At 38.2% G+C, this 576,716-nt stretch overlaps 9 protein-coding genes and 1 long non-coding RNA gene across 21 annotated transcripts; 6 read left to right on the top strand and 4 right to left on the bottom strand.

The window, feature by feature from the left end:
* Nucleotides 1-25,517: 25,517 nt before the first annotated feature.
* On the bottom strand, nt 25,518-33,752 carry OLFML3 (olfactomedin like 3). The gene is made up of 3 exons (XM_081325971.1): nt 33,570-33,752; nt 32,440-32,725; nt 25,518-26,491 (listed from the first exon to the last, which is right to left on the bottom strand). The coding sequence occupies exons 1-3, from the start codon at nt 33,672-33,674 to the stop codon at nt 25,707-25,709; spliced, it is 1,176 nt and encodes a 391-aa protein (XP_081182097.1). The 5' UTR covers nt 33,675-33,752; the 3' UTR covers nt 25,518-25,706.
* Nucleotides 33,753-50,582: 16,830 nt separating this feature from the next.
* On the bottom strand, nt 50,583-92,119 carry HIPK1 (homeodomain interacting protein kinase 1). Of its 4 annotated transcripts, none has more exons than XM_081325702.1 (16): nt 91,834-92,119; nt 83,121-84,198; nt 75,371-75,494; nt 74,294-74,413; nt 73,124-73,210; nt 72,523-72,707; nt 71,809-71,971; nt 71,275-71,497; nt 69,842-69,963; nt 68,445-68,579; nt 64,532-64,674; nt 63,541-63,723; nt 62,922-63,137; nt 61,839-62,071; nt 57,367-57,500; nt 50,583-56,237 (listed from the first exon to the last, which is right to left on the bottom strand). In XM_081325702.1, exons 2-16 carry the CDS (start codon nt 84,194-84,196, stop codon nt 55,767-55,769), a joined length of 3,615 nt encoding a protein of 1,204 aa, XP_081181828.1. In that variant the 5' UTR covers nt 84,197-84,198; nt 91,834-92,119; the 3' UTR covers nt 50,583-55,766. The 4 variants fall into 4 exon arrangements, with proteins under 4 accessions (XP_081181828.1, XP_081181830.1, XP_081181827.1 ...); XM_081325704.1 differs by having other exon boundaries at nt 64,532-64,671; nt 91,673-92,119; XM_081325701.1 differs by having other exon boundaries at nt 91,673-92,119.
* A 15,078-nt stretch (nt 92,120-107,197) lies between these two features.
* Nucleotides 107,198-115,129, bottom strand: DCLRE1B (DNA cross-link repair 1B). Of its 2 annotated transcripts, none has more exons than XM_081322757.1 (5): nt 114,916-115,129; nt 112,695-112,894; nt 112,325-112,490; nt 111,450-111,632; nt 107,198-109,106 (listed from the first exon to the last, which is right to left on the bottom strand). In XM_081322757.1, exons 2-5 carry the CDS (start codon nt 112,881-112,883, stop codon nt 107,986-107,988), a joined length of 1,659 nt encoding a protein of 552 aa, XP_081178883.1. In that variant the 5' UTR covers nt 112,884-112,894; nt 114,916-115,129; the 3' UTR covers nt 107,198-107,985. The 2 variants fall into 2 exon arrangements, with proteins under 2 accessions (XP_081178883.1, XP_081178882.1); XM_081322756.1 differs by having other exon boundaries at nt 111,450-111,689.
* A 296-nt stretch (nt 115,130-115,425) lies between these two features.
* On the top strand, nt 115,426-132,338 carry AP4B1 (adaptor related protein complex 4 subunit beta 1). 2 transcript variants are annotated; one of them, XM_081322872.1, is made up of 12 exons: nt 115,438-115,613; nt 115,985-116,123; nt 117,294-117,450; nt 121,885-122,109; nt 122,521-122,651; nt 123,213-123,360; nt 124,497-124,993; nt 126,065-126,148; nt 127,438-127,541; nt 128,861-129,068; nt 129,364-129,648; nt 131,060-132,338. In XM_081322872.1, the coding sequence occupies exons 3-12, from the start codon at nt 117,338-117,340 to the stop codon at nt 131,482-131,484; spliced, it is 2,220 nt and encodes a 739-aa protein (XP_081178998.1). In that variant the 5' UTR covers nt 115,438-115,613; nt 115,985-116,123; nt 117,294-117,337; the 3' UTR covers nt 131,485-132,338. The 2 variants fall into 2 exon arrangements, with proteins under 2 accessions (XP_081178997.1, XP_081178998.1); XM_081322871.1 differs by lacking the exon at nt 115,985-116,123 and having other exon boundaries at nt 115,426-115,613.
* Nucleotides 132,339-132,708: 370 nt separating this feature from the next.
* Nucleotides 132,709-144,525, top strand: BCL2L15 (BCL2 like 15). Of its 4 annotated transcripts, none has more exons than XM_081322876.1 (6): nt 132,710-133,044; nt 135,536-135,601; nt 135,773-135,970; nt 138,647-138,783; nt 140,911-141,126; nt 141,780-144,525. In XM_081322876.1, the coding sequence occupies exons 3-6, from the start codon at nt 135,829-135,831 to the stop codon at nt 141,789-141,791; spliced, it is 507 nt and encodes a 168-aa protein (XP_081179002.1). In that variant the 5' UTR covers nt 132,710-133,044; nt 135,536-135,601; nt 135,773-135,828; the 3' UTR covers nt 141,792-144,525. The 4 variants fall into 4 exon arrangements, with proteins under 4 accessions (XP_081179004.1, XP_081179002.1, XP_081179001.1 ...); XM_081322875.1 differs by lacking the exon at nt 132,710-133,044 and adding an exon at nt 133,412-133,743; XM_081322878.1 differs by lacking the exon at nt 135,536-135,601 and having other exon boundaries at nt 132,709-133,044.
* A 3,124-nt stretch (nt 144,526-147,649) lies between these two features.
* PTPN22 (protein tyrosine phosphatase non-receptor type 22) lies at nt 147,650-182,411 on the top strand. Its single transcript, XM_081324110.1, has 22 exons — nt 147,650-147,858; nt 148,098-148,208; nt 157,614-157,722; nt 159,399-159,475; nt 160,779-160,874; nt 161,914-161,952; nt 162,435-162,506; nt 162,603-162,665; nt 163,050-163,192; nt 163,946-164,012; nt 164,278-164,355; nt 166,179-166,271; nt 166,974-167,050; nt 168,241-168,908; nt 172,367-172,465; nt 172,590-172,720; nt 173,200-173,227; nt 173,669-173,755; nt 174,603-174,703; nt 177,397-177,427; nt 180,189-180,266; nt 181,735-182,411. The coding sequence occupies exons 2-22, from the start codon at nt 148,122-148,124 to the stop codon at nt 181,797-181,799; spliced, it is 2,289 nt and encodes a 762-aa protein (XP_081180236.1). The 5' UTR covers nt 147,650-147,858; nt 148,098-148,121; the 3' UTR covers nt 181,800-182,411.
* A 3,266-nt stretch (nt 182,412-185,677) lies between these two features.
* On the top strand, nt 185,678-211,996 carry RSBN1 (round spermatid basic protein 1). 2 transcript variants are annotated; one of them, XM_081325705.1, is made up of 8 exons: nt 185,761-186,294; nt 201,437-201,659; nt 202,035-202,107; nt 204,836-204,973; nt 205,247-205,389; nt 206,407-206,574; nt 207,594-207,702; nt 209,483-211,996. In XM_081325705.1, the coding sequence occupies exons 1-8, from the start codon at nt 185,847-185,849 to the stop codon at nt 209,825-209,827; spliced, it is 1,647 nt and encodes a 548-aa protein (XP_081181831.1). In that variant the 5' UTR covers nt 185,761-185,846; the 3' UTR covers nt 209,828-211,996. The 2 variants fall into 2 exon arrangements, with proteins under 2 accessions (XP_081181832.1, XP_081181831.1); XM_081325706.1 differs by having other exon boundaries at nt 185,678-186,294; nt 201,437-202,107.
* A 6,309-nt stretch (nt 211,997-218,305) lies between these two features.
* On the top strand, nt 218,306-248,837 carry PHTF1 (putative homeodomain transcription factor 1). The gene is made up of 22 exons (XM_081323923.1): nt 218,306-218,346; nt 218,757-218,819; nt 220,550-220,582; nt 220,935-221,360; nt 222,576-222,633; nt 223,675-223,731; nt 225,545-225,614; nt 226,637-226,795; nt 228,981-229,146; nt 231,379-231,522; nt 232,248-232,389; nt 233,491-233,676; nt 235,663-235,740; nt 236,766-236,984; nt 240,910-241,038; nt 241,477-241,749; nt 241,937-242,068; nt 242,194-242,280; nt 245,170-245,325; nt 246,436-246,531; nt 246,663-246,788; nt 247,556-248,837. Exons 5-22 carry the CDS (start codon nt 222,589-222,591, stop codon nt 247,574-247,576), a joined length of 2,286 nt encoding a protein of 761 aa, XP_081180049.1. The 5' UTR covers nt 218,306-218,346; nt 218,757-218,819; nt 220,550-220,582; nt 220,935-221,360; nt 222,576-222,588; the 3' UTR covers nt 247,577-248,837.
* A 3,487-nt stretch (nt 248,838-252,324) lies between these two features.
* Nucleotides 252,325-367,891, bottom strand: MAGI3 (membrane associated guanylate kinase, WW and PDZ domain containing 3). Of its 3 annotated transcripts, XM_081323922.1 has the most exons (22): nt 367,281-367,891; nt 322,656-322,772; nt 319,165-319,284; nt 314,416-314,625; nt 312,512-312,686; nt 311,620-311,699; nt 306,781-306,838; nt 303,454-303,548; nt 302,602-302,790; nt 300,905-301,516; nt 298,592-298,629; nt 292,077-292,233; nt 287,478-287,569; nt 282,913-283,105; nt 279,355-279,546; nt 270,882-271,067; nt 262,720-262,822; nt 261,315-261,417; nt 259,715-259,858; nt 256,311-256,449; nt 255,021-255,107; nt 253,821-254,039 (listed from the first exon to the last, which is right to left on the bottom strand). In XM_081323922.1, exons 1-21 carry the CDS (start codon nt 367,606-367,608, stop codon nt 255,058-255,060), a joined length of 3,381 nt encoding a protein of 1,126 aa, XP_081180048.1. In that variant the 5' UTR covers nt 367,609-367,891; the 3' UTR covers nt 253,821-254,039; nt 255,021-255,057. The 3 variants fall into 3 exon arrangements, with proteins under 3 accessions (XP_081180046.1, XP_081180047.1, XP_081180048.1); XM_081323920.1 differs by lacking the exon at nt 255,021-255,107 and having other exon boundaries at nt 252,325-254,039; XM_081323921.1 differs by lacking the exons at nt 255,021-255,107; nt 319,165-319,284 and having other exon boundaries at nt 252,325-254,039.
* On the top strand, nt 367,072-424,689 carry LOC308665747. The gene is made up of 4 exons (XR_014025949.1): nt 367,072-367,344; nt 370,118-370,265; nt 370,504-370,649; nt 423,096-424,689. It is a non-coding gene; the product is annotated as an uncharacterized lncRNA (long non-coding RNA).
* Nucleotides 424,690-576,716: the final 152,027 nt, after the last annotated feature.

The raw sequence follows: 576,716 nt of genomic DNA on the forward strand, positions 1-576,716 counted from the left end.
TGTCTTGCTAAGGCCACACCTGGAATACTGCATCCAGTTTTGGTCACCACGATGTAAAAAAGATGTTGAGACTCTAGAAAGAGTACAGAGAAGAGCAACAAAGATGATTGGGGGACTGGAGGCTGAAACATATAGGGAACGGTTGCTGGAATTGGGTATGTGTAGTTTAACGAAGAGAAGGGTGAGGGGTGACATGATAGCAGTGTTCCAATATCTCAGGGGTTGCCACAGAGAAGAGGGAGTCAAGCTATTCTCCAAAGCACCTGAAAGCAGGACAAGAAGCAATGGATGGAAACTAGTCAAGGAGAGAAGCAACCTAGAACTAAGGAGAAACTTCCTGACAGTTAGAACAATTAACCAGTGGAACAACCTGCCTCCAGAAGTGGTGAATGCTCCAACACTGGAAGTTTTTAAGAGGAGACTGGACAGCCATTTGCCTGAAATGGTATAGGGTTTCCTGCCTGAGCAGGGGGTTGGACTAGATGACCTCCAAGGTCCCTTCCAACTTTATTATTATTATTATTATTATTATTATTATTATTATTATTATTATTATTATTATTATTATTATTATTATTATTATTATTATTATTATTATTATTATTATCTCTGATCCTCTGACATGGAAAATGAAATGGTCAAGTTTTTCATTTCCATCATGTTTTGGAATGATGTTTGACATTTAGTGAACAAATAAATCATATTTTGTAAACTTGATGTAGCTGCCTTTAGTTCATTTCTTTTTTCATTCAGATAAGTTGCTAAAGCTTATGAGTTAGGTCTACATACCCTTTTCTTATTGAATTTGAAATCATTTGTTTTCATTTTAAAAATATATTATTGCTTTCAAATTATTTGAGATTTTTGTATTTGAAATTCAAATGCAAAAGTCAAAATGGATGTTTCTAAGCAAAGTATGATTTTAAAAAATTCCCTAATCATCCTGTATAGCAGGGGTGTCAGACTCGGCGTGTCACATGATGTGTCACGATGTATCGTGACTTCCCCCCCCCTTGCCGGAGCTGAGGTCGGCACAGCTTCTACACGACGCATCCGGCCTGCAGATCAGCAGTTTCACACCCCTGCTGTATAGCATAGTATTACAGGACAAAGTCTAAAATTTTTAAAAGAATGTGTAATTGTTCTAGTTTATCTTTTATTGTTCACAGATGCAGCAGTAAGCAGAAAAAGAAAATTAGGCAAGGTCAGATATAGTACTTATAGAAAATAATATTTTTCCCAAGGGATGATGGAGATTTAGTTCAATGCATTTGGAAAGCACCAGCTTGGGGAAAGTGGTTTAATGAGATTTTTTGACCCAGTATCATTTACAAATACTGTATGATACCAATGTCTGAAATGAACCAGACAACCAATGAATTAATATACCAAAGTCAGTGGCATGAAGCAAACAGTTTAACTAATTTATCCAGAAGGACTTTCAGATCAGATCAGAATAAACATATACAATCTGAAGTCCCAGGGACAAATGCAACTCCTGTTTTTCAAGGTATGGATACAATTCTATTTCTTTAAAACTTATCATAGAACTGTTACTGTTTTTATTCTACATCCAATTCAGGAATGTTACCTACCACAGAAAGAATTGCAGGCTTCATTCCTTCGACTAGTTATGCACATTTAATCTAGAAGGAAATCTGGAAAATTATCAAGTGCTTGCAATACACACCCAGATATAAAAAGTAGTGGAGTTTTATCATTTTACTTGATTCCAAATGCAGTTAAAGTAATCTTAAGTTTACACCACTGAAATGATTGTAGTCACTTGCCTCTTTGCAATTCCAATGAGTCTTGCCAAATCAGAATCCAATCATATACATGCAGAGCACTGCCAAATTTAACAAGTTCATGTTGGTTGGATTCAAACTAAATAAATTACACTTTTCTCACTGATACAGATGTATTCTAATCTGCATTGCCAAGACTCTCACAGGATAATATTTCATTCCTAGTGCTGTTCCAGATAAAAACTCTTTCCTGTGATAAACTAATTCTGCTAGGTTGGAAACAACAGAAAAGGGGTTTTTCCCCCAGAAAAGTATATCAGTTAATAAAATCTGTTCAACTGAAATTTGGAAGCATTAACATTTACTGGAATAAATTTCTTGGTGGCATATGTCATTGTAAAAATAATTTTTAAAAACTTATACCTAAATGTGTTATAAAAAATGTGTAGGAACAAATATTCTGGAAGAAAGAGAGCCATTTTGCCATTTTAAAAATCAGCCTCATTCAAAATCTTTGTATCATGCAGATTTGTTTCCAATTCTCTATCATTGAAAGTTCCTCTCTCCTGCTGAGTCTTCTTCCTGCTCTTTGTTTTAAGTCATTCTAATGACAACCATTAACACAAAAGAATCACCCACCTAGTGAAGAAGTAACAATAGAGCACCTTGCTTTTAAGTAATCTTTGATATTTTGCTTATACTGCTTGTTTTGACATTTTCAGATCTTTGATGTTATCAAATACAGATAGGTTAATGGAACAATTAACAATTAGCATTGGCCTCAATCAATTGGTTTATTAATTGTTATTCTACCTCAAATCAGCATATAGGCCAGAACAGAACTATTCACACTTTATATTTGATATATTAGAGTTGAATGAAAATAGCTCCAACTTTATATGTCATCAACAGATGGCAGTATTGATGTGCTGGAAGCACTTACATGTTTATTAGCATCTGTTCTTTCATTTAATTGGTGTGAAAAAAGATTATATTGTCATTTTGGTGAAATACAAGCTTATGGTGGGTAAGCTCCCTTTAAGCAACATGCCATGATTTATTTTTTATCTGATTTTTATTATGATTTCTATTAAAGATTTTTTAAGAATTTTTTGAGGAAAGAAATAAAGAAAATAAAAATAGTGAATAGATAAGAAAGAAATAAGAAAAAAGAAAGAAAAGAGAAGAAAATGTAGTAAAATAACTGGCTTCCAATCTTCTTAATAGTTGTTATAAATACATTTACATTTTATCTCTCTCCCCCATCTAAGATTTTTGACTGCTAAAGAAATCTTTCCAACTGAAATTTACTTCCAAATGCAGGATGATTGTGATCACTGTTAATATGAATACTGTGAATCACTGGGCCAAAAATGTAAATATGTTTGTAATGTATTGGCCATAATTGTTTTAAATCACTTGCTTAATGTCTGACCTAGATTTCTCTGTTATGTAACAGTTGCTGTTACTAAAAGCCAGACTTGCTGTCTCCAGGCTGATAATTAGGTATGGGGCAGGAAACTGTTACTTTAAACATATTGGTTGCCGCCTAGAGGCTAACTGTATAAATAGCTGTGCAGCAGCCATTAGGGCTGCTTCTGTTCTGAGTTAATAAACTTGTTTGCTGTTTCAACACTTTGTCTCGCTTAATGCCTAAAGAACCAAAGGTATAACAGTGGCAACGAAGATGGGATGTGCTGCTTCATCATAAGAGTCTGAAGTCACTAGGGGGTGAGGCCAGCACAGAGCCTGGCAGGGACCACGTTCCCCCCCCCTCGGTCTGCCAGCAAGACATGCTGGAGACCACCTCACCCTAAGGATCTGTCCTAAGGCCTACCCAGAAGCCAGCAGCACAAGGCAACATGAGCAACAAGATACGCAAGCAACTCACCATGGCGAAAGTGGAGAAACTCGAAGAGTTCGACATCACACACCCGGAGAGATGGACGTCCTACATTTTCCACGTCAAAAATTACCTCCACGCCAACCAGGTGGGTGAAGATGGGCTGAAGGCCATGACCCTCTGCATGTGTGGCCCTGCCACCTTCAACATTGCCGAGAACCTGGTCACACCGATGCCACTCGAGTCTGTCACCTATGTGGATTTGAAGAAAAAGCTCCGAGACCACTTCGAGCCCAAATTATCCATCGTAGCATGGAGGCATGATTTTGAGCAGCGGGAGCAACAACCCGGCAAGTCTGCTACAGAATTCATCACCAATCTTCATCAAGTATCCCAACTCTGCAATTTCACAGATTTGGAGGAGAGACTAAGAGACCATTTAGTCTGTGGACTCTGGAACCGAGAACTCCAACAAAAACTTTTCGTCAAGGAGACTCTCGCTACAAGAGGCCTTGAAGGAGGTCATGGTGGACAAAGCCACCAGAGGGGCCATTAAAGCGCTGCGGCCCTCCAAAAGCACTTCAAGCACTGAAGCCAACCACCACAAGGACGCCAAATGGACGGAAGACACCGACTCAGACTACAAAGTCAACAAGCTACAGAAGCACCAGGAGAAGGGACTGCACCAGCTAAGAAGGCAGTTCCATTCCTTAGATGCATGGGCTGCAGAGGCCACCATCAACGCGTGTAATGCCGATTCCAAACAGCCACGTGCCAGGCCTGTGGCAAACCAGGCCACATTGCCGCCATCTGCCAAGGTCGCCAGAGGGACCATCTAAAGGAAGACCCAGTCAGGAAAGGTACCGGGGGCCCGGGGCAACACCGAGTAGGGTTCTGCTCCAGCTGGAGGAGCATGTTCCGCACTGGTGCCCATCGCCCTCTTAAACAGAAGCTTTGACTTCAGGTCAAGCTTCAGGGAGTTCCATGCAAAATGGAACTGGACACAGGCTCAGCCATGTCCATCATCTCCGTAGGGACATTCAGACACATTTGCAACTGCAGCAACAGATGGGTCAAACTTCAGCCGTGTAATCTACTGCTCAGAGACTTCCAAAACTCAAAGTGGAGGTCAAGGGTGAAGCCACACTTCTGGTGAATTCCAAGGGGTTTGCAGGCCCACTAGATGTTGTAGTGGTGGAAGGCCAATGCACGAGCTTCATAGGGCTCGATTGGTTTGATGCATTGGGCATTCAAGTAACTGGCATTCACCGAACACAGGTGGCAGAGTTGTCTTCAGTCTGCCAAGAGTTCGCAGATGTTTTCAGTTCAAGCCTAGGGGAGTACAAGTGTCCTCCGATAACCTTCAAGGTTGATCCCCTGGTAATGCCAATTCGGGTCAAGCTTCACTGAGTGCCTTTCGCTTTAAAACCCAAAATCAACACAGAGCTGGACAAGCTGGTCAGTCAGGGGGCATTCGTCTCGCTTAATGCCTAAAGAACTGAAGATATAATAATGTTGAATGGGGAAGAGCTGGTTTATATGATCATGAATCAAGTGGGCTACTGTGATAACACAAACAATGAGTTTCACAATGAGAAAGGTTGATATAAAGCAACCTTATTAAGAACAGTCACTCCAAGTCATGCCAGACTGCCTAAATCTTTTTTTGAGATGAAGGATGACTTGGAATTGAGAGATGTTTGGAGAGAAAGGAATCTGCAAGAAAAAGACTTTACTTTTTTCTCCGATAGGCATCAATCTTTCTCCAGGATCGACTTTGTATTAATTACTAATGATTTTTTTCCTAGGATTAAGAAGATCAAGATTTGTCCAAGAACTATATCTGATCATAGTCCAGTATGGTTAGATATAGAAAAAGATAATGGAGATAGACGGTCTTGGTGTTTAAATGAAAATTTGTTTAGATACCAGGAAAATGTGGAAGAGTGTAAAAAACAGATGAAAGAATTTTTTAAAATTAATATGCATAAAGGTACTTCTATTGAGATGGTTTGGAATGCAAGTAAAGCTTATATGAGAGGTGTATTAATATATTTGAATAATAAACATAGACGTAAACTGGAATTTAAGAGGAGAGAATTAGAGGATGAAATTAAGGAAAAAGAAAAGGCTTTAATTTTGAATCCATCTGATGGGAAGATCAAAGAGGTAATTACTTTATTAAGGGGTCAGTTTGATACCTTAATGGCAGATCAAGTGGCAACTAACTTACGGTATGCTAAACATAACACTTTTTGTAATGCTAATAAACCAGGTAGATGGTTAGCTTACTTGTTAAGGAAGAAGCAAAGAGCTTGTAATATACGGTAGATAGAATAGAACATAAGGGTAAAGTAGTGTATCAGCAGAATCTTATTAAAAAGACTTTTGTTGACTTTTATTCTAAGTTGTATGCTAGAGATAAGATTAGAGATGTAGATATAGATGAATATTTGATAAAAGCCAATATTCCTGTTCTTACGCAAGAACAAAAGGAAGGGATGAACCAATTGATAACTGATGAGGAATTTTTTTTTAGCAATTAAACAATTAAAAGTGGGTAAAGCGCAGGGAACTGACGGTCTGACTGCTGTTTACTATAAAAATTTACAGTTAGAAATGGTGGAACCTTTAAGGGAACTGTTTAAGACAATTCAATTGGGAGGAGGGGTGCCTCCATCGTGGAAAACTGCTTTTATTTCGTTGATCCCGAAGGAAGACCAGGATGCCACCCAAGCTAAAAATTACAGACCAATATCGCTTTTAAATACTGATTATAAGATATTTGCAAAAATCTTAGCTAACAGATTAATGAAGGTAATGCAACAAGTGATTCATAGTGATCAAACTAGATTTATAAGTCGTAGACAAATGAAGAATAACGTGAGACACATTGTAGATCTATTGGAATTTTTGGAAAGAAATAATCAGATCCCCGCAGCGCTGATCTTTTTGGATGCTGAAAAAGCCTTTGATCAATTGGATTGGCAATTTTTGATGAAAGTATTAGAGAAAATGGAATTTGGGGAAAATTTTTTACAACCTATTAGGGCAATATATCAAAAGCAAACAGCCCGTATAATAGTAAATAACAGTTTGACGGAACCATGTAATATTGAAAAGGGTACAAAGCAGGGGTGTCCGCTGTCACCTTTATTTGTTTTAACATTGGAAATATTACTGATTAAAATACGAGATTCGAACAAAATCAGGGGAATCCAAATAAGAGATCAGGATTATAGACTGAGGGCATTTGTGGACAACCTGGTTATTACAGTAACTCAGCTGGATTATTCAGTTGTAGAATTGATGGAGATAATAATGTTATATGGGAAAGTTTCTGGATTTAAGATAAACATACAAAAAACCAAAATATTGTCTAAGAATATGACTGTATTACAAAAGGCTGTTTTAGAAGAGCTAACGGGATTTGAAATAATTAAAAAGATTAAATATTTGGGGATATATTTGTCAGCCTCAAATGTAAAGCTATATAAAAATAATTATGAAATGTTATGGAGAAAAATACAAAAAGAATTAGATAGTTGGGAAAAATTACAATTATCTTTATTGGGAAGAATTGCAGCAGTGAAAATGAATGTTTTGCCAAAATTTTTATTTTTATTTCAAATGATACCTATACTTAAAAAGGATTTAAATTTGGAGGAATGGCAAAAAGGAATTAATAAATTTGTTTGGGCAGGGAAAAAGCCACGAGTTAAATTTAAGATGATGCAAGATACGCGTGAAAGAGGCGGTCTTAAAATGCCTAATTTTAAATTATATTATGAGGCTGCTGCTCTGTCATCGATAAGTGACTGGTTTAACTTAACACAAGGGAGATTATTAAATCTTGAGGGTCATGATTTGTTATTTGGTTGGCATGCATATTTACTGTATGATAAGAAGGTGGATAATGTGTTTAAGATACATATTTTAAGGTATGCTCTGTTGCGAGTTTGGAAAAAGTATAGACATAAGTTAAATTACAAGATACCAATTTGGGCAATACCTAAACATGCAATAGAAAATATAAATGTGGGATTTAAACATGATGACACTACATATAAGGAAATCTTAAGTTTAGAAAGGAATGTATGGCAATTAAAGACATATAATATCTTAAAAGAAGAAAAGATTGTACAAACTTGGTTTCAGTATGGGCAATTACAGGCAAGATGGAAAGAGGATCAGAAAGTTGGTTTCTCAATGATTGATGAAAATTTGGTAAAACAAATTAGAGATCAAGGTCAAGCACATATAAAAAGGATATATCATACATTGATAGAAATTGATTCAGAAATGGAACTTGTTAAAGATTGTATGATAAAGTGGGCCCAGAACTTTCAAGAAGTTATAACAATGGACACTTGGGAAAAGATTTGGGTTAGAAATGTAAAATTTACACAGGCCCAAAGCTTAAGAGACAATTTTTATAAAATGTTTTATAGGTGGCATTTAGATCCTAAAAAATTAGCAAGTATGTATCCGAACTACCAGCCCAAATGTTGGAGGTGTGGTTGTGAGGATGCAACGTATTTTCATATATGGTGGACTTGTAAAAAGGTTAAAGTTTTTTGGATTAAAATTTGGTGGAATATGCAAAAGATATTTAAGAAAAGGATAAAGTTCTCTCCGCAATTGTTTTTATTGGGTATTATTACAGATACTACTGTTATAGATACAAAGTTGATGTTGCATTTAATTACGGCAGCGAGACTTTTAGTAGCACAATATTGGAAGAAGGAAGAACTGCCGACTATAGAAGAGTGGACTTTGAAAGTTTCTAACTTGGCGGAAATGGCAAAGATTTCAGCATATTTGAAAGATCAATCGCAACAGAGATACATTGTGGAATGGAGAAGATGGATTGAATATATTCAGAATAAATATGGGACTAAAAAGTATCATTTAGCATTTGAATAAGTAGCGGATTTTTTATGACGTATAATTAGTTAATAGTTATTTTATTAATATTTTGATTATGGAGAGTTAAAGTGTGATAGAATTTAATGTTTTATTATTGTTGTTAGCATATTTTAGATTATGCTTGTTTGTATTATTATACCCTGTATTCAGCTCTGGGAAGTCGGGGAGAGGGGAGGGGAGGGGAGGGGGGTTGGGGAGGGGGGATGTGGAGGAGGGGGTTTTTTGTATTTAAAATTGTATTGTAAAACTTTTCAATAAAAAAAAAGAACAGTCAGCTGTCAAGCTTGGCATTTCACAGAAATGTGTGGGTCATGTTACTGATGTTCTCCAGTATTGTAAGATTTGTACAAGATGAATTCCTTGCATGCTGACAGTAGAGAAGAAAGTTTCAAGAGATGAATTTTGCCAGCAGCTGTTGTCATGGCTTAAAAATGAAGGTGAGGAATTTCTTCACAGCATTGTGACAGCCAACAAAACATGGACTCATCATTATGACCCCAAAATGAAGCCTCAGTCCATAGAATATCATCATAGAGCTTCATTTGAAGAACAATAAATTCAAAACTCAGGCTTTGGTGAGAAAAGATATGGGTTACAAATTTGGGGAATGCAGATTATGTTATTCATATGCATTTCCTTAAAACTGGCATTGCTATCAATTCAAAATGTTACACTGCCAGACCTAAAACTTTGAAATAACAAGCAAAATTCGGAAGCAAATAAAGGAAATTTTACTGCAATATGATAATATTGGGCATCAGTCCTCAAGAGACAACTGTAAAGTTGGATCTCACCATTTATTCTGTTTGCCTTGCAGTCCAGAATTGGTGCTATACAATTTCCAGCTTTTCCCAAAATTGAAGCTATACCTTGTGGATTGACTCAAATGAAAAGATGAAGAAGATTGTAAGGATCTGGTTCAAGAGACCAATATGGAATTGATCCAGCTGTAAAAATCTGCATTGTTGGCAGAAGTGTGTACAGTATAGCAGTGATTATATGAAAAAGTAAATAGTAAATAGCAAAAATAAAAGAAATGATTTCATCGCAAGGATTATTTTCTTTATTCAAATATCCCTATTCAAACTGAAATTATGAAGATTGAAGAACTACTTTTCATTCAACACTCATAACTTTTCCCGTTGCTGTTGAAGGATTAAATGTCAAAATCCTTAATTTGCTGCTTTTGAAACAAACATTTATCTGCTATCTAATAGATTGAAAAAGGTATGATTAAATCTTCCAGAATTTCTTCCGTCTGAACAATCACCAAACCATGAAGGCTGCAATCCAAAACACACAGAAGGAAATCTATTAGTTATATTTATGGGAAATGATTGTGGAAAGATTAATATCCTGCTGAATTTTTCCCTGAATTAAGGCTATTATAGCAACAATCATTTCAATAAATTATGTCAATCTATAGGGAATATTGTGGATGGATTGCGGATGTATTTAGTTACTATATAAAGTTAGACATTCAATTCCTGGTGACTTCATGGATAGATCCATGTAGTTTTCTCACCAATAATACAAAGTGGTTTCTTCTGTTTGGCTGATGACATTATACTCAAACCTAACCTATATTCCCTGTAGTTATGACCAACTCTTTGTATTTTGCACATATCTGAACTGGCATCCAGAGTAATGCTTAAGCATGGGTATCATATACTCTTTGAATACTTTCTCAGAACAAAACTGAGTCTGTAGTAGCTGAAGCTTCTTGACTAGACTCAAAAGCAACTCTCAGTCCAGCCTGGAGGTTACCCAAAGATACATCAAATGTTGACAGTTACTCTTTTCCAGAAAGGGATGCATTGGTCCATTAACTGAAGCTCATAAGAGGCTGCCCTGGCTTTTCTCCCAATTTGAGAAACTAGCAATATTTAGGTCCAAACTGCATGCTTGAAACTGCAAACCCATTCACAAGATACAGAACTTTCAATTCTATTAAACTGTGACCCTTCACAATGAGTAGATCCACTTTGTTTGGATTTAGTTTAGATATGCATCATCAGAGTGATGAAAGAAGGGGCATGACATGGCTCACAATCTCCACAGCATCATGCCTGTTTTGAACAACACATGTAGAAAAGGAACAGGACTTACACTACATTATTACAATGTGAATTTCCTCAAATTGATTGTTCCCAAGTGAACATTGCTTATTCAGTTCAATTTATTATCCTTTCATCAAACTCATTACTCAGTACAGTTCTGACTATGTGGAGCCCTCACGATTTCCTGAAATTGTCACAGAACAATAGAACTAGGTGTCTTCTCTTCATTTTCTGATGATTTCCCTCAGTGATTTCATACTGATCTTGGAAATCTTTGGAAAAAGAATAGAGTCTTGAGGAGGTGGTGAAAAAATTATTAAAGGAATACCAATAACTGGAGAGGATTGACAATTGTTTTATTATTTTAAAGCTAGTGGGTTGCAGTGAAACACTGCAAGACCAAATGCTACAAGGATAGTTACTGGGCAGGCACATACACTTAACAAATCCCCAGTGCATAGAAGAAACTGCTTTACAACTGGTAAGAAAGTGAATTTAGTAAGTAAGTTTTAGTATGAAATCTACCTGACAAACAGGAACAGAACCACTGCCAAATGCCTCCTATTCCCAAATGCAGTTCAGAATACTATTGTTGATGGTTACAAAAGCTTCTGAGAGATCAAGAAGAACCAACAGAATCATAGTCTCTCTGTCAGTCACCAAAGATTATCCATCAGATTGACCAAGGAGTTACCATTAACTGAAATTGATGTGATCTAATTATATAAGGTGAATTATTAAACACCCCATAGTTAATTCTATATTCTGAATGGTCAGTACAAGATAAGAATTATTATTCATTTGAAGAATGACAATACCAGATTAGCTGTAAACACCAACATTTTCTTGGAGGGGGTTGTATTTTGAACCAAGGAAAAATGGGGGCTATCACCAAGAAAGAATGAATGTAACTGGGTGCTGATCCCGATCATGAGCAGTGAATAGGGGTGAATCAAGAGAAAGAGAGAGAGACAAGGAGAGCAATTTGGTCACATCTGTCAAATTTGCACTGGAGAATTTTTCTCCCATCATACTGCCCCTGTTGCCTAGGTAGGAAAGGAATCAGGAAGCATTCTCACTTCATCAGTATGTTGCATACAGATGAGGAGTCTTGCTTTGGATTGACATCAGGTGCAAAGAGCATTCTCCACTGGACTTTTTCCTAGTTTAATTTGAGTCTCTAATAGAGAGCAAAAAATGTCTTGCTGTTAGCAAAACCCTTTCCTCCATTGGCAAGAGTCAGAAATGTACCTGCATATTCAGTTTTAAAATGAAGAAAAGGTGAATGGAAGGAAAGCAATATTCCCCATTATATCTCCTGGTACTGTAACCTGCCTTGTTGTCATGCCAACAGAACAGCATCAGAATATACTTTCTGAGTACATTGAATATGGCAGATGTTATATTGATAAATACAATATATGCCTGATGAAGAAAAAAATTAAAAGTCTGTTTGGGAGACAACAAACATGCTTAGAAATGGTAAATCTGCCCAAAAACAATAACTTTTTGTGTTTTGCTAAATAGTTCTTTTAAAAGGAAAGGGAAGTCCATACCCTTGAGAGTAATATATTGCATTTCACCTAATTGAGGACAGAAAACAGGAATCAGCAGGGGAAACTGCAGCTTATCTTGGACCACTAATAGGAGTTCCTCTATAATATGAAAAGATGGAAAATGTTGGGAAAGAAATGTATGCATAAATGAGCTTTGTTAACAACCAATGCATTGTCTACAGCTGCAAACTTTATGATTAAACCACTTGGCCCAGTTTTGGAGTTTGCTTTGTTTTTTTCTCTCTGTCCCACTTCATCTGATGGAGAATTCTAGGAAACTCAGATATTTTCATACTCTTTTGTGGTGTTTTGACATATAATTAAAAATATTCCCCCAAGTATGTGTTTTGACTTCCCTCCTCTACAGCCCTACACACTAAAGCTATTTTGTGTTAATATGTTCTATTAGATGCAATTCTTGAGATGAAACAGTAATCAATACATAGAATGCAGTGAATTCTTCATGCACTGTTTGCCTTAACATCCCATGAGGGATCCTGTATCTTTCAACACTTTATTGCCACTATAAAAATTCAAAATTCAAACTGTTCTTTCTTAATGCTTTTGGTCATGTGGTGGCTGGAAGATGGAAAAGTCCAATTTCTTATGTATCCTCAAGATAATTCACAGGAAGTTAGTAACTTCATAAGAGTTCAGTTCAAAGAAGTAGGGTAAGTTTTAAGGAATACCTAGGTCAACTAAGGATATAGAAATATAGCCTTTTGATTATACAGGAATGTTCTATATTGACATCTGTACTGATGTGGTCATAGATGGCATTGAGCTACTTGTTCTACTTTATGTTGAATCATTTAGTATGAAAGGGTCTCTTTCCAGTACCTTACCAATCTGAAGTCAAACTGCAATCACTTTTACTACTGCTGGGCTCAAAATACAGAAAACAAGTAGGGAACACCGTTAACTTGTCAGTGCTTTCCCTCCAGCTGAGCAATAGTAAAGTATAAAAATGGCTGCAGAGAAGTAGGCAGTGCATACTTCAGATATAAGTGTTACAAAAATCCGGACAGTCACTTGATGGCAACAAAGAGATACAGTAAAACAACTCTTTCCTACCATCCAATGATTATGTGGATTGCTGTAGCCCACATTTGTAGTTTTACAAGAATTATTCTGAAGAGCTGCTTCTGGTCTTATCAAAGGAAGAACAGGGCACTTCTCTGCTATTTGCTAAACATTATTTTTTAAGGGTTCCACCATGTATCACTGAAAATAGGCATTGCTGTTTTTAAAATATGTGCACAATGTTAAAGCCACAACATAATTTCTGAGATTCTTAAGAAAGGAAGATGTGCTTGCACTGGATCCAAAGCACAAATTATCTGCAAAATGTTCAAAGAATTAAAGATCACAGCATTTATTCAAAACATGAAAATATTAGATAACAGAGTTGCCATCAGGCTGAAAGAAGAAGAAATAAGTAAGCCTTTACTCCCAAAAGTCCTGCTTTTAGTTTTGCAAATGAGTACACCATCACCTATTCCTGGAGCCAAAACCTCTTTCTTGCAATTGGGGAAGAGAGAAGTCTAACATTTTCATTGTGGGGTTGGAGTCTGTCAAGCCATCTTCAAGACTTCTAGAAAGAAATGACTTATCAAGGAATCTTGTTTTAATACCTCTTATAAGATGAATTCCTGTTGTTGTTTTTTCCTTTTTGAAATGGCTTTGAGCTCTTTTCAGAAAGGGCAGGAAATTAAGAAGGACAACTGAAAAGAGAGATGATTCCGTAGGTCCAGTTAATTGAAATGTTCATGTATGCAGAGTGTTTACAAAGTTCTTGTGCAGTTTTAATTTTAACAAATTACTCAGTCAATGCTTCTTTGAAGCTGCTGCCAACACAGCTGTTTTCCTCTATCCCCAGGAGATGCTGCCTCTGCATTGCTGAAAAATAGCCATTGTTTTATGTTTTGAAGAGTAGTACAAAAATATTTCAATAACAAAGTTGCTATCAACCAAAATGTTTCTTTAGAATTAGATGTAAATTAAAATAAATTCTATATGTATTTTCTGCTAATAATATAACTGTAATGTGGTGGCAGAACAAAAATAATCCTTTATAAAAATTACCATAAATACACCATTCTTGAAGCCATATTGATTGTCATAAAGACCATAGGTAATTTGGTAACTATCAAAATAGAGGGACTAGTACTAGTTTCAACTTATTTGTAAATCACATTCTATCTAGAGGTAAAGGTAAAGGTAAAGGTTCCCCCGCACATGCGTGCTAGTCGTTTCCGACTCTAGGGGCCTTTGCTCATCTCCGTTTCAAAGCCGAAGAGCCAGCGCTTGTCCGAGGACGTCTCCGTGGTCATGTGGCCGGCATGACTAAACGCCAAAGGCGCACGGAACGCTGTTACCTTCCCACTGTAGTGGTCCCTATTTTTCTACTTGCATTTTTACGTGCTTTCGAACTGCTAGGTGGGCAGAAGCTGGGACGAGTAACAGGTGCTCACTCTGTTATGCGGCACTCGGGATTTGATCCACCAAACTGCCGACCTTCTGATCGACAAGCTCAGTGTCCTAACCCACTGAGCCACCGCGTCTATCTAGAGAGGCAACACTAAATATTAAAATAGCAGCCAGGATCCAAAGAAGTCCACAGAACTATCCAAAATGCTTCCTTGAATACAAAAGTTTTTTTTCAATCCCAGAAACAAGATCTAATACAACATAGAATGCTTCTTCAGAATAATTTAGGCTGTGAGGAGCATCTGGAAGGAGGCTTTCAGATAAAATGGGATGCCATATTCCTATATAAGTTAGATCTCTATATCCCTACCAGTTTTCATAAATGTGAAGACTTAAAACCTGCCCCCACACAAAACATACATGACACACATAAATGTACACACACACAAAATCCACAAGTTATTCTTCCCCTGCCTTAATAACTAGAATGATTAGATGGTTGTTTGGTTGAGAATGTAACAGAACATGAAAGCATGAGCCACATGATCAGAAATTTTATATGTCATGGCAAGGCTATTTTGTCTGGCCATCATAATTCATATTCTGGCTTGGAAGTTCATTATTTCATAACTGTTGCAAGGCAACCTTCTCTTTTCCAAGTAAGTTGGATTACAGTTTTTCAATGTATGAAAACTATAGTTGGTGACATCTAATTATCCCTGGATTGGTGAATTTTCTTTTCAAAAGATTATTCCAAAAGTTATTTTTCTAATAATGGTAAGAAACTGGCCTATGTTCTAGTTTATTGGTTCTTACATTTGCTATTTTTGTAACCTAAATAAATATTGCAGAACGACACTCTGATCCTTTTATATTTTTGTAGTATATTCCCCATAACCTTTACTTTGAAGTTTAATGGCTCAAGTTCTTTTCTTTCCTCATCGTGATATTCTTTGCACTTGTTCTAATTTGAATTTAACATTAATCACCAAAACCAGGATTCTTGGCTTAATTCCAAAATCTTCCTTCTGGAGATGCCATTAAGTCTGGATCTGTGGTCAGATTCCACAGCAGTAGCAGCACCATTTGCTACACAAGCAAGAGTCACATATGCTGATGTTGAAAATAGCCTTAGAAGACTGAAAGAATTCCTGAGCACATTCAAGCATCACTTGGATGCCAGGGAGTGATTCTGAAGCCATTCTAATCTGGGTTTGTGTCTTGACATTCCAACAAATTATACCAGTTATATTTCATTACCCTCCTCCAGAGCACTAGAATCTATTTTTTAAAAATGGAGAAAGAAAGGATTAAAATCTGAGGTGAGCTAAGCTTGGGGAATCTATGTTATTTTATTTCTCATTCCCTCCCTCCCTTCCTTCCTTCCTTCCTTCCTTCCTTCCTTCCTTCCTTCCTTCCTTCCTTCCTTCCTTCCTTCCTTCCTGTCATTCACATTTTTAGCATTGTAAAACCTAGTGCAAGGTGTATGTGCTCTATTATTCTCTGTTAGTAAACTTCTGGCTCTTCTGTTTTGGAGTTTTAGATTGCCTGCCTTAGAACAATTATTTCCAAAATGGGTCACAAAAATCCTAGGGACAGGGCATTGTGTACTGAAAAATAACAATGAAGCAACCAGAGCTAATGAAAGGCAACAGACTGATGGAGAAGACATTAAAAAATGCTAAGTTCCCTTTTTTCCAGAATTAGTTGTAGGAACATCATGATCTGCTACATTAGTTACTGGCTCATTGCTGAACAAAATGAATCCACAAACAGCAATATTTTCTAAGCTAGCAACTCGTTTAAAAATTCATTTGAAAGAACCAGACTTTGTAACAGTTTTAATAAGAAGTCCTGATTAAGTTGCAAAGTAATAAGTCTGCATTCCAAATTGAGAGGAAAATGAACTCTTTTTGTGAAGAAAATGCTGAACTCAGCAATGAACAATTTTGAGGTTACAGATGGGGATATCATTCTTTTTACCCCCAGAGCCATATAGAATATTTCCACACTAGTGATTTAAACTGTCACCCAGAGATTGCTGGGGCAATATCAAGCCTGTTTTTATTAGTGACACATAATGTTACAAACTGCTATTGTGGAAATGCTCAAATGCAAATCAGAATGTTATTATTCCACTTGTGGAAACAAATATGAGCTAAAGGAAAACAATTGCCACAGATTCTGGGGACAACTTGTCATTTCTTTACATTTTGATCTATAATTAATGAGACAGGATGATGAGCAGCAATGCTCATTAGGTGTTGGATCAAAGCATCAAATAATCCAGGGAGGTAATTTTAAAAATTCAGCATGATAATGTTACAAGTATGTTCTACCAACTTTCTGAATTTAGTTAAGTAACTCTTGGAAGATTTCAGCCTCTTATTTAAAATTTAGATTTACAGCAATATTTTTTCAATCAGATTTATTAAAAAGACATAGCTTTAAGCTTCTCGAACGTCTGGAAAGATATGAAGATCAAGAGGGCAAGAAGTCATTCAGCTGGAATCTGTAAAGGTAAAAGTAAATGTTTGTCCTGTCCAGTTGTGTCTGACTCTAGGATGGGGGGAAGTGGTCATCTCCATTTCTTAGCCAAGGAAACTATCATTGTCTGAAGACACTTCCATGGCCATGTGGCCAACATGTCTCTGGGCCGAGGGACGCTATTACCATCTCACCAAAGTGGCATCTATTTATCTACTTGTATGTTCATGCTTTCAAACTGCTAGATGGGCAGGAGCTGGGGCAAGTAACGGGAGCTCACCCTATCAAACAACACTTCAGTCTTGAACCGTGGCTGTCGGATTTCCAGCTGACAAGCTGGGCATCTTTAACCACTGAGCCATTGCACCTGTTAATCTGTAGTTAAGACTTAACACAAAGAAAGCTAAGTGAGAACAAATTGGAAGAAAATAAGAGGACACACTTTGTGGCCCTCAAAGATCGAAGTTCTTACAAAATTTTCCTTTGGATTTTGAGGAAGCATGACTACAGTCAATGCGTAATCTTTTACTCCAGTGATAACAGTGATAACAGTTATGACAAAGAGGCACCCCAAGGACTTTAATCTTTAACTTATGGGAATCTATTTCCATAAAATTGCATCAATGACTCCGTCTCTGCATCCATCACTCCCAAATCAAAGTCTACTGTATATAAACACTGAATAATGATCAGTGTTTCCATGAGATCATAAAAGCAAGGAGTTGGGAAGGGGCCAATAACTCTAAATTTCTGCTTCATATGGAAATCCAGTTAAAGTATCTCTGACAGATGACTATCTAAGCCTCTTCTTGAAAACAATAATAAGCAGCAGCATTCCATTTCTCTAGGTAAAGTTTTCATTAGTGGATTTCTCTTACTATTATAAAGGGTTTTTTCTAGATTTAGTCAGAATCTGCTTTCTTCTTTGTTTATTATTTTCATAAATAATCACAAACCGCAGCAGGAAAATGGTGTTTTCAGTACCGGTAATTAAAAGAAATCTGGAAAAAAACACACACACAAGCAATAGTATTTACCATAGAAAAGTCAACATAATAAGTAGGTAAAACTCAGTAAACTGTAAAGCTGTACAAAAGATTTAGACATTCTCTACATAGATTGATGAAAAGAGTTAGAACAAGGCAGTTAACAACTGCGGAATTGAGAGATGAAAATGAAAAAACTTACATTTAGCTAGTTATACAGCAGAGTTTCTAATGGCCATAGCTTCAATTAGGAATCTTACAATTTTTAAAATATAATTACAGTGCAGCAACTAATTTATTATCACTTATTGTGATAGGTGGAAATAATTGTTAAAAAGTTGTTCAGTGAGATCATGATGCCAAGAGTGATATAAAAGTCAATCTAGTGCACATATACACACTCAGTTTTGTTGTAAGTGCAAATGGAAAGATGATCCTGACAAGGATATCTACCAGTAGTAACAATTAAGGGCAGGACCTCATTCCAAAGTGAAGGGCCTTCTGAACAAGGCATGAATGACATGACAGATTATATGACTTATTAACAGCAAAATTTAGAATTCCACTTAAGCTCTACCAGAGCTTTATCAGGACCCTAGCTACATAAGGTAGCTAGCCCATAGTAAGACAAATCCAAATGGATTGATTTTTGATTTTTCAAGAATGAAGTATAAACTGTTCAAGACTGTAAGTTGTACCAAGGATTCCCTCCAGGATGTTTGTTTTAGACTGAATTTAAGACAGCAAGGGAGACATAGCCAAGTTCCAAAGAAAAACAATTGTGGTTGATTGAAGGATATTAAGAATGGCTTTCAAAGTGTTCAACTGAATTATTTCCAAAGTAACAGTGTCCTTATATTCATAAAGTTGAGCACCATATAACAGCCAACTGAAGACCTTGGTTTTAAATAATTTGATTTCTGTATATACAACAATGCCTTTGTGGCTTCCAAATTTAATCTTGTTGGAGGTTTTTTATGCTCTTGTAAGCACTCACAGATTTGATGATTCCAGAGATAGATGGTAGAAAATGAAAAGTCCTTGACTTGCTCAATAGTGTTGCCAATGATTTGCCAATTATAAGAAAACTTAAAGCACTTTTTAGTGAGCCCTGGGTCTTTGTTTTAGTATAGCTAATTTTTAGGCTTTCCAAACACAGAAGGATATTCCTGCTCCTAAGCATCTATGGAGGCCAGCTTGGGATATGGATAAAGTGGTATCATCATCTGCCTTGATAAAGGTACAAATTTATGTTTGGCATGCACCAGAACAATATCACTAGTGGAAAAATTAATAAGAGAATGCATCCCTACTTGACTTTTGAAGAGGGGACCGGAGGCAATTAATCCCATTTTTTTATATTTGTGTGAAGATATTCTCATGTAGCAGCATTATCAGCTTGAGAAGGTTACAGTCAATAGAAAAGGTGGATAGCTTTCTCCATGGTCTCTCCCAGAGATCTGAGTCAAAAGCTGTCCTCAGATATACTTCTTTATCAAAATCAGTTGAAATAAATGATATCTGAATAGGATATCATACATTTAATTTGTCATATCCTGTTTCAACATACCTCACTGCTTTCTCACAGTAAGTAAATAACAATATTGTTGCAAGCACAGGTCATAACAGTGTAGCACAGCACAAAATACAATATAATAAAATAACAGTAGGATAGGATAGGATAGGATAGGATAGGATAGGATAGGATAGGATAGGATAGGATAGGATAGGATAGGATAGGATAGGATAGGATAGGATAGGATAGGATAGGATAGATAACATTGTATGCAAAGAGGTTGAAGCAACATAAAGCCAGGACTACAATTAATAACTTAAATATTTTAAGTTTAAGTGACAGCAAAGCAAAAGTAGCCACCTGTCCACTAACAGTGGGAAATACATTTGCAAGGATTAATTCAATGATATGAGCACAAGCTCTTACATTCACCTACCTAATCTATTATTGATCTAATTTACATATCAGTGTGGTATAAATCATAATTAGCCTAACCAAACCATATTTTACTGAAGCCTAAGTTTATGTTGGTTTAAAATCATTAAATAATTTAGTTTGGTGTATGCACTCCCTAATGTTCTTTGCCAACAAAAGCATAGAAACTTGTGTCAGGAAATGAGATAGTAAATCACAGTAGGAGAGTGGAAACAGTTTAACAATGCCAATTACTAGTTGGGTTTCATAAGCTAGAAAACTCCAGTCAGATCTAGATTTCCCAGATTAAAGTAGAACCACTTATTCTCTTGCAGACTCAGGAAATTTTGTCCTGCAGTTCTGACCCCCAAGGGATTCCCAAGGCAATTCAAGTCTGGAGTACATCAACAAGCTTCCCTCTTTTCCCCACATTTGCTGGAAATAGCTTGGCACTGAAGTAAACCCCAGCTGTTATATAAATTTCTCTCCCATGAATTTCCAGTCTGCATTGGAATCACATTTGGTTTGGAGAAAGGAATGGGGCAGCCAGCCAAAAAAAATCTTTTAAATCTTTTTTAAAAGCCCTGCTAGAGCCTTTGTCTAAAGTCTGTAATTTTTTTCCCTTGATCAAATTGAATCCATTCTTCTAGCTTGCAAACCTATCTCTATTCTCCATGCAGAATTTTATCTTGGGATTTTGGCACTGTGTTAGTGAGACCCCGATCTCTTCTATTCCAAACCAACATACCTGTCTACCATTCAGTCCCGATCCATGGAAAGGCAACTCTTTTCCCAACATTTCATATGTAGGATGGTAGTATACAAAATTTTGTATAGGAAATAGTGAAACCTGGTCTGTGTGTACCTAGCACCATTTGTAGTTCTCTGATGCATCCCTGGCAGACCAATCTATTAAGAAAACAAAAGTAGTCAAATTGGCAGAAGATTCTTTTCCAACTGAGTTTGTGTTTTGCAGATAACGGAAGGATGAAAGCCAGGACTTGGCAGAAGCATTGCTCAAAAATTCTTCGTAACCAAGAAAAGGACAGGAGAGGGGAGGACTTTAAACACCAAAACAGTATTAAGGAGCAAAAATTACAATATAGTATAAAGATTACAAGAAAATTTCTGCATACTTTGAAAGGCTAGGTGTAAAACAACCCACAAACCAATCTATGGGTATGAACAATGCAGATGTTTAGATTTCATTATTGCATTATTTCATTATGTTACATACTACATTAGCAGGAAAAAGATCTTTATAACATTTATATTTTATTGTGTTTTACTAATCTAGATGAAATGTTAATATATATTGCTAGTCCATGTATGATATGCTATATCAAATAATAGCAGGAAAAAAATAGTGATTTCAGAAAAATGAATCTCCCAAAGGTTGTCTAGCAATTATGATGTTAGTTCTTTGGATATTCAGGATAATGTCTTGTATATTCTGAGTGGTGGGTTTTTTTTAACTTTTGACCTGTTAAGTTGATAGGTTTCTGAACTAGATTGTAGTTTCATGGTTGTGCCACACTGTGTACTTGTGTACTTCTAACAAAAACCTAAGAAACTTTTTCCAAATTGTCAGTTTCAATTCTTTACAAATGTATGTACTATTATTATTATAATAAACTGCTGGGAAATTTTGATGGGAAGCATTATATAAGTTTCAAATCACAAATCAATCAAAACTTTCTACACTAAATAGTTGGGAAATATTCTTAAATTGCAGTAATAGCAGCAAAATATAGCAATGCAATTGTCTCTGTCTCTCTTCTGAAACCAGGCAGACAGGAGTGGATTTTGCATGAAAGAGAAGAGAAATCAGTCCTGCTAATGGAATACCACCAAAGTCTGATTTTATTATTTTTAAGGGGAAGGATAATTTGGAGTGTATACAGGTAGTCCTTGACACAATTAGGACTAGAATTTCTGTTGCTAAGCAAGTCAGTTGTAAAGTGAGTAATTTTATGACATTTTTTGCCTCTGTTGTTAAGCAAATCACTTTAGTTGTTTTATGAATCATGCACTCAATAAGCAAATCTGGCTTATTGCCCATTGACTTTGCTTGTCAGAAGCCAGACAGAAAAGTCACAAATGGCGATTACATGACCCCGGGGATGCTGCAACTGTGGTAAATACATGCTGATTATGCTGCATCAGTTGTAACTGTGAGGACTGGCTATAAGTCGTGTTTTTAGCATCATTGTAACTTTGAACAGTTGCTAAACAAATGGTTGTAAATCGAGGACTACCTGTATTTGTCTACTAAGCCACTATTCAAATCTTTAATTCCAGTTGATGAATTTTGAGCACTTGAGTGTATGTGTATCAGGCTCTGAGCTGATACATTTATTTATTTTTTTATTTTTTTATTATTACACTTCTATGCTGCCCTTCTTACTGTGGTGTCTCTAGGAAGCTTAGATTCATGTAATTAAAATATGATACAAAACAATAAATACAAATATACATTTAAAAATCAGTTAATATTCAATAGAAGATAGGAGGAAGGGAGCAAAATACACACAGAGGATGATGTGGGGGTCTGTCTAATCCATGAACCACCTCCAAGATGTCACTCTCCCATTGGGACCCCAGGCCAGCTGCCAGAGCCAAGTCTTAAAAAGGGCTTGAAGACCTTTTGGAAGGCCAGAAGGGTGAATGCAGATCTCACCTCATGGGGCAGGATGTTTCAGAGGACAGGCATCACAGCAGAAAAGGCTCTTCTCCTGGGCCCCACCAGTGAAATTTCTTGACTGATGGGGTCCTCAGCATGCCTCTTCTGCTGGCAGATGTGGGGTGGGCTAACTCCATTGGGATTAGCCAGTTGCTTGAATACCCTGGACCCATGATATGAAGGGCTTTAACGGTGATAAGCAGCAACTTGAATCAGACCTGGAAGCAAATTGGCAACCAGTGTAGCTCACAGATCAGCATTGTAATATGGGCTGCTCTAGGAGCCCCAAGACCTGCCCACGCAGCTGCATTTTGCACCAGCTAAAGCTTCTAGATACTCTTCAAGAGTAGCCCTATGGAGAGTGCATTGCAATAGTCCAACCATGAGATGACCAGGGCTTGAGTGACTGAACACAGAGACTCCCAATCCAGGAACAGGCATAACTGGCGCACAACATGAAGTTGTGCAAAGGGTGTCCTAGCCACAACTGCTATCTGTTCACTGGGCAGGAACCAGGTGTCCAGAAGAATCCCCGGATTGTGCACTGGGTCTGTCCAGGGTAGTGCAACCACAACCAAAACTAAAGATGTTAAAATTCTGGAGCCAGAAGCTCAACATACTTAAAGCCATTTGGTCTTACAGAGTTCAGCTGAAGTCTGTTGTCCCCCATCCAGATTCCCACAACCTCCAGGCACCATGAGACAGCAGTGACAGCACCATTTGGGTCATCAGGGATGGAGATGTACACTTGAATATCAGTAGCATACTGATCATACCTCAAATATGAACCAGCAATGTGCTATAGCTGCCAAAAGAGCCAATGCAGTTCTAGGCTGCATTAACAGAAGGAAAGAATCAAGATCGCGTGAAGTACTAATACCACTTTACAATGCCTTGGTAAGGCCACACCTGGAATACTGCATCCAGTTTTGGTCACCACGATGTAAAAAAGTTGTCGAGACTCTAGAAAGAGTACAGAGAAGAGCAACAAAGATGATTGGGGGATTGGAGGCTAAAACACACAAAGAACAGTTGCGGGAAATGGGTATGTCTAGTTTAATGAAAAGAAGGATTAGGGCTGACATGATAGCAGTGTTCCAATATCTAAGTGGCTGCCATAAAGAAGAGAGGGTCAACCTATTCTCCAAAGCACCTGAAAGCAGAGCAAGAAGCAGTGGATGGAAACTAATCAACGACAGAATCAACCTAGAACTAAGAAAAAATTTCCTGACAGTTAGAACAATTAATCATTGGAATGACTTGCCTCCAGAAGTTGTGGGTGCTCCAACACTGGAGATTATCAAGAAGAGATTGGAGAATGGTTGTTTGGAATGGTATAGGGTTTCCTGCTTAAGCAGAAGTTTTGACTAGAAATCTCCAACTCTATTATTCTGTTACTCATCCTATGGTGGTGGATGCTTTCAACTAATGGCTTCATGTAGATGTTAAAAAAGAGTGGAGAATGTATAAAGCCTTGTGGGAAATGATAAAAGATTGTCCATGAGCTGGACTCTCATTCCCTATCGACACTGATTAGGACCAATGTTGGAGAAAGGAGCCAAACCAGTGCAATTTCCACTGCCCAGCCCCAATTCCCACAAATCCCCAAAAAGGATACCATATTCAATGGTATCGAAGGCCACTGAGAGATCAAGGAGAGCAAGAACGGATGCACCACCCCTATCCTGCTCTCACTAGAGATCATCTATAATGTGACTGATGCTGTTTCTGCCCATAACAGGGCTTGAATCCTGACTTGGAAGGGTTCCAGATAATACTTTTCATCCAGAACCCTCTGAAACTGACATGCAACCACCTTCTCTACCATCTTTCCTAAAAAAGAAAGCTGAGAGACTGGATGTGAATTGTCCAGACAGGGATCCAAAGATGGGATTTTTTTTGCATATATGCATATCAACTAATAAATGTATGTTTTTCTGTGCCATGTACTTTTCTTGTTTATGCACATGAAGTATACTCTCTCTACATTAGTTCATTCATAATTTCTCAGTAATTTGCACATAAACAATAAATACCAATCAACCATGCATACACACACATACATACACAAAGACACACACACACCAGCCCCGCCCAAGCAAAGCCTCCAATACAAATAATTATCAACTAGAAATTCCGAAGCACAAAGGACTCAAAATGCATTAAATTCTCTCTGATGTTCAGCACAAGATATGAAAGCCAAAGAAAAAAGAAAATTGATTATAGGAAATTTCACCTTTTTTCAGATAATAACTGCAATGTGAATCACGCCAAGATGTCTACAGTAGACCAGCAAATGAAAGATAGTGACATTTAGCCTTATTTCAAATATTCCAGTAATAGACCACTCTGATAATTGAAGTTTTTAAATCAATGGGGAAAAATAAATTTACACTAGTTTTGACACTGATCTAAACTCATTCAGCATTTAAAAGCATCACAGTGGGGTAGAAAGGATGGGATACAGCATAATCATTCATCTTCAAACCCCATCCTTGCACTTTCCAATTGCTCTGTCCAATTTTAATACAGCACTTGAGGTGAAGTCTCATTAAATCAACTGCTAAAATAACCAGGGTTTTTCCATAGCTACTGAAAACTCCTGGAGTCTTGGAGTCTGAAATGACCGTCAAATATTTCCACAATCTCTTTTGAACTACTTTTGAAAAAAGGAGTGATCTACAGCATTGATCTACAGAGTGGAGGATCCCAGTTTGGATTTAAAGCTATTGAAGAACATGTAAATTAGGAAGTTAGATACACAAATCTTTTCTTCCTGCCTTTGAATGGAACAAATGTTTTCCCATCATAAAGTTTATTTAAAAAAAATAAGTTGAAAAGCAAATAAAAATTGACAGGCACCAATAAAAATGCAGACAACATCTGTTTAAAATCATTTAATATATCAGAAAGGCATTCCTTTTAAAAATTCAGTCTAATCAGTCCTCATTGTGGCTGTTGCCTTCCTATGCTATGCACCACTTGGCATGTGTGGCATCTGAGTGGCACTGAGATATGTTTCAGATTCTCTTTTGCCAGAGACAAAGGCCTTTTTCAGACTTCACTCTTTTTCTTCATCTCCATACGGTAAATGATCTGATAACCATCATCCCAGGCATAGATCTGCCTCTCTTTGGGGTTGTACTTCATACTGGAGTGAGAACCATATCGTTTTGGGAAGTAGACTTGGGCAGCATCTTCAGATGCCATTGAGCCACTGACATCAAAGGTACATTGAATACGGGATCGGCTGGGCAACCGTGTATTGTATACTACATAAAGAGCTCCACAGATGACAAAAGCACTCTCTGCATTCTCCCGAGGGCATGGTGTGTCCCACATTTGCTCAATGTCTAGAGATGTAGGATCTAGTTTGGCCAAAGCTATATTTTTCTCATTTTCTTGTGTGGCATAAATAGCCCAGATGCCTTCCTCGTCAGCCCCCAAATCAATGTAGTTGTAGGATGCAAGACCAAAGACAGGGATCTGCTCCTCAGCTGGGAAGACAGAACTATCAACAATTGTTTTGTTGGTCAAGCTAAACTTGATGACCTGAAATGTGCCATGTCGCCGAATATAATAAAGATATCCTCCATATACCAAATGTCCTGTGCCAACCCATGGGTAGGGCAACTTGATGCGTGCAGCCTTTCGGGTGGCAGAAAAGAGGGTGAATTCTCTCATCCTTGGAAAAACATAGACAGTGTCATTGCTGGTGCCATCAAACACATAGATCTTCTCTGAATTACTGAGGGGGTCTTTGGTCCAGAGTCCAGCAGTGCTGCCAAACCTCTTTAATATCTTCATGGCTTTGACTTGGGATATGGTGTCACTGCAATCTATAAAGAATAGTTATAGCATGCTTAATATCTACAATTTCACATCATACTGAAGCATAATATCAACAGATGTAAACACATAAAACATTCCATCTCATGTTCAGAAATAGGTGGCTTAACTTTTACAGATTTCTAAAATTATTTATATTTTATATACCACAAATTATTTATAACAGAGGGACTTTGGAGTCCTAGTGGACGATCACTTGACTATGAGCCAGCAATGTGTAGCAGCAGCCAAAAAAGCTAATACAATCCTGGGTTGTATAAATAGAGCCATAGAATTAATATCATGTGAAGTATTAGTACCACTTTATAAAACCCTATAAGACCACACCTGGTGTATTATATGTAAATAGTTCCATTAAAGCATTAACAATAGTTCACTAAAACAAGGACAACAGAAACATGAGGTAAAGCGTTTGACAGCCGAACACGCGGGAGTTTTGACAGCTGTCAAAACTCCCTAACAATGCGCAGGCGCAACCAGCTGACAGCTCTCAGCTGTCAGAGTAATACAGAGCCGCCAGCCACGAGGAGCCGAGCTGTCAGACGCTCCGCAAAGCTGATTGGAGCGGAAAGCAAAGCGGGAAAAGACCGGCCGCTGATTGGACCAGCCAGCCGGCTGCAGACTATAAAAGCCGAACCTTTCTGTTATTAGTTGCTCTGTTCTAAATAAACCTGTTGAAGTTACCAGCTGTCTTTGAGTGGTCTGTCAGCCACTTCACTGGCGACGAAGGTGGGATTCGCTTCCCAGAGCTGAAGTCACAGCCAGGAAGAGAATTCCAGGCCGGCGGAGCTAGTCACTGGAAGTTTTCACTTCCATAGCGGAGCGGACCACCGGACCCAGACAGTATGGCAAATTTCGGACGTGTGAGGGAGTTTGACACCCGCCACCCAGAGCGATGGGAGTCGCATATGGGGCAGGTCGAGGGATTCCTCCTCGTCAGTAAAATTACGGATGACAGAGCCAAAGCCGCAGCGCTCCTCTACATCAGCGGTCCCCCGGTCTACAATGCTGCTGTAGGGCTATTCAGCCCAGTGCCGATTACCGAGGTCCCGTACACCGAGCTCACCGACCAGCCCGCTCGGAATTGTACTGGCGGGTACAGTTTGCCCAGCGAAGACAGCGGCCGGATGAAGCTGCGAATGGCTTCATCGCAGGAGTCCAGCATGCCGCGCGGAGCTGCAACTTCCCCGACCTGGAAGATCGGATCCTGGACCAAGTGGTCATCGGGTTGAGAGACGAACGCCTCCAGAAAAAAATCACATCTAAACCCGACATGACCCTCGCCGAAGTCTCCCGGGAGATCTTGGCGTACGAAGACAATCACAGGAGAACCCTTGCCCGAACTACGGCCGAACCCCAAGGAAGCGTCCATCAGGACGAAGCGTCCTTCAGTGACGAAGAATCCATAGATTTGACAGACCACTCAAAGACAGCTGGTAACTTCAACAGGTTTATTTAGAACAGAGCAACTAATAACAGAAAGGTTCGGCTTTTATAGTCTGCAGCCGGCTGGCTGGTCCAATCAGCGGCCGGTCTTTTCCCGCTTTGCTTTCCGCTCCAATCAGCTTTGCGGAGCGTCTGACAGCTCGGCTCCTCATGGCTGGCGGCTCTGTATTACTCTGACAGCTGAGAGCTGTCAGCCGGTTGCGCCTGCGCATTGTTAGGGAGTTTTGACAGCTGTCAAAACTCCCGCGTGTTCGGCTGTCAAACGCTTTACCTCATGTTTCTGTTGTCCTTGTTTTAGTGAACTATTGTTAATGCTTTAATGGAACTATTTACATATAATACACCTGGAATACTGCAACCAATGTTGGTCACTATGCTATAAAAAAGATATTGAGACTTTGGAAAAAGTTCAGAGAAGAGCAACTAAGATGATCCAAGGCCTGGAGGCTAAAACATATGAAGAATGGCTGCAGGACTTGGGTTTGGAAAGTCTAAAGAAAAGAAGAAATAGGGGTGACATGATAGCAGTATTCCAGTATTTGAGAGGCTGCCACCAAGAAGAGGGGGTCAGATTATTCTCCAAAGCACCAGACAGAAGGACAAGAAACAATGGTTGGAGACTGATCAAAGAGAGAAGCAACCTGGAATTAAGGAGAAAGTTCTTAACAGTGAGGACAAATAACCAGTGGAACAGCTTGCCTTCAGAAATTGTGGACGCTGTATCACTGGAGGTTTTTAAAAAGAGACTGGACAGTCACTTGTCTGAGATGGTATAGGTTCTCCTGCTTGAGAAGGGGGCTGGACTAGAAGACCTCCAAGGTCCCTTCCAGCTCTATTCTATTCTATTCTATTCTATTCTATTCTATTCTATTCTATTCTATTCTATTCTATTCTATTTTTGTATGTTAAAAGTATGCTTTCCTGCAAATACTTTGCCCATTTCTGATCCAAAAGCATGTACTTTCTCAGTGATGAGATATAGTAAACAACTAGGTTAACTTAGAAAGTATATCAATGATACCTTACCATATCAAATTCTAGCTTATACAGATTATCTGAATACACTTAGGGTAAAACTTAGGTTCTCTACTGGACAGTCTGTGCAAAAAAAAAAAGATAGGTAATGAAGGTCAGGATCTACAGCAACTTAATTGCTGGTAGTTTTCAAGACAATTCCACAACAATTTGTCTGGTATGATATATGACTCCTGCCTTGGACAAGGGGTTTGATTAGAAGACCTCCAAGGTCCCTTCTAGCTCTTTAATTTTATACTTCTATGCTATTGACGAACTTTTGAGGATCTTTTGGAGTACTAGTGGTGTTTATGACACAGGTAAATTAAAGCCTTCAAGATGTTTTGCTACGCTGTTGCCATGAAGGAAAAGAAATTCGAAGCTGCCGCAACAGAATTACAGTGGGAACATGAAATATGAACACAGGAAATCTCAGCATAGTGAAAGATGAAATGAAAAGTAAATGACTACAGATTGACAATTTAGACATCAGTACATTGAAGGACATACATAAACACACATAAGCAATGTTGTTACTTTCATAGTTATGAAGAATGTTGCCAAGATAATTCTTGGGTACAGTGCAATAACTGAATATTGTCAATCAGACATTGCAGACAATCCTTCAATATGATGATTATCCAAACATGCTTCAACACTGATGCAGAAAAAGAGGATTTTAACCAGTTTTATTATCAAGTTCAATCTGAAATCAAAATAACGTAAAAGCAAGATAGGCTGCTTGTTGTTGGAGACATTTAGAGGATAGTCTCCATTTACAAGAACTTCTAGTACTTGAAGATGAAGGATCAGTATTCCTTATCTTTACCAAGTCAGAAGGCTAAAGTAATTGATGGAATATCTATGAAAATACGACAGACAATAGAAGAAGAATCAGTAACCAAACCATGCCATTAAATCTGGAGAATAAAATGTGCTTCTTATGAGATAAAAAAATCTTTGATTGTGGCAGGAATATGCTTAGGGAAATAGGAATCCCAGAATACCTGACTGTCCTTATGCAAAGCCTAAATGGGTAATCCTTGACCTATGACCATTATTTAGCAACCCTTTGAACTTATGACAGTGCTGAACCAATAGAGGTTAAAAACAGTCCTTGGAGTCTGGCTATGCCAGAATCACTGCAGTCACATGATCTCAACCTGGGTGCCTGTCCCATGATCACATGTTCACCATTTGCAACTTTCCCTGCCATCTTCCCGGAAAGTCAATGGGGAAACCAGTGGGGAACATCGCTAGTCTCTGGGGTGAATCTCACCTACCTGGCCACCCTCCTCCAGTACCAGTGCACTTGCACCATGGTGGCCACTTGAGCATTCTTACCCTCCCTGAATTGCATCATACTGCCAGGCACCCTCACTGACCTGTGGAGTGCCTCTCATGAACCCCATTGCACCTTCATGCACCTTTCTAAGTTTCCTCATGCACTTTTACACACCCTCCCTTTGCTGCACCTCACCCCTCATTGACTGTCCTTGGCCTTTCCCTTGCTATCTCCTCCACCTAGCAGCAGCCACTTACCTGCCTGCAGGCCTGGGGCCTGCAACTTTCAGCCAGATTTCCCATTAACTTTGGTCGTGGTAAGTTGGCAGAAAGCTGTCTTATGTAATGATCATAGGATTCAGTTAACCAGAACTGCAGGGATTGCCATTATTAAGCAAGGCAATTATGGTTTATGAGCACAGAAGCTTGATTGAAAGAAGATATGCATGATTTTAAAATTGGAGGGGGAAAAAATCAATAATCTTGCTATGGTGATGACACTACTTCGATAACTGAAAATGGAAATAAATCTGGAAACTTCAGTGATGAAATGCAGGGGGTACACGGAAAAAAGGAAGCTAAAGGAAGCTAAAAAAGGTCAAACTAATGACAAGAGATACAGCAACCAGCCTTTTTATTAGCTCAGAATAATTGAAGCTCCTGTCTGGAAGTCTGTAGTAAATTTGAGTACTTGATTATCAATTAATTGTTTATATCTGTTATAAAGGAATAAATATTGAAATGATGGATTTCTGTCTTTTAGGATCAACTATCAACAATAAAGGATCAAATGGTCAAAAATACATCTCAGACCAGCACTTGATAGGATAGCAATGAAGACCTTGGAAAATATATTTAGATATCATAATGTGTCAATATACACAAAGGCCAGAATTGTGTAGAAATGGTTTTCACTATGACACTCTGTGGAAGCAGAAGTTGGACTTGGAGCAAACAAGATACAAGAGTATTAATGCTTTTGAACTTTGGTGTTGAAGATCAAGGTTGTGAATAGCCAAGAAAACAAATGGATCACAGAACAAAATTCTTTCTTGTGGCACAAATGACCAGGCACAAATGATTGTACAGTATATTAGACAAAGGTCTATTTCCTTAAGTCTATAATTCTGGGAATGATTGAAAGGGAAGAAAAAAGAGGATAGCCAGCAGCAAAATAGATGGACCTGAATTCAGTGGTAATGGTTGCCCACTGGAAAATGAGACTGGAGAAAATCTATGTTGATCCAAAAAAACTGGACCTTCCACTTACAGGAAAATGCTAGGAAGAAAACAAAATCTGTTGTTATAAAATGTAAATGTTCTTTCTGTTGTAGGAATAAAATATTAACTCCCATCCCCTCTTCCAAAACTGTCCATCCACTTAGGCTGTTGTGCTAAGTGAAGAAGAAATGCAACAACTTCCATTGGTGAGGACATAATTAATTACAGCTTCTGCTGTACACCAGCTATATCATTTTGTGAACTTTGCATGTTAATCATTAAAATAATTTAAGGCTATGTCCTTTTTAATAACAGGCTGCTAATCTGTCTTGATTTCTTTAACAATGACCAACATAAAGTTACCAGCTATCCACTGCAATGAAGTCTCTTTTTTAATGGACATTTGTTATATTCTGGTAGGAGAATTGTTTTCAGAATACTGAAGTCCTTCTTCCCTCTGGCAGAATTTTGAATTGTAAGATATGAAATAGAGTTGAACTGTATATCTAATCCCCACATGGTGGTAAACATTTACAAATGCCTATCTTAATATTACTTTATTTAGTGCCTAGGCTGACATTTATCACTGAGCTGAGGCTTTCTGAGCTATGGTTTTGTGAATAATTGGCTCAATTCACACATTACATTAATCAATAAACCATAGTTTACACACCAAAATGGCTGGATTAACACAGCATGCTAATCCAAACCCAACAACCCACATTACAGCTTTGCCCAACATGCGAACACTGCCAAATATATCTTAATAGGTGATGGTAACATTTGGGAACCATATGAAAAGATATGTGAGAGGATCATTGGGACTGGCTTCTAGTGCGAGCACATGACCTGGAGCAGGGGTCCTCAACCTTGGCAACTTTAAGACTTGGGGACTTCAACTTCTGAGAGTTGAAGACCACAAGTCTTAAAGTTGCCAAGGTTGAGGACCCCTTACCTGGAGAATTCTTCTTACCTGTCAGTTTGTCATATTTCTCATTCTTACGCTTCTTGCCAGTAGAAGCCTGATTCTCCATTAGCTTATCATCTACTTCCACACAGGGTGGGGCAGGATTTTGGGTCTCAAGATAGTCCACCTCTCGCTCCAGTCGGTCCACCCGTATTGCAGTATTTTCCACCTCTGCACGGAGGATTTCCTTATCTTTTTCTACTGTCTCCAACATGGACACCACCTTATTCTTGAAATCTCTCAGTTCAGTGGAATAACGGCTACTCTGATCATGCCACTGGGAAATGCGTTCCTGATGGTACAAAGGGAATTAGAAGCTTTAAGGGGAATGTAGGGAAACTCTTTAGCAAGCATGCTATGTCCGAACAATTGCAGAAGAAATTTAAAAAGCTCATAACCGGATAAAAAAATGAACTCAAACTCAAACAGCATTCACTCTATAAAAATCAGGTTATATTTGATTTGACATACTACAGAGTCTTTGTTATTGTAGTCTAAATACTGAATCATGAACTTAAAATCCTGACATGTTAGAATATCAGCTAACCCTGAGATATTTTCATCTACCTTCTGGATTTGCAGGCATCCCTATGTACCCATATTTTCATTTTTAAGATTTTCTGCCATTTAGTTTTGCTTTTAAAATTACCAAGTTGCAATTTAGACTTTAGAACTGTTATTTTATGGTTCTGTCTCCCAGTCAGCAGCATGCATCCAGCTGCTAACACTCAGAATAGAGAATTCTTGAATTTATCGCTGAAGTGCTTTAGACTTGTTATGTTTAAACAAGATGCTCCTGGTCTTCCAAATAACTGTAGCATTTTAAAATATGGAACAAGACTTTACAATCGGGGGAAAATGTTGTTTTCAGAATGTTGCAAAGCTCTCGTGACAAATACAAACTAAGCAGCCTAAAATTTTCACATTCGTTCAAGCTTCCATACCATCATCTACAATCACGAACAGCACTCTCTTTCGAACTGAACATGTAGCGAGTTCCTGCTTGAGAGAGGATGGTTTCTTCTCAGCTAGCACTTCAAACTATTCCATAAGAAAACTATACAACTGCAGTCCTAATGCCGTGTGCCTACCAAGTTCAAAGAAGAATGTGTCAGTTGCCATCTCTATGTGCTCACCTCTAAGCCAGCCAGCCTTCTCTCCATGTATTCCATTAACTGCTGTTGCCCATCGACAGCACTGACCAGGATAACCAGCAGAAGCAAGATAGGTTGAGGAGCCATGATTGTGCTGGTTGCCTTGTGCTTTGCTAGCCAGAGATTTCTGTACCAGAGTCTACTTCACACCACTGGAATGTTTTGACAGTTTCTCTGTAAAAGAAGGGAGGGAGAGAGCACACTCTCATTTGCTAGATTTTATTAAATCCAGATGTCTAGTTGTAGAGGAGAGGCTGGCCCATTCCAAAAGAAGACAGCTTTGAATCTTAACTCCTTTATTACCAGAATCTTACAACTACTGGAATTCAGTAGTGAGTGGATAGGAAACAATACTGTACTTATATACTGTAACTTTGTGATCATGTTGTCAACAAAGTATAAAAATAATACAGAAAGGCTTCTGCAGAGCGGTATCTTTGTCCTGGGAGATGGATGAGAATAACTTTCAAATGGCATTTAGACCTTCTGGGAATATTTCAAACGTCTTTGTGTTTACCTGTCTATAGTTTGTATATGGCAGACTCACCTACTTTTTTATTGTGTGTTCATATAAATATTTCATTTGTAAATATGATTGTGCACATATTATATGAACCATGTTGTCAAGCCCCGTGGGCTCGACATTGACGGGAGGGGAGAGGATGACAAATGGCTGAGCAGTGTCTCCACTGAGCTGCCAAACAGCTGTTTGGCGCAAGAAGGCCTGGGGGAGTACAGCGGCAGGGATGGCCAGAGGAAAGCCAGAGAAAGCCAGAAGGGAAGCATTAGGAGGGAGGCAATGGAGGCCAGCAACAAGGACAACGCCAGGGAATGAGCCAGGGGCAGCCTTACCTGGACAGGTACCAATTGTGGAGCCGCTGAACAGCTGAGCAGCTGCGAGTCCAACGAACAGCTGATTGGCGCAGGAGCGTCACCCAGTAGTGTGGACTGAAAGGCTGAATGGGAAAGAGAGCCAGAGGCCTGCATCCCCATTTTGACCACTAGCCACCAGATGCTGGTTAGGTGGGTGGGGGTGGGGCTGGTAGGGAGGACGGTATGTAAGGCCCTGGGAGGAAACCACTCCCAGTGCTAACTTTGTTTTGCTGTCATTCAAGGCTTGTCAGACCGTTCCAGATTTTTCCCAACTACCTTGATGTCTACCACATTTTTTCCCCTTTTCTTTCTCTGGGACCCAGGGGTTGGTAAGGATGCTGACACATGTCTTGCTTAACTATCATTTACTGAACAAATTATAACTGACTGGGCATGCACATTTCATTAAGCAACAAACCTATTGCAGGGGTTGAATTTGTAGGAGGTGACCAGGTGGAGCCTGTGGGCAAGTTCAAACACATCATCAGTTTTGAGTCATTATGTTGCCGCAAGAAACCTAAGTCCAGCTTCCATGAATTCAGTTAAACTTTATCTGGGGTCAATTTGAATTGACCATTAGAAGAACAGATTCCTATGTATAATAGGTAGCATGAAATAAACATTTGGTGCTTTGAACTCTATTCCTGTTCCTGGTTTCTTGTGCCTGACAGAATTCATGCAGGATTCTAAGCCACAACCACACTGTCACTAAACTATGTGAACAAGCTTCATATTGACTTGACTTATTCAACTTCTTTGTCTTGTTTCATGATTATATTTTTACTTCAAAATGTAGTAATGGTGATTATTTCCAAAATGATCTTAATAAATGAACTGTGGTTCTAGAATAGCCTTCTTCAACAAGGACCTTCTAGTTATAGCTGGAAGTTGCAGCCCTACTTGCAGTATGATCCCTGAATTTCTTTCATCTAAGGTTTTTTAGATGAAAGCATCCCATCATAGACCTCCCCCACTGTAATCCTGCTCTTAGGTTTGCACTTAGGTAGGGGCAAGGAGTGCCAAGATAGGAAGTGGCAGAGGTTATCAGTAGCAATATCAACCCTTTGTAATAACTATCCAAAGGTCAATATTCCTATCAAAAGAAAACAGCAAAAAGAAACACTACCAAGTAATCCTATGTTCTTCCTGATAGTCAACAGAGAAATGGCCGTAAAGGCACAAAGCAATGTGACCAGATTATCCTATAAGCTTTTGTACTCGTTTGGTTAGAGTACTTTATCTGCATCCTATGTCACTAAATGAATGGTAAGTTGAGCTGGAAAATTTGCTTACAGTCCAATTCCCAAGTAAAAATAAATGTATATAACATAATTTTAGAAGGGTGTCTGTGTAAATATAGATCTTGGCATTTGCATACAAAATACATCTGTTTAGCAAGTGCAATGACTTGAACGCTAATATTGTTTGGAAGGAAACAAAACCACAATTTATACATGAGTACCCACTTCATAAATAAGGTACACATATGAATTTTATTTTACAGGGGAATCAGATACTAAGTATGTGTGTATTGTATCAAGCAGTGACTGCTAGTGAGTAAAGTGGCAAACTTTAAATATTTGTCTCTTGGGAAAGGCGTTCCGATCAAAATCCTGAGGATTAGACTGCAGGCTAATCCATCAAGTATGGATTTCACTGAATAAAAGAAGTAATGGAGAATGAGACGTTGAAATACTTAGCTGAAAAGCAAAGGCAAAACTTTATTATGGAAGCTAAGACTTCCTGAAGAGCTAAGCAAACAACTGTTTCTAAAAATTCACAGTCCAAAACATAGTAGCAACTTTTATTCTGTAATGAGTACTGACTGCTCAGATACTGCCTGGGTTCTATGACAGTACCGGATAGGAATTGAACCTATAGAAATACCACTTATTCTAAATAAGGAAGCCATAGATAAGTGGTTGAGCACATGCTTTGTATGCAGAAATCTTCCTTCCCTACCAGAAATACTACAGAGCTGTAGAGTTCGCACATCGTTCCCAAGTTAGATTGAGCAGCTTCTTTCACATTTCAACATGCTTCTCTGTTTGAGGATTGTGTACAACATAGCTGATATCAGCACATGTTTTGAGGGACAGAGGCTATTTTGGATTTTTTTATGGGACAGGAATGGGTGTTTTCACCTCACAATGTTTGATATATCCATTTCCACCCTTATTTCACCTCTTTCCTTCAATTATGCATACTTTAAAAAATGGGTGGATAATTTTGCAGCCAGATTTTGGTGATGTTATCTCAGGGTGCTCTGGGCATCTCTGAAGTAAGTAAAATAGCTGCATTTCACCTCACAGGGGCATAATACAGTATTTTTTATTTTAATTTTGTTAACTTAGCAAAACTAAAGTTGAGTTTTTATTAACATTCACACTTTCAGCAGGACAATCTTGGATATTTGTAGGGCACAAATGGGGGCTTATAATTGTCATTTCTGTCCCAATCCATATAATTTTGGTCTTGGCATAGTGCATTATGTGGATCCAGCTAGTAGTAGTTTAGTCAATCAAGTACAGATAAATCATGGCTTACTGTGACAAAGGAATGCAATCAGTGCTGACAATACCAGACTAGATGGGCCAGTAGTCTAATTCAGTATAGGGCAGTTTCCAATTAAACTTCATTTCAAACATGAAATGAAATTAGGGGAAAGAGATTGCTTTCATCTGTTTATATGTGGAACAGGATTCTGGTATACTTCTGAAGGGTAGGGAGCCTGTCTTTTTTGTTTTTTGGGTTTTTTTAGACATGGGTCGGAATGCAAAGCCTCTCAAGATGCAGTTACATTTGTAGTCATACAATTCTGTAGAAACTTCATGACCAGTTTTTTGAGAGTTTATTGGGGTCAATAATAGATTAAGATTCCCACCACTGCCAGTGCTAATGTTCTCTTTTGCAAGAAATGTGGTGAATAATGACTGTACACTTGCATAAAGTCCAGCATACCTGGTCACTGGCCCAAGACCCGTGATGTGCAGATGATCCTTAAATGTATTTTTGGAGGGAAGAAAGGACTCCAGCTCTAAGAAAAGCCATTACTCAGTAACATTAACTGACTCCAAATAGTAACAAATATAGAGTTCTCAGATGCTTAGAAGCTTCAATATGTTACCTTTATAAGTGACTGAAGGAGAGCAGGAAAAATCCTTCATTATCAAAATCAGTTAAAAATGAACTACCATTCATCTGAATTAGCAAAACAATCAGGTTTTCAGCAGATAACTAGATCAATATCTGTGTGACAGGCTACAGTACTGAAGAATGCCAATAGTTTAGAATTAATTACACGTTTCTTTTCCTGATGCTTCAAGATCACGTTTATTGCCACTGGCAGAACAGAATAGGTCCATTGTGTTTTTGGAACCATTGATTTGCCTTTCCGTTATGAACCAAGGCATCACCTTGCATTGCAGTTATTTCCAGCTGGATGATTTCCAGTGCTACCAGGTGATACACATTATGCAATTAACATGTCCCTTTAGCTCTTAATGGATAGGTAGCTGGGCGTTTGTTGCTGTCTTTTGTTCTTTTTGTTTCTAGTGCTAGTTGGTGAAAGTTGGAAGAATGAGTAGGAAAACATGGGAGAACTACAAGTGGGACATCATCTGGACTGTCAATAAAATTCCTTTCATTATGCAACTGGTCTGTATTATGGAATTTTATTTATTTCATTATATTCTAATAGAGATGATAGAGTCACATAGATTGAGATGGGCTGTATAGAAATGTGATAAATAAAATTATTCCTAAAATTATGCAGAGATAATAATGGGGACCAATGTATATGCTGTACAACAGGCATATCAAACTGCCAGCCCATGGGCCGGATGCATCATACTGAAACCACACCCACCCCATTGCCGGCAATGGGGAAAAAGTTGCGATACATCACACGACATCACATGACGTCAACAAGAGCCTTGGTGGAGCAGTGGGCTAATGCCTCCTTAAGTAACACCAGCTGCCTGCAATTAGTGCAGGTTCGAGTCCCACCAGGCTCAAGGTTGACTCAGCCTTCCATCCTTCCGAGGTAGGTAAAATGAGGACCCAGATTGTTGGGGGCAATTAAGCTGACTTTGTAATAATGCCGCTTGGGGGGGGGCGAAAGCCCTAATAAGCAGGCATATACATAGAATGAAGGCTACTGCTAAGCACATTGATTTGTGCTTTAGATTGTAAGCCGCCCTGAGTCTTCGGAGAAGGGCGGGATATAAATGGGATTAAAAAAAAAGTTTGACATGCCTTCTCTACAATAAACAACTATTCATGACTGAAAGAGAAATTAAAGATTGGGAAAAAAGACTGATTATACAACCTATTTCCCCACACAATTGTTGTTGTTAGTTGCAAAGTTGTGTCCAACCCATCGCAACCCCATGGACAACATTCCTCCAGGCCTTCCTGTCTTCTACCATCTTCTGGAGTCCCTTCCATGAACAAGACATGTATCACTGTTGTTTCCAGATATTAATATTAAGTTGTACAACAATAAGAAAGTAAAATAATTCATATATTTAAATTCTGAGATATGCATTACAAATATTTTTTCACCACCATAAATAAAACAAGCTGATACTTTAATATTTCTTCGTAGATCACATTTTACCAGCCTTTAAAGCACTATGAGAATTGAATTTAAGACTGATTTGTGAAAACAAAGAATCTGATTTTTTTTGTTCAAGATTTCTTCAACTCAAAGCCATATGCTGCCATCTAGAGGCTTTGCTTACAATCATGTTAGCATAACTATAACTACAGGCTTTAATAGAGATTTTAAAAATGCTTTTTCAAGGAAACTTTAAATTTCAGTAATATTATCTTATTCCTGGAGTATAAATACCATAACCCCTAACCACTGTGGCTGATAGAAGGTGCAGTCCAAAATATATTAGGGATACTAATTACCTATCTGTTGAAAGAAAAAGAATACTTTTTTTAGGATTGTGCAAATAATTCCATAGAGAAACTGCAGGAAGGCCTGACAGGTGCAATGACAAATCTTGAGGTAGTAATAGCTGCATCATGACTTCAAGGAATAGATTCAAAGGAGCTCTTCATTTAAAAATTTTGTGGGATTAACAAAATTGTCTCTAGTACTGCAGATTTTGCACTGAAACATCAGCAAGTTGCCTTGTGGGAGAAAAAAATACTGTAGTATAAAATAGTGCTGAATCTGAGTCACAACCTTATATTTTAGCAGGCATATGCATCTTCTGAGGAAAGTGGCACATAGGCACTATAACATGAGCATTCTCACAAAATGGCTACTGTGGGGGAAATTGCCCGTTTACCAAATGGCTGTCACTAACATCCATTTATCAGAATATAAGTTAGCTCTGAATAAATATTCCTCTTTTCACAATAGTGCCTTATCATTTTTTTCTAGACAGAATTATTTCCATTAGTCACCATCAGCATCTTTGTAAACAAATATGTTAGAAGTTGAGGCTTTGTTTCTCATTATCTTAGGCTTCCATTTAATTGAATTAAACTAATTTTGGGGGGAAAAATTGAATAGGACAGGAACTCAATAGGTGCCAACGATGACCCTGGGTACCATATTGTCTTTTCCTGCTTTATTCCAGCTTAATTATCAACACTTCCATCTATCCATACATATAGATATGTATCTCCAAGGGTTCTCCAAAATGGTCAAAATTGAATTTTAAAGGGGCCATCTCAGAGGACAATGCATTGGGTCAAGTCTTCAACACTGGGTCAACCTGGGTGGAAGTGTAAAATTCTGAGTATCATCAGAATATTGATGTAGCTGATCCCAAACAAACAGATGACCTCATCACATGATTTCATGTAGACGTTAAACAAAAGAGGAACGAGAATTTGAATCGTAACTGTCAACGAGTTAGGAGTCACAAGCATCCTTCTCACGTAGTCAACAACAATTGGAACCATCATAGATATTACCATCATACTGAACCATGGCTGAAACAAGTCTAGATAATCCACTTCTTACACAATTTCTATAGCTGAAACCCAATCACCATCTCCAACACCTTCTCTAGAGTGGAGAGATTGGAGATTGGACAAAAATTTATCATGATGGCTGGATCCAGCTATAGTCTCTTAAGGAGACTATAGTTTTCTTTAAGACTGAAGGACACCCCTTTCCACAGTGAAGTAGGCAAGCACTAAATGGGCCACTTTCCAGGTAGCCTTGACCATATGGAGGGACCTGATTCTAACAAACCACTGGACTACTGGTTTGGTAGAGGAATCACTAATTGTAAGGCTACAAGAAGCTACTTTGGACCATTCCTCTCTCCAGGCATTCTCAGGGTTAAAATGGGTAGATGTTAAGTGAATAGCTATTTTCCATGCTGGCCTATGGGATTTCAATCTTGTGATGGACAATGAAATATCCTGGGGAATAGGGAGAGCCTTGTTGTTCAGCATCCTTGAACATAGCCAGACGTGAGCTTGTTGTCTTCTAATGTGGAATGGTATGATATTGCTAAATACTGGTAACCAATGCACAGGAATGGGATGCAATATGTCAGAGATGATACGCGTTGTCAGGCAGAGTTGGACAGTGACCATTTGATTGTGCGAACTGTTATGCCACATGCTGGCATAATATTCAGCTGTTGAATAAACCAAAGCAAAGGCTGTTGTTCATAGGGTGCAAGCATCAGCACCCCAGGTTGTTCCAGCCAGTCTGTTCAGTAAATTGTTGCAGCTTTTCAATTTTGCAGTTTTTTTCATCTTATCAGAAGGTTAGTGATATATCCTGTGTTATCTCTGGGTACTTCAGAGAGTTATTACATTGTAAAACACGGTTCCAGAATTTCACTGAAGGCTGGTAATTTGCATATTTATTGCTGAGTTGGATTGTGGCAATTTTTGTTTTGTTAGGTTTGGTTGGAGGAAACCATTTGTTCTGAACCAGCCAACTACCGGCCTTGTAATAAGGCAAACCCCTGTTCAAGTAGTAGAGACTGGAGAGCGTCTGAGGCTGCAAAGCGTCTGCCAAGTTTAATTCACAAGCAAAACAACAGAACAAGAAACACAAGAACTTGAATCCTCAAGCGGAAGGGTTGCTTTCAGCAACCAGCCCCTCCCCAAACACTCCTTTTATTTAGAGTTCAGGGCGTGGTCTCCCTGTGCCTCCTCCCGAGGAGACCCGCAGCCTTTTTCTGCTTAGTCCTGCTCGACTGCCTCCTGCGTCGGGCGTCCTTGAACAGGGCCAGCTGTGGGTCATCATCCTCCGCACTATCGGGCTCACGCAGCTGAGAAGAGGGCCCCGGCTGGGAGCTCTGCCAAGCCTCCAAGCCATCATCAGCCAGTTCGTCTCCCTCCTCCCCCTCATCTGAGTCATCCGATACATCCGAGCTGGCAGCCGGGCCCACAGGCTGGCCCTGAGTCACAACACTATCCCGCACCGCAGGGCCCTTCCCCCGGGTCTGCCGATCCGGATGCGGTCGGGATGGGAACTGTTCGTGAAAAGCAGTCACCAACGCAGGGGCATGAACGGCGGTCGCGTCTTCCCATGTGAAGTCCTCCGGCCCGTACCCTTTCCACTCGATCAGGTACTGGAAGCGACCTTTCAGCCAGCGGGAATCCCTGATGCTGGCGACCTCGTACTCGGGAGTGCTGCCGCCATCGCGAGGTCCTGATGGGGGAGGTTCCGCTTGGCGAAGTGGACAAGCCGGTTGTTCGGGGACCAACAAGGACCGATGGAAGACGGGGTGCACGCGCAGGGAACGTGGCAGAGTTAAACGATAGGCGACCGGGTTGATGACGGCCTCGACTGGGAACGGTCCAAGGTAACGGTGGTCCAGCTTCCTCGCCGGCCGAGTGGATGGTAGGTTCCTGGTGGACAGCCAGACCCGATCCCCCACCGATAGTGGAGGCGTATCCCTTCTCGACCGATCGGCGAACCTCTTGTAGTCGGCCTTGGCCTTCTCCAGCTGCCGTCGCACCAACCGATGGATCGCCTGTAACTCCGCCATGAATTCATTCGCTGCCGGCTCCGGTGAGTCCACGGGAGAAAGGGGGAAAAACCGGGGGTGATAACCCACGTTGGCCAAGAACGGTGTCATCTGCGTGGAGGTGTGCTGCGAGTTGTTAAAGGCAAACTCGGCTATGGCCAAATAGTCCACCCAATTGTCCTGCTGCAGGTTAACGTAGCAGCGCAGATACTGCTCTAAGATGCCGATGACCTTCTCGGTACCCCCGTCGGTCTGAGGATGATGCGCGGACGAGAGGCAAACCTTAATGTCCAACGCCCGCATCAACTCCTGCCAGAAGCGGGCTGTAAACTGGGCCCCCCTATCGGAGACGACTCTATCGGGGAGGCCGTGCAGCCGAAACACCTGTTGGATGAACATGCGACTAGTGGCGCGAGCTGACGGTAAGCCGCGACAGGGGATGAAGTGCGCCATCTTGGTCAGCATGTCCACCACCACAAACACTGTCGTGAAGCCGGAGGATGGGGGTAGATCCGTCAGAAAGTCCATGGACACAGCCCCCCAGGGTCTCTTGGGTGTTGGCAAAGGCTGCAGTAAACCAGGCGGGGCCCCTGTCGCTGACTTGGCCTGCCTGCATGGGATGCAGGAGGTGACATAAGACTGGACATCGTGTCGGACTCGGGGCCACCAGAAGGTACGGGAGACCAGGTTCAGAGTCTTGAACAGGCCAAAATGCCCCGCAGCCGGGTTATCATGACACTGGCTGAGGACGAGTCCCCTGAGTGGCCCTCCTGGAACATAGAGCCGGTCACGATAATACAGGAGTCCATCCGTGACCGACCAAGGCGAATCTGGCCCCACCTCTTCCTTCCACTGAGCCACCCACGCCTCCTGCTGCTGCGCCTCCCGGATCCGAGCCCGTATGTCCACCGGCTCCCGCACCGCAGCAAAAGACTCGACGGGGATCACTGTCCTGGGCGGAAGCTTGTCTTCCACTCGGGTGTACTCGGGCTTCCTGGACAGAGCATCCGCTCTCTGGTTGTGCCCGCTTGGTATGTACCGCACCCGGAAGTCAAACCTCGCAAAGAAGAGGGACCACCGGATCTGGCGTTGGTTCAAATTCCGAGCGGTCTGCAGGCTTTCCAGATTCTTGTGGTCCGTCCGGACCTCGATTTGATGCCGCGCCCCCTCCAGATGATGCCTCCAAGCCTCGAACGCCGCCTTGATGGCCAGCAGCTCCTTCTCCCAGATGGTATAGTTGCGCTCCGAGGGATTCAATTTCCGAGAGTGATACGCGCAAGGGAAAAGGGTACCGTTGGGCGTCGCTGCCTGGAGTAACACGGCCCCAATGGCAATGTCGGAGGCGTCCGCCTCCACGACAAACGGCCGTTGCGGGTCAGGATGCTTCAAGATGGGCTCCTTCATGAAGGCGTCCTTCAAAGCTTGGAACGCCTGTTGTTCGGGGGCGTTCCACTGGAACCGAGTCTTCTTCTGCAGGAGCCGGGTGAGGGGGGCTGTCAAGGCAGCAAAGCCAGGGATGAATGTTCGATAGTAGTTGGCAAATCCAAGAAGTCGCTGAACATCCTTCACGCGACGCGGGGGTTGCCAACTCTGCAACGACTCAACTTTACTCGGTTCCATGGCGATGCCCTCAGGAGAAATGCGGTGACCCAGGAAATCGATGGTCACCTGGTAGAACTGGCACTTCTCCAACTTGGCAAACAGCCGATGTTTCCGGAGGCGCTGCAGGACCTGACGGAGATGCTGATGATGCGCTTCACGCGACGGAGAGTAAATCAGGATGTCGTCCAGGTAAATTACGACAAACTGGTCCAACAGATCCCGAAAGATGTCGTTCATAAAATGCTGAAACACAGCGGGGGCGTTGGTCAGGCCAAACGGCATCACCGTGTACTCGAAATGTCCATAGCGAGTATCAAACGCCGTCTTCCACTCATCACCCGGCCGAACCCTGACGAGGTTGTAAGCTCCACGCAGGTCCAGTTTCGTGAAGATCTTAGCCTCCTGGAGTCGGTCCAAGAGCTCGGGGATGAGGGGCAGCAGGTAGCGGTTACGCACCGTGATGGCGTTGAGTTTCCGGTAGTCACAGCAAAGCCGTAGCTCGCCCGACTTCTTTTTGACGAAGAGCACGGGCGCAGACACTGGCGAGGACGAGGGCCGGATGAAACCACGAGCCAAATTCTTTGTCAGGAAGTCCCGCAATGCAGCCAACTCGGGCTCCGACATGGAGTACAAACGCCCCACTGGGAGAGGCGCATCAGGGACTAGATCAATGGAACAGTCATAGGGCCTGTGCGGGGGTAATTGGTCCGCCTCTGACTCGCTGAACACATCAGCAAAGTCGGACAGTTCGGGAGGCAAGGAAACCCCTGAGGAACCCTCCACCTGGCCGGCACAGATATGGCGGGTGTGATCCACGCACTGCAAACTTGGGAAGGTGACCAAGTTCTGAGACCAAAAGATCTGTGGATCATGCGCCCGGAGCCACGCCAGTCCCAAGACCACGGGGAAGTGCAGATCCGAAGTGATGTAGAACTGGATGGCCTCCACATGGGAACTGATGGCCATACACACGGGTTGCGTGGCGGCCGTAATAGGCCCGGACAGGAGCACTCGACCATCAATAGTCTCCACTAGCATGGGCGGATCCACCGGACACTGGGGAACAGCCCATTTGGCCACGAAGGCCGAGTCCATAAAGTTAGTGGTAGCCCCAGAGTCAATTAAGGCATGGACCGGAATCCCCTCTGGCTTGCCAGGAAGGATCAGACGTGCCTCCAAAATCAAATGCCGTGGAGGTTCACAGGCACCGTCGGAATGGCGTCGCTCGGCGTGGTCGTGGTGGGTCGCCCGATCTATCACACCGTCTAGATCGGGCTCGGGCCGTTTCCCGACAGCAAAGCAGGGGACTTTCTCGGGGCCGGCTTGGTCACTGATGCCCGCTGACGCTTCTTTGGGCAAGAAGCAGCCAAATGTCCAGGGTCCCCACAGTAAAAACACAACCCCCCCCGATCGTCGTCTGTCCATTTCCATCACCGATAGACGGGACCTGGCGGCACCCAGCTCCATTGGCTCCTCCCTCTGGACTGGGGGCACACGCTCAACAGGAGCGGCAGGGGTCTGTGGGGTGGCACGGCGACTCTTTCGCTGCTGCAGCCGGGCATCGATCCGCAGACAAAGATGGATCAGCCCATTCAGGTCTGAGGGAATGTCCACGCGGGCCAGCTCATCCAACATCTCCTCCGACAAGCCATCCTGGAAGGCATCCACGAGCGCAGCCTCATTCCAGGCGGAATCCTGGCTAAGCAGCCGGAAATCGCTGATATAGGCCTGTAGGGGGCGCTGACCCTGCCTCAAAGCTTTCAGGCGTCGGGTGGCAGTCTGCGCCCTAATCGGGTCCTCGTACATGAGGCGCATATGGTCACAAAACCCCCCAAAGTTATCCAACAAAGGGCTAGGCTGTGCCAGCAGAGGCGTGCCCCAACGAGCTGCATCCCCCGACAGAAGGCTCAACACGAATCCCACCTTATCTCGGTCAGTGGGGAAATCAGCTGCTCTCACGCTGATAAAAAGCTGGCATTGTCCCAGGAAGGCAGGAAACAGTTCTGGATTGCCAGCAAATTTATCCGGCATTGCTATCTGACATTTCCTCCTGGGTGGGGGTGCAGCATGTACCTGAGCTTGCAGTTGAGCCACCTGAGCTGCCAGCAAAGTGAGTTGCTGGGTGAGCTGAGCATTCTCGGCAAGAAGCTGCTCCATCGTAGTAGTAAGGGGTGGGAGGCTGAAAGCAAACTGTTCTGAACCAGCCAACTACCGGCCTTGTAATAAGGCAAACCCCTGTTCAAGTAGTAGAGACTGGAGGGCGTCTGAGGCTGCAAAGCGTCTGCCAAGTTTAATTCACAAGCAAAACAACAGAACAAGAAACACAAGAACTTGAATCCTCAAGCGGAAGGGTTGCTTTCAGCAACCAGCCCCTCCCCAAACACTCCTTTTATTTAGAGTTCAGGGCGTGGTCTCCCTGTGCCTCCTCCCGAGGAGACCCGCAGCCTTTTTCTGCTTAGTCCTGCTCGACTGCCTCCTGCGTCGGGCGTCCTTGAACAGGGCCAGCTGTGGGTCATCATCCTCCGCACTATCGGGCTCACGCAGCTGAGAAGAGGGCCCCGGCTGGGAGCTCTTCCAAGCCTCCAAGCCATCATCAGCCAGTTCGTCTCCCTCCTCCCCCTCATCTGAGTCATCCGATACATCCGAGCCGGCAGCCGGGCCCACAGGCTGGCCCTGAGTCACAACACCATTTTTTGAAATAGTCATCCAAATTCTGAAGATTTTGAGTAAGGATGACCTCGGCATTGGTTCTTTGGGCTGTGAGATTGATATCATCAGCATAAATTAATTTATGAGAAATAGTCTCTGGCAGGTCATGGGTGTCCAAGTTAAAAAGAGAAGGGGATAGCAGTGATCCTTGTAGTAGACTATTATTCATCTTATGATATCTGCTTCAATTGAATTCTGTGAAAACATGAAATAACCTACTACTCAACATGATATAATCAAGGCAATGGTGTTACAATAAGCACAATTAATTTGAGGAGAAGTCTTTCTCTTCAGACATTGTAGGCCAAGAAAAACAGACATTTTTCATTTTCCTTTTGAATCCATTCTCAAGGTAGGAAGTTAGTGCAAGGATTTAATTGCTACAATCAGGTTTGGGGTGAAATCCAATTTGCTCTGTCTGGATTACAGATTCTACTGCTAGTGCTATTCTGTTTAACACAAATCGTTCTAAACGTTTGTAGGTGACACAGAGAAGACCAGTTGGCTGTAACTTTGCGGAAGATTGGATCATTTCCTGGTTTCAAAATTATAATAATTTGGGTGTTTTTAAATATAGAAGGCAGCCATCCTATGTACGTATAGTATGGAACTAAAACAGGAGAGAAGGCAACTTTTAGTTGTTGGTCCACAGTACTTCAGTAGTTCTGGTTACATGCCATCAAATCCTGCAGCTTTACCATTTTGTAAAGAATTCATTCCACTCTGCACTTCTTCTAGTGTAAATGAGCATGAGTATAAAGCATATGGTAGAAGATCATCCTTCAACAGGTCATGCTTCTATTATTTATAGAAGAAAATGGAGAAAAAATATTACTACTCACTTTGGTATGACTCTGTGCCCCTTAGCAGAGCAGCCAATACATTTCTCTCTCCCAATGATTTTAGTTTTCATTCATTTAGTTTTTCTATTCTCTACATTTTTCTATCTATGTATTTTTTTTAACAGTAATCATCTTGGTGTTCTTTTAAACATCAACAACAAAAGAATCTAATAAAAGACAAAGATGCTGTTGAGTTGAGCTCAATTTTTGCTGACCACATCCAAGTAGTTTTCTCAGTGGTTTTCATGCCAATATTTCTTCAATATTTTTTTCAATTTTGCAGTCTGGACCATGGACCTGGAATTCCCAGACCATTCCCCCACTCAAGTCCAACCAGGGCAGACACTTCTTACCTTCCAAAATTAACTGAGATAGGATAAGCATTGCAACATACAGTACAACCAATTGCTAGGTGTGCATCAGAAATAATAAGTGCAAACATGTAGAGTGAAAAATGATTGGAATGTTTTATTAAGTTGAATCAAGAATTTGAGTTTCTAATATAAGATTAAATTCTGCCAAATCTAATTTAAAAATGTAGAAGATAATGTTTCACTGAATGTATTCCAAGAAATAATTTTCAGCTTAAAACGTTATGTATCTGTCTACTGATTATTGCAAGAACAAATTGTTATCAGCTACATATTATAAGTAGGGAAGAAGAAAAAAATATGCTATCTACAATAGATAGATAGGAAAACTTGATTAGATAGAATCAGGGAAAGTAGAAAAACTTATTCAGGTCATGGAGCAGTTTATGAGGATCCTGGAGGAAACAGATTATCTGGACCCCTTACCCCTTTCAGTCAAGATTCAGGCATGAATATGGGGTGGAAACAGCATTGGTCATACATTTTTGGATGACCTCTGGTGGGAACAGGATAGAGGTGGTGCATCCATTCTTGCTCTTCTTGACTTCTCAGGAGCTCCCAGTGGCCATCTACTATGTTAATGGCTAAAATGTCTCAAGGGTTGGGAGTGTGGGGCATTATGTTGTATTGGTTTTATTCCTTCCTCTATGGCCAGTTCCAGTTAGTGTTAATCAGGGAGAAGAGGTCCCAGCCCTCAGCCCCTCGTTGTGGAGTGCTAGTTTGGTACTTTCTCCCACTGAGTGAGGTTATCTGATAGCACGAAGTGAGGTGATGATATACAGTGTTACATCCATCCCAAACCAATTAAGTCATGCTGTGGGTGTCCTACCTCAATATCTAGAGGCTGTGAGTATTTGATAGGGAACAACAGGCTTCAGCAAAACTTAGTGGCTTTAGACTCTATGGATCCTTGATTCTGGGGACTTTCCATCTCTTGCTCTGGATGGAGTTGCATTGCCCCAAACAATCTATGTGCAATAAAGGAGATTCATAGCTCCTGTTGGAAGCTATTGCCAGGAGGCCCTTTGATCAATTAAATATTGTATACTGATTGTGCCCACCCCTAGACTGGGAGGTTCTGCTGTCACTCACACCTTGGCCACTTGTACTGTATGTATTATTGCAATTCGCTGGTACAAAATGTAGCTATGTGGGCAATTATGAGCACCCCTCAATCAGCACACACTACACTTGTTTTATGGGCTACATTGATTGACAATTTGTTTCTGGATGCATTTCAAGATCCTGGACATAACTTATAAAGCCCTTCATAGGATGGGACATTTCTCTCCAATTACATCTAGTTAGATCCAGCAGGAGGGGCATGCTCCAATTCCCATTAAGTATTGTCTTGTGGTGCCCAATAGGAGAGTCTTTTTTGTTGTTGTGACTTTTGCTCTGTGGAGCATCATCTCCCTGAAATTAAGAGTGCCCTTGACTGCTGACATTTCACAAAGCTCTGAAAACATGGTTTTGCCAGTGGGCATAAGTACCTGAGAGTGTGGATCCTTATGGATCTCACCTCAAGAAGCATATCATACAAGAGAAACCACAGACAAGAACAAATGGTTGACATATTGCAAACTGTTGGAAAACCCTCAAGAGGAATTTAAAATTAAATCAAGAGAGTAAATATAAGGATATATTTGTGAATGTTTTCTCCATTTACAGTTATCAAAGATTCAAAATGGATAAAGAGATTTATGGAGCAAAATAAGACAGAATTAAAGTAAAAATATGCACTGATGGTGAACATGAAATTGCCGAAATGTTTTAAACTTTTCCTGATATTTGAAATGGAGGAAGAATGGGTTAAAGAATGTATGATACACTGGTTATAATGTACCAATGAGAAAACTACACAGTCAAAAAGGTTGAAATTTACGTTGTGAACTTTAAAAGAATTGTTTATAAAACAATTTGTTGGTATGTGACACGAGAGAAACTGTACACAATGTATAAAGGCAGTTTCAATATATGTTAGAAATGTGAATGACATGTAGGAAGTTTATCATGCTTGCATGCTGAGTCTACGGCTCACTTGGTTCATATTGCAATTGAAGGCTCTCCTTGCAACTTTTCAGTATATACCATGATCCTATGGAACAGCTCCAGTGAAAAAATGAATGCCTACCAAGAACAAAAAGGACTGGAAAATGGGAGATAGTTCGAAGAGTGAGCACAGAACAAGATGAAATATAACCATTTCCTGTAGAGCTTTCTGAAGCTACTCTGCCCTGCAGTGAAAAAAACCTGCTTTCTGTATCATTGCTAAAGTACCATTTTCTTTCGTCTCCGTTCCCTGAGGAGCATATGGATGCAGGTCACTGTCTCAGCCCAGATGGAACCAAAGGAAAATTAAACATCTAGTCTGCCTGGATAGTAGATACTCCCTCCTCAGACCATCTCCACTCAACTAAAATCCTTTGGAACCTGACATCAAATTGTGCCCCACTCTCAAGTGCTTAACTATCACATACACTACTGCTGACAAATTCCCTGTTCTCTGGTATCCTTTACATAAATATGGGACTTGGCACAAGATTTTTTCTTTCATTTTATTTTGAAGTACAATTGGGAGTTAAAAAGAGAGTTAAACCACAAGGGCTTTTCAGTCAGAAATCAACAAATTAATAGAATACAGAAAAGTAACTTTTTTATTGATGCATTGCAATTGTTCTACATTTTTACCATATTATGTAGAAAATACTTAAAATACAAGCTACTTTGTAAAACCAAAGACAAACATTGAATCCAAAGATAAACCGTGTTTTCACAATGGACCCTTTCCCCATATAGTTAGTATTAAATTTTTAAATATCTGTATTTCCTCTTGTTAAAATGATTTTTACATTATCCCCTAGGTACATTGGCAATACAAACATAGATCAATAATTGTCAGAAACTACCTTTATCTAGCGGCTTGTAAAAAGGAAGAGCACAACCAGAAAAAAGTTAAATTCTACACAGTAAACTAGCATATCAAATACATTTAATAAAGTAGGAATTCCATTGCAATATCAAGGAATCAAGCAGAAATACTAACATTACATATAATGCACTGCTACATGTAGTGAATTAGATAATAGTTCAAGCTGAATCTGAAATCACACATTATATAAAGTTTAGCAACAAACAACTATGTCAACATGCGGCACCATTCATAAGTTAAAAATTAAAACAAGAAAGCAGGGCTGTGCCAATCCCAGTCACCTAGAAGCAATTGAATTTCATGTTTAAAAATATATTGAAATCAGAGGTATGGTACTGCACTGTTTAACTATGTGCAAGCAGTAAAGCTCAGAAGCTGCCTTTGCAGTGGAGTATCAAGAACAATGAGGTGAAAGTTCAGCTGTCAAGAATGTTAAATAATAGGTTTAATCACAAAAGTGACTAAGTAAAGCATAATTTGTCTTGCTATTACTAAAAATAAATTTACTTACAAATGAGCTCAGGTTGCAGAGAAAAGCACAGCTTACTCACAGAAATCCTACAGATTTCAGAACTTGCAGGAAAATGCAGCCATAATATTATGGGGGTATTCCAATTCCCCCAGCAAAGGAGACTAAATTTTTGAAACATTGATTTTTGTGCATAAAATAGGTGCATTTACTTGTAGGCTGCACAACTGTGAGGCTACTACTATCTGGTCTTTCATTGTGAGGCAACCTGGAAATGCACTGGGAGAAAAAGATGCCCCTGCAGCCTAGTTCTCACAAATCATATGAGGGATTAGTTTCAAAAATCCTCCCCACATTTTCAGCCAGGAAGAATCCTGAACCCAATACAGGTGCCAAAGCTGATGAAAACTTTCCTGCTATTGACTCCTGTAGCTGGAGAAAAAGTGAAGGGGAAGGGTAGAGTTCCCAAACCAAAGCAACTGGAGTTATGTCCCCTTTCCTGGGATGGTGTCCATCTGGACAAACATTCCAGGTGCACACTGAGAGATTTTAAAAGAGCTTAGAGGCAGTAGTATGCTATGTGTGTAACTTGCTATCTCACCTGCTTTGTGAGAAGAAGGCCTTTTAGAGAAAACCCTTAATATATGTTTGCTTCCAGTTATGAAGTGTCTGGTCGCTGGAGCAAATTACTGAGGAAGTCAGAATCAAAAACTTGGGAGACAGTCTTTTTTAATGATTCGTAATCGCTTAATTCTGATTATGTAGAATTACACTTTAAACTTTTTTTTTGGTCTTAAAAAGCCAGTTCTTTTGTTCACTCAGAACTGACTTGAGGTAAAAATATGATTAACCCATTCAAGGATAGGTTGTTTTTAAGACCTGTACTTTACATTTTCCAAGCAGATTTACTGAAAATCCTTGCTGCATTGAAAATATTATAGTAATATTTTAATTTTAATATTAATATTTTAGTATTGATATTTTAATATTAATGTTTAACTGGTAAAACAATCCACTTTCAGATTTTCTATAAGGCGGATTGAGATACAGGTCATGGCACTAAGCAGAAAACTATTCTGAGAATATTACAGCAACAGAAATTGTTGTTGACACCAGTGATGTAAAGAACTGAAATTCCTTGCTTATCTTCACATCAATACAGAAGAAAAAAAATACAACAGAACAAGAGTACAGTAAACAAATGTTCAGCTAGACACACTGTTAACCACTCTCCTCTATTGCCAGAGACAACAGATTCCTCACTAGAAAGGAAACTGTAAGGCTTGTGGTCCACAGACTATTTAGAGCTATTGGAATAAGTGGCTTTAAGACCTCCAGAATCTTGGCCTCACTGAAATCACGACTCCCCCCCCTCCCCAATTCCTGACTAATGGATCAGAGTTATTGCCGGTTACCATTTCAAAAATTGTTCACATTTGGACTATTAAAACGTGTGAACATGCATGCTCCAGAAATTGGTTTAATATACTTAGTATTTTTTTTTTGTAAAGTACAAAATCTAGCCATTTAATGTAGATTGGATGGGAAATAAACTGGGTTCCAAGGCTGTTAATGCCTTTTATTGCTGTAGCAATACCACTCTCCAAGACAGTTAATTCTCCATTTGGCCAAGAACAGTCTTTGCATAATGGCAGTGGTGAAAGAAACAATTGTGAAAGAATTTGGGAAACCAAATGAGATTTAGAAGCTCACCACTAGCAGGCCAGGTCATGTGTTATTTCCTTACAGCAAGTGCTACAGTTTTCAAAGCTTTCCAAAAGCGCCAAATTACTAGCGGTGTTAAATAAAACTTAGATTATGTGCTTTCCAGTAAGCTCTCTTTGGTATAAAAGTTCTAATTGTAACACCAAACTAGAAATATTTTATAAGCAATTTCTGCTACACACATGGGTAACAATGTTACAGTATACCCTAAGGGAAAGAAATTGCACATGCTTAAACACCTCTGAAATACCAAATATGCTTTCCAATGCATTCCTAGCATAATACTCTTAAAGACGCATCAACAGCTAGACTAGTTAAATTTTGAGGGGAAGAAAGGGTCACTCAAAATAAAATACTTAGGTCATAATCCATCTAAACTGAAGCATTTCAGACACCACACTAAGCTGTAATTTGAACTTGATTACAAACTTGTTTGATCTGGCAAACCAAATTATTCTGCCTCCAGGTATACACACCATGATCAAACCATGCCATACAATGTTTTCCCCAAGCTGGTCGCCAATTCCCATTATTCCCCAATTAGCATGACAGGCTGTTTGGCATATCTCGAAGGAATAGTCTGTTTAGAGGGTAACAGGTTAGTAAACCAACGCTTTCTAGAGAAGACTATCCTACACCATGGCTTGGCTGCCATATGACTGGAAACTCAAAGCATAGTCTGTATTTTATATCGTGGTTAACAAATGCATGGCTTGGCTTGATGTCTGAACTCACTTGGCAGTTTCAGGGGGATCAAATGGTGAACATTCTTAGCTTTCCAGCTGAAGTAAGCAAGACTAAAGGAATACTCAGCTTTGGCTGAATGATGCCCATTGTTCCATTTATGTTGGCACTGAAACTTAAAGCAAATGGTTTCATCACCTATATCTATCCTTAGTGGGACATATTTGATGAATTGCTTCAATTTGACGGAGAGTGGAGGGCTTGCTGGTCCATCATAAGGCAAGCTCACTTGTAAACTCTAGTCACACTACATAATCATTTAAGGCACTACAATATTGGGGGGGGAGGTTTACACACCAGTCACACATACCTGTGCAAAACAAATCAGAAGATATCCTTGTCTCTCATGCAGCTTTTTCCCCTTTTCTCTCTTTCTCTCTCAGTGCTACAGTGATGAGCTCTAGGCAATTGCATTATTTCACATACATTCCAACATGTATTAACAACTCATTTTGGTTTAAATACAAAGGAATATATCAATTTCATCCCCAGAAACATTTAAGAGTTAGACAAACACTTAAGTACAGAGTTCAAGTATAATCACTACACATTTTGATTACAAAGACAGAACATTTGGGATTAGCAGGAAATTTTGCTTGTTGTATTTAATTCTAATCAATATGTACATATTTCATTTTCTGTAAAATATTAAAACATCACCATTACAAAACTTCTAAAATAGTTTTAAATTCAGTAATAAACATTTAAAATCTGCAATTTTGTGTCATGTTTTTGCAATTCCTACATGCATGTATTGTATACAAGTCTTAATAAGAGCGCTTTAATGTTTCCTGTCAACAAATTCCTAGGAGGAGGTGCTAGCAGAAGTATAAAAAGTTTACATTTCAGTAAGTTGATGTTAAGGTGAATTTTGGATTCTTCAACTAAATGAACCAGGCAAAGAAATACAAGATGGGTAAGAGAAAAGAATCCAGCTCTTAATGTTATTTTTAATGTATTTTTTTAGAATTCTAATGGCCTAAACCTCAGATAAATCTCTCCAGAAACTGCACATCTATTCAGTTTAGTGAACCTTACAGGAAGTATTTCCCAGTGGTTTCTGCCCTGAAACAGTAATGCAATCCTAAATATGTTCAGCTAAATGCAAGAGCTTCTGAGAATAATGCAGTCATTATAACATTACAGATTGTGATCTCACAACAGAAAGCAAATTCATCTTTCTGCATTTTTTTGCTGAAAAAAATCCCTCTCATTTTCATTCTGAAAATTCACACATTAAAAATAATCTATGGTTTAAAAGAAAGCTGTATACAAAAATGCTACACTATCCTTCAACAGATATAATTAAAATCAGGGAGTTGAAAAGCAATATACATATGTCTATGTACACAGATAAAGAGAAGCTAAAGAGAGGAAATAACTGCTTTTCTAGAATTCAGCTCTTGCCTTTCAAGAATATGAATTACAAAATTAAAATTAAAATACTAACTCAAGTTTATAAAACAGCCCTAGCAACCTAGAGTTAAATGTGCATTTTAGTGGCAATATGAGTTTGTGCAAGCTGCTAAAATAATTTAAACAAGTACTATTTAATTCTAATACATTTTTTAAAGAACAGGTTTTTTTTAAAAAAAGTCACTGATTTGCTTCTGATTAACATAATAGCTTTAAATAAATGGGGTTCAGGCCTTAGTTTCTTTTTAAAGCACGAATAAAAATTAAATGTAAAATATTAAATGAGAATTTGATTCAAAAGATTCTACCCAGTCATCACCTATGTTTCCCCTGAACAGCAGGGCTCCACCAACAGTACCACCTGATTCTGGAGAGCATAAGCAGAATTGTCAACAAGGGGTGGATTCCCCATTATTTTCCTTGGATTCCACAGAGGTTCCTGTTGTGGAACTGTTAGAATACTGCAAAACCTACTGCAGATCCCTTCACCTCTATGATTGTTCCTGACTTCAAGACAGTTTTTGCCCCCAAATTACAAGTAAGAATACTGATTAATCTTGGTAGGACTTAGTGGGTATCCAGTGTAAATTGCAGATCCTCTGGATGCACCAATGTAGGACTGGGCAGCAAATTGATGTTGATACTGAGCAGGTGCTACGTTGGCAGAGGTTAACAAGCTGGGTCCCACACTGACTGGGACCTGGTGCACAAGAGTGCTTGGGTGGGTTGTATATGTGGTATGCCTGGAGGAGCCCTGAGGGGAAAAGAGATGAGCAATTGAATTGGTGGAGCCCAAGGTGGCAGCAGTAGTAGGCGCATAGGTGTACATGTGAGGCTGGCTTGCTGTGGCTGCTGCCAAGTGAGGGTGGACTGGGCTGCTATGCTGGAATGTATACGGAGCCTGAGCAATTGTTGTTGGCAGGGGAGCAACATAGGCCTGCTGCCTGCGGGGAGCTGGATTTCCACTTCTCTCTTGGGAGGCCAGTACAGTTGCTTGCTGGTTCTATAAAGTAAGGAACAAGCTTAGAAAGAAAGCATCCGGAACACTATTATACAAAAAAAAAATCTAATAGGAGACAGAGAGGAAAGCAAAACTTTTTCCACCCAAAGAGAATCTACCTTCTGGAGCTTACAATATAGTAGATACTGCAACTCCCTAAACAACCTTCCAGACATCTAGCCAGCTCCCTTATTCTTCTTAGTTTTAATTCTTTGGAAAAAAATAACATGTACATCTGCATAGTAGAGGAAATATTCTGTACCTTACGTTTCCTTTCCTTGTATCAGAGAACATTCTATAAAATATTCTTGGTGAGGAGGAATATGTTGCTTCTTTGATTTTTTGGAAGGGAGGGAGAACATTAATGTAGTTGGGAGAGGGTACCACACTTTTTAGTTTAGTTATGTGACAATAGCACTTTGGGTTGTGCATTGCAAAGATAAACATAAGCTTTAGCATTTGGGCTCGCATCCCATTCTTTACCTTCCACTCAATTCTGGAATGAAATTTGGTTGATTTACATTTATTTGTTTGCTTGCCACCCACCTCGTTTCAAAGCAAATTTGGGTGCCACACAGACTCTCATAACAATTCTGCACTGTTTCTTCAAATTTTTAGCAATGCACATAGTCATCAGGGTGGGGTGGGAAGGGTGGAGGACAATTGATTAAATTTGTGTGGCTACCTCCTAACACAAACCTTTTGATGAACCAACTTGCACCCGATATTGGGTCACAAATATTGTGTACATTGTGACACACAATGTATTAACTTTTTATCATTAAGGTTTGCAGGAGATGCCAGTGGCCATACTCATGAGCCCAAAATGGTCCTGATTACTCTAATCTTGTTCCAAAAAAGAGGCACGAGGATGGCTCAATAGGTTTTCCTGCATAAAGCAAAAGGCTAAATTACATGGTCCTTATGGTGCTGTCCAAATCCATAATTTATGAAGCAGAAACAGAAATCAACTACTGAATGCAAATTTAGTACTACTGCTCTTTGAAATTTCTATCATTCACAAATTCTTTTTAGTATTTTCTTTTTAACTGTTCCTTCACTATACAGCACTACTAACTGCTACTATGTGAACACTGCAGCAGGATATAGGAGGCCACATGATTTGACATACCTGGCTAAGGTTAAGCGGTTGTACACCATTTGTCACTACCCGATGTTGCCGATATCCAGTTGGTGTGATACAACATCCTGATGTCTGCCCACTTACAGATGCCATTGGCTTGATCTTGCTCAGGCTAAAGACTCCTACAATAAAAAACACCAAATTCAGTCCATAGAAGAATCCTCCTCTTCAATACAGTAAAGGAAACAGGATCCAATCCAAAAGTAAATAACTCTTTAAATCTTTTAAAGAAAAGCTGCATGCATGAAGTCCAAATCTCTTTGAGGATAAGCTATATCATGGTATTGCCAAAGGGGAAAGGCAAAATCCTGGGGAAGGTACATGCCCTCTTGAAGCAATGAGTATACAAAGGGGTGGAGCTTTGGGAAGAAAAGAGGCACGCTTTAGGAACAGCATTAAAACAAGGTCAGATGTTTTAGATTTCTACTAGATGTACTAGACTTTGGACGTACAGTTGCAAGAAAAAGTATGTGAACCCTTTGGGATTACGTGGAGTTTTGCATGAATTGGCCATAAAATGCGCTCTAAACGTCATGTAAGTCACAACAATAGAAAAACACAGTCTGCTTAAAATAATACTACACAAACATTAGCTGTTGTCATGTTTTAATTGAACGTAAGATGGAAACATTCACAGTGCAGGGTGGAAAAAGTATGTGAACCTTTGGACTTAATAACTGGTTGACCCTACTTTGGCAGCAATGACCTCAACCAAACGTTTCCTGTAGTTGCAGATCAGACCTGCACAACGAACTGGAGTAATTTTGGACCACTCCTCTGCACAAAACTGTTTCAGTGTAGCAATATTCTTGGGATGTCTGGTGTGAATCGCTCTCTTAAGGTCATGCCACAGCATTTCAATCGGGTTGAGGTCAGGACTCTGACTGGGCCACTCCAGAAGGCGTATTCTGTTCTGTTGAAGCCATTGTTTTGTTGAATTACTTGTATGCTTTGGGTCATTGTCCTGTTGCATCACCCATCCTCTGCGGAGCTTCAGTTGGCGGACAGATGGTCGTATGTTTTCCTGCAAAATGTCCTGATAAACTCTGGAATTCATTTTCCCATCAATGACAACAATCCATCCAGGCCCTGAGGCAGCAAAGCAGCCCCAAACCATGATGCTCCCTCCGCCATGTTTTACAGTGGAGATGAGGTTTTGATGTTGGTGTGCTGTGCCTTTTTTTCTCCACACATAGTGTTGTGTGTTTTTCCCAAACAACTCAATTTTGGTTTCATCTGTCCACAGTATATTTTGCCAGTAGTGCTGTGGAACATCCAGGTGCTCTTTTGCAAACTTCAAACGTGCTGCAATATTTTTTTTGGACAGCAATGGCTTCCTCCGTGGTGTCCTCCCATGTACTCCATTCTTGTTTAATGTTTTCCTTATTGTAGATGTGTAAACAAAAATGTTAGCATGTGCCAGAGATTTCTGTAGGTCTTTAGCTGACACTCTAGGATTCTTCTTTACCTCATTAAGCATTATGCGCTGTGCTCTTGCAGTCATTTTTACAGGATGACCATGCCTAGGGAGAGTAGCAACAGTGCTAAACTTTCTCCATTTGTAGACAGTCTGTCTTACTGTGGACACATGAACATCAAGGCTTTTGGAGATACTTTTGTAACCCTTTCCAGCTTCATGCAAGTCAACAATTTTTGATTGTAGGTCTTCTGAGAGCTCTTTTCTGCAAGGCATTGTTCACATCAGACAGTGCTTCTTGAGACCAGTAAACCCAAAACAGGTGTGTGTTTTTAAAGGGCAGGACGGCTGTCAGTAACACATCCAATATCATTACACTGGTTGGAGTCAAGGTTGGCTCACTCCTGGCTCCAATTAGCTCTTGGAGAAGTCATTAGGCTAGGGGTTCACATACTTTTTCCACCCTGCACTGTGAATGTTTACATGTTATGTTCAATTAAAACATGACAACAGCTAATGTTTGTGTAGTATTATTTTAAGCAGACTGTGTTTTTCTATTGTTGTGACTTACATGACGTTTAGAGCGCATTTTATGGCCAATTCATGCAAAACTCCACGTAATCCCAAAGGGTTCACATACTTTTTCTTGCAACTGTATTCTATGAACTTTTTGAAGAAACCAATCATACCACATTTTTGAACATAACATTTTAAAATTGACTTGCCCTTTTATTAGTGGATGAGATCATATTAACCCCACAGATGTGTCACCTAACTAAGATCCAGTCTATTGTCTTATTTTCTTCACATTATTGCATGCCCAAATAATTAAAACCTGCATATTCAAAAAACACAGGTAGTGGTAGTGGTAGTGGTAGTAGTAGTAGTAGTAGTAATAATAATAATAATAATAATAATAATAATAATAATAATAATAATAATAATAATAATAATAATAATAATAATAATAATAATAATAATAATATAAAAATAGTTGGAAGGGACCTCGGAGGTCATCTAGTCCAACCCCGATCAGGCAGGAAACCCTATACCATTTTAGACAAATGGCTGTCCAGTCTCTTCTTAAAAACTTCCGATGTTGGAGCATTCACCGCTTCTCAACTTCTGGCCAGAATTAAACCCAAAATTTCAGCTGCTAAGCGAGATAGCTGTTAGGTGAGTTTTGCCCCATTTTACCACATTTCTTGCCACAGTTGTTAAGTGTATCACTGTAGTTGTTCAATTAATAACAGTTAGTAAGAGAATCTGGCTTCCCCATTGACTTTGCCGGCCAAAAGATCGCAAAAAGTGATGACATGATCCCAGGACACTGGGACCATTATAAACATCTGAAGTTTGATCACATGACCATGGAGATGCTGCAACAGTTTTAAGTGTGAAAAAATGGTCATGAAGTCAGTTTTTCAATGCCATAGTAACTTCAGTCACTAAGCAACTGTTGTAAGTCAAGGACTCCCTGTAATATATAAAATCCTATCAGCATAAAACAACTAGATCTCAATTTATGATCACAATTGAGCCCCAAATTTCTGTTGCTAAGTGAAACATTTGTTAAATGAATTTTGCCCCATTTTATGACCTTTCTTGCCATAGTTATTAAGTGAATTGCTGCAGTTGTTAAGTTAGTAACACAGTTGTTAAATGAATCTGGCTTCCCCACTGATTTTGCTTGTAAGGTTGCAAAAGGTAATCACATGACCCAAAACACTGCAACCGTCATAAATATGAGTCAGTTGCCAAGTGTCCAAATTTTGATCATGTGACTATGGAGATGTTGCAACAGTCATAAGTGTGAACAAGAGTTTTAAATCACTTTTTTCAAGTGCTGTTGAAACTTTGAATGATCACTAAATTAATTGTTGTTAAGTCGAGGTCTACCTGTATTAAAATGGCAAAACACAGCCCCAAAATATTTGCCTCATCCCAAAGTTTTCTACACTGGTATAAAAAAGAAAAAAGAAACCTAATTTTTCCATGAAAAACTATCAAAACTATCTACTAACTTATCTGCTTGGTATCTGAATTTAGAAGGTACTTAAAAAGGAAGAGCTCTAAGGTTTGAAAATCTGCTCTTAAAATAATCTGTTTTTAAGAAACTGCTTTAAAGCATTCACAGATTTTGGGGTATATTTCTAACATCTTTCCTCTTGGAGTGATATTTAAGCACACTAAGAAGAGACTTTTACTCTCCTTATATCCTTTTTATTGGTTTATTGCTTTCACTTTTAAACAACTACTATCTTGTGACTCTTGTTACATAATTTTTTAAAAAACTGACTTGGGAAAATGATTATATTGAATTGAAAGAAACTGTAGAACAGGCTGAACTGGAAAGCGGAGTTAAACATGTCATCAGTTTGGATTCATTGCCTTGCCAAAACAGATTCAAGTCCAGCCCCGTGAATTTTGTTGACCCTTATCTAGTGCCAATCTAGCTTTGACCATTAGTTGACTAGATTGTTGTTTATAGGTAACAATAATAAACTCTTCTGTAGTTTGAAATTGACAAATGCCCCTGGTTATTTGTGCCTGACAGAAATTTGAGTACATCTTTACTTTTACTTTTTATATTCTTTTATATTACGTAGAACTAAAGTACAGATTAGTCCAGAACACTTAAAGTATTAATAAAGATACAGGAATGCACATATACACATACTTCTTACATATGAAGAGAAACATTTAGTTTGCAACTCATCAGGTCTGTTCATTGATACATCTGTTATTTCTTAATGGAGATTATATTTATATTAAGTTGCTGTACTCTGAACATATCCATTATAAAGAATCTTTTTTTCAAAGTATTTATACTCAAACAACCTTTTCCTTATGGATAAGAGTCATCATAATTGAAACGCCCATGTACTCCTCCTGACAATTACTCTTTGGTATATTGATTATGAAAGCTGTGCAAACACTAACAGAAAACACACAATCTTTTTTAGAACAAGCCCATAAAAATGGGAGGGAAAAATCAATTCCACATTATAGATCAATGTAGTTTATAGGCAATGAACCTTACCTGAGGCCTGGGTGGCTACAGTACAGTCACTAAGCTGTGTTTTCAGAGGCACAATAATGGTACGGGAGGTGGAGCTTTCAGCCGCCCCTCTACTTGGCTCCAGCGCACCACCAGAGCTCCTGAGTGTGGAAAGTGCATCTGATGCATAAGGGCTATTCAGGGAAGAATCTGAATCAGGGGAATCATTAACAGTAACGTAGCTGATGACATTGGATCTCTGCTTCATGCCCAAGCTACGAGAAAATAATAACTTCTTATTAGTTATCTTATTTATCTTTATATTACAATACTTAAAATGCATATCCAAACTATTCAGCAACCCAAATAAGATTAAAAAGAAACAATCAGTTGCACAATGCAGTCAACTGTTTCCAAAAAAATGCTTCAAAGAACACAAGAATGTGAACTTTGCATCCAACTACAACTCCTGAATTATTCTTAATACAAAATTATACTAAATACATTTGCACGCTATCACCTTTCCAAATGCTTTGAGTAGTATATATGAAATATATCTTATTTCATTCCACAACTATCCTATAAGTTACTGACCTCACAAGGCCTGCAACTTTTTAAATGATGGAGAAGAGTTTGGAGCTAGTCCAAAACTAATACTTCTAGCACAGATCATAAACTAAAGATATGAAAGGTTATAGTTGGACAACTATGAAGAATCCCCTTTGCTTAAAAAAAAGATGAACTCATCCAACAGCTCTGTATCATTGTATAAGATGAGATTTACATTACATTAACATGTACATACATATGAATAAAGGATATTGTATCCCACCAATCTACTGTTCAGTCTAGATCAGAATTATAGTGCTGATACCTTCAACTCTATTCATCAATCTAGGCTGTAATTATCAATGTGGTATCTTCAACCCTACTGATCAATCTAGACCAGAATTATCAATGCAAACACCTTTAATCCTATCTAAAGACGTCAGAGACAGAGCCTTGAACCTTACAGCTGAAAAAACATATACTCAACCATTGAACTATGGGCTGTTTTTCTTTTTAGCTTCATGACTCTTTCTCACTGTAATGGATTAATGAATTGAAAGAAGCTTAAAACACTACCTTCCAGGTTTGTATTTGTTGTCTTCCTCTTCATCAGTGTCACTTCGGATGGTGATTACACTAACAGGAGGACTGGGGGTATCTGGAATAACAATGGGCTGATGCTGCTCTTGCACTGGAAGGAGAGCGTTGGAGGAAGAAGATGTTGCACGCAGAGGACTGCTTCCAATTAGAGAGTAGACTTGAGATGGAATGGCCTCCAAAGTAGATGCAGGCCTATGGGAAAGGTAAGTGTATAGTTATGATAAAATTCCACCACCAAAGGCATAAAACAGAGCTTATCTATTTTGAATGGCTCTGAGCTTATTCCAGCTCAAATAATCACGTACAATCCAGGAGAAAAGCATGTCATTTAGATATTAAGATTCTCATATCGGTGCTTGTTCCAGACTCTGTAATCAAACGTTTAGTCTCTACTTTTCCTCAGTAATTATATATTTTTACTTAACAATACAGAAACACCTATAGGTGCTAAATTAAGGCTAGTGCACAAGAAAGTTCTTATAACTGTCTGGGTTAGAATGTGCTTGAGCATTTATCTGCTATAATCATAATGCTATCATACTAAAAATACAGCCTGCCAATACCTATTCAGAGTCAGGACAAATAATTTACTTACTTTGTGGCACTGTGAGATGGGTGTTTGTTCTTCTTTGCTGGTACCACGTTACTTTGCTGCTGTCTTACAACATGAGCCACTCCAACGTTCAAAGGTTGGGTTGTAGCCAGAGTTACATGATTGGTCAACAAAGATGGCTGCTGCATAATAGTGCTGTACTGATTTCCATGTGAATGAGCACTTCTAAAGGAAAGAAAATAACACAGAGATTCCTAGTATTATTTATGTACTCCACAAGACAGAGCCTGTTTGTTATAATGGTTAAAGCATTAGACTAGAAACTGGAAAAGTGTGAGTTTTAGTCCCACCTTAGGCACAAAGCAAATTGAGTGACTTTGGGCCAGTCATTCTCTCTCAGCCCTAGGAAGGGCAAACCAATTCTAAAAAACATTGCACTGCAGAGACTTGCCCAGGTAGGCATCAGGAGTCAATACTGACTTGAAACCACACCTATTCATTCACACATACACATATACTCCAGAAGACAAGAACTCTAGAGTGCAATATCCAATCAGAATTCTGATACGGGAAAGATCTACGTTTATTTTATCTAAATTGCAGTAGGTTTTGCTCTCTGCCTCTTTGAACAAAAAATATATGACTGTACTACAGTATTCTTTCCTTGCTGTTAAAACTTCAAACACTAACTGTACATTTTTTGCAGAAAAAAATGTAATTTAACATTTGATAGCATATCTTGAGAATGCCCAACAGATTTCTTTCCACTTTTTGTGAGCATTTATTGAAATTATCTCTATCCACACATTCTTGACAATTCAATCATATTTCTATATTCATGTCTTTCTCTCATTCTCCCGTTTTCCCAAAGGGACATAAAAAGTACATACTAGTCAAGGAGAAAAGATTTTTTTTAGTTTATTACTACACATCTGATTATCTATTCTAAAAAATATAATCTGAAAACACTGCATCATTTCTATTCTTTTCTATATTATGTACTACTCATATTTCTGCTTTGTTGAAGACTCACCTCCAATCAGCCAACTGCTGGTTACTTCCAATTGATTCAGGAATCACAGCTGTTGGCTGAACAGAATTGTGCAATGCAACCCCTGGAAGTTGTTGCCAGGTAGAAGGTAAAAGTATCTGTTGGGTCCCTCCAGGCCAGGCCTGCTGCAAAACAACAAAAAGAAAAACAAAGATTTACTAAGATTAGCTGTTAAAAAAACTAAAAAAAAAGTTGTTTAAAGTAAAAGAAATGAGATATTGTTAACTTGCAGAGATAAAGATATGAGACTGAATTTCTGCAAATAATTTTATAAATGAAAATGAAAAAATACAAATAAAAATGTTTCCTCTCACTCTGTTCATTGTATATCTCATAAGACCAACTGTATAAGAGATTTATATTCATACAGTGTTGCAGAAAATATATTTAGCACTTAAACAGCTAGGCAGAAAAGACTGAGGTGGCTTTGAAGATAACAATTCCTCAAATATAGAATGGGAGATTGAGACTTTAGGAAAAGCAGGAAAATTTTAGGGTATGTTTTGCAGATAACGCATTTGTCTTTAAAAGCTAATTCTCATACAAACATGTCCATGTGAAACTAGCCCTTTGTAAGAATATGAATATACCTTTCTCACTAACTCAATATAGTAGTCTGCAAATAGCTGCCTAAAACAGCTGCTGAATACACGTTTTGGTAACTACTTCTGCATGTTCATTAGTAGAAAATTGGTTGGTTCAGGACTGAAGTAGAAGGCAATATAATTTTAAAATGAAAGGTTGTGTTCAAATGTTTGGAGAACAACTTTTTTTGGCTCATTCATTATTTCGAAGTTTAAAAATTTGAAAGTAATTTAAACTAGATTTTATGTGGTTCCTCCACATGGAATCAGGAGTAATTGGTAATGTTTTCTTCCCTTTGAAAAACAAATACTTTAGTATTTGCAAGCTTTATATATAGCCCAATTTGCATAAATCAGATGAAATCCACAAATTTAGGATCACTGACCTTGAAAGAGATGGTTACCGTTGAGCCATTAAGATAAAAAGAATGAAATTGCTGGCCCATCTGCAGTCTTAAATATTTTTAGTACACATTATATAACTGTAAAGAGTCTGAATGATAAAAGAAGTACTATAACAATTTCTCACTGGACAGGAGCTCAGACCTGTGTAACCAAACAGCTCTTCCTGCTTTGGCAGATTAAGCACATTCTTTTTGTAACTATTATTAAGCAAAGTATTTATTTTTTGTAATTCTACAGGACTACTGTAAAGTTGTAGAATATAGATAACTCTCTCTCTCCAGGGCATGAAGTATGTATCCCAGCACATCAGTTTTTAACAAAAGAAGGACTTCCTCTGTGTCCACTGTTGCTTTATGTAGAACGTATAACTCCTATGGATGATCAAACTTTCCTTGTATTTGCTTTCATATCCTTCCTTAGTTATAAAAAAAATCTGTTTACAGTGTGAATTGCTTACAATGGATTTATTAAATCCATCCAAGAAGTGTGTTTTCTCTTTGCAAAAACCTATCTATAGGAAAAGGTTCTGCAATAAAATACTTCCAGAATCCAATTCTTATAATCACATCCCACACAGTTCAAACTGCAATACAGTTTGAAAACATTATACATGAAATTTTAAATGACATATTTCTGCAAGTAACAAATTCTCTTATTCCACACACTGGTTCCAAACAAACAGCTTTCAAGCAGAGAACTGCTAACCCCTCTGCCAACATAAGCGGAATAATAAAAAAAGAGAATAATGTTAAGTCACACCATGCCTCTTTCCAAAAGCCAACACCTGCACAAGACAAAGCAGAGAGTTTAATACAGTGTGAGATCTAATGTCCCCACCAGAAGGCAGAAATCGGGCTTTCCAAGCGACGAACTGTTTTGACAGAGGAGGGACAAAAATATGCAAAGCTTAGCAAATGGCTAACGCAAACTTAGATGAAGCGGCGAAAGGGAGAAGTGTTGAAAGCACTAAAGGTGAGCATTTCAGGCAAAAGCCTTGAAGCCAAAATCCATGGAGAGAAAGGTAGGATTCAGATAAGATTAAGTGGATTTAGTCTAGAAGATATTTAGATACGAAGATATCATCGTATCACAGAAGCACAACAATTAGTATTCCAAGCAGAAGTGCAAAAAAACATTTCAAGCTCAAAACATTTCAATCCTGTTTCAAGTTCAAACGTAATGCTTCCACTTTTCAGTGTTCCCACACTGTTCTGACCATTCCATAAATATTTGAGTTCAAAACAGCTTAATTCCAAGCTAAAAAAAATGATTCTAGACTGGTCGAAACAAAGTGGGAGCATTTTTACTAAGTTTGCTGCATTTCATTTGAACCCCAAATAATTGTTTCAAGCTTAAAATGTTTCAGTTCTGAATGTTTTGCAGATTCTAATTCCACATATGTCATCTAGAGATTTATTAAAATCCAGTTTTTAATCCTTGAAGCTGAAAATTGTTTGAAAACAAAGGCTATGTCTTAAGAAATCTCAAAAGATAAGAGGGGATACAAGTAGAAAAGCAGTTCAAATGGCCTGTGTCTTCCATAGTTATTTTCCCTTTCCTATGAGACAATAGGTCTTAATCTGTATTAATTTACACTAGTTTCAGATTTTAATTTTCCATTCCAATGAATTTTGAGCAGAGGATATAGCATTCTGATCTCAGTCTCCTAGCAGTAGATCCAAAGAGGGACAGTTTAGCCTATTGGTTGAAAAATCCAAAATAGTTTTCTGATAATAAATAAACAAAGATTTAGGTTCTATTAGATGTATTCCATATGTTTCAATTATGAAATTATATTGAAGAACGCAAGTCAGAATGGAGAACTACAAAATCTGTAGTGATCTGTTCAACACAAGCAGTTATAACTGTTGTTGTTGTTTTTTTTTTAATCTATCTTGTCTACCCATATGGCATTCCTTGGAATAACAGAAGCAATGTCAGAGGGAGCAATTACTCATCTTGGTGAGACTAAAGCCAACAATGCCCCTTTTCTCTCCATTGGAAGAGAAAGATGCTCGCGAATTATCACTTTAAAGTAACAGAAGACAATGAGTATGCAACAAATAGAAGTGTGCTTGGCAAGACACGTGAGGACATCACCATTTCAAGTGCACTGCAATGTTTCCATGTTTTTCACTGATCTGATTCTGGGGTTTCTAATTGATTGTTTTATGAATTCCAATCACAGAAATCCAGAATGAGAAAGAAAAATTTGAGAAGTGTGTACAGTTTTTTTTTAACTTAGAGAATTAAAGAACTACCCTATGATATAGCTTAAACAGGAAGAGCTCACCTTTAATCTCAACCAAGAAATGTAAAAGGAATTAAAAGCACGGATGGGTTGCAGCATCTATTTAAGGGTGATGCACACTGGTCAGGGGTAATGAAAGGCCAGAGAGATTTGGGTTGCTAACTGTTTGATGTAAGTTAATAAATCTGGGTTGTTAAAGCCATAAATTTAATGATATTAGACATTTTCTGTGCTTAACAAATCTGTATGTGCAAAGAAACTAAAAACAAAAAAACTAAATTTGTCAAGAAATGGCTACCCAGGTATTAATGACTGAATCAATCTAAGGACCATTACTATTGTTTTCAATCAGCAAAATAAAAAGAGATAAAGAGTGTAGAAAAGAAGAAGTACATTACTGCTCTTTCCAAACTAGGAGAAGAGCTTGATCAGCAATCTAGCTAGTAAAGAACAACAGTCAATGAATCTGGATTCTTTACAGAGCAACACTAAACATCAGTCAGACAGTGCTTCAGCAATGTTGGGGAGGAAAAACAACAAGACATTAAGATGTAGCAAGAACACAGCCACAAGATGGCACATGCTTCCATGCCCTCTGCAAGTCTAAGTTAAAACAAAAACTCCGTTAGTGAACACAATCAAGGGAGGCAATTACCAGTACTGCAGCCGTCTGTTCTACTAGCGCTGGCCGGCCGGCTGCGCAGTTCAGAGTAAAGGGCACCGCATACTGCGGCGTGATGGTGGCTACTTGAGGATGAAGAGTTGCTACCATTAGTGGTGTACAGCTTCCCTGAAATGTAGATTAGGCAGTGAGTGAAACAAATGTACTAAGGTAACAGGGCCAGAAAGGCTTCCCCCAAGGATACAAAGGGCGCTTTTGAGTGACTTGCAGAATTCATAGGTATCCACTGAAAATCAATATGCTTTTCTGCCAACTTGTATGCACTGATAAAAGCATTTCTTCATATCCAAGAACAAGCCTTTTGTGTTTAGTGCACTTAAAACAAAAATTAATCATGGGTGGTATACAACACAGTGCAGGGAAGGCTTGGAAACAGAAATAATTCCTAAAATGGCTTACTAAAAGCATTCAATTGTTAAACCAGCATTTTGTGTTTGATATAAAAATTCCTATTGGTTTTCTCTTAAAATAGAGCAATTCAATTGCTCTGTCAGTATAATTATATTTCACCACAAAAATCTTAAAACCTAGAAAAGAAAAATTGTGTTGTATTCATATTGAATACAAATGGGATTTGTATTATGCTAGCCTAAGTGCTTCCAAATGCCTTCTGCAATACAAATAAAAAAGGATAAGTTGCTGTCTTTAAGTTATTCATGCCTGATCTAAACAGAGTTTACAATAATGTAACCAAAGTGCATTGCAAAGATAATACAATTAAGTTAACAAATAATGTATGTAACTTATTTCAAACCTTCTGTTCTGGAACAAACATCCCATTTTAACAATGAACATATAATAAAAAAGGCTTCTGAGAGCAGAAACTCCTTTGTTTTTTATAGCAGAACAGAAAACTGATATTAATAAAGTAGTAAGTCTAAATCTTTGCTATTATGTGTAACCTGTCCTTTTCTCAGTAGCAAGAAACAGAACAAATGCAATAAGCACTCATAAAGTGAATGGTAAAATTGATGGGAAAGAGTAATTTAATTGAACCAAAAGTGACAAATAAGATCTTTTTCTGCCTTCTACTAAATCTTATATTAATTGTAATTTTAGGGAAAGCAATTAAAATCAATTAAAATTTAACTTTTCCCAGAATAACAGAATAATATATTCAGTTTTAGGCACAGTGGAAGATCTGTACCTGTAAATGAAAGTTGGCTAAAATTTTGGTCTTAGACAATAAGTCTACTTGCAAAGGCCAAACCTTTAAAGCAAAGAAATCATTAGACAAAGAAATATTTTATTATGTTTTTCTCTAGTAATTTTTAAAAGACTTAGGAATTTCTGGTTCTCAGTTTCAATTGAGAATACACCACATATATTATCCAAACATATCCATGACACCTTGTTTTACTTGCTTTTACCTGTGTGAGAACTCCGGACTGGATCTGCAATGGCTGAGCTGCTGGCGCTTGTGGCACAATTGGAACAGCATTGTCCATCCTTACAGGGAACCCAGAGTGCTTTGTGGTTGCCTGAAGACCAGCTGGATGGAATAAGATCACAAATAACTACCTAAATATGTTTCAGAGCTTACTTTCCAAAGATAATGCATGAAAAAGATGCAGGTATGGTCATAATTATCAGTACTGAGAAAAGTTCAACCACCCCAGAAGCTAGTAATCCATGACAACCCATACTATGTTCTCAAGGCACCCAGTATGCCACAGGATCAAAAAAGTTGGGGATACTGGCCTCCGTTTGTAAGACAGTTATGAAACAGTCAAGAAAATACTTTTTGAAATAGCCATTAAGTGAACTATGCTGCTTCCTTCTGTTATGAAATGTATATCATACCTACCATAACATACTTAAGATATTACTTTATATATTACAAAATCCAACTTTGGCCTAGAAGCCCCAAAATCAGCTTGGGTTGACTGGACATTTCTTTCCACATAGATTTCTTTTAGTTCAAAAAGAAAATATAGGTTATATATATATAAGTTTGAAATCTAAGAGAGAATTTTTACAAAATGTTTTACAGATGGTATTTAGACTTTAAAAAGCTAAGCATGTATCTGAATTATTAGCCTAAATGTTGGAGGTGCGGTGATAAAGACGTAATATATTTTCATATTTTCATATATGGTAGACCTGCAAAAAGGTTAAGGCTTTTTGGATAAAAATTTGATGGAATATACTAAGTTGATGTTGAATTTAATTACGGCAGCAAGACTTTTGATAGGATAGTACTGGAAAGAGGAACTGCCGACCATAGAAGAGTGGATTTTAAAGGTTTCCGACTTGGTCGAAATGGTGAAGATTTCGGCCTATTTGAAAGATTACTCGCAGGAACGCTATATTATGGAAGGGAGAAAATGGCTTGAGTTTACTCAGAATAAGTATAGGGTTAAGAAGTTTTATATCTGAATAAGTCTTCTTTCTTCTTTCTTTATTTTTTTTTCTATATTGGTGTTTTTTTTAATATATATTTATGTATATTTAATATTACTAAGGTTTGTTTTATCCTATATAAGCTAGAGAGTGATAGATTTTAGAGTTTATGGTTGTTAGTATATGGTTGTTTATGATTGTTTTTTTATATATACCTTGTACTTAGCTCTGGGAAGTCGGGGGGGGAGGGGGGGAGGGGGGAGAAGAAGGGGGGAGGGAGAAGGGGGGGAGGGGGGATTTTTTAAGGGAAAAATTGTATGTTAAAACTTTTTAATAAAAAAAAAAGAAAATATAGGTTTTGATGCATAGACAGCACTTTTTTCTATCTTTTTTAAACCATATTAAAATTATAGTTTCATGGATATTCATAAATAGTATGTCAGGATAAAAACACACTTACTTGGAAAGGCAGGAGGACATACAATGAATGTTTGTTGAAATGGGTCTGTTTGAGTGCAAATTTGGGTTGTTCCAGGCTGTAATGAAACACTCTGTTGGGCCACACCAGCAACTGGTGCTGCAGAGGATGGATAGAGAGCAGACTGATAATTCAACAGCGAAACATCTGAATTTGCTAGAGAAAGAGTAGCTGCTGCTGTAGAATTGGAAGCCAAAACACTAGCCTGAAAAACAAAACAAACTATCATTAGAACTAGAAACTGTAATATTCTAACATATATATTAAACGATTGAAAACAAGATGAAAAGCATCTGCAGATTCCCTCATCCTGAAGGGGATCTAGAACTCATAGGCACTCATGATAGATTTTTGGAGCAAATGCTATGGCCTACCAAATACTGGGCTGATTTCAAATGAAATTCACTGAAGCTACTGTACTAAAAAGAAGTCAATTACTAGGAAGAATCATTCCATAAAATGATAAAAAGTTTATTTTGATTTCTTCATCAAAAGAAACAAAAAGGAACTGATTACCTGATGATGCACAGTACTCAGCTGATTGTTGAAACTCATGGTGAGGTTTGTGCTTGTATTTGGTGCAACATGTGTCGTGAATGGGCTTTTTATCTGATTAACAGTGTCATACATATTAACTCTTCGTTTACAAATTTCCATGTTCTGAAAACAGGATTTCACACTGGAAGAGAATGTGAAGCAATTTAGCTAACACCATACAGACTATGTCTGATTATTAAAAATAAATTGCCTGTGAATTAATAGTTATCAAAACCTTTTAAGTTGCTTGGGCTTTTTCTGAAATCTAATTTGATACATGCCTAAGTAACTATAACTGCTATTCTTCTCCATCACAATTCCACAGTACAGACAAAATGAAATATTCCCTATTCCAAAATATACCCATATAGCAAAATATTTCTAGCAAATTATATATTACTACCAGGTTTCTCTCTTTTGTATTAGCAACATAAAACTTACCTATCTAAGAGAAATCAATAGATGGCAGTGGAAAGCCAAAATTTAAAAAGGAAGTAACATGCTCAGCTATTATAACAAGATTTCTAGAAGTCTCTGAATAACATGATAGTAAAACTACTGTTTAGGAAACACTTTATAAAATTATCCAAAGATAATACTTGTTACTTGTTTGTTACTTGTCCAAAACCAGGAAGAAGCAGGTGACAAATCTGAATGAACTAATGGTATCATTTATCTGGGCCACAAACTCACTGGTTGCTATGTGGAAAATCCAGTAGATGATTCATTGTCACAAATGGATGGTTCAAAGTCTTCAGCGGAGTAATTCTCTTATCTGCATCAATTGTCAACATTTTCTTCAACAAATCTATATATTCTCTTCGGTCAGCCTTCTCTGCCAACATATCTGTTCCCTCCAAATCTGTAGACATATTTACCTTGTGGAAAGGTTTTTAAAATTGTTTAGATTTTTGTTCAACTTATACACTTCATAGCAGGAAAAGTAGAAACTTTTAAATTCCTGAGGAATGTAGTTTAATTTATTCTCATTTTCTCTTGGTTTGCTTCTAACAAATATTTAACTTAAAAGAAAAATTACCCTTTCATTTAAAGGGTATGTTCAAGACAGGTCTACCAGATATTAAGTGATTTTCCTAAAATCATTTATTTATAATTGTTAAATTACTGAGAATTATCCTCAGGTATACTAGGGATACCAGCTGAATAGCTCCATGGAGAATAATAGAAAGGGAACATAATTAGCTTCTATGTAAAACAACTGTAAATTAGTAGTTTCTTGGATTGCAATACCTGTACTTCTCAAAGGCAATATTATTTTTTATTGGTAGCTTACTTGTGCCATGTCGTCCAAACAATTAAAAATGTATTTCCGAGCTTCCTTTGATTTTATTCCTGTCTCCAACTCATGTTCTTCTGGAGTCTGTCAAATAAAATGGAAGTTACAAGGAATTATATCAAGATTTAATATTTTAGTACAATAAAACCAAAAGTACGTCAGCCTGCAATACTGCAGGTTTCAGAGAATTTCTGAAGAGCTTAGATCTAAAACAGTGTTTTAAATCAGAAAAAGAGCTTTATAATCAGGGCAGAAATAACTAGCAAATACAATGTCTGTTTATAGAAAATGGACAAACACATTGGAATCTGACAATTTTTTAAGACCAATTTAGATTGTCTTAAAATTTTACAGAAACTTTTACTGATATTTTTTTCATTGCATTTACAAACATGTTTTCTATAGACATGTCTGTTGTAAATTTCCAAAAAACAAGTCCAATTCAAACACACTTCTGCATCAACTATGCACAACAGTAATTAAAATATTTTTTTATTTTTTTATTGGACTTATTTCACTGGACAAATCTACTGTAGAAGCATTTTCTTAGAGACAGTTACAGAATCTCACTGAGGCAAGGTAGGGGAAAACCTAGCCTATTTTTTTTTTCAGCCTCTGTTATCAATCACCATTTTTACACCAATGGTTTCCTGTTTTTAGTACATAAAGGATCCAGTTTTGGAGGGATGCTTTATAGCTAATGGCCAGATTTATATTCACATACTTTGTTGGACAAACTACAGTAGCTCACATTTATGACTAATCCACTAACCGTAAGGATAGATTTATACATAATCCTAAATCAAAATTAAATCACATTATAGTATACTATATGTGCAGTCATTCACTATTTAGGTTTCCTTTACCTAATGGGTTTGCAGTTATATACTTTACCCAGTTATTAGCAAATTAATAAATATTCTACTCCTGATGTTCAGATGCTGATGTTTCCCTGGACAAAGTGCTACTAAATGCAATATCGATTACTACTAGTTTACTTATTAGTTTACATTTATTGTTTTTAATTTAGTAACTTAGTTACTAGTTTTAAAATAGAAATGAAACAATAAAAACCAAATAATTAGCTAAGATATGTCTTAAAAGTAAGTGGTATTATCAGAAAACAAGCCTTCTAAAGAATAAAAGAAAAGAAAAAGAAAAAAAAACCTTTAGTCTCCACAAAGGGTATCCCAAGTTTGGATCTCTGTTAAAAAACCTGCTTGTTTTCGTTCCCGCACTCAAAAGATACTCTGCTGGTAGTCCTTGTGTTTGTGAAATGTAACGAATCTGCAACAGAAAATAATGTTGATGTCAACAAACAACTATTAATGTTAACATATAATAATAGTAATTTTATTTTTATATCATTATTCCACCCAAAGGAGTACGGAGTTATATAGAAGAATAAAAGCAAGCGCAGTATGCTACAAAAGAAGTTGTTTAGTCCTAGGCAGCTAGTATTCTACAAATGCTTTTTCTGGGAAAGTTTTACTCTCCTCGGCAGAATTCCATAATTGGGTTACTTCTATGAAGAAAAACCTTTGGCTTCTGCTATGAACCAAACCTTTCAATGGGACCATGAGGAAAGGCCTTCTTTTTTAGTGAATTTTTGGAGTGTAAATATTCACTTAAACATATAGCACTGTTGAGAGGAAGAGGAGTTAATTAGATTGCTCACAGGAAGGAGAACAACAACACAAAGATCCTGTCTGCCCCAGAGCAAATGTGACTTTGTGAAATCGTGTATATATAGTTATACCCACACAAAGCATACTTTGCATATAGTTATGCTCGCACAGAGATAGTTGGCAATAATCTTTCTTGGCAGAGAATGGAGCAGGCAACTGTACTGTATAGCCATAGGCAGAAAATACTGTAACCCTGTAAGTGCTAGTGTGTAGTTCTTTCTATTTTTCTTATAACATAGGACCATGGAATAGGATGGGGGAGGACAAAATGAACAGATATTTACATGTCTCATATGATTATATTTGGTCTCAAAATAAGAACGTGTTAAGCACTAAGAAGTTATATGTAGCAATCTGAGATGATTAATTAACCCCAATCAATTGCTCTCAGGTCAAAAGTCCAGTGCCAATGACTTAAGTGGCTCTCATTTAACCCATGTACAAATATCAATATTTACTCAAAAGCAAATCCTATTGGATTCAATGAAACCTATTGCCTAGCATAATAGTTTAAAGTTGGTATTGTTTGAATATCAGCATACCAGCAAAGACTTACTTGATCATATTCTGAAGCTCCTGGATACAAAGGCCACCCAAGAAACAATTCAGCTATCACACATCCCAGTGACCACATATCAATAGCTTCACAAAATGGCAAACCCAAGATGATTTCAGGAGCTCTACAAAATATGCAATATTTTATTTATTATTCAGAATTCACCAACGAATTCACAAATCCCACTAACTTGAATGGCAATTAAAAGGTTGTAAATTATTACATGTATAGTCAGAAGAGTTTTCCATAGTAAACCATTATTTTTTCCAAGAAAAATGCATAAAGGTTCTGACAAAAATAGCAAATTTATCCTGTAACCTTGAAAACTACATTATGACAACCTGTAAGACATATAACTTCTAATAAACTAAGTTCTGACAATCAGGAGTTCCAATATTTTTAACTTTTAACATTTACATTGATACAAAAATTTGGGATATTTGTTACAAAAGATTAATAGCTGAGATTTGACAAAACTGATACTGTTATTTACAAACTCTTATTTTCTTATTTAGGTAGGAATACTGATGCACTTAATTTCTATTACACTGGCAGCAATTTTGCATTCAAGGATATTCCATTACAGTCATCTGACATAAATATATTTAGATGCATATACCACTGTGATTGTGGATTACATCTTGTTAAATTGGAAGAGACAATTTCTAGCAAAATCAGCCTATTCCTGTAAAGTGATATATGCCCCCTTCAAAGTATATTGCACTGACTTCATTTGGAATTACTTCTGAAAATAGTAGTAACAGTAACCTTACTTTTTATGCACTTATAACTAGGAGCAACACAAAATGATAAAATGAATTAGCAACATTTTCTACCACTGAGAAAAGTGCAAATATGAGTTGTAGTTAAGCACCAGATCCAACTTCTTTCCTCAATTCCATTATTTCTCTACCCAGTTTCTATATACTCTCATCCTCTTTCAAGAGACCATAACCACTGATTTTTACCTCATTTACATCTTATCTCAGCTGCTCCTTTCCCTCAGTCTTATGTTATAGTCCAGCAATTTCATCGACCAGAGGATGATACAATCCCTAAACTTTTCACTTATTTTAAACAGGGAAGAAAAACTTTTTATAGACAAATTGTAGAAGAGACTGAAAGTTTTTCTTCTTCTTTTTTTTTTTTTGCTTCACTAGCAGATTGGCCAATTCAAGATTCACCTTAGTACAGAATATTGGTTTAGAAAGTGTGATAATGAGAACTGATAAATTTGCAAAGGTGGAAAACATTGGTGAGAATTTTAGAACATTTTTCATATGGAAAATATAATCTATTTTACAACTTTAAGAGTACATTTCATTTTCAGACACGCATAGATAAAAATTGAAGAACAAAGATTTTCTAAGTCATACAATGGCTCTCTTGATGTGAACAACTCACCCATGATTAACTTAACATTTTTCTCAATTAGCCTAATTTAAACTGACAAGCATTAACATAGTAGGCTAAAATGTGGCTGTCTATTTTGTGTTTCACGGTACCATGTGAATATGGTTTTATATTGTATAATTTTTTTCCTGGTATATCCATATGGACAAATCCAGGCAAAAAAGCAGATATCTAATAGAGGAGTCCTTCCTAGCTCTACCACATCTTAACAGAATTGTTGCTCAATGTACACAGAGGGAGCAACAAAAACTAATAATTTCAGCTTTGCCTGTATTAATTTAATAATCATGCAAAATGTTTCAAAACAATACATGTTACAAACACAGGATGATAACACAATCCAAAGAAAGTAGCAATAAAACATCTGATGGTACAGCACCTAACCCATCATGCTAACAAAAAAATAGCAGTCAAGTTTAATTTGACCTTTCAAGCTACAGGAGAAAAAACTGAATTCCTCTCACTCTTGTCTAGGTAACTACCGTAGCTACAGTTTATTTTATCCATGTCCTTAAATGAGGGATAAAGAATGTTTGTATTAAAGGAATTTACAAAGCCTATAGCCAGAAAGTATTTTAAAAAAGAGCTTTGAAATTTTAGCAAGAAGGGAAATCTACAAGATTCTACAACATTCATTTAAGTTATTTTGCATAGGAATATTGCCTGCAACTAAATGTTTTCAATACAAAAGGTAATATTTTAATGCGATTCATAAATAATTTTTCTTCTAAATAAAGGAACATTGTGTCCATTTAGCCTTTTTTTCTAAAACCATAACCAGCAAAAGTTATACCCTCCAAATAATATTATAGTTTTTATAACCCCTTAACTTGTGTCCATGTTTTTGTTGCTAATGGAAGCATATGAGGGACACTAGGACGCTTATGCCAATATTGAAAAAGACTTTCTATCAGGGTGGATAACAATCGATTTTTTAAAAAAAAAATAGATTTTTAAAATTTAAATTGGATTTTTTTTAATTTTTATCCAATTTATTTTAATAAAATGCTTTAAGATACATTAATAATTTAGTTTATTCAGCATGAAATGGAGCTTAATTATATAGTATGAGGCTGTATATTCTGCAATATTTACATTTTTGGTAAACTCATTGAATGAATCCAAGCTCTGCAAGCTGAGATAACATGCACTGCATTGATGCATTCACACAATTTCACAGTAACCATGAGATAAATCATAAAACAAAGTTCTGGAATATTCCTTTATCCCATTGTTTTGCAACTCTATGTACATTACAAACTATATGATTGTTTGAAGAGAAATGCATCTGTAGGAGGCTCTAAGTGTTTTAATTAAAGAATTTGAGTAGTTTTCCAACTATGTGTGATTAACCTATTAACCTAAAATCCGTTCTGATATCACTGTTTTACTAACCTAACAGCTTATTATTCTAAATAGGAAACCTTTATTTTGTTTGCAAATAATATTTAAGATTCTAACTACCAGCAAGAATGAGTCCTTATATTTAAAGAGCACCTGTCATCTCAGATCCATCATGGCAGCGCCTGTTTGAGGGCATCCACTCACCTGCTGCCTGCCATGTCCCTCACCTTGTTGTGTCACTCCCGCATCACCAGCTGTCCCATTAAAGTGAATGGGACTTTTGGTGAGTCAACACTGGGTCAGAGGAGGAGCCGCTGCAGGACAGAGATGACAGTTGCTCTTTAAAAATTATGATTTAAATCGAGTTGATTTAAATCAAGCCTCTTTACTAGTGATTTAAATCATGATTTAAACCGCGATTTAAATCGACTTGATTTAAATCAAATCCACCCTGCTTTCTGTTGTTATTTTTTCCTAATAAAGTCAGCAGTAACCCAGTGGACAAATTTATTCCACTTTTGATTATCATATATTGCTGCTCATTTTAAAAAGTTCAGTTATACAAAGCAAAACAGTTTCTCTAACTCACTTGTACTAAACCAGAATTTTAGCCATAGCTTATTGAAAAAGCCATAATTAATGTATAAACCAACATCAAATAAATTCAGTTTTTGTAAGATGAAAATAAACTTTATTTTTTTCTACAACATGCAAAGTCAACTTAAAAACTGCTCACAAAATCTGGAAGACCATCCAATGAGCGTCTCTTTCACTCCAGTGAAGGAAGGTGGGAAGGGAGAGATTAATGAAGGACAAGTCCTATCTTACTTCAACAGGAAGCCTATGTTGGATCCCACAAAATATTACCTTTTGTATTGAAAACATTTAGTTGCAGTTGGATCCTCTCGTCTCTCCTATTCAACATCTACATGATACCGCTAGGTGAGATCATTCGTGGTTTTGGAGTCGGGTATCACCAGTACGCTGATGATACCCAGCTTTTTATTTCGACCCCAAACCACCTCAGTGATGCCCTCGATGTGATGTCCCGTTGCCTGGAAGCAGTTCGGGTCTGGATGGGGAAGAACAGGCTTCAACTCAACCCTGACAAGACTGAGTGGCTGTACGTACCGGCATCTTGGGATATTCAGAACATTCCATCTCTTTCTATAGGGGGTGTTAGATAGGGCTCGCAACTTGGGAGTCCTCCTAGATTCACAGCTTTCCTTAGATAACCACATAATAGCTGTGACTAGGGGAGCCTTTGCCCAGGTTCGCCTGGTGCGACAATTACGGCCCTATCTAGACCGGGATGCCCTGCGTACGGTCACTCATGCACTCGTGACTTCTCGTTTAGACTACTGCAATGCTCTCTACATGGGGCTGCCCTTGAGGACCACTCGGAGGCTCCAACTGGTACAGAATGCAGCCGCGAGAGTTGTGTTGGGAGTCTCCCGATACTCCCATGTTATACCTCTACTCCGTGAGCTGCATTGGCTCCCAGTTGTCCTCCGGGTAAGATTCAAGGTGCTGGTAATGGTTTTCAAAGCCCTACATGGCATGGGTCCGGAGTACCTTAGGAATCAACTTCCCTCCGCCCAGTGCGCTCCCACAGAGAGGGCCTCCTAAGGGTTCCGCCGTTCGGAGAATGCCGTCTGGTGGCTCCCAGGGGGAGGGCGTTCTCTGTGGGCGCGCCTGACCTATGGAACTGTTTACCGGTTGAGCTCCGGATGGCTCCCGACCTTCGCTCCTTCCGACGCGACCTAAAAACCTATCTGTTTGAGCAATCCGGTCTGGTCTGACGGGTTCTGTTGTAATTATTATTTTAAGGTAACTTATCTTCTGCATCTGGGCATTAGGGTTTAATTTGTTTTCAATATCTGTATTTGTACATTTTGATATTTATGTCACTGTTCACCGCCCTGAGTCCTTAGGGAGAAGGGCGGTATACAAATCAAATCAAATAAATAAATAAATAACTCTGGCAAAAGAAAGGAACTCTCTAGCTTACTGTTGTGAAAATGAAAGGAATTCTTTCATACAACTGAAAGTTGGAGTCAAATATACTAACCTGAGATTCATGAAATATTTAAAAACCCTAGGAAGGTTGTGAAGAGATCTTATCATTTTCATTTATTTGGTACAATGTCTATTCTTAGCATTATGTAAGTCTGAAATAAGTCTAGAGAAAATCAAGGCAAATTACTCTGTAAGATGGAAGTGACAGACTAGATTTAGTACCAGTAATTTCCCTGTCCTTAAGAGATATGCACAAACAATACATCATACTTATATTTTTCAACAGAAAAAGTGGGGTTTTTTTCTAATACTTTACTTTAGACATTTGTTATATATTGTGGTTAAAAAGGAAGTTTAACAAATTAGTACTTATCCCCTTTTGAACATATGACTCATGTGCTTTCTACAGACTCTTCCAAAACTCTTGGAACTATGTTAATAAGGCCGATATGAGAGATGACAAGCCAATAAGACTAAAATGACTGTACTAGTATATGTTATTTCATCTGCTCCATGTCACCATGACCAACAGGATCAGTCACAACTATTCTTATTTTAATAAAAAAAGCTTGGCAAACTCTCAACTACATAATAATTAAATATCTAATTGGAACAAGTAAGCATCAAGATTTTTTTTGATAGGAACGTATATGCTGGGTAATAAATAAAAAAGCATAAAATCAAAGAAATGAGACAACCTCTTATTAAGCTCAGATAAATTACTGGATTTTTCTAGTAAAATCTATTTTAAAACTGAGTAAAGAATTTTAAGCAATTGTGGATTGCTGTGATATGCAGATTTTTAATTATTTGAAAAAGACTCCAAATGTTCAATTTTGGAACATAATTATGCCAAGAAAAACACACTATTTAGATAACGCTTGATTAGCATATGGGATGCAGTATATGTTACTGTTGATTACTGATCCGTTTTATATGTGGGAACAAAAATCACATTTCAAATAATTACAGTTATGTTGATCCAATATTGGAATCTTTTTATCCAATAGACTTAATACTTGCAGAGTTGCTCTTTCCTACAACAGCTGTTTCTCACTTTGTGAAGCTGTGGTTATAAATAGGAAACAACTGTACTAGTGTTTCACCACTTTTTCATATTGCGTTCTCCAATATATTAGAAAAATATAACACACTTTTTATTATTCCAGGACTGACAGATCTATAATTTGGCCAGGGAAGTACACACAGATGCAGGGTACACCTCCCATTACTTTTTTGCCACATACTCACTTCTTGCATACATAGACAAGGAAATAGGTTGTCAACCCTACCAACAATAAATGGCAGAAAACTATGGCGCTACAATATTGTACTGTAACTGAAATTTTTTCCTTGATTAAAAAGGCAGTTTTTCACAAGAATTTTTTCACAAGAATTAGAACAGAAATGAGTATTTTAATTCATGTGTAGATTATCAATCCTACCAGACTTTAATAATATTAATAGTAGTAATAACACTAATAAATACAAAGCAAGGTGTCAGTTTCTAAGATTAACTGTACATAGAAAAATGGCTTGGGACTCTGTCTTTTTTTAAAAAAAATAATGCTTGGAATCCAATGATCTGTTTAGAAATCCTCCAACTTTTCAGTCATAAGAAGTCTTTGATAAGGCAACTGTGGCAAGAATTGCTAGATTTCTCTCTGTTTTGTTTTGTAATTGGTCAAATTGACACAAGGACATTTTGTGAAAACACTAATAATGTGCTCACTAACCCAAAATATTTGAGACTGTAACAGCCTCAACTGAAGGGAGAGTATGATTTGATAAACTATCTTTTAGTTTATATTATGTATGGTCAATTTCCTACTATTAGGTTTGAAAGGATAACTGCATCTTCTGATAAGGCCTGAAATGACTACTTGCCATGAAGTAGTATAAGAAATATAATAAGGAGGACTGCTGACAATAGCATGATTTCAAAATCAGGGGTACTCATGGGCAATTATGAAGTGAATGCATATAAGGAAAAAAGGGGAAAGTTGTTTTAAAAAATGGATAATCACTTTCCTGAATAAAGTAAATTGGGTTCTACTGAGTATTTACTTATTGCAATTACCTGTTAATGCTGTGCTTGGCACAAATATTATAATTTCTACAATGAAAATTCAGATACCACGTTAGTATCCTATGTGCTAATGTTCTCTATATGAATAGGATTATAACTATCATAATTCCCAGCCTGCATGCTGTACTAGATGACAGTTGTAATCTAAAATACCAGATTGTGTAAGATTCAATTAATCCATGGTTTCTAAAGCTAATATTCAAATCCAAGTTCAAGAAAACTAGCCTAGTTTTTTTAAAAAAAATCATTTCTTTTGCCATCAAATGACATGAAAATCAAAATATGTTACAGCACAAAAGCAGAAATAAACTTACAATTACTAGAACTGAAAATGCATATATACAGTAAATAATCTAGTATGACAACTTAAAATGCCTGTCAATAAGTTTTACATGTTGCTGAACTGAAAGATGAAACAAAATATAATTTAAACTTGGCACTGAAATGAAGAGGCCATTCTACAGATGTTGCACTACCATAGATAAGCTGATCTGTCTAGTTTATATAATTAAATTTAGCCAGGTTAAGGAACAAAAGGATGATCTTCCTCTGGAGAGCTTGTTATGGGAAAACCATCCTTCAGGTTCTTCAAACCGTAACAAAGAAGTAACAGAACACCAAATAGGAACCAGAAGGAAATTCCTATAACTTTGAGTATATCTGTAATGGATTTCTTAGGTCAATTTTTCTTCTTTTTTTTAACGTAGTGGGCATATAATGTCAAGTTAATTTGAGCTGTTCTATGATATGGATGCATTTCATTAAAAAAACGCAGTTCACACTTTAATTTAGTGAGTTGAATTATATCTATTTATCTATAAAGTTTTCTATTGATTCAAGATTTGATACAAAAGATATGGTTGAACATAGAAAACTGATACTTACCTATAATATCGTGACTGTAAATAGGTGGAACACACAGCTTTTGAGACATGACTAGCAGAGCCAAAGTCTATGACCTTGACCCTATATGGCTGGCGCACAGGATCCACCAACATGATGTTTTCAGGCTTTAGGTCAGCATGTATTAGACCTAAGCTTTTCAGTTTCATCAAAGCAGTGGCCACTTGTTGCAATATTGGTCGAATGTATTTCAGAGGCAGAGGGCTAAACTTATTTTGTTTTAAGAAGTCATACAAATTTTGCTCCAGCATTTCAAACACCAGGCATGTGTGGTTTTTGTGTTGAAAACACTCATATGAACGGACAAAGTTATATTCATCAGCATTCTCATTACTCAGTCGAGAGAGGATGCTTACTTCAATCTGACCTTGCCTGGCATAAGAAGGGTGATTTTTCAAAATTTTGATAGCAACAATTTCCTTTGTGCTGCGCTTCCAGCACTTTGCCACCTGTCCAAAAGTTCCTCGGCCCAAGAACTCCAAGACTTCATAGCTATTTGTCATAGAACAAAGAATTTCATGCTGGACTAGCTGGTAATCACCTTCGCCACTGGAACTACTGCTTTTGGTTGTTACAGCGGTGGTAGTGGCCGCAGCACCCACCGCAGGTCTGTTTTGCAGCATGAGAGGTGGATGTTCCTCAATTATTTGCACGCTACCGTTGCTGTCAACTTCTTCACTTTTCCTTTTTAAGCCACATTTTTGATATGGTTCCAGTAAAGCAATGTTAGCCCTGTGTGTTAGGGCTTGGCTGTTTTGAAAGGATGTTGTTCCGCCACTGCCTGTACTGTCTGCTGCTGTAACCACAATGTGCTCAACTGAAGGAGCAGGGAGAAGGAGGTTCTGATCATAAGCAGGGATACTGAAGTTTGCTACCTGGTGAGAAGAGCTTGCTGGCCCTTGAGCACCAGAGAGATTTTTGCTGTGACTGTAATACTCGTCACTGTTACTCTGTCCTGAAGCATCCCAGCTAGAGGGCTCCACTTTCAGTTTCTTGGCACTGCAAAAGGCACTCGAAGATACTGATGGAGGTGAAAACACCTGCAGCTGTGAGGCCATACCTAGAGGAAACAAAGACCTGGACATCACATTTGCAGAAATAGAAATCACATATCTTTTACAACTGAATAAGAATAGCCAACTCATCATTCATTTCCCCCAAATTTGCTATTAGCAATTATAATTACATCCCATTTCTTTACATATCTATCCTACAAAACCTGATTAGAAGCAGGAAAAGAAGCTATAGTTATTATTCTGGAATCATGCCAACAGAGCCAATTAGTTGCAACAGATAGCTTTGTGCAGAGGGGAAAATCCAGTTGAATTGGAATATTCATTCACCTTCTTCAGAAGGTTAGAAAAGTCCAAGTCAATGTTACAGTGGTACACTGGAGGAAGATGATCTAACTCTGACCATAATTTTACTATAACTATATACAAAATTCTACTTTTCACATAATTAAAGTTGTGCGTATGTGGTTTTGTGTGCATATATTTGTGTCTTCATGTTTTGCAGCGAGATGGGAGGCAAACAATTTAATAAATAGGCAGATAAATAAAGTCAATCTTGATTCCTGATGATTACATGGACAAATCCACACAGCTTTCTCGGCAGTATTTTCTGAAGGGGTTTGCCACCGCTTTCTTTCTGGGTGAGACAATCACCCAGTTGAATTTGTGCCTAGAGCAGAACTAGAACTCAGTTTCTACTTTCTAGCCAGATGTTTTTAAGCACTACATCAAATAAGCTCTTAATTAAAGCTTATCTTGGTTATATTAACTGAATGACCAGCTTGCTACTTGCACAAGTTGAGCTATGCATGTGCATGCACATGCTCCAGCCAGCCATTCATGTGGTCCAATTCCAAATAGGCCACAACCCGGTCCACAGTAGTCACAGCCCAGGGATGGGGACCTCTGTCTTAGGATACTAAAACTTCATTTTGTTTAATATTTAAATTAGCCTTTAATTGGGCCTTTACAGTTGCAAGAAAAAGTATGTGAACCCTTTGGGATTACGTGGAGTTTTGCATGAATTGGCCATAAAATGCGCTCTAAACGTCATGTAAGTCACAACAATAGAAAAACACAGTCTGCTTAAAATAATACTACACAAACATTAGCTGTTGTCATGTTTTAATTGAACATAACATGTAAACATTCACAGTGCAGGGTGGAAAAAGTATGTGAACCCCTAGCCTAATGACTTCTCCAAGAGCTAATTGGAGCCAGGAGTGAGCCAACCTTGACTCCACTCAGTGTGATGATATTGGATGTGTTGCTGACAGCCGTCCTGCCCTTTAAAAACACACACCTGGTTTGGGTTTACTGGTCTGAAGAGGCACTGTCTGAGGTGAACCATGCCTCGCAGAAAAGAGCTCTCAGAAGACCTACGATCAAGAATTGTTGACTTGCATGAAGCTGGAAAGGGTTACAAAAGTATCTCCAAAAGCCTTGATGTTCATGTGTCCACAGTAAGACAGTCTACAAATGGAGAAAGTTTAGCACTGTTGCTACTCTCCCTAGGCGTGGTCGTCCTGTAAAAATGACTGCAAGAGCACAGCGCATAATGCTTAATGAGGTAAAGAAGAATCCTAGAGTGTCAGCTAAAGACCTACAGGAATCTCTGGCACATGCCAACATTTTTGTTGACACATCTACAATAAGGAAAACATTAAACAACAATGGAGTACATGGGAGGACGCCACGGAGGAAGCCATTGCTGTCCAAAAAAAATATTGCAGCACGTTTGAAGTTTGCAAAAGAGCACCTGGATGTTCCACAGCACTACTGGCAAAATATACTGTGGACAGATGAAACCAAAATTTGAGTTGTTTGGGAAAAACACACAACACTATGTGTGGAGAAAAAAAGGCACAGCACACCAACATCAAAACCTCATCCCCACTGTAAAACATGGCAGAGGGAGCATCATGGTTTGGGGCTGCTTTGCTGCCTCAGGGCCTGGATGGATTGTTGTCATTGATGGGAAAATGAATTCCAGAGTTTATCAGGACATTTTGCAGGAAAACGTACGACCATCTGTCCACCAACTGAAGCTCCGCAAAGGATGGGTGATGCAACAGGACAATGACCCAAAGCATACAAGTAATTCAACAAAACAATGGCTTCAACAGAACAGAATATGCCTTCTGGAGTGGCCCAGTCAGAGTCCTGACCTCAACCCGATTGAAATGCTGTGGCATGACCTTAAGAGAGCGATTCACACCAGACATCCCAAGAATATTGCTACACTGAAACAGTTTTGTGCAGAGGAGTGGTCCAAAATTACTACAGATCGTTGTGCAGGTCTGATCTGCAACTACAGGAAACGTTTGGTTGAGGTTATTGCTGCCAAAGGAGGGTCAACCAGTTATTAAGTCCAAAGGTTCACATACTTTTTCCACCCTGCACTGTGAATGTTTCCATCTTATGTTCAATTAAAACATGACAACAGCTGTTTGTGTAGTGTTATTTTAAGCAGACTGTGTTTTTCTATTGTTGTGACTTACATGACGTTTAGAGCACATTTTATGGCCAATTCATGCAAAACTCCATGTAATCCCAAAGGGTTCACATACTTTTTCTTGCAACTGTATATTAACCTTTAATAGTTAAAAAGTATCTTTTAATTATTTGGCTTTCCCCAACTATATAAGGTGAGATTATTCAAGAGCTACCCGATTTTTTTAAAAAATCAATTTATGAGAACTTTTTTAAATTTTGAAGATACAACACATGTCCACAACTATACAATCTATGCTTTATGCAAGATATTTGTACAAATACTCCATAGTCAATTCATAAATGCATTTTTATTTGCAATGCTAATAAAATCTCATTCTGTAACTAACTTCCCTATTTAAACAAAGAAATTAACTCACAATGCTGTTGATGCTACCTGCACCAGTTAATACTATTTTTCTATCTTGCTTCCCAGCAATATTATATTAAACTCTTTAAAATGCTGCCTATGGTGCAAATACTTTCTTATGCCATCCGTACAGACCAACAGAAATATATCCAGTAAAAAAATGGCAGTGGAGAAATAGCTAAAGGTAGTCCTCAACCTACGACCAAAATTGAGCCCAAAATTACTGTGGCTAAGCCAGGCTTTTGTTAATTGAGTTTTGCCCCTTTTATGACCTTTCTTACCATAGTTGTTAAGTGGGTTACTGCAGTTGTTAAGTTAGTAAGTTAAATGAATCTGGCTTCCCCATTGATTTTGCTTGTCAAAAGGTGACAAAAGATGATCACATGACCCCAGGACACTGCAACAGTCATAAATAGGAGTCAATTGCCAAGAGTCTGAATTTTGATCATGTGACCAAGGGGAAGCTGCAAAGTCGTAAATGTGAAAAACGGTCATAAGTCACTTGTAAGTACTTGTAACTTTGTTCACTAAATGAATCTGTAACTCAAGCACTAACTGTAGAAGATAGTTCTGAAAAAAATGTGCATTTAACTCATATTAACTTTCTCAAATGCCGTTTCAATGTTGAGTCATCTCTAGATTGCATTAATTTTGCATGTTCCGTAACATAAAATTAAAATATTCCTTAGTAACTTCCAGTATTTTTAAATACTAAAATCCTATTTTAACTACTAACTATAGCAGGGATGTCAAACTCACAATGTCACGTGACGTGTCGCAACTTTTTTCCCATTGCTGGCAATGGAGTGGGCACGGGTTTGGCATGATGCATCTGGCCCGCGGGCCAGCAGTTTGAAAAGCCCTGAACTATAGCAATGTATTATACAACAAAACATCCCCAACTCTAGGGGCAGAGGAAGAGTTAACTTCCTACATGTTAGTAATCCACTAACAAAATGTTAACTCTTTTTTCACTCTTTTAATATCAGATCTAACAGAGGCTTAGACTTTAAGACAAGTGTTTTGCCAAGAAAAATATATTCCAATTCTGACAACATAAATATGTTTGGACTTTTAGGAGCTAAGCTATTAATCTATTTGTTCAAGCTACTGCAAAGTTTGAACCTCTCCCCTGTAACTACTGTCTTTTAATAATGAACATAAATGCAAGCTTCTTGCATATAATACAGTATAAATTAGCCTCTACTGCCCTTTTTTATATACTAAGCAATAATCAGATGCCAGTTACCAGTGTTATCTTTTCATGCAAAGGAAAAGCAGCAGTATCATATACATATTTTTCTAGAATATTGATTGCCAAGAGAACCCAGTATTTTGAAGAGCTAACCCATTCCAAAGGTTTTATTCCAATTCTATAGCATATTAGCTCAATGAATAAAAAACAGTAGCAAGAAAATCAAATCTGGCTCCAAGAAATGAATCTCAGATTTTTATTCCCAAAAGTCTGCCCAAGGAAAACTGCTGTACTAAAGGCATTGTATCAAGTTTCGTAGAACAACCATAACACGTTTCAGCAGAATACTTTTATCAGTATCCAGGAAACTGTCTTAAAACCCTCTCCAGCTTGCATATAAGCTAGATCTAATGCCACATCAGCATCAATTATGTGTTATAAAATTGGTCTAAATGCAAACTGTTACCAGGATAAAACACTGTTTTGCTGCTACTATCACTTCTCCAATAATTTAAAACATGGAAATTCACAGCATGAATTTAATACTAAAGAATTATACTAAAGGTATAATCTCAACAGAAGAAATAAGGACCTATACCTAGTTTTCAGTCAGTGTTGCATAGTGGTTAATTTTTAAACTATTTACTCAATTATTATATCAACACATTGTGCTTATCAGTGAGTATTAGACTGGAGTAGATGTAAAATGTTGATCCTTTACAGCAATTCTCTTCATAAGCAAACAAATTAACAAGTAAAAGCCAGTGAACAAGGGAGCAGTGGAGCAAAATGATTAGGAAAATCTTGTCAAAAAGAAAACAAAATACACATTAACTTGTAGAAGGTACATCATTATACTAGAATAGCTGCAAATTATGGCAATTTTAAAAGGGGATTTAAGCCTTATTTTCCACAAATGTATCTACCAAATTGTTAGTAGTATTATGGCGTGCATGCGCACACACACACACACACATGTGCAATTCAGACATAAACCTCCATTTGGTTATCAATAACAGACACTCGCAGATACAGAACTTTTATTATACACATTAAAAAACTACATTACTTTTCGACATAATTGCCATTCAAATTGAGGCATTTTTTTACAAGGTTTGAAATTCCTTAGTAGTAGTTTCTCGCCACCAAATCTGGGCTATTATAGAGGGTAGTGATCAAAAACATCCCAATGGAACTGTTTCCAAAGTTTTTGGGTGCATCTAACAGTGTGCGGGTGACCATTATCATGAACCAACACCACACTGGAAGTCAGCATGCCCCGATGCTTGTTATGGATGGCTCGTCTGTGTTTTCGTAATGTTTCACAGTAGACTTCTGAATTGATGGTTGAACAAGCTCCATGAACTTCACTAGCAGCACTCCTTTGGCATCTTCACATTTGGCGGGTTTTTCTATGGCACCACTTCCAGTGTGGTGTTGGTTCACAATATTGCTCGCCTGCACACCGCTAAATGCACCCAAGAACTTTTAAAGCAGTTCCGTTGGGATGTTTTTGATCACCCTGCCATAGCACAGATTTGGCAGTGAGCGACTACTACTAAGGAATTTCAAATCTTGTAAGACGTTATGACAAGTGCCTCAATTTGAATGGTGATTATGTCTAAAAGTAATGTAATGTTGTAATGTGTGCAATAAAAGTTCTGTGTCTGTCATTGATAACCAAACTTAGGCTTATTTCCAAATTGCCCTCGTGTATGTGTGTGTTTGCATACACACACACACACACACACTTTATACATCCTTGAAAATAAGACCCGGTCTTACATATATTTTTTTTGCCTCCAAAAGAGGCACCAGGTCTTATTTTGGGAGGATGTCTTACCTTAGGACCACCACAACCAGTCTTCCCATGCCCCATCTGCCTAGGCACACCTCGCCTCGCCCACCCTCTTGTGGCGGCTCCTGGCTTCCGTATCATCATCAGAGGCCTTCCAGGGGATGCCATGCACTTCAATCCGGATGCCATTTCTTTACTGCAGGTGCCTTTCTGGAAGGCCTCCGATGGCAAAACAGAAGCCAGAAGCAACACGCATGATCAGCAGCAAGTGGCCGCAAAAGAAGAGGACAGGCGAGGCGAGGCAGATGTCGCAGCGTGGGAGGGCTGGCTGCAACTGTCCTAAGGTAAGTATGTGTGGGGCGTCTGGGACAGCTCCACCCCATCCCCGCCCTAGCTTGATTTTAACCTGTACGCCTCACCCCACCTCGTGCAACCAGGTGCAATGGAGTGGGCAGGTTTTTAAGTAGGGCTTATTTTGGGGGTAGGGCTTATATTGGGTGAATGTGTAAAAAGCTAGGTCTTATTTTCGGGAAAACATGGTTTATATCTACCCCATCAAACCCAACATGCCTTTGAAACTAAGTTTGAACTACATGCTGACACAGTTACATCTTGCTTATCTTCTAAGAAAGCTCTACTACAAAACATTGTATCCATTTGTTTAATGTATATCCCACCATTCATTCAGGTACTCATGCAGTTAAAAAAAGTATTTCCTCCATTTTTTTCACAACAAATCTGTGAGGTAGGCTGGGCTTAGAATGACTCACTTAAAGTCACCTAATAAGCTTCAATGGTTGCAGGTGACACTGTCATCCAATAACTTAAGTATGCGCATACAATCTTCTGTACCATAACCACAATGTGCAAACAACAATCAATAACTAGCCAACCACATTTTAGTTTAGCATCTTACACTCATATGTAGTAACTTAATCCTAGCAACTTAAGTGAAAACTTTTAAACCATTACTATTTTCATATCAAATTAACTGAGGAATGCCTCAAGATGAGTTACTTATACAGCACCTTACAGATCTAAATCTAAAATCTCTAGTTACTTCTTAATCTAAAAGAGCATTTTTAAGCACTATCTGGAAATACCAATAAAAACCTGTTTTGGCTCTAGGTACAATCACTGTGGGAAACTGACAAACGATTATAATTGCAACGAGAGAATGCCACAAGATTACTGAGAAATCCAGCAACTTTTCTAAAGTTATTGTGCTATGAGAGAAAAAAAAAATCAACTGCTTTTCCATGGGTCTGTTTTGTGTGTGTTTAAATGCTTTCTGGGAAAATATTTCTCTGCAAGAAGCGCTCCCGGCTAATTGCTAATTCTGTATAATTTTTGTAAGCTTCAACTGTATTTCAGCTTAACAAAATTGCCTCCTGCGCACAACGCAAGAACGTTTTCGGGAATGTTTGACGCAATTTACACGCTTGAGGAATCCGCTCAAGCGATTTAAGCAGGAGAGAACAAACAACTTCGAAGAATGGAAAAATCCAGTTGCTTCATTTAAGTTTAAGTCGCTGGGAACCGGGGGGGGGGGGGGGAAAGGCCGATTACACCATTATTAGGGGATAAACAAAAAAAACACCCTGATCGTCTACCGACGATAACTCTTCCACGGGGTCTTCCGTAGACCTACAACAATTTACTCACTTCTGGCGACGATTTTGCCTCGTCGTCTCTCCTAGCAGGCCTCAGCAGTCGCCCAGAGATATGGCGGTCACTGACCTATCAGTCAGGGCTAAATGGCGTGCCCAGCGGCCTGTCCCATTCGATCCTACCCACTCACGGCCGCCCCGAGGGAAGGTACTTACTCGCCACCGTTCGGGGTATCTCAACGGCGGGCCGGGCCGGGAGCTGCCTGCCGGTGCCGGGGGACAAGCGGGCGCATCCTAGCCCTGGGCGAAGGGGAGTGAGGCCGCGGCGGCCCTGTCGAGCCGGCCAGCCCACAGGCAACCCCCAAGCCCTTCAGCCTCCGCTTTCGCCAGGCTTGGGCCCCCGTCGCCCGCCAGCGAGCCCAGCCCGGCCCCGGCCCCGCCGCTCTGCTAGCCGCCGCGCCCTCGAGGGCCCCTCGGTTCAACCCAGCTGCTCCCGCTCCCTTCCGCGCCCCTCGCCTAAATCAGGCTGAACCTGCCGAGCGCGGAACTATAAAGCTGCCCCGCACGCTCTGGGCTTGCCAGGCGAAGGAAGCCGAGCGCCGAGGGAGAGACGGAAAGGATCACGGGAACCCACGTGACGGGGAGGGAGTTGCCGAACCGGCGCTGAATTTTGTGGAGCCGGGAAGCCGAGGCTGCGTTTTCTCCAGCGTCCGCAGCCGTAGAGTGATAATGCGAATTTGTTCTCGGTTCGCCCTGGCACGATATCAAACCGAATATCTGCTCGGTTTTCTTGTCTCTTAAGAGCCGAAGTGGGTTTGGGGCTGCAAGGCAGAGGCCGATAACGCGAGCGAGAAAGCTCGCCCTAGAACTGATCGCCTGCCGCGCCTTGATAGGCATCCCGAAAGGATTCGTCGGGTTTCGCGGCTTTCCGCCCTTCTGCTGTCCTGGGCCCATTATTCGGACTAAGACCCATCGGAAAGGGCTCGAGTGGCGTCAGGTTTGCCGCCAGACTTGTTTCTTTGTTGAATAGAAGCTCCTTACCTCTGAGGACATGGCAAATAAGCCGTTTTAATTAACTTTTTCAGAAGCAACGTGGCTCTCGGTTGTATTCAGCGAAGTAAGAAACCGAAACCTCTGCTTCCCTTTTTTTCCCCATACTGTGACTGTCATTCACTCTACTGTACAGGTAGTCCTCGACTTATGTATTGTTTAGTGACTGTTCAAAGTTACAAAGGCACTGAAAGAAGTGACGTGACTATTTTTCACACGACAGTCGCAGCACCCCTGTGATCAAAATTGGGGCAATTGGCATATATTTATGAAGGTTGCAGGGTCCTGGGATCATGTGATCATCTTTTGTGGCCTTTTGACAAGCCAAGTCAATGGGGAAGCCAAATTCACTTAACGACCTTGTTACTAACTTAACAACCAATGAAGGAGAATATTTGTAGCTCAGAGTTGAAATGGGTTCTTTGTGCTCTCTGAGCTTGCTTGTTTTCTTGCAAACGTTTCATTACCCTAACTCAGACATGTCAAACACAAGGCCCGGGGGCCGGATCCGGCCCACGAAGTGGTTTCATGTGGCCTGCAAAGCCATCCTGGAAACAGTGAGGGAACGGCCCCCACTGCCTTGGCCCTGGCCCAGAGACCCTCCTCCTTCCAGAGACCCTCAGATCTGTCCCACTCCTGCCCAGGCCCCCATAGGCACCCTTGATACCAACGATGTAGATCTGGCCATGCCCACCCAGTAGGCCCTACGCACTCTAGCCACGCCCACCCAGTAGGCCACACCCACCCAGGCCACACCCACTCGGCCCCTTGAGGGCAACCACAATGCTGATGCGGCCCTCAATGAAATTAACTAGATAACATCATCAGTGCTAGTAAGGAGTGCTGTTTGCATCAGTTTATATTCTGGTGATGGGTGGGGGCTGTCTTAGGGATTCTTTGGTTGGGCTGTTTACTAATGGTTCTGTGGCGGTTTCTTGATTGGGTTATTGTTTAATTGTTGGTCTGATGTTGACCTTGGAGTTAATCTGTGCTGATTTAACAACTTCATTGATTCACAGCTGTGGCAAGAAATGTCATAAAATAAGGCAAAACTCAAATGTCTTGCTTAACAACAAAAATGTTTGGCTCAGTTGTGGTTGTAAGTCAAGGACTACCTGTATGATGCCCCTTGCTTCTGTATCCAAGTTAAATTTCTGTTTAGGTAATTTAAAAAGACCCTTTCTCCTTGTTTTGATCTGCCAGAAAATGGGCCTTTTTTTCAAAACCTACAGGAAGTTTGGAATTTTAGTCCATGAAGGATTCCGGATTTCTCTGAAAGCAGTGGGATTCCATCTTTCTAGGAATCCTTCAAGTTTTCTCTTCAGTGTGAAACAACAAGTTGTCTTTTTTATCAATCAAATGCAACCATTCTAGAACTTATAACACCTTTTGTTGAGAAAAGAGTAGCCTGTGGTCTGAACTCTTGCAGCATCTTTGTATTTCCACATCATTCTAAATTACAGCCTTGAAACAAAATATAAGGTAGCAGGATTCATTTGTAGATAGAGAGCCACTCAGCTTCTATAATCCCTTATCTATGGAAGTCATTTTAAAGACTGATCTTAATCTCAGTGTTTTGAAATGAATTATTTCCCATGGGTTACAAAACACATACTGAGTCTCACAACATTCCGACCTGTAATTTATGTAACCATTGTTTTTTGAACCCTATTTTGAGTTGTACAGTACTGTACATTTATCACATGAGGTGGGTTTCCACAACAGGTATCTCTAATAATAATAATAATAATAATAATAATAATAATAATAATAATAATAATAATGATAATGATAATGATAATGATAACTATTATTATTATTATTATTATTATTATTATTATTATTATTATTTCTACAGTCAGACTCTGCTGCTTTATAGGCTTGTCAACGTAGCAGCCCTGGTGACTCAGAAAAGTTGATTTTGGGGTGTCAGAGTGGAAAGGCCTTGGGGAAAAGGAAGGAGAGCCGCTATCAAAGGTCAGATAAGAAGAGGTTTGAGTCTGGAACAAGAAGACAGCGTGAGTAAACATCTCAGATAAGGCCTCTCTAAAAGGAAAGAGGGGAGAAGCCGATTCAGATTTGTAAAGGTCTGCTCCTACCGCTTTACTATAACATAATATTGATTTACATGCCATTGATTTGCTAGTCTGGCCTCTCCGGAAGGGCTGGCCATCATAGGCTAACACAGCTCTCCTCCAACCTAAGGCAAGCAATTTTTTAATGGATAGGGGGAATACATACATTGAAGGCATAAATATTTAATTAAATCAGAAATGAAATTGCAGTCTTAACTGTCTTAGGAGGAAATTTATTCGAGTTCCAAGAAGGCTATAACGGTTTCTTCATATTTGTTTTGGTGATTGGACTCAACGTATTGTACAAACCCAGGGGAAGAGGGAAATGTAAGATGATGGAACATATCAGTCCTTTATGGCTGTGAAAGTTGGACCGTAAGAAAGGCTGAGCGCCAAAGAATTGAGGCCTTTGAACTATGGTGCTAGAGAAGACTCCTGCGAGTCTCTTGGACTACAAGGTGATCAAACCGGTCAGGCCTAGAGGAGATCAACCCTGAAGGCCAAATCCTGAAGTTGAAACTCAAATACTTTGGCCACCTAATGAGAAGGAAGAACTCACTGGAGAACAGCCTAATGCTGGGAAAGATTGAGGGCAAGAGAAGAAGGGGACGACAGAGAATGAGGTGGCTGGATCGAGTCACTGAAGCAGTAGGCATGAGCTTAAATGGACTCCAGAAGATGGTAGAGGACAGGAAGGCCTGGAGGAATGTTGTCTATGGGGTCGCAATGGGTCGGACACGACTTCACAACTAACAACAACAATCAATCAATTCTTTAATTTACAAGAGCTTAGTATTTCAATCCGTCTCTAAGCCTTGTACTAAATGAAACTGTGATTGCACTCTGTTTTGTACTGCCATTTCCCTCTCCAAATAATGTGCATTATTTCCAGAATTTCCAGAATTCTCAGCAAATGTCCCATCTGCACTTGTTCAATACATTCATCTGATATGGGCACAAATTGAAGAAGTTTATTCTGATTCAGATGCCACTTGTGCCTTCTTACATATACACACAGACACACACAGACACACACACGATATACAGAAAAACTGGTGAACGTACTTAATCCTCTTGCCTCCTATTTTCCCCACAACAACCCTATGTGGGGCATTGGGCTGAGAAAATGACTGACCGGACTTATTTAATGACCACATGATTTATTTCAGGAGTCTCCAACCTTTCAGGGCTCACAGACCGGAGGGAAGAAATGCAGCTTCAAAATTGTGTGCACATGGTGCATGCGCTGGCGCTGTGCACATACGCAAATGGCTGCGCACCTTCCATGGCGCACCTCCTGCGGTGCCCGTTCACTCATGCAGAAATGGGCTGCAGACACTCGCCCTGTGATAGCAGCCCCATTCGCGCCCACGTGCATGTGCAAATGGAGCCACGGGTGCAAGTAGGGGGAATGCATGTCCACATGTGTGCACATTGGCCAGCAATTTCCATGGCCCACTGGCCAAGAGCCCACAACCCGGTCCTGGGCCACAGTCCATAGTTTGGGGAACCCTGATTTACTTAACAGCCAGGGCAAAAAAAGGTTGTAAAATGGGATGCAACTCTCTTAACGATCACATTATTTAGCAGTGGAAGTTCCAGTTCCAGTTTTGGTTGTAATTTGAGAACTAGCTGTAAATAATAACTCCTTGCTGGAATATCTGTTTTTTACAGCAAAGATATTCAACAAATTCCTGCTAAAACCCTGGAGAGGCATTCATTTGTTCGTTCAATTTCATCTCAATCAATAACTGGACAGCTTACAATTCAAAAAAAATATTACAATCAAAATACTAAAAACATTTTAAAATAATAAAAACAAAAAAATATCAAACATAAATATACATAGGTGCTAAGATACTCGGCCAGTTAGCAATACAGCCAGGCAGCATCAATAATCCTGTATTAAAAATAACTGAACATTTTAAATGTTTATAAATAACTGCATATCAGAATGCAACAAAGGAGAAATTAAGAAATTATAATATTTTTAGTAGATCTTTTTATGGTATCATTAACAATAACATTATCATTACATGCTTCCTTAATGGACAAACTTTTTAAAGCCTTCATAAAAGAACAATCCTTGCATAATCACTTCCCACAAAAAGTACTATTGGATTTCTTTTTTACTGTCTTGAATTGCAGCTTTGTGGCTTTTTATTGTAGTGATTGTCCAGATGGCAGAAATCCATGGATGGCCTTCTACCATCCTTTTGGATGATTCAAATCCCGTTTTGTCCCCAATCCTGTTAGACAACAGATAAAAGTTTGTTTCAACAACAGTTAAGCTAAATCTGAACAGGACAACATTAATTCTGTAGCTATAACAAAAAGTAATGTATCCATCGCCATAATTTTAGTTTAAATAAGAATATATACGTGTGTGTGTGTATAATATTTAAAATATTAAAATATATAAAACAGGAAAGTAATCCTTGAAATGAGCCCTTGTGTCTAATCAACCCCATTCATCACATGCAGTACTAATGTCAAGAATGGATAACTTCTTAAAACTGTCGCAAAAGAACTCTAGACTTTGTCTCTTCAAGCAGGTCTTGAGAGTCCTTTTCAGCTTTCATTTCAGTCAAACAGATGCCCATAATGGTATTCCTTCAATTCTGAGAAAAGGTAGGAAATCTGTTCTGTGGTGGATGGGATCGGCTGGTAAAATCATCCACAATTCACCCCTACATAATAGATGGTTCATGAGGTGTAAGGTTTAGTATTATGTTCTAGTAGTATTTTCCTTGTTTTCAAATTCTGCTTAATTGTATCAAAGCTTTGAGTGCTGCAATTTAACACTCTGGGTTGATAGGATGTCAAGTTCAAGGAAATCATATGAAGAATACCATCTGCACATCAAAAAAATATAATCCTGAGTTTTCCTGCTGAAACCTGAGTTTTGATTTTTTTTTGGGGGGGAGGGGGAGGAGGGACAAGGGTAGTAAAGCTTTGTGATGATTTTCCATGTAGTGATGCTTTGTTTCTAAGTCATAATGATAAGCCCATGGCTGACACAATGCTATGAAGAAATTCCTGGCCTTCATTCTCATAGCAAGTTGACTTTACTAATGAATTTCAACTCTTGGGAAGAGGGACGAATATTTTGTATGTTTGCTGCCTTAATTATAAAAATATATAATTTTTGATGTAGAACTACTCAGGTTGACAAAATCACCATCATAAACTGCATTTGGCAGTACATTTCAATTGGAGGGACTCCTTCAGGAGTCAAAAATTGTACATTACTTAAAACACAGCAAGTAGTACTCAGTGCATATTTCCATTTAATGAACAATAGCAACACCATCTTTTCTATCAGCAAAGTCTCAACTGCAGCGAAAGGTAGAGGGCTAAAGAACATGTCAGAGCTACTTGCAGATCAGTACTGCCATCTGTGGATGACTTTTAACATTGGAGACAATACTTTTCATTCAATCCTCCTACCCGCAGCACACAGCTCTTGTTAGAAGAAGAAAAACAGGTCTGCTCTGAGCCAGCACCAATGAATGCAGAATGTAGGAAGTCACTTGAAGCAGAGGAATTTATTTCACACAGGCAAATCAGCTGTCAAAGGTGACCACAAGTCAATTTTCTTGTATAGGAAAGTCCCTCTATTGTCTCTTGAAAGCCTGCAAACAGCCTCAGCCTCTTAAGAATTCTTGAAGGGTGCAGTTAGCTGGCTGAACAAAAGTGGTTATGCACCCTGCTGATCTTTTGGTCTTTGCATTACCAATCAGGGTGAGGACCTTAGAATGAAGAGCCTTTTGTTTGTTAATGAGGAAATTTCCAGTGGGAAGGGGAAGTCTCTGACATCCTGAAAACATTTCCTCTGTTTGAGAAGACTGGTGCCTTTTGCTAATTTCAAAAAACGAGTCTTGCTAATTTCATCCTTGGGGTTAAATCTGTTTAAATATAATCTCTAACCTTTTGCCTGGAATTTGGCTGAAAGGTCAGAGAAAGAAAGATGGGGAAATATTGAATGGTGGAAGGTTTGGTTTCCTTTCTGTGCTATGATTAATTGTTGCTTTTTTATTTTATTTTCAATTTTCACCCAAAAGAACTGAGAAATGACATGCTATATATACAATATTATTATTAACTGATTTGTGAATGAAAGGAAAAAATATACTCCTTATCTCTCATATCACAGATGAAGAAAATATTCCAAGTGCATAAGATGCAATCTTCAGATTTCTGACGCTTGTTCAACTAAGTATTTAATACTAATAATTTATTAAACTTGTATTTCCCAGGAAAACCATTGCTTGTTCCAGTGAGATTTCCTAAACAATAAATTTAAATATTGCAAAAGTTTAGAGAAGTATGTACACATGAATTTACACCTTTATTCAATATTTTACTGCATATAATTTAACCAAATTTGAAACATTGCTCCTTAAAAATTTAAAATTGCATAAGCATTTGGCAGCTGTTCAGTTAAAGTGTAGAAGATGCATTATTTTTTTATGTGGTGGTATGTTACGTTCTATAAGGGACACAGTGGCTCAGTGGGTTAGGATGCTGAGCTTGTCGATCAGAAGGTTGGCAGTTTGGCGAATCCCGAGTGCCGCATAACAGAGTGAGCGCCTGTTACTCGTCCCAGCCTCTGCCAACCTAGCAGTTCGAAAGCACGTAAAAATGCAAGTAGAAAAATAGGGACCACTACGGTGGGAAGGTAACAGCGTTCCGTGCGCCTTTGGCGTCTAGTCATGCCGGCCACATGACCACGGAGACGTCCTCGGACAAGGGCTGGCTCTTCAGCTTTGAAACGGAGATGAGCACCGGCCCTTAGAGTCGGAAACGACTAACACGCATGTGTGGGGGAACCTTTACCTTTATCTTTATGTTACGTTCATGAGAATCATCTTAAGTTTCTTTGTTTCATCTTTATACAAGCTATGGTGCTATGTTTAGTTAATTCTGGGCCCAGTCAGAGGATAATTTTTTAGAAAAAATTGAAAACAACAGCTCAAATCAGTTTCCTTTATGGCTAAGGTGGGGGAGGCATGGTCTTCCTGTAACACAGTGCTAATGCAAACAGCAGGTAACCATGAAATTCTGACAACAGCAGGGGTGTGGCCTAAAAACTGCAGATAACAATGACGCATTACAAGGCTTAAAAGCTATGTATCATATCTTTATAATGAAGTATTAGAAAGAAGGTATAGCATCCCAGAAATTGTTGAATATTTTTTGTGTTGAAAATAAAACATTTTTCAACTTGATTCCAATTTAGGCCTTTGTTTCTGTACATTGAATAAATATTGAACCAGAAAAAAATTAACTGGAATTTTAAGTTCCATGAAAAGCAATGGCTTTATAGGTACAGCTCAAAAATATGAGTAACAAAACACAAAGGGGCTGTTGCAAAGCTGACAATCCCATCGCAGAATGAAAGAAGGAAGGTTGAGGAAGTCAAAGAATATAGAAAATAGGGCAATGAGAGTTTTAAACTGCTGGAACTTGCTGCAGAAGAATGTTGTGAATCAGAGACATAAAGGATAACTAACAGAGGATGTGATGAAAACATTACTTTTATTTCTGAGAGATCACAGTGAAAGTAGACAATCATATAATAACACTGTCGTGTAGTAGTAAAGATTAATGATGGAGCAATATGAAGTGGTTTGCTGTTGTCTTTTTCTGAGATATTCTTTTTTAAATTTGCATTTGAGTCTTCGTCCCTGGTATTCCCTGGTCTCCTAATCAATTGTTAATCAATTATTATTAATCAATTATTTAGTAGACCATCTAGAGTAGGAAGCATATAAGAAATATATGGTATTCCAGCATGGCAATGACCCAAAACACATGGACAAGGGAACAAAAGAAGAAGCACATTAAGGTCCTGGAGTGGCTTAGCCAGTCTCCAGACCTTAATCCCATAAAAAAAAATCTGTGGAGGGAGCTGAAGGTTCGAGCTCCAAAGGTCAGCCTCGAAATGCCTCCTGATATGTGTGTAAACCTGGTGGCCAACTACAAGAAATGTCTGACCTCTGTGATTGCCAACAAGGGTTTTGCCGCCAAGTACTAAGTCAAGTTTTGCAAAGGGGTCAAATACTTATTTCACTTATTAAAATGCAAATCAATTTATAACTTTTTTGAAATGCATTTTTCTGGATTTTTTTGTTGTTATTCTGTCTTTCTGTGTTAAAATAAACCTACCATTAAATTATAGACTGATCATTTCTTTGTCAGTGGGCAAATATACAAAATCAGCAGGGGATCAGTTAATTTTTTCCCCTCACTGTATCTGTCTTAAGAGGAACTCAGCCATAAGATATTTCTGATTTAGGCATGACTGTTAACTAGCAATTAAACATGCCTTATGCAGAGAAACAAGGCAGTTGGCTTCTGAAGATGAATTAATCCACGGTATCTTTGCACTAGCAGCAATCTAATTTAGAGATAAAAATTAGTTATCTTCAAACAGAAACTTATTAAAAAGATTAGAGCAGTGAACCATAATGAAACACAGGCAGTAGATGGGAGCTTTTGGGTTTAAGTAGCCTCTGCTATTTTATTGTTTATTGTTGCATTCAAATAATTTAAAAAATAGTTATATAATGCTAATTGTGAACCAGAATTCTGAACCACTTTTTACTTCTATATATTCTGAAAATAGTCTATTTAATCCAGCTCTTTTCTATTATTAAACAGCAGGTAATTTTTATCCGTAAGATTCCCTCTTCATGCTATGATTAATGATTTTCAAGGACTTTTCAAATATGAAACCTCCTAAAAATCCAGACATAGGATGTTTGAATCCTTATAAAAAACTTTTTAAAAATTAATGTACATTATTTTTTATTTCATAATAAGGTGGCTTTTTTAAGGAAATACATTTAAAAGTTTAGACCCTCAAATACAAGGCCTGGCGATATATAAACCTGCAATTTTTCAGTTAGTTTTATTACTTTATGAAATCTCTGGGAGACATTTGTTCAGCTACTCAGTCATCGGATGAGAATCATTCAGCAGCTTCTGCAAATACCAAAAGCGAACACTTTTAAATTTTCTGTAATTGTTGCTTTTAAAAATTCCAGGTTAATGATCTTCTTTTTACAATACTATTTAAAATCTTGTTTCTGCAGTTATTTGGTCTTCAAGATGAAATTGAATCCAATAGATGGTGGTTAGCTTCCTTTAAAAAAAAAATCACCCCAACTTTTCCCCAACTCACTGGCTGAGTTTTATGGCCTGCTTTTATAGCACTACTCTAGGCTGCATTTCACTTTTTTTTTAGCTTCCCTTATAATTTCACCTTCAGCTCATTATGTTTCTTTATTTGCTCTATTATAAAATTAGCAGCAAACCAAGGTAAGCTCTTGCCATACCTTTCCGGTTCTGACATACTGCAACAGGAACTTACTGAAACTTCTGAGAAATCACACAACTAAGCCAGCAAAGGAATGGGGGGGGGGGGAGAAGCCCGCCCCCTGCTCTGATATCTGCATCAGGGTGCCATCAGGCAGGGCCCACCTGGACTGAGATTGGAGGCCTTCATTTGTTGTGTGGTTGTCATCCTGAAAGCAGTGATTAGTTTAATATTGCCCATTACGTAAGGGATATCATATTCTAGGGTGTGGTGTGTTGGGAAAGAACCACATGTACTAGAAAAGCAAGCAGTTACAAGCAGCACCAGACATGCTACTATTACCTGTTTTTTCCTGATCCTTCCCCCCTTCTTGTTCTGAAGTACAGAACATATTACTAGGATGTTTTTTTATATCTTATTCTGTCTTCTTGTTTTTAAGGAAGCAAACTGGAAACTTAAGTCACCTTGCTAGATGGCTTCTGATCAGAAATTATTTTATAGCTTAGGAGTGACAAAATTTTGAGAAATGATTTTTCCAGCTATGACCGAAAACAACTGCTTCATCAGCAGTTACACCAACCTGACAGGAAAGAAGTAATTAACACATCTAACAACCATCTTGTCCAACAGGCCTCTTCCCATTAGCTGTACCCTGGAAAATATTTTCATTTATTAGTGAACATTCATGCTGTGTTCCATTTGGCTAAAACTGTAACAGGCTGCTATGGCTGTCATTTCCACATCATCTCTAATTTCATGCGTTTATTAGCCGGACCAAAAGCTAAATCCCATTCAAACAATAAATAACCTTAATGCAGAAACCAACTCTTGACCAGTGTTTCTAAGCCATGGCAACTTTAAGATGTGTGTACGTCTTATGGTGGCTGGGGTATTCTGGGAGCTGAAGTCCATATAGGCTGAGTCCAAAGTTGAGAAACACTCCACTAGTCCAGCAGTGCCAAAATCTACTTTCCTATTTCATGTCAGTTTCTTTGAAAAAATAATCCTAATTTTCCATCTCATTCATTTCAGTGTTGTTTTTAATCTTATGTTAGTGCTGTAAGGTACAGCAGGCAATGAGGGGGGCAGCTGGAATTCACCTCCTGACCTTCCAGCGTGTGCCAAAAAAACCCAGCTAGCGATGCATGGATCACAATCGAAGAGCCTTAATTTGGGGACATTTTCGTTCCAAGGGTGAGAATGGGCACCAAACATCCTTTGCTTACACTTTCACAAAAAAAGTCTTGCAAGTCACCATTTTCTGACTATTTGGGCCAAAAAAGACACTCAAAGAAGGCCTTCAGAATTGAATGTGTTTAAGAGGAGAGAGTTCCTATTTCTACTGTTAATACTGGGATGAAATGTGTAATTTCCTGCCAAAATTTGGGAGTGCGATCTTAGATAGAGAAGCAAAACTTTGCTTGTGAAACCTTCCCTTTTAACTGAAGCAGGAAAAGCCAGAAACAGCAGATCTGCAACATTCACTGATATCCTTCTCTGAACATGTTTCAATTTGTTTTGCAGCATAACCCCTACAAAAAATATAATGTTCTCAGCCCAGATCTTTTTCCATTGAAATAAATGGGAATGATATACAAGCAATGGACTCAAAGAGGGAGAAACTGGAACTGGTCCAGAATGTAGATCCATCCCTCTTACCAGTCCAAGCAGACAGAATGATGGCAGAGTACGGATCTTTAGGAGATTCCACTCCTCCTCCTTGCAACTCTGTCCTGTGCATACATAAAAACCAACAGACTTTAATGGGGCTCACTGCAAAATCAGTTGTCCCTGTACCTTAGATGCTGTGACTTGGGAACAATTTTACTAACAGAAATTGTGACATTGACAAGTACTAATTGACTTAGTATAATGCAATTATTGTATATTATCGATCAATGCACTATTTCTCTAACATTTGTCATCTGAAAGCAACTGTACAAATCATTTGGATATAACTCAAGAAGATTTAGCAATAACTATATACAGAAAATCGGAGAAGGTATACTTCCACAAACTCCAAGCTATGGGTATGTTAAATTGACAGCACCTTTGTGACAATCAAGCGCAACCAGGTTGACCAAACCTACCAAAGACATCCAATTTACAATAGAAACCAAGAATAACAATGAACTGCCATTCCTGGACTTCCTTGTTACCAGGACCACCAATGGCCAACTTCTAACATCTGTGTATAGAAAGGCAACACATACAGATAAAATCTTCCAACTTCCACAGCAACCACCCAAAATGCCACAAACAAAGGTGCGTCAGAACACTGTTCGGGAGAGCGGAATCCCATTGCAATACCATGGAAGCCAGGTCAGCAGAACAAAAACACTTATACAGAGTTTTTTGGGGAAAGAAATTCTAAAATACCAAAGGCGGTGTCTTACAAAGAAAACCTATACAAAATGTTCTACACCTGTCAGGTTAGCAAAAATGTTTAAAAACATGTCTAGCAATTGTTGGAAATGTAGACAAAAACCAGGCACATACTATCTGTTCTGAACCAGCCCTCTTCTCGCACCCCTAATCAAAAGAAGAGTCTGGAAAGCGTCCAAGGCTAAAAGGCTTCTGCCAAGATTTAATTACGCAGTTAACAAAAACACAAGAGCTTGTCTTCTCAAGCGGGAAAAGTTGCTTTCAGCAACCAGCCCCTCCCCAAACACTTCTTTTATAGAGAGCTCAGGGCGTGGTCTCCCTGTGCCTCCTCCCGAGGAGTCCCATAGTCTTTCTTTGTTTGTCCCTGCTCGTCTGCCTCCTGCGTCGGGCGTCCTTGAACAGGGCCAGCTGTGGGTCGTCATCCTCCGCACTCTCGGGCTCACACAGCTGAGAAGAGGTCCCCGGCTGAGGGCTCTGCAAAGCCTCCAAATCATCATCATCAGCCGGTTCGTTTCCCTCCTCCCCCACATCTGAGTCCTCCGATACATCGGAGCCGGCTGTCGGACCCACAGGCTGGCCCTGAGTCACAACACTATCATCTTTGGTGGACACGCCCTAAAGCCAAAAGATTTTCATCAAGAATACATATACGGTTAGAGAAAATAACTAAAAAACACATAGATTTTAATCCAGAATTATTTTTGTTAGGTATAATTGTAGAAAATTATAACAAAAAATGTGTATATTCAATGTTACATGTATTAACTGCAGCAAGAATTGTATTTGCTCAACATTGGAAAGATGAAGAATTACCAGCCGAGGAAGAGATAATTAAGAAAATTTAAGATTGTGCAGAAATGGACGGACCGACACTGAAAATGAAAGAGAAAGAAGATTCAGAATACTTTAGAACATGGGATACATTTTACCAAAGGCTAGAAAAACGAGGTAGAGAGAAAGGAGTTTAACATGTATTAGTAAACATTGGAACCCAGACAATATGTTGCTGATAAAATATTAAGGATTTGTGACTATAAAAAAATAATAAAATATTGAACAGAACAAAAAAAAACCACTTATACAAAGTTTTCAAGAGAAACGGGTACTCATGAACCTTCATCCGGAGATCGCTAAACACAAACACCCAAAGCAACACAACAAGTACAACAGGAACAACAACAACCAGATGAATCAGAATTCCCTATGTACAGAATGTTTCAGAGATGACTACGCCAACATGACCTCACAGTAGCCCACAAACCAGCCTCAACTCTCAGGCCGACCTGTCAAAGCCTAAGGAGCAAACAGAAACAAACCAAAGATAAGGTGTCATATACCAAATCTAGTGCAGCAACTGTGAAAAGAACTACATGAGCCAAACAGGAAGAAAATTACCAGATTTCACGAACACTTCCTGGTTATCAGAAGACATGACCCACCTTCCCTCATGTCCATCCACAAAGACTCAGAAGGACGCAAGTTTGATCTAACCCACAGGTCTGCAACCCGCGGCTCCAGAGCCGCATGCGGCTCTTTCAGCCGTCTCCTGCGGCTCCCAGTCTTCTGCTATGTGTAGTCCAAAAAAAAAAAAGTGGGACTAAAAAAGTTCAACCAATCAATTCAAATATGCAGGGTAGGTGCATATCTCGCCTTGGCTCCACTCTTCAGTCAAACCCTGTTGTGCGCATGTGTGCATCTATGCGCATGCGCACACAATTTTTGCGGCTCCCAGTTTTTCCTTTTGTGAGGGAACCGGTTCCGAGTGGCTCTTTCACTGTTTCAGGTTGCTGACCCCTGATCTAACCAGACCACAGTTGTAACCCAAGTGAAATCAAGGGGAGAAAGAGAATTCCTCGAAGCCTGGTTCTCCACCAATGTCAATAAACAGATACATTGATATCGATCCAATCTATCAACCACTGAGAATGAAAGAACTACTTCAATTCCGAAGGCAGCATTTAAAACGAACAGATAGGCACCGCACCACACAGCAACAAAAATCACAACCCCCCATAAGAAACCAGACCACATCTCAACAACCAAACCCCAAACCAGACCATAACTCAGAGGCAACCAACCAACCAAATACCATTTGCATCACACAGACAATTCTTAAACATCAAAGCAACAACAACCAGCCAATGAAACAGCTCGAAACCAGACTATGACTCAGCAACATCTGGACAAACAACACCCACACCAATTTACATCACACAAAAAGGTATTTAAAGGCCAGTGCTCTGAAAGATGAGCACAATTCAAAGTGCACTGAAGATGTCCCCCTGAATGGAGACGAAACGTTTGCAGCCAAATCACCAAGGTCGGAGATCAAACCAACAGTCCAGCAATAACTATCTCATCAAATCCTAATCCATAATTACTGTAATTTTAGATGATTAAAAAAACAACCTCTAAACCCTGTAGAAATAAATCTGATGGTTTGTATTTTGACTCTGGTGGCAGCACCATCTGAGAAAAGTTGTTATAGCTTCAGTATAAGATTGTACAAATTAATATGTTGTTGCTTTAATATTTAAAAGTGTACCTAGAGATTTGGGGAACTGGCACAACTCAGCACTAGCTTTAATAAATGTTCATTAAAAGGAAAACAATCTTTTCAATTTGATTTATTGTGGTCGAAGACAAGTACAGATAATAGATGAATAAAATTGAGTAAAGAATTAAAATAAATTTGTAAAATAACTAGTATCTAATATATAAAATATAAAATTCAGGATGTGGCCTATATTAAAGTATAATATAAACACTAATTTATATTAAGCATGGTATCTAAAATTACACCAGAGTAAAAATATCTATTAATATGAACAAAGTAGTAAATATTTTAAATTTAAATGAATTATAGTTACAGTGAAACCTTGGTGTCAGATCCTACTGAGAATTAATGTATTTATTTTAATTTAACATTAATTTATTTTAACATTTAAATACTACCAATGCACTATAAATCATTTCTTAATTCAGAAGCAGTTTTTCATGATCAAGTCTCCAGTTTGCTACTTTTTAAAACGCCCAGGAAAAAAATTATTTTCATTTTAAAATTTTATTAGGAAAAATATAAATATATCCTTGACAAACCATGTACGTTTCCTTTCTCAGGAATATTGTTGAGTCAACAATCAAATGACCGCCTTTAATTCACAGGAAAGATTTCAGCAGTGAATAGGACAGATTGCCCAAGTTAAAAAAACAACCCAATTATGCAGGGAAACTTACATATTTAGGGATCTATGATTTATCAGCTGAATTAATACTAGTAATCAGCCCTAAAAAATAGGAGAAAACCTTCGAAAAAGTGTAGAAACAAGCAGTGAATACTGAAGGTTCACTTTTTATCAAAATGAATTAATTATCAGACAGGATTTATTTTAATGGGTAACTGGAGCAGGTGGGTGAAGGACGCAGATATGCCTCACTTGAAAATCAGATTATTATTCCATAGCTGTCCTTTTGGCCCTTGATCAGACGTTTTGCTTTTTTCCTGCAAGTTCTTGTCCAGAATGCAAGTTTTTATTATTCTATGCCTACTGATACTCTTCCTCTTTTTAAGTAGTTTTCCACTTGCAAATCAAAGTTTTCTAGAGACTTCCGCTTTGAGATATTTAACGGAGCTAAATCATATTCCTGAAAAAGGTCTTTTAAAATCTGTTGACTGGCCACTCTGTGAATCTGAGCGGTCTGTGATGCTGCCGAGAAGACATCATTGTCCAAGACTCTTTGAGCAGGACAGTCACTGTTCTCACAGGAAGAAGGAACTCTTCCTAGAGTAGAGATTGCATCCTTTCTGTCACTGGAAAAAGTGCGTATGCATGCTGATGTTACAACTGTCTGATGCTTTTTAAATTCATTATCAATGTCCTTCAGCTGATGTTTGGTGGAAAACATGTTTTCTGACTCTACCACAGGGAGTGCTCTCTGGTTCTCAAGGTTTGGTGGTTCTAGTATTATTTCTTCCTGTTTTTCTTCACGCTGTGGAGACTGAAGAAAGTGTTCTTGTTTAGAATAAGACTCAGTTCTGTCTGTGGATTCTGGGCAGCACTGCTCAGAAATTTCTGTTTCAGGGTCATAGTACATCTGGCTAGTGCATTTTTCAGGAGAGTCAAAGCAAACTCCCCTTGGAACATGGTGAGAGGCTGGCAATTTTAGTAGTTTTATCGGCTTTTCTTTTTTCTTGTTTTCTATGACTTGTTTAACTGATTCTGGAACTTTAGACTCCAGAAGTGAATAGTTTTCAGAGCTCAAGTACTGTTGAAAATATACTTGACATGCCTTATTCTTTACCACAGGGATAATGGAGCAGGGCTTTAGCCAAGCTACAAATTCTAATAGTTCTTGGAAAGATGAATGGTCAGAATAAGGAACAACATACATATTAGGATGTTTGATTTTCACCGGTCTGCTGGTAGGGAGAATAGCTATGGTTGGATGATTCTGATTCCAGTTGGTTATTGTTTCTTTGCAGATTTCTGAAAAATCCACCGCATGAATCCATCCAGCTCCTTCTTCAGAAGTGAAAACATCCTCAATCTCCAACAGCTGCATAAGCTCCAACTTCTGAGGACTCACTACAATCCATGTATGAAATTCTTGGGCCAGTTCCACCAAAAGTGATTCCTTTCCCAAGCTATATGTACCTAAAAGATAACAAATACCAGTTAGCATTTCAGTGTTAGGTAGCCTAACACTACAGTAATTCAATCTTCAGAATAGAATGTGTTTAACTATTGAAATAATTGAGGCTTAGCAGTGGAAGACTTCAAAAATCTGGAACATTACACCTTTCCTTGGTGGGTTCCTCCTCCAATGGCTAATGAATCACCAGGCAACTTTATGTAACTGTGTTTTACCATTGTTGATATATATTCACATTTTATGGAGTTCAACCATCTTCCACATTAATTATTAGATGAGCTCAATTTTCATAGGTAACTTTGAGGAAATATTTATACTCCATCTTTCTGGAGTATAAATGGGGCATATTGGAGGGCATGCAATAATGGTAATTAGCAATAGTTAAATGTAGACTAAAATAATATTGAAATAAATTAATGCTGTAATCTCTGCTTCCTTGAAAGACAAGATTTCTCCAAATCCTGAATTCATTAAATCAATTCCATGTTCTCCTTTGGAGGCCCCCTATGAACCAGGGTTGCCCAACAACTCAGGGACTTTGACAGATGTACCAGCAATCACATTCAAAAAAGTAATCAAGGCCAGGGAAAAAACTGTTAGTTTTTCATTCATACAATTTAACCTAAATCAATAAGATAGAATCAGTTTAGTGTGGTGGTTATGGGATCAGAGTAAAAAGTAGGAGACTTGAGTTCTAATCCCACCAAAGGCACAAAGGCAGTTGGATAACCTTGGGCCAGTCATTTTCTCTTAGCCCTAGGAAGAAGGCAATGGGAAACCATTTCTGAATCTTGCCAAGACAATTGCAGGGATTTGTCAGTCAGGAATCAACACGGACTTAAGTATCAAAAAAAGGATAGATAATTTGATTACTCTACATACATGTATTTAATGATTTTCCCTGACCCTTAAAATTTAGAATTGAGAGGCAGCTTTTCAAAAAAAAGAAAAAGCACTGCTTCTGAGGCTTGGAGATGGGGAAGATTTCTTGAGTTGTGCACCTCTGGTGTAAACTTGCTATGATTATCTGGGTTAGCACTACATAGCCAACCAGAAACCAAAGCCAAAAGAATTCAAAGAGAATAGGCTCAAACTAGGGTAAAATGCCACAAGAATTTTACTGAATAAATATTAATAAATTTTAAACAATAAATATAATGAAAGTTATGTTATGTTGAGATTCTAAGTGGCCAGGCCTTTATAACCTTTTTATGCTTTTCTTAGAAGACAAGGCATATAAACAACTGGAGATGGGTTGGTAGAATATCTTATCAGTCCCCTGGTCACAAATTCAAAGAGTTGACCCTTGCCAGTGTTATTTTAAATAAAGCATTGTCACTAGCAGATATTACTTGGGGAATAATCTGAACATTCTTTCCCATCACTTGGGAACAAGATAGGTGAGTCTTTGCTAAGAAATTTTTTTAAGGGGAAACATTGTATTTAGAGGAAGGAATGCCCACAATCCCCAACAGGCATTAGATTAAGGAGCTCATGCTGTCTTTTTTTTTCTCTTAATTATCATAAGTAGCAATCAACATAAACATACTCAAAGTAAAAAAGTGTTTTAATATAGACAGTGTGGTGTGGTGGTTAAGTTGCTGTCAAGTACAAGCAATCAAATCCATACACAAAGGATTCAAACTGACCACTTTATTGTATTCTACCTATACTACAAGAATCTCTCCGCACTGCTTGCCCTCTCTTGGCAGCAATCAGATAAGGGTCCATAGAACCTGGAGGGGGGGCAGGGGGAGGGAACAGTTCTAGTTTTCTTGCAGCTGTAAAGCAACTCAAGGGTAATTCCCTGCTTGATCCGTCCTCCTTGCCTGACTGGCAGTTTCCCAACAGGCAGTAGTCTAGAAATCAGGAGACTGTGAGATCTAGTCCTGCTTTAGACATGAAAGCCAGCTAGGTGACTTTCAGGTAATCACTGTTTCTTAGCCCAACACACCACACAGAATTATTATTGTGGGGAAAATAAGAGGAAGGAGTATTATGTATATTCACAGCCTTGAGTTACATATAAAAGGAGCAAAGGTGGAATAAAAATATAATAAAATATTGATGCAGTCCATAAAGCTTGCTAAGTAACTTACGCACAGGTGTGGAGAGATTTACAAAACAAAACTTGTTAAATTATAAGAAATGGCCTATGCTAGGTAAGGAACTCTATCTGTACATTACATCTTGTATGTGGAAAAGGAAAAAAAGGTCCATACCATTATGTCTTTGTAAATCTGCCATGCCACTTCAATCACCTGAACATAAGGATTCACATATCAGAGAACAAGCTCCACAACTTCTTTCCATTTAATTAGATCTGAAAAAATAGATCTTCTTACCAATCTTCACCTGATGATCAGGGTGGTCCCTGATCAACTTTTTAATTTGCTCAGTGGCCTGTTCCTGGGATGGTAAGATAATTTCAGGATGACAGTTAGTATTATCCAGATAGAGGAAGTTAATAAGCTTTGAGTTCTTTAGAACTGGATCTTGCTGCATGTTAGCATTGTAACGAAAATCACCTGGTAAGACAGATATAATGGGACTGTCAGGGAAAAATGTTCCTGGGAAGCAGAAGCCTAAATTAAGAATAAATATCTTTAGTTACTGCAGAAGGAAGCAATGTTGTAAATGTTCTAAGGCATTTTTCAATATGTAATTCATATTTCATTGAGTCTTGCAAAATTAGTGAACAGTCAAATGCAGTACTAGCTTACAGCTAACTACTGAATTTACGTTGATACAAGGTGGGTTTAAAATTCAATATTCCACATCCAGGCCTGAACTTCAGACATTATACCATTTCATTCTGCTGTTACAGAAATCAGAGGCTATACTTTTAGAGCTTGCTTTAGCCACCAAAGAGCAAAAAACAAAAAAAGCAACTGAAAACACATTATTGTCAGGATTCAGACAAACTTATACTACAAGGGAAAATCATGTAGAGTCTTTGAAACTCTCAAAGAGAAAACCACAGCTTCACCGACACTAACAGTGCTGTATATAAACCAAAAGTAAACCCCATACTCACTAGGACTGATCATATTACCGAGTTAAGTAAAGAATCATTTACAAGCAAACAACCAAGCTTGAGAGCAACAAGCACTTCATAGTTCAACACTCAGCAACATATACTCTCTTCTATTGGAAGGACAATCATAGTTGTAATCTAAAATGCACTTCACCTCTTTCTCAAAAACAAGGAAGTTCATACCTGTGTAGAGGATGGCACCAAAGTACCCTTCAAAAAGGAACATGACAGATCCAGGGCAATGGTTAGCATCTATCAAGGTCACTGTCATGGTCTTTCTGCCAATTTCATCCAAAGCGACAACATGGCTATCTCCCACTTCCAAAGGACGGATCCACTGCTTAGCTACCTACCAAACAAAGGCATAGCAGAATCAGTGTGAGACTTTGCAAAGAGATAATAAAATGAGTAGCATTCTAAATGATGCTGAACTACATTTCCCAGCATTATGAATATTAGAAAGGTTTGTCAGAATGTGCATTTCAGCAACACCACAATAACGAAGAGATGACTAAGAGAAACATTAGGACAATTACATGTACTTAGGTTGTACCTTCAACCTGAGATGTAGAATTTGTCCTGTAACAGGTGAACAATAAACAGGTTGGTTCCAGGTGCTGGAAAGCCCCACAGTATGGTCACTGTGCATGTGAGAAAGAAAGAACAAGCGAGCCTGCCCAGCTTTCCTGATATTCCAAAAATCCACCGCAATGGGTGTGCCTGCAATCAGAGTCCCATTCATCACTCCAGCTCCTATAAAAACGAATAAATTTGAATACTTAAAAAAAACTGAGAAATGATGAACTCATGCATCAGTAATATTCCAAACTTATAAAAAAAGAGGAAATGATACCCACTGGCAGTAAGAATTTTATTTAGCTTAAGCTAATGAAGCAAAATAGCATGCTGTCTTACTTAGCATTTTGTGTGAGAAACACACTCAGTTTCCAAGAATTTGACAAAGTTGTTAAGTGAAGCAGCAAGCAGTTTATTGAAAAATACGTTCTTGCAAGAGCGGGTGGCTAGCAAGTACATTTCAGCAGCATTTATTCCCTCAGCCCAAACGCAAGTCCCTCCCATGTCATCCCACACAGTTCACAATCTTTCCGGAATGCCTAGTTCCCCCCTTTTTTTCGCCGCGAGCTAAAAACATACTTTTTTGAACAAGCTGGCCTGGCCTGATGGGGGATTGGGGGGGTTGTTATTGTTATTTTATTGGGGTTTTAAGATGTATTAATTGTTTTTAGTATATGGGCATGTATTTACCGTATTTATCGGCGTATAACACGCACCTCATTTTAAAAAGGTGCGGTATTTACTATGGGTCATTAACATTATATCGGCGTATAACACGCACACATCATTTGCCCCCTATTTTCAGGAAGAAAAAGTGCGTGTTATACGCCAATAAATACGGTAATTATTTTTTAACTTTTGTAATCCTGTATTTTTATTCTTGCCCTGTTCACCGCCCTGAGTCCTTCGGGAGAAGGGCGGTATAGAAATATTATTAAATTAAATTAAATTAACCCACAGTTCCTGCTTTCTTGGAACTTAGATGCATAAGCATAAACCAAAACAAGCAGTTTATTTCTAGATTATGTGCGAACTCTTGTGGTTAAAACTGCCAGCTAGCCTGATTTGGGGGCTGTAAATGTTTACTACCTTTTTCTTAGCCCTATTACATTTCTTAGTACTGGTCCCTTCAAATATACGATTCCTGCAAAAACAACACCTAGCTATTACATTAGGACTTCTCTACATTAGGACTTCAATTACTGTGTTTCATGACACATTCAATTTGACATAAGGGCTGTATCTGTGCAATACATATCAGATGTTCCCTGTTTATTCCAGATGCATATTATTACATAAACCCTACAACTATTTGTGGACTATGACAGGAAGGCAATGCAGTGACTGTGGACTCTACAACATTTTTGTGTGTGCATATACCTTCAAGTCATAGTTACTGTAACACTGGACATCTGCCTGAAATAGTTCCTGCAGTTTTCTTGGCAAGGCTTTTCAGAAATCCTTGCCCTTATCTCCTTCCTAGGTGAGAGAGACTGACTGGCCCAAGGTCACCCAACTGGCTTTGTGCCTAAGGTGGCACAGGAACTCACCATCACCTAGTGCTCATCTTAAGCTAAACTAAACACAACTGGCTGTCTCCCTACAGCAGAGGTCCCCAACCTTTCTAGGTTGGTGGCCCAGAGGGAAAGGCTCCTTTATGTGTGTATGCACACATGCAAACAGGCTGCGAGTGCGCACGTGTGATGCTTGCGTCGATGCTAAGGCCTGCGCGACACTTGCGGCAACACTAGCACCCATGCGATGCAGCACCTGTGCGACGCTCGCGCAATGGGGAGGTGTGTGCACCCAATCGTGCGCACTGGCTAGCCACTTGCACGGCACAGTGGCCAACAGGCCATGGCCCGGTAGTGGCCCGCAGCCCACAGAGGACCTCTGTGGCTTGGGGACCCCTGCCCTACAGCATTCTTCTTCTATGAATTATTAGTAGCGTTTGAGATGACATCCAGGAAATCCCCAAGTACTTTTTAAAGAAAAATAGCCTAAATGTCATGTGACAGTAAAACCTTGACATTATAGAGAAATTGGTCCAGCGCAGAAAACGTTTGCGGGTCCCGCGGTCGGCACTTTTTAATTGCTGCTTTATGACTCATCGAGCACTGCAAAGAAACTTTGCTCTGGAACTCAGTCCACCCCTGTCCCTTCCCTAAATCATTTTGCTGAGCAGCGTGGAAGCTTACTGTGATCTGTCCTAGGCTTGTAGCACAGGAAAGAGAAGGAAGCCGAAATTGACGGTTCTCCTTTCCCAGATGCAAAACGTCTACTTGTGGAGCGTCCCAATCGGGGGAATTAGAGAGCTCTATTCTCCTCTGCAGTTAGGACAGTCCTACCACTTTTCAAACGTAGTTCACAAGCAGTACTAACTTTTCCCGCCGAAGAATGGAAGAACCCAAACACCCGCTCACCCGTAAGGCATCGCGACAGACGAGCATGCGCGGTACTCTCCGCGAAAAGGAAAAAAAAAATTGGTCAGGCCGCGGGTTTGAGAACGCAAACCAAGACAATAAGCGCATGCCCGTTATCGACAGGGCCGGGAAGCTCATGCGCAGTATAGTTCTTATCTGACGGTTCCCGTCGTGAGCCGCTGTTTTTCAACGTTCGTAGCTTTCAGATGTGTGGACTTCAACTCCCAGAATTCCTCAGTTGAAGTCTATACGTTTTAAAGCTACCGAGGTCAGAAACATCACTCGGCCAATAGGCGTACAAAAATGAGATTGATGAGAAGATGGTGAGAAGACAAAACTTTCAGGGTGCATTTGACGCCTCTCTTTTGTTTTCTGGAAAAACTGTTATAGGGACAGAAAATAAGAAAACAGTAGAAAAATCTGGATTTTTGCAGAACAGTGACTAGGCAACAGTAACCTTCCTCAAGCAAAAGGTAGCAGCAAAGCCTGCGTAGTGTTTGTAATGCGACTAAACCAGGATTCTTTTGCATTGCGAAGAAAATGGAGCGGATGTCTTCGCTTACGGGGGGGGGGGCGGTGAAAAAAAGGAGGCTGCGGCTCTTCGGGATAACCTTCCCGTCTACTCCGCTGTAGATTAATAATAATTCATATAATGATACTTCGGGCTACTATTGAGTATTAGGACCCTGCAGCATATCAGGTTTTTTCTGCTTTCCGATCCTCCCTCTTCCTTAGCGCGTCGGGATATTAAGCTAAAAAGCCTCCGGAACTGTTTTACAATGATGTTAACGTAAACCTTTATGTGACTGCCAAATAAATAAATTGCCCTGCATTTTAATTCCAGTTGTCATTTAATTTGAGGAACGAAAAATTGTATTACAGCTTCTAAAAGAGAATAGAATTTTAGAGGCATTTTCGTGAGTGTTGTCTTCCTGCACTTAGAGCTCTGTATTTCGAGAACTTGATTCCCTTCGAAGACGGAGGTAAATTGGACTTTCAAGTGCATTCACTCCATTTATTTTATAGTTGCCTGCTTAGATAGAGATTGTAATGTTTTGATTTTTGCCAGGCCAAAGCATTGGTGGGTATCACCATCAACAAAATAATTTATCTATTTGTGTTTTCAGAGCTAGGAAAGCAGCTGTTTCCTGTGCCTAAGACTAAATTTGTAGTTTCATACCAACAATGGTATGACACAGTGACTGTATTCATTGTACTGCCCTCATTTTGGTTTGGCATAATTGTACATTGCATAACAAATTTAATTATTTAGCTTCCTTCCTACCTAGCTACCTACCTATCTACCAGTATCTTGTGTCATGAAGAGTTACTAGAATTTAACAGCGTACATGTGGTCAAGTGCCCAAATTTTGATCACATGACTGTGGGGATGCTGCAAGAGTTGTAAGTGCAAGGACTAGTTGTAAATCACTTTTTTTCAGTGCTGTTGTAACTTTGAACAGTCACTAAACAAATGGTTGTAAGCCGAGGACTGGCAGTTAATGTATCACCTAACTATGGATTTAATACCTTTTCATCTGATGAAAAGTGATTCACCAAAAAGTGATAATAAATTTGTTAGTTTGGCTTTGTTTATATCTTCTATTGTTTTTACAGTATAGTAAATAATGTAGCTGCTCCTAGAGAAACCAAGTGTAATTAGTCATTTGTTATATGCTACTATTCTTGTCTTATTGTTTTCTTACCTTCCTATTACATCTCTTATATTTAGTGTATTTTATTTGCTATAAGCTTGGAACAGAGACTTGTCAGCTTGTTCCTTGCTAAAATGCCATGCTTGTTGCTGTCATAATGAAATTAGCAACTTTTTGAAAAATAAGAGCCAGTTTGGTCTAATAAGGCACCAGGCTAGAAAGCAGGAGATGAGTTAAAGTTCCACCTTAGCCATGAAGCCTCATACTGTCGTTGTTCTTGTGGGGAAAATAGGAGGAAAAAAGTGGGTTGGATATATTCACCACCATGAGTTATTTGTAAACCTAATAAAGGCAGGATACAAATTAATAAATAAAAATCTCTTGTTCTAAGAAAAGCATAAAAGATAAAACGAGATTGAAAGAGGCAGAACGGAATGCAAATGATATGCTCAGTTTTCTCTCTGTGACTATCTCCATCCTTTGTGACTGCTATCCTAGGTTCTTCAACAGTCAGTGCTGTCAAAGGGTTTAGAATCTCAGCAATGCCGTACCTTGGTTCAGAGGATACAGTGAAGGAGCTGAAGAGAGCCCTGTCCAACCCTCATGTGCAAACTGACCATCTTCGCTATAGGAATGTTATCCAACGAGTAATCAGGTCTGTTCTGAGATGCTTGTGTTATGCTACAGTCCTCTTGTACTCTGTCAATTATAGTTGGTCTTTTGAAATGCTGGAAGTTTTAAATAATTGATACGTGCAATAATTGTTTTAGATAGTTCTCATAATAGTGTAACAAAATTATAAAGTTTAAAAATAAATAATGCAAATGTATAATGTTTATACGTTTTAGTAATATGTTCGTCATTAGTTGTTGTTAGTTGCGAAGTCGTGTCCGACCCATCGCGACCCTATGGACCATGTTCCTCCAGGCCTTCCTGTCCTCTACCATCTTCTGGAGTCCATCTAAGCTCACGCCTACTGCTTCAGTAACTCCATCCAGCCACCTCATTCTCTGTCGTCCCCTTCTTCTATTGCCCTCAATTTTTCCCAGCATTAGGCTCTTCTCCAGTGAGTCCTTCCTTCTCATTAGGTGGCCAAAGTATTTGAGTTTTAGCTTCAGGATCTGGCCTTCTAAAGAGCAGTCAGGATTGATCTCCTCTAGGACTGACCGGTTTGATCGCCTTGCAGTCCAAGGAACTCGCAGGAGTCTTCTCCAGCACCATAGTTCAAAGGCTTCAATTCTTTGGCGCTCAGCCTTTCTTATGGTCCAGCTTTCACTGCCATACATTGCAACTGGGAAGACCATAGCCTTGACTATACGCACTTTTGTTGGCAGGGTGATGTCTCTGCTTTTTAGTGTGCTGTCTAGATTTGACATGGCTTTCCTCCCAAGGAGCAAGCGTCTTTTAATTTCTTGGCTACAGTCCCCATCTGCAGTGATCTTGGAGCCCAGGAAAATAAAATCTGTCACTACCTCCATTTCTTCCCCATCTATTTGCCAGGAATTGAGAGGGCCAGATGCCATGATCTTGGTTTTCTTAATGTTTAGTTTTAACCCAAGTTTTGCACTCTCCTTCTTCACCCGCAACAAGAGGCTCTTTAGTTCTTCTTCACTTTCTGCCATTAGAGTGGTATCATCTGCATATCTTAGGTTGTTGATGTTTCTTCCGGCAATCTTAATTCCAACTTTTGATTCATCTAACCCTGCCTTTCTCATGATGTGCTCTGCATATAAGTTAAATAGGCAAGGCGACAGTATACAGCCTTGCCGGACTCCTTTCCCAATTTTGAACCAATCAGTGGTTCCGTGTCCAGTTCTCACTGTTGCTTCTTGGCCCGCATATAAATTTCTCAAGAGACAAATAAGATGGTCTGGTATGCCCATCTCTTTAAGGACTTGCCAGAGTTTGTTATGATCCACACAATCAAAGGCTTTAGCATAGTCAATGAAGCAGAAGTAGATGTTTTTCTGGAACTCTCTAGCTTTCTCCATGATCCAGCGTATGTTAGCAATTTGATCTCTAGTTCCTCTGCCTCTTCGAAATCCTGCCTGTACTTCTGGTAGTTCTCGATCCACATACTGCTGGAGTCTAGCTTGTAGAATTTTAAGCATAACTTTACTAGCATGAGAAATGAGTGCAATGGTGCGATAGTTTGAACATTCTTTAGCACTGCCTTTCTTTGGAATTGGAATGTAAACTGATCTTTTCCAATCCTGTGGCCACTGTTGAGTTTTCCAAATTTGCTGGCAAATTGAGTGTAGCACTTTTACTGCATCGTCTTTTAAGATTTTGAATAGCTCAGCTGGAATACTGTCACCTCCACTAGCTTTGTTGTTGCTCAGCTTTTCTAAGGCCCACTTCACTTCACATTCTAGGATGTCTGGCTCGAGGTCAGTGACCACCTCATTGTGATTATCAGGGACGTTAAGCTCGTTCTTGTATAGTTCTTCTGTGTAATTTTGCCACCTCTTCTTAATCTCTTCTGCCTCTGTTAGGTCCCTGCCATTTTGGTCCTTTATCATGCCCATTTTTGCATGAAACGTTCCTTTCATCTCTCCAATTTTCTTGAAAAGATCTCTGGTCCTCCCTATTCTGTTGTTTTCTTCTATTTCTTTGCATTGTTCATTTAAGAAGGCATTCTTATCTCTTCTAGCTATTCTTTGGAATTCTGCATTTAATTGGGCATATCTTTCTTTTTCTCCCTTGCCTTTCACTTCCCTCCTTTCCTCAGCTATTTGCAAAGCTTCCTCAGACAGCCATTTTGCTTTCTTGCATTTCTTTTTCTTTGAGATGGTTTTGGTTGCTACCTGTTGTACAATGTTGCGAACCTCTGTCCATAGTTCTTCAGGCACTCTGTCTATCAGATCTAATTCCTTAAATCTATTTGTCACCTCTACTGTATATTCAACAGGGATATGATTTAATTCATACCTGACTGGCCTAGCGCTTTTCCCTACTTTCTTTAATTTAAGCCTAAACTTTGCAACAAGAAGCTCATGGTCTGAGCCACAGTCAGCTCCTGGTCTTGTTTTTACTGACTGTATAGAGCTTCTCCATCTTTGGCTGCAGAGCATATAGTCAATCTGATTTCTGTGTTGACCGTCTGGTGATGTCCATGTGTAAAGCCGTCTCTTGGGTTGTTGGAAAAGAGTGTTTGCTATGACCATCGTATTCTCTTGACAAAATTCTATCAGCCTGTGCCCTGCTTCATTTTGTACTCCAAGGCCAAACTTGCCTGTTATTCCGCTTATCTTTTGGCTTCCTACTTTAGCATTCCAATCCCCCATGATGATAAGGACATCATTTTTGGGTGTTAGTTCTATAAGGTGCTGTAGGGCTTCATAGAACCGGTCAATTTCATCCTCTTCAGCACCGGTGGTTGGGGCATAGACTTGGACTACGGTGATATTGAATGGTTTGCCTTGGATTCGAACTGAGATCATTCTGTCATTTTGAGGATTGTATCCCAGTATTGCTTTTCCTATTTTTTTATTGACTATGAAGGCTACTCCATTTCTTCTGAGGGATTCTTGCCCGCAGTAGTATACCTGATGGTCATCTGAATTAAATTCACCCATTCCTGTCCATTTTAGTTCGCTGATACCTAAGATGTCGATGTTCAGTCTTGTCATCTCTTGTTTGACCACGTCCAGCTTTCCTTGATTCATGGATCTTACATTCCAGGTTCCTATGGAGAAAAAATCTTTACAGCATCGGACTTTCCTTTCACCACCAGACACATCCACAGCTGAGCGTCCTTTCGGCTTTGGCCCAGTCGCTTCATTCTTTCTGGCGCTACTAGTACTAGCCCTCTGCTCTTCCCCAGTAGCATATTGGACGCCTTCCGACCTGAGGGGCTCATCTTCCAGCGTCATATCGTTTTGCCTTTTGGTACTGTCCATAGGGTTTTCATGGCAAAGATACTGGAGTGGTTTGCCATTTCCTTCTCCAGCGGATCACGTTTTGTCAGAACTCTCTGCTATGACCTTTCCGTCTTGGGTGGCCCTGCACGGCATAGCTCATAGCTTCATTGAATTACGCAAGCCCCTTCGCCACGACAAGGCAGTAATCCATGAAGGGGTCGTCATTAGTACAAAATTCTATTTCCAACTCAGTTTTACTTTGTTCACAGCCATAATGTATTTTATCCACTTTAAACTTTTCTGATAATGGTATATAAGAAAACCATTGACAAGAATATCCTTCTGTTATCACATTACTTGAATTTAGTTTTTCAATCCTTTTGAGAAAATTCTGGTACATCTCAGTAGATTAACCTAGTTTTCAAGAGTGCAAAACATTAGCGTGCAAAGCACTAGTGCTGTGGATCTTAGCCAATTATAAATAAAATAATCTTATAATCTGTACATGAAAATTCATGTATAGTTTTCATTTTTGCAAATGTTGCTTTAAAAAAACTTTCTGCTACCTTCAAAGAGGTCAAAGAAATATTCAGGGCACTGAAACATTCTCTCATTAATTGAAAATTCTAAGTTACCGCCTGGTTTGTCAAATTTTATTAACTGTTGTCCATATATTTCAAAGTATATAAAGTATTAGGTAAACATTGTATTATTATGGATATACATTAGCTTAATTGTGAATTCTGTTCTCCTTACATTCTTCTATCAAAAATGTAGCTAATAAATGCTTTCGAAGAAAACTGTTGAAATATTCTTTTTTGACCTGATGTTGAATAGCTAGGCTTAAGAATGTATATAAATCGACACATTTATATTTCATATTTCTTGATTTATCTTTTCTGATACTTTGGAAAGTGGAGGATCACAGAGAAGTAAAATATGCCAAATATGTAATATGTAGTGAAAAGTAAGCATAAAACGCTCCAGATAAAGAATTTAGGCTTTGTGATGAAGGACTGTGTTTGCAGTTAACCTAGTGCACTGAGGTGGAATACAAATGAAACTTGGAATGTATTTGCATAAGTATATACACACATTCTGAGTGACAACTTGTAATGATTTAATCATTGACTATAATCATTACAAAATTATCTTTTGGGTTTTCAGGTAGATTAATATAAGATATTGATTGTTCTATCTATATTTTTCTTATCTTTTTCTTGCAGACACATGACCCAAGGTGTAGATGTGTCCAGTGTTTTTATGGAGATGGTTAAAGCTAGTGCTACTATAGACATTGTTCAGAAGAAGCTAGTGTACTTGTACATGTGTACGTATGCTCCCCTGAAGCCTGATCTAGCACTTTTAGCTATCAATACTCTTTGCAAAGACTGCTCAGACCCCAACCCTATGGTTAGGGGTCTGGCCCTGCGCAGCATGTGCAGTCTGAGGTAAGAGAATGTCATGCTTGCTTTGACCTTCACAGCCATCACATATGAGAGAAAGATATATTATGTAATATACTCAAGTGTAGAGGTTACTGATCAATAGCTCATGACCTGAACGATGGGCTTTCAGTTCTTTTGTCTTGAATCTAATTCTTATCAGTAATACATCACTACAAATAGCACTTCCTTCCAGAAAGCTCTTCAAAGTGAAACACACTTGAAGAGCTTTCTGTTTTGCTGGTCAGGACTGAATTTCCCTTGAATTATAGCTGCTATTTTGGGCTGCTATTTTGCTATCTGATCTATGAAACCTAATACAGCTATTTAATAATAATTTATTAAAAGGGTTGAGGGCATCAACTTATAAGAGCGTTTATGAGAATTTATAGATTGATAGCCCTACAATGTTCCTAGGATGCCTGGCATACAAGAATATATTCAGCAGCCAATCCTGAATGGTCTACGAGATAAAGCTTCTTATGTAAGGAGAGTAGCAGTTCTTGGATGTGCAAAGATGCAGAAACTCCAAGGGGACTGTGAAGTGGGTAAATAAACATGTTTTTTTTCTATTCTATTTCCAATTCCACTTCTCCATTCATATTAGAATAAATATGTGGCATATAGTCTTGATGTTATAAAGAGAAAGTTAGGCTTGAATGCTGTAACAGTTCTACTTTGTATATAGTGTGTGGCGATCTCCCCTTCATAGAAGACACATTCTGCTGGATGTAGTTCTTCCTATCTTGCCCCATAATTATTTGCCAGAAATCCTTCTCAGCAATCTCATATTTAATATTTATTAAACTTGCATGCTACCCAAGTCTCAATAATTCTGGGTTGCTTACAACAGTCAAATAAATTACAATAAAATCCATAAAACAAAGATAAAAGATGGCAAACTCAGTGAAGTGTGGAGTCTGGCTCTTCCTCACCAAAAGCCTGGGTAAAGACCCAGTCTCTTAAACAACAACAGAGTGGGGAACATCCAGATTGTTTTCATTAAATGATCATTGTTTGTGTTTGTATATGTCCTGTCAAAAGCAGTATTTTATTTCAGATGAAAGGGGGAAATATTTCTGACTTCCTTTCTGACATGTTTTCTGCAGATGGTGCACTAGTTAATGAGATATATAGTTTGCTTCGGGATCAGGATCCTATTGTGGTGGTAAATTGTCTGAGGGCTCTTGAGGAAATTCTGGCACATGAAGGAGGAGTTGTCATCAACAAACCCATTGCCCACCATCTTCTTAACAGGTACATTCCGCTCCAAAATTCTTGGGTAAACTAGAGGTACCGTTCTCCACTGTCCTTTGTGTTTTGAATTGTGAAAACCATATGCTTGTCAAATTAATGCTAATATTTTCTTTATTAATTTATTGAATTTATAACTTGCCTTTCTGCCAAAAAAAGCCAATCATTGCAGCTAACAACAATAATAAATAATAATAATAAATGTTTAATTAAAATACACTATGAATTAATCAAAAACACATTTGTGGGAGAATACCAGAATAGTGAAGTCTTATTTCAAGACTTTGACAAAGCAGGCAAATAGTAGACGATTACTTGAACAGAAAGAACCTGCTGGCATCTAGGTAAGAAGAAGGAAACTTCTCTCAGCAGGGAATGCCTAAATTAGTATTAATGCTTAAATAGTATTAAATAAATAAATTGGAATCCACCATGGAAAAGACCTTCGGTTCATGTGAAGTAATATCGTCCAAGGTCTTTCATTTTTACATGGTGGTAGCTGAAGTAATTACTTGTTCTGCAGAGTTGTTTCCTAGTTTTGGCTTTAAAGCATGTGAGTATTAATATAAAAGATCCTTTGCAATTATATACAGTTTAAATAAAATAATTGGTCAGCTTGTAAGCCCAGTGCTCATTGATAATATTGCTCATCGGATTTATAAGGACATACATAGCAGATATGATATTATTGTTATTAATACATTTTATCCCATCTTTCATTTATATCTATTGGACACCATCGAACAGAAGGGGAAAAAAATTATGTATCTATATGAGAAGGTTAATGCACCTCGTGCTCCTGCCTCCCTATCTTCCCCACAATAACAAGGCTGTGTGGTTGATTGGATTGAAGGAGACTAATTGACTCAAAGTCATTCTCCCATCTTTTATGTTTAAGGGAGATTGTCATTCAAATATATATTTGTATTACTCTTTAAGATTTTGAAAGATCTGCAGGTCGAGGGCGAAGTACAAATTTACTTAAAGTATATGATTTAGTAGTGTTTGATCAAATCCCTCCATTTCATCTTACTGATTCACATATTTAAGTTTAATACTGATGAAGTAATGGAAAAAGTGGCCTGCAGATTGGGAGAGCAAAGCTGCATCACCATTTGTGTTTGTTTTCTCCTCTGTAGGATGCCAGATTTGGATCAATGGGGGCAGAGTGAGGTATTGACTTTTCTGCTGCGATACAAACCCCGCTGTGAAGAAGAGCTTTTTGATATCCTTAATTTATTGGATGGATACCTTAAAAATAGCAGTTCCAGTGTAGTGATGGCTGCCACAAAACTTTTCTTGGTGCTGGCTAGAGATTACCCACATGTCCAGGCAGATGTGCTTGTAAGAGTTAAAGGTCCACTCTTAACAGCATGCACATCTGGGAGTAGAGAACTCTGTTTCACTGCTCTGTGTCATGTACGCCAGATAATAGACAGCCTTCCTGGCCATTTCAGTAGCCAATATAAGAAGTTCTTCTGTTCTTACTCGGAACCGCATTATATCAAGTGCCAGAAAATGGAGGTGCTGTGCAAGTTGGTGAATGATGAAAATGTTCAGCATATATTGGAGGAACTGAGAGATTATTGCACTGATGTGTCAGCAGAGCTTGCTCGGGCAGCAATATTTTCCATAGGTAAGTGGACTACTAGGATTCTAATGAAAGACCTCTAACAGGCAAATAAATGTACACCAAAGTTGTAATGCCTATGTAAAAAATATAACACAACACCCCTCTCCCCTGCAATTATATTGCAAATTCTGCATTTGGTAGTGTTTCTTTTGGCTAGAAAAGAATATGACTGTCTTTACAGGTGTGGATAGGACAATTTTCTCTAGAACAAAAAATAAGCTTCAAAGACAGAAGAAGCAAAATTTGGTCAAACTAGAAAATGAAGCAGTTTAAAGTTACACCAGTCTTGTGAACATATTCGCTATTATCCTTTCCAGCTGAAAACACAAATTATTACACTCACAATAACCAAGAAAGTATGTTTTCTCAAAAGTAAATTCCACTCCATTTTAAAAGCGTACAAGCTTTAGTCTTTATTTCATATAAAATGACTCCAAAATTTAAGAAATCTTAAGACAACTATTACTGTAGTCACAAAATGCATATCAAGGTGCATGTTGTTTGCCTTACCACCTAATATTGTTTGCTTTATTGTAGTTTGATGTAGTAATTAAGGTCCTGGACTAGAAACTGAGAAATCATAAGTTCTAGTCTTCTGTTAAGGCAAGGAAACTGGCTCAATCTGGCTCATAGGATAGTTGTGGGAAAATAGGAAGCAACAGGAGGAATGCGTAGTGCTGCATTGAATTGTAAAAAACTAAAGGTGAGATTAAATCTAATGTCTCAGTGAGCAGTTCATTTCATTCAGTTATATTGAATGTGTTTATTGATTATCAGTTTGGTGTATTATTGCTTAACATATGGAAATTACTCATGTTCTCTTCCTTAAGTGGTCCAATAACCAGCTTAGAATTGTCTCATCTATAATATTATGTTCCCCAAACTGTTCCATTCTGTCCCATTTTGCATAAGATTAGTTTGTACTTCTGTACTGAGAATTAGTGTTAGAAATATCAACCTGTGTTGCTGGATCGTTCTTTCTAGGTTAAGGAATTATTAAGCAATCCTGAGAACTTTGGGTCATATATATTGGGGGGGGGTGTTTAGTTTTTTTTTGTTATTGTTGTTTTTTAGGAAAAATTGCAAGAACCTACTCAGAACAATGTGTTAGGATTCTAAAAGAACTTCTTGAGCTGAAGCAAGAACATATAACATCAGGTATTATTCCGGACTTTCTAGTTCATATTTGACATAGTTTTTTCTAAACTTAGAATTAATTAATTAATTTAATTAATCTTAATTTAAGGAACGTCAACAGGTGTGACAAGGACACTGATAGCTATTCCAAATCACCTTTTTGACTTTGAATCTGAAAAGCACAATCCTATAGTTACTGCTGTGTTTAAATGACATAAATATTTCATTGAGACACTGCCCCAAATCATGTGGGATCAGTGGTGGGATTCAGCCAGTTCGCACCAGTTCACAGAACCAGTAGCTAATTTTTTGTTGCCCAGGCCCAAAATGGACTTCCGGAAGTGGCATCCACACAGAGAACCGGTTGTTCACATATTTGAATCCCACCACTGTATAGGGTGTTAATACACCAGATATTCACTTTCTAATTACTGATGCGTTAAGATCTTTTAAAAGTAATTTTGCTCACTTTGACTCCATTTGTTTTCCTGACAACTCTGAATTGGTAAGAGAAACTTAATCAGTAGAAGATAAAAATGTTGCTCAGTAAAAATAGACTTCAGAATGGGAAAAACAATCTATTCTAGAAGAATTTGCATCTTTCAAAGGGCCAGATTTGCAGTTTCAAAATCTCCTCAATTTGTCATAATTCCTGGACAGCCAAGTGATTACTCAGTGCTAAGAGTGTTTTACATATATAGCTGTCCGTTCTTGGAGAGAGCAGATTTGGCCACAGATCATATGCCTTAGTCCCATCCAGATTAGGTTTCTGCTATTTATTTTCTATCAGGCTGACTAGAAAGGTATTCTTTGCTGCTGCAAAGACGTAAACTGCCATTTTTTTTCTGTGCTACCCATTTTAAAATACCATGGGCTTCCACTTCAACTCTGAAAGCAATTCTGGGTATTAGTATCAGTTATAATTCTCCATAGAACTTCAAATAATTTTTGGAGACCTTTTTCCTTTTGTATGGTTCTCTCTATCAGCTGTACCATCACCTCAATCACTGTTTTGCATTCTGTGATGGTCAGGGAATCAGACATGGCCTTTTTAGTGGCAGCATCCTAATCATGGGTCGTCCTTCAAAGGCAGGTCTAACATTTTATTGTATTTTAGGTAAATAGTGAAAATACATTTTGCTAGAATTTTATAGCATTTTAATTTTATTAGCTGCAAATTCTGTTTTAACTATTCCTTAATCTTAAACTATACCATCAAAACTCCACTTTGGTTTTGATGGTATTAAGATGTTATCATCTGGACCAAACAGTGTTATACTCTAAATATGTTGTTATCTATTTCACTACAGCTGTAGTGCAGGTGTTCCGAGATCTAGTATGGTTGTGTCCACAGTGCATAACGTGTGTGGCCCAGTCTTTGTCTGGCTGTGAAGAGATCATCCAGGACAGTGAGGTAACAGAGAACACCTTTTGTAATCTCCTCTATACTGTTGATGAAATCTAAAATTGAAGCTGAAAGTTTTTTAAAAAGTATGCATTCATTGTATATATGTGAGTTGTTAGTGAAAACAATAATAAATGTTCCTATTTGTTCAAATACAAGTGGTCCTCAACTTACAACCACAACTGAGCCCAAAATTTATGTAAAGTGAGACATTTGTTGAGTTTTGTCCCATTTTATGACCTTCCTTGCCTGTTGTTAAATGAATCACTGCCGTTGATAAGTTAGTAACCTGGTTGTTAAGTGAAACTCACTTCCCCATTGACTTTGCTTGTCAGAAGATTGCAAAATGGGATTACATGACCTTGGGACATAGCAATCAACGTAAGTACAGTCTTTCCCTTAAAATAAGACTGGGTCTTAATTTTTTTTGCCTCCAAAAGAGGTACCAGGTCTTATTTTCAAGGGGTTTCTTTTTCACTCACTCACCAACAGTCTTGCCCAGCCAGCCCACTTCTTCTTCAGCCAAAGGAGCAGCTTCATTCTGCAGCTGAGAATGGAGCTCCAGCCTGCATTTCGCAGTCAGAAGGCCTCTGCAACTGATAACTGAGCTATGGATTCAGTCTACAAGGCCTCTGCTGTCAAGAACCGAGCTATGGATTGAATCCATAGCTCGGTTCTTGACTGCAGAGACCTTGTAGACTGAATCCATAGATTGAATCCGTAGATTCAATCCATGGATTGAATCCATAGCTTGGTTCTTGACTGCAGAGGCCTTGTAGAACCAAGCTATGGATTCAATCCATAGCTTGGTTCTCGGCTGCAGTGGCCTTCCAGAAAGGCCTCCGACTGAGAAATGCAGGCCTGTGGACTCTGGATAAAAAGTGGCCAGTGAGGAGAGGCCTGGCTACAAGGTAAGTCAGTGTGGGGCAAGTGGGCCAACTCTACCCCTCCACCCCCACCCTAGCTTGATTTTTAGGTGTGTGCCTTGCCCCAAAACTAGGGCTTATTTGGGGGGTAGGGCTTATATTAGGCCCACTCCCAAAAATCAAATTAGGGCTTATTTTGGGGTAGGTCTTACTTTTGGGAAAACACGGTATGAACCAGTTGCCATGCGTCAGAATTTTGATCAAATGATCATGGGGATGCTTCAAAAGTTCTAACTATGAAAAACGGTCACAAATCACTTTTTTCAGTGCCATTGTAACTTTGAACGAAATGAACTGTTGTAAGTCGAAGACTACCTGTAATGTCCTTAACATGGAGGTTTGGTATGTGAATTGTTCTCCACAGTACTGAATGCCAAATGTTTTAATGGTTTAATTTTTTAGGGAAAGCAAGCATTAATCTGGCTTCTGGGTGTACATGGAGAAAGAGTTCCCAATGCCCCTTATATATTAGAAGATTTTGTGGAGAATGTAAAATCAGAACCATTCTCAGTTGTCAAGCTGGAACTACTGACAGCTGTGGCCCGGCTGTTCATAGCACGTCCTGCTGAATGTCAGGATACTCTGGGTCGATTACTTTATTATTGCATTGGTAAGTCTGTTACTTCTGTGATGGTTGCTATGTCATGAATTAGATGAAAGACAACAGTTATAGTTACTGTTGAAAAGCATGCCCAACAAATAAATAAATCTTGGTCTAAAATTCTTTAGATTTATCGCAAGTATTTTTCTATTCTGTCTGCACTGCTAGTCTCAGATATCTTAACAGGTTCTAAGGGAGAGAGGGAAGGCTTGGGAGAGAGCTCTTGGAAATGCATCACTAAAAGCCAGGTGAGGTAATTGCTTATTTTTGTTGTTGTTGCCAAATGTTTGTGTCTGTGATCCAGAGGAGGAAAAAGACATGGCAGTTCGGGACCGTGCATTATTTTACTATCGTCTATTACAAGTTGGAGTGGAAGAAACCAAAGGAATTCTGTGCAGCCCAACATCGGATCGTTCTCTCCGCTTTTTAGAAGAGCAGACTGGAAGTTCCATTAACGAATGGGTCCTTGACTTTAATACCTTGGCGTTCGTCTATGGCAAAGAGCAATGGGCAGCTATGACGGCCAGGCGGGTAGTTGATCTCCCCTGTGCAGACTCCGGCACAGACGATAGCCAAAGAGAAGGCAAAGGTGAGAGACACATGTAGATATTAGTTACTTTCTTACTCTTCCTGTGCTCGCTTTTCCTAATGACAGCCAGAATCTTCACTGGAAAATGTACTTTTAGGTATCTGATTGACAAGTTATTCTTTGCTTAGTAGGCGATACTAAGCTTGTTGTAATTGTAATGCTCATGTTCCTGCTGAGCATCTTTCAGTTTATACTGTTAATAGTAATTCCTCCACTGTGAAGTTCCACAGAGCTTGGCTCGCTCTCTCTTCCATATTATTTAACAATTATATAAAACTGATTCATCTTTTAGTTTGAGGTGAGATGTCATCATGCGCTGATGTTGTTCAGCTGTAGGTTGTCACCTCAAGAGATGCAGTAGGGGTCCTTTTTTATTTTCTGGAGGTTGTGAAGGACTGGATTTGACAAAACAGACTCAGAGTCCCAGCAAGAGAGAGCTATTGTTCTTGTGCAAACAATCTAGTATGATGTCAGTTCTGAGGTTGGTTTTGGGCAAAATTATATTTCCTCTGAAGGAACAGGTCCTTGAACTGGGGTTTTCCTGCACTAGAGCACCAGGTCAAGACCATGGCCAGTAGAGCCTTTACTCAACTGTGGCTGATGTGGTAATTACAGTCCTTCTTGGACTAGACACCCTTATGATAGGATTTAAATTACAATTGTACCACCCCACATGCTCGCAGTTCAGGTGCTTGGCAACCCAATTGCCTTTACAGCCAGTTGCAACATCCTGCAATCAAGATTTACAACTTTTGCTGATTTACAGCAAATAGCATCCATAAGGGAAGCTGGATTTACCTAACAGCCATGTTATTCACTTAATGACCATTGTAAAATTGTTGTAAAATCGGATCCAACTTGACTTAGGACCACAATACTCATGATGGAAATTTCAGTCTGCAATGTGGTTGTAAATCAAGGTCCACCTGTAGATACACTTGAGAATCCCCTTCTTACATGAGAATGAAAGATCGGGCCAGAGAAAGAGTGTAGCCATCTACTGGGAGATTAGTGAGTTTCATTATGCAGTTAGTTGGGCACTGTGAGAACAGATTAGATGGGGCAGGGATCCAATTCAGAAGGGCACTGCATATGTTCTTAGGATATGTTTCATTCATGGCCCTGACATTGTGGAATAGCTCCCCCCTCCGAGGTACTCGGTATTTGCAAAGTTGCCAGCATTAGTTTATTCAGATAGTCTTTACAACACTAATGGTGAATCTGGGTTGCTTTTTGGTTCTTGATTTTGATTTTAATGTACAATGCATTTTATAGGGAGGATTAGAAGGATGGGTTTAGTGTTGTGTTTTAATAGATGTTATTGCTGCAAACTTCTGTGAGCATGATAATTTGATGATACACAAATGTATGTAATAAATAGTAAATAATATGGCTTTTCTTTCTTTTTCAGTACCACTGATGTTGGAAAAGGAGAATGACCCTGTTATTACTGCCAGTTCCAGTAGCCTTACCTTAATATCGAGTATATGTCTGACTACAGAGCAGTTTGAGAGGACATGGCTAAACCTGGCTGTTGGCTGCCAGCAAGCCATTCCTTGGCAGGAAACTGTTCAGCCAGAGACGTTGCAGGTTGCCCTGCAGATGGTCCATATTCAGACTATTGCAGTGAGCAAGCCTGGTTCACAGTCATGGAAAGTCTACCTAGGGGCACAGGATGACACAGGCTGCCTTTTCCTAACTGAGCTGCTGCTGGAGACAGGAAGTGCAGAGATGCAGATGTTAGTGAAGCAGACCGAAAACAAGCTAGAAGCCTTGCAGGCATTTGTCTCACTCTTGAAGACAGTTCTGGAGACTGTGGCAGGCCTGACATCCTGATTTTTTCCCAATTTCTGGTGTTGGTCATAGGCAGGAAGAGTTAGCAATTTTGTATGTGGTTTATTTATTGTATTCTTTAATGAAGCTGTCATTCTTACAAATTGTCAGTAAAGGCTTTCTACAGCATAACTTTTAGCGCAAATGTTTAGAAAGATAATGCAGAGAAACCAACCAGCCTTGAAAGGCAAAATAAGATCGTGTTTATAGACAAAGGGAACTTTATATATCTAGAGAAGTAAAATAGGAAGACCTGAGATTTCAGGATGAAGGTAGATTAAGGAGGATTTGTGTGTTTGGAAAATGTGTTTGCAATATTCCCTCTAACCTTTTTCTCTTGTGGAAAAAATTGTTTTGTGCAGCTTTTTCTAAACCAAGTACAAATTTCCTCTCCACGATATGAACATATGAGTAAATTGCAAATAGAAATAGCAATTATAATTTTATTTCTGCTTAATCTCAAATTTATTTATTGAACTCATATGGCCACCTGTTTTAAATAGAATATCTCATAATAAAATCAATAAAAACAACAATAAAACATTCATGTCACTCATATACATTCATGTCACATACACCCTTTCCATTGTTCTTCAACTGATAACTGCAGTCAATGTTTTGTATGCATCTAAAATAGTTTCTCAGGATGGGGAATTTTGATATTGTAATAAAAGAAAAACTAAAGAAAGAAATACATTATTCAAAAAAATTAGATTGCCTTCTTTCATTTTTTTTGTCCACTCTTTGCTTCTCTGAATGTATTCTGAGCTTATACTTTAATCATAAAGGCTGATATCTTTTTTCAAAGTGAATTAACATGGCCCAAAATTCAACAGATACTAATTAAACCTTTTTTGGAGCAAGGTGCTCCTTGCAGAGAAGGCTGTGAGGTCCTGGGCAGCTGGACTCGCAAGCCTGGAGTTTTGTTATGACTAAAATTATTATTATTTAAACTTAATTGTGCAAGTGCTTGATGTAGATGCTAAGTGAATGGAGAAGCAAGGTGGTTTCTTTAAAATATTTGTATTGATTTATTTCCATTTAGATGCTATTTCATTTCCAACAAATTGGGGGCTAATCATGCATTACAACTAGGGTTAAAAATTAATAACTGTTCATGATAAAACTGCAACCAAATCAATCATTCTATCCTTCAGAGCTGATATGATCTTATCCCCAAAAGCCACATTGAAAGCCATGTTTTCACAGCTCCTCATGTAAAAGGAAGAGTATTAGTTCAGATGGCAGTTCAGTGGAAGGTAACATGCATCTGAAGTGATTTGCTCTTACATGGATTCTTTCCTAGGCTTATTCAGCAATCAGGGAGCATATATTTGCTTCAGCTCTCTAAAATTTCTTACTGTGCATAAGAAATCAGAATAGCTTAATATTCAGATAACTGGTCTAAAATACATTGTATTTTAAAAACTCATGCTAATACTGAAGGGAAAAATATAAAGATAGATTCTTTAAACTTAGGAGGTTTAAAAATGTGTATGCTTTTCTCTTTTCCCAGGTAAATTGTGTCATTTTCATAGTTCTTTTACTGTCTCTGCAACTCAGGTAAATTTGCTGCCTGCCCTTGTTACTTTTATGTGCAGGGATTAGTTGTTCTGCTCTGGAAAAAAATGGCTGTAGCAGGAGAGAATATTGCATCCTATTTTATATCAATCCAGATGAAATTTATATGCAGCACTGGGGGGAAAAACAGCATATTTTTGGATGGGCTGCCCTCATTTTCCTTCTCCTCTTATACTTAGCACTTGCAATGGAGAAGACACTGCATGCTGCTTTTGCCAGTTCAATAATCCTTCAGAGTTTCATGCAGTGAAAATTAACTCTCACTCAAGAAAAGAATTAAGTTACATTTCTTTCCTTAGGTATACATTTATTTGCATTCTTTCAATTTGGAGTCTCCTACTTTTTACTCTTCAAGCTGACAAACCCAGGAAAAACTGGAATTATGTCATGATTACACAATGTTCCCCACATCTCATGTGCATGTTTTCATTCAAAGCAAGCCTCATGGAAAGAAGAGAAGTTGCCGGTTGAACCCCTGTTGCCTTGTGGCTGAGAATCACATCCCACTGAAGCCTTTTATAGAAAACATTATTTTGGGAAATAGGTTCCGAAGTCCAGGAAAGGGAGAAGGTCATTAGGTTTCTTCTGGAGCATGAGGAAAACAGCTGCTGCTTCTTTGCAGGCAGGAAAAATGCCTTTTCTCACCGGTTTAGCAGAGCTGCTCTCCTTGAGAGTAAACAGGTGAAGCAGCCTATTTCATTTGCAGTTTAATAGTACTAAAAGTTTTGGCACTCTACTGTGAAGTCAGAAAGCCAGGGATGTAAAAGAGGACTTTGGGTATATATCTCAGACCTAGTTCAATCAAAGATAAAAGTGAGGAAGCATAGGCAGACTTGCCAGATACAGTTCAGAAATGTAGTCCTGACTGATATGGCATTGGTTTCTTAATCTGGTCTGCTTTAATAAGACTGACAAAGAGTGAAATCTTGCAAGAAGTGACTGCCTAGGAAGGAGAGGAGGGAGAAAGGAGAAAGCAGCCAGTTGCCTGGAGAAGGGTGCACATTATGGCACGGGGAAGGAAAATATCCTCCTTTAAAAATCTCTTCTTTTAAGCCCATTTGATTGTATCAGACAATCCGAACACAAAGTACTGGTACTGCCCAAATATACTTGAATTCTTTAAGAGTTAAAATACTTTTCTACATTCTGTATTAGTGAGTCTTACCCTTTAATTACAATCTTTCTGGCTGGCTATAGTAACCAGCCTCTTACCATGTTTTTCTTTCATCCACAACATTTACCCAGGAAGAAATTTCTTAAACTCAAACTCTATATATTTTAATAAGATTTTAAACAAATCACAGCAAGTACTTTTTGTGTTTCAAAATCTTATTTTCAGTCAATCTGACCCTTAGTCCATTTAAAAGGTTTCCAAAATCAACATTGTAATTACCCTTTTTTATTTCCATTTTTTTTAAAAAAATGTTTCTATATGTTTTAAACTTAAATAAAGATTCTTTCATTGTAAGATGAAAGAAATCATCCAGTGTAATAAAATCTGCTCTTCTGCAGTTCTTAATATATAAAAAAATGCAAACCATTTCCAGTAAAAGTTATTAAAAGGGGAAGTGAATGAACTCAGCATCCTTTTGATGGCTCTGAACTATGGTTTTAGCAAAGCTAACTCCAAAATCCTGACTGTTACCTGGTCTTGTTGTAGAGAACATCTGTTAGAAGCACTCTGAGCAATCCCAAAACTTCTCCCTGATCTAGATAGGAGTTTGGGGAGCCAATCCCATTCACTGGTACCACTTTCCACTATGGCTTCTGGCTCCACTAAAAGTGAAGTTGTCTTCAGTCCCCCATTGCTTCCACGGAAGTGCCTCTCCAAAGGCATTGAAGACTTGTTTATATCCCTGGACCTAAGGTCTCGTGAACGTGAAAGGCTCTGTTTCTTGGTTATGTTAACGTCTATGGATTATAATATTTCTTGACTGCTATACGCATAGTATATTCACAAGTTCCACTGAACTTAGGCAGCCAATAAATTTAAATAAAAAACAATACATATATGTATGTTCATGTAGATAGTAGTGCTTAGCCAAGCTTAACTGATCTTTAAAAGCAATGCAGGAGAACTCCCAGTTAGAAGCTAAATGGGATAGTATCAAGAAATAACAGGATTGTCCTTAGAATACAAATGGGGGGGCAGTAGCAAATAAGTAGCAAATTATTGTCAATAGAGCCTGCATAGATGGATCCATAAAACTGTTGGGGGTCAAGATAAAGTTGAAGGGGACTTTGTACTTGGAAAACCCCGCTCGTCTTCAGTGTGAGGAAATGGTTGTGAAATATTATAAAATTACAAGCAGATGAGATTTATAGTATGCATCTAGAGTAACTGAAAAAATTGTTGAAAAAAATAATCATCTACTTAATGAGATATGTTATTGCTGTTACAGCCACATAAAAATGCCCTGGCGTCCAAAGGTTGTGTAACCAATGTCAAATATTAAATTCTACTTCCTTTTAGTCAACTGTGTATCTTGAATGGTAGAAGAGAAAGCATTGGCGGACTTGATAGTCTGAAACACTTCTGGTAATTAATGTTTTTTAGTTATCATAGATGACAATATCTTAAAATGATGAAAGTGTGGCTGCACATGTATCACAGAAAATGTAAATAATTTTACTTTGTAAATTATGTTTCTTGTTTTGAGCTGTAAATGAAGGAAGTTGCTGGAGACTTTTTATGCTTGATCTTTTCTAGACAACCGAAGAAACAACTCCTAGCAAGATACCTGAAATACCGGTACATACCTGAACATGAACCCCTCAATGACGTTTGAAGAACAAACAGAACAAATTGTGGAAGCATTGTTCAGTACTCTTTGCTTAAAGAAGCAAGAGTCACCAGTAACTGAACGTTGCCTGAAGTTGTGCACTGCAAATGCACCCCTTGTTCAAGGTACAAGGGTTTCTTTCAAAACTAAATTGTGGTGGGGTCTGGGGGGGTGGCTTTGTATTTCCCAAATTTTGAAGTCAGGGCCAGCTGCTGGATCTTCTTGCTTGGAGTAAAAAAAAAAAGTTTGCTATCCGTAGTGGTTTTTGTTAAAGACCAAAACTAGTTTCTTTAGGCCGTAGTGGAAACCACTAATTTAAAGGATTTTAGACCTGTCATCTTAATCAGTTACATTTAAATAAACGGTTAAAATCCCAAACTAACATTAAAAAAAAACCTTGCATTTAAGAAGCAAGAAGAAATTGCTTAATTCTGAAATGTGTCTGTAATATCAAAAAACTTCACTCTTAACTCGTAATGATACTCCAAAACAAAGTTTTAAAATTGAACAGTACTGTTTTAAATCTACTGCTTATTAATTAAGACATTAGTTGGTTTTGGTAAAAGAATTTTCCGGGTCCCTTTTCCAAGTCAGGGTATTGCAAATGAAATGCAAAGCATGCTGCTGGTGGAAAGGAGGTGATGCATTTATTCTCCAAAACAAAATAAAGACGTTCGCTCTTGAGAGTAGGAGAGAGAGGATGAAATGCTTGGAAATAGTTTTTATAGGGGATTTGGTTCTTTGTGTTTGAGTATGTGCATGTAATTGTTTGTGTGTGGGGTGGAAGTGAACACGACCATTCTGGTGTATCATTATGGCCAGGGGGCAATTTTAATTGTTTTTTTTTCTATAACTTCTTTCTTTGCCTTCTATATGGTGTCTAGTTATCCCTTTTGTGGGTGAAGAGAAGCATAAGCATAAGAGTTTTGTTCTTTTAATTTCCTTTGCCAGGTTGATCGGTATCGGTTCTTTGTTTTGGCCATTTGTGCCATTAGTGATTTTTAGTTACATTATATCTATTTGTCTGCAACGTAGTTTCTTGCCCCTGAAGTTGGGACTTTAAGGAGGCAGGTTTTAAACACAGACAGCCCTATAACAAAATCAGTCCTTGAGTTTTCAAAATCCTAAACTACTAAACTCTTGTTTCAGTAGCAGGAAAGATGAGATATATGAAATATAATTATATATATAAAAATAATTATGCACTGCTGGCCAATAGTTAAAGGGCAGTATTGCAGGCGAACTCTGCCCACTGCCAGGAGTTTGATCCTGAAGGGGTTGAAGGTTGACTCAACCTTCCATCCTCCTGAGGTCGGTAAAATGAGGACCCAGATTGTTGGGGGTCTAAATGCTGACATTGTAAACTACCCAGAGAGTGTTGCAAAGCCCTATAGAGCTAAATGCTAATACTCTTGCTAATTACTGTTCTGTGTGATAGCTGAAAATAGGAACAAATGTATGTAATAGGGCAATGATGGTATTTTCCATAGCCATTTAGTCCATGGTCTTTGCAGATATCACGACCAGTGTGGTAAGGCATGAAAGTGACCATATGTGAGTCCCCAAATCTAATAGTGACATAAGAATCAGCCCCAAAATTGAAACTGAAACCAAATAGGTCAGTTTATTCTGTGCAATCATTTGTGAAATCATTGTGTGAGCCAAATTCTATCTCACACACACCAGTTGTGAAGCAGATAATTTACTCTGAGCATGCTGTATGACATTTGGAAGCTTACAACCATTATATATCTAGATGTCACTTGTGCAATGTATCTGTTACTTTGATAATATCCATTAACTTTCCTCCACTGCTTTTAGCTTCATAGTTATGCAAGCTAGGCTAGTTGAGTGAGCTTTCTCTTTCGTCCTTTCTTTTCAGTTCTTTGTTCTCTGAGATAGAAAACTTTGTTTTCTCTTCATAGCCACGGAAGAACCCTTAAAAATAAAGATCCAGAGAGACCAGTGGACAGATGAGAACTGTGGTTGAGAGCTATGGGTGGATAAGGGAGTGTCACAGTCAGGCACTATGGAACATTGGGGGGGGTACTATAGGGGGACAGAGAAGGCGCCAAAGGCAAGGACTATAGAGCGTAAGGTAAAGGTAAAGGTTTCCCCGCACATGCGTGCTAGTCGTTTCCAACTCTAGGGGCCAGTGCTCATCTCCGTTTCAAAGCTGAAGAGCCAGCGCTTGTCCGAGGACGTCTCCATGGTCATGTGGCCGGCATGACTAGACGCCAAAGGCGCACAGAACGTTGTTACCTTCCCACCGTAGTGGTCCCTATTTTTCTACTTGCATTTTTACGTGCTTTCGAACTGCTAGGTTGGCAGAAGATGGGACGAGTAACAGGCGCTCACTCTGTTACGCGGCACTCGGGATTCGACCCACCAAACTGCCAACCTTCTAACTGTCCTAACCCACTGAGCCACCGCATCCCTTACTATAGAGAGTAGGCAAGTGGAAAAACAGTAGGAGCAACTTGCAGCTTCCTGCCAGCTCCCCCGATTGACTTTTCTTATTGGAAGCCAATAGGAAATGTCGGAAGTTAGATCACATGACTGCAAGGATGCTGCATTAATCACAACTTCACAAACTGTTCGCAAGTCCCCCTTCATTTAGCACTTTCATAATTTGGTTGCTGAACAAGTGGTTGTAACCTGAGAATTACCGGTATTTTTTTAAATAAGCAAATTTAAATTCTCTTTAGTTACATTTAAAATGTAGATAAATGTTATATGGACATGTCAAAAGGATCGGAATTGAAATGAAATAGAAATTGAATTAGAATGTTTTTATACAGGGGAAGAAAGAGTTGTTTCTGCAAGCAGATTTGATCCGGTTCTTATTGCCAATTTACTGCGATCCATAGGAGATCAGTGCCAAGTAGAGATGGAGGGCCAGGTACAGGCAGTTATTGCAGAGGAGAGCACAACACAGGTAATTTCTAAGCATTCTGCTCCAAATTCTTTAGTTTTAGTTTACCATTAACTAACATCTATGTAGATGTAAATTATGCCAGAATACTTTGCCTCATAGATGCAAAGCATTTTATATTGGCTGCTTTAATCTGTCCTAGTTTAATATGTGTTATGCTGTTTTTTTTTAAAATAGTAATTTTGTTGAATGTTACTGTACAATTAAAAAGGTATGAGCTAATACAGACTTCAAAAAAAGAATAAAAAGAAAACCCAAGTGCAGAAAAGAAGCCAAAATAGAAAAGAAAAATAATGTAGTAAAAGAATAAAAGAAAAATATAATGAAATAACTTTCCACTCCATAACAAGTATAAACAATTTTAGAAACTTATCACTTTCTCTTAAAATACAACAAATGATCTGTTCTTCCCATATGCATTATCTACAAACAAATCTTTAAAGCCTTATTATTATTAGAGTTAACAACATACCTATGTAACCTTAACCACATAAAATAACTTTATAACCCTTCCTTTTACTTTAATAATCTTGATCTTTAATCCATTCAAATAATGTCCTGGAACTTAATTTCTTTTCATTTTTTTCTGTCCTTTCTCACTAAATCCTTCAAAACTTTAACAAAAGTCTCTTTTGTAAATACCATGTAGGAAAGATATACAGGCCACTCTTTTGATGTGTTACTTTGTAGATCCCTCTTAATTATTAAGACATCACAGTTTCTCTTGCATGTTTGGTCTAATAATGGTTAAGGTGGAGGAGATTGTGAGTTCCACTTCTGTGTTATAGGCATGGAAGCCAGCTGGGTGTCCTTGGACCAGTCATTCTCTCTTAGCCCAACCTACCTCACAGGGCTGTTGTTGTAGGGAAAATAGGATGAGGAAGGACTACTAGGTAGCAACCCCCTTGAGTTATTTATAAAAATAAAAAGGTGGGATATAAACAAACAAATACCCAGTGTAGCATTTTTTTCCATATCTTTCTTATAGCCTCTCATTTTAAAATCCCCTTTCAAATCAGTCTCAGCCTTGCCTGATAAAACTTGTTCCTCTTCCGTAATGTCTTTTAAGCATAGCCTTTCTATAATGACAGAGTCTTTCAAAATTAACTGCATTCTGTATATTAGAAAGTCAAATTTAACTGTTCTCCTTTATTAATCTTTGTTGTTGTTGTTAGTTGCGAAGTCGTGTCTGACCCATTGCAATGCCATGGACAACGTTCCTCCAGGCCTTCCTGTCCTCTACCATCTTCTGGAGTCCATTTAGGCTCACGCCTACTGCTTCAGTGACTCCATTCAGCCACCTCATTCTCTGTCATTTTAATCTTCAGTTCCTTCTAGTTCCCTCTAGTGTCCAGTTTTCAAAGCACCATCCTATAATTTCTTAAAGAATTCAAACTAACAGCAGTTTCTCATTGGAAAGAGTCTTATAATTCATTTCAAAATTTTACTTCAAATCCATCTGAACCCTTAGGCGTAACTTTCCCAAATCAATGTTATAGTCATTCTTTTTTCCCTTTATTGAAAAAAAAATGACAGTGGTAAATAAAACAGGCTCGAGCCCAGAGATCCAAACAGAGAATTTGGTATCAGAAATCAAGGTTTAGAGGGTGCAGCTAACAAAGTAAGCTAAGTTCAGGGAAAGCCTGAAAAAAAAGAAGGTTTTGGAATCATGGCAAAAAAATAATAATGCTATTTATGGATGTTGTTCTAGTGATTGAATGTTATTAGGCAGGGTGATTCCAACAGCAGGGATAGTAGAAGTCACACTCTCTTAAGAGGACTTTGTTCCAAGGTAGCCTTTCAAAAACTATTTGGCACTTGCATATTTGACATCATTATTTCATATTTGCTTGTTTCTTCACCAATTCTTGACCTTCATCTTTTTCCTAAGAAAGGATTGCTTGCTTCATGAAACCTAGACTATTCTAAGCTTTAATTGAAATACTTTAAGTGTTACAATCGTCAAACACTTTTGTTGCACAAGTAGAACAAAAGAGATCTTTGATCCTAGTGATAAATGTTTGATTTAAGTTTTAAGGTGAACCAGAGCTGTTCCCCACCATAAATACCTGTTGTCTTTCAGTAGTTGCATTTTTTTTAAAAAAATATTGTTTTTTTCTATGTTTACAGATAAAGAAATTTGGAGAAGTAGCAAAATCTCTCAGCAGGATTTGGATCAGTCAGACTCATGGGTTAGAGCCTGAAAGAGCTTTTCTAGGTGTTGCTGTGAAGTTGTGTGCGACTCTTATAGAGAAAACTCATGAAACCTTTTCTGCATCCATACTCACAGAAACAATCAACAGAAATCCTGAAGTCAGAGACTATATTGAAAGGCAAGGTGGCTGGGTAAGTTAAGTTAATGTTTGACTATGACTTAGCACTTGGGTAGATTGCATTCAAAGGCCAACCTTCAAAAGCTCAGAAAACAGGAAAAATAACTTCTACTAATATGAATTACTATTCCATTAATTCCAGTGAACAAAATTATTAAGCAGCCAATGATTGTGTTCATTAGAAATTTTGACTCTTGCAGTCCCAACCAATCTGGAAGCACCATATGGAAAAATTTCAGGATCCTATTGTAAAAATTTACTCCTCAGTTTTAACTGAATTTTTTCTAAATGTAAAGCAATCTGCACTAATGCAATGTGATCCACTCCTTTCTCACATGCACATGAGTGCAGAGTCTCTTATATCCTGATTCATGGATGTCACTAATCTACAATCCCCAAACAACAAGCAGAAGGAGCTGATTGCTGATAACAGGCAAGCTCCTTCCATATTTAATGGTGGGACCATATTCTTATCTTGTGCAATGATATTATCTCTGAGTATAAGGTATGGGGGTAATCTACTGATGTCATCTTCAGGTCTTAAATCAAAATCCCAATTTATTTCACAACAATGGATTTGGGATCTTTACTGTATACTTTTGAGAAAGGTCATTTGTTGCTCCTTCCACCCTTATCTAATTACCAATATTTTTCTGTTTTTTTTAGGGTAATCTTTGAAGAAGTCTATACAGCCCTTAGTTTCTTGCTTCTAATATAAAAAATCCATCTGCTATTATGGATAAAATAGAGTGGGAGAGAGTTGCTGCAAATCTAGAAATGGAACTGCAAATGAATTGAAAAGGCTGTATACAATTCTGCCAAGAAACAAAATAAATTTAATTTAAAAATAAAATCATACTAGCTTGATTGTCCTTGCAATTAAATTGTTGGCCAAGGAATTTCATAGATAATTCCTGCAGCCACAATTCCATATAATACAATGCATCAATTTACAGTTCCCTGTTTTAGTAGATCATCAATTCCTTGGTCCTAGTTTTTAATATATTCCTGTTTCATACAAAGGAAATGTCCATATCTGGGAAGACAGGAGCGTTACTTGCATCTCATTTTCCTGCATTGTTATTTGGTGTCAGTTCTTTATATGTAAACATTTGCTGGATAAAACATCTCAGGAAAAATATTGTAAAGTACGTTAGAAACCTTTAACTAACCATATTAGTATTTGAAGATGGTAGTTAAGAATACCTACAGTAAGAATAAGAAAGATAGAAGCAATATGAGTTATTAAAGTTTAAGGCTGTGAAATATATGTCTTATCTGGAAACCTACTTCATTTGAACCAATTTATTATGATCATGTGTAGCATCTACATATAACAAGGTATAATTGATTTAGAAATTTGAATTACTTAGAAGTAACTGCTTTGAAGCATTCTGCCTTATTGACAGTTCGTTCTTTTTTAATAGATATGGTGAGACTGGCTGTTCCCTTCTTGCTTGAAAATCTTTGTTTTTGAGCAAATTCTACTTTCATATGTCAAACCTTGTTTAATCTCACATCCTTCAAATGTGTTGAACTACACTTCCAAGCAAGCTAGCAGAGCTTCAGCTTGGGAAATGTTACATTAGATTAGATTGATCCTGTTTAAAATAGTAGTTTTGTGGAATGCAGAAATTTTTGACTAAAATGAAGTTTATGTTTCTATATGTTTCTTCTAAGAGCCCTGGTGGCACAGTATAGAATGCAGTATTTCAGGCAAACTCTGCCAACAGCCTAGAGTTCAATTCTGATAAGGTTTGGGGTTGATTCAGCCTTCTATCCTGCCGAGGTCAATAAAATGAGGACCCTGATTATTGGGGGCAATATGCTGACAGCCCCAGAGCATGCTTTAAAGCACTATAGGGTGGTATGAAAGTCTAAGTGCTACTTAAGGAAATTCAACTATTTTCTAGAATGTGTTTAAAGAAATCAGAATCAAAGAAACAATGAGAAGAACTAGGATTATCCACTGTGTTATGTACTGGGCTTTTGGAATATAACCACGTGCGTTGCTGGAGAACTAACGGTTCTCCAGCAATTCAGACAGGACGTCTCCGGTCCTACAATTGGTCAACTTTGGGTGGCCAGCATGGCTTCAATCCGATTGGTTAATACCATAGGGCCTGGCTATATATTGAAGCAGGGTGACTCCAATCTCTCAGTACAGTTTCTGCTTAAATAAAGTATGTGTTTGTCTGTACTCCTCTGCGTGTCCTCGTTCCTGCTCTTCAGAGCCCACGACATAATACACTGTATCTGTCTTCATGAACTATAATTCCAGTTCTCACACAAAGGAAAGAAAATGTATTGCAATCTTGAAAAGAGCCATTTAGGCCGATAAGTCCAACTTCTTGCTCAGTCCAAGAATCCAAATGGAAGCTTCCCAAACACATTATTGTCTAGCCAGTAAGGCGAAGCTCACATTTTAGGCAATTGGCTCCCCTGCCAAACTATTCTTATTGAATGGAGGCTTTGTTTTCTTTTAATCAATCTGAACCTGCCTGTGTATTGCACTCTAGAAAGGGAGACTGTGTCAGTATTTGAAAAATACCATCACAATCATCTTTACTCAAAACTAAACCTCATGAATATCCTCAATTTCTTTTGATGGGTTTGATTTCTAGCTTTCTTATTATCCTTGCTGCCTTTCTCTGGACCTACTCTAGTTTGTATGAACTGGTACCACATGAACACCACTTCATTAAAATTTGGTGCTCAGACTTTAAAAGCATGCAGATTAAAATGCAACTATGAATTGGGAGTATATTAAAAATCTTGGGAACGATAAATATCAAACGTTAAATCTAAAACTGAAAAATTTATTAGGTCATTGATCGTCTAAAAGATTGTATGTTAAAACAACTAGAATATGTGTAATCTAAAAACTATGGATATATGTAAGAAAGTTATTTTCTATGTGATTGATAGGATAAAACTTGTCTTTAAATTTACAAATAGACAGTATATATGAAGGGGAAAATAGAAGAAATGTTTATGGTAGCAATTTGAAATCTGTACTAATGATATCTGTATGTAATTGAATTACTACTACTCAGCCACCACGTTGCTTTTCAAATATGTGAATGTAATATTAGAAAATCAATAAAATTTGTAAAAAAAAAATAAAAAAAATGCAACTATTATTTCCCATTCTCTGGAAACTACACTTCTGTAGAAACAGGTTACATTTTCATTTTCCATTTGCATTTTCAATGCATGGCTGACTCATATTCTGTTTGTGGTCACTTACTGTTCCAAGGTTTTTATACAGACATCATTACAAGCCAAGTTAACCTCCCTCCCCATCCTATACTTCTGCATTCGATTTTTGTTTCATAAATGGACCTCTTTACATTTAGATTTTTCTGTTACTCACTTCTTGAATCTGTCAAGATTGTTTCAAATGTTTACTTGTCAGCCATAGTATTAAGTATTCCATCCAATTGTGTGTCATCTGCAAAACTGATAAGCAATAACCCATCTCTAAACACAGGTTATCATTTTTAAAAAAATGAGTTCTGAACTAAGGACTAAAATCTTGACTTTCCCGTGCCTAGCCCAGTACCTTAACCATTAGAGCAGTGTTCCTCAGCCACTTTAAAGCATGTGGACTACAACTCCCAGAACTCCTCAGCCAGCATGCTTAGTCCACAAATCTTAAAGTTCCGAAGGTTGAGACAAACTGCACTAAACCATACTGGCTCTCATTTATGCTTATTCATGATTAACACAGGCAGTTTAACTCAACAGTGGGCAAAGACCATCATTTTTCATCTGTGGGATGAAGGCAGCTCTATTCACCTAGTTGTGCTTAGAGTTCAAGTGCTAGAAACCACAGCTAGAACTGACTTTGATTGTCAAGTGGAAGAAGGCTTAGGTAACAGAATATGTGATTTTAACTCTAACTTATTTTTCCTCACAACAGTAACAGATGGATGGGCTGGAAAACAGTGACTGACACAAAGTGACTCAGTAAGCTTTCGTTACCAAAGGTGGAGTAGAACCTGAATGTCTCCACTTCTGTTCCAGCAGCCTAACTAGTACACTTCTGGTTAAAAGAAAATCCAAATTCCCTCTTCATATCTGATCTAGATACTCTTTTGCCCCCTCCCCCCAAAATTAACTAATACAATATACAGTTTCTCTTGTCTCTTCTCTACCTCTTTGAGATGTATCAAGAGAAAGCTGTAGGTATTATACTTATTTTTTTCATCCAACAAAAAAGTATTTTTTTATTATCTGAATTTTACAATGCATGGTGTTAGTTACCAACATGTTTGCATGAGAACTGATATTTACCTTTTTGTGTCACTGTGAAGGCAAATATAATTAGGAGGAAGAGATGTTAAATTAGATGTAAAACTGAAGTGCAAATTTGTGGCAACTTTGACCGCAGGAGATTAAACGGAAAGGGAAATCCTGACATAGTTACAAGCTTCTCCTGCCCTCCCCCCCACTTTGCCTTTTCTTTACCATCAAAACTTTGGTCCAATCTATCTTTCCATAGTTTTAATCTCCTGTTACATTTAATCTTCTTGTCTTGTGAATTCTACCAATTATTTTTCCATTTGATATCAAACAATGATACCAAATAATTAATATGCCCATAAAGTTCTGGGCTATTTTCTAATCTTTTTCCCCCATAAATATGGATTTTAAATGGAGCAAATGTTCTCAAAAATGAATTATTTGAGTACTTTAAATTGTTGGAAAAAAATAGCTTGTTTACAGGAAACGCATATTAGAAAAAAGGATATAAAATATCTAATTTGCAAAAATTTGGTGAAGAATTTAGTGAGAAATGAGAAATGAAGTTGTTTTGTATATAAACTCCCAATTACAAGCAAAACTGTTGATTATGGTAGACGTGGGGGAGTGGGGAGTGGCAGTGGTGGAAGTATTTTGCATGGGACCAAGAGTCTGATAAAGGGAAATTTATGCTCCAAATGAGCATAAAGTAACATTTTACAAAGGATTTATAAAATAATGGACTTACCATTAAAAAGGTGCTTATTGGGAAATTGGAATAATTTGTTCAGAGGAAGATATTAAAACAATACATGGTAAAATACCAAAAGTTTTTTATATATGTGAGCTTATGGATGCATAAAGATACAAAAATGATAATGCAAAGGAATATGCTTATTTTTCTTAAAGACATATATGTTTTTCAAGAACTGATATGTTTTGGATATCTAAGAATTTGGTTTTTAGACCACTGACCTTAACATTTAAAAGAAAAATCAATTCCTTCACATGAAAGTTAAATGAAACATTGTTTCAGAAAGAAGGATGTTCCTGGTCACCACTGTTATTAATCTTATCTTTGGAAGTATTGAATAGCAATATAAGCCAAGAATAAATAATTGCTGGAGTGAAGATTAAAGCGGACACATATAAATTATTGGTGCTACTGATTATATGGTGAAAATTCCAAAAAATCCTTTCGAAGAAATAGAAATGTAATGAAAAAAAATTAAAAGATTTTGGTGCATTAGCTGGATTTAAATTTAATAACGGGAAAATAAAGAAATTAACAAAAACACAAGGATGGAAGAGCAAAAAGAATTGATGGCAAAAAATGGTTTTAATATTGAGAAAAAAGTGAAAAGATTTTACTACGATAAAATATGAATTACATGCTGTTTCAGAACAATTACATTAAGGCATGAAATGAAATTAAGAAGGACATGCCAAAATGGGAGAAATTACAATTGTCATTGTTGGAGAGAATGTCTGTGAAAGAAATGAATGTGTTGCCTAGAATTATGTTTTTATTTCAAGCAAAACCTATTTTGCTCCATTTAACCAATGGCAGAAAGAAATATCTAGGTTTGTAGGGCAAGGGAAATGTGGAAAACATGAGGCTCTTTAAAAAAAAATCATGCCTGCTGGACGTGCAACAAAGCCAGAAAAATTTGGGTTCAGGTACATACGGTGATATGAAGAATGTTAAATAAACTTTGGCTTATTTATGTATTTATTCTGAGTATCTGGTTTGTTCCAACCACATGGGATATTCCATATGTTAGTCATTAACATGTCAATTAAGAAACAGCTGGGGAGCAGTGCTCCCCTGTGGCAGAGAGACAAAACTTTTCTTGTGCACTATTTTTGTAAGTTAAGTAGGCAGAAGAGGTAATTAGAAACTTGTTTTTACTTAGTTTTCCAAAAACTGAAATCAATGTTCTTCTGAAGGGAGAGTGGGTAGTAACAAAAATCACTCCAATAGTCTGCATTCCAGGAACTGTCTAGTGTCAATTTAAAATAATCTCTGGGTAAGTTTAAGATTTGGACATAAAAATGTCTGCTGCTGAAGTTCTCTGGAAAGTTCAGTCTAGGTCATGTGAAAGGGCAGCAATGTCTGAATATTTTGGAATATTTTCTGCAAAGTTTAGAGCTAAGGCGTGACTAATATATTTGAAAAGCTACGCCATCTCTTTCTGGTGGGAGGAGAAAAGTGGATATATGAACAAAGAATGCTCTTAAAATCTGAGAAAGCTGGTTATCAGCACAAAAGTATTTCAGACTTATCAGACTTATAAATGAAGAAGATGGATTTAATACTGAAATCTGTCTACATTACCAGTCGTATATCAGGGACCTGAGGTACCTTTGCTGCTATTTCCACCACCACCACCCCTTTTTATCTTCATGGAAAGAATGCTATCTCAATGATCTGTTGGGCGAGAAGCTCATCTTAAAGAAAAATGAACAGCGTGTTTTTAGGCTCATTTTAACTAAAGTAAGATGCTTTTTCATTTTGTAAAATAATATATTATTTCATTCTCATGGTTAAAGGCACTAGGGCCTGGCAAGGAATTATTTTTTTTAAGTTCCTCACTGTGGCTGCTACATACATAGTCACTTCCTTTTTGTCTTGTGATGAACTAAGCAAACCAGACTCCAACAGGAACCCTCCACACACTGGTGGCTATTTCCACTGTAGCATGTATTTGTCATGTTCATCTTTCTTTCTGACAGTTCATCTTCATCTGGTTTTACGGCATGGATCAAAGAGAAATTATCATGAAAAACCTGGAAAGGATCAGAAACAGAAACCTTAACAAAGAAGAGTTCACAAACGAATATATGGTAAGCAAGCTGCACCAATATTTCTGAGCATGGTTTCATTTTAAAGGAAGAATTAATTCCGTGTTCTAAGAAGACCACCCTGTTGGTTCAGCTAATTCATGCTTATAAGGGGGGGGGGGCAGTTGGTGGTTTTTTGTTTTTGCTATGCAACCATTTAAAATAGCATTGAAGGGGACAGATGGGAACTGCCTGAACCTTAAATTACTTTAAGGTTCAAACTCGATCCTTCCTGTTTTTTGTCGTGGGATTGTATTAACTGAACAATAGTGCTAGCTTGATTGCAAAATGGTTGGGAGAGTCACTTGTTGAGATGGGCAGCTATAGAAATCAATCAATCAAACAATAAATAAAGATAAATTTTCCACTATATGGAGGATAAGAAAGGAGCACTTGAGATTATAAGTGACCTGGGAGGGCCCTAGTCACTGTTGACTCCAGGTTGTAGGGAGACTTCCAACTAAATGCTATCATTGTAGGGCTCTCCCTGAATCCATTTGCCTCCTTGCTACCTTTATTCAGTTCCTCTCTTTCAGTGCGATCCATACATCCACTCAGAAGGAAGAAATTGCCTCTCCTTCTGATTCAAATTCAAATAAGTGAAGAGCCAGAAGCAGGGCCAGGGTTTAGCAGCAGCAACCTCTTCCCACCTCAACCCCCAGCCCAAGGAGAAGATTATAATTTTAAAAATAATGTTTGTATAGTCTTGAAGGATGATTAGCAAGAACCAAATCAAAAATAGCCTTAGCCTATCAAAGATTTAAAAAACATACGTAGGAAAAAGATAACAAGTTGAAGACTATGATGACTGTGAATTGAGGCCTTCAATTTAATAACAACTTGTCCGTGTTCCAGTATACTATAGATTGAAAATTATGTTTTGAGGAGTCCATGGCAGTTTTTAGTAGGTCACTAAGGGTAATTTCTTGAAGGATAGCATATTCATCACTGTGTCCTCGTGTAAATAATAGCTCTAATATAACTTCAGCTTGTATGAACACTAATACTTGAATTTGAGAGGCAGTGGATAGCACATACCCTAGAATGTCTCAGATTCCTTGGCAAAAAATGACTGGAAAATATAAATATCTTTTCATTAATTTGATAAGAGTTCTTCTCTACTGCTAAAGAAAAAAAAGACTTTTGCAACAGAAACTCGGCATGGCACTGATAGATATCAGAGTGCTAGAAATTAGAATTTTGTCTTTGCAAACAAACCCATCTAGTTTCCAATAACTGTATTAAATAGTCCACCTCTACAGAAGAATCTTTGTGTATTGTCAAAAAGTGCCTACTAAGAAATCTATAATTACCAAGTACAAAGAAGGGCAATATTTTATCTTCTTGCTTTCATAAATATGTTTGTAGTGTCTATGTCTATGAGTTTGGGGGTATAAATTTGAAATACATATTAAAGTTCTACATGGTTGAAACAACTTTTTCTACATTTGATGCTCCCCAGATATACTAGAACTGCTTACTTCTTTAGTCATATTCATTCAGATAAGCCCATTGCCTAAAGCAACAATGGCAATAAATGTTACTAGTCAATTGCAATGCTCTTCCAGAGACATCATGCCCTGTTTCCATTGGCTCAATCTTTGGGTGCTGTTAGTTGGTTTCCTGCTGCAGCTTGTTAGGCCTGGAGGGGGTTGTTTTTAGCCTTCAGGTCTTTACCAGTCAATGTTTTGACTCCCCTTTGTAGTAGAGAGCCTATATTCAAGGTTGACTCAGCCTTCCATCCTTCCGAGGTAGGTAAAATGAGGACCCAGATTGTTGGGGGCAATTAAGCTGACTTTGTAATAATGCCGCTTGGGTGTGTGTGCGAAAGCCCTAATAAGCAGGCATATACATAGAATGAAGGCTACTGCTAAGCTTGTAAGCCGCCCTGAGTCTTCGGAGAAGGGCGGGATATAAATGGAATTAAAATAAAATAAAATAAATAAAAATAAAAAAATATTCAGTCTTTTGCAAAGCTGGTGCTTGTTCAGTTTTCCTTCTTTCTTAAACTTGCTGTGCAGATATTTCCCACTCCACTTCTTGGAGGAACTGACTTTGAGACTGTAAAAATTTCCACTTTGAAAAATCTGGGTAGAATATCATCTGCTATAATATTTATTTATTTATTTTATTTATTTTATTGCATTTATATACCGCCCTTTCCCTGAGGACTCAGGGCGGTTTACAGGGAGTTAAAAATCAAACATACAAAAGTTAAAAGCCAAGTTAAAAGCCAAGTTAAAAGCCAAGTTAAAATGCATCAGTTGTTGTACTATTGGATCATCAATGTTCACAGATGATTCACTTATGACTAAAATATTCTTAGTGTGTTTTATGAAAATGCTCCAGAAGTGTTGGTGGAAAAAGCTCTTCACTGCCACCCTACAATGCCACCAAGCCTGATAAGCACAGAATGCTGGAAAAAAATGGTGGTATCGTTTTCCTTGAAATCTATATCACTTTGAACAGCATAAAATCAATCAGTCATTAATTATTCTCATTTATTCAAACAATACTAATTTTTATTTGCTTATCTTTGTTGCATTTCTTCTGGTTCAGTTGTTTATTTCTAGTATTTGACTTTAGCTACAGGATGAAACTGGCGATTGATGGATATAACAATGGACAATTTCCAAGCAGGCATGCAAAGGATACAATTTACAATTAAAGGCCAAGTGTTTGTTTTTACTATCAGAACTGAACATGATCCATTTCTCCAAATTATTTCAAACATTTTGAGGCCACTGAAATAATACTGAGTGTCAAAAATAGTTCTTGATCTATTGTGTGTTGACCAGGTATGGCAAGGTCAGAAACAAACAGCCTGAAACCAAACAACAACAAAGGATAGATGTCAATTATTATTCCCAGTCCCAAAGCAAGACATTATTAGCTCAAGATATACTACTGACAGTAGAAATAGGTGCAAGAATTGAATCACGCTTTTATTATAAATATGGCTTGCATTTTCTTCTCGGTGATTGCTTGATTTCTCAATAAAATAGTTTTTGCAATCATCAGAATTTGTTTGCAATCATCAGAATGTATGTGTTTGTCTTTGAATCACTTCCTGCAAAGCTTCCGGATTTGGAACTAGTCAGGAGAAAACTGAGATACTGCAAACGAAAACACCAGACCCATTTTATCCAAAATGGGAGTAACATATTTGATTCACTTGGATTTTCAGAGGACAATTTTGATTGAAGAAAATTCTGTTAATATCCATCTTCATTTCCTACTTCCTTTCCCCCCTTTAATTATAACTTTTGAAATGGACAAATAGTTCAGTTTCATATTTTCAATTTTTTCCTTATATTCACTCCTGTTTTCATATCAAAGTTTTTCAGAAGTAGTTTCCCACTGCCTCCTTCATAGGACTAGAGAGAGTGTCTGGCCCAAGGTCACCCAGTTGGTTTTGTCTCGAAGGCAGGACTAGAATTCACGGTCTCCCTGTGTCTAGCTTGGTATCTTAACCACTACATCAAACTGGCTCTATTTTTTAATTTTAATTGACTTTAAATTACTGTACAGATACATATTAATATTCAAACATATTCTTTAGAAAAGCCAGTCTTCGCAGCAAGGAAAACTGTCATGGTAGTAGCCTGAGAGTGGGCAAAATGGTAGCTTCAGAAAATGAGTAAGCCAGTGTCTGCCAAGAATGTACAAACTGCCTACCAAGTGGAGCCTGTGAATAAATCTCAAATTTGAAAGAGTCATTTTGTAGCCACGTCCATTGGTCTCTGAAAATTGTGACAGAATGGAAAATCTCCATCAGCACTAATAGAGTTGGTGTGTTTGTGTTTGGATGTGCAGGAGCAAAATTTGTGTAGACTGATGCTCTAGAGTATACTATCCACCTCATTGCAGATCAGCACTAATGACGGCAATGTGCTTCAAATACCAACTTGTTAATATATAGAATTAGATAACACAGAATTATTACTGAACTGACTATACAAAGTATCTTTTCTAAACTGCATTCTTACTGTCATTTGCTATATCCATAACCTTCCAAAAATCTCTTTCCTTCAGCCGCTTATGTGTGTGTTCGTTTTCTCCAAAATGTCATTCAGATGTGATTCCTAGAATTTGAGCCAGCACTGGCTATGCTGGCTGGGAATTTCAGGTAGCTGTGACTGATGAGGGAGAAAACCTATATAGGCCATTTTCTAAACCATATGGGAGAAACACTTTTTATGACTGCAGTTAGAAAACACTGAATGGGCACTTTGTTCACACAATCAGTTTCCCCATCAAGTTGTATTCTCATTATTTTATGCTAAAAAAAACCAGTTGAAACAGGAAGTAGGTGCTATTTTAGGACAGTAATTAATTAATATGTGGCACTTGTACTACATACTGTGGAATCCTTTTGTCTTGGGGAGATTAAAATTAAAAAAACAAAAAATACACAGGCATCTTGAGCACAGAGAAACCTGAATGATGGTGATCAAATCATTCTGTTTAAGTGCAGCCTAATATATTTTATTCAGTATAACATTTGAAAAAAATATATTTTGTTTAGATACAGTACACGTTTACAGGCTTATATTTTTAATAGTCTATTGGTGCTTCAAAACTAGGATTTAGTTGTCAAGATCTTCACCCCTTTATGGGAGTTCAGATAGTATCGTCTCTCATTTATTCACCCCTTTCATTCTCATCATTTTTTTGTTTGTGCTAGGATTATGTTTTAAAGCATGAAATGATCTCTATCTGTATGAATGTTTGTCACCCATAACTCTAAGCAATAGTTAGACTGATAGGGAGTTGAGTTTGAACCAGTGTTGACTCAAAGGTGTAAGCCACCCTAGAACACATTGTTTAATGGTGCCAACACTGCCAACACAAACATTTGCATTTTTAGAATGATTCAGCACCCTAGGCCAGTGCCTCCTTAGCCATGAGCTAAAGCTGGCCATGGATTCAATATTTCTGGAAGACATTCTGATTGGGGAGATCTCTGCTAGAAAATGCATCCATCAAAATATTTTTTTTAAAAAAATAACACATGCAGACTGGGGGATTGGATTTTCTTCATCCACTTCTCTGTATAAAAACATTTATTTTCCTTAAAGCAAACGTATGCATGGTTCATTAAGCTATACATAAAGTAAAATAATAACAACAAACTGGCTGTGGAAAAAGAAATCATTCACATTTTGCTTAGAAGGCCATATGCAAAATCCTTTCCTGTCCAGCTGCACCGAGTTATGGTTCACTGCCGCTAGAGCTGGTAAAAAAATGAGTGGGCCCAGGAGACTAAAGAAATATCTGCAGTGGTTTTCAAGATATAGCAGTGGATCCTGTCCATTAATATGCTCTCCAACAAATATTCTTCTCTCTTTTCCACCCCCTTGCATATTTTTATCTCCATATCATATTGTATCTCAGAGAAAGAAATTTATTCTAGGCAACATCAAGTTTTAAGTGCTTATGACACTGGGGGGGAAAAACCCATGTGATAACTGCAGTATCAGTTAGAACAACAGTGTAACTTGAAAATCTGATTCAAATAAAATTGGAAAGATTTAAATCAGCAAACTTCCTTTAATTAAAATCATATAGTCCAATAATCCATCTTAGGCTGTATCCACTCTGCACTTTTAAGCTGCCCATGTCCCGTGATGATAGATAAATCTGAGCCAGTTTAAGAAATCCCTGTCCAGATTGAACAGCTTGAAAGGATTCACTTCAGACTTCACCTCCGAACATCTCTCCTTGGGCAATTCTTCTGCTGCTGTGCCCTTTTTCCTTTCTGCTCCTGGAAAATAATAGCCAATTGCTTTCCTTCCTGTGAGTGGATCTTATTCAGTGTATGCACATGCGCATATATTTTAATGTACATGCTTGTATGTTTATAGGTATGTCTATGTTTATACATAGACAAAATTACACACACACACACACACATTAAGGTAAAGCTTGAAAATGCACATATTTGAAGGCACACCACCTTCAATTTTTTACTGATGTGGTTACACAATTATTTCAGTGCCACAAAAGTTAGAACAGTCTCTCAGTGTGCAGAAAGTTCCTGGTTCCAAACCCAGTGGAAATGCTGTTATATTTTTATTATTCTTTCCAGGGATGCTGCAATTAGTTGCAGAAAATAATGAAATGGTGCAGCCCTCTCTATTTATTAAAAGAAACAAAATACCAGGGGAAAATGGGAGATCAGGCAACAATATTTGCTTGTTGATTATAAACTTGATCTATGTTTTTGGTATAACCAGCAGATAAACGTGGTCTATTATGATGCGATGCACATTAAATTTTATGAGTGTGTTCTTTAAAAGTTTAGCTTTTTATCCTCTTTTGTACATAGGATTACAATTTGGTATCTGCAATACATAGCTGAGCTATTACAAACAGATTGATTTCTATTCACCTATTAAATTACATTGTGATACTCTACAGGGATCACTACTATCTCCTTTAAATTTTTATTACCTTCTTCAATCTAATTGCAGGTGTTGCAGAAGTGGGCATCAAACATAGCTCAATGTAGAGGATACAGGGTTGTCTTTCCCACATCTAAAAGCTGCTAGATGCATTTGGGCTTACTAGACAAGCAGTTAAGTTTTGATCCATATTCACATGGGACACCAATATGGAATATCCCTAATATGAATACAGCAAGAAAAATGTTTTATTGGAACTCTTGGGCCAAGAAAGGATTGATACCTTGAATCAACTGAGTCTTAATAGTTGTTTTAAGGATGCTGAAAGGCTACATTTTAAATGTATATGTATACAATTAAAAGATATACCATAAAGCAGTATGGGCCAAGAAAGGATTGATACCTTGAATCAACTGAGTCTTAATAGTTGTTTTAAGGATGCTGAAAGGCTACATTTTAAATGTATATGTATACAATTAAAAGATATACCATAAAGCAGTATGGGCCAGCCATTTTAGCAGCTCAGGGGTGCCCATTTTATACATTTTTTTTAAAAGATGGAAGTTATTCATCAGAAAATCTTTTCCCAATTTATTAGGCTTCTCAAACAATGTAGCCCCATTACCAATATAGGTCATTATTTCATGAGTGCAGTGCATGACAATGTCCTCCCACCTACATAACACCCCCCACCCTCGACATCCTGTGCAAAACCGCTGCAATCCAGACTGGAAGATGAATATGTCCATCCAGATTGTAAATCATAGGAAAAAATATATAAAATTTTGTACCAATTTTGGCCATATCATGCTGCCATGTTTTTAAAAATCTCAGTTAAGGAAACTTTTGCCAGTGGCACAGGATTTCTTCCCTGTGCCCTACTGTAATTCAATTCCTATTGCTACCATTGCCTGTCCTGTAATTTTTCATAGATTTGTCCTGTTAAGTCTCTTAAAAAATCACCCACAGTAGGAAAATTGAAAGCAAATACTAAACTTCTGTGTCTCTAGCTTCTTGCTACAAGCATAATTTTGTGATGTGACTCATTTGAAAGAAGTATTGACTAATCTATTCGGAATGTTTGTGTTTAAAGGCTTTTGTCTCACTCAAGCAATTGGGCCAAATGATCTTTGAGACTTTTCCAGATTTCTGAATCATTGGTTCCCATCAGATTGAGCAAAGCACTATCTCTGAAGAAACTTTGGACTCATCCGGGTTTCTATTTTCTCCCTTTGAGCTTCTCATTACATTTATCTGTCTCAGCTTTTTCTTATCTAGAGTTAAAGTTCCTCTGCAAGAAAAACGTGATAGTCAGCTCTTTATTTCCTGACCAATCTGGCCTACAGTCATCTATGGATATAAATGCAGGGAGCAAGAACTGAACTGTGAATTGTGATCTCTCTCTCTCTCTCTCTCTCTCTCTCTCTCTCTCTCTCTCTCTCTCTCTCTCTCACACACACACACACACACACACACACACACACGCACACACACACACATACACACACACACACACACACACACACACACACCAATGTTGTTAATTTGACATTGTGACTCTGGCAGTCTTTCCTGTTCTTTTCTTAATTCTATTTATGTATGAGTATCTTTCTTGCTTTGAAATGAGATGAGCAGCTAATAAATTTAATAAATAATAGTAATAACCTATGTTCTGAGCACTTCCCAATCCATTAAAATGTAAAAGAAACAATCATAATCAAATAACAGTAAAATGAAAAAAAGAAAAAAATCAGTAATGAAAACTATATAAGGATCTGTACGACTATATGACTTTCTAGGGATTCTTGTGCGGGGAAGACAATCTTTCAGGAGCCACATGGTGTATTTTCTCTGTGTCTCTAACTAAGTGAGGACATGATATATTTATTATATATACAGACAAAACCAGGATTTCTTGGGACAAACGTTTGATGTGTGTGTTTTAAGGCGTCTTAAGTTTTTCCTACACTTTGCTGTTTGTTTGTGGTTGAAATCTGTATGAATGCATACCTCCATTTATTAATAGTTTGCCACCAAATTTTATTGGTTTGACTTCAATTGGTTTGATTGCCTTTGGGGGCTATGTATATTCAGGAACTGTTGTTCTTGTTTTAATTAATGGGAAAGAGCGAAATCCACAGATTGTTTTAATAATATTCTGAGAAAAAATTGTCAGTGCTGGAAATTCAGGAAGCTAGGAGCAAGGGATATGAAAGGGAACAAACCAATTGTTATAAAACAATATGTAACAAAAAGATACAGAAACGAGTGAATGTATAATTATTACTAAAACACAGTTGATTGTGGAAGCATTGTAGCTTCTTCTGTGAATGAAGGTTTGTACAAATATTTTTCATTCTGTAAAGAGAAATGTTGATGTTATAAAAAGACTATATGCCACATTTTTTAATAATGTCAGGATTATGACTTTGTTCCTCCTTTAAAAAAACAAAATCCAAAGAATACTTGAAATTATATGTGGAATTAGTTGGAAGAGTCTCATGGTTGAGCCATTTGTTTTGCAAAATCCAGGTTGCCTTCTAGATAGTATGGTCTAATCCAGCTCTGGCAACTTGGCACTTTCCATGTGTTGGTGGCAATTTCCAGAATTCTCAGCCACTATGGCCTTTACTATATATTACAGCATGCAGAAAAACGCAGTAATGAGTGGCATTTAGTCACAATTGTGTAGAGGAAAGATTTTCATATTTTCCAGTGTACCTGAACTAAATGTTTTCCACCACATCATACCTATGCAGCAAATGCATATTTGTCTAGGAAGCCACATCAAAAATGCATTTGCCTGATCTAGGTAGGATACTTGATCAGGCAAGTACATAAAATTTCCATTCTGTCAAAGAGCCCCCCAGCAAAGCCACGAGGGCTGTTTAGTTCTTACTGTGGTTATCTCAAGAGAGGCCAGTCAGGAAGTAATGAGAAATGCAGATGTGTATTATTGTTGTCAGCCTTTGTATAATTACACTTTATGATTTAACCACAGAAACTGAAGCGGCAATCAGCGACCTATAGAGCAGAGAAAATATACCCGACAAATGTGTCTGAAAGACCTGAAAATAGCAGCAAAAATCGATATAAAGACATCTTACCATGTAAGCTACAAATTAACACAATTGCTATGCTGTCTTTATTGACAATGAGATCATTGTCATTTGGAGAATGAAATTATGCAAGGACGATGATAGTCATAAAGGGCAAGGTGATAGACAAGGCATTGCAGTGCAAATCTCACCCCTTTTGTATTTGTGGGTAGTATATCAGCCATCTTGGCTGTTTGAAGTCCCTCCTGTGGATACCATTATTCCTTGGTAACCTATAATATAATGTAAATAGATTAGTTCATAAATTAAAGCAATCCACAGAAGGATTTTTTCCTGTCATCTCCTCCCCGTTTGCTAAAATTATCTAAAGAATATTTCATCATGTAGTAGTAGTTGTGGTATAGGACTTGGAGCTGGGCTACTCAGATTTTAGTGCACCTTTAGCCATAGAAATTCACTGAATGATTAATTTAGGCAACAACTCTCTGTGAGGCAAAATGGCAGGGGATATTATGTATGCCACCATGATTTAAATGAAGGCCTGGGTATAAATTTAATAAAAGAAAATAAACAAGCAAGCACAGGGAATGAGAATTGCACCCAATTGGGTAGATCTCTACTTGCGGGAAGCCAAAAGAGAAAGTGTTCATTCCATGAGCTAAACATATTTCTGGTTCCAAGTCAATCTATGTGTAATCTCTTAACTTGGACATCCCCTGCATACATATCAGTTGCAATATAAGCACAGTTATGGACCACATTCACACCATGATATCCATACCACTGCTGAATGATTTTTCATATTTCCCAGAACAATGTCTTCCACCCAGCACTCCAAGACACTGTTCTCATGAGTCATAGATCATGAATCCACTTTTAAAATTTGTAATCACAAACTCCTCCTACTTCCTCACACAACTTCCACATAGCCTGCTCTGAACTTTAAGGAAACAGAGAATATATACTGCTATTGTACCAGTAATGCAGAGTACTGACCCATGGTCCCCACCTCTTTTTTTCCCATTAGCCACTCCAACCTATGTGATTAACATTTAAAATCAAACTTATATTTTTAGCTGTGTGACTTTTCAATATTTAGGAACTATTTTTATGCACTTACTTACTTTCTTATCAACAATCCCCCCACAAGTTTTGAACACGTACCAAATAATACAGCCATGGTCTCTCTCCAATGACATCATTTTGTCACTGCTATTTCCCTTTTAATTAAAAATATGGACCATGGTTCTATAGACCATAGTTGTAGGATCCAAGATTGATCTTCCATCCCATGCAAGAATAGAAAAATCTTCAATTTGCATGAACTTATTTGGAACCAGGATAAAATGGATACATTTATTTTCACATTTAATTTTATTGGGGAAGTAATAGATACATTAAAGAAGCCAAAAGTGTAAAATTTTGCTAACAAAAAAGAAGAAATTGAAATGTTTGGCCAGTGATACTGTAGGTTCTTTCAGTGTATACTGTAAGTACTATTACTGGCTATATTGCTTCTTGAATTGTGGCACAGCCAGATAATATGATTGGGAGTTTCTTTCAGTTTTCTAAATGAGCTAATTATATATCTGCAATAAAAAATATTTGAAATGCTTGTACAATTGGATTTTGTGCTGGATAAAGGTAACTTCATTCTTCTATTTAATAGATTCTTTGTTACATAAGGCAGCAAACAGTTTTTTCTTTTGTCTTTTTTCCTCTTTCAGATGACCATACCAGAGTGAAGCTCTCTTTTATCACATCAAATAAAGACTCTGATTACATCAATGCAAATTTTATTAAGGTACAAATAACAAGCATTTGAGATTCTGTTCCCATTAGCACAATATTTTAATATACGTGTATCGTTGTTTTGTGATTGCATTTTTATTTTTTCTTCTAGGCTGAATGAATTCATGTATTTTATCACTGTGACAATCCTATTACCTTTATTAGGCTGCGATCATGAACATCATGGCTGAGTAGAGATGTTCTCCTTAATGTCCAGCAGACATTCCACACAATAGTGTATCTACTGTCAATCTGAAGCCATCCTGTAGCCACACTAGCTTTTCTGATTTCAAAACGTTAATATGCTTGGTTCTTAGATAACCAAGATTAGAATACAAAAAAACGCCATTCAATCAATGATTGTCTCAAGTTACTGCAATCCCCTCCTCTCATGCTTCATGCAAAAGGAGAATTAAATAAATTGCTAGTTACCTCCCTTGCCAGCCATATTTCCAAAACATACTGTTTGTATTTTTTGGATTCTTAGCAAAATAAATAAATAAACTCTGAATGGTTGTTATAAAAGTGGTATCAGTAAACCCCACTGACCTCATTCTTTTGCTTGATTAAAAAAATTCTTTGTAATATAAGAATTAGCTTGTTAAATAATTTGCTTTCCTTGGTAACTGTAATCATGTTGTAATTGCTGCTGTGGCTCGAACAGAGAAGATGTGGAAGTATAATCTGAAGTAGAATGTTTGGGGATAATACAATTTCTGCTCCCAAATCCTAAAATTTTCTAAATTTTAGATTGTCTGGATTATTCTGGATTCTGCTTTATAGCACAGTTTTTCCTAATCTGATATAATGTCTTGTTGATATGTTGGACTAGACTAGAGCCTCTATCACAACCCTGAGGATGATGAAAATTGTAACAGAACTGAAGTCATTGCCATGATGGTGATGAGTGTTATTAAAGTAGTACCACTTAGAAAAATACTTTCACAGATTTCATTTCATTTCATTTCATTTATTTGATTTCTATACCGCCCTTCTCCCTAGGGACTCAGGGCGGTTCACAGGGCATATATAAATAGCTATACAAAAATTAAAAGAGAATTAAACCATGCCCAATTAAAATACAACAATGATAGAATAATAAAAACCAATTAAAAAACCCATATTCCCCATCAGGCCAGACCAGATTACTTTTTGATTCAACACAATTTCCTATTTTAAATGTTCTTCAAAAGTTAGTGTGGCAGCTCATTTTAGAATATAATAATACTGTAAAATTCTAAATTCTAAAATGGATTAGATTTGAAAGCTTTTTAATGCATTTATCTAAGCCAATGTTACATTTATTTCCTTTTTAGGGTGTATATGAGCCAAGAACCTACATTGCTACCCAGGGTCCACTTTCCACAACTGTTGTAGATTTTTGGAGGATGATTTGGGAATATAAAATCTTGGTAAGAAGTAGATCAAAGCTATCTATTAATTGTTTCCTAGATTTTAAAATATCATATTTTATCTGGATATGTATCCAGTTTTGAAGTCAGATTATTTGTATCACACCTCATATAGTTGTTTTTAAGAAAACCTCCTTCTAAGGTGAGGTTTTGCATTTGCATTCAGAAAGCAAGGGATGATGCGGTTTACCATTCTGTGGTTGTCACTATTGGCCTAATTCAGCTTGACCTCCTTTTAATGAAAGAATGATATCCACTGAAGGCGTTAAACCAATTTAATACTAGAGTCTAATATCTGATTGCAAAATCATTTCATATACGAACCTGAGAAAAGCTCCAGCCACCAATCTGGTGGAAATGCTGCCTAGTAATATTGGTTGCCTGTGTTCCAATTATTTGTATTCTAGCTTGGCTACCATGGATATTTCATTTCTTAATTGCATCCATGCACAGATGCAGCAGTGGAGTGATTCTTTTTATATTAGCTTTTCTTGGAATTTTTACATTCTGCATTTATTCTTCTGGGCTGTAACATAGGCTGACAATACATGATGGATGATTATCAGCAATGAAAGGAAGCTGAAGTCAACAACCTAAAAGTTTTTGCAGTAAAATTGTGGAGTTAATATACATCAGTTCTAAATACTTCAAAATCTCCAAATTTTAAAATTGATAATAAAATGTTAATAAAACTAATTCAAGTGACTTAGGAAAATTAAGGAAATGTGTTGATCTTTTTAGTTTCATGTCTTGTCTTTTCCAAATACATGAAAAGTTAAGGACTCTTTTTCTTTATTTATGTATCTCTGCCTACATCTGAATCTTCTTGCAGTTTTCTTCAAAGGATAGTTGAGTACAATGGCAGCTTTTGAACTACAGCATTGGAAATAACATTTGCTTCTTTTGCAATATATCAACTAGTATGCTGTTTTCAGCTGCATCTTAAAATTATCTTCTTTGGAACTTTTTAAACAACAGCATGATTGCATATGTGCCTATTTCCCAATAGCATTCACATACTTCTTTTTAATCTCTCCAGATCATTGTCATGGCTTGCATGGAATTTGAAATGGGAAAGGTAAGTATTGTGTCAAAAGGTAACATATTACATTTAGTTCAGTAATGTCTATATTTCTGAGCTTGCTCTTCACCAAGACTTCATTCCATGTGGCATTTCTTATAGTCAGTCCCTATAATAACTGCAGAGTGTATGTACTGCATTTCCATAACTGAAACTTTCTTCCTGTAATTATATGTATATAATGCTAACTCTGAGTCTTTTATGATCACATTACATGATTCATCTTAAATCTTTCCTCATGTCTGTTCAGAACAGTGCACGTTTTCTTTTGAGAGAATAAAAGAGAAAGTACAACAAAATCTGCCAAGACTATAGTTTAGATACAACCTTATTCTGCAATAGGCGTTCCCAATGTCTTTTCCCATCACCTCTAAATAGCAACCTCAGACAGATTTGCTTTTCCTAAACAAAATCAATTGTGGGCTTGAGTGAATATTGGAGAACAGATGGGTAGACTTTCCTGTGTATCTTCCCAACAGAAAAAATGTGAACGTTACTGGGTTGATATGGATGAATCCCCATTGCAGTTAGGCCCTTTCGTCATTATCTGTGTAAGTATGGTGTTTTCTATTGGAATTCGTACTCTGAATTCTGCTTGGTGGAAATAAATGTCATTTAAATTTCTTCTTGATTTTGCTTCTCTTCAGGAGGCGGAAGAAAAAAGAAAGGACTATGTGATTCGCAAGTTGAAAGTAAAAGTGAATGACAGTGTAAGTGTGGGATGCTTCAGGAAATAGGAACTTGTATGCTGGGTTGCAGGGAACCTGAGAATGTATAACACACATTTTCTCTGATATATTTCTGTGGATATTTTGTGGTTCCTGTACAGCATTCCCTTCAGAGGGTGTGCTTTCTGGATAAGAAAAACCAATAACATCCCAGCAGAAACCATGTACTTACCTGAAAAAAGGTGATGGATTTTTTTTCCTGGTGCATAAGAAGAATTTAACAAATCTTGTATAAATGCACATTAGTATTTCTTTTACACTGTAAGTTCAGTTTGTATCCTGCCTCAAGGTTTAGGATATGTTAATTGAGAAACACCTGTGTTAAATTAATTCCTACAAATTCCTTGTTTTGGGTGTCTTTTCTAGGAAATCAGAAGCATCTATCATTTTCATTATAAAAATTGGCCAGACCATGATGTTCCATCCTCAATCAACTCTATTTTTGAATTTATAAATGAGATGCATTGTTACCAAGCACACAATGATGTACCTATCTGTGTACACTGCAGGTAAAATTGCTTGAAAATAGAAACCATTTTAAGTTCAAGAGAGCGGAATTGTTCTATAATTCTTTTTGAATTAGGGTAGGAGAAGGAAGAAATAATCTGTTGACCATTAGACACAGTTCAGGTTTAGTTTATGTATTTTTAATGCTGATATGTCTTTTAAATTAAGCCCTAAACTTCCTGCAAATTGATTAAAAGTACTCAGTGGAAGTAATAGGGACCCAATTTAAATGTTGTACCAATTTAAACTCCATAGGAGTTTATTATGTGCAACTACATGTTTGAAATGTGATTTCCATGCTTTTTTCCCCTCTGAAGCATCAGACACTATTGTTGCTGGAAGCTGATTACTAGGGTCCAATAAAAAAATAATTAACTTGAATATCAAATTCAGATGCAAAGTAGTGTCTTTATTGGCCTACGATGAAATGCCATTTTTGCTATAGCCATGGATGTTTGGCAGATTTATGTGATCCTTTGCCTTTAAAACACTCAAGCTGGATTACATAAAAATAAACAAATAAAATTCATTCATTGTAAGGGGTCTGGCTTGAAACCTTCTCTTACCTAGAAAGGTTTTGTTGATTGATGCTGGTGATAAAATATAAAAACTAAATTTTAGTAGAGATATTTGGGTACTTTCACTCAAATCTGAAAATACACTAAAGGATTTCAGAGAAGTCTGAATATTAGTTGATCAGCCTACAGTGAGAATAAATTATCATCATTCATTTAGCAATTTGTCATGTCTTTCAGTGCGGGCTGCGGACGAACAGGAGTTATATGTGCCATTGATTATACCTGGACCTTGCTAAGAGATAGTGTGAGTGCTTCTATATTGTCTATTCATTGTAGGAACTACCTAAAATTATAATTTTCATTTTCATGCTATTTGCTGTATGGCTGCTATTCTAGAAGAAATTGATTTTTTTCCCCAGCAAATTGATATATAGTTGTGACAGGAATGATGACTTATTAGTGAGCCTTAACATAACCTGCAGTGCAAGTTCTTTAATGAGCATTCAGTAAACAGATTGCATAGCTGGGCTTTTCACGTGAGCAATACCTTCTCTGTTTTTTCTCTCAAGATTCTACCAATGAACTTCAGCATTTTTAATATGATTCAGGAAATGCGCACACAGAGACCTTTGGTGGTGCAAACTCAGGTATGCTCAATTTGGTTTCTTTATAAAGTGCCAAGCATAAGTAATGTTTTTATTAATTTTGTGTTGTAAAATACTGTATTTCCCTGAAATTAAGTCTGGGTCTTATATTAATTTGTGCTCATAAAGACCCTTTAGGGTTTATTTTGGGGGGGATGTCTTATTTTTTTGCCTTCTAAGCAGCAGGTGGAGGCAGAGGCATTGTGGGGGAGGCACAGGAACTACGGAGTTTTGCATGGTACAAGTGAGGTAGAAGATACTGTTACACACCAAAGCCATTTAGTCTGAGGTGACCAGTGAATGTGGTTTCAGATTTTACACTGACCCTTGACTAGAATATTAGTGAGTCTAATTCAGGGATTGCTCCCCTTTTTCTTCAGCATGGCCCGAGCTCCCCACACTTCTTTTCATTTCTCTCTCAAAGCCTCAGTGATTCAGTTCTCCCCCTGCCTTCCCAGTATGCAATCCTAACCCCACCCCCTTTCTTCAACTACCACTTGCACGGGGCAGGCTTTCTTTCTCATCGCTTGTTCTTCTCCGGGAGAGTTTTCTTGCAGAGGGTCTACAGACATGGCTTTGAGGCAGCAGCTGGGTGAGTTTCAATTGCCATGAATGGCATCTTGACACTGCAGGTTTGCTGCACTGCAAAAGTGTTGTTCGTTTACTTTCTCAGCAGCAGAACATGCTCCACTCTGAAAGAAGAAGGGAGCACTGCCTATTGGTTTTTGGCTTATTGAAGGGCTCTGCCCGGTTCGGTGATTGGCTTATGGGAGGGCTTCTCTTCAGACTGGTTTACATTGTGTCCTGAAGTTCTGTCCTATTTAGAGAAGTGAGATTTAGCAGGCCAAGCCCCTGTCCTCAAGAGGCAGCCGGGACTCCCTGTCCCACCTGAGCCTTGACTGGAACTGCCCCACGCAGCCTGAGAGGGTCAGCGAGGCTGCTCTGGTGGATCAGGCCCTGGCATCTGTCCAGGTCCTGATCCCCTCCACCAGAGAGCCCTGGAACCTCCCCCAGCCCCACTTGGGCTTCCCAAGCCCCCCCCCCCCGACATGAGCAACATTGAACTGGCCACACACCCCTCCCCCAGGGCAACCATAATGCTGGGGTTTATTTGGGGGGTAGGGCTTATACTACAAGCACCTTGAAAAATCATGCTAGGGCTTATTTTCTGGTTGGGTCTTATTTTCAAGTAAACACAGTATTTTACATCATGCTTCTATTAAAAGCACTCAAAGAACTGAAGAAGCTTATTTGTCCTGTAAAGATGTTGCTGTGCTGTAAGAAAATCTTATGTGTGCCAGAAATGTTTTTTTTTTATACTAGTGGTCTCTTGGAGCTACATCAAAGAAGCAGGTGCTAATGCTTTCAGAAAAAGGGAGAGAAAAGTACAAGTCATTTAAATGCTCTTTGAAAATGTGCCATGAAGACATTTGCCAGACTAGTTGCTTGAACAGTATATAGCCCTTCAAATGCAAATCATTTCTCGGAATGATATGCCACCATTGCTTGAACCTATGTCCTCATCCTCATTCTCTGTTGGTGTTTCATTTGTAAATAAGCCACTGGCCAGGAAATGAAGCAGAACAGGAACTGCAATTTCCTCTTTTATCTTGCCAAATCCAAGCATAACACCCAATCATAAGTACTTGTTAAAGGGATTCCCCAACTTCACTTTGGGAAGTATAATCAATGCCCCTAAGATCAGATGCTGGAACTCATAAATGTACCTAAACCCTTCTATGTTAGACAGCCTAGATTTGTGAAGTAGCGAAATGAATAGGCAGTTGTGACATATTTCCACATGATTCATGGCTGCTATTTTTCAGGGGCAATATAAGTTGGTCTATGATGCAGTGATTGAACTCTTTAAAAGGCAGATTGAAGCATTCTCCAGTCATTCAGATCCTGTTATTACAGAGGTAAGCCTCCCTGCTGGCTCTAATTGCAAATAAAGAAAGCTAATGTGACTGTCTTTCCAGAACAATGCTGCAAAGCCCTTATCTGTATTTCAAGCTCAATATCACATGCACTCAGGTCTGTATTTTTCCTACTCCTTTTTGCAGCTACTTTGGTCTAAACTGTGATAACAAGCAGTCTAAGATAAAATGAAACTTTATTCTTAGAACATTGCCATTCCAAAATGAGTTTAAGAAAGCACCAAATTTTATTTAAGACAAAGAAGTAGCAGTCAAGCATTACGCTAAAATAGGAAATAGATGAGCAGGTGGAATTTTCACCCAAGATGAAAAAAATCCTCTCATTACTTAAAATCTATTTACTTCAGCTTGGATGTAGATTGACTGACATCTGTCCCCTTCTCTCTTGGATTTCCGTCCTGCCATTGTTCCATTTTGGTAGTATGGTTTTCCAAATTGATCAAGTTTCCCTTTTAGTTTGTTTCCTGGTTTTCTCCATAAAGTATTATATTGTTATTATAGTGGTGAGTAACAGTTTTTAATTAGCTATATGAGCTTTAGACAATGAGTTACAGTAATTAAATTTGTTGGAGAGTCATGTAGCCTATAATAATCCAAATCCATTGGATTGTATGCAAGTGTAGCAAGGGCTGTGACTAAGAAGTGAGTCTTGAGTCCTAACCTGAACTTTTGTACCTTTTGCAGACTGGAATAAACCATCCTATAGCCAATATACCTCAGGATCCACATAGGGAAAAGTCTTGTATAAAACTACCAAACAGGTAAAAATAGATATTATTCTTTAATATTGCACAAAATCTGGATAAAATTAAGGACTTTGGAGAATGTAGTACTAAAAAGATTTACCTGAAGTCAGCTCCACTGAATTCAATCGGAACTTCTATACTATAAATCTCATGAGTTTCAGTTGTGGAGCTGAATTCTCTCATAGTTCTCTTCAGTTCTCTTTCACTAAAACAGAACATAAACATAGTCATTTATGTTTGCACTACTATGTTTGCACTCATAACTATTTTTTAACTACAGAGTAAATAAACTGGCCCAATCATCCACCACTATGTAATGTTTCCTTAGAGAAATGGAAAAACAGCATGTTCATCAGTAGCTATTGGCTGTGATTACTAGATTAAATCTTGAGAATATTGGTCTATTTGGACATTTCCAGACTGGCACTGTTTTCAGTCCTCAGTTCCTCAAAAGCAGATTAGCAATATGTTGAAAACCACATTCTTGTGGCTTAACCTCTAGGACAAGGGGAAGAGAAAGTAGTCAGAGTCAGTATGAAGAATTTCCTACCAATTAGAGAATGGACCACACATAATCTTTTCAGAATTTGTGCTTTGAGCGGGAAGTCCAATTTCATTGCAATTCAGGTACAGATCAGCCTGCAGTAAATACACTTGGTATCCACTGGAATCATGAGACCAGACACATCAACTAATTCTGAAGAAAAAAAAGATGGAAATACCCTAGGACTTGCTGAATGGATTTGTTTAAGCAATGAGATAGGCAAGATTCTAAATTAGTTGGGTTTTGTTCTGGATTTTCTTACAGGAAGGCATCACTTGGGGGAAAGACATATCAGAGATCTTATTGTAAGGAATCCAGGAGGAAAAAAGAGAAATGTAATCAAGGCAAATCCCGGACAAAAAGTTAATGTTATTTGAATGCAATTCAAATTTATATTTAATGAAAACTAAATACTGTATAGTTAAAATGATTGCTCACCATGCATTTAATTTCCTTTTGTCATATTAAAAACTAAATGTTGGCATTTAGTAGCCTTAAATTAGACAGAATTGAGTATTGTAGTGCTGGAAATATATTGCTGGAAATATACTGAAGTGGCAGCAATATTAACAGAAGTTCAGAATATGTAACGTAAAACATTTCCTGCAGCTTGCCCATTTTGGAAAATCTTGCTCTAAGAATTACATAATTTTTCTTGCAGTTCTGAACAAGAGCATCAGGAGAAAGCTCGGTGTACTGCTTGTGCTACACAAAGCTTAAACATCCTTGACAGAAAGAGAGATGGTGCTTCTTTGGTCAGGCCAGCACTTTCTGTTGGAGCATTGAACCCTACTGCCAGCAGAAACACAGGATGGGACTCTTGGCTGGCAAAACAGCCACTCCACAAACATCACAGTTTGGACTTCAGTTGTTTTTTGACCGATCCGCTTCTCACTGTGAAAATAGATGATAAAACTGGAATGGGCTTAGATACCAAAGTGCACACTACCCAGACCAAATCTACTCCTTTTCAATCAGTTTCACAGAAAATACTGCAGCCATTGGCAAAAATGGATTCAGGATCTGGCCAGTGTGGAGGCTTTCAACTTGATTCAAGCCTTTCAAACAAGCTGAAAAACAATGACCCACACTACAAGCTCAAGCTCAAGCACTGTATATGGTCATCAGAAGACCCTTATTTTTCTTCTTTCTCATCAGAAGAACCATCCTCCCCAGCACATCCTGAGTCTGCTCTCAATTCCCTTAGAACAGTTTCTTCATCTTCTGCTGTAGCCTCTACAGACCAGTCTTTGGAGAGCTCAGAGCCCAGCTATTCATTGTTCAACCCTCCAGCCCAGGATACCCATCCTTTGGATGCAGTCTGCCACAGTAAGTTTATGCAATGTTGCAGCATTATTTCATTTCTGCAATTCTATATGCTGCTCAATTCCAAGAAGCTATGAGCATCTTATAAATTAAAGGAATAACAGAAAATTACAGAAGAATAAAAGTAACAAAATCCCCAAACCAAAGGCAATTATTTTTCTTTATCATTAATATACTAAGGACAAAAAGTCTTAGTAGCAATAATTGTTTGCTACAGGAAAGGAACTCATCATAGCATCAATCTCCAAAGACTTTTTAGAACAGCTGTGTTTTGGCAGTTTTCCTGAATGGTAACAGGTTTGGTACTTACCTGAACTTCAGGTGAAGCACTGTTCCAAAGAAGGAACAGATATAGAAAAGACCCATCCTCATGGTTCCTCAGAGATTTCAGAGGATGCAGATAGCCCTCCCTACTGGGTCTTACTGGCTGGGCAAAAATGCTGGGAGAAAATGGTTCCACAGTTATCCATGTAGGTTTTAAAGTTGACAATTTATATCTTGAATTACACCCAGTTGCAATTGACAACTGGTGAAACTCTTGTAGTTGTAGTGCTATTTGGACAAGTTGGGAGGCATCCTTAACTAGACCATTGCATTAGAGACCAGCTATGGCTTCCAGATTATCTTCAAAGGTAGCAGATAATAAGGGAGTTATGCAAAAATCTTCTTCAAGTAGGAGTCTGTTTCTCACCAGAACTTCACAGCTTCCAGAACCTCACAGTTTCCAGAGATAGCACCTCTGTTTGACTCTGGATTGAGATGTCCATCAATATATTGTCTGTGAATGATGGTACCGCAATGTGTCATCTGTTTTACTTCAGCAATATCTGGACTGTAAATTATGACATCTTAGTGTCCAAGTTCCCAAATTACATCTTAGCATAGGTCAGCCCAGCCACAAGCTTTCCAATTTTGTGAGCAGTAGCTTTTTGAGCCACAACTGGTCATGAAACTCCCTTTTGCATCTAAGGAATGTGTTGGTCTACTGAGCAATGGTCTCTCTCTTTGATAGTGTTATAGATCTTGCTTATATAGCCTACCAGACTTATGACTGACAGAGTAGATTACCTGAATGTATTCTTCCCTAGTCGAGTGGCAAGCAGATGATACCTGACCCTGTGCCAGAGGATGTCATCTTCTTCCAGAGGCTTCATGTAGATGTTGAAGAGGAGGGTGAAAGAGTAGAGCCTTTTGGTATTCCACAGAGAATCACTTTAGGACACGATCTTTCTTACCCTTTCACTACTGACTGGAACTACCCTCGGAAGAAGGAACATAACCATGTAATCACCCCTTCCTAGCCCACAGAAGTGGTCCATTATGATACATGACTAATTATATCCAAAGCATTTAAGAAATAGGACAAGGAAGTTACCAACTGAGATATGTTGATAACTAATTTTGATAAGTATAAATATTAGGAATCTAAGTGGAAAACTAATAGTTTTTCTTTATGGAAAATTTACACTGTCTTTGAGTGTTTTTCTTCAATGTATATATTGACAATTTGTAACGTGGCTGAGCATAATGAGTAAAAATCACACAGATATACATATTTTATTTTTGCTTTAGACCAAAATTCTTACATACATAAAATATAACCATAAAAGATATTACATATGATGGAACCCAGGTACATACATTAGTCCAGTCTCACTATGGTATGATCAATCCTGGATGCCAAAATATAGTATTGTGCAACTGCTTATTGTCAATTTTAGGTTCTACTAACAATAACAACAAAAACCCCACAATAAATATAAAATTCACCTGGGTGGTCTGGCACATTTGCTAGTAGAACCTGGAATATATCAGACTAAAATCTGCAATGTAAGAGCACATGTTCTGTCAATTTGATCTCTTTCCCCACTCCCAATTCGCACAGGCAAAGTTCTGATTAATATCAATAAATAAACCTATTTTATTTGAATAGCGGTTATTGCATAATCAATTCACAAATTAGAGAATAATTAAAGGAATGAGGTAAAGGAATAAATAAAAAAGAGCAACTATTCTTTTTTTCTTTTTTAAAAAAAAGACAATAACAAGCACAACACATACTTTCTCATGGCCTAAGTTACAGAAGCCAACACAGAAAAATTTCTGTTGACAATTGGCTGCAGACCAGGCAAAACTGGCTGAAGTCTTTACTATTTTTTCCTTTGAGTGAATGACAACAGGAAACTGAGTTGTTGAGAGAGAGAGAGAGAGAGAGAGAGAGAGAGAGAGAGAGAGAGAGAGAGAGAGAGAGAGAGAGAGAGAGAGAGAGAGAGAGAGAGAGAGAGAGAGATTTTCCCAGTGTTCTGCAGAAATAAAACAGTGAAGCAAAGAATTGAAATCCTTCATCAAATTTGCTCCATATGGCAAAAAGCAGATGATATACATACTGAACCAAGAAATGATCCTATAATCCGAGGTGGAAAAAAAATGGAATAATTTTTCAGCAGATGTCTATTTGGAACACTGTGTAGGTAGCTCTTCCATCTGAATGTTTTAATACCCAGAACTTAGTGAGTTGAGATAAATTATTCCAGGAGAATTGGTTAATGATAATCAGTAATGAAAATGGAAAAATCATATTCAATTTCTCCCTTGATTAATATTTAAGAAGTATGCATATGCAGGGCAATAAAAGTTTGCAAATTTTTCTCTTTCAAACGATTAGCTCTAGTGCCATCTAGGGGTCACAAATGTATATTAAAATGTACAGGTTAACTGCTTTTTTTATTTTGACAGTACTGTATAATTAACATTTTCATATTAGAAATTCAGATGTTTGAAAATGTTGAATAGACTCCAATGAGTGTTTGGCATTTTAGAGACAATGAAGATTGCTGTTCAAAGTAAAAGCATATATAGAGTGCTAGCTAGTAGCTTGCAGATACTACTTCCTAAATATAGATTTATAGATTTACCTATTGAATGAAATCAGATGATAATCATATTAACTGAGTGTGCCTCAGAAATAGCAGCAATGAAAAGCAGTACAAAATGGAAGCAAGGGAGGACCTGTAGCGCAAGGAGAGTTTGTGTGCAGAAAGCCCTGTGTTTAGTTTCTGGCATGTCTAATCTGAAAGAATACAAGGTCAGAAGAGAACACTGATTTAGAACAGCATACTGCCATATTTTTAATAACCGAACTTCTATAAACTCATGTTACAACATGAACAGCTACAATACATGACTCTCTCGTCAAGGTTAAGCATGGAGGACCAGCACACGAGATTAGAACTTGGTATTTGGTTTTATTAAATCAATATTGAAATCAATTGCTTTTATAAGATAGGATTATCAGATCTGTTCTACAAAATTTCAGAAAACCACTAGAGGAAAGCAAGGACTTCGAATTTTCTATGTTTTTTTTAATGCCATCTAATGATCATTTGGTTACTGCTGGCCAGATCTCGCAGAAATTACTAAAAAGGAAGCCCTCTAATTGTCAGGTTTTTTTTTAACTGCAGGTTTTCCCCAGCATGATGAAGATATTCCTCCTCCGCTGCCTGAGAGAACCCCTGAATCTTTTATTGTACCTGGAGAAGAGAATGAGCTCCAGCAGTTGGGTAAATGCAGCGGAGGCATTTGGGGCCAGACACAGCTATTTTCTATTGCATGGAGATTTCTGCTATCTAGAAAGTTATTTTAAAAAATCTGTGAGTTTTTATTTCTAGTTTTTATCATCTACAGATAAACCTTTGTTAGCAGCTTCAGATCACCAGCTACCATTTGAAAACAACAAATCAAAAATATCTACGGAATGGAGCAGCACATCTCAGCTGAGACTTTCTGTTGACTCAGTGAGACCGAGACCCAATAAGGTAACAGGTTTAAACTTAGCCGGCAGCATTGTGCTACCAAACTCCTGACTTCTGAAGAAAACAGGCTACTCCTTTGACAAACTGGACTGCTATAGATATGGCATGTATAGGGGTTGAGATAAAGAGCAAGTTAGAGTTCCATTGAGTGAAGCAAGGGGTAGCAGGAATCTAGACTTGACGAGCAATTTCCAGAAATTATTCCAGCGGTTGTTCTTTCATATTCCTCTTTCCCAATTGGTCTGAGACCTGGACTTCTAGAACTGGAATTGAGGAAGAAATTTGAGGGGACCACTTTTTAGCGTTATCAGATTGAATTGCAGTGAGCCTGACCTCCTGGAACATTTCTGTCCTTATCTGCCCACCGCCTGCTCATGTGTAAGGTGCTGCATTGTGAAACACCAAAATACTCAATAAAAATTAAATACAGTCCTACCAAGATGGGGTAAAATTAAGCATTTTGTCTTTTTGTTCATTTCCAGAGTGGAAAGTTACAGAGGCCTAGATCAGGTATGTTTTCTCCTAATATTTTTATTAATTAATTTGCACAACCATTATATTATAATGACTGAAACTAGGTCTTAGTACATCTCAGTTTTTGCTCAGGCTACCCTTTCTACCAATGTGTTACTTTATTATAAACGATATTGTGAAAGTTTTTGTTACAGGTTACTACACAATATGCTAATCAGGTACATAAATTGTTAGTTTCTTGTATAAAACAATATCTTGGGGTATGTTTCATTGCATTAAAATATGCTTTGACTTTGCAGAATGAGTGAGTCCAGTCAGATCATGTGTAGGACTTTTAAATGCATAACTGGAATCTGTTGAACAGTTGTGATTAATGCTGTTGATAGAACCACAAACGAACCACAGCAGAGCCTTAGGATTGTTAAATGTGAACTAATTTAAATATATTCTTTCCCCCCACAATTTGTACCATCACAGAATTCCACTGGAACCGATCTTCTTCACCCCCTACTCCCCCACTTCCAGAGAGAACTCCTGAATCATTTCTTCTTGCGGATGAGGACTGTAAGTCCCACAGATTTTGTCATCTTGTAATAGTTTTAGATACGTAGGGCCTTTATTTAAAAAGGAGAAAGGAGAAATTAAAGCAATTTTGAAAAGATCCACTTGATAGAAAGAGGTCAGTTGGTAGAAGGAATGTACAGCTACAGATGGTACAGACAACTGAGCATCTGCAAATGATACCCAGCTACAGTTCTTGCTAGCTATTTTTTGTACTGTGTTCCTCTGATATTATTAGATAAAGAACTAAATTGAATAGAGGTTTTTAGGGTTCTTCAGATATGTTGGAGTGTAGCCGCTTGTTTGCTTAAGACCTCCACTTTACTTCATTCCCGTGTAAAGTATATATGCTGAGTCCAAAGCCTGGTAACATGAGAGTGTGACTTCAGATATAAAATCTAAGTTAGTTTTAAATATTGGAACTGATTTATATACAAACTGGTTTTTCCATTCTATTGATACCACCCACATATATGATCGTGTACTCAAATCTCAATGTGATTCTAGCAATATAGGAACAATTCAGAGCTATTTTTTTATACTTGTGGCAAAACTGCTGCTATGGTACGTATTAGATTACAATTTGGTAGACAGTTTTACATTTGTCTCTTAGGGTGCTTTTTATTCTAACCTACTTTTTTTAAATACATCTATTAATGCCTATGCTGAGAGATAGATTTACATTTTTTTCTTTTTCACCAACAAATTGGCTGTATTCCTGTAAGTTTCGGTCCTACGGGATTTTTTGTCAGTAAAATTGGTGTAATAATGTTTGTTCACACAGACTTTTTTAAAAATATACACAGAGTTTTTCCAGTGTGTCTTTTCTTGATACTGTTCCTTTTTATAGCTTGTCCATCTGTTACAAACAATGTAGTGAACCTTGGAGACCTTCAGATTAAATCGGTAAAGGAGACGACAAAGGAGGCAGGCAACTTCAGAAGGAGCAAGGTAAGGGAAGTAGGGCTGGTGACATGCACCATTCATTTAGAAAGAGAAAAGCAGTTTTTTTCCCCTCCCACTCTTTATACATATGTAAATCATAGAAATTTCAGTTGTGTAGAAGACCAGATGTTTTTACACAATGCAACATCGGTTAGAGAAACAGAACAAACAAGTGGGTTTTCTTACTGGAAATGCATAATCTTTTTAGCCCAACCAGGATTTCTTTTGTGATCATGTTTATTGGATTGGATATGATTACAAAGATGTTTTTTAGCCCAACTAGGATTTCTTTTGTGATCATGTTTATTGGATTGGATATGATTACAAAGTAAGTCCCGAAAGCATTTACTGTATAGGTTAATAACTGCAATATCAGTTGTGGTGATTGACAGTCCCCATTAATATCTTCATGCCGTTGCATGTGGTGTCTTAGAGAAAACAATCCTTCCCTGGGAGGTGAGTTGTTGTATTTATTTTTATATCATTAATAATAAATACCTTCCAATTGCTTCATCTTCTTTTATATTTCTTCTTTTTTTGGTATGCATGCATCAGTGTCCAAAATAAAGAAACCAATGTATTTTGTTTCTTGCTTATCTCTTTTAAATGGGGCAACCTCGTGTACAGCATATTAGAATTATCTTATCCAGAAGAGTCTACTCTCTGGTCACCTCCTACATGGATTACTATAACACACTCTTTATAGGGATGCCCTTGAAGAGCATCCAGAAACAGCTGCTGGTTCAGAATATGGTGGCCTGGGCAAAATCCAAAATCAGCACACACTAACCATCTGCTCTGCAAGCTGCATTAATTGCTGGTTGTCTTCCAGGTTCAATTCAAAGTGCTGATTATGATTTATAAAGCCCTACATGGAATGGGCTGAGTTATTTGAGGGACTACTATTGTACTGATACATTTATTCATCCCACCAGATCTTGTTACGAGTCCTGTCTCAAACGAGTTCCCTCTGATAGGACCCAGAAGAGCCTTTTCTGCCATGTATCACCCCCCCTAGAACATCATGATTCCTGAGGTTAAATTAGCCCCAATCTTACTGAAATTCAGAAATCCCTGAAGACATGGTTGTGCTATAAGGCCTGAGGATCCCATGCCAGCCTGCAAGGTGGCTATATTGTCTGTGAACTGAAGGCTGGCACTTTCCTTCCCTTTTATATTTTTGGTTATTTTGTTTTATTTATACAAATTTGTCTTTGCTGATTTAAGTTGTGAGCTATCCAGAATCACATGAAATAGGCAGCTATCTAAACTGAATTAATTAATTAACTAAGTAACTTATGCCATTCGTGGTATGCAATCCTTATGATTTAAACACTTTGTGTCTGCAGTTTGGATATTTCCAGCAAGCAAATCCAAATCTTTATGTGTGATAAATACCATACCAATCTACAGCTTTCCCATACAGTAATTGCTGTTTTATTTCAGTCAACAAACATCTCCCAAAGCAATTCACTAGAATGATATTCACCTTGCAATGCAAGCACACACCAAGGATAAAGCAGAGGAGAGGTTACTTTGGCTGATGTTAGAATACAGTGGTGAATTGCTAATAGATATTTAAACCAATTAAGTCAAGTGATTTCTGCAACTAGGAATAGAAAAAACACAATATTTAGTTGCATTGTCTGTATTGCTATAGCTAATATTGACATTTTATTCTTTCAGAACTGCAATTGTAATAGAGAAGTTCTGAGCTCAACACACATCCATATAATTTTCTTAGTAATAATAAGGAAAGGCTATTGCCTTTCTCAGGGATGTTTTTTTAGGCTATCTTATAGATATTTTCTAATAGATTTTGTTTTATGAGATCAGCCAAGGCTGATGATGCATCTTCTAGTTCAGTTCATGTCTTCCCACATATTTGAAGCATTTTCTTTTCTTAAAAAATAGTAATCATTGCAGTAATTCCCTTGGTGAACAACATATGGTGTTTTTAATCATTCATTCATTAGTTTGTGTATTAACTATCTAACCTGATTTTTGTCATTAAAAATAATCCCCAAATAGGAAGTAAAAATGTTGGACAATAGGACAATAGTAACAACAACAAATCAGAGCATATTTTAGCAATTAACTTGGGCTAATCTAATTACAGCATTAAGAGCCCAACCCAACTCAATTCCTGTCTTCCAAAACAATACTTTTTAAAGAGTCCATTTCATTCCTTATTTTTTTCAAAATGTGATTTGATGGTTAACCTCATTCCCAAGAAACTTGGAATTTTGATCATTCATGGCACCAGATGTGCTCTAAGGAAGAAAGAAAAGTATATTTCGTATTCAGGTACATGAAACTGAGATCCTTTCCTCACTTGAAGCTTAAATTTGTACCAGTAGGCCCTAGCTGTTGGAATATTGTTTTGTGATCACACAACAATGGCTTTATCAAATTCTTGGCCCTAGAAAAATAACTCATATTCGTAAAGCAAACTTGCTACAATCATAAAGGGAGGAAGGAACAGGCTATGTTATCTGCTTCTCTGTATTGGCCCAAGTGATGGGTCTACCCAGAAGTGTCATTGTGTCCTTTCTCATAATCATGGCCAGCATTCATATTGCCACTTCTCTTTCCATATTTACACTGTTAGAATTCTAACAGTGTTAATGTGTTAATGATCTTTCATAATTACTGCTTTCTTAATACTTTTTTCTTACCGTAATTTTTTTTCTTTACAGAGTTTGAAAATTTTACGAAATGTGAAAAACAGTAAGTATGTTGAAGAAAGCAACAATTAGCAATACACATATATCCTAATAAGTATAGAGGATAGCGAATAGTTTACTGGATAAATAAAAACCAGCTATCAAATCCCAATGTCTTTCAGTGAGAGACAAAAGATCCCAAAGGAAAATAGCCAACAATTATCCAATGAAATTTAACTTGAAAACATAGTGTAAATTTCCCATCCAGCAGTTAAAAACTTATAACATTTACAGTATGAATTGGGGCCATTATGATAAACACATATACATTCTAACTGACAGATTCCTTAGACCTATTTGAGAAAGGACCTTTGGCACATTAAACTATACATTTAAGAGTGCTGATTCTGAAGCTTTGCTCTACGGATTTGATGATGCAGGCTTCTGCCTACATTTCCCCTGACTAACCCACAATTAATTTCTAAGGTGATCATTACGCTCTTGCTGCCATGGATTAATATTGTTACTCTTTTTGGAGATGTTGCTGATTGTTTGGTGCTGCAATGAAACAGGCAAAAATCAAAACAGTACATTGAAGTCTGACAAAGAGAAAGATGATTATCTTGGAAAGCTTGGCCTGGGAACAAGAGGATTAATGAAATGAAACGAAAGAGGAATAATACCAAAGTCACTAGACTGCTAAAGAGCAGAAGTCTGTCAGAAGCTTCTGGGATCGGTAGGCAATTGCTTAAGATAAAACATCAAATAGCAGTTGAGAGTTCACAAGATGTACTTGCAAACCAATCAAATGCCCTCCTGTCAGCCGTTAGATCCTCTGGAAAGAAGAAGTATAAAGCAATTTGGCCTTAACATTGTTTAACTGACAAAGACTTCCTGGATTCCATAGTTATATTATATTATATTATATTTATTAAACTTATATACCGCCCTTCTCCCGTAGGACCCAGGGCGGTTCACAAGGCAATTAAAACAACATTACAATACAAAAATTAATAGCAATTAAAATAGATTAAATTTTCCTTGATTAAAATCTAAAACCCGTATATCTCTGATTAAAAACCCAATTACAATAAGTTAAAAAAATTAAAAAATCCTCAGTCCTGGCCGGAAAGCTCAAAGAGCCAGGTCTTCAGGTCCCGGCGGAATGAACGAAAATCAGGGGCAGTCCTAAGCTCTACGGGTAACTGGTTCCAGAGGGCAGGCGCGCCCACAGAGAAGGCCCTCCCCCTGGGTGTTGCCCGCCGGCAATCCTTTGCTGGCGGCACCCTGAGAAGGCCCTCCCTGTGTGAGCGCACAGGACAAAGGGAACTTGATGCCAGCAGCAGGTGTTCCCTCAGTTGTTCTACTATCTTTGGTTGCTAATAAATTTTGGGCCGAGTATGGCCATGTAAGTAGATACTTGAAAAGGATGTAAAAACAAGCCATACATACATTTAGGCAAGAAAAACCAAATGTACAGGTATAGTATAGGAGGTACCTTGCTCAATAGTAGTAACTGTGAGAGGGATCTCGGAGTCCTAGTGGATAATCACTTAAATATGAGCCAGCAGTATGCTGCAGCTGCCAAAAAAGCCAACACAGTGCTAGGTTGCATTAACAGAGGGACAGAATCAAGATCACGTGAAGTGTTAATACCACTTTACAATGCCCTGGTAAGGCCACACTTGGAATACTGCATCCAGTTTTGATCACCACGATGTAAAAAAGATGTTGAGACTCTAGAAAGAGTACAGAGAAGAGCAAGAAAGATGATTAGGGGACTGGAGGCTAAAACATATAAGGAAAAGCTGCTGGAATTGGTTATGTCTAGTTTAATGAAGAGAAGGATGAGGGGTGACATGATAGCAGTATTCCAATACCACAGGGGCTGCCACAAAGAAGAGGGAGTTAAGCTATTCTCCAAAGTGCCCGAAGGCAGGACAAGAAGCAACAGATGATGGAAACTAATCAAAGAGAGAAGCAACCTAGAACTAAGGAGAAACTTTCTGACAGTTGGAACAATTAATCAGTGGAACAACCTGCCTCCAGAAGCTTTGAATGCTTCAATACTGGAAGTTTTTAAGAAGAAACTGGACAGCCATTTGTCTGAAATGGTATATAGCAGGGGGTTGGACTAGATGACCTCCAAGGGCCCTTCCAACTTTTTATATTATTATTATTATTATTATTATTATTATTATTATTATTATTATTATTATTATTATTATTATTGCTGTTACTATTATACCAATAATAGGTTAACAAAATCCTCATATACTATTCCAACTGTGGCAGCTGAAATGTTCTTCAGCATGTTTTCCCGTCTACATGGAGCTAGATTTGGGAAAACTTCATATAGCTGCTTCGTATTGCAGGTTTACTGGCAAAGTCTCACAATTTTCAAATTCAATAACAACCAATTCAGTAGTATTTATTAGAGGTTCATCTAATAACATGGGGAAACTTTTTTTTATGGATCTTTAAAAAAGCCATCCAGAACTTATGTTCCCTGCTTATGGTAAAAGCCACATGACTAAGTCCACTTTCTTCTATCATGTAAACTTTTACATAATTACACCAGCATGTCATTATGAAATAAACAATTGTTAATGGATAGAAGAACATCTAAAGAGCACTAGCACCAGTATTAGATATCAATGGCTTACAATATTGCATTCGTAATGAGTGGTAAGATTAATGGATATTCTTTTATCTTTCCTATTGCAATTTAAGCAAGACTTCCCTTACATCAGGAATCACATTGCAATGCAAGAAATCTATCTTTATCAGACTATGACTTACTAAAGACATTTTTGAATTTTTAGGTATTTGGAGCCCACCTTCACTAGTAAGACCTCCGGAGCATAATCAGTCAAATCATCACAACTCTATTCTGAATTTTGGTATGCATTTTTAAAAATAAATATGCTTCAATGTTCAATTTACTACTAGAATAATACTGAAGTCCAAAATTAGAATACTACCGATCCTAATGTTTTCTTGCATTCTCGAAAACTATTACTACAACTTTCCAGGTGATAGTTTGTAACGTGATCACCAAAATTTCTCATTCTACTATATATAGGATCATACGCATATATGCAAACATTACAAATCATGGCCAGAATTCTTTTTACATTTATTAAATATGGTAAATATTTAATATGGTATAATTTATTATGGTAAATATGGTATATTTTCTAATTCTTATCTTAATTAGTGCCAACAGTTTTACTTTATGGCTAGATAGCCTTCTCAAATAATTTAAAGTGACTGAAAACACCTAGGATTAAATTGAAATGGGAAAATACATGTTGAGAACTAGGGGAAAATGGCATTGACATGTTGGCAGGAGGAAGGAAAAAAATCCTTTCTGAAAATAGTGCAAAATTTTGTGATACTTGCCCAAGATCTAATTTCTAGTCATCTTTAGCCATAGAAAGCCAATGGATAATTTTGAGCCAATCACTTTAACCACATCGTCTACCTCACAGCATTGTTGTTGTGAGAAAAAATAGGTAATAATATCATGTACAGGTAGTCCTTGACTTACAACAGCTCATTTAGTTACTGTTCAGTTACAACAGCCCTGAAAAAAGTGATTTATGACCATTTTTCACAGGGATAACGTTTGCAGCATCCCCATAGACATGTGATCAAATTCAGATGCTTGGTAACTGGCTCATATGGATGACCACTGCTGTGTCCCAGGGTCATATGATTACCTTTTGTGATCTACTGACAAGCAAAGTCAATGGGAAAACCAGATTCTCTTAACAACTGAGTTACTAACTTATCAACTAGAATGATTCATTTAACAACTGTAGCAAGAAAGGTAGTAAAATGGGGCTAAAATCACTTAACAAGTGTCTCACTTAACAACAGAAATTTTGGGCTCCATTTGGTCGTAAGTCAAAGACTACCTGTTCTCAGCTCCTAACTGAAAGAATAAATTACTCAACTCTCAGCAACTTTAGTAGACAGAGATGATGATAGATAATAATTAGACAGATATAAAACAATTTAATAATTTATTAATAATTTAATAAATTGGTAGCACCAACCTATACCACCATATGCAAATATTATTGCTACATTTAAACATTTTAAATTTATTTAGTATCTGTACTAGAACATGTTATATATTTATTGCTTAGCTTCGATTTTAAAAATTACTTGATTGCTTTATGGTGAAAAATAATTACTACAGTTGTCAAAGTATTTGTTTGGAATAGCTGCCCTGTCTCTCACATAGCTTCTCTCGGTGATATTCATACCCAGTAAGTTTTTGCTTCAGACTCACTGAAGATTTATTTTATTGAGATAAAATACGATAGTAATGCTTAACAGTTTTTTAATTTTGTGTCACAGGCTTTGCAAACCGATTTTCCAAACCCAAAGGACCAAGAAATCCACCACCAAATTGGAATATTTAGAAGAATTTCTTATCTTCTATTGGTTCTAGTCCTGTTGACTTGCCTTGCTGATGTTTCTCCTGCTTATTTCCAATAAACAGAATCATTCTGAACAAAAAGACTTTTTTTAAGGGTATTTAGCCTTGTATGCTGCATGTTCTTCGTAAAATTAATATATAATCTCACCTGTCTTATCTGATGTGAACTACATGTCATGCTGAGGAAATGGGATCAGAGAGCTGTTGTGCTACTTTCAATATTTGTTTCCATCAGACAACATCAGGTAAAAGTTTTGAAGAAACAACATATTGAGATGAACAAAAAATAAATGCTAAGGTTCAAGTAACTGCAGTGTCGTATAGTGTTATCTTAAGTCTGCCACTGTAGAAATATAAATTGTGTTGCTGTTTAAGAATGGTACTTGGTTTTTAGTAGAAAGGCATGTCATTTGTCATTCATATATTCTGGGTCTATGACTGTCATGGAGATATGACTTCAGCTTCCCTTGCTTTTGAAACAGATAAGAGATTGGTAAGACATCTGACCAGTGCTTTTTTTGTAAAATAATAAAAAAAGGTGCCGGAACTCACAAACGTCATACAACCTGCCTTGCCTAACGTACAAGGTTTACCTTTGTAGTTGGAAAAAAAACCCTTCAATTTTTAGTGTATCTCCTGCAGCTCCCAGTCCTCTGCCATGTGCAGTCCAAAAAAAACAACAAGTGGGACTAAAAAAGTTCAACCAATCAATTCAAATATGCAGGGTAGGTGCATATCTCACATTGGCTCCACTCTTCAGTCAAACCCTGTTCTGCGCATGCGCACATGTACGCACATGTGCACACATTTTTTGCGGCTCCCAGTTTTTCCTTTTGTGAGGGAACCGGTTCCGAGTGGCTCTTTCACTGTTTCAGGTTGCTGACCCCTGGACTAGGATTTTGTTCAAGGTAGTTTAATACTATTAATGTTACCATGCACTGTGTGGCTTTAAATTACAAGAAAGCATTTTATTAATCTTTTGGGACATTTACCACTGGCATACCCATTTAGTTTAATGAGTGGAAATGTCAGCTTTCTATGTGAAATGAAATTGCCCCAGTAAAACAAAATTTGGTTGCTTGTAAAAGATTGAATTATTTTTAAGAAGTTGTCAAACAAGTTGGAAAAATTTACATTTGGAGTTTAATATGGATATTGACTTGAAACAAATTAAAGTTGAAACTTCATCACTGAACAGATTACTTTTAATTTACCTTTAAGTTAAACCCAATTTAATAAATAGATCTGATTAAACCTTACACTGTAGGTCTACCTTTACATCTCACCAAATCATAATTAATAATATATTAATAATAATACCTCCAAATCACAAGACATTGGCTTTATTCTTATTCTTCCCCTCTGCAGTTTGAATATAAAGTATAAAAGACTAAAGACTAAAAAGAGATTTTTGTAGACATTCCATCCTTTGAACTACCCAAGGAATTGAAACAGCAAAGTTTTGCTGTCAGGCAAGCTTCCACGCCAGCCGCCTTTCTTTCCTCTCGCTTCCCTTTTTAACCTCACACACATCTCACCTTCTATAAGGTGAAGGCAAAAGGCTCCCTCACCCTCTTGTGAAAGATGGCCTCCATGCTTATGTGTCTGCCACTGCCACCATCGGGTTCCACATCACATGGTCCGACCCAGCCAATCAAGCCACACTCTGGCTGTGGTGCTCGGGCACGTCATGGCTCCTCCTAGAGGAGGCAGACAGCACCAGAGCAGACCCTGCTCGCACTGTACCACCAGCAGGGCATTTTCAAGAACAAACAAGGATAGGAAAAGAAACAATAGGAAAAGAACGCAACTCTGGAAAATCTGTTGAAAAAAGGTGCCGGAACTCTGTTCCGATGCGTTCTATGACAAAAAAAGCCCTGCATCTGACTATAATAACCATTATTTATCAGGAAGGGTACTATTTGCAGCTGGTAGACATTTCAGCACACTTTCAAAATTGATATCAAGTGATTTCTTGTGAGTAAAACAGAAGCTTTGCATTCTGAAGTGCTCTTCACCAGCAAAGAGCGAAGTCTGGGTTGCCCTCTATTCACTCATTTATTTTCAAGCATATTTTGTAATGTGTCAAATCAAAATACTTGTTTTGATTGTGAGCTCCATTTTGATTTTGGAGAGCAATTACTATTTGAAGATTAAATAGTATGAGAAGAGTGCCTACCTGAATAGGAAATATTACTATTGGGGGATTCATCATCTCTCAAATATCACTCAGTCCATACATTTCCATTAATTTCTGTAATTTTTTAGGTATTAAACTTGTCTTTTAATTTCACGAGAAACTGTTTTAGGCATCTGGTAGCACCTTTCCCAATTAACAAATTTTATTAAAAGGCATAAGCTTTCATGAGCTGCTGTTCAATTTATCAGATGCATAGAATGGCTACATTGAATGTGGGGGGAGGCAGGTTGATTGTGCAGTGCATGTTACATGTGAAACAGATCTCCTCCCCCCCATCTCAGTTTAAATTACAGTCAAACCACATTATTCATCTGATTTTTTTTGTCACTGCAGACTACCACGGTTTTCCTGCTATATTGTTATCCCAGATGTATTTGCATCAGAATTGTACTGGGCTTACATATATCAGTCTGAGTACTGTTGTCTTGCCCTTTATGAAATATGTGTAGCCTTTTGAGAATGCATTAAGTTCAAATGTTCTGGAGATTGCTGAAAAAGTAACTTCATTTTGGAAAGTTTTAAGGAAGCAGAATAAATTTCTAGGATAGAATAGGATAGCACAGAATAAGAACAGAACAGAATAGAATTCTTCATTGGCCAAGTGTCATTGGACACACAGGGAATTTGTCTCTGGTGCATAAGCTCACAGTGTACATATAAACAGCAAATAATAGGTCATAAATCATAGTTTAGAATCATTAATCACTAGTTACAAACAATAACTGATAAATCAAAAGGAATCAAGAGAAGAGATGAAAAATGAGACAGTGCTGTGGGAATTACCGGTAAGTGAAAAGCAAGCAGCAGACTTTAAATCATGACATTAAGGCAGAATAAACTGCAGAATGTGCATAATAAACTTAAAATATACGTCAAAACATCTGCTACCAGACATACCTACCTCACTGAGTATGGGGAGACCTTTAACACTGTAGCAAAGAACATCCAGCCAACCAGGAAATTGAGGAAAACTATTAATTACAGAGAAGAACTGTAAGGCAGTCAAAAGCTTAACCTCTGAGATTTGGTCTGCCTTTTCTAACTATATTTCTAATTTCACGGAAATCTATTAGTTTTCATCCAGTTATTCAACTGCTATAGCTAAGCATAAAACAAATAAAATAAAGCAGCCTGAGCCTCATTCCTAGCCTCGGTAAAATAAGGTTATAATCGTAGGTTATAATCGTTCGACTATCAAAACTTTCCAAAGTGCTGTTTATTTTAATAACACGCATGTACATTTCAGGACTTTGGCATTTTTAGTACTCTATACATTTACACCATACATGTTCCTTTGGCTGTTTTTAAGCACATATAAACACTAACTAATCAGCCCCCTATGAAATGGAAGCCGTGATCTGAATTACATATATTAACGACGATAAGACGCTCTCTGCACGTGTGTAGAAATCCCATCTTTGATAACAATAATTATAATTCCCAGTATTTAATCTCGGCATAGAAGAGAATCCAAAACTAAACTAATACGTACACTCCACTAAAACATCGGGATTCCCCCGCCCACTCACGCACGACTTAAATTTACCCCCACTTCTCCCCGCCCCCCCCCCGGCGGAAACCCAAGGTCTACGTGATGTGGCCGTACTGCGTGACTGCCTGCACGCTCTTCTTCGTCGAAAACTACTGAAAGCTGGAACGAAAACTTCATTTCCCAGCAACCTTTGCATAAACAAGCACAGGTTCAGTTATCGAAAACTACAGATCCCGACGTGCAATACCGGGCCACAATTCCCAGAGAGTGACAAGCGACGCCTGCGCAGCGTTTCCAGGCGCTCGGGCCATTTAAATGTGTGTGAGGGAGAGAGCGAAATGGCTGCGCAGGTCGCCGCAGTACGCGCCGTGGCCCGGGGCGCGGAAGAGACGCCTTCGCTGCCACTCGGTGATCGGCCCGGTCGACCGAGGGGAGGGGGGAGGAAGCGGAAAGGTCCTCTCGGGGATGCCGGGAGCTGCAAGAGGGCTAAGTTGAGCCAGCCTCCGCTTACGGTGAGGCCCTCTCAGGCAGAGTCGCTGCCGCCGGCCTCCGTTCCCGGCCTCCCAGCTACTCCTGCCGTGCCTTCCGGCCCCGCTGGGCTTTTCACTTTCTCTCCGCTTAGCCTGCCCGCGCAGGCCCTGCACTGCGAGCGACGACATCACCACCGACACCGGCACCGTCCGGACAGCGGGGACTCGGAGCCTGGCCGTTCCTCTGGGGAGAAGCCCCACAAGGGTAGGCGGGGAAGCTCCGGGGACGGGGCTCTTGGCCGGCCCAGCAAGCGAGGTGAGTTGGAACGAGGGACCGGGACGGTTCGGACTTGGAGCGCTTGGTTTGTTCCCCTGCCGCTCCCCGAGGCTGGTACTGCTTCCTTGGGCGCGCGCGCCGCGTTCCGCTCCCGAAACGTTTGTTGTCGGTGACCCGCTCCCGACTTTGGCACGTCCGCGAACCTCCTTCCAAGAGGCCTTGAGAGGCTTCTTGGACTTGCCTTGACATTAAGGAATTCGTGATGAATTATCAACCCAGGAACGAAAGACCCCAAAGATTTGGTAGTGGTAGAAGGTCAAGAGCAGGGGTCTTCAAACTTGGCCCTTTTATGACTTGTGGACTTCAACTCCCAGAATTCCTCAGCCAGCAAAGCTGGCTGAGGAATTCTGGGAGTTGAAGTCCACAAGTCATAAAAGGGCCAAGTTTGAAGACCCCTGGTCAAGAGTTTCTCCATATGAAAAAGACTTGGCAAGTGAAGCCCTGAGGCGTGTTACACTTGTTGCAGAGTTTTCCTCAGTTTGTCACTTTGCTTAAGGGAGGTTGTTGTAAAGTCATGATCTGCGACAGACAGGACCTCATGCATTACTTTCGTCCTCTTTTTCAGAAAAAGAAATGTGTGTATGTGTCTCTGTATATAGATATCAAGAGAGGCATTCAGGCATACATATAAATAAGTCTTCTCTAGGCATACTGTACATAATGTATTCAGTTGCCAGTTTTGTCAAGAGATGAAAGGTGATCTAAAGTTCACTTAGGTAGTGCCTTGTTTCTAATTAGGATTTATTTTGATTTCAGTTAATAGTGAGATTATTATCTGTTCTTTGAACTAGGAGATGATGTATTGTGCCAGAATTCTTAATTGGTCCAAACAAATGTTTGTAAATGTAACAAATTTAGTTATTGTATATGTTACAGTGGGAAAATAAATGGCTTTTGCGATAGGGGATGAATATCAATGACTAGGGTAAATACTGCAACATGGATAAATATATTTAAACTTGTTGAAAGTCTTGACTAGAGGTAAAGTTTTGAAACAAGTATAGTTGCTCTGGTTCTTTTAATGTATGACTTTAAACAATTAGGAAATTGTGTGGATGTGTTGGGAGAATAAACAGCTTTGCTATCTTCAGGTTTCTGTGTTTTTTTTAAGACTTTAATGCCTAAAAGCACACATGCTTTCTAACTCTTAAAACAGTTGGTTGTCTTTAAAAAGTTAGATGAGAGAAAACAGTTGGATCCTCTCAATCTAAAATTTACTACTGGGGGGAGGCAGAATGAGGTAATGATCTTTGTGTGACAAACATTCCTCAGTTAAATAAAGTTATTATTTTTGCCACAAACTAAAACAATTTATCCCATTCTTATAGGCAATCAGCTTACCATATGGTAGCATATCTTACCATCTGGTTCTTAATTTCATTACTACCTAGTATGATTTTAAATATAACAGATATATAAAATATATTTCCTGTGTGCTTATGCTTTCCCATATGACACTTTCATTTACTGTTAATAATGTTTTGTTCTTTTCATAAGTTGGTATTGTTTCTGGGAAGGATTTAATTTGTAGAAGTTACTTATTTGGAATTGCTCGTTTACAGTTTAATATAAATTAGGGATTATTCTTATTTATAGGAATCAGCATAGAGATTTTGTAGATATGGCTTCAAAATTGGAATATGCCTGTATAATTTAGGCATACAAACAAAATCATGTATCAATGACTTCAAAAGCAGAGATTAAAAAGGATTAAAGTATTTTTTAATGGAAAACCAATAGCTTAAATTTGAAATGATTTTAAAAAACTTCTAAATGTAATATTGTAGCAGTTGAACATAAATGCATTCTGAAGTGAGAATGGGGAACAACTACTGAAGTTTTACCAAGTTACCATTCTGAGTTTTTCTAAATACAAATATATTTGTTAGATTACTGGATGCTAACGACTTAATACAAAATGTTTTGGGAAATAGTATCAAATCATGTCTTCTAAGTTAAAATGACTTGAATGTTAAAATCTGTATGCTGCAAAGTTCATTAACATCCATTCTGTGCTAGGCTGCATAAACACTTGTTATAACTCATATGAAGTGTGTTAATATAAAAAGTTTAGCAATTGCTAAAATAATTACTAATTAAATATATCAATTTAGGCCAGGGTGGATTTGATTTAAATCAAGTCGATTTAAATCACGATTTAAATTGTGATTTAAATCACTAGTAAAAAGGCTTGATTTAAATCAACTTGATTTAAATCATAATTTTTAAAGAACAGCTGTCATCTCCATCCCGCAGCGGCTCCTCTGACCCGCTGTTGACTCACCGTCAGTCCTGTTCACTTTAATGGGACAGCTGATGATATAGCAGTGACACAACAAGGTGAGGGACATGGCCGGCAGCAGGTGAGTGGATGCCCACTAACAGGTGCTGCATGATAGATCTGAAATGACAGGTGCTCTTTAAATGTAAGGACTCATTCTTGCTGGTAGTTAGAATTTTTAATATTATTTGCAAACAAAATGAAGGTTTCCTATTTAGAATAATAAGCTGTCAGGTTAGTAAAACCGATATCAGAACGGATTTTAGGTTAATAGGTTCATCACACATAGAGAACTACTCAAATTCTTTTATTTAATTAAAACTCTTAGATAGAGCCTGGTACAGATGTATTTCTCTTCAAACAATCATACAATTTGTAGTATACATAGATTTGCAAAGCAATGGGATAAAGGAATATTCGTGAACTTTGTTTTATGGTTTATCTCATGGTTACTATGAAATTGTGTGAATGCATCAATGCAGTGCATGTTATCTCACTTTATAGAGCTTGGATTCACTGAATAAGTTTTCCAAAAATGTAAATATTGCAGAATATACAGCCTCATGCTACATAACTAAACTCCATTTAATGCTGAATAGACTAAATTATTAATGTAGCTAAAATAGAAAACTGTTTTTAGGTAGATTTTTACTCCAAAAACATTTTATTAACAAATTTTATAAAACTTAAAAATGATTTAAATTTTAAAAAAATCTGATTTTTTTATTTTTAAAAAATTATTATCCACCCTGGTTTAGACCGTCATATGTAGAAATAAAACTTTTCATGATTATCTAGCTCCTTTGCATTATAAGTAGACCACTCAAACCAGGAAATCACTAAAGTTGTTTATTTAGTCTCTCACACGGACATAATATAACAAAACAGCATTTTAAACCAAATATAAACTTGTGTAAACTCTTCGCTTGTTTAATGCTTGAATGAAGTAGGTATAATCAGAAGTTCCTAAATATGAACTTCAGCTATAGGCAGTGCTAATCCTAATAGCAGAAAAATAGTCCAGGCTTATTCCAGGTAGTGTCTTAAAAGAAAAGCTACCCAAGCAGCAAAGAACCCATAGTGGACAAAAGAAATGCTGAGACATTTGCTCAAACTAATGTTCAAAAGGGTTTTTTAAAATTGCATTGAAGAAAAGATGAGCATCCCTACTTTTTGTTTCTCAGGGAACTTTCTGATGGAGTTCCACTTATATTGAGAAAAAAACAAATATTTGGCCCTTTATCATGTGTGTTTGTGATTGGTATGGAGATCTCATACCTGCCTGCCTGACCTGGAGAAAGTTGCATGTTGTTTAGATAGGGTCTGGATAGTGCTGAGGAAGAGGCAGTGGTGTGGTATAGTTTGGTACCAATAATATAAGAAAATATAAGCAGCCAGCCATTGAAGTCAAACTGAGATTACTAGGCAAGAAATTATAGTGAAGAACTGTCAAGATATTCTTGGAAAGTGCTTTCTGTTTCACATATATGCCAATGAGATAGTAGTGTAGGTAGCTAGGTAGGTTTAAATTAGCTAGGAATTTGAAAAATACTGTGCCAGTGGTAGTAGTACTATGTTGCAAATAAAAATATAGATACAATGATGTGGTGGAATGGCTAAACCCATATAGTAGTAGATTGGAGGTATCAAATCTTCTCTTCCAGACAGCCCTCTAGGTTTTGCACTTGATTCCACCTCCTGCTTTGGTTAGTAGTTTGGTAGTTCCTGCTGCTGCTATCCAGAGTCTGCCTAACTTAGTGCAAAAGAGATGGGGCAGACAATAAACTGGTATCATTCTGCTACAAATGTGGAAAAAAAATAGAAATTGGGGCAAAATAATACAGAAATAATATAACTTCATGAACTCAAAGTGATCTATGTTGTATAGAAAAACAAAAGTGTAGCATAGCAGAAAAAAAACAAAGTAATACAATACTCCTAGCTAAACATATTAGCCCATTTTTTGGAGATAGGTTTCCTGAACAGATATTCCTTCTGTCTCAATTAATTATTCCTGGACTTTTTGCTTCCTGGAGATTTCAGTATTAATTCTGAGATTGCTGGTCAAGTGGAAAGAATCCCAGTCCTTTTGCCAACCTTAATAACTGTTTTCTTCCTCTAGCTGAGGTATTTGAATTCTCTTCATTTTGAAATAGCCTTAAATTTTAAGAGGGGGAAACGGAAGTATTTCTTGTCTGTGTAACAAGCAGTTTCTCATTTTCTTGATGGTGGTGATTGTCTTCACCAATCTAGTATTTTCATCAACTGGTTGTAAATGCCTGCTTGTAACTTTTCATTAATAACAAGAGGGTTTACTAGAAATCTAATGGAATGGGGTGAATCAGTGGAATATAACGTCTGGATATGAACTATATATATATATATACAGGGAGTGCAGAATTATTAGGCAAATGAGTATTTTGACCACATCATCCTCTTTATGCATGTTGTCTTACTCCAAGCTGTATAGGCTCGAAAGCCTACTACCAATTAAGCATATTAGGTGATGTGCATCTCTGTAATGAGAAGGGGTGTGGTCTAATGACATCAACACCCTGTATCAGGTGTGCATAATTATTAGGCAACTTCCTTTCCTTTGGCAAAATGGGTCAAAAGAAGGACTTGACAGGCTCAGAAAAGTCAAAAATAGTGAGATATCTTGCAGAGGGATGCAGCACTCTTAAAATTGCAAAGCTTCTGAAGCGTGATCATCGAACAATCAAGCGTTTCATTCAAAATAGTCAACAGGGTCGCAAGAAGCGTGTGGAGAAACCAAGGCGCAAAATAACTGCCCATGAACTGAGAAAAGTCAAGCGTGCAGCTGCCAAGATGCCACTTGCCACCAGTTTGGCCATATTTCAGAGCTGCAACATCACTGGAGTGCCCAAAAGCACAAGGTGTGCAATACTCAGAGACATGGCCAAGGTAAGAAAGGCTGAAAGACGACCACCACTGAACAAGACACACAAGCTGAAACGTCAAGACTGGGCCAAGAAATATCTCAAGACTGATTTTTCTAAGGTTTTATGGACTGATGAAATGAGAGTGAGTCTTGATGGGCCAGATGGATGGGCCCGTGGCTGGATTGGTAAAGGGCAGAGAGCTCCAGTCCGACTCAGACGCCAGCAAGGTGGAGGTGGAGTACTGGTTTGGGCTGGTATCATCAAAGATGAGCTTGTGGGGCCTTTTCGGGTTGAGGATGGAGTCAAGCTCAACTCCCAGTCCTACTGCCAGTTTCTGGAAGACACCTTCTTCAAGCAGTGGTACAGGAAGAAGTCTGCATCCTTCAAGAAAAACATGATTTTCATGCAGGACAATGCTCCATCACACGCGTCCAAGTACTCCACAGCGTGGCTGGCAAGAAAGGGTATAAAAGAAGGAAATCTAATGACATGGCCTCCTTGTTCACCTGATCTGAACCCCATTGAGAACCTGTGGTCCATCATCAAATGTGAGATTTACAAGGAGGGAAAACAGTACACCTCTCTGAACAGTGTCTGGGAGGCTGTGGTTGCTGCTGCACGCAATGTTGATGGTGACCAGATCAAAACACTGACAGAATCCATGGATGGCAGGCTTTTGAGTGTCCTTGCAAAGAAAGGTGGCTATATTGGTCACTGATTTGTTTTTGTTATGTTTTTGAATGTCAGAAATGTATATTTGTGAATGTTGAGATGTTATATTGGTTTCACTGGTAAAAATAAATAATTGAAATGGGTATATATTTGTTTTTTGTTAAGTTGCCTAATAATTATGCACAGTAATAGTCACCTGCACACACAGATATCCCCCTAAAATAGCTATAACTAAAAACAAACTAAAAACTACTTCCAAAAATATTCAGCTTTGATATTAATGAGTTTTTTGGGTTCATTGGGAACATGGTTGTTGTTCAATAATAAAATTAATCCTCAAAAATACAACTTGCCTAATAATTCTGCACTATATATTGCATACTATAACTATAACTAGCAAACATTGAAAGAATGTATCCTTCAGATAATAATTAAAGGTGGCAGATGTTGCCTACAAATAGCAATAGCACTTAGACATATATACTAGTCTGTAGTGCTTTACAGCACTCTCTGGGCGGTTTACATAGTCAGCATATAGCCTCCAACAATCTGGGTCCTCATTTTACCTCAGAAAGATGGAAGGCTGAGTCAATCTTGAGCCGGTCAGGATCAAACTCCTGGATGTGGGCAGAGTTAGCCTGCAATACTGCATTCAAAACATTGTGGCACCATTCGAGGTAAGAATATGCTCATCTGATCAAACGTATTAATCCTAGCTTTAATCTTAAATGGTGGCCATGATCTTGTCACAAGAAAGCATCTTCATAATGCTCAGATTTATTTAAAATAACAATAATTGAAACGGATGTTGAATGTATTCCATAAGGTACGAAAGGATCAACCAAAACAAGGAACAGCACAGCATATCACTTCAATAGGGTCTAGAGAGCTGTAAAAATGAAGAAAGCTTTCCTTAGGACATGAAAACCCGAACCTAATGAAGATAACAAAAGAGCACAAACTGTGTCAGAAAAAGTTTAATATAAGCATTTAATAAGAACACAGCAAAAATAGCTTTAGGTTAATGTTAACTTTTAATAGATTCAAAATTTTAAATCTAAACAATTTGAAAAAAAACCCCTAAGATTTGTAAAAATAATGAGGACAGTTTAAAAACCTAATAAAAACTGAAAAGCTGAAACTGGATCTAAAAATGTAATATGATATCAGAACCAAAAGGACAGGTGAAGTTCAAGAAACTGAAACTGAAAATTGTGGCATTGTCATGAAAAATCAAGGCACATAAACCTATGCAAACAAAATTTACAATTGAGAATAAATCATAAGTTCTATAGGGATATTATTTTTATTTATTTTATTTTTTTATTTTAATTCCATTTATATCCCGCCCTTCTCCGAAGACTCAGGGCGGCTTACAAGCTTAGCAGTAGCCTTCATTCTATGTATATGCCTGCTTATTAGGGCTTTCATACACCCCCCAAGCGGCATTATTACAAAGTCAGCTTAATTGCCCCCAACAATCTGGGTCCTCATTTTACCTACCTCGGAAGGATGGAAGGCTGAGTCAACCTTGAGCCTGGTGGGACGCGAACCTGCACTAATTGCAGGCAGCTGGTGTTACTTCAGGAGGCATTAGCCCACTGCTCCACCAAGGCTCAACATCAAAGAAAAATAAAACCCTGAAACCTGACAATAAAAAAATGCATTTTGCAAGAAGAATTATACAACCAAAGAGTGCACAATAATGGATTAAAAAGAAAAAGAAGTTATGGACAGTTTAATTGTAATGGGATTAATAGTTAGAAGCAGTCAGAGAAAATAAGACAAATATATCTGGGACTGATGTGTTGGATGGAGTTTAGCTTTAATGTCTAGCCAGGTAGCTGCTCAGTTAGCAAACATGCACAATTACCCAATCAGTTTCATGTTGCATTAAAGAATCTGAAAGAAACTTTTTAATAAAAGAAGAATGCATACTTGAAAACCAAAGATCAATAACTTGTTTGTCTACCACACTCAAAAATAACAGTGAATTCAGTGTATGTTTATTTAAAGGAAATTTCTGTCTACTCAAATGAACAAAAAGGAAACTGAAAAATGTTCTTTATTAATAAAACAATCCTGAATAGTTTAATAAAAATGAATTTATGTGTTGCTTAGATTGATTACAAGGAAGTATTTGACTTCTTTCAAATGGCTGGATTATGAAAAGTATGCACATTTTTTTCTATCAATCAAAATTCAAGATTTTGTAGAAACAAAAGCATGGAAAAGTTAAACACAGTTACAAAGTTGATTGTAAATAATTATCAATTATGTGGAGTCAAAAAGGGGGATCTTTCAAGGTAATTCATTATTGTCTTCTCTCAGATCAGACATGTGTATGCCCCAAGTAGTTGCAAGGAGCTTTACCTAGGATTTAGTAAATATAAGCAGTGGCCGACAAGGCATATGAGTAAATGCACACGTAAGGCAGCAAAACCCCAAATCTCAGTGACTTCCAAATGGCTAGAGTCCAAAGCTGGGGACAGAAGCATAGTCAAGTCATACTCTAGAAGTGTGCTACCAGCATCCCACAGTTGGGGCTTTGCTTGTTTGCATGGCCCAATTGCTGGCCTGCCACAGACTTATGCTGCTGTATGGGCTGGGGGTTGGGGACTCCTCATGAAAAAGATAAATGCCATGCTACAGTTTATTTGGAAAGAGGTTGAAAATGAAACTACCAATTGTTTTATGCCTTAAACAAATCAGTGATATACCGTATATACTTGAGTATAAGCCGAATTTTTCAGCCCACTTTTTGGGCTGAAAAATTCCACTTCGGCTTATACTCCAGTCAACAAAAAAAACTTACCGAGGACTTGTGCGCGGCCGAGGCTTTGGTGCTTTCGGGATCGCCCGCACCTCTCCCAAGCCACCGCCGTCCGAGACCTGCCGAAGTTTGGGGAGGTTTGGGGAGGTGCGCGCGCACCTCCCCAAACTCCGCGCCTTGCCTGCCTGCTTCTTTCCGCAGCGGAAAGAAGCAGGCAGGCAGGGCGCGGAGGAACGGAGACTTGCCGACGTTTGGGGAGGTTTGGGCGCCTCCCCAAACCTCGGCAGGTCTCCGTTCCTCCTGCCGACATTTGGGGAGGTTTGGGCGCCTCCCCAAACCTCCCCAGGTCTCCGTTCCTCCTGCCGACCTTTGGGGAGGTTTGGGCGCCTCCCCAAACCTCGGCAGGTCTCCGTTCCTCCTGCCGACCTTTGGGGAGGTTTGGGCGCCTCCCCAAACCTCCCCAAACCTCGGCAGGTCTCCGTTCCTGTTTGGGGAGGTTTGGGCGCCTCCCCAAACCTCCCCAAACCTCGGCAGGTCTCCGTTCCTCCTGCCGACCTTTGGGGAGGTTTGGGCGCCTCCCCAAACCTCCCCAAACCTCGGCAGGTCTCCGTTCCTCCTGCCGACCTTTGGGGAGGTTTGGGCGCCTCCCCAAACCTCGGCAGGTCTCCGTTCCTCCTGCCGACCTTTGGGGAGGTTTGGGCGCCTCCCCAAACCTCCCCAAACCTCGGCAGGTCTCCGTTCCTCCTGCCGACCTTTGGGGAGGTTTGGGCGCCTCCCCAAACCTCGGCAGGTCTCCGTTCCTCCTGCCGACCTTTGGGGAGGTTTGGGCGCCTCCCCAAACCTCGGCAGGTCTCCGTTCCTCCTGCCGACCTTTGGGGAGGTTTGGGCGCCTCCCCAAACCTCCCCAAACCTCGGCAGGTCTCCGTTCCTGTTTGGGGAGGTTTGGGCGCCTCCCCAAACCTCCCCAAACCTCGGCAGGTCTCCGTTCCTCCGCGCAGACCTGCCGACCTTTGGGGAGGTTTGGGCGCCTCCCCAAACGTCCCCAAACCTCGGCAGGTCTCCGTTCCTGTTTGGGGAGGTTTGGGCACCTCCCCAAACCTCCCCAAACCTCGGCAGGTCTCCGTTCCTCCGCGCAGACCTGCCGACGTTTGGGGAGGTTTGGGCGCCTCCCCAAACCTCCCCAAACCTCGGCAGGTCTCCGTTCCTGTTTGGGGAGGTTTGGGCGCCTCCCCAAACCTCCCCAAACCTCGGCAGGTCTCCGTTCCTCCGCGCAGACCTGCCGACCTTTGGGGAGGTTTGGGCGCCTCCCCAAACCTCCCCAAACCTCGGCAGGTCTCCGTTCTTCCTGCCGACCTTTGGGGAGGTTTGGGCGCCTCCCCAAACCTCCCCAAACGTCGGCAGGTCTGCGCGGAGGAACGGAGACCTGCCGAGGTTTGGGGAGGTTTGGGGAGGCGCCCAAACCTCCCCAAACAGGAACGGAGACCTGCCGAGGTTTGGGGACGTTTGGGGAGGCGCCCAAACCTCCCCAAAGGTCGGCAGGTCTGCGCGGAGGAACGGAGACCTGCCGAGGTTTGGGGAGGTTTGGGGAGGCGCCCAAACCTCCCCAAACAGGAACGGAGACCTGCCGAGGTTTGGGGAGGTTTGGGGAGGCGCCCAAACCTCCCCAAACGTCGGCAGGTCTGCGCGGAGGAACGGAGACCTGCCGAGGTTTGGGGAGGTTTGGGGAGGCGCCCAAACCTCCCCAAACAGGAACGGAGACCTGCCGAGGTTTGGGGACGTTTGGGGAGGCGCCCAAACCTCCCCAAAGGTCGGCAGGTCTGCGCGGAGGAACGGAGACCTGCCGAGGTTTGGGGAGGCGCCCAAACCTCCCCAAAGGTCGGCAGGAGGAACGGAGACCTGCCGAGGTTTGGGGAGGTTTGGGGAGGCGCCCAAACCTCCCCAAAGGTCGGCAGGAGGAACGGAGACCTGCCGAGGTTTGGGGAGGTTTGGGGAGGCGCCCAAACCTCCCCAAAGGTCGGCAGGAGGAACGGAGACCTGCCGAGGTTTGGGGAGGTTTGGGGAGGCGCCCAAACCTCCCCAAAGGTCGGCAGGAGGAACGGAGACCTGCCGAGGTTTGGGGAGGCGCCCAAACCTCCCCAAAGGTCGGCAGGAGGAACGGAGACCTGCCGAGGTTTGGGGAGGTTTGGGGAGGCGCCCAAACCTCCCCAAAGGTCGGCAGGAGGAACGGAGACCTGCCGAGGTTTGGGGAGGTTTGGGGAGGCGCCCAAACCTCCCCAAAGGTCGGCAGGAGGAACGGAGACCTGCCGAGGTTTGGGGAGGTTTGGGGAGGCGCCCAAACCTCCCCAAAGGTCGGCAGGAGGAACGGAGACCTGCCGAGGTTTGGGGAGGCGCCCAAACCTCCCCAAAGGTCGGCAGGAGGAACGGAGACCTGCCGAGGTTTGGGGAGGCGCCCAAACCTCCCCAAAGGTCGGCAGGTCTGCGCGGAGGAACGGAGACCTGGGGAGGTTTGGGGAGGCGCCCAAACCTCCCCAAAGGTCGGCAGGAGGAACGGAGACCTGCCGAGGTTTGGGGAGGCGCCCAAACCTCCCCAAAGGTCGGCAGGAGGAACGGAGACCTGCCGAGGTTTGGGGAGGCGCCCAAACCTCCCCAAAGGTCGGCAGGAGGAACGGAGACCTGCCGAGGTTTGGGGAGGTTTGGGGAGGCGCCCAAACCTCCCCAAAGGTCGGCAGGAGGAACGGAGACCTGCCGAGGTTTGGGGAGGTTTGGGGAGGCGCCCAAACCTCCCCAAAGGTCGGCAGGAGGAACGGAGACCTGCCGAGGTTTGGGGAGGCGCCCAAACCTCCCCAAAGGTCGGCAGGAGGAACGGAGACCTGCCGAGGTTTGGGGAGGTTTGGGGAGGCGCCCAAACCTCCCCAAAGGTCGGCAGGAGGAACGGAGACCTGCCGAGGTTTGGGGAGGTTTGGGGAGGCGCCCAAACCTCCCCAAAGGTCGGCAGGAGGAACGGAGACCTGCCGAGGTTTGGGGAGGTTTGGGGAGGCGCCCAAACCTCCCCAAAGGTCGGCAGGAGGAACGGAGACCTGCCGAGGTTTGGGGAGGCGCCCAAACCTCCCCAAAGGTCGGCAGGAGGAACGGAGACCTGCCGAGGTTTGGGGAGGCGCCCAAACCTCCCCAAAGGTCGGCAGGTCTGCGCGGAGGAACGGAGACCTGGGGAGGTTTGGGGAGGCGCCCAAACCTCCCCAAAGGTCGGCAGGAGGAACGGAGACCTGCCGAGGTTTGGGGAGGCGCCCAAACCTCCCCAAAGGTCGGCAGGAGGAACGGAGACCTGCCGAGGTTTGGGGAGGTTTGGGGAGGCGCCCAAACCTCCCCAAAGGTCGGCAGGAGGAACGGAGACCTGCCGAGGTTTGGGGAGGTTTGGGGAGGCGCCCAAACCTCCCCAAAGGTCGGCAGGAGGAACGGAGACCTGCCGACGAGCCGCGGCCACACAGGGTATTCCTGTGTATTCAGGCTTGCAGAACGGCGGATCGGCTTATACTCGAGTCAATAACTTTTTCCAGTTTTTGGGGGTGAAATTGGGGGTCTCGGCTTATACTCGAGTCGGCTTATACTCAAGTATATACGGTATCTGCATTTGAAGTAGATTTTCTGGTTGACCGAAATATAACTTTTCATTCAAGATATAATTAACTTGTATAACTGATTATCACAATGCATAGTGACGTCTACTAATTTCAGTGACTTTATATATTCTTAGAAGTTGGATTTATTGAGGGCTGTTTTTTGAAAGCTTACTGACTGGATTGTGGGCGACATACTTATGAATATCTGCTGTAGAGAAATAATGTTGGGAGAGGAATAACCTTTCTACCTTAAGCATCAGAGTATCTAAGAAGCATTTGGTGGTTACTGTGATAAATAAATTGCAGGACTAGGATAGGCTTTTAATTAATTGGGTTGGGTTTTATTGTAAGGTCATTAAATAAATTACTTTTGTGAGATGGCCTGATTTTTGAATTTTCCCTATCATTCCAGCTCTACAACAGTAACTCAGTTATTTAAGGGTTACCAATAGTTTTGTATAAATATGATAATAGAATTAATAAGCTACTTCTATTTGGCATTATATAAAGTGTCAGAGAATAAGGGAACTGTAATTGTAATATTTGGAGAGCATTATATCACTTAATTTGTAATTCAGTTGGCAGTATCATTTAAGTTTATGGAGAAACAGAATCTTTAGCAGGAATGTTTTTAGAATTCACATACAAGGCCTTTAAGAGGTTTTGTTCAAACTGCTGTTGCTATGTAATTTTGTTTAGTTTTTTGTTCAGAAAACTTCAGAGAAAGAATTGAGATAGAGACATTTTATCAATATCAGCACTTCTATTACTAGAAGTTGATTGCCAGTGTGTTGCCGGGTGCAATTCAAGATGTTGGTAATTACCGTATTTTTCGGACCATAAGACGCACCTGACCATAAGACGCACCCAGTTTTTAGAGCAGGAAAACAAGAAAAAAAATATTCTGAACCAAATAGTATCAGTATACTAAAACAGGGCTTTTCAACCTTTTCATCCATTGTACCACTTTTAGGACAAGGCAATGTCCGAGTACCACCAGTCGCCCAGCAAGGTGTCAAAAACTTGACACCCCCCAAAAAAAAGGAAAAAAATGATAAAGTACAGGTAGTCCTCGACTTACAGTGATTTACTTAGTGACTGTTCAAAGTTACGATGGCACTGAAAAAAGCAACTTATGACCATTTTTCACACTTATGACCATTGCAGCATCCCCAGGGTCATGTGATTTACATTTGGATACTTGGCAATCGATTCATATTTATGATGGTCACATTGTTCCAGGGTCATGTGATCGCCTTTTGCAACCTTCTGACAAGCAAAGTTAGTGGGGAAACCAGATTCACTTAACAATCATGTTACTAATTTAATTTCTCTCCTTCTCTTTCTCTCCCTCTCTCCCCCTCCCTCTTTCTTTCTCTCTCCCTTTCTCTCCCTCTCCTTCTTTCTTTATTTTTCTCTTTCCCTCTATTTCTCCCTCTTTCTCTCCCTCTATTTCCCTCCCTTTCTTTCTCCTTCTTTCTCTCTCCCTTTCTCTCCCTCTATTTTTCTCTTACCCTCTATTTCTCCCTCTCTCCCTTTCTTTCTCTCCCTCTCTTTCCCTCTCCCTCTATTTCTCTCCCTTTCTTTCTCCTTTTCTCTCTCTCTCCCTTTCTCTCCCTCCCTATTTCTTTCTCCTTCTCTCTCCCTCTTTCTCTCTTCTCGCTCTCCCTCCCTCTCCCATTGTCCCTTCTTTCCTTCCTTCCTTCCTTCCTTCCTTCCTTCCTTCCTTCCTTCCTTCCTTCCTTCCTTCCTTCCTTCCTTCCTTCCTTCCTTCCTTTCTTCTTCTCTCCCTCTTTGTCTTTCCCTCTCTGTATTAGAGCAGTACCCACGGAAGCGGCCCTGCAGCCTGGCTTTCTCTTGCAGAAAGCAAGCTGAAACAGAGCGAGGGAGATTGCCAGGAACGCGATCTCGCGCGGTTTCAGTTTCCCTTGCTACAAGAGAAAGCAGGCTGAAACAGAGCGAGGGAGATTGCAGCAGCGCGAAATCGCGTTCCTGGCAATCTCCCTCGCTCCGTTTCAGCGTGCTTTCTCTTGTAGCAAGGGAAGCTGAAACCGAGCAAGGGAGATTGCAGGAGCGCGAGATCGGCGTTTCTCAGCATGTGCCGATTCGCGCTCCTGGCAATCTCCCTTGCTTTTCACTTGTGGAGGTTGGGGCTGGCCGTATGGATCACCTTCGGACATAAGACGCACCCTCGTTTTCCCCCTCACTTTTGGGGGGGAAAAGTGCGTCTTATGGTCCGAAAAATACGGTACTTTAAAGCCCTTAAAGTAATTGGGACTGTGTTATCTTAGGAATTATCTTCTCCCAATTGTTTCTACCCATCCAATTTGGTCATGGTTCGGCATATTGCTGGTCCTGTCAGTCAAGGAATGTTGCTTGGCAAGAATGTGAAAAAAAATCTGGAACTTTGCTGTTACGTATGTTGACAGCAACAAGAATGCTTTATGCACAAACAAACAAAAAATCCACAGTGGGTGCATGGTTGGAAAGCTAATGGAACTAGCAGAGATGGCTAAATTAACTGTTTTAATCCAAGAAAATAATACATTCAACTTGGTTTCTGCTGAGAAACCACTTCTCGATTTTTGCCTGAGATAAAATGAAACTTTGGAAAAAAATTAAACGTTGACTTTGGGTTTTGCTGATTAGATATGTTTGTGTTATAGAACAACATATGTATATATTATGTATTTACATACATTTACAAGTATGTAAATGTAAAAAGCATTTTCTTATATAACAGTAGCCAATTTTTAAAAGTAAACCTTTATATTAACATTTTAGTAAAGTACTGGTGCATTATTGAAAAAATACATAATTTTATCAGATATAACTCTTTTGAAACATAAATATCTTATTTTCTTATTAATTTTAGAAACCCGAGATGAAAATGGCAAGACAGAAAGATCTGACAGTCTTATTGTAAAGAAAATAAAGAAGAAGAAGAAAAAGAAACACAGAGAAGACATGAGAGGGAGGCATCTGAAAATGTACAACAAAGAAGTACAGACAGTGTGTGCTGGTCTTACTCGTATCAGCAAAGAGACTTTGACTCCAGGAGAGTGTGATAATTTGGAAGAGAACAAGGAATCTTTTAGGTATCTAAAAGACGAACAGCTGTGTCAGTTGAATGTGGGGATGCAGGAATATAGGATACCCCAGGGGGTGCAGTCTCCATTTACTACACACCAGGAACATTCTGTTCGCAACAGCTTCTTAAAAACAGGCACTAAATTTAGTAATTTTATTCATGAAGAACATCAATCAAATGGAGGAGCTCTAGTTCTTCATGCCTATATGGATGAACTCTCATTTTTGTCTCCAGTGGAGATGGAGAGATTTGCAGAAGAGTTTCTTGCTTTGACATTCAGTGAAAACGAGAAAAATGCAGCTTATTATGCTCTAGCGATAGTTCATGGGGCAGCTGCATACTTGCCAGACTTCTTGGATTACTTTGCTTTCAATTTCCCTAGCACTCCAGTGAAAATGGAAATCCTTGGTAAAAAAGATATTGAAACAACCACCATTTCAAACTTTCACACTCAGGTAAGAGAAATTACTCCAACATGCCTGAATTCTAATTTGAATCTGAGGTTGTTGATCGTAAGTAATACTTCGCAGAAAGCTGAAATCGAGAATGCTGTTAGTTATATTTGCCACCTCCAATTGCCTTTGCATGCTGTGTGTCAAATACAGTTCAACATTACCTTCATACATTTCACATTTCACTGTTCCTTCCAGAACTTTGCCTCTATAAGAAATAGCATTGTTTTTGAATTTTAAGATTTAGACATAGTAAGCCTTTACTGATAATTTGAGTCTTTTGGTGCCATCACAACCATAAGGATTGCATTGCTGAAAAATGGCTGATGACAATGTCCTAGTCTCCAAGGGCAAACATCTGCTTATATTTACTATAAAAGAGAAATTATATTTAAGTCTTAAATGGTGGAAAGCATAAATTGCTCTCACAGTAATGATGCTCAGATTATCCTTTCTGCCCCCTCCCTCCACAAATCCTACATTCTTTTACCTTCGTTGGTTTGTGGAAGAGGTTAAAGAGGGCATTATCTTCATGGTTTTCATTTATTTATCTCATTAAATTTAGTGCCACCCAACTCCAAATTATTTTGGATGGCCCACAATAGGTCAGAGGAACATGAAGCTCTTTGGAGATGTTTTGTAGCCTTTATCTTTAGCTCACTTGGCTTTTTCGTTTTCTTTCTGCTTTTCTTTGTTTTCTATGTTCACTATGCCGTGCAGTGACACAAAAAGCTTGAATGAGTAGTTTTCATTGAAATAGGCTGAGTGACTGATTATGAGATTGAAGGCACCTGTGTTACTAACTAAATAGTCTATTTGAGAGATCACTAAAATCTAATAATGTCTTTTAACTTCTGAGTGATAGCAATGATTCCACTTATTGTATTATAAGAATGTGTCCATCGCAAACTGTATATTTTATGGACTTTGGAATCAAGAATGGTAGATCCCATTTGCTTCTGTCACTTCCAAGTTACTTCCTAGCAAATAGATTCTTTGAAGAAAACTGAACAAGTACTGTGTCTATATAACTAGGTACATGCATTAAATAATATTATTGAACCATATGAACCATGTAATGTAAAATATTACATATAGCATTTAAAAATGTGTAGGAATGAAATCCAGTAAAAAATACAATGAAACTTAAAAACAGTTTTGATAAATTATCTCTTTCCTTTTTGAAAAATATTGTACACAACTGGCATAACATATCTTAAACTGAACTGCTGATATATAAATTGATCATGTTTCTTGATGTTTATGGACTAGACTAGCTTTGAACAAACGTGTGATTACCTGTTTCCTGTAGGTACTTGACATATTTCTACATCATGAATTAATTCAAAGAAATCACTTTTTTAAAGTTAATGAGATATAGAAACTCTGTCCTCCCCAATAGTTCCTTGTGGATTTGTTTTCTTGGCAAGGGAAGAAATCCAAAGTATTTTGATTATAGAGTTTGGATTATTGTTTAACAGTGGAATTGGTGAATAAGAAAATACTGTGTTTCTCTGAAAGTAAGACCTACCCCAAAAATAAGCCTAGCTTGATTTTTGGGGGGCAGGCCTAATATAAGTCCTACCCCCAAAATAAGTCCTAGTTTGGGGGCAAGTACACACCTAAAAATCAAGCTGGGGCGGGGGTATGGAACTGCCCCACACGCCCTGTACCCACCTACCTTGCACCCAGGCTTTTCCTCGCCGGCCCACTTCTTCTGTGGCATCCCCAGGCCTGCATTTTGCAGTCAGAGGCCTTTCCGGAAGGCCACTGCAGCCGAGACCCGAGCTGTGGATTCAATCTATAGCTTGGTTCTGCAAGTCCTCTGCAGCTGAGAACTGAGCTGTGGATTGAATCCATAGCTTGGTTATTGGCTGCAGAGGCCTTCTGGAAAGGCCTTTGACTGCGAAGTGCAGGCTGGAGCTCCATTCTCAGCTGCAGAATGAAGCTGCTCGTTTGGCTGCAGAAGAAGTGGGCTGGTTGGGTGGGGCTGTCGGTGAAGGAGATGAGTGGAAAAGACACCCCCCCACCCCCAAAATAAGACCTGGTGCCTCTTTTGGAGGAAAAAAAGACTAGGCCTTATTTTTGTGAAACACAGTATCTCTACCTCACCTAATAGTTTAGTATTGTATCTTGTTACACTATTTCACTTGGAGATGAGAAACATCTCATAGGTGTGCTTCCAGTTGGGTGTATTTTCTATTTTCCCCCCCAAAGTAGTAGATGTTTCAATTTGGGCTTCTGTTCTGTGTATTTCTTGTAGGTTTACCATAGAACAATTCTTCTGGTGGTTCTTTAGTTGTTTGGATTCTTTAAGAATATCTAGTTATTCAGTTTTTCACAGATGCTTTGGTATATTTCCCTACCTTATATTTTAAATGTTTTTATACATATAGACAGAGTTTAAGCCTTAATCCTAGCTTAAGAATTATTATTCTAATTGCTGTATACTGTAACTGTTGTGCTGATCTTTCATTGCACCATCATGAAACACAGGATACTGTACTTATTCTTTGATTAAGCAGAGTAATGTTTGTATTTGTTGCACTCTTCTGTGTTTGTATTTGTTGCAATTTACCTGTGGAAGATTAATAAGAGTAAAGGGGAATTTCAAGCTCAGATATTTGTATGTTCTGTATATGATATATTCTTTATATTCTTGACTTCACAGTAAATTTATAGATTACTTTAATGCTGTGGGATAAAATAGTTTTATTTTTTTCTTTATAAGGTCAGTCGAACGTACTGCTGTGGAACTTACAGAGCAGGTCCAATGAGGCAGATCAGTCTTGTTGGAGCAGTAGATGAAGAAGTTGGAGATTATTTCCCAGAATTTCTTGATATGTTAGAAGAATCTCCATTTCTTAGAGTAAGTATTAAAGTTTTGCTTCTTCTTTTGGTGACTTAAGTTTTAACTAATGTTAGCACAATTGGTGATGGAATAAAAAGTGATAAAGCATTATTAAACATTAAGAGAATAGTTAAATAGGAAAGGAATTTTTTGATTTTTGTCTAATTTTATTGCATGACAGAATGAAGTAAATTATACTGAAAAATAAAAGCTCTAATGACTGTACAAATTATATTTTAATAAAGAAATAATAAATAAATTAATAAAGAAGTTTTCTTTTGTGATATACAGATGACTTTGCCTTGGGGTACTCTTTCGAGTCTCAGACTTCAGTGTAGGTCACAAAGTGATGATGGGCCCATTATGTGGGTAAGACCTGGTGAACAGATGATCCCAACAGCTGATATGCCAAAGTCACCATTCAAAAGGCGCAGGTAATCTTGATAGCTGGGAGGGAATTTGTACTCTAAATTTTAATTGAGCTGATTTCATCAGCAGAATTGGTTTAGTTTATTCTGACAACTTTCTGAAACTTAGTTGACATATATATTAATATGTAATAGTAAAGTTTCCTTCCAATATAGCTTAAGTCTTGATAATTTTGTACATATTTTTTGTAATGCTGCCGTAATTTACTCCTCTGTCAGTATCATACATTGTATTATAAACTCCCAGGATGCAAGTTTATGTTAGGGAATACAATAGATATTGATGGAATATCTATATAAATTAAAACAACAGCTTCTAGTTCAGTGCACCTAATATAAACTTTGATTTAAAATATATTTCCATTCAGGTACTTATGGCTACTGTCATATTGTTTCTGTAGATGATAAAATGTTAAAATGATATTGAACTGTATGAAATCATTAGTGCTGTAAGAGCAAGACAGTGAAGACTCTGTGACATACTTGCACATTGTTATATTATCCGTTAGTTTGATAACCTGTCTTTACTTCAGGAGCTCAAGGCTCTGTGCATAGCATTCTAGTGTGGGTTCTCCTGGTGCCTTTGAACTCTCAATTTGCATCAGTCCCGGTGAAGGTTCTGGAGGGCTGCACACTGCCAACTTTTAAGTTCATTGAATTTCTGCGATGTAAGCATTTGTTGTCTGTGTATTGTATTTAAGCTGTGAAAAAGTTGAAGTTATTTGTAGCACTTTTCTTTCAAAAGGCCTATTAAGAGTACATAAAACAATCCCTGGTATATAACATCTGCATAAACTTTTTAAAAAGTGGCCTTTTACTGTTATGCGTTCCATCCTTTTCTGTTTTATATTTTAATTTATATTGCATTTGATTACATTAAGAGTTAATTCCCCACATATCAAAGTAGTGCCTATATGATGTGAAAAAGTTAGGACAGCTGATTTTATGTTTTTATGACATTATTTTTTTGTCTATCCCCTTCATAAATTTAACAGTTTTCTTCTTTTTCATTCCATTTCATAGATCTATGAATGAAATAAAAAATCTCCAGTATCTACCTCGGACCAGTGAACCCCGGGAAGTTCTTTTTGAAGACAGAACAAGAGCACATGCTGATCATGTTGGGCAAGGGTTTGATTGGCAGAGTACAGCTGCTGTTGGAGTTTTAAAAGCTGTACAGTTTGGTGAATGGTAAGAGTGGGATTTATAGCATTTGAATTTTTGCTATAAATTCTTAAATTCAAAATTACCAGGAAAATCTAATCTCTGAAAATTCCCAGAGTGGGGTTTTTTTTATACAAAAGGAATTGCTTTCATAGTACAGTAGAGTAGTTTGTAGAAGGATATTTTGAGATGACATATCTTGAAATGCCCATTTGAAAGTCAATTCTGTAGAAGCTGCAAAAGTATTTAATTATATGCCTCTGTGAAACTCCTACAGTACAGATGTTGTTCTTTGTGTATATATATAAATTATCTCCTTTATCAAATTGGAAATGGGGAGTAACAGTAGGACTAGTCAGTGGTTTGCTGTGAGCAGTTCATGTTGTATCATTTTCTCGGTACATGATCTCCCTTAAATCAAGCTCCATTGTTGGGGCAAATCCAAGGAATATAATCTTTAATCTTAGAAAACATTGTTATCCTGTCTTTCGGGATAATTTCTGATTTCTGAGTTCTAAGGATATAGACAATATGTGTAAAGAAATGTAGACCACCATATTGAACCTTGACCTCCAGACATATTAAATCACTTAACTGGTCCTGTGTTAAGAAATATGATCAGTGTACACTTGCAAACGAGATCTTATTGCTTAAAATGACAAATAGAAGACCATGACTGAAGAAACCTGTGTGACTGGGGAGCTATAAGCCTGTATCAGACATTTTATGTTATGGAATTGGCTCTATTGTATGACATTTTTCTAAATGGGTAATGCTGCCTTCCTTGAAAGATGTGGTGATGTACCTCCTCTTGAGGAGACCCTTCTCAATCAGTCAGCTGTATGCCACCATCAGTCCTAATAGAATATGGTAGCATAAAAATATAATAAACCATCTTAGAGGAAAGGAAAATAAATTGTATTTTATATGTACATATATTTCCTCTCCAAATGAGGGATGAAGTATGCTGTTTTGCTATTGAATATATGCAGTTTTCAAAATATAACTTATTCTCAAACATATTTTTTCCATCCTCATTTCTTCAGGAGTGACCAGCCTCGTATAACCAAAGATGTTGTTTGTTTTCATGCTGAAGATTTTACTGATGTAGTTCAAAGACTTCAATTGGATCTGCATGAACCTCCAGTATCACAGGTAGTCTTGTATTGTGCTGTACACATTGTTTCTAGTTAAAATGCTGTTATTTTTTCCCTGAATGTTTTTCTCTGTTGATTCTTGATTATGAAATAAAGTCTCCAGAATAACACACACACACACGCCTGAAATGCATAAATAAGTGGGGGTTGGGCGGTTGGATTAGGTAATGTTTCTTTAAAGAGAAACAGAGTTCCTCTGTTAGGGAGATGGGTGGTTTCTAAATCTGATAGCTAAATTGGATGGATGGATAAATAGATAGATTTAATATATCTGAATTTTGACTAGAAGTATTCCACATCAAATCACTCAATCCTTTAGATCTAATATATATGAATTTTGAGTAGAAGTATTCCATATCAAATCATTCAATCCTCTCTCCTAAGTATAACCATCCATTCATAAGTGCCAGATTTTCATTTATTTATGTATGCAATTTATATACCATCCGTCTCACTCACTCTTAAGTGACCCCAAATATCTCAGTCTGAAAGATGTTGTCTTGAGTACTGTTTAACAATGCGTTATAGCAAAACATTCTAAGAAATATATTGTTTAATATATCATTGATGTTTGATATTTGTGCACCATATTATATAGGGGTTTCATATGTTTCATAGTGTACATAGGGAGTTTGGGGCATTAGGCACTTATTTGAGATTTTGAGAGCATCTAATGAGTGCTATCATAAATTGGCTGCCATAGTGTAGCAATCACAAAGTATATCAAATGGCTAATTGTTTCCTTGAATACTCTTTATCATCCCAGTAAGAACTTTGTGGCCCAAGAATACTTTCCTATGCTCTATAGTAACAGATGTTTGTTATCATATAAAAATCCCAGCCCAGTCCAGAAATTCTGTTCATGGCATCAGACATCCCTGCACTATCACCAGATACTTTTTGCTAAAAAATGCACATATGTAAAAAATAGGCAAACAAAATCAGCCTCATTCAAAAATAAATTTCATAATCATTTCCCTTGAGCAGCATGGTTTTAGATTATCCTTTTGTGGCTTGTTTTACATTTACAGTAATGTTCAATCAATAATAATAATAATAATAATAATAATAATAATAATAATAATAATAATAATAATAATAATAATAATAATAATAATAATAATTCCTCACTGTTCTCTTCCCAAGAGAAGAAGCCAGCAGTGAGTAACACAGATTTGGCCTGGGCTTTATCAGTAAACTTGTCCAGTATTTTTCAGCAAAGACTGAAAAAGACTAGCATGTATAGAAGCAGGATTTCTTAAGCTTAATTCAGGCTTTAAAACATGTTGACATTTTATATTTATATATTTGCTGTTTTATATTGATTTTTGCTGTGTTTGAAGATATTTTTATTGTGTGGTATTCTAAGTGGTTTTAAAAAGCAAGATATAGGTTAATTCTGAACAGAATATCTGGTTCTATAGACATTCTTAGAAGTTCATTGTGATAAGAAGGGCCAAAGCATTGTCATACTTGGCTTAAGGTTAAGATTGAAGTTTTGGACAGCTCTTTAACTTGGTCCAACTCAGTTTAAAAATTAGCTATGGTTGTTTGTTAACACTCCAAATTATTTGACTGATTGCCTCCTATTAGAATGGGAATTTCCTGTATTTGATCTATTAGCGTAGCAATAGTTTCAGTACATGGCTCATGGAATATGTGACATTTAGACTTCATGTTGACTTCATCACAACAAATAGTCTTTATGACATTACACAGCAACCAAAATTATTATTTTTTTAATCTTACTCACAGTTATCTCTTTTTCCCCCCCTCAGTGTGTTCAGTGGGTTGACGAAGCTAAGCTAAACCAAATGAGACGAGAAGGGATTCGCTATGCCAGAATCCAGCTATGTGACAATGACATCTACTTCATCCCTAGAAATGTTATTCATCAGTTCAAGACAGTGTCAGCTGTCTGCAGTTTAGCTTGGCATATAAGGCTCAAACAATACTATCCTGGGGCAGATGATTCTCAGTGTATGGAAAACATTTCAAATACGGACACGGTGAAACTGGAAGGTGAAGACCAATGTGTACTTATGAAAAAAGAGTCTGAAGAAGAAAGAGAAGTACAGACTGCAACAATAGCATCACCATCACTGTTTTCATCCCTGTCATGACTTGTTCTGCAACAAGATTAGCTGGTTTGTCCCTTCCAGCTTTTAGAACTAGAATCAGATCAGCAACACAATCCACAGAAGGATCATATGCTCTTTCTTGTCTGATATGTACATAATCATACATTTTTAAACAGCTTTTTAAAATTTTGATGTGAAGTTATAGTTTTATAACTGGGTTATGTTTTATTGGAGAAAACTTGCCTATAATTCTATAAAGAAAGGTGACATTCCAAAATGTCAAGCGTATCTTTTTTACACAGATTATGCAAAATTAGAGTTGTATTTTATTCCCTTAGTACAGCATGTAGTAGTGGACTACAACTTTTTGCATTTCTTTTTTAAAAGGATGAGGTAATAATTCAACATCTCAATAGTTTTTCCTTCAGGAATATCAAGTATTTAACACTTGATAAATCTGATAACTTTTTCATTTATTTTATCTTTAGCTTTCAGCATAGAAGGGATGGTTTCTGTGGCAGATTCACAAAGTGACTCTCCCTCCCATTCAATTAATGGCTTGAATGAAAGAGAAAGCACAGCACTTTTAATGATCAATGACATTTGTATGTGTGAGAGAGTTTGAAAGCCTGGAGGAAGCTCAAGTTACCAGCAGCGTAGATTAATCCTTAATTGCTTAAGAAGACATTCAGTAAGAAGTTGATGTATGAGATTAGTTGCAGAGTGTATGATCTTGTTGAAATGAAATTACTGATACAACTCTTTCGTGGTCCTCTGCTTTTAATGTATATTGGAATATTTTTTTAATATCTTTCCGAAATGCATAACTTAATACACTAGTGTCTAATGAAAGTAACTGTTAGCAGTCTCTTTAAGGAAACTGCTATCTTTGAGCACTTTAAGGCTTTACAATATTTAAACCAACTTGGTGGCTTGTTTAATTCACAGTAGGCATCTTAGATGGAAACCATCAACTTCTTCGCATTGAGGCACTTAATATAATAAGGCAGGCCTATATCTCCTTTATTTTTTGAAATTATATATAACTGATTCACAATAAACTCACGTAATCACATATGGATTGCTACTTTTGCAAATAATTCTTGGATTCCTTAATGCTATATTTGAAGGTTAAAACAGCACATGTTAGTATGTTGAGTATAATTGGCTGATATTATTTAGCATTCCTTCATTATTTCCCAGCATTAAGTAGATTCAGCTTTTCCTTATATACAGAACAATGTTTGTTTTGGGTAGTAAAATGAAATTGGCCCCTTCATATGTAGCATCTGAACTTTTATCACAATTTAATCAAATTTATTTGTATTTTTAAATCTGTTTTTAATGTAGAAGACAGAATGGGAGTACTACACCAATGCAAGTCAAGAAAGCAGTTGTGGGGAAAATGCAAATATTAGTATGTTTGTAATAGCAATTACTTTGTGCAATATTGTTTTGTGTAGATTATTATATTAGCACCTCGGTATAGAGGACACAGTTTTAAACAAATAGCAAAGTAATCAAAAAACTTTACAGTATTTAGATAGAAGTTGTATTACACCTGATATATACATGTTTATGTATTGACTTTGGTGCAGTCCTGAAGATGAAGTAAAATTTTTAACAAATTGAATTTCCATACTGAAGTGGTGGGAACTTTCTAAGTAATCTGTGTAAATAAGGTGTTAGGCTGAAACCTTTTTAAAAAGGTAGTGAGTTCTTATGCAGGAGTGTAGCTTTTAATGAAAAATTCTAGATTGACCAATACTGGTTCAGAAAACCTCTGTACTCTGGTTTTTTACATTTTTTTTTACAGTTATCCAGAAGAATTTTCAAAAGCTTTAGCTGGCTATCCTAAGTAAAATTCTTCATAGACAACATGGGCTTCAGTACTTCATTTATGTTTGACCAACTCCACATTTTTGCATTTTTCTTCCACTCATTTTCCAAGTCTTCCAAACATCAATTTCCCACAGTTATGTTAATAACCATAACAACAAATACAACTCCAGATTTGTAACTTGGATATTTCAATTGCATTGAGTTGCAAAGTTGCACTGTTTACTGTATAACCACTCAGGAGTTGGATTTAAAAAAATAATTGAAAAACTGTTTATTATTTCACTTATCCTGTTTTGAAATATACATTAGAAAATTGTTTCAAATTCTACAATCTACAATAGACATTAAAAAAATATATTAAGATGAAAATAGTAGTTGGAATCTAAACTTCCTACTTAGAGCAGAATGAGGAATAATTCAGATAATGCATTCAGCTAAAGGAAAAAAGTTTCCCAACTCTCCAGAGCACTTCTTCATTAGTGGAGGGGAAGAAAAGAATTGGCAAAAATTACCAATACCCTTTTTTTTCAAGGTGAACTTCATTGTGCATAGTTCTGGATCCAGTTCAATAACTTTAAAAGGGATTTTTTGTGTAGTACCACATTACAGCAATAGGCTTACAAGATAATCTTTTTTATTTTATTAAGAAATAACCTAAAGGTATGTGAAGTGAACATTCATGACCTTTGCCATTCATGAATGATTAAGAAGATTAAATAAATGATTCTGAAGCAACATCCCACATTTTGCCAACTCAAGAGTTTTGTGTCACAATTTAATGGTATGATGTATAAATGCATTCACTAACTTACATTTCAACCATCAAATATCCTTTCTGTCATCTATTTTGATTTAACAATACACATAATCTTCACTGCAATTACTTCGGCAACATCTTTACTATAGTTAAAAAGTAGGAATTGTCACTTTTATTGCATTTCCTAGCAAATACCAAAGAAGTCTTGTGCATGAATTTTGGTGTATCTGCCAGGACTCTGCTTTTTTGTCTTTATCCCTGTAGCCCACCTCATACTGCTAGACTCTTTTTCCTAGAAACTCTTGACATTCAGAATTTAAACTTTTCAGGAGTAGGAAGACGACTAGTCAAGAGTTTACTCAGAAAGCCTGAGTGCATGCATCTCACTCTGGCTCAGTGATTAAGGATTCTTATTGTAGGAAGAATTTAAAAAAGCTCTATAACTAAAGTAATTTTACCATGTATATTCTAGAGTAAGAAAGACCAATACAAATACTTGAGTGAATCATAACGGACCCGAAAAAGTGGCATAATAGTTTGTCTTAATGACTTTGGGAACAATATTTGCTCTTGGAGTAGAAAAGAGATAGAAATTAATGTCTCAGGAAGCTGTTGGGAGTGACTTGTACTAATGTGATGAATTCAAAAAATGATTATCTTGCCAGCATAATTGATACTTTAATGCCTAGTTGCTTTGTAAAGAGATTTCACTTAAATCTGACAGGAAATCTTATTTTATAAATTGCAAAATATGTGGGTATTATATAGTTACAAAACTGAAGATTAAAGGCAGAAAAATCTTTACATTTATTTTATTAGAAGTAGTAGAAAATTTGGGAAGACATTCATTTCCAATATATATAATTGTTGAATACTAGTTAAGCATTCATTATATTCTATCTTGAAATTGCCATTATCAGATCCGTAAGATCTTATTTAAAAATCCTGAGCAGCTCTAAGGTGGAAGCTGGGAAATACTAATGAAAAATAATAAGCATTCAAGAAAAGTTGTATTGGGCTACTGATTCATTTAGCAAATCAATAAAAGCAAAATTAACATTTAGGTGAACTAGATATTTCACATTCCCCCTCACATTTCTGAACATTAAGTAATGTGTAAATAATGGACATGTTCTCTTCCATGAAGATAGAACATATTGAGGTTTTATGTGAAATTAAGGAATTCTTCCATTACAGATTTTACCATATAAAAGGGCTCATTTTCCTATTTTTGAGGGCATAACATTTGTTCAGAGACAATAAAATATATAGTCAGAGCCCCAAGATGCATATAACTTGTTTTTTTCTCTCATGCTGCCATTCATATGCTTGAATTTATTCTGGGTGGTGAATTATCTTCACTTGTGGCACAATCCAACCAAAGTTAAGCACCTATAAGTTCCATTTATTTTGAATGGGAGATAAGCAGGTGCTTAAGTCTCCATTGAAATCAGTGGAACTTTAAATGTGTTTACTATTGGTGGGATAGCACTCTTATTTCCTTATAAATGCTATTTATAGCCATATTGGTTGAGTTTGAAGGTTGCTATGAATAAGGATATTTATCCTTCAGCTCCTAAAATTTTTATAATGTGGATAAACTATATGTTGGTCCAACAGAGATTTCCAATAATGTTATGGCCTTCCATTGATATACATAATATTTTTAGGACCCAACAGCACATGTAGTTGATAAGGGGCTTCTCTTAATCTAGCACTTTCAATTCTGTCTAAGCAAATACTTATCTTTACATGTTGTATAAAATAGATTTGTGTAGTGTTTTGTGATTAAATTCAATTTTGATTGGCAGCTAAGATATTTTTCTGTGGTTTTAATAATCTAAGGTCTTTGCATATAAAGGATATGTACAATTGCCTGGAAGACTGTTTTTGTTTTTTGTTTTTTGCTTTGTGTGGCCTTAGTATATTTATTGACATTTTAGCAAGTGTTTTAAAGAAGTTTTTATAATAGTGTAAACTGATGGGAAAATTTTAAGACTCTGTGAATAATCCTTTGACACAGTGCATTTCTTTTGGTAGGTGACTGTACAAGCGTATCACTGTCAAAGCTATTTGTTTTTAAAGAAAAGTACAATGGAATGCATAGAATTTTTCCCCCTGTAAAGTATTTTTTTAATAAACAGAAGTCTGATTTGTGCTTAATGAAAATGACTGTTTGGTAGAACCCTGTGCTACAGAATAATGGATACAATGGATGAAATTGGGAAGGACACCTAGCTTTTGAGTAGAAAAAGGATTAAGTTAAACTAAGTGAAGTCAGATAAATAACATAAAATAAACCAAGGTATAAGCTACTTATATAGCAAAACTTCTAAATGTGACTTCAAAAAGTAATTTGTTTCATGTATGTAGCAAAACACATTTTGGAATCATATATAGTACAATTATTATCAAGATTATTATTTCAAGCTACCTGCTTCTAATTTATGCTCATTTTCTGAGTATTCTCGTGCAAGCTGTTTTTAATCATTACGCCTGTTCCTTTTTTTTTTCTTTAGATAGACTGGTATCTCAGTAAAACTTCTTATTTCAATAATGGAGAGATTTTTAGAATTTGAACAGCTTGCCCTTTTTTTAAAGATCTAGATTGTCATCACTTTTCCTTGCCCAAAGTCTTTTTCACATATGGACGCCAGGGAATCTTTTAGCAGATCCCAATGATGGATTCAAGCATTACAGGAATTCCTATTATCCCTATTGGCTAGCATAGCAAGGATAGCGTCTTGACTGAAGATCCCTCCTTTATCTAAGATGGTCACATTTAACACTTTGTGTTCAATGTTACTATAGATTTGATATCTTTCAAAGTTCTTAGAGAAAATACATCCTGAACAAAATGTTTTGCCTTTCTGAAGTGCTTTAAATTGGACTACTGTATCACAAATTGCAAACTTCTGTATTTCAGTGAAGCAGAGATAAAGCAGGAGAGTATGTAAGAATGGTATTCCCTTGGTTCTTCCTCTTTAAGTATAAACTTTCTCAATCTTGCCAATTTCCAATTGTGCAAAACTAAATTCCCTGAATTCCTCAAATAATATAATCACTGCTGAGAATTCTGGGACTTGGGAGCCCACATACCAAGATGAGAAACACCAGTTAGTGCTATTTTTTATAGAAGCATGAATAATAATGATGATGATGATGTTGGAAAGGACCTTAGAGGTAATCTAGTCCAATCCCCTGCTCAAGCAGAAAACCCTATACCATTTCAGACAAATGGCTGTCCAGTCTCTTCTTAAAGACTTCCAGTATAGGAATATTCACAACTTCTGGAGGCAGGTTGTTCCACTGGTTAATTGTTCTAACTGTCAAGAAATTTCTCCTCAGTTCTAGGTTGCTTCTCTCTTTGGTTAGTTTCCATCCGTTGCTTCTTGCCCTGCCTTCAGGTGGTTTGGAGAACAGCCTGACTCCCTCTTGTTTATGGCAACCCCTGAGATATTGGAACACCACTATCATGTCACCCTCGTCCTTCTCTTCATTAAACTAGACATATCCAGTTCCAGCAATCATTCCTTACACGTTTTAGCCTCTAGTCCCCTAATCATCTTTGTTGTTCTTCTCTGTACTCTTTCTATTGTAAAATATTTGATGAAATGGACACGAAGCAACATTCTATTCCAGTTTCAATACTTATTTGACGATAGGCCTTCTTTCACTGTTTAAACTGTTTCCTAGCACCTCTAATATTGAAAATAGTATGCTAACAAGCTCAAACTGTATAACCCATTTTCACTCCTGCCCAAGTAGACAAAAATACAAGACAACGTATTTTGCTGCCTGCTTGTCAGTGTATCTATGGTTACTGCTTTCAAGAGACTAATGGATAATGAGGGAGGAATCTACTGGCAGTAGCTGGTGTTTAAAGATGTACTGAGGAGAATATGAAATGGAAAATAGCCTCAGAGCAGTCATTGAGATAATTCCACCTTCGCAGAAGGGATGACAGGCCCTGATAGATATTCCTTTTTGACATTTTATTATGGAAATCAAAGGGACAGTGAAAGTGGTCCATCCAGTCTAATGGTTTGTTCTTCAGTGTGAGATAAACAGTTGGTAAAGCTAAATCAGGATTTAATCCTGTGCGAAGCCACTATGTATATTTTGAGACCTGAGATTTTTTTCTTCTATTTCTACTTGTCAGACTATTATGCGGTTAATGGTAATAATTTGTAGAAAGCTTTCAAAATTTCTAGGGCCTACAACTGCATTTGCATGGCTGGGACAGTGTAGGGTTATCCCTGTATATAGCGTATTATCAACCCTATTGCCTAATCTTTTCTATCATTCACACTGAGATTTACCCATCTACAATACTGTGACCTCTGTGACACTATACGTTCAATTTGATACTCCACTCTAACAGGCAGCAAGTTAAATTATGTAATTACTAATTGGAATGGGGGTGCAGGTGAAGGTGCAGGTGGTGGATGCCAGTCAGTGGACACTTCCTGAATAAGTTTTAGTTTTGTGACAGACATTAAACTGCTGCATGGATATATAAAAAAGTTTGAAATATCACCCAGGTATCAGTGAAAATATCCAGTTGATTTATATAACAGGCAACCAGCGTGGTTGACACTATCAACTATCAGGGGACAGCAATTAATTTTTTCAAGTGGCTACATGAGAAACTGGAACTGTTGTGGAGGGCTGCTGTTGCTCCACTTGTCACTGCTGCCACAGGCTGGACAGGGACAGTCAAAGGGCCAGATGTGGCCTATTGGCTCTAAAATGCCCAGGTCTGGCATAAGTGATATTTCCATCTTGCAGACCAAAGGTCTTGGTTCTCTAGAGAATTTGGAGTGATAACACAGATGTAGCTTCTGTGCACAGGATGAAGGAACTCTTCAGATGGATCATTTCAAGTATGGGTAAGATGCATCTGCTCCTCTCTCGTCAGCAGAGGCAGTGAAGTGCGCAATGCAGCCTAAATATAGAGAAACTGAAATGGAATTCTCATCACCTTGAGGAAAAGGAAAGAGGGAGGGAGAGGAAGAGGAAGGAGTGAATTAGGAAAGTGCTCAATATGTGTTGCTCAGAGGATGTATTTTCCCCTCTGTAGTAAAAATTGGAAGAGGTAAACCCTATTTTGAGATTTTGCAAAAAAGAAATATAGTCCAAAATTGCATGAACATTCAATTTTGGGAAATTAAAGAAGAAACTTGTAGATCATTTATTGTTTAAAGCATACCCTATTTCCCACCTCCCCAAGGCCCTCTCGGCCCTCTAGTTTCTTTGTATGAAATTAGAACTTTTAACCCGAGAATGGTTTCTATGCTTTACCTTTGCATGGCTAATTCCATAAAATCCTTACCTGCATCTATACCTTTATCGAGGAAAAGTTCCCCAAACCTTATTTATGTTTCATTCATAAAGATTTTAGCATGTCACATTAAATTTTTATCTTTGAAGTACATAGCCTGGATTCTAAAATTCAACCTCCAGTTTGGTCTTTTTGTTGTTGTTGAGGTCGTAAATTAAACCCCATTCCTTCCTACCCTTTCGTGTAATTGTTCTTTGAGTACAGCCTGCCTCCTCGCCATTCTTCGATACAGGGTGAATCTAATCAGCTTCGTAATTCCGGAAGAATGCGCTGCTCTAAACCAGGGGTCGGCAACCTCGGCTCTTTTATGACTCGTGGACTTCAACTCCCAGAATTCCTGAGCCAGCATAGCTGGCTCAGGAATTCTGGGAGTTGAAGTCCACGAGTCATAAAAGAGCCGAGGTTGCCGACCCCTGCCCTAAACGGTAGCTCGGGCTTTCCTCCAGCTCGCATCTCAAACTCGGCGTTTGATTGCTTTCGCCTCCTTTCCGTAACTAAATATCGAAAACGAGCCTCGGTGAATGTGACACGTGATTGATGCTGCTTGTCATAACAGGATGGTCCAGAGAAATACGTGTGCCGGCTGTCTCTCTCTCTCCAATCGCTTTCTTGGGAACGGTAAGAGACTGAATTGTAGCGCCTAAAAACTATGCGCTTTTGGAACGTTTATGGATTAAATGTCGAAGAGGCAGTTGAGTCTGGAGCCAGAGCTGGTGCAGGAAAAGATTGAGGCTTGCAGGGCATGGATGAATTGAAGGGACAGGAAGGACTGAGAATGGCAATGCTGAAAGGGAAGGTTTAAAGGAATTGAGTCAGTGGGACAAGCTAGAAGTTGAGGAAGGAGATTCAGGATCGTGAGTAACTGAACAAGGAAGAGGGATAGTTGATCTATTCTATGGGGGTCAACATGCCTCTCTCGGAACTTCAGTTCAGAAGTAGCCCTAAGAAATGCTTGATGTGGAAATGAGTTGATGCTGTGAGGAGATTTCATTAAATGGACTGCTGAATTGAAAATTATTGGTTCCCAGTGCACAAGACTGATTCTGGATTTGCTTTGGGAGTCTTAAACCGTCCCTCAAGTCATAGGTCAAGTATGTGAGTTTACCCTGATTTACTTCCTTTTGTATTTTAAATTTACATGCTTATCTTCAAATTGTCGAAAGTGCTAGAATATTAAAAAAAACAATTAAGATAATTTTCTTCAAATATGCAGGTTTCCTTTCCTTAAAGTAATCAAATCAAGTGCTCAGAAACCTGTTTTGTTGTCTATTTGATTTTGAGCATCTTCACTGAGCACTTTGATGTGTATTTTTGCTTTTTGCTGATATGTGCTTATTCTTGCCCTACAGATAGGAACTGTCTTCCAAGATACAGTATTAAATTCATCTAATACATTTATGACCATTTTATGACTGATCTTGGACATGTTTGAAGAGTGATGGAGATGATTTATTTGCTCTATTATACATATTAATTCAATATAGCTAGCACCCATAAGAACGATGGTGGGGACACTAGTGTATTTATGTATCCAAATTGAAGTGATTTGCTACCTATTTTCTTCTCTTTCAAAGAACAACTGTTTTTACTAATTAAGTTAATATTTATATAGTTAAAAAATTATATAGTATATCTTTCAAAAATCCTGGAGCACTGGGGAAGTACCTGATGATTGGAAAAGGGCTGATGTGGTTCCCATCTTCAAGAAAGGGGAAAAAAAAACCAGGCTCAGGAAACCACAGACCAGTCAGTCTAACATCAGTACCTGAGAAAATCCTGGAAAAGATAATGAAAAACAGATCTGCGAACAACTAGAAACAAACAAAGTTATAACTAGTAGCCAGCACAGGTTTGTCAAAAACAGATCATGCCAAACAATCTTATTTCATTCTTTGATAAAGTGACTAAATTATAGAACAGTGAAATGCTGTGGACATAATACAGGCTACAGATTACAGATTAATTGGTTTGTAGTTTCCTGGGTCTGTTTTCCCCCACTTTCTTTAAGATGGGAGCCACATCAGTCCTTTTCCAATCATCAGGTAGTTCCCCAGTGCTCCAGGATTTTTGAAAGATATGGTACAATGGTTCCGAGATAACATCTGCCAGCTCCTTGAGAACTCTGGGATGTAATCTGTTGTTTTGTGGTGATTTATATTCGTCAAGGTCGGATAGGTGTTCTCTTACCATTTTCTTGCTTATTTTAATTTTTTTTTCTACTTTCTGTTTTGCAATAGTTTTTTTTTATGTTGTGCTATAATTTCTTTTTGTGTGAAGACTGATGCAAAGAATGAGTTAAGCAGCTCTGCTTTTTCCCTATTCTAACAGTAACATGAGATTGGTGAAGAATTTTAAATGTATCAGCAATACTAGTGTCAAAAATACATGCGTAAATATTAGTAAATTGCAATATTGTAAAAAGTAATTCTTCTCATTTCCATTCTCCAGATAGTGGGAAAGCATTTTTGGTTCTTTTTTTTTTTTTTGAAAGGTGGCCAATGTTGGGGACAAGACAAATCTTCTGAGTAGATATAATATCAGCTTCCTCATTTAATATAATTCAAGAATCCTATTTTCTGGAGTGTTATCTATGCATAAGAGCCATTATATATCCAGCTTCAGAGGTAGGGTTAAAGTGTAGAAGGGACTTTGGCTTCATTTTATGCACTTAAAAAAAAAAGCAAACTTGGGACTACAAAACAAAGCCAGATCTTAGATAAAAGTTATCTAAGTTTCATAGGTAGATTAGGTAGTGGAAGGAAGTGTTTGCTTTTTTTCTGATTTTACTTTGATGTGTTTACTTTTACTCTCTTTTTGGCAGCATTCACAGCAAGGAAAAAACACAACTCAACTGGTAAGGGATTTGAAATAAACACAGATAATTGAGTAATTGAACCTCACAAGATCTTTTTGCTTTTTTGTATCCCTATTGCTAGCTTCTCTTTGACCAAAAGTTATATTTAAAAAACAGTGTTATTGTTTAAAAAACCCTGGCTTCTGCACTGCTTATTTCTTCAGAGTTCAGATAATATACCACTCTTGTACATAGATAAACATGCTTGACTTGCTTTCTTGACTTCCACAATTTGCAAATATGTGTGTACTTGAATTGTTTCAGTTACATGCACTTGATTTGAGGAAAAATATATAGGAATGTTGTATCAAAAATGTGTCTCATTTAAGTTCTTTCTAAACACTTTTTTTAGGTTTGGTGATCAGACAACGTTGGACTCCCAGGCTAACTTTAATTTTCCCTTCTCTTCGTCAATTGCCACTTGCCACTGATGCAACATCCCTCTTTACTAATATCATGAATGACTGTTGCCCTTTAAATTCATAAAACTGGCATTCCACAACTTGTTAATACTCAGGGCATGCATCACTGGAGCCTACAGCTTGGACCTCCTTTGTAAGGTTGCCTGTATCTTAGTTTGCTGTTCAGTTGCCCTATTTTCCACATTCCTTCAGAACTGCAGACAACGATCAGTAGATGCAGCACTTGGCTAATACTGTCTGCCACAACATGATGATCCAAGAAAAAGCAGTTGAGAGCCTTCTTTTCTGCTGCATCTTTTTGTTTCCATGGTAACAGGAAGAAGCCTTGAAAGGTAGTCCTGGAGCTGCTCTTTTAGGTATTGTGGAGAAGTGAAGACTGATCATCTAAGGGTCTGTAGGCTGAGGCCAGAACCAGCAGGTGAAGTGATGTAGGCAAAGGTTGGGACTTGGGGGGGGGGGAATTAGACCCAGATGAAATGAGTAACAGGATGAAGCTGAGAAGGGCCTGGTTTTAAAATGGCAGTGTTTAAAAGAGCTTGAATTACTGGACAAGGGTAATTGGTAAGAAGTGCTAAGGATTGAGGATAACTGAAGGAGGAGTGATTTAATAGTTAACTGGGCTCTCCTCTCCAGCCAGTAAGGGAAGTCTGTGGTTAGTGGTTCAATCTTCACTGGCTCAAGGTTGACTCAGCCTTCCATCCTTCCAAGGTTGGTAAAATGAGGACCCAGACTGTTGGGGGCAATAGGCTGACTCTGTAAACCACATAGAGAGGGCTGTAAAGTATTGTGAAGCGGTACATAAGTGCTACTGCCATTACTGGGGGTGGGGGGGTGATTGTTTTCTAAAGCATATCTGTTTCAATCAGGATGAATAATGAATGGGCCATCGGCCACATGCAAACTCACAATTATATTTTGACAACCCACAGAGCATCTTTCTCAATTGGGACTAAAAAAGGATAAAATGATTGTGTTAAACCTTTGTGAATCTAAGGCACTCATTTTGTTCTTTAATCTTTCCAAGTCCACAATAAAAAGACTGAAAATTTAGTTATGTCCACTCTGGTGATAACATCATGATACCAGCTTCGTACGCTTAACAGGAATTCCTAAACTTTTTGCCATCATTCCCTTACCACCTTTAGTGTAATCTTAATATATGCACCTATTCTAAAAATCCAAAGGCCAAATGAACACAAATCAATACAATGGGAAAGGTGGATTTATTGTAATAATGTAACTATTGTAAAAGGTTCCTAATATCACTCATGGACTCAGTCTGCACCTCTCCAAAGGAACGGTACTTTACAGTTTAGGAAACTGGCTTTAGAGACAAGGAAAGAAATGAAAGGGTGGATCATGTTTATAAAGAGGTTTTGTACCCCTTTTCATCTTTCTACTAAAAATACACAGAATTATGGTGCAACATATTTTAAAAAGTCTAAGCTATGCATTTGTTACCTAATAAAAGAGGTATGAAATGAATTTTGGAAGGTTGTAACCTGATTTTGAATACTTTTTGATATCCCTATTCGATGTTTTTATAATAAGCTCTCTCTATGTTTGTACAGTTGAGTTGACAAGATGGCTTCAAATGATGAAGACGCCATTGCTTGGTACCAAAAAAAGGTCAGGTTTAGGTTTGTTTTTTGAGCTTAATATATTTGCTCTGTAGTTAAGATTACATCATAGCTTTAAACTATGGGGGTTTATTTTAGAATTTGCACATTGGTTAAATCATTGTTTAAAATAGTTATTATTGGCGCTATTGTAAAAATATTTGGAGTGATTCTTTTGCTTGGTTTCAGACATAATTTGGATTTCTTATTTTAGCTGCACCTACTATCAGATTAGTATGTATATTTTCTGTGCTTCATTTTTACATTGAGTAAAACAGTTGTACAAACTCTACGTAAAGATATTGGGGAATGAGTTATAAAACAAACCTAAAATACAGTTGTGTATTTTATTTCATAATCATAATGTCATGGCTCCAATAAATGAGATAATTCAAACAAATTGTAGACATATTATTTATCTAAAAAGTCTTAGTAATGAAACAAAACATCGGCACTCATGGAGGGATGCCAGAATCTGAAATCTCCTCCCCCCAAACCCATCATAACACACACACAATCCCTGCCCTTATCTACACGTCATAAATCACATTATCCAATTAGTTTTACATATGAGGTTTCACTTCCCATTCTGTACGCGGACTTTTCCAATCTTCTCACAACATCCAGGTAGATGTCCTCCCCCCCCCCGTCCCCCAATGAAGCAATTAAAATAACAGGCTGTCTCTTATATTGTCAGTGCAAAAACATGTCAATGTTTGTAGCATTGACACATAACTTGATCATAGTTCTCCTTGAATCTTCCAGCATTTTTATAACACATAAAATCATTTAGAATATTGATGATTGCTTACTTTCTCCATTTGTTAGATAAATAACATATCAATAAAACCTCTCCAAAATATTCCTTTCTATATCTGTAGTATTAATAGAGGAATTCTAAGAAATAACTCAGTGAATTCATTTTTATTTATCAAATTTCTACACCAATATTTGTAAATACTGAAATGTGAATATTTAAATGTTATTATTTTACTAATACATTGGTGTTGAAGGTAAAAGTAATATATGAGAAATAGCTGCTTTTTTTCAGATTGGAGCTTATGATCAACAAATATGGGAAAAGTCCATAGAACAGACTGAGATGAAGGTAAAAAAATGTTCCTGACAATTTTGTTGAACTTCTTAATTCTTTATTTTATGGCCATGTGGAATGACATGGCTGAAATATGTTATATGTAACAAATAGAATGACGTGTAAAATATAAGGGGTTCAGTGAATATAGTGAAATATAATATTTAAAATTGCCCACTTCTAATTTAAGTGGAAGTAAAGTATTCATTGACTTACCATGTAATTGTTGCAGACAGTCCCGCAATACTTCCTCAGCGTCATAAGTAGGAGTACTGTGCTTGATGGTATTTGGATGCATAAGTGAATCAAGGTCTGAGCTGAAGGAGAAGCATTATGAGAAATCAGAAGGACATTATACGTACTGCAGTGAAGATTTGATAGTATAGATGTAACTGACTGGGAACAAGGTGGAACCCAGTAGAGAACTAAGTGTGATGAAAATCCTGGCTTTTATTAATATTTAAATTTACATGAAAGACTCAAAGTTTGTTTTAGTTTCTTCTGTGGAATGTTTATGGATGGTGAAATGTTATGAGAAACTAGCAATTAGAGATTGTCATTATCAGAGACTGTGTCGGATGTTTGTAATTCTGCTGATGGAAAGTGTCCACTTGTGGAATAAGATATGGCCATTTTTAATTTTTGAAAATTCTGGAAACAATTGCATTTCATACTACTCTGATTAAGTAACAATTAAATTCATATTTGGGGCTACAAAGGGGAGAAAATATTTTGAAATCTTGCTGCTGTCTGAGCTGTCAATAGACACATAGAGATAAACCGCACCAATAAGAATGAAACAAAAAAATCAGAACACATACTTTCCAGCAGCCAGATAAATGGGGATCAACACAAGACAAACAGGTGGAAAATAGTAAACTAATCAAGGAACTTCCGGGGAGAAAACCCTACCACGATTGACATTGGCAGGGCAAGCTGTGTTGTATAAACCTGAAAGAAACCCCTTACTCACTAGTATTGACATTGTTACCTAGTTGGGTAATAAAACATCTGCAAGCAAACAAGTTTAGAGAACACCATGTCTCCATAGTTCAACCTGAGTTATTAATGTTCTTTTCTACTAGAGAAGTGTTATTATGTTCCTGATTATGATGGATGTCTTCTCAGATAAATGTGCAGCACTTGATTTATACAGTATACAGTTTTTTTCAGACATGCGGCAGTACATTTATAAATTAAAATGCAGTGGCAGTATTGTAGTCAGTGAGGTTTATCTGATGCACGATTATTACTTTGTTCAGATATCTTTACATGAAAAAATGGCATGTATTCTCTGATATAGCATTGCCCTATGTTAATTTTTATATGGTATTGGATGACAGTTTCTAGAATTTTCAGCCAATTACCCTAAGAGCATGGTAGTTCAGCGGTTAAGATGCTGGGCTGGAAAGCCAGCATCCCAGGTTCGAGAGTTCCACATGATGGGGTGAGTTCCTGTTTTCGCCCCAGCTATTGCCAACCTAGCAGTTTGAAAACATACAAATGCAAGTAGATAAATAGGTACCACTTTGGTGGGAAGGTAATAGCGCTCTGTATGTCGTGTTAGCCACACGACTGTGGAAACGGATATTAGCATTGCCCCCTAGAGTCAGCAATAATATGGCAGAGTAATATCCGTAGGGACAGAGTAATATTCGTAGGGACTCCTTACCCTTTTACCCTAAGAGCTGGGAATTGGAGAAGGTTATTCTGCGCTTCCCGTATGAACATGACTATGAAAGAGTAATTGTAATAAAATACGTATTCTGTGAGATCCGGGAAACTATTAATTATAAAATATTCTAATTGTTTATTACTAAATGTGCAGGGCTTCAAAAGCAAACCCAGAAAGAAAGGCCACATACAGCCTGACTTGATAGATGTTGATTTAATAAGAGGTATGAACCATTTGAAAATTTAATCACTTATGTTAAATTTACAAAACATTTATACTCTATGTAGTTAGTGATGACAAGTAATACCTATTGTACAGATAAAATCTTTAGTACTTATTTTATTTATAATTTTATTATAAATAAAATGCCTGTTGTGCTTTTTAGACTTTCATGGCAGCTTAGAATAATTAAAAGCCAATTAAATCAGAAGATATTTTAAAAGGTAGCAGAGATTTACTTTAAGCAAAACAAAATATTTCAAGATCCTTTCTAAAATTAATAAAGTCAGACTTCTTTGTACCTAGCTGAAATTTTGAAATATTCTATGCCCCCATGTAGAGCATATTATAAAAATAATCTTTGTTCATAAAATATTTGTAACAGATACATTCCTACAAAAAATAGGAGAGGTGGTGCATCTGCCAAAGTTTTACAGAAGAACTCCTAGCTACTATTTGACAATGCAAGATCATAAAGAATCCTAGATACACTGGAACAGAGAATATTCTCCTTCAAAAACAGTGTAACCCCATCCAGAACAGACTAAGCATCCAATTTTTAACTAGATTTCTTAAATGTATAGTCTCTTTAAAGGAAAACTGAACTCTTGCTGATTTCATGGACATTTCCACGAAGCTTTCTTGGCAAGAGGACAGAAGTGCTTTGCTATTATCTCCTGGATTTTTTTCTTAAAGGGGGAGGCAGATGCTTCCTAGTTTTGCCTCCAATCTTGGCATTTCCATTCCAGTGCTAAAGCAGGTGTGAAAACAGCACATCTGGCTTGTATGGATTAAATTTCAACGTGCTGGAACCAAATTTCTGTTCAGAGCTTCCGATTGTGGCCACAAATATCATCTGAAAAGTGAAAACAGAATATTGAAAGTCCAACCAAATCCCTCAATAATTGTCTCACAGTTCTCATTTTCTAAGAGAATCATGGTTTGAGTAGGAAAAAAAACAAACATCTAATGCACTTTTCTTGATTATCTTCTGAAATATTTATTTTCATTATATAAAATTTTCAGGTTCCACATTTGCCAAAGCTAAACCTGAAATTCCTTGGACATCACTTACAAGGAAGGGAATTGTGCGAGTCATATTATTCCCATTTTTTAGTCAGTGGTGGATACAAGTCACTTCTTGGCGTATATTTATGTGGCTGTTAGTACTGTACCTTTTACAAGGTGAGTAGAGATTAAAATTATGATAGGATTATTTAATAAATTAACTTTGGGTTTGCTCATTTAAATGGATCTAATTTTGAAATTCCATATTAAACCATGACTTATGCTATGACAGAACCTACTACCATTGATTTTTAAAAACAAGAAATATTTTATAACATTGAATACAAAGACTTTATTTCGGGAGCTTCCTTTATGTGTAATATCATATAATAATATTATATGAACAGGATATCTGAAGATGGAAATAGAGCTTGATCTTCTACTTGTGGATTTGTGGAGGGAATTAGAAGGGATATTTGGGATGATCAATGATCTAAAGCATATTCATTAACTTCCAAAGGCTTAATTGCATTTCAGTGAAAAGCAGTACAATCTCAACGTATCCAGAACTGGAAGTGGGTCATAGAGCAGTGAAAGTAGGAAGTTGTCTTGTACTAATACTACAAATTATATCAAATCTGAACCCCAAAGAAATAAGGAGGATTACAAAGTCCAAGCTAATACATTGACAGTATGGTCAGAGACATGTGTGATATAATGAGAGGGGTGGGGTGGCGGTCATGGTCCCAGTGATATTCTGGGTAGAAACATGAATGATTCTGCATTGAAACCAATACAACAGTGGGAACAATAACAAATATGTCATCAGGAGGCACAACCAAGGGCTTGAAAAAAAGGAGAGGTAAAATAAGAGATCTCCCATTTAAGAGAACTGTCTCATTATCAAGAATTTCTGATAATCTAAGTCCAAAATATGTGACTTGACCAACTTGAGATGATGCTGAACGAGCAGAAGAGGGAAAGAGATGTGTCACCATTGCAATTGCATGGAAAGGATTTTCAGATTTGATATTCCAGGATTGAAGATATAGTGAAGATATAAGAGATAGGATAGTTCAGGCTGCAGCAAAATGTTTGGAATGGGAAGAAGATATGAAAGTAGAAGTGCATAGAATTAACATAAGATCTGCCAAATTAAAGAAAATCATTTTGTCAGAAAACGAGATGAGATTCTACAAGAGCATATCAGTACTAAAAGATAGCTAATTCAGATGGAATCCTGCTTAAAGAAATACCACTCAGAATTATTTAAAAAGACTTATGGGCAGTTGGTTTTACATATGGTGACTACAGTGAGGTTATTATGTGCATAAAGATGGAAAAAATATAGAAATATCCACAATGGAGGAATGTACTGTGAAGATGGTAGAACTTGCAGAATTGTCTAAATTGATTTATCTTATTAAGGAAGGGACAATCATTACTTTTATAAAAGACTGGAAACCGTTTATGGACTTTTTGTTTAAATGAATAAAATGAATTGGTGATTGTGTGATTTACTAATTAAAAATGTTGCTTGTGGGAAGAAGGGAACCCAGATAAGTAATTTGGCACGGTGGAAATGGTAATAATCATGCAATTAAAGGTTGCAAAGAAAATTGGAATTTCTTCTTTAGATGTCTTTTTCTTTTTTCTTGATTTCTCACTTTTTCCTTACATCTTTATATATCCATTTTTTCCTTTCATCTTTATATATCTTTTTCCTTCTTTTTTTCCTTAGTTTTTACAATTTTTCAATTTTGTGTAAAATTATTTGCCAGTTAAAATTTGTATATGTGAGTGGTGTGTGTATTTATTTATTACTGGAAAAACATACTAAGGTAGTCATATCATTTGCAAGATCCACAAAAATATTTCAGAAACTGCTCCTGGCTGCCTTTTCATACCCTGCATTTATAGCCATTCTTGTGTGTGTAAAACACCTGCTTTGAAGGCTTTGGGTAGCCCCAATATCTATTGCATTTAAAATTGTAATTTTTATCATGCCAAGATTTGAGGAAGGGATCTCAGCAAATGCAGTTTAAGGTGCCATCTAATATTGGATCATGGGAGTAAGGAGTAACAGTCAATAATTGGTTTAGTGTTAAACTTCTGTCCATTATAAATCAATCCTAAATTCATATTTTTTATCGCACAATTAGCAAAGGAGAAACTCAGTGCTAAGTTTACATATGCAGTAATTTCTGGAGGCTATTATATTAAATTTCTTTTATTTTTAAAAGTATAACAACATTTTTGTCAGTGCAGGTTTTTTTATATTTTTACATGGTATGCATTTATATGTAAGTATAGTACAAATCTTATTTTTACTTGTTAGACAATTTATATACTTTTTTTTCAGTTGTAGCAATTACATTATATTCCATAATGCCAGTAGTGAGTGCAAGTGAAATCATTGGACCATTGTGCCTTATGCTACTCATGGGAACTGTACACTGTCAGATAGTATCTACTCAGTCATCTAAATCTTCAGGAAGTGATGGGAGCGGTGTTGGCCGAAGAAGGAGGTGAGAGATGAATGTCTGTAGTTTCGGGAGCAATGTTCCTTTTCAAATGAGAGTATTTCTTTGCATCCTGCTTAAAGGCCATTTTTCTTATAATATGCATCGTGTGAATTGTCTCTGCTTGCACTTTTATTGCTAATTCACTTGTTTTACCTAAATTCTAATAAGTTACAGCTTTCATATTCAACTTTAGGAATATATGCTAATTTGCACTGTTTACATTTCACTCTTGAGTATAAATGTTTCAAAGCAAATTCCATAAAATGATAATAGGCATACAGTAAGCATGAAATACAAAAACATGAAATAATAAAAACAATTAACTTATTGCTTGAGCATTTTAAAAAAGTAGAAAAAATCAAGGGAACATTTGGGCAACTAGGTTAATTTTTTTGCAGAAATAATTTATTTAGAAGCTTGCTTAATCTCAGCATTTTTTCAAATAACAGGCTCTGCTATAGATTCTGCCTATCTCTGTTCCACAGATTGATTAATATCAGTAAGTTCGGTACAGTTAGCAAGATATACTCAACAAAGATTAGAACAGAACAGAACAGAACAGAACAGAATAGAATAGAACTGGAGGGGACCTTGGAGGTATTCTCGTCCAGTTCCCTGCTTGAGCAGGAGAACCTATATCATTTCAGACAAGTGACTGTCTAGTCCAGGGGTAGGCAACCTCGGCTCTTTTATGACTCATGGACTTCAACTCCCAGAATTCCCAAGTCAGCATACTGACTCGGGAATTCTGGGAGTTGAAGTCCATGAGTCATAAAAGAGCCGAGGTTGCCTACCCCTGGACTGACTTGGGAATTCTGGGAGTTGAAGTCCATGAGTCATAAAAGAGCCGAGGTTGCCTACCCCTGGTCTAGTCTCTTCTAAAAATCTCCAGTGATGGAGTGCCCACGATTTCTGAAGGCAAGCTGTTCCATTGGTTAATTGTCCTCACTGTTAGGAAGTTTCTCCTTCATTCCAGGTTGCTTCTCTCTTTGGTCAGTTTCCAACCATTGCAGAGAGATTAAGTAGATGTATAGAGGAAGAAGGCAGTTCCTTTGATAACTGAGTTCTGAGTTGTTTATAAATCAACAACAAACTGATGAAAATAATTCATATTTAATTTTTACAGAACAGTAACATGAGCTCTTTGTGGGATATAATCAGATATTTTATCAGTGGAGCAACAAATATATATTTCCCTTTTATCATTAGAGGCATTGTTAAAGATCAGGATTTCTCCTTCACAGTACTTCATCAGTTTTTAATTTAATGGCTAGTATTTTTAGACAGAAAATTAAAGGTGATATTAGCCACAGTTTAAACCCTCCTCATTTCATGCATGGAGGAAGTTTTAACATACTTTGTTGCTAACATTTTTGAGGTAATATACAGATAGGTAGTGAAAATAATAATAATAATAATAATAATAATAATAATAATAATAATAATAATAATAATAATAATAATAATAATAATAATAATATGATGATGATGATGATGATGATGATGATGTTGCAAGGGACCTTGAAGGTCATCTAGCCCAACCCCCTGCTCTGGCAGGAAACCCTATACCATTTCAGACAAATGGCTGTCCAGTCTTTTCTTAAAAACTTCCAGTGTTGGAGCATTCACTGCTTCTGGAGGCAGGTTGTTCCACTGGTTAATTGTTCTAACTATCAGGAAGTTTCTCCTTAGTTCTAGGTTGCTTCTCTCCTTGATTAGTTTCCATCCGTTGCTTCTTGTCCTGCCCTCAGGTGCTTTGGAAAATAGCTTGACATACCAGAATCATCAATTCAGTCTAGAACCAAGTGAAAAGAAACTGGGATAAGTCTCATTTTCATTATTACATGCATAAATATGTATTTATTTATTTCTCACTTTATAAACCTCCCATTTCCCTCATAGAGCAACTCTGGGCTTATAGATTCTTTCCTTTTACTCGTATTAATGGGCATATGCACATATTTATTTTATTTATTAATCAAATTTCTATGCCACCTATCTTCCCTACAAGGTGTTTCTGGGCATTATAGACACTTAATTCCTTTATGTGGTATTTTAGCATCCTAAATCCTATGGCAATCTCAAAAGATATATCTTTATGAATGTGTATTTTATTCATAATTGGCATCTGGTAATATTTATATTCTCTGGTACAGATATGTTAAAAATTCTGCAGGTTTGAAGAGGGAAAGATTTATTATCAAACTCAAATTTATGCTATTTTTTTTAATCTAGAAAAATACGCAAATTTGCAGGAGGTGACGTCTATACTTCCTCTGACAAAATCAGCAGAAGCGAGGAGCCACTGGAGTCCTCATCCAGGATCAGCAGCTTGTTTGATTCAGTATTGCGCCGAAGGAGCAGGGAGGGGTACGGTTGGTAATAGCTTGTTTAGAAGATACGACTGAAATTTTAACTGGCTTTTAACTCTAATTCCAATATTGCTCCAAGATTACATCATGTAATTTATTATGGCCAGTTATGTGCATTTCTGAAAAGGGTCTGTCAAATTGTCTTTCTAGAACTGCTAGATTCTCATCTTTCTTCAGTCCTATCTCATTTATATTTTTATACCACATTCCATGAGGCATCTCAGATAGCTTAAAAGTTTTCCCTCCCCAGTTTTACAAATTACAGCAGTCCTACGAAGTAGATTCTATTAAGACATGAATGACTCAAAACTCATCAGAGCCTTCATATTTAAGGAGGAATTTAAATTATTATTGCCTTGTTCCTAGTCCAGCATCCAATAGTGTGTGTGTAACTTTGATTTGCCAATGAAGTGCCTGATATTGCCTTGCTTAACGTAAAAGTATTATCAGGAAGAATGGGAAAAATGTTATTCTTTTATTTTCTCTCAGCACATTCTCTGTCAGATAGATGGCAAAGGTCAATTTTTTAATAATTTTAAGTTTTGATAGATTTTAAAATAATTAAGCAGAAATTTCATCTTCTGTATAATGAGGATTGGATTTGAAACTTACAGTTTGATTTTCATAATTCTGCAAGTTTAATGTGAGGAAATCATGGAAAATTCTGTGTCTTCTCAACTGTGTCTTGATTTTAAAAGTGTGAATAAGGAAGATATACATTTCCTTCCATAGGGTGAAAAGGGGAAAACGGGTAACTGATAAAGGGTCTGAAATAGAGCATAGCAGTGGTATAAAACGCAGGATTTCCAGATCTGAACACAGTTTTCAACGATCGAAGGATTCTGAAATGCAGTTAAATGTCGATAGAAAACAGGTAAAGTTTGAACTTGATGGGTTTGCTTGATGCAAATGTCAAATTTTCTCAGTATGAACAATAGCACATAGATTAAATCTTACCCACTCATCTGAATTTTGAAAAATATGGAAAACCTCTCCAAAACATTTTTATCATTATACAGATAATATTATTATCATTTAATTATAGAAAATAAAATATAATACAATTACATAATATAATTTCTGTACATAATTATATTATTTCCTGATTGCCATAAAATAAACAGTATTTTTTCTGTTTTAAACTTAAAATTAACTTCTTCCAACAATGCAGCTTGGATTGAAATGATGATTGTTATCAGTTTTTAAAATACAGCAATTTAGTTGGGATTCAGGAAGGAGAATAAAACATCTATAATATTTATTTCAACTTTCCTTCAAGGAAATAAGCTTGCCATACTGCACATGGATCCTCTTCATTTTGGCCTTATTGCAGTTATAGGAGTTAAGCTAGGCTGAAAGGAATGATATGAGTTTCACAGATAAAAAAATTCAAAACCCAATCTACTAGATCATAGTTTAACATTACTTTTCAGTCATAATAGTGAAGGTATATAGGTAGTCCTCAAATTACGACCAAAAGGTGATCACCTGACCCCGGGACACTGAAATCGTCATAAATGTGAGCCAGTTGTCAAGCATATGAATGTAAATCACATGACCCTGGGGATGCTGCAACAGTCATAAGTGTGAAAAATGGTTACAAGTCACTTTTTTCCAGTGCTGTCGTAACTTCGAAAGGTCACTAAGCAAACTGTTGTAAGTCGAGGACTACCTCTATATGGAATTCCCTGCAGGAAAACAGAGGGGTCCACAGCTATGGAGCTGTCCTACATTAAGTAAACTGGAGTGTTTGTGAGGGAGATTTCAAGTATGTCATTAGAGTAATCCTTTCTACACTGTGCAGCCATGTAGTGTGCAACATCATTACAGTATACATTTGTCTGTGTTGACGTATATTTTGTATGTACTGCTATAGAATAAATTGTTACTGGTTAGTTCCTATGGTATAAATAGGTTGCATGAATGTGAAACTGTCTCACCCACTTGATGTTAATCCTGATTAATGTTCTTTTAGACTATTTCTAGACAGTCAGGCATTTCTGATGAATTGTCAAGCGAGGAGGAACCAGATAATGCTGGTCAGGTAGTTCTGCTGCGCAGAAGCGTAGAAGGTGGCCCTAGTATAATTGTAACTGAAGATCAGGGCAAAAAGTCTTCTCTTATTTCTCCGTCTGCCTCAACAAATCAGTCAGTGTCACAGGTAAGTGTTGTCAAAAACTGTTATCCCACTTAACTTAGGCAACAAATGCATTTCACTTTTATCAAATTAAGGAAGAGATGAAGCCAGCCTTTTAACTGCTGTGTGCTCCATTTGTGTTGGGACAGCAACTCCTAGAATTACTAGCTAATACACCCATATCTGCAGGACAGCAGAAAAGAAGTGTAATAATTATTAACCCTAACCCTAGCCCTGAACTAGTAGATTATAATGTTCACAATTTATACTCCTTGGTAAAAATGCACGTAAAAATGCAAGTAGAAAAATAGGGACCACTACGGTGGGAAGGTAACAGCGTTCCGTGCGCCTTTGGCGTCTAGTCATGCCGGCCACATGAACACGGAGACGTCCTCGGACAAGCGCTGGCTCTTCGGCTTTGAAACGGAGATGAGCACCGGCCCCTAGAGTCGGAAACGACTAGCACGCATGTGCGGGGGAACCTTTACCTTTACCTATTTATTTAGGGATCTCTGGAAGCAAACTAAAAATTATTGTTCAGTGTCTCTATATTCTGTTTTCTAGATGGATAAAGATAACTATAATAGTGGTGACATTAAACAAATGATCTAAGATTAGATATTTAGCATTTCCACCCATTTAGAGTCCCATTTTTAAAGCAAAACCAATTGCTGCTGGACAGAGAAGATTTGGCAGACAGGGCCATTTGGTACTACTACAAAATATCATGGAATTATATTTTAACTAGTTTCTATTCCTGCCTTGGACATACTTGTGTAAAAATTTCAGCTGAATTCAGGATGAGGTCATGGGCCTGAATAGTTCAATTTTTTGGGGGTAAAAGTCAGAAAAATGGTCTGGAAAGCAAGAACCCTTCTTCTGCTGTCATTTGTCAGTCACGCTGTGTCTGTGATTCAGGATATGGTAAACATCCATAAAAAATGATGGTCATTTATAACCTCATCCTCCATGAACCTCTCTCCCTATTTAAAACTATCCAAATAGGCCAATATTGCCACAGCTTCCAGCACTGAATTCCAGTTTAACTATGCACTATGCATGTGAAGAAGAATAGTGTTTATTGTTCTTGATATTTATTTATCACAATTCATAGCACGGATTATATAACATTCAGTTCTTGGTCGGGATTTTGAGTATCCCTTAGGATTAGGTCCAGTGTTGTATGTCTCCCTCTTGGCTTGATAACTAACAGTTCCAAAGCATAATAATTTAATGTAGTCTATTTTATTAGGTGAGTATTGCTTCATCCATTTCTAGTTAGGAAACTGTTTCTTCTTACTAACTACCACTCTCCCATCCTGACTAGGAAGTTCCTGGTAGTTTGTGTGTGTGTGTGTGTGTGTGTGTGTGTGTGTATCACTTGCAAGAAAAGACCATATTCCTCCAGTCAGCAGTATAGCAAGTCAAAAAACAAGGAAGAGTGAAGGTCTTCTAAGAGTGGATTCTCTTCATAGATATAACTGGAGAGCCCAGTTATTTGGATACATATGTACACATATATTGTCCTCACTTACCTATCATAATTGGGACTGTCAACCCAGTCACTAAGCATTGTGGTGACTGAATGAAAAAATCACATGACTACAGTGGATTTATGTCATTTCTACTTTTGTCATTAAGCAAATCACCACAGTTGTTAAGCAAGACATTACATTGCAATTTCACTTTTATGTTCTCCATTAATTCTGTTTGGTGAAAGCCGATTGTGAAGTTTGCAAAGGGTGATCACATGATCATGGGATACTGTGATAACTATAAATGTGAGGACTGGTTGCAAAGCTGGTTTTTTTTAACCATCATGACTTTGAACAGTCACTAAACAAGGCAGTTGGTAAACCAGGACTACTTATAGACACATATATATTTGTCTTTTGAATAAGTACAATACAATAGAATGTTGTATTTTTGATACAGTATATAACATCGTTTTTGCTTTGAAGATTTTCTGCATTTTAGTTCTTCACTCATTCTTTTTGTGATCTGAGGCAGGTCAAGGAGGTTGTGAAATCTATGCAAGATTCGGACAGCCTAGTGGAATCAGAACTTGAACTAACAATTCCTCAAGAGGTATTCAGAATTAAAAATTACAATTTGTCTTCTGTGAAGTGAAGATCCTGGATGTAGCTGATCCTTTTTTCATTATTTTGATTTAAGATTCTTCTCAGCATCATCTGAGAGTAGAGCTGGAATAATGACATAGTCAATGAGCCATGTTTTAATCATATTTGGGGGAATAGATAATAGTGAACATTTAATGATAAGCCTGATAGCTGAGCTTATTCAGTGTGTTTAATCAAAACCAATTAGCACATTATAGTTTCACATAAGGACAGAGTATTTGAGATCTCTGAAGTCCTTGGGAATTGTGCCCTTGAAATTGAAACAGCAGGCAGTCAAATTACATTGGCAAAAAAACTTCTCATATAGTCTGGAAGAACTCTCCTTTATTTCTCAGCTGTTATGGAGTGAACTAAATGCTGATATTACTCTGTAGAACATTCTTGGTTTAATACAAGTGGTAGAGCAGGACATAAACTCATTTGCAAAACAACATTTTTATGTTTCAGAATTAATCCCTACATAGAAATATGTTCCATGTTTTTGTTTCTATGTTTTATTAATATTTCAATATTTTTGTATAGTTCAATAATCCATTATAGCACTTATTGTATTTGACATCAGGAAGTAGGTATATCTATTCTATCATACCGATAATCGTGTTATGTTCTTGATTAGTATCTTAGGACTTACTCGAACTTTTCTGCAGCACTGATGAATTGGAATATTTGACACTAATATTTTGTGGTATTTAGAAAGATAAAAGGACAAGTACAAACCTGTGTCAGACAATTTTCATGATAAAGGAGGTTACTGGGATTTTGTTGGTACCTGGGCTTTTCAAAAATTATTTATTATTCTGATTTAATATAGCCACCCATTTCAGTTACCTGCACCATTGTAACTTAAATGAATTAAAAGATTGACATGAGTATCTTATTAGCATCTTATTAGTAACTTATCATAAAAATTACAGTGATTGGTTTTAATTGAATTAGGATTGCAATAATTATTTTCTGAACATTTCCTCATAGGAGTCCAAAGCCCAGTATAGTAGTGAATCTCAAAGCGGTAGTGTTTCTCATAGAGATTCGGAAAGTACTCGTCATGACTCTGAGACAGAAGATATGTTATGGGATGATTTGCTTCACGGACCTGAATACCGATCCTCTTTCACCAGTGACAGTGAGGAAGCAAAAGGAAAAGACAGGAAAGCAAGCAAACGAGATCTGAAGGATGATGTTTTCCAGCAGGTCTGTAAGATGCAAGACGTTCCTCCTTGTGATGGTAGCCTAAGCAAATAAAACATTGGGAGAGTACTAGAAATTCCTCTTCATGTTCTCCGGCAACAAGCTGTGGTACTAGTTTTTTATGGATTTTTGTCCAACTGTATAAGTTCTCGGTGCCATTTTATTTGAGTAAATGAAATGGATTTTTCAATAGAGATGGTTTACCATCTAGCAAGAATAAAAAAAAGTTTAATTTAGACATACTGTAACCTACTGTGTAACCATAGGAATATGGAATTAAAGCAAAGGTTTTCAGATATTGATTGCACATTGATGAAATGCAAGATTCCACATGCATAAGGATAAGGTGATTTGGAGAACATGGGTGTACTCATGTAGCACCTCTTGGTGGCTTCTTAAAGAAGCTATGTCTTTTCCTGGGCTTATATGGTGGAAATCAGGAAATCCAGGAAACTATCAGATTGTTACAGGATATTATTAGGTACTGTGTGCCTGTCCTCACCTAATCTAAACCAGCTTTTCCTATTTGAATCTGAAACTATGCCAGTATTCTTTCTCGGATAGCAGCATTAACTCAAGGGCACTGAAAAAAGTGTTCTTGATTTGATGATGCACCTATTAATTTCCTTACTAAGTGCCTTCAACCAAAAGGTAGATGTGATTATAGCCATTTATTACAGATAGAAAACATTTAATGTCTCCCTGTCTCTTGTCATATCCCTGGAAAGAGAAGATGGGTTATCCTGGAGCACTTTAGTCCCAACAGTTCTTGCCACTAACAGAGTGCCCAGCCCAAACCTCGCCACAAGCTTTCACACCCAAACATTAAAAATACATTCAAATATCCAAAGACACAGAGACTTCCTCCCCTGCTGCTTCCACCAGCAGGAAGAAGAAAAAAATAATAGAGCAGCTAATATGGAAAAGCATCCCAAAATGTTAGAGGCTGTGAGGGTCGAGTGGGAACAACAGGCTTCGGTTGAACTCTGGTAAGACTTAAAGACCCTGGGTTTGTGGGGCGCCTGGTTCCAGACTGTGCCATCTTTGGTGCTGGATGGGATGGCACTGCTCAGGACAGTGTTCAATTTTGGGGTCCACTTAGGCTCATGTTTCCTGTTCAAAAAGCAGGTGGCAGTCACCATTAGGAGTTTGCATAGCTTTGTCTTATGTGTCAGTTGCACCTGTTCCTGGATCAGCAGGCCCTGCTTACAGTCACTCATGCCTAGTCACCTCCAGCTTTGCATGGGGCTGCCCTTGAAGAGTATCCAGAAGCCTCACCTGGTACAATTGTGGGCAGTTATGTGTGCTCCTAGAACAATGTATGTTACACCTTTGTTCCGCAGTTTGGCTGCCAGTTTGCTTCTGAGTCTAAATAGAGATGTTGGTTTTAACCTTTAAAGCCCTTCATGTCGTAGGACCTCTCTCTGGTTACATCAACCCATCCCATTAGATTTGGCATAGAAGACATGTAGGTACCATTGGTTGGCACATAACATTTGGTGGGTCCCAGGAAATAGACTTTCTCTGCTATGATGCCCAGGGAACATTCTTCTCCCTGAAATTAGATTAGCACCATCCCTTTTGACATTCCAGAAGTTCCTTAAGACCTGGTTATGTTATCGGGCCTGGGGCTCCCAGAAAACTGGAAACATGCTTCATTGACTTCATTGCTGAGGTAGATGTTCTTATCCTCTCTTTGCCTAAGGTTGAGTATTTGTTTTGATAATACTAATTTTAATGTGGATTATTGTGTGTTGTTTTATTGGATTGTTGTGGGCCACCCAGAATCAAGTTTTGTGAGATAGACCTCTATACCCATTTGATAAATCAATCAGTCAATCAATAAATAAACTGACTATAAGGAGTTCGCGATTTAAAAAAATACTGGGGAAATACTGGATGCCATCACCTGGAATATAGTGACATCAGACAACAACTGTTAATAGTTCTTATTTTTTTAATTATCAAATATTTCAGGTTTCTGTTACAGACAACGGAAGATTAAAATGCTCAGTCAGGATAAAAGTTAGACTAACATTCATGCTTGCTCAGATAGGTGCCATCTTTTGAATCGGACAGTCTTGAGCATGTTATCTGGACTGAGTTTGATCCTGTTTCCCCTGATGATGTGGACAGGATTATGGGGAGGCTGAGCTCCACCACCTGTTTTTTGGACCCATGCCCCTCCTGGCTGGTTTATGCGGCTCGGGAGGAGACACGAAGCTAGTTCCAGGCAGTAATAACTGCTTCCTTGAAGGAGGGTATCTTCCCCACTGGTTTGAAAGAGGCGTTGGTGAGACCCCTCCTCAAGAAGCCTGCCCTGGACCCAGCTGTTTTAAATAACTATCGTCCAGTCTCCAACCTTTGCTTTCTGGCGAAGGTTGTTGAGAGTGTGGTGGCGCATCAGCTTCCTCTGTTCCTAGAGGAAACTGATGATCTGGATCCGTACCAATCGGGTTTCAGGCCCGGTCACAGCACGGAGACGGCATTGGTCGTGCTGGTGAATGATCTCTGGCGGGCTCGGGACAGGGGTTGTTTCTCTGTCCTAGTCCTATTAGACCTCTCAGTGGCTTTTGATACCATCGACCATGGTATCCTACTGCAGCGTCTCAGGGGGTTGGGAGTGGGAGGCATCATTTTACGGTGGTTCTCCTATCTCCTGGGCCGCTCGCAATCGGTATTGACGGGAGGGCAGAGATCCGCCCCGAGGCCTCTCGTTTATGGAGTTCCTCAGGGGTCGGTTCTCTCTTCCATCCTGTTCAACATCTATATGAAACCGCTAGGCGAGATCATTTGTGGTTTCGGGGTGGGGTATCATCAGTATGCTGATGACACCCAACTTTTTTTCTCCACCCTGAACCAACCCAGTGATGCCCTCACCGTGATGTCCCATTGCCTGGAGGCGGTCCAGGTCTGTATGGGGAGAAACAGGCTTTGTCTCAATCCTGCCAAGACTGAGTGGCTGTGCATACTGGCATCTCGGGTTAACCAGACTATTCCATCTTTAACGATGGGGGGGTGAGGTGTTACCCCCCCGTTGATAGGGCTCGCAACTTGGGTGTCCTCCTGGATTCACGGCTCAGTTTTGAAGATCACATAGGATCCGTGACCAGAGGGGCTTTTGCCCAGGTTCGCCTGGTGCACCAGTTGTGACCCTATCTGGACCGAGATGCCCTACGCACAGTCACCCATGCGCTCGTGACCTCCCGTTTAGACTGCTGCAACGCTCTCTATATGGGGCTGCCCTCGAGGACCACTCGGAGGCTTCAGCTGGTGCAGAATGCTGCTGCGTGAGTTGTGATGGGGGTTTCCCGATACTCCCATCTAACACCTCTACTCCGCGAGCTGCATTGGCTTCCAGTTGCCCTCCGGGTGAGATTCAAGGTGCTGGTGATGACCTATAAAGCCCTAAATGGCTTGGGTCCGGGATATTTAAGGGAACACCTGCTGCCGGCAAGTTCCCTTCGTCCTGTGTGTTCCCACATGGAGGGCCTTCTCAGGGTGCCGCCGGTGGATAACACCCAGGGGGAGGGCCTTCTCAGTGGGTGCGCCTGCCCTTTGGAACCAGCTGCCCGTGGAGCTTAGGACTGCCCCCGACCTTCGGTCATTCCGCCAGGACCTGAAGACCTGGCTCTTTGAGCTTTCCGGCACAGGCTGAGAGTTTTTAAATGGGGTTTTATATTTGTTCAGGGATTAAATTTAATTATTTTAACTGTCTTTAACTTTTGTATTGTATTGACATTTTTAAATACTTTGTAAACCGCCCTTTTCCTATGGGAAAAAGGCGGTATATAAATTCAATAAATTAAACTAAACTAATGGTAAAATGTTTGCTCAGAATTATTAAATGAGGTGTTTTGAAGTCATTTTTCCCCATATTAGAAGAGACCTGACAGAATATTGCATCAGTATGCATTTTTTTCCTCAGAATCACTTGTTCTGGCTGCAGAATACAAGTCCTGCTTCTACCAAAGTGAGTGCACTCATCTGGGAGGGGAATGAGTGCAAGAAAGTAGACATGTCTGTTCTGGAGATCAGTGGAATCATCATGAGCAGGGTAAGGATTATGTCCATTCAGTATATTCTTATAGAAAAACTAGCAGCTCTATTCTGTGCAGCTTGTTCTGTATCCACAAGCAAATTGTGTATTTGTTTGTTTGTTTGTTTGTTTTAGATATTTCTGAGCCGCCCACCTCCCTCAGCGAGGGGCTCTGGGTGGCTAATACGATAATCTGCGATTTTGGAGGAATACAGTAGATATTTTAAGTTGGAAGTTCAGTGGGTTGCCTGTTTTCCAAAACAATCGAAAATTGTTTTCATATGATTGCAAATTTACATGTATGCCATTTTGCAGTCTCATCTTCACTGAGTTGAATCTAATGTTGAATTTCCATTCTTATGTAATGCTGCATTTTTAGATGCAGCACACTAATTCATAATGCAATGGTTTGTATGTCTCAATGTACAGTGCTGATATTGGTTTCCCCACCTTTAGGTCAATGCCTTTCACCAAGGATCTGGTTACCAATGGCTGGGCAATATTGTTACCATTGGTTTAGCTTTCCTTCCCTTCCTCTATCGACTCTTCCACTCAAAGACCTTTGAGCAATTGTGGTCCTTGACTGCAAAAGAAGTTTTGCATATCTTTTGTGGGGGTCCTCCATTCCCCCCTATAATCATCCTTGCAATGATCATCTTTCTGGAGCGCCTTTGCCTCACCTGGATGTTTTTCTTCATGATGTGTGTTGCTGAGAGGACTTACAAGCAGGTTAGTCTTAGTTGTCAAAAAAATAAAAGAACCACATGACTGCTAATGAAAGCTCTGCTCTCTGTCACTGTCTCTTGCTTTTGCCACATGGCAAAAGCTTTTGAAAAGTAGCAGTCAGAAACAATCTGCCTATCATTTTCAAATGATAATGCATGTAATTTGCTCTGATTGACACTTTTCTTTGCAGCGTTTTCTGGTTGCTAAACTTTTTAGTCACATTACCTCTGCTCGGAAAGCAAGGAAATATGAAATCCCACATTTCAGACTCAAGAAAGTAGAAAACATTAAAATCTGGTTATCACTTCGCTCCTTCTTAAAGGTAAGTGGTATAAAAGCACTGAAATCTCAGCCTTAAACAAAAGATTCAGATTGTGGAGATGATTTGGTTTTCGCTCTTTATATGTAATTCTGTATTATTTTAATTTTGTATGTTTGTTTTGCCAGAGGCGAGGCCCTCAACGATCTGTTGATGTAGTTGTATCCTCCATATTCTTACTGGCTCTTTCAATTGCTTTCATATGCTGTGCACAGGTAAGATCTCTGGGTTTATTTATTGACCATCAATAACACATACAGTAGGATGGATTTATATTAAGTTGAGGGTGATGTTTGAGAGTCTTCAAGGATTTCTCATTTGTGCTGTTGGTAATTTTTTGTAATGAGATACATTTTTTGTAATGAGGTACTTTTCAGACAATTCAGTAAATTAAAACTGATATGCTGTGACTGATTATGTGGTGTCAAGTTGTTTTCAGCTCATAGTAACAACCTGGATTTTCTCCATGACAATGTATTCCTAATCTGGTCCTTCAGGTCTTACAACAGTGCACTCATCACCACTGTAACTAAGTCTGTCCACCTTGCTGATGGTTATCCTCTTTTCTTTCCTTCCATTTTTCCCATTAGAGCCTTCTCCAATGAGCTGGGCCTTCACATAATGTGTCTGCAGTAGAATGATTTTAGCCTGGTTGTTTGTACCTCAAGTGAGAACGCTGGATTGATTTGTTTGATGATCCGTTTGATGACTGATCCTAAAAGCTATTTACAATCTTTGTCAATTCTATAACTAGCTATTTTACTTATTATCAGTTTGGCCTTCATTATATTTAATTTTAGACCTCTTTTTCATTTTATTCCTTATTTTTTTATTACTAGAGCTTTCAGATCCTTTGCATTTTTGGCTATCAGGTTAGTGTCATCAACATAGTGGAGGCTATTGATGTTTCTTCCAATTTTAAGAGCATGTTCATCCCCCAATTCAATTTTTCTTCCTCCAGTTTTAAAGCCACACTCATCTTCTTCCAATTCAGCTTACTTTAAGGTATATCATACAGCTTGTATAAATAAGGGGAAAGTGTTCAATCTTGTTAACACTTTTTTAAGAATCAAGATCAGTCTATTTCACCTACCCTGGCTTCCTAATCTGTATTTAAGTTTCTCATTAGAACAGTGAGATTTTCTGCAATTTCCATTTTTCTGAGCACATTTCATAACTCGATATGATAAGCACAATTAAAGGCCTTTCTATAATCAGTGAAATACATAGTGATTTCTTTTGATATCCTTTGGCTTTCTCAGTTATCTAGGGTGCATCATCAATAATGTCTCATATTTGTCAGCCTTTTCTAAATTCAGCTTGAAAACTGCCATCGCTTTTTCCTTGTAGGGCTTTAAACTGTGTTAGATGATCCTAAGCATTGTGCTGCTAGCATATCAATTAAGGATACTGTATGATACCTTGCACAATTGTTAATCTCCTTTTTTGGTATTGAATTCTAAGCCACTCAGATTCATTGACTGAGATGGGTGGCTATAGAAATTGAATAAATAAATAAATATTTATTTAGTCAATTTCTGTAGCTACCCATCTCATTCAATGACTGAGTGGCTTACAATTCAAAAAATATATTACAATTAAGAAATTCAAAGCTTTTTAAAACAATAAATACCAGCTGAGATATTTGGCTAGTTAGCAATACAGCCAGGAAATAGGGCCTTTAACATTTTCATTACCCCATAGCAGGAAAAAAAATGTAAGGATAGTATCTGGATAGTACTTGGATGACAGACCATCATAATGACCGGGGCTCATTAACCTGGGCTAGAAAGTCAGACAAACATTCTAGATGCAATGAAAAGTCCTCCCAAAAGTTCTGTCCCCCAAGTGCATAGACATAAACATTAAGTTAAAAGTTGAAGAAAGTTTAAAAACCTCCAAAGTTTCTTAACCATATTCAGCATGTATTGTTTCATGTACCATTACCCAGAAGTCATTTAACCAATAAATAGCAGTTGTGAAAACCTACACTCTGCAATTATAGCCATTTATCTTTTTGATAGTAGAAGGCATGAAACTTGATTTGCACACTGAAGTTAAAGTGGACAGTGAGTGGCAGAGGACTCTTTTTTGAATTTTGTGATTGGACAATATTACTCACCTTTATTCAAAACTGAGGAAGGTTCCACTTGTCTGGTCTGTTTCTCTGTCCCTCTGTTGTAATAAATGCATTGTGTGCTAAGAAGCCTATTGTTTTGTTTATCAGCTTGTATGCCATTTTAAACCTTGGGGAACTCTAGACATCTTAGATACTAGAGCAATGCACAATTTTTTTTTTTGCCAAACGTTTGAATATTTCAGGAATTTGGGGGTAAAGGTTCGTTCTCTGAGCTTGTGGGTTGGTTTCCAAATGTTTCGTTACCAGGCTAGGTAACATCTTCAGCAGCATTTAGAGGATGTCTATGTCATGTACAGTATTTCTATTTTTAAGGGCTTCAGGTGTGGGTGTGTCAAGTGAGGGTCTTGTGATGGGTCTTGTGATGGGTAGGTTACATCAGGTCAATGTCATTGGGAGGTGAACTGCTGGGGAGAAGGGCTTTGTGGGTTGATTGGGGGTTGGGGCTGTCTTTGGCTGGCTGTGCGGTTGGTTGGATTCTATGGGGTTCGTAGGCTGGTTGTAAATAAGTTTCAGGAATTTATTGTACAATTTATTGTACTGTAGCCTCATAATTTTGATCTGGAAACCTGTGGATTAGAATATAAATGTGTGAATTTGGAAAATGAAGAGAATTTGGAAAAGAAGAAATGTGTGAAGTTGGAAAATGAAGAGCTCAGCATCTGCAGTTAGGTATCCATGGCTAGAGAAATTTGGATATGGACAGTTACAACAGGAAGGATAGAGAAAGTTCAGTAAATGAAAGAAAAAAAATCATTCTGCAAGTACATCCCCCTTTTTTCCTGCAGTTTGAACTAACCTGGCTTTAAGAGCATGTGCTGAAGTAACTTGTAGGTCTTCTGAACACAGGGTGTTCTTACTGTGCAGGATGCGGTGTTAAATTGTGTGAAATTATTAACCAAGCTCTGTTCTAGAACAAAATTAACTTACAGTCTGTTTGCTGATTGTTGTGTGTTATTTTTCATAGGTTTTAAAAGGTCACAAGACATTCTTGAGTGCTGCTTACAATTGGGAATTCCTAATCTGGGAAACTGCCCTGCTCTTATTCTTGTTGCGTTTGGCATCCCTCGGCTCTGACACCAACAAGAAATACAGTAATATTTCAATTCTGCTTACTGAACAGGTACTTTTGGATTCTTTGATTATTTCTATGACATTATGATAGATCAATAAAGTAATACCTAAAATAATAATATAGCAAGGTAAATACAAATTTTCAGTTGTTAACTTGCTGTTTATTTTGTTAAATGTCCAGAGGCTGTCTTTTGGTCGAAGCAGATCCCTGAACTGTTCATAAAATATTAGTCACCCAATATGTAAACTTTAGTTTGTCAGTCTTGAAGAAAAGCATATTTTAAAACCAAGCACTGCAAGACAAAAATCAAAGAGTGGATAATTTTTGTGGAGGCCTTTTGTTTAGTGCCGCTTGGGGTGTGTGTGAAAGCCCTAATAAGCAGGCATATACATAGAATGAAGGCTACTGCTAAGCTTGTAAGCCGCCCTGAGTCTTCGGAGAAGGGCGGGATATAAATGGAATTAAAATAAAATAAAAATAAATAAAATAGTGTATGAGTTATAATGCCAAGATAAAAGGTTTGGGGGGGAGGGGCTGTAACAAATTTCAGTATCTTCATTTTCAAAAAATGTCTGTAGAGGGTAAAGCATGGGCACTGTTTGGTGAAAATTGAAGACCAAAATTATTTTAATTAATGAAAAGGTCTTTTAGCAAACTGTTACCTTTTTCCTTCAGTTTGTCTGTAGATAAGTCTTATGAAACAAATTTCCATAGGGTTATTTTTTTATCCAAATTATTGTTTATTAAAAGCTGCATACTTATGTAATTTTTTTTGCTGTTGGTCAGGTTCTTAAAGTATATTTCAACTAAAGCACATATTTATGTTTTATTTGGAAAATGTTTTTTAGAACCTGTCATCAACGTCTTTCATACAGGGGAAAAGTAGCAGTTGCCTTCTCTCCCCTTCCCAATTACAATATATATTTCATGATCATACTGTTGTTATCAAGGCAGATAGCTTGACTTTGTATATGAGCATATACGGTATTTGAGCATTCTAGATTTTTTAAAAAAGCAAACCACACCATATTTCAGCCGATGTTTTTACTGGTTACAAAAAGTGATTTCATTTATTAAAAGTTGCTTTTGTTAATGTTTATGCTAGCTGTGTAGGGAATGTAAAGGAAAGTAAACAATATCTAAATAACTTTCCTGCAGATAAATTTGTACTTAAAGATGGAAAAGAAACCAAACAAGAAAGAGCAGCTCACCCTAGTAAATAACGTCCTTAAACTCTCCACCAAACTCTTGAAGGTAAAAATAAAGTAAAAATTTGCACTTCTTTGCCTGTACTCTTATGCTATATTTTTTAAAAAGATGCTCAAAGATCTTTTTATTGTATAAAAACAAGGCTGCTGCATTATAATTCTGTTTCATAACCGCAGGAGCTAGATACACCGTTTAGACTATACGGATTGACAGTGAATCCCTTGATCTACAATATTACACGAGTAGTGATCCTTTCGGCCGTCTCTGGAATCATAAGTGATTTGCTGGGCTTCAATATCAGAGTAAGTGTTGCCAAGTACCTGTTGAGGATAGCTCAGCTGTCTTGTTTCTCTAGTGTTGTTTACGTAATGGCTATATTTTGTCTGCTCAAACATAATCAAAACAGTGTAATTGTGAAAATAAAACAATTTATATTCCTACTTCAGACCCATGTAATTTTCAAAGAGTGGTAACTTTTAGTTCTTAGGTATTTGGGGGCACCTTTGGAAACTCTGAAACAACTGTAAGCACAACCCAAAAGGGTATTGTATGGTTAATTACAAAAGACAAACATCGTATCAAAGAATCTAAATAAATTTTGGGTATGTATTCATAGGCAAATTGTGTATATGATTCTTCTTTGCAAGAAAATATTTAGGGTACAGTTAGGAATCCATGGCAGAAATCCAGTTTTTAGGATTTCTTAACAATACAGTTTAGTGGTGAAGACCCCATGCTAGAAAGTAGGAAACTGTGAGTGCTAGTCCCACCTCAGGCATGAAAGCCAGTTGGGTTACCTTGGGCCACTCTCTCTCAGCCAAACCAACTCAGAGTTTGTTGTTGAGAAAACAGAAGGAAGAAGGAGAACTAAGTACGCATGTTGCCTTGAATAATTTACAAAAAAAATAAATAAAAACGGGATAAAAATAAATAAAGGAGGTAGAATTACAAAAACTACTTGTTTGGAAATTGTTCTGTACAGATGCAACTTATTTATGGACTTTGCTTTCACATCAGTTTAAAATTTATTTTGATTTTAATCTTAACTTTGTTCTCTCTCTTTTTTTAGTTATGGAAAATCAAACCATGAGAGAGAAGATGCTACAACCCATGTTTTGGGCAGAAACATTCCCTGATGTGTTAGGCTTGGCAAGGCCATTGAAGGTGCTTTTTCCTCACTTCAATACAAATGCCATATTTTCCATACATTTTCTTAAGAATTTAGAATTACTTTTTCATTGAGGTCACAGCTTGAAGAAATGGTTAAATAAATCTTAATAAATAACAATTCTAATGTGCTCATCTTAGTTGGTTAAACCAGCTGCTCCTATGGAGCAAAGCAATATGAAATTAGATGTCTTGCAACAAGGTTTATTAAATGAATAAAAAAATAAGCCAGCATTGTTCTGCTCTGAAACTGCCTGTTAAACTCATCTGTGACTAAGATGAATATTGCTATTTGGTATCCAATAATTTAATATGGTGTTTGTTTCTGTCAAGCTCACCTATTTTCTGTAAGTTGCAGTTGACCTACTTTTTATATTTCAAAATGCCTCTGGAAGAAAGTCTTTTCTTGAATGGCAATTGGTCCTGCTCGTTTTGCTGTAGTGGGAGAGGAGAATGAAATTTATTCCAACAAAATACGAATAGCCCCTTCAGGCATTTTACAGTTCAGCCTTCCATTACTCGATAACACGTAATAACAGAAGATGGCTAAAAATCCTATTAGAATTCTCCAATTAGTGATCTGAGTTAGCAGTCTATCCATGAAAAAATAAAAACGTTGGTATGGTATCTATGTTTTATGCAAAGCAATTGGAAACTCGTATAATATTGTGAAATGTTACCAGTTAGCACCATAAAAACTGGGTTGGTTATGAAGAAATTTTTACTGTAAACCTTTGTTTAAAAGGTTTACATACCTTCCCCAACTGGGTAATTGTTAGAACTATGGATATATAACATATATATATATATTCAGTCTACCATCTCTGCAAATCAATTTATACATATATTTTTTTTCTATCTGTGTTGTTTCTAAGTTCACAGAATAAAAGTATTACTGGACCTGTAAGAGAAACTACCAAAGTTTGGCTGCTATTTATTTATGCAATAGTTTTTTTTTTCTTTCAAACAATTCACTTGTTTTCTGGAGGGAACATGCCTTTAGAACATTCTATGTTATATATAAAGCTATTATTGGCATTCTTGTAAGGTGCTGAAGGAATTTGTATGATAGCATTTGAAATTAAATGTCAGTAACAAAGACAAATAAAAGTCAAGAGAGAAGTCAGTGATGGTTTGCTGTGGGTTTTTTTCCAGTGAAAAGGATATGCTGGCAAGTATTTATTGCTAGCAGTAGATTCATACAGAGATGAATGCAGCATTGCATCAAAAGCTCCACCTCTTTTGTACATGCATGTGATGTCACAAAGATCATAGAATGGCAAACTGTTCTTGCTAAAAGACAAATAATTTTTTGAAGGTCTCAATCACAATAAGGATGATGTAAAAACCAAAAATACAAATTCATTCTTTTATTTGTGTTAATCTTATCAAGCTCCCAATGTACTTCCAGTTCATGTGATCTAGAATCAAAGTGTTTTAATTTTTTTCTCCAAAAAAAATCATACAATCCATATTTTTCTATTAACGGAGCAATTTTCCTCATCTCCCAGTACACTCTTTACAGTTGTCTCCAAATTATTCCTCCATTTACCCATACTGTGGCCTATCCCTGCTACTTCCTCCCAAGTGCCATTCCCAAGTCTTCCCAAGGCAGTTGCAGAGGGGAGTCTCAGAAACTCTTCTAAATTAACTGCTGTCTGTAACCTTAAATTATAAGATTATCCCTAGGTTCAGCAGGGCCTTTCTGCAAAATGATAAATAGCTGGAGAGCCATGTTCATTTGGAACTGTCTCAAATTACTCCAGAACTAAAGATACCAGCAGAGTACTCAATTAAAAGCATGGAAAAGAGTCCATTTGTGCAATGGAAACCATACATTGTCTAATGGTATTCAAATTTACAGAGCAACAGGAGAACAGTTTTCATTAAGAGGGGTAACAAAGAATCAAAATTATTAATCAGATGTTCTTTTTAATGTATCTATATAAAAAATAATGAGTGATTTACAGATCTTTCTAATCAGAATCTGAGAAGTGAATATATAAAGGTGCTGTACAAAATAAACATTTATATCCAATACAACCATATTTTCTGAACATTCCAAGGCCACATTGCTAAATCATTATTATCAAGTTAAATACAGATACAAAGTTTCTGGAAAAAAGGGCTCACATCAAACAGAAGACAACAAAATAGGTCACATCATTAAATGGATAAACAGTATCTGAACAGTGGGAAAATAAAGTTATTTCAATTTTATTATTTTGATATTTCTGCAGTATTCATTCAATATTATTTTGTGACAAAATATATAGAACCTTTTTGAAGGTTGCTTCATGATATTTGTCAAGTTAATTTACATAGTTTAACTCAGATATTTAACATTTTCACAGTAATATTCTATATTTGCATATACTTCCTACAGTAACTTTTGAGTTTGTAAATGATAAGAGCACACAATATACATTAAAAAGCTGTATCAGATGACTTTTTTTTCCAAAAAGTTGATGTCTTCTACAACTGATTTGTCTTAGTACTTGGTTCCAATAGAAATACTCAGATGTCCAAGTCTAAGGAATAGTTTTTAATTAAACTGCATCTGAACTGCAGTTTGAGCTATTATACAAACTATTTTCAAGAAATGGGAATCAATAAACAGTAATGAGGAGAATGTTATTGAAGAAGTCTAAAGTTCTACCATATATACCCAAGTAAAATGAGTCCTAGAAATTTTGTTCAGAGCTATTACATATTGGTAAACTCACATTCTCTCATGTTTTATGTGAATATCATATCTGGTCATCATATGATGAATAATAGGTAGCCTTCAAGCTCTTTTGCTTTCCTGTGGGTCAAAATAGCTTCAATGAGTTTAATCTACTGAATCTGTGTTTGCTTAGGCCTAAACCTTTTCATTAGTCATTCTCATAGTCACTTAACAGTTCTTTCTGGAAAGTCCATAGCTTTTTAATAAGTTGACCGGCATGCTGATATATCATCTTTTATTGGTCTGATTGTTTCTGATAAATTGGGCTAATAGGATTGACACAAGAGGAAAACCATCTGCAAGCAACACTAGCACTTCCAAAGTGGCAGGCTATACCCTCTTTGGAAACAGTTTGAAATCATGGGGGGGGGGAAGGCGGGGGAGAAAGGTAGTTTCAAAGAGGTTTTAATCCCTCTCAAAAATCACAGTCCATTTTGAGATTATATGAAATTGCCAAACCCCTAGAGTCTCGCATTCATCTATTTCTATTACATCTAGAGCAGGGGTGTCAAACTGCCGGCCCGCGGGCCGGAGAGTCACGGAGAAACCGCACCCATCCCATTGCCGGCAATGGGAAAAAGTTCCGAGACGTCACGCGACGTCACATGACGTCACGAGTTTGACATGTCTGATCTAGAGCATTCAAAGCAAATAAATCAGAGACCGAAGAGAACTGTATATCAGCCATCTGAATCTCAATGCAAAGCAAAAATTTTCTGAAAACAGCATCTCTAAACTCCTCAGCTGCTACGATAGAAGGAATAGGATGCTTACACTTTTTCTGTTTAAAATAGTGAAATAAGAGCACATATTTCACTACTACAAAGGGGAGACTATCAGTATCAGAAGTTGGAGGCAGTATCAAACAGGTGTGCACAATATACATGTCTGCTGCTAGTGTGAAGACTATGATATTGATATTTTGTTTAGGCTTCCCCAGAGTATGAAGAAAAGCAAACTTGCCAAACCAATATAGTACAATGAGTATAGACATCAGAGTAAATAGTTGTTCTAGTATTGCATGTACACAATTAGCAATTTATGATAACTACAAAACTAAAGATAAGAGGACAAAAAGGGCTTGAAGAAAGGAGAGAGGAAAAAATAACTTCACAAGAAAAATGAATGTGTATTCTGATAAAAATTAATAAAAAATGGCTCATCTGAATAACATGAGGAACTTGGAGGAGAGCAATAAAGACTTTAAACATCTTAAATATATACCCATGTGTGCGCACACTCAAATACAAAGTAATTATTTAAGTTATTGACTGTTAAGAACGTATTTTTATTTTTCTTAACTGACCACTGCCTTTCACTCAAATCCATTCAAAGGAAACCAAGTTCATTGCTAGAATGATTTTAAAAGATTAGAAGAGTTCATTGTTCTAGAGGTTGTCATCCAATGACCTATATGCCTGAAAAACTAATGTGCTCTACCCATAACATTCCTCCCATTGTGATAATCATGCACAAGCAAACGAGAAATTTCATAGAGACATTTTAAATTTGGAGGTACTTTTATATACAAACTTGGAAGCCAGAGTAACAGGCTTCTGTTAATAGGCACAAGGACAATACTTAAGAATTTTACTTTGGTGGGTAAGTTCTGATTTATTTTGCTTCTTGGGATTTAAGATTTTAAAATGTTTGAGCAAGGCAACAAATGTTCAAGTATTTAGCCAGCATTAATCCAAAAAACAACCAACAATAGATGGAAATTCATTTGACTAGCACGACAGAAATCTAAGAAACATATGCATTCATTGCACGTTTAATTTCTAATGTTAACGTGGTATAACAAGCATCAGGAAATATTTTGATTATGCGCCTGAAATGTTTGCTCTCATAATTTCATTCCATCAAATGTGATTTCCAAACTGCCCAATTCTAAGATTTAATTTGTATCACAGATAAATTATTAAAATCACCGTAGAATAAAATAGTAAGCTGTCACATATTTATTGATAAAGGGCTACTATCTTTTTTACAGTTATTTTGCAGGTTGAGAAGTTTGGGAAGGAAAGAAAAGATTTGTGAAAAAGGCAACTGAGTGCATGTTAACTTTTTGACTCCCCAGAGTCAAGAAAATCACACCCACCCTGCCTTTCCTTTAGCTGTGAGAACTTAGAAGTCCCTATGTAAACATGCAGCATGCCTGAGTAAACACCCATTTTAAAGAAAACCCTTTTCTGTGGCAGTGGAAAATGCAGGAAAAGATTCAATGGGCTACAGTAGATAACTTGGCACAAGAACAAGTAGTGAGTTATGATCCACTAATAGTAGGCATTAAATCATGTTCATTAACATACAATACTATCAGAAAATCTTAGCAGTGCAACATCAGGAGCAGCAGGACACCATCTTCAAAAAACACAAAAGACAACAGCTTTTGAAGAGTTTCTCATAAGCAATCCAAAAAGGTCCTTCATGCAGCCTAATAAAAGATCAAATCAAACGTACTTTCCATTCTGTCAATCACAGTGTCTAAAAAAAATATGAGTTTTCTGGGGAAAAGTTTATGACTACATTTAAAAACCTGATTAAAATATGCTCTTAAAAAAGTTGGTCATTCAAACCCGTTTGTTAGTCAGACCCATTGCTTTTGTGACTCGACTTGTACTTGGTACTTTCCAAGGTCCAGGAACTATTGTTTTCTTTACCGGAGAACTCTCAGATTTGGACATTCCATCGTCTTTGGTTTTATCAGCTAGCTCCAAGTTATCTGTAAATTTGTTCAGGAAAAGAGGCTCATCAGCTTCAAGTCTAGAGTTTTTATCCACAGAAATTAGTGAATCATCAGGAAGACCTGACTTCTGAAATTGCTTAGAACTTTTCATATTCTCATCTTCCAAGATTTTCTTTCCAGGCTGATTAGTCTTAGAAAGTGAGAGAAACTGCTCTCCTGCCTTGGCATACTGTATCTCTGAAGGACATTTTGAGTTCTTTGTAGATAAATTTGGATTTGTTATTTCCTTTGTGACTCCTAATTTTACCTTTTCAGTTTTTAGCAGCCTACTAGAACTTATATCATTAGCAGCTGTTTTACTTTGAAAGTCTAGGTTAAGTTTTTCTCTGCTTCTTTCTCTCTTTGGATATTTTTGGGGACTGACAGATTGATCTCTTTTCTCCTTGGCCAGGATTTTCTCTATATCAGCATTCTCAAAGATTCCCAGATTACCACTTTCATTTCTTTTTGGACTCTGTAAGTGGTCTAAGCAATTCTCAGCTAGATGTTTAGTTTCACTTTTCTTAGATGTATTGAATGGAAGTTGATTATGAGCTCTGGAAGGACTATTGCTCAACTTCTGGGGACTAGCTGATCGGCTTTTACTGGCTGCATTGCCCGATACTAATTGTGCAGTACTGTGCATCATTTCATTATTCGGAATGAAAGTGTGGTCCCAGTTGTTCACTTGTCTTTGTGGACAAACTGTTTTCTTTATCTCCAAATGGTTTTCCATTAAAGTGCTTTTCTTTTCAGGCACAGTGTTCTTCAGTTTTTCTAGTTTCTCAGACATCTGACATTTCATTAGAGCTTCTGATTCTGGCAAATGAGATGCTTCAGATGTGAAAGCAGAATGTGATGATGAGGGAAGTGAAGTCTGTTCACCATGTGTTACACTTGAGGATACTGGATTAAAACTATCCAGACCACCTATATCAAAATAAAAAAAATAATGCATAAGAGCAAAACAGTAAAAAGGTATTATCTATATCTAGATAATTGTAATGATTGAAATATGCAAAAACAACTTATACTATAAGAACCAATATATTTAAGTATGTTATGAGAAAATTTAGATTTCCAATGTATAATATAATGTATAATAAAACATGTTATGATAATCTATAATACAGGATAAGTATTCCTTCTGGAAACCTGGTTTCTATGTCTCAGTTCTTTCTCCTACAACAGGAAATCTCTGAAACTACATACACTTTCTTTTAGTCAATTTCAGTTTACTTTTTCTATATGACAATTAAAACACTATTTCTTTCTCTTGCAGATGGTTTTATTCTCAGAATATCTATTTTGTTCTTCTTATCCATTAACTCAGTTTTAATTTATTTGCCACTGATTTCCATTTTGTAGCACTGTGTGGATTACAGATCTTTTATTCCAAGAACTGTAATCATGTAGGGCCAATCAAACCCCAAATATGGCCAATAGGGCACAAATCCTGACTAAATTAAACAGTTTGGCTATGTAAAGGATGACCACTAGATACTTAGTTCTCTTCTTCACCAATTTTTCACGTTGAGGGAGGGGAGAAATGGCCTTTCATTTATGTACCAGAGTTAGAATTTCGTTTTCAGATTTTCCAAAAATAGGACTGTCAAAAAGGAGACAAAATGTAACAATGATGCTGAAGTATGTAGCAACTTTAATCAAAGATACATCAACAATATGTGTGTGGTAGGATGGAAAAAGTGATTGTTATAGCAAGTGGCCTGTGTCATTTCTAGTCCTTGGATAATGGACTAATATGTGGAATTAAGGATTTCTAAAATTGATTCCTCTATTTTACTTGTGGCCTACACTTATCACAACTCATGTCAAATGTAAACTAGCTGAGTGAAAAGCTATTATTCAAAACAAATAAAAAGTGGCTAATCACAATACATGCCGATTTACCAAGTTTAAGGAAAGACCAAAGAAAGCCCTGAAAGCTTTAATGCTGCTCAGTTTTCACGTAGGAACACAAGCTGGAAGGAGCCAAACCTGAGGGAGGAAGAGAAAAAGCCCAGGACTATATACCAAAAATCACAGCAAAGAGTAAAAGAAATATATAATTTGCAAGCAGAGTGTAAGAATATGAAAGAGACTTATCTCAGCTGACTTGGATATTTCCAAATTCAGCATCCTATCAAAAGATTTTAGGATAGCCTACCACAATTCAGGGCCTTCTAGGTCCATTGGACACTACAAGTCCTTGAATTCCCTACCAGCATCGGTATATTGATTTAAGAATTTTCACTAGAGATGGTGTCTCTATCTCCAATGCACCTGGAAGGCACCTTGGAGAAATCTTAAGATTAGTATGGGGTGGTTTTGTTCTTTTTAATATATACATTGAAAAAGTCTAATTGGTCAAATAAAGCATACAAAGCAGGGAAAAGAGAGAAGAGACAGTCCATCAGCGTTTTATCTGGTGTAATAAGCAGAGAGAAGACACAATAGAACGTGTTTTCTAGCTATGTGTATATGCTTTTCTGCATCAGCAATGGGGAAGCTATCTGACACATAAATTGTATGTTGAGAAGCTCATATTATCCTTTTTTCCTTAAAATACCAGGTATCTAACACAGCTTTGAGTGCTTTTAAAATGGAAAAGCAAGATGTAAGCCAGTCATTTTGATATAAGATGGGTAGCAAATAAATTTAATAAATAAATAAATTTTAAATGAAGATTTAAAATCAAAGTTCACCTCCTACATATACTCCTGGAATTGAGATAAACCTTTAAGCCCATTGACCAGATCTTTGCTAAGTGAAGTGGGATAGATGGCTTCTGACAGTAGGGCATCTTCACTGGCAGCATTCCAATTATTGCATCCTTTCCTCAAGTAGCATCTTTATCCCTGTACTATGGTCTTGTAGGCACCCTTACTTTGCTCTTACGTTCTTATTGTGCTCTAAACTCATTCAAGATATTTCTGAAATATTCAGCTGGGTGCTGCAATAAATTTACACTGTACAATTTTAATTATTATTATTGTTGAATTATTTTAGCTGTCAATGTAAGCTCTCTGGAAAACAGTGGCTACAAGGTGAATTCCAATTGTAAGTAAATATTTAAATAGGACATTTATAATTTTCTAGAGTCTGAACATCTAGTTATTCAAAATTATCAATAAATACATCTGTACTGTGCAGAATATATCAGCTGTAGCTCATACACTCAGTAGTGGGTTCCCACCGTACCATGGTCTGGTATTAATCCAGTCCCTGGTCGCAAAAGGAGAAGAACTTTATTTCCTCCAGACTGAATCAATTCAATGGCTCGAGTATGGGTAATTCCTTGTGTTGGTTCACCATTGATTTCAACAATCTGGTCACCAACCTGAGGAGAAAAGCACCTTCATTAAGTTGTAAAACATATTTTCCTTGTTAGCTTTTGTTTATACTTACTTAAAAATTCTACATTATGTTATATTTAGTTGAAACCCAGTTAATAATATTGACATCACAAATTTAGAGTAATCCATAACAATACTTATTTTTAATAAAACCTTGATTCCCCAGCAGGGACCACTCAGTTACTCTCCAGATAATTCAAAAAGATTCAAGCTTTATGAATTGTCATAAGGCTGCTGAACGGCGATAATAGAGTAGAACAGAACAGAACAGAACAGAACTGGAAGGGACCTTGGAGGTATTCTAGTCCTGCTCAAGCAGGAGAACCTATACCATCTCAGACAACTGACTGTCTAGCATCTTCTTAAAAATCTCCAGTGATGGAGCGCCCACGATTTCTGAAGGCAAGCTGTTCCACTGATTAATTGTCCTCACTGTCAGGAAGTTTCTCCTTAATTCCAGGTTGCTTCTCTCTTTTATCAGTTTCCAACCATTGTTTCTTGTCCTGCCTTCTGGTGCTTTGGTGAATAATGTGACCCCCTCTTCTTTGTGGCAGCCCCTCAAATCCTGGAATACTGTTATCATGTCTCCCCTATTTCTTCTTTTCTTTAGACTAGCCCAGGGGTGTCAAACTCAATTTCATTGAGGGCCGCATCAGCATTGCGGTTGCCCTCAAGGGGCTGGGTGGGTGTGGCCAGGGTGGGCGTGGCCTACTGGGTGGGCGTGGCTAGAGTGCATATGGCCTACTGGGTGGGCATGGCCAGCTCTACATCGTTTGCATCAAGGGTGCCTATGGGGGCCTGGGCAGGAGTGGGACAGATCTGAGGGTCTCTGGCAGAAGGAGGGTCTCTGGGCCAGGGCCAAGGCAGTGGGGGCTGTTCCCTCACTGTTTCCAGGATGGCTTTACGGGCCACATGAAACCACTTCGCGGGCCGGATCTGGCCCCCGGGCCTTGTGTTTGACATGTCTGGACTAGCCAAACCCAAGTCCTGCCATTGTTTTTTGTATGTTTTAGTCTCCAGGCCTTTGATCATCTTAGTTGCTCTTCTCTGTATTTTTTCCAAACTCTCAACATCTTTTTTGTGATATGGTGACCAAAATTGGCTGCAGTATTCCAGGTGTGGTCTTACTAGGGTTTTACAAAGCGGTATTAATACTTCACATGATCTTGATTCTATGCCTCTGTTTATACAACCCAGGACTGTATTAGCTTTTTTGGCCCCTGCTGCACCCTGCTGGCTCATAGTCAAGTGATTGTCCACTAGGACTCCAAGGTCCCTCTCACAGTTAACGTTTTTAAGCCAGGTCTCGCCTAATCTGTACTTGTACCTTTGGTTTTTCCTGCCTAAATGTAAAACTTTGCTTTTCTCCACATTGAAACTCATTTTGTTGGATAGGGTCCATTTTTCAAGTTTGTCAAGGTCTTTTTGTATCCTGAGTTTGTATTCTGGGGTCTTGGCTACTCCTGCCAGTTTAGTGTCATCTGCAAATTTGATGAGTTCCCCTTCAATTCCCTCATCTAAGTCATTTATGAAGATATTGAAGAGTGCTGGGCCTAAGACGAATCCTTGTAGTACCCCACTGCTTACTTTTCTCCATTTGGATGTAGGCTATATAGGCTGGCTATGACCTAGTTTATGAGGTTCAAGATTACTTAGGGATTGTATAAATGGCAATCTATATACTTACAAAAAACTAATGTGAAAGCCTGGGTAACAGTCCAGATAGCTTGAATACATAATAGAAGGAAATATGCACACTTTCCCCCCATTTATTATGGCAATCAGAGAATTTGGGAAGTATTCGGAAAAGATGGGATTCTAGAAAGAGAAAAAAAACTTTGGAAAGCAGCAGTGGGGAGATGATTATTTCCAATTAAAATATGAATTAGTGGGGTCTAAAAGGTAAGTTAAATCTCAGCTCCCGATACTTATTCTCAGGCTCTATTTTCTCTCTGTAAAATACTGTCTACTGTGTGAAACAAGAAATGTTAAAATGTGAAAGTAAGCTTCTACTGCTCAGCTCTACAGCTCAGCAGAGAAACAGTGAAAAATCAGATTTGTAGTACTTCTAACTGTTGAGTTTACAAACGTGAAAAGTAATCCTCAGTCTGGGAACTATCACATTAAATACTATTTATTTTCCTATCAGTAATTTCTATTTCCTTAGCTAAGGATGCTTAAGTGATTGCAAACTTAACATGTAGGTTCTGATGCTGATATGCTCTTACAAAACAAGAAAAAGAACATGTTAGCACTCATGTTTGATGTATTATAGTTCTTGTCTATACAGTGGTTTCAACTGCTTTGAAACTCATCAAATTTGATACTCAACGCATTTTGATAACAAAAATTTTGTATCAAACTAGAATTTGTCATTGTCCGCTGCCTTATGACTCACTACATTATTCCTTATGGGAAAAATCTGTTTGATACTCATGGCTTTTGGCACTCATCGTACCTCCTGGAACCAATTAACAATGAGTACTGAGGTACCACTGCACTATGTCTGATCATTATATGAACCCCCAGAAATGTGAATAGCACATGGGCCAAGAAAATGTGAACCACAATCCTAAGAAAGATGACTAACCAATTATTTGCACTGGCATTAGCAGATCTAAGATCTGTACAGAGGAGCATCTAGTTCAGCTACTGCAATGAATTCTACGAGAAAGAAAAGAGTTTCCAGAAAACAGGATTTTCCCTGAAGTTCATTAAGATATTATAGGGGGGAAAGCACATTTTCTTATTTGCTTAATGCACTACTTTTGTTCCAATGTAGGGCTACACTCGATAAGCATGTACACTCTTAAATACTCTTATTATATGGACTGAACATAAGAGATCTGGACAAAACTCCAATGTAATCCTTGAATTTGGTTACTGTCTCACTTTTCCTTCCATATTAGAGCAGATGTTTTAAAATGGTGACTATGTTCCAGTGAATTTGCATAATTACATTTTGTTAGATAGTATCTTTTCACAAAAAATATAACTGAATTTTCATGAGCAGAGTTAGTTCATTTAAATATTTCTGTCTCAAGAATTCCTTCCTCCTATTGCCAAACATGGTTAGAGTAAACATGAGTATACAGTACAAATATTTTGTGAAAATAACTATAAATTCACATTCAATGATAATGGCAGAGAATAGTATCAATACATATACATGGAAATATATTTTAAAATATCAAATTAATATTAAATTAGCTTTTAAAAATAATCCAACTAGGACTAATACATACTTACATGAATTCTCCCATCTTTAATGGCAGACCCTTCCTCAGCAAGTCGAAGAATAAATAGCCCCATATTATACTCTTTTCCTCCACGAAGGCTAAATCCAAAGCCTCGAGGACCTCTCTCCAGTTCTACTGGATAACATCCAGGATTCTGTGCAAATAAAAGATTATGCAATTTAAAATTATATTGGGAAAGACTTTCAATTCTTTTTTAGAAAAAAATCAATTTCCGAAATTCAAAGAAATTTTATTCAATTATTAATGTAATGATATTTGCTATGTTTGACATTTTAGTAATACCTGTACTAATTCCACATGTAAATTATACTTTCCCTGTAGCAATAGCAATAGCACTTAAGACTTATATACCGCTTCACAGTGCTTTACATCCCTCTCTAAGTGGTTTACAGAGTCAGCATATTGCCCCCAACAATCTGGGTCCTTATTTTACCAACCTCAGAAGGATGGAAGGCTGAGTCAATCTTGGTCAGGGTCGAACTCCTGGCAGTGAACACAGTTAGCCTGCAATACTGTATTCCAACCACTACGCTAGCATGACTCTGTAAATTTTAGAAAGCTATCACTTGCTGTTCCAAAAGGTTATAAACCTGCCCTTTTATGCTTTTCCATAACTGAAGCATGAGCCAAAAATTCAGTTCAAAAATCCTGGCTAATGTCTTTGATAACATCTTATTCCTTTTATTCTTTGTTACACATGGACATTTAGAATACTGAAAATTAGTGGGAGATAATGGCACTCATTTTTTCCACATTAAAATTTCAATACATAACAAAATGAAAATGGGGACATAATGTTAGGTATAAAATAAAGTGACATAAGCATCTAGACTGATTTGTAGTGATCAAATTCCATGGGACCCATGGTATCAATTTTTCCCATCAAAATCATTAACAGAATTTCAGGATTATCTTGAGGTATGTTCTCTACATATTTTGGTGTTATCCTTTTAAATTTCCAATATATACCATATTAGAAATAATAACAAAATAGATTGAATCCCATCTTCAAGAACTAATTCACCATAGGGGTGAAGGCTTTTGCCTCCTAAGGACACTATAACTTATAGTGCTGAAAGTGTATTCTCCCAGAAAAATCACTCATCACAGGCAGGTCACAGATTAGGGGTAAGCTAAATATGATTCATTGAAGAAGGAAATGGTAAACTATTGAAATGTTCTGCCATGAAAAACAGATATTCATAAGCAGGACAATGTTAGAAGATGACCCCCTTCCCTCCAGGTTGGAAGGTAACTGATGCTATTCTGATGAGGAGCAAAAAGTGTGATGCTACAAAATAATTTAACTAAAGCAATCTTTAGTTCCAAACATGGAAATGCCAAGATTAAATATTGATAATCTGAGAATCAATGAACTGAAATGGAATGAGTGACTTTGTATCAGAAGAGTATCAGATCTTCTATTGTGGACAAGAAAATCATAGAAGAAATAGAGTAGACATTATGATTAATAAAAGGAGTCAGTACACACACACACACACACACACACACACACACACACACTATTATTAACAGAAGAGTTCAGCTCCCATATAACACAAAAAAGTGTAATGGCTATATTTATATACCTGAGAGTGTGTGCTCCCTCCAAGAGACCCAACAACTTCAGTTAATGAGAAGTGCTTGTAATTGTTGTATTGTTCTTTTCCGCCATCAGCTTCTGTAGCACCCCTGAAGTATAAGGAAGCATATGGATCATTACAAGGACCTCTGTTGAGTTCTCCCTAAAGGAAGATTAGAATGAATTCCTAAAGGAATTTACCAAATATAAGCCAGGTTCCAAAGTTCAGCCATAAAAATATATTCTCCATATACAAAATTAAATGGGCCGTAGGTATTCTTGTGCAGATTTCATTTCTTGTATTTCCTGTTCAAATACTTTGAATTAACTTTGAACTCTAATTCATAACACTAAAGAATAAATTTTGAAATTGAAAGTACTGGCCAGAATGTGCCACAATTTCTTAAGAGGAAATACTGATTTCCCAATAGTCCATTTCCTATTAGAGTACAAACTATATTTTGAATGAAAGTATTAATACTAGGTTTAAAAAAGAAATGTACCACCAATTATCTTTCAGTTTAAAATGCCAGTTTACTAAAACAATCTTTAATGCCCTGAAGTAGTTGTTATTTATTTGTAATGTATGAATTCTGTGAATGTTTATTATTTTCTCTCAAAAATGAATGTCCAACGTTTGTGAAAGTTGCACAAAGCTATGATAAATTTCCATTATTTTTAATGGACATATTAAAACACCTGCATTTTATAAGTATTTTAATACAAAAAAGAATAAATTTAGGTAAAGTTATACACAATAAATGCATAAAAAATTTACAGAACATTTTTGATGAAACTGAATATTATATCAATAAGTAACTATCACTAATCTGGGCCATATTAAGACTGAATGATCTAATCAAATAACTTTTTCTGAGATTATTAGAGCTACATGTCAGAAGGAAGATATTCATTTACAACATCCATTTTTACACATGAATAATTATAACTTCTCACAGAAGCTCTTTAATCTTTTATCAGTTTTATTTTGTTCATTTTTCTCTTCCAGAGGATTTTTTCTTTGGCATTCATTTAAATAAATCTGCAGTCTCTGATCCATTTCCTATTACTACTGGCTTGAAATAAAAATAATCTTGTGGTATATTAATGCTAAATTTATTACTGCAGAGCTTTTGTAGTTTGCTTCATCAGATACATCATGACAAGGAAATTAATAGTGAAATGCCAAAAGAGGATAAATGCAGGTTATTGTTTAAAAATATACATACACATCAGGTAAGAAAAACATCATAGAAATATTTTTCTTCACAATATGAGGGAAAAGATCTGCATTCTAACTAGAAAATCTGAAGATCTGAAAAGTTCTGCTCCCCTCCTATCTTTGCAAAAAAGAAGTTAAGTATATAGTTTCATTTCCATGTTTATTTGTGGTCTAAAAATAAAGTTTGTACCTGTCATTAGACACAGAAGAAGCTGGAACTGGTCCAAGAACTCGATGCTGTACAATTGGACTTTGTCTGGCGGAGTTTGCTCCTGATGGGGGACCACGATGCTCTAATGAAGACACGAGTAGCTGATTAGATACACCAGGATATATTAGCAGTACTAAAATATTGCCAAGGACATTATTGACTTTCATTGTTTTATGTGTTATCAAATAATGTTGCCAGTCCTTGAAAAGGCCATCAAGCAGTATTGAAATGCATGTTAAGAAACTGATTTATTAAGCTATGTGTGTAAATTGTTGATTATAATAATAACATAATACAAACTAAACTTAAAGAAAGAAGGGAACAGAATGAAATAAAAAGTGCAAGAAAAAAAGCAGAAAGGTAAGAATATACCGTATATACTTGAGTATAAGCCGACTCGAGTATAAGCCGAGACCCCCAATTTCACCCCCAAAAACTGGAAAAAGTTATTGACTCGAGTATAAGCCGATCCGCCGTTCTGCAAGCCTCTGCCGCCAGCAGAGGCTCGATCCGCCATTTTGCAAGCCTGAATACACAGGAATACCCTGTGTGGCCGCGGCTCGTCGGCAGGTCTCCGTTCCTCCTGCCGACCTTTGGGGAGGTTTGGGCGCCTCCCCAAACCTCCCCAAACCTCGGCAGGTCTCCGTTCCTCCTGCCGACCTTTGGGGAGGTTTGGGCGCCTCCCCAAACCTCGGCAGGTCTCCGTTCCTCCTGCCGACCTTTGGGGAGGTTTGGGCGCCTCCCCAAACCTCCCCAAACCTCGGCAGGTCTCCGTTCCTCCTGCCGACCTTTGGGGAGGTTTGGGCGCCTCCCCAAACCTCGGCAGGTCTCCGTTCCTCCTGCCGACCTTTGGGGAGGTTTGGGCGCCTCCCCAAACCTCTGCAGGTCTCCGTTCCTCCGCGCAGACCTGCCGACCTTTGGGGAGGTTTGGGCGCCTCCCCAAACCTCGGCAGGTCTCCGTTCCTCCTGCCGACCTTTGGGGAGGTTTGGGCGCCTCCCCAAACCTCCCCAAACCTCGGCAGGTCTCCGTTCCTCCTGCCGACCTTTGGGGAGGTTTGGGCGCCTCCCCAAACCTCGGCAGGTCTCCGTTCCTCCTGCCGACCTTTGGGGAGGTTTGGGCGCCTCCCCAAACCTCGGCAGGTCTCCGTTCCTCCTGCCGACCTTTGGGGAGGTTTGGGCGCCTCCCCAAACCTCTGCAGGTCTCCGTTCCTCCGCGCAGACCTGCCGACCTTTGGGGAGGTTTGGGCGCCTCCCCAAACCTCCCCAAACCTCGGCAGGTCTCCGTTCCTCCTGCCGACCTTTGGGGAGGTTTGGGCGCCTCCCCAAACCTCCCCAAACCTCGGCAGGTCTCCGTTCCTCCTGCCGACCTTTGGGGAGGTTTGGGCGCCTCCCCAAACCTCGGCAGGTCTCCGTTCCTCCTGCCGACCTTTGGGGAGGTTTGGGCGCCTCCCCAAACCTCGGCAGGTCTCCGTTCCTCCTGCCGACCTTTGGGGAGGTTTGGGCGCCTCCCCAAACCTCCCCAAACCTCGGCAGGTCTCCGTTCTTCCTGCCGACCTTTGGGGAGGTTTGGGCGCCTCCCCAAACCTCCCCAAACCTCGGCAGGTCTCCGTTCCTGTTTGGGGAGGTTTGGGCGCCTCCCCAAACCTCCCCAAACCTCGGCAGGTCTCCGTTCCTCCGCGCAGACCTGCCGACCTTTGGGGAGGTTGGGGCGCCTCCCCAAACGTCCCCAAACCTCGGCAGGTCTCCGTTCCTGTTTGGGAAGGTTTGGGCGCCTCCCCAAACCTCCCCAAACCTCGGCAGGTCTCCGTTCCTCCGCGCAGACCTGCCGACGTTTGGGGAGGTTTGGGCGCCTCCCCAAACCTCCCCAAACCTCGGCAGGTCTCCGTTCCTGTTTGGGGAGGTTTGGGCGCCTCCCCAAACCTCCCCAAACCTCGGCAGGTCTCCGTTCCTCCGCGCAGACCTGCCGACCTTTGGGGAGGTTTGGGCGCCTCCCCAAACGTCCCCAAACCTCGGCAGGTCTCCGTTCCTGTTTGGGGAGGTTTGGGCGCCTCCCCAAACCTCGGCAGGTCTCCGTTCCTCCGCGCAGACCTGCCGACGTTTGGGGAGGTTTGGGCGCCTCCCCAAACCTCCCCAAACCTCGGCAGGTCTCCGTTCCTGTTTGGGGAGGTTTGGGCGCCTCCCCAAACCTCCCCAAACCTCGGCAGGTCTCCGTTCCTCCGCGCAGACCTGCCGACCTTTGGGGAGGTTTGGGCACCTCCCCAAACCTCCCCAAACCTCGGCAGGTCTCCGTTCCTGTTTGGGGAGGTTTGGGCGCCTCCCCAAACCTCCCCAAACCTCGGCAGGTCTCCGTTCCTCCGCGCAGACCTGCCGACGTTTGGGGAGGTTTGGGGAGGCGCCCAAACCTCCCCAAAGGTCGGCAGGAAGAACGGAGACCTGCCGAGGTTTGGGGACGTTTGGGGAGGCGCCCAAACCTCCCCAAAGGTCGGCAGGTCTGCGCGGAGGAACGGAGACCTGCCGAGGTTTGGGGAGGCGCCCAAACCTCCCCAAACAGGAACGGAGACCTGCCGAGGTTTGGGGACGTTTGGGGAGGCGCCCAAACCTCCCCAAAGGTCGGCAGGTCTGCGCGGAGGAACGGAGACCTGCCGAGGTTTGGGGAGGCGCCCAAACCTCCCCAAACAGGAACGGAGACCTGCCGAGGTTTGGGGAGGTTTGGGGAGGCGCCCAAACCTCCCCAAACGTCGGCAGGTCTGCGCGGAGGAACGGAGACCTGCCGAGGTTTGGGGAGGTTTGGGGAGGCGCCCAAACCTCCCCAAACAGGAACGGAGACCTGCCGAGGTTTGGGGAGGCGCCCAAACCTCCCCAAAGGTCGGCAGGAAGAACGGAGACCTGCCGAGGTTTGGGGAGGTTTGGGGAGGCGCCCAAACCTCCCCAAACAGGAACGGAGACCTGCCGAGGTTTGGGGAGGTTTGGGGAGGCGCCCAAACCTCCCCAAACGTCGGCAGGTCTGCGCGGAGGAACGGAGACCTGCCGAGGTTTGGGGAGGCGCCCAAACCTCCCCAAAGGTCGGCAGGAGGAACGGAGACCTGCCGAGGTTTGGGGAGGTTTGGGGAGGCGCCCAAACCTCCCCAAAGGTCGGCAGGAGGAACGGAGACCTGCCGAGGTTTGGGGAGGTTTGGGGAGGTGCCCAAACCTCCCCAAAGGTCGGCAGGAGGAACGGAGACCTGCCGAGGTTTGGGGAGGCGCCCAAACCTCCCCAAACGTCGGCAGGTCTGCGCGGAGGAACGGAGACCTGCCGAGGTTTGGGGAGGCGCCCAAACCTCCCCAAACGTCGGCAAGTCTCCGTTCCTCCGCGCCCTGCCTGCCTGCTTCTTTCCGCTGCGGAAAGAAGCAGGCAGGCAAGGCGCGGAGTTTGGGGAGGTGCGCGCGCACCTCCCCAAACCTCCCCAAACTTCGGCAGGTCTCGGACGGCGGTGGCTTGGGAGAGGTGCGGGCGATCCCGGAAGCACCAAAGCCTCGGCCGCGCACAAGTCCTCGGTAAGTTTTTTTGTTGACTGGAGTATAAGCCGAAGTGGAATTTTTCAGCCCAAAAAGTGGGCTGAAAAATTCGGCTTATACTCAAGTATATACGGTATATAATAATAAAAAGTGATCAAGTAAACTAATTTTACATTCCTTCCTTTTACTTCAAAAAATCTTAATCTTTAGTTCATTAAAAACTGTCATAGGATTTTATTTTTCTTAATTTATTCTTTATCCCATTGTACAGAGTTCTTCAAGGTTTTAACAAGCCTCTTCTATGAATCCAATAGGAAAAATATATCCTCGCTTGGGTGTATCATTGTATTTCCCTTTTAAATTTTAAAACCTCAGCCAGGTTTTTTTTGTTTGTGGTTCCAATGAAAATAATTTTCTAAATCATTCTTCTGGCTCATCAGTTTTAAGTCCACTTTCGATACCATTTCTATCTTGTTAGATAAAATTTGTTCTACATGTGACATTGCTTCAATAACAACTTTTTTACAGAAGCAGAAAACATTACTGACATTGCCAATATTATGGCTACTGATTTCTGACTCCATTCTTCAAAAGTCCTCTTCAGTATTTTCATTGTTATACTATACTTTCATGTTGGAAGCCCCAGAGCACTTCTGTGGTAAAAGGATCAGCCGGTGACATCACTGTTGCCCAGGGGATGACCAGTTGGGGGCTCCTTTCATGTCCCCATTACGTTGTCCACCAAAAAGGTATCCATTTATTTATTTACAGTCACCTGATTTTGAGCAGCTGGGTTGGCAGGAGCAGGAGTATAAGTGGCACATCCTATGGCAGCAACTGAATCTCAAATGTGAGCCTGCCAATCATCAGCATCCTAACCTTGTGAGCCATGTTTTGCAACCTTTTATAGACTTTCTTCTGCTTGAATACTTTAGTTCCTTCTAGTGTCGTTTTTGAAATAATGAAATTGCCTATCATTGTTGTCTTGTAAAAACCAAAACAGACTCTATTTCCCACAATAATCTGTTTGTTCTTGATAATTAATTCCAAAATCTTATTATAAACATTTCAGTCTAATCCTGCCAACTCCCAGCATGACATGGAAAACCGCTATCCTGAGGTCTCCTCATGAGGAGCAGCTGCCTATAGCACATGTGGGCAATCTCCTTAACTGGAAAGGTTCAGGAAACTAGTCTACTCACTGCTTCCTTAGTCTTTACCATGGTCATATGCTCCACTTTAACAGACGTATATTCAATTTCCCCAAACCTCCATGCCTATCAAGCTCCGGGCACAAACTATTCACTCTTACATGCAGATGTACACACATGTATTCTCCTATTTCCTTCCAGAAGTAGCAGCAAAAAAGCACACAAACAAGAAGGAGATGTATATTTTTGGAATATATTCCTGCATTGGAAAATGGGGAAAAAAGAAAAGAAATGAGAGAACAAAATTGGATGGCAATGAGAGCCAATTTGGTGTGGTAGTTAAGGCAACAGGCTAGAAACAAGAGACTGGAAATTCCTGCTTTAGGCATAAAGCCAGTTGGGAAAGTTTGGACCAGTCACTCTCTTTCAGCCCTAAGAAGAAGGCAACGGCAAACCACTTTTGAAAATCCTGCCAAGAAAAGTTCAGGAACTAGTCAACAGGAATGAAGACTGACTTCACAGCAGAGCAGAGCAGAGCAGAGCATGATAGATAGATAGACAAAACACTCATGTATTACAAAAATATTACATTTATTTGGTAAATAACAACTTCCAGGCAATGGCTAATTATAAAATTGATATTTAAAGGCATTCATCAGCAGAGTTTTCTGCAGTCATCACCTCTTACCTGGTCACTTCCTTTAAACAGTTTCTACTACCTTATCAGCCAATGTAAATAAAAACCTCTCAATTCACCAGCAATTTAAAAACATCCTTATTTAACTATCTGATAAATAAGGCAACTCACAGAAAGTCATTATGTGAATTACAATATATCTATTGAATCAGTTTCTATTTTGTAATCAGTTTTATTTCACAATATTGTCTGACTTTCGCCTTTCACTTAGTGATACTTCAGAAAACAAGACATTTGAGTAAACTTCTAAGGTTCTGCAACTTGGTACTAATAAGAAATGAAATTATATTATGTGGCAGTAATTCAAACCCAGAGGCAATAAACCAGAATATTCACATTTCATCTTTTTTAGTTTTAGCAATTACTTTCAGCTAAAAAAAATAAAATAAAAAAATTATAAAGTTAAAAACTTTAAATTACTTGCATAAAAAATTTCTAAGCTTACCAAGTAACAAATAAATGATTTAATATTCTACTTCATAGAATGCAACATTGTATAATGCATGTTTTAAATATGAAACTGGAAAATGAATTTTGGGTATAATTATTATTCAGAACGATAGAAACCATCCTCTTGGCAAAATAATCAGAGCAAGCTTCATTATACAACTGACAATAGTGTTGAAAAGCAGTCTTTCTTTAAAAAAAACTAAACCCCTAAATTTGAAAACGAATTTGAAAAGCACTTTTCAAAAAAACCCACTAAATTTGAAAACACTAAATTTGGAAATAAACTGTTTTTACATATTTATAATGAATTATGTGTACAGGCAACAATTTTTGTCAGTGTAGAATGCTAAAAGAAACAGATCAAGGCAATAGCAAATCCCCTCTTAGCAAATACCAACAACAGGAAGATGGAAGAAATGAAAAGCATACATGCTCCTTGAAGCTACTATTTATATCTAACAGTATTTTCTGACTAAAAAGAGAAAATTGGATAATTATTTGGGATAGATGTAGTTGAGGAAAAGAGAGCGACACTGTTTAGTTTCACACTCATTAATGCTCGTCTCTTTATAGAAGACAAGAATTTCAGATGAGAGATTATTTACATTCCAAATATAAAAACAAAAGGCTCCCTATGATTATCTCTCTTCTAATTACATGATGATGATAAAACTTAACAGAGGATCTACAATGAAAATATTTTATATGATAAATTACAACAACTTTGGTAGCCAGACCCCATACTTTGAAGACTTTGTAAGTTAGCATCCACTATCTCGCCTGGTTCGCCTGGTGCGCCAGTTGCGGCCCTATCTAAACCGGGATGCCTTACGTACAGTCACTCACGCGCTCGTGACCTCTCGTCTGGACTACTGCAACGCTCTCTACATGGGGCTACCCTTGAAGACCACTCGGAGGCTCCAGCTGGTACAGAATGCAGCCGCGAGAATTGTGTTGGGAGTTTCCCGACACTCCCATGTTACACCTCTGCTCCGCGAGCTGCATTGGCTTCCAGTTGTCTTCCGGGTGAGATTCAAGGTGTTGGTAATGACCTACAAAGCCCTACATGGCATGGGTCCGGAATACCTTGGGGAGCACCTGCGGCCGGCGTCAACTTCCCTCCGCCCAGTACGCTCCCACAGAGAGGGCCTCCTCAGGGTGCCACCGGTCAAAGAATGCCGACTGGTGGCCCCCAGGGGGAGGGCGTTCTCTGTGGGCGCGCCGGATTTATGGAACCATCTTCCGGTCGAGCTCCGGATGGCGCCTGACCTCCGCTCCTTCCGGCGCGATCTCAAAACCTACGTTTTCGAACAAGCTGGCCTGGCCTGATGGGATGGGGTTGGGTTTTATTAATGTGTTTTAACCTACTTTTAATGTGTTTTAACTTATTCGTGGGCATCTTGTTTAATCGTTTTTAATTTTTGTATCTTGTTTTTGATATGTATGCCCTGTTCACCACCCTGAGTCCTTCGGGAGAAGGGCGGTATACAAATTTAATAAATAAATAAATAAATAAATCTCAAACTGTCCCTGAAAAGGACTAATTAGCGGAATCAACCATTGAAATATAGCCTTTGTAGTTTTCCTGGTCAAGTAATTTAAGAGACTTCTAAACTGTCATTTCCAAGACCTTTTTAGAAGCAGCCACTGCTGAGACTGCTGCCTTTTGGTACTGTCCATAGGGTTTTCATGGTAAAGATACTGGAGTGGGTTGCCATTTCCTTCTCCAGTGGATCACGTTTTGTCAGAACTCTCTGCTATGACCTGTCCGTCTAGGGTGGCCCTGCAGGGCATAGCTCATAGCTTCATTGAATTATGCAAGACCCTTCACCACGACAAGGCAGTAATCCATGAAGGGGGATGAATAATTAGTGCAAGCTAATTAACACATCAATGTTGAAATGAATTTACTAAGAAATGGTACTGAATTACAGTTTACTAGTCTGTACATGTAGTTTATTAGTGGCCTCAGACTATTATTCAACATCTCTACATTGTACCTGATGAACTAAGACATCTGTCAGTTACTGTTTCTTTCTAATTTTTTTTCAAATAATTTCACTCAATAGTTTCTTACACTCAATAGTTTCTTCTCAACATCATGTGGGAATAATACAGAATTTTGCAGGACTCCAAAAATACAATAGGACCAAGCAGAAATCCTTAAATATCTATATGAGCGCCTAGCTGGAAATGAGCCACTAGAGTACAGTACCCTCAACCTTCAACCTACCTAACATATGGAAAAAATATTTTTACAACTATTATTGAAAAATACTGAGATTGCCACCATGTGGAAGACATGCAACTTGAGTAAACAGCAATGTAACAGTAATGACTATTCTTACCTTCTTCAGCAATAACAGTGAGTGTGACAGTATTCCCTGCATCTTTGATCAGCTGCACAATATTTTCATGTGACAAGTCGATGATTGATTGTCCATTCACTGCAGAAATTCTATCTCCTACTTTCAGTCTTCCACAATGATCAGCTGGACTGCCATCAATAACACGTCCAATCTTATGAGGAATCACTAGGAAATGAACACAGTAATATTCTGTATAACACCTTACCAGAAGCTTTATTTTATTATCATTTATGCAAGTCACAGCACAATTGCATAGGAATGTCACCAGATTCATAACTTGATATTAATATTTATAGCCTAATTTATCTGTATTTAGAATTATTTTGGTTTTACACAGGCTAAATTATTTCTCAACGACTTCTAGAGTGATGGTCTTGTAAAGATGATGAAACTATTGTAACAGATTTTTAACTCTTTCCTACAGTTACAAAAAACCTGGATTTCCTTGGGAAAAAGAAAAGAATTATTTTAAATTAAATCTGTACAGTGATTTAATTTAAATTAAATTACAATTGAGGAGGGAAGGGGCAAATGTCACAACCCTTAGAACCTAATTCCAAGCAAAAACCAATAATCAATCATAAAAGGAGGCAGGGAGTAAAAGAGAAAGAAGAAAAACTCAGATGCAAAGTAGGAGATATAGGAAGCATACTCAGGGTCAGCCGCAAAGAATTAAAATGCCTATACACTAATGCTCAAAGTTTAGGGAACAAACAGGGTGAACGTTAAATACTAGTAGTACATGAGGACAAGTATGTTATAGTTGCCGTTACAGAAACTTGGTGGGATGAAACTCACAACTGGAATGTACTGATAAAAGGATTCAAAGTATTCAAAAGAAACAGTTCTAACAAAAGAGGATGTGAAGTTGCATTACATATTAGACATCACTTCCTCTCTACAGAGATGCACACAAGAAAGCATGAAAGCTTTCTAGAATGCATATTGGTCAACATACAAGGAAAAAAGAATGACATTGCCATAGCTGTATACTGCAGGCCATCCAACCAAGCAGAAGAAATAGATGAACTTTTTGCTAATCAGTTAACCAATGTATGTAGGAAATAGTAAGGGGACTTTTAACTACCCTGACATGTAACTGGGACACAAACTCTGCAACAAGTGGGAGATCAAACAGATTCCTGACCCACCTAGCTGACAACCTCATCACCCAAAAGGTAGAGGTGGCAACTAGAGAGGCAGCTATATGGAACTTTATTCTTACCAACAGCAAAATAAGTGATAGGGGGAATTGAAGTTGCAGGAACGTTAGGGGAGAGTGACCATATCATATTAGAATTCAATATAAAACAGACACAAGCAACAGAACATAATCAAACCAGTGTCTTAGACTATAAAAGAGCTGATTTTAACAGAGAGAGCTTGGGAAGGTTTCCATGGATGAAAATCTTAAAGGGAAATCAACTCAAGAAGCTTGGGAAACTCTGAAAAATACAATTATAAAAGCCCACTCCAGTTCAATACCAGTAAAAAAGAAAAACAAGAAAAAACCAACATGGTTGCATAAAGAACTGTCAGACCAACTGAGAAAAAAGGGGTAAGTACAAAAAAATGGAAAGAGGGACACATAACTAAAGCAGAATAGAAACAAATAGACCGAACAAATGTCAAAAACAATTTAAAAATTTTCTTTCAACACATAAAAAACAAGAAAAATGTCAAAGAAACTACTGATCCACTAATGCGAAAAGATGGCAAAGAAGTAACAGGTAGTAGAGAGAAAGCAGAACTGCTTAATTCATACTTTGCATCTGTCTTCATGTAAAAACAAAACAATACTCAACTTACCAAAAACAGAACTATAAATGACAGGTTATGAATGCAAATTAAAACATGCAAAAATAAGATAAGAGAACACTTGTCAGCTCTAGATGGATTCAAATCACTGGGTCCTGACGGACTACATCCCAGAGTTTTGAAGGAACTGGTGGTTGTGATTTCAGAACCATTTAAACATATCTTTTAAAGTTCTTGGAGCAACGGAGAACTACCTGAGGACTGGAAAAGAGCTGATGTAGTTCCCATCTTCAAAAAAGGAAAAAAAACTGATCCAGGAAATTACAGACCAATCAGTCTGATATCAATACCTAGGAAGATCTTGCAAAAGATAATCAACCAACAAATCTGTGAACACCTACAAGCAAAAAAGTTATAACCAGTAGCCAATATAGGTTTGTCAAAAACAGATCATGCCAAACAAATCTTATTTCATTCTTTGACAAAGTGACTAAATTAGTGGATCAGTGAAATGTTGTGGACATAATATACTTGGATTTCAGTAAAGCATTTGATAAAGTAGACCACAACCTACTTCATGGCAAGCTAGAAAACTGTGGGATAGGTAGCACCACTACCAGATGGGTCTGTAATTGGCTGACAAATCATACTCAATGTGCAGTCCTCAATAGAACTACATCTACATGTATAGAAGTAAACTTTGGGGTACCCCAAGGTTCTGTTCTGGGCCCAATACTCTTCAATATCTTTATAAACAATCTAGATGAGGGAATAGAAGGGGAACTGATTATATTTTCAGATGACATTAAGCTGGCAGCAATAGCCAACACACCAAAAGACAAGCTCAAGATTCAAAAAGATCTTGACAGACTTGAACACTGGGTGCTAACTAACAAAATGAAATTCAACATAGTTAAAAGTAAGGTTTTACACTTAGGCAAGAAAAACCAAGAGTATAAGTACAGGCTAGGTGAAACTTAGCTTAATGCCAGTAATTGTGAGAGGGATTTTGATTAGGGGGTTGGAGGTTAAAACATTTGAAGAATGGTTACAGGAACTGGGTATGTCTAGCCTAATGAAAAGAAGGATTAGAGGAGACATGGTAGCAGTGTTCCAATATTTGCGGTGCTCCTAGAAACATGAGGGGGGTCAAACTATTTTCCAAAGCACCAAAGGCAAGGTGAAAAACAATGGATGGAAACTAACCAAGAGAAGAAACCTAGAACTAAGGAGACATTTCCTAATAGTGAGAGCAATTAACCAATGGAACAACTTGCCTTCAGAAGTTGTGGATGTTGTCTCACTGGAGGCTTTCAAAAAGAGACTGGACAATCATTTATCTGAAATGGTATAGGCTCTCCTGCTCGAGCAGGGGATTGGACTAGAGGACCTCCAAGGCCCTTTCCAACACTATTATTTTATGTTCTATGTTCAGTATTGCAGATATGCAGAGACTCTGACAAAAAAATCAGGGGAATGTTGTAATACACACCTACTCCATAGGAAAAGCTCCAACATATTTGAATATTTTTATAATAGAGTCATCTCTGTCAAATGGGCAGCATACAAGTTTAATAAATAAAAAGAATATTTAAATAAAAAGACCAATAAAAAGTAGTATCAGAACATCTGAATACTAATGTAGCCCTATAAGATTAATGTCTTCATGGAGATAAATGATGAAAAAACCATTTAGTGACCAAAGTTACAACGGCGCTGAAAAAAGTGATTTATTTACAATCATTGTGGCATCTCAATGGTCATGTGATCAAAATTCAGATATGTGGAGACTGATTCATATTTATGTTGGTTGCAGTGTCCTGGGGTCATATGACTACCTTTTGTGACCTTCTGACAAGCAAAGTCAATGGGGAAGCCAGATTTGCTTAACAACTCTGTTATTAACTTAACGATTGCAGTGATTCATTTAACAAATGTGTCAAGAAAGGTCCTAAAATGGGGCAAAATTCACTTAACAAATGTCTCACTTAGAAACAGAAATTTTGGGCTTAACTGTGCTCAAAAGTCAAGGATTACCTGTAGTTTTAACTGAGCTAGCCACATAATCATTACTATTTCAAATAGCTTCCACTAACTTTCAGTGTATTTCCAAGATGATTTCAAGTGTACTTAACACCATTATTATAATTAACAAAAATAACTTTGGCTGTAGACTTGTCAGACTTGAATAATGTTAGATGCTACTTGAAGAATTGCTAAGTAGTCTAGTAGCACTTTAAGTGTCAACTTTTTCATTTTATTTCAATGTAACATCAAGCCTCTACACCTCCTTGCTCATATAGAATTAACAGTTATAAGACTATGCATATCGACAATTGGTTGCTTTTTGTTATGAGTCTACCACCATTAACGACCTTCTTTAAAGACTAAAACTATAAAGTCTTAATACAAATTATGTCTATATACTTAAAGATAAAGAATATGTTAGAGAAACACAGCTGGTTGTTCTCATATATTATTACAGTATATGGCTACCACAAACAAATGTGACATAATTTAATTTTACAAATATTTACTGTTGAAGAAAAATGTTTAAATATTGGGTAAATAGTGTTGCAGTCTAGTTAAATTATGCCAGGCTGTCTGAAGAATATTTATCTGGATTTTTAAGAAGAACTAAATTGTGTTATTCTGTAGTCCCGGGGAATCATTCAAAGATTGTCCTTGCCAACAAATATTGCAGATTTTGGGGTGAAATGTATTAAATATTTATTCAATTATTTTCCCAACATTTATATTTACAAAGCCTTGGAGGTCCACAGTAGAGGAAGGCTTGATTCTGCAGGAATCCTTGCAGCTGCTTATCTCCCTTTATAACTCTGCATACAAGACAATGCACTTTTAGATAGGTCCTAATTTGATTTCATTCCCAGGATACTAAGTACTAACTAATACTTCACGAATGTTGTTTTTACCAATACTATTAACTTATTGTGTGGCATGTTTCATGTAAAAAATTCACCAAGAATCATCTCAGTTTACGTGCTACCTGAAAGCATAAACTGCTGAGAAACGGCTATTTTTCTCAATCATGTGGTACTTCATAGGAAGAAAGATGAACTAGAAATTGCAAACCAAATGATATTCTAGCTTTTATCTTTATATTTTTTTTCTTTTAGTTTAACAAATATCCATCTATGACAATGGAAGTATTATAGAATTCAAAATCAGAATTGATTATAAAACATCAAAAAGTATTTCTGCTGAAAAGAGATTCTAGTGTACTAAAGTAAATGATGACTCTAAAATGTTTCACAAAGACTGCATATTTTCATTCTTATAAACTTGACATAAATATCATCAATTAAATACTATTACTATTTGTTATTTTTAGATGAAATGTAATACATAATTCCTTTTCTTTAAGAGCAATGTAATATCTTACACTGGTTAGTCAGGCCAAGCTGTCTGAGGAACACTTATCTAGGTCTTTAAGAAAGATTAAACTGTGTTTTACATTATTCACAAGATTACATAGGAAATGCTGGGTTAGTTATTAACAATAATTTCCTGTCTAATGATTAGACAGATATGCAAAGCATTCTGAACATGAATCTTCAATACATGGAACAGTAGTTTTGGGCATCAGGATCTATGTATGTATTAGAAGGAACTGTTACAGAGAAACAGTAGGAAATTAGCAGAGTGATTTAAGGACAGACAAAGAAAGAAAAGTGTGAGAAATTTTAGAAAGGATTGGAGAAGTGGTTGAATATGATCTGCTTAAAAAGGGACACTGACAATAGTACCGTATTTTCCGGCGTATAAGACGACTGGGCGTATAAGACGACCCCCAACTTTTGAGATGATTTTCATGGGTTAAAGTCTTATGCGCCGGAAAATACGGGTAAGTAGGAAGTCAGGGCTGCTTCTCAATTAGGTGAAGGTTTATCAAGAGCTTTTGGCCTCGAGACCAGCTTTGCTCTGCCTCGCCTAAACCTCATCTCCTGTCACCTTGGCGCCCCCTTCTACTTCAGCCACACGCGCTGGCTGTTTCGGCCAGGAGGGACGAGCATTGTGGCCCAACACTTCGGGAAGGCACCAGGTCTGAAAGAAGGCGGTTCTTTCCGTAGGTTAGTTAATGAACAGGGCGGCGGAGGGTGGGGAGTGGTGGTGGTGAAAGAAACGGGCTCAGCCCTGCACTGCAGGTTTGAGATTCACATCCCCGTCCCCAAGGCCGCCTTCTACTTCAGGGCGGAGGGGCGACCCCGGGTTGCTGAAGCCCCAGCGCCAGCTTTCCGCTGTGGTCTGCCTGTCGCATTTCCCGAGCTGCGCCTTCCCGGGCGGGTGTTGCTGTAGGTCTGCCCACGGCACCACGCCCTGAAGTCAAACTCCCAGGGTCAGGTGAAGCTCAGCTCCGCGCGAACATGTCAGGTCGGCCTCCGCCTGGCTTCCTGCGCTCCCTTGAGCTCTCGTGCTCACCGAGCACCGGCGGCTCGGCACGCGCTTGACTCCCGCTCCCTTCCAAAAAAAGGGGGTCTGCTGCCCTAGGATGCCGGTAAGCTGGAGCCTCAGCCTCGGTTGGGCTGGTTGGTTTATTTATGAGGAGGCCGTCTTTCGCCATTCTCGAGCGCTGGATTTGTCTGTTTCCACTAACGTCTCTGCTTCCGAGGATTTACTATTTTCCGGTGTATAAGGCGACTGGGCGTATCAGACGACCCCCGACTTTTGAGAAGATTTTCATGCGTTAAAAAGTCGTCTTATACGCCGGAAAATACGGTAACTCTGATATGAGGAAGAAAAGCACGAAGGAGGTTAGAAAGAGGTAAGAGTGATGTAATCCTAATCATTCCATAAGACACTTCCGGTTATTGTTTTTTTAATCTGAAACCTGAAATAAATTGTGTGAGCTACTTAGAGCCATGTATGTAAGATGGGCAACTATATAAATTGAATAAAGGAAGGAAGGAAGGAAGGAAGGAAGGAAGGAAGGAAGGAAGGAAGGAAGGAAGGAAGGAAGGAAGGAAGGAAGGAAGGAAGATCTAGGTTTTGACTCTGCCAAAAAGTAATTCGCCTGAAATGGTTCAGCTGAACTTCCAAAACAACTCGTTTCCGATTTCATGTACATTCATACATGGAAAGTTGATAACTGAAATGAGTATTTTAATGTAGGAAACAAGATGATTCAGAGGACTGAATTTACAAATTAAATTAATAAAATATCATGAGCTTAAATAAATATACTAAATCAACTCTACATTTTGTTCTAATTTTAAGATCAGATCTAACAAAACCAATAATCTCTGAAACATACTGTAGAACCTATGAAACCCCAAAATATACTTTATTCATACAATTGGAAAAATCTAATGAAGAAATGCCTAGAGCTGAAACTGAGATTCCATTTTCAAATATACTCTTATAGATTTGAAAAAAAGTAAATTGCTGAGCGACCAGAAAATATCAGCCTGTAGTCAGAAATATGCAATAGTTCAGCAAATTTAATGGTAGCCCTCTATGTGTCATGTAAAGGATTCAAATACAAAATGGTTAGTAAAGATTTCAGCATGGCTAAGTTTCTTGAAAAAAAGAAATGGGTTAAATGCTATACAGTTTTTAAAGGAAGTATTTCAATAAAATATTATGATTTCTAAACAGCAACTATAATGCCGCTTGGAGGGTGTATGAAAGCCCTAATAAGCAGGCATATACATAGAATGAAGGCTACTGCTAAGCTTGTAAGCCGCCCTGAGTCTTCGGAGAAGGGCGGGATATAAATGGAATTAAAATAAATAAAAATAAAATAAAAAACTAATACACGGGGTGGGAGTGGAAGACAAAGAAAGTATTTTTCACTTATGCAATGGCACGTAACTAAAGGCATCCTGCCCAAGCAGGAAGAAACATAGCTTGCCTAAATACAGCTTTTCTAAAGTTTTCTGATTTACCCATTCTGCTAGAGTTCTCCAGTGGTCTATCCTGTTGGATCCTTTGATGTTTAGAGGTAAAAGGAAGTCAGGAAAACCCTATTGTGTAAATATACTTTTCTTCCCAGATTTTAAAAAAGCCTAATTATTTATATTCCATCTAATTACACAAGGTTTTAAGAAATACGAAGAGCACACCGTCAAAGTTACCCTTTATTCCCTTAACCATCTGAATATGAAGCCAATGTAAATAGTTAGGTTAGGATCAAATTTAATAAGAATCTTTTCCTTGTTAGTTCCTAATTAGTTTGGCCATGTATAAAAGGTGGAGGAAACTTGGAGAGCAATCAGCTTCTGCAAACAAGCATACAACTTATATACAACTAGATAGAATTCTCAGCAAGTCTCATTTAATATTATATCTAAATGCAGTTAACTTCAATGACAGCCGTAAACAAAGCATATTGCATTAGTCAGTTTAGATGCTACTAAAACATGGAGACAGGCATCATAGGTCACCATTATCCTCTCCCTCTCTCCCTCCAGCATGACAACAGCATTACCTGACACCATCAGTAAATTATTATACCCAAGAAAGAAGCAGCATTTGAAAAACTGAGGATGGCTATGTTTCAAAAGAACAGAACTGAATGAAAAATTTGCAGATATAGAAAAAAAAATAAAGTTTGTGAAAGAAAGTAGTTTTAAAAATCTAAATATTATATGTTCAAAGGTTTGTACAGTGAAAACAAACAACTCTAACTGAAGTACTATAATGAACAATGCTGACAGCTCATCCTACTTACCACCACGTGGTGGTTTATTCTTTGAGGTAAGGATCACAAAACCAAATCCTTCATTCTCCTTTCGTTGCAGTACTACATCGTAAGCTTCTGGGAACCGTTTGTTGATTATCTCTTCTCGGTTAAGTCTAGGGGAGCCACTCTGGGAGATGAAAGGAACTTCAGATGTTATTTCTTCTTCTGGTTGTTTATCAGCTAGAAACACCATAAACAGAAACAAGTAAGCAAAAATGTTGATCTAAGCAAACATATATTATTGATAATCTGGATGTTCAGAGCACTCAAAATGTAAACTAATTTCAGAGATGTAACCCACAACACATATATTCAATTTTATTCAAAAGGAATTAACAAAGATATGCTATGTTAAGTTTAACAACAGAAATAACTTTTTTTTCCAAACTGCGGCATACATTTTAACCCATTTTCAATGGAAGGATTACCAGCAGGTAATTTGAAAGCTAGTTACTAATCTGAGCACTCATTAAACATTTAGACAAAAATCCATAAAATATTCCTATTTAAAATATATATCATGATTTGTCTCCCTGGGGGGGGGGGTAAACAATTTTGCTGCAAATACATCTCCTTATAATAAAAAAGTCTTTCATTTGTCCCCAAATACTTTCATTGGAATTTTCATATTGTTGTATAAATCTGGGTACAGGTAGGCCTCCGCTTACAGCCATTTATTTAGTGACTGTTTGAAGTTACAAAAGCAGTGGGAAAAAGTGACCAAATTTAGACACTTGGCAACTGGCCTGTATTTATAATGGTTGCAGTGTCCCAGGGTCATGGGCTCAGCTTTTGTGACCTTTTAATAAGCAAAGTCAATCGGGAAACCAGATTCACTTAACAACCATGTTACTAAGTTAACAACCGCATGATTCACTTAACAAACTCTGGCAAGAAAGGTCGTAAAATAGGACAAAACTCACTTAACAACTGTCTTTCTTAGCAACTGACATTTTGGGCTCAATTGTGCTTGTAAGTAGAGGACTGCCACTATTTGAATGGTAGATATAGCATACTAACATCCTGTCCCTTAAACCCTTGGAGCATTAAGTTTTTATTTTCCCTTTGCACGGCTGGTTGGAATGTGTATTACGGTGTTTTTGACAATTATCCCAGCTTCTCTGAGGCCACATTATTATCCTCACAGAGAAGGAATTGGAGGATGATGACAATTAGTCAGCCAGGCCAATATCCCACTACAGGGAGTCCTTGGTTAACGATCCCTTGTTCAGTGATTGTTTAAAATTATGACAGAGGAATGACCACACAGATCCTTTTAATGTCTCAATTACTGGATAATAATAAAGAAATGACTCATATTTACAGTTTACACAGTGACTAAGAATTTACAGATTACACAGTGTCTAAGAACTTACCCCATAGTGGAAACCGTTTTTAAAATACAAGCTGTGGTTTACAGGGCTGTAGCAAGCCAGCCCAGTAAACCACAGACCAGTTATATCAATCCTGAACCAAGTGAAAGCGATGTTTAGTAACTATTTAAACTGGGCATGTTTGCTTTTATGGAAATTTTTGAGCTAGTGATCCATATTTAATTCAATGTGATCAATTTTATATATGGATTATTTTTTGTGGCAAATTTATGTTTCTCTTCTATTATAATAGTTCAAAGCAGCTTATAAAAATAATATTAAGACTATTAATAGAAACAGAAAGCAGAATTTATATTTAAAATCAAATCCGAATGTGCAAAATGGTTCATACATGAATTATCCCATGATGAAAATAGCTGCTTTAGGGTAGTTTGTGTCTGAACTGAAATATATACATTTGGACTGCTATAGAACAAAATGATGCCATTTTGCTATGGATAGACATTGAAATGTAAAAGTATTCTGGGCAAAAAGTGTTTTGGTGGGAGGAGGAAGAATGTGAAAAAATCAAGGACACGCATAGTTGTAGGACCTGAGGAGAGGGAGAGGAGGGAGAGAAAAGAAGATACTAAGTGGACAGATTGGCAGGCCAGCCAGTGGGACATCTTGAGCTTGCACATCTGAGGAATAGCAAGAAGGAAGAGAAATGAAGACAATGGGAATATTGGCCAAGAAAGATGTATTGCCTCTGAGAAAAAAAACAGGATGACATTGTTACCCAACCTTACCCTTTGTGACATATAGGCATTTAGGATTTCTTCAGGTTTTGTTTTGGCCAAAACTAAGAATTAAAAATTTTGGATTTTGTTTCTTACAAACCATTACAAACTGAGTTAGTGCAGCAAGATCTCCATAATATAATGCCTTGGTTTCAGATTTAAGACAATTTTCTGTTTCAGGCACTCTTCTAATAAAAGGGCACCATATTAAAAATGTACAACAGATATTATGGCAGTGATAGTCCTATGAGCCCCTTGCAACTAAACTACCATTATAAAACTACAGAAAACTATAAGCATATATCTATATCTATCTGTCTGTCTGTCTGTCTGTCTGTCTGTCTGTCTGTCTGTCTGTCTGTCTCTCTCTCTCTCTCTCTCTCTCTCTCTCTCTCTCTCTCGAGTGTTTTGAGCACCTCGTCAGCCCAAATATGGGCAAAATCTTTTGCCTGTATCAGCCCAAACTAGGGCCATCCACAGGCAGCAAGTCGCAACTGCGACAATAAATTCCAGGCTGCCAATCCCAAAAGATTGGGGAACTCTGCTTTATGCCACTGTGTCACAAAACATCTCTTTTGAAACTTGTATAGTGCTACCTAGTGACAGATTTTATTTTCCTGGGCTCCAAGATCACTGCAGACGGGGGCTGCAACCAAGAAATTAAAAGACGCTTGCTCCTGGAGAGGAAAGCCATGGCAAATCTAGACAGCACACTAAAAAGCAGAGACATCACCCTGCCAACAAGAGTGTGTATAGTCAAGGCTATGATCTTCCCAGTTGCAATGTATGGCTCTGAAAGTTGGACCATAAGAAAGGCTGAGCGCCAAAGAATTGAAGCCTTTGAACTATGGTGCTGGAGAAGACTCCTACGAGTCCCTTGGACTGCAAGGCAATCAAACCTGTCAGTCCTAGAGGAGATCAACCCTGACTGCTCTTTAGAAGGTCAGATCCTGAAGTTGAAACTCAAATACTTTGGCCACCTAATGAGAAGGAAGGTGGAGTTGGGGTTATTTAAAATTTGGAAATTATAAATATCAAATATTAAATATAAATATTAATGGGAAATTAAAAATTGGGAAAAATTAACCAGGACATTGTCTAAAAAGATTGAATGTTAAAACAACTAGGATATGTATAAACTAAAAAATATTGATAAATGTAAGAAAGTTATTTTTTATTTAATCGATATAAGTATTATATTAATTTAAATATGACAGTAAATTCCAAGGGGGAAAGAGAAGAAACATGTATGTTACTGAATTATTGACCAACTCAGCCGCCATGTTGCTTTTCAAATATTTAAATGTAAAACCATTAAAAAACTTTTTTAAAAGGAAAGAAATATGGAATTGCACATTTGCGTTAATCCGACCATGATACAAAGTAGTACCAAGTGCAACAGTATAGGCTTAATTAATAAGATATGCACATACCACCAAAGTAGATTTTCCTGCGAACAGTCAGCAGCACCTGTCCATTTCGTGCAGCACTTGTCATTAAATCCAGAACTTGCTTATGTGATTTCCCTTTCACTGGGATTCCATCAATGCATACAAGCTCATCAGCAGCACGGAGTCTACCATCTTTCTCTGCTGCTCCCAGAGGTATGATTGCGCCAATGTAGATCTAGAGCAATATGAGATAATTATAGACTCTAAGACAAAATAAGGAAAACAGATCTGACCTAGGTCTGAGTTGGCCAGAATCTCACATATCATTATGTTTAAAAATGAAGTATATGTATATACTTGTGATCAGTTGGAGCCTAAAGAGATCAGTTGGAGCCTAAACGGAAGATGGAGAAATAAAATTTCAGATAAATAAACATGCAATTCATAGATCAAAGTCTTAGACTTTACAAGAACCTGTGCACCAAAATTCAGTAAATTATTTCCAACTGTGATTTGTTTGTAAGCAAGTTACATCAGTAATTACAATATACTGTATAGATTGTCATTTGTTGAATTTAAAATGTGATTTAAAATTTAAAATGTCGACTGGTGGCCCCCAGGGGGAGGGCCTTCTCTGTGGGTGCTCCGGCATTATGGAACCAACTGCCGGTTGAGCTCCGGATGGCATCAGACCTCCGATCCTTCCGTCGCGGGCTGAAGACCCACTTGTTTGAATTGGCTGGTCTGGCCTGATGGGGGGAATATGGGTTTTTAATTGGTTTTTTAGTATTTTATTATTGTTGTATTTTAATTGGGCATTGGTTTAATTTCCTTTTAACTTTTGTATCGTTATTTATATATGCCCTGTGAACCGCCCTGAGTCCCTTGGGAGAAGGGCGGCATAGAAATCGAATAAAATATAAATATATAAATATATAATGATCTGTGAAAAAAGCTGTCTCACCTGTCTTTTATTTTTATCATTAAAAAAAATTAAAGGGAGCATATTACAATCCAAAATACCAACCTTTAATATATTTATTTGCAGGAATACTTTGGAGTTTCACAAGTTCTCGTTAAGAAGTATACATGCGCTAGTATATGCTACGATATACAAGAATTTTGAGATTGCTAAATACTCACTATGGCAATTATATTAGGAACAAACTGATCTTCCACAGCAGCCATTTTGTGAGTGTGCCCATCAGATGTTCTTAAAACCCCAAACGTGCCTCTGCTTCAGAAACAACAAGGGTGTGGAATCTATAATCCATGAGGAGTCTCCTCAATCCTAGCCAATGTGAATAATTAATAGGAAAAGGAAGAGCTGTAGTTCAATATTCCAAATCTACATATTTTCCATCCTTGATTTGCAGGAATTTTTGTGCACATCCCTCAAAAGCCACTACTGTTATTATGTAAAACTCTTGGAAAATATAGTGGATAAATTTAAATCAAACCACTCATTTTGCATTTTCAAATTTTTATATTATACTGAAGAATGGTCATGTGGAATAATTGAGATTACTCCTAAGCTTTCCAGAGCAATCTTTCCCACTCTAGCATCTTACCACACATTGCAAAGCACTATTTGAGAGTCGGGTAACAGTCTGGAGCTGTACATGATGCAACCTTACGTGTTTCGGGAATAATTACTTAAATTCCTCTCATATTCATGCACACTGGAAAATGGTTTTGCTCATATATCAAGCTCTGTGGATACTGGTCATAATCTAGAAAACAGGCCAGCTACACAGATAGGCCTCGCTTAATGATTACCTGATTTGGTAACTGTTCAAAGTTATGACTATGGTAAAAAACAAAAAGAAAACCAATCAGTTTTCGGAATTATGACCTTTGCAGCATTTTTCTGCTCTTATTTTCACTTACAGTTGCAAGAAAAAGTATGTGAACCCTTTGGGATTACGTGGAGTTTTGCATGAATTGGCCATAAAATGCGCTCTAAGTCACAACAATAGAAAAACACAGTCTGCTTAAAATAATACTACACAACCATTAGCTGTTGTCATGTTTTAATTGAACATAAGATGGAAACATTCACAGTGCAGGGTGGAAAAAGTATGTGAACCTTTGGACCTAATAACTGGTTGACCCTCCTTTGGCAGCAATAACCTCAACCAAACATTTCCTGTAGTTGCAGATCAGACCTGCACAATGATCTGGAGTAATTTTGGACCACTCCTCTTCACAAAACTGTTTCAGTGTAGCAATATTCTTGGGATGTCTGGTGTGAATCGCTCTCTTAAGGTCATGCCACAGCATTTCAATCGGGTTGAGGTCAGGACTCTGACTGGGCCACTCCAGAAGGCGTATTCTGTTCTGTTGAAGCCATTGTTTTGTTGAATTACTTGTATGCTTTGGGTCATTGTCCTGTTGCATCACCCATCCTCTGCGGAGCTTCAGTTGGCGGACAGATGGTCGTACATTTTCCTGCAAAATGTCCTGATAAACTCTGGAATTCATTTTCCCATCAATGACAACAATCCGTCCAGGCTCTGAGGCAGCAAAGCAGCCCCAAACCATGATGCTCCCTCCACCATGTTTTACAGTGGGGATGAGGTTTTGATGTTGGTGTGCTGGGCCTTTTTTTCTCCACACATAGTGTTGTGTGTTTTTCCCAAACAACTCAATTTTGGTTTCATCTCTCCCCAGTATATTTTGCCAGTAGTGCTGTGGAACATCCAGGTGCTCTTTTGCAAACTTCAAACGTGCTGCAATATTTTTTTTGGACAGCAATGGCTTCCTCTGTGGTGTCCTCCCATGTACTCCATTCTTGTTTAATGTTTTCCTTATTGCAGATGTGTCAACAAAAATGTTTTCATGTGCCAGAGATTTCTGTAGGTCTTTAGCTGACACTCTAGGATTCTTCTTTACCTCATTAAGCATTATGCGCTGTGCTCTTGCAGTCATTTTTACAGGACGACCACGCCTAGGAGAGTAGCAACAGTGCTAAACCTTCTCCATTTGTAGACAGTCTGTCTTACCGTGGACACATGAACATCAAGGCTTTTGGAGATACTTTTGTAACCCTTTCCAGCTTCATGCAAGTCAACAATTCTTGATCGTAGGTCTTCTGAAAGCTCTTTTCTGCGAGGCATGGTTCACATCAGACAGTGCTTCTTGAGACCAGCAAACCCAAAACAGGTGTGTGTTTTTAAAGGGCAGGACAGCTGTCAGCAACATATCCAATATCATCACACTGATTGGAGTCAAGGTTGGCTCACTCCTGGCTCCAATTAGCTCTTGGAGAAGTCATTAGGCTAGGGGTTCACATACTTTTTCCACCCTGCACTGTGAATGTTTACATGTTATGTTCAATTAAAACATGACAACAGCTAATGTTTGTGTAGTATTATTTTAAGCAGACTGTGTTTTTCTATTGTTGTGACTTACATGATGTTTAGAGCGCATTTTATGGCCAACTCATGCAAAACTCCACGTAATCCCAAAGGGTTCACATACTTTTTCTTGCAACTGTACTTATTCATTCCATACAAAGATTTCCTAAAAGAGAAACATGCCTCCCATGGGCCACACCTTCCTTTCCTTGATCTCCGTGTGCTCACACAAACCCTCACCCCCTTTCCCTTGGCCTCCCTGCATTTGCATAGACCCATGGCTTCCTTTCCTCAGTGTCCCTGTGCCCACACTGATCTGTGCCATCCTTCCCTCAAGCTTTCTGGTGCTAACATCACATTGCAGCGTTCCTCTCCCCCACACCACTCCTCTGTGGCACCCAAGCATCCTTACCTGGGACTCCCACTGCCTTCTGCTTAACAACCCGCATATCTTGGAGTTATAATGGCAAATGGAGCTGCCTCAATTGCCATCACTAGGTGATGCGGTCCTCATGCTTTAGGATCACTGACAATCCCAGGCCCAATAGCTGTTGTAACTCAAAGTCTAACTGTACTATCAACTACAACTGCAGTTGAAATGTTACTAGTAATACAGATTGGCAGTTTAAATTCTGCTATAGTACCTCACCATGCTGGGGGGTGTTCCCAGGAAGAATGAGCTAATGCCAAGAGTGTGTACACCAAGAGTAAGCATCCCCAGAAGGATATCCCAGCTGTCCAGTTAAAGCATATATTGGGCAACAGAAATATAGGTAGATATTAGAGGCACATTATCACTTTACTGACAATCTCAGTCATTATTACATACTGTGTGGGAGTAGACAATCTTAAAGCATTCTTATATTTTATAAAGAAAATAACAATGGATAGACAAGATAAAGAGACTGACAATATAATGCCAGAGAAGACTGGATGGCATTCAACATGCTATTGAGAAAGGAGAGGATCTCTTGGAGTATAAATAGTGTTTATGACGGAGCTAGTTTAAAGCCTTCAGAATATCTAGCTGTTAATGTTCCCATGCAGAAAAAAGAAAATTCTTTAGCTGCAAAGACAAAATTATAATGGCAACATGGAGCATTATCTGAAATGTCATCTGTAGAGTCAGGTTGTGGATACGGCAGTCTTTTCTGGAGAAGACCTATCTATGGTTTTTCTAAGAAAGACACTGACTTGATGGCCCATAAACAATCAATTCAAATATAAAGTAATAAATACTTGACTTACTGACTGATCTGGACCATCTCCTCCAAGAACTCGGAAACCAAACCCAGATTCTTGCTTTCGAAGGAAAACATCTAAATCCTTTGTGTTTGGAGCTAGTAAAAATGGACGGGAAAGATATGTGTTAACAAGGGAGAACTATGTTTGGCCATTTAAAAACAGTAAACACAAAAATTAAAACTAAATCATGTTATTCACTTAGAAGCAAATTACTTTCTAAAGATATTGTAAATAACATGGTTAACACACCTGCAGAATTAAATCATGAGTTAGAATGATTAACACTCCATCTGCAAAGCACAAACGTTTGACAAAATTCTGCCTGTTTGAACACGTAGGATTATTTAAATAAACAAGATCTTTTTTAGTCTTTATAGTAATTCAGTTCTAGAAGTTTCAAACTACCAACACATACTTTATTAGATCCATATAAAAATCAAACAAAATCTAATATAATGTTTGTACAGGTGATCCTTGACTTACAACCACAATTGGATCCTGATTGTCACCATAAGTTGATGCAGTCATAAGATGAGATGTCATGTGACCACAGTGATTTAGATGGCAATCTCAGAACTTTCCACTGTGGTCATTAATCAAGAATAGTGGGTCATTAAGCAAGTATTCATATTATTATTATTTTCCTTTCTTGTATTTCTTTTACTATTTGTTTTTTACATGCTCTTTTCTTCATTCTCCTTGGCCAGGGGTAGGCAACCTTGGCTCTTTTATGACTTGTGGACTTCAACTCCCAGAATTCCTGAGCCAGCTATTCTGGGAGTTGAAGTACACGAGTCATAAAACAGCCAAGGTTGCCTACCCCTGTCCTTCGCAATGTATGTATCTTCATTAATATTATCTTTGTGTTTTGCTCCTTTTTTGTTATTAATTAAAAATCAATCAATAAAAATGAGTACCTATCCCAATCCAAGTCCTTCCAGGTTTGGTCTCTCCCAGCTTTGAGCCTCAGTAAAGTAAGTGCCCAGACCCACCTATCTCCCCCTCATCTCTGCTCTTTGGCTACCATGCACTCTACCTTGCAGGAAGGCAAACAGCCCCAGAACAGCCCCATGTGACTTTGGGGCTGCTTGCCATTTCCTTAGCTCTCCCATCCCATGCAGCAAGTTAGCAAGCATTCATTTGCCCAGCTGCTTCTTTGCCCAGTTCCCCACACCAACCTTTCACCTTTTGTGCCTACTTGCTGCGGCTGAAACAGAAGCATCCCACTGCCTTTGCTGCTTCCTTTTTGGATCTGTGACTGCCAGGCTACTCCAGTGTTCCAACTTCTCCGGGTTGCTTCACATGGTCCTCAGCTCACCGCAGCAATGTGGTGCCAAGTGGCAGCCCCCATGAAGCCCCCAGCAAGCATTCAACCACCCAACTGCTTTCTCTCCCAGTTCACCATACTGATCTTTTGGACTCAGCCAACTTAGGTAAAGCAAAAGCAACTTTGCTACCTTTGCTGTCTCCTTTTTGGATCCAGCTTCTCTTCCAAATGTTTTCTACATGTGACTCTCTGAGCCTTTGAAACACTGTGCTTCGTAACACAATCCTGTCTTCGGAAAGCTACACTGTCTTCAAAATGCTTTCCAAAGACAACACAGCTTTCTGAAGACAGTGCAGCTTTATGAAAAAAATATTCAGAATGATAGAACAGCTTTACAAAGGCAACATACTTTTATGAAGACAGTGCAATACTGAAAGGCTCAGAGAACCACAGGCAGGAAATATGTGAAAAGAAGATAGCAAAGGCACAAGGCACTTCTGCTTCAGGTGCTGGGAACAAAAGGTGAAAGGTCACTATATACTGATTCCCATTAAAGTGTGTTCTCAAAAACAACAACAACTGGTACTTATTAATTTGACATATTCTGTCTTGCAAACTACATGGACCCTAAAAAAAGAATTTATTATTTTAGGTTCCTAGGTATAGGTCAGGGGTCGGCAACCTAAAAAAGAAAAAGAGCCACTGGGAACCGGTTCCATCACAAATTAAAAAAAGAGGGAGCCGCGTGCGTGTGTCCATGCACGCGCATGCGCAAAAAGGTTTTTTGCGCATGCGCGGACGCACGCGGCTGCCATTTTTTAAAAAATGAGATGGAACCGGTTCCCGGTTGCCCGATGGCGACGGCCCGTCTGCAAAGCTGCCGCTTTCGGCAGCTTTGCAGACGGGCCGTGGCAGCTTCCTGAAAGAGCGGCGCCCCTGCCCATTCCGAGAGGTGCGCGCGCACCTCTCCGAACGACCGGAGGTGCGCGCGTACCTCCGCGCGAATGGGCAGCGGTGCCGCTCTTTCAGGAAGCCCGCCGCGGCCCGTCTGTGAAGCTGCCGAAAGCGGCAGCTTAGCAGACTGGCCGCGGCAGCTTCCGCAAAGATCGGCGCCCCTGCCCATTCCGAGAGGTGCGCGTGCACCTCTCCGAACGACCGGAGGTGCGCGCGCACCTCCCCAAACCTTTGGGGAGGTGCGCGCGTACCTCCGTGCGAAGGGGCAGCGGCGCCGCTCTTTCAGGAAGCTGCCGAAAGCGGCAGCTTCCTGAAAGAGCGGCACCGCTGCCCGTTCGCGCGGAGGTACGCGCGCACCTCCCCAAAGGTTTGGGGAGGTGCGCGCGCACCTCCGGTCGTTCGGAGAGGTGCGCGCGCACCTCTCGGAATGGGCAGGGGCGCCGCTCTTTGCAGAAGCTGCCGCGGCCCGTCTGCTAAGCTGCCGCTTTCGGCAGCTTCACAGACGGGCCGCGGCGGGCTTCCTGAAAGAGCGGCACCGCTGCCCGTTCGCACGGAGGTACGCGCGCACCTCCCCAAAGGTTTGGGGAGGTGCGCGCGCACCTCCGGTCGTTCGGAGAGGTGCGCGCGCACCTCTCGGAATGGGCAGGGGCACCGCTCTTTGCGGAAGCTGCCGCGGCCCGTCTGCTAAGCTGCCGCTTTCGGCAGCTTCACAGACAGGCCGCGGCGGGCTTCCTGAAAGAGCGGCACCGCTGCCCGTTCGCACGGAGGTACGCGCGCACCTCCCCAAAGGTTTGGGGAGGTGCGCGCGCACCTCCGGTCGTTCGGAGAGGTGCGCGCGCACCTCTCGGAATGGGCAGGGGCGCCGCTCTTTGCGGAAGCTGCCGCGGCCCGTCTGCTAAGCTGCCGCTTTCGGCAGCTTCACAGACGGGCCGCGGCGGGCTTCCTGAAAGAGCGGCACCGCTGCCCATTCGCGCGGAGGTACGCGCGCACCTCTCCAAAGGTTTGGGGAGGTGCGCGCGCACCTCCGCCCATTCGGGGAGGTGCGCGTGCACCTCTCCAAACGGGCGGTGCCACTCTCCATTTGGAGAGGTGCGCGCGCACCACTGCCCGTTGGAAGAGGTGCGCGCGCACCGGGCGGCTGGGAGCCGCAAGAGACGGCTCAAAGAGCCGCATGCGGCTCCGGAGCCGCAGGTTGCCGACCTGTGGTATAGGTAGTTCCCATTTAGTCTCCACTATTGGGACTTACAGCTCTGTCGTTAAGGAGTGATTACTAAGTACTAAATCATGTGACCACTCTCCCAGCCTTTGGAATGCTCATCTGATACTGGGATAATTAGGCAAGGGGATTAATGTTTGTATTTATAGTCACTCGAGATGAAGGGATTACAAGAGAGTATGCAGGCACACACAATGGGGGCACACACATTTAAAGCAATGCAATGATGTTGGCAGTTCTAAGCTGCTTTGGGCTGGGAGCCTTGACTGTGCTACACAAATAGCTTGGTATATTCCCTTGCTTACTCTTTTGTAATGTCTTCCTCTCAAATCTCTCTACACGGTTGGGGGAAGAGGGAGAAAAATATCAAGTGATTTCTGTAGGCAATCTCCCCTGTGCCTGATCCATCTTCCCCCACACACACATAGAGCAGAAAGACTGGAAAAAAAGGATTACAAAAGAGTAAGCAAGCACACAGTAGGGAAAGTGGGAGAACAATAGGTCAGGCACCAGACAACATGTACTGACTGTAATGGCAATCACATGACTGAGGGATAATACGAATATCGTAAATGCAGCATTAGGTATAAGGTCTTTTTTCAGGACTATTGGAGTGTCAAATTTTGCTGGAAGAAGCAGCTGATAAGCGAGGACTACTTATACTAAATACTTTGCCCTACCTAAAAGAAATCTTGGGGGAGGGGGACTTAAAAAGCAAAAGAAAGCAAATTGTCTCATTTGCTTAGGGTCACATCCTAAGAAAAAAAGATTTCAGGGCAGTGAAGGAATAAACGTGAATGATTGGAGAAATAAATTCTAAGCTTGACACAATTTAAAAGACTATTTTCACTGAAAATATTTTATTGTCAGCTAGATCATTTCATCCCCTGAATACATCTACAATTTGATCCTTTATAGACAATACATAGAAAATGTCCAACACTTTGAAGATGGTTTCAAAGCAATTGCTTTCATCACAATAGATTTCAGAAGCTTAAAGCAATGTTTACAGCTGAGAAATATGAATGCTGTGGATTAGTAAAATTAAAGCCACCTCTTTTAGGGATGATATTGACAATGAGGAAATCAGAAAGCTTTTCCTTAAAAAAAAAGAAAAATGAAACAAAACCCTGGAGCAGCAAGTAAGTCAAGTTTATGTACTTACGTTTATCTTCAAATAATATTTTAGATTTTAGATAAACCTCGGAAGGGTCAAGCTTTGGAGAAGATGACTTCACAGAAGTAGGTAGAAAAGGCATTGAATGTGGAAGAGGCTCACCAATGGCCTCTAAGCTTCCTGAATTTTCCTCTTTATTTATTTTCTGAAATAAATAAGATTCATATAAAATAAGTTGCAAAAGTGAATATTGTCTTAAACAAGTAAATAGAAAGATGCGCAAACCATTCTTCAATAAACACTTTGGGTTTTTTTAATGAGATTCGAACATCTCCTGAATTTCTCCTGAAATTTTCTAGTAGTGCAGCTTTCGTTTTCTTATATTCTTCTTTGAAACTTTAAGTATGAATAATTAACTCATCCAATCTAATAATAGGAACATTGTGGCAGAATATGATAAAATATATTTCAGAGAAGGTATCTCAATTTCACGTCATAATATCCCAAAAGATTTGTTTCCGAAAACGTAATTATACACGGATGAAGTCTTTCTATATACTATAAAAGGTAAAGGTTCCCCCACACATGCGTGCTAGTTGTTTCCGACTGTAGGGGCCGGTGCTCATCTCCGTTTCAAAGCCGAAGAGCCAGCGCTTGTCCAAAGACGTCTCCGTGGTCATGTGGCTGGCATGACTAGACACCAAAGGTGCACGGAACGCTGTTACCTTTATTTTTCTACTTGCATTTTTACGTGCTTTCAAACTGCTAGGTTGGCAGAAGTTGGGACGAGTAACAGGCGCTCACTCTGTTACGCGGCACTCGGGATTTGACCCACCAAACTGCCGACCTTCTGATTGACAAGCTCAGCATCCTAACCCACTGAGCCACCGTGTCCCTTTTCTATATACTATAGATCTACTGTAATTAGATAATAGGATATACCAATGTATACAATTCATAATTATGCACAAGACAAGGGGGAGAAATCTACACTATGAACAAGGTTTAGGTTAGTTTATAAAAATATTTCCATGCCCTTATTTTGGTATTTTATGTAACTTTCCCCTTTTTGAGGCATATATGCAATGTAATGGAGATTGTATGCAAGCAAGTATATGAAGGGAGGTTGCAATCTGTCAGGATCAGGTGGCATTCTAACCAATCCAGAATTAAAGACAGGGGAAAGTACTGACTCAATGTGCATTTTAAAGATCTAGCTGGAAGAAAGGGCATGGGGTAAGGTAGACAGTGTTCTGGCCCGTAAGTTGGCCAGCTCTGGCGACTGCAAGAGGCTGTGACTGGGGAGTAAGGAGGTAAAAGGATCCAGCTGAAAATTTGAGAGCTTTGACTATATAGAGCTAGACCTGTACAGTCCTCATACTAAATGGATATTTGTAGTGTACTGTCCATTCCACTATCTAAGGTCTCTCTGTTTCTAAAGTTTATCTCAACCATTGTACTGAATTACCCTAAAATTCTTGTCCTGAGGCTTAGGAGAACCTCAGGATTTCATGTCTTCACAAAAGACCACAGAACTGTCTCAATGAGTACCTAACTTTATGTACATAAAGCAGGGCCCATGCTGGGTTTGGTATTCATTTTGGATGCAACTGTAAACTGAAAGTGGAAAAGCATTATCTAATTCCAATGTCCTAGACTAGCCTTTCACAGCCTTTTGAGCCTGGAGGAACCTTTAAATATTTTTCAAGCCTTGGACAACCCCTGCACATACAGGCTCAAATATAGGCCAGAAGTTCAAAATTATTATATTCATTTTATGGGTAGGCCCACATATATGCATTAACAATGTTCTTAAACTAAAAATAAAGAATTTTTTTCCCTTTCCCTCACCTTCTTCCCCTGTCTTTTGGGCGAATTCTGCTGCCATCGGTGACTACATCAGCTTAGTCCCAGATCTCCTGTGCCTGCCCTGAGATAGAAACACCACCACCCCAGGCCACTGAACCTGCAGAAAGACAGTCTGGCAAGCAGAGCCCCAATACATGCACTCTCTCATGTGCACACTCTCTGCTACTCTTCCTCAGTTTGGCTCGACTCATTTCTCACTTCTCGGCTTCAGCTTTGCATACCTCTCAGCTTCCATGCCTTTGTGAAATCCTTACCTCCACCTGAAGTCAACACACACTCTAGCGGGCCAACCCAGGGTTTGGGGTTGGAATTTTGTTCAATCTCTGCTTTTTAAAAATAAATCATGACCTCCCAGAGAGCCTCTAGTGACCTCTCGCAGAATCCTAGGTTACGAAACATCCAGTTGAAAAAGCCTATTCTACATAAATAACAGTGGGTGGTGAGTTTTAGTTTGGTGAGTAGCACTAATCTCTACACTGGCAGATGACTAGTTAAAATGGTAAGACCCAGGAAATGGATGGATCTGGATCATTTGGTGTGTCTTTCTCGTAAGTTGCAAATACTATTGAAATCTTAGTTGATCTATGAAATATAGAAATGACCATAATTTATCTTGTTATCTTAGATATTTCTAATGTATACATCTTGAGAGCTGTGGACAAGGTTAGTCAAGACCGCCCTTTTTGGCTTGTTGAAGTGGCCTGAATAGTACTTGGGGCTAAGGAAGATAATCAGTGCCTCTTTACAAATGAGATGTACTTTGCTCCAACCCTGCCTAGATGAAGTAGCTTTTCATCTAAAAGTTCTGCGCATGTGTTTCAAACACTCAATTTCTGATGATGATGATGATGATGATGATGATGATGATGATGATGATGATGATAATAATAATAATAATAATAATAATAATAATAATAATAATAATAATAGCCAAGAAGATAGTGAATTTCTTAGCTCTAAACACATTTGGGTGAAGCTAGTAATTTGGACTCGGTGCAGTTAGGTTTTTGCCTAGAATATGACATAAAGACAACTGGTGGATAGTCTGCTCTGGAAACAGGATGGGGAAGTATAATTTTGCTAATAGTTCTTAGTCCATCTGGTAGGACTCAACCTTAAGTTCTACTGTTTTTTATTGCATGATGGTTCTAAAGTGGCTTCGGACTCACTGTTCAACTCATCAGCTAATATATTCTGTGGGCTTCTATCTTTTCCTTCATAATGTTCACCATCTACATGAAAACACTGCCTGTGTATGCATGTTATCTAATGATTTAGTGTCTCATTAGTATAAGAATGATATCCACCCTAATTGCTCCCTACAATTAAGCCTGGATTAGATTTCTCCATTATTTCATATCAGGGAACATGCATCTGTCATTCAGAGACAGTTGCACAGGTGTTGCATTTATATATCTGCTAATGTTAATGTTCCAGCTATGTTGCATTCAAACAGCTCGCCTTCCAACAGGAAATCAGATCAATCAATCTGCATGCAGAACGTGCACCTCCACCCAACATACAGATAGGATTTGGGAAATGTGCACGTCAGTCCATCTGCAGCCATCTGCATACTATATTTTTCCATTAATCCCTTTGCAGTATAGGTATGCAGTAACCCTTACACATGGGTGGCTAAATCAAGCTTCAAACTTTAAACTCTAGGAAGGCAACCTGTACCAATAAATGTTACCACAAATTGACAATGGGTTGGATGAGGGAGAACAAATTAAAATTAAATTGAAACATGGTGGAAATCTGTTATATAGCATCTATACTTGATAACTGAGATTTAGCCTGCACTGGACAGGCTGAACTCCCTCTGAAAGATTAAGTATGCTATCGGGGAATGTTCCTTGATTTTCAGCAACCCCGAGATTTGCAGGTGACAGCTATGATAAAAAGTGCCTTTGTACCACTATATCTAAAGTGCCAACTATAAACCTTCTTAAGCTTGTTAAATTTGGCAGCAAGTATGCAAGCATAGGTTAAATATTTACTACTGCAAAACACTCACCATAGCTCTATCCCTGAAACTGGTACTTACAATTGGCACAATATATACCATCTTGGCTGATATTCACTGCAATGCAGTGATCATCGCATCATCATTGATTTAATAATTTAATATTTTTAATATTAAGCTTTAAAGCACTATCAGTGTCAGAACTCCCTCCTACTCTTCCTGGACAAGCTGGTAGATGAAGCACAGCAAAGAGGAAACTTTGAAATACTAATGGGTGGCAACTGCACAGCTGGATTGCTATCAGAATTTATTCCCACTCTGCCTGGTCAAATGAACATTCCCAAGCAAACCAGGAATGTGATTTGATTGCTTATACCTTAAAATCTGAACTGCTGGAAGTACTCACTTCTGCTCTATCTGGAGAACCAAGCAGCTGGCTTGTCCAAGTGAGTATGGACTCCAGGTTTGCATGTGCAAACCTCGTGGCATGTTCACTCAAACCCAAATCACTTTCAAGATTTCTTCCTGCTCTGTTTGGAGAGCCTGACGACAATATTAAATGTAATTAGAATAATTATTTCTTGCCCAGTCTTAGCTTTAATACAATTGTTAGTTTAATTGACAGAAGTGGCTTCAAACAAATTTATTTTTCATTTAGGGAATATAGCATCAAACAGTTTGAGACTTAAATAAAAGTACTCATGCTAGAAAAATAGTGTATAGACAGGATTTTTCCTTGTATATCTATCTTAGAATGCAGATTCATATTTTAATAGTGCATCCAGAAAAAAATAGGAGTAACAGTATTTTGTGTTTATCTCCCTCACACACCTTAATCCCATGACTGATAGCAAATCTTGAGAACAAATGTTTTGACCACAATTCAGCTACCTTAAGCTTTGCTCCTTTATGACACAGTTTTCTTGGAACATGCTTCCTGACATGAACCCAAATACAAGGCCCGGAGGCCGGATCTGACCCGCAAAGTGGTTTCATGTGGCCCACAAACCCATCCTGGAAACAGTGAGGGAATGGTCCCCACTGCCTTGGCCCTGGCCCAGGCCGGCCGGGAGCCAATGTACAATTTCATGGTGGCCATCTATGCTGAAACACATTCAGTCTTAGCTCCATAAGGCCGTCTGGAAACAGCGAGGGACCAGCTCCTGCCACGTCGGTCCCGCCCACTGGTCGCGCTGGGGAGGTATCACCCTTTGTGAGGAATGAAGAAATGCACCATTGCCTGGAAGTGGCCAGCACATAGCCCTGCCTACTTCGGGCAGGCTAGGGGCTGGGCAGCATTGCGCTTCTCTTCAGATTCATGCCACCCAGCTCAGCCTCTCGGCACTGTGAGAGCACCCACTGCCTGCCAAAACCAGGCAGGCTGGGGGCTGGGCAGCATTGCGCAGGTAACATTGACTCTCATGTTGCTCATGGCATCCCCTCCCCCAGAGCCCACCAAGCTGGATATGTGAAGTAGGCGAGGGTCATGTGCTGGCCACTTCCAGGCAATGGTACATTTCTTCATTCCTCACGAAGGATGACACTTCCTCAGCTGCGTTTCTTGCCTGTTTTTCTCCCTCCCTCATTTCAAATATTTTCCCACCATTGGAAGGAAGGAAGAAAGGAAGGAAGGAAGGAAGGAAGGAAGGAAGGAAGGAAGGAAGGAAGGAAGGAAGGAGAGGGAGGGTCTGAGGGAAGTCCTGCCTTAGTCCTACCCTGCTGCCCTTTCACCACCCCCTTGCCTCCTCCTCCTGGCCTATCCTGGCGGGAGGGTGGTCTCCCATCCTATTACTAAGGAAGCTTTGGATACAAAGCCAGGTCTCCTCACATGGAGATGGAGTGGGCCTCCCTCTTGACTTTGCCCTCGTACCCATCATGAGCAACCTGGCTAAGGAGAGCAAGCAGAGCAGCAGCAGCCTTGAGGAGGTAAGTGCAGTTGGGTGCCCCCTTGGGGAAGTGGGGCTAGGCTTATTGCCACGGGTGCTTCAGAGCTGGGCATTTGACCTCTGCGCCACAGTCCAGCCCCCCCGCATAGCCTGAGAGGAACAGTGAAGCTCCTCCAGTGGACCATGCCTTGGCACTTGCCCCAGTCCCATCTCCTGCTTGACGTGAATGATGTAGAGCTGGCCATGCCTACCCAGTAGGCCACACACACTCAACCCAAGCCCACCCAGTAGGCTGCGCCCACCCTGGCCACAGACCCCTGGCCCCCCTGAGGGCAACCGCAGTGCTGATGCGGCCCTCTCACCAAAGAATATTAAGAGAACAAAGAGTCATTATTTTCATATAGTTTGTAGGAAAGCATTTCATTCATTACAACTAATCAGTTCAGATTTTCCTTTAATGTGATACTTTTTAATATCAATAAAGTTTACTGTCAGTACAGTCAATAAATAAAACTTCTGCTTACAACCTTGACCTCAGAAGGTGAGCAAATGAAGAACAAAGTTATTGCAAACCAGTTAAAAAGACTGAATATTAAGGGATTACTTCAAAAGTAGAAAATGTTACTTCATCTAAAATTGAGCAAGGCCAATAGCAAATTTGCAATTATTTAATGAATATTTACAATAGTTTTACACCACAAAATGTGGAAGTCAGAATTGTTTTTCCTCCCATAACTTGTACAGATTATATTTATATATATTAAAATTATTCAACAAGACCTTCTACAAATTTTTCTACAGGTAGGGGTAGACGTATTACAAAAACATTTATTTATACTCACATTATCAATACTGGGAGTTTTTGTAGGTGAGGAAAGTCCTAAAACAGAAAATATACATTAATATAATCAATCAGGGTATTCCTAATCTATGTTTTAAAGCTATGCAGTGTTTTGATTCAGAAGGATAGAGCACCCTCGGAGCACATGAGTGCTTTCAAAAACACTGTCACTATATTTTTAAAACAATGGCTTTTTTTCAGGATCATGCCAACAGTTGCTACATCTGCACCCAAATGTACATAGAAAGACCTTTTTCTTTCACATCTATAGCACTAAACAAAGCTATCCTGAATATCAAAACAAAAGAGTTAGACCTTTATAATCTGACAGTCTTGTCTAGCTATCAATATATTCACTTGGCAATTTATCAAGACTTCAAGTTTCTTGGAAACAAGAACCAAAAATATCTTTACTGCAGATATTACGTCTAAAAATTTTCAACTGGTAAGCAACAATAATAGTCCTTTCAAGCTATTAGAAGGACATGTTTCTTACTAAACATTACTAATGCACAATCCTTTTTCCCATATACCCTTTGCCTACCACAATAAATGGGAGGGAATTAATGTAAACATAATGACTAAGTCAAACCAGTATTTAAAAACTTCTCCTCTTGTTATTTTCAATGCCCCAATCAGAAAAGTGAATTTCAAAGATAGATTGTATGCCTTGAAAAGGCTTTGGTGAATAAATATTAAATAAGTTACCATGTTATCTGCTCCTGTACACTCATTCATGTACTGTATAACATGTTCTGAAGATTTTTTTAAAAAAATATAATCAGAAAAATCTGTGCTAATCATTCTATTATGAAAAAACCATCATCACTAAGTTAAAAGGATTTATACATTGTCCACCCATCTCAGTACCAAGCTAAAATTCTAAGCAAGGGGACTCACCTGGCAATGTAGATTTCCCACATAAATCTGTGATAACATGTTTTAATGGCACTTGAATGTTAGGGACAGCAATTTTTACATAAATATACACACTCACATGTATTCCCATACAAAAAATATATATTAACCCCCCCAACTAAATCAAATCAAACCCAACTCAAAGTCCGCCCCCCTTCCAATTCCAATGTTTGAAATATTGCTTTTAATTTTAAGTTGTCATAGGCACTATTTTGTATTGGTCCATTACCATTCTACCAATTCCCAAAAGATTTAAAGATGAATTTATTTGCATCAAGAGATTATTTGCAATTAATGGCAAACTTCCAAATTTTCCGAAAGGACAATGTGAAAATCAGTTGATCATCGACATAAACATATCAATAACATGGTATTTTCCAATTCATTTTTATATTTTAATTAGATCAATAGATCAAAAAATGGGGAGTATAACAGCTACTGTACTACATTACAGGAGAAGTTGACAGTTTTAGTACAAATAGAATGCTCAATGATATCTAGTAACCAAATGGTATTTTAAAAGATGCATGAATGTGACTTTACTGAATAAAAAACAAACACTTTCTACCATTACACTTCTACATTATCCTCAACAACATATAAACCCAGCAATGTTTGGCAGTGGATTTGTACAATGTAGCCATGTCAGCAACGATCAATTTGTATTTAATAAACTTTGCTAACAGAATCTATTGCCATTTCAAAATACAATTATCACAACTATAACTGTATATAACTCTATGTAGTAATGCCAATATTAATATCAAGCCCATAAATGAAAACAAGCTTATATGATATTTCACAATAGTTAACTGATCCTTACTGACATGAGATTAAGAAGTCAAAATAACAATAAAAAGCCATATACATAAAAAGACAGTGGACTAAGACAAACAAAGAGACAATCAACAAACCACAAGTGAGGTCTTTACATGGCACCACTAAGTATACAACTTTTACATATTTATGTTCCTATGAAAGTCTTGCCAATCAGATATAAATGGAAAATTTTTTTGCCTTTGAAGAAATGCAGATACCTGACCTATAGAAACACTCACTGCATCTTCTGAAAGACTCATAGGAGATTGGAAGATGCTTTTTACATTATTTTTTTTACCATGAATGTAGAAATACAAACTTAAGAGTAGCAATATGGGCAACCACAGTAAGATAATATGTGCATTTTGTCAAAATTCCAAAATGCTACAAATGCATATTTGCATCAGATGTACTGATGCAAAAAAAAGTAATCACAGAATTTGCAAGATTATATCATATGCCATCATTTTGGCATCATTGCATTTTGTTGTCAATGTCACTAGATTGTATTAAGAAGTACTACATTGTGTTTAAACGCAACATAGGCATTTTAAGTTATAGCAAATTCATTACATACCTCCTCTTAGGATAAGCAGTGGCACCTCTGCTCCAACTGGGAACTGCTTCAGTACTTCTACTACCTGGATGTGTGTTAAATTCTGTACATTCTGATGATAAATCTCTTTAATTACATCCCCTTTCTGAAGTCCATGACACCACTGGCTGTCTAAAATCATCTTCACCTTTTGTCCTGCAGGACTATCAGCTATTGCAAATCCAAAACCTTTAGGTCCCTTGATCAGAGGAATTGTGACCATTTCTGTTTGAGAACATCCTGAAGAAGACCCTGTAGCCCTTTCTTCTCCAAAGTCTATTGCTGAAGGACCATTCAGGCGTCCATTGACTAATATGTGTCCAGTTTTACTATTGTGATCCAAAATCACTGTTCCTGGGATTAAATCCTGACTGAGTATACAGGTATCTCCTTTTGTAACTGGCTGGCCATTTAAGACAGGAGTGGCTGTAACAATATCTACAACAGGATCTTCACTTTCATCAGGCAGAGGATATCCACGACACAATGTCATATTCACATACTGATTGACGGGAACTAATTGAAACATCTGGACAACATCAGCATGGGTATGGCCAAGGACACATGTACCATTTATATCTACAATGACATCACCTATTAAAAATGAATAAAGTATTAACACAAATATATTTGCACGTATTAAAATAATCTTAGTAACGTCATTGTGGAGAATTATTTTTTATTTATTTATTTGTATTTATATAGCCACCCATCTTACAAAAAACTTAGTAACCTCATTGTGGAGAATTAATATTTGTTTGTTTGTTTATAATATTTATATAGCCACCCATCTTACAAAAAATTTTGGGCATCTCCCAATCAATTTTTTGCCTTGAACTTAATTTGTATTTGTTAAGACTTGACATTTAAATACTCTTCATTTTCTTTGGATTTGGGGCATGTTTATGTGCTTCAAAAGTGAAAAACAGAATGTTAGGGTAAGACTAATATGCTAATGTATTGAAGTCTAAATTATATATGACTTTTTTATTCAAATATATTGCTAGAGTATACAACCCATGACCCCTGGGTCATCGTTTCATAGATATTTCCTTACCAGATTCCTCAATGTCTTCAACAGCAGCAGAGCTTCTAATGTACTTGAAAAGTTCTTAAAAAATCAGGCAGATATTCAGAAATGTATTTGCTTTAAAAGTAGCTTATGTTGAACTGTATAGCAGTCAAACATCAGGAGCTGACCACAGAAAATGTTTTCTGACATTTTGTATGATCTCATAAAATATCTTATGATCATATCATAAAATGCTTTCTAAAAATTGTTAAATTTCAATTCTATAGGTGTCATGGCTGTCAAGATTTTGGATGTATTCTGTAAGCCCATTTGAAGTACTTTGATTGAAAATTTTTTGCCTTATGATGCACCTAACTAAAGGTATGCACTAGGCTTTAATGCTTTCTCCACTCCTATTTAACATCTACATAAGGCCACTGCTCTATGAGGTGCCTTAGCTTTTGCATTTTGTATTTATTATAGTTTTTTCATTGTATTTTTATATTTCTATATTGCTAGCTGCCCAGAACTATGAGCTTAAGATGGAAGTTGCATAGAAATTTTTGTAATAAATAAATGAATTTTAATTGGGAAAGAAAAAAAGGATTTGTTCCTGAAAATCTAAAATACCAAACTCTTTGTGTGAATTGTAAAACCTCAAGTTTACCTGATGAAATTTTGCCATCTTGTGCAGCAGGTCCATCCTTTAATACATTCTTCACCTGTAGAAATTCATCTGGCCTATCTCCACCAATTATTGTGAATCCAAATCCCATAGTACTTTTCTTCAGTGATGTTCGTATTAGTGTCCCTATCAACTGGGATGGATCTCGAGTAAAGAAAGGTTTTGCTTGTTCTGCACATAAAGAAAATGCTTTTAGGCATGTCTATTCAAAAATTGGGAGTGCAGATTAAGGCAATTAATATTGCAGTGATAAACTATTTTGAAATGTCAGATAAAAACTTTCTGGATGCAGACCAGCATTAAAAACATGGATAGATTTATATTATTCTGTTCTGTTCTGTTAAATAACTCTTTATCAGCACCTAATGCTGGGACATGTCAAAGTCTTCCTTCCATCCATCCATCCATCCATTTTCATCATTAAAAGTATAATGTTCTTGCTTTTTTCACAGAGAAAAGAACTTTAAAGATACATAGCTGGGATGTTTTGCTTATGTGATTAACTACGAAAAATGTCTAAGAACTTTTCTTTTTTTATATACTCTGCCATTTTTAAAATGCTTTCAGTGAGTAACAAAGCCTGCAGTTAGCAGCAAATCTTTGATGTTATACTAACTGGATGAAAAATTATTTACATTATTGTTGGCATAGAAAACAATATGTTAAAATGATAAAAATATAAACGTTACGAATTATTTCCAATTCAAATTTATACCAGTACAAATATTAGCTAATTGTTTCCAGAAAGCTAACATAAAGAGACATGGTGATTATGATGACATATATATTCTTAAGTACATTTCAGGTTTTAACAGTAGCCACTGAAAACTGCACCTGGATTTGACAAGCCTCCATCAGTCTGTCCTAGCTGTTTTTTCCGTTTTGCTTCCAAAACTGGGTTTTCAAATTGAGTTTTCTGGTTGATGTGACTGCAAAGTACACAAAATGGTAGTGCAAATGGAATTACAAAATATTTACAGGAAAAATATCCCATTGCTTTCTGCATTATAGGATACTGCTGTCCATTCTTTAAACTTTCCAAAAGGCAGAGGTTCTTACCAAAAATCCAGCAGAACCTCATTTCAGTAATTGCTAAGCTTCAACACTTTAATACTTGCATAATTAATCTGAAAAACCCAGGCTGTTTTCCAAAAGCTAGTAGCATACTTCCATTTGAATACAAAGAATCAAATTGTTTCTAGTGATCAACTAACTGAGATTTGAATTCAAACAAGTGACCAAACTTAAATTCAATTTAGGAAAAGAGAGAAATTACAAGTGCTGCCTATTTCTTAGTATGTTGATTTAGATAATAAAAGGTCACAAGAATAATTATCTGATAATTAGTTGTAAAGATTGGGTCTTAAATCATTATTTTCTTATATGGGGGATAAGAAAATTTTTGGATCAAGTTTAATTTAAAGCAAGAAAATATTTATTTCTTAGTCTATCACAAATTTGGGTGGAACTACAAATAATAACGAAGAGCACAGATTGATAAGCCACATAAAAGAAAAAAAACATTTGTTAACAGTCATGATTTTTGTTATTTCTAAATTACTTAAGTTATCTTGTATCTACTTTGTTGATTCACAATGTTTAAAAAGAAAAATAATAATAAAACAATATTCTAGATATTTACTTGGTTAAGAAAATAATGTGCTCTAAATTGAAACATTCTACATATTCAGAATAAAAAACTGTCAAGGCCCAACATCTTATTAAAATAGTATGTAAAACTTTGATAAAATTATAAAAATTTCAAATATATTTTATGAGATATTCCCAAATTCCCTTACTAATAAAATTATTAATAATGTTCAAGTAGAGATACTATATTGCAAAGAAAATGTGTCATTAAAAATAGTGGGTACTTTATCATTTTATTTAAATGCTATTTAGTTTTCTAGTATTGTTCTCATACAGGTAGTCATAATTGGGACTGGAACTTCTGTCATTAAGAGATGCAGTCATTAACTCAGTCATGCCTAATTTTACAATCTGTTTTTTCCATGATCACAAAGGGAATCAAAGTGATTGTTAAATGAATCACACTGTCATTAAGTGAATATAACTTTGTCCATTGACTTTGTTTGTGAGAAGCTCCCTGAAAAATTACAAATGGCAACCATATGTCCCCAGGATGTTGAAACCACTGTAAATAGATGCCAGTTGCCAAGCATCCAAATTGACCGGGAGACACAACATGACAGAGGATGCTGTGACAATCGTAAGGGCGAGGATTGGTTGTAAGTCACTTTTTTCAGCAGCATACTAACTTTGAACAGTTGTTAAACAAATGGTCGTAAGTCGAAAACTACCTTTATTTGTCTCTTTCCCCCCATTAATTTATAATATCTTTATTCTTTCACTCCCTTTTTCCAATTTTGTAATCCCTTAATTTGGGGTAAAATCAGGGTGACTAGATGGAGCTGAACGTTTACTGGCCGGATGCCGTTCCCGGTACCACACAGAGTTCCCAGCAGATATTTTTTCTTTGCTCCCTAGGAGAGAAATATTTGCCACTACCTAGGACTGAACTCTCAACCTTCAGAGTGGGAGGCGAGCATCTTTACCACTAGGCCACCACACCACCTGTCCATTCTTTATTCATTCTACAAATTCAAGCAATGCTCATATTTAGACACCTCAGTAGTATACCTACCCTAAAACAGAATTAGATGATAGGCAAGTTTAGAGAACGCTTCATAAAAAATGTGAAATGGGTGGACTTTTGGAAGGTTTATAAAACAATAGCCTGGTGATAGAAAACATTTTTTTGAGATCACAAGATAGAATAACCATTATTTATTCCAATTACTTCATTTAAGCATTTCATCCCTGGATAAAATGGATCATTTCGGCTGGCGTGGTCTAGAAGAGGAGCATTTTCTGCTGTGCCTCCTGCCCTTTGGAACATCATTCCCCCTCAAGTGGGATCTGCACCCACCCTTCTGACCTTCTAAAAGTCCTTGAAAACATGGCTATGCCAACTAGTCTTGGGCCCCAATTGGTGTGAGACACTTTGAGGTGGCTAATGGAATAGATAATACCCCACCTCCTTCCCGTGCACACTTTGCTCCCTCCCTCTCCATCCTGGTTAATTTTATTTTAATTGAATTTTAAGTCTATGTGTCAATGCTGCTAACATCGAATGTTATTGCTTGACAAGAGATGAAGAAGTAGCTATTTCATATGTTAAACTTGTGTATTGCTTTAAGACTTGAGTATTTAAAGTTGGGAGGAGGGAAGAGTAGGAATGCACTTTCAAGGTCATTTGTCTCTCTAAAGAAGATAAGGCTTTGGCGGTTCTTCTAATGGAAGGGAAACTGATTCTTTAAATTAATTGGAGAATATGATTAATGACAAAATTAGAAAGGTGGAGAATTGCGTTTTAATATATTTTGCAAGGGGCGGAGATTTCAGATTCCAGCTTCCTTTGAGCAAGCATTTGCCGGTGTATTAGGCTATTAAAGGACTTTTAAGGTAAACAATGCCTCAGAGTCACTTGAAAAGCCCATTATGTCAGAAACTTGATACTATGATTCTTATTTGTTAACTTTTTATAGGGCATTTTAACTGAATGTCTGTAAGCCACCTAGAGTCGCCTCTGGTGAGACGAGCAGTATACAAGTTAAATTATTCCTTGTTCCATCAGTCCTTGTTTTCTTATGCTTTCTTTTAAACTACTGTGTATAGTCTTTGCACTAGGATAAATTGGGATGACTACCAGCCAGTGTTAATAAATGCTGTTACTCAAAATGTTTTTTATTTCCTTTTTAAAATTCATGTAGTCCATTGAGAGCACATAGCTAATCGTTATTTATTCTCCTAAAAGATAAGTAGATGGTATAGGGTTTCCTGCCTGGGTAGGGGGTTGGACTCCAAGGTCCCTTCCAACTTTTCATTGTTGTTGTTATTGCTATTATTATTATATCTACTTATTAAATTTCCAGAAAAGGAAGAAAATATTAACTAACTAGTCATGCTTTATAATAAAACTATTGCTATACTGTGTACTGAACAAATATATATATCAGAGTCCCTCTATGAGGGTGATAGCACTTAAGAAGTGGAAGGAAGGGAGGGAGGGAGGGAGGGTTGGTTGGTTTTGGTTATTCAATCAATCTGGACTTTCAGCAACTAGGCAAAAAAACTTACTCAACATAGTATGTTCCATACTGAGGGTCTTCTATTTTCTCCCAGCCATAAGGAAGCTCTGTAATTAGAAGAGAAAAACTGATGAGCTTATTTCTTATTTTTTTTATCCCAGTTATATCATGGAGATGCAGGACAATGTACTATAAATTTTTTAAAAATATTGTAATATTTTTTTTTACAAAAATATTGTAAAAATTTCAAAAAATTATTCAATATAGGTGACATGGAAACCAATTACGTAAACAATGTTCACTGAATTAAACCCTGGTTCAGAAACAAGTCAACCTACGTATCAATTTAGCTGTCTTTGGTCTATTTGGCAGTGTCTTTTCAAGCTTTTTAATTCTTTCATTATTGTCACAGACCAGTGTTATATGATAGCATTTGTGATGGCATTTCAGGCATTCAGCAACTGGCACATTTGTAGTTGCCTGTGATCATGTGACTGCAATTTACATTGTTTCCACTTTTTAGCAAAACATCCAATAGCGAACAATGGGTTCACTTAACAACCGTAGCATTCACTTTACGACTACATTATTCGCTTTATGACCATGAAGTTTAACTGCCACAAAAAGATACTAAAAACAGGTCCGGTCACACGGTGATACACTTTATGACCATCACAACGTAAGATTCTAATGGGCAGAATCTATTACAATTGTAAGTCAAGAACTATCTGTACAGTCACTTCTCTAAGCAGAAACAAAACAAAATTGAAACAGTTTTAGATGGTTCAAACTGGGCCTTTACTCAATAATATTGCTTTTATCCTTTCCTTATTCACACAATAGCTTCATTCACACAAAATAATTTAGCTATAACATTTTTCATCATTTGACTCACTTCATGCCCTGACCTTTTCTTGTGCCAGACCATTATAGTCTTACCAATCAACACCAGGGATACTAAAAGTATATTTCACTTCCTTTTCCCCACTGCTATAATGATTTAAAACAAACAAACAAAAAAAAACCTGGTGTGATTATGGTGAGTGCCAATCCAGCCTGTCTCAGGGACAATTCAACCCCCTCAGAACATCATCATCATCATCATCATCATCGAGTTAGAAGGGACCTTGGAGGTCATCTAGTCCAACCCCCTGCTCAGGCAGGAAACCCTATACCATTTCAGACAAATGGCTGTCCAGTCTCTTCTTAAAAACTTCCAGTGTTGGAGCATTCACAGCTTCTGGAGGCAGGTTGCTCCACTGGTTAATTGTTCTAACTGACAGGAAGTTTCTCCTTAGTTCTAGGTTGCTTCTCTCTTTGATTAGTTTCCATCCATTGCTTCTTGTCCTGTCTTCAGAATAGCTTGACTCCCTCTTCTTTGTGGCAACCCCTGAGATATTGTTTCAGTATCTTTGTCATCTTTCTCTTCTGTGGCCAGAGTTGGAAAATCAGCAGAGACATATAACCATGTGGTTGAAGAAAATCCATTTTCACAGTCACCTTAGAATTTCACCTTGATCAAGAATGTCAGAATAGACAATCTTGAGGTGGAATTTGTATGACATGGTGAAACTGATACTGCCTAAATCTATGGTGTTAGCACTGTTCATTTCTTTGTGCAAGAGAATTCCTTCCATGGATCAGTCAAGCGTATTGAAAACATTTTGCACATTTTACCAAGTTTATAATATCTCATTAGTTCCTCAAGTCAAACTTAACTCCTGGTAATAACCTGGGATACATCCATAAAAAAATTCTTAGAATAATGCCATTTTACATTTACACAATTATAGTCTTATTTGTTGAGTTTTTCCAAACCAGTATTAAAGATGATAATACTTTCATAAATTTATAGCTTCAGAATCATATTAAAAATAAAAAATAACTAGATGTTATTTTATTTAAGTGACTTGACTTTGGTCTGGCAGCATAAAGGAGAAGCAAGGATGACGAAAGCAGCACTGTCATGATGTAAGGACTGCAGATGTAGAAATGGTGGAGTCTGCTTTTGTAATTTTGATGAAAGCAGCAAAATTCTGTAGACACACTCAATGTTATTTATGCTTCAAAGAATGCTTATATTAGACCACATACAAGAACTGTTAATTAAAATATGCATTTTTCCATTTAAATAAAGATCTTAATTTACACCTCATTCAATTGCACATTATTTTTAAAAAAAGCAAATAAACCAATCTAAACCCAACATCCAAAACCCAACTGCATTTCAACCAGTCAGATATAAAGTTTAAAAATGGTATGGAAATAAAGTTCATCTTGAATCTAAGTTGTTTGTTATCTGCCTCAATACATATTGAGAAAAAAAGCATTGCATAATTCATTTATTTGTGTATCCTCCAAACCCAAAAATAATATGTTTTGCATAATCATTTATAACAGCAAACGTTCACTGCACAGAACACTTCTATGAGTAAAAGAATCACTCCGGATTCAGAAAATTATATAATAGTACTTTTAAAAAAATATCATATTATAATTAAACAAAAGTTCAATATACTGACTCGTAACCAAACACTTATCATCACAGTTTAATCTGCAGAAAATACATAAGAAATTTAAATGAATTATTGCATTTTTTATTTTTGTTGTTATGTTAAAGTCTTTAAGGCTCTTTAGCGTGTATTATTTAAATATTTTAAAATGTATACTTTTTCTTGAATAGTTTTAAATGAAATGTGTGAGTCTTGTTTCAACTGTTACAACCTGTTATTTTTTTTAAAAAAAAATCTTTCTAAAGTTTTCAAAAAAGATTTATATTTACAACATTCACTTAAAAGTATACATTTCTCATTAGATGAAATAGATAATTTACAATCATACAAAGGAAAAAAAAAGCTTTGGCTGAGCTTTTAATGGATTTTTATTTTACCCATTAGGTAAAATGTTATTATTTTGAAGCTGTAGAATTTGATTCTAAGATGTCTAAAAAAAATACAGCACATGATTCCCATATCCTATATTTTAAGATTTACAGTCAACAGTAAATGAACCTGCAATTAAGACATCAGCCACAGACAAGCATTTGGTAAAGTCATGAAATTCTGGGAAAATATATTCAGATGCTGTGATATGTCTATATTTACGAAAATCAAAATCATGAAGATATTGTTTTCCCTGTGTCATTCTATGCAATGTTGTACTTTGAAGAAGTAGCATAGAAAGCAAAGAAGCACTGAAAGCATAGTAGCATAGAAAGAATATTAATATTTTTGAATGTTGGTGTTGGATCAGACTCTTGAAAATACCACTGATAGCAAGGAAAAAACAAACAAATCAACAGAGTATTCACTTGAGGCATAAATGACCAGGCTCAAATTATTCTACTTCGGATACAGTATGTGAAGCCTCTGGAGAAGACTCTGATGCTGGAAAAGATGGAAAGGAAAGAAGAGGATGACCAGCAGTAAGGTGGAAGAACTTAATTGCAGTAGTGATATGTGCACTCTTGGAAGATCAGAAGGAGCAATTGGGGACAGATACACCTACAGAAAATCTATCTGTGGTGACTCCACTTCAACTCCAACCTGATGGCCCATAATCAATCAATAAAAAGCCAGTAGGAAAAATGTGAGCACTGTGTTGTGGAGTTTCTTAGGGCTTAAGACTCTCTCCCTTCCTATTTAAAAATCTATATGAAATCACTGTGATTTCATCCATCAGTTTGAGGTGAGACAACATAAATTTGCTGATACTACTCTGTTGTATACTGCCAGCCTGAAATTTTTTGGGGTGGTGGGTGGGCAGATAACAGAGAATGAGACTGACTGAAATTGCAGTTCTGGGAAGCAAGAAGAACTGGCATGCTCATATTTCTACCCAATTGGGTTACTGCAGTTCACTCTAGTTACAGTTGTCTTTCAAAACATCTAGAAATTGCTATTGGTTCAAAATGCAGCAGCCCACAGGTTAATGCAGGGGTGTCAAACTCAATTTCATTGAGGGCCGCATCAGCATTGCGGTTGCCCTCAGGGGGCCGGGTGGGTGTGGCCAGGGGGGCGTGGCCTACTGGGTGGGCATGGCTAAAGTGCATATGGCCTACTGGGTGGGCGTGGCCAGCTCTACATCATTCGCATCAAGGGTGCCTATGGGGGCCTGGGCAGGAGTGGAACAGATCTGAGGGTCTCTGGCAGGAGGAGGGTCTCTGGGCCAGGGCCAAGGCAGTGGGGGCCGTTCCCTCACTGTTTCCAGGATGGCTTCGCGGGCCGCATGAAACCACTTCGCGGGCCAGATCCGGCCCCCGGGCCTTGTGTTTGACATGTCTGGGTTAATGACTCTTTGTGCCACAACCACATAGCATTTCTTTTTGGGTTACCTCACAGATTGCCAGTAATTATCCAAGTACAATTCACAGCATTACCCAGTATTACAATATTCAGTTGCAGCCCCTACATTCTGGAATGGTCAGATGCCTGAAGTGGGAGGGCAAGTTATTCTTATTCTAAGGAAAAAAAATTCAATAAAACAAAATAATGATCAAATGTGAATACTGATGCTATGGAGATAAAAAAACAAGCTGAAGTGTTTGGTGTCATGTATTGCAGATTGCCCAGATGGAAGGTCTTAAATTGGAATAATAATTGGGAACCACCATTTCTGGAGCAGAGCACTGGGAGGCCTCTTCAGGTGCTCCAGCTGCAGGCTGACCTTGAAATATAGGAGGAGGTATGAGGATCCTTGCTATGGAAAGAATTGATCAGAGTGCTTGAGACAACAACAAGGTTACAAGGATGTGATAAATCTGAATCAGAGACTATAATGCAGAAGCAATGTGCAATTTACACCAGGAAAGCTTTTTCCCAACAATTCAATAAACATGAAGTAAACCCTACATAATAAGGTTTAGATAACTGGATCCCGAGCTTCTTACCTCCATCTTCACAGTCTTCAGGTGCTTTGGCCTTTTTACACAGACGAGGATCCAGCCAGGTGGTAGTTTTCGTATTGTGGCTGTGGAGACAGAAAAATTAGTTAGAAAATACTAATAAAAAGTTCCCTTCATTACAGAATGGGGTTAACTTAGGTTAAAGTTATCAGAAAATATTAGTAACTAATGCTTCAACATTCAGTGAATGATATATTCATGTTTTGCGTAGGTGTATGTGTATTTTAATAGAGCAGAAACAGAGTAATGAAATGAAAACACACATGTCCCTTCTAACTATTTATAATAAGCCTAAAATCATGTTCTATTCAGCTTGCTTTTAAGGAAATACATAAAAGTAGAAATTATCCAAAATAAAGATAAAGATTTTCTCATACTTTTTAAGGGTATTAGATTATCCAGTTCATAGCATAATTCTAAAATTCTAAAATAAATAGTAGATTCATTATTTAAATAAGACATTTAGTTCTTAGAACTGTCACATTATTAATAGTCCTGTATTAAAACTATATATTTAGAAATATAAACAATTATATGAAAATTTTTACAATATTTTACAATGATTCACTTGAAATATGTTTACACAGAGACTTCTACAGATTTGCCTTTTACAAAAAAAATGTATTCTATACAATTGCATTGCATTGATCTGAGCAGTCTACAAAGATCTTTGAATTTGGGAAATGCAGCCTCTTTAGAGAAAATATTTTCCTTGATAGAGAAATATTTTCCCCAAATAAATCTCTGCAATGGAATATGGATAGATACTTATTGTATTATTAACATGTTAGCAGAATAAGCTGAAGCATCTTTAAATGTACTAACAATCATGTTGATTTGATAATTCTAAATGCATATAATATTAGCTTCTACTCACTCAATGAAATAGATCATTCCAGTATCTGTATAGGCCATCTCCCAGTTCTTGGGCAGAGGCTCTAAGTTTTCTTCTCTCAATAAATAATTTTTGAAATCCACAGAACTATTTGTCTGACTGTAACTAGGAACAGGTTTCATCCAGTCAGAAGACTCAAAATGTCGCTCTTTGATTTCTGCAATTGTTTAAAGGAAATAATTTGGTTTATTTATTTATTTAATTTGTTTGCTGCCCATCTCAAAATGAGGTGACTCTAGGGGGCTTACAATTTTAAAAAATAATAAAAGTACACAAAAACATGTATATAATATGTTTTAGCTTTATTCTGCTTTACACAAAGCTAAACTGAATTTATCACTAATTCCCTAAGAACAGAGTTAAGCAGCATAATTTGCACCTAGACATTTTCTTTGTACCAATTAGATCCCCTGGTTCTACCTTTTCTATTTAATTAAAAAACAAACCAGGAAGGACATTCTGCAAAGCAATTTTTCAGTTTCTAGTAACCAATTGATTTATAAAAATATCTTTGGTTCTAGAAAGATTCCACTGAAATGTTAGAGAGAACTTTGAAAACAGTTGTCATCATATGAGAAATGAACAAGGTTTTTTTAAAAAATTAGAAATACCCATTATAGCAACCATAAGCAAATACTGTATCCAGGTAGTCCTTGAGTTACAAGCATAATGGAGTCAGACGATCATAGTTGCAAGTCACAAGGATTGTTAAGTGAGGTGCCCACATGATCACCTGGTTTAAGGACCACTACCACCTCTGCTCTTCCTCATAAGGACATAAGTGACTTTCCAGGTTGTTAAGCGGACCATGGGGTAGGGAGACTTGTACCTGGACCCAAGGTGTCCCATGCTTTGCTTCTTGCCCCTCACGGTTTCCATAGACCTTGGGCCTGCTTCCCCCCACCACCACCAGGTCCCCACAGGCCTTTGTTTGCTTTCTTCCCAGCCATTTGGCCACCCAGGGGAGCTCAGGGTTAGCTGTAGAAGCTATTGGTATGCTCAGGGTTGTTGCAACTTGTACGGTAGGCCCCAACTCTGCCAAACAGGACAGCCAAAAGCCAGTCAAAGAAGCTACCAGTAAGTGCAGGACTGTTGCAGCTTATAAGCCTCAGACTGCTTCCCACTCAGTTGCTCAGCCACCCTCAGCTACTCAGATAGCTCCAGGGCCCAGAAGCATCTAACTTATCTTTCTGGGGGATTTTTTGTGCAGAGAGGGTTGATGTGATGCTTTACTGCAGGAAAGTGCTATTACTGCAATCCTGTGGGGGTTCTGTTGATTAAGAAGGCTCGAGAAACTCCACAAAAATTGGAGTTTTTAGCCTCTCCTGGGTGACTGGGTGGAGAGCAAGCCAATGCTGCAAGGACCTGGTAGGGCAGGGTGGGATGAGTGGGGAAATAGAGTGGGCGCTGCAACATCTCTCTGGTCGATTGTAAGAACGTATAACTGTGAGGGCACTGTAGTGACCGTAATTTTGAAACTGGATCTTAAGTGGGGTGTGTGTGTGTGTCATAACATTGAACAGTTGCTAAGTGACTAGTCATAAGCTGAAGACTATCTGCAGTAGTCATTTCATAAGAGTGCCCTTTCAAAATTCAAAGTATGTCTTTGGCCCTGAAAGGATTCCTACCCTTGGACAAATTTCAAATACACTAATCTAAGGAAACTGAAAACAATATTTATTAAAATATCTGAATTTGTGTGTGTATATCTGCACCTGTTCACATTTAATAAACTCAATATATTAAGTCTCAAAATATTTAGAAGGGAAAATCTCTTATAAACAAAATAAGAACTGTGTTTACAAGTTACTTATTACATTTATAACCTATTTTTACAAGCTGCAATTTAATATTTATTTACAAAATAAGTAAATATATACACTGACCTGTTCCTCCGTTACCATTAATTGCTACTTTTTCTTCTTCCTCTTCTTCTTCAGGAAAGGAAGTGTCCATTTTCTGCATTTTGCTGACAGATGTTGTTCTTTTTCTTTGAGATTCCAGGTCAAAATCGTTATCAAAAAGCACCTGGTCCACTGGATCAGGTTGGAATGGACTAGGCTCAGCTGGAGGTTTAGGAGTCCCATAGAAATTACCTTAAATGTATGCATGTAAAAGAAAAAATTAAGAAAGAAAGAAAGAAAGAAGGAAGGAAGGAAGGAAGGAAGGAAGGAAGGAAGGAAGGAAGGAAGGAAGGAAGGAAGGAAGGAAGGAAGAGGGAGGGAGGGAGGGAAGGAAGGATGGTTGTCAGGATTTTTGCAATAATCCATTCTCATTAACTTTACTTAACTTCCCTGAATGGATTATTCTAAGGATCAGCTGATTTACATATTACTACTGTAATTTATCTGCATGTAATCAGGGCTTCATAAGTTATTATGTTTAGACATTAATAGTCTGAAAATGAAATTGTTTTCTTTTTAATTATTAACATTCCAAAGTAATGCATTTAAGATAAGCAGCCATATAAATTTGTAAAACAATGCTTTTTTATTCCTCATATTTATACAGCCACGCATCTCACGTATGTAACAAAAATAGAATAAGTGAATAAATAAGTCTAACAAAGAATTTAGGTTCATGGTCATCTGCACAAAGGCAAACAATGCCAGAAATAAATATTTGTGGAGTATTTTATGGTAACAAGGTAATACAAGTCCCATTACTTTGACATTGTTGCAGTTTCTTTTTGTCAATCCAAAGTACACTACATCAAGAGACAGATTCCACAATAAGACTAGAATTATATTTTATTGACATAGCTTTAATAACAGATACTAACAGATGATAACTTTTCCTCACCTCCCACTTTCCAGTGAGTCAGGAAAGAGTCTCTTCTTTACTTATGATGATTTGTTGAGCAACTGTTTGAAATTACAACAGCACTGAATGAAAGGATTTACCACCCTGCCTGAAGTTCTGGCGCCGTGCAGTAACATGAACAAAATCTGGGCACTGCTGCCCATCCTTATGACCAATTGTAGGGCTTCTGCAGGAAGCCTCCCCACTTGATGTTCCCCCCATCCCACCCCATTAGGTCACTGTAAGTCATGGACCTGCATCCCACCATGCCTGGGTCCCACATTCTTCCCATCAACTCCCACTCATGGCTCAGTTCACTTATCTTTTCCATAGATTTCCTTCAGGAAAACAGCCAATCTGCTGTGCAATCTTCCTACACAGAGGCCATGTGAGTTGTTCCCTGAGGTATGTTTAACAACTGCAACAGGAAAAGCTGGGATTGTGGTAATTAAGCAAGGTGTTAATATGGGTACTCTGCTTAATAACCATCACGACTTATGACTGTAATGGGCAGACTCCACTATGGTCATAAGTCAAGGACTATCTCCCTTCTTAAGGCTTAAGGAATATTTCTGTCTTCTTTGCTTACATAATAGTTTCTGAATATTTGCTTCAATGTTGCCTCCCTGGTTCTCAACACCTACTGTATTGATATCACTACTTAGATTCAATAATTTGAAAATGAAAAACAGTCTGCAGATTTTAAACTATTTTATCTGGATGTCAAGTATCCCGGTATCTTTTTAAGAGTTATCTTTGATTCTTTGTTCAAAGTCACTTATCCAATCATTCCTTGCATGACAGCTACTCCTACACTATTATTCTCCTACAGGAAACACAAAGTGACACAATTTAGATGATAGCATCCTGGATTATTATTTACAATCATCATAGTACAAAATCCTGGATCATGCCTTTTTGATTTTTCTTGACAGTGAGAATAGCTAGATAAACTTCTGGTTTATCCAACTTCCAGCATTTACTTTTATTGCATTAATCTGAAGCAGCAAGAAAAGGCAAGAACGAATGCAAGATTCCAACAGAGTTATATTTATACAAACAAACTGCTCATAAATAACAGTAAAAAATATGAGTTGAAAGGAACCTTGCAGGTCTTCTAGTCCAATCCCCTGTTCAAGCAGGACTTTATTTATACCATTTTAGACAAGTGGCTGTCCAGTTTATTTTAAAAACCTCCAATGATGAAGCACCCACAACTTCTGTTCCACTGGTTTATTGTTCTCTGTCAGGAAATTTATTCTTATTTCTAGGTTGCTTCTCTTCTTAATTAGTTTCCATCCATTGCTTCTTGTCTTGCCTTCTTGTACTTCGGAAAATAAGTTGACCCCCTCTTCTTTGTGGTAGTGTTCAAATATTAGAACACTGCTATCATGTTGCCTGTTGTCATTCTTTTCAAACATATCCAATTCCTGCAACCGTTCTTCATATATTTTAGCCTCCAGCTCCCTAATAATCTTTGTTGCTCTTTTCTGCACTCTTTCCACAGTCTGAACATTTTTTATATTGTGATGACCAAAACCGGATGCAGTACTCCAAATGTGGTCTTACCAAAGTCTTATAAAGCGGTACTAATATTTCATGTGATCTTGATTCTATCCCACTATTAATGCAGTTTAGGACTGCATTGGCTTTTTTTTTTTGCAACACACTGCTGGCTCATATTTAAGTGATTATCTACTAGGACTCCGAGATCCCTTTCTCAGTTATTGCTATTAAACAAGTTTCACTTAATCTGTACCTGTATATTTGTTTTTCTTGCCTGCATAAAATCTTACTTTTCTCTACATTGAATTTCATTTTGTTAGATGGGGCCCAGTGTCCAAGTCTATCTTCTGTGGTTTTGGCTATTTCTGCCAGCTTGATGTTGTCTGCAAATCTGATGAATTTCCCTTCTATTCCCTTATCTAAATCATTTATGAAGATACTGAAGAGTACTAGGCCTAAAACAGAATCTTAAGGTACCCCTCTGCTTACTTCCCTCCATGTAGATGTAGTTCGATTAAGGACTACACATTAAGTGTGGCTTGTCAGCCAGTTACAAATCTATCTGGTGGTGATGCTATCTATCTCACATTTTTCTAGTTTACCAAGAATTACGCAGTAGTCCACTTTGTCAGATGCCTTACTGAAATCAAAGTATATTTTGTCCACAGTATTTCTCTGGTCTACTAATTTAGTCAGTTTGTCAAATAATGAAATAAGGTTTATTTGGCATGATCTGTTTTTGACAAACCCATGTTGGCTTCTCATTCTAGGTACATGTGTAATTCAAATAAAAAGAATTTAAAAAAATATAAACATCCATTTCTATATATTGGCTATCCAACGCTATAGATTTTTCAATAAAACATATACAATTAATTCATCTATCTCCTTTGCAGGAATACAGCATATACACTGAAATACTGTAATTTTCAAATTCAACTCTAACTCTCTAATATTGTTGAAGAATATTTCCAAATGGCTGTCCTACCTGAATCTTCTGTTTAAAAAAGGAAATATTATTTTATTTTATATTCACCAGTTCCAAATGAAACTTCTAAAAACTAAAGAAAACCAATTTTATTTCAATCTATATAGTATATCATAATTAATCAGAAGAAATTGTAGATTTTTTTGGCAGCTGCAGCCAAGAACAAACTCATTTTTAATGAATGAAACAGGAAACAACAATTCACACCAAGGAAGTATTAAAATGTGTGGTTAGAGCATTATTTTTATTCTTTTGTATGAAGGCTTGTTCAGTTCAATACTGAATTGCACCTCAGAAAGCTAAAAATATATGTTGCTGCACCTGACAGATATTTTTAATAAAATAAGTGCCTTTGAAAAATTAAACAATTGGCTTTATTACTTCTTAAATTAATCAATGCAATCTTAATAAAGAAATTCTATATAGCATAAAAGAAACTGCCAAGGCTCCAGCTATTTTAATATTTTGATACTGTAACTATTTTGCCCTTGTAAAATAACTCCATATCAAATGCTTTTATAAACTGTTAATATGGTATCCAGATATAGTAATAAAAGTCAACTCCCCAGCTGACAAGCTCAGCATCTGTAACAGCTGCCACCAATTGATGGCAAAACATTTAAAATAGTCTCTGCTTGAAAAACATCACCACTTGCATAAAAACACCTTTCTATGCAATAACAATGGTCATCTTTAAAGCTATGCATCAGACACACACATACACACAGAGACAGATATTTGATATCATATCTCTTAATCATCCTAAGTATAAACAAGTGATGCAGCACTTTCTTTTTTGAGTGCTAAAATTATTCTAGAGTGTTCTCAATTAATCCTTAATAGTTTGGTAGGTCACTATAATGATAAGACACAACAGATAGAGTACTAAGTCAAGTGCAATATAGATTAAGATTCTGGTTTATCGTAAACTATTTCTCTGGACAGCTTCGATATATGAATCCATGATCCTTACTGAAGTCAAGTGAGGACCATGGAGGTCATTAAGAAGGGACCTCACATGACCATAACTTCCAATGTCCTGCCAGCTCCTTTATTGATTTTGCTTGTGGAAAGCAGCAGGGAACATTGGAAATTGCAATCACATGACCATGGGGCACAACCATTGTAAATGTGAGATGGTGGCCATGCATCTGAATCACAATCATGTGACTGCAGGGGTGGTGTGACAACTGGTAATATATACTACTTTTGTTCAATGCTGTCGCAATTTCAAATAGTCACTGAACAAATGATTGGTAATAGAAAAACTACTTATAATTATATCTCATAAAAATGGTAATCTAGAAATAGCTGATCAAATGATAAGTTTTATATGTACCATCATATGTTCCACTTTCTAGCAAAGCTCCACTTTCTTCCAATGCCTTGAACTGATCAACAGGTATAAAATTATAATCCACTCCAGGGACTTCCCCATCTCTGGGAGCTCTTGTGGTGCCTGGAATAAAAAGGCAGAATGTGGATAAATTCTTGTAAAATTTTCTAACTGTATCAGTTTGCAAATTGTTATACAAAACTGACCTAGATTCTGCCGCTCTACTATGTAATAATAAAAACAGATTCAACCACAAGTACTTCATTATATGAAACTAGAGCAAAAAATATGAAACAGGAACGTTAAACCAAATTAAAATCAAATATGTAATTTATGTATTTGTTAAAATTCTAGAACTACCCACTTGTCAATGACTCTGGATGGCTCACAAGGATTAATATAGTTAATCCTTGACAATCATGATTATACCATATTTCCTGCAAACTCAGGGTTGGATGTCTCTAGAGCAGGGGTGTCAAACTCATAATGTCATGTGACATGCCGGGATGTACTGTGACTTTTTTTACATTGCCGGCAATGGGATGGGCGCGGTTTCGGCATGATGCATCCGGCCTGCAGGCTGGCAGTTTGACACCCCTGCTCTAGAGCCTCCATGTGCCTCCAAATGCTAGAAGATTGGATATAGGAAAACAAGCTGAATCTAAATTTATCAAAATAGAATTTTTGAGCCTGGACTAACACTTAACGAACAGGCTTGCAGTCTGGTGTATTCTTCTTGATATAAAACTGGTTAAGTACATAACAATAGTGACATGGGTCTTTTATCAGCCTCAACTGATAGATCAATTGCCTTCTTCATGAGGGAGAGAGTTCTGATTCAGTGATATATGTACTGCTAACTTCAAGATTGGAATACTACAATATGCTTTGTGAGTCCATTTGGAGTTCTCATTGTGAAATATAAAGCTTTTGGTCCTCAAAGGAACATTTTCTACAAGGTGCATAAGTTGAACTGTAAAATCTGTTATTATCCAGAAAGGGATACCATATTATAAAATAAGCTGCAGTTGAAATAGAGGCCCTCTTTTTATTGCGGAGGCAATATAAGAATTACAGGTGATCCTCGATTTACAATCTCATTTGAGACCTGAACTTCTGTCACTAAGCAATGTGGTCATTAAGTCACCCTCAATTTTTGCCACGGTTGCTAAGCAAATTACATGGTCATTAAGTGAATCCAGCTCCCCCTATTTACTTTGCTTGTCAGAAGCCCCGAGAAGGTCCCAAATGGCAATCATATGACCCTGAGATGCTGCAACCATCTTGAATAAATGCTGGTTGCCAAGTCCATGAATTTAATCATGTGATCAAGGGGATGCTTAGTGTTGGTAATTGTGAGGATTGGTTAGAACTCACTTTTTTCAATGCTGTTGTAATTTAGAATGGTTGTTAAACAAATGGCCCTAGGACTAGGTTCAGGACAACCTGTACCTCTTTGATTAGACTAATTATATGCCATCAAGTTGCTATCAATTCTTAGTGACCTTATAGATAGAATTTCTCCAGGAGTATTTGTTTCCAAACTAACCCCTTAGGTCTTCCGGTTGTGTACCCATCACAACTGTAATGTAGTCCATCCACCTTGCTGCTTGTTTTCCTTTCTTTCCAACTTTCTCAACTTCCTCATAGACTTTGCTAAACAGTGAGAACTTTACATAATATGATAATCTCAATCTGGTCATTTGTATTCTGAGTAAGAACTTTGGATTGTTTTATGATTTGTTCATTTTCCTGTCTGTCTGCCTGTCTGTTTCCTGTTTGTCTGTCTTTTCAGACGTTTTCAATGCCAAACTTCAAAAGCTTCTATGCTCTTTCTAATCTGCTTCTTCAAATTCTAAATTTCTATAGGAAAAACAACTGCCTTAACAATTCTGATCTTTGATCTTTGTAGATAAAAAACATTACATCAGAATTACATTTTTCAAGACTTCATTGCTACTCCTCAAAGCACCAGTCTGCAGCATATTTATTCACTGCTGATTCCTTTAATGATAATTCTGAATGGCAGACGTTATTCACCATTTTAATACCTTGTTAATTGTCAGTTTGGTTACCAAACCTGCTGTCATTAATTTCCTCCAGAACTGGCAATAAACCAATTTGAGCTTCTGTGTAATGTGTACTGGCCTCGAGTTCAAACGTACCCCTAAAATATTCCATTATGAATTGGTTTTAGAAGTGGGATGGTCAGAAACATAAAAGCTGGAATTTGGCTTTTGTGGCAAGCACCAGGTACTTCATAATGAAAATCATAATTGTTAAGATCATCTCCCTCTCTACCTCAGACGACTGTGGTGGCAAAAAAACGACAAATGGTCATCCCAGAATATTCTTCTCCTATGAAAAATGGAAGCATACCTTATTGCCTTTTAGTTGGCAGGGAGCATTCTGGGAATCCAGAATGACTATGAGTATGGATGGGGAGAAGACGCCTCGGTGTAAGTTTTTAGTTCCCCACTCTTGGAATGCAAGTAGCCCAATATCGAGCATCTCACATCTGTTTCTTTGGGCGACAGATAGATTCTTCTGAATCCTGTCAGATCTTTGGTATTATTGAGTACCTTAATGAGATGAGGGGAGGCTTCATCTGTGTCTTTCCCTGATGTTTAATATGTCTATGTTGTGTCTTATATGTAAACTATGAGAAGTGCAAAAGTGCTGATGTCAAGTTAAGAGGTCATTACAATACAAATGTACATAAAAGATCCAACAAAAAGTTTCAGTTTCGAGTGTGATTTTTGATTTGAGTATGTATAGCATCAAATGTGTTGCCTGGAAAATATGCATTTGAAATAACTGAAGGTTTAGAATATTGGAGAAACAGAAAAGAATAAATTTCCCTCCATTTTTCAGGAAAAAATTTGTTTTATTAAAGTTGTTTTTCCTGTTTCTAATACAAATAAATCTTCAATTTATTGTTTTTCTTTGCTATGCATTTATCTCTTCCCTCAGCATACTTGTTAGTCAAGTGATTATCACATGACACTTCATTCTCATGCAATCTGGTATCTTTCCCCTTTTATTCTATCTCTCTGATGTGGAATAAATATCCTTTGGCATGTGCAATGTTAGCATTTTTCACTCAAAAGCTTGACAACACAATGTGTGAATTTGATACATAACAGAACCAATTTTACTACTTAAAGAATCACAATTGTGGGTAAGCAACTTCTTTGAATTAGTAGATGTTGCTGTGGATCCATTATAGCTAATCTTATTGTCTTAAAGAGCCTTAATATGCTGTTGGCCCAAGGCACATCATTTTACACACCAGTTTGTATACACATGCATATTTGTAATATATTAAGTTGCCAATAAACACATGGGAATAAAAATGCAATTCCCAGTGTCATTATTTATAACTCCAGAATTCAGGTTTTGCTAGCCTATATCATACATTTAAAGCACATATTACTTAAGATATCCTTTCAAAGTTTGTTTAATCCAAAGGAATATGTTAATATGTTACTTACATGGAATAGTTCTCAAGTAAAGATTATCTCTGATAACCTGTTGCAGTTTGTGATCAACTGAACCTTTCTGAAACTGTAGGCTTAGGTAGTGACGTAAATCTTTGTTGATGACTTTGCCTGTAATAAAAAAGGTACTACTATGAAATACTATAATCTGCTACATGATAGATAAGATATTCACACAAAATCTTCAAAATGTTTATTCGGCAGCATGTAGAGATATCTAAAGTACAAAATAAAAGTGAACAGAAAAATATATAGATGAGGTTTATAAATAATTTGTACTTGAAGCTTCCATCTTATAATCTGTCCAATTAGTTTAATGAGTTTCACTACTCTTTGACCTTGAGGTAGTCCCATGCTAACAATATTTTTATGATTATTCTCTTCCACCATCACTTCATGCAGTGGGTAAAGAGGGATAAGAAATTTAAGGTAATTTGGAGTAACCTAATTTCAGTTTTAGTATAATTTATTCTCCCCTTCATGGATTACTGCCTTGTCATGGCGAAGGGGCTTGCATAATTCAATGAAGCTATGAGCTATGCCATGCAGGGCCACCCAAGATGGACAGGTCATAGCAGAGAGTTCTGACAAAACGTGATCCACTGGAGAAGGAAATGGCAACCCACTCCAGTATCTTTGCCATGAAAACCCCATGGTTTTCCTTTTTTCAAAAGGAAAAAAGATATGACACTGGAAGATAAGCCCCTCAGGTCGGAAGGTGTCCAATATGCTACTGGGGAAGAGCAGAGGACTAGTACTAGTAGCGCCAGAAAGAATGAAGCGACTGGGCCAAAGCCGAAAGGACGCTCAGCTGTGGATGTATCTGGTGGTGAAAGGAAAGTCCGATGCTGAAAAGATTTTTTCTCCATAGGAACCTGGAATGTAAGATCCATGAATCAAGGCAAGCTGGACGTGGTCAAACAAGAGATGACAAGACTGAACATCGACATTTTAGGAATCAGCAAGCTAAGATGGACAGGAATGGGTGAATTTAATTCAGATAACCATCAGGTATACTACTGCGGGCAAGAATCCCTCAGAAAAAATTTAGTAGTCTTCATAGTCAATAAAAGAGTAGGGAAAGCAATACTGGGATACAATCCCCAAAATGACAGAATGATCTCAGTTTGAATCCAAGGCAAACCATTCAATATCACAGTAGTCCAAGTATATGCCCCAACCACCGGTGCTGAAGAGGATGAAATTGACCGGTTCTATGAAGCTCTACAGCACCTTATAGAACTAACATCAAAAAATGATGTCCTTATCATCATGGGGGATTGGAATGCTAAAGTAGGAAGCCAACAGATAACCGGAATAACAGGCAAGTTTGGCCTTGGAGTACAAAATGAAGCAGGGCACAGGCTGATAGAATTTTGTCAAGAGAATACGATGGTCATAGCAAACACTCTTTTCCAACAACCCAAGAGATGGCTCTACACATGGACATCACCAGATGGTCAACACAGAAATCAGATTGACTATTTGCTCTGCAGCCAAAGATGGAGAAGCTCTATACAGTCAGTAAAAACAAGACCAGGAGCTTCTCGTTGCAAAATTTAGGCTTAAACTGAAGAAAGTAGGGAAAAGCACTAGGCTACTCAGGTATGAACTAAATCATATCCCTGACGAATATACAGTAGAGGTGACAAATAGATTTAAGGAATTAGATATAATAGACAGAGTGCCTGAAGAACTATGGACGGAAGTTTGCAACATTGTACAAGAAGTAGCAACTAAAACCATCCCAAAGAAAAAGAAATGCAAGAAAGCAAAATGGCTGTCTGAGGAAACTTTGCAAATAGTTGAGGACAGGAGGGAAGTGAAAGGCAAGGGAGAAAAAAAAGATACACCCAATTGAATGCAGAATTCCAAAGAATAGCTAGAAGAGATAAGAATGCCTTCTTAAGTGAACAGTGCAAAGAAATAGAAGAAAACAATAGAATAGGGAGGACCAGAGATCTCTTCAAGAAAATTGGAGAGATGAAGGGAACATTTCATGCAAAAATGGGTATGATGAAGGACCAAAATGGCAGAAGAGATTAAGAAGAGGTGGCAAAATTACACAGAGGCACTATACAAGAACGAGTTTAACGTCCCTGATAACCATGATGAGGTGGTCAGTGACCTCGAGCCAGACATCCTAGAATGTGAAGTGAAATGGGCCTTAGGAAAGCTGAGCAACAACAAAGCTAGTGGAGGTGACAGTATTCCAGCTGAGCTATTCAAAATCATAAAAGATGATGCAGTAAAAGTGCTACACTCAATTTGCCAGCAAATTTGGAAAACTCAACAGTGGCCACAGGATTGGAAAAGATCAGTTTACATTCCAATTCCAAAGAAAGGCAGTGCCAAAGAATGTTCAAACTATCGCACCATTGCACTCATTTCACATGCTAGTAAAGTGATGCTTAAAATCCTACAAGCTAGACTCCAGCAGTATGTGGATCGAGAACTACCAGAAGTACAGGCAGAATTTCGAAGAGGCAGAGGAACTAGAGATCAAATTGCCAACATATGCTGGATCATGGAGAAAGCTAGGGAGTTCGAGAAAAACATCTACTTCTGCTTCATTGACTACGCTAAAGCATTTGATTGTTTGGGTCACAACAAACTGTGGCAACTTCTTAAAGAGATGGGAGTACGAGACCATCTTATTTATCTCTTGAGAAACCTATATGCGGGTCAAGAAGCAACAGTGAGAACTGGACACGGAACCACTGATTGGTTCAAAATTGGGAAAGGAGTCTGGCAAGGCTGTATACTGTCACCCTGCCTATTTAACTTATATGCAGAGCACATTATGAGAAAGGCAGGGCTAGATGAATCAAAAGTTGGAATTAAGATTGCCGGAAGAAATATCAACAACCTAAGATATGCAGATGATACCACTCTAATGGCAGAAAGTGAAGAAGAACTAAAGAGCCTCTTGTTGCGAGTGAAGAAGAAGTGTGCAAAAGTTGGGTTGAAACTAAACATTAAGAAAACCAAGATCATGGCATCCGGCCCTCTCAATACCTGGCAAATAGATGGAGAAGAAATAGAGGTAGTGACAGATTTTATTTTATTTTATTTTCCTGCTATCCAAGATCACTGCAGATGGGGACTGTAGCCAAGAAATTAAAAGACGCTTGCTCCTTGGGAGGAAAGCCATGGCAAATCTAGACAGCACACTAAAAAGCAGAGACATCACCCTGTCAACAAAAGCGCATATAGTCAAGGCTATGGTCTTCCCAGTTGCAATGTATGGCAGTGAAAGCTAGACCATAAGAAAGGCTGAGCGCCAAAGAATTGAGGCCTTTGAACTATGGTGCTGGAGAAGACTCCTGCGAGTCCTTTGGACTGCAAGGTGATCAAACCGGTCAGTCCTAGAGGAGATCAACCCTGACTGCTCTTTGGAAGGCCAGATCCTGAAGCTAAAACTCAAATACTTTGGCCACCTAATGAGAAGGAAGGACTCACTGGAGAAGAGCCTAATGCTGGGAAAGATTGAGGGCAAGAGAAGAAGGGGACAACAGAGAATGAGGTGGCTGGATGGAGTCACTGAAGCAGTAGGCATGAACTTAAATGGACTCCAGCAGATGGTAGAGGACAGGAAGGCCTGGAGGAACGTTGTCCATAGGGTTGCGATGGGTCGGACACGACTTCGCAGCTAACAACAACAAATAGTGAGTGAAGCTATAACACTCTGAATAAAATCAGATTGTAAAAGGTTTGTTGAAAATGAAGGAGTGTTCACTATTTCAGGTACTCTAGGCATACTCTGTATTAAATAACTTTTATCCATGAAGTTTCAAAAGACAAAAAAATCCATTATGAGATATTTTTACACTGGTACTCTCCAACAGTCTATGGTGAATAAGAATTTCAAAATCTCAATGTGACAAAGACATTTGTGTGTCATTTTCATTATAGGTTATATTTTAACCATGGTATTCATCTATTAATAAATGTCAGTCTATGAAAACTTTGCTTAGATAAAATTCTTAAAATTATTCTACTATGTAAACTTTAATCCTATACTTCTGGTTGATTTGTACAGCTTGTAATAGTTCTGATCATTAAGTATAATTTAGGAGAAGTATATCTACATCATTTATCAGTCTCAGTTTTAAAATTTTATTTAAATTCTCATAGCAAATAGCCAATCACGTAATTATTTTTGAAAACAGTTCTGATAGTTTACAGAATTGCTTTTATAACAAAGGTATACAAACTTTACAAAATCAAACATTTTATTTTCACAGCTGAATTTAAAAAACAAACAAACCCATGGAGAGTACTGTTTGTAAGGTGTGATTCTGATATTAAGCAATGTAAAAAAAAATCCTAATCTTAAAAGATTTTTTCCCAATTGGGTGGTTTAAATCATGGTTTGTGATTTTTTTATCTATAAAACTGTAAGTGTGCAAGCTGCTGTCACACTGTGGATGTGTGTGTGTGTGTGTGTGTGTGTGTGTGTGTGTGTGTGTGTGTATGTATATATATATATATATGCATATGACACCAACCAGTATTGCAAGCTGTAATTGACCCAAGTTTTTTAATATGTTTTGAAATGAATATATAGTATGCTTTCAGATTTAAAATCATTATTATTGATATCTCATGTTCTAAGTTTATATTTTTTTAAAAAAAGCAATATCACTTTTTCCCCCACAAGTATTTTATTACAGTGGTCTGATCATGCATTACTAGCAAATATATCATATCAAGCGAAAGTTGTTGCTTCACTGTTCCACAGTAAACACACAATAGAGACATTGTATTCTCTCATCAGTTTGACAGAAGGATACAAAACAAGGTATTGATCTAGGACTAGGTCATCCCTCCAGGATGGTTATGTGGACTCTTAATCTGCCATTGAGTCAGCTTTGGAATGTCAAAAATATTCTAAACTCTTAAACTAGAAACCTAGGTAATACATTTATTATCACAGCAAAATTTTAACAAGGTAGAAAATAGCTGAGAATGGAATGTAAGATCACAGAACTTTTCCAACTAAGAAATTTTAATATAATAACATAAATATGTATTCATTAAAAAAACAATATTATGAGAAATAAGAAATTTGATAGTAGTGGGAAGAGTTTGGAGCATGGCTCTGGCAGCCCTTATTCATTACAGTTTATGCTCATTTTGGCTAATTCTTGTTTCTCTCTCTTTTAAAAAGAAAGAGAGAGAAAACCTGCCCTCAAGTTTACAAATTAGAAAAATAATATATACAAAGAGTGGAAGATAAGAGAAGGAAACATAAACTGGCATTTGAAAAATTAAGAATGGGCTGATCTTTCCTTCCCAATTTGCTTCTTTAAACAGCACTTAATTGTTCACCTGGTTACCTGATAATGGAAGAAATCAGAATATGGCATCTTCCAACTTTCTAAATACAAGGAAATTGCCAACAGAAGCTAAGTCTTTAATCAGACAGAAAAAGGTGAAGCAAGCTTTAAGCAACCGCTCCTTCCCTGACCAATGCAAGGAACCAAGTTGGACTCCTTCTTCCCGTCATGCTCTGTGTGGGAAGAAAAGGATCTTATTGCGCTTGGTCTCCTGGCCAATGGGGGAGACCAGAATCCACTCTCTGCTGTTCAATTTTAAAGGAAATTGTGAAGCATAACTGTTCAGAATTTACAAATAATATGCTTCCAGTGATTGTTTACATTTCTGAATAAAATTTCAGAAGTATTTATGCCTGGTCCTCAAATTTACAACTGATGAAACATCTTTGTGGCAAATTTCAATTGCTTGACAGCTCACCTGCTGTGTTAATGTCTGCCTCAAAAACGTTCGCTCTCCTATCTCCCCATCTCTGCCCTTTTGGCCCCCTTCATGAGATAAGTGCTGACTGCACAAGGCTTTCTTCCTGAGGTTATGTGCAGTCCTTGTGAAGGGCCAGACCGGATGCGACTCAGCAGCAACAAGAGCAAGAAGACAGGGAAGTTCAATTGGGGGTGAAGAGGTCACAAAATTCAGGGTGGCAAGGGTAGCTACAGCTGGGCTTTGATGCCACTGTGCTGGGGTGGCTGAGGCTTTGCACCATGTGCTGGGCTGGGACAGCTGCAACTTCTCTAAGTAATTGTTTTTGCTACAAGGGTACAATAAAAATATCATTTTGCCATCAATATAACAATCATCTAACCACAAAAATACTTTAAAAGCAAACTGAAAAAAGAGAAAACAATGCTCTGGACACAAGAAATGTCTTTAATGGAAGCCTGACTATTATTATTATTATTATTATTATTATTATTATTATTATTATTATTAATAATAATAATAATAATAATTATTATTATTATTATTATTATTAATAATTTAATTTGTATACCGCCCTTCTCCCGAAGGACTCAGGGCGGTGAACAGGGCAATACATAATAAAAACAAGATACAAAAATTAAAAATTATTAAAAAGTAATTAAACAGCAATGCCCGTAATAAATTAGTACAGATTAAAAGTTAAGACCAATTTATAAAACCCAACCCCATCCCATCAGGCCAGGCCAGCTTGTTCAAAAAGGTGGGTTTTAAGATCGTGCCGGAAGGAGCGGAGATCAGGCGCCATCCAGAGCTCGACCGGAAGATAGGGTTGTGTTTTTACAGTTGTCAAATAAACTTAGGAAAAGATACAGATGCTTTAAAGAACTAAAAAAGACCTCCACCAACATCTTAAAGAACTTTGAAGTTCCTTTTAAAAATTAAACTCAAAGCATTATACCATCTTCAGCTAGTACACCAGATCCGCCTCATCCTGAAATAGAAGGTACTGGTAGCAACCTCACATATGGATTATTGCAATGCAGTCTAAATGGAACTGCCTTTGTAACTGAAGCTGCAACTAGAGCAAAATGTAGCACTGTAATAATAATAATAATAAACCTTTATTGTCAAAGTACAACATGTGTACATTGAGATTAGCTGAGCCTCCCCCCCCCCGTGCTCTCTCCCCCCAACACACAGTGACAACAAACCCTCCATCCCACCACACTATGTGAACCAACTACACCACACACCGGCCTCCCAAGTCAATTCTGCATAAGATTATGTCCCATTTAAAAGCCTAACAGCCCACGGATAAAAGCTATTTTTCAGCCTGTTGGTACAGCTGGCTATATTCCTGTATCTCCTACTGGATGGTAGGAGAGTAAAGAGATACCGTCCAGGGTGTGAGTCATCCCTGAGAATCTTCCTCACTCTTCCAAGGCAACGAGCCCTGGCGATGTCATCCAGTGGTGTCAGGGAACAGCCCACAATGTCTTGTGCTGTGCTCACTACCCTCTGTAATACTTTCCTATCCGCGGCTGTCAGACCAGCATACCAAACCACAATACCATACGAGAGGACGCTCTCTATAGTAGACCGGTAAAAGAGGGTCATTAGCTGTTGTTCTACCCTGTTCTTCCGCAAGACCCTAAGAAAGTGAAGCCTCTGTTGGGCCTTTCTAGCCACCTGAGTTGTCTTAACTTTCCAGGCCAGATCTTCACAGAGGTAGACTCCCAGAAATTTAAAGGAGGAAACTCTCTCTACACAGTTCTCTCCGATGTGAAGTGGGGATGCTTTTTGTTGACTACAGCTCGGCTTTCAACACCATTTTGCCGAGCATTCTCATCGAGAAGCTGACTGACTTGAAATTCTCCCCCATCTGCGATTGGATTCAAGACTTTCTTAGGGATCGGTTACAAACAGTGATGGTCGGCTCTGCTTTGTCCACCCCCCTGAAGCTTTGCACTGGCACGCCACAGGGCTGTGTGCTTAGCCCCTACCTGTACTCTTTATACCCTTATGATTGTGTATACACTGTGCATTAATAGGTGCAGCTTGTTTCTCCTATAAACTCCAGTACAGAGAAGCTATACTTCTTGCCAGTCAGCCTCTAGGGACAATTCAAAATGGGAATTACTATTTTAAAATCCTACAGGACTTGGGGCTTGTAGTGATCTTTGAGATCACTTACTACAAATAGAATTTACCTGCTCAACCCATGTCTACAAAGAATAAATGTTTACCCAACCACTGCAAGAGAAAATTCATAGGACAGAATTTTCTGCAAGAGTGCCTACCTGTGGAATTCCCTTTCACCAGAAATAAAATCAACAGCCTCATTGTTAATATTTGAGAAGCTTTTAAAACTATACGTATTTCTAAGAGTCCTAAGAGCGTTTTGAGAAGGACAATTCTTAATGTAACAGGGATGAATAAAAATTCTAATAATAAGTATCATGCTAAAGTATTTGACTCCTTCCCAAAACCTGACTTAGTACTTGATGGCAAAACCCTTGTTGGCAATCAAGATGCCCTACAATACTTGTAGATGGCCACCAGGTTTGCACACATCTCAGGAGGGATTTTGTCCCACTCCTCTTTGCAGATCCTCTCCAAGTCATTAAGATTTCAAGGCTAACGTTTGGTAGCTCAAACCTTCAGCTCCCTCCACAGATTTTCTATGGGATTAAGGTCTGGAGACTGGCTAGGCCACTCCAGGACCTTAATGTGTTTCTTCTTGAGCCACTCCTTTGTTGCCTTGGCTGTGTGTTTTGGGTCATTGCCATGCTGGAATACCCATCCATGACCCATTTTCAATGCCCTGGCTGAAGGAAGGAGGTTCTCACCCAAGATTTGACGGTACATGGCCCCATCCATTGTCCCTTTGAATCGCTGAAGTTCTTTTGTCCCCTTAGCAGAAAAACACCCCCAAAGCATAATGTTCCCACAAAGCATGGTGTTTTTGGGGTCATAGGCAGCATTCCTCCTCCTCCTAACACGAGTTGAACTGATGCCAAAGAAGTCAATTTTGGTCTCATCTGACCACAACACTTTCATCCAGTTCTCTTCTGAATCATTCAGATGTTCACTGCAAACTTCAGACAGGCCTTTACATGTGCTTTCTTGAGCAGTGGGACCTTGTGGTTGCTGCAGGATTTCAGTCTTTCACAGTGTAGTGTTACCAATTGTTTTCTTGGTGACTTGAGATCATTGACAAGATCCTTCTGTGTAGTTCTGGGCTGATTCCTCACCGTTCTCACAATCATTGAAACTCCACGAGGTGAGATCTTGCATGGAGCCCCAGACCGAGGGAGACTGACAGTTATTTTGTGTTTCTTCCATTTGTGAATAATTGCACCAACTGTTGTCACCTTCTCACCAAAGTGCTTGGCAATAATCTTGTAGCCCATTCCAGCCTTGTGTAGGTCTGCAATCTTGTTCCTGACATGCTAGACAGCTCTTTGGTCTTGGCCATGGTGGAGAGTTTGGATCTGACTGATTGTTTCTGTGGACAGGTGTCTTTTATACAGGTAACAAGCTGAGATAAGGAGCACTCCCTTTAAGAGAGTGCTCCTAATCTCAGCTTATTACCTGTATAAAAGGAACCTGGGAGACAGAAATCTTGCTGATTGATAGGGGATCAAATACTTATTTCACTCATTAAAATGCAAATCAGTTTGTAACTTTTTTGAAATGCATTTTTCTGGATTTTTTTGTTGTTATTCTGTCTCTCACTGTTAAAATAAACCTACCATTAAAATTATAGACTGATCATTTCTTTGTCAGTGGACAAACGTACAAAATCGGCAGGGGATCAAATACTTTTTCCCCTCACTGTAATTACACTTATATCATTGCTTATTATGTTGTTCTTTTATAGTTATTTTATTTTTGTACTCCTATTTTATTACTCCTAAACCACTTAGAATTGCAATGATTGCAGTGATATAAAAGCCTTTGTGAATAAATAAATAAGTACAAAAACACAAGCAGCACTAGAGAAATTTAAAATATATCCTCCCTCCCTAAGAAAAAGATTTCCAATAACCTTAGAAAGTGAAAAGAAAACTTTTTGCTACTTCAGATTTTTCTGACAATCTAATTTATATAATATAGTGTAATCTCCGTCTTGCAACATTCTTGCTTGCCAAGATGAAAGACTAATTCATTCTAGATCCAAGGATGAAAATTTGTTGTAAATGTTGTTAAAACATATACAGATAAAAATGGAACTGGGATAACAACTATTACTAGGAAGAATTAAAAGTAAAGAGATCCTTTAGAATTTAGATGATGACATGAATTCTACTAAGCCAGTCCAGAAAGATACTATATAACAAATTAACAATGTTGTTTGTTAATCCAGATTGAGTTCCAGGTTCATGTACTGATTAAGGCACCAGGATAGAAATCAGGAGATTGAGTTTTAATCCTAAATTCCATTTTTAACAAATGCATTCCAAAGCATTCCACATTGCAAAAATATTCCAAAAAGGGGGGAATGCCCTCAAGAAAATGTGCCAGTATACAGCCTCTGAAGTACTAAGATATAGAGAAAAATGTAAGTCTTTCAACAGGATAGTAGTATATAATAGTATTGGGGAATGCATTGGATTTGATACCAAAAGATACATCTAAGTAAACAGTGGGAACACATTAAATCAGTGGGTAACTCATTAAAGCAGCCTTAATTCTTTCAAAATTGCACCACTGTACTATAGCATTGCTCAAGAGGTAAGTCTTTACCAGTATGGGTACTGTGCCTTGGTATTTATTTTTCTGGAATTTCTGTTCCCAGTGTACTTCTTGCATACTTCCATGTGTGCACATTCTTACGGGAAAGATACCTTCCGATTTTCTGTAATCCTAGGAAGGACTTTTTCTTATGAGTTTATAGCCTGAGAGCAACTTTTTAATGTTTTTTCTCATGAGGAATTAGTCTTTTGGTGTGAGAACAAAGTCTTTTTTATTGTTTCATCACAGTTTTCTGACAGTTCTTGTTCTTGCTCACTCATCACTTCATAGTATTCTTTATGACATTTCTGTTTTATTCAAGTTGACATCATTGGCCCAGTTATCTTACAGTCTTGCTCTATACAATTTTTGTGTCAGGGTGCTCATTATGATTTTCTCAGCCTTGTTTCAGCCCTTTAAATATTTTCCACTCATATTCTAAAATGTCTAAATACAAACTCAGCTTTCATTATGTGTATTCCTACTATAAAAGAAAAGACTCCCTTGTTAGGATTAACTAGTGGTGATTACATGGTCATTGTTATGTAATTTCTTGATAACAGTAATTAGTTTGCAACTACCATCTTTATGGGGCTTTTTTCAGTCTCCCAGTTTAGCCTATATCCTAGGACAGGGGTCTTCAAAATTGGCCCTTTTATGACTTGTGGACTTCAACTCCCAGAATTCCTCAGCCAGGCACGCCTGGGGCTGGCTGAGGAATTCTGGGAGTTGAAGTCCACAAAGTGCAAAAGCCTACTTAGCCACAATTGCCACATCATTAAAAAGGATTTGTGAGTCCAGAAGGACTCCCAGATTGCCCACTAAATATTACTGGAACAGTGCAACCCCATTCAGCACAAAGACAGTATAGTCCCAGAATCAGGGGGCCTCAAAACCTAAAGCCACTCAATCTTGCCAGAATTCAGACGAGATGTCAACGCTGCTAACATTGGATGTTCCCGCTTTGACAACTGATGAAAATGCAGCCATTTTCTTTATTCTTTTATAATGCTTTTCTTGTTTTAGAAATCAGGAACAGGAAAGCCCTATTTTCAAAACAGACTCATTTCATCACCTCCAAAGGACTCTGGTCAGCCCAAAGATTAACCAAGATGTTTTTAAAGCACATCTACAGAGTACAGGACGCGCCAAAGTGAATAATTTCAGACCAAGGGGTGCAGTTTACAGCCAGGTTCTGGAGGGGTTTCCTCAAGTTAATTGGCTCGTCACAAGGACTGTTGTTGGCTTTTCACCTGTCTACAAATGGGGCAGCTGAATAAGCAAACTCAATGGTGGAGCAGTACCTCAGATGCTATGTGGACTATCAGCAAACGAACTGGACTGACCTCCTCCCTTTCACAGAGGTGGCTTACAATAACTGTTCACAGCAGCATTGGCTTTACACCTTTTAAAGTTGCCACAGGAAAAGAGTTTAACCCGACAACCGAATATCCTCGGGGACCCCCTACTTCCCAAATGCTCGACCAGTGGGTGAGGGGGTGGGAGGAGATATGGAAAAACACGAAAATCTCTCTGAAAAAGGCTTATAAAAAGACGTATAAAAAGCAAGCAGATAAAAAGAGGGCTCCCCAAAGATCATTCCAAGTTGGGGAAAAAGTTTATCCACAAAATATTTACGACTTAAGTTGCCTAGTAAGAAGTTAGGACCAAAGTACCTGGGTCCCTTCCCTATAGTAAGAATCATTAACCCTGTCATGGTAGAATTGAAGCTTCCCAGACTCCTAGAAAAAGTCCACCCTGTGTTCCATTGTAGCCTACTGAAACCTTTCCGGGGTTCCACCTTACGACCTCCCCCTAAGAAGGCACCTGGACCTCTTGTGGTAGCAGGAGAGACTCATTACGAAGTGAAGCATATTCTTGATTCTAGAATTTTTAAGGGAAAGTTACAGTACTTAGTGCAGTGGAAAGGATATTCATTGTCTGAAGCCACATGTGTAAAATCTAGTGATGTAAAAGCCGACAGACTCATTAATAGGTTCTATGAGAAACACCTTAATAAACCAAGGGGCAACCCCTAACCTCTAATTTTGTTTGAATTGCAGGATTGGTCCTTTTGTAAGGGGGGTCAGATGTCAACGCTGCTAACATTGGATGTTCCTGCTTTGACAACTGATGAAAATGCAGCCATTTTCTCTGTTCTTTTATAATGCTTTTTTGCTTTAGAAGTCAGGAGCAGCAAGGGGGGGGTTGCAATGTAAGCTCAGCTAGCCATAACATAACGCTGAAATGGGAACCCAAGGACAAGCTGATAACGTTTTGGCGGGCTGTGGAGCTAAGGAGAAAGCCCATGCTTTAAGCTAATTGGTGAATGTGATTTATGACACTTTACTGGGGGTGGGAATTGCACTTTGATACTTTGTATCGGGGGAAGTGAATTTAGTTTTTGGGTTCAACTATTTAGTGCCGATACTTTCTTTAAGGAAAACAATGCCTCGAAGTTCTCGTGAAGGGTTTCATCTATCGGAACCATGACATGAAGGCTGTTGTTTCCCATCCAGACTCTCACAGCCTCTAGACACCAAGATAAAATATCCATAGCATTGCTTAATTCAGAAAAGGAGATGTGCAATTGTCCATTATCAGTGTACTGATAATACTCTTCCCATGGCAATCAATGTCTAGTGGTTAAGGTACCAAACTAGAAAGCAAATCTCAGTTCTCTTAGCCATAAAAATCAGTTGATCTTGGGCCAGTCATTCCCTCTCAGCCAAACCCACTTCACAGGATGGTTATTGTTGTGGGAAAAATAGAAGGAAGATGAATGGGATACGCTTGCTACCTTGTGTCATTTGTAAAAATAATAAAGGCAGGATACAAACAAACAAATAAATAAAATAGGAGAAGAAAAGGCACCAACCCTTATGGCAGCCTATACAACGGGGTCAAGATTGAGATCTCTCCTCCCCAATAATCAACGACTGGAATTGACCCTGGAATACAGGTAGTCCTCAACATATAAGAATATAAGAAGAATAAGAACATAAGAATATCAGAGCTGGAAGGGACCTTGGAGGTCTTCCTAGTCCAGAGGTCCCCAACCTTTTGGGTACCAGGGACCGGTTCCATGGAGAGATGTTTTTCCATGGACCAGAGGGTGCATGATTTTCTGTGCTGCCTGCATCCCACAGATGGGGCTTTGCTTGCTTGTGACAACTGGTTCTTGGCATGTCGTGGCCCGGTACTGGTCCACAGACCGGGGGTTGGGGACCCCTGTTCTAGTCCAACCCCCTGCTCAGGCAGGAAACCCTATACCCATGGTGGTAAACCTATGGCATGCATGCCACAGGTGGGATGCAGAGTCCTACCTGTTGGCACGCACGCCGTCACCCCAGTCCTAGGCCTTCAGCTGGGTTTTATAAAACCTTTTTGCTTTAGGCCTCCGCCGCCATGTGCAAAAAAAAAAGGTTCAATCAATCAATCAATTTCAACTTCTTGTGGGGGAAAAAGATCTCGCAAACTGGAATTGATTGATTGAACTTTTTAGTCCCACCCAGTCTGCCATTACCATGGCAGCCATGCCCACCCAATGGGCCACGCCCACCTGGCACCCGATGACACATAAGTGGGTTTTGGTTTGTAGTTTGGGCACTCGGTCACTAAAAGGTTCACCATCACTGCCCTATACCATTTCAGACAAAAGATTGTCCAGTCTCTTCTTAAAAAGTTCACAATTTCTGGAGGCAGGTTGTTCCACTGGTTAATTGTTCTCACTGTCAGGAAATTCCTCCTTAGTTCTAGCTTGCTTCTCTCCTTGATTAGTTTCCATCCATTACTGCCTTCAGGTGCTTTGGAGAAAAGGGGAGGGGCAGAGCCAGACCCTGTTTCCTCCCCCACCCCCCAGGGCTGGCATGTCCCAGATCACAATAACCTCCAGAAAAAACAGAGAATTTTATGTGAATATTTATAGCTCAAGATTTTAATGAGGGGTCCTTGCTGTTCTATGAGCTTGATTGTTTGCCTGAAAACGTTTCATGACCCAAAGTAGGTAAGATCATCCTAACCCTGATGATGTTGCCTAGTTGGGTTATGAAACATCTGCAGGAAAATAATGAAGCTCAAAGAGCACCAAGGACCCCACATTTCCTTATGACCACAATTGAGCTCAAACTTTCTGATTCTAATTGAGACAGTTGTTCAGTGAGTTTTGCCTCATTTTATAATCTTTCTTGCCAGTTATTAAGTGAATCACTGCATTTGTTAAGTTAGTAACATGATTAAGTGAATCTGGCTTCCCGAATGACTTTGTTTGTCAGATGGTCGCAAAGCTGATCAAATTATCTGGTACACTGCAATTATCCTAAATATGAGTCAGTTGCCAAGCATCTGATTTCTGATCACATGACCATGGAAATGCTACAACTGTCATAAGTGTGAAAAAACACTATAAGTTACTTTGTTCAATGCCACTGTAACTTCCAATGGTCACTAAATGAACTGTTGTAAGTTGAGGATTACCTGTACATATTTGCTTCATGTGTGTAATGATGGCATGATGAATCATTTCCCTCTCTTACCTCTCCTCTGTATCTTTATGTAAACTATTTTCTACAAGAGAGAATGACATAGCATATTATTGTGTAAAGTTTTCCAGGTTAGACTGCTTGCCAAAATAGAGGAATAAGAGAAGCAGTACCAGAAGACAGACATCCGAGTCATTAAAATGAAGGCAATCCAGATCAGTTAACAGCAACATAGAACTAAGGAGAAAATTCCTAACAGTGAGAACAAATAACCAGTGGAACAAATTGCCTTCAGAAATTGTGGATACTCCAACACTGGAGGCTTTTAAGAAGAAACTAGACAGCCATCCATCAGAAATAGTATAGGTCTCCTGCAAAAGCAGGGTGTTGGTCTAGATGACCTCCAAGGTCCCTTCCAACTCTATTACTCATCCAAGAAGCTTCTTCAGAACTGAAATTAGTTGGGACAGCTAACTTTGAGGATTCTTTCAAGCAAGTAACTGCCACATAGAAAATTCATGTAGTCCTCATTTAATGACCACAATTGGGACCGGCAACTCAACTGCTAAATGATGTGATTGCTAAATGAAAACTCTGTGCTTCTAATTTTACTTCATCTTTTTTTCTCTCAACTCTCTCATGGAATGCTTAAGCCTGCACTGAGATAATTAGCAAGAATAATGTTTGTATTGACATTTTTTCAAAGGAATGGATAAGAGAGAAAGCATGCACACAATGGGGAATACACATCAAAAGGAATGCACTAACGCTATTTGTCTAGTGTATTCAGGGCTGGGAGCCTTGAGCATGCTGGGCAAACAACTGGTCTCTTCCCTATTGTGTGCCTGCTTACTCTCTTGCAATCTCTTCCTCTCCAATCTCTCTGCTCTATGGGGAAATGGGGAAGAAACGGAACAGGCACAGGAGAGATTACCTAAAGAAATCTCTTGTAAATCAACACACAAGGGGAATGTACTGGCTTTTTGCCTAATGCACTCATGACAAAGTGTATGACTGCAATGGCAATCATGTATTGCATAAACATTGGAAAGAGTAAATGTGCATTTTGCACATAAAGTTATTTTTTCACCAACATTATAAGTTTGGATGGTTGATGCACCAGGAAGTACACTAAGTATTTGAGGATACTGCTGAGTTTTAGTCTTTATTCAGGATGTGTAATGAAAAGAAACGGAATTAAGTAACCAGTTTAAAATTACTTGAACACAACCAAATTTATTCCTTGAGCCCAGATGCTTGAAAAACATCTCTACCCTATGTCAAATACAAAATATGGTTTCATAAAATAATTTTATAAGAATTTGCAAAATAAACCACTGCTCTTTGCTGAATCAGTGCTTCTTTTTTGGTTAAGTGTAGCTAATGAACAACTCCTGAACTCCATAACCTTTAGGGATCATTATTACCACCACCACCCTCCCCATGAAAACATACTATACAAATTGTATAGTCTTAGAGAGTCATTCCCAAGTTCACTATAAATTCATTTCTAATTTTGCTATACTGATCACACTGTTGATTTGTCTTGCTAAGCACAAGGCTCCCTTTAAACAGGATTTTGATACCCACAAAATTTTCAAGTCAAAGAAGTCTTCACCTCCATCATTTAAATCACATCTGTCCCTTTACTGTACAGACTCTGCCTTGGGAGTTGTGCTTCTACTCTTCATCTATCTCAGAATTTAAGGACAACCTGCTTCCACATGTACTGTTACCTAGGCAATTATTTCCAGATGAAAGGATTTTTGTTTTGTTTTTTTAACTTTTGGTATCTTTGAATCTCTAGGCTACAAAATAAGTAAAGACATGATGTTAAAAAAACCCAGTATATCTTACCCAATTCTCATTCTACGTCTGGAAAATTCTGATCTCCCTTCCCAAACATTGAATCAACCTGTCAGATTCTTGAAACTAGAAGTGTCTTTCATAAATGATTGAATCCATTCTCAACAACAGCAGAACTCTTATGTGTGGACTATATGAACTTTCATCTATTACATCCTCTTCTTGGATGTAAAAAAGAGTTGCATCACAATCTCTTTATATATACATATACAGGTGAAACTCGAAAAATTAGAATATCGTGCAAAAGTTCATTTATTTCAGTAATGCAACTTAAAAGGGGAAACTAATATATGAGATAGACTCAATAAAACAAGGAGTGTACATAGAACAATATCGGACCTCCGAAAAGTATAAGCATGCATATGTACTCAGTACTTGGTTTGGGCCCCTTTTGCAGCAATTACTGCCTTAATGCGGTGTGGCATGGAAGCTATCAGCCTGTGGCACTGCTGAGGTGTTATGGAAGACCAGGATGCTTCAATAGCGGCCTTCAGCTCTTCTGCATTGTTCGGTCTCATGTCTCTCATCTTTCTCTTGGCAATGCCCCATAGATTCTCTATGGGGTTCAGGTCAGGCGAGTTCACTGGCCAATCAAGCACAGTAATCCCACGGTCATTGAACCAGGTTTTGGTGCTTTTGGCAGTGTGGGCAGGTGCCAAGTCCTGCTGGAAAATGAAGTCAGCATCCCCATAAAACCCGTCTGCGGAAGGAAGCATGAAGTGCTCCAAAATCTCCTGGTAGACGGCTGTGTTGGCCCTGGACTTAATGAAGCACAGTGGACCAACACCAGCAGATGACATGGCTCCCCAAATCAACACAGACTGTGGAAACTTCACACTGGACTTCAAGCATCTTGCAGTGTGTGCCTCTCCATTCTTCCTCCAGACTCTGGGTCCTTGTTTTCCAAATGAGACGCAAAAGTTGCTCTCATCAGAAAATAGGACTTTGGACCACTGAGCAACAGACCAGGTCTGTTTTTCTTTAGCCCAGGTAAGACGCTTCTGACGTTGTTGTTCAGGAGCGGCTTGACAAGAGGAATACGACATTTGAAGCCCCTGTCCAGGATCCGTCTGTGTGTGGTGGCTCTTGATGCACTGACTCCAGCCTCAGTCCACTCCTTGTGAAAGTCCCCAACACTTTTGAATGGCCTTTTCCTGACAATCCTCTCCAGGCTGCGGTCATCCCTGCTGCTTGTGCACCTTTTTCTTCCACACTTTTCCCTTCCACGTAACTTTCTATTAATGTGCTTTGATACAGCACTTTGGGAACATCCAACTTCTTTTGCAATTACCTTTTCAGGCTTTCCCTCCTTATGGAGGGTGTCAATGATGGTTTTCTGCACAACTGTCAGGTCAGCAGTCTTCCCCATGATTGAGATTCCTACTGAACCAGACTGAGAGACTATTTAAAGGCTCAGGAACCCTTTGCAGGTGTTATGGCTTAATTAGCTGATTAGAGTGGGATACTTTTGAGCCTAGAATATTGCACCTTTTCACAATATTCTAATTTTCTGAGATTGTGGATTTGGGGTTTTCATGAGCTGTACGCCATAATCATCACAATTATGACAAATCACGGCTTGAACTATCTTGCTTTGCATGTAATGAGTCTATCTCATATATTAGTTTCCCCTTTTAAGTTGCATTACTGAAATAAATGAACTTTTGCACGATATTCTAATTTTTTGAGTTTTACCTGTACATATACATACATACACACACACACACACACACACACATATATATATATATGAATATCTTTGAAGAAAGGATAGTTTGAAGAGTGTAAAAGTGCTCATCTACTTTTTGTATATTTGTAGGCCCCATATTGCCGCATATATCACAGCCTGCAGTTAAAGACACTGAGCTTGTCAGCTGGAAAACTGACAGCCTAGGTTCAAGACCCAAACACTGTGCAATGAGGTAAGCTCCTACCAACCTAGAAGTTCAAAAGCATGCAAATGCAGGTAGATAAATAGGTATCACTTTGGTGGGAAGGTAACAGTGTTCCGTGTGCCTCAGCATATAGTCATGATGGCCACATTACCACAGAAGTGTCTTCAGACAACACTATTTCTCAGCTAAGAAATAGAGATGAGTACCGCTAGAGTGCTGACATGTCTGAACAGGGGAAACCTTTAGCTTTACATTTCTTCATGTTATATTTGTCACTGTTTCATTAGAATAGTTTCCTTGAACTGTATAATTGACCTATAATATGTCAGTGAGCTGAATACCACTTTGATATAGTTGATTCCTTTTTTTAAGATGGTCTATTTTATTCCTAAAAGGGACGCGGTGGCTCAGTGGGTTAGGACACTGAGCTTGTCGATCAGAAGGTCAGCAGTTTGGCGGGTCGAATCCCGAGTGCCGCGTAACAGAGTGAGCGCCTGTTACTCGTCCCAGCTTCTGCCAACCTAGCAGTTCGAAAGCACGTAAAAATGCAAGTAGAAAAATAGGGACCACTACGTGGGAAGGTAACAGCGTTCCGTGCGCCTTTGGCGTCCAGTCATGCCGGCCACATGACCACGGAGACGTCCTCGGACAAGCGCTGGCTCTTTGGCTTTGAAACGGAGATGAGCACCGGCCCCTAGAGTCGGAAACGACTAGCACACATGTGCGGGGGAACCTTTACCTTTACCTTATTTTATTCCTGCCAGATTTGTTTAGAGCAAATTTTTGTTGTCAAACCAATAAAAACTTATCTTTTTATCAGTTCTGAACTTTCATCTATGTCTGAGTTTACTTATAGTAACTAACATCAAACTGCACCAGGAGGAAAAAGAAAAAGTTAAACAACAGCAAAGGGAGTGGACTCAGTTACAGTGGTGATGAGGAAGACCTGAAAGATCAGGTAAGGGACAAATTGTCAAGGACAAAATGTATGTATATGGTTGCTAAGTCGACACTGATGATAATTAGCTGTCAAAAATAATCAGCTGACATCAAGCCACTATTTAAATTCAGGCCTGTACCTCTATCAGATACTTTCTAATCCTCTCCATTATAGAGGTCTACCATTTTCTCAAGGAACTTCAAAATGCTCAACAACCTAATTGAAAAATGCCAATCTATTTGATCATAATCATACAGATCAACTGTGGCCTTTTACCTTCAGCTTCCTGAAGTACTAAACTACTATATAGTTTTCTACCATTCATTTAAACTACCATCTAGTTTTACATCATTCAGGTCATCTGTCCAGGACATCAGATGCTGTCTGAGAAGAAAATGAAAGGGGGAAAAAAGGAAGGTTTAAAGGAAAAGGGGGGAACATATACTCCAATTGCCCATGACCAGAAGAAAAATAAGATTTTCAAACTTGGAGAAGGAGGTGAAGGAGAAAAAGAAAGAAGGTGGCTGACAAAGCAAGAACCAGAAATTTGCAATGTACAGAGAACCATATAACTTTTATTAAAACTATGAATATCTGAGTTACTACTAAAGCTACCACAAGACTGAACTTATCATTTCACTCAAATAGAAGGAAAAAGTCTAGAGTTTGAATTCTAGTCTGTATCTTATATACAAGAGAGGAAGGGTACAAAACTGAAACACAAATGTATCTGCATAGCAAATTAAGGCTTTACTTTTGTTTGTAATATAGATTATACTCTAGCCATATTATACAGGATATGAAAGGCTTCTGGCAACTCAAGCCAAGTGCTGAAAAAGGGATTTGCATTGGAAGTAAACAATATGATACTTATAGATTCCTGTGCACCCTGTGCCATATGTTGCTTACTTATGTGTGGCTGGTCCCACATGACTGCTAAACAGCAGTTCCTGGCAATGCTTTACTGAGAAGGAAAAAGAAAGGTGGAGTAATTCACCATTATTGTCCAAATACTTTTTTTACTTGTTTCCTGAAAAGAGAGGGAATCCTTTTTTTTCAAGAATATTTCTCTGAAGAAGATAGGCAGGCAGATATTCAATGTGCATTAGTGATTGGGACTTGAGGTGGCATTAGACATCTGCATGTCAGGGAGAATGAAGGTATGTAGTTATATTCTTCTGAATAATTGCCTAGACCAGGGGTAGTGCCCCCACCCGGAACTGCTCTGAACCCCGACCCAGAGCTGTGATCCTCGTGGCAGTGGTCTCCGGCGCCAAACAGCTGATGGCCTCCGGCACTGGCACTCGTTCACTTACTGCCCCGTCGCTTCCAAATGCAGTAAGTGAGTGAGCGAGCAAGTGGCGTTTGGAAGCATTTGGAACCAATGGGGCAGTAAGTGAGTAAGTGAATGAGTAAATGGTGTTTGGAAGTGTCGGGGAAGTGAGTGTGTGAATGAGCAAATGGCATTTGGAAGCGACGGAGCAGTAAGTGAGTGAGTGAATGAGCAAATGGCGTTTGGAAATGACGGGGCAGTAAGTGAGCAAGCGAGCAAGAGGCGTTTGAAAGAGACGGAGTGAGTGGGGGAGAGCGACTGGAGGCTTTTGTGAGCAAAGTGTGAGTGAGTGGGGGGCTTTTGCGAGCGAAGGGTGACAGAAAAAGGGAAAAGTGAGGGGGAGAAGGAAAAAAGAAAAGGCACTGACTTCTGACTTCCTCTGTTATAGGAGTAGAAGGAAGCATTAACATTGAACCTCAACTTTTTGCTTTTCTATAATATTATAAACTAGCCATTTCTATAACAATAAATGAATCTAACCAATGAAACCCAAAATACCCCCCCTTTCTTTTAGTCATCAAGTTTTTGACACCTTGTTGAGCACTTGGTGGTGCTTGAATATTGTCATGTCCTAAAAGTGGTACAATTTCTGAAGGTTGAAAAGCCCTGATGTAAATGCAGCCTGAATTGTTTATTGCCATCCTATTTGCAAATAATATCTTACTTACCTAGTTGAGATGGTGTACTTGGGCAGCAGGGAGGGGTGCAAAGTTCCTGCCTTCGCTGCAGACAACTTGCTTGTGCAAAGTTTGCCGGCTGGGTCTTTTGGCATGCTTAGCAGCAATTCCTATTGGCTTTCGAAAGCCAAATAGGGCAGGTATAGGCAACCTTGGCTCATATATTGTTATGTATATACTAGGTTAATTATTTAAAGACTGAAGTACAACATAACTAGATTCTAAATAATCTATTTTTCAAAACACACAACAGTCCAAACAGTAAAAGTAAAGTCCAAATTAAGAATATTTCACTCTTAAGAATTGTTTAATTTAAAGTGGTTTAATTGTAAGGGACGAGGTGGCTCAGTGGGTTAGGACGCTGAGCTTGTCAATCAGAAGGTTGGCAGTTTGGTGGGTCGAATCCCGAGTGCCGAGTAACAGAGTGAGCACCTGTTACTCGTCCCAGCTTCTGCCAACCTAGCAGTTCGAAAGCACGTAAAAATGCAAGTAGAAAAATAGGGACAACTACGGTGGGAAGGTAACAGTGTTCCATGTGCCTTTGGCGTCTAGTCATGCCGGCCACATGACCACGGAGACGTCCTTGGACAAGCGCTGGCTCTTCGGCTTTGAAACGGAGATGAGCACCGGCCCCTAGAGTTGGAAACGACTAGCACTCATGTGCGGGGGAACCTTTACCTTTATCTTTAGTTGTAATAGATGGTTATAGATTCAAAATAGTTTTCAAGAGTGCACAAAAGATACTATTTTTTTTCTAGCATCAGCTAAATTAGACATATTACATTGAGAAAAATGTTTCTCATTTCTTTCCTGTTACCTTTATTGATTTCATTGCAGAGATATTAACATAGGAAATAGATTATTTTGTTATCTAATTTTAACTTCCAAAAGACAGAAGCAGATGAAAAATGTGAGATTCTTTCCTGTTGGCTTTTTTGAATTAGCTGTTTTAGATTCTAAAAGTCCAAATTAAGAGTATTTCATTCTTAAGTTGTTTAAAGTGGTTTAGTTGTAACAGTGTATGTAGAAAAGATAGTATTTTTTTCTAGCATCAGCTAAATTAGACATATTACACTGAGAAAAATGTTTCTCATTTCTTTCCTGTTACAGAGATGTTAACATAGGAAATAGATTATTTTGTTATCTAATTTTACCTTCCAAAAGACAGAAGCAGATGAAAAATGTGAGGTTCTTTCCTGTTGGCTTTTTTGAATTAGCTGTTTTAGATTCTAAAACTTTAGTTCCTAAAGAAGTAAACTTGTAAATAATTTTAATGTCCTCCTCTATTGCAGGGTAGGCAACCTTGGCTCTTTTTTGACTCAAGGACTTCAACTCCCAGAATTCCTGACCCAGCATGGCTCAGCTGGGAAACCTCTCTCTTTCCCCTCAGCGTGGTTGGCTCAGGATTTCTGGGAGTTGAAGTCCACGAGTCATAAAAAAGAGCTAAGATTGCCTGCCAATAGAGGGAGCTTTTTTTTTTGCAAAAAAAAGGTGCCGGAACGCCATTCTGAGCATTCTATGAGAAACCCCCCCTGCTTTTATGACTTGTGGACTTCAACTCCCAGAATTCCTGAGTCAACATGGCTGGTTCAGGAATTCTGAGTATTGAAGTCCACAAGTCATAAAAGAGCCAAGGTTACCTACCCCTGCCCTAGACACATAAGGTCTCAGGCCCCCAGAATACCTGCTTCTGCTTTAGCTGTTTTTCTGAACACAAACTAGCCAAAATTGCAAATTAAAACATATTTCAGATTTGGGCAAGAAAAAAAGAATACGATATAGTATGTGTAGAATAAATTATCCACCAAGACAAACGTGGTCCGTTATTCTAATTAGTTGACAATTTTATCACATGGAAAGTCAAGTAGCTATTTACAATAGCAGGGTTTTAAGTATCTACTCACTACTATTACAACTAAGTTGTTTTTTAGAATTATTTGATTCTAAGTGAAATGAGCTATTATTCATGCTTCTACTGATTTCTAGTTCTGTTATATAACACGATAATAAGATTCCTCTTCCTCTAAATACATGCATATGAAGGAAATTACTTTCTACAAACCTAAACCTTTAAAATTAGGCTATTTTTCAATAGTACAATAGATTTAGTAAGAAATCAAACAGAATGGTAATTCTCTTAACTGTAATTCTTATACAAAGAAAGCCCTTGTATTATACACAAAAACAGAGGATTATATAACTGACCACAATTTTAACATCTTATTCAGTGGTGGAATTCAGCTTGTTCGTACCACTTCAGCAGAACTGGTAGCTAATTTTTTGTTGCCCAGGCACAGAATGGACTTCCGGAAACAGCATTCACAGAGAAAACTGGTTGTTCACATATCTGAATCCCACCACTGATCTTATTCCATTTCTAAGGGCAATCTAATCTGTATATGGACAAACCATTCTACTGAGTTACGTTCAATAGTTTTTCAGTTTTACAGATTTTGAAATGCATGTTTTTTTTCCAAATTATACCAAACTAATATATAGCATAACATGGGTATGTATGTACATTCTAAGAGATAGAAAAAGTGATGATGAATTATTTAAAACTGTTCACCATTTCTGGAAACTTTTGTGAAGAGGTTGGGCAGGTGTGCATGATTTAAATGGCCTTTCTGCACATTGGGTTGGACTATATGATCCCTGCAGTTCCTTCCAATTCTATAATTCTTCTATGAGCAAATACATCCGGATATGTTTGGATTAATATCAATTAAAATTATCTGCTACATGCACCCTTATATTCTAGTTCTGCTTGAACAGCTGTTCAGAAAGTTCTTATAAACTTTAAAACTAAATGTGTAAGAACTATGTTATTTACAAGACATAATTTAAAACAAATATCATTTTACATGCTAGTAACATTGCACAAGAGAATGGTATTAAAAAGATAATCTTAAAGGTTACAGAAGAATAAAAATTTAACAAGATGTATAGCAAATTAGCATATTGATTATCTTATAAGAGGAATGTATAATGCAGTTTGCAGGTAAAAGGAATATCTAACCCTAAACAAAAGCATTCCATATAGCAATGAATGTTTGTGAGTCCCACTGCTGATTATTAAAAGAATGGTGAAAAAAGTAAGGTTCTATATTTAGGCAAGAAAAACCAAATGTACAGGTATACTATAGGTGGTACCTTGCTCAATAGTAGTAACTGTGAGAGGAATCTCGGAGTCCTAGTGGACAATCACTTAAATATGAGCCAGCAGTGTGCTGTAGCTACCAAAAAAGCCAACACAGTGCTAGGCTGCATTAACAGAGGGATAGAATCAAGATCATGTGAAGTATTAATACCACTTTACAATGCCTTGGTAAGGCAACACTTGGAATACTGCATCCAGTTTTGGTCACCATGATGTAAAAAACATGTTGAGACTCTAGAAAGAGTACAAAGAAGAGCAACAAAGATGATTAGGGGACTGGAGGCTAAAACATATAAGTAACGGTTGCTGGAATTAGTTATGTCTAGTTTAATGAAGAGAAGGGTGAGGGGTGACATGATAGCAATGTTCCTGTATCTCAGGGGCTGCCACAAAGAAGAGGGAGTCAAGTTATTCTCCAAAGCGCCTGAAGGTAGGGCAAGAAGCAATGGATGGAAACTAGTCAAGGAAAGAAGCAACCTAGAACTAAGGAGAAGCTTCCTGACAGTTAGAACAATTAACCAGTGGAACAACCTGCCTCAAGAAGCAGTGAATGCTCCAACACTGGAAGCTTTTAAGAAGAGACTGGACAGCCATTTGTTTGAAATGGTATATGGTTGGACTAGATGACCTCCAAGGTCCCTTCCAACATCATCATCATCATCATCATCATCATCATCATTATTATTACACATGCAATCAAAATCACAAAATTGCACCTCTTACTTTGACCATGTCATGCGGGGGAATTTGCTGTAGAAAACAAATTATGTTTAGAAGAGTTAGCAGTAAAAGAAAACCAGGCTGTCAAAGAATATGGTGGCTGGATACCATCAAAACTGACACCAGCCAGAGCCTAGAAAAACTAAAAATAAAATAAAATAATGCAAGGTCAGAAGATATGGAGAGAGCAAGCCCACAGAATCACCAAGAGTTGGACTCAACTGAATGAATAATATCACATCACATATATGCAATTTCCAATATTCGAAATTTAAATCAAGACGCCTAACATTAGGTTGCAAAAACATTAAGCTTTAAGCTTCTTGAAACCTTTATATGTCTCTCTTCAGTGTATACCATTTTAGCTTGTCTGTCATCAGAAAATGGCTCAGTCTTTGTTCCTTTTTGTTCATCTAATAATACTATTTGATCTCATTACAAAATAAAACTGCCAGGTTACTCTAATCGCATGCAATTTCCAATACTTGAAATTTAAATCAAGATGCCTAAGATCAGGTTATAAAAACATTAAACTTCCAGTCTCTTGAGACCTTTATGTGTCCCATTTTAGCTTGTCTGCCATCAGAAAATGGCTCAGTCCTTGTCAGGTACTTCCTAAATTAATCTAATCACAATTTTATATCTTTCTGGATTTGGATCATTTTCTTTAGCAGAGATCCCCAACCTTTTGGGCACCAGGGACCGGTTCTGTGGAGAGAGGTTTTTCTGTGGACCGGAGGGGGTGTGGTTTTGTGTGCTGCCTGCATCTCGCAGATGGAGCTTTGCTTGTTTCTGCGGACCGGTTGCTGGCATGCCCGTTACTGGTCCATGGACCGGGGGTTGGGAACCCCTGTTCTATAGTGTTCTGTGGCAACCTGTAAAGGACAATATTCTACTTCTATACAATGTCATAGAAAATCCCAATGTATTTTTTTTATAAATTTGTGACTACCTATTTCTGTCTACATAGGCAAATGTCTGTTTACTAGCTAATTAACATGTCTGATACAGAAACAGCAGGTCCTCTCAGGTAAACTATTCAGAATATCCAAAGATTACCTTGGCTAGATTTGCTAAAATGTGATTGACTACTTTGTGATCTAACTATTGGTCAAATTCAGCCATTTAGTAATTATGGTTAAGTAAAATATGTGTATGAATACAGCCCTTGGGGTTTGAATCTTTAAGTCTTAATTCTCAATAGTATAGCAAACATTGTATGTATGATTTAGATATGATATGATTTGCAAAGCACATTCTTTGGATAACCAAAACACTTTGTTAAAGAAAATTATTTTCTAATCATAAAATTGTATTAAATATGTTTCCCTAAGCCTATTACAAGTGTTAGAATGTTAACAAATCCATTCTTTATTCAAGCTACTCATACAGTTATGTAAACATGTATTCATCAGTTTTAAACAGTGAATTTTTGTTTATCTTTGCCAGTGAATACTATCATGTGTAACCTACTAATACTATAAAGAGGAATACAGATAAATGAATATAAAAGCTCCATGTATGTTTCATTTACTTCATGCAATGCACTGTAAGATAATTCCCCATCTCCAATTCAATCAATTTAATTAAAGAGATAACTAGGATCAGTTGAGGGAGCATTTAATTATTTATTTAAACAACCTTACTTTATATAAAGTTCACAAACTTTTGATTCCCTTATCACAGCAAAATTCTCCCCACCCAGATTCCAGAGGCTTATCATGCCCTGCTGAAAACAAATTTCTGAAAACCTTTCGAGAAAAATAAATCACTGAAACCTGTAAGTCTCAAAAAGATTACAAAAATATTTATAAAGCTCTGGGCATCTATCAACCCGTACTCAGAAACACAGTTTTGAAACAAGAAAGGATCTGGAATAACTGAATCTTTCCCAGAATGGCCATATTGCCAAAATCACTCCAAGAGGACAGCATAAATTCTTCCAGGAAATCATAATGAAAAAAGAATGTCCAGATATTTGCAGATCTCTGTTGCATTGGTTCAAGGTAGTATGTATATGATATCACAACCAGAAAAGCAATGGATAAGAATAGAAATCATGGGATAGTGGCAAGGCATAAATCATTGATCCTTAAAAAGAACACCAATGTGCACCTCAACTTTTTTTTAAAAAGTATTCTTCAAATATCTGGAGGAATGTTTTATAGACAAATGAGCAGAAAGTGAAAATGTTCCAATTATCTGGAACTCGTTATATCTGGTGAAAATCAGTCAGTACATTCCTCAATAAGATGCTCATATCAATTGTCAAGCACTGATGAAGTACAGTTTGCTGCTTCTTAATTTGGGATTACTAAAACACAAATTCTGTTTTGAATCAGAAAATTCTATGAGAAAAATATGCAATCTTTTTGGTAGCTGAAGTGGACTATGCAGTAACAAAATTATCTCAAAATACAAACAAATCTACAAAAGAACTAATGAAGAAGAACGAAGGCAATCTTTTTGAATGGCTGTATCTAAATCTTACAGAAACACTCTAGTGCAGACATGTCAAACACAAGGCCCGGGGGGCCGGATCCAGCCCACAAAGTGGTTTCATGCGGCCCGCAAAGCCATCCTGGAAACAGTGAGGGAATGGCCCCCGCTGCCTTGGCCCTGGCCCAGAGACCCTTCTTCTGCCAGACACCCTCAGATCTGTCCCACTCCTGCCCAGGCCCCCATAGGCACCCTTGATGCAAATGATGTAGAGCTGGCCATGCCCACCCAGTAGGCCGTAGGCACTCTAGCCATGCCCACCCAGTAGGCCACGTCCACCCAGTAGGCCACGCCCACCCGGCCCCCTGAGGGCAACCACAATGCTGATGCGGCCCTCAATGATATTGAATTTGACACCCCTGCTCTAGTGGAACTTAAAATATGCAGTTCAAAAACAAACAAACAAAAAAAACAGTATCAAATGTTACTGAGCTAAAGCAGTTAGATAACTGAAGAACAGACCAAAATTCCTGCACATAATGTGAGTGTCGTATTTTGAATCACTAGAAGTGTTTGATTACAATTACTGCAACTAAAAATGATAAAACCAGTTACTGAATCTACCGGGCAAATATTTCTTTTTCTTATTTGCACATAATATATTGAATGTGTGGGGATATACATTTAATCTTATTTGTTCACTCAGACTTCCATTATATTATCTCTCCTCAAGATGTGACATGATTGGCATGCTCTGGGTCTTATCAATTAAGTAGTGTAGGTTTATAAAACCCAGGAGGCATCCCTTCTCTGTCACTGTGCCTGCCTTATGGAATAACATTCCTTGGCAATTCAGATGGCCCAACCCTACCAGCTGCTGGAAAGACCTTGAAAATTCAGTTTTTCCTAAAGACACTGGGCCTTGTCTTGAATGCTTTGGATGTGAGTTGCCTCTGGAATGATGAAATCATGAAAATATGATTTCTATTGCATTTTTAACGTTTTTAGGCTTCTGTAGCCATACAAATCAAAATAAAGAAGTTATGAGTAGGACCCACATTAGTAGGACCCACATCTCATATCATTCAGTGACAAAATTATGCGTAAATTCAGAAAATGCAAAAGATACAATTAGTTTTTCACTAACCATATAGCTATGCAAAAGAAAGCAATGTCAATCAGGACTTGCGTATAACCTTATGTGAAAAGACTAGTTGAGAGAAAAGTTATAAAAGAAAGTAAAAAAAAAGATAGCTTTGGCAAGGTTAACTGAACCCCCCCCCCCGTTGCTTCTGTTAAAACAACAGAAAAAATATTAGTTGCAGGTTCCTAATAAAAGTATTTTAAAGAACTTGACCAATCATTTATAATAGAATATCAATTTCTTCTTAAAATTATCCAGATAATAAAAAATTAGCACCATTAGTTGCTAGCTGCATCTTAATTATAATCCTATATTCATTTTAAAATAATTCATTTTAATTATTCATTTTAACCATTACTTTCAATCTTTGTTGCTTTACTTTACGTATTTATATTTCAATTCAATTTGCAGAAGAAAGTTATCCATTTATATTTTAAACTCATGCAGTCTCTGTGCAACTGCAAATTCATGATGAAAATAAGAAAGGGTAAAAGATCCAAATGACACTTCCATCTGTATGAAGATTCTAACAAAACACTTACAAAAGCGAAAGATGATCTATTATTATACAGTATATTGTAGTATAAAAAAACTCTAATAACATTTCATTTCCACACTGGACCAACTTTCCAATCATTTAAAAGCAGCATGAAATTAATGTAGTCAGGTCTACTTCTACTGGCTCACTGAAAAACAAGAAATAAAAACATGGTTCCATATAAATTTCTGCCAATAAAATCCTGTCATCCTCCTTCCCCAATCCATATAAAAGCAAAGGAAACAACAACAAATCCAAAAAGACTAGTATTAAATTGGCTTATAATCCCGGCTTCACTTGATCCTGGGCTAGAGATGTGTCAAGTCAATATTCCCTTTACCAAACTTCCAGGACCACCTGAAGCTGAGAAATAAGAGTTCCTTCCAATAGGGAAATAAATATTAAATAAGATTGTTCTGAGTACATTATGATTTCTACATGGGGGAGGGAGAGGAGGAGGACATATACTATGTTTCTGTGATGTACTCACTCCATTAACAAAAACTCCAGTTCATACAAGATGTTTTGCAAATTGTATACATTTTTAAACAAAAACAAGGTCATTCACAAGAGCCATATGCAAATGTTTGCCTGTAAGTACACAAGACTAAGAGATTGGTGAACATACAAGCTCTGCCTAACATTTGAATGTATTTTTAAATAGCTACATATTTATATCACATAGATGTACATTTAACTAGGTTTACATTTTATATATTACATCATCCCATTTAGCACGGAGAATAAAAGAATCCCATAAATATACTATGAACAGTCATCTACATTAGTAGGTTAACCCAAAAATATCTGTTCCCCAAGACATTAGTGATAGGACCTGCATGTGTGATGATATTCCCAATCCTCTTAAGTTCATATATCTGCAGAGGGGTGTCATGCTCATATGCACTTGTTTTTCCTATGTGCAATCAATTTCAGCAACATGAGTGGCTGAAGCTTTTATACATACCCACAAATACACATTAATTTTAATAAATCAGATTGCAATTTATATATACATTAATTTTTAATAAATCAGTCTGCAGTTGTTTCAAAGTAAGAAAGGATACATATTTGAAGAATAAATGAACACATATCAATTAATACACTATTTCTCATAAGTTTGTGGTAGTATCAAAATACTCAAGTTGCCAACTTTTTAAATCCATATTGTTGCATAACACCAGTCTTTAAACTACTTAAAGCTAATGCAAATCAAGTGTACAAGTAGTCTTTGACTTGTGACCATTTGTTCAGTGACTATTTGAAGTTATCATAGTTCTGAATGGTTTGATGACTTCTGCTCAGTTATGTCACCTGATCAAAACCTGGACCCGCCCACATTTACAACTGCAGGGGCCCACATTTATAACTGCAGGGGCATTTCAACTCCCACTATCTTTTGGCCACTCTGCACAGTGGCATTTAGCAGAGACAACAGTGGGGCTGAAGTAGAGGCCCAGGGCTTTCACCAGTCTCAGTCAGCTATCACTGCCCCCAGGTCTCTATTTCAGGCCCATTGAGAAATGTCACCTTAAGCCCTATACCGCAGCCAGCCATTCCAGCAGCATTGCCTAAAGCACCAGTTGCCCTCCTGGCTACCTGCAGTCCACAATCAAGCAAAGGGTTTTAAAATATGTTCCTAATAAACAAAGTATATTGGGGTGAAATTGAATACAGCAGGATGCCACAGAAATAGATTGAACTTAACTAAAGTTAAAGTCTAAACCTGTTAAGCAGGTTACTAGAAGGCAAAATAATTAAGTAAAAATTCAGAAAAAGCTATGATGGGTAAAAACTATATTAAAATATGACTTAAAGAAGCAAAAAGTTATTTTCTTTTAAGAATAACTTAAAACAATGCATTTCTCAAAATGGTAGCATTCAAATTTTGGAGCAATTATTGTTTAAAAGTCAGAAAAAAGCAAAGAAAACATACTTTGCACATAGCAAAAATAACGACAATTTTTTTATTGCTGATTCAAAAGACACAAAATGGCATGTAAGCTTCTGAGTCCAGAATTCTTCATTGTACAAAATAAGGGATAACTTTGGCTGTTTTGAAACCAAAGAATTTTTGTTAGCCTTAAGATGAAATGTAAATGCAATGAAGCGTTTCTCTTTTCTTCCACCCACCACAAACATCTTTCCTCCGAGCTATGGTATCTCATATGATAAATGATTCTGAAACTCAGTTTCCAGTGTTTTCATAGTACTACAACTTTTTGCTGCCTGCACAAGACCTTCTTTCCCAGCTCTTATACAGCCAGCAGCTGCCTTGTGAAAGCCAGGCATGCCTCATCAGCAAGGCAATGGTGAAGGTCAGGTAAGATGGTGGAGTGCAGGGCAGCAGGGGCCTCAGAGTGCGAGAAACCAATAAGGCAGAGATGGGGAATGCTTTTTGATGATAAGCTGCCACACACCCAAATTTCCATTATGTAACTGTGGGGGCACTGCAATGGCCATAACTTTTGAGGATGGAGGTAAGTGCTATTTGTTCAGCGTTGTCATGAATGGTCATAACTTAATGAATTATTTAATGAAACATTTCCCCTTACTGCTATCTTAGGTGTCTATGATAAAATCCCAACCATAATTTATTTCTAGACCAAATTCCTCTAACAAGCTGCTGAATGAGAATTATGGGAAATGTAGTTACATTATACATAGAGGCACAAGGTGGAAAAGACTGCTCAAGGTCCAGTTCATGACCACTTCACATTAGCAATCCAGTAACCTATTTAAGAAAAGTATGTTGTTGTGGTACAGTTGCAAGAAAAAGTATGTGAACCCTTTGGGATTACGTGGAGTTTTGCATGAATTGGCCATAAAATGCGCTCTTAACGTCATGTAAGTCACAACAATAGAAAAACACAGACTGCTTAAAATAATACTACACAAACATTAGCTGTTGTCATGTTTTAATTGAACGTAAGATGGAAACATTCACAGTGCAGGGTGGAAAAAGTATGTGAACCTTTGGACTTAATAACTGGTTGACCCTCCTTTGGCAGCAATAACCTCAACCAAACGTTTCCTGTAGTTGCAGATCAGACCTGCACAATGATTGGAGTAATTTTGGACCACTCCTCTTCACAAAACTGTTTCAGTGTAGCAATATTCTTGGGATGTCTGGTGTGAATTGCTCTCTTAAGGTCATGCCACAGCATTTCAATCGGGTTGAGGTCAGGACTCTGACTGGGCCACTCCAGAAGGCGTATTCTGTTCTGTTGAAGCCATTGTTTTGTTGAATTACTTGTATGCTTTGGGTCATTGTCCTGTTGCATCACCCATCCTCTGTGGAGCTTCAGTTGGCGGACAGATGGTCGTACGTTTTCCTGCAAAATGTCCTGATAAACTCGAATTCATTTTCCCATCAATGACAACAATCCGTCCAGGCCCTGAGGCAGCAAAGCAACCCCAAACCATGATGCTCCCTCCGCCATGTTTTACAGTGGGGATGAGGTTTTGATGTTGGTGTGCTGTGCCTTTTTTTCTCCACACATAGTGTTGTGTGTTTTTCCCAAACAACTCAATTTTGGTTTCATCTGTCCACAGTATATTTTGCCAGTAGTGCTATGGAACATCCAGGTGCTCTTTTGCAAACTTCAAACGTGCTGCAATATTTTTTTGGGATAGCAATGGCTTCCTCTGTGGTGTCCTCCCATGTACTCCATTCTTGTTTAATGTTTTCCTTATTGCAGATGTGTCAACAAAAATGTTAGCATGTGCCAGAGATTTCTGTAGATCTTTAGCTGACGCTCTAGGATTCTTCTTTACCTCATTAAGCATTATGCGCTGTGCTCTTGCAGTCATTTTTACAGGACGACCACGCCTAGGGAAAGTAGCAACAGTGCTAAACTTTCTCCATTTGTAGACAGTCTGTCTTACCGTGGACACATGAACATCAAGGCTTTTGGAGATACTTTTGTAACCCTTTCCAGCTTCATGCAAGTCAACAATTCTTGATCGTAGGTCTTCTGAGAGCTCTTTTCTGCAAGGCATGGTTCACATCAGACAGTGCTTCTTGAGACCAGTAAACCCAAAACAGGTGTGTGTTTTTAAAGGGGAGGATGGCTGTCAGCAACACATCCAATATCATCACACTGGTTGGAGTCAAGGTTGGCTCACTCCTGGCTCCAATTAGCTCTTGGAGAAGTCATTAGGCTAGGGCAGGAGTAGGCAACCTTGGCTCTTTTATGACTCATGGACTTCAACTCCCAGAATTCCTGAGCCAGCTATGCTGACTCAGGAATTCTGGGAGTTGAAGTCCATGAGTCATAAAAGAGCCAAGGTTGCCTACCCCTGGGCTAGGGGTTCACATACTTTTTCCACCCTGTACTGTGAATGTTTCCATCTTATGTTCAATTAAAACATGACAACAGCTAATGTTTGTGTAGTATTATTTTAAGCAGACTGTGTTTTTCTATTGTGACTTACATGACGTTTAGAGCGCATTTTATGGCCAATTCATGCAAAACTCCACGTAATCCCAAAGGGTTCACATACTTTTTCTTGCAACTGTATGCGACACTGACAGAATACAAGTAATCCTTGACTTTTGTTTAGTGACTGTTCAAAGTTACAATAGCATTGAAAAAAGTGATTTATGGCCATTTTTCACACTTATGACCGCTGTAGCATCCCCATGGTCACATGATCAAAAGTTAGACAATTGGCAACTGGAAGGTATTTATAATGGGTGCAGTATTCCGGAGTCATGTGATCACCTTTTGCAACCTTCTGACAAGCGAAGTCAATGGGGAAGCCAGATTCATTTAACAACCATGTTACTAAGTTAACAACTGCAGTGATTCACTTAACAACTGTGGCAAGAATGGTCATAAAATGGGGCAAAGCTGTCTTTCTTAGCAACAGAAATTTTGGGCTCAATTGTGCTTGTAAGTTGAGGAGTACCTGTAGTCACCTAGGCAATCAATTATATGTTGTCCATCTACCATAGCTGATGAAGGCCTTGACATGTTTGTTTTTTAAGTACATTAGAACTAGATATGATCTCTCCGAAGATAAGTTACCATAGAATGTTTTCATACATGTTGGAAAGATATGTGTAGGTACTACAGTTGTTGCACTAGTGCAGGGGTGTCAAACTCAATTTCACTGAGGGCCACATCAGCATTGTGGTTGCCCTCGGGGGGGAGGTGGGTGTGGCTAGAATGGGTATGGCCTACTGGGTGGGTGTGGCCAGGATGGGTGTGGCCTACTGGGTGGGCGTGGCCAGCTCAACATCACTTGCTTCAGGGGTTCCTGGGTAGGACTGGGGCAGATCTGAGGGTCTCCGGCAGAGGAGGGTGGGACTGGGGCAAGTGCCGGGACATGGTCCCTCCCACCCTCCCTCCCTTCCTCTGTTCTTTCCTCCCTCCCTCCCACCCTCCATTCCTTCCTCCCTCTGTTCCTTCCTTCTTCCCTTCCTTCCTCTGTTCCTTCCTTCTTCCCTCCCACTCTCCCATTCCTTCCTCCCTCCCTCCCTCCCTTCCTTCGCCTTCTCATCTCTTTCTGGCTTTGATGGATGTAATCAGGTTGTAGATCAGCGCCTGGTCGGGCCGGGCCGGGCCAAGGTGCAGCGGGCCAGTCCTTCGCTCTTTTTAGAGCAGGTCCCCGGGCCGGATAGAACCACATGTCGGGCTGCATCTGGCCCACAGGCCTTGTGTTTGACATGTCTGCACTAGTGGTTCTGGTCCACCCAACAACATATATGGTGTAATAGTATATGGAAATAATCTTAGGAGATTGGGTAAAGAAATGCTGTTAAGGGAATGGCCATGTAAGAGTCAGCATAGCCCACAGTTGAACAGTATGCAGGGCAAGAAACTCAGCAGTAACCCTTCTTTTCTTGGACTCTAAACGAAATACAGGGAGAAATGTACTTTCAGATCTGCAGGATTCTTTCAATTGGGTGTTACAATAAATTAGAATTAGCTCACCTAGTTGTGTTTCCTATTGAGTTTGTCCTGCAAGGCCAAAATATATTTACTTGTAAGTTATATGCAGATAAATTCATAGAGCAGAACATCTATTGTGACAGGTTTGTTTAAGCATCGCTTTATTTTCACAATATAGGTAGTCCTCATTTAATTACTGCAATTGGGTCACAGTCATTAAGTGAAACATCCTGTGACTGCACCAGACTTCTGATGTTAGTTATATTGCAGTTCTCAATCAATCAGAATAGAGCTGGAAGGGACCTTGGAGGTCTTTAATCCAACTCTGTGCTCAAGCAGGAGACCTATACTATTTCAAACAGTTTTTAAATGAATCACCCACAGTTAAAGATATCATGTGATTGCAGCTTGTGATTTACTGCCAGCTGTTTTGCTTGTCAGAAGCCAGAGTATCGCTCGCAAATGGTAACCATGTGACTATGCAACCCTTGTAAATGCACACTGGTTGTGGAATGTCATAATCATGATCACATAATCAAGGAGAAACTGCAGTGGTAGTAAGTGCAACAAGGAGTCATAAAGCTACTTTGTCAGCATGATCTTAAGTTCAAATGGCTGCTAAACACAGCAGTCATTAACCAAGGACTATTATAATATATACAGCCAGGAAGTTATTCAAGAAGTAGAACATCATAATTTAGGTCAAACAATAAAAGTCTTCTAGTTCTATGCTTATTCAAGTCAGTTTTTGTTTCATTTTAATATGATAAAAATAAACAGTGACAGCCCCAAAGTTGCTTTTCCAAAAAGTAACTGAACATTCATTTTTTTCCCTTGAAAATATTTTGCTTCTTATCCAAGAAGTTTCTTCAACTTAGAACTGAAGAAACTTCTTGAATGAGAAGCAATTTTCAAGGGAAAAAAAACCTAGAAAGTCCAGCTGCCTTTTGAAAAAGCACCTTTGGGACAACCATGACCTGGATGATTGAGAATCTCCACAGTGACAGCCAATTAACTATAAAAAAATAGAAAAATATTTTGGTTAAGAGTAATATCTGAAGCTTAATACTCTCCTATGCACTCATGCAGTTTAAGCAAGAAACTATATATATCTAATACAAAGACAATCAAATCTGTGCATTCTAAAAGAAAGATACCTTTGTAGTGAAATAGTGTAAGGTTGCAACTAGCTTTCTCTTATTTCAAAAGCAAGTGGATAAAAACAGATCTGAAGATCTAAACACTAGATATAAATTAAAAGCAGGCAAGATACTTTTTTCAAAATTGAGTTGTATCATGTAATAATTTAAATTCATCAAAATTCTGATTAATATTCATATTGCCCTGTCCTAAAGCAGCAATAATTCATTTCAAATTTATAACTGTAAATGATTAGCATGTATGATTACAAGTAGCACAGCTTAGCAATAACTTGACATTTGAAATATATACTTTTGAGGAGGCCAAATAATTGATATCACCTATATATATAAAATAGCATCATTAAGGCAAGATGAGCCTTTTATTAAAAATATATATTTGACATAAATTCAATATGCTTTTATGAATCACAATAGACATGTACTAGTTGTAACCAGACAAACATTATTTCCTAACTAATATTTACTTCACTTCATGTATGCAATGGGTATTACTGACAAACAAAAGAAATTTATTTATTTATTTATTTATTTTTGGGACTTATATGCCGCCCTATCTCTCGAAGGACTCAGGGCGGCTAACAACAATAAAAAACAACAATACAAAAATTAAAAAAGAATTAAATAACAGCCCCAAAATAAATTAACTACACAGTTAAAAAATTAAAAATTAAAACATATTTAAAACCCATCATCAATCCAGGTCAGCCTGATGGAAGAAAAAAGTTTTGAGGTCGCGGCGAAAGGACCGGAGGTCCGGGGCCATCCGAAGCTCAAGGGGGAGTTGGTTCCAAAGGGCTGGTGCTCCCACAGAGAAGGCCCTCCCCTTGGGGGTCGCCCGCCGACATTGTCTGGCCGACGGCACCCTGAGGAGGCCCTCTCTGTGTGAGCGCACTGGGCAATGGGAAGTTGTCCCCGGTAGCAGACGGTCCTGCAAATATCCCGGGCCTAAGCCATGTAGGGCTTTAAAGGTAAGTACCAGCACCTTAATTCTCGCCCGGAAGACAACTGGTAGCCAATGCAGCTCACGCATGAGGGGTGTAATATGGGAGTATCGGGATGCTCCCATCACTACCCGCGCGGCCGCATTCTGCACCAGCTGAAGCCTCCGGGTGGTCTTCAAGGGCAGCCCCATGTAGAGAGCATTGCAGTAATCTATCCGAGAGGTAACGAGTACATGAGTGACCGTACGTAGGGCATCTCGGTCCAGATAGGGGCGCAACTGGCATACCAGGTGAACCTGGGCAAATGCCCCCCTGGCCACGACTCCAATATGATCTTCAAAACTGAGTCGTGAGTCCAGGAGGACGCCTAAATTGTGCGCCCTATCAACGGGAGGCAACACCTCTCCTCCCATAACCAAAGATGGAACCTCTTGGACAAGTCGAGATGCCGGTACGTAAAGCCACTCAGTCTTGGCCGGGTTGAGCTGGAGCCTGTTCTTCCCCATCCAAATCCGTACCGCTTCCAGGCAACGGGACATCACATCGAGGGCATCACTGGCTTGGTTCGGGGTGGAGATAAAAAGCTGGGTATCATCGGCATATTGATGATACCTCACCCCAAAACCACGGATGATCTCACCCAGCGGCTTCATATAGATGTTGAACAGGAGGGGCGAGAGCACTGACCCCTGAGGCACCCCACAATTAAGGGGCCTAGGGGTTGACCTCTGCCCTCCTGTCAACACCATCTGCGAGTGGCCCGAGAGGTAGGAGAACCACCGTAAAACGGTGCCTCCCACTCCCAACCCCACAAGACGTCGCAGCAAGATACCATGGTCGATGGTATCAAAAGCCGCTGAGAGATCTAAAAGGACCAGGACAGAGGAATAACCCCTGTCTCGGGCCCGCCAGAGATCATCCACCAATGCCGTCTCCGTGCTGTACCCGGGCCTGAAACCCGATTGGTACGGATCCAGATACTCAGTTTCCTCCAGGACCAAAGGGAGCTGCCATGCCACCACGCTCTCAACAACCTTCGCAAGAAAGCGAAGGTTGGAGACAGGACGAAAGTTGTTTAAGATAGCTGGATCCAAGGCAGGTTTCTTGAGGAGGGGCCTTACCACCGCCTCCTTCAAGGCGGCAGAGAAGCACCCCTCACTCAAGGAAGCATTTATAACTGCCAGGAGCCAGAATTATTCAAAATTGTTACTAGCAATATATTCAATTTATATTCAACTATCTAAGGATGCAGCACAAGCAACTTGAGAATGGATCAACTCCTAGATAAGAAAAAGATTAAGGTGGTTATAAACAGAATAAAAAAATATAAAGATCTGGAATCAGTTTAGTTTCATTTGTCTTCACTGCAGAAAATGTAGGAAAGATCCCCAGGCTTACAGTGACATTTTCAGTATATCTAAATGAACTAGTCTTGACAAGAAATTGAGTTCTATCTAGGCCTTATTAAAAAGTAAAAAATAAACAGTTCAGTTAGTATCTACTAAACATTCTTAAAAAACTAAAATGTGAAATTGCAGGTGCTCTAACAAGTATATATCTCAGAATCTAGCTTTATCTGAGACAATAAAATGACTTCTCTCCTGCAGAGCTGAATATGCATTGTTTAATGGGAAACTAACAGGGATGAAACAGAAAAAATGTGAGAACCTAAATAGAAATTGGAGAAATTGTGAGATACATTAGACTAAGGCCATGAATTGCCATTTCACATATGTAAAAGCCATGGAGAATATCACAGCAGCCTAGAACAGGCTTAATTTTTTTTGCCCCACATTGCGTGCTGTCTCTTATACTTGGATGGCAGACACAGGGAAACTAAGCAGTGTGGTTAAGCAGTTGGTGTAATTTTTCATTAATTAAAATATATAATTCAGTCTCAGTCTGGATTCTAGTATTGAGGTAGGTATGATTACATAACTTTGGTAATGAATTCTCATTGTATTTGGAATTTCGTTCAACTTGTAAATTTTGAAAAATGAACAGAACTGAGAACAGCTCCTTACCTTTCTTGTCTCACCAAATTGGACAATAGAGGACTAGCTACATTGTCTCTCTAAGGAATAAGTATGGCCTGTCCAGCTTAAGGGAGACTATAAGACTATTCTTAAAAGTTCTTGCTTGACCACAAATAGATAGTTATTGCAGTTTTAAATATATATAATGTCTAGCTAGGAAACAAAGTTGATGTTTTCACAATCTCAGATACGTATGGAAAATACTTATCTATTTTGATTGAGATACAGAAGTGGGATGGATTTGATCATCAAGACCATTCTAGAAACAAAATGGGAGAACACTATATCTTTTCAATTTCATGAAGGACCAACATTTTTCAAATTTTCTGAAACCATGTATCAGTGAAGAAATTCTAAAAAAAATACAGTCTATCCAGTTAAAATCTATTTTCATAAATTAGCTGAATGGCAGTGAATGCAGAAAAGAGCCTGAAGCAGGCCTGTAGTCTAGCCATCTGAGTGGTGGTGAACATGGGAATGCTACAGTGAATCACTAGTGGTTTGTAGTCTTCATTAACAAAAATCTCTGAACTGTACCTTCAACTATGGTATTCTCCTCAATTGCCTGATATGACTGACACGACTGACTTTGCCGTAGTTTTAATCCTTCTTATGATGGTGGGCTCATATTGTGTTTAAGACCTTGACCACTGATCTATTACAACCCTAGGAATTTATTATGTCTCTATGCTATTTAATACTGTATCTACATTAATTCATCATGGGATATCTACCTACAGCTTCCATCGGTACATTTTCAACTCCTAATTCTACTGCTCCTTGTTATCCGATACCCGATTATTGTACAAACTGGGTAATGTCGTGGTGATAATTTTAAGCAATCATACTTATTATAGAACTACAACTCAATTATTTTATATTTCAACCCTGAGCCACATATATTCTCTGCTATTGCAAATATTTTATATTTGCCTTCTCCAACATTCATCCTCTGCAAGCAACTACAACTGAAGTATATACGCTTCTCTGTTCCCACAACAAAATAAACCTCTAGCAACATAAAATTAAAATCCCATTCAGAGCATATAGAGCAGAGTTGGCAACCTTCTTCAATACAGGGGCCAGAGGCCATGCTACCACCATTTGTCCCTCCTTGTCCACCTCAAAGCTTGCTTTCCCTATAACCAAGGACAGGGGGGGACTGGTAAAGCCATTGTCAAAATAACTAGCCAAGGAGGTGGTGAATCCTTTCTTCTGTCTCTCATGGGGATCATGAATATATTTCTTTTTGAAACCTTAGGATGGACAATTTTTGGTGGCAGGCAAGTATGTTGCTGACCCCTTAAGTAGAGGAATGTAGTTCTGGCCTTGAAATGAAATGATTGCTCAGCCCTGGAAAAATAGAAAGTGTAAGAAAAGGACTCAGAACAGCCTTGTCTTAACCTTACTGTCTTTAAAAGAGAATGGCGGTTAATGGTTTGGAGAAGCTTTTAAGATTCTGTTAATATTCTCTACAATAATACTGTAAAGAAGTGTTCCTGGAATCCAACCAGTATCTGTTTCTTCACCTGATCTACCTCAAAGGGCTGACAGAAAACAAAATACCTACACCAGGCGTCCCCAACCCCCGGTCCATGGACCAGCACCTGTCCGCAACCTGCCTGCCACCAGCCTGCACAAACAAGTAAAGCCCCATCCGCAGGATCCAGGCAGTACACAAAACCATATCCCTGGTGCCCAAAAGGTTGGGGACCTCTGACCTACACCACCCACAAATCTCCATTCTTTTTTATAATGGTAAAGCAAAAAAATGCCAAAAGTTCCACACAGAGAAGAAGGGATATTAAAACAACTAGACAATTCTCAATATGCAAAGGTAAATGCTACACACTAGGTTAAAAAAATCTGACATTTAAAGAGCTAGTAGTAACTGACTTAGAAAGACATTTTAGCACTGCAGTAAATAAGTCACAGAAACAATATAACAGCTGGGGGGGACATTTTTATACTAGAGAACTCATTAGGAACTGGATTAAATATAAAATACCCAATATAATGTTATTATGCAAATGTATCATATGTCATCATATAAATACGTTATTGGTACTGTAATTCCAAAAAAATAGATATAGAAAATATGCAAAAACTGACAACTGAAACTATCAGGTAGTCAAAGCAATTATTCTATGAAAAAGGAGAAAAACAAATGGGAACATTATGGAAGTGTAAACAGTTACATAAGGTATGGAAAAAGTGATCAGAGAAAATCTTCTCCCTTCCTAAGAATAGCAGAACCAAAGACTGATTGTAGTAGCCAACTGAAGCTGAGCACTCAAATATCTTATATAAATAAAATATATATTCACACCACACATAATTAAATTCTGGATTTCATTTCCACAAATGTGACACTGCAATTTTAATGAATCAACAAGAACAAGGCAATTAAAAGCTATTGGTCATGATGAGTGTAATATGCTACTTTAAAAAATAAGAACACTATACTATTAAATGCATTGAACATAGTCTTTTTTTTACAGTGTAACTATGTCATACTGGTTGGAAGAAAATGAAAATTATTAGTTTCATAAATTGTTCTGCATTAAAATTATGTTCTCAATTTCATTACAAGTAACTGTAATTGTGCATTCACTATTGTAATCCCCAAAATAATAATCACATGTCAATCTGAAGACTTATAAATACAAGTAAAGCAAAATGCTTAATTTTACAAGCTATTAGTACATCATAAGTAAAAGTCTAATTTTTGTTTCCATCTCAGAAGAAATAGAAGCAGTAGCTGAGTAGTTACATTGTGTAAAACATTAAAATTAAACAGAGAATTTAGCTTGCTGCCCTAAAGACACAACTATACTTTATGTACTCAATATAGGTTTTTATTTTAGATATTCTTAGCTTTTGTTAATTACCCCGTATCAATATAAAAAGATTTGCAACTTATACCGAAAATTTAAAAAATATAAGGCAAAAAAATTAGACATTATCTTATAATGCAAAATAATTTTATAACACAGAATAATGTTCATATAAAAGCTGCTAGGTCAAAATACTGTTTAGTATTTGTTTCAGGTCAATAGATCATTTTTATTCTGAAAAAAATGTTTATATAGATTACAACAGTTTGTTTAGTTTAATTTGATTTATACTGTTTTCTAGAGCGAGAAGGAATGTTAAAATAAAATTACAGTTAGCAACACATCCATGATAAAAGGTTAACCTAAAATTTAAGAAGATTGATTTTGCCTGAAATTTAAAACAAATACATCCATTAACAATGATAATTTATTCTTCAATTGACCATGAAATGAAGAATCACTGAGTTTTTCTCTGGTATTTGTTACTGTTCTGCAGATGTGCAAATTTTATCCAAAGAAACAGTGAATTCCAATAATAAGTAAGCAACCTAAATGACCTTAATAACTGTCATGTTCAATCACTATCCCCAAGGATAGTTTTAATATTATGTTTTAATAAACCCTGGTATTCTGAAAACTTCATTTTCATAACCTACACAAACAACCAGATTTGCTAAGAATTCACCAGATTATGAAAACAGCAGGGAAGGTTAAAACAGAAGGTTAATCACAAGTTATTACCTCACAGATTTAAAAAAAAATCAGCTCAACAAAACAAGAAATCAGAAGTGAGGTTATGAGCCATGTAATATTAATCTATTTTACTGAAAAGGGCTGCAGGGTCTACACCACAGATGCAGCATGCAAAAACCTGTTTGTTCAAGCATGAAGTTGAGTTACAACTGTTCCCTTCCCCCTTCTCCCTAGCACTGAGAATACCTGGAAAAGACACTTTAAAAAAAGATACATTACCATGCAAAAGTAATTGTTTTTTTCTTATCAATTCTGGAGGAATTAAAAAAAAAACCTAACTACAACTAATCAGAAAAGACAGCATTAGCATCTCAAATATTAACTATTTGTTTCAGCAGAAAGCTTTCACGGTTAAATATTTTTGATTAACTATACTGCCAAAAGCCAATATTCTACACAGGATAATTAAACCATTAAAGGGGGAAAAGAAGCCACTAGGTTGATGATGACACCTAAGGTTGTATAGCCAAACATTAATGGAGCAAACCACATAAAAAGCTATTAAGGTCCTTGGCTACCACAAAGCCTAACAACCACTCTAGGTTTAAAGCAGTTCTTGTAAATGGAAAGACTTCAATAATCACACCAGCACTGGAGCGGAAGATAGATACTGGAGTAAACAGGAAGGGCCAGGTCTGTTCAGGGAAGGGATTTAGCAGATGTACCAGAAGGGGTGACAGTGTCTGGGTCAGATTTACCTTAACGGGAAAACAATAGGTGGGAGAGAGGTGTAAAAAGGACAAGGAATATAAATGAGACAGACAACCCAGAAAAATCGGGCAGGAGCGTTGCTGGAAGTAAGGAAGAAAGGTGGCACATTGTAGAGTGATGAATGCCCTGAAGGATAAAAGATACGGCAGAAAGATAGGATAGGTTAGTCTTCAGAGAAATACAAAATTTGCAAAAGCTACATCCTGCAGCAGGGAGGTGAGAGAAGCGGTAGAAAGGGAAGGAATGATAAAAGAGAAAACGTTACCCTGTTGGCAAATAGCAAGGGTGGGGGAAGACTCTGGGTGGTGCTAAGGGTGGCTAGGAGTGCTCTGGGCGGAGAAGAAGAGAGTAGTCGCGATCAAGAAGAACGAGAGGAGGACTGGAAAACATGGACAGTTAAGACCGGGAAAGACCCACAATGGAGGTGGGGGGGGGGAAGAGAAGCAGGTGCGCGGGGTGGAGCCGCGGGCGGTGACTTCGGGACTGGCTCCCACCCCTTTCGCAGAGAAAGAAAAGGGGTGAAAAAGAATCGGCCCCCCACCCACCCACACACACACTTCCGACGACCATTCGCTCGGACGCACTAACCTGGTCGCACCGTCTTGAGGCGCACCGGCTCCCTGAAGTGGCGGATGACGGCTAAGGTGTCGCGGTGAGTGAGGCCGCTCACCGGGGTCCCGTTTACCTCCAGCAGTACATCCCCGGGGCCAGGGGGCTTCCCTGAAAGCAAAACAGACCCGGCTCCGCCGCCGGAGTCGGCCGCCGTCAGCAGGCGGCCCCCGAGGTAAGGGAATTCTCCCCGTTCGGCGCCGCCCCGCAGGAGGTCGGGGTCTGGGCCGGAGCCGCTCCCCCAGGACACGGAGCACTCCTGCACCTTGCTGAGCCAGTGGCGCTTCCTCCGCAGCGTCTTAGACATGAGGCCGCACCATGGGCGCCCCTCCGCGCGCGCGCCACCCTGTTCCTCCGCCGCCGCCGCCGCCGAGCTCGCCTTACGGACGGTTGGCCGAGCGGCCAACCAGACGTCCGCGCGCGCACCCTCCCACCTTCTTCTACCACCGCCGGCCGCGACTGCCTCCCAACTGGCGCCCTCAACGCGGCGATAAGGACACGCCCCCTTGCCTTCATTGGCAACACCTCTTTTTTTCCCCTGGCGTTGTGTTTAAGCCCCGCCCGGCAGTTCACGGGCGGGGCTAAATGGAGTGACGACCAAAAAAAAAACCAAAAAAAACAACAACACAGAACTTTCAGGACTGGGACTTTGTTAGGACGTAGAACAGGGGTCTTCAAACTTGGCCCTTTTATGACTTGGGGACTTCAACTCCCAGAATTCCTCAGCCAGCTTTGCTGGCTGAGGAATTCTGGGAGTTGAAGTCCCCAAGTCATAAAAGGGCCAAGTTTGAAGACCCCCTGACGTAGAACTTCTAAGCGAGCGAAGCACAGAACAACGCTATAACTGCTCCTTTGACTGCTCCACCCAACACAGTTTTATTCAACATGCATCCTGCAGGGCCCTCCTCATGCCCTTGACGCTGCACTGTCCGCCTCCTTCCGCGCGCCATAAAGCTTAATCCCTTTGGCCCGGAGAGCGAGAGAGCGGGCCGCAGGGAGGCACCGGTCGTTCCTTGTGGCTGCCTTTAACACCACGTGTCCGCGCGCGCGCTCCCTCCCTCCCTCCCTCCCTCTGGCCAGCGAAGATTGTACCCACAAAGAAAATGGAGGTACAGGGAGAGAGAGTGCACTTTTAGTGCCCCAAAGCCGGGCACCAAGTCGTGCAGCTCGTCCTCTGCAGTGCCCGGAGATAGCGGGTGAGCAAATGGAGGCTATTCATCATTCGCCTTCGCCTGCAAGCTCTTCTGAAGAACAAGCCTCCCCCTCGGCAGTCCATTCTCTCTGGACCGTTGTTTGAGCCCCGTTTCCAATCAGGCGAGCGGACCGCAGCGGCTGATTCTGTTATATTCTTCTCCCTCCTTCGGGCAAGGGAAGAGAAGAGATAAGAAGGAGGGGCCGCTGTTCTGCTAGCCTTAGTGCCAATAGCTGGCTCAGAGCCGCTGCGCTAGCACAACCTTTTCCAAGTAGTACTCTTCTTGTGTTGTACTACAACTCTCTTGAATTCCCTGGACCAGGCCCGGGGTTTAGGATATGTAGTAAATGTATCTAGTTGAAGGCGGAAATCTCAGCAGGACAGCCGACTTCCATCCTTTGAGCTGCTTTGTAAAAACAAAAACCCTACTCTCCTTGTATTCTTATAAACACATTGGAATTTACTTAATGTAAAGAATAGGCTAGGTCAGGGGTAGGCAACGTCGGCTCTTTTATGACTCATGGACTTCAACTCCCAGAATTCCTGAGCCAGCTTGGCTGGCTCAGGAATTCTGGGAGTTGAAGTCCATGAGTCATAAAAGAGCCGAGGTTGCCTACCCCTGGGCTAGGTCAAACCTAGTGCCTGCATTCTGCATAGCTTTTTTGTAGCTGACTTTTCCATAAAGGAAAGTGCTCAGAGTCACTGGGAATGTAACAGAATATAAATTCAATACATTTCTGTTGTTATTATTATAGAGCAGTGCCCCAGTAGCACGATTTATATCAATTGATGTTCAGAGGCATAGTGATGTCTGATTCTCGATATATTGTATAGCCATCAATAGAGCAAATGGAGCACCAGAAAGCATTCTGTGGTTGGGTATCTTTGTCACCCTCTTTTCAAGCAGTTATGAAAAAGTACAGCTGCATTTCAAGGTTCATCATTGAATCTGCTCAGTGATGTGCGTGAATTAGAATGCTGAACGACTCAGGAGATCCAGGTTCTAATCTATATAATCTCTTATCTCTGCCTCATAGGGTGATAGTTTTTGGAAAAAGTGGAAGAGGAATTGCTATGTATATCACTTTGAATCCTAAAGAAAAGCAATATAAGGCAATTCAAAAAGAAAAAAACTTTATATATGTTACAAATCAAAATATGTATTTTATCCAAAGTATCCATGTATAGAAGTGACATTAAGGAAAAAAATGCTCACAATTATTCTTTATTAAATCTTTCCCACTAAGAACAAGAAAAATAATGTTAAATATTAGTTATGATACCTGTTTTTTAAAAAGAAATGCAGATACTAACTACTATGATATGTGCTTTTCTTAATATTATTTAGTCTGTAATAACGTGCTATGAATTGTAGCTTCCGTTTTCTTTATATTTCTGCTCATTAATTTGTACATATTTATAATCCACTTTATATCCATTAACTAGTGAAAATACATGTACGTATTCCTGATTCTTTAAAAAACAAATTAATCATTGTATAAGTAGAGAGAGTTTGGTCTAAATGTGCTGCACAATCACTACTTCAATATTTATTTTGTGAAATTGCCACTCTTTCAGTGTTTTGCATTATACACTGTAGTTTGATACTTCCATCCTCCATTAGATCCTGCAGAAGAGGCATGCTCCAGGTCCTGTCTGTTAGGAAACACCATCTGATGGGGCCCAGGAAGAGAGCCTTTTGGAACAACTCCTTTCCCATCAGGAATCAGATTGGCCCCATACCTATTGACTTTTCATAAAGCCCTAAAGAGGTGGGTTTGGCACTAGGTTTGGGGATCTGTGTGGGTTGTAGAGCAGTATTATATTTATTTTTTTATACTTCGGCTGCATATTGTATGATATGGTTTTTATATAGTTTTGCATATATGATTTTATATTACTTTGTTTCATATTTTTGTTGTTATAAGCCACCCAGAACCATATATTAGAAATGGGTGACTATAAAAATTGAAATGATAAATCAATAAATTTTGAAATTCTTTATTATAGAGTTACGAATATCCAAGATACATATTCTTGGATGTTCATATTCCTTAGAACATATTCCCTATCCAGAAGAGTGAAGTTATATCAGTACTCCTATCATTACCAAGTGGAAGCTTACAGAAAGTGATGAGAATATCTACAGGATTATGGTAAGCACAGAAGAAGAATTTGTAAAAGTTCTAACCATACTATGCCAGCAGATTTGTAGAACGACACAGTGAGCAGCAGATTAAAATAGATCAGTGTATATTCTAATACCAGAGAAAAGAAACAAAACAAAGCATGCAAGCTATTGTACCATATCTTTAATTTTGCATGGTAGCAAGATAATGCTTAAGAATATCCATCAGGAATTAGAGCCCTACATGAAAAGGCAGATGGCAAATGTTCAAACTGGCTTGAGAAAAGACTTAAGAAACAATATACATTATTGGATACCTTGATATCTATCAAGGATTATTGGATCCCTGATAGACTTCTATAAGGTGGGGTGGAAAAAAGGATGACCAGCAATAAAATGGATGCACTCAATAATAGCAGAGATGGGTGCACTGTGGAAGACAAAAAGTAGGTTTTCTGGAGAAAATCTATGACTCAGAGGCAACATTGATGGTATATCAAAGTTTCTATTCAAACTTTGCCTTTTTCCCTTTATTAAATTTATAACTATATCAAATCATGATTGGGAGAATGGGCATCTTTGTTTAGTACCTATTTTTATAAAAATACTGAGCAAGTACGCTCACACAGGGAAGGCCTCCTCAGGGTATCGTCGGCTAGACAATGTCGGCTGGCGAACCCCAGGGGAAGGGCCTTCTCTGTGGGAGCGCCAGTCCTATGGAATCAGCTCCCCCCTGAGCTTCAGATGGCCCAAGATCTCCGGTCCTTTCGCCGCGGCCTCAAAACCCTCCTTTTCCACCTGGCTGACCTGGACTGACAGGCATTTTAATTATGTTTACAATTTTTAATTTATTTTTAATTTTTAATTTTAATTTATTGCACAGATGACTTTAATTTTAACTTTATCTTAATTTCTGTTATATGTTATTGTTGTTAGCCGCCCTGAGTCCTTCGGGAGATAGGGCGGGATATAAGTCCCATTAATAAATAAATAAATAAATAAATAAAGTCATTAACTTATTAACTCTAATAATGGTGCTAATACTTTAATATAACTTTCAAATCATTCTACAGATTTGATATTCAAATTCATGTATTCTAAAGTGGAAAATAGGAATGGCCAACACTGATTGTCAAATGCCTTTGTTGCATCTAATGATAATACAGATAGCCCTCGAGCTATGGCCATAATGGAGCCTGTCCACTATGGTCGCAAATGATGACAACCTTTAAGAGAGACAGTCTCACTCTTCCCCACTGCCTTTAGAGGAGCCTTAGCTGGGTATTAAAAACAGTCAGACAAACTGCAAAAAGCTTTCCAAGGACTCAGCTTCTGCCTCGTCCATTTGCTGCATGTCTTGTGTTCTAGCCGGCTGAATTTCAGCTGATCTTCAATTCCTTCAACCCCCTCAATCATCTTCTCAAGCTGAAAAATATTTTCCTTCCTTCCTTCCTTCCTTCCTTCCTTCCTTCCTTCCTTCCTTCCTTCCTTCCTTCCTTCCTTCCTTCCTTCCTTCCTTCCTTCCTTCCTTCCTTCCTGTATTTAGCCTGTCAGTCACTCATCACAGTAAGTAACTTACAGATTTTGTCACTCTCATCCAGGCATACAGTAAATTTAGTAAATGAGGTTTTTAAAAGGGATACAGATTGAAGGGCAGAGGTGGAGAGTTTAGTTTCAGCACCTAATTTGGGGGGGGGAATACAAATCTGTCCCCCTCCCCACCCTTTTCTTTGTTTTCTTTTTTGAAGAAATGTGAGTTTCTGGGGGAAGGAGGGAATAAAGCAGGGAAAGGATTTCAGACGTTCCTCCTGAAGCTGCTGCCTGTACATGCAGGAGGCTGGCTTTCCCAAAGCCTAGCAAGATCCAGGAGATGTCCTCCTAGTGGCCAGCTGATTGGAACAGAAAGCTCCAAAATCAGCGACCATTTCTGCAAGGAATTATCAGAGTGCTGAAAATGGTGCTGCTTCCAGGAAGCATGTGGAGCAGGCCCAAATGCTGTGGTGTCCTGGCGGGGCAGGATAGGGGGAGAGCTAGATCAGGGTGGAGGGATGCTGCAACACCCTACTAGGTCATAAGGGTGAATTACCATGGGGATGCTGCAGCTGCCTTAACTTTGAAATAGAGTCATGTGTATCTTTTGGGGGGAATTTATTGTATTTCCAAATGGTTAGTAAATGATCTATCATATGTCAAAAACTACCTGTACATGGCTTTCTTTGTGGCAGTTGGTAAATGAAAGCTGCATTGTTAAGTGAGCCAATTGTTCACTATGAGGCAGTTTTGCCAAAAACCAGAAGTAAATGTTGGTTTTCAGCAAAAACATAAAACATGGTCATGTGACCACAGGATGCTGGAAATGGCCATAAATGTTATGTGGGTAGGTCCGCTGTAATTTCAAACAGTAAGTAAGCAATTGCTTGTGATTCATGAACTGTCTTGTATTGATCATTGCTTTTCTTGATTTTTATCCAGATTACGATAAAGACAATGCAACTTATCTTTAATAAAACCTGTTTCATAAATGTATTTGGGAAGAATATTAGCCTTCCTGCTTCTTAATATGCTTTATCTTATTTTATTGTTTTGTATTTTGATCAGTGTTATATGAGTTGATAAGATCAAAGGCTTTATCTGCAAAAGTCTATATGTTAGGGAAATTCAGTGGTTTCATCTTATAATTTAACTTTCTAATGTTTCAAATTTTGTTGATTTTGTGAGTTGGAAGGTACATAAAAGAAGGTAGCATTCTTCAACTGGGGATTGGAAACTTTGTTTTTGACCTTTAACTCTGATTTCAGCTTGGAACATGTCAACACAAATATGCATACTGCCTATTGCTTTAAACTATGTAGTCCATCCTGCCATTCACCTATTTGGGTTTTCTCCACATTTAAAAATAAAAAAAGAATAACAACCCTTTTTTTTAGCTTAATAAGTCTGCTTAGGTAATGCTTTTAATAGTTTCCTTATATATTTTGTGTTTTGATTTTAAAAAAAATCCTTTCACTGCATACTTAACATTCATCTTTCCAGAATTATAAAAAAATCCCTGCACAAATAAAAATTAACTTTGTTATAACAGGAGAGTGCAATTACTGTTGTTTGCATATGTAAATGGGTGTGTCAAAATAGCTCAAATACTTACATTCTTTTCTGGGACTAAAAACAGGAAGAGCAGGTAGTGTTACTGATTCCAAAAGAGGTATCTTCTCTGCAATAACAAAACAATTGTTTCAGTTCTACTAACTGGCTCTTGAAATTCATATCCCAATAAAATTGCCAATATCAGCTTTGAACCTTGAGCCCTTTTTACCATTGAAAATTAAACGGATTTAGAAAATGTCTAATTTCTTTTTATTTTAAACATGGCAATAAAATCCTATCCAGATTAACCAGTATATAAGTCTTTCTGTACTCAAAGCTGTCCTGAAGTTTACTTGTCCAGTGTCTCTTTTTTCCATCTTATATAAAACAGGTATAACAAGGAAGTCATTATGGTGATTTTTATTTTAATTGAGAATAAAATCATTTTCTAAGAGCTGCTTGAAAAGAGGAAATTTATTTAAAATTGTCATGAGCACCTAGGAAAATATTAAGTGAGTGTTGTATCATGTGGTACAATTGCATCAAATACAGAAACTGTGTGATTTGAATCTGCCTTGTTTATATTGAAGGCAAGTTTGACTGCATTCTGGCCATTTAGAGTAGATTTGGCGGTCTGCCAACAGATGTAAAAATAACTCACAAAATACATACTTCCTTTACGCTTTCACGATAAAAGTGAGAAAACTGAACATGTTCTTATAGTAAATATCTCAAGACATTAGGGATGCACTGTCAAGTCATTTTAATCTGTAAAAGTTATATTTTATTCTGAAATGGTAATATAAATGCAGATCAACAGATACTGCTTATTTATAGCAATTTCTCTGATCTACTGTATATAGTACTAAAACTCTTGGGCCTGCTGTTTGGAATCTTCAGTTGGATGAAACAGTTCCTCATAAAACAACAATTACTGAACCAAGGTACATCAGAGAGACTAAATTACAGAATGCTGTGATCCATTACTCCTGTGGGAATGGAATTTGGGGAAATTGTGGCCACTCCTGTGCCACTGCAGTGCTGTTATTTCAGTGCTGCTGTGTTCAGCCATGGCCATGTGATTCCCATTTCCAATGCTCCCTGGCAGCCTCCCATAAATAAGTGAAGAAGCCAGAAGGGAAAATTGCAAGTTGTTCAGTTAAGTTTCTCCCACCTATGCAATCTTCCCAGAGTCTCTGTGCTCCAACCCACTTGCATACCCCACATATCCTTTCCAACCCAGCCCACAACCCCATATGCCCTGCCCAATCTACCCGGCATCTCTTATGCACACACACCCCCACACACACACACCTTCCTGATTTGTTTAGCATCCCCACACACACTTGCTTATTCATGCTGTTCCTCTTTCACATCCCCATGCACTTTTCCCAACTGATACCAAACTCTGTTACGTTCTCCCTGACCAGGTGGCAATTTATGCACCCATGTACACTAGGATAATGGTGATCACCAAACAATAAAGTAAGGGAAGAAAACTAAAAAAAACTTCTTAAAAAAACAAGAAAAAATGGCTAATATGTTTAAAATTATGGATTTTTGTCCAATCTTTTCTTAAAAACAGTTTTTAAACAGTTGAGTTTAAGAAAGACTAAAGTAGATACAATAGTTAATTTTTCCTTCCTTCCATGTTTTCTGAATAGAGATTGCTGAAGATTCTTTTCTTATAACTTCAGATGAATAAAGTACCTAAAAGGACTTCATGTATATGTAGATAGTTGAAATACAAGGGCAATTCGGAAATAAACCTCGGTTTGGTTATCAATGACAGACACAGATACAGAATTTTTATTATGCACATTAGAAAACTACAACATTACATTACTTTTTGACATAATCGCCATTCAAATTGAGGCACTTGTCATAACGTCTTACAAGGTTTGAAAATCCTTAATAGTAGTCGTTCAGTGCCAAATCTGGGCTATGTGTGTGTGGGTGGGGGGGTGATCAAAATCATCCCAACAGAACTGCTTCAAAAGTTCTTGGGTGCGTTTAGTGGTGTGCGGGCGAGCATTATCATGAACCAACACCACACCAGTGGTGCCATAGAAAATCCTGCCAAATGTGAAGATGCCAAAGGAGTACTGCTAGTGAAGTTCATGGAGCGTGGTTTGACCATCAGTTCAGAAGTCTACTTTGAAACGTTACTAAAACTCAAATGAGCCATCCATAACAAACATTGGGGCATGCTGACTTCCGGTGTGGTGTTGGTAAACTATAGTGTTCGTCCGCACACTGCTAGTACCCAATAACTTGAAGCAGTTCCATTGGGATGTTTTTGATCACACACACACACACACACACACACACAAGCCGAGATTTGGCACTAAGCGACTACAACTAAGGAATTTCAAACCTTGTCAGACATTATAACAAGTGCCTCAATTTGAATGGCGATTATGCAAAAAGTAATGTAATGTAGTTTTCTAATGTGTATAATAAAAGTTCTATATATGCAAGTGTCTGTCATTGATAATAGAGGTTTATTTCCGAATTGCCCTCATACATTCAGTAGATACTTAGAATACCTCAGAAAATAAGTAAATATTTGAAGCATAAAGATTTTAATACTATGTTTTATTACTGTACTACCTAAATTTATAAGTTTCCTTTATTTATGAAAAGCAATCATTTTTTGATAAAGATAAGTTCATAGACTAGAATCCACCATAGAGATTTGTTCCAGGTTCTTTATATTTGTGGGTCATTAGCAAAGAATTATCTTTCACTTCTCTTAATTTTCTTGCACTAGTTGCAGAATGATACTTTTTAGTGGATTAATTCTTGAAATATGCCTCATTTGATAAGCTTCTAACAAAATTTGTGAAGACTTTTGACAACATTGTGAAAAATTCCTTAAGACAAAATTTATGCTTCAAGATTCTTATAATTAATTCTCTGATTCTTGATGTTCAATAGTTTTCAAAAATCATAGGTGTCTACAGTATATAGACAGCAGTCACCATATCAGCTCAAATACTATTGTAATGACAAATATCTTTGCAACACACTCCAGTATTCTGTAGTTTATACATGCTATTGTAAAATAACCCCATCTCCATTTATTTATTTATTTATTTATTTAAATTTATATACCGCCCTATTCCCGTAGGACTCAGGGCGGTTTACAGGGAAAATTAAAAGTTAAAATACATCACATACAATTAAAATCAATTAAAACTAAGATTAAATTAATCCCTGAACTTAACTAAAACCCCATTAATTAAATAATTAAAACCCCTCAGTCTGGGCCAGACAGCTCAAAAACCCCAGTTTTCAAGTCCCTACGAAATGAGCAAAGGTCGGGGGCGGTCCTAAGCTCCGTGGGAAGCTGGTTCCAAAGGGCCGGCGCGCCCACAGAGAACGCCCTTCCCCTGGGAATAACCCGCTGGCATTCCTTAACCGGCGGTACCCTAAGAAGGCCCTCCCTGTGGGAGTGCACAGGACGATGGGAAGTTGATGCCGGCAGCAGGTGTTCCCTTAGATAATCCGGACCCAAGCCATTTAGAGCTTTATAGGTCATTACCAGCACCTTGAATCTCACCCGGAGGGCAACCGGAAGCCAATGCAGCTCACGGAGAAGAGGTGTTACACGGGAGTATCGGGAAACTCCCATAACAACTCGCGCAGCTGCATTCTGCACCAGCTGAAGCCTCCGAGTGGTTCTCAAGGGCAGCCCCATGTAGAGAGCGTTGCAGTAGTCTAGCCGGGAGGTCACAAGCGCATGGGTGACTGTGCGTAGGGCATCTTGGTCCAGATAGGGCTGCAACTGGCGCACCAGACGAAGCTGGGCAAAAGCCCCCCTGGTCACGGCTCCTATATGATCTTCAAAATTGAGTCGTGAATCCAAGAGGACACCCAAGTTGCGAGCCCTATCGACGGGGGGTAACACCTCACCCCCCATCATTAGTGGTGGAACAACCTGGTTTATTCGAGATGCCGATATACACAGCCACTCAGTCTTGGCAGGATTGAGTCGAAGCCTGTTTCTCCCCATCCAAACCCGGACCGCTTCCAGGCAACGGGACATCACGTCGAGTGCATCACTGGGTTGGTTCGGGGTGGAAAGAAAAAGTTGGGTATCATCAGCGTACTGATGATACCCCACCCCGAAACCACGAACCATTGCATATGTTTTATTGGATTGGTTTTATTGTTTTATTGGATCTTCTTTGCTTGCTCACTGATTTTTCCTCAAAAGCATGTAATGATGATGATGATGATGATGATGATGATGATGATGGAAGGGATCTTGTAGGTCATCTAGTCCAACCTGCTGCTCAAGCAGGAAACCCATTTCAGACAAACAGCTGTCTAGTCTCTTCTTAAAAACTTCCAATGTTGGAGCATTCACAGCTTCTGGAGGCAGGTTGTTCCACTGATTAATTGTTCTAACTGTCAGGAAATTTCTCCTTAGTTCTAGGTTGCTTCTCTCTTTGGTTAGTTTCCATCCATTGCTTCTTGCCTTGCCTTCAAGTGCTTTGGAGAACAGCTTGACTCCCTCTTCTTGTGGCAACCCCTGAAATACACACAAACACACACACACACACACACACACACACACACAGACATACACACATTACAATAAATTGTGGTTTTATTTAATGATGTGATTCTTTAAGGGTCCTAAATAAGTAACAGTCAATTAATTACAACTTGTAACAATTGTCTATATATTCTTTATTTAAAATATTCCTCAAAAAGTAATGCTTTTCCCATATAATGTAAAAAGAATATTATTCTCCTTCCCATGTTGTTCATTCCTTAACATTCAGAAACATCATACTGAAGAAGGTAATAGTGATGTTTATTTCTGTGAGGAATAATAGGTCTTATACTGCACCTAGATATTTCACTGCACCTAGACATTTCAGATGAATTCAAATAATATTAATTGAACCAAAAAATGAAAATCTTTTGGATTTGTTTAAACAAGTGGTTCAAATTTATGTGGTCACTAAGCGTTGACACTGACCTGGAGGCACAAATCAAACAAGTTGTTCTACAATAATCTTAGCAATCAACAGAAAAAATATCAGCATGCTTTTCTTTTTCACATCATAACAGTAATTTGTATTTTCTCTACCTTTCTTCCACTGAAACAAGATTAATGCCATAATCCACAATTTTGGTCTACAGAGAATTCTTGTTAGATGGCTATCCTATATCTTATTCAGGAGAAAACTTCATTGAATATAGTAAATCTGCTGTTTGGGAATAAACTAGCTTATTGGAAACAGTATTTCTAAAGCTTGAAAAATTAGTGACTTTTCTTAACAGTTCTGAATATTTTATAGACTTGCTGTTGATTTGAAACTTTTAATTTCTCAATAAATTGAATCTGAATAGTATCAGAAGGAAATTTGAACATAATTTCTGTGACTCATAGTTACCTTCCAGTGAGACTGGCATATCTGATCTAGATATCTATGATCAAAATAAACAACTTGACAGATAAATGAAGCAAAAACAGAACTAGAGGGTCTCAAGTTAACATAACTGGATACAGTACCTTAAAAGACAATGTAAACAAGTGGGCAGGCATCTGATGATTCTGGTCTCAGGTTCTCCTTTGATTATAGAAAAAAAATCTCTGCCAATTTTAACAAAAGTGTAGCTTTTCTGTATCCTTCTAAAAATAGTAATTGAGGAGGTCATCATAAAACGATAAATTGCTGGATGCTCCCTATAAATGCTAAGGACATTTATAAGATTCTATTTAAATTCCACACACACCCCAACCCCAAATCCAGCACAAAAAATACTGAAAATCCTAGTAATTATTTGCTTCCCATCTTATCTGCTTCTAACAGGCAATAATGAAGCCCTCAGGATTTCTGCAAGAACAAATAAAATCCTCATGTCTTTTGGACACTCGCCATATGCAGTCTCAGGACATTAGAAATAAGACAACAAGCTCCTGGCTTAAAGAAAGCCTATAGTGTAGTCTAAAAATTGAATGAGTCAAAGTGCATCTTCCCTCTGACATACACAATCATATGAACAGCTTTTTATAGACCAAATCTGCTAGATAGGATTATCAAAAGAAAGGACACTCATATATTTTGTATCCTTAATTAACTGGCCATGCTGGCAGGGAAATCTGGGAATTTGAGACCCAATAGATTTGTAAGCATAATTCAATGGGAAATTCTTATGAAGTGATTGGGGTAGTTTGACTTGAAATATTAATGGAAGTTATAGCCAAAGAAGTGTCATTTCTAAATCTTTGATACTTTAGTATACAATACCCTTCAGGCAAAATTGTATAGAGTAGGGCATCAGATCAAACTCTATCTCCTATATACTCATAGAAGCTCTAATGACAGAAAAAGGTTGTGGCCAAAGACCAGAGAAGCAATTAGCTCAAGTTTAATTTATTGGCACTTTGCTGATAAAAAGAAAGTATAATACTGCATAGGGGGGAAAAAACATAAGTACATGAATAGAAATGAAGTCTTTAACAGAAGATGGTATGATCTCATCCATTTTTGAATTTGTAAACTGAACTCTGCATTGTTTTAGTCTTCTCACTTGAAATCTCATTCAGATTTTTTATTTTTTTAATAATTCAATACCAACTCTGTGTCTTATGTTACATAGTTTTCATAGTCTTCCTAACAAATTTCTTTTTCATAATGAGATGAAGGATACCACATACCAGGTTGCTGAGAAAGAAGCATAATATACTTTCTCTGTTGCAGTTTCTTATTAAGAAAATCGCCGTGGTGTGTAAAAGAGTGGTAGTTATTATAAGTGGGACAGTCTTTTGGTAAAAAAATCATATCATTGAAAGTGGGAGATCTAGGATATCAGAATGAGTGTTTAGCAGAGATGCTTCAGATGGCTGTCTAATCGTTGCTTGAAAATCTTTAGAAAGGCAGAATCATCTACCCATCTATGCAATTCATTTTATCTGTCTAAGCAAAATGTAACTTTTTTAAAACTTAGAATTGTCTGGAGCAACAGAAAAAAGCATGATATTTGAACTTATTGTATACGGAACCTATTTTAAAATCTTCCTTAAGACAAAATACTTTTCCAATGAGTGCATGATGCATCAACGGGTTTGTTTGTTTTGTAAATAACAGAATTTTACTATTATCTTCTTTCAGGGTTAATTTTTTTAGCTTCCTATAAGATTTCCTGTTTATATTCCCTCTAAGTAGTAATCTTGCTTAGCTGTTTTGAGAAAGGCAGGTAGGTTCTCTTCCCTGCTATGTCTAAAATACTGAGGAGTTGAGCTTGGCCTGAGAGAAACTTTACACTTTACCATTTGGGCTGTTATGCTCTGAACCTATTGTTAATTATCTATAGCCCTTTGGAAATGTGACATCTATCATTGGATATCAAAGCGACATACTGTCAATGTTACATGATCATACCAACCTTAATGGATGTTTCAGGCTTTGAAAACTTGGACATTAAAAAAGTGCATGGAAGCTATGCTATGAAAGTGTATCAATTCTATGTTACATTTTTCTTTTCTCTCTCTCTCTTTTTGCTCTTTATCCCCTCTTTATTATCATCATTAAAATACCCATTTCATTTGTGTCACTTCTTTCATATTTTGTAAGAATTATTTCTGGCTATTTACGTTGTTACGTCTCTGCTAGACTGATATTGTTCTTTAACTTACCCAAGACAAGTATAAGTGGGTGGGTTACATAACTAAGTATTACAGGTGGAAACAACCCAGGAAGTAATCTGTTTTTTCATGGGCCCTGGCACACACTGTATTCAGAGGATCATAATGATTAAATATGCATGAATGTCTTATCTTGCCAGCTTATGAATATTGACAGCCTATGGTATGCCACCTTTACAGAAGCATTTTCCCTTTTTTAATTCTTAAAGCTTTTCTGAACTCTAGTGTGAATATGTGCTGTTCAACAATTTCATGTCATAATTCATGTTTCAACACGTTAACATTTGTACAGTATGTACAGTAGTAGTAACTTAGATCTTTTCCTGCTATTAAATTACAATCTTTCACTATATCAATGCAATGCATTTCATTTTTCTCTCTACAACACGTGATGCATTTATTTTATCGAGCTGAAGAAGCTTCTTGGATGAGAAGCGAAACGTCTTCAAAGAAAAACAAGAAAGTCCAGTTGCCTTGTGAAAAAGCACTTTGGGGCTAGCTGTAAGTTCAAGATTTTTTAAAGACCTTTTAATAAAAATTTTTGTTATTAATTAAGATAAGTAATAATTTGCTGACATAATGATCCAGATGGATAATGTTCATGATCAGGTTATTTGGGGGAGTGCAGTGAAGACAGGGTCTTTACATTTCTCTTTATGCTTTTGCTAGCACATAGTTTATCTATCCAGAGTTATTGCCTGGGCTCCTATTATAACACCTTGCAGATACTAACTTGTACATGGGAATGTCTTTGAGTCCATTAGATTCTATTGTCAATCACATTTTATATGTATAGTTTGGATTTTTTTAAAAAAAAGTTTAATAGGTAGTAAGTATGATTCAAAAAGTAAGTTTTTCATTGCAATAAGGCTTCTCAGTCCTACATTATTTCTAGAGACCTTCTCAGGAAATAAAAAAAAATAGAAGAGTTGGAAAAAAATTAAAAAAGAGCTAAGCTCAGATGATAGAGTTGGGTAGTTGAAAGTGTGGTAGGGAATAATTTGAACAGTTTGTCTCATTTATTTTGTGGTTATCTACATCCAACACAGTGTCATTAGAGCATCTATAATTTGTTCTTAAAATTTAACATAGTCCATCTGCCCCCCAGCCCCCCAATTAGGGAGCACTTGATTTAAGAACCACAGCTGGATAGCTCTGCCAAACATAAGCCAAAAACAAACAGATACATTATGATTTAGGTATACAGGTAAATCTAGACTTTCTTTCTGTAGTGAAAAAAATGTTGATAAGCTTTTACTCCATATAAAATCCTGAACTGTAGCACAAAGAGTCAACAGTTGGGATATCCCTTTTCAAAATAGTAACAAAGAAGCAACATGTTAGTCCTTGCATGATAACTTTAATATTTGATAACTCTGATTGCAGTCTTAAAGGCTTGGTGACGATATTAAAGTATGATAACTAAGGTCCTGTCACTAATAATGGATGCCAAAATACTAAAAATCACAGGTCTTGCTAAGTTTTTCTTGCATAGATACGGTAATATGCTAAATAGGTATGTTTTCCAGCTTCTAATAATTATTTCTTAAAATCCTCTTTGCCAGCCTTTCTCTAATGTTGACCTATTCCCTGTCAGTATCTACCTGAAGCTGTTTTGCATTTTAAATATTTCAACCATGTCAGAGGTTTTACATCTTTAATGGGATTTAAGATGTCTTTAGCAGGCTTGTCAGGTTTCATTGTCATATTCTGAGGGATTAGGGACAAATCATTGGATTTTTTTTGGGGGGGATAAATATGTTCTTTTTCCCAAGAGCTCTAACTCCAATGGTCTGTTCCATTTCTATAATGTCTCTTTCATTCCTCAGATTCGCACTGATTGTCAAATATAAGCTATGCTGCAGGTATCACAAAAAGATGCAAGTAATATTTGACATATTATTACATTGCAATTTGCAGGGTAATTTCAGACAGAATTTGTTTTTCACAATAGTACTATGCAGGTCTGCCTGATATAAATTACAGCCAGAAAGCACATCACATGCTCAGTACTGGGGTTCTAGCCAAGACAATGAAACGAACTGAATATTAACCCAGAAGTTACTCTTCAGATGATAAATAGATATAACTGTGGATAAGTGGATAAGTGGAACTTGGAAATATTTCATGTGTGTGCACACACATGCAGGCACACACTAACACACACACATCAGATGTGTCTTTACAATCCAATAACGTTTCGGGGAGTTCCTTGTTTATAAACCAGAAATATGCCTTGCCCCATCTTCTTCACAAAGAAAAGAGTCAGAACATCATGTGATATTTATTTTTTAAAGTTAGAATAGCAATTTTAAAAAACACAGTAATTTTAGCTTACAATTCTCAATATCACTGGCCATTGACCATGCTGTCTGGAACTAATAAGAAATGTACTCCAGAACATCTGGAAAGGCAAGTCTGCTGAATTGGTAGTAAAGGTAAAGGTAAAGGTTCCCCCGCACATGTGTGCTAGTCGTTTCCGACTCTAGGGGCCGGTGCTCATCTCCGTTTCAAAGCCGAAGAGCCAGCGCTTGTCCAAGGACATCTCCGTGGTCATGTGGCCGGCATGACTAGACGCCAAAGGCGCACGGAACGCTGTTACCTTCCCACTGTAGTGGTCCCTATTTTTCTACTTGCATTTTATGTGCTTTCGAACTGCTAGGTTGGCAGAAGCTGGGACGAGTAACAGGCGCTCACTCTGTTACGCGGCACTCGGGATTCGACCCGCCAAACTGCCGACCTTCTGATCGACAAGCTCAGCGTCCTAACCCACTGAGCCACCACGTCCCTGAATTGGTAGTAATAAGCATATTATTATCCCAAAGATATCAAAACCAGTTTATACAATTTACTTAGTGTTAAAATTGTTTATTATCCTCTTAATGGTGAATACAGTCCTCTCTTCACAGAATCAGAGAGGTATAATGTACACTATCATTATAAAATAAAACTTTAACTAAAATACACAAAAGCCACAAAATATATCACCTAAAGAAACAGTAAAACAAATATTAATAATCTTCAAATGATCTATTTTCCAATTAATCAGTAAAAGCAGATATAATAATCCAGGTGCAATTTAAAAAAACAAGAAGAGAAGTGGGGCTGAAGAAAAAGAGAAGGATATTTGCAATGGCAATTGTATGATACAGTTAAATCCTACACATTGTTATCATCATTTACATCTTACTACGTTCTTCAATATATACTCCATTCTTATGCTAAGAAGAGTATTCAAAGCAGCTAGTATAAATTGTAGTAATCTAAAACAAATTAATATTAAAATTAATTAACATTTATATCTGATAAAAGAGTTGTAACTTTTTTTTACCAAGTGTAATTCTTAAAGAAGTGTGTGCCATGTCCTGGGAGCAATCCAGGATAAATCTATTTTTATGTGTGTCAGACAGAGAGACCTCTGACAACAGGGATATCTTCAGATGGGCCTATTTTGTAGATCTGAAATGCTGAGAACTTTCTTAGTGAAGGAAGCATTTTTCCTTAGAAAATCAGTTTCCAAGTGATGGAGCCATTTAAAGATCAACATTTCAAAATGTTCCACTTTAAGTTAGTAACAAGTGCAAAGCTTTCAGAGCAAACTTCATGAAATCACCGTATCTTGTACTAATTACCAAAGTAATTTCCACGTTTTACATAAACTGCAGCTTCTAGATATTTTCTTAGGTTTCATACAGAGCATATTGCAAAAGTCAAGACAAGACATAATGAAGTTGGTGATCATAACTGCCAAATCCAGCAAATTCAGGAAGAGTGGCAGCTAGTGATTTAGGTGTAATTAAGGGGAAAAAGTTCCTTTCTGTATTCCCTAGATATGAAACCAGTAACAGTGGAGAATCAAAGAAGATTCCTAGACTATGGACCTACTTTTTCAGGGGCAGAGCAACCTTGTCTAATCCAAAAAAGAAATCCTGAACCCAATTTTCTACACTAATAGTATCTCCATATTGTCTGAAATTAATTTCAGCTTGTTTTCTTTCATCCAGCCCACTACTGACTTTGGCAACATTCAGCCCTGCTAAGCCCTTTTATCCCTGATAAGACCACACTTGGAATATTGCATCCAGTTTTGGACACCACAATTCAAAAAAGATGTTGAGACTGTAGAAAGAGTGCAGAGAAGAGCAACAAAGATGATTAGGGAACTGGAAGCTAAATCATATGAAAAATGATTGTAGGAATTGGGTGTGTCTAGTCTAACAAAAAGAAGGACTGACATGATAGCAGTATTCCAATATCTAAGGGGCTGCCACAAAGAAGAGGGGTGTCGACCTATTCTTCAAAGCACCTGAAGACAGGACAATGAATGGAAACTAATCAAGGAGAGATCCAATGTAGAACTAAGCAGAAATTTCCTGAAAGTTAGAACAATTAATCAGTGAAATGACTTGCCTCCAGAAGTTGTAGGTGCTCCAACACTAGAGGTTTTTAGGAAGAGATTGGACAACCATTTGCTTCCTGCTTGAGCAGGGGGTTGGATTAGAAGACCTCCAAGGTTCCCTCAATCTTATTATTCTGTTAACATTATCAATTTCTTCTCTGGTAGGGGAAGGTAAGGAATTAATAAAGGTAGATATTATTAATATCATCCTATTCCAAAACTCGGGTTGACCTCCAAAGTTATCTTTTAGTTTCTTGTAAAGGTTGAACAATATAAGATGGATCATTCTGGAACAAATGAAGTTTGGACTCAAAAAGAATCCCCATTCCATCTTTCACTATATTTGATAGAAAGGGAGCCCAATCCATATTCTTTATCTTTTTGGTTGTTTCCACAGTAATTCATTGTCTTTAAAGTATTATCAAATATATTTGGTTTATATTTATGCTAGTATCAAAGTGGTACAAATTTTAATAGTTGCTCAGCTTTTGAAAAGAACAATTCCAACTGGTAGAGGATTAGCACCAGAGGAATAAAGAAAAGGTATGTTTCTAATTTGGCAATCAGTTTTTTTTATTGCCACAAATTGATAGCCTTGCAAGAAAAGCAAACCAAGACAAGGGCATGGAATGGAGTTGAGATAACAGATGGAGTAAAAAAACATCAATTAACTATTTAATTTTATTAAGATAAAGAGTTTTATATGTAATTAATTGTTAATTTGAATAGTTGTATATAGGATTATGAAGGTTTTATTCATTCATTTGTGTCTTGCTGATTCTATAGGCCAGGTCTCTTTTAGATCTTCTGATCTTGACTACTTCTTTGAATTCTTCCATATTCTGGCAGGTATCAGCTTTGATGGTGTGCAGCCACTATGTTTTTTGGCGGCCTGGTTTCCTTTTACCACTAACTCTTCCAAACATGATATGATATGGCCAAAATAAGTGAGACACAGTTTTTTGATTTTGTCATGTCTGGTGTTATGCCCTCCACTACTTGCTTGTTAGTCAGTTTTGCTGTCCAAGGAATATGCAGGAGCCTTCTCCAACACCACAGCTAAAACAAGTTGATTTTCTGTCTTGCATTTTTAAATTCCAACTTTGTACTCTTGTGTTTAAAAACATTCCACATTTTGAAATGGCAGGATTCTTTATTACATCATTTATTAGAATTTCCCCCTGAGTTATTATGTTTGAAAATATTTTCAAAGCTGCAGCCGGTGCCTGAACTCAAGAGCTGCTTGTTGCAGCAAAACAAATTCACTTGAAGGCAGTGTTTGTAAAACATTCCACCTCCAGAGTAGCTGTTCTACTGATTTCTCTGTCAAGGAATGAATACATGTTTGTCACAGTGCCCCTGATGTTGAAATGGAAAATTAAGGAGTGCAAGGGATGAAGAGATTGTTTATTAGATTTTTAGGCAATCTGAAGTAGATTAGCAAAAACAACCAGAATTTTTTTTTAAGGTGAATGGACCAGTTCAATTTTGGCATACGTAAGAAATTCCCAGGCTCTGAATTCTTTAATCGAAGAGCTGTCTATCTCTAGGTACTAAAAAAATGTTGTACTTGAAAGGAAATAAGGGTAATTCCTCTGTACTTCCCTACCGTATTATTTCCACATAAAGAAAGCAGTCTATAATGAAGAATCTCATCAGCCCATGGAGACTCTGCATGTAATTTGGAACATTTTTATCCAATCAAGTATCTCTATACAACCAGATTATCATGTTTTTCCAGATTTTCCAGATAGAGGTGAGATACGTTTTCTTGAGTTGAGCAGAACTAAAAACCATGGATAGGAAGAGGAGAAAAATAATGACAATGAATCATGTCCTCCATTGATGCAACAATATTGACAGATTCTACTTACCAAGGAAAATATATGGTGCAGAATGTTGCAAGTTCATCAAATGGTTGAAGAAGAAAAGGTAATGGAAAAATATCTGAAGGACAGTAAAGAAAATACATTGAAGCTACTATACTGTGGACACTTATTGGAAAGACTAAACTGGCCTACAAGAAAGGCCAAATGAAGAATAGAAAAGAGACATGGCAAGGCAAAATATGGCATGCCCAGTACACAACAAAAATAGCAGGCAAATCAGATTAAAACAAGATCTGGCAATGACTAAGAACAAGAAAGTTGAAGAAAGAGATCAAGAATTGAGATGACAGAGTCAGACAGTAAATTCTGCCTCTTGAAAGAAGCTGAAGAAATAGTGGACCACCTAGATAGCTTCTGCAAGAAGATCACATAGGCTGACTACAAACAACAGCATGACAAAGTAGCAACAAAGTTGCATTGGAAGATCTGCATAAAAGACCATTTGTCTGCAAGCAAGATCTAGTGGACCACAAAATGTACAAAATAATACAAAATGAAGAAGCTAAACTGCTGTAGGACTTCAGAATTCACACACACATAACATTCCAGACTTAACAGTTGTCAATAAGAAACACAAAAAAGTTTGGACAGTGGACAAACAATTTTGCTGAAGTCAGCAAAATTGAAGAGAATGCAGAAAATCACAACATGGAAAAAAACTACAAATAGAAGTAGAAAGACTATGGAAAAAGATACCAGTATTAATAGTAATAGCTGCCTTGGGTGCAATCTCAAAACATTTGGAGCACCACCTGAACACTATCAACACTGACAAAATCACCATCAGTCAATTGCAAAACATCAGAACAGCTTACATAATGTGACAATACATTTAACATCATCAAACAACATTTGCCTATCCCAGGTCTTTGGGAAAAACTCAATGGGGGATAAAAATGCCAAATCCAGCCTAAACATCTGGCTGACTGTGCAATATAACCATAATAATAATAATAATAATAATAATACCTAATTAAATCTAGCAGCTTTTGAACGTAGTGAGGAGGTGATTTTACTTCTAGCCAAGTGAAATGCAGGAACTAGCTTAGAAGAAAATTAAGCACAGCAGGCAAATCGGCAGTGTTTGAACAGACAGAAATAAAAGTCTGCTTTGAGTGGAGCAGGAAAAGTATCCAGAGAATGAGTTCACAATGGGTAAATGGAGAGTGGTATTGTCTGTTCCTGCCCTTCCAAGATGGTTGCTGGCAATCTGATAATGGGACAGTCTGGCAGAGGATAAGCCCTTAAACTCCATGGTAATTGATCTTATACATAACCCATTTAGAAAGATCAATATATTACTTCAGCTGCAAAGCACTCCAGTAACTTGGGACTAATCCCCATTTTATTGTAGAAAAATCTCATTTGTCTCATTCATTTTTCTAAAAAAGGAGAAAAAAAGGTAAATATTGTAACCATGTAATATGTCAGTAGGTCAAGCCCTGACTATAAAATATTTTTAAATATAAAAAGAGAAAAGTGATGCTACAGAGTTCAGCCTGAGCTGCACTATTGACTACAAAAATAACCTGCAGTTAGGCCCCCAGACTTACTGAAATGGAGGGATGCATTAAAAGAAGAAATGATGCTCTCTGTCTCCATTGCATACAAGCCCATTCCTCTGGGAGAGGGGAGTAAGTTTTCTTTGACTCAAGGTCATGTGACATGTCAAAAACCACTCTCCCAAAGGAAATGGAGAAAGGAGCTATTTTGGGAGGAAGGCAAAATGGTACCTCAGATAACTGCACCACTAAAACACCTATTAGCTCTTTAAATCTTCCCTAGCCACCATAAATGCACAAGTGAATTTCATTTTTTTTCCTCACAACTGTAACTCTGGCAAAGGGGAGTATCCATTGTTACAAGTGGAACACAGGTGTTATGTATCTGCATAACATGGGCCAAACTCTTTGCACCACTGTTCTACAGATTCTCTTTTACATTCTGATTCTAAACCATTGTTTTCGAACTTGGCAATTCAAGATGTGTAAACTTCAACTCTCAGCATTCCCTAGGCCAGGGGACTCAGGAATTCTGGGAGTTGAAGTCCATGAGTCATAAAAGAGCCGAGGTTGCCTATCCCTGCCCTAGGCAGCATGTTTTAAATTAACTCATCCTCTGTATCACTAGCATAGTGTGAAATCTGTCTGGGGAGATTTGCTTTACTTGCCCATCTCTTACTATACACCTTACAAAAGAACAAACTAGTTGAACACACTTATTGCTACTTTATAAACATCTAGGGTGAAACTGAAATCATCAACAATAATTTCATCATGTAATTTTATGAAAAATGGTACAAGAATAATTGATGCCAAGAGGAATTCTTAACAATTTTCTGTTATTTGGGATTTTAAAAATATTTTAAGCACAGTGATAAACCTTTTATACTAAACTATTAAAATGTGTTGTGTGAACTACAGGCAGAATAGTACGTTTCCACTTAACAGGTGGAAACAGATTAATTTGCACTTAATCTAAGAGCATTTACTAGCTATGTATTCACTTGGATATTATCAAAGCTGCATTGGAAGATTAATATTTGAATATGAAATCATCATTATCATCCATCATCATCAATATCAGTTGTGGGTGGTCCAACCCTGGAGGTTTTTAAGAAGAGACTGGATAACTATTTATCTGAAATGGTATAGGGTCTCTTGCTTGAGCAGAGTCTCCAAGGTCTCTTCCAATTCTGTTATTCTGTTGTCATCATGATCAATAACAACATCATCTAAAGGAAAATCAAAAAGAGATCATTCATATATCCACAGCTTGTTTTTTCTCATTAATTCTTTTTCTATACTGAGAATTGTACCCAACATCTTCTGCATGCCAAGCAAATGTTATACTACTAAATTTGACTTTGTTGGAGAATGTATGATTTGATCCCTTCTAGATTCTAAGGAACTATTTTACCATTTGAACTAATTATCTTCCAAAAATTAACTGGCTTGGGTAGGGTAAGTTCATGCTTCATTTGCTAATGGATTTATTAAAATGCATATATATGCCCAGCCAGCTCTGATTTTTCTGGAACCTTGTTGGTTATTAAATGACTTGAGAAGTAAAATTTTCTTTCTTCTTATCTCTGAGCAGCTAGAAGATTCAGTAAACTATGGTTGCCATAGAGATATTGCATCATCACCAAGAATATAGTCAAGTGCCCAGGAAATGGCCTTTTGGGACATGTCCTTCACTGCAAGAAACATTCAAACCTTGCAGCAAACATGTTCTTAAATACAGAGTGTGGAGTGCAATCCTTGGGATCTCTTCCAGCCTATTCTAATGCAGATGATCACAGGAACATAGTGAGGAGTTTGTTAGTTAAATTATTAATGTGTATTGATGCAGCCTATTAAATAATTAGAAAATGAAAGCTTTGCTTATTTTCAAGGTTATTGTCAGAAGATGTTATTACTCAGTTTGCAGTGAACAGTCTAAGCAAGACCTTTATGTCATCTCAGCAAGCCCAGTATGTTATAGCTTTCGGTCAGGGTTGAATGGGAAGTTTAGCACTTGGACTTTGCAGAGACACTGCTAGTCAGATTTGGCAAATAGATTTGTCAAGCATATTTTTTGTCAAGCATTCCTTGTATCCCAGATATTTTGAAGATTTCAACAGGCAACAAGGGAAAAATATCCATTTCAGCTCTTCCATCTCTCATTTCCTCCTCACTGTTTCTTAAGTCAGTGTAATTCTTCTCTTCAGTGTTTTTATCCACTGAAGCCATAGCTATATTGCGCTTCATCTCTTTTTACTGTACCTCACCAGATGTTTTGCCTGTATATTTATATCAGCTTTGTAAAGGTTCAATTTGAATATAGAGTTGAACTGAGTTTTAGTCAAATTCAGAGCAAGCCCAATGAATTGATTTGGAGCTAAATGAATAATTACTAATTTAAATCCCACTGATAACAATAATCTGCTCTGGACTCCTACATAATGCAGTAAATCATAATGTTGAGTTATTTGCTTTTAGTCTTAGTATGATCTATGAAAACTAGCTACAATTTTTGTATATTGTACTGTATGGTTTAACATATTGTGCAAACAAAGGTTATTCGGAAAAACATGGCTCAATTCAATTTATGAACAACTCAATCTGAATTCAATGCAGATACTATAAGTCTGTGGTGGTGAACCTATGGCATGCGTGCCACAGGTGGCACACAGAGCCCTCTCTGTGGGCACGCACGCCGTCACCCTAGTCCTAGGCCTTCAGCTGGGTTTTATAAAACCTTTTTGCTTTAGGCCTCTGCCACCATGTGCAAAAAAAAAGTTCAATCAATCAATCAATTTCAACTTCTCGCAGGAAAAAAAAAGATCTTGCAAAGTTGGAATTGATTGAACTTTTTAGTCCCACCCAGTCTGCTGTTACCACCGCAGCCATGCCCACCCAATGGTCTATGCCCACCTGGCACCCGACGATACATAAGTGGGTTTGGGGTTGCAGTTTGGGCACTTGGTCTCTAAAAGGTTCTCCATCACTGCTATAAGTGCTGTTTTATCATTTCCTATGTTCCTCAGTTCTTTTTTTTTATTGAAAAGTTTTTCAATACATTTTATCTTAAACAACCCCTCTCCACCCACCCCCTTCCCAACCCTCAGTTCTTTTGTTTGTATGCAGTTGGCTATATCCATACAAACCATTCAGTGACCATTATGGTCTCATATGCTATGTCTGGTTGCTACAATCATCAGTAAGGATTTCCATCCATAAATCTCGCACCAAATTTATGGTGATTGACACTTAAGGGTCACAATTTCAGAAAAGTTATGGTGTGAATCATTAAGACATATAGGCTTTTTGAGACGCTGAGGCTTTTCAGTCAGTTGAAAAGCAGCACTGTAATGATAGTAGGCTCCTTAATTTGGACTTCAAAAATACAGTATATGTACTAAGTGATTTTAAAACATCCAACCCTTTGACAGTATGTTGGATAACTGCTGCAACTGAAATTTACTCCATACCTATAAACTATATCCCATAAAACAATAGTGTTCTGTTATTTATTATTGGTATAAAAGCAGAAACTGCTGAAATGCAATATATATTTAGATATAGGTAATTGCTATTGTTATTGTTGTAAATTACCATTTTTATTTGAAGTCACTTGCAGTCATTAGTAAATAACAAAATGACAAATTTCAGTGACCAGGAATCCAGCCCAGCCTTTTTTTGCTGAGCTTATGATTAATACGTCAGAATTAATTTGTCTTAGATATCTGAGGTATTAGAGAGCAGGGCAAGAGGGATCAAGACTGATTTCTACTTTTTTTTACAGCTATCAGTCTGCCTCTTCTACATTCCCTGAGACAGTTATTTACTTTGTGAAGAACAGAGCCCTATAGAAAATATGAAACTCTTTTGATAGCTCTGTGTGTGTGTGTGTGTGTGTGTGTGTGTGTGTGTGTGTGTGTGTGTGTGTAAATTTTTTTTTGGCTTGCTAACAAAGAATAAAGGGAGACCAAAAAAAAATAATAATACACAAATATGAGCTGCCACTGCTGTGGCTACTGCCTGTAGATGGCCTTGGGCTAGGCTGAAACAGGATATAAGATTTGTCCCATGTCTGGGACTAAAGCAAGTGTATTCTGAATGCTAAAGCAAGTGTATTCTAAATGCTTAACAAACATTATATATACATATATACATACACACACATACACCCAACTGTACCTAAGGAAGTACATCTGGCAGGATCTAGAAGAAGGAACATCATCACCATGGAGATTAGCCTGGCCCCCACTTTGACACTCTTTTACAAAGCCCTGAAGACCTGGCTTTACCAATGGGCTTGGGAAAACCAGAATGAGATGGAACCCATCAGGTGGCTTGTTTGATTGATTGCTGTCACCAGGGGGCTAGTGGATTTATTATTTTTATGTTGGTTTTTTTAGAAGCCACCTAGAGTCACTGAAAGTAAGCGGGTTGCCATGTAAATTCTCCAAACTATCAAACAGAGAATGATGAGTTCTAGTCCTGCTTTAGGCACAAAGCCACCTGGGTGACCTGGAACCAGTCATTCTTTCTCAGTCCTAGACAAGAGGCAATGGCAAACCACTTCTGAAAAATTTTGCCAAGAAAAATGCAGGAACTGCTCCAGGTAGTTGTTAGGAGTCAAAAACTGACTTGAAGGTACTCTCCTCAAAAATTTTGTGTATGGAATTTTAGTATAGTATCTTTAGAATTTGATCCTTGGTGATCAATTTCTTGTTCATTGTCAAGTGGCTACCACTATATAGAATATGAAAGAAAAAGAATATTCAAGTTTTGAACACGTATAATAAAACACATTGAGAAATAGAAAACATCTAAACTGTGAGCTGATTTTTTTCTAATTACTTATATCTGGCTTAGGTGATTAGTCTCATTATTGTTCACTTTATTATGGATGATTTTCAAGTTTGTAAATTACTATAATCCTCATATCCATTTCCTTGAATGAATGAAGTCTTTTGAGTGCTTTTCAATAATTTATAAAATAATTTGGCATGTGACAGGGGATTAGTACACTTCATTTATCATGTAAATCCACTTTTTCCTTACTTTTTCTCTACCACTTACATATCCATATTAATTTGAAATTGTTTGTGAAAAGGCCAAATTACATAATTATACAATGGCTGTTGTAGTAACTCACAGTCCATTTGCAGACCAACTTTTAAGCTCCTCACAGTTAAGAGGTGAGAGAAACCAAATGGTTCTGTCCAGGGCCTTTTTTCTAAAAAAAAAGGTGCCGGAACTCTCATCTTGCCCTGTACACCGCCCTGAGTCCTTCGGGAGAAGGGCGGTATAAAAATTAAATTATTATTATTATTATTATTATTATTATTATTATTATTATTATTATTATTATTATTATTATTATTATTATCTTAGTGGGCGCAGGAGGCGGGGGGAAGGGGGGGTGGCGCTGCTGCAGTCACGGGTGCGTGGGGTGTTGGTGGAGGGCTTTCCCCCGGGGCCGGAGCCGGCGCGGCTGGTGCTGTGGGAGCAGCAGGGCCCACTCTATATGGCGGAGCTGCACGGGGCGTGCGGCAGAGGCGGTGCAGGCCAGACAATGCAGGGCGGCCACTTAGGCGTGCAGGGAGAGGCAGTGGTGGCGCAGGTCCAGCACCGGGTAGGCCACCAGCCTGGCTGTCACGGGTGAGCACAAGGAAGGAGTGCACATGGACTCCACAGAATCCACCTCCCACTCCTTGTCCTCTCTTACTTACCTAGTTGAGATGCTGTAGTTGGGCAGCAGGGAGGGATGCAAAGTTCCTGCCAACTCGCCTTCGCTGCAGACAACTTGCCGGTGCAACGTTTGCCGGCCAGGTCTTTTGGCGTGCTCAGCAGCAATTCCTATTGGTTTTCGAAAGCCAATAGGCTTTCAAAAGCCAATAGAGGGAGTAGCATAGCTTGCGCAAAAGCTTTTTTGTGTGTGTGCAAAAAAAGGTGCCAGAACGCCATTCTGAGCGTTCTATGAGAAAAAAGCCCTGCTTTTATGTTTTAATCTTCTGATTTTAAAAATATATTTTTTTCTATTGTAAGTTGCCCCAAACCTCGCCATGTGGATTGCATACAAATATTATATAATCGGTAAATAAAGGTAGAACATTTGTTAAATATGCATCAAATGATAATATGCTTCCCTACAAAGTAAATTCTTGCTCAATGACAGACCAAGGAGTTAACTCGGAAAGGCAAGAGGAAAATCTAGAAGAGATCTGTGCAACTTGTAGAAGGGAAAGGCCCACACTGATAAATTAAGAATCTTTGTGGTCTGCAAAAGAATGCTGGTGGGCTAATCAATGATTTGGTGACTAGAGGAGCATCTACAGTGTTGGAGCTCGTGGTCATGGTAAGCTATGGAGGCACTAGGCAACATGACTTTCAGGGCAGTGGTGGTGATTTTATTATTATTTTTTTAAAAAAGTCTGTGCTCTGTCCAAGGGTGCTTGGTAGGCTGCATGTACAGGCCTGGTCTAGAATTTATTTTGGAGCATTCAACTATCTAGAGCAGGCATGTCAAACTCATTTTGTTTGAGGCAACTTCTTATAAAAGAATTGCCATTAATTTGTTTTAATAAAACAATTTAAATCAATTTTTCACTTGATTTCAAATTAAATGAATTATATTGGTTGAGAATGAGATTTTTTTTTAGTACAATTGCCAAATGCAATAAACTGGTTTTAGGTGTATGTTATTGGAAGGAAAAAGCAATCCCTGCTGCGTTACTGATCCCAGAGAAGCATTTGCATATATGCAGGTATCCTTAGGGTGCCATAGTTATGGATGAGAAATATTGGTTGCAAAGTTGGCATTTCTGGATGTAATACAGATATTTTGGACTTATTTTTGTTTCTTTGCATGTTTGATATTTTTAAAAAGGCATATGCTACTGACCATGCTTATGCACATATGTAACATTTTTTGCTAGGATACATGACTACTGCTTGCCCAGAATGTGAAAAGTGAAAGATTGTGAATAAACAAAATGTTAATGTACAGATAATACCACCAGAAATTATTTTAGCTTTTTTAATAAATGTTGTTATTGATGTTAAGCTCACCATGGAAAACATCATATATTGTTATGTATATACTAGGTTAATTATTTAAAGACTGAAGTGCAACATAACTAGATTCTAAATAATCTATTTTTCAAAACACACAACAGTCCAAACAGTAAAAGTAAAGTCCAAATTAAGAATGTTTCATTCTTAAGAATTGTTTAATTTAAAATAGTTTAGTTGTAATAGATGTTTATAGATTCAAAATAGTTTTCAAGAGTATTTACAAAAGATACTATTTTTTTCTAGCATCAGCTAAATTAGACATATTACATTGAGAAAAATGTTTCTCATTTCTTTCCTTATTGATTTATTGATTTCATTGAAGAGATGTTAACATAGGAAATAGATTATTTTGTTATCTAATTTTACCTTCTAAAAGACAGAAGCAGATGAAAAATGTGAGGTTCTTTTCTGTTGGCTTTTTTGAATTAGCTGTTTTAGATTCTAAAAGTTTAGTTCCTAAAGAAGTAACCTTGTAAATAATTTTAATGTCGTCTAGTGCAGGGTAGGCAACCTTGGCTCTTTTATGACTCAAGGACTTCAACTCCCAGAATTCCTGAGCCAGCATGGCTCAGCTTGGAAACCTCTCTCTTTCCCCTCAGCGTGGCTGGCTCAGGATTTTTGGGAGTTGAAGTCCACGAGTCATAAAAAAAGAGCCAAGACTGCAATAGGCTTTCCAAAGCCAATAGAGGCAAGTTTGTTTTTTGTTTTTTTGCAAAAAAAAAAAGGTGCCGGAACGCTGTTCTGAGCGTTCTATGAGAAAAAAATGCCCTGGTTCTGTCCTATAAACTTCTGTCCAAGTTGTCAGATCTTTTGATTCCCATAGACCCAGATACAGTTTATGGCTGAAAAGAAAGGGAGCTTTTCTGCGTACAGTCCATTATAGGAATCCAGAAAGGCCCATTTGGCACTTGTTTTGATGTCAACTCGGCATCACCTTGTCTCAGATCTAATTTATTTTATGTTATTATTTAATTGTATCTGTTTTATAGCTTATTCTCATTTCAAATTGTCCAATGAACTCAAAGTAGTATATAAATAACAAATAATGAGAAACAAGACAATCCACTGGTCTGTTCAATGGAACACTGAAAAGACATGATTTATCTCTATTATTTCATGATGATTTTGGTAATCTATGTTTTTTCCCTTAGGAGGTTTACGTTTCTGAAATGTGCATTATAATGCTATCAGCTTTTAGCATGTTTGTGAATTATCAGAATAATCAATAATCTTTTCTTGAGAAATTAAGCCCCCCCCCTCACTGTTTTATGTCCTTCAGGAATTGCTGATCAATATATTTATATCTCTTCTTACTGTCTTCCCATTCTGGTATTATTATGGTTCATCACACAGACACCCATATGTTCAGAGTGGGTTTGGTATTTATATCCACCTATCAAGTTCTTCCCAAGGATCTGAGATGGGCATATGTTGTTTAATAATATTAAAGGTATCATCTCAGGATGTAAGCTTTTCCAAGGAAAATTACCTTTTACAATTGATTGATGGTGATTTTGTTGATGTCAGTGGTGTTGACATAGTGCTTCAGATGTTTTGGAATTACATCCAGGGCATCAGTTATTGTTGGTATTATCTTTGCTTTCTTTTGCGACAGTGGTTCTACTTCTATCTGCAGGTCTTTATATTTTATTATTTTCTCCAGTTCTTTCTTTTTTATTTTGCTGTCTCCAGATATTGCAATGTCTATTTATCAGTATTCAATCTCTGCTTTGAAAACTGAGCTCAAAAATATTTCTCAATTCAGTACTGCTGGAAAGAAAGGCAACCTTCTTCTGAATTGCTTTAGTGCTACAAAAATAAGGTTTTAAAACAATTTAAAATAATTTTCACTATGCTGTCTTTTTTTTTTAATGGAACGCTTCACGAATTTGCGTGTCATCCTTGCGCAGGGGCCATGCTAATCTTCTCTGTATCGTTCCAATTTTAGTATATGTGCTGCCGAAGCGAGCACACTATGCTGTCTTTTTAATACTTAACGTTGTTGAGTTATAGAGAAAGCCGAGTAATTTGATTAATCACAAATGGAACTAATATTTTCTTTCTGAGCGCATAAAGTGTACGTACAAAAGTGGTTACCACCTCTTCCTGTTGTCTTGGGAACTATTCATAGAAATTATGTATAAAAGGATAGCAGAACAGAATAATAGAATGATGGAGTTGGAAGGCATCTTGGAGGTTTTCTAGTGCAACTACCTATTCAGGCAGGAAACCCTATACCATTTCAGACAAATGGCTGTCCAATCCCTTTTAAAAAGAACTATCATTTTAGCCAGTCTGTGAATGTGTTTACACTATATGCTAAACTACCAAATAGCTCTGCTACCACTCCTTTTTTTAAATCTAAAATTATGACAGGATTCCCCTTTGTGATTTATAATATCTTCCAGTTGTTACTGAGATTATATAAATTCTACCTTCCCTATTGTTGTTTTAGCACCTAGATACTGATTCAAGTCCCATCAATTAAACAATGTCATCTGGTCAGAATCAGGAAAAGAAGGCATTTGCATTCTGGAACACCATTCCCTATGAGATTCACATGACTTCCACTCTGTCCCTGTTTAAATAAATTAAATAAAATGGTCTAGTAGTTAAGAATGTAGGCATCTGCAGTGTATGCCAGTTCAGGTTTCTGTGTGATCTTCAAGGACATACTGATGTAGAATGAATTGTAGTGATACAGGTACAAGGCAAACAAGAAAAGGAGGCTTCAGTTAATTTTCTTAATAACCCAAACTACAAAAAAGGGACATAATTGTAGTTCTTACTTGTTTGAGAGGAGTCCGTGAGAACAAAAGGGATGTCAGGATCCACATATTTTATATCCTCCTTTAATGGATAATAGGCAGAAAAAGATTTAACCTGAGATTCTTCCAGCACTTCATTTCTCTGTACGAAAAGAGAATTATTTAACTGTGGAATGACTTGCCTCTAGAAGTTGTGGGTACTCCAACACTAGAGGTTTTTAAGAAGAAATTGGACAACCACTTGTCTCAAATGTTATAGATTTTCCTGTTGAGCAGGGGGTTGGACTAGAAGACCTCCAAGGTCCCTTCCAACTCTATTATTCTCCTATTCTCCTCTGTTGTCATGCAAATACTGAAAATTATCAGGAAGTCTGGAAAAGATGGCAACTTTATTCTTCACAATATTATTTTGCATTGTCCTCTAAATTTGGAGATTAGAAATGATCAGAGGTAGCAAGTCTGAACAAGAAAAAAGACAGCACTACAATGCAAACAGTTATTTCTAATTTTATGAGCAGACTAATTTAATGTCCATTTTTAAAAATGTTGTTAAGGCTACAATTGGCTTTATACCAAATAATCTATCCTAAAGTATTGCAGGTATAAAAACCTCTTTTTCAGAGTGATTTATGTACTGAAGTAAATGTTCTGAACTTGCAAATTTTATGTTCTAGGAGAAACAGGTTTGCAGTAAGAACAAAACAAAATCTTATTTAGGATGAAAATATTCTCATTTATTTTATTTAGAGTAGAACATTTCTGAAAATAATTCCTGTTATAATCCTCCAGAATTGCATTTTTAATCCTTTTAGCTGTTCAATGTAGACTTTTTCAAAGCAATAACATAGTTCTGTTCCCCAAAATGGTAAAATTGTGATCTGCATTACAATATTATTACTATTTGACTACTAGTATTCTCTAAGAAATTGAGATTTCAATCATTTTGTTTGCAAAATATATTTTTCTGTAGATCATTATTATGATATAATTCCCTGCATATCAGAAATATATTTTAGTACATTCAGTATGTCTGAATTAAAATATCACAGTAAAGTAGAGTAGAAGCACATTAGAGTATTAAGCCAAAGTTTAAAATCTGATAGATCGGGAAAGAATGCTCTGTAATTTTAATGTACAGAAATTTCTTGTGGAAAAATTAATATTAAGTAGTTTAATTTGAGATTAATCTTAATACTTAGATAAATATGTGGCTATAATGCTTTGTAGCCAATAAGTACACTTATTGCTTTAGAAATTTGAAAGATTCTAATTCCACCAATGAACTGCAAAGCATTTCAGTGGCTCAATATTATTCAATTCATACATTAAGAGGATTAACCAAGCTACTTAGAAATAAGAATGGATATCTCAGCTCTTCAACAGAGAAAATAAATAATATTTAACATGCATTATAAGGAATGCTTACATATCTCAACAGTACATAACTTGAATCTACTTACTCTAGTTTCTCCAAAAATTGGAGTGAGAGTTGACATCTTGGTGACTTTCAATACCATTAATCATTGTGGCCTTTGAAGAGTATCTTCAAATGCAGCAGCATGTGTAATATGTGTATTTCTAGTAGAATATATATTTGACCTCTGCTCCGTGAACTGCATTGCTACCAGTCTTTTTCCAGGTCCAATTCAAGGTGCTGATATTGACTTTTAAAGCCCTACATGGCATGGGACTGTAGAACAGAACAGAACAGAACAGAACAGAACAGAATAGAGCTGGAAGGGACTTTGGACTTTCTAGACCAGCCCCCCGCTCAAGCAGGAGAACCTATACTATCTCAAACAGATGATTGTCTAGTTTCTTCTTTAAAATCTCCACTGATGGAGCGCCCACGATTTCTGATGACAAGCTGTTCCACTGGTTGATTGTCCTCACTGTCTCCTTAATTCCTGGTTGCTTCTCTCTTTGATCAGTTTCCAACTATTGTTTCTCATCCTTCCCTCTGGTGCTCTGGTGATCTTCTCTTCCTTGTGGCAGCCCCTCGGATACTGGAATACTGCTATCATGTCTCCCCTATTTCTTCTTTTCTTTAGACTAGCCAAACCCAAGTCCCATAGCCGTTCTTCATAAGTTTTAATCTCCAGGCCTTTGATCATGTTAGTTGCTCTTCTCTGAATTTTTTCAAAACTCTCAACATCTTTTTTGTGATATGATGACCAAAATTGGCTGCAGTATTCCAGGTGTGGTCTTACTATGGTTTTATAAAGCGGTACTAATACTTCACATGATCTTGATTCTATGCCTCTGTTTATACAATCTAGGAGTGTATTAGCTTTTTTGGCAGCTGCTGCACACTGCTGGCTCATAGTCAAGTGATTGTCCACTAGGACTCCAAGGTCCCTCTCACAGTTACTGTTTTTAAACCAGGTCTCGTCCAATCTGTACTTGTACCTTTGCTTTTTCCTGCCTAGGTGTAAAACTTTGCTTTTCTCCACATTGGAACTCATTTTGTTGGATAGGGCCCATTGTTCAAGTTTTGGATCTTTTGGATCTTTTTGGATCTTGAGTTTGTCTTCTGGGATGTTGGCTACTCCTGTCAGTTTGGTGTCATCTGCAAATTTGATGAGTTCCCCTTCAATTCCCTCATCTAAGTCATTTATGAAGATATTGAAGAGTACTGGGTCTAAGATGGAACCTTGTGGAACCACACTACTTACTTCTCTCCATTTGGATGTAGTGCCATTGAGAACCACTTGTTGAGTACAGTTTGTCAGTGAGCTACAGATCCATCTGGTGGTGATGTTGTCTATTCCACCTTTTTCTAGTTTACAAAAGAGTAGGTTGTGGTCTACTTTATCAAATGCCTTACTGAAATCTAAGTATACCATGTCCACAGCATTTCACTGGTCTACTAGTTTAGTCACTTTATCAAACAATGAAATAAGATTGGTTTGGCATGATCTTTTTTTAACAAACCTGTGCTGGCTACTGGTTATCACTTTGTTTGATTCTAGTTGTTCACAGATCTGGTTTTTTGATTATCTTTTCTAGAATCTCCCCAGGTATTGATGTTAAACTGATTGGTCTGTGGTTTCCTGGGTCCATTTTCTTCCCTTTCTTGAAGATGGGAAAAAAGATGCCTTTTTCCAATCCTCAGGTACTTCCCCAGTGCTCCAGGATTTATGAAAGATGTGGTGCAATGGTTTTGAGATAACATCTGCCAGCTCTTTCAGAACTCTGGGATGTAATCTGTTGGATGTAATCCGTCAAGGTCGGATAGGTGTTCTCTTATCATTTTCTTGCTTATTTTAATTTTTATTTCTAGTATGTCTTTTGCAGTTGGTTTTTTTTTGTATGTTGGGCTGTAATTTCTTTTTGTGATGCAAAGTATGAGTTAAGCAGCTCTGCTTTCACCCTGTCTGCTTTCTCGTTTGTGCAGCCATGCTGATTTCTTCTTGAATTTCTTGTTTTTCTTTCTCAATGGTATTGTGCTGATATGGGCTTTTATGATAGCATTTTTAGGGTTTCCCACATTTCTTGGGTTGTTTTCCCCTTTAGGATTTTCATCCATGGGATCTTTCCTAGATTCTCTCGCAGTTTGTTAGTCAGCTCTTTTGAAGTTTAAGACACTGGTTGGATTGTTTTCTATTGCTAGTGTTTGCATTATATTAAATTCTAGTATAACATGGTCACTTTCACCCAAGGTTCTGGCAATTTCAATTTCCTCTATCACTTCTTCTCTATTTATAAGAATTAAGTCCAGTATAGCTTTATGTCTAGTTCCCTCCTCTACCTTTTGGTAACAAAGTTGTCGGCTAGGTTGGTTAGGAATCTGTTTGATCTCCCGCTCACTGCAGAGTTTGTCTCCCAGTTGATATTTGGATAGTTGAAGTCTCCTATTACTACTGTGGTATGCTTCCTACATACATTTGTTATCTGGTTGGCAAAGAGTTCATCTATTCATCTATCATCTATACTAAAAGGATGCTTCTCCCAGACTACATCTGACTTTCCCACAAATCCATCAGAAGGTCATGTTGTGGGTCCCATTGGCTTGGGAACTGCATTTGGCAGATCCTAAGCAGTGAGTCTTTTCTGCTGTGATGCTGGCATTATGGAATATCATCCCTCCAGGCTGGCTTTCACAGGTCCCTCAAAATTTGCTTGTGCCATAAGAAACTGGTGAATTGAGGTCCCTACACTATTATCATCACTTTGCCTAATATGTCTTCTCTTTGCTTTTTTATAATTTTAATTTAATTATGGGACTTGTATGCCGCCCTATCTCCCGAAGGACTCAGGGCGGCTAACAACAATAAAACAACAATAAAAACAATGAATACAAATATTAAAAGAGATGATCTGGGACCGTCCGAAGTTCTCGGGGGAGCTGATTCCAAAGGGCAGGCACCCCGACAGCGAAGGCCCTCCCCCTGGGGGTCGCCAGCCAACATTGTCTGGCCGATGGCACCCTGAGGAGACCCTCCCTGTGTGAGCGCACAGGGTGATGGGAAGTCGTTCCTGGCAGCAGACGGTCCTGTAAATATCCTGGGCCTAAGCCATGTAGGGCTTTATAGGTAGGAAACAGCACCTTGAACCTCACCCAGAGGGCAACCGGTAACCAATGCAGCCCACGCATAAGGGGTGTAATATGGGAGTATCGGGATGCTCCCACCACAACCCGCGCAGCCGCATTCTGCACCAGCTGAAGCCTCTGGGTGGTCTTCAAGGGCAACCCCATGTAGAGAGCATTGCAGTAATCTATATGGGAGGTAACAAGTGCATGAGTGACCGTACGTAAGGCATCTCGGTCCAAATAGGGGCGCAACTGGCGCACCAGGTGAACCTGGGCAAATGCCCCCCTGGCCATGACTCCTATATGATCTTCTAAATTGAGTCGTGCATCCAGGAGGATGCCTAAGTTGTGCGCCCTATCAACGGGAGGCAACACCTCTCCCCCCATAACCAAAGATGGTAAATCTTGGACAACATGAGATGCCGACACATAGAGCCACTCGGTCTTGGCCAGGTTGAGTTGGAGCCTGTTCTTCCCCAAACAGATTCATACCGCTTCCAGGCAACGGGACATCACGTCGAGGGCATCACTGGGTTGGTTCGGAGTGGAGATGAAAAGCTGGGTATCATCAGCATATTGATGATACCTCACTCCGAAACTGCGTATGATCTCACCCAGTGGCTTCATGTAGATGTTGAACAGGAGGGGAGAGAGGACCGACCCCTGAGGCACCCCACAATCAAGGGGCTTTGGGGTTGACATCTGACCTCCTGCCAACACCGTCTGCGAACGTCCCAGAAGGTAAGAGGAGAACCACTGGAGAACTGTGCCTCCCACTCCCAACCCCCGGAGACGTTGCAGCAAGATACCATGGTAGATGGTATCAAAAGCCGCTGAGAGATCTAATAGGACCAGGATAGAGGAATAACCCCTATCCCGAGCCCGCCACAGATCATCCACCAGCGCGACCAATGCCGTCTCCGTGCTGTACCCAGGCCTGAAACCCGATTGGTACGGATCCAGATACTCAGTTTCCTCCAGGACCAATGGGAGCTGCCATGCCACCACGCTCTCAACAACCTTCGCAATAAAGTGAAGGTTGGAGACAGGAGGAAAATTATTTAAAATGGCTGGGTCCAAAGCAGGTTTCTTGAGGAGGGGCCTCACCACTACCTCCTTCAAGGCGGCAGGGAAGCACCCCTCACTCAAAGAAGCATTGATCACTGCCTGGAGCCAGCCTCGTGTAACCTCCCGAGTCGCGTAAACCAGCCAGGAGAGACACGGGTCCAATAAACACATGGTGGCACTTAATCTAACCGTGCTCCTGTCCACTTCATCCGGAGTCACAGGGTCAAACTCCTCCCAGATAATATTGGCCAGACCTGTCGCTTCCCCCTCGTCAGATACTGCCCAATCGGCATCCAGACTGGTCCGTATCTGAGTGATCTTGTCCAGCAGATGCTGACTAAACTCCTCAGCCCGTCCCCGCAAGGGATCTTCCCCTGTGCCTTGATTTTAAAGGGAGCGGGTCACCCTAAACAGGGCGGCCAGGTGATTATCTGCGGACGAAATGAGGCTGGCAAAGTAAGTACGCTTCGCTGCCTCCATTTCCACAAGATAAGACCTAGTGAAAGATCTTAACTGTGCTCAGTCAGATTTGGACCGACTGGATCTCAAAACGCTCTCTAGGCCCCTCCTCCGGCACTTCATCTCCCGTAGGTCCATGGAGAACCATGGGGCCAACCGGGACCTGCACTGGGTCAGATGCCGCAAAGGAACAACGTGGTCGAGAGCCTGAGAAGCAGCCCGTTGCCAGGTGTCAACCAAGGTCTTGACTGGGCTGTGGGAGAGGGAGGCAGGAATCAAACCAAGCACCGTCTGAAACCTTTCCGGGTCCATCAGGCACCTGGGGCGGAACCACCTGGTCGGTTCCGCCTCCCAGCAGCGGGAGGTGGTATGACGGAGGCCTAGCTGCAGGAGATGATGATCTGTCCATGAAAGGGGCTGTACAGATGGAGAAACCCCACCCAGATCATTAAGCCACTGACCGGAGATAAAAATAAGGTCGGGCGTGTTTCTCCCCTCATGGGTCGGGCCCTGAATAATCTGGGTCAGGTGCATGGCCATCATGGAAGCCATGAGCCCTCGGGCCACCCCCAATGTCCCCCCCAGGGAAGGTAGGTTAAAATCCCCCAGCACCAAAAATCTGGGGAATTCCACCGCCAACCCCGAGAGAGCGTCGAGTAGCCTGGGCAGAGCTGTTGCCACGCAGCTGGGAGAGAGGTACGTGAGCAACAGGCTCAACTGACCACCGGGGCATCACCTTAAGAGGAAGGACCCACATCTGCCTATCTGAGGGGCAGTGGTCTCCCGCGGACAAAGGGCCTCCTTAACAACCGCCACCCCACCGCCCCTACCCTGAGCCCGAGGCTGATGCAGCACATGGAAACCTGGAGGGCATAAGTCAATCGGGGACTCCTGCCTCTGAGCCCAACCAAGTTTCCGTAATGCATGCCAGGTCTGCGTCTTCCTCCTCGATCAAATCATGGATGAGGGGAGCTTTATTCATAACAGACCTGGCATTCAAATAAATCAGCCTGAGCTCAGGTATCTGCCCTCCCCCTCCCCCGGGAAAACAGGTGGAAACCAGAGGGTTGGAGCGTGCCACAGCTCAAAAATAGCGGGGGCGCAATCCCAGATTACGATATGGCCCTCTGTTCATCCATCTGCCACCATTCCCAATCATCGTGGGGATCGCTATCCCCACCCCATCCCCCCGGGCCACGAGACTCTCTCTGGCCCCCTTATCGCCGCGACCATCAGCCAACCTAGGCTGGAATAGGTCCGGCAACCCCCCCCCCTTGTTCTGTCAGGCCTGATACCCCTCCCCCCTCCCTAACCCATTAAAAAATTTAAATAAAACCCCCAAAAACCTCCTTTTTGTGCCATGCCACCTCTCGGGGTCCCAAGACTCGTCATTAAGGAAACAGCACAGATTGGATGGCCACATCTGAGAGAGGGGGGAATCTCTCAGGGCAAGCAGGTCTCTTGCGGTATAAGCCATCAAAAGTAAAAGCAAAAGGAACAAGTCAGCAAGAACTAGATACATATTAATAATAAGTCCACAGAGCTGGACAGTGACTCCCGAAACGTGGTCACCCTCTCACAGTGACCAAGATCTTCCAATTTCAGGGAGAGACCACTATCCAGCTCTGGGTAGGTCACAGAAGGAGGAAAAGTCTAATGGCTGGGCGATAGTAAACAGACAGTTTATTGGTGATGGTGTTCGCAGCTCCAATAAAAAACAGATATAAATAAGTCTCGGGCTCCAGATACCAGGCCCAGCCGACAACAGCTGGGTCCCTCTGTTGCCCAATGTCACCAAGCCGCACCGCCAGCACCTCCAAAGCCACCGAGGATGTCAATGGTTGGCAACAAGGGCCAAGCCAGTCATCCATCTCCATTTCTTGAATGTAATCGCGACCAAAAGGGGCTGTAATAAGTCTCCGGATGCAGAAAATGGAGGAGGCTCACCTCAGTTCTCTAATATTCTTAATGCTAATATTAATGTTTGGTATGGATTAATTGTTTTACCTTTGTTGTACACTTTCAAGAGTAGTTTGTTTGTGAGAAGGATGGCTATATAAATTTGACAACTAAATAAATAAAAATTCCTAAACTGTAATTTGTGAAATGACAGAAAAAATTATTACATTATTTATTAAATTTTTGAATTATGAGTTAAATAATAAGATAATTATGAAATATTTAATTCCAAAAACATCATTTACATTGAAATCAAATTAAACTTAGTGTTGATTCTGACCAATAAAACTATGTAATTTACATTATCTGACCACACTATCTGATGATACGCCAGAAGAGAAAAGCACCGGGAAAAACTGGATTTATACCCAAGAAAGTATAAAACTTCAGATTAAGTTTATTTAATCATTCAATAAATTTATTTGATGCTTTCCTATAGTTCAAATTGACATACACAACATTCCCTCCTCTATTTTATTTCCCCCTCAACAACAAACTGTGAAATAGGTTGGGAGTTCAGACACTGGCCCAGGACCCATAGCTAAACAGAGACTTGGGCCTGAGCCTCCCCAATCCTAATCTGCAATGGAATGTGGGAATGACTTTGGGAGATTGGGGAAGAGCCACAGCCAGGGAATGATCAGATAAGAGGCAGTTTAGCCCAGAGAATAAATATGGGAAATGCCCTAGAAGGGACCCTTCTTAGCTTCTATAATTGTAAAGTCAACGGAGAGAAATGTACTTCAAGACTTGCAAACTTTTGTTAATGAAACAATGCAATAAAGTACAATTAGTTAATGGTTCTTTTTGCAAATGTCAGTGACATTGCTCTCCCAAAAATTCAGTTTTAAGGCAAGCTAGCCATAATGTTTGTCATATTGCTAATGCAGCATATATGTTCATAATTAAATAGACAGTACACCAGATTAAGATCTAAGCTAGGATAGCAGGAATTTGTTTGAATTGTTCTGATAGAATTGTTCTATCCCAGCTGATAGCTAGTTGCAATGGAGGAAAGCTTTTTTTGGTACAGTGCTAATAGATGATTAGATCTTGTCCAGGTTTCCCTGTGTTTATGTAACAAAAATCAGGAACACAGTACCAAACAGTACAAATATATGACACATGAATCTTAGTTTATGACTTGTTCTGAATTCATTTGATTGTGCTTAACAGTGGCTTTCTCTGGCCATTAGTAGCTTGGTTGGAGTTGATATTAAGGCTCTCATATTCTTTGGCAGTAATTTTTGCCCATAGTTAAGAAGACGAACATCTCTCTCTCTCTCTCCAAAAAGTGCTTTCTCAAAAAGCAACTGGACTCTCTTGTTTTCTTTGAAGATCTTTCGCTTCTCATCCAAGAAACTTCTTCAACTCTACTCATTTATTTAAAATAACAGTATAGCAACTGTCAACCAATTGGATTTCAGGGCAATAAATATAAGAACTTTTCTTTAGCATAAATGGTAGCAAACAGTATTTTGAAGGCTGAGGTTCAGACCATTTGAAAGCTTTTGGGGCAAATGTTTTAGTCTAACACAAAATACCGGTAATTGTAATCTGGCTAAGCTGCCTTGAAGAGGACATTCTAAAGCCTGGATACCATGACTGAAATACTATCTTTTTACAAGTTTTATTATGCAGTTTTCAGAGAAAACTCTATATGTGTTATTCCTTTAAGAGACTTATGAGTCAGTTAGCTCAGAAGTTAGCTCAGTCTAACTTCTCTGTTAATGTGTGAACTAGAATATGCTATCTGTGTGTTGGGTTGAAGGAGATGATGTGCTTCTCTTGAATGCTGGAGTATCCACAGATATTCTAGGTTTAATAAAGAAGACTGTTCTACATAAATGTTTGTATTGTTGCTGAAAAATGAGAAGAAGCCTGTTTGGGATAGACAAGATCCCTTTCCCAGGAATCACCCTGAGAGAGAAAACATTACAGAGCAACCCCATCCCCATGTTCTCTATATTAATGTATTATATTAATCCATGGTGGCTGGGGAATTGTGGGAGTTGAAGCCCACAAGTCTTAAGGTTGCTAAGATAGGATACTCCAATCTATATTTTATAACTTTAATTGTATGTCAAGATATTGATTTTTATCAATTCTTTATATGAAATGAAAAATTAAATTGTTCCTTATTGACCAAGATAAGAAAAGAAACAAGGTTTCATAGTTGCTTTGTATGTCTGCCTTACTCCTTGTCGCTTTTATTTAAAACCCTACATCATGTAAGGATAAAAATATAACAAATAGATTCCAAGGCAATGGTTGTTACCTCTCTGAAGCACAGATTACTGTGTGCTGAACTTCATTTTGCATCTCACTTTTTCTAAAGTTGTACCTGCCTGAAATACATCATACCACTGAATATGTATGAACAGTAAATTCTCTGCACGCATCCATTTGGTTCTGTCATGGTGATAGGATTTATTGAGCCTGTTGTCAATTCAAGTGCTTTAAAAGAACAGAGGCAGAATAAAGGGACTGAAGATGTAAAACTGAAGTGGCTGATAATCTTTAAAAAGAAGTGATCATTTTCCCCACCCTCCAAAAGTTATTATAAATACATAGAATACACTTTATCCCTCTATCTCTTTAAAGGTCAATCCTTCTATCAGGCCTCAAATAGGCCACTGGCAAATAGGGAGTCTTGTCCTGAGCAGGAATACTTTGATTTCCTAATTTAAAAAAACCCAATTCAAATGAATCTCTAATTAATTCCTCCACTATTGAATATGATTGCATATTAAGTAATATGGTGGATAATGGTGTTTGCTTTTAAAATCAAATAATAATACACTTTAAATTCTAGCAGTACTATTAACCATCTCAAAAACAGATGTCGACTTTAGAATGAGCATGGTTGTAGCCATCTTTTTCTTTCTCATTCCTAGTTGCCACATAGCACAGAGGGAGGAGGTTTGCCAGGTGTTCTGCTAGAGAAAACAGACTTTCTCTCTTGGACTTTCTCTCATTGGAACCAAGGTCATCAGCTGCTCCCGAGATTGCAGACAGGGCGTTTCATGAAAAGCCTGCCAACACGCTGAGTGGGGAAATGTAGTTGCTTGCATAGTGTTGCGGGTGGGATTTCTTAACTTTGTATTGGGGAATTGTTATGCATCTCTTCAGACTTGGTTTCATTTTTGAAGTACTGACACTCTGTATCAATAAACATGTTCTTTGAGGAATTTACAAGCCGCAGAGTTCTGCTTTATTTGTCTCTGTCGATTGGAACCATGACAACATAATTTTATGGCTGAAAGTATGTTTATTCTCATCACATTCTTAGAAAACAAACATAGTCTGTGGGCTATTTTCGATTTAGGTATGGAACTGAAGATTACATGCTATCACATTTAAATAAATTGCCTTGAACATTTTATTATTAAAAGTTGCACAAATTATTTGTGGTATAAATATGCATTGTTTATTTTGATAGGTATTGCTCAGGAAGCAACTTATTGACTACCATATCTATTCATAAGTAGAATACATGGGTAATATAATTGATGCCTAAACTCATTGAAAAGGAATTTTGACTGCACGTTGGAACTTAGCTAACTTACTGAAGTGGAAAATGCACACTTACAATCAACCAATGAATTTATAGCTTATTAAACATATGAAACTACATTTTCAGGCTTCAGTTCTAAATATAGTGTTTGCTTTTGTCCAACTCATCAGGATATTATATTATCATCAGGATAATATAATATCCTAATCCTCATCAGGATTCATGGCTACAACTTAGAAATCTTATTCAGAATTAACCCATGAATTAATTACTTTATAACTTACATGCTGATTGGGAACTTCGAGGATTGTATTCCCATCTCTGGAGGCTGCCAAGCTAAAGAAAGCTAAATCTAGGGCTAAAACGCTTAAAGACGAAATTATAAGGGAATTATAAACTGAACAGAAGGTTGAATTTTCTTCTCAATTTTCTCTGAATCTTTGCATTCTTTTGTTGTTCTATTATAACAAGTATTTAAAGTTTTCTTTACCATAGCTTGCAGATATTTTTGATTTCTAACTATGCCTGCCAACTTCAGATAAAACGGTATATTTAATGTTAACAACACTGTATTATTGTTGATTTTATTTATTTAATTGTTAAATGTGTATAGTCACTTGTATTACACATCCAATTCTGCGTGGTTCACAAAATACAGATAAATAATTCAAATGACCACAGCAACCACCATAAAACACAATCATAACAACTAAAAACCAGTAAAGTTAAGGTTAATGTAGATTTTAAAAATAAGTATATTACAAGTGCCAAACTGATTATGTGGAGCTGTGCCCCAAAATACCTTTGTGGGTCTCAGCACAAGAAGCATTATACTGAAAAGAAGCAGCAGGTAAAGAGAAATTGTTAACTTATCAAGAGTTGATACATGAAGAGCATGGGGAAAATAAGATGAAATCAAAATTTGTCATTTTGATTGCAGAGGGATTTCATTTTCAATGGTTTTTGTATTTATGGTTACGAAAGATAATAGGACATTTGGAATGGAAAAGCAGAAGACAGAATTTGAAGTTGAACTATGTACAAATGATGAACATTTACCTGCTAAAATGTACAAACTTTTATTATAATTTGAAGAAAACAAGAACAAGTGAAAGAGTATATATAAAATGGGCTAAGAACTTTCAACATAAGATATTAATAGGGCACTTGTTAAAAGCATTAAAATTCACATGTTATGATTTAAAAAAGAATTTTTTGTAAAATTATATATTCTTGGAACATGACTCTAGTAAAATTCTCGAGAATGTATAAAGGTGCTTCAAATTTACATTCAAAATGTGGACAAAATGGATCATTTTATTTTGCCTGATGGACTTGTAAAAAAGCCAGAAAATTTTGGATGCAAATATATATAACAATAAAAAGAATTTTTAAGGTCAACAAGCAACTGAAAGCAGTCTTATTGGAATTTATAGATAGTCAATTTAAACATAGCCATGGTATTATTTTTATATACTGTATATTCTGCAAGATTATGCTTTCTTTTCTTTCTTTTCTTTTCTTTTTTTCTTTTTCTATACCTATTTTCTTATTATACTATTCACTGTTTTTCTTTATTCTTTTTATTTACTCTTGTGGCTTTTGCTTTAAAAAAACACTTTAACAAAAACTATATAACCTACAGGAGAATGTCATCTATTTTATAAACAATATAACCATTTCACAGGCTCCATACCAACCTAGTTCCTCAAACACGAGGGACATATTTTCAGCACCTTCCAGAGGACTAATATTTTATTCTTGCAGATAAACTGGAGCAGATGCTGCCCAGCAAATCAATGGATTTCTGGACTAAACCAGTGAGCTGGATTCTTTCATCTGAGTTCTAGTTGGCTTGGGGACAGACACTGCTAGGCTGGCTTCCTGGATGACTTGCACTTTGGAGAAGGAATGCATTCCTCTTGGTTTTGTTGCACTGCTAAAACCCATCAATCTTTTGAGTTATTGAGAAGGGCTGGGAATTTAAGGTAACATTTCACTGTAAAAGCAAAGATAGATGAACCGCAAGAAACAATACAAAATCTATTATAAAAGCAATAATTTTGTTAGACCAATTGAAAATCATCACATTATGCACAAACTTTCAAGTTCTAAAAAAAGTCTTCATTAGGCAAAATATTTAAAATATTAAATAAATATACTAAGATTGCAGCAAAACACATTTGTGAATTAAACATCAGTATCTTTTCTCCCTTCCTTTTGTCTTTATTTTCATGCCTAATAACACATGAGAATTAAAAAAAAATACTGCACACTGCTTTGCAACCTTTAGTTGATCTTACAGATATATTGTTTCTCCCAAACTGGAAAGCAATCCTGTATCTATATGAATCTTAATATAATATTACAAACACAAATAGGCCTTAGAAGAACCATGGGAACTCTACTCTATTTCTATAAAGAATTTTCATTACAGATCAATTATAAAATTAATCATGGATTTTCCAAGGCATTTTGAAAAATTAAATGGACCTTTTACAGGAAATAAAATATAGTAGGTTCCCAGCTTTAGATGTTTAGGTTTTGTACTTGCTTATCCTGGGAAGCATCAAATGCACAATATCTATGGAGATTCTCAGTCATCCAAGTCATGGTTGTCCCAAAGATGCTTTTTGAAGAGGCAACTGGACTTTCTTGTTTTTCTCTGAAGATGGTTTGCTTCTTATTCAAGAAGCTTCTTCAATTCTGACTGGATGGTGGGGAATCCAGTCAGGTAGTCCTCAATTTATGATCACAATTTAGCCCAAAATTTCTAAGTGTGACATTTGTTGAGTTTTGCCCTATTTTACAACTTTTCTTGTCACAATTGTTAAGTGAATCACTGCAATTAATTTAACATGATTGTTAAGTAAATCTGGCTTCCTCATTGACTTTGCTTGTTAGGTCACAAAAGGCGTCACATGACCCCAAGGCCCTGCAACCGTCATAACTGACACAAATATGAGTCAGTTGCCAAGCATCTGAATGTAAATCACGTGACCATGGGATGCTACAATGGTCATAAGTGTGACCATAAGCGTCACTTTTTTCAGTGCTGTTGTAACTTTTAATGGTCACTAAATGAACTGTTGTAAGTCAAGAACTACCTGTATAGAATATACAGTCACAATATACTCACATCTAGGGTACAATTGGACTGTAGCAATGCTTACTTAAAGCAGTATAGTTCTTAGATCAATTTACAAAAAAATAATTTTGGCAAGTATTTACATTATTATAGATGAATATTAAACTGTCAGCAATACTGGATGAAACATTTTATAAAATTTCATATGCAGAAGTCTCCACCCTTCTACAGGTCATATTAAAACACAAATTCATAATATAAATTCTACTGAGACATACATGAAGAACTATTAACACCTCTTCTAACTTCATTTCTTGAATGGACTGAGGAATTTTATGTTTAATTTTTTACTGGCAGATAAGAACCTCTCACTGTTGCAAAGTTTTTTTTTCCATAGCTTGTATGACAACAAAAGAGGGCAAGCATGATTGTACATTTTTCATCTTGTGTACTTTAGTTTATTTTGTAGGTTATGTTCTATGAGCTTTGTTTAGTAAGTCTTATGTAGTCTGGGTTGCTGAAGTGTAGTAAGAATTTGATTTGATATTTTACTTTAATATGTGTTTTAATTTTTTCTCTCCAATTATTCCCCAAAAGACAATATTGGAGATTTCTTCTTAGCATTCCTAGTTCATAAAAATCCACCTTATTCCCAATGAGATTTAAAAGCTACATAAATCGGCTGAGAGAGATAATCAGAACAATTGTGCACAATGTGAAATTTATTTGCAAAGAAGTGCTTCAGATTTCACATGAACGCAGCACCTCTGCTATTCTTTTTTCCCCCCAGGTTTCCTCTAACGCTGAAATCAACACCTTAATGCAGTCAAAACTTTTAAAGAGCTCACAAGGAATATAAAAAGGCACTACTTTAATGAACAGCAGTGAAATTAGGACTCCTCTATTGGGATCAACAAAGGGTGTGTTTTAAGCCCCACACCCTTTTAGGGTGCATTATATGTATTAATATATGTTTCCCAGTTGTGTCTGCTATGTTGATGCTGTTGACTTCAACTGAGGGTAACATTCAGGTGAAGTAATCCAATGTACTTCTTTCAAATCATTTGAGAAGCATGTGCTGTCCTTGTAATTGATAGAGACTCCCACAAGATTCCAGAAACTAATGGGGGTGTATTGTTTTGTATTCCTTTATATTGGGTTTTTATTGTTTGTAAGCCTCCCAGAGTCACTAAGAGTGAGTGGATGGCCATATAAATCTTCTAAATAAATAAATAAAATAAACAGCCTAGAATATTTAAAACAGTTTCCTATGATCCAAAAGGGACTATAGTTGGAATAATGAAGACAAGACGAAAAGCAGTTCTAGGAAGAAGCATTTAGGTTACTCTAACTGACTTGGAACTCTTTCCTGATATTTTCTTCAAAGTATCTTTTTTCGGGTATCATTATCAATTTGAATTTCAAACTTTATATCGGGGTCTTTTTTCTCCATTTTGTTCTAGTACAAAATGGTGCATTCAACTTATTTCACACTTGTTTAGTAAACAAGATAGCAACTGAAAAGAAAGGAGGATAGCCCAAATAATCACAACAGAAAGGAACAACCACTACGGTAAGTCTGGTCTTAGATGTTTTGATTAAATTCCATCAACTCAACCCAGGATGGCTCATGGCAATGGATAGGTTGTATTGCAGTCCAAAATATTGGGGGTGGAAAATACCAATACCCAAGAGGATGTGCAGCTAGCATTTCTTGATCTGTAGCTGATGTGGAATGGTCCTGGTTTGCTTTGGTTATTCTGTGAAGCTAGCTATTTTAAGTGCAGTATTCACAGTGTTGTTCCAGATAGTCTTTTTTTGTTGGAATAGAGCTGGAAGGGACCTTAGAAGTCCCTTGCTCAACCCCCTGTTCAAGCAGGAAACCCTACCGTATATTATTTCAGACAAGTGGCTGTCCAGCCTCTTCTTAAAACCTCCAGTGATGAAACAACCACAACTTCTGAAGACAAGCTGTTCCAATGGTTAATTGTTCTAACTGTTAAGAAGTTTCTCCTTAGTTCTAGGTTGACTATAGATACTTTCCATTAGTTATTGTCTGTTTTAGAGCTTAAGAATAAACATCATTTATTGAAGGAAATTATTCCATATATTTGTTCTCATTTTACTTAAGCATCAATTAGTAGAAAAGCCAATTATAGTCAATGCATACCAATATGCTTGCATACTTATTAATTTTTTTTATTGAAAAGTTTTTCAATACATGTTATCTTTAACAATCCCTCCCCCCCTCCCTCCACCCAACCCTTCCTAACCCTCCCTAACCCTCCCCCCTCCCTAACCCTCCCCCCTCCCCTTCCCCCCTCCCCATCCCCGACTTCCCAGAGCTAAATACAAGGTATAAAAGTAAAAACAATCATAAACAACCATATGCTAACAACAATAAACTATTAAGTCTATCGCACTCTAGCTCGTATAAAATGACTACAAGCAATACTAATATAACATCAAAACTTATACAAATGCTAAATGAAACTTTTTGGTCCCATATTTGTTCTGGATGTAATCAATCCACTTTTTCCACTCCATAATATAACGTTGTTGCGAATGGTCTTTCAAATAAGCCGATATCTTTGCCATTTCCGCCAGGTCAGAAACTTTTAAAGTCCATTCTTCTATAGTCGGCAGTTCCTCCTTCTTCCAATATTGACCTACTAAAAGTCTTGCTGCCGTAATTAAGTTCAGCATCAACTTAGTGTCCACAACAGTAGTATCCGTAATTATGCCCAATAAAAACAATTGCGGTCAAAACTTTATCCTTTGCTTAAATATCTTCTGCATATTCCACCAGATTTTAATCCAAAAAGCTTTAACCTTTTTACAGGTCCACCATACTTATTAATTGAAGACAGCTCAGCCACAGTGTCCTTAAATTAAAGATGTGCAATTATAGGTCTAACTATAAGACTATGAATAGTCCTCTTACATTAAAGTAATAAATATAAGACATGATTGCTGGCCACCGTCTGATGAAATGCTTTTGAACTATCATTTGAATTTCTAACATAGGAAACATAACATAATTAGGGCAATCACAAGTCCATTTGCTAAACTTTATGTTAACTTTTCTCAACATTAAACCTTTCCTAAAATAAATCTAACTTTGTCTTGAACAAATATGTGAAAGCTTCTATGTGAAATATGTGAAAGTTTCCATGTGTCATCTAAATATAGTGGATTTTGCCAGAGCAGATATAAAGCAAAATTATAATTATGCACATCTTTTTTGTCTCAGTTTTCTTCTCCAACTTTGCTGCAGTCAGCAATATGAAATGGCTAAGCTGGCTAAAAGCCTGCTGGTAAGCTTCGTATGACAATGTTACATGACAGAATGGATTTATTTTCTTAAGGTGGATAACTTAAAAAGGGTAAGTGGTATGATTTTGCAAGGTACCAAGAATGATGACCTTCTGAAAAGTATTTTAACATTTTAGTCCCTCTGCAAACTGGTTCATTATTGAAATAGCATGAAACAAGGCTGAAGAGGACACATTCTATAGGAGAGAAAGATAAGAGTGGAATATTATGGGAAATTAGGATGCCTAAAGTAATTCTGAACTATTGTACTGTTTATATGAAGGCAGTCTTCAAGCTGAGCAGCTTATTAAAGACCAATCAAGACAAAAAATAAATGGACCATTAAGCAACACTTCACTGGATTAGCACTAGGCTACATGGTAATTTCAGAAATTCCTTTGAAGTTTAGGCATTAGAAAATTACTTCTCAAATGATACAACTATGTGACTTAGTTGTTGTCTAAAAGCTGTATGATAGACCCTAGTCAAGCTGAGAAATCCTTTTTGGATTTAATTATGTTAATGAGTGTTCATAGTTTTCCCTGGAGCTCTAGGTGACCTTCTGATGCAAAATAGAGAAACAAGCATTAACAAAGTGGGCTTAATAGAAGCCAAGAAATCTAGTCAAGCAAAAGAAAATTGGTGAGTAGTGTCATTCATCCTGAATTAATGCTTAACAATGTTCAGGTTTAAGATTTTCCATCAAAGGAATCTTTCTTGTTGGTTTACTCTCAACATAATTAATACAGTTACAGATTTGTGTGTAACAAAATCACATTCAAATACATTCAGTCTTCTGAGTACATGTGTTTTGGAAAATAAGGGATAAACATGAATCATATATCCAAAGATTTGAATAGTAAATTATAGACAATATATTAGCACACACCAGTGTGTGTCTTTTTTATATGTCTTTTTAAAGATATTATATAAGGCTACATAAATAGCAGCCATAAAAAGCTGCTCTCAGCAGCTTATAAATGGTTAAATCATAAAAACTAATAACAAAACAAATAAATCCTCTAAAACCCCTTGGTTAAACCACAACATATTTCAATTTCAAGTCATTTCAGGACATATTCATCTAATGTTATGGCCCACTGCTTAGTGGGAAAACAGGTTTTCAGGCCTCACGAAAGACCAACAAGATCAGTGCCATCCAATACCTGTTTCATGGGGCAGGTGCTGCAACAGTTGCTACCTCCTTGACCTTGTTTGGTGACATTGGATTATGAAAGCACGCCCACTCTGCTGGATTTCGGGACAAGCAAAGACAAGGGTTCCTAGACTCCACCAGTCATTTTAATATTTAACCTGTAGACTCTCCATTAATTTTCAAAGGTACGGATATATTCTTGCTCTTGAAAAATCACAGCCAATGCCTTACCACTACCTACTATGTTTTCTGAATTTTCTCTTGTTCCTATAAGATCCATCTATTTATTAAAGTTCAGTTTAATATTATACAGTGCAATGACATTGGGAATGTACTTATATCTGTACTAGAATGACTTTAGCAGCCCAGGTAGATCAAGCCAATATTGCATATTATCAGAAACCGATATAAACAATAGACAGATCCAGGATGTTTATGAATTGGACAAAAAGATGACTAATTTTCTAGCAGCTAATATTTAAATTTTGCCATTTGATTCAGAAGATATTCCAGCCAAGAAGACTAGGATACAGATAGCTCTAGCCAAATGAATGAATTCACCTTTGAATAAACAGTATATATAGTAAATTCTGTATGTACATATTGCATATCCTTTTATGGTCTTGTCTTATTTTTGGGTTCTTTTGAAAATAAGTTGACCCCCTCTTTGTGGTAGCCCCTCATATACTGGAATACTGCTATCATGCTACCCCATGTCCTTCTTTTCCCTAGAGTGGCCATACCAATTCTTGCAACTGTTGTTCATATGTTTTGTCTCCAGGCTCTTAATCATCTTAGTTGCTCATCTTTACACTTTTTCTAAAGTCTCAACATCTTTTTTGTAATGTATTGACCAAAATAGGATGCAGTATTCTAGGTGTGGTCTTGCTAAGGCTTTATAAAGCAGTACTAATACTTCACATGATTTTGATTCTATGCCTGTGTTTATACAATCAAGGATTGTATTAGTTTTTTTGGCTGCTTCTGCACACTGCTGGCTCATGTTTAAGTGATTGTACACTAGGACTCCAAGTCCCTATCACAGTTACTGTTTTTGAGCCAGGTTTCATATAATCTGTACTTGTACCTTTGGTTTTTCCTGCCTACATGTAAAACACTGCTTTTCTCCAGATTAAATTTCATGTTGTTGGATAGGGCCAAGTATTCAAGTCTGTCGAGATCCATCTGGATCTTGAGCCTATTTTCTGAGGTGTTGACTATTTCTGCCAGTTTAGTGTCATCTGCCCTTCTATTCCCCTTCTATTCCCTCATCTAAGTCATTTATGAAGATGTTGAAGATTACTGGGCCTAAGGCAGAACTGTGTGATACTCCACTTCTTATTTCCCTCCATGTAGATGTAGTCCCATTAAGGACTATTCATTGAGTACGATTTATCAGCCAGTTACAAATCCGTCTAATGGTGAAACTATCTATCCCACATTTTTCTAGTTTACCAAGAAGTAGGTTGTGGTCTACTTTGCTGAATGCCTTACTGAAGTCTAAGTATACTATGTCCACAGCATTTCAGTGGTCTACTAATTTAGTCATTTTGTCAAAGAATGAAATAAGATTGGTTTGGCATGAACTGTTTTGAACAAAGCCATGCTGGCTACTAGTAATAGCTTTGTTTCTAGATATTCACAGATCTGTTTTTTGATTATTTTTCCAGTATCTTCCCAGATATTGATGTTAGGCTGATTGGTCTGTAGTTTCCTGAGTCTGTTTTTTTTTTCTTTCCTTTTTTGAAGATGGGAACCACATAAGCTCTTTTCCAATCCTCTGTAGTTCTCTGGTGCTCCAGTTTTTTTTAAAGTGTGAATTTTATATTCATATTTTAAAAATATGAGTATAATGATGAATTTATATATATATAAATTGTAGGAGCAACGTTTCGACGGAATCCCATCCGTCATCCTCAGGCTGGTGGCTTCAGCTTCCTTCTTATTTCCTTCTTATATATATGAATTTTGTTGTTGTTAGCTGCGAAGTCGTGTCCGACCCATCGCGACCCTATGGACAACATTCCTCCAGGCCTTCCTGTCCTCTACCATCTTCTGGAGTCCATTTAAGCTCACGCCTACTGCTTCAGTGACTCCATCCAGCCACCTCATTCTCTGTCGTCCCCTTCTTCTATTGCCCTCGATCTTTCCCAGCATTAGGCTCTTCTCCAGTGAGTCCTTCCTTCTCATTAGGTGGCCAAAGTACTTGAGTTTTAGCTTCAGGATCTGGCCTTCTAAAGAGCAGTCAGGATTGATCTCCTCTAGGACTGACCGGTTTGATCGCCTTGCGGTCCAAGGGACTCGCAGGAGTCTTCTCCAGCACCACAGTTCAAAGGCCTCAATTTTTTGGCGCTCAGCCTTTCTTATGGTCCAACTTTCACTGCCATACGTTGCAACTGGGAAGACCATAGCCTTGACTATACGCACTTTTGTTGACAGGGTGATGTCTCTGCTTTTTAGTGTGCTGTCTAGATTTGCCATGGCTTTCCTCCCCAGGAGCAAGCGTCTTTTAATTTCTTGGCTACAGTCCCCATCTGCAGTGATCTTGGAGCCCAGGAAAATAAAATCTGTCACTACCTCCATTTCTTCCCCATCTATTTGCCAGGAATTGAGAGGGCCAGATGCCATGATCTTGGTTTTCTTAATGTTAAGTTTCAACCCAAGTTTTGCACTCTCCTTCTTCACCTGCAACAAGAGGCTCTTTAGTTCTTCTTCACTTTCTGCCATTAGAGTGGTATCATCTGCGTATCTTAGGTTGTTGATATTTCTTCCGGCAATCTTAATTCCAACTTTTGATTCATCTAGCCCTGCCTTTCTCATGATGTGCTCTGCATATAAGTTAAATAGGCAGGGTGACAGTATACAGCCTTGCCGGACTCCTTTCCCAATTTTGAACCAATCAGTGGTTCCGTGTCCAGTTCTCACTGTTGCTTCTTGACCCGCATATAGGTTTCTCAAGAGACAAATAAGATGGTCTGGTACTCCCATCTCTTTAAGAACTTGCCACAGTTTGTTATGATCCACACAATCAAAGGCTTTAGCATAGTCAATGAAGCAGAAGTAGATGTTTTTCTGGAACTCCCTAGCTTTCTCCATATATGAATTTATTAACATCAAAATATTCATATTTTTAAAACCATATTTTTTTTCTCCGTCCTGCTACATCATCGTGGTGGGGGTGTTCCCGTGAGAGATAAGCAAAAATGAGTGGAAGTATGCCAAGGGTATATAATCCTAGCAGGTCACAAAGGCAGAAAACTGCTTAGTTAAGCAGGCATCTATATTGGGCAACAGTAACTTAGAAAGATGCTGGAGGCAGATGTTAACAGAATAACAGAAACAGAATAACAGAGTTGGAAGGGACTTTGGAGGTCTTTTAGTCCAACCCCCTGCTCAGGCAGAAAACCCTATACCATTTCAGGCAAATGGTTGTCCAATCACTTCTTAAAAACTTCCAGTGTTGGAGTATTCACAACTTCTGGAGGCAAGTTGTTCCACTTGTTTATTCTAACTGTCAGGAAATTTTTCCTTAGTTCTAGGTTGCTTCTCTCTTACTAAATGTTCACTTTAGTAACAATAGCAAAAATAATCTGCAAATGATCTGAAAGCTCTAGTAATAAGAGATAAAGAATATGGTAGAATAATGGAGCTAAGACTAAATATGAAGATGGCCAACTAATGACAATAGGTACAGCAACCAGCTTTGGAACTGATAGGATCAACTATTAGTAGAAGAATCAGCTGTCCAGAAATACTCCATAGTCTACATAGAGTAGCAATGAAAGCCTTGGAAAAGATATTCACATGCCACAATGTGCCTATATTTAAATAGATTACAAATATCTAAGCCCTGATTTTCCCATGACAATGTATAAAATTAAAAGTTGGACTCTGGAAAAGCAAGATAGAAAGAGTATTGGTGCTTTTCAACTTTGGTTTGGAGAAAACTCCTGAAGATAAAATGGACAGCCAAGAACATAAACACATAGATAATCAAATCAATCAGTCTGAGTTCTCATTTGAGGCACAAATGACCAAGCTGAAATTTTGAACATATTATGTCAAACCTCGATTTATGAAGAGGTTTGCAATGCTAGGAAAAGTAGAGGAAAGAGAAAATGAAGATATATTGTCTTAGTTACAGCACCATTGGAATTTCTGGAAAAATTGGTTAGGAACAATATACTGGAAAAAATCTATGTGGTCACTAAGAATTAGCATGATGTGATAACAAAATCAGTTGATCAATATACATTTGAGCGCAGAAATCTTTTTCTTTGTCAGATTTTAAATGTCAAAGCAAGAGTAGATTTCCAAGAAAATAAAAGTTGAGAACAGGCTTATTGCAGAAATGCTATGAGGCCAGAAGATTTCCAAAAACATTGTACATTGTACCAAATGCATGTTCTATATATAGTGAAATTAAACTTCTCCCACCAAAGCAATACAGTGGAAGAAATTTGATTTCACTGTGATGTGAATTGACACACATTGCCATGACCTCCATTTTAGGTGATGGTTTACTTTCCATCTATCTTTTGTTTTCATGGAAGACAGAACTTGTGAACTTTTGAACATATAAATACTGATTCTTACACTGGAATTCAGTGTGATTTCTGCATGTGTTTAACTATGGGTGAACTTCGTTCACTTTATATAGCTGCCCATCTTATGTATATGAGTGAGCAGCTTACAAAGTTAAAAATACGAAAACTGCAAAATATAACAAAAATATTTTAAAAATACAACAATTAAAATTGAGTATTTACAGTATTGACTTTCAGTATTTATTGTCTTTCAGCATCCCTCTGTAAATAAATAACTTTTATAATTACTTATAAACATTTAATTTTATAATACTATACAAAAATATGTTGGTGGCACATGCCTTCTCTGATCCAATGTATCTGAACAATCTCTTCTGCAAGCACTTTAATTTTTTTCTTTGTAAGATAATTATTTTAGCTGGGACAGATTAATTTTGTTTGTTTCATTTCAGGTGTAACAAAACTACAGTGCTTTTCTCCTTTATTCTATGAATGCTTCCGACTAATCCTGCTTTTTTCAACCTTGGCAATCTTTCAACTGGCTGGAGAATTCTGGGATTGAAATCCACCCATCTTAAAGTTGTGCAGGTTGAGAAACATTGAACAAAACAATCAGGTTTTCACCTGTGTTATCCCAGACATTATGTTTCTAGCCATGATTTCGCACCACAATAGTATATATTATTTTGTCTATCTCTATCTCTATCAGTATCCAGTCCCAAATTGAATTCCATTATTTATATAGTACAGTTTCCTACCTTTAACACTGAAGAAATCTGAGTTTTCTAAATATGAAAACATTTGCTTACAGAAAAATGTGTCAAATTCTAGAATCCCATTGAAATATCATGCTTAGATATAGAAACATTAGAAATTAGGTCCTTTGATGAACATACAGCTAGATCAGTGCCAGTATACATGAAATATATTGCCTTCCTCTTCCAAACTGGCTGACACACAATACCTCTTGGGAAATATTTTTTTTTATTGTTCCTGGAGTGACAACTTTCAAGACTGGTTATTCTTTTGTCAAATTGCCAGATGAATGAGCTGCCAGCTGAAAACAACAGCAAAATTTTTATTGTTAGATTGTAAGACAGTAAAAATCTGTGTCTGCACTTGATATTTGTGATGCAATGAAACACTTTTATGGATATTCAATTCATTTGTATCTTAAAATAATGCACTAGAAACAAAAATGCTTCTCTAGTTGAATGAATGTAAATTTTTGTTGGCTTCCTAAATGCAATTGCTTTTATTTATGATCATTTTTATTTTAGGATGTCCTTGAGATAGCAGCTCATATGAAGTAAGCACTTGGTAAGGTATCCCATGATATTCTGATTACAAACTAGTTTGATATTAATTAGATTACATAATAACTAATAACATGAACAACTAAAACCCTCAAAAATCATAAGGTGCTAATCAATGGTACCTCATCAAACTAGTGAAGCATGAGTAGTTTAAGACTGCATATCCAGGGCTAACTGCCATATTACTATGTGAATTTGCAAATTCATATAGTCCTTAAGATACAACAGGTCACTTAACAAACATTCAAATTACAACAGATATTCCAAAACTATATACAAACCAGTTTCAAAGTTATGACAGCTGCAGTCTCCTTATGACAGAGTATAGAGATGCTACAGTGATTTGACAAATTTATAGTTCTCTAGATCAGAGCTTTTCAACCTTTTCACAGATCGTACCACTTTTAGGACATAAAAATATTCGAATACCATCAGTGCTTAGCAAGGTGCCCGGAACCTGCTGACTAAAAAAAAGGGGGGGGGAAGGGGTGGGATTTTGGGTTTTACTGATTAGATTTATTTGTTGTTATAGAAATGGCTAGTTTATACTATTATGGAAATGTAAAAAGTTGAGGTTCAACGTTAATGTTCATTCTACTGCAAGAGAGGAAGTCAGAAATCAATGCCTTTTCTTTTCTTTTTTCCTTCTCTCCATCACTTCCCCCCCCCTTTTCCTCCCCACTGTATACTACTATTCACTTTTGTATTTTTGTATTTTATTCTATAATCTAATAAAATGTTAAAAACTGTAAAAGAAAGGAAAAAAGTACCAGTTTTAATTTCTTCGGTGGTGGCTCCTTTGCTGAGTCACTTTCCCTTTGCATTGACAAATATATGACAAATTTATCCATATTTATTAATATGCACCACTACCTTGGTGGTCTCTCTCTCTCTCCTCTCTCTTTTTCCTCCTTGCCTGTTGGGCTCTCCTTCCACAGCTTCTTCTCCCTTCTCTCTACTTCTTCACTGCCTGCTGGGGTCTCCTTCCACTGCCTCTTCTCCATCCTCTTCTTTTTCCCTGTCATCTTTTTTTCCCTCTCCCACCAAAACTCTTCCTTTCATATCCTCTCCTCTCCCCCCCCTCCTCTTTTTCTTTTCAGTGCATCTTCAGCTGACTGCTTTCCTCAAGGCCGGGCCTCTCTGTCTCTTTCCATACCCTCTCTTTCCCCTGTTGTCTTTTTTTCCCCTCTCCCACCACAACCTCCTCCTTTTATATCCTCTCCCTACCTCCTCCTATTCTCTTCAGTGTATTTCCAGCTACGTGCTGCTTCTGGAAGCACCAATCATCTGAAGCCCGGCATCAATCCTGGGGCTTCTGCCGAGCCCTGATACCCCTTCACCTCCAGCTGTCTCTCCCTCAGGCTTGTGTGGCACTGCCGCTGCTTCAGCTCATTCCTCTCCTCCACTACATTTGTCTAGGATGGTCGTGTACCACCTGCCAAGTACCAAGTATGCATACCACCAGTTGAAAAGCCCTGCTCTAGATAAATGACATTTTGGTCTACTCTGAAAATGAGGCTAGCACACAAACCATGTACATACAATCATCTCTTTGCCAAGCCAGAACAATGCACCTTTGATCTGCAACAGCTAGATATCTTGGTGTACTGTTTTTTTCACAAAGAGCACCCATATGGACCCCTAAAAACATCCAAGCTCTACTAGATTAGCAAGTCCTCCAACAGCCAAGGGCATACAACTGTTCCTGGCCTTCGCTAACTTCTACAGAAAATGTATACCTGGTTTTGCTCACAAGGCCAAACCCCTTGTCCAACTACAAAAAGAGGAGTTAAATTTCCTTGACTTCTATATACCAAAAAGCAGTCAAAGAATTAAAGCAGCTTTTTGCCCAACATCCCTTTCTGCAGCATCCAGACTCACCAAAGAGATTTGTGGTTCAAATAGACACTTCAGATGTTGCCATCAGAGCTGTTCTTTTACAAGAGAGGGAGGGAGAAAACAGTTTATTGCCTTTTACTTTCTTCTCTGGAGCCTTAACTGCTCCAGAACAGTTTTTAATAAAAAGCTCCTTGCCATTAAATCAATATTATAACACTGGAGATTTTTTGTAATATTTTTCCATAGACGTCAACACAGACCACAAGAATCTAACATGCTGCAAAAGACCAAGCCACTTTCACCCAGTCAAATTAGATGGAGGTACTTCTTTTCATTCTTTGATTTTTACATTCAATATATCCAAAGCTCAAAAATGCCAGATGCTCTCTCTCACAAATCAGAATATTCTCAGGTTCAACAGATTCCAGTACCAGTAACAATTTTGCAACTTTTGCATTTCCAGCCTTGACAGCAGCCACCATCCATTGAGAGATTGGGAGCTATCAAATTGCACTAAGACTTTAATCATCAGGATAATAAGCAATGACTAGACCACTTTTCATGGGCTTGGATGGATAACCTCAAGGAAACCCTAGCAGACTAGGCAGCGTCTCCAATAGTATAACAACTCACTATACTCATCAACTTCAAGGACACCACTTCAAGCCACATATGGCACACATCCAAAAGTGTTTCTAGACCACCCTACACAGAGCTCAACAATTCCAGGGGTGGTTGACTTCTTACAGGAACAACTCATTGCCCAAACCCTTTTGAAGTAGCAACTCAGTGAAGCCAAGCAGTTTTACAAAAGGGCAGTAGATGCTCAACAGTGAAAAGGAATGCCTACAGCAATAGGAGACATGGTCTGGCTCTTGGCCAAGTTCTTAGCATCTTCAAGATCTTCAAAAAATCTAGATGCTAAATTTGTGGGACCATTCAGGGATCTCAAACAAATCAAAAGATCCTTACTCTCTAAGCATGCCCCTCCAAGCTCACTATGAGCCCAGCATAGTGGTATGACTAGCATTCCATCACTTGTCATAGTAGAGGGGATATGAAGTAGAGAAATACTGGACTAGGCACAGAGGCAAAGGCATTCAATATTTGATTTATCAGAAGACTACCCTGTTGCTGATCGCTCCTGGGAAAATGCATGGTATGCTCATGCCCTAGATTTAGTTCCCAAGTTTAATTTGCACTTCCCAAAAAAATCACAACCAACCAAACTCCCAGTTCCCCAACCTGCATTGCCTAAGGAACCTGTCGAAGAAGAGGTTAACCAGCTCTTCTGGACAGCTCCAGGGGGAGATGGAGCACTCACTTATGATGGGCCTTCCATCTCTGGCCTTCAACTCTGGGCAGGGGAAGGGAAGGATCCTTTAACAATGTTTTCAGCAACCACCACGTGGCTTGCCAGCCACAGCTTCCGTTTTACCCTTGCTAAGTTCCCATGAGAATTCGGACTTTGAAGAAATGATGCAGGAGCGCAAAAGCAGCATTGAGGAACCCAGGGAAGAGGAGTGAGGACAAGGTGAAGGGGTGAGTGATTAGGCTGAGCCCGAGGGAGGGGTCAAGCGCATCATCAGTCTCAAGTTTCTTTGTACCCACAAGAAATCTAAGTCCAGCCCACCTTGAATTCTATTGACCACCAATTTGCTTTGAGTGTTAGTACTTCAGATTCTTGTAGAGAGTATTGGCATGCACTCTAAACCTGTATTTATTTGAATTGTATTTACTCCTGATTTCCTGCCCTTGATACTCAATGGGACATGAATTATCTAGTATAATCTAAAGGAAGATTGTATGTTGAGAGTCCCATTTCTTTCACCCACTAGGTTTTACTACCTAGTTTAGCTTAATTTATTTCATATGTGGCATATCACCTAAAATCCCCTCTAGTCTTGTTATTATAAAGATTACGGTTTTACTATGTTTCTGCTTTCTGCTAGACTAAGACATTTGTATCCATTGCTGTTGACAGATGGTAGACAAGAGACAAAGTCTTTTTGTCTGTACAAAATTGAGGGACAGGGTGAAAAACAAATATCTACATTGTCCTATAAGGTTGGGTATCATTTGATACCACAAATAGTGTTCACTGCCTTCATTTGAACAGTAAGCCTTGTATCTTTAGCTTATTTTTCATCTTCTTATTCCTGTTTTGTTTTGCTTTTTATAATTTCTAGCCTAATGAGCAATTCTATAGTATTTAAATACTTGCACATTCTGTTATGTTTGTTTGCATGGACCTTCATTTTTCCCCGCATGGGCCAACATGCTTATGATTTCATTTAAAAGATGAATCTCAATAACCAAATAATCAGACAAAAATGATAATTATAAAATGTGACTGATGGTTCTGCCTTTGAAAGAAAATAACTCATCATATAGGCATTTTAATGGAGCTCCTTAATTACTTGTATTCTAGCTTCTCATTCGCATAATATTTCTAGGCCTGTCTCTTCATTTATTCTAGAAGAAAGAACTGATCTTATTACTATTGTTGTGTACTGGGTTCGTTGTGCAGGAATGAAGATGAGGCGAGTGAGTTCAGCAAAGAGCATGGTTTATTTCTTGCAGGATCTGAACTAGAGAAAAGGGCTGCAGCTGCAGCAATTTATACCTTGGCCCCTAGGCAGTGGCCAATAGGTTTGAAGCAACCTATTGCCGCCTAGGGGCAACCAATAGCAGCACTGGAGATGGGTTGTCGGAGATGCTGGGAGCCGTTAGCTAGCTCCCTGCTCTAGCAACCTACCAGCCGTTACCACGTGGTATTAACAAGCAAGCCCAATACATAACACCCCTCCCCACTTAGAACAAACAACACATAGTCATGGCATATGCCAATAAATAACTGAACAGATGACCAATAATGAATAAATAACTAAACAAACATGTAAAGAAATCTATGGTAAAGCTAGTGGTATCCTATTGAGAATAATAAATGGCCAGGTTGCTTTATATTCACGTGGAAAAACAGTACAGTCAACTTTCTGATGGTGCTTAGAAACTACTTCAGGAAAACAATTACAGCACTGTGTACAAACAGCCACACAATCTTTGAGTGATTAAACCTATCTTCAAAATAAGTTGCACTGCAGATGTTCAGGCAAAATGCCAACATGAAAATGTCATACAAAACCTAAGGGCAGATAAACATTTACACATAACATAATATCTGAAGCAAATGCAACAAAATATAGTTTTATCCAACTGTCTCAAAGTCCAATAAACCATTTTATTCAAATTTTTCTGTTACCCTAATAGTATGTTTGTTTCAATAGTTTGATATTTCTATTTTATTAAAAAATTGTAACTGCTAATTACTATTGTTGTTTATTCATCAAAGAACTCACATATTTCACCCAAAATTACTTAGTTGAGGAAAACAGGAGAAAAATACTATCTAATAGGTGTAAAAGTGAAACCATCCAAATACATACATTCTGTTGGTTGTAAATTAAAAATCAGTTGTAATGATACAGTATTAAGTAATGCAAACAACAAATATTCACCTGACTCAATTCCAGTTTAAAGATTCTCAAAAATATTTTTAAGAAGCAATTGGACAACCATTTGCCTGAAAATGGTATTGGCTTATACAGCTTCCTGCCTGAGCAGGGGTTTGGACTAGAAGACCTCCAGGGTCCCTTCCAACTCTATTATTCTGTTCTGTTATATCCAATTGATCTGAATCAACAAGAGACTTCTGAAAATCATGTGCTCGCCATGCAAAATTTACACAATATGATTAAGCAAAAGGTACTCCAAAGAATTCAAATCTATTATTTAATAATATCTAATCTAAGGATCGCTTTGAGGTCAGAGCAATTAATCCAATCATGATATGTGCATATCAGTCAAAAGTTATTATTGTTGGAGTAAGCTGAGACTGAATTAAAAAATTGATCACATGAAAATAAAGAAAATGCAGTGAAAAATAAATATAACTTCAATTCATGGAGTAACAATAGACATACAGATATATTTGGATATTTAGTGAATCAACATTATACAAATTTTTACTTCTATGATTTTTTTTATTTTATTATATATTTCTAAGCCCTTATCTCACATTGTTACCAGTATTTGTGTATTTGTATTATAATACCTATAATACCTGTTATAATACCACAATAGAGATAATAGTGATAACAGATAAGATAGTCCAGATTCCAGAAGAACATTCAAATAAACCTGCAAAGATTGCTTCAAAATAATGAATAGACATATTCAATATTTACTATTGAAGCTAGAATTACACATAAAGGGCTGACACATTATTTGTTAGGATGTAATTATGGTGATCAAAAAGTTAAACTGCCCAGATATTTTTTTTCCAGCAACAATGGATAAATAACTGCAGGGTCACATCAAATGCTGCATGATGCCATGAATCAGGTAGACAGCATCACTGGGAAAAAGTGGTATTTAATCAAAGTGAGTAGACCCCCACTGGAGAAAGAGACAGCGTAGTAGATTTATGACAGATCAGATAATTGTACATTTTGGGTGTGCATATTTTAGAAAGAAATACATTAAAGTCATAAGATTCCAAAGCAGCATGAAGAAACTGTCCAGCATAAAAATCACCTGGGAAGCTTTATATATCATAATCTGAAAGGTCTCATTTTCTTTAAATATTTTATTTGAATAGAATATTGCTATAATTTAAATTCTAGATATTGGTATATCTGCATGAAGTCTGGACCTTCAGTGTCCCAGTTTTCTGTCTGAAATATTATTTATGGATGCTTCCTAAACCCAGTACCTACAAAATGGGTTGAATTATAAGTCCTTCAACACAGGCTGGTTGAGGATGATGAGGGTACCAACATTTTTGGAAGATACTAGATTGGGGAAATCTGATGGAATAGATTTATATCCTGTGGCAAGGCAATTCTCTAAAAATCAGTTACAAACAATTTGGAACCAACAGGCTAATGCAGCAGTAAATCAAAACACTTTTACAACTATCAGAAAAGATCTAAGAAAATTAAAAGCCTTTTGTGCGTGCTGGAAGCAAATTAAAATTAGCACCAGATAAATCTCCTTGGAAAAAACATATCAAAATTATTCTATCATTGAGACCCTTCCTACCAATAGTTGAAGAAGGACCTCCAAAATTTCCTTTTGAAGAGGAAATGCCTACAGGTAGTCCTCGATTTAAGATCACACTTGAGAACAGAATTTATGTTGCTAAGTGAGAAATTTGTTAAGTAAGTTTTGTCCCATTTTATGACTTTTCTTGCTACATTTGCTAAGTGAATCACTGCAGTAGTTAAATTAGTAACATGATTATTAAGTGAATCTGGCTGCCCCATTGACTTTGCTTGTCAGAAGGTTGTAAAAGGTGATCACATGACCCCAGGGCCCTGCGATCATCATAAATATGAACCGGTTGCCAAGTGTCTGAATATAAATCATGTGATCATGGAGATGCTGCAATGTTCATAAGCATGAAAAATGGTCATAAGTCACTTTTTTCAGTGCTGTTGTAACTTCAAATGGTCACTCAATAAACTGTTGTAAGTTTAGGAATACCTGCATAAGGATACATAAGTACTCTTGCATTCAATTTACTGAATATGACTTCCAACTGCTCCACATAATCTTGAGGAATGTGACCCTCACCAAATGAGCATTAAGTTGGATTGCCCCAAATCTCCCCATGGGCATCTTGACTGGAAATGCCTAGCTCTCTGATCCTAACCAATACAGTAGTATACCACTTCCATACTGGATTGATTGTACTTTAAAGGCAAAGGGGGCAATGAGGTTTTATCGTATACTTTATAGAAGAAACACATATAAAAGGAAAAACATTTTAAACAATAATTAATTTAATCATACTTAGTACTTTTTATTTAGACTTATATAGCACCCCATGGTGCTTTATAGAATTCTCTGGGCGATTTACAACGTCAGTATTATTTTACTGACCTCAGAAGGATGAAAGGCTGAGTCACCCTTGACCCCCGTTAGGATTGAACTTCAGACTGTAGGCAGAGTTTGCCTGCAATACAGTACTTTAATCACTAGCCTACCAGGGCTTCTTATTTTTTATTTATTCCTTGAATACAGTTAAAGGTGGGTATGACATTTGGGGTGAAAGGAAGAGAAAGGAATGACTGAAGATTAGTTCTTATTTGATGCTCCTATGGTCATAAATGTTAATATAAAATAGTTTATTATAGTTATAATAGGAAGCCATGGTAGTAACTGAAATTCATGGAATATAACAGCCATGATAAAGATGGTAATCCATCTTTCTTTCTGCTTGCTGGCTGAGGGTGAGTCACAAGAGGTACAGGTGTGTAAGAGAAGGATATTACAGTTTATAACAATGAGATAAAAATACTGCAGACAGAAAAAAAGCTAGATTTATTTTCAAAAGTTACTTATTAAAGTTGAAAAAATATTGAGTTGCCAATGTATCTGTTGGACATAAGATTAGACATAAGATTAACATAAGAGAATATTTCAGTTGCTTAATACAGCAATCTGCCACTTGTATAATTTTTTTAAAAAGATATACAAATATTATAATATCAAGTATCTGGTGGACATGGAACAGCCACTTCAAAGCATAAAACATGAGTTCTATATCTGTTCATAGTTATCAGAGAAAAATATTTTGTAATGTAATATTCAAACCAGATGTATAATAATAATAATCTTGAATCCTTAGAGAACAGCACATACAATATTATGCACTCTCAGAATGTTAGGAATGCAATCCTTTTAGAGAAATAGGTGGGTTAAGATGCTCATATTGTGTCTCTTGGCAAATTATTAACATCCTTTGTGAGTGAAATAGGCAATTTTGCTGTTAAGATAGTAAAACGAGGTGTTCTAAACTGTGATTGAAGATATTCTTCTAGGGAAGTATTATACAAAATATTTCACATCAACAGATACTATCGATAGATAACTTACTTGCTCATATTATATACCTCATCCTGTTAATAGAAATATATCTCAAATGAAACTGGTTTAGAATAATTCCATAAACCTTTATTCAGGTTCCCTGTATGTATATTGAGGGCAAACCGATCTGACATTAAAATAGTTTGCAGGAAAAAAATAATTTGCTACAACTATCGCAAAACTTTAAAAGTAAGAATAATAAAGAAAGAAGAAGGTATTTTGATAATTAGATCAAGCTTAATTGACAGTGCTGTATGGGAAAGAATGGGAAAGTTATTTCTTTCTGGAAAGCCCTCTTGGCTGAGAAGGTTTTCCCCTTGGTTCAGATTCAGTAATCATAGACAGTGTACATCTTGAAAGGAAAGTGGGTTGCAGCGTAGCAGTCTACGAAATACACAGCTGGAATAAATGGTTGTAATTACTGTAAAATTTTAGAGGAAAGAAAATGTTTTTTTAATAAACAAGAAGATGGTAACAGCAACATCAAAGCAAAGAAACTTTATAGAATAGTATGTAGTGAGGAGGGCTCTTAGGCACAGAAGATCTACAAGCGATTGCTATGTGGTTAGTATTTCAAAGAGTTTTAGCTTAAACTTACAGTGTGAAAGTGTGGTAGTTATTTTGTGAATAAAAATACAGAAATTAGAAATCTATCTACTGTATATTGAACATAAAGGTTTTTCTAAGCAATATTTTATTCCATTAAAAAGTACTGTAGAGTTTAACAGATACCTTTCCTTTAGCTAGTTTTTCTCTTTTGTTGATAAAATGTCTTTTTCCATCACTAATTTTTTTCCATTAGAAAAATATTAATCTTTTCATATTTCAGTTTTGACAACCTTTCTAATTTAGACTGGATATTTATTATCTTCAATATTCTGAGCTACTAATGAACAGCAGCATACAGGAAAGGAATTACATAAAATGTTCCACTAAAACAAGCTGTTTGTGCAGATAGCAAGCTAGCTTAAGGGAATCAGAATAAATTATGTGATGTATATATTGAATAAAAGGGCAAGAACTGGAGGTCCTGAAAAAAAAACAACAGTCCATCCAATAGTACTCTGTCTCAAGATGGAACTATCCTGTCCACAAAACAATATATTCCTGACAAGTAGAGTACAATTTCAAAAGTTTCAAAAGTTCAGAAGTTCAAAATTTACCAGGAAAGCCCAGGATAAACCAAGCTGATCACTTTTCACGTCCGACAATCCAGAGTTCAGTCTCTAACAGTCATATAGTCACTATAGTCCTCGAATTTCTTTTCCTTGCTGTTTTTGCCAAACGCCTCCCTCGAGACTTCTATCGCCGCTTATTCCCTCTCTGTGAGGCTCCCGCTTCAAACCAGTACCTCTTTCTTAAGCGCTTCCTATTAGATATTCGGATATACTCTCCGTCAGCTCCGCTCCACCGTTGTCCCGCTGCTTACGTGCTAGCTCCGTCCCTCTGTCAGATCTTCATGTCGGCCATTACTGGCCTCCTTCTCCCCGGTTCGCTCGCATCAGACTTCTCCGGATTTCCAACACGAACCGCCGCTCATGAAGGTTCTCCGGGCTGCCTGCGACTTCGGATGCCCCTACAGGACCTCCTGAAGCTCCGAAAAGCCCCCGCGAACACTGGGTGAGAGGTTGTGCGTGGAGAGAACTCCGTTCACACAGCCGCCCGCTCTGACAGCTGGCTCCGCCCCCCGGGCGGCCATTTGATATAGCATTTTAGTAATTGGAGGTTTGTTTAGTGGGACACCTACTGGTCTTTGACAGTAGAAGAAGACGGAAAAGGTGTCAACTACTGCGCCAGAAACGGGGAAAAAAAAAAAGAACGTGACTTTGAATTTACTCAGACATATATACTATAGAATTCTATTATATAAATTGCTTAGTTGGTAATAAGTATCTGGTGGTAACTGTTTTACATACCTTTTGTCATAGAATTAAGAGGTTTATATAAGACTCAGGGTACTATATATTGATAAAACGTGTGTTACAACCGGGGAACCATGACAAGTATTTCGGGAGCAACTAAGCCTAGCGCTGGCAAAAAGGTGGCAACACAGGGACAAGGGATGGCCTCAAGTCCCTCCAATCAGAAGCCTATAGAGGATATGTTACAAAGGGAAAGATCTAACTCAAATTCTTTTAAAGATCTACATGCCCTGTTGCAAAACCTACACGAGGTAATGGCCAAAAACCATGAGGAGATGAAGAGAGAAATAGGCCAAATAAGAAATGACACTGGTGAATTAAAGTGTCGATAGATGACAAATTCGAAGGGATTCAACAACAATTAGTCAAAAATGAACAAAGACTTCAAGATATGGAAGCTAGAATGGAAAAAGAGGAAAAGAGAGTAGATGATTTAAATGAAACACTTCTTCAGGCCAATAAGGAGTTAGAAACAACAGTTATTTTTCTGGAAGCAGAAAAGGCTGCTCACTATCTACGCTTCCAAAATGTCCAAGAAAAAAGAGGGGAAGATTTGTTGGTCATGATGGCAGAATTGATGGCAAAGGCACTCGGTGTAGGGAAGGAGGAAATGCTGGCGGAAATTGATGAAATATACAGGGTCCAAACTAATTATGCGAGAAGGCACAACCTCCCAAAAGAAGTACATGTAAGGCTAGTTAAGAAATCAATTCGGGATGAGCTTCTGCATAGATCTAGAGAGGAACCATTAGAATTTCGGGGCCAACCAATCACCATCCTTAAACAGATTCCTAAAAGGATGAGGGACCTGAGACGTGGCTATCAATTCTTAACATCTAAATTAATCAGGGAAAATGTAAACTTTAGATGGCTAACCCCAGAGGGTATCCTAGTTACGTGGCAGGACAGAAGGCATAGACTGGACACGATAGAGAAGGCAGAAGATTTTTACAAACTCCACTTCCATAACCAAGAGGAAGTGGATTTAGAAGACCAAGATGGAAGGGAGGTAAGAGAAAGAGATACGATACGAGGGACGATGGATGGGAAGGTCTTAGCAACAGAGGATAGAAGGAATAAACCTGGAGAGCCAACAGAGAAACATGGGACCAGAGACAAGGAAGAGAGAGAGCCCCGAATCACAAGATCCACAAAAACTAGAAATAAGTGAGATGAAGGGAGGGGAGTGTAGTATTATGTCTGTGAATATTAATGGACTAAACTCGCCAGTGAAAAGGCGGAAATTTTTTAATAGGCTTATTCATCAACAATTGGATATCGTGGCAATACAAGAAGTCCATATAAAGGAACAACAAAAATATTTGTTAGTACAACCAAAAATAGGGAATCTATTCGTTTCCTTAGACCAACACAAGAAAAAGAGAGGAGTGGCATTATATGTAAACCCAAAATTGATAGCAAAACAAATCTATAACGATAAAGAGGGTAGAATACTGATAGTCGAGGTTGTAATAAACCACAGGAAGGTCATGATGGTAGAGATATATGCCCCAAACCATAATCAAGAACAATTTTTTAAAACACTTCACAATAAGATATGTAGCATTGATTATGAGGAGATCTGTTTAATAGGAGACTTTAATGCTATCCTAGATATAAATTTGGATTATATGGGTAAGACGCTCAGGGAAAAGAAGAGAAGAACTCTACCGAGATCTTTTCTCAACTTGGCTAACGATCTAAATATTCAAGATGTCTGGAGGGAAAGAAATCGTAAGGCTAGACAATATACACATTACTCCAATCGACATAACTCATGGTCTAGAATAGACATGGTATGGATGACGGAAGAAATTAGTTCTGAAATAGACGAGGTGCATATAGCGACAGGTACTTGGGCAGACCACAATCCTATTAAACTTAACTGGAAAGGTACCAAAAAAATACCTAGATGGACGCTACAAAGAGCAATCTTAAAAGAGGACGAATTCAAATCTAAGATGGAGAGAGAACTAAGTTTTTTCTTTAAGGAAAATAAAGCCATAGACACCTCAGTACAAAACAATTGGGATACGGCCAAGGCAATGATGAGAGGGGTAGCGAGGGCATACATGGTATACAAAAACAAGGGGAAAAGACAACAACGGGAAAGATTAGAAGGGGAATATAAGAGCTTAGAAGTCATACTCCAACAAGACCCACCAAAAGAGAATATTAAGCAATCTATGGATTTGATTAAACACAAGCTTAACATTTTAGATAAAGAGAAATTAGCATAACAACTGAGAAACACGAAACAAAATTTCTTTGAAAATGCAAATAAACCGGGCCGTTGGCTCGCATATAAATTGGGAAAACAAAAGGGGAAAAACTGGATTCGTGAATTACGAGATGAGGAAGGGAGAATATTCCACCAGGAAGAAAAAAAAAAATCATAGCCCAGGAATTCTATGAGCGTCTATACAAAGAAGATAGCCAGGCAAGTGTGGAGAAAATGGAGGAATATTTTCAAAAAGCCAAACTACCCAAAGTCACAGAAGATACTAGAAATATGCTAAACGAGGAAATTCGGCTATCTGAGGTGATAAAAGCTATCAATGCACAAAAGAACAATAAAGCATCGGGCCCTGACGGTCTCCCGTCAGAAATTTATAAAGAATTACAAAATATCTTAGCGCAACCCCTAGTGGAGGTATTTAACACAGTATTAGAAGGCGCAAGAACGCCTAAATCTTGGTCGGAGGCAAACATAACCCTTATCCCGAAAGATAATACGGACCATACATTAATCCAAAATTATAGACCCATATCACTTCTTAATTCGGACTATAAGATATTTACTTCAATTATAGCGGAGCAATTGAAACAATTTCTGAATGACTTCATACACGCAGACCAGAATGGTTTTCTCACTAAGAGACACACTAAGCACAATATTAGAATAATATTAGATACGTTGGAGTACTATGAATTACATAGTGGTCAACAGATGGCATTACTTTTTTTAGACGCCCAAAAGGCATTTGATAATGTTAAATGGTCTTTCTTGCACCAACAATTTAGCTTCATGAACATGGGTGAAAAATTTACAAATGTAATTAGGGCAATTTATGACAACCAGGAAGCAAAAATAATTATTAATGGGGAAGCATCCAGGAAGTTTCAAATTCAAAAGGGAACACGGCAAGGCTGCCCCTTATCACCACTGCTGTTTATATTATCACTTGAAGTATTAACGAGAACTATAAGAAATGACCCAAAGATAAAAGGATTAACCATTAAAAAGGAAACCTTTAAACTTCAAGCCTTCGCGGACGATCTGGTCTTTATTATGGAGGATCCATGTCAGACGGGACCAAATTTATTGGAAGAACTATCTAAATATGGTGAGGTCGCTGGACTGCGAATAAATAGAAATAAGACCAAGATGGTTGTTAAAAATATGACCAATAAACAAAAAGAAAATTTGGCTGGAATTATGGATGTAGAAATAGTTAAGAAAATAAAATATCTAGGGATTAACATTACGGCTAGATGTACCTCACTCAAAAAAGATAATTATGATAACGTAGTGAATCAAATAAAAGGGGATCTGGAAAGATGGGGAAATCTAAACCTCTCATTATTGGGAAGAATTGCTGTCATTAAAATGAATATTCTGCCTAAAATCCTGTTTCTATTTCAGAATATCCCAATACAACTCGATTCTAAATTTTTTCGAAATTTGAATAAATTATCATCAAATTTTGTCTGGCAGGGAAAAAAACCAAGAATTAAATTGAAATATCTACAGGACACGAAGGAAAATGGGGGTTTTGGATTGCCAGACTGGGAATTATATTACCATGCAGCGGCTCTGAGTTGGATTAGAGAATGGGTACTCTTGAGAAATAGAAGACTACTAACTTTAGAGGGTCACGATTTGCAATATGGCTGGCATGCTTTCCTATGGACGGAGAAACAAGGTCTTTTTTCACATTTTCAAAGACATCAGATTAGGCATGCGTTATTTAATACCTGGAAAAAAATCAGATCTCATAACTACACTAAAGTACCGGTCTGGCTATCCACCCTTGAAGCGATCGTTTACCCAAATCTATTTGATTTGGGTAACATAATTTCATACAAGGATATTCTGAATGAGGAGGGGGAATTGAAAACTAGGAATGAACTAGAACTACAAGGTATAAAACTTGATTGGTGGGCTTATTTACAAATCCAATCGAGATATAGGAAAGATAAAAATGAATGGGGGATATATACCTCAGAAACAGCATTGGACAAAATATTACTGGGACCAGACTCTAAACAAATAAGGAATTTATATAAATTGCTTTTGGGATATAAACTGTTTGAAGAGCAAGTGAAGGATCCCATGTTGATCTGGGCTAACAATTTAGGACATAACATTGATCTAGGCACTTGGCAAACAATTTGGGACAGAAACAAAAGGATAACACTGGCCTCTTCGTACAAAGAAAATTTATTTAAAATGTTTTATCGATGGCATCTCCCCCCAGCCCGTCTAGCAAAAATGTATATAACAGCATCTCCCAAGTGTTGGAAGTGTTCTGAAGAGATAGGTACATTTTTCCATACGTGGTGGTCTTGCAGTAAAACACAAAAATTTTGGAGAATGATTTGGACCTGGCTGAAAGAAATATTGAAACAAGATATTGAGTTTAGTCCAGAATTTTTCTTGTTGGGAATTACGAAAGAGAAATACCCTAAAGATGTGCTATATTTAACGATCCATATTATCACAGCAGCTAGAATGTCATTTGCGCAAAAATGGAAAAAGAATGAGATCCCAGGTGAGAAAGAAGTTATTAGGAAAATTTGGGATTGCGCAGAAATGGACAAACTAACTTTGGAACTAAAAAATAAAGATCAATCAGAATATTATAGAATTTGGAACAAATTGTATCTTTGGTGGGATAAAAAAGAAAGGTCTTTAATAGGGTTTACAGACTAGCTTATTGTCTTAAATATTCTGTTATCTTAATGATTTGTAACTTAAGTGTATCTAAGTGTTTATTTGATGTACATATATACATGTATATATATATATTTGAACATTGTAGACAAAAAGGTTTGTCAGCCCGCTGGTACTGTATCCAATGTTTTTAAATAATAAGTTTAATAAAAAATTATTAAAAAAAAACCAATATATTCCTCTTCAATTCCAACCCCACTTAAAGATTTTAGAGACAGAATATTCCCTCACATATTTACTTCAGCTGAAGCATGTAAGTAGTCTTTTATAACCTGAAAAAATAAGTGAGGGAACTTAATAACAATTAAGCTAATAGCCCTAATCCATGTTACCAATAGATTTTGTTTTTAAATTGAATACAGAAATATTCTAGAAGAATGTACCTCCGGTGGTTTCCCAACAGGACTCATCAGTTAATTACGGAATTCTTGGGAACTTCCAGGGAAGAAATAGTGAACTTGAAGATGGCTCTGCAAAAAGCAGAACTGACTACTATGATGGGATGGAGTCTGGACAAGGATAGAAAGTGATATCACCCACAAGTGCTTTAGACAGGCACTCTTCATGAAAAGAGCACAAGACAACTCCAGTGAGTTTATAGCTCTGGGAGATAGCCACCTTGCTCAAACCATAGTTTCTGCCTTTAAAAGAACATTGGGTTCACATTCCTTTTCTAATCACTTTTGGAAATTACAACTGCTTTTCATCTATTAGGAACCTTTGGATCAAAACATTTTACAGCATACGATGAGTTTCCTTTCATCCTTAGCAAAAGAAGCTTTAAATACAAATTTAAGGATTTACAAAAAAATCTGGAATAAACAGAAAAAGAGTGAGTGATAAGAACTTTGGTTGTAGACATTAAACAGAACTAGAAGGAACTAAAGATTACAGTTAAAGATGAAGAATACCTAAGTTTGACTTACAAATACAGAAAAAAGCACAATATTTTAACATTGGTCATACTGAAGAATATTTTTGAACAATGAATCCAGAATTAATTTATAGAGTAGCTGCATCTATGAATACATTGTATTTAAAAGATGTTATGGAAGAGGAACACAGATTGATATTGATTTAAAAGTTGATTTAAAAATGATAGACTACAAGAATGATGTAGAAAAAGATGTTGCATTGGACATACAAAAAAAAGCAAAAATAAAAAATGGATGATGTCTTAGTAATTGTTATTAAAAGGGATATACAATTAACACACCAAGAGAGTGACCTGGATAATCTTTCTCTACTGGACTTAACAAAAGAACTTGCCAAAGGCCGCAAAACACTGTATTGCCCTGATACTGCAGAAATGGAGTTTCCTTTTTATTTTTATTCTTTTTATTAATTTATAATATAAAATACAAAAATGCAAAAGAAAATAGTAGGAAAGATTGGGGAGGGAAAAGGAAAGGGAAAGTGTAGGGAAAAGGGAGAAAAGAAAGAAAAGGCATTGATTTCCAACTCCCTTTGGTGCAGTAGAATAAGGTAACATTAAACCTCAACTTTTTACTTTGACATAGTAATATAAACTAGCCATTTCTATAACAAGAAGTTGGTAAAACCCAACCTTTTTGCAGTCAAGTTAGACATCTCTGCTAACTTCATCCACTTTTGCAGCCATTCATCATTCCCATTCATCCATAGGAATAGGAATGGGGTTTCCAAGAAAAAATGTATTCTATCTTATCCAAACAGTCCAGCCCAGTCAAAGGCATATTTTACCAGCTTAGCATGGAGGCTGTGGTTATAAAAATGTTGAAGAACTACATGAACATGAAGGGCAGAATACCTAAGTAAATTAATAGAGCGCTTGCATATATTGTCATGGACTTGCCCAGATATTTGTGGAAAGTATGCTACATAAATCTTTTAAAGATAATATGAACACAATATATTCAAAAATTCAAAATCTGTATTCCTCTTTAATATGAATTGGACTGTAAACTTTTCTGAGATCTACTTTAGTAAAATGTGCACTTTCTGTAACCATTTCAAAAGTTCATAAGGGAGAGGAAAAGAGTAGTGAAGGTTACTTTTTACAAGGTGAGTGGCAGTTGAGGACTATAGCAGTTTCACAGCAGTGGCTGTAAAGTCCAAGATTAAACAGCTCATCCCATACTTTAATGGTTTCTCTTTGAACTGGGCCATTAAGCCTCTTTCATTTTAGCCCATACTCTGACCTGACAGCTGAAACTCAGCAGCGTACTCCTGCACCAAATACTTAACTTGTGGGAAATAGGGATTTCATGGTTAACAATTACTTGATTGACTCTGCATTATGCTACAGAATTTACATAGCTGTCCTAATCTAAAGTGTTCTGAATCAAAAGAAGAACCTATTCTACAGCTTCCTTGGTTGTTTGTTTAATTATAAATCTTATCTGGGCTTATTTGGGCAAATTCCAAGAGACAGTGGAGGACAGATGGGCCTGGCATGCTATGATTCATGGTCGCAAAGAGTCGGGCACAATTTAGGGACTGAACTGCATCTGGGTTTATTGGTGGAAAAATAATCTGGTCTCAGACAAATGTATAGTTCACTTTGCTCAAGAAAGCCAACACATTTGGAAGAATTCCGATTTCATTTGTCAGTCAATGGAGTGGGTGTTTAGGGCTGGATGGCTACTGCAAATTTCTGGGCCAGCACCAGTATGAAGTGCCAGTAGATTCTGTTTCACCTGCTGGAGCAGCTGGTTCCTCTGAGTTGTTAGCAACTATTATATCTAGATCAGGATAATAGAAATTTGGTCAGTAGTTAGTGGGATTGCCAGAGGATCAATAACCATCATGGTAATCCTTTATGCCTGGGCAGTAGCTGTCCTCCACTAGCAATGGGAATTAGCATTTGGCAATCAAACCGTCTGGCTGTCATCCCTGATCTTGCCAGTAAATCACAGATTTCCTGAAACTTGGCTGAAAACTGTCAGATGCAGCCCAACTAAATTAGAATGTTTATTGTGGTCAAAAAGGAAATAATATACAATAGCTGACCATTGTCTGCTATTGCAAAGATGTCAGATATTCCCAGGTTCCTTCCTGCTGTTCATCCAGATGAACAGCTATTTGGCACAGCACTTGGGGGCTGTGAAGCTGAATGTTTGTTGCATGTTAACAAAGCATTCCTCTGGATCAGAAGCCATTGAATCCCATATCATCTGCTGCTATTTTTAAAAAGTAATCTGTCCCCAGGTTCATAGATTTCTTCATATTTCTTCTGCAATCAGGAACAAGATTCAGCCTTGCTGTCAATGTGCTGGGATGTGTCAGAATGGTTCACATTTAAAACATAACTACAGTTAATACATAACTCAATTAAACTTTTAATTCCCTTCAATTTAATGGAGAAATTAAAAAACATATTTGTATATTCCATTTAAACTGAGACTAATTTGGGTAAGACTGTGTTCCTGGTTTTATCATAATCTAGAAATGCTCTAAAATAAAATACATAAATACATGCATTTATTTTATCATTGTACAGTAGACTCTAGAACAAGTTCCAGCCAAGCATGGTTCCCTTGTATGTTGTATGGACCCAATTTAAAATTAAACAGTGTATTTATCTTTTTTCCAGTTTTAGGACATTGTGTAGAATTGAACATGATTGCTAGTCAGTTATTGTATGAATGGAATCAAATCAATGTTTTCTCCAGATGGATTTAAAATATGGCCACCACTAGAAGGATAGCATTGTACTGCAAGGCATTTAAGGGCTTTGAAAGAGGAAAGGGATACATAGAGGATCAAGAATATCTACAATTATGAAATTATGTGCTGTCATCTTTGAATGAAGACAAGACAGAAAATTTCTTTATGAGGCTACAGTATTTATCTTGGTGCAAAATTGATCTTACCTAGATAGCATTTCAAAGTAATCAAATGAAGATCTGCTCAGTTTCAATTTTGTACAGGTCAAGAAAAATGCTGCTGGTGTAATCTGGAATAAAGAACAAAATACTAATTGACATATGACTAGAAACCGTCACCTGTTTAATCTGTGTTGGCATTTTGAACATAAAGGTACTGCTCTTTCCTAGTACAAAAAAGATACAAACAGAGTTTGAATCTTATCGAGTCCAGATGATGGAACCACAACTCTTTTTGCTTCTTTTCATTCAAGCTTTTAAAAAAATCATGATTTGACTTATACTGAGTCATTAGTTTACTTGAAGTTATTGCCAAGTCATCTTCACTTTTCATACAATTTTTACCAAGCCAAGTGAGCACTACAATAAATTAATCCTTAACTGCCATATAATCAGTGGTGGGATTTAGCCAGTTCGTACCGGTTCAGCAGAACTGGTAGCTATTTTTTTGTTGCCCAGGCCCAGAATGGACTTCCGGAAGCAGTATCCACACAGAGAACTGGTTGTTTACATATTTGAATCCCACCACTGCATATAATTACAATTTAGATAAGGAATTTTGAAACCTTCCACTTCCAGGGAACTTTTTCCACACTATCTCTGCCATTATAAAGAATCCTAGCATAGCATGAATCAGCCCTGATCTGAAATGCTGATTCCAATTTTGGAGAGGTTAGGATTTAATCTGAGCTTGCAGTTCAAGTTTTAAAAACAGATACTATTCAAATTACTTCAATCAAGATTTAGCTCAAAGAAAAGACACAGGATGGCATGTGAACTAATGCCATAGGGATAGGAAGGCAATAGAGAAAGAAGCTGGTATGAAGAATCATTTAAAGCAGGGGTGTCAAACTGCCGGCCCACAGGCCAAATGCGTCATGGAAAAACTGTGCCCACCCCATTGCCAGCAATGGAAAAAAAGTTGCAATACGTCATGACATGTCAGATGACATTGCGAGTTTGACACCCCTGATTTAAAGGCTTACTGTTCCCCAATTCTTTTAAAGAGCCAGCATACAATCACTCATTATCAAAGGACATCCCACTCACACTGATTTTAAAATAAGTTTGAACTTTGAACTAGTTAGCACTGAACCCAGATTCAGAGTGTTGAGATGAACTTGAGGTTCTGATTAAGGCCTAGGATAGAAGTGTAACATTCCATTAGCACAAGAGAAATTAAAATTAAACCAAGAAGCTGAGAGCTGAGAAAGGGAATAAATCTCAAAGCAACATTTAACATTCCCTTCAAAGAGAACTCTGATACCCAATGTTTAATAAACTGATAAAATGCATTAGTCATATGCATGCTTTAAAGAATCAACCATACAATCCAATCTATCCCATCTTTCTCCACCTATGAAAATAAAGTTGCAGCATTGCACATTATTCTACAAGAGAAACTACGGAGATGGGGCAAGGAAGGATTAGCAACTTCTACTTGATCTCCCTCTTATGCAATTAAGGCTTTTTCTTCAAGCTACTTTAAAGAAATAGTAACTTTTGCTCCTGAATATGTTAAAAATATCTTCAGGTTCTAGTGTAACAAAAAACAAACAAAATATCCCATGAGGAAAGCCTATTCACCATAGTCTTATAGTCACACAGGCTAAATAAACAATTCTGATAGCAGTGTTCCAATATCTCAGGGGCTGCCACAAAGAAGAGGGAGTCAAGCTATTCTCCAAAGCACCTGAAGGCAGGACAAGAAGCAATGGATGGAAACTAGTCAAGGAGAGAAGCAACCTAGAACTAAGGAGAAACTTCCTGATAATTAGAACAATTAACCAACGGAACAACCTGCCTCCAGACGTGGTGAATGCTCCAACACTGGAAGTTTTTAAGAAGAGACTGGACAGCCATTTGCCTGAAATGGTATAGGGTTTCCTGCCTGAGCAGGGGGTTGGACTAGATGACCTCCAAGGTACCTTCCAACTTCTTCTTCTTCTTCTTCTTCTTCTTCTTCTTCTTCTTCTTCTTCTTCTTCTTCTTCTTCTTCTTCTTCTTCTTCTTCTTCTTCTTCTTCTTCTTCTTCTTCTTCTTCTTCTTCTTATTATTATTATTATTATTATTATTATTATTATTATTATTATTATTATTATTATTATTATTATTCCTTGCAGGAATCAATTTCTTTAGTCAACTGGCTATTGCTATGCTGCAGAGTTTGCATGCTATCTATTCTTTTATCCTTTCCAGATCAAATCTGATTATTCTGATTTTGGAAATGTCTGGTCCAACTGATTTTTTCAGCTTATTTTATGGTAACCATTTTGTTATTGTTGTTTTCTGGTAGAGTTTGCATATTAGTTATGTCAATAAAATACTTTAGATTTGAATTCCTGGGCTCTAGTTTCTATGGCAGAAAGATAAACAACCTTTTATGATTAATTGTACAACCCAGCCCTTTTATGGAATTTGCTTTCAGCTCTGTTATGAGGATAATCAAACTGGGCAGCACCAGTATTTCTTTATACATAACATTTCTTTTCTCCTCCTACTTCATCTGATAATATTCAACCTCATGTGGCTTCAGTACTCTAAATCTTGCTTCACAAAACTCCAAGTTAACCAGTCTATTTCAATTCCCACCCATTAAATAAGGTTGGCAAAAGGAACTCATTATTCTGAACCAGCAAAAATGGATCAAAATGAAGGATAACTTTGCCCAGGGATCATAAATAAGGGAGTCAGCAGTTCGGGTGCCAAAGTCTGCCACGTTTGCTTTTCATAAACTTAGATCTGACAGCAAAACTGTCAGGAATGCCTTCCAACTTTGAATCCTCCAGGGTCTCATTTGCAAAAATGCAGAAGCAACCCTGCTGGTTTTCTTAAGGTGAATCTGTATTGGCCATTAATTCACATGCCAATTTGGGTTATGGTGCTTGCAACTGGTACATATGTTTATGTTTCATTAATAGACATTTTAGGTGGTGGGCCCCTTCTACTACAGATTCAGCTCAGAGAGACAGCAGCTTAAAATGGGGAAAAAAATTGGCTGGATTTTTAAGTCTATTTTCTCATTCCCTTTCCCCAAATACATAGCAGATTTAAATGTTTTGGAAAGGAGCCAGGTTTCTTCAAACCTGCCAACAATGAGAACATTTTGATTCAGATAATTGCCCAAATGTATTGTATTTTTCCTCCTGCAGTCTTGCATGCATGTGGATGCAAAACAAAAGGTTTTTAAGAAACTTATTTCACATTCCATTACTCAGCATCATAATGCAATGCATCATAAATTTAAAAGCAAATTGCTTTCTGCAGCAAGGCAGACTTCCCTAAATTGGCAGCAATCATACTGCTTAGAAATATCTTTGGGCAACCAACCTCAGATGGAACTGCATTACTTATAGCCTCAAATACCCCTCTCCAACTCATACTAGTTCAGAGTTTCTCGCAATTCATTTAACTAAAGTAGTAAGGGGGTTAACATGTTTTAAGAACATAAAAAATGATGTACTAACCCAGTTAACCCTAGAGAGGTTACATTTAATTCTAATAGATTCAGTCATGTACAGAATTAATAACAGTTCCAAGTTTATTATGGGGCATCTATATTCAATTAAGGGACGCGGTGGCTCAGTGGGTTAGGATGCTGAGCTTGTCGATCAGAAGGTCGGCAGTTTGGCAGGCCGAATCCCGAGTGCTGCGTGCCAGAGTGAGCGCCTGCTACTCATCCCAGCTTCTGCCAACCTAGCAGTTCCAAAGCACGTAAAAATGCAAGTAGAAAAATAGGGACCACCATGGTGGGAAGGTAACAGCGTTCTGTGCGCCTTTGGCATCTAGTCATGCCAGCCACATGACCACAGAGACGTCCTCGGACAAGCACTGGTTCTTCGGCTTTGAAATGGAGATGAGCACCGGCCCCTAGAGTTGGAAACGACTAGCACGCATGTGCGAGGGAACCTTTACCTTTACCTTTATATTCAATTACTTATAGAAATTCAGTCAAATTTTTTCCCTTTCTAAAAGTGAAAAAGTTAAGATGGGAGGTGAAGTGGTGATTTCCAAGGCTAGGTGGCAGCATGTATGTGTTCCAGTATGAGGTGCTCACATTTTAATTTTCTGCTGGATGAGGCCAATGGTTTGATCAGTGATCTCACACTTGGACACTTTTAAGTTCCATGGACTTCAACTCCCAGACCTCACCAGTCAGCCAGAGTTTGTTTAGATTTATAATTCAAGACCACACATATTTAAGTGGCCAAGTTTGAGAAACAGTGGTCTAGGCAACATGAACAAAAATGTGTAGGGTACATTTTTTAAATTGCATCTTTTTGAACAGAAAACCAAGGAAGTTGACTTTGAAATCATTTTGGGTAATTAGTTATTTATTCTGATTTTACCCCTTTTAGATTTTTCTTTTAGGCTTACCCTTTTATTCCTTTTTTTTCTCTGACCCTTTTTCTTATCAAATTTACAGTATGTTGTACTGGAAACAGGAGATGAGAGCAAAGACCTTCTCCTTAGTAGCTGATATTCAGTCATAACATAGCTATTATGAGAAACTATTGATGGTACCATCTAACATAAATGTGTAAATCCTGTCTTAAAAGCATTGATTATTCTTTAAACATCATATGTCACCATGGCATGCTTGATTTTCAGAGGCTCAGTGGTCACTTGACAAAATACATTCAATCCTAAACCTGTAATTCTGAGATGAAGTTAAAAATAAATACAGAGTTGGCCAACCATGCTCATTCATGGTTGGTTCCATCTTTAGAAGTAGAGATGTTTACATGAACAGGTATAACCATGCAGTGGAAGGTGAGAAAACAGTGCTACCCCTGGCTGACTGATTTCTTGACTGATCATGTATTTGCCAGTAAGAAAAATGGACCTACACATGGACAAATTCTTTATACAAGGGCTAATATATAGTGGTTCAGCTATGGATTTTGAAGAATAATGAGTTAGTTGCTCTTCTAATCTATGGCATTCCCATATCTGCTGTTTGCCCTCAGACTTAATTGTGTATTAGTCCTCTAATGAGAACAGAGGCAGAAGGCTTAAATGGCCACAATAGGTCTGTCAGTTCAGAAGTGTAATCTATTTCATAGATACTTCTAATCAGTGAGTTTCAGTTCTAGATAAGGCCTTGATAATGTTCTACTTTTCTCATATATTAAGTAGCATGGAGGGAAAGCCTGCCTGATGTAGCAAGTGGAAGACTACAAACATTCACAGGCTTCTTGTTTGCTTTTATGGCTGTTAGAGGGCATAGGCGCCAGCAACAGTGTACAATAATTTGCATAGGGGAAAGAACTCTGATCTCTTTCTAGTTTCCTGACTGTGAACTATGTACAAAAGTCGTAGGTTAATTATTTGGGTTGGTTAGTCAATAGTGAGGATCAGTTAGTGCCTTCCATTCATGGCTCTGTCTTCAGCAGTGCAAGACTGTAATTCGTGGAGGTGAATAACAGTTGTCAGGGATGAGGTATTAGTTAGGATGATTATAATTAATTAGTAATTATTATTGTTCTCTGAGAATATGGATTATGACAGCATTGCACATGCATTAATTCTGGGTCTAGTGTCCAGTTAGAGTACTTGGACTAGAAGATTATTCTGCCTATTATGCATTTGCTCAGAATAGGAGCACAATTCTCCAGACATGGCCTACGAATCTGATCTTCTAACCTGTGTTAAATCATTATTGGTGTTGCTATCAGGACAGGAGAACTGGGTAAGAAATGTTCTTATCAGGAAGCAAAAGTTTACATGAGCTTTCAAACAAACAAATCCCAACAATCCCGCCAAACCAAATGTTTTTATTTGACAAAATGCTGTTTACAAGAGACAAATTGCTGTTTAGAAGAGATGAGCGAAATGCCTTAAGCCTCCAATTGGTCTCCTGAAAATGCACAAACATCAAAGCGAATCTAGCTGAGATGTTGCAAAAGCTGATTTTCAGACAGCCGCTTTATGGTTGACAGATTCTTCAGTCCAGCATTTTTATTATTGAACAAGATTTAAACTATTTCCCTTTCTTTTCCCTGCTTGGAACCAAGTAGTTCCAAGGCACTTCCTGTTGCTCTTATTATAATGCCATTTCATATTTTGCATTAGGGTTATGTCCTTGGAGATATGGTAGTGTTATACTAGGTGGGGAACTCAGATATGGAGATAATCAGATTGTGTCACAAAAGAGTTTTATTGTTAAGAACCAGCTGTGTATAATCACATTCCAAACCAATGAATAGACTCTGATCTCTACATTGCAAGTACCTTGAGTAACAGATTATCTGCACATTTTATCAGGTCAGCTTGAGGTGAGAAGTGATTTGTAAATTCTAGCAAGGCATTAGCCTTCTTCTGATACCCAGCAGTGGATTGGCCTGTTTCTTTCTCTTGGGCATCAAAAGAATGCTGAAGCTACACTACAGAGGACTGAGCTACCAAATAATTCTCAGGAGACTCCTGAACAAAACATAATGTGTTATACTTGAGCTAAATATCTTTCCTTTCGTATTCCGCTAGTATTAGGTATGTTTTTCTGGCTGTCACAATTGTCATTATGCAGATATCTTTTCAGATATGCCTGGTTAAATTTTAATGATCTCTTCCTAACCTCTTCTTTTATCACTTTTACTCAGTTTCAGATGGAGCTAAAATGCTTCTCAGTAGATCAAAATTTACCAGACATCAAACCATGAGCTGAACTGAAAGCATGGGAGTTTTTCATTTTATAAAGAAAGTTTTCACTTTTACTTAATTCAAAGAAACAAGAAGCAAATACTTGCTGGAATAAGGTTGCCAGATGCTATAATGCTCATTATTTTTTTAATCCTCTTCTTGATTTGGCATTCTTTTTTTTGAATCAATTAGAGTTGAGTTTGATTCCTATAAAATTAGCTATTCATATTATTAGTTTTGCCTGGAATGTCCAACAATTTGAGGTCCTTCTTTTCACACTGGTATGCATATTCAGTCTCCTTATTTGACATTTTATGCTTCAGGTTCCTAACTTGCAAAGAGGGATTAGTTATATATATGAGAGAGAGGGAGGGAGAAAGTATCCATCGACTATTTGTGGGCTTTATGCCGACTGCATCAGAACAAGACTGAATATTATTTCTCCTGCATCATTGCTGCTTTATGATTAGATGCTATAAATATTTATGATTTATTATAGCTTCTTGAGAAGGGTTTTGCTTGTGATGGTTCATAGATCAGGAGAACACTAAGAGAAAATAAAACTATAAAATTCTTTCCAGCTGCTCATTTATAACCTATAGCTTACAGAAATCAGAAGGGAGCAACAACAATAGAATCTTCTTGTTTTCTTTTCTGAGCATGATAAATGATCTTCCAAGAAAGACCTTCTAAACAGAATCTTAGATTCTACACATCAGTTATCACTTCCTTTTGAAGTTCATACAATATTTATTATTAAAAGTTAGAGGATTGTTTAAAAAAAATTCTTTAAGAATGGTAATCAGAGGAGATGAAATTTGCAGCAACTCCTTCCCTTAGTTAATAATTATTTAAATAAAAAAAGTGTACAGGAAAACAACATGTAATTTGCAATTACAACATCTAGATGAAATTTCTGCATGGTTGCAGGCTAGTTATAGGTCTACAAACCTACCCCAAGTCTCTGTACTGGGCCCAATACTCTTCAATATCTTCATCAAAGATTTAGATGAGGAGATAGAAGAGGAACTCATCAGATTTGCAGATGACACTAAACTGGCAGGAATAGCCAATATACAGAACACTGGGCTCTAAGAAAATGAAATTGAGTAATGAGAAAAGTTAAGTTCTTCATTTTGGCAAGAAAAATCAAATGCAGAGATATAGAATACGTGATATCTAGCTTAATACTAGTAACTTCGAGAAGGATCTTGGAATCTTAATGGACAATCACTTAAATATGAACCAAAAGTATGCTGCAGCTGCCAAAAAAACCAAGGCAGTCTTAGGCTGCATTAACAGAGGGATAGAATGAAGATCACACGAAGTGTTAATACCACTTTATAATCCCTTGATAAGATCACACTTGGAATATTGCATCCAGTTTTGGTCACCATGATATAAAAAAGATGTTGAGACTCTATAAAGAGTGCAGAGAAGGGCAATCATAGGATGCTAAAATATATGAAAAACAGTTGCAGGAATTGAGTATGTCTAGTTTAATGAAAACAAGGATTAGGGCTGACATGATAGCAATGTTCCAATATTTATTTATTTATTTATTTAGATTTATATACCGCCCCTCTCCAAAGGGACTCGGGGCGGTGTACAGGGCAATTAAAACTATAAATAACACATAATGTATAAAAATTAAAATAGAATTAAATCAAATAGCCCTAAACAATAAACACATTCTAAAATTTAAATTTTTTAAAAATTTAAAATCTAAAATCCCAGTCCCTCAGTCCAGGCCGGCAAGTTCAAATAGCCAAGTCTTCAGGTCGCGGTGAAACGAGCGAAGGTCGGGAGCCATCCGGAGCTCAACCGGAAGCTATTTCCAAAGGGCAGGTGCGCCCACAGAGAATGCTCTCCCCCTGGGGGCCGCCAGTTGACATTCCCTGACCAACGGCACCCTGAGGAGGCCCTCTCTGTGGGAGTGCACAGGGCGATGGGAAGTTAACACCAGCAAAAGGTGCTCCCGTAAATAACCCGGACCCATACCATTTAGGGCTTTATAGGTCATCACCAGCACCTTGAATCTCACCCGGAAGACAACTGGAATCCAATGCAGCTCGCGGAGCAGAGGTGTTACATGGGAGTATCGGGAGACCCCCATCACAACTCGCGCAGCCGCATTCTGCACCAGCTGGAGCCTCCGAGTGGTATTCAAGGGCAGCCCCATGTAGAGAGCGTTGCAGTAGTCTATCCGAGAGGTCACGAGCGTGTGAGTGACTGTGCGCAGGGCATCCCGCTCCAAATAGGGCCGCAACTGGCGCACCAGGCGAACCTGGGCAAAAGCCTCCCTGGTCACAGCTCCTATATGATATCTAAGGGGCTGCCACAAAGAAGAGGGGGTCAAGCTATGTGGCAGACTTCTCATTAGTTATAGCATCTTCTAGCATCATCAACTCTAGTTTTAGCAATATCACATGAGAGCATGCATTAAATTACCTGAATGTGTTAATAATGCTTTGTAGGCTTTGATTCTTAATATCCCTTTGAAAGCAAGCCCACTGGGATCAGAATTGTAGATTGTCCTATTTCCTACTGGCTCTAATGTAAACATTGTGCACAGAAGCTTACATTTACAGTTAAGGCAATTGAGCTAAGACCCCATTACATCAACAGCTTGAGGTATCCTGTAAAGCAGGGGTCCTCAACCTTGGCAACTTTAAGACTTGTGGACTTCAACTCCTCAGCTGGCTGAGGAATTCTGGGAGTTGAAGTCCACAAGTCTTAAAGTTGTCAAGGTTGAGGACCCCTGCTGTAAAGGTAATATATTTATCTGAATGTTGATTCTTTGCATTTACATAAGTATTTTATTACCATATTTTCTTATTACTCTGGAACTAGATCCTGTATCTTATTTTATTTTTTATATGGTCATAAGACTAATCAATTAATATAAAATGAATAAAAACAAAAGAAAATCAAATCAAATCAAATAAATAAAAATATTTTTTATAAAATTTATTGGCTGCCCATCTTACCATAGGGTAACTCTTGGCAGCTTACGATTACATCTAAATTAAAACATAAAGGTAAAAATCATTAAAGATTAAAATAATGATGTTTAAAACATTTAAAACATTAAAACCAAGGACACATGGGGGGGTGAGGGGCAGAGCAGGTGAGGAAGTAGGAATCTGTTATTATCCAATCAACCACCTCAATTGTGTTGATCCCCCAGTGGTGCCCAAGCCAGCTAAAAGGTTGTATAAGTTATTAGTACAAAAATGGCTTACAAAAATAGTGTGAGATCCTACCACACTTTGGCTTCACACACTGATGTTTCTGTTATCAGGAATCAAGGGAATCTTTGTCCATATTTACTGGTATAGATGGAAGAACAGATTATCACTGAGTAGTGAGGAAAAAAAGTGGTTATAAGGATTATTCTTTTGTCTATCCAAGAAAGTTTCAGAACAAAAGAAAATAGAAACATAGAAAACCCTAGAATAGCCTAGAATAAGCTATGGAAGTTTAATTCTCCATCTTAAATAAAAGAAATCTGAGAAATGATAGGAAAGTTGTACTCAAGGGACATCCTCAAGGCATAGAAAAAATAGTCAAGATGGAGTCTGTGATGGTGCAACCAAAGCTCCACCCATAAAAAAATAGTCAGAGGCCTATTCCACTATTTGACTATTTGGACTCTTCCCTTGTTCACCCCCTATTACAGTACACCATTTATCTATGCTAGACTATTTCCTTTGACCACTAAAGGAGCAGTAGTTTAAGGCAACTAGAGGGCATGAATGTGGGGAAGGCTGGGCTAAGCATTATTATTACTTGAAAATGTGGAGAAAAAATAAGAATACAAAATTAAGAACTAATCAAGGAAATTTATTCCAAGGATGTGTTCTCCAATAGAGCTCCCCAACCTTTCCAGCTTGGCGGCCCAGCAGGGAGGGGGAGAGTGGATGGTGTCATGTGAGTGGCAAGCACATGTATGTGTTGCTTGCATAAATGGAACTTTGCATGTGAGCACAAGTGCCCACTGTTCACACAAGTGGAGTTTGCACGTAAATGCAAGTATGCACTGTTCGCACAAGTGGAGCTGTGTATGTGTATGCACACCGGTCACCCGTCAGTTGCACAGATCGCTTCTGAATGGGTCGTGGCCCCGTATTGGGCCACAGCATAGGAGTTGGGGACCCTTGTTCTGCAAGAATAAATGTGCTAGTCTTTACTTGCAAAGTAAAGTCTATGGTTCCTGAAAGACTAACGTTCATGACCACACAAGGTTTTGTAGATCAGAATCCATTTAATCAGATATATGCATTTGGATTCCGCTTCTCTTCAGAAGAGTTTGCAAACCTGATGAAGTCCATTTGTGCCTGTCAGTTTCTCAGCTAGCCCTATGTTGGGCATCAAAACTCAGGAGCACTGACAGCTGAATTTCAATTTTAAAAGATATCCTTGAGCTAAGCAATACTGTCACTTCTGGAGGGTTGACACAGCTAACTAATGTATTCTTGGTGCTGCATAATTCATGTTTTCTTAGCTGGATAAAATCTTCACATTCATTAATCTGTGAGTAAGTGGAAACATTCAGGAGAACCTTGGGTTGAGCTGACAAAAACCAATTCTGAGACTCCTCTAAGACTCCCTTTGGTAAACAGATTTTTTTTAAAAAAATCTTCTTTTTTCTCTACTCACATTTTCAGGGATGCTCTTGGGACATAATAGCTAATAGCCTAAATTGCTCTCTTTATGGAATTGTACTAATTACGTATCCTGGAGAATTTGGGGAAAGTTAGTAGAAAAGGTTTGGGAGAGGAAGATTCAGAAAAATAAAGCCTTCCATTCTGGTGGCATGTCAACTATACCTTTTTCTTAAGGAAAGAACACTTTGGCTTCACACATTGGTGTTTCTGTTATCAGGAATCAAGTGAATCTTTGTCCATATTTACCAGTAAAAATGGAAGAAGAGATTCTCACTGAGTAGTAAGGGAAAAAAGTGGTAAGTTTCTAAAAGAATGATGTTACAAATTAGACATATTATCACTGCATATTTTAGAAGGTGTGTTTTGCATATTAAGAAAGAATCATCTGGGTGAATGCTGTGGATATAAACTACTTCAATTTCAACAAATATCTTGACAAAAGTCCCAGGTGATATTCTCATTGATGTAAGGTGTATTGTTGTGACACGACAATAAAAGAAGTCTACTAATAAATGGCTCACCACCTTCCGAGGTCTGCACCGGTGGATCTGTCAAGATCAAGAGCAGAAGCCAATGGGGTCTCATGAGGATCTACCTTGAGGCTAGCATTATTGAATATTTTTATTGATGACCTGGGAGCAGATTGATAGACTGCTTACCAAATTTGCAGATACACGCAATTGGAAGGGTCAGGCAGAATCCAGAATGATGGAATAAGATTGCAAAGTAATGTAAGGCATTATACTTAGAAAGAAAAAAATGTGGAACATACATATAAGACGGGGAATTCATGGTTGAAAAAAACACATTGGAGAAAGACGTAGATGTCTTGCCATGACAACAATCTGAACATAACACAGTAGAATGAGATAGCTGTTAGAAAGTCTAATGCAGTTCTTGCTGCCTTAGAGGAAACATATCAAAGAATCATGAAACCATTATTTTTCTCTATTCAGCACTGGTGAGGATATACATGGTATGTTGTGCCTGATTCTGGGCATCACAGTTCTAGAATGATGTTGATACATTAGAAGAAGTCCAGGATGGATGTCAAAGATGATACTGGGACTTGAAGACATGCCATATGGAGACAAACTGAAGAAAGTTAATAGACTGAGTAGAGGCATATTATTAATGTTCAGGAACATAAAATGATATCATGGGAAAGATGATCAGAAACTACTGTATTTTCCATGGTCACAGAAACTAGAACCGGATATAATAGGCTTAACTTGCAGCTATCTAGATTTTATTTAAATATAGGGAAAGACTTCCTGATGATAAGATCTGTACAACAGTGGAACAGTCTACCTTTACAGTTTGATGGGTTCTTCATATCTAGAGGTTTTTAAGAAGAAGCTGGACAACCATCCCTTAAGCTTGATTTAATTGGTTTTCCTGCACATTGTAGAGGATTGGACTAGATACTCCCTATGTTTCCCTCCAACTCTATAGTTCTATGATTTCATTTCACATTTTACCAGATAGTCTTTAGCCTGAAAAATAAATTCAGGTCAAAATTACAGCTAAGGTCACTTGAAGACTCTATCATTTGCAAGTCAATGTATTTTATAGATTGCAACTTATTTTATACATTTTATACTTTGTATACTTTGAACCACTGATTGGTTCAAAATTGGGAAAGGAGTCCGGCAAGGCTGTATACTGTCGCCCTGCCTATTTAACTTATATGCAGAGCACATCATGAGAAAGGCAGGGCTAGATGAATCAAAAGTTGGAATTAAGATTGCCGGAAGAAATATCAACAACCTAAGATACGCAGATGATACCACTCTAATGGCAGAAAGTGAAGAAGAACTAAAGAGCCTCTTGTTGCGGGTGAAGAAGGAGAGTGCAAAACTTGGGTTGAAACTTAACATTAAGAAAACCAAGATCATGGCATCTGGCCCTCTCAATTCCTGGCAAATAGATGGGGAAGAAATGGAGGTAGTGACAGATTTTATTTTCCTGGGCTCCAAGATCACTGCAGATGGGGACTGTAGCCAAGAAATTAAAAGACGCTTGCTCCTGGGGAGGAAAGCCATGGCAAATCTAGACAGCACACTAAAAAGCAGAGACATCACCCTGTCAACAAAAGTGCGTATAGTCAAGGCTATGGTCTTCCCAGTTGCAATGTATGGCAGTGAAAGTTGGACCATAAGAAAGGCTGAGCGCCAAAGAATTGAGGCCTTTGAACTATGGTGCTGGAGAAGACTCCTGCGAGTCCCTTGGACTGCAAGGCGATCAAACCGGTCAGTCCTAGAGGAGATCAATCCTGACTGCTCTTTAGAAGGCCAGATCCTGAAGCTAAAACTCAAATACTTTGGCCACCTAATGAGAAGGAAGGACTCATTGGAGAAGAGCCTAATGCTGGGAAAGATTGAAGGCAATAGAAGAAGGGGACGACAGAGAATGAGATGGCTGGATGGAGTCACTGAAGCAGTAGGCGCGAGCTTAAATGGACTCCAGAAGATGGTAGAGGACAGGAAGGCCTGGAGGAATGTATAGTTTTACTGTATATAAAACTATTTTCAATTAAATGCCTTTACTTTCCTTCTAAAAAACTAATATGGATTTCTCTGGACTAGTGAAAATACAGCACGCCTGGCATAGGCTGTAAGATTTAATTAGTCAAACAGATTCAGGCTATAGCAACCATCTGTGGTTGGACACTGGAGGCACATCTCACATTAGTGGAGAACAGGAGATTTGTCTGCCAATGTTGCTGTGACTGTGGGGACCCTAGACTAAAATAAAATTTGAAAATATTTAACATGCATTTTAATTAGAAAAATATATAAAAACAACATGAAATATAATATTAAATATGCAAGCAGTCAGATTCAATCCAAGATAAAGCAACCCTATTTTTTCTCTACTGTTCTAATAAGAAGCTGAATATTTCTGTACATAGCTGTAGTTTCAAGGAGCAGAAATGTTTAGCAATTGGCAATAAACTAATATTAGGGATGCAGAAATCAATTTTCCACTTTTGTATAATCCAGCCATGGACAAGTCAAAGTACCGTCCCTCTTAGGAATATCCCCTTTCAGAACTAAACCCAAAGAATTTCTCTGTTAGAAAAGCTGAATTTCCTTTTCAGGTGCTAAATGCAAATTCAAGGCATCCCTTATACTATATTCCTATGGCTGTAAGTCTTTAAACTGGATTTGGACTCAACAATTATGTACTTCAGAACGTACATACATTATCATCTTATATAGCACAGTATATGAAAAAAATGTCCAGAAATCCTCCTTTTATATTATCTGGCCCAATTACATCTCAAATCCTTGTTTCTATTATCTCCAAATTTCTCTGTTTCTCTGCAAGAATCTAAAAACTTTATTTTGTTTCTATTTTGATTTATTTTTATTTTATTCTATTTCTATTTTAATATCATATAGCATCTGCTGTTGCAGGTTTGATATAATCAGGCTACAAGAGATTGAAGCAAGTACCTTGCAAAGCTGAACTAAGCTCAAAATGGCTGTCATATTCATTTCCAGCCCTCTGCTAACATTCCCAGACCCTCTCTGCAGAATCACTTAGAGAAACTGATATAATTACAGCTAACAGGCTGTATTTTCCATCCAACCTATCCTACACTGAGAAATATCAGTGACACTTGGACATATAAGCTTGCTTGGGTTGCTCCTGAGCTCTATCTAGCTCAACATTCTGTTTCCTGGAGTGACCATTAGAAGCCCTCACCCATCTTTTCTCCTACTTCATGGCTGTGATGAAATTGGAAGCTTTGGTTTGCATTTCTATCCTCACATTTACTTTCCTTTTATATAGATCATACATGTAGTACTTGCGTTATTATGAAAATTGGTACTGGAATTTCCATCACTAAATGATGCAGTAATAAAGCATGACATCACAAGATTGCATCGGTTAATGACAGCAATACTGGCAGTCCTGGTTGCTGTTGTAACTCCAGATTGTCAAGTGAGGATCTCATATGAGGACATGGGGTAACAACATGGGGTTATGACTTTCTACAACATGAGAAGAGGCAGGAGTCTAAGGCAAGCAAATTAGTGGGTCAGAGCTACAGGGGTGAGGGAGTTGCTGCAGGCAGGTGCTGGGTACTGAGGAACACAGATGGGGTCAATGGGTGGTGAAATGGTTTGGGTGGGGATGGGTGGGTCAATTGAAAATAATTCTGAATTTTAATCATATAACTATAGGAGGACTGAGGAACTTTGAGGAACAGTTGCAAGTCACTTTTTGCAGCACTGTCATAACTTTGAATGCTTGTTCAAGAAACCGATGTAACTCAAGGACTATCTGTACCAAAATGTGGAATATACTGAAGCTAGTGAAAGTGCTAAAGCCAGTTTTCTAAGCACTATTTAGAATGAACAAAAAACCTTGTGTAAGAACTCAGTTTCAAGAAAAAAACCAAAGTGAATTGGAATAGGGAAGACTGAAATATTTATTGTTTCTATATCTCTTTAACGTATACAATAACTTTATTTTATTATATTATAATAATATATTATAATTTTATTATAAAACTATCAGGATTAGAACAGGTGACAGTTGAAATAAAAATTGGGAGTATAAAATATTTATATAAAGACAACGCTATTTCATTAGCCCAAAGTAAAGAAGACTTAGAAGAGCTCATTATAAAAATGGGAAAAAATGAAAAATCTAGGTTAATGTTAAATATTAAGAAGACAAAGGTTAAATTTACCCAACACTTACTGAATTTATAGAAGATAATGCTAAACTGAATGTGACAGTTTTGTTTTCTTGGACTCATGGACAACTAATGATGGACAGGTGACTGGTATACTTGAGAGGTGACTATTGACAAATAAGGTTATTATGAAGGATATGGATATTTTAGTAACAAGAAAGATCAGATTAAAATAATGAACTTTCTATGTGAAGGAATGTGGGTTTGATTCAGAGAAGGGGAGAGGAATGCTGAACATTCAGAAAAGCTATCTGAGTCCTGGAAAGGTAGAAAGCATGAGAAAGAAACTTAAAATAATTCTGTTTTGATTGTGCTAGGTATAAACTGAAGTAGAGGTTTTGACAGGCTTTTTAGATTCTATTGCAATACTCGAGCTACATTAAAGTACATCTCAAGCTTCTAGCAATTCTTGTTTCTCAATCTTGACTACTTCAAAGAGCTGACATAAATTTTGATGGTTGCATTAATCTCTCATTGGAGAGGCATTAGAGCTTGCTTTCTAGATATAGAGGGCAACAGATCCTTGAGGAAATCTGTTGCCTGCAGATCAAATGGCTGGATTATTGCATAATGAACAGCAAGTAGATACACAAGTAAAACATTTGTACAATGTGATGGTGCAACATCTGGGACAAAGCCAGTGGAATTTTCTACAGATTGGACCCATGTTACCTTTGTTCTTAGCTTGCTGAACAAAAGAGAAGCCAGATGGGTATTTCCATTCATTGAGAGTAACAATGCAGTCTACATAACTGTAAGAATTTCATGCAAAGATTTAGAGCAATGAAAACTATCAACAGGACAATCTGAAAGCTAAATCTATCAAATTGCCAAGCATGTGAATATATCACTGATTTCCAGTTGTGTGCTAGAGATGTATGTTGGAATGAGAACATTCCAATTCTGAGAACAACCTTCCAGTGAAGTGAAGGTTAAATTGGTAAGATAGTGCACACTAGAGAATTTTGAAGAATTATTTCAGTGTTATCTGATAAATGAATGACAGATTAAAGAAAATAAGGCATGGAGGAATAATAAAAGGGGATAGTTTCATGTCACTTATCATCTCTTGATATCTCCAATTTCAAAAGTGTAGAGCCCATTCAAACAGAAGTGATGAAGAGATCCTTCTAGGCAACCAAGAAACAATGAAGGCAAGTTTGTGTTTTTATTGTACAGAATATAGTGATGACTTGGCCTGCTAAGCTCCCTTGCTCAGAATTGGATAGAAATGTTGCATCTGTGGAAACATGGATGACCTTATGAGTAATACTCAAAATACTCCAAAACTTTGTTCTAAATAAACTTCGCAAGCATTCCTTCCAAAATTTCCAAAACAGACCCTAAGATAATTAAATGGAGCTTTGACATCAAAAACCAGAAAAGCCCATGCAGTTGAAGAATATTGATGATAGACCCCTCAAATCAGATCCCATACTGCAATGTACAAATTCTTTACAGCTGAGAATAAATGATTACACAAACTGTTGCAATGCTAATTGATTATTTCAAATATCAACAGAAGTAAATTCCAGTGTTTCCTCTTCAGGAGTGGTCTCCATGCCCTTTCTCTTAAACAGAAAAGGGATATGAGGTGGATTATATTTTTATTCTAGAGATAGGGGGAGAAGGCTTGAATATGATTCACTGAAAGAGCTATCCAGATATGGAGTGATCCTAGGAAGTGTCAGAGATATTCATTCATCAACTTGTCCATCAATTCCATCTGAAATACCCTGCAAGACTTGTCCCTCAAAATTGCCTTTGCACTCATCAAATAAGGAAGAAGCCTCATTTGGCATCCTGCCACATCAGTTTCTCTAGTTGCTGATGCCAAGAAATGAGAGGGAGGGAGTACATTCAAGCTTCATCTAAATCTTTCAGTCTTGTCCATTGACCTTGATCAGCTGTCCATCTTCAAGCCTTGGAGGAGGCAGTGAGTTTGATGGGGGAGGTGTTGTGAAGTTCAAGGGAAGGGAATGCTGAGCCATTTTAATCCTGGGAAAGTAAAAAGTATGAGAAATTCAAAACAATTCATATTGTTTTAGATATCCGATATGATATTGATATAATATTATATGATATGATATCAATATCAGATATGATATTGTTGCCATTACAGGATAGGATGAAACCCGCAAATGGAACACACAGCTAGAGGGATTTAAATTTTTTAAAAGAAACAGGCCAAATAAAAGAGGAGGTGGAGTTGCTCTCTATATAAGAAATAACTACATCTCTACAAAAATAGAACACAATGATGAAAACTGTCTTGAATGCATTTGGGTCAATATAAAAGGCGGGGGAATGACATTACTATAGGTGTATACTGTAGACCACCCAACAAAGGAAATAGATGAACTTTTTGCTAGTCAGCTAACTAAGGTATGTAGGAAGAACATCACAATAGTAATGGGGGACTTTAATTACCCTGAGATCAACTGGGAGACAAACTCTGCACCAAGTGGAAGATCAAACAGATTCCTGACAAACCTAGCAGACAACTTTGTCTGCCAAAAAGTAGAGAAGGGAACCAGGGGATTAGCCATATTGGATCTAATCCTCACTAACAGAGATGAAAAGATAGAAGGTGTTGAAGCCACAGGAACCTTGGGGGAGAGTGATCATGCAATATTGGAATTCAACATTATGCAAGCACAAGCAATAGAACACTGTCAAACTAGAGTCTTGGCCTGTAAGAGAACTAATTTTAATAAATTTAGAGAGAATTTGGGAAGGATTCCATGGATGGGAATCCTCAAGGGGAAAACAACTCAAGAAGCTTGGGAAATTTTGAAAAGTGAGATTATAAAAGCCCAGTCTAGCACAATGCCAACGAAGAAGAAAAATAACAGCTCTCAAAAAAAGCCAGCATGGCTGCATAAAGAACTCTCTGATAAATTGAAAGACAAAAAGGACAAGTATGAAAAGTAGAAAGAGGGGCACATAACTAAGACAGAATATCAGCAAATAGCCCGAGCCTGCAAAGTTGAAGTAAGGAAAGCTAAGGCTCAAAATGAACTAAGGCTTGCAACAAAAGTTTTTAAGAAGAGACTGGACAGCCATTTGTCTGAAATGGTATAGGGTTTCCTGCCTGAGCATGGGGTTGAACTAGATAACCTCCAAGGTCCCTTCCAACGTTGTTGTTGTTGTTGTTGTTGTTGTTGTTAATAATAATAATAATAATAATAATAATAATAATAATAATAATAATAATAATAATAATAATTATTATTATTATTATTATTATTATTATCTGAAGTAGAAGGGGACTTTGGCAGGCTTTAAAGATTGTTAACTAACTCCAAAATCCATAGCCATAGCTATTTCCTGATGTTGTCTATGTGAAATGTTTTGGTAATACCATAATATATAGCTGTGCAAGTTGGACATTGGGAATATTTGAGAGGAGGCAGATAAATGCAAATGAATGGTAGATCTGGAAAGAATTCTAAAAGTACAATGAGTGCAAGAAGAACTAGACTATATTGGACCAAGTAGAAATTGACTGTCTCCAAGTAATGATTAGCAAGGAGAAATGAATAAAATATGAATAAAAGCTGGAGTAAATGAATTAGGCATGGCATGCCTTTGGAGGAGCCATCTGCAAGTACTAGAGAGAGATCAAGCTGGCAAGCTTTCTTATATAGTTATCAGGAGTTAAACCCAACTTGATGGTAAATATTTCACATCATACCCAAAGCATATTTTAATTGCACTTTGTTAAAACAAGTTAATTTCACCATGGTATTTTTAACTGGGATGGATTTCCAAGAAGGGCAATTAAAGCTTCTAAATGCATTCCTGGAGCCATGCTGTAGGAAAAAGAAGAAATGAGGACATGAACCAAGAATTTTGTAACTGTATGAAAATTTTCTGCATCCTTGGTACAAACTTATTTTCAGCCAAGCCTCATGAGATATGGTGAAATGGATAGCAAACTTCTTATTGATTACTAATAGTATTCAGGAATATAACTTACACATTTTAAGTGATATGAAATTATTATTATAAACAATTATCCAAGCTGATAATGCTATATTTTGATTTGGGGAAGGAAAAAGAAACCTTGTGAAAAGTGATCTCCAGAGATAGTCAATACTTTACATTAAGTGTTGATGAGATTTACTAATCAGCAGGCATTTACCAGAGTGCAGTTTTGGTCTTGTTTCTTTCATTTTCAGAATAATATTTCTTACGAAACTAAAAGAGACATCTTATTACCTAAATCTATACTTTCTGCACCTTCTGAAATTTGTGCCAGAAAACAGCAAGATGCAGATATTATTTAACATCAGAGCTTATAAAGATTATTATTTGGGATATGGGGAGAAAAAGCAAATTATACAATTTATGGAAAAATGCAAAAGTATACTTAAACATATGTTATAATAAAACAATGATCCTATGTTCATCAACATACATACAGCCAAATTTACATCCTGCTGTATTAATAACTGCATATAACTAATATTGAACTGTTATTTATGGTCCAATGCAACTCCCTCTGGCCTCAAATAATAGTCATTATTTTAGCTTCTCTTTTGGCTTTGGTGAAATGCAAGCCTGTTTAAGCATCCTACTGATATTTTAAAATCTGAGTCTTAAAGAGCAGTTCCTTCCCAAGAGATTTACCTTCACCTTTTGGGGGGAAAAAGACATAATTTTTTGTATCCCAAGGAAGAAACTAATTGTATGGCTGTCATAGCATCAGAATATTTCCCATGGTTGGTTTGTTTTAGCTACGGAGCAAATTGTTTTTGTCATAAACCAGCAGTTTTGGGTTAAAATATTAAATATTTGCTTGAGTTTGATCAATTTTGATATAAAATTTCTATATTTATCTTTTCTGAAAAATGTTTGTAAGAACAAATGGGATTAAATATACAGTAGAAGACAAAGGAGGTTTGGTACAGCATGAAACACCTTTCTAGGAAACAGTTTAGCTTGCTTTCTCCTTTCCGATTCAGTAACTCTGTGAAATGTGTCTCATTTGTGTAGCTACCAACCATCCCCAACGTGTTGTAAAATTAACTAAATGGTCTCCAAAACAATAAATAGAAGCTAGCTTTTTGCAAATTGCCTGTAGTCCATCTAAGTGTGTGGAGACTAGAAAATGAATTTGCCATGCTTGTTTGTGAAATGTAAGTTGGAAAAAAAAAACTATTACTCTGTACCAAGATTCTAAGAGCTAATTTTTGAGCACATGTAAATTCCATTGATTAATTCTTTTTTTTAAAAAAGGGAAAAACTACTGGAAATGCTTCTTTCTTTTGAAACCAATTTCCCTAGCAGGTCCATAATTTAAAATACACTAATCTCCTACCAGTCTAGATATCAGCACATTACTAGCCTGTGTAAGGACGAAACTTTAGAATATAGGTGATGTCCATTGTCTCTTCATTTTAGGTTTGCTGTTTTGGGTTTAAATTCTTCATAACTGGTTGCTATAGAATTTAGACGAGGATATTCATTGCATGGATACCCAGAGTACCATTGAGATTCAGAGAAAGTCCTTAAAATATAAGCCAGACCTCTTCAATCTGGTACTGTTCAGATATGTTGGATAACAAGCCCCATAATCCCCAAACAGTAAATCTTTGACTGAGTATCACAGGAAATTTATTCAAATACATCTGGATGACATCTGCTTGAAAAAAGATTAGTATAGACTATGTGGCAATCACTTTATGGATTGAAGAATACAGGAGATTTAGACCTTATTATTTCATAAAGCAAGTTTGAGCAATGTATGCATTTGCCCTTTACCTGCTCTCTTTATCAGATATAAAGCAAAATCAGAGTAATGCTCTATGTTTAGGAGTACCCTAAAATCATGACTTATTTATTTATTATTTGCAGCCCATCTTCTTTCAAAGAGACTCTGGGTGGCTTATAGCATTAAAAGCATTAAAATAATAAAAGATAAATATTTCTAAAATCTTTTCTATCACCTTCCCTAAGAAGGAAAGGTGAGAAACTGAACAAAAGTTGTCCAGGCTGGTGGGATCTAGAGATGATTTTTTTAAGGAGCCGGTGAATCAGGGCCTGCTTAAAAGGTCCTGGGAACATCCCCTCCTACAACGAGGAATTTATCACTGCTTGAACCCACCTACTAGTCACCATCCTGGAGGTTTGGGACAAGGCAGAACAATGATCAAATTGACAGGTGGTTGCACTGACAGCATCGAGGACCCTGTCTACTTCATCAGGTCCAACAGGATCAAATCGTTCCTAGATAACCAGGCAAGGCATTTCCCCGGACATCTCAGACAGACCTGTAACCATGCATGGGTTCCTCTGGGAACAAATCCAGGTGACTTTGAACAAATTCCTCTGTGCAGCTTTGAAGATAATCAACCAACTTTCCCTCTCCCAGAAGGGACCAGGTGATCTGGAACAGGGTTGCAGGGTGACACTCTGTGGATATAGTAAAAAGGGAGAAATAATGCTGTTTTGACTCTCTTACTGCCATAAGACCAGCCTTAATAGTGGCTCTAAGTCAACTTCAGTTGGAGTCATCCTTCATTTTCTTCCAGCAATGCTCTAGGGGTCTCTTAACCCTTTTCAGGATCTGCAACTCCTCCATGATAGATTGTTTAAATTATCTCATCAAGATAGCAGCTTTGTAATGCATCTTTTCACTTGTTTTATTAGGAATGTTAAGATTGAATCACTATATTGTGTCCTAGCTTCTATCGCTGATCAACTTGACAAAGAATCTGAAGGGAGGAAACAGGATACCAAGAGGCCATTCATGAACTGTGAGAGCCTGCCAGCTGCCAGGTGCAGGTGCTCGATGGATAAGTGGACTGTTCTCATAACAAAAAGAAATTATACCATTGGACAATGTGAACACCTGAACGGTGGGAACTAGGGAATCTAATGTTTAATATGGCAAGTTTCCACATGGGAAAAACCAGAGTTCGTTTTGCTGTTTTTCAGTTCCCAGATGGTGTAACCAATAAAGTTTACTTTTCTGAGATCCAATTGCCTTGAATTTTCCTTCTTTAGGGTTCACTAGTAGGACAGTTGACAAGGAAAATCATACTAATATAAAGTTTTAGCAATGCTATTGCTACAGTTACTTGGCTCATATTTTCTATTTCATTGTAATCTAAAAGGTATTGGCTTGGGGTGAGTCCAACATAATTTCAAGAAAGTACAACAGTGCTGAGTTTCCATATCTAGGAAACTTATTTATCATTTTATTTATTTGATTTATATCTGAATTTTTCCTTAGGAGGAAGATATAATGGGGAGTTCCCATTATTTCATTTCACAAACACCTGTGGGATAAGTTGGGCTGAGAGAGATAGAGAGGGAGAGAGAGAAGTTGCCCAAGTCACCCCAGTCTTAGTCAAACACTTCAATCATTGCACCTCACATCCACATTTACATCAACATTTTAAATGGCTTCTGCATGATCACCAGTCAACTGTATTAGAAGAAAGCAAGCAGTAATGTGTGGAGGTGTGTGTGTGTGTGTGTGTGTTTGTGTGTGTGTGTGTGTGTGTGTGTGTTGAGTGTGCTGGAAATAATTTAAATTTCTTGGATAAATGTTTGATTGATGCTATTAGCATGCTATCTTTTAATATTCAAATTCTTAGTCAAGTTCTCCATCTATATATTTTTTAAAAATCTAATTGAAATTAAGTTGATTACAAGGCATTTTTTGTACTAATTATTTTAATTATAGGCTTTTAGTGGGAAATCATTGCTAAAAACATGAGAATGGAAATTTGTAATGATAGCTGCACTTGATGGTACTCATGAATAACTATTGGGATCATTTATGATTAGATTTGAGGAACTGAAAACTCCATGGCTATAGATAAATTGTGTTCACTGGAACTGCAATATGGATCAAATACTTCCAATTCTGTTTTCGTCCGGATATCATAGACTGAATTCCCATAGTTCTTCAACAAGCATAAATGACTATCATACTGACTAGGAATTTTTCAACTATTCTCAAGAGAGATAGAGAAAACTAGCATACTGTTTAGCAAAGTAATAGCATTTCTGCATGATTGTCAATAAACATTCATTTAACATATTCATTATAAAAATGTTAATATTTATAAATGTAAGATTAAAAATATGACAAGAAAACTTGAACTATAAAGTATCAACCTTTATTCATCATGATTCTGGAGCAACTACTATTTCTAGGCTTCACAACTCTTAAATGTGTTGCTGTGATCCACCTGATTACTTATTTGCATACAATTTCCTGCTTTTTCTGGTACCGTTACATGTTTTCTGTTGTGTATGCATTCTTATTGCCTGTTCACAATACCTACGGCTTCTCTTCATATTTATGTTACATTTCTTCAGCACCTGACTCTTTTCACTAAGTGGCCAAATGTGATTTTGTAATAACTGGATGTAAAAATAATTGTGCTTCCTTATAGTATGATGACATGTAATGGTCCACAATTCTACTGGGAAATAGTTTGTTTCTTTATTTTCTTTCCATATTCACTGGCTTAGTGTCTTTGGCTTTTATGCAACATATTCACACATGGTGGCATTTTTAGAGGTTTAACCAACTTCTCTATTTTATAAATAACATCTGGGTCCCTGTGCCCCATTGTCTAATACCATTTGGTTATACAATGACTGTGGTTGCAATTCTTTATTACCCTCACTTTATTCTCTGCACTATCTAATTCAGATGATCAATTCTGCTAGTCTGTGCTTTTATCAGCAATTCTCCCTTTACAGTCAAGTACCAATGATTGCCTTTAAATCTTGTGTCACATCCTTTTTCAATGGTGTATTTCATAGAAGGCAGACTTGACTTCAGATCGGGAACATATAAGCATCTTTAATGGTTAAATTAAGGACTTTTCCTTTGTCTAATGAACAACAGAATCTTATGCAATCTCTTCCATATGAAGAATTAGAATTTATTAAATTTATATGCCGCCCTTGTTAGAATATGTTGTTGAAAAAATGGTTTGTTTAACAGAGTATTATTAATACACAGTGGAAGTTGTACTGGGACTTTTAGGCAAACAGTAATGCACTAACACGAGTTTTATAACTTATTTTTACTCAGACAACAAAAAGAAACACAGTAAGAAATAGTCCAAGTATCAATCCAGTATCATGCACATAAAAGTCAGTCCATAAAAACATAGTATCAAAATACAAAAGCTGCTTACCAATATCAAAAACAATATACACTGTAGCAAGCAGTTGATTCTTGAGAGAATAAATATCAAGTTAGCAAACAAGAGAACAAGAGGTATCCAAACACTAACATCAAACACATATACAAGAGCAACTACATGTAACATCTAACTCTCTTTTATGTGGAATAATTACAGCCACACCCTTAGGCCGTTTAACTCCTTAAAGGTGCTTTTACTCCATTATATAATATTGTCACCCAAATCAAATTTAATCTCTAACAATCTCCCCTTTTGGGTGGCATATTATACATATATTTTTACAATCTCAAATTACACATATCACAAACAGATTTATGCTTTATAGCACCCTGAGCTTTAGTAAACTGGTCAGCAATATTATCTTCAGTTGCACAATATTCCAGTTTAATCAAATTATCTTTAACACATTGTCTGACATTTAGATACCGTAGATCCGTATGTTTTGATCTAGTTTTCACTGCAGCATTAGTTGCTAATTTTATAGCTGCTTGATTGTCTTCATACACTTTTATTGGTTCATTACAATTTAAACCCATATCAAACAATAATTGTTTCCATACCAATAGCTCAGTACATAATAAAGATAAACAAGAAAATTCAGATTCAGTTGTTGATAAGCTTATATGCTTCTGTCTGTTAGACCTCCATCCTACTAAAGCGTTTCCCAATAATACAACCAATCCTGAAGTGGATTTCCTGGTTACAGTATCAGATGCAAAACTAGCATCTGCAAATGCTTTTAGTTCCAATTCCTTTGTTGGCTCTAGATATAGAGAATAATGTATGGTGTGCTTCAAATATCTTAAAACTCTTTTCGCACCTTGCCAACATCTGGTTGTAGGATTCTCACAATATCTAGCTAAATGATTAACTGTAAATGCTATGTCAGGTCTTGACCAGTTACATAAATACATCAAGCTGCCTATTAATGATTGATATATCTTTTTATCAAAGGCATTGCTGTTATCTGCTGAACTCTCAAAACCTTGAACCATAGGTGTTTTTACTGGTTTACAGTTTTCCATATTATAACGTTTCAGCAAACCATTAATTTTCTTAGCTTGAGACAGTTTAAATCCTTTACTAGTCCTGACAATATCCAGCCCTAGATAATGACTAATAGCTCCTAGATCTTTTACTCTAAATTTTCTTTTTAACCCTGAAATTATTCTTTCAGTTTCTGTTTCATCTTTTGCTATAATAGCAATATCATCAGTGAATAATAATAACAATGATAATTCACTATTTTGCTGTTTTATAAATAAACAAGGATCTGCAATACTAGCTTTAAATCCCAAACTATTTAACTCTTTTACTAAACATCTATTCCACTCATAACCTGACTGTTTTAAACCATACAAACTCTTATTCAGTTTCCAACAGTACCCTACCTTACTTTCTATTCCTGATGGAACTTTCATATATATATCATGGTTTAATGTTGCATGCAAATAAGCAGTTTCAATATCTACATGTTTTATACTATAATTCTTATTTGCTGCCCAAACTAAAGCAGCCCTAAGAGTGGAAGCTCTTAACGTTGGGGAAAATACTTCATCATAATCACTATTATTCTGTGCAAATCCTTGAGCAACTAATCTTGCTTTATGTATTACCTCTCCTGTAACACTTTCTTTCAGTTTAAAAACCCATTTACATCCAATTAACTTTTCTGTTTTAGGTATTTTAACCTCTTGATAAACATTAAGATCTTGCAAAGACTTTATCTCTTTATCCATAGCTACTTTCCAATTCTTTCTTTCATTCTCAGGATACATTTTTATTTCTTCAACATTAGAAGGTTCAATGTCTATTTGACAAATTAAACCTGCCTCAAAACGATCAGGCTGTCGTCTTTCCCTGTTAGACCTTCTGAGAATTATTGGACTTATAGGTACATTTACATTATTATCTTCTTCCTCTCCTGTCTCCACTATCAGTGGTTCTTGTTTGATCTCTCTAGCAGGTTCCTCCTCTTCTTTATCACTTTCATTTGAGGAGTTAGTTAAATCTTGTTGAGGAATATATACAATATCTTCTACCCTTTCCCAGCCTGACTGTTCTTGAAAAACAGCGCTAGAACTACAATAAATGTTTTTAGTACCTTTCTCCCAGAACCGATAAGACTTATGGTTTAACTCATAGCCAACAAAAAATAATTGTTTAGCTCTATGTTCTCCTTTATTTCTTATTGAACTTGGAATATGTACCCAAGCAGGTGTCCCAAATGTGTGAATATAACTAAGATTTGGTTTTCTCTTATACCATAAGGTATAAGGAATTTTACCTGTAGCTGAACTAACCACATTGTTTAAAATATGATTAGCACATTTTGCTGCTTCTCCCCATAAGCTATCAGGTAAACCAGAATCTTCAATCATAGATCTAATCATAGCTTGCAATGTTTGGCCCCTCCGTTCAACAAATGCATTATGCTGAGGTCTATAAGGAGCTGTACGTCTATGCTCTATTCCCTCTGAAACTAACAGCTCATTGAACTGTTTATTAACAAACTCAGTTCCATTGTCTGTTATTATGGTTTTTACATTTAACTGAGTTTTCCTTTGTACAAACTTGAGCCAATTAGATATTGTTTGTATAGTTTCAGTTTTTGACGTAAGGAGATAACAGAACCCATATCTGCTATAATGGTCTAGAATATTTAATATGTAGCAAGCACCCCCTAAACTGGGTTTCATAGGACCTATCAAATCCATAAATACCAGTTCTAATGGAGTTGTGGTTTTAAATCCATCTAACCTATTAGCTGGTGCTGCCCTGCTCTTTTCTCTACCACATACGTTACACTGTAGATATTTCTTACAAGCCTTTAACTTAAACCCATTAGACAAAGCTACAGTTCTTTTTAGTGTATTAAAATTCACATGACCCAATCTTCTATGTAATAAATGAATACATTCATCATGTGGTTTTTGATTTGTACAAGTAGTAGCCATTATTATAGGATCATTGCTAATTACAAACAAACCGTCTTTCATATTAGCTATTAAGTTCACTTCATTCTTTTGAATAAGACATTCCTCCCCTTGGAAAGTAACTTTAAAACCTGCTTCCAATAATGCCTTAACTGATAATAGATTATAATCACATCTGGGAACATATAGCATTTCCAAATTTTGTTTTAAAAATGAACAGTAAACCTTACCCTCTCCAGAGACCTTGACTCTCCAGCCATTAGCCATAGAAATATATTTTTTACTAGACCTTATATTCTCAAAATCCCTTTTTATTTTTGAAATACAGTGTGTAGCTCCACTATCTACCACCCACCAATTGTGGTTATTAGTAGTTCTATTAGCTACAGCTACATTAATCAGCTTTTTATTCTTTCTATGGCTTTCCTTTCTCTGACAATTACTATTCTGACAAAACTTAGCAATATGTCCCTTTAACCCACAATTAAAGCATTTCCTTAAAATATAAGCAGATTCAGTCTTCTTTATTTCTTGTTGCAATGGCTCTCTCAACTGTTTTCTCTCCATACGACATCTTGATTCTTCCAACAACCTTCCAGTTATTGAAGAAACAGTTAGGTCTTCTTTGGACAAAACCTCCAAGGACGATACAAAGGCATCGTAGCTCTCATCCAATGATGATAAAATGATGTAAACCTGGTGAAGCTCTGAGAAAATAAGTTCTTTTTCTTGCAGTTCCAACAAAGTTGCTTTTATAAAGTTAAGGTGAGCTAACATATCGCCATTCTTTTCCAGTCTAGCTCTAAATAGCTTTCTGGTAAGATTTATATGAGCACCAACACTGTCCCGAACAAAAATCTTTTTCAACTTAGCCCAACATTTAGCAGCAGATTCTTCTCCACGCACATGGACTAGCTGTTGGTCTCCTAATGTTAGCCCAATGATAGATAAAGCCTTATCATTGTCTTTATTGAAGTCTACAATCTTCTTGTTATCTTCTTCATTAGTTGGATCCCAGGCAGTTACATCAGGAGGATTATGGACTATTTTCCAAAGACCTTGATTTTGTAATAGCAAACTACATTGTGTAGACCAGGATACGTAGTTTGACCCATTAAGCCGGGTAATGCAGAATGGATTGAATAGTCCTTGTGCCATTGTCTGAATTTGAAAACTCAGTTAGGAAATATAAATACAATACTGTGCCTGTCCTCAGCACCACACTGGATCTGGGCCCATAACCATTGTTAGAATATGTTGTTGAAAAAATGGTTTGTTTAACAGAGTATTATTAATACACAGTGGAAGTTGTACTGGGACTTTTAGGCAAACAGTAATGCACTAACACGAGTTTTATAACTTATTTTTACTCAGACAACAAAAAGAAACACAGTAAGAAATAGTCCAAGTATCAATCCAGTATCATGCACATAAAAGTCAGTCCATAAAAACATAGTATCAAAATACAAAAGCTGCTTACCAATATCAAAAACAATATACACTGTAGCAAGCAGTTGATTCTTGAGAGAATAAATATCAAGTTAGCAAACAAGAGAACAAGAGGTATCCAAACACTAACATCAAACACATATACAAGAGCAACTACATGTAACATCTAACTCTCTTTTATGTGGAATAATTACAGCCACACCCTTAGGCCGTTTAACTCCTTAAAGGTGCTTTTACTCCATTATATAATATTGTCACCCAAATCAAATTTAATCTCTAACAGCCCTTCTCCCTAAGGACTCAGGGCAGCTCACAACAATAAAAAGTTAAAAAACATAAAATACAAAATTTAAAAAAGAATTAAATCATAAATGTAATAAATACATAACAATTAACCCAATAAAATCTAATTTAAAACTATAGTTAGTCCAGGCTTGATTGTTGGAACAGCCATGTCTTCAGGTCATGGTGGAAGGACCGAAGGTCAGGGGCTGTCCGCAGCTCCGGAGGCAACTCATTCCAGAGGGTCGGCGTGCCCACAGAGAAGGCTCTCTCCCTGGGGGTCGCCAGCCAGCATTGCTTAGCCGATGGAACCTTGAGGAGGCCTACTCTGTGGGAGCGAACTGGGTGATGGGAGGTTGACATTGGCAGCAGGTGGTCTAAGCCATGTAGGGCTTTAAAGGTAATTACCAGCACCTTCAATCGCACCCGGAGGGCAACCGGAAGCCAATGCAGCTCGCGCAGGAGTGGTGTAACATGGGAGTATTGAGAAACTCCCATAAGCACCCGCATGGCCGCATACTGCACCAGCTGAAGCCTCCAGGTGCACTTCAAGGGCAGCCCCATGTAGAGAGCATTGCAGTAATCCAGGCGAGAAGTGACAAGGGCATGGGTGACCGTGCATAGGGCATCTCGGTCCCAAAAGGGGCGTAACTGGCACACCAGGCGAACCTGTGTGAAGGTGCCCCTGCTCACAGCAGTTAGATGATCCTCCAAGTTAAGCCGTGAATCCAGGAGGACACCCAAGTTGCAGGTCCTTTCTGAGGGGAGCAATATCTCCCCCACATCAGAAGAGATGGAACATGTTGGACAATGCGAGATGCCGCTATCCACAGCCACTCAGTCTTGGAGGGGTTCAGCCTGAGCCTGCTCTTTCCCATCCAGACCCGCACCGCCTCCAGGCACTGGGACATCACATCAAGGGCATCACTGGGCTGGCTCGGGGTGGAGATGAACAACTGGGTATCATCCGCATATTGGTGATACCTCACCCCAAATCCACGGATGATCTCACCCAGCGGCTTCATATAGATGTTAAACAGGAGGGGAGAGAGAACCGATCCCTGAGGCACCCCACAAGTGAGGGGCCATGGGATAGATCTCTGCCCCCCTGCCAATACAAACTGCAAGTGGCCCGAGAGGTAGGAGGAGAACCATCGTAAAACAGTGCCTCCCACTCCTAACCCCCCGAGCCGTCGCAGCAGGATACCATGGTCGATGATATCAAAAGCCGCTGAGAGGTCAAGTAGGACCGGGACAGAGGAACAACCCCTGTCTCGGGCCCGCCAGAGATCATCTACCAGTGTGACCAATGCCGTTTCCATGCTGTAACCGGGCCTGAAACCAGACTGGTGTGGGTCTAGATAGTCCGCTTCATCCAGGAATTGCGGGAGCTGACGCGCCACAACACTCTCAACAACCTTTGCTACAAAGCGAAGGTTGGAGACAGGACGATAGTTATTCAAGGAGGCCAGGTCCAGGGCAGGCTTCTTGAGAAGGGGCCTCACCACCGCCTCTTTTAAGACGGAGGGGAAGACACCCTCCATCAATGAAGCATTGACAACTGCCTGGAGCCAGCTCCCTGTCACTTCCCCGGCGGCCGAAACCAGGCAGAAGGGACATGGGTCCAATAGACAAGTTGTGGTGCTCAGTCTACACATAATCCTGTCCACATCATCCAGGGAAACAGGGTCAAACTCACCCCAAATGGTATAACCAAGACCTGTCCTCTCCACTCTGCCGAATTCCACCCAGTCGGAGTCCAAACCAGTCCGGATCTGAGTGATTTTGTCCTGCAGATACTGTACAAATTCCTCAGCCCTACCCTGCAAAGGGTCACCCCTCGGTCGCTGATTAAGCAGTGAGCGGGTCACTCTAAACAGGGCGGCTGGGCGTTTATCTGTGGATGCAATGAGAGCGGAATAGTAAACCTGCTTTGCCGCTTCCATCGCCACTAGTTAAGATAAGTTCTTAGCTGTGTTCAGTCAGATTCGGATCTGCTGGACCTCCAACAGTTCTCTAGGCATCTTTTCCGGTGCTTCATCTCTTCATCTTTTGTCCATTTGCCAAGTATACAATAAAGTTATAGTCATTCAATTTATTGAGCCTTTCTTTCTCTTTAATAAAGTTAGATATTCTGCAGAATCAAAATACACACATCTAGCATCTCATTTGTTTACATTCATTATTGTACTTTCTGGCCTTTTTAAAAACAAGGCTGAGATGAATCATCACCTTTGGAATGCAGTCCAAGGATTTTGTTTTATCTCTATTTTCTAGGAAAATTGATTTGTAAACAATCTGAGCTTCCTTTGTTTTGAAAAGTTGATCTTCAGAGTTAAATACATTGTAGTTTTACAGGTGATTTATGCAAAATTAATATCTGCTTCCACCTTTGTCTTGCAGCTACTGTAGTTTGATAACATCTAGGTAATTTAAAATAAAGAAAACAACTCTCCCCTCCCCCTTTATAGGCATGTTCTACCTTTCAGACTGATTGGAATATTCTTTATTTGATTTATATGCAGATTTAGTCCCCTCCCCTGACATACAGACTTCTTGATTAGCTTTCTGAGACAATATACCTTGGACATTTTTTTCACATGTTAAGACTGAATTTTCCAGATTTCTTTGGTATGACCTAAATTCTTTAAATGCATGATCAAGGAGTCAGTCATTACCAAGCAGAATATCCCAGCTGTTCTGTCATCTGTAGCATTCCAGGTTCTTTCCTCCTGCTCTACTTTTCTGAATCCTTGTCTAGCACAAAGGCAATCCCTTGAGATTTCAGGAGCATTCCATTTTGAATGACGAGGGGGAGACTTTTGATTAGTGGTGGGATTCAAATATGGGAACCACCGGTTCTCTGTGTGGATGCTGCTTCCAGAATTCCATTCTGGGCCTGGGCAACAAAAAATTAGCTACTGGTTCTGTTGAAGTGGTGCAAACTGGCTGAATCCTATCACTGCTTTTGATTCTTCCAGCTTCTCTATGAAATGAAATGTTCCTATCTCCATTTTCTTTTCTAATCTCAGGACAGTCATCCTTTGTCTCTCCATTATAGAACCTCTCGTTTACTTTAATTACTACAGGTGGTCCTCAACTTAACAACCACAATTCAGCCCAAAATATCTGTTGCAAAGTGAATTTGTTAGTGAGTTTTGCCCATTTTACGACCTTTCTTGCCACAGTTGTTAAGCGAATGACTGCAGTTGTTCAGTTAGTAACCTGGTTGTTAAATGAATCTGGCTTCTCCATTGACTTTGCTTGTCAGAAGGTCATAAAACGGGATCACATGACCATGGGACACTGCAACCGTCATAAATACGAGTTAGTTGCCAAGTGTCTGAATTTTGCTCATGTGACCATGGGGATGCTGCAATGGTCATAAGTGTGAAAAACGGGGGTAAGTCATTTTTTCCAGTGCCGTTGTAACTTCAAAAGGTCACTAAATGAACTGTTGTAAGTCAAGGACTAATTGTACAGCTCATAACCCTACTATAATGGAGGTTAACACATTCTGTCTGCATAACAGCATTTCTGGGGGGGAGGGGAAATCAAGACTTAACAACAATTGTAGCTTTAATAGAAGGGAGTTTATTTACAACATATTAATTATTAGAGCAGACAACGTCTAGCTCCTAGCTAACTGCTTTTTTTCAGGTGAAGAATCAAAAAGTGTGTGCTCTGTGTGTGCCTGCCTTAAAAAAGGCTGAGAGAAGTGACCTTGAGTTGCACTCTACTGCTCCTTGTGGTCACTACAGGTAGTCCTCAACTCATTTATGTTAATGAGTCCAAAATTTCTGTTGTTAAGTGAGACATTTGTTAAGTGAATTTTGCCCCATTTTATGACATCTTGCCACAGTTGTTAAGTGAATCACTGCAGTTGCTAAATTACTAACACACTTGTTAAGTGAATCTGGCTTCCCCATTGATTTTGCTTGTCAGAAAGGAGCAAAAGGTGGCCACAAGACCTTGGACACAGCAATGATCATAAATATGAACTAGCTGCCAAGCATCTGAATTTTGATCACCTGGTCATGGGGAGGCTGCAGACAAGGTTGTAACTGTGAAAAATGGTCTTAAGTCACTTTTTTCAGTGCCATTATAACTGAATGGTCACTAAATGAACTGTTGTAAATTGAGGGTTACCTATCTTGAATTGGGACCTCCAACACAAATAAAAGAAAAAAATTACTGAAACTTTAATTTTTCATTGCTTTATGTTTCCTTGTAGTCAGGAGATATTGTGGTCCTGATCTCTTCCCTTACTGTTTCCTCCATTCTGTTGTCAGTAAAGAACTTACTTTTATTTCATTAAAATTCATTATTTAAGCCAAAAGGAGGTATCAGGACATTTTGCAAGAATGCCAGCCTTCTTTTTGGAATGCATCGGAGCCTTTTATTTTACATTTTGATTGTTTCTGTTAGCCTATAGAGGTAGCCTAGTGGAGAAGCATGAAGTATGAGTACATTAACAGAATCCAGAAAACTAGGGAGGGTCCTTCTGAAATGCTTCCTACACATGCAAACCCTTCCTTCTGTGGCCTGAGATATCTTTTCATGATGTTTGTCTGGTTCCTCCTGTCTACCCAGATCATTCCTACATACCATTATAGTTTCCTTTTTACTCCAATAGTTGTTTGTTCTTCTCTTTAAGGCTGAATGATTTATATTACATGCATTGTCATGTAGCAGTTATCCTCCGTTTCTATCAATAGTCCAAAACATCCATCAGAGCTCAGTACCAGCTCTAAAACCTGGTCCCTCAGTCCTGCCACTATCTCAAAATGTTAAAAGACCCTTGAATTGGCAGTTCCTAAAAATTCCCCTTATCTTTACAACTTATTGTCGTAGCAAACTGTGGAAGACTAGAGGTCATGTAAGATTGGGATGTTTTTTTTGTTAAGCATTAATCTTCTTGTTTTCTATTTTTTGATTCAAAACCCATTTTTTTTTAAAAAAACAAACAACTATTTTTACAGGCTTTGAGCAGGCCTGTAAACATTTCCATAATCTAAATTAGTTTAAGCATTTACTGAAGGACAGTATTCTCATAATAATACACATCACCCCATAGATTGCATTTTTAAATTATTCAGCAATTCAAGGCTTGTTTTTTTCTAGCAAGATATTCTTTGGCTGAAGTCCAAAAATAAACAGGAAATGTGGCAGGCATGAAACAAAGATGTTTTGGCCTTGGATACATTTCATCATTTCATTCTCCCTCTTCGTGGTAGTTGTCATATCATTCTGCTCCCCAAACAGTTAGCTTTTCTAGTCTAAAGGAAACTGTGGCTACTTCATCACTGGAAGCTTTTAAGAAGAGGCTGGACAGTCACTTGTCTGAGATGGTATAGGGTCCCCTGCTTGAGCAGGGGGTTGGACTAAAAAACCTCCAAGGTCCCTTCCAACTCTATTCTGTATTTAAAAACAAAACAAAACAATGGTAGCCTTTCCACTGGAATCAATAGCAGAGTCTTAATTCTAATCCATTGAAAGACTGATATCGAAGATTTCTTAATAGCAGTTGAGATTCAGTGGAAAAATCAGAAATATTGTTTGAAAGTAAGACTAGGTTCACAAAAAGGGTTTTATGTACAAAGCTCAGGCTCAACATTCAATATTGTGCATTTTCACCTTGTTCAAGTGTAGAGGATTTTTACTGGCAGCTCCCAGTTTTCACTTGAGTTGTAGCATTGCTGGTTCTTCCTGAATGCAGAAGCTGGGTGATTAAGAGGCACCCTGGTAGGACAGTCTGTTTGGAAATAGTGCTAGACTGTCCTCCCATGGTCCTCTTCATGAAATGTTGTATTTCCCTAGTTTCTATCCACTGGCTTTCAAAACAGAGGTGGCAATGCTTTGAGGTTAGGTAGACAGGACTCTAGATGAAGGTCAACCTGCATAAATGTAGATCCAAGAGCTGAAGGGCAAAATTTTGTTTTGTGTTAAAGGACAGTTTCTTCAGCATCAGGTCTGTTTGGTGCCTTATTTTATTCTTTTTCATACTCCAAACAAATTTATTTGGAAGGGTATGTCATTCAAGCATAGTTACTCATCATTGTGCTTTTTTATCTTTTAAATTTTGTTCCTCAAAGGATTTTCATGTTTCCACAAATCTTGAGGCTCCCCTAAGTCTGCTTAATTTTCATAAGAGTTCATATGCAGAGCACAAGCTTACCATTAATATATAGGATTATGGACAGAAATATAAATAGAAAAAAAAACACTATAAAGCCTACAGAGACAGACGGCTAACCACATAAAAGACAATGTTTTATTCTTTGGGTCTTCCTAATGGTACATTAGCAATTTTTTTTAAATCAAAACAAATGTCTTGCCTTCTAGCCCCAGACCCTATGTGCACCACCCATTCTCAGGAACATATCACTGATTCATAGAGATTAAAGTATCCACTTTTTAAAAAGAATTATATGATGTCCAATTTCTTCCTTAAGAAAACAAATTCACAATCAGAAATCAAAAATATGCAGGCTTATCTTCCCATACATATCATAGTTCAAAATATATTTTACTTTGACATGGCAGAAACCACACATTTATTAAAAATCATAGTGACTAGCAGGATTGGGGATAAAAGATTTTAGATTAATTAATTTAGGGAAATGATAAATATCTGCAAAATATTCTCACACTACAGGTTGTCCTGCTCAGCAGCCACATTGGTTTCTGGTATCATTTTAAAAATGCTCCTTTGTAAGCAATTGAAGAATTGCTTTTAGAATGTGAATAGTTCATCTAATTTTTAATATGAGATTCATACAATAGAAATATTTGTTTTGTGTACCTTGGATAATAGGACTATTGCAGCATTTTATATTTGAAAGCAAAAAAGTGGTTCAGAGGGTGAAGGGTATTGGTTAGCATGTCTCTACAACTTTATAACTCAGTTACACCTTTCCCAAGTTGCTATCATTGCCTTTTGCAGCCGTAGAGCTATCTCAGAAAAAAAAATTGGTTTAATCTGCTGTAGACTGGTGCTATATGGGACCTTTGATAAAGGTTTAATAAACTTTGCTTGCAGTCACCTTGCTGTTGGAAATGGTATTGAGGAGTTGCAACCTGCTTTGTACATGTTCTATTATTTTGACATTTGGACCTAAAATCTTTACTTTCTCCCAAAGCAATCATTCAGTTTCAAACAGATATATGTCCTTATATCCTCCAGACTCAAATCTATTAAAATATCAAGAGCTGTAGCTTTTACATCATAGTAAATGACCACAACATTTGTATAGGTGTGGGAAGGATAGGTCTAGGTCTGAACTACAACCATGGGTTGCATAGGTGCAGGGCTGATCAAATATAAATTAAGCTTTTGTTTTTTCTAATAAAATGATAAGGAAGAGCCTTTTGAGCAATTTCTTCAATTATTTTATTTTTTAAAATTGTATTTATATGGCTCCCCTTAATTCTGAGGAAATCCTGCATGCTGAGTTTTTATTTGGCAAGAACAACTGATGGTTCTTTTTTCTTTGTTCCATGGTTTTCCTCCATGATGCATCTTGTGCATCGCTTAACAAGCTACACATTCTTTTAATGGCTGCATCAGGGAAACGAAGGGGGGGGGGAGTATTAAGTAACATGGTCTTGCTTAACGGCCATCACTATTTGGGATCATAATGGGCAGAATATATTATGGTCATAAGTCAACAACTACCTGTATTCTACTTTGGTGGTTATTTTATGATATGCATGTTAAATATATAATGTTCATGGTGAAACAATTCAGTTTGAAATGCTTTTCATCTTCATTTCAGATTGAGACTTATTATTCCCAGAATGTCTAAGCATGTGCTACTTCAAAAAATTTTGCTTGGGCAAGCAAATACACTTTACAAAAGACTTTTGTCCCACACTGTTCTTTTGCAACGCATCAGGGAACTTGGAGATGCAATTTTCTTTTGGGTGGCATGTTAATTCATAACTCCCTTATTATGCAAATTAATTTATTTGGATTAACTGGACCAGTCTGCGGTACAGCTCCATGTGCTTCTTCATGTCTCCTTCCATTTATTTCCAGTTTGCTTCCATAATGAATTCCATAAAGTAATTATTTTCTCAGGAAGATAATAGATTGTCTGTGCAAAAGAGGTGACAGAAATAATGCTGATACAGACTCTGAAGTGCATAAACAAAGGGCAATTGTTTTATGTCATCCTTTTTTTCCTTCTGTGTTTAAATCCTGGAGAGAAGAAGGTATGAAAAGCTTTGTCAGTTGCTAATTATTATATGAAATAGATGAAGACAAAGCAATCATTTGCATGCAAGCAGCTCTAACATCAAAATAATTTGTGACCCATTTATTTTGTAAATATATTTTAAAATAGGTATGTATCTTTGTATATAAAAATCTCTGTCCTCTAGCATCAGTAGCATCAGTTGATCTAAAGCAGGGGTGTCAAACTCAGTTTCATTGAGGGCCGCATCAGCATTGCGGTTGCCCTCAGGGGGCCGGGTGGGTGTGGCCTGGATGGGCGTGGCCTACTGGGTGGGCATGGCTAGAGTGCGTATGGCCTACTGAGTGGGCGTGGCCAGCTCTACATCGTTGGCATCAAGGGTGCCTATGGGGTCCTGGGCAGGAGTGGGACAGATCTGAGGGTCTCTGGCTGGAGGAGGGTCTCTGGGCCAGGGCCAAGGCAGAGGGGGCCGTTCCCTCACTGTTTCCAGGATGGCTTCGCGGGCCACATGAAACCACTTCGCGGGCCGGATCTGGCCCCCGGGCCTTGTGTTTGACATGTCTGATCTAAAGAGTCATATAGGGCCTTCCTAAAAAATACCCGTAACTAGACATCCTTCAAGTAAGTATCTCTGGAAAATAGTATTAATCAAGGATGTAGGATGGCAAAAATTTGATTATTGATAACATAGTGGCTTGCATATCAACTAGAAGTATCAGATTAGCTGACTGCAGCATTAGAAAAGAAAGGAAATATGTGTTGTGACCACTAAGTTAAGAAAGAAAACATGCCTTCCTTAACAACTCTCTCTCTTTAAAAGCTTTTTTTGTCATTACTATTGATAAAATAAGTAAATGATGTGCAAGAGATAAGCAGATGTCAGATTGCGTGAATTATTATATTATTTTTACTAAGACTGTAACATCCACAAATCAGCTTAATGCTTAAATTTCAAAATTAATTATAAGAAAATATGACTATCAGAACTAAAGGAAACTCATGGTCTATCCAGATAAAATTGTGCTTCTGGTTTCCCTGAGCTTTCATAATACTCATTTGTGCTCATTTGTGCTCATATTCTAACTTTAGTTTAGATACTATTGTCAGAACTCTTGCTAATTTTTTGAAGATTTTTCAGGATTTTACCAATAGTTACTGATCTATCTTCTGCCAAGGTTGATTGATAATTTTGAATATGGGAATGAGTGCGAAGCAGTTCGAGACAATATGGCTGATGGAGGCAAATAGACCGGTGATGCATTCCATGAGTGGAGCGCAAAAGTGCCGGTGATATAAATGTAGTTCCGCCTCTCCAGCAATTCTATCCAGACAATGTTAGCAGTTGGCTAATGAAAGCTCGGTTTTATTAAAAACTGTTTTGGTTTTATCCTATACTGGTGTTCGAACGTTTTAATATCAGTATGCCTGGGATTTGTATTTTTAACTTAATTAAGGAATTAATTAAGGATTTGACTATAAAAAAAGGAAGACAGCAATGAACTATGAAGGGAATGGAAACAGCTAAGTCCTGAGAAGTAGAAAGTCTGAGAAAGAAACTCAAAATCCCACCTTAATTTTCTTTGATGTAAGCTATTGTGGGAAGACAGCACCTCCCCCCCCAGAGAAAGAAATATTTTGAGGAATGTTAAAAAGGCAGAATATTATATTTCCCAAAGGAATAATGGAAAAAATCTTAGGCAGAAACCACCACCACCTCAGTCTCTCTGTCCCAAGCAGAAACTAGCTCTGTAGAAAGGCAGATTTGATAATCCTTTCAGAAAGACTGGAGCCAGGAAGCTTGGAGCTAATGAGTTTAGAAAAATAAAGACCCCTAGAACCAACAACCCCTCACCCAAAAATCCAACACAGGACATAGCTATCAGCCCCAGCCCCAGGGAAGCAGGGCATGACATTTAGGACATAATAGATTAACCCACCACTGTCAGAATATCAAAAGGACACACTCAAAAGCTCAGGTCAAAGTTCATGCCACAGGAACGACTCCAAACACAAAAGCCCAAGAAGGTATAAAAACTCACCACTCCCAGCTCCATGTGGTCAGCTGCCCCAGAGCCATATTTCTGTCTGATTGTGCAACTCAATAAACAAGAACCTTCTTTCCTAAAGCAGTCTCCATTTTGTTTATTCCCAGCTTGGACTGGACCCTGATGAAGATTTTTCTTTCAACATGGGAGACCTTAACAGGCTTTCAAAATTTTGTCATTCTACTGTTTAATAAAGAAGATTCCTGGAAAACCTGCTGTTCTTGTTTTATGACCTGGTTTATTGTGAAGAGATGATACCTTAATTGTTTTCCTTTTCATCATGTTTGATGACACCTTCTGGAGGCGTTCTGAAGTCTTGGCCAAAACAACAGATCTACAGACTATTGTCATAAACAATGGCTCATAATAATCTATTGAAGCTTTTCTGAACTTAATGCCTTCCAGGTCAATTAGATTTCAACTTCCATAATCCCACAATTGGTATGGACAAAGATTATGACACTTCAGTGCTATTGTATCTAAATATTAAGCTGCAGGAAGCTGGGCTAGATAAAGGAAACAAGAATTACACAGATTGTTAAAGAAAAAATGATGCACCTTCCATAATTTTCTTTTGCATGTGAGAATAGTATTTGCTGTTATTGTAACAGCTTGCCCCATTGCCAATTAAAAATACTAACATGAATCTGATATTAGCAAATAAGATTTGCCTGAGTTTACGAAATAACAAACTATAGTTCAGTTTGTGTAGATGTGTCTGGCAGCCACATATGGTATACATGCACACACACTGTTCTAGAAGATTACAAATAATTCATTTGGGAGTCACCCCCATTTTATCTTCAGACCTAACTTCCTGTGGTACAACAAAGGGAATTAGCTTGAAGTCATCCCGTGATGTTCACAATCAAGAAGGAAACTGAATTTGGTTCTTTCTGAATTCATTCCAATAACTTAAATAGAGTAGGTTATGACAACCTCATGACCTTACAATATTTATTTTTGTGTTGGGGAACTGGAGTGGGAAGAGGCTGTGAAGTTAATCACAGCAGTAACTCCCACTATGCATGAAAATGCTGTGAGAAAGTTTTTATTCTGCTCCAACTCCTCCATGGATCATTTTCTATCTTTACATAAAAGATTTCCAGCTGAAAATCTTCTTAACAATTCAAATATTATTACTACACTGCAGTCATCATATATTTGGAGCTTAAAGATCTCAGGGGGGTTGAAAGTGGTAAGAGTTTTCAGTGGGCAGATATTGGATTGACCTGCAAATCACTAGGCATACAGTATTATGCTTGCAAATCTGGACCTTCTGTAGAGTATTTGCCTGTTGATGTAGGATGTGCTAAGTAAACTGTAATTGTTGCCATCAGTTAATTATACAAATTGGTGCACTATGTGTGAAAGTTCAACCCGGATGCACCATTTTGTAATGTTGGGGAGGAAAATAGATAATTTATTTCAAATGCTAGAATTAAATATCTGATATTCCAGTGTCAGAAACTTTATAATAAATGATATGCTTATTTCTAAAAAAATGATTTGGGGGTAAAACATCATAGTGAGGATTAAAATTATTGCTATTAGCACAATAAGAATAAGGACCTTTATTAGCAATTGAATCTAATTCTTTTGATCATCTGGGCAACAAGACAATCACTTTTGTTCACCTTTTTAACAGTGACAAACTGTAAAAGGATATTTCAATAGGTAAAGCCAGTCTATTTATATTGAATTAGGCTTTGTCATAATATCTTACTGTCCTTAATAAAAATAATCTTGTGTATTTCTTATATTAAGGGGAATTTCAAATATTACCTGCTATAGATGAAAAGTTTCTCTTCTCACTGATCTTAGCAAAAGAACTTCAAAATTATTTGGAATGTTGTTAAGGGTAGTAGATCACTGTATATATCCTGAAGTCTAATTTTAGCTTTTAATAGACTTCAAAAGTGAATTGCTAACAATTGGATGTGAATGTACTGTATTAAAAAATTCTTTCCTGAAAGTTTTAAAAAGAAATATTAAATTATTCTATAATGATTCATTCTCAGATCCCCTAATTGCAGCCCAAATGGGCTCCAGTAATCATTGTGATACAGCCTATCTTCATGACATCCTTTGTCTTCTCTCCATTTCTCCACTTTAAAGTCATCTTTAACTGTTCCAGTTTTACAAACAGTTTAGCCAAAATGTAGTCATAGATTACGATGAGGGCCTCTTTAGGTTTCTGTAGACACATCCCTTTCTATCCAGTTAGAGGGCACCATTTATGGCCATTTCAGTCATTTAGGGTTTTACAGAGGTTACTGACTAGCTATTATCTGAAATGCTTGTCAAGGACTATATTCCAACCCTTTGGGATCTTTAGAAAGTTATTAGTTTATCTCTCTCTCTCTTTTTAATTTTTATTGAATAAACATTTAAAAACAGGTTGAACACAGTGTGACTTTTCTGGCTGTTATTTTACCATACATACTATACCATATACCATATACCATATATCTCCCTAGTCATTGATCTTTTATACCATTTACATATTGCATTTTATACTATTTACATATTTATATATTTACATACATATTTATGTCTATTTACAACATAACTTCCATTTCCATTCTTATTTCATATTCTTTCTGATCTCTAACTTACGCTCACTTTGGGGTTGAAAATCTATACTTTCTCTCCTAAACGAGCTTTCTTTGTTCTGACTTTTTCTCCTCAAGTCTAACTAATAATACATCTTATCCCAAACTTTGTAATACTCTGTTTCATCCTTGTCTTTAATTTCTAAGGTTAGTCTATCCATCTCTGCACATATCCAAATTTTTTTTAATTAATTCACTCTCCACCAGGGTATTTCTGTTTTTCCAGTTCTGGGCATACACCAACCTTGCTGCTGTTATGATATGCAACATTAGTTATGTCTCTCCTTTGTTAACCTTCCCATCTATCATTCCCAGTAAAAACAATTCTGGTCTGAGATCTATCATCAGTCCCAACATTTCCTCCAACCAAGTCTTTATTAACCACCAAAATTCTTTTGCTCTGGAACATGTCCACCACATATGATAATAAATCCCTAACACTTTCTTGCACTTCCAACATTGTGGTGATATATCTTTTCTCATCTTTGCCAGTCTTGTTGGGGAGAAGTGCCACCTGTAAAACATTTCGTACAGATTCTCTTTATATGAGGTAGCCAAGGTTAGCTTTCTATATCTTTCCCATGATGTGTGCCATTTGTCTAAATCAATATTATATCCAAAATTTTGGGCCCATGTTATCATCACTTCTTTTACCTGCTCTTCTTCCATTTTACAGTATATTCCAATAAATATTTATATGTTCTTTTAATTGCTTTCTCCTCCATTCCTAATAGTATTTTATCTAGTGTTGTCAAATCTCTCTGTATACCCCATTCCTTTTTATCTTTCTTATAACGTGACTGGATTTGCAGGTACACCCACCATTCCAATTTTACCCCATTTTCTTTTAACTCTTGTCTAGATTTAAGTTCTCTTGTTCATTTAAAATATCTCTGTACAGAACTACTTTTCCCAAGTTCATGAAATTTGGATGCACTAGCGCTTCCAATGAAGAGAGCCATACCGGTGTTTCTATATAGTTCTGTTGTTTAACTTTAATCCACACATTAAATAATGCCGCTCTGATATAGTGTCTCTGGAAATATTGATGAACGTTGTATCTCTCATCCCACAAAAATGCGTGCCATCCAGATTGTAAATCACGACCCACTAGAGTTAATAGCCTTCTGTCTTTTAAATTTATCCAGTCCCGCACCCAGGTGAGTATTGCAGCTTGGTAGTACAGCTCCCAGTCAGGTAGTCCGAATCCTCCTCTCTCTTTGGCTTCTTGTAGTAGTTTTAATTTAATTTTAGGTTTCTTCCCCTGCCAAATAAATTTCAATATTGTTTTATTCAAATTTACAAAATATTTTTTCTCTAATTTTATGGGGACATTCTGAAATAAAAAGAGTAGTTTAGGTAAAATGTTCATCTCTACTGCTGCAATTCTCCCCACGAAGGAGAGTTGCAATTTTTTCCATCTTTCTAAATCTTTATTTATCTGATTGTTTAAATCAATATAGTTATCTTCTTTAATTGTAATACTATCTCAATAAACTATAATTCTAATCATCCTGTTGAATCTGTTTTCTATTCTGGTTTATCTTCAGGGTCTTAAATCAAGCCAGTTGCCCATGCCTGTTGGATTAACTAAAAGGTCAGAGGCATGGAGGAAGAACCTATAGTGATGTAAAGGGAGTGCCCCAATGCTTCTTACAAGAGCTTCTTTATGCTTTATCTTCAAAAGAGTATTAGATTCACATTAGAAATAGCTTTACTGACATATCAGAAGCATAGAATATCTCCTTAATTATGACCTGTTATTTGGGCAATTGGAAAGATGGCTAACCTGCCATTCAGAATACCTGCCCAACCAGCCCTACCTCACCAAATATTACAGAGAACAGTAGGTAATTATTTTGATGGGAGATGATGTTCAGTGGCAGGGAAGCCAGACTCCACCAGTTACTTTCCTTGTTTCACTTTAATACTGTAAAAGACAATGCCACTTGCTAGCCTTGTTTCTGAGGCAAAAGAGGACTCATCTCCTAGAATATTCTAGTTCATGCCAACATATTTTTCTTTAAGTTAAAAGACAGTAAATTGTACTTTAATGTAGCTGCCTGGCAATCCTTGTAATGTGAATATGCATGTTTATGTTCTATACTTCAGCAGAAACACTAAAATAAAAATATGTAATTTATACAATCAATATTTTAGTAGCCTATGTTCACCCATGCTTTGGGAAATGTACAAACTGGAGATAAAGCAGATATTTCTCTAGTAGCTGTAATGAATTTAAGTAGAGAAATGTTTTATGATTAAAAGAGAAAGAAAAAAAATAAAACAACTTAAACAAAAGAAGACTCTGAAAGGGCATCAATCATGGAGCTCTTTTAAAAGTTAGGTTGATCATGTAGTAATTTGGATATTATGTTGAATAAACATAAGAGGTGTTACATATAAGATGCACCAAAATCATCAGGAAGAAAAACTTAATTATTTATTTCATATTTCCATCTTCCAACTTTATACTTCAAACATTTTCTTCTTTTTTAAATATATTTTATTAATTGTTAATATATTTTATTAATTTTTTAACATAATCACCTTAATATTTGGTAAACAGTGTGTTGTCTGGGCTTATATTTAAAAATAATCAATAACAATTAATTTCTATAATTTCTATAATTCCATAATTATAGAGAATTCCATTCTCTTCTTCTAATAATCTCTTTTGTCAACCTTGAGTTAGTACATTGCTTAGTATTTTGATAACAATTGAATATAAACATTTTTCTAGTATTTTTACAAGTAACAACCACATCAATATAAAGCTTCTTTTCTAATTGATCATCTTAATTACCTTGTCATAAATCCTGTTTTCAAAGTTCTTATTTAGATTTGTTTTCCCTGCAATGTTCAAAACATTCTTACCATTTAAGATTTCCTCAGAGTTAATTACACTTAAGTATTTAAATCTTTTTCCTCATAAAAGCCCAACAATTTTACGTTTCTCATATCTTAAAACAAAAACAAAAAAGAGAAGAAAAATGGAAATAGTATATTACCTAAGAAACATGTCCCTCTTAAGCTAAAATAATTTAGCTTAATTTATATTCAGAATTTTTCTATTCTTTTTAACCATATTCAAAGAAATGTTTAATCTTTAAGTATTCCATCTAATAAATCCAATCATCTAATCTTTTAAATCTATTCAAAACATTCTTATCAATTGAAATTTTCTCAAAATCATTTACACTTAAGTATCTAAAACATTTCCCTCATATAAACCATCCCAACATTTTTATATTTCTCATATCATAAAAAATACTATGTTACTTGAAGGGCCCATCCCTCTTAAACTAAAACTCATTTTTCTATTTTTTAAATCATATTCAAACAGGTGTTTAATCTTTAGATATTTCATCTGATAAATCCCATCATCTAATTTCTTAATTCTAACTTTAGCCTCTTTTTTTGCAAACATCTTTCCTAATCAGTATGCTCTGCTGGATCAGAAGGTCTTCCCATAGTCTTGTAGATGTTGTTGTAGGTACAAGAGAAAAGTCAAGTAAGATGTTTATGTAGGAATGTTTCGCCCCTCCTTATTCATTGAAAATCTTTTTCTTTCTTTCTCTCTTAATTTCTCTTAACATATTTTGTCTCTCAACTTCTCATAGTTCTCCTGACAGCTCTATAATCCACTTTGTCGAATCATTTTTCTTGTCCTCAGTCTTATTTTCAGTCTTGAAGTATAGGTTATTTTTTCCATGTCCGATATTTCCTGCAAGTTTTTCTCCACCTGGGATAAGTCATAATTCCTTCCATTGTTGGGTTCCATCTTTAAATCTCTTTCCTCTGGGTTATGTTCAATTGTCTGCTTTATTTGATCACTCTCTCTTTTTTTCTGAGAGTTTTTTGTTGTGAGGTTAAATTAAAGCTGTGTTCATTTATATTTTCAAAGTTGTTTTTAATTTTATTGTGATTTGAAGTCGTTGTCTTTTGTATTAGTTGCAGCATAGCATACATTTCCTCCTGGAAAGAATTTGTTTTTTCTTGATATGTTCTTTCTGCAAATCTCTGGTGTTCCATGATAGCCAAAAATCAAAGTTTTCATTTCTTTGCAAACAGCTTTAGAGTCACAGTTCAATAAATATTTATAATCCAGGAAGATCAGGGTTTATCCCCTAAGGTTTATGGTTCTTGCTTTGTAGATAACTCAAAATGTTTTATTTTCTTTGTTGCAGCTGTTTTCTGTTTAGTTAAAACATTGAAGGTCACAAAAACAAGTTATCTTTTTTCTGAGTTTTCTGCCAATTCCTGTATCAGAGCAACTACAATTGTATATTTTCATCCACTACTAGATGTCAGCACCAGTTCATTTTTCAGTTTTCAAAACAGGCAATTACTTTCTTCTGTTTTCATCAATCATCTTTTGAAAAGAAAATCTTAACTAATTGCACCAATTTCAAACTTATCCAGACTTAATTCATATCCATTTCATTTCAATATATTTCTGTCCCCCATAAAAGTTTAATTTGCCGCTTCCATCTGTGGGAGGGTGGAGCAAGAGTCCCCCTGTTTCTCACTTTCAGAGGATTTTTGCTTCTTGGGTTTTTCCCCCAGGAAATCAATTATCAAGTAGAAGAGAGAGAATCAGTATTCTTACCCAGTTCCAAGCATGTTGTTTACTATCAAGCTTAAGTTAGTGCTTTTTGGCTTTGGCTGCTTGTAGCTTGGGTTAGACTCTGGAGTGAAGCTAGCCTTTCTTCTGCTGGTTTCTGGAGGGCTTTCCCTGGATGACCGGATTGACCACTGTCTTTCCACAGTCAGCGGGACACCCCTCCTTCTTTGTCACCTCTCCGGGGTGAGTTTAGGTCCATTTAGGGTCCCCAAACAAAAAAATATCGGCTGCTGCACTACTGCGCAAAACTGGAAGTCACTTCAAATATTTTCTATAGAGAACCTAAGATGGTATCCATAGGAATATTCCCTAATTTATCTCCACATGTAGGAAGTAGATTGTACAAAAAGCATGATTGTATAGAGTCATTGAATGTGCTCTATGGCTGAGTGCAAATATGAACTTGATCTCCTTGGCCGCACAGTATCTCCAGGATGTCATTCAGAGGTCTGTTTGCAGGTGGTAGCAGATGACATTTTCACCAATTCAAAGTCTTCAAGAGTAAACACTAAGCCTACCTAAAATATTTGCTTTTTTCCTGCAATGAAGTTTAGTAAGAGGATTCTGCTTGAATTGAAGGAAGTAGTTGGTTTATAAAAATTGAGTACAAGTAAAACAATTTAACTGACATTATAAGATTCAGGAGGAAAAAAACATAAATATTATTCAATCTGCAATCCAGTTTAATAAATTATGATAGATACCAATTACTTGTTGAGAAAATTACAGCTTACACCAATTTGCCATGTTCATCTGTCTTGAAGCACACAAACTACCTGTATTGATCTGGCTCTACCTCTCCAGCTGGATCTTCTTTGGTAATATCAAACAGAAGCTTATGGTCCCTACTGGAATAGAAAGCAAAGTCTGTTTGTAGAGAGAGTTCACTGATGAGCTATCATTGTAGCTGACTGTGAGAAACATAGAGTCTATATATGAATGGGCAAGATGGTTGGCTGGTAAATATACAAGCTTAAGTTAAGCCACCAGCAAAGTAAGAAGCAGGAAGCATAAGCACACTGTTACGTGCTTTCAATAGTTTGCTTTCAAATGTTTAGCAAGAATGGGCACTTTCAATAGTTTAGCAAGTACAATAAAAATGATATATTGTTGGGAAACAAATCAGTTAAAAATAACTTATACTGCAGACTTATAATGTAAATGCTGCAACACAAAAGAAGCGCAGGCAAGAAAGAAGAGAAGAAAAAAATGAATCACTTCCTCATAAAGTGTGATAATGGCAGTGGAAAGCTTGTAAAACGTAAAGCAGTAACATTGGCTGCAGGTAGACTGATTCTCTAATTCTTTTCTTTCTTAGCTGCTACGCATCTGTAGCACAGAAACAATCAAGAAAGGCTCATACAATCAATTAAGCCCACATATTTTCTGTACACATTTCACATAATATAGCTTACAAGAAACTCTAGGTTGTTTTGAAGAATCTAATTTTCTTGGAAATCTGAAAATTTTTTGCTACTATTGACAGGAAAAAAAACTGTTGGGAAAGCTCAAACAAAACAATAGAGCATGTATGTATTAAATTATTAAAATCAAAGCAGCAACAAGGGACAAACAAGACTAAATCTAGCAGAAGTAAGGATAAATTAAAACCTTAAGTTAAAACAAAAAGCCTGGAAAAACCTTGGGACTATAAAAACTTATTTGCCTGGTACCACAAGGACATTAGATTTGGCATCAACTGTTCCTCTCTGAGAAGGTAATTTTATGTATTTAGTAGTGCTAGCAGATGATCCACTTTCAAACACAATCCAAGTTGTATTTTGCTGCTCAGCTTGGAAACTTGTTATACAGTAGTGGCCAAAATTGTTGAAACCTTTTGGGAAAAGTGTACAGTAAAAATGCCACCTTAGGTTAAGTTTCCACCATTTTCTCTTCTAATTTCTTTATAACTGTAGCCTTGTTCACTTAATAATATTATTTTACATCACTTTCTGGGCAACCAGTCAACTCTTCACACTATTACTTTAATTTTATTACATTTTACAAGCTCACTAAATGAAAGAAAAAAAACCCCAACCAATTTGATAGTGATCACATAACACACTGACAAATGTCCTCCTCTCAGCTTCAATATATGACATCAATAACTGAATCCTACTGTGATCTGATTGGCTCATTGTCAAAACAAGATGACACCTGATTGGCTCTCTAAACACTCATGCTCATTGGCTACAATCAGATGAAGGAAAGCTACCTGATATCAGCCTAAGCAAGTTGTGCTTCCTCTTTCTGGTCATTTGGCTATAACTTTTGATAGAATACAGTACCCAGTGCTTTTTTTGTAAAAGAAAAAGGTGCCGGAACTCACACATGTCATACAACCCGCCTTGCCTACCCTACAAGGTTCCATCCAAAAAAAGGTGCCGGAACTCCGTTCTGAGCGTTCTATGAGAAAAAAAGCCCTGACAGTACCTATATTTATTGAAATAACCAAGCAAGTCTTAGTATAAGTTCCTCTCTCATTTGAAGTAAGGTGGATGGCATTCTGAAAGAAGGTATCTTATATCTGGAATCTCTGCTACACAGAAGTTCACATTGTGCTTATTTTTTTATCTTTATCATCATTTAGCGCCTACTGATCTATTTTGTTCATCTAAGTCAGCCTTCCCAACTTGATTGTCTTTAGATAAGTTGGACTGCGACTCACATTACTCACAGATGCATGTGGAAGGCATCAGGGTAAGCATTAAATGTCAGAGACAGAACTGTTTTGATCTTGTTTTCCATTCTTTTTTATTCAAGTTTTATTGGTTTTTCAATATTTACATATACATGTATTTGTGAAGCAATATGATGGTTGGGCAGTGAAAAGTAACAAATAACAAGTTGTTTGTAGATAGTTCAGGTTGCATCAATAAAGATTCCCTCTCTGATTCCCTTAGTTTTCACATAGAGTGATCAAGTTAGTACATTTCTAGATATGACCTAATCAATTAAGAAAGTTTTCAATGTAATTAGACTAATACATATCAAAATCCTGTTTTTAAGTCTTACCTAATTGCAATAAAATACTCTAAAGTGTCCTATAATATACAGAAGAAAGCTTACTTTTTGGGTAACCTACAATTCCTTATTTCAGTAAAGAATAATTCTCTTGTCTACAAAACTTACATTGTTCATTACAAATCATTCTTATGATTTAACAGTAAATTCTAGTTTTCATCTTAACAAATCACCAATTGTTAGAAAAGATTTTTTGTCTTAACCATTCAACACTTATCAAAATACTATCTTATATTATAAGATTCTAAATTCTATAGTATAATTCAAAGTTTTATTCTAAAAGCTTAATTTTGTTTTCCTTTAAAAATCTAAAACCTAAATATGAAATCAGTTTATGTTTTTTAAGATTCACCTTAGTCCATCAAAAAAGATTTTTTAAGTTCTGTCCTTACAAATCCCAAAAAAAGACAAATCTAAATCTTTAAATCTAACTCTCTCCTTCCTTTTGTGCCAATCAGGCTTCCATCTTAGTGTCTTTAAATTCTCAAATGTGTCTCCCTTTCTTCCTCTGCCTCTTATTTGAATCCACAGAGACCATCCAAATGACAGTTTTGCCAAGCTGCTGTCCCCTTTATAATCATTGAAATATCACTTTAATAGCTCAGTTTTTGATGTTTGATGTAATTCTTGTTCCCTTTCCATCTGGGTTAGGTAGAATGTAGTAGCTAATGTTGTTATCGTTTGATTAGCTGAATCCTCAACATACTGTATTTGAAGGCCTTTGATAGCTTCACTCTTAATGTTGCTTTCTTCGGGTGTTGTTGATTTTTGAACTGTAAGTTTCGTAGTTAAAGTTGGAGTTTGGACTTCAAAGTTCTCTGTAGGCTGCGTTTGTTGCTCTTTGAAGTCTCCTATTTCAGTGTTAATTTCCAGTTCTTCTATTTGTTTTTGGGTTGTCAGTTCATCATTTAAGGTCAAAGTTTCGTCTGGTGGCTTTGAGTTGTCAGGTTTATCATGCAATTTGGCTTTAATTTGCTCAGTTATAGCCAAGATTGTGTCCAATATCAATTTGTAGTTAAGTGGTGGGATATCCATTTCATTAGTTTTTACAGCTAAGTCTTCCATGGAGGCTATTTTAATAGAAGTCAGTAATTTTCCACCTCCAATGCTCCTAAAATTTGTTTTCATTGCCTGGTGTTCCCACACTTGTCTTTGAAGATAATATCAAGGACAACTCTGTTATTCAGTCAGCTGTCAGAATAAGCAAAAGGTTTACTTGCAATTCCAAGTTTAGTCACAGGATGTCATCAGTAGCATATAGAATAAGTTGTAAAATTCTTTTTTTTCTTCAAATTAATATAAAGCTTTTATATAATTAGTCCATTCTTTTTTCCTTAGTTCACATCTTAAACAGAAAATAGGGTGGTAGATCCCCACAAAAATATGAGCTTTTTAATAGGTAGGAATGAGATTGCCTAGTTTCTTTGCTTAATGAGATGGTGTTTTTTTCTTCTTCTTTGCTTTAAGAATTAAAATGTTATTTCCCCCAAGTATACAAAAGCTGTTTTTTTTTCAAAAAAGGGAGGGAGAAAATTTTCAGAAAAGTCCCACAGGCAGGCACTTAGGGGGATAAGAAAGGAAAGGTCTCACCTAAGTCCTCCAGATTGCTTCATTATGCTAGATGGTGCTTTTGGCTTTTGGCAGGGAACGGCTTAATGATCGGCCATGTTGATGGCTGGTCTCTTCTTCTGGCCAAAAGGAGCTGCTCCAGATTCAAGCAGAGGGCTGCCACCCTTCCACGATCACAGGAGGGCCTCCTTGTGGTGGTCGCCCCTCCAGGGCGACTTTCGACCCTTTTCAGTGTCCTCCAATGAAGAAAGATCGGACGGCAGGGAGGGAGCTCTCTCTATGTGTCTGAAAGCGCCCCGCGCGCAAACCAAAAGCCTTGTTTTCCATTCTTTATTTATTTTATTTTATTTTATTTTATTTTATTTATTCGATTTATATAACGCCCTTCTCCTGTACGACTCAGGGCGGTTCACAAGGTTATTAAAAACAATACAACAGGTTACAAAACTTAAAATCAATTTAAAAGATTATATTAACCTTGAATAAAACCCCAATTAAAATACACTTAAAATCCCAATTAATATTCTCAGTCCAGGCCAGAGAGCTCAAAGAGCCAGGTCTTCAGGTCCCGGCGGAATGAGCGAAGGTCAGGGGCAGTCTTAAGCTCTACAGGCAGCTGGTTCCAAAGGGCAGGCGCACCCACAGAGAAGGCCCTCCCCCTGGGTATTGTCCGCCGGCAATCTTTTACCACTGGTACCCTGTTGTGTGTGTGTGTGTGTGTGTGTGTGTGTGTGTGTGTGTGTGTAAAACTCTGATTTTATATTGCTTTTCCTATTTATCTAATTGCAAAATAAAATGGTATGTGCAAGAAATCACCACCCACAACTTCATGGAACTCTTAATGACAAAGTCTGGTGATAAAGGTGAGGATTTGGCATTCTTATGCTGTACAAGCTCTTCTAATGCAATTTTAAACATGCTTTCTCAGAGGTAAGCTCCACTAAAGTGGCTGTCTCAGTGAAACTAATCAATATATGCATTTAAAGCGTTTGGAATCTGGGAGATATATATATATACTGTTACTATGCTGCTGTGAAGCTGGTGTCATGAAGCATATCAGAATAGAGGAAATCAGTTGCATGCAGTCCGATACATAAGAGGTAGAAGGCACAGGACACAATATTGTTTCCCATGGTGCTCTTTGGGTATATTCGTCTTTGCAAAGATAAAGACATGACTGGGAGAAGAGAAAAGAAATAGCACATTATGTGCCGTAGAGGCTCAAGACAAAAAAACAGAGAAGAAAAAGCCCTTAGAAAAATAAGGGGGGAAATATTGCTCATATTTTTTTAAAAAACCACACACATACATTTGACTGATACAATGGACATTCTGGCCTGCCTATTGTACAGTATCTCCAGTTGGAGCAAAAATGTGTCATACAGAATTTGTTTTTTGAAAATAGGCATCTGGTTGGATTGTGATCAGAACATCAGTACTTTTCTATGGATTACTTTTAACAGCTGGATCTGTTCCAATTGCTGCAATAATCCAAGCATCTCACCATTCAGAATCTTTTTTTTAAGTAGTGCAGACCTTTTCGTATGTCAGGGAAAGCTATTGAAGGAACTAAGGCTGAAAGAATAGCAAAGTTGGCCACATGTCCCAGCATTTTCCCAGGAGGATTTATTTTTGCTCCCAAGTGGCTCATTAGTGAAATAAGATTATGCCATAAGAAATGGCTGAAGCTCAACCATGTTGCCACAATAGAACCAGTGAAAGGCATGTAGTGAGCTGAATAGTTACTCAGCCCAGAGTAGTAATTTGCCTATCTATCAGCCTCCAAGTAGCAGCAGTCAACCAATTGTATCTGGGTTTTAAAGATAAACAGGGCTGACCCTGGTTAATATGTAAATAGAGGGCTTATAAGAGTTTAGGAAATTATTCAATTTTCATGACTGCCCCCTAAAAGGTAATGGCAAACCACTTCCATGTTATTGCCAAGAAAACTGGTGAATATGTCCATGAAGATACCAGAAGTCAAGATTAATCTAAAGGAAGCTATCTTTAAAAGCAAGTTAAGTGTAGTGGTTAAAATGCGAGTCTAGAAACCAGGACACTGAATTCTAGACCCTCAAAGTTGCTGGGTGACTTTGGCCAAGTCATTCTCTCTCAGACCAATCCACCTCACATAGTTGCTACTGTGGGGAAAATAGGTGGAAGAAGGAGAATTACGTACATTCACAGAATAAGATAATATCTCACACATATTGGAATATTTACTCAGAAGTAAATTCTGTTGAATTTTAATGAATCCTCTTATTTATAAGTGGACACAATACCAATTTAATTTCTAAAATAAGATGATGTTCCCTCATAAGAGGGCTTATATTACTTAGCACAAATGGAATAAGGTAATAGGAAGCAAAAGCTGCAATTTCCTTATAAACAGAGCCATCAATTCTTTACTGCCCATTCAAATGTTTTAAGTCAGAATCACTGCATGGAAAATACATCCTTGGATTAAAGTCTGAGTTTATTAACACACTGCATTCTTGCAGATGAAAGAATTATTATCCAAAGATATGACAGAGAAATACTGAGATAATATAGAAGTGAATCTATGAATTGTCATCAGGAATAATGCTCCATATTCAGCTCTCAGTTTTTGAAGGTCCATTTGAGGCCAAATTCTGTCTGCTTCTACGAATATCAGGTTCTTGACAAGATACAAGGCAGGTTTTCTCCAAAATAGCATCATGTGGGCGTGCAATACATATAAAGCCCATTGCTATAAACTGCTCAAGCAGATTAAAGCATCCTACTCACTGGCCAGAATATAATCAGAGAACTAGAGCTTCTCTTGGCACAAACAAACAGCTGAAATTCAAAGAGATGAGGGGAGGGGAGGACAGTGGAGAAAATATAGAACATAAATGAGAACAGTTTACATGGGGAAAAATGGAGAAAGAGGTTGTCATAATTTAATCCTCCCCCCCAAATGAGAATATTGTTAGAGGGAAAATAAGCAGATTCCATGCATTTCGATTCCATGAGATGATAAACATGTACAATTTCAGGGGATATAGTTCAAATTGTGCACTCACCTGAAAAGATAATTCATTTTTATTTGCATGTTTGATTTACTGATAGTTTAAACTCTAAACCAAGCGGCCTATTCATACAGCATTTATCTAGGTCAGATAAAGAACTTCAGATATCAAAGTTTATTGTTCCTATCCTTGGGCTCCAGGGAAACCAGCAGCAACCTAAGCTGTTATTAATGATTTCAAATCCCAAATCAAGGTTGTTTGTGTCATCTGATTCAAAACTTCTATTGTTTCTTTCTTACACATGAAATAGCTATCTCCTCCTAGTGTATAAAATAATCTTATGACCTCTTTATTTTTTGCAACACAGAGAGATTCCTTGTGTACAGCTAAGGTTAATAACCTAGTCTATTTTTTTCCTTTCTCTTACAAAAAGCTTTATGTGAAAGTCTTGACTGTTCAAAGCCATGATGCATGATGGAGGGCAAATCCATGAACCTGGTTAGATTCTTTTTCTTTTCTTTTCTTTTCTTTTTGATCTCCTGCCTACATTTTTCCCACTATTTCTCAAACTTTTGCTCTGCTTAGTGTTGCTTATTCTGAAAGGGAATGGTAAGAAACTTGCATGGATAGACATGTATCCTGGCTAAAAAGAGCCTTGGTGGAGCAGTGGGCTAACGCCTCCTTAAGTAACACCAGCTGCCTGCAATTAGTGCAGGTTCGAGTCCCACCAGGCTCAAGGTTGACTCAGCCTTTCATCCTTCCGAGGTAGGTAAAATGAGGACCCAGATTGTTGGGGGCAATTAAGCTGACTTTGTAATAATGCCGCTTGGGGTGTGTGTGAAAGCCCTAATAAGCAGGCATATACATAGAATGAAGGCTACTGCTAAGCTTGTAAGCCGCCCTGAGTCTTCGGAGAAGGGCGGGATATAAATGGAATTAAAATAAAATAAAAATAAATAAATAAATACTTAAAGACAGAGCGCAAGAGAACTGGTTTCCTGATGATCAGTTGTTGAACAATTCTGGTTTTAGGTATCTACATTTAGGTGACAATGGTTGCATTGTATATTTTGCCATGGTTTTAACTGAGGTTTATTTTAAAATGATGCTTAGTTTAGATTCTTTTATATGTTGCTTTAATTTCATATTTGCTTTTTAGAAACCAAAACTCTTGCTAAAACAACATTGCAAAAATAAATAATTACTAAAACATCAGCATGACATTTCATGATTTACCTAGACTTAAATGCCACCAAAGCCCCTTTCTTACCTTTGTGAGCATGGGCTCAATTTTTTAAAAAGGCAATGTAGTTTAAATAAGAAAGAACTTTAGACAACTAAGGTAAGCCCTTGAGTTTTAAATAAAGTTAACATTTTGGGCTTGTAAAAATCCAGATAGATAAAAATCTAGAAAACTTAGATTAGAGAGCTTATGCCAATTTATCATCATCTGGAATTTTGCAGCCCCAGACAGGTAACCTTATTTTAATTAAAAATGAAAATATTCCTGGAACTAAATTGTCAGAATGGTTTCCCCCAGGGTTAATATTTCTAAGAGAAATAGATGGAACATTTTAAGAAGGCAACCAGGACATTTCGTAGCTATTTTGGGAATCTGTTCTTAGTACTTAAAGATAATTCTATAAACAATAGATTATTCTATTAAAGATAATTCTATATAAAACAACCAAGTTCAGAGAGCTCCAAGGACCACTCATAATTCTATATAAATTTTAAAAACAGAACAAAACAACTACTTCAAATGCATATGCTTAGAAATTTGTGTCCTATCATTTCAACAAAGTAATTCCATTTTTTTGGGGGGGGATGCCACCCTGACCTTACCAATGAGCTCTTTTTCTTTAAATCAAGGGTTTTCCTTATTCTCTCTTTTTCAGTTTTTAGTTGAATCTTTACTCTTAGTCTGAAAGTTCCTTCCCCGGGTCATTTTGTGCAACAAGGAGATAACTCCAACTTTCTTACTGCTTGGCAAACCTTCCAAACCATCTTCATGATGAAAAAAACAAAATAAAAGCTGTATCTTGACATCACTATTATCTTTCAGTAAGGTAAAATGTTCTAAAAAGGGCAACTTACATTTAATATCTTAGGTAAGATATTATTTTTACTGGTTCCTGACAGTATCAAATCAATACAGTATTAGAAATTTCATGCTTGAAGTTGGCTTTTCAAACATGCACACAATTTAGCTGTAATAAGATGCAATTGTAAAACAAAAATCAAAACAGAAGAAAATCTGTATATATTTTCTAACCCATTATGGAAGGAAGAAGTTGAAGCACTTTGCTGTTTCAACCACTAGGAAGATATAACTATTGTCAGTGCTTTTTTTGTCATAGAATGCACCGGAACGGAGTTCTGGTGCCTTTTTTGACAGTTTTTCCAAGTTTTAAAAGTAACTTTTGAAAATTTGATGTTTGGTCCACATGGACGTGAATCCCTCTGTTGAGGGTAGAAGGTCTGCGGCAAAATCATTAAAATGGTGCATGCGGGCTGCTTGTGTGTTGAGTCCAATGCATGCATACTTCGTCCGCACTGGTTGTAATGGTGCTGCTTGGCTTGTGGTACTGCTTGGCTTGTGATTGGTCATGTGGTCGGGCACTGAGTGCTTACTGCGGGCAGCAACCATTATGTTTCATTACACAACTGACATGTGTAGGTGTGTGTACAGTGATTGACTACGTGCAAAAGGTAAATAATTTATTTTTAAAAAATCATTGGTAAATTGAAAATCTTTTTTAATTTTAGTGTAAAATTTACTATGAACATTTGCCTTAAATACAATAAATTAAATTTATGTTAATAACTGAAAATATAATTTTTAATAAATGATTAACAAGATGTGAGTTCCTTTTTCCTTACAAAAAAAGCACTGACTATTGTGAAATGGGTGCAAACAGGCTAGAGCAAATGCTTTCAATGGTACAATCCTGGTAATGTGTCTCTTGAAATCTACTATTCTAACATATCAATACTTTGCTAAGAAATACAGATAAAATGTACAGAATAGAAAAGTACATAAATTGCTTCATTTTTCTACACATGCAAAGCACTGCAATTCTTATAAAGGCTGGTTCATCAACTGCAGGAATCAGGGGACAGTTTTGTAAATAGCCACCTGTAAACTCCTTCCTATGAAAGAGTGGCCTCTTTCCTCTATACCATTTCACAAAAAAAATCAAGGATTTTATACAATATATTCCAGAGCAAGACAGATTTAGACATCTGGAAAGCTGAAGGACTCAACTAAAAACTAGCAGTGATTACTATTGTTTGATATGAAGTTAAAATAACTCATCTATGGTTAAGGATACAAATGGAAAGGAAGGGGAAGGTGTAACATACAGTACTTTGTCTCTTGGTGCAGAGAGCACCGAGGAACCTATAGAGATGCTTTATCTCATTTGTAATTTCACACTATTCTTGCAACTGTCCTTGCCTAGAACCAATAGAGAATGTATATTGAGTTCCAGTCCCACTTTGGACATGAAATCCAACCGGATGACTTTGGGCCAGTCACTCACTCTCAGCCCAACCCAACTCACAGGGAGGTGGTTATGGGGGAAAGGAGGAGGAAGGCATATTAGGTATGTTTGCTGCCTTAAATTATTTATAAAAAAAATAAAAATCAGAAATAACTAAATAAAATAACCTTGTACTGGTACCTTTGGACATACTCTAGTTGAATGGAGAAGTTTTGATGGTAGAGATGATGCTGACCTACTGCTATTACTCAGGACTGCAAGAAGAAGAGGCCAGTAATGAATGATTCTGGAAATATATTTAGCAAAATCTGGAAATCCACTAGGCTTATATCCTTTCTCCTCCTCTCCCACAAATGAAAGCATTTTTCTTCTCCAGCTTGATGCAAACTTCACAATAATTTGCCCTTGTTCTCTAAATGAAGCTTTGATATTGACCTGCAAATCATAATTTGTCAGCTAACATGACATAGCAGGCTGTGGATTCATCTGAACTGTGAAAAGAGAAAATAAGGCAGTTGCACCATAGGAGAAGAAAGGATAGTTCTGCCAGGCTCATCTCTGTACTGCAAAGCTGGTTTAACAATGGATCTGTGAGGAGAGAGAGCCCTTTCTTTTTTAAAAATAGATGACCACCTTACTGGTAAGCTGCTTTGGGCATTGTATTATTGTATTTTACTTTAGAAATTTAGCACTGTCTTTGTTAAACTGGGAAGGCAGAGATAAAAAGAAGAATGGGATAGCCTATGAAGATAAGATGGCTTTCAGACCACCTTACAGTATCCAGAAACTGCCTTCCCCGGAGCTGCTAAACTCAGGATGCTGCACTGCATTACAACTTTCTGGTAACAGAATAGCTGCTGGCAACTAACCTCTGAGAAATACTTCATCCTGTCAGTTCTTTGGAGTCAGAAGCCATTTTCTTCTGTTGCCACTCACACTGAATTTTTAAAGGTCATCCTTCCATGAGGGATGCTGACGGCTTTTATCCTCATTCAGGAAACTGTTCCACTTTGTCATGGGATTATTTTGAAGAGTTGTAGGAGTATGTTTATTTCTGTTCATAGTTGCTGCAAAAAAGCACTGTTTTATCAAGGGTTGGCTTTACGCATTTCACACTACAATGACTCTCTCTCCAAGGCTGTTATTTTAATTCCCAAGGCTAGTGAGATAGAATTGTAACAAGTGCTGCTGTTCTGCTTTTATTGTTTAGTTCCTGTGCAGATAATGTTAGCTTATTTAACTATGTGAACTGATGGGAGCAATAGTCCAATATGCTGGACAAAATAAAATGTATGTAAAAATAAACAAGGTGGTCCCATAGAAATAATAAAATAATAAAATCTACCAGGTGCAGCTATACAAGCCAACGTGCATTGATTAAAAATTAGCAATGACAGATGTATTTAGCAAATATGGATTATTTGTGGCAGAAATGTGAAAGCTGTGGGTTTCAATATGTTGCTGAGTGACATTAATACTCTCAGTGTGTTTAACTAATGATGAATGATGCTGGGAGCTATATTTCTACTCCACTGGAAATCTACAATAGTGACATATCCCATTTTACTATAGGACTCATGACCTATTCTGCTTCGTTGTGTGCAGGGATTAATGCATTTGCTCTCATGTGAGCAAGGCATATATAGTGGTTGGAACATGAATCGCATTCACGTTTAGAATGTGTAAATGGCGAATGCATTATTTTCTTATTGTTTATTAAACAAAATCCTGCTATTTTGTTTTTGCTATTTTGAACTAAACAAAATCCTGCCTGAGGCAGGGATTGGACTAGAAGACCTCCAGGGTCCCTTCCAAATCTATTATTATTATTATTATTATTATTATTATTATTATTATTATTATTATTATTATTATTATTATTATTATTATTATTATTTCATGTCAAAGGAAATAAAACAGTCAGTTGAGAAGACTAAATATTGAAAAAGGATGGACCTCAATTCAAAACTGTGAATGAATATGAATTATATATGAATTTAGTTTAGTTTATCTCAGTATTCTTTCCTAACTTTTGCTTTAATTAACACTAGATTGTTGGTCAGAGATATGCTCAAGGGATTTCCTAGTTTCAGGTTACAGTTCTCACAATTATAACCTTAACACAATAGTCATGCTTACTTCAAGCAGTGTTTACTCAATTAAAGTAGTTAATGACTACTTGTGTTTAAGCAAAATCAAAGACTCATAATACTATTTGAAAGTAATATTTATCTTTCCCAGGTCTTAATATGTACATGAAATATGTGATGTACAGATGTTAGGTACTATCAAGAAAGTACTATTCTATAACTCTTTCTAGAATGTACTGCTGACATGTGCATTATCTTCCCTCTTTATTCCCTCAGTCCTCTGGAATTAATAGACAAAGAACAATTATATAACATTTGCATTTAGCTATACAGTAACAATTCTGAAAATTGTTGTTGATTACCTTTGTTATCATAAGCTATTTAGTTAACTTGGTTTAATTTAATTTAATCAATTTATTTTGATTGCAATCAAAATGAATCTGATTGCAAATGACTGGCTGGAGTATGTACAATATTGAAAACACTGAGATTTGATTGTGTCAATAACTTTCTTCATTAAAGGAACCTTTAAAAAGATGCATTAACCATGCTCCATATCAGTTAAGAATCTATTATTTGCTTTAGATAAAGTCAGACAACCATTCAGCTATTTTTATGTTATCTTCCAAATGATAAGTTCCATTTTTATTCGTGCCTCTTAAGTCTTTACTTCTCCTACCATCTTTAAATGGCTCACACAAATCTCATTCTCTACCCCACTGAGTCTGCTTTGAAAAAACTGAATGCCACGAACCTTATTTAATTTGCCTCTCCTAACTAATGAAAGTGGAGTTAATGTGCAGGTCCATAAAAACAAAGAATCAAACAAAGAAACACTGACATACTGCTTCGAAGTGGTGGGGCATAATTACATCTTGTCACATCCTGTGTGCTAGGGAAAACAATTCATTTCTAACTTAATAAAATTGGAAGTCGAGGAATCCTGAATATATTTATTTATATATTCATAATTAGGCTACACTATGGTCCATGTTTCATTAGTTCCAATAACTTAAAGGATACTACGTGGCAAGCTGTATTAGTACAATAAATTACATCTTATAATGTATTATTCATGAGAAAGCAACATAAAAGCACAATACTTACAGTCAAAAGCTGTTCATTTTTAGTAAAGAGAGAGAGGGTAATGAGAAAGCAGGACAAACATAATCTGAAAGGACCAATAGGTATTTCAGCACAAACCTTTCCCGAGAAAATGAATATTGTCCGCAAAGGAAAAACTGGCATTCCCATCATTATCTGTGTAAACGTTAAGGCAAGTGTGGGGCACATAATTCACATGTTTCCTAGCTTCAGTTCAGGACTTCTTAGCTTCTCTTTACAATATACAAGCTCCAATACACAATATTCTAAACAACATCTTATTTCAAATACACATTCTTTATCTGCACTCTATAGACACATCCATATTTCACAAATATGAAATAATCCTTATATCCCAGTAGAGACAAAAAAGCAAAAAGAAATAATTTCTTCTTTAAAAAACATCTTGAGCAATCAGTATTTTAAAAATCCAAAAAGAATAATGCAGAATGATAACATCTCCCATTTTATCCCTGATTGAATAAACCACTTCTGTAGTTTTTCTTTCATATAAAACAGTCTTTCTCTGTGATCCATTGATCCATTCGGATGGTTAAGAACCCATTTTACAAATTTCTTTGATGTCTTAAAATGTCTCTTTTGTTAATCCAACAAAGGGAAATTATTCCAGTTATTCACTGGGATTCTTATTTCCTTCTTGGTTTTAAAAATGTTATCCAGTGTATCTGGTGACAAAGTTGAACATTCAAAATGTTCGTATTCTCTGCAAGTAAATTTTGCAGGATACAGTATCTTGTTCTGTGATATCTTCATTTCGTAACAGGCTGTTCTCTAGAAGATGCAACATAGCTCCCATTTCTTGATGCAGATCTCCATGCAATTCTTCAAGGATGTCTGTAAACACCATTATAAATTGTTTGCCTTATATCTCCAATCTCAAAAACAATTTTTCTTTTCATAAGCATACTTTTTTTTGAAAAAGTGTCCAAATCTTAATATTCAAAGTCAACATTTTTGAAGCTTTATAATGTTCAGTAGCCAAAATGTTATTTTTCATTTTGCTGTTTATTTATTTATTTATAATGAGACTTGTACGCCGCCCTATCTCCCGAAGGACTCAGGGCGGCTAATAACAATAAAATACAAATGAATACAAATATTAAAAAAGAATTAAATTGTGTCAAAGTCCCACTAAAACCAATGAAAACATTTAAAATCATAATTAAAAACTCCATTATCATCAGTCCAGGTCGGCCTGTTGGAAAAGCTATGTCTTAAGGTCACGGCGAAAGGACCGAAGGTCTGGGGCCATCCAGAGCTCCCGGGGGAGTTAATTCCACCAAGCAGGTGCCCCAACAGAGAAGGTCCTCCCCCGGGGGTCACCAGACGACACTGTCTGGCCGACGGCACCCTGAGGAGGTCCTCTCTGTGTGAGCGCACAGGGCGATGGGAAAACATTCCTGGCAGCAGATGGTCCTGCAAATATCCTGGGCCTAAGCCATCTAGAGCTTTATAGGTAAGAACCAGCACCTTGAATTTCACCCGGAGGGCAACCGGTAGCCAATGCAGCTCACGCAGGATGGGTGTAATATGGGAGTATCGGGATGCTCCCATCACAACCCGCGCGGCCGCATTCTGCACCAGCTGAAGCCTCAGGGTGGTCTAACAACAATAAAATAATAATAATAATGTTTAAGATTTTAGAAGTTATAAAAGTAAATCTTCATATTCTGATATTGAGGATTAAGAGCATTCACTCAGCCAGTATTTCCAATCTTGTCATTCCAAAGGTGTATAACTTATTTAAATCTATTAATAGGTAATTTCTGAAAATAGTTAGCAAGGGAAGTGCACAAATTTAGTGTCTCTGAAGGGATGAGCAAGAGGGTGATTTTCCATCTCCTCCTAACCCCTCCCCCACCTGAGCCTGCTGTCTTCTGATCTCATTATGAGGTAAAGGAATGACCATAAGGTGAAACAGCTTGGGTAATCTCTCATCATTTTCTTTATTCAGGAGAACATCAAAGGGAGCTGATCTCCAGAATTGTCTTCTATTTCCCATGGAAGCCACCTGATCAACCCTCGTTCCATATTTACAGACAACCTGTGGAGGAACTACTGGCTGAAGGGGAGGAGGCCCTAACAGGTAGAGTTAAAAGGCATTTCAGCTTAGACTATGTGAGGGAGAGGAAACTTTTGGAGTTCAGGCATTAGGAGGATATCTATCCTTTCGCAAAGGAAGGCAAACAGTCTGGTGAGATTCCTGTACACTAGAGTTCAACAATAAGGAAACCTCTTTGATCATTCCTGGAGCTGTTCTCCTTGCTTGTGCCTGACACAAACTAGTCACTAGGCAAATAACTCCTGTCTTTAAGCATTAGCTTCAAGCAGCAGAGACTCACTGTCACGAAATAGCAAACTGTTAGCTACCATCATTTATTAGTATTTAATTACATACAATGATGCAGGAGAAAAGAGACTCACTTATGAGATTTGTTACCTCATATCTCAGAAAAATATACCTCATATAATATACCTCAATAATACCTCATATCTCAGTTTTTAAGGAGAGACTGGACATTTTTAAGAAGAGGCTAGACAACCATTTGTCTGAAATGGTATAGGGTTTCCTACCTGAGCAGGGCATTGGACTAGAAGGTGTCAAAGGCCCCTTCCAACATTATTATTATTATTATAAAACTTTTATTCATAAAACATGAAACTCAGTCAACTGAACACTCAAATTGACTGGCACTAATGATTGACATGGGCTGCTGCCAGCATCCTAGGTATCAACCGGGTATCTCCTTAAAACGTAAGATGTTCCGAGTAGTGCAGTTTTTTGTAGCTTTGCTGGAGTTATGGCAGGAAGCTGCAATTTCTTGATGTGTTTCACAAAGTTTTTGGACATAGTTCCCAGTGCCCCGATGACAATGGGTATCACTGTTACATGTTTCATCCATAATCGCACAGTTTTGATGGCCAGGTCGTGGTATTTCATAATTTTTTTCAGTTCTTTTTCTTCGACTCTGGCATCTCCTGGTACAGCGATATCAATCAGCTGTACGCTTCAGTTCTCTATAACTGTGATATCTGGCATGTTGTGTTCCAAATGGCAATCTATCTGTATTTGGAAGTCCCACAAGATCTTCACCCTCTCATTCTTGACAACTTTTCCCACGACTTTTTGGACACAGGCAAGTCGTATTTTTTACACAATGCCCAGTGGATTATTTTAGCAACTCGGTCATGTCTAGCTTTGTAATCAGTTTGCGTGATTTTGCTGCACTAACATATTAAATGTGAAACAGTTTCAACTTCGTTGTTGCAAAGTCGGCAATTTGGATTGTCAGTAGATTTTTGTATCTTCGCTTTCATGTCATTAGTAGTGCTTGTTCTTGAGCAGCCAGTATTAAGCCTTCTGTTTCTTTCTTGATGGTTCCCATCTTAAGCCATGCCCATGTCAAGTTGTTATCATATTTTCCTTCAATTTATTATTATTATTATTGTTGTTGTTGTTGTTGTCGTCGTCATCATCATCATTGTCATCATTGTCGTTGTCATTGTCATTGTTGTTGTTGTTATTTGGCAAACTTCTGAAATTGTACTCTATGGGAAATAATTTACTTCTAAGCCTCAAGAAGCAAAAAGTCACATAAAGTTATTTTTTAAAACTTTATATGTCCATATATGTTATATGTAATGTTTATATAAATGGAATGCATCATATATTGTACTTCATACTTCAGTGAAGGAAATGGAACAGCAGCACCTGCTCAAATCATCAGATGATTGAAAGCCAATGTCAGCAGATGCTAAGAAATGTGATAATTAGATTTTTATCTCACCTATTTTCTTGACAATAACCACCCTGTGTGAAATGGATTGGGCTGAGAATGACCAGGCCAAAGTCACCCAGCAGGGTTTCATCTCCAAGAGTGGCCTAGAATTCACAGTCTCCTGCTTTCTAGACCAGCACTGCACCAAACTGGATTATTTATTAAACCTGACCCTTTTTGAGTGCACCAGATAGGATGCTTTCAGGTGCTGAATTTCCATGTATTCCAGTAAAATAAAAAGATGGAGGAGTACAGGAAAAATACAAATTGATATTGTCAAACTTGTTTCTCTGCCTCCCCATCCCCAGGTTTTTGAATGACACAGAAGAGTAACCACACCTGAAAGAATCCTTGCAGGAAACTATAAACATGCTTGAAGCCCTGCCAGAATAGAACAAAGTTCCATCTAAGTCCAGCATCTTGTTTCTTATAATGATTAGCCAGATCCAGTGGAAGCCAGCAGGTAGTGTTTAATGATGGAATCATAACTAGCTCTTGCTCTTCTTCAGTGACAGTATTTCAGGGCATTGTGCCTCATGCCTAGAAATAGTTGACAATTGTATCTTCTGTGAATTCATTTTTCAAAGACATGATTGCCCGCTGTGATTAGCTAGCTTCATATTTCAACTATGTGTGTTGTTAAAAAGTTCTCAATTCTTCTTTCTTAAACCTTTCGCAGTTCAGATTTATTAGTTAATCCCAGTAATAGTATCATGGAAACAAGAAGTATTTGCTACTACTTTTTTCTGTCCCACTCATAATTTTCTATTTCAATATTATCTCTGTTTTAATTCCCTCTTTTTTCTAAAGTAAAAAGCATGAAATCTTGTAGTATTTCCTTTATATATTCTTTTAAGTTCTCTCTATATTTGATATAACAACTAGAGTGTTATGTAATATTCCAATTGTAGGATAAAAGAATTATAACATTTGTTGTTTCGTTGTCAATCCTTTTCTAAGCATCCCTCAGATGATTTTTTTTTCTTTATTCCAGTTGCCATGTTAGGTTGTTGTTTTCACTGAACTATCCAACATGATTTGACACTTAGTTACTCATTGTCTATTCAGACACAATCAGCCCATACACAAAGTTATGTTTCATTGCTCTAATATTCATATAGACACTTTCTTACACTAAATGATTTCTAGCATGTTAATGCCAATGACTGGAAAAAGAAAACTAAAGAAAGTTTAGTTTGCACCCCAAACAGTGATGTTTGAAAAGCATTAAGTGTTATATAAGGGCTGAAGCTGTCAGGATGGGAACCAGAGAGCCAGTTTGGTCTAGTGGTTAGGATGTTGGCCTAGAAACAAGGAGAATGTTTGCTCTGGTTCCACTTTAGGCATGAAAGCTCTCTGGGTGATTTGGGGCCAGTCACGTTCTTTCAACCCAACTCACCTCATAGGGTCGTTATGGTGGGAAAAATAGGAGAAGGAAAGAATATTAGGTATGTTTGCCACCTTGAGTTTATATATAAAAATGTGACATAAAATCTAATTCACCCCACCCATTAAAAGCAGAATAATTGCTGTGTAAAGATATGACAGAGGTCAACCTTAATCTTGAGAAAAGGCTATGAATCTATTCATTTGAAAAGGCAGAAGAAAAGGCTCATATTTAAACACATGCACATAATATTTTATGGAGTAAAGAGATTGATTGCTGGGGCTGGTGTGAAGTTTGACCTCCTATTGATAACAGTATGGAAGGAAACCTATGTTCTGTCCTCAAGAATAAGCAATGGCTACAGATTCCCTTGCAATTATGCTGACCATTACCATTGTCATTGCCTTGTTTCAAATATCAAAACTACTTAGTAACCATGATTTATGAACCATGCAATCCAGCAAGTGAGATAGAATATGCCTCAGTGAAAGGCTCCTGAATTGTCCCAACTCATGAATTAAGAGCAACTCGAACACCAAGCATACACTTCCCTTCCTGACAGTTATGATAATAACTCTGTCAAGATTATTATCTTCATTTAATGTCATTTATATATTTTCCTAAAACTAGAGGATTTTCCTATAAACTAAACTTATATAAGATTTATAATTGGTCAACTGATAAGGGAACACAAACGGCACTTCTTTTACAGACCTGCCCAGACATAGACATCAATTTCAGAATACACTTAAAAGCTAACTTTCATAATATAGTAACTTGCACTGTGAATTTTTCACCTCCAGCAAGATTACAGTTGGACTACATTATAATGGTGACTTTCTAATGTTAAATCAGAAAGTAAGCTGGAATGGAAAGAGCTTAAATGACCTATTTGATGAAATATAGGACACACTCATTCCTCAAAATATAATACCCAGAGACTTTATCCAGGCTTACTTGGATTTTGGCAGAAGACTCAGAGAATTATAGCAAAGAACCAACAGGAGAAAAAGAAAGGACATAAAATCTACCAATGGAGGAGTAGGATATTCTACAAACAGATACCCTAAACACTCTAGTTCTATTTTATTGCAAAACAAGTTGTCTTCTCTCAATTCACATTAAATATTAATATGCCCTCTATTCTATACCTTTCTAAAAACATCTCATAAAAATTATCTTGCAATTCTTTCAGCCTGCAAACTCCTCCTCCTCCTCCTCCTCCTCCTCCTCCTCCTCCTCATCATCATCATCATCATCATCATCATTATCATCTATCCACTGCAGGATGAAGGCCTTTTCCATATGTTTCCAACCTATACAGTCCTAAGCTTTCTTTTGCCAATTGGGCCCGCAATACTTGCTGATGTCGTCAATCCATCTTGTTTTAGGTCTCTTCCACAGACACTTTTTATCAAGTGAGATCCATTCTATGATTGCCTTGGTCCATGCCATCAGTTCTTCTTGCCATTTAAATTCTCTTGATGACATTGTATACTTTTGTTTGTTCTCTAATCCATGTTTGGGTCTTTCTGTCTTGTCTTGTAATGGTGAGCATGTATCTTTCCGTGGCTCTTTGTGCCACTCGTAGTTTTTGTATAGATTGTGAGGTTAGTGTCCATGTTTCACCCACATATGTTAGAGCAGGTAGCACCACAGATAGAAAACTTTTCTCTTCAGGCATAGGAGGAGGTTGTTCTTGAAAATTATGTTTAGCTTGCCAAATGCCTGCCAACCACATTTAACTTGCCGTTCAATTTCCTTTATTGTATCACCTTCCACTGAGATCCATTAACCAAGGTATATGTTGTGGTCTACTATGTCTAGGTCTTCTCCAGTCTGCAAACTATTAACTCAGAATTCAGGATGTTAAGTAAAATAATTTATCTTCTTGGTAGAGATAAAATCAGAATCTTAAAGTTTCAAAGTCTTTGGTCAGTAGCTTAGCAACTATAGTGCATCAACTACTCAGACTATAATTTCAAACATTTCAATGTATGTTTAAAACCAGAAAGGTATCCAGATGAACTCTTGTCATGTGACATAAATTTTGTTTCTTCTGTTGGGGTCTATATATGCTCCATCTCACAAGTATTTAGAAAGTTCTGGCATTTGCTGAAGAGATTCTCACACCTCAGAAGCAAGTAAATAAGTCAGAATGTTAAATCAAGATCTGAAGTACAAATCAGATTGAACCCTAGGGTAGTTTTGACAAAAAACTGACCACATTATTCTACTTGTATAGTAGATCTCTGGAAGGAAAAACTATTGAAGCTCTTTTATGCTATTATTTATAGCTGTAGAAATAACACTGAATCAGACAGTGCTGTCAAAAATAGAATAGTCTGCATATTTGCAGGTTTATTAATGTAGACTCTGATGATTTCCTTGGGATTTTATTCAAACCAAAAAATACCCACAATCATACTTTTAGTGAAAACATTTCTTTGGGGTGCAAACTATTTGTTTCTTAACTGCAATGTATTGAATAAATTCAGTTACCTGGGTTTACCCAATACATTGAGCTACAACTGAATCAGATTTCAGCTAATTGCACAAACTTATGTTTATCAGACAACCAAATATAATTCTGGTATATTAAGTCTACCTGGGATATTACATAACTTGAAAAATGTGAGAGTTTATGATGAAGATATGAGAAAAAGCACTCTGGTGTATTTAAAATTTTAGCAAAGAGTACATTCATTTCTTCTAAGTATGAAATCAGAGCCTACCCCCCAGGACAGACAAAAACTTTAAAAATGAACTTAAAATGTTACTCTGGTTTGCTTTCAAAGGCAAGCTAAACAAATGCACCAAAGCTCCAGTCAGGTTTTCCATTGCAGATGGAGCTATTATTCTTAGTAAGTAAAGTTCAGAGACCTTTGTAAAAAGAAACTGGCTTTAGGGAGAAAATGGAAATCTCAGGGGTCTAAGTTTGAAGCATTTAGGCAAATCAAGCTCACAAATTCCCCAGCCATCACCTGTGCAGCTGGTCTCATTTGTCTGCACCTGCTGTTTGCATAGGAGCTTTTCCCAAAGTTCTTTTCCATGGCTTCTGCCTGCTGGCTGGCCATAAATAATGCATTAGCATCTTCCAAAAGCCGTGTAGATAAGTCATGTAATGTTAGCATTAACTCACTCTGATTTCTAGGATCTTCAAAGCTGCTATTTTTGCCATAACATTCTACATTCTGTTAACAAAATATCTCATATTTATCTCTACTATTTATTTATTCTTGTATATTTTACCTATATAGAAACCTCAAATCATCTTAAATTGACCTAATAAACTAAAAAATAAATACAAATAAATAGGTCTCTTTAAGAGATAGAACAAGCCATCTAAAAGACAACTTGATCCCTGACTTCTTCCTCTTCTTCTGTTATTTCAGGAGAGTTTGGGATAACACTGAATCTTTGTTAGGGCTGTCCAGTGATTTGGATTTCATTCTCAAAAGCTGCTTGGGAGCTATAGAGAATAAAGAGGACGAGCTTAAGAAAAATATACATACAGAAGTTGAAACATTTGATAATATTTGGAAACAGATCAGACAGATGCATCCACAATTCACTAAAATATAAGAGGTGAATAGGTAATACACAGTAAGATTTGAAAGATTCTGTTATTATTATAGCCAATCTCAACAAAAGTATCTTTACTGTTCTTTGATTTTGTGGTCTGATCTACATAGTGTGACTGAGGGGTGTCAAACTGCTGGCCCACGGGCCGGATGCGTCTTGCTGCAACCGTGCACACCCCATTGTCAGCAATGGGAAAAAAGTTGTGCTACATCGCGACACATCACGTGATTTTGAGAGTTTCACACCCCTGCTCTATCTGAACAAGTTAAAGCAGCCACTACTTTTCACTGAATGGTATAAGCTGCTGGAGCTGCTGTAAAGAGCTCCAGAAAGTACCATCTTAATGCTCCAAAGTGTTGGATTCATATTTGATTCATATTCAAAGCATTGCATAGTCCTAACTTCTATTTTTGAACTTTTTTAAGGAGGTTCCCACCATTAGAAAGCAAATCTCCTGCTTGAGTGGGGGGCTGGACTAGAAGACCTCCCAGGTCCCTTCCAGCTCTTTCCTTTCCTTTCCTTTCCTTTCCTTTCCTTTCCTTTCCTTTCCTTTCCTTTCCTTTCCTTTCCTTTCCTTTCCTTTCCTTTCCTTTCCTTTCCTTTCCTTTCCTGCTGTTTTTATGCAAGACTAGTAGACTGTATCTGAAGAGCATTTGATTTGTTGTTGCTGTTCTTTCCAGGTGCATGTCTCTGTTTTAAATACCTATCTGTAACCTTTGAAATTTTAGTTGCTATGCTGATACTTTCTTTCTTCAACTGTGCTTGCACCATTTGAATTCACAATGAAAAGGAGTCCTGTTGGGAAAACTACTGCTATTATTGAGATGCTAGAATAATTTTTATTTTTCCTTCAGACAGACCTAATTCCCTGCAACTATATGTTGAAGCTGCAAAATTAGAACAAAAAGGGAAGAAAAATATCCAGACAAATGACAAGCCAGATGTAGGGGATGACCAGGCTGAGCCCAAAGAAGGGGTCAAATGCATCATCAGTTATGTATCCCTTCGTGCCCACAAGTGATCTAAATCCAGCCCACCTTGAATTCCTTCTACTCTTATATACCACCAATTTCCTTTGGCCATTAGGAGTTCAGATTCTTGTACAGAGCTTAATCTTGCAATAAATCTTTATATCCATTTGAACTGCCTGGATCTCATGATTTCTTGCTTGCTTGACACCAAGTAAAACATTCTGCTTGATACCAGTTAATGGTGGGAGCAATGACTGATATGTCTTTATATCTTTCATGGCATACAGAGTTTAATAGAGTTGGCAGGACAACCTTCTATCTCAGTGTTTCTGAACTTTAACGATTTTAAGAAGTATGGACTTCAATTCTTTGAATTCTCTAGCCAGTCTTGCTGGCTGGGGAATTCTGACAGTTCACGTCATCCATCTTGAAGTCACCAAGGTTCAAAAACATTGTTTTATTTTCTTGGGTATGCTGAATGTTCTTTAAGTTTCATACCATCATAGTCTTGTTGCAATTGATAGAAATAAAACATATGTAGTTTTGTGGGCTAGAAAATTACATTCCAGAGCAGCAAGTGGTCCTCTTGTGAACATAAATGTTCACATGCATATAATTTGCTAAATGGGGACAGTTGTTGCAACACTTTTCCTCTTACAACAAAGAATGGATGTGAAGTGACTGAAATGAACTTAACGTTACTGCTTGTTTCACTTTTATGTACATAATCCAGGAAAACCATCCTGTACATGCAATGTCTACACTTTTGTAGCACAATTGGAAAGGAGTTGAACCCTTGTTGCACCTTCTGGATAATTCTCTGTTTTGCAGTACATTCTGAAATGGTATTAGCAGAGGTGCTGACAAAACCGAGGACCCCTGGGCAAGATATTATCTGAGACTTCATGGTGTATGATACCCATTTTCTACCACCCTGGAGCTCATTTTCTGCTCTTGCTTGTGTTTCCTTCCTTTGTTCCTCAAATTCTAAGCAGCTTACAGTAATACAGTAGAATGAATAACACAAAGTTTCTTGTCCAAATCATCATATAAGTAAATATGCATAACAACCTAATCAGTGGTGGGATTCAAATATGTGAACAACCAGTTCTCTGTGTGGATGCCACTTCCGGAAGTCCATTCTGGGCCTAGGCAACAAAAAATTAGCTACCAGTTCTGCTGAACTGGTGCGAACTGGCTGAATCACACCACTGTACCTAATCATCATCACAACAGAACATTTGTCTCAATTACTAGGAAAAGCATCATTACAAATTAAGATACCCAAGTTTTCTATCTCTAAAAACTCTGCATTGTGTTAACCTAGCTCAGGGAGCAAACAGACAAAGTAAATCATAACAGAGAGTTCTGGTATCTGAGCCCAAGCTGTTTTATTTCCTAGCAGGAATGGACTTACAACATTTCCTTGGTAAATCATACCAAGGAAGGGGAGATTCTATGTGGAATAGATGTTTGTGAAGATACTCAGCTGATTGGCCATATATGGTTCTATAGGGGAAATCAACAACAACTTGAAGGAAATCTGGGAGCCAATTAGAAGTCAATGCAGCTCTTGCAACAGAGTTGTTAACAGGATTTAATAGATTTCATCTGTTATGAGATGAGCAGCTGCAATTTGAACTGAATCAATTTAAAATACAACTAGATGGCTCTCCACAGATGCAATCAGGTTGAAGAAAAAGCAACACTTTGCCATTCTTACCGCCTTGTTTTAGGCTTGCATCTAGCCTCATTCTATGTCCAGTTGTATTTGCTTCTTGTTCTGTGACAGCATTTTTTAAATGTGGGAGCCTTGTAGAGCTGAGCTAGAGCTGCACCTGGCATGTGCCTTCTTCCCAAGAACTCTGATGGAAAAAGACAGGAGGTGATCTTGGGCCATTTGGACTGTGAACACCCAGACTTAATGGCACCCAAAGATGTTGATGACAGAATTGCCCATGTGGGGAAAACACAAAATGCTTAACCAGGGAATAGGCATCAAAATAAAATGTTCTTACTGAAAACCCAAAAGAATGTTAAACCAGCAAGGCAAAGCCTAGTGTTTCAGCGTACATTTCTGCCTGGGCTCATTCCTAATTGGATATTACAGCACTATCTTAAATAGGTAAGCATTAACTCTAACTTGTGAACCAAGGTGCAATTAGTTGGGCATAAAGGCACACTGAAGAGATACTAATTACCTTCTAAAAGATGAATAGAACCAAGCCAGGGAAGCAGAAAATTACCTTTGTGGGAAATCAACTTAATAGTTTAAATGGGAAGCTGCAGCAGTTGAATGCCTTTTCCCATAAGCTACAATTTTTCTCAGATACTGCAAGCTGAGCCAAAGCTAGGGCTAGCAAAGAAATGTTATTATCTTCCAGATCTTTCAGGCTGTTTTGTCTGGTAGTGCTCTCTTGCTTTCTGGCTACCTGACTTACTGTGCCCAGGGGCGAATGTATAAAGTTAGCATCTAGGGAACCAAACCTGCAAGCCAAGACCTTCTAGTTCTAATGGAATCTTATCCTAAATATCTGTGTTTTGAAATAGATTATACCATTGCTACTTGGCATTTCTGGAAGATTTGGTAAATTAGTAGTGAAAATTGAATATATTTTAGTTTGGGTTGGTTTTATCTTGGTTCCTTTGTTGATTGATAAAAAAGTGATGTTATAGGAATATACTGTAATTATACAATTATAAATGTATACTTTGTTAAAGATATTTGAGTGAAAATCAACTTTTTAGCTTTTGCTGTTACAAACTTCCTGGTAGATATTTTCACTAGATACTTTTTTTTGTTTAAATAATTTTAATTTTGCATACTCTTAATTCTCATTAAAATAATTTTGAATGGTGCATATACATTAATAATGTTTATACTAATTATATCAACAGTTTGCTTCTCCTACATCAGGGGTGTCAAACTGCTGGCCCGTGGGCTGGTTGCATCATACGTAGGCTCCACCCACTCCAGCTCTGGCAATGCAAAAAAAGTCATGATATGTCACGACATGTCATGTGACGTGGTGAGTTTAACACTCATGTCCTATATCAACATTTCCAAATGCATCAAATATATTGATCAATTAATTAAAAGCAATCACCAAGGAGGACAATTTAGATCAATTTGATTGCAAGGCTGCTAATGCAGGGCTTTTTAACCTTTTCACCCATTGTACCACTTTTAGGATATGGCAACATCCAAGTACCACCAGTCGCCTAGCTCCAGCCATCTCTTGCTTAGGCTTGTGCGGTGCTGCCACTGGTTCAGCTCATTCCCCTCCCCCGCTACTACTTTTCTATGATGGTCGTGTACCACCTGCCAGGTGCCAATGTACCACAGGTGGTACACGTACCACTGGTTGAAAAGCCCTGTGCTAATGGACATGGCAGTGTCTGCATTCTTCAAGGAGCAATAATAGAGGAATAAGTTAAAATCATATCTAGGCAATATTGGAGAAAGGCAACAAATCTTGTAGTACAAGAGCTCTCTTTCTGTACTGTTTGCAGCTGTATTTAACAGAGGAAAGGAAGGAGTAGAAGATGCTGACCATTATATCTGTTTTAGACTTGACTAGAACTTCAGTGTTTTCACTCTGAAGCCACAATGCTGAGTCATTTCATGGTACCCCCTTTCGGGGATGCTAAGTGTATATCCAAAAATCAGGTTCTTCAGAAGGAGAATATAGATTCATATGACGCTCTTTAGATCTAGCATGGTGGTTTTCAGATTTGTAAAGGACATTCAGGATTGTGTAAGGAACATCAACATCTATGTTAACTACTAGTTTTGAGGCAAACAGTTATAAATATATTGTTTTCAAATTATTCTAAAAATCTGTATTGGAGATGGAAGATCATTTTACAAAGAAAACACCAATGGCTGAAACTTTAATTCCTATTCCAGAGGACTCGCGTGTCTTTTATTCAGAGTAACAATTTCTGTTTTTGTTTTTATTGTTATTGAAGTTTTTTGCAAAGTGAAAATCGTACAAATTTAAAGAAAAAAGAAAATAAAGAAAAATAAACGAACATAAGTAAATAGTAAAAAAATGAAAGAAAAAACAAGACAAAATAAACACAAGAAAAAGAAAGATAAAGAAATGACTTCTTATTGTCTTTATTGCAGTTATAAATGCATTTATATTTTATCCTCTTTCTAAGGTTACATCATCATGGCTCCCATTTTCCCATATTCTTTCTAATAATCAAACCCATAAATCACAAATTCATTTTTTTCATTTTCAGCAAAAAGTCCATTAAGGTTTCCAGTCACTATCAAATTATATATTGTCTTTTCTATAATCAAACAAGTCAGACTAACATAGGAATCTGGTCACTTCTTTTCAGACAGATCCATTTTTTTTTTTTTTTTTTTTAAATTTTAAATTTTTTATTAAATTTATTATTTAAAAACATTGGACACAGTACCAGCGAGCTGACAAACCTTTTTGTCTACAATGTTTAAATATATATATATACATGTATATATGTACATCAAAAATACACTTAAATACACTTAGATTACAAATCGGTGAAATACCACAATATTTAAAACAGTGAGCTAGTCTGTAAAACCTAATAGAGACCTTTCTTTTTATCCATCCAAAGATACAATTTGTTCCAAATTCTATAATAGTCTGATTGATCTTTATTCTTTAATTCCAAAGTTAATTTGTCCATTTCAGCGCAATCCCAAATTTTCCTAATAACCTCTTTTTGTCCTGGGATCTCATTCTTTTTCCATTTTTGCGCAAATGATATTCTAGCTGCTGTGATAATATGGATCGTTAAGTATAGCACATCTTTAGGATATTTCTCTTTCGTGATTCCCAACAAGAAAAGTTCTGGACTAAACTCCAGATCTTGTTTCAATATTTCTTTCAGCCAAATCCAAATCATTCTCCAAAATTTTTGTGTTTTACTGCAAGACCACCACGTGTGGAAGTATGTGCCTATCTCTTCAGAACACTTCCAACATTTGGGAGATGCTGTTGTGTACATTTTTGCTAAGCGGGCTGGGGGAAGATGCCATCGGTAAAACATTTTAAATAAATTTTCTTTATACGATGAGGCCAGTGTTATCCTTTTATTCCTATCCCAAATTGTTTGCCAAGTATCTAGGTCGATGTTATGTCCTAAATTGTTAGCCCAGGTCAACATGGGGTCTTTCACTTGCTCTTCAAACAGCTTATATCCCAAAAGTAATTTATAAAAATTCCTTATTTGTTTAGAGTCCGGTCCCAATAATATTTTGTCCAATGCTGTTTCAGAGGTATATATCCCCCATTCATTTTTATCCTTCCTAAATCTCGATTGGATTTGTAAGTAGGCCCACCAATCGAGTTTTATACCTTGTAATTCTAGTTCATTCCTAAGTTTCAATTCCCCCTCCTCATTCAGAATATCCTTGTATGAGATTATGTTACCCAAATCAAACAGATTTGGGTAAACTATCGCTTCAAGGGTGGATAGCCAGACCGGTATTTTGGTGTAATTGTGAGATCTAATTTTTTTCCAAGTATTAAGTAGCGCTTGCCTGATCCGGTGTCTTTGAAAATGCGAGAAAAGACCTTGTTTCTCCGTCCATAGGAAAGCATGCCAGCCATATTGCAAATCGTGACCCTCTAAAGTTAATAGTCTTCTATTTCTCAAGATTACCCATTCTCTAATCCAGCTCAGGGCCGCGGCGTGGTAATATAATTCCCAGTCTGGCAATCCAAAACCCCCATTTTCCTTCGTGTCTTGTAAATATTTCAATTTAATTCTTGGTTTTTTCCCCTGCCAAATAAAATTTAGTGATAATTTATCCAAATTTCGAAAAAATTTAGAGTCGAGTTGAATTGGGATATTCTGAAACAGAAACAGGATTTTAGGCAGAATATTCATCTTAATGACAGCGATTCTTCCCAATAATGAGAGTTTTAGGTTTCCCCATCTTTCCAGATCACCTTTTATTTGGTTCACTACATTATCATAATTATCCTTTTTGAGTGAAGTGCATCTAGCCGTAATGTTAATCCCTAGATATTTTATTTTCTTGACTATTTCTATATCCATGATTTCGGCCAGATTACCTTTTTGTTTATTGGTCATATTTTTAACAATCATCTTGGTCTTATTTCTATTTATTCGCAGTCCGGCAACCTCACCATATTTAGATAATTCTTCCAATAGCTTTGGTCCCGTCTGACATGGATCCTCCATAATAAAAACCAGATCGTCCGCGAAAGCTTGCAATTTAAAGGTTTCCTTTTTAATGGTTAATCCTTTTATCTTTGGGTCGTTTCTTATAGTTCTCGTTAATACTTCAAGAGTCAATATAAACAGCAATGGTGATAAGGGGCAGCCTTGCCGTGTTCCCTTTTGAATTTGAAACTTGCTAGATGCTTCCCCATTAATAATTATTTTTGCTTCCTGATTGTCATAAATTGCCCTAATTATATTTATAAATTTTTCACCCATATTCATAAAGCTAAGCTGTTGGCACAAAAAAGACCATTTAACATTGTCAAATGCCTTTTGGGCGTCTAAGAAAAGTAATGCCATCTGTTGTTCGCTATGTAATTCATAGTACTCCAATGTATCTAATATTATTCTAATGTTGTGCTTAGTGTGTCTCTTAGCGAGAAAACCATTTTGATCTGCGTGTATGAAATCATTCAGAAATCGTTTCAATCGTTCCGCTATAATTGATGTAAATATCTTGTAGTCCGAGTTAAGAAGTGATATGGGTCTGTAATTTTGGATTAATGTATGGTCTGTGTTATCTTTCGGAATAAGGGTTATGTTTGCCTCTAGCCAAGATTTAGGCGTCCTTGCGCCTTCTAATACTGCGTTAAATACCTCCACTAGGGGTTGAGCTAGGATATTTTGTAATTCTTTATAAATTTCTGATGGAAGACCGTCGGGTCCCGATGCTTTATTATTCTTTTGTGCATTAATAGCTTTTATCACCTCAGATAGTCGAATTTCCTCGTTTAACATATTTCTGGTATCTTCTGTGACCTTAGGTAGTTTGGCTCTTTGAAAATATTCCTCCATTTTCTCCACACTTGCCTGACTATCTTCTTTGTATAAACGTTCGTAAAATTCCTGGGCTATAATTTTTTTTTTTTCCTCCTGGTGGAATATTCTCCCTTCCTCATCTCGTAGTTCGTGAATCCAGTTTTTCCCCTTTTGTTTTCCCAATTTATATGCGAGCCACCGGCCCGGTTTATTTGCATTTTCAAAAAAATTTTGTTTCGTGTTTCTCAATTGTTGTGCTAATTTCTCTTTGTCTAGAATGTTAAGTTTGTGTTTAATCAGATCCATAGATTGCTTGATATTCTCTTTTTGTGGATCTTGTTGGAGTGTAACTTCTAAGCTCTTATATTCCTCTTCTAATCTTTCCCGTTGTTGTCTTTTCCCCTTATTTTTATATACCATATATGCCCTCGCTACCCCTCTCATCATTGCCTTAGCTGTATCCCAATTGTTTTGTACTGAGGTGTCTATAGCTTTATTTTCCTTAAAGAAAAAACTTAGTTCTCTCTCCATCTTAGATTTGAATTCGTCTTCTTTTAAAATTGCTCTTTGAAGCGTCCATCTGGGTATTTTTTTGGAACCTTTCCAGATAAGTTTAATAGGATTGTGATCTGCCCAAGTACCTGTCGCTATATGTACCTCGTCTATTTCTGAACTAATTTCTTTCGTCATCCATACCATGTCTATTCTAGACCATGAGTTATGTCGGTTGGAGTAATATGTATATTGTCTAGCCTTACGATTTCTTTCCCTCCAGACATCTTGGATATTTAGTTCCTCAGCCAAGTTAAGAAAAGATCTCGGTAGAGTTCTTCTCTTCTTTTTCCTAAGCGTCTTTCCCATATAATCCAAATTTATATCTAGGATAGCATTAAAATCTCCTATTAAACAAATCTCCTCATAATCAATGCTACATATCTTATTGTGAAGTGTTTTGAAAAATTGTTCTTGGTTATGGTTTGGGGCATATATCTCTACCATCATGACCTTCCTGTGATTTATTATAACCTCGACTATCAGTATTCTACCCTCTTTATCGTTATAAATTTGTTTTGCAGTCAATTTTGGGTTTACATATAGTGCCACTCCTCTCTTTTTCTTGTGTCGGTCTAAGGAAACGAATAGGTTCCCTATTCTTGGTTGTACTAACAAATATTTTTGTTGTTCCTTTATATGGACTTCTTGTATTGCCACGATATCCAATTGTTGGTGAATAAGCCTATTAAAAAATTTCCGCCTTTTCACTGGCGAATTCAATCCATTAATATTCACAGACATAATACTACACTCACCTCCCTTCATCTTACTTATTTCTGGTTTTTGTGGATCTCGTGATTCGGGGCTCTCTCTCTTCCTTGTCTCTAGTTCCATGTTTCTCTGTTAACTCACCGGATTTGTTCCTTCTATCCTCTGTAGCTAAGATCTTCCCATCCATTGCCACACGTATTGTATCTCTTTCTCTTACCTCCCTTCCATCTTGATCTTCTAAATCTACTTCCTCTTGGCTATGGAAGTGGCGTTTGTAAAAATCTTCTGCCTTCTCTATCGTGTCCAGTCTATGCCTTCTATCCTGCCACGTAACTAGAATACCCTCTGGAGTTAGCCATCTAAAGTTTACATTTTCTCTTATTAGTTTGGATGTTAAGAATTGATAGCCGCGTCTCAGATCCCTCATCCTTTTAGGTATCTGTTTAAGGATGGTGATTGGTTGGCCCCGAAATTCTAATGGTTCCTCTCTAGATCTATGCAGAAGCTCATCCCGAATTGATTTTTTAACTAACCTTACATGTACTTCTTTTGGGAGGTTGTGCCTTCTCGCATAATTAGTTTGGACCCTGTATGTTTCATCAATTTCCGCCAGCATTTCCTCCTTCCCTACACCGAGTGCCTTTGCCATCAGTTCTGCCATCATGACCAACAGATCTTCCCCTCTTTTTTCTTGAACGTTCTGGAAGCGTAGATAATGAGCAGCCTTTTCTGCTTCCAGAAAAATGACTGTTGTTTCTAATTCCTTATTAGCCTGAAGGAGTGTTTCATTTAAATCATCTACTCTCTTTTCCTCTTTTTCCATTCTAGCTTCCATATCTTGAAGTCTTTGTTCATTTTTGACTAATTGCTGTTGAATCCCTTCAAATTTATCATCTATCGCTTGGATTTTCCCCTTTAATTCACCAGTGTCGTTTCTTATTTGGCCTATTTCTCTCTTCATCTCCTCGTGGTTTTTGGCCATTGCCTCGTGTAGGTTTTGCAAAAGGGCATGTAAATCTTTAAAGGAATTCGAGTTAGATCTTTCCCTTTGCAGCATATCCTCTATAGATTTCTGATTGGAGGGACTTGAGGCCATCCCCTGTCCCTGTGCTGCCGCCTTTTTGCCAGCGCTAGGCTTAGTTGCTCCCGAGATACTTGTCATGTTTCCCCAATTATAACAGCGTTTTATCAATGTATAATACCCTGAGTCTTATATAAACCTTTTAACTCTATGACAAAAGATATATAAAACAGTTACCACCAGATACTTATTACCAACTAAGCAATTTATATAATAGAATTCTATAGTATGAATATAATCAAAGTCACGTTCTTCTTCTTTCCCCCCCCCCCGTTTCCGGCGCAGAAATTGGCACCTTTTCCGTCTTCCTCTGCTGTCAAAGACCAGTAGGTGTCCCACTAAACAAACCTCCAGTTACTAAATTGCTATATCAAATGGCCGCCCGTGACAAGTAGAGTAGAATTTCAAAAGTTTCAAAAGTTCACAAATTCAAAATTTACCAGGATAGACCAGACTAGACCAAGCTGATCGCTTTCCACGCCCGACAATCCAGAGTTCAGTCTCTAAGGCTCCAAAGCTCAGACTTTGACCTGTTGTAGCTTTTCTCCAGCTAGAATACAGTCATATAGTCTTCGGCTTTCTTTCCCTTGCTGTTTTTGCCAAACGCCTCCCTCAAGACTTCTATCGCCGCTTATTCCCTCTCCGTGAGGCTCCCACTTCGAACCAGTACCTCTTTCACAAGCGCTTCCTATTTAATATTCGGATACACTCTCCGTCAGCTCCGCTCTACCGTTGTCCCGCTGCTTACGTGCTAGCTCCGTCCCTCTGTCAGATCTTCATGTCGGCCATTACTGGCCTCCTTCTCCCCGGTTCGCTCGCATCAGACTTTCTCCGGATCTTCAACACGAACCGCCGCTCATGAAGGTTCTCCGGGCTGCCTGCAACTTCGGATGTCCCTACAGGACCTCCTGAAGCTCCGAAAAGCCCCCGCGAACACTGGGTGAGAGGTTGTGCGTGGAGAGAGCTCCGTTCACACAGCCGCCCGCTCTGACAGTTGGCTCCGCCCCTCCAGACAGATCCATTTTTTTTAAGGAATACATTTGTGTCTACAATATTTCATAGTTTATGCATTCAATGAACTGTTGTTGACAAAAGCTTATTCTGTTTTAAAAATGGGTTCGTCCAAAAAGAAACCACCCTGATTCCTGTTGATTTTTGCTTGCTATAAATTAACCAATTCTCCTTCTAAAATATTACCAATCAAGCTCCCTTCGTCCAGTGCGATCCCACAGGGAGGGTCTTCTCAGGGTGCCGCTGGTAAAAGATTGCTGGCGGGTAACACCCAGGGGGAGGGTCTTCTCCGTGGGTGTGCCTGCCCTTTGGAACCAGCTGCCCGCAGAGCTTAGGACTGCCCCTGCCCTCCGTTCATTCCGCCGGGACCTGAAGACCTGGCTCTTCGAGCTCTCTGGCCCAGGCTGAGAATTTTAATTTTAATTGGGGGCTTTTACTTTTTCAGGGACTGTTGTAGTTTTTTTAATCGTTTTTAACTTTTGTATTTCTTGTTTTAATTACCCTGTAAACCGCCCTGAGTCCTTCGGGAAAGGGCGGTATACAAATCTAATCAAATAAATAAATAAATAAATTCCTATTTGAGCACCATCACATACAGGGAGTCACTGCAAACAAAACTGCAGGTGCTGAACACAAGTCAGAGCATAAGTGATTTTGGCACTGACCTGGGATGTGAGCAGATTTGGCCTTTCCGTTTCACCCCAAGCATGCAGTATTATATTGGCTCTCTTCTTACAGAAATTGCCCTTTGCTGCTAGAAATTAAATGGCTCAGCTGGCAGAAAAGCAAAACCAATATTGACATTTTGATGGAACAGATAGAAAATGAGCTGGTTTCAGAAGCCGTCAACAATTAGGAACAGACTGTGCTGGGTAAATCCCAAAACAAAGATTCATGCTCTGATCTTTCTTGAACCACTGAGGCATCATATTCACCAACCTCGGCAAGCATAGTCTTCCATCCCCAGGGATGTTGAACCATAACGTCTATCATCCCCACCTAAGGTCTGAGAAGGAATAAACACACTTCAGTTAGGAATAGGCAATGTGGCATTCTCCTTGTTTTTTATTCTGTTAAAAAATGAAAATGGGATTTGGCATCCTGAAAGCAAAGTGCCAACTTTTATGCATTTATTATTTTTATTCCTATGTTTGAATTTATTAGTTGAACAACTATAATGGACTCTGGTCATGGGTACAATAGACATTCCTAGAAAATAAAAATAGGTGGTTTGGAAGCATGTCTAAAAAAATGACATGTATGATAGAAAAGATCTTGAGAGTGAGGAGCAACTGTACCACCCCTTGGGCTTTTAGAAAATGGATGCTGTGACATTCAAAATAACTGCCTTGTTCCCTCCATGGCATGGGTTCCCATGGGAGGGACAAAGGATATGCATAATAATACCATCATGTAAATACCCTGAGTTATATACTTGGTACCAAATGTTTCAAGTATGATTGTTATTTTATTTATTGTTATCATGGCATCATCATGGTTTGGTATAGATTCTATTGACTCAAAGCAGCCCTTTTGGCAAATGTTCATGGTCTCCCAATTCAAAGTGTCCCACGGGTTTCAAAATGTTGTTTTCCTTTAATTTGGCTGAGTCTGTGTCACTTTTATAATACCAAAAGAAGTCATGCTTTTTCTTAATAAAATACCCCAACCTAAGATCAGAGCAGTCACAAATGCTTTTGGATGAACTGCAGGTCTTAATGCTGGACACGTAGTGAAATGTCATAAGGAGGCTCTCGTTATTCTCTCAATGCTTCCTACTCATTTATTAGACCCTATTATCATATAAATTTGAAAGATACATCCTGGTTCTAGGGTATAATAGAGTTATGATAGACAAAGGATTTTAAGATTTATGGGTAACAGTCCTTGAGAAAGCACTTATATATGCAGTACATCAAGATGCATTGGCCTTTAAAACTATTCTCAGACTCCTATAGGACTTCAATGAAATTGCTATGGGGGAACAGGGAGGGAGGGAGGGGAGGAAGGAGCAAGGAAGTTTCTGATGCTCTGTGCCAGCTTCCTACTGGGAAACTCCACAGGGATGCTGACAGAAAGCCAGAAGTCACTCCCATACCCATTGCTTTTTTTTAACCACCTGTGATCATTTTGTTTCTCTATTTAGGTAAGGAAATATCTCTGAAATGACCCAATAGACATTGGTTATATACTTTCTCCTAAAACTGATTTTTGGTTCATCCATTATCATTTTCTGAGTGTATTCTGATTTGTTAAAACCAGCAAATGGTTTTCCCCTAGTTTTGTGTATTTGCATAGCAACCTAGATGACACCAATTCATACCTTCTGCCATACATTTCATTCTTTAATTCACAACTGATTGTGTGTGATCAAGTTATTTTCAACGTTCACATAGGTTTTCTTCATTGTCGTAACCTGGTCCCTTCATGCCTTTCAATGGTATATTCATTGCCATTACAACTGTGTCTATCCACCCTGCTGCTGGTTATTTATTTCCTTCCACTCTTTCCAGCATTTAGACACTCCTCCAGAGAACTGGAACTTCACATAATGCTTCAGAAGTATGATAGTATGAGCACGGCCATTTGGAACTCAAGTGAGAATTCTGGATTGATTTGTCCAATGATCTATTTCTTTGTTTTCTTGACTGCCTGTAGCATTCTTGGGAGTCTTCTCTAACACTGAAGTTCAAAAACATCAATATTCTTCCTATCCTACTTCTTCAAAGTCCAGTTTTCACTTCCAGAGTGTCACAGGGAATACTAGCACTTAAACATTTCAGATCTTTGTAGGTATAGATACATCAAAGCTTTTGAATATTTGCCAAGGCCTTAATAGTTGTTCTACCAAGTACTAGTCAGCTGCATATTTCTTCCTTACAGTTGAAAGTTGATCATAAAAAAGCAGATGCTATCTCCTCTTTATTGTCAATTCTCAGGCTGATTGTCTACCTGTTATCATTAGTTTGGTCTTTATATTTCTTTTTAGTCCCATCCTTTTTGCTTTTATTACTGCAGCTTGCAGATAACTTGCATTTCCAGCTATCAGGATAATGTCATCAGCGTAGCACAGGTAATTGATGTTTCTTCCTCCAGTTTTAAAACCACACATCATCTTCCAATCTAGCTTCCCTTAAGATAAATTCTGCATATAGCCACAATTAAAACTACACAACAATATGCTATATATACACCTTCATTTCCCTACATACATTCCTAAAATTCATATGAGAACCACAGCTCTGCTATTTATTCAAGCAGCTACCACACACTGCTGGAAAAGTTGTCACTGTTTTAAGAGTCACATTTACATTAATTAGTTGATTCCTCAAAGCAAGATATATATATCAGTATACCTAAATATATTACACATAACATTTACTCTCCTTCATATATATAATATATATGCTCCCTTGGCTTTTAGAATCATGAAGTTAACATAGATGTATGGATATTCTCATACAAAATCAGTTCTCAGCCAAGGGTCCTAGGATATTTGAAGGGGGCAGCACAACTGAAAAACATGCAATGGGGGATGGACACAACACATGCTGAGGAGATCACAAATAAGCAAAAAGTATTATGCTGAAAATACTATCTTACTGATGCCAGAAAACACACCAGTTACTGTCCAACGTCTGAATCTGGTAATGGAACCTGGGTAGGAAGTCCAGAGGAGAAAAACAAGGTCAGAAGGGGACCACGAGCAAAAAAAAAAACACAATTGAGAAACCTTGCTATAGAAGAACACTATATGTGGAAGAAGGTTTTTCACAAATGGCAATGCATATGCTGGCTTAGGAATTCTGGGACTTGAAGTCCACGAGTCATAAAAGAGCCAAGGTTGCCTACCCCTGCTTTAGAGTATTGAATGTGTGATAAGGTACTAGCTGTGGGAACACTCCTGAACATACTGTGGCAGCCCCAATAAAAATTATAGTGAAGCGAAGCAGTGTGGAAAAACTATTTTAATCTGGGTCAGCAGCATTATCCATAGCTTAGATGCATTCCTCACAAATCTCTTTTTAAAATAAGCTTATGACACAGTTAGTAGAATAGAACTGAGAGGGTACTCATTTGCAGTTACAGCTGCATCTTTCTGTGCTCTCCTAGAAATACATATTGAAACGCCTAAAAAGAGAAGCTGCAATAATGGAGAAATCCCCTCAATATGTGGGTAGCTTGGAATCTGGCAATCAGCTACTTTTAAGGCAAGCAGTAAGGCTCTTTTGCATCCTTGAATCTTACTGACTTTGATGAGTTTAAGTATCAGCACAGTAGCAATTTCTTGGTTCCCAGCTCACAATTATGATGTTGCAGCGTCTGTGGTAATATGATCACCATTTGTGATTTTCTTTGTCAGTTTCCTATAAGCAAAGTCAGTGGAGAAGCTGGCAAGAGATCACAAATAGTGACTGGGTAGTGTCCTCCCCTAATAATGGCACAAGATTTGTTTAACAACAGCAACAGAAATGCCAAACTTAGAAATGCAGCAGAAACTGTGTAACTCTTTATCTGGAGCACTGCAAAAACAGCTTGACTGGGACAGCTGCTTTCCTTTAACTAGGAGAGGGAAATGTGCAGGTCTTTTAGACATTTATAGAATTAGTTTCCATTTTTATATTTAAGATTGGCCTATCTTGTATCGACTGACCTTTATCTCCACAAATGGAATTGAATACCACAGAGGAACATTATTCTAGTCAGCATCCTGATCATGACTTAGCTTTTCAGAAAGGGAAAAAGAGAACAGATCATGTCAAAGCCACGCACTACACTAAATCTGTAAAGAAAATCCTTCATGAGAAGAATAGGAAAAGGTTTTCTAAAGGAAATTTACAAATAATGGTAAGCTATTTATAAAGTACAGATGCATGTGTGAGTGCCTGAATTTGTTTTCCTAGAAATTTACATTTTAATTCAAGAAGCAAGAACCTCCTCTCCATTTTACAATCATATTTAAATTGTATGTGACTTTATTTATAACAAGTTTCTGGAATCCTTCCAAAATTCTAATTACCCCAATACACTTAATACGTATTTAGCAATGTACAAGGTTACTAACACTATTATCACATTTTTCTAGCAAGCTTCCTGGTATCATCACTTATCACCTTCCTGATTGATAATTGCTTGTGGCAAAGCAGCTAATTAATCATCAGCTGAAATGCCCTTATTAAAGGCCATTGGAAAAGACAACTGTGAAGTATGAAATCGGGGTCAGCAAGAAAAGAAGATTCTCAAAAAGGCAGCTTTTTGTGCTCTTTGATCATCATTACTTATATTCTGTCACTGGAGTGGGTGAAAAGTATATGTTTTATTGTCCTTTGGGTAGAAGGGAACAAGTTGGATGCCTACTGGTGAGGTAGGCCTAGCTATGAGGTGCTGGTGTTGACAGATGAGGGGAGATCTTTGGGACATTCCAGTATGGGGAGTCAGGGTGCTTTTTTCCTGATGGTCCATGGCACTCTTTCCCTCCCCTCCCCTCAGCAATATCATTCAGAAGCCAACAGGAAGTTGGAAGTCGTTCCCACTGCCATGGCTTTTTCGCCTACCTGTGGTCATTTTCTTTCTGTTTAGGTAGGGAAATGTCTCTGAAAGGATGAACCAATGGGTCACACATTGTCTAATGTTACAGGATCCAATCTGGGTCAGTCACTGGACCAGAGGTTTAGCCTCCTGAGCTTTCAGACTTGTGCTGGAGCCCATCCTCAGGGAATGTCTCTCTACTGAAACATGGTAATGTGTCTAATGTTAAGATAAAATTTCATGTGGCATTTCTTGATAGAATCCAGGAATATATGAAGTGCTGTTTCTCTAATCCTGAGATGTTCAGTAGTGTATATGACTAGAATTATGAAGAATATTTAGAATGATGTCTGTGGAGATTCTCAGTCATTCAGGTCATGGTTATCCCAAAGATGCTTTTTCAACTGGACTTTCTTGGTGTGCTTTTGAAGATGTTTCGCTTCTCATCTTCAAAGAAAAATAAGGAAGTCCAGTTACCTCTTGAAATAGGACAATGCAATGATGCAATAATTGCATTAGAATTATGGAATAATTGCATTAGAATGATACAATAAATTCAATTCAACCTTTAGAATATGTACCAAGAAAATCAACCCAGTTTCTTTTTTCTTTTTTTAGCATTCTTTTGTAAGGATATACAATTGGAACATCAATATTGCTGGAATTCATGCTTGGAAAATGGAATTTTTGACCTAGTAATTGTGATATTTCAACATTTATTTTTCTTCTGACAACAAAGGGGGGAAGCAAGAGTCCACGAAACTTGAGAGTTGCCAGATTATGTCATGTCATCTCAGTGATTCTTTTTACCAACATCTTGAGTATAATAATAGCTAATGCTTTGGGGAAAATATTCCTCCTATTAAAAATAATTACAGAGGCAAGAGAAATTCTAGATCCACTTTCCACATAAATGAATAAGAAAATATTTAAAATTAGACTACAAATTTTGGCGTCTTTAAATGATACACAGAGGATTGGTTTTGAATATTTTGCAATTGCAAACACCATTTTTTTCCAAGCACAGGCAGCAATAATGTTCTGATTTTAACATATTTACAGGCCAATCGCAATTTAGCACCTGATTACATTTTCAGCTAAACACTAGTGTTGGCCTCTAAATTGACAAGCTTTGATTTATGAATATGAATCTAGTTAAATTGCACCTGACAACAGAAGGCATATATTAATGGAGAATTGCCACTCTCCTGATTTTATTCACTTAGAAAGATAGGACATTTCTTGGAGAAAACAATAGGCATGTGCTTCCTTCACTACATCAATAGTAATAAGCCTAAGAAGTCACCTGCACAAAGAATGCAGTCATGAAGATAGCAAAGTCCAATTTATTTTCAATTTCACCTTGATCTGTTGTAGTACAAGACTGGCTACAGAACTGAGTTGATTTAAGTGGAATTTTCTTTTTTTGCACTGCAAGGCTAGTTTTCTTCCAGATACATTCATTACAAAAAACTGAAAGGGGTATGAATTTGTGACCACCTTTTGAACTTTCCTTCTTAAAATGAGGGTGCCTGCATAAGGCTGGCTGCAGAACTGGTCTGTCATGTTTGGCGTAGTAATAGCCTGCCACAGAACAACAAAGGTTTAATTCAAGCTGTTACAATGAGCTTGTTCCATCATTGGACAGCACCATTTCCCAGGAAAGCAAAGTGCTTCAGTCATATGGCAGCATTTCCAGGGATTTACAATGTTAATTAACAATCTGCTCTATTTGAATGGCCATACAGAAGCTGCTAGGGTCAGACTGATGAGGCGTTGGGACTAGGCCTGTGCCAGAACATTATCAATCCCCAAAATAATTAATTGGGGAAGAGAAGTCTGGGTGTGAAGTTGGTCTGTCCATCCTCTCCCTTCATGCAGAGAGTTGACTCCAGCTGGAGTGCCAACTCCAAGTAGTGGCCTGGAAAAGAACTCACTGCTTTTATAGTTGGCCTAATTAATCTATAATTGTAAATCTAGTTGTATTTGAAAAGGAATAGTTTGAACTACTGAAACATGCTCTACGTGGAACTGCCCTTTAGCAGCATTCAGAAACTTCAGCTGGTAGAAAATGTAGCTGCCTGAGTGGTACATGGTGTTGGCTATTCACATGCCATACCACTGCTTCAGGGGCTTCCTTGGTTGCCAATGTGTTTCTGAGCCAACTCTAGGTAATGGCTTGGGACTACATTACCTGAGGCACTGTCATCTTCTAATTGTTTCCATCATTTCAGAGGGAAATGCTGTGGGCCCTGTCAAATAAGAAAGGTCAAATCGCAGGGGCCAGAAAGGGGCCTTTCTGTAGCACTGCCTAAAATCTGGAACATTTTCCCTCCTGAGAGTAGGATGGCCTTGATCTTGCTGGTCTTTCAGAATGCCTTGAAGACCTGCCTATGTGCCTGAGCCTGGGCTCCTTTTGAAGGGCCCCATTTCCTGGCTATGCTGACACTCGCAGATTATAATATCTCTTGGCTGCTATTTATATTTATTTTTTTTTCTGTATTCTATTTTACTTGTTATGATTGTTTGCTGTCAAGAATCATTGGTTTGAGATGAGTGGCTATATAAATTGAATAATTAGATAAATAAAATACAGTTTTCAAAAATTTATACAAATTTATTATTTATAAAATTTGTATCTTTGCCTTTAGATATTCTCCCCCCTCCCCCCAAGTCAGCTAACATAAAAAGGCAATAATAAAATAAAATAAAAATCACTTGTAAAAGCTGAAGCAACAGTAGATAAGTAAAGAAAAGAGGTCACTATTTTTAATGGCCACATTACATTGTAACAGTAGCTTTGACTAGGTTTGGGGGGTGTTTCCTGTCCTGCTTACTAATAATATTTTAATATTTAATATTTTAAATAACTTCAAAATGCAAACACTTTCAGTAATTGAATGGATTAAAAATCATCATCATCATGAAATTATGCATGACCAGATATTTTGAAAAGTAGCCAACCAAAATGCAAAGAAAAGGCTTAAACATTTGTGTGATGTTGATAGGACACAGTTAAGCTTGTTGGTGATCACATTCCATAATCAGGACACCTCATGGCTTGTTCTCTGGTGGCTATTCAATAGCTCTGTGATGCTAGCAACTGAAGAGAGATCTCAGTAATAACTTCAGTGACTAGACTGAAATAGATGCAAGGAACCCTTCAGGTATTCCAAGTCAAAAGCTATGAAATTCTTCAAACTTCCCCTTGAAGATGACCAGGAACCTGCAAAATTGCATATACATGGGTTAACATGTGATCTCTTTGGGTATTTATTTATGTGCATTATTACATATGGATTACAAGTCTTCCATACATCCATTTTGCAGATGAAAATTAGGACATAATGATATATATTTTTTGACATCACTAGTGTGAGGAACACATGAGAAAACTCCTGCATACCTTCATGCGCATATTGTTGATGATCCTCCCCATGTTTGATATATTGTATTAATTTTATTTTTTAACAGTCTACTTTACCCTGGCTTCTGAAGCCTTATCTATAAATAATTCAGTCACAGCATTCCTTCTTTAAAGCTTGAGAACGCATAAGAGAGAAGCTGCAACACAATCCAGCGTACATCTAGAGAATAAGCACAGTGGGGTTTCTAAGAAAACATGCCGAGGAGTGCACTATGAATAACATTTGCAGGAAATATACTTCATCAGCTGTAATGAATATATAAAGTGTTTTTTATGTGTACATGTTCAGACAGTGACTTCAATATGAAATTGCTTTCTGTGCAGAAATCCCTGCGCCTGACTGCAGCATTTTAATGTTGTGGGGTTAAAATTTGACATTGGAAGTATCCTATGTGCAAATTGATTGACACGGCAATAACTTATATTATAACCTCAATAAGCTCAAGAACCTGCACCATCAGGATTCCTGACTATTGCATGTAGCAGGGTTTCTCAACCTTAGTAACTTTAAGACATGTGGATTTCAAATCCCCATGTTCCTTAACCAGTTTAGTTAGCTGGTGAATTCTGGGAGTTGAAATCCACACAACTTAAAGTTGCCAAATCTGAGGGAAAAAAATGCTATAGAGCAATCTCTAATTGTATTCTCAACAGAGATACCTTCTTCAGATTTTCATGCATCTGAAGCTAGTTAATGTTAATGAATTAATGTGACCTGCTTGCATTCATTATAAATGGCTGAAGGTGGTTAATATGTAGGGCAGAAGATGATTAGTGGTATTAAAGTTGTGTTTGGGGAAGGTTCCTCTGATGTTCGTCACTTGGGTAATCAACTATTATATTAAATAGTGCTTGATAATTAGTTGATTTTTTGTGTATGTGTATTAGTAATCATTCAGTTTTATCTTACGCCATTTGATAATCAACAATTAATAGCACTACTTCCTGACAATTGGTTTTTTATGTACAGTGGCAATTTCCCTTAGTAGCTGATGGCTACTAAGAATTAACATCTGAAACACACTCATACTTTATTTTAAGCAGTTGTTGTAGGAGTAAAAGAAGGAAAATAGAAGAAAGAGACAAATTTTCTCTCTATGGTAATCTTAAGGGTAATCAACGATTCTCCAGTGCTTATCTGGCTTCAGAGAAATCTATGCAGTTATGAACAGAGTGTGAAGCAGTCTTAGAAGTGCATGTACATCTTTATTTATGAGATGCATTATTCAACACATTGACATGCAGCTAATTTAAAAATAAGATTTATCAGCAAAAATACACTACTTTCCTTCCTCACTGGAAAGAGGCATATTCACTGAAGCTTTACTGCCATATTGATGCTGACTGAGCACATTTGAAAACCAAAGCCTGGTTCTTCCATGTTTCCTGCTGAATTATATACCGATTACTAAGTGTGATTGCTCTTGTGATTACAGGCATGGGTACTCAAATGGCTCCCCTGCCACATGAACTTCTTGTCTTCATATTTTGTAAAGAGAAGATTGTTGATGATTTTATAAGGATGCCATTTGATATGAAGGCCTGAATATCATCACTACCCATCTATGAAGTTTCCCTGGGGATTGGATATAGATACATCTCTATGTCTCGAATCTGGTTTGGTTCACAAGTATCTTTGGTATGTATGTATGTATGTATGTATGTATGTATGTATGTATGTATGTATGTATATAACAATCTCAAACAACTTAATTATCCAAAGCTTTAGCAATTATATTATTCTCTTGTTTCTTCTTTAAAACTACCATGGATTTCTATATTTGTCATATATATTGAGCTTATCATATACTGTAGCTCCCTTAAGTATATTGATTAGATTATTGCAACTAGGGCTTATTTATCCATGAAGTACAGGTGAAACTCGAAAAATTAGAATATTGTGCAAAAGTTCATTTATTTCAGTAATGCAACTTAAAAGGGGAAACTAATATATGAGATAGACTCATTACATGCAAAGCAAGATAGTTCAAGCTGTGATTTGTCATAATTGTGTTGATTATGGCGTACAGCTCATGAAAACCCCAAATCCACAATATCAGAAAATTAGAATATTACATGCAATCAATAAAACAAGGAGTGTACATAGAACAATCTCGGACCTCTGAAAAGTATAAGCATGCATATGTACTCAGTACTTGGTTTGGGCCCCTTTTGCAGTAATTACTGCCTCAATGCGGTGTGGCATGGAAGCTATCAGCCTGTGGCACTGCTGAGGTGTTATGGAAGACCAGGATGCTTCAATAGTGGCCTTCAGCTCTTCTGCATTGTTCAGTCTCATGTCTCTCATCTTTCTCTTGGCAATGCCCCATAGATTCTCTATGGGGTTCAGGTCAGGTGAGTTTGCTGGCCAGTCAAGCACAGTAATCCCACGGTCACTGAACCAGGTTTTGGTGCTTTTGGCAGTGTGGGCAGGTGCCAAGTCCTGCTGGAAAATGAAGTCAGCATCCCCATAAATCTCGTCTGCAGAAGGAAGCATGAAGTGCTCCAAAATCTCCTGGTAGACGGCTGCGTTTACCCTGGACTTAATGAAGCCCAATGGACCAACACCAGCAGATGACATGGCTCCCCAAATCAACACAGACTGTGGAAACTTCACACTGGACTTCAAGCATCTTGCAGTGTGTGCCTCTCCATTCTTCCTCCACACTCTGGGTCCTTGGTTTCCAAATGAGATGCAAAAGTTGGTCTCATCAGAAAAGAGGACTTTAGACCACTGAGCAACAGACCAGGTCTGTTTTTCTTTAGCCCAGGTAAGACGCTTCTGACGTTGTTTGTTTTTCAGGAGAGGCTTGACAAGAGGAATACGACATTTGAAGCCCATGTCCAGGATCCGTCTGTGTGTGGTGGCTCTTGATGCACTGACTCCAGCCTCAGTCCACTCCTTGTGAAAGTCCCCAACACTTTTGAATGGCCTTTTCCTGACAATCCTCTCCAGGCTGCGGTCATCCCTGCTGCTTGTGCACCTTTTTCTTCCACACTTTTCCCTTCCACATAACTTTCTATTAATGTACTTTGATACAGCACTTTGGGAACATCCAACTTCTTTTGCAATTACCTTTTCAGGCTTTCCCTCCCTATCGAGGGTGTAAATGATGGTTTTCTGCACAACTGTCAGGTCAGCAGTCTTCCCCATGATTGAGATTCCTACTGAACCAGACTGAGAGACCATTTAAAGGCTCAGGAACCCTTTGCAGGTGTTATGGCTTAATTAGCTGATTAGAGTGGGACACTTTGAGCCTAGAATATTGCACCTTTTCACAATATTCTAATTTTCTGAGATTGTGGATTTGGGGTTTTCAAGAGCTGTACGCCATAATCATCACAATTATGACAAATCACGGCTTGAACTATCTTGCTTTGCATGTAATGAGTCTATCTCATATATTAGTTTCCCCTTTTAAGTTGCATTACTGAAATAAATGAACTTTTGCACAATATTCTAATTTTTCGAGTTTCACCTGTATTATTGGCAACTTTTTAATAAGTGATTTACTACTGCCTTCTTTCTAAAAATTAAAAAGAGTCAATGTTCCAAATTTACCCTACTGGCTTCTGTACCTAAGGCAGGATTAGAACTCATAGTGTTTCAGATTCTCATGTGATCTCTTTAGCCCCTATGTTAAACTGGCTGTCTTTATCTATTTAGTGGATTTATATCCTGTAAAAAGGATACTCAGGGTTGCCAATAGAAATTTTTTTTCTTAAAAAAATCAAAATTACATTTAAAAGCATATTGTACATGATAATTTCAACATGTTCGAATGCCACATTGCTGACCATGGTGAATATTTTGAAAACTGGATTGTAGATAATGAATATGATTTTACTTGGCCTGGTCAATCTGGAGAGTCTATGCATTAATAATTTAGAAGGGCACAATGCTTTGGAATTATTTTGACAGTATTTCAGAGACAATTCTGAAAGTACTGGTTTGTGAGAGCAAAGGAGGACCAAAATTGTTACCAAGTGCTTTTTAGAAGACAAACAGACCAAAACTAAGGATTTTACTATACATTAGTAAAGGACAAAGGATTTTACTATACATTAAACACTTACAGAGGAAATTATTACTTTTACAGGTAGTCTTTGACTTATAGTGACTGTTTGAAGTTACAACAGCATTGAAAAAACTAACGATCATTTTTCACACTTATGACCATTGCAGCATCCCCATGATTACATAATCAAAATTCAGATGCTTGACAACTGATTCATATTTATGACAGTTGCAGTGTCCTAGGGTCACGTAATCACCTTTTGGACCTTCTGACAAGCAAAGTTAATGGGGAAGCCAGATTCACTTAACACTAATATTACTAACATAACAATTTCAGTGGTTCATTTAACAATGGTGGAAAGAAAGGTCATAAAATGGGGCAAAATTCACTTAACAACTGCCTAACTGAGTGGTCATAAGTCAAAGACTGCCTGTAGTTTATTTCCCTAATTAATACACTTGAACATACCGACTGTGGTGAAAAGAAACAAGTCTTTCTACAACTAATTCAGATCAAAAGATTTTGACCAACTGTTCTTAGTATACAAGACAGCTAGTCATTTGTCCTGCTGTTTCTCAAATACCAGCCCAGCATTCATCAGCCAATTTGTCTGACACACAACAGGTTTGCACTAAGGACATATTCTGTTGAATACTAAAGAATATACTATTCTTTTGGGTGTTTATTTTATAAAAGCCCTATAATTTTCAATGATAGGTTTGTTGACATTTTTAATCTTCATCAGGATTTGAGAAAAAATCCTTGCCTCATCTGCAAGCATCCTCCTCTCTATATTATACACATCCCTGCAATTTTGCAGGGCAGGGAAGCAAGCAAGCAAGCCAGCAGAATTGTGAGGATATATTCAAACCCATTCACAGTGAATCACTCTCTCTTCCCTCCTCTCCTCTCCATATTCCTTTGTTAATGAATTCATTTATTTCTTGCTCATAAGTAAGGGCCCTTATGTGAATGATGGAATAGCAGCCACTATTAATAAAGTTTCCCTCTCCTTTCCTTCCCCTAAAGATTTGTTGAACACGTTTCGTTTTATGATGCCATCTGGTGCAGACCAGGAAGATGCACTTAATGCCCAAAGAAAGAAAAGTGAAGCAGGCAAAGAAAAAGGAAAAAAAAAACCGACATGAACATCTGGCAGCTCATAATCTCCAAGCTTCTTCTTTTATTAACTATGTATTATTATAAGGTTCACTTCAAAAATATAGCAAATAAAAGGATCCCAATGTAGCTAAATGGAAGTTTGTCACTTTAATACAATTGACATGCGTTTGCATATTTAATGTGTATCTTGAGAAATTTATTCTATTTAATTCAACTCTGAACTATGTTACATTGCTTACTTTTATTTCACTAGCAATCTTTAACTATAGCATTTAGCATTTTTTTCAGGATGCTAACACATTTCAATAGCTGGATAACCATATTTTTAATGTCCAGGCCATCAACTTTCATTGTTATTATTACTGTCAGAATTCATTAAGGCAGAGCTACTGAACACTTATGTGACAATATTCTATAATGATCAGAAACTTCACCTCTGTATCATTGGGATATATTTACCCTTTCCATATGGCATGATACTGATCTTGCCTAGGTAATTCTGATCAGGTACAACGTACTTTAAATTTGTTGCTGTTGCAATGGCATTTTCAAGTTCCAAGTCAAACTGAATCTACCGTATTCTACAATCCTTGCTGCAGGCATGCCACAATCTTGAATCACTTCTGGGAGGGGGGTAGCAGTGTGGGTAAGGAGAAGTGCATTCATTAAGGGACAGACTGAACATGTTCTTTTCTGCTAGCTGGGTTTGCCTTTTATAAATGACATCATCACATGACAGTGAAATCTCCAGACATACACAATGGCAAGATCAAGGTGGTACCTTTAGAGATGCTAGACTTGTTCCTCACTGAGACAGACATCACACTGATGATGGATGCAAAAAAAAAGGGAATGAGGGGTGGGTTACAATGTAGGAAGAAATTTGTCTGATACCTTGTTTGGGTTTCAGTAGACATTGAAGAAGTGCTAAAATGTGTAGCAGGTTGGCTTATTGGCAGTAATCAGGAAATATAAAAGATATCCAAATAAACAGTGGAAAATAACTAGGAAAGGGAACAACTTTTTCTTCATATCAATTTATTTTCCAAGAGGAAAATAAAAACACCCCTTCTCTTTTCCTAGACTTTTTGTTACATCTTTGTTTAAATTATTTTGTGGTATAAGTCATAAGATATAGCAACAGTTTAGTAGGAATAAAATTTCACACCTCCCGTGTTGATTGCTTCATTGTTTGCTTTATTACCTTAGCCACAGGGGCAGTTTTTAAAGAGCCTAAAACCTGAAACATCCATCCTCAGTGTGGCTAAACTTCCAATTGTTTAAGTTTTTATAACTCCCCAGTCAGCATTGCCATTGTTGAGAGTTCTGGGAGTCAGCCTCTGCCTATCTAGAGCAGGGGTTTTCAACCTTTTCACCCATTGTACCACTTTCAGGATATGGCAACATCCAAGTACTACTAGTCACCTAACAAGGTGTCAAAAACATGATGACCAAAAAAAAGGAAAAAAGTGATGAAGGACAGTTCGCTTAGTGACTGTTCGAGTTTACAATGGCACTGAAAAAAGTGCACCCAAGCCACAGCCGAGCAGGACACCTGCCTGCCCGTGTGGCGGCGCTCTTCCTCCTGTCCGAGGTTTTCATTGTTGTGAGTATTTCTGTTGAGGATTGGCAGTGGGGATGGGGTGGAGGGGTGTTTGGTTTTTATTCCCCTCATCTGCTGGGTGTTTGCAACAGGTTTTGGTCACTTCACATGACCCTGGGACACTGTGACCATCATAAATATGAATCAGTTGCTAAGCATCTGAATGTAAATCCTTATGTAAATGTAAATCCATGGAGATGCTGCAACATTCCAGCTGATCGGTGCTTCTTCTGGGCTCAGCAGAAGTGCCAGGATCAGCACCAAGCTCCAGCTGGAGCGTGGCACTGATCCTGGCGCTTCCACTGAGCCATGACAGCCCTGCAGCTCCAGCTGTCTCTTGCTCAGGCTTGTGCGGTGCTGCCACTGGTTCAGCTCATTCCCCTCCCCTGCTACCACTTCTCTAGGATGGTCGCGTACCACCTGCCAGGTGCCAATGTACCACAGGTGGTACCCGTACCACTGGTTGAAAAGCCCTGATCTAGAGGGCATCCATGTAGAAGCTGGACAGACTCATTAGTGCTCATGAGCATCTTATTGGAAAATATTTGAATAAGGAGTAGACTCAGAGCAGTTTATTCACCATACTGATTTGCGTAATCTATTTTTCCTACTACATTTAAATGTCTCTGTCAACAGCATATTCTCATCTACTGTTTTTTCTAACTTTTTCTGGGCTGCAGCCTAACAAATTCTTATCTGAGAGCAAAACCTGGACTGGGTTGCCTTTCTGACAACTGGAGCCAGACAGTTCATTAGCATTACTTTCCTGGCTTAAAAATCCTATCTTATCCCATCCAAAAACTATATTACTTAGGGAGGCTGCATGATTCACACTCCCAAGGTCACTCAGATGTCACTAATTTTGTTCAATCAAACAGCTCATTCAGTTGCCAAATAAACCTTCAGCAATTTTCTTGGCCCATACATCTTTCTATGGGTCCAGAAAGACAACTCAGCATCATTACTCCCTTGTAGACATACTGTATAAGATAGCAAATGCAGCTATTCAGGCAACAATTTGTGAGTTAGTGATAGCTAGTAAAGATAATTGCCAAAAATGCCAGCTTTATATGGAGTTTCCTATCTGATTCAAAACTGTACACATATCTTTGTTTTTCATTGCATCTCATATGTAGGAGTACTTGGCAATGTTTTAACTTCACTACAATTTGAGCTGATGAGAGCAAAGCAGTTGATCCATTAATAGAAACTGCTCATCCATTAGAAATGGAATCTGATGTACTGCAAAGAGGAGAAGGATTTTCACTTTCTCAGTGAGTTAGATTAGAAATAAAAAACAGACAGATTTAAAAATAACTATCTACATATGTTATCTGATGAGCTAATGATGTGATCCATCTTCAGTCCAAAGTGTATAAGATTGATTTATGTTTGTCTTCTGGTGCAATATGCTAGATTCAGAGCTAATTTAATGCCTGTCCTGAGGTGCCTACAGCCACAGACAAGTAGGAAGTTATCTAATGTTTTATCAAAGTAGGATATTTATTTATTTATTCATTTATTTATTCATTGATTGATTTATTCAATTTGTATAGCCTACTCAAAGCAATGACTCTGGGCAATGAACAATTATAAAAACAATTAAACCAGTTAAAACACTATACAAAATGAATCAAATAGAAAGAGTAGCCAGGAGATATTATAATTCATAGGTGTCCGCATAACCAGGAAGTGGGGCTACTCACATACTTGGGACCCCAAGTCTGGGTACATAGCCAGGTCTTCAAGGCCTTCTAAAAGGTCAGCAGTACCAGGGCCATCCTAATTTCAGGAGAGAAGATGATACATATCAAAGTCGGAACAGAAAAGATAGATTAATCTATGTGTTATTTGCAATACCAAGACTGAGTTTGCTTTTACTCACAAAGAGATCTTTACAGTAGCAACTAAAAAATTAAAAAGTTTAGGAAGTAATTGAAAGTAATTAAAATAAAGTAATTATAAAGTTTAAAAAATGGGTTTAGAAAATAATTTGTGCCAAAAAAGATAAATCCAAAACCAAGTTGGATGATGCCTCTATTGGAGCCAAACCTAATAGCTGAAGACTGTCTAGACTTTCAAGTTCTCAGAATGTTTCATTGGGAAAACCTAAAAAAAGCAGAAAGCATGGAAGACACACACACACACAAAATTCCAATTAAATGAGATGGTTTAGAAATGACATCTGCAGTTAAAGAGCAGCCTCAAGAAAGAGATAATAGATTCAATGCAGTGGTTTGTGGTTGATATAATCAATTTCAGATTACACCTAACTTTCAGGTAGACAGAAAACTATTTTCTCCAGCTTTCAAAAGAACAAAGGCCATTAATCTGCTTCCAGCCATGGTTAAGTCTTCTGGGACTTAGCCTAGACTAGAGAAGACAGGAATAAAGAAAGACAACATACTTTATTTGAAGACAGCCAGAGTAAAATGAGCCAAATTGTCTAGTATTACCTAATGGATGGAGGAGACTGAACCTGTAAATGTGAAGCTTGCCATTGTATTGTACTATTTCACTTGGGGAACTGCATGTTAAATTATAAGACAAAGATGAATAATCTGAACTTTTGCAAACAGAGGACTTTACAAATGCCATATTCTATATACTGTATTTCAGAATATTTATGTAGCAGAGAATACTGTCCAGTGATGCATATGGACATACCTATCAGTATTATCTAGCACTTCACTAACCTCAGACAAATAGTACATTAACATTTGCTTAATATCACGTTACAGGAAAGCAAGGAATTAAAGCCAGTGCTGAAGCATTCTGGAAAGGAAAAAAGAGTATGAGAGATGAGAAAGAAATACTTTTTTCTCTGGTGTTGTTTCCTTTATTTTGTGAGATGCTGAGAAGAAAACCATGAAGAAGGCTAAATATTTATTCAGCACTCTTGGAACCTCCATCAATCTCCTTATAATTGCAGGCAGTTTGGATGATCTGATTCATGATTCCAGAGCCTATTTGTCACCAGCTGGGAATTTCACAGAACGCTGATCAAGAGTATAAGATATATCATGTGCCTGATTAAAACAAAAACAAAGCAAAATAGTTAGCAGGCTAAAATGTTGAGTCAGAAAAGAGGTGATAGGCAAACCAGAGGAGACAGCAACGTGATATATTTATTAGCTTATGCAAATCTACGACAGAAAAATCTACTTTCTTTTGCAAAAAAATACATATTTTGCTAAAAATGGTATTAGAAACAGATAAGTTAAACATCTAGGTTTGTTCTCTGTATGTTCGTGCATTTGTGTGTGTAAAGGAGAAAGGAGGGAGGGAAGAAAGGAGGGAGAGTGCTTACACATTCTGCTGTTTTGTTTCACCTGTTTGTTGTAACCTTGTTTTGCTATGACGCAGAATGCTTTCTGAAGTATCTAGAAAGTTGACACTATGCCTAGAGGCCTGAATAAATACAATTTAGACTTTGTTTCTCCAAAAAGCATGTTATATAACACAATTTGTATAATGACACAACTGTGCAAACAAGACTGCCACTTTATCATTTCAAGGGTCATTTGGAAGGTGAGTTTGGTCATTAAATAATTTCTGATTTGCTGGATAGGTCCAGGATATCAAAGATGGAACATTTTGATTGATTGGATGATACAATAGTCTCCCTGAAGAAGTTAACTTTCACTTATTCTGTATTTTCTATAAAATTGGGTAGAAAGAAAAAAGGAAGAAGAAGAAGAAGAAGAAGAAGAAGAAGAAGAAGAAGAAGAAGAAGAAGAAGAAGAAGAAGAAGAAGAAGAAGAAGAAGAAGAAGAAGAAAGCAGAACAAGGAAAGCCTATCTATTGAGATATCTAAAGTAGAGTTCATACTATTTCTGTCCAATTGCTTTCTCTGCAATGAAATCTGTGAACTAAAATCCCAAAATTTATTCTGATTTTATCTAGAATTGTTGCCTTCCCTTGTTTCCATTTTCCCAGTAAATCACCTTTTATACTCAGAGATCTAGTTTCATTGGTTTTATCACCAATTTTCCACCAAAGCTTTCCTCATATGGATCTTCCCCTTGTCTTTCAGCATCTGGCTTATTAAGGTCTATATTTATGAAGTTCAGGCAGGAGGATCAAGGGTGTGTTCTCTAAGGATGGTCTGAAGGAAAAAAAATCTTTGATAGAAGGGCTAAGAATAGCCAACTAGACAGATTAGGCTATGTCACAGTTTAGACTGATTAGCTGGTGGAAGAGTATTGTATTAGTTTTTACTGAGAGAATGGGCTTGTCAGCAAGATTTTAGATTACCATGTTTTAATAAACCTCAGTTCTTGGATGTATGTATTTATGCAAGTTGTATTGTATTCTGATTGCACAACATAGGTTAATTCATACAAACTAACCCACATTATGTCTTCACAGGATGAGTGAACTCAGCCATGTATGAACCTGAGGCAAAAAACAGGCCTTATCTACATGCACAGAGTGAATCTCACTGGACTGACGTTTGAATATTATCTAACACTATTAATTATATAGCATCGTTCATTGAATCTGAATGTGAAATTCTGTTTTCCTATGTCTTGTTCCTGCTTCATATCCCCAGATGTGCCATCTGCAGAAGCTGTGTCACTCTGTCTAATTGTACAGCTTGCACAGGGTGCATGTGAGAGAAAGAAAAACACTACTAAATATTAAAGACTGAAGTTCTGGTATATTGATGGGTCCAGTAAGGCAGAAGACTGGACAGCAACTTGGTCTCAAAAACCTCAGTAACTACCTACTCATTTTGGTCATATTACTGAAAATATTATTTAAAATAGATGATGAGTACTGTTGCTGAATATGTGGAGGCAAAACCTTCACAAAATATCTCAGATTAATGTATTCATACTGAGTTTTGCTTGTTGTTGTTAGCTGCGAAGCCGTGTCCGACCCATCGCGACCCTATGGACAACGTTCCTCCAGGCCTTCCTGTCCTCTACCATCTTCTGGAGTCCATTTAAGCTCACGCCTACTGCTTCAGTGACTCCATCCAGCCACCTCATTCTCTGTCATCCCCTTCTTCTATTGCCCTCAGTCTTTCCCAGCATTAGGCTCTTCTCCAGTGAGTCCTTCCTTCTCATTAGGTGGCCAAAGTATTTGAGTTTTAGCTTCAGGATCTGGCCTTCTAAAGAGCAGTCAGGGTTGATCTCCTCTAGAACTGACTGGTTTGATCGGCTTGCAGTCCAAGGGACTCGCAGGAGTCTTCTCCAGCACCATAGTTCAAAGGCTTCAATTCTTTGGCGCTCAGCCTTTTTTATGGTCTGACTTTCACTGCCATACATTGCAACTGGGAAGACCATAGCCTTGACTATACGCACTTTTGTTCACAGGGTGATGTCTCTGCTTTTTAGTGTGCTGTCTAGATTTTCCATGGCTTTCTTCCCAAGGAGCAAGCGTCTTTTAATTTCTTGGCTACAGTCCCCATGTGCAGTGATCTTGGAGCCCAGGAAAATAAAATCTGTCACTACCTCCATTTCTTCCCCATCTATTTGCCAGGAATTGAGAGGGCCAGATGCCATGATCTTGGTTTTCTTAATGTTAAGTTTCAACCCAAGTTTTGTACTCTCCTTCTTCACCCGCAACAAGAGGCTCTTTAGTTCTTCTTCACTTTCTGCCATTAGAGTGGTATCATCTGCATATCTTAGGTTGTTGATATTTCTTCCGGCAATCTTAATTCCAACTTTCGATTCATCTAGCCCTGCCTTTCTCATAATGTGCTCTGCATATAAGTTAAATAGGCAGGGCGACAGTATACAGCCTTGCCAGACTCCTTTCCCAATTTTGAACCAATCAGTGGTTCCGTGTCCAGTTCTCACTAATCTTTGCAGAGCAAGTATAATATATAAGTTCAACCTGCCAATCATCTTGCATTTATTTCCTTTTTATGAGCTTGGTCTCATTCTCTGTTCTGAGATAGAGAGAGGAGAGACGCAGATATCATCCTGTAAATTCCTGTAGGTTTTAATACTTATATTGGCTTTCCCCCCACTAGTACTAGCAAAACAATTTGAATATTTCCCTTAAAGCTCATCAGATATTTATATCTTACACAACACATTTGAAGTTTCACTATCCTTGGGGGCCACATATGTTTCATAATCAGACTCAAAGGCTAGTTTTCTTTCTGCTTTTTGAAACTGCCCAGGTTTGCTGAGCAAAATTGGAAGCAATTAATCACTTTGGTTGGGGTAGAGAAAACCAACACATTTTTTCTTTATTTTTCAGTTCTACTCCTATTAATTGTCAGCTGTTAGTAATAACATGAAACTGTTTAATCAGTTAGAGAATGGCTACCTCTACCAAGATGAGTTAATAGCAGAATCTCAGGAGACTTCCTTAAAATTGAGCTCAAGTCCCAATGAGCTCCGTGTAGTTTTCTTAGCAACAATGTGAAAATAGTTTGCTACTTCTTCCACAATGTTTTTTCCGACAGTATCCAAACCAGCAGAGAACTAGTGTGGGGTATTGATGAAGGTACCAGGATTGAGACTAGGATACTGTGAATTTTAGTCCAGCCTTAGGTATAGTCAGCTGGGTGACCTTGGGCCAGTCACTCTCTGTCTACTGTTGGAAGGAGGCAATGGCAAACCACTTTTGAAAAAAATCTTGCCAAGAAATCTCCAGGCAGTTGCCAAAAGCAATATTGACTCAAAGCCACAAAAATTGAAATTAAGTCAAGTCATCAATCTGAGGATTTTCTTCAGGTCTATCATTTAATAACTAGCCAGATCAAACTCTGGGTTAACTTTTTGAAACTGGATTAGTCCAGGCTGGTTAATGCTATAATCTGCTTCAGACAGAATCAGACATAGCTTATAAAACCAACTACCAATTATAAAATTACATAATTTATATTTGGATGTGGACATAAGAATTAGACAAGTATTTTTTCTTTGAGTTGAGTTGGACTCTTGATGGTTCAATTTCTATAAAGTTTTCTTAACAATAGCATGGAGGAACTTGCTGTGCCTCCTTCTAGGATGTTTTCTTGACATTCCTGGTATTCCTTAATAGTCTATCTAGGGAAGCTGGGCGGGGGGTTGGCTGAACTGTCCAGTTGGGTGGACGATTGTTCATCCAAACCCTATCTTCCAGGTGGAGCCCTGGTAGGGGGAGCCGCCTGTCAAGCCCTGTCAGCCCGACATACAGCGAGGGGGGGAGGAAGGGTCCCACAATGGCTCCCCTCCCCAGCCTCCAGTCCTTCCATCGCTTCCATCCACTGGCCCAGCCACCTATCGGCTGGCCGCTGCACGCCAGTCCTGCCGCCTGTCAGCTGGCCGCTGCAAGCCTTGCTGGGACCCTGGAAACCTTGGAAGGCGTCGCTGGGCCACTTCCCACATTGCTGCCTCCCTGCCCAGCACCGCCAACGCCGCCGGTCATCGCGGGCTCTCTGCCGGCCCCACTGCCTCCCAGCTGGCAGTCTGACTCCTGGAAGGACCACCATTGCTGCCTTCGGTGAGGCTTGGGAACAGTTGTAGTTGCACCGCCCCTCGTGGAGCCGACAGCAGCATGGCCGTTCATCTGGGTTTGAGAGTGGGGCTTGCCTGAACAGCTTACCTGGTTTGCAGCAGGCTGTGGGACATGGGGGGGAGGCTTGTACGATGCGTGGAGGGTGGTGGGTAGTATGGAACAGTGTGAGCTGTTTTGCAAAAGATATTGAAAAGGGAGAGGAGGGATTATAAGGGGTTGTGGGGGGATGCTGGTTTGTGACCTGGGGGCGTGGTCCTTTCTCCGGATGGCTATGTAAGCGCTGGGAGCAATTCACTCCCAGTGCTGACTTTGCTTTTGAGCTGAATAAAGCCTTTTGTTTGTTGCACGTTCCTGCTTGGAAATTTCTGCTTTCATCCTACAAAGGACATGTTGACATATTCCATCTTTAACTGTGTCTTTATTGTTGTGCATACATGCATACACAACAAGGCATCCCCACAGCATCATCTACCATTCACTTAACTTTCTCTTCCTTTCCAATTATGAATACAACGAACTTCAGTTTTTTTAAAAAAAAAAATCCAATAGATTCTGCAGGACTTTTCTTTCATTTTCATCATGGTGACAAGAAACAATTGTGATATCAAAATGTCTGGTCTTACAGTGTGACCCTTTGAGCACAGGAAGAGTTCTGGTTTTTGTCCTTTGGGGAAGAGAATGGAACTGAAGAGCAATGATAAAAACTGTGACTTAGATGGCTTTTTTAAAGGACTAGGAAAATTTCTGGAGGACAAGTCGAACAAAACGACTTTCAGCAAAAAAACAACACAACAGGTGATGGGGACAAACAATGAGAAAAATCTTGTAGGTTTCTCAGAGGTTTGGTAGTGCTGCAAACAGAATACTAAACAAGCAACTGACACACATAGCGAAAAAGATCAGTTCTTTTGAAGACAGTTTTCTCATCCACTCTGTTATAAAAATTAAAACACTGGTTTTCTTCTTAATATATACTGTACAGCTATTTCCTTGTCTCTATACACATTTATATCATCGAGATCAAAGAATATCAAGAGAAAGCTTGGATATGAAGAATATTTTTTAAAAATGCATAGTTATTGTTTGTTTTTGATATATTTAATCAATGAGATATCCACTCCTATGCAACGAGTCCAAGACTCTAGATCAGAGTTCCCCAACCTTTTTGGCTTTGCAGACCGGCAGGGGGAAGGAAGAGGAAATGGTTCCGTGCACCCGGCAGGCAAATGTGCATGCACACGCAGCTCCATTTGTGTGAGTGGTGGCATGTGGTCCTGGATTTAAGGTTCCCCTATTCTGATAGAAACATCTCTGCTTTTCCTTATGTACATTAGTCTCAGTCTAAGTTCAGACAGAGTTTGTATTAGTTCTTTTAGAAGGGGGAAACCATAAAGAGGAAATTAATATCTTTATTTGGGCTCTTCTGCAGACATGCTTTTAGATAAAATGATGTATAACCACATTCTTTTGACATGTATGCACAGCATGAATAGACATGCAACATTAATGTATACTTTCCAGCCACTAAAGCAATTGCTCCTTTTATATTTCATGTAGATGTCCTGACCTCAATAATCATTCCCTTATCACTAATTTGAAAAAAAAAGAGTTTAGTTAGAGAATGGGAAATCTTGCACTGACTTTTGCTTTTCTTTGATAACAGGTCAGCCATGCAGTTCCCAACATACAATTTGACACTAATACAAAACAAGAACATTAAGGGGCGAAATAATAATGGAAAAGGCAGATGTCAACAGTCTCATGATCTGTAATCATCAGAGGAAAAGAAATCAAAGCTGTCAGGCTTAAAAAGTTAAAAGGGCAACCAGAAGGAAAGGATAAATGAGGAAGGAAGAGAAGGGCAGAATGGAGTCCCTTTGACTATATGAAGGTGTATCAAATGTTGGTTCTCTGTAGTCATTCAATTAAAAATAAGAAGAAAATATCACCTAGATTGAATATATATTGTAAGTTCTAAATTTTACTTTAAAAAAACTTGTTAATTTTAAATTGATTTATATAGCAGGATTTGGCAATACAGCACCCAGAAGTTGCCAGGTGGACTCTTGTACACTAAATAATACCTGTACAATTTTATTTACAGTTTCCAAAGTTATGTAATATTTGGATGTGATGAAGATATTTCAATTATTTCATATGAGTTCTTACAAGATTAGGACAAATTGGCTAAAACTTGACAATCTGGCAAATTTGGGGTAATTGATATTTCTGGGGTGGGGGAAGATATCTGGAACATTATGCCAGATAGTATTGCTAATATATGGTGATGTTCCATAAATTATTGGGCATATATATGCAGCCCCTTCTTCCTGATTCCCAGGGAGGAGAGGCTGCACTCCAAAGGACAAGAGGCAGCAAAGTTTAGATAGTTTGGCTGGGAGAAAGAGGGTCAAGGTAAGTCCTCCCTAAAACTTCTCAGAGTAAATCTTTTACGAAGCAAGCAGCTGCTTTAATTTGGTAAGATGAGTAACAATAAAGGAAACTGCTTAGAAGTAATTCTGCATGTCCTTCTTGGCTTTTGGAGCCTGACAAAGAGGAGCCACAGTTGGCCCAGCTGAACTTCTTTTCCTTGAGTGTTTCATTGGCTTGGCATCTTCACTGCATAAACTCTATTCCTTGTTTCCCCTATCACAAAAAGGAAAACACTCCTTATAGTTTAATGTGGCTTCTTATCATTGCACGGATTTCCATCTTTATATTTGAAAACAAAGAATAAAAGGTAGATTTCTTTCACGTTAATTATTGATGCAATAGTCTTGTATTTTCTGTTATAGAGGAGAAAATAGTTATTTGTGAAGCAGAAGTTTATGTGTTGATTCTGAATTCAAAATCCTGAGAAAGAAGGCCTTTGTAAAAAGATGGCAGGCATATATTCTGTGGGCCACTACTGAATTGGACTGATAGACAAGCAAAGCAAGCATCTGCATCCTTCATTGCCTCCTTTAGCCACTTTCTCAGTATGGTTGCAAAATGCATTGTTAATATTTTTCAGCTCAGAAGCTGCAGCCTCAATGTGTGAGCAGAAGTGGAGGAAGAAGATGAAATTCAAGAGAGTTTGATATTCTTCTCTCATGTAAAGTCATACTCAGAGTATCTTTATAATGTGACAAATGTCCCTTATGGATTACCTCTGTTTAACCAAATCACACTGAGGGGTGGAAAAGAGTTCCAGTGCTTCTTGATTTTTATCCATAAATTTAGAAGTTTAACAATAATTACAGATTTACAACTTTTATGTTTCACTTTCTTAACGAAAAACTACTCTCATTCATATACGCATGAATTTCTGTCAATGTCTACCTGATTTCAAAAAGCATCACAATAAGGTGTCTGCATGAAATATTTTCATAAATTTTCCAATAGGATTTGACTAGGACTTCAAAGGTTAGTCCCAAGTGGCATTTTTATCATATTTCCTAGTAGGTTTCCATCAGAGTACAACAAACATGTAATAAAATAAAACATTAAAAGAAAAAATTGTTTTCTGACATGGAACAATATATCAAGTCTTAATTATACCCAGAATTTCTTTATAACAGTCATGATTGAACAGTATTCTGTGTCCTTTTTTAGATATTTCTAAGGATTCATTAGCTAATAGAAAAAAATACGCTCTCTCTCATGGCACAGTTGAAGGAATTTAAAAGGAAAGTGAAAATTAATTTTGAGCAGCATTTACGTATGGTACAGTGAACAGTTCAGTAGAACATGTGATGTGGATTCAACAACAGCCCTGGTACAGAGACAGATTTGGTCATGGAAGAGAAAGTTGCTATACCTCCCTTCCAGAAACTCTTTATGGAAAGGGATTAAGATGATGGCAGTAAAAGGGACAGAGAATAATGTATAGATATTTAGGAATAGATAAAAATAAGTTCCAGGGGCTGATGTTTCAATCATAGGAATGTTTTTTTCCTGTCCATTTTTAATGACGAACCAAAGTTGTTGACAAGAATTAATTGGGATAGAAATTTCTCCCCCCAGATTACTATTAGCCAATATTTCTATTGGCAAATTCTCATTCCTCAATCCTCTGTTAATACACAACCCAGCTCCAGTCTCAAACTTGCATTCAAAATGCAGTAAAGGCTATGAAACATTGCTCTTAAGAACTTGGACTGAATTACCTCCACATTCTTTACAATTATATACACACAGGTTTGTGTACCATAAACTGTTAGGCTCAGCATTTTGATCTTAAAAAGTGTGATTGTAGAGAGAACATAATTACTTCCATGATGGTTGGCAAATCTAATTATTGCATTAGAATTTTTTTATACATGAGATGAAATTGTTTTTTTCCTACACTTTCCGGGTATTGCAAGACTGAAACATTCCTAAGCATTCAAAGGTCTTGATTTGCTCAATCTGTTTGTTGGTTTTCTATTGATGGAGTGCATTCGCATATCATTTTATGAAAGCAATCACTTTTGTTTTTCTATAATTAATTTCTAAATTTCTAATTTCCTTCATACAATAAGCATCTAAGGCTTATAAACTTCACCGAAGACCAGCTTGTATCAGATATTGGTTTATTTGCTAGCACTGAGGGATGAAATTCACTTTTATTAAGGCTTGAATTTAGGAGTTGATATAAAATTTAAATAAAAAGGAGCTGGATTACAATTTTCTTTTACTCCTCTTCTAGTGGAAATTGGGGCTAGAAGTCCCCCATTCACTATACATTTGACTTAGATGCATGTATTCTAGTGGAAAATTATAATTAATCCAAGAAAATGGCAATCCATAAATGTGTTTAATAATTTCAGCACAATCTCTCGCTAGAGATCAAATTAAACACAGCCTTCAAATCTACTAAGGCAGCAGAAATGGAACCTCAAAACTATGAAGAGTATTCTTTCACCAGATCGTTTAGGATAATACATTGATCTATAATTGATTGTTCTATGCTGAAACCTGCTTATTCATCATCTAGGACTTGCTCTTGTTCTAGCCAAATATGAGTTTCTCACACAGATGTCTGATATAAAGTTTACTAATAACAATTAAAAATTTGATTATACAGAAATTTGCTGGAACAGATTAGGTGCCTTTTTTAAAGATTGAAACTGTAATAGAACAAAACCAGTTTTTGGCATAAGGATAAACTAATCAATACATGTAAACCCTCTGCATTAGCTTTTATTAGTTCTGCTGATAACAGAGCTCCATCACCTACTTTCCTTTTTTTTAACAGTAATTGGACTATAAGTTTGGAAGTTTCCAAGGGTGAAATGAAAGGCCTATCAGGAAGGGAGTTTATGGTTAATTTAAAGGAAGGAGTGGAAACTTATTAACTTCACATCCAAAACATGTTCAGGTATAGCTAAAATGGCTAGTAAGTTGGCAACTCCACGCCATTTTTATAAGCCCACTGGCTATGGTGTTAAATATGTAAAGAAAGCCTTTGTAAACAATTGACCTGGATGCTGGATCAAAAAATACATTTAGAGAATGTTATGCCTAATTAGAATATTAAACCTAATAGTTGTCCTGCTTCATTCCATTAGAGATCAGTGAAATGTAGGAAATGTGACCATTTCATGAATTCTGATGAATAATTGGGGTCCTTTTATAAGAGCAAATGTTTAACTTTTCAGAACTGATGTTGGATTGTGCTTTTGTTCTTTTGCTGCCCTGTCTTTTCTTCTTTTTCTTTCATAAAAGATCTTTTAGCCTGTAAATCTTGTCAGTCAGGTCACTCTTGTTCTGCTGATTTTATATAAATTATTATTATTCAATATGTAAAAAACAAGAAAAAAGTCAAGGAAACAATTGGTCCATTAATGGGAGAAGGTGGCAAGAAGATGACAACAACAGGGAGAAAGAAGAACTGCTTAACTCGTTTTTTGCATCCATCTTTATACAAAACGAAAAACAGTCCAACCTATCAAAAACAGTACCATAAAAACAGATTAGGGATACAAGTTAAAATAGTCAAGAAAATGGTGAGCAGCTGTCCACTCTAGATGAGTTCAAATCACCAAGACCAGATAGATTACACACCAAGATTCTGAAGGAACTAGCAGATGTGATCTCAGAACCATTGAACTGTATTTCAAAGATCCTGGAGCACCGAGGAACTACCAGAGGACTGGAAAAGAGCCAAAGTAATTCCCATCTTCTAAAAAGTAAAAAAAAATTAAATAGATCCAGGAAAAACTACAAACCTATCAGCCTGACCATAATACTTTGGAAGATTCTGGAAAAGATCAGTGAACACCTAGAGGCAAACAAAGTCATAACCAAAAGCCAACAAGGGTTTGTCAAAAACAGATCTAGAAAGAGTGCAGAGAAAGAGCAACAAAGATGATTAGGGGACTAAAACATATGAAGAATGGTTGCTGGAATTGGGTACATCTAGTTTCATGAAAAGGAGGATTAGAGGTGACATGATAGCACTGTTCCAATATCTCAGGGGTTGCCACAAAGAAGAGGGAGTCAAGCTATTCTCCAAAGCACCTGAAGGCAGGACAACAAGCAATGGATAGAAACAAATCAAGGAGAGAAGCAACCTAGAACTAAGAAGAAATTCCCTGACTGTTAGAACAATTAATCAGTGGAACAAGTTGCCTTCAGAAGTTGTGAATGCTCCAAAACTGGATGTTTTTAAGAAGAGACTGGACAACCATTTGTCTGAAATGGTATAGGGTTTCCTCCTGAGCAGGGGGTTGGACTAGACGTCCTCCAGGGTCCTTCCAACTCTGTTATGCTGTTAAATCAAAGTTTTTTGCTTCAATAGCAGGGTAAAAGTACTTCAAATAAATAAAATTTCTTGTAGTGTTAAAACAGCCATAGTATTAATCCCAGCAATGAAATTAAAGGAAGATTACATATTTCCACCTGATGGAAACCTTATAATCTATTTTTTGTAGTCTTAATTTTTGAGGCAAATCTTTGAAGCAGGCAAATATTATTTCCTTTGAATGCTCTGACTCATCCCTAATGAGGCTTACAAAGAGCTTAACAAGCAATAGAATTGAAGTGAAAGGTTATAAACCAAAGAAAATTATACACAATTTTAAGTTCTAAATTAACTCCTGTGTTTATATTATGATATATTTATTGTTTTATTATAACATTACTGGTCTGTAAAGCAAAAAGTATGCTGGCACAAATTGCATTATCTTAACAACAGAGACTTATGTTGCTACCAGAATGTGTCAGAAGTCCACTAGGCCCATGTTCAGAAATAGCCTAGCCAGATTCTGGCATCAGTTTAAATTATTTTTCTATGCAATTAAAGATAATTAAAAATTTTTTAATTTTTTTAATTTTTAATTCCATTTATATCCCGCCCTTCTCCGAAGACTCAGGGGGTATAACACTTTGTTTTAAGACTGCTAGACCTTTAGATGTACTTGGTGCTCTCTGAGCTTGGTTGTTTTCTTGCAGACATTTCATTACTCAAACTAGGTAACATCATCAATGCTAGTAGGGAATGGGTTTTGCTTTCAATTTCTATTGTTGTGGCTTGCCCTGTCAGTGTTGGTGTTTCTTTGATTGGGCTGTTTACTATTAACTTCTTTGGCAGTTTTTTGATTGAGGTATTGCTTATTTCTTGATTGTTGCTCTGATATTAAACTTGGTGTTAATCTGTGCTCATCTGGATGGGGAGATTTTTTTAGTCTTTTTGTTCCCTTTTTGATTTGTCTATTGTCTCTTTCGCACAGTATGTGGATGTTATTTATAGACATAAAGTCTCTTGAGGCCAGGTTTCCAGGAATTTTATAGCGGTTTTGGCTTGAACTAGGATGACTACAGTTTCCCAATTGAAACTATGATTAAGTCTGTCCACACGTTGCAAAATTAAAGAGTTTTCATCATGTCTTCTGTTGGTGTTCATGGATGTGTTCTGCCAGCCTTCTACCTGTTTGTCCTACCTAGTGACTGTTGTTGCAGTCTTTACAATGAATGTTATAGATGATTCCTATTTTTTTCTTTTAAGACTGCTGTTTACTGGACTTCCGCTGGCGGTGCGGCGCTGAAGACAGCCTCCCCTGGCTGCCCGCGGCTCAGCTGTTTGTTTTTTCGCCCGAAACAGCGCCGATCAGCTGTTCGGGTGAAATTGAAGCCCCCTCCTCGGGAGAAGAGGAGGGGGTGAGGCCCCAGGTAGGGGTAGAGTTCTCCGAGGCCGCCTGAGCTTCGAGCTTGGGCGGCTGAAGGATCGAACTCCCCCGAAGCCTGGGTTGCTCCCAGCTGGCCGTCGTCTCTGCTCCGAACTTCCTGGAGCAGAGCCAGGCGTCTGCGAACCATCCCTGCCTGAAGAAAGGACTATGATTTAAAGGAGCAGGCAGAGCGGTACAAGAGGAAAAGGTGAAGAGGACTATTTTACTGTACTCTCTAACTTGTTGGACTTTTTAAACTTTAATTGAAAGTGCGTCATAATTGAGGATTAAAAGATGGCGGCTAAACCTCCCTCTAAAACTCTTCGGAGTGGAGGATCCTCGCCGGTGCAACAATCATCACTACAGGCATTGCACCCTCCTGAAGTGCTGACATCGAAGGATTTGCGAGATGCCTTGGATAAACATGCCCAGGTACTTTTGGAATCAATTAATCAATCAATTGCTGATAAATTTGCACAGATGGAGGAGAAATTGGAGAAATTTGAGGAAAGAATGGAAGAGAGGATGGAACAGAAGTACAGCGTGATGAAGGTAGACATTTTGACTTCAGTGCATAAAGTGGCGGAATGTGTGGAAGATTTAGATGAAAAAGTGGATGATTTGGCTCAAAGGAATGCTATACTAGAAGTAAAAGCACGGGAGAATGAAATTGAAAGAGGCAAGTTGGAAAGGGAGTTAAGCCATGCCCAATATTACCAGATGCAGTTTGCTGTCAGAATTAGAGGCTTAAAAGAGAATGTTAAAGAAGATTTAAAGCAGCTGATCTCTGAGGCTCTCGAAGGGGTATTGAACCAGCCAGCATCTGAAATAAGAGCAGCTATGGATAAAGTGTTTCGGGTGAATTCATGGATTGCCAGACAGAGAAAGTTGCCTAGAGATGTGGTGGTTTATTTTGCAAAAAGAGAAATTAGAGATCAAGTTATACAAGCTGCCTATGATGCTAAGGTTGTGATTGCTGAACAAGAAGTCTTGGTTTTAAAAGAAATTCCTCCAAGGATTTTAAGGGGAAGAAAGGACTATACATTTCTTGTGCAAGAGCTCAAGCAAAGAGATATAAGGTTCAGATGGGAGATTCCAGAGGGGCTGATGGTGATGTATGAAGGTAAAAGGTATAGGCTGATTACTGTGAAACAAGCACGTGATTTCTACAATAATGTCTTAAAAGCAACCCCATTAACGCTCCTGGAAGCTGGAAAGGGATCTGGAGAAGAAGAACAACAAGAGGAGGAAACAGAGGAAAATGGTGCTGGAGGAGATCAAGCTACAATCTCTTTGGATGATCCTAGAGAGCAAAGAGTGACGCGTGCTGCTTTAAAACGAGCAAAGAAAATAAAAGAACAAGATCAGCAAAAGTCTTCAGATTCTTCACATCGCATTCATAGCCAAGCTGTGGGAGGAGCACGGCCTAAAGTAACCAGTCCTATCAAAGCTGTGGTCCAAGAGCTTCTCGAGGATATACATGGCAACTAAATTTTTAACCTGGAATGTTAATGGACTAAACTCACCGCAGAAGAGGAAGAAAGTTTTTCAATATTTAAAACAATTTAAGATAGATGTTATATGCCTGCAAGAAACGCATATTAGAGTTTTGGATCAAAAGTATTTATTGAACTCGAGGCTGGGTACGCAATTTGTTGCTTCTGCAGAGAATAAGAAAAATGGAGTGGTTGTTTATGTTAAAAGTGCCTTAACAGCGGACCTAATTGAAGCAGATAAGCATGGAAGATATGTTATGATCGAGCTGTTGTTTGAAGGTAAAAAGACGCTTTTAGTTGGATTATATGCTCCAAATCAACAACAAGCTGACTTTTTTAGTTTACTTCATACAAAGCTTACCCAGTTGGATTATAAATCCTTTATTTTTATGGGGGACTGGAATGGAGTTATGGATGTACAGTTGGATAAGGCTGGAGCCTTTAAACGCATTCCAAGTCATGCTAGACTGCCTAAATCTTTTTTTGAAATGAAGGATGACCTGGAATTGCGAGATATTTGGCGTGAGAGACATTTGCGGGAGAAGGATTATACATTTTATTCTGATAGACACCAATCTTTTTCGAGGATTGATTTTATTTTGTTGACTAATGATCTTCTTTTGAGAACTAAAAAGGTGAAAATCTGTGCAAGAATTATCTCTGATCACAGTCCAGTGTGGTTGGAGATTGATAAGGAAAGAGGAGATAGACGCTCATGGCGCGTAAATGAGAATTTGTTTAGAAATCAGAGAAATGTGGAAGAATGCAAACAGCGGATGAAGGATTTTTTTGAGATGAATATGAATAAGGGTACCTCTATGGATATGGTTTGGGATGCTAGCAAGGCCTATATGAGAGGGGTGTTGATATATATGAATAATAGACATAGACGTGCAGTGGAAACTAGAAGGAAAGAACTGGAGAATGAAATAAAGGAAAAAGAAAAGGCTTTGATTTTGAACCCAGAGGAGGTGAAGATCAAGGAGGCTATTAGACTGTTACGAGGACAATTTGATAAATTAATGGCTGATCAAGTGGCGACCAATCTGCGGTTTGCTAGGCATAATACTTTTTGCAATGCTAATAAGCCAGGCAGATGGTTGGCTTATAGACTGAGGAAAAAACAAAGGGCATCTAATATAGATAAGATTGAGCATAAAGGAAGGGTTGTGTATCAACAGAATCTTATTAAGGATGCCTTTGTGGATTTTTATTCGAAATTATATACTAAAGAGGACATTAATGCAAAAGATATTGATACGTATTTGGAGAAGGCTAGCATCCCGGTTCTTACGCAAGTACAAAAAGAGGGGATTAACCAACTGATTACAGAAGAAGAAATTTTTACAGCTATTAAGGAACTGAAGGTGGATAAAGCACCAGGCACTGATGGCTTGACTGCGGCCTATTATAAAAACTTGCAATTAGAGATGATAAAACCGTTAAAGGAACTGTTCCAGACAATCCAGAGGGGGGGAAAGGTGCCCCCGTCTTGGAGAACAGCTTTTATCTCTTTGATTCCGAAGGAAGACCAGGATGCTACTTTAGTTAAAAATTACAGACCGATATCGCTTTTAAATACAGATTATAAGATATTTGCTAAGGTTTTGGCTAATAGACTGATGAGGGTTCTGCAACAGGTGATTCATGGGGACCAAACGGGGTTTATTAGTGGAAGACAAATGAAAACTAATGTGAGACATATAGTTGATGTGTTAGAGTTTTTGGAAAGGCACAACCAGATCTCTGCTGCGCTAATCTTTTTAGATGCTGAAAAGGCTTTTGATCAATTGAACTGGCAATTTTTGTTGAAAGTTTTAGACAAAATGGATTTTGGGGAAATTTTTTTACAACCGATTAGGGCATTATACCAAAAACAAACTGCCCGAATCATAGTTAACAATAGTTTGACAACAGTATGTAATATTGAGAAGGGCACAAGGCAAGGCTGTCCGCTATCGCCCTTGTTATTTATATTAACATTAGAGATATTATTGGTTAAGATTCGGAATTCGGAAAAAATTAAGGGGATACAAGTTGGAGATCAGGATTACAGATTGAGAGCATTTGCAGATGATCTGGTTGTTACAGTGACCCAGCCAGAGAACTCTGTTGTGGACCTGATGGAGATAATAACACAATATGGGAAGGTTTCTGGATTTAAAGTAAATATACAGAAAACTAAAATTTTGGTTAGAAATATGACAGTTTTGCAGAAGGCTCTCCTAGAAGGATTAACTGGATTTGAGATTGTTAAAAGGGTTAAATATTTGGGGGTGATTTTGTCGCCCTCTAATACAAAGCTATATAAAAATAATTATGAAAAGTTATGGGGGAAAATTCAAAAAGAACTGGAGAGTTGGGAAAAATTGCAATTGTCTTTGTTGGGACGGATTGCAGCAGTGAAAATGAATGTCCTGCCCAAATTTTTATTCTTATTTCAAATGATACCGATTCTTAAGAAAGACTCTAACTTGGAGGAATGGCAGCGTGGTATCAATAAATTTGTGTGGGCAGGGAAAAAGCCACGAGTTAAACTTAAGATTATGCAGGATACTCGTGAGAGAGGTGGCCTTAAAATGCCTAATTTTAAATTATATTATGAAGCTGCTGCACTAGTAGGAATAAGTGATTGGATTAATTTGACACAATCGAGGTTATTAAATCTTGAGGGCCATGATCTGTTGTTTGGCTGGCATGCATATTTGGTGTATGATAAGAAGGTAGATACTGTGTTTAGGATGCATATTTTAAGACAGGCATTGCTGAGAGTTTGGAAGAAGTATAGACATAAGCTAAGCAGCAAGATACCATTGTGGGCAATCCCAAAACACGCAATAGAAAATATACATGCTGGTTTCAAACATGATGAGACTACTTACAAGGAAATTTTAAGTTTGGAAAGGAATATTTGGTGCTTGAAATCATATAGTTCCTTGCGAGAAGAGAAGGTTGTTCAGACTTGGTTTCAATATATTCAGTTACAGGCCAGGTGGAAAGAAGACCAAAAAAATGGATTTGCAACGACTGATGAAAATTTGATAAAGCAAATTAGAAATCAAGGACCAGCACATATTAAACGGATATATCTTGCATTGATAGAGATCGATTCAGAAACAGAGCTTGTTAAGGATTGTATGATAAAATGGGCCCAAAACATTCAGGAAGTTATTACAATGGACACGTGGGAAAAGATCTGGGTGAGGAATGTAAAATTCACTCAAGCTCAAAGTTTAAGAGAGAACTTTTACAAAATGTTTTATAGATGGCATCTAGATCCTAAAAAGCTTGCAAGTATGTATCCGAATTATCAGCCTAAATGTTGGAGGTGTGGTGATGAAGAGGCAACATATTTTCACATATGGTGGACATGTAAAAAGGTCAAGGCTTTTTGGATAAAAGTCTGGTGGAATATGCAGAAGATTTTTAAACGGAGGATAAAGTTTTGTCCGCAATTTTTTTTGTTGGGAATAATTGTTGACGCTACAGTTGTGGACTCTAAGTTGATGTTGAATTTAGTTACGGCAGCAAGACTTTTGATAGGTCAATATTGGAAGAAAGAGGAACTGCCGACTATACAAGAGTGGATTTTAAAGGTTTCCGACTTGGCAGAGATGGCGAAGATTTCGGCCTATTTGAAAGATTACTCGCAAGAACATTATATTATGGAATGGAGAAAATGGATTGAGTTTATCCAGAATAAGTATAGGGTCAAGAAGTTTTATCTAGCATTTGAATAAGTCTTCTTTCGTTTTCTTTTTTCTTTTTTTATTTTGTCTTCTATATATATTTAATAATGCTAAGTTTTGTTTGATCCTATATAAGTTAGAGAGTGAGGGATTTTAGAATTTATAGTTGTTAGTATATGGTTGTTTATGATTGCTTTTTTATATATATATACCTTGTATTTAGCTCTGGGAAGTCCGGGGGGGGGAGGGGGGTTAGGGGGAGGTGGGGGGGGAGGAGGGAGGGGGGGAGGGGGGGGAAGGGGGGAGGTAGGGAGGGGAGGAGGGAGGGGGAAGGGGGTTTTATAAAGGAAAACTGTATTTTTAAAACTTTTCAATAAAAAAAAAAAGACTGCTGTTTACTTAGGATGTTTTGGAGGGCATTGGTTGCTTTGTGTGCTACACTGATGCCATATGGTTGTAATAATCTATTGGTGATTTCTGTAATAATCTGCTGGTGTATGGTAATGTTATCTCTTTACAGCATGGTTCGTTGTGCTAATATTAGATTGAGTGGTCAGCACTTTTTGATGAATTTGCATGGATATCCATTTTGTTGGAAGATGTATAAATGATCTGTATCTTTTTTCTGCTGCTCAGAGTTGCTGCAATGTGTTTGTGCTCATCTAACTAGAGTTCTTACAGTTCTTAAAATTCTACTTGTTCAAGATATCTGAGTATCTAAAAGACTGGATCTCCCAGTTTGAGTCTTCCCACCCAATCCAGACAGCCAGAAAATGCCTGCTCAGAAGGTCTTCTTGTTCAAATACAATAGGTGGATGCACAAGGGCAAGCATTCTTCTCCTATTCGAACAGCCTGCCCCAGAGGTAAGGCTGGATCATCTTTTCATAGCCTATGGAAGCTTGTAAAATACCTAGAAGGCCATTAATTATTGGTTAAGATGAAGCCATCAGATCTGGTTTTTATAGATGTTTATACACTATTTATCGATGATCTATTTTACTTTGCTATTGTTTCAATTTTAGTAGCTGTATTCTGTCTAGTCCATTCAGATTGAAGTGGTAAATAAAATGAGTGTGGAGGGAATAGTAATAATTAAAAGTATTGAGTCAAAGGAGAAGCAGGTCTAAAAGAAAGAGTGATTTGAATCCCAGAATTCAACAGCAATGTTGGTTTCTAGCTGTAGAAATCAAACAAACCATATTCTAGATGTTAATAAATAGGGAATAAAAACATTACAGAAGTGAAGAAAAACCCATTCAATCTACCAACAATTCTGTAAAAAAAAAGCTAAGAAAGTGATATCTGAACTCACTTCTTAATCAGCTTGACACTTCAGCAACACAAGACCATGGCAGTTAGAAATAGTCATCCAGGATTGAGTAGATTTTTCCTTCTTTAATAAGGTCATTTGATCTATATATATACTGTAAATTGGAACTATGCCATTCCACCTTTTTATGTTCATGAAACTTTAACATTGTACTAATAATGCTACTTGTAAAAGTCCATTATGCATAGTTAAATACGAAAGTTCTTGTTGTCCAAAACAAATGGATCTGCCTTTCTATTTTGCACTAGAATGAATATTAAATAGCAGACAAAAATATTCCACAGAATGGTGCTAATAGGATCTAATTAACACTCTACTGTTTGTCAATATTTATAACTTTAGAAATAAGAACAGTTCATTTTGCAGTGTTGCAATGTTTCCTGCAGATTTGTGGGACAAATAGATTTCTAAGAGACAAATTTCTTTGTCCTTCCCCTGCACCCACCCCAACATCTCTCCTGGCTCCTTAAATATCTCTCCCTCTGTTACTCTGCTATTATATATATCTATCCCAGTCTCTCCAGCATGATTTTTGCTACTTTCCCTCAACACAGAGATGTGGTAGTGCTTTACTTTTTGAAAAACAAACATGGTGACATAAGAAAGACAGTGTAGAGGAGGCACTGCCTGGAGGAAGTAACTAACTGGCTGAATAGAGGATGTACTTGTTAAGTCGTGGGCTCTTGGATGCAGGAATGACAACACGAGGCTGAGCACAGGATAACTCATACTTTATTCTTGCTGGAACTGTACTGAAACGTGGGCTGAAACCAGCCACAATATATAGTCTAGCCCCTAGGCGGCAGCCAATGGGTTTGAGCCCACTCTTGCCGCCTGGGGCTAGCCAATTGCAGGACCAGAGACAGCCAGTCTGGGTTGCTGGAGAGCCGTTGGCTGCTCCAGCAACGCACGTGGTGTATCACCACAAGCCCAGTATATAATTGTTCTGACCAGCCTGCTACCGGCCCTGCAGAAAAGGCAACCCCTTTATAAATGGCAAGAGGCTGGAATGACGTCTGCCAAATTTATTACTACAAAAAACAAACAAGACACGTACCAAGATACAGGAGCTTTGAAACACTATCTGAGCGGTTGCTTTCAGCAAACTAGCCCTCCCCACACAAGTCCTTTATAAAGAGTTCAGGGCGTGGCTTCTCTCTCCCTCCTTCCGAGAAGCCCCATTGCCTTCCTCTGTTTACTCCTACTTGACTGCCTCCTGCGTCGGGCGTCCTTGAACAGGGCCAGCTGTGGGTCATCTTCATCCACGCTGTCAGGCTCACACAGATGGGTCTCCACCAGGTAGGAGGGGCCTGGCTGGGGGCTCTGCGGAGCCTCAAAGCCATCATCAGCAAGTTCTTCAACACCCCCCTCCTCCCCCTCATCTGAGTCATCCGACCCAACTGCTGAACCCACAGGCTGACCCTGAATCACAACAATAATACCCCTCCCCTCTTAGATCGAACTATGACAACCGCGATTAGTCTTGACAGTTGTCAAGACTTATTAATCAACTCACATACAACTGTAGTGATAATAATAAAAATAATAAAATCACTGTGGCTACAATGAGATTAAACAACGTCTAATGAACAGGTTTCCATTACAGAAAAGAGCAGTTTCAAATGCAGTAATTTCTGTAGTTAGTGGTAACAAGTTTTACAACAATATGCATCACTTTATTTTACAATGTAATCTGTGAGGTACGCAGGAGGCTTGTGTGGCCTAGAGGAACGTCTTGGAGTTCCCATCACTTTGTGGTCTACCAGCTTACCCAGTGGGCTGGGTAGACCCATGTCTTTTTGTGCTCCCGTATCAAGGGGATTCGAAACGCTCTGGCTGGCCTCACCAGGTTGGCCCACCCCAGAGTCAGTTTGTTCAGCAGAGTAGGCACAGCGGTTGCTGAAATTCGGTTGGCTTGCTTCACCAGGGGGTCCATGTTGCACTCCCGTGCTACCCGGTTCTTCCTCAGAATCCATCTCCTCTGAGAAGGAAAAACCCTGGTGGTCCAAGTGAGGGCTGGCTTGGCCGCAAGTTTGAGGACGGACTTATGCCACAGTCCTCACTTAGTGGCCATTCTGGAAACCTTTTCCTGAGTTGATCAATGTGTCTTCTGACAACTCGCCCTCCCTCCAACCCCACTTCATAAGATAGGGGTCCAGATGCCTTGGTTATTTATTTATTTATTTATTTATTTATTTATTTATTTATTTATTTATTTATTTATTTATTTATTTATTAAATTTTTATACCGCCCTTCTCCCGAAGGACTCAGGGCGGTGAACAGGGCATATCTTAAAACTACAAAAGTACAAAAGTTAAAAAAGAATTAAATTATTGCCCACAATAAAAACAATAATATATATATATAAATATTAAAACCCTAAGTGATTCCCCATCAGGCCAGGCCAGCTTGTTCAAATAAATGGGTCTTTAACCCGCGCCGGAAGGAGCGGAGATCCGGTGCCATCCGGAGCTCAACTGGCAGCTGGTTCCACAAAGCCGGAGCGCCCACAGAGAAGGCCCTCCCCCTGGGGGCCACCAGCCGACATTCTCTGACTGGAGGCACCCTGAGGAGGCCCTCTCTGTGGGAACGCACGGGGCGGAGGGGAGTCGACGCCGGCAGCAGGTGGTCCCCGAGGTATTCCGGACCCATGCCATGTAAGGACTTAAAAACCATCACTAAGACCTTGAACCTCACCCGGAAGACAACTGGTAACCAATGCAGCTCGCGGAGCAAAGGTGTAACATGGGAGTACCGGGAAACTCCCAAGACAACTCTCGCGGCCGCATTCTGTACCACTTGGAGCCTCCAAGTGGTCTTCAAGGGAAGCCCCATGTAGAGAGCATTGCAATAGTCAAGACGAGAGGTCACGAGCGCATGAGTGACCGTACACAGGGCATCCCGATCTAGATAGGGCTGCAACTGCCGCACCAGGCGAACCTGTGCGAAAGCCCCCCTGGTCACGGCTACTACATGATCTTCTAAGGTAAGCCGTGCATCCAGGAGGACTCCCAAGTTGCGAGCCCTATCTACGGGGGGTAAAGACTCACCCCCCATAGAAAGTGATGGAACGTTTTGAATGTCCCGGGATGCCGGAATGTACAGCCACTCAGTCTTGTCAGGGTTGAGTTGAAGTCTGTTACTCCCCATCCAGACCCGAACCGCCTCCAGGCAACGGGACATCACAGCGAGGGCATCACTGGGGTGGTTTGGGGTCGAAATGAAAAGTTGGGTATCATCAGCATATTGATGATACCCAACTCCAAAACCACGAATGATCTCACCCAGCGGTTTCATGTAGATGTTGAACAGGAGAGGCGAGAGAACCGAACTCTGAGGAACTCCACAAACGAGAGACCTAGGGGCCGATCTCTGCCCCCCTGCCAACACCGACTGCGAACGTCCCAGGAGATAGGAGGAGAACCACCAAAGAACTGTGCCTCCCACTCCCAATCCCCTGAGACGCCGCAGCAGGATACCATGGTCGATGGTATCGAAAGCCGCCGAGAGGTCTAATAGGACCAGGACAGAGGAATATCCCCTATCCCGGGCCCTCCAGAGATCATTCACCAGAGCGACCAATGCCGTCTCCGTGCTGTACCCAGGCCTGAAACCCGATTGGTACGGGTCCAGATAATCCGCTTCATCCAGGACCAGAGGGAGCTGATGCGCCACCACACTCTCAACAACCTTCGCAAGAAAGCGAAGGTTGGAGACTGGACGAAAGTTGTTCAAGACAGCTGGGTCCAAGGCAGGCTTCTTGAGGAGAGGTCTCACCACCGCCTCCTTCAAGACGGTGGGGAAATTACCCTCACTCAAAGAAGCAGATATCACCGCCTGGAACCAGCCTCGTGTCCTCTCCCTGGCTGCATAAACCAGCCAGGAAGGGCACGGATCCAATAAACATGTGGTGGAGCTCAACCTCCCCATAATCCTGTCCACTTCATCAGGGGTCACAGAATCAAACTCCTCCCAGATAACATTGACAAGACCGCCCGTGTCCTGATCGTCAGACTCTGCCCAGCTGGAGTCCAAACCGGTCCGAATCCGAGCGATTTTATCCGACAGATGTTGACCAAACTCCTCGGCACGACCCTGCAAGGGATCCTCCCTCACCTCCTGATTAAGGAGGGAGCGAGTCACCCTAAACAGGGCGGCCGGGCGATTATCTGCGGACGCGATGAGGGCAGAGAAGTAATTGCACCTCGCTGCCCTCATCGCTGCGAGATAAGACCTAATATAGGTTCTTAACCGCAACCGGTCGGATTCGGATCGGCTGGACCTCCAGCAGCTCTCTAGGCCCCGTTTCCGACGCTTCATCTCCCGGAGCTCCGCGGAGAACCATGGAGCTCGATGGGATCTGCACCGGGTTAGGGGCCGCAGGGGTACAACTCGGTCCAGTGCCTCAGTGGCTGCCCTTTCCCAGGCTTCCACTAAGGCATCCGCCGAGCTGTGAGCGACGGAGGCAGGTGGGGATCCCAGCGCTGCCTGGAACCCGAGAGGGTCCATTAAGCGTCTGGGGCGGTACCATCTAGTTGGTTCCGCATCCCCACGGTGGGGGGTGGCAAGACGGAAGACCAGCCGCAGGAGGTGATGATCGGTCCATGACAGGGGCATAATAAATGGAGAGCCCCCACCAAGATCATCCAACCACCGTCCAGATAAAAAAACCAAGTCAAGGGTGTGGCCTCCCTCATGAGTTGGTTCAGAAATTACCTGCGTCAGGTCCATGGCTGTCATGGAAGCCATGAACTCCCGGGCTAACTCAGATGACCCTCCCAGGGATGGCAGATTGAAGTCACCTAAAACTAGAAGTTTGGGGAACTCAATCACCAAACCGGAGAGGACATCGAGTAGCACGGGCAGGGCTGCCGCTGTGTGACTAGGCAAAACGTACACCAGCAGCAAGCCCAACTGCGCCCCCGAACCAAACCTCAAAAAGAGAGACTCACACCCGACTATCTGAGGAACGGTGGTCTCCCGCGGACATAAGGTCTCCCTAATAACAACCGCCACTCCCCCGCCCCTACCTTGAGCCCGAGGCCGGTGTAACGCTCGGAAACCTGGTGGGCAAAGGTCAACCAAAGGGACCCCACCCTCTAGACCCAACCAGGTCTCGGTGATACAAGCCAGGTCCGCATGCTCACCCTCCACCAGATCCCGCACAAGGGGAGCCTTATTAACCACGGACCTGGCATTCAGGTACACCAGCCGGAGCTCAGGAGGCTGCACATCCTCGCTCCCGGCACCTCGGGGAAGAACCAGAGGGTCGGAGCGCCTCACCGCTTGCAAACAGCGGAGACGGCCCTCCCGGTAATGATACGGCCCTCTGTCCATACACCTGCTGCCATACCCCAGTGTCGTGGGAATCGGTAATCCCACGACCCGCTCCCGAGCCCCAGATGTAACCACAACCCGCTCCCCCCGAACGCCGTCAGACCCAGGCCTGGCCTGCAACACAGTTGTATGGCCACCCCCACAGCCAGACAACCACTACCCCCCACCCCCCTCCCCAACCCCCTAAAAAATTTGACTAAAAAATTAACCAGGGGCCTCTTATTAAATTTATATCGAGAGCCCCTGGTCTTACCCAGCCATCTTTCAGGGTCCCAATAATTGGGCCCTTCATCGAGACTGGGGATAGAAAAGAAGGCGGGACGCACCCAGGAGAGGGGGGCACCCCTGAGGGCGAGCAAGTCCATATCAGAATATCGGTGCATATAGTCCGAGCAAGTCTAGAGAGGGCAGTCCAATGGTTAAAAAATCCAACAGGAGGTTCGAAGGTAAGGAGTGGAACATTTGGGCCATCCACCAACCTACTGCCACTCGGTTGGATGCTCCCAGGGGCAGACCACAACCCGTCCTCTCACAACGGGCCGCGAGTCTGCTCCCGGGGATGGTCCGAAATGCACACCCTGGGTGGGGCAGCACCCATAGAGCTCCCACCTCTATGGGGCTGCCGATGTAAAACAAGCCACTCTCCCACTGTGGCTTGTGCCCAGGTCCGTCCCAGTCCAAAGGGGAAAAAAGGAGGCAGATGGGGAATTAATAAATAAGTTAATAAATAAGTTGGCAGTCCGCTATGTCGCCGCCGTTGCCACAGCCATCGTCGCTGCCGGTAAAACAGGCCAGCGGGCCTCGAAGACGCCGCCATCGCCATCACCGTCGCCGCCATCACCTCAAGCAGCCGGAACCCAACGAGTCGCTGTCGCCATGGTCGTCCTCTCCACCGCCCAGAGCAGCCCGAGGACGCCATCGCCATAACCACCTCCATCGCCGGCAGCGGCTCAAAACCAACACAAGGGGCAGCCTTGTCAATAAAGTAACAAGCGGCCGTCTTCTCCGCCGCCAAACGGCCTGAAGACGCCGCAGCCGCCAAAGAAACAGCACAGGCAGGTCCAATAACAAAGTGTCTCCGCCGCCGCTACCAGGAACGCATAATTTCCCTTGACCATAGTTCCTGGCCCAAACCCAATCGCCCACGTGCAGCCCCCTTGGAGGTTATGGTCGAGAGGCTTCTGCCGCCACTCTGTCTGGATGCAACCTGTCCAGTTTAGTAATCAAATGCCTCCCCCAATGTAGTTCAGCAGAACTTTTACCTGTAGCAGTGCAGGGCATAGAATGCTGGCAGAGTAAAAAAAATCTGCCAATCTGTGATGCCAGTCACCTGTGACAATGCACTTGAGTGCCTCCTTTGTTGTCCTCACAATGCATTTGGCTTGTCCATTCGAAGATGGATGAAACGGTGCAGATGTTGCATGTCTGATGAGATTAGCTCTAAGAAAAGCCTGAAATTCAGCAGCAGTGAATTGGGCCCCATTATCAGAAACTAAGACATCAGGCAACCCATGTGTTGCAAAGATTTTTCTCAGCACCTGGATGATCCTATCAGTAGTCATGTTAGGAACTGGAATTACTTCCAGCCATTTTGAGTGGCTATCCACTACTATCAGGAATAGCTGCCCCTGAAAAGGCCCAGCGTAGTCTATGTGAATCCTAGACCAGGGAGGGGCCTGAGGCATTTCAGGCCTAGATTGCTGGCATGTATAACAACCATGGACTTGACCTTCGACAGTCTTATCAAGGCCAGGCCACCAAAGGTAGCTTCTAGCTAAGGCTTTCATTCTGACAATACCTGGATGTCCTTCATGTAAGGAGTGTAAGACCCTGTCTCTTAGGGAAGTGGGAATTATGACTCTGTTCCCTAAAATGCACCCTTTATGTGCAGACAACTCATGCCTCCTGACAAAATAACTTTGAAATTCAGAGCCTGGGCTTTTTTCCAACCAGCCCATGTATACATATGTATGTATATGTATATACATATATGTATGTATATGCAGGCATATACATAGAATGAAGGCTACTGCTAAGCTTATAAGCCGCCCTGAGTCTTCGGAGAAGGGCGGGATATAAATGGAATTAAAATAAAAAATAAAATAAATAAAATACCCATGACAACACTCTACTCAGTATTTTATCTGTGCAGTTTCAGCAGCAATATCCCCTGCATGGAGGGGAAACTCAGGTATGTCCTGTATGGAAAGTATTCTAACAGCAGGAACTGAATCTGGATCCATTAGTGGCAGTGGTAGTCTACTGAGGCCATCAGCATGGCCCATTTCCTTTCCTGGTTTATGAATTAATTTGAAATTGTATGCAGACAAAAAATAGACCATCTCAACATTCTTGGAGATAGTATGTGGGGGGTTTGTTTGTCTGTTGTGAACAGTCCCAACAGAGGTTTATGGTCAGTGTAGAAAGTGAAATCCCTGCCATATAAATAATCATGAAATTTTTTAACTCCAGCAACTATGGCCAGGGCTTCTTTGTCAGTCTGGGCATAGTTGCGCTCAGCAGAGGACAAGGTCCTTGAGTAAAATGCAATAGGGACCTGTTTCCCATTTTTCTCTAAGACTGCCCCCACCCCATAGCGAGATGCATCACATGCAAGACATACAGGTTTAGACTCTATGTAATGAGTTACAGTGGACTTTTCTAATAGAAGTGCTTTCATATCCTGGAAACTTTTTTCATGTAAGTTAGTCCATTTCCAAGGGGCTTTTTTGTCAAGCAGCCTGTGGAGGGGCTCTGCTATTGCTGCCTTATGAGGTAAGAATATGTGATAAAAGTTTAGGAGACCCCAAAATGCCTGCAGCTCTCCTTTTGATTTGGGCCTAGGAGCCATTTTAATGGCCTTCACTTTAGAATCAGCAGGATGAATATCATTAGCATCAATGCGGAAACCCAAGAATTCTGTTGATGAGACCCCAATACTACACTTGTTCTTCTTTAATTTGAGGCCTGCTTCGCGAAGCCACTGCAAAACAGCCCTGAGCCTTCTGGCCAACACTTCTGGGGATTCCCCAGCAATAAGAACATCATCAAAATAAGGGCAGACGCCCTGGATACCCTTAAGTGTACGTTCCATAATCCCTTGGAAAATACCCGGTGCAACACTGACTCCAAACTGTAAGCGTTTGACTTTGAATGCCCCTCTGTGAGTCACGATCATTTGAGCCGCAGCTGTGGCCTCATCAACCAGCAATTGCTGATAGGCCTGTGCTAAATCAAGTTTAGCAAAAATGGTTCCCCCTTGCAAAGAGGCTAAAATATGGTTGACCACTGGAACCGGATAAGCATGCTGCTTGAGGGCCTTATTCAATGTGCATTTATAATCAGCACAAATGCGAATTTCCCCATTGGCCTTAAGTGGAGTGACAATAGGAGTTTCCCACTCCCCACCATCAACAGGCTGTAACACGCCCTGTTCTACAAGCTTATCAATTTTGCAATCAATTTTATGTTTTAAGGCAAAGGGGACCCTCTGAGGTTTAACCCTGATTGGGACAATGTTGGGATCTAACTTGAAAAAAATTGGCAGGCCTGTGTATGTCCCTAGGGTTGAATCAAAAACATCCGTGTATTCCTCGCACACTGACATGAGGTCTGCCATTTGTGTCCGGTTTATGCCAGTAATCTGAATACCTAAGGCATCAAACCAATCAAGTCCAATGAGACTTGTTCTCTGGCCCTCTACTACTATTACATCCAGGTGCCCCAAAAACCCTTTAAATTTTACCAATACACCCTTAACTTTAATGTGAGCATTTTGAAAATCCATTAAAATATCTGAGGGTCTTAGTTTGGCCCAATTGTTACTGCGCCTACACACAAAGTTGTATGTGCCTTGCGAAATGATTGAGACGGCAGAGCCGGAGTCCAACTCCATCTTACATGGAACTCCTTGTAGGTCTACTAAGAGCTTAAGTTTAGGCTTGAGGGGGCGTCGAGCCCCGGTGCGGCAAACACTTCTCCGGCTTCTGAAGAATCCCACACTACCTGGACCCTGGGCCCCAGTACCTCTCCTAGTCAGTTCCTCCGACTGGTGTTTGGGTGGCTGGTCTCTCTGGCGGGCTCTGCAAACCACCACGATGTGGCCAGTTCTTCCACAAGCTCTATACGTGGCCAAACAAAATCTGCAGTTGGCGTGAATATGCTTGCCTCCACACCCCTTACATCTTGGTAAGACAACTGCCTTGTAACCGTCCTCTTGCTGGTGGCTGTTGCGGTGTTGCACGTTGGGTTGCCTTTGGAGTTTGTTGATTTTGGGTTCTTCTTCTTCTGACGATTCTCCGGCACATTTGGCAACCTTAAGATGGACCGATTCTTTGACTTTTGAAGGTTTGGTGGGCTGAACTGTCTGCACTGCGCCCCCGGCGGCTTCGTTGGCCATTACCTTGTCCTGTTCCTCAGAAAACGTTAAATTGGGTCTAGCAAACAGTCTCTGCTGAAGGATTCTGTCCCAAAGGCCACAGACGAGCCGGTCTCTTAGTCTTTCTTCTAGGTTTGAGAACTTGCAAAGGCATGTGGCCTGTCTAAGGCCCGCAATTAATTCCAAAGCTGTCTCCCCGGGTAGCTGCACTCTTTGGTCAAATTTGAATCTCCATGCCATCTCTGACATCTTGGGCTGGAAGTGCCCGGTTAGCTTCTTCTTAAGGTCTGCGTATGAGACTGCTTCTATGGGTGTCGGCGCGAAAAGATTCTCTGCCAAATCGAAGGTTGCTGGGCCGCACACGCAAAGCAACGTTGCAGCCTTCAGACCTTCCTCCACGATCTGATTTGCTCTCAGATAGTTCTCTACTTGCAAAAGGCAAGATGGCCATTCTTCTGCATACTTCACATCAAATTCTCTTAGTTTGCCGACCTTCGGCATTCGTCCTTCAAATTCCTGTGATCTTCAGATCCTGCTTCTACGCTCAGGGAATGTGTCTGCTGAGCACAAGGCCGCTAGTGTGACTTGCTAGCCGGCCTAGAGAGGGGGGTGAAAATGCCTCTTTCCTCCGGCGTGTGCTGCCGACTTCAGTTCTTAATCGGCGAAGCAGGATCCCATCTTTGTCGCCACTGTTAAGTCATGGGCTCGTGGGTGCAGGAATGTCGACACAAGGCTGAGCACAGGATAACTCATACTTTATTCTTGCTGGAACTGTACTGAAACTTGGGCTGCAACCAGTCACTATATGTAGTCTAGCCCCTAGGTGGCAGCCAATGGGTTTGAACCCACTCTTGCCGCATGGGGCTAGCCAATTGCAGGACCGGAGACAGCCAGTCTGGGTTGCTGGAGAGCTGTTGGCTGCTCCAGCAATGTATGTGGTGTATCACCACAAGCCCAGTACATAACAGTACTGATGAGGATATTTGCACACACCTACTACAAAGCCTTGAAGGATAAGCTAGCACTATGCAGAAGTTGCTCTGGTCCAGGGGGGCTGTGGGAAAGGCTATGACTGAAATTGTTTCAGTTTTCATATGAGTATCCCAAACCTTTTAAAAATTAAAGTGATGTGTGGATAGTGATGATTGATAGAAGAGAATATTTATAGCTCAGAGTTGAATTTGGACACCTTGGCTTTCTGAGCTTGGTTGTTTTCTTGCAGACATTTCATTACCAAACTAGGCAATGTTAACAATACTAGTAGGGAGTTGGGTTTGATCTCAATTTATATTCTAGTGGCTTGCTCTGTCAGTGTTGGTGGCAGTGGTCTTGATGGTTCCTTGATTGGGCTGTTATTTACTGTTAGCTTGTTTGTCTGAGTATAAAATGAGAGCAAACCTCACTCTCTACTAGCACTGATCAAATTATCTGGTTTGGTAATGAAACATCTGCAAGAAAACAACTAAGCTCAGAGAGCACCAAGCAGCCCATAGTGAGAGATTGCTAATATCAATTGTTTTTACTGTGTCCTTACATAAATATTTATTCCTCTCTCTTTAAGACAAAGCGCATCTTTGCCTTGACTCTATCCTCTGGTTTTGAACTGCCCAGATTTATACTGTAGATGGGAGAGCAATTATTTTATCTAGTGCTGACAGGATGATTCTAACTTCTGACATAGATTCTCTTCATTCTTCTTGTTCCTTTCAATTTACAAGTTGATAACATTGTAAATCAGCTGAAAGGGTTACTGATGTTATATTCCTATGTACTCCATGAAATACTCTGGAAGAGTGGTGGTGTATGTTGAACTTGGCAATGTAAGTAGTGTTATAGGGTATACTTCATAAAATTTTAAGGCTGGGCCTTTTTAAAGACACTGGGGTTCTTGGCTTTGCTTGCTATGGGCATAGAGATTACGCCACTAGCTTAATAAAGGAAACTGGCTTTCGTTAGAGATAACTTTCCCACCACAATATTTACTAGAGTTTCCAAAATCTGAGTCTAGTTTTAAAAAACACCCAGGAACCCTCATAAACAGGAAAAACCTTGATCCTTCACATCAACTTGATTATAACATAAATTGCTCTGGTGTTGTTATTTAAGTAACTTGTTAACTAACATTTCAAGAGTCCACAGAATTGCTTTCATTTCCATTTGACAAAACCTGCTTGGGGAGCAAAGATGTCCCCTGTAGCTTGAATAAAACTTCTTAGACTTCTTTGCCAGGCCAGTTTGGCAGGTAGACTGAATTAAAGGACAAGCAGAAGAGCAAGTCGAAAGATATGAGAAAAAATACAAAATGCAGAATTGCTTGGGTTGACTGGGAGAGGAAAATCAGAAATGGCATGGGTCCGGGGTACCTTGAGGACCACCTGCTGCCGGCGTCAACTTTCCTCCGCCCTGTGCATTCCCACAGAGAGGGCCTCCTCAGGGTGCCTCTGGTCAGGGAATGTTGACTGGTGGCCCCCAGGGGGAGGGCCTTCTCTGTGGGCGCTCCGGCTCTTTGGAACCAATTGCCGGTTGAGCTCCGGATGGCATCGGACCTTTGCTCCTTCCGGCGTGGTCTGAAGACCCATTTATTTGAACTAGCTGGTCTGGCCTGATGGGGGACGTTAGGGTTTTTTAATGGGTTTCTTATATTATTATTGTATTTTTTAACTGGGCACTTGTTTAATTCCCTTTTAATTTTTGTAATTGCTATTTATATATGCCCTGTTCACCGCCCTGAGTCCTTCGGGAGAAGGGCGGTATACAAATTTAATAAAAGTAAAGTAAAGTAAAGTAAAGAAAGGAACAACTATGCAGTTTAAATATGTGGGTTCCCCCCCCATTTTAATCCATTTACTTCATCCAGCTGAGAGCAAATGCACACACACACACACACACACACACACACACACACACTTTCTACTTAAAAATGGATTACTCTGCAGATTGATTTTGAGCTTTATTATGCCGGTATCCAGTGCTTTTTTTGTAAAAGAAAAAGGTGCCGGAAATCAAACATGTCATACAACCCACCTTGCCTACCCTACAAGGTTCCATCCAAAAAAGGTGCTGGAACTCCGTTCTGAGTGTTCTATGACAAAAAAAGCCCTGCCGGTATCTATGAATGCCTGCATGAGGTTGTAAAGCTATATTCTAATAGTCTACATTGCAGATAGTAAAATTTTCTTGATTGTGGCAGAATGGATCCCCAAGAGGGGAAATGATTGGAAGTTTTGCAATTCCTTTGAAATTAGCATGCAAGGCAGGATAGCTTTGCGGCAGGATTATTACTGTGGCTGACAAACTTGTGTTCCAGTGGAACTCTCCAGCCAACTAACAGCACCAGCAGCAGCAGCAGCGAGGATTTTTACACCTTGTAGTCAGAGAACCAAAAGAAAGTTAATATTGCATACCTGCAGGCAGATATAAAACTACATGAAAAATGAAAGCACCTTGCTTCTTGTAAAAACAAACATCCTTAAGTCTCCTGGAAAGCATCATCATAAATAAAACAAATCATCCCTTTTCCAGAAGCTTGAACATAAAACTTTGAAGAGAAAAATATCCTCTATATAAATTTCTTGTGTTATCTAGCAATGAGCACCATGAAAGAAACTAGTTCTTTGTATTGAAGTGTCAGAGATCCCCTTAGGCAAAATATGAATGGCAGAAATAATTCTTGACATAAACATCTTTCCAAGAATTCATATAATTAATTCAGAAGAAGTTAGAAGTAGCAGAAAGACATCTATGACTTGCACTGTAAGCTGGAAAGCATATGAACCTAACCTAAACAGACCTCCCTAAATAAGTGATGCAATTCCACCACCATTAATTCAGAAACAGCCCTGAACTTTCTAAAATTCTTTCTGATTTTAAGAATGGAAGAGAACGGCACCTGCATTTTTATTTTCTTCTTTTCCCCTTCAGTTCAGTAGGTGAGAAAATTCCATCGAGAAATTCTTA

Source organism: Vipera berus (genome assembly GCF_964194415.1).
Source record: "Vipera berus genome assembly, chromosome: 3".
Classification (NCBI taxonomy): Eukaryota; Metazoa; Chordata; class Lepidosauria; order Squamata; family Viperidae; genus Vipera; species Vipera berus.

Coding starts and splice junctions, on each gene's coding strand:
- RSBN1 (XM_081325706.1), top strand. CDS start 185,847: ATGGCTGCGCAGGTCGCCGCAGTACGCGCCGTGGCCCGGGGCGCGGAA. Junction 186,295..201,436: donor TGGCCGGCCCAGCAAGCGAG/GTGAGTTGGAAC, acceptor TATTAATTTTAG/AAACCCGAGATGAAAATGGC. Junction 204,974..205,246: donor AAGAATCTCCATTTCTTAGA/GTAAGTATTAAA, acceptor TGTGATATACAG/ATGACTTTGCCTTGGGGTAC.
- PTPN22 (XM_081324110.1), top strand. CDS start 148,122: ATGGATCAAAGAGAAATTATCATGAAAAACCTGGAAAGGATCAGAAAC. Junction 157,723..159,398: donor ATATAAAGACATCTTACCAT/GTAAGCTACAAA, acceptor TTCCTCTTTCAG/ATGACCATACCAGAGTGAAG. Junction 166,272..166,973: donor CAGATCCTGTTATTACAGAG/GTAAGCCTCCCT, acceptor TACCTTTTGCAG/ACTGGAATAAACCATCCTAT.
- HIPK1 (XM_081325702.1), bottom strand. CDS start 84,196: ATGGCCTCACAGCTGCAGGTGTTTTCACCTCCATCAGTATCTTCGAGT. Junction 68,580..69,841: donor AGTCCGGAGTTCTCACACAG/GTAAAAGCAAGT, acceptor TCTACATTTCAG/GGAAGCTGTACACCACTAAT. Junction 64,675..68,444: donor AACAGACGGCTGCAGTACTG/GTAATTGCCTCC, acceptor GTTGTTTTGCAG/CAGGCCTGGCCTGGAGGGAC.
- MAGI3 (XM_081323920.1), bottom strand. CDS start 367,608: ATGTCTAAGACGCTGCGGAGGAAGCGCCACTGGCTCAGCAAGGTGCAG. Junction 322,773..367,280: donor CCTCAAGACGGTGCGACCAG/GTTAGTGCGTCC, acceptor TTTTTATTACAG/GCAAAGTCATCAACAAAGAT. Junction 312,687..314,415: donor TAATGGTAACGGAGGAACAG/GTCAGTGTATAT, acceptor AAACAATTGCAG/AAATCAAAGAGCGACATTTT.
- OLFML3 (XM_081325971.1), bottom strand. CDS start 33,674: ATGGCTCCTCAACCTATCTTGCTTCTGCTGGTTATCCTGGTCAGTGCT. Junction 32,726..33,569: donor GAAGGCTGGCTGGCTTAGAG/GTGAGCACATAG, acceptor TTGTACCATCAG/GAACGCATTTCCCAGTGGCA. Junction 26,492..32,439: donor GAAATATGACAAACTGACAG/GTAAGAAGAATT, acceptor TATTCTTTATAG/ATTGCAGTGACACCATATCC.
- AP4B1 (XM_081322871.1), top strand. CDS start 117,338: ATGCCGTACCTTGGTTCAGAGGATACAGTGAAGGAGCTGAAGAGAGCC. Junction 124,994..126,064: donor GGCAGCAATATTTTCCATAG/GTAAGTGGACTA, acceptor GTTGTTTTTTAG/GAAAAATTGCAAGAACCTAC. Junction 129,649..131,059: donor TAGCCAAAGAGAAGGCAAAG/GTGAGAGACACA, acceptor TTTCTTTTTCAG/TACCACTGATGTTGGAAAAG.
- BCL2L15 (XM_081322878.1), top strand. CDS start 135,829: ATGAACCCCTCAATGACGTTTGAAGAACAAACAGAACAAATTGTGGAA. Junction 135,971..138,646: donor AAATGCACCCCTTGTTCAAG/GTACAAGGGTTT, acceptor GTTTTTATACAG/GGGAAGAAAGAGTTGTTTCT. Junction 138,784..140,910: donor CAGAGGAGAGCACAACACAG/GTAATTTCTAAG, acceptor CTATGTTTACAG/ATAAAGAAATTTGGAGAAGT.
- DCLRE1B (XM_081322756.1), bottom strand. CDS start 112,883: ATGAATGGGACTCTGATTGCAGGCACACCCATTGCGGTGGATTTTTGG. Junction 111,690..112,324: donor TGGTGCCATCCTCTACACAG/GTATGAACTTCC, acceptor TTCTTAATTTAG/GCTTCTGCTTCCCAGGAACA. Junction 109,107..111,449: donor TGATCATCAGGTGAAGATTG/GTAAGAAGATCT, acceptor GTTATCTTTTAG/GTACATATAGCTTGGGAAAG.
- PHTF1 (XM_081323923.1), top strand. CDS start 222,589: ATGGCTTCAAATGATGAAGACGCCATTGCTTGGTACCAAAAAAAG. Junction 241,039..241,476: donor GTGGAATCATCATGAGCAGG/GTAAGGATTATG, acceptor CCCCACCTTTAG/GTCAATGCCTTTCACCAAGG. Junction 241,750..241,936: donor CTGAGAGGACTTACAAGCAG/GTTAGTCTTAGT, acceptor TTTTCTTTGCAG/CGTTTTCTGGTTGCTAAACT.